This window comes from Marmota flaviventris, chromosome 12 (assembly GCF_047511675.1).
Source record: "Marmota flaviventris isolate mMarFla1 chromosome 12, mMarFla1.hap1, whole genome shotgun sequence".
Classification (NCBI taxonomy): Eukaryota; Metazoa; Chordata; class Mammalia; order Rodentia; family Sciuridae; genus Marmota; species Marmota flaviventris.
The window spans coordinates 87,051,017-87,627,732 of NC_092509.1; the positions used below are offsets into that span (position 1 = coordinate 87,051,017).

Below are 576,716 nucleotides of genomic sequence, written 5' to 3' on the forward strand. Positions count from 1 at the left end.
CTCCTTGAGCCATGAACAAATCTTGCAGGTCTATCTAGAAAGTGTAGCCTAAGTTCAGCCACCCTCATCACCTCGGCTGCCCTCTCCCTACTCCATGCCACTCACCTCTCAATATGCTTATTGCTGTAGCTGGTCCTTCTCCTGCAATTCTCCCTAACTCCTTCCAATTTACATTCTTCCCTACTTCTGCACACAACCTTCTTTGGTCAAGCTCACTGATGACTTGCACGTTGTCTTCTGTCTCCCTGCTTTACCTCCTCCATCTATTTTCCCACACAGTTGCCATGGCGATTGTTTTAAAATCGCACATCATTCTTCTACTCAAAATCTTCAAATGGCTTTCCTTAAGAGTGAAAGGAAAGTACGTGCTACAGATTGAAAGGTTTTATATGATCTTTCTGACACCCTGCCTCCCCAAGACCATTGTGAACCACTTTCTCCATTCCAACTGTCTTCACTCCAACCACACCAGACAATTTGATATATATAGAACAATCCAAGGATCGCCCTGCCCTAGGTCTTAGCATGCACTATCCCTCTGCCTGGATCACTCCCCAGATACACTTACACATTGCATTCCTTCACTTCCTTCAGTATCTCCTTTCCCAAGAGGTCATCCTCAACCATCCAGTAAAATATTGTATTCCTTCTCATCACCTTTACTATCACCCTTAGTCTGTTTATTTTTCTTCCTTGTACTGATTACCTGTTCATTATCTCTCACCCCACTAGTGTGTAAGTTACATGAGAGATAGGACTTTATTCTCCTCTTTGCTCATTTAACCTAGAATGGTAGCTATTGAAAATATTTGCCAAATTAGTAAATGAGGTCATAAATATTTCAGTGATCTAATGTCTTCTAATTTTTTTATTTAAGTTAAAATTTTTTCTAATTAATAGTTATCTGATAAAATACAAAGAATAAATATGCCGGAGTGATTTGTATTGCAGATAGAAAATTGTTGGGCCTGGTGAGCCATTCAGGAGGCTGAGGCAGGAGGGTTGGGAGGTCAAGACCAGCCTGGGCAAATTAGTGAGCCCTTATCTCTAAATAAAAAATTAAAAGGGCTGGAGATGTGGCTCAGTGGTAAAGTGCCCCTGGGCTTAATCCCCAGTAAACACACACACACACACACACACACACACACAGACTCAGAAAAAAAATTTTGGATTCTTTAGTGTCTATCAAATATCACTAAGAGTAGGTGATGCTCCCTTTATCTGTACATACAACTATCTCTACCTGTTGCCAAAGATGAACTTATTTATGAAGTCTTCTGTTCAACTTAAATCATTCTGCATATCACAGTGCATTATAAGATGAATCACTACATGCCCCAGCACTCCCTAACCCTCCTTTGTTGGCTCCTCCCAGTCGCCTACTCACTGACCAACATGGGCACAGAGAGGAAAATCTTGTTTCAAGTCAGGCCTGCTGTGATTCAGAGGTAGTAAATGTGCCTTTTGGCTGCATGTCCTCCCAGAGCACAGTGCAGCCTCCTGTTTAACCTCCTCCTTGGTGGGGACCCAGTGTGATCTGGTTTCCATTTGAAGCTCTGTTCTTAGTTTGTGATGATTAGGGTATCTGTTGTGAGGCCACAGCTTCCTTCCTAGGAACAGAACAAAACTATAAAATATAAAACCTCCCAAGTGACTTTAATCCTAAAGCCAAGCCTATATTTGACATTTATTTTTATAGTTGTGGTTAAAAACAACAATCAATCCTACTTTAATTTCAAACATTTCTTCCATTTTGCTTTAGCTCTACTTTTCATGAACCAGATATATCTGTAGCCAACATTCCATTAGTTTTCTGTATACTTTGCCTATTAGATGAAGCCTAAATCCCCATCAAAACTTTTGCAAAAAAACAGTTCCAGCATTTTGTGATGTATCAATAATAATTACAATTTAAAAGATACCTTCTATGGAAAGCTTGAAAGTAATTTTGCTTCTCTTCTTCCAGGAATATTTTATAACTGAGAGCTAATGGATATATGCCCTAACACTTTCTAAACCGGGTAGAAATGTTTGGCAGCAACTCAGATACAGATGCTGATAATAATTACAAACATCCTAATTGCCACATTTGTTCATCACAACTTGTGTTCACATAGTCACATGGTAGGTTAATTAATATATGAGTATCTTAGAGAATGCTGACTTAAGTACCATGTTGCCTTTAGTAATACACCTGTAAGAGGTGCTTAACTTCTTGTAAAACAAATATAGAGTAGGGTTAATTTTCTTAATTCATCAAGTGGTCCCCCTTATCAGCCTTTCCCCCATCTAAAGCATATAACTGAGGTGGACACATCTTAAGACGTGATTTTCTTATTCCATGTCACCATTGGAACGATTAGTTTTACATTTCCAGTAGAAGCCAAGTCAATTTTATACACACACACACACACACTCACACAGTACCTACCTTATAAGAAACAGTGGCTTAGGTCAGCAGGAAACTACAAAAATAAAAAATGATACAGTTTCCTTCCTCAAATCCAATCTTGAAAGGTTGGATAAAGGCAAAATTTGAAGTCTTTGCATTTAATGGCTTTTATTTTTATTTATAAAATTTCATTTTTTAAAATGGCTGAGTAGAACTCCATTGTGTATATATACTACAGTTTCTTTTTTCTTTTTTTTTACAGTGCTCAACATTTATTTTAGACATAAATATTTACATTTGGTTGTTTCTCATTTTCAGCAAATATCTTTTAGTTTTATTTCAGCATAAATGAAAAAAGAAAACTAAATATTTGTTTAGCTCTTAAAATGGCAAATATACAAGAGGTCTGTTTATTGACTAGGGTTGTAATTATGTATTTGATTAATAATTATTCATCAAATGTTGAAAGCAGTTTTGTGAAATTTTGTAATAGAAAATATTAAGGAAAAAACAAAGAGAGAAAGGACAGAAGACAAGGCGGAAAGTGAAGAAATGAGGAAATTAGATGCAGTGATTCCTATTTTCCTAGACTAATACAGTTTTGGGTGTATATAGGATAATATTTCAGTATCATTATAAAGATTAACTTATTCATCTATTGATGGGCTTCTGGATTGATTCCATATTTTAGCCATTGTGAATTGTTCTGCTATAAATGTTGATGTGGCTGTGTTCCTGTAGTATGTTGATTTTAGATCTTTTGTGAAAACAACCAGGAGTGAGATAGCTGGGTTGTGTGGTTGTTCCATCCCTAGTTTTTTGAGGAATCTCCAAACTGCTTTCCAGAGTGGTGCTACTAGTCTGCAGTCCCACCAACAATGTACAAGTGTTCCTTTCTCCCCACAACCAACACTTATTGTATTTGATGGCTTTTAAATCTGATCCTAACTTACTTTCTAACCTTATCCTCTAGTGAATCTAAGACAGTCTCTCTGCTGAAGCCTCAAATGTCTACTCATTCTCCTCAAGTATGCTTTGTGCCTTGAGGAGTATATTTTGAGATATATTTTTTTTCTTTCCTATTTTCCCACTTTTTTTTCCTAGCATAGCCTACTTGAATCAGATCTTTATTCCTCATCTTTAGTCTACTCAGAGCTCTTATTTCATTTGGTGTTATATGCTGCTTTAATGGTCAACTTTATATTCATATATCAGTTTTCCCAAGTAGACTATGACCTTCCTAAGGATGGAGCTGTCTTGTTTGTTTTTATGTTTCACACGTAGAAAATGTTCAATATTTATTCCTTTTCCTTCTCTTTCTTTCTTTCTTTTTATTTATTTAGGATTAAACCTAGGGATGCTCTACCACTAAGCTACATCCCCACCCCTTTTTATTTTTTATTTTGATACAGAGTCTGACTCTTTAGTGAGACTGGTTGAAGCTGACTTGCAACTTTTCTGCTTTAGCATCCTGAGGAGCTGGGATTACAGGTGTGCTGCACGGCCCTTTTAAGAATTTTACATATTTGTTTCATAAATGGAACTTTTTAATATTTTAAGTTTCTACGTAATCGGTGTCTATCATAAAAAACAAAGTCTCCAGGCCTACTAACATAGGTTTAAATTATATTTTTTTACAGGTGCTATTTATGGGAGCACACTTTGTGAGGTTTGTATATGTATTTGATGGTCAATTGGCATGTATTTTTGTATTAGACTATTTTTTGTTGCTATAATAGAGTGCCTGAGACTCAGTTATTTGTAAATAAAACAAATTTAATTTGGCTTAAAGATTTGGAAGCTGGAAAGTCCAAGATCATGGTGTTGGGCATTTGCTCAGTTTCTTGTGTGGCTCTGTGTGGCTTCAGCTCATGAGAGAAAGCAGAAGCATGTGTGTGTGTGTGTGTGTGTGTGTGTGTGAGAGAGAGAGAGAGAGAGAGAGAGAGAGAGAGAGAGAGAGAGAGAGTGTATGGAAGACGCAAAACATGTGGGGTAATCTTGCTTTCTAACAACTCTCTATGTGGTAACCAATCCATTCTCCTGAGAGTGAGAATTTGCTCCTGGGAGATGACACTCATATGCTCATGAGGACTCTGCTCCCATGACCCAAACACCCCCCTGCAGGACCCACCTCCCAACACAACTGCATTAAGGAATTAGGCCTCAACATGAATTTAGAGCACACTTAGAAATGCAACTGAGTGTAGCAAGGTGGAAGGAGGGTTGATAGTCTGGCTCAAGTATCATAAATGGGTGCCTTTGAGTTCCCAATCTAGATTTCAAGTTTCAGAAACTTGATTGTTTTGTGCTGAACAAATTCACAATTTATTAATTTATAAGAGAATCTTTCTGGAATTTTCTACTTTGGAACTAAATATCATTTAGAAATCTGGTGATTAGAGAATAAGTAAAGGAATTGAATTTTTAAAAAATATTTATTTTTTAGTTGGACACAATATCTTTATTTTATTTATTTATTTTTATGTGGTGCTGAGGATAGAACCCAGAGCCTCGCACATGCTAGGCGAGTGCTCTACCGCTGAGCCACAATCCCAGCCTGAAATTGAATATTTTTTTAATTTATTTTTTTATTGGTTGTTCAAAACATTACAAAGCTCTTGACATATCATATTTCATACATTTGATTCAAGTGGGTTATGAACTCCCATTTTAACCCCGTATACAGATTGCAGAATCACATCAGTTACACATCCATGGAAATTGAATATTTTTAAGAATTTTTTAATCAAGCTCTGGTACTCTGTAGAGTTTTTATTCTCTTATTTAGACTGAAATCATTATCTGGGATGCTAAAACAGTTTCAATAATTTCTACTTTTCAATTCTAATGTTCCTAAAACTCTTTTGTGATTGCTACTTTGGATTTGTACCTGTTAGCATCTCACTCTCATTTTGTCAGTATCTATTAAGATGTCTGTGTTTCAGACCATGCCACCCCTGACTGGTAGGCTTTCAGATATTTGCTGATACCAACCACACAGTAGAGTGGATTCCTTTCCAACTGGCCTCCATAATAGTTGATCTATTCAACAGGTCAAGAACTTTTATTATTTTTATGCTTCTTTAATTTCTAGAATATAACTCTAAGCCAGGCTATTAACTAGATAGACATATTCTAAAAATGACTTTTACATATTTTTTGGTAGAAAAAAATCACCGTTTACAAGAAATAAAAGCTTTATAAAAAATGAGTTAGGAACAGGACATTATTATCCTATGTGCATATATGATTACATGACCTGTGTAACTCTATATCATGGATATCCAGAAGAATGATGTTATACTCCATTTATGTATGGTGTATCAAAATGCATTCTACGGTCATGTATAACTAATTAGAACAAATAAAAAGAAACAAATGAGTTAGGACTCACCATCTGTAATAGTGAGTGACAATAAGAATTCAAGTTAAAAATATGCAAATCTAACAGTAAATAAAAATAACTGAGAAGTTGAGGGATGAGAGCAACTCTCATCAGTGTTAAACTATGTGGATCATTTTATTGAAGTTTAATAATCTATCAGCTTCTTTCTTTAGCAGCAGAGTTTATCGTAGTAAGAGATTCTGGTCTGAGGATGTAGCTCAGTAGTAGAGCATATGCCTACATATGCATGAAGCCCTGAGTTTAATCCCCAGCAACACACACACACACATACACACACACACACAAAATCTGCTTTCGTTTTTAATGCAAGAGGAAAAACTTTCTCAAGCCTATTTGATATGTTTAAGATTTGATATAAAAATATTAATTGCTTTTGTTTCTATTAGACATTGTGTTACAATCCCTGGGTTCAAGAAGCCACTCCTACTTTAGAACAGCAGAGTGTGACCCTCCTCTAAACTATGCGTCATTGGCAAATGAAACAAAATAAATAAAATTAATCTTTGAAGAGCTGCAGTGAAAGAAAATCTCCCTAAATATAAATATGACTAGAACAGAATGTGCCTGTTTAAAAAAAAAAGAAAAAGAAAAAGAAAAGAAACCGACCACAATTGTTCAAAACCAACGAAAAAAATCTCTTCATGTTCTAGCAGGATTAATGCATTGTAATGAAATCATATCAAAATTATATCAATAGGCGCTTCCTATAAATTATATGCCAGTGTTAATTAAACATACAGTCCTATGTTTTACATGTTATGTCATAGTCTAGATGCTACCAAGTGATAGCACCTTATTTTCTAAATGCAGACATACTACCTGGTAAAAGACTTTAATTAACAGTGTAGTAAATAATAGGATTGATTTTTATCATGTATATAAACTGATGACTAATACACAGGCATTTGTTATATAGTCAAATTCTTCGTAGTTCAAGAGATGACAAATCACATAAGCATAAATTAGGCAAATGTATAGAAAAAAAGAGGTTGGAAAAATTATGTTCATGAGATGGTCTATAAGTTTTGATTTTTTTTTGTAAAAAATGCAAGGTGATTTAAAAGTTTAAATTTAACATCTAACAGCTTCTAGGATTTTTTTCTTTATATGATTTTTGGGGTGTGGATACTGGGGATTGAACCCAGGAATACTTTACCATTGAGCCACATCCTCAGCCCTTTTTGTTTTCTGTGTGTGTGTATGTGTGTGTGTTTATGTGTGTGTGGTGCTGGGGATTGAACCCAGGGCCTTGTGCATGCGAGGCAAGCACTCTACCAACCAAGCTATATCCCCAGCCCTTTATTTTCTATTTTGATACAAGGTCTCACTAAGATGTTTAGACTTCACTGATTTGTTAAGGCTGGCTTGGAACGTGTGATTCCCCTGCCTCAGCTTCCCAAGTCACTGGGATTACAGGTATGTGCTACCATGCTCAGCTCCCTTACATAATTTTTTGAAAACACAATATAGTTCTGAGTTTGGAGTTAAAAAATGTTTTATTTCCAAAAATTATTTTTCATAGATGTTTCTTCCTTAAACCTAATGTAAAATATGAGAAATATTAGAGAGCTTTGAATGATGAATCTTTAATATTTCATTACAACAAATTTAATAATTTGACACTGATAAGTTATTTAGAAAGCAGAAATTTTATTTCTAAGTCCCATCGAAGAATAAAAAAAACCTGAAAATTCCCATGAGTGAAAATTAGATTACAAATAATGAAAATAGTAGATTAAAAAATGCTATCAATACTGCCATCATTCACCATATTTATAAAACAGGGAGAACTTCATATTGAGAAATTCAGAAGAAATAAACATAATACAGTATATTTGGACTGAATGATCTATAATAAATAAACTTTCTCTTTTAATAAAGGACATTACTTGTATTTTCCTTTTCATTCTGAATTTGCTAAAAGTTTATAAAAAATAAATGCGTTTGTTTATTTATAAAATTATAAACTTGGACTGGGGAAGTGGCTCAGTGGTAGGGCACTTGCCTATCATATATGAGTTTCTTGGTTCAAACCATAGCACTATAAAAAAATAAATAATAAAAATTATAAACTCAAAAAATTTAGAGACCTCAAACCCTTTAGGCAAATCTGTTTCCAGGTGTAGCAATTCAGGGTGACACTTCAAACAGTCTGTCAGCTATTGCTTAAACATTTGGAGCATTGAGCTTAGTATTTTACAATGATATTTAATTTTGGGAAAAATGTCCACAACTCTGTTTAGTGCCACAACTGATCCTCATTCTACTCTGGAATTCAACTATTTCCCTCCTCAAATTACTGTTAAATTTCCAGTTTCCTCAGAATAAACCTTACATAGGTTTTCTCAGGCCAGTAACCATGATCCTATTTGTTCAGTTTTAACCCCTTTATCTTATCAAGAATGTCCTTTTTAAAACTTGATGATTGAAGTGGACACACTTCTGGAGTCACATAAATAGTAAGTTAGTCTGGTACCTATCTTACTCGGTTTTTGTTGTTGTCATTATTATTATTACTACTATTTTTCCCCCATAGTGCTGGCAATCAAATCCAGGGCCTCACACCTGCTAGGTGAGTGCTCCACCACTGAGCTAAAACCCCCCACCCTGCCCCTATCTTATTCTGGATATCAATTTTCTGGTAACACAGCAGAATAGGACATTTGTTTTTAGCAGCTAACACCAAAGCTTACATTAATCTTCTGTTTAACAATCATAGATCTATTTCTTATGAACCATTAATTTAGTTCTATGTCCAATAAATATATGAAGTGTATATTTTGAAACTCAAATGTACATCTTTTCAAATATTTCATTGGAATACAAATGGTCAACAAATATGTGAAAAAATGTTCAACATCTTTAGCAATGAGGGAAATGCAAATCAAAACTACACAGATTTCATCTCACTCCAGCCAGAATGGCAGTTATTAATAATAAAAGCAATAATAAATGCTGAAGAAGGTGTGGGAAAAAAGGAACACTTTCACACTGTTGAAGGGATTATAAATTAGTACAACCACTATGTAAATCAGTATGGATGTTTCTCAAAAGATTATGCATGGAACCACCATATAACCCAACTATACCACTTGTCAGTATTTACCCTAAAGAATTAAAGTCAGCATACTATGTTAATGCATACATACCCATGTTTATAACAGCACAATTAATGATAACCAAACTATGGAATCAGCTTAGGTGTCCATCAGTGGATGAATGCATAAATAAAATATGCTATATATTACAGTGTGATGGTTTGGATATGAGGTGTCCCCTGAAAGTTCATGTGTGAGACAGGGTAGGAAGGTTGGAGAAGAAATGATTGGGTTATAGCCTTAACCTAATCAGCTAATTAATTAGAATTAAATCTTGATGGGATTAACTCTCCAGTGGTGGCTGGAGGCTGGTGGGGTGTGGCCATGGGGTATATAGTGGTTCATTGAGGGTGTGGCTATGGAGTATAATCTATATTTGAATACAGCAAGAGGAGTCTTTCTGTGTCTGCTTTCTGGTCACCATGTGAGCTGCTTTCCTCTGCCACAATCTATGATATCCTGACTCACCTGGAGCCTCCAGGAATGGAGCTGGCCTTCCATGGACTAAGACCTCTAAAACTGTGAGCCCCCAAATTTTACTTCTTTAAAACTGTTCTGGTCAGATCCTTTAGTCACAGTAGCAAAAAGGCTGACTAAAACAAATACAGTGGAGTTTTATTTATTTGTAAAGAATGAAATTATGTCATTTGTAGGAAAATGGATGGAACTTGAGACTGTTAAGTGAAATAAGTTAAGCTTAGAAGGTCCAGGGTCATAGGTTTTCTCTCATATGTGGAAGCTAGACAGAAAAAAGGAAAAGAAAGATGGTGAAGAATCTCATGAAAATTGAAGGGAGATCAGTAGAGTTGAGAAAAGGGACCACGGGAAGAGAGGAGGAAAGGGAAAGGGAAAATACTAGAGAATGATATTGGCCAAATTATATTGTTATATTGTGTACAATAATACAAATAATGTACAGTGAATATACACGTACAAATAATGTAACAGTGAATCCCAATATTATGTTTAATTATAATGCATCAATAAAAATATGGAAAAAACCCAAATATGTTTCATTGGATTCCATGTTGCAGATTCTTTTCTTAATATTCAGAAAGAGAAGTCTTAGCATTTCTCCTCTCCAGTGCATCCTTATGACTACTGCTAAACTTGGAATTTTTTTGCTAAGTTGCCCAGTCTGCTATTAAATTTGTGGTCAGGATGACCTTGAACTTGGGATCCTCCTGCTTCAATCTCCTGAGTCACTGGGATTATAGGCCTGCACCATGAAACCCTGCCATATTTATATTTTTAAGATAATTTTTTTTTTTTGCTAAAGAATGGGAATTGATGAGAGGTGGAATGAACATGGAGAGATTTTGAGAAGGACTCTATCAAGACAAGGTAAGAGAGCAGCAAGAATATAGGAGAAAGGCCAAATTTGTGATAGCTGATATGGTAAAGTGATAAGAATTTGAGACTGGTTTCCAGAGGCATTGAGGCAGGACTGGGGGTGATCTGTCCCTCACTGAGGATGGCTGCAAGACTTTGGGATGGGTGACTGTAGGTGGTAATGTCAGTAACCACAGTAGGTCACACAGGATAGGACAGAAGAAAGGAGGGAAAAAAGGGACCTTTGAGTGCAGAAAGCTAATAGACATATAGAGGGAGGGATGGTAATGAACTAAAATTTTGGCTCCTTCTGGATCATCAGGAAGGCAAATTTTGTTGGTAAAAGGATACACGATTCTTGTCTTTGTAGGGGTCACTGAATGGTTTTGTGTTGTTTTTGGTACTGGGAATTGAACCCAGCGGTGCCTTATCTCTGAGCTACGTTCCCAGTCCTTTTTATTTTATAGTTTGAGACAGAGTCTGGCTAAGCTGCTGAGGGTCTGGCTAAGTTGCTGAATCTGGCCTTGAAATTTTGGTCTTCCTGACTCAGTCTCCCAAGTTGCTGGGATTATAGGCATGTGCCACTTGCAGAATCATGGAGTAGTTATCTACAATCTCTCTTCCCATCAGGAAATGGGATGCTTTTAGCTGGGATAGATCCTAAAAATGGGAAACAAAAAGATGGAACCCAGAAAAACGCATATTATTTAATCTTTTAGAAATCCAAATCTCTAAGAGTTGATAGGTTGGGAGCTGAGGAAACTTGGCAACATTGCTTTAAGTCAGCTTTCCCCACAATTTGCTTGGAATCAGGATCCTTAGTGTCAAGAAATACTGGTGTAGTCAGAAAAACTAACAGTGACTTACCTGAAAGATAATTTTAAAAAGAAAAGTCCTTTATAAACCTCAGTCTAAAAGGTATTGAGACACATAAGATGAAAAATTGGGACCACATATTATTAATTAATTCTTCTTCTTAATTATCACATGAATATGTGCTAGGATAATGATCCCTATAGCCCTCACCTGGAATTGTCAGAGCCAAAGACTTCCAATCACTTCATACCTGGGGTGGTTTCTTTTTTTATTTTGGTTTTGGTTTTGGTTTTTTTTTTTTAAGAGACAAAGTCCCTTTATTTTTTATTTTTTAAAAATATTTATTTTTTAGTTATAGGTGGATATAAGATCTTTATTTTATTTTTATATGGTGCTGAGGATCCAACCCAGTGCCATACGCATGGTAGGTGAGCTACCACTGAGCCACAACCACAGCCCTCGGTTAAGTTTTTATAGTTGCAACAAGATTAGGGTTATAGAACAGACTTAGAACCTGTTCTTGGAAAACAGCACAAGGTAGGTAGTTATGGCAGCTTTTGGCTAGTTTTTGGAGTTTTGTCAATTTATTTGTTTTAAAACAGTCACTGATATTAACCCTCTCCTTCACTTGCTCATCTGTCCCTTAGAATAAAAGCCTTCTATTACAAGCTTAAGCCTGAATTATGTTTAAATGTGGGGAGAAATAGAATTCTTTTCAATTTATTTAAATGAAATAAATGTGGAAAATGCTATTCTGTGTGAGTTCAGGCGAGGTGGGCAGCAACCAAAGGAGGCAGATTTAAAAAGGCCACTGAAGGAGGCTTTATTGAGATGTCACTCCCGGGCGGAACTCGATCAGACTGGCAGAGTGGACAGGAGAAGGGTCTGAGGAGAAACCGTGCGGGAGCTTGACCCGACTGCCTGGGGTGGTTTCTTGAAGCAAATACCCAATGGTCCAGACCAAAAAATTTAACTTTTAAGATGTGTTGTCCTTTAAGAAATGTTGGGAAGCATTTTTTTAATGTGTAAATGAACATTTTAATGTTTCTCATATTCTATTCATTAGCAAATATTTAGTAAAAGCATACTATATTCCAAGTACATGGTACGGAGCTCATTTTTATAGTTTGCTCATGAGAAAAAAAAACTTAAATTAATAACAGTCAACTAAATACTTTGATATAGGAATAAGAAAACATCTATTAAAGGATTACTTTTTTTTTTCCATTTCGGTACACCATGAACATCTTTTTACTTGAACACAAGTCATAAGGGGAGAATCAAGTTCTTTCATATTAAATATTTTCTATAATTTCTCAGATAGTTCTTAAAACAAAGAAAGCAAATGTCTAATAAATGAAGGAATAGGTAATTTAACACTCATTCATCAATTTATTCACTAAATAAATATGATTGACTTTTTAGTTCCAAGATAAGTACTAGTGTAGTTGCATAAATAAGAAAATACATTTCTTGCTCCAAAAGAAGACTAGAATCTCAGGGAACATCAGGAAAATAACTGGCAACACACTGAAGTGTGATAACAGGCATTGTCACCAAGTGTTTCTGGAGTACAGATGCCAGAAGGGTTTCAGTCAAACACTGGGAAAGGAGTAGGAGGGTTCTTTTGTTTGAAGTCAGAAAGTTGAGAGTTTGCTTCTTTTTATATACATTTTCAAATTTAGAGCAAAGTTTATACTCCAAATGTCCCATGTGGCCCATGTGAATATGTTGGGTTGGGTATGCACTAGTCACTCTCTGCATGGTCTTCTCAGCCATCCTTTTCCTGGGAACTACCTCATGCTGCCAGTGTCCGTAAAAATCACAGACCATGGACTCTTGGGAATCATCTCTGAAAATTTAATTCTACCCCATTACCAGGGAGAGTCATGGGATCCTAACTCAATTGGAATTTCTATCCTAGAATTTTTAAACTGAGTCTAAAATAATGACATTTATTTTCTCCAAGAACGATACCTGTGTCTCCTCAGGAGCCATTGGAAGTCTGGCCCTCCTATGCTAATTTAAGAACAAAGGAAGACAGTCCACACACAGAGAGAAGGAACCATATCTACAAGGAAGAGGAGAAATAAAAGTTGGAGGGAAAATTCCAATGACTTTGTACCCCTGGTCTAGAGCCTTCCAGAAATGGTAGCATTAATGACTTTAAAATTAAATATTTTTTAGACTCTTATAATGCAGTTCCATTTTCTGCTTAGACTAGTTAGGATTGCTCTGTGTAATTTAATAAGCAATCCTGAGAAATTGTAGTGGACACCTGTTGTTTGCCTCCTCAGAATTCTTCCTTGACTCCCCTCCACCTGCCTTCCCCTTTTCTGTAGCTTCTAGCTATTTCTCTTAAGGAACTTGTTTAACATTCTTAATCATTTTGAAGGGTGGAATGGGTGGGATTGATGTCACCCTCAGGTCCAGGCGAAAGGCCCTATTGCCAATCAGCAAAGCTCTTACTCTTTGCCTGTAGTGATTGATTTAAGAGTGAGCCTGGGACTCCCTCTCCCCTTAAGTGGATAAAATGAGCAGATGAAGATTCTGGAAAAATATCTCCACTCTTCTTTGAAAGAGCAACAAGGAGCGATGCTCCCATTCATTCTCTTGGCATGGGAATGTGAGGTCTGGAGCTGCTACAGATCTTCCTATCTGAAAGAAGCCAGACAGAGAACAAAGCCTGCCCAGGCAGAGAGCAGAGCTCAGAGAATCAAGAAACAGATACAAGGCAGCGCAGCTTTGCGGGTGAAATCCTGGCTGAAGTCAACACTGATTCTATACGTGCTTTTTTCCTTTGTTTTCTATTTTTATTTTTTTGTTTGAGCCTTTTGAATTTGGCTTGCTCTTATTACTGAACAAAAGCATCACCACCAACAGTAATGCATTCAGAATATTTTGTCCAATTTTGAAATTTCTCTCTTAATATGGGGCCTGAAAATCTATCTAGTTTATAGGGTCTGGCTTTATAAATTCAGTCACTTCTGGGCTGTTCTTTGTGAAATGTCAGTATTCTGGTATTGTTCTTCCTTACAAGTTACAGTGAGACTCCATTTTGACAGGCTGAGATAACAAATGAGGAACAGAATGTGAGGGATGGAGCAAGAGCATGCGATGTACTGTTTTGATTAGAGACACCATAATGCAGGGTTATGTACTTAGGAATCTGTGTAACCTCGGAAGCTTTAGGTGCTTGGATACAATTTTTTATAAATATTTGTAACTAAAATTTTTAGATTTTCAGGCTTTGACTAATCAGAACTTTCTAGCAAGGGATGGTGTAGGTAAAATCACATCTCCTGAAGCAGGCCACGTATTCCCCAGATTGTTCAATTTTAGTATTTGACTTCGCGGGTTCTTTTTGGTGGAAAGAGATGATAAAAATTTCTGATAACTTATGACTGAACTGTCCCTCCACATGATCAGATATTCTATAATTGAGTTGGTCTTCCTAGTTAGAAAATTGCATCTGAAGAGATATGGGAGTGAATTATATTCTCCTCTGCCAGCACCAAGCATCAAAGTTTTATTCCTTTGCTGGAAGAACCATAATTCTAGCAAACCCAGAGAATATATTTACTGAAAATGTGAATTTACCTTTAAACTTCTCATGATAAAACCAACGAATTGACTGCAAACCCATTCAACCAAATCTTAACTCGAATTGCCAAATAACAGTGGATAAAACAGCATACCTAAAATATCTCCTAACCAACTCTTTTATTTCATGTTTTAGAGATCTGACCTTTTATGAAAAACCTATTTTTAGATTTCCAAGACACATGAGCACAGTGTTAGTCACTTATTTCTCTTTGGAAGATGAATGCATTTGTTTAAAGACGTTTTATGGATTTTCTAGACTTTTCTTCGTCATAAGATCCTTATGATATATTGGAACTTCAACTACTTGACAAGACATGATTTGGGTATTCCTAGTTAATAGAGTAGGTTTGAGAAACATTTTTTCATTTAGTGACATTCAGAAATCATACTCTAGACAATAACTTCTTGGAGTGCTGTAATCTATAAGACTTGTGATTGAAATGTCAAGTTTAGTAAGAAATCCTAATATGCAGTGTTCTTTCTTATAACACACAAAAGGAGAGCTAAATGCAGTTGTCAGAAACATGGAAATAGGGCTACTACACAGAAAATAATTATTGTAAGGATTCACTGAGCACTTTTTGTTGTTATTACTTGAGATTAGACCCAGAGGTACTTTACCACTGAGCCACATCCCCAGCCCTTTTTATTTTTATTTTGAGACAGTGTGTGACTACGTTTCTTATGGCCTTACTAAATTGCTGAGGCTGGCCTCCAACTTGCCATCCTTTTGCCTCAGGCTCCTGAGTTGCTGGGATTACAGGTGAGTGCCACCATGCTTGGCTCATTGAGCACTTTCTATATAGACCAGGCACAGCTTCATATTACAGTGATGGTAGTAATAGCTTTTTCTTAATAGTGAGATTCCTTAGATTCCTTAGAGTGGGAATGGTATCTTTTATTTCTGAATGTCTGTCTATATAGATGTATCTGTTAATTTAAAAGGGCTTTAGGCCTAAAAGACAAGGTGGGATTTATTTTATTTTATTTATGTTTTTGGTTCTGGGGATTGAACTCAGGGGCACTCAACACTGAGCCATAGTCTCAGCCCTATTTTGTATTTTATTTAGAGACAGGGTCTCACTGAGTTGCTTAGCACCTCGCTTTTTGTTGAGGATGGCTCTTTGAACTCACAATCCTTCTGCCTTAGCCTCCCCAAACTGCTGGAATTACAGGTGTGCACCACCTTGCCTGGCATGAAGATGGGATTTTGACAGAAGCTGGGCATGGGGTGTTGGGTGGCAGGGAGAGGACCTTCCCTTAGATTAAGAGAAGTGGAGTTTTTTTTTTTTTTTTTAGGAATAACTTCTGTTTTATGATGTTAACCCTGTTCCATGTCACAGTGCTCATACTTCACAGGCTGTGGCAGAGTTGAATAATTTCTCCTCTTCTTCCTAACAAATCTCTTGATTTGCAGTTGGACACACCTGCTGATGTGGTCTGTTTGACTTTCAAGAGGTATTCTTAAAGAGTCATAGCATGAGCTGGGTGTGGTGGTGCATGCCTGTAATCCCAGCTACTTAGGTGACTGAGGCAGTAGGATCACAAGTTTGAGGTCAGCCTGGGCAATTTAGAGAGATCCTGTCTCAAAGTTAAAAATGGGCTGAGGTAGTACAGTGGTAGAGCACCCCTGGGTTCAATCCCCAATACTATGCAAAAACAAAGCAAAACAACAAAACAACAAAACCTCAGAAAGAATCCCAACTTGCTTTCTGTCCTCCTGCACAGATGGAGATTGAGTGGTGGAGCTCCATAACCCTGGGGATGAGGCAACAAGGTAGAAGCAGCCTGGGTCTCCTAAATCTTTGAATCCTTGAATGTGTGAGTAAAAAAATTATCTCTTGTTGAAGCCACTGTTTTGATTATTCATTCTGTTTGCCACATAAATCCTAATGCATATGCATCACTTCATTTGATCCTGACGATAACCCTCTGAGGTAAGTACCGTGATTCTCTTCATTGGCAGGTGAAGAAAATGAGGCCAGATAACCTAAGTCCTTTGCTCAGGTTCATACAGCTACTGAGTGTTGAAGCTGGGTCTCAACACCCACTCTGAGTAGCAATACTATTTTTATTATATGCAAGATGCTTCAGACAGAAGACACTCCACTGGTCATATATCCCTAGTTAGGATACCTTTATTATAAGACTAAATGAGAGGCCCGACTCTTTAGTGGTCTGTGTAGTAAACATGGATAGTTTGATGGCAGTCCTCGACACAGTCAGAGATCTAGTAGAGAGAATACATGATGTTTTTGGTTGGGATGTTTTTGACTTTGAGTGGCAGAAAATAAAACTCAAAACTGGCTTGAACAATTTTATTTTTCTAATGTGAGCCAATTTTTTAATTTGTTCATGTCTTTCATTCGAAGTACTCTATGATGAGATCCTTGGTCTGAGATTCTTCACCATAGTTCCTAACCACTATACACCTGCAACTAACAATTTCACCAGGTTTTTCCTCTTGGTCAGTTTTACAGAGGCCTGTTCAGTTTCTTGTTGTCATCCACCTTAATTAGGTGTTCAGCACAAAGGTCTCTCACCATCTTGATACACACTCAGGCTCATCCCAGTTGGATACGAACTTGGTGAATTCCATGGCTTGGTGAAATTCCATGGTGAGGAAGGTTTTCTGCTTCCCCTCTTGTGAAGCAGTGTTAACAGCCACTGCACCTCCAGCAGCCAGATCTTCCTTGTCCTTCTTTTAAAATGGAGGTAAAGCTGGGTGCAGTGGCACATGCCTGTGACTCAGAAGGCTGAGGCAGGAGGATCACAAGTTCAAGGCCAGCCTCAGCAATATAGGAAGGCCCTAAGCAACTTAGTGAGATCCTGTCTCAAAAAATAAAATAAAAAAGGCTGGCGATGGGGCTCAGTAGTGAAGCACCTCTGTGTTTAACCCCCACTATCCGATCCCCCAAAACAGAGGTAGAGCCAGATGTGAGGGCACATGCTTGTAATGCCAGCAGCTCGGGAGGCTGAGGCAGGAGGAGCAATAGTCAGAGTCCAGCCTGGGCATTTTAACAAGACCTTTTTTCAAAATTAAAAATAAAAAAGGCTGGAGGTGTAGCTCAGTGGTAGGGTGCCTCTGGGTTCAATTCCCAGTAGTACCTCTCCAAAAAAAAAAAAAAAATCTGGGTCAAATAACTAGAGATCTGCATTGCATCCCTTCATCCCCCACGGATCCCTTTGCTTGACTAGGTGGCTTTTTATAGGGTACTCCCTTTATAACCACATATGGTGCCACAGATGGGATGGTACAAAGGAGTGATGTACTGAGAAAAGAGGGCCTTGGGAAGACCCTCAAGGACAACATCTTCTTTGCAATGGCCTAGAGTCCAGAATTGTAGTGATTCTTCTGCTTCAGCAAGTCCACAACTGAGTGGATCTATCCCTTCCCTCATCCTAAATACCTCTGCTAACATGGCCTAAAACTACTTTAGATTGGGAGGGACCACAATGAACTGTCATATCAACTTGAACTCATGGCTTTGGCATAGGGGTTGTTTCTCAGATAAACCCCTCCCAGACAAACAGGTTCAGAAGAATAAGCTGTGTGAAAAAGAGTCTCAGGAAGTGAGGTCAGAAAGTCAACAAGATAATCTGATGCTTCAAACTTTGAGTTTATGAACAGAGGATGGCTTATTCTTATTCTATTTGTGAATGAGAATCTCCTTTCCCAGAGCTCCAGCTCTAGGGTATATGTATTAGCTCCAGCCCAATTTTGAGCACCCTGAAGGTATTCACCAAATAAGACTTGGCATATGGAGGGGGTTGTCCAACCCTGTTTCCTGGTCTCCTGTCTTTCTGAAGCGGTTGAATGCATGGAATGCAATAACTCTCCCCAGCACTGATAGGAGACTCTGTTTGCCTCCTCCACATCCTCCTCCAAGATACTCTGCCTCGAGCGCAAAGCCTCCCTACCACCCTGTCAATTTCTTTTGTATTTTGAGGTCGGGAGGGTATGTTGGAGGAGGTTGCCATCTATATCTGTGTCTGTAAAGGGAAGTGACTGATGGGAGTTCAGGAGGAATAGTGCCCTCATGGCCTCAACAAACAGTCCCCTGGTTTCTGTACTCAGAGGCAGGTGCTGAGGGAAAGATGAAAATCTCTTTCCTCTTAGGTTTCTTCTTTTTAAATTTGCAAACCATGAATCATCACCATGGGTATTAGGGTAGCAGAATTTCCTCTGAGAACCTGACAGTAGATTGCTTGTTAATCACAGGTCTTGGTTTTTGGCATCTTCACTTGAGATCTACATAGAAACTGCTGTGGTATAGATAAAAGGCATGAATCTTAGACCTTGGCACTGTTGGGAGGTGGTGGAACCTTTAAGGGGTGGAATCTAGTGAAAGTTTCTTTAGTCATTTGGGGCGGGCTCTGGAGGGAATGTTGGAATCCTCGCTCCTTCCATCTCTCTTTTTGTTTCCCACCATCAGGAGGTGAGCAGCTTGCTCCACCACATACTCCCTGACATGATGTCCTGTCTCATCATAGGCCCAAAAGCAACAAGGCCAACCAATGGTGTACTGAAGCTGGTAACTGTGAGCAAGAATAAGCCTTTTCTTTTTATAATCCAATTATCTCAGGTGTTTGTTATAGTAATGGAAAACTAACACAGGCATTTTAGGGGAGGTTGTGAGATACTGCCTTGGTGGGTGCTGGCCACCTGGTCATTTAAAACTGTAGTCTTAGCCATAGTATGTAGGTAAATATATCTTTGAAGACATTTAAAATAATTTTTATGTTTGGAAATGAAAAGAATTCATCATTGCTGGTTTGACTAAATATCTGTTTTAATGACTTCACCCTGATTCAGTTACTTCTCTTTCTGTTGGAGAAATTGATAAGAGAAAGCTAACACTTTCTCTTCAACTCTAAAAAAATTGCTACCTGGTTTCTGTATAAAATTATCTTGAGTGATCTGCCTATACCCATTCTCCTTATCAAAGCTTCCCTGGTATTGGTACTTATTTTACATATGATAGGATTTCCTCTTAGCAAGTAAATATGAATTTGTATTGCTAATATTTTAAACGCACAAGAATTCATCTCATCTTCAACTCGATTCCTCAGACTAGAATTATATTTTATATATGGTATATATAAAATGTTTGCTTTTATTTTTATTTTCATATTAAATAATAAATATATTTGCTTTTACTTCTTCAAAAATATTGATTTCCTACTGCTTTTTTTTTTGGTCCCTACTGAAATCAGTAGGTTTTAGTTTAGTTTCTTTTTCCATGTACAATTGTAATCTGTCTCTGTGTCAGACTTGGTGGAGAACAAGTCTTATCTTTTTACTCTTTTGCACAAAAGTGGGTAAAAAAAAATTCCCCACATTTCATTAATAATAAAGTATAAAATCTTCAGCCAGATGTTTTTAAATACCGTAGGTCCAAAGGTGTAACTCTTATTTTATATTTTTTTGGCATTTTGAATTATTTGACTTGAACTTATTGAAACTATTTTTCTAACTTACTTTATTGAATAGCATTCTCCCTTGTGTTACTACTATCTGTTCACTACTCCTTCTCAGACTCTTTTACTGAATTTCAGTGTGTCCCCAGATGTTGACACTCTCAAACACACACTAGGCCTCTTCTGTTCTCCCTCCACACGGCGGATCCTCTTTGGTTCCAAATTGCATTTTCACACATCTGGGGACCAAAGCATATATTTATGTTTTAAAGACTAAAAATAGTTTCATTATTAAATTTAGAGAAAAATGCCTTATTTTTGTATGTGAATGGTATTTCATCAATCTATTCAAACTTCCATAATGGATAAAAAAGAGAGGAAGATCGTGACAAATTGGTTTTACTTTTGGCTTTGGTATTTTTTGGCATGTAATTTTGAAACTTCCTCAGGTTGGTGTTTTTGAAATATGGGCTAATGTCCCTGAGGCAGCTGAGGAGGAGGGAGATGGTGTGGGTCTGAAGTTTTGTCTTGGTTCTATCCCATATGAACCAAGTGACATTGGCAATTCATTTCACCTCTCCAGTTCTTCCTCCTTTGTGAAATAAAGACATTGGATTTTTATTTAAATGAACTATCTGCACATCTTACCATAAGGTTCAGATGACTGTGCAAGAGCTTCTTAAACTATTAGGTTAATATATTTCTACTCTATTATTAGCAATATACTAGTCAAGTTGACATTAAAGGTGTTAAATAATCAATAATTGCTAGACTTTTGGGTTCTAATAGGATCTATAAGGATGAAATCTTTTGAGTTTGTGGATACTTTAAAAATAGAATCACTACTTTTAAAAATAGAATCACCAAGTTACTAATTCTGGATTAATAAAACTAATGATTTCTATTATTTATTTATTATTTGTAGTAATTTATTATTGATGGAATAATTACTGATAGTATACTCTGAATACCATATATTGTAGAATATACTATATGTTACTAAGAATATTGGTAGCAATATTGTTATTCTTACTTCTAACGGGTTGGTTCGTAGCCCATGCCAATAAACTATTGTGCTTTAAACTAATGATTGAAGAGATTGTATACTTCAAATTGAACACAATCAGAAGGAACATTTCAAATAGGAAAGTCCAAAATTCAGTACAAGATGTATTTGCGATTCCAGAAAGAGATTACTTTATCCCAAATACTCCAAAGTTGTATAGAAGAAAAGGAATTCCAGTCACTAACTCTTACCCTTTTGACCTTTCTCTCCACATTTTCTGTTGTATTCAGGCACCAACTGAATTGTCAGCCAAAGTTTCCATCTCTTATTGTAGAAGAGATTGAGCAGTTACCACAATCACCCACTTCATGTCTGACCCAGGGTGAAAATACACACACACACACACACACACACACAGAGAATATAAACCAGGTTAGGAATGAAATCTATCTATGAAGTTTTATCTCTTTGGGCAATTTATTTGATATTACACATGTCATGATTTTATGTAACTTGATAACTCTAACTCTATAATGCTAATGTTACAATAAAGCAAAATGGTTTTTGATGAGGAAACAGCAAACGATAATGTGTCTGTCCTTTAGACACACAGAGACAGAGTTCTTCATATCCAATGGCCCTTGTGTAACAAAACCATTTCAGAATGTTTAACTATGCTTCTATAAAACTTTCAAAGAATGAATAGTTTCCTTCACCCACTGGATTTTCTGTGTTCCCATTATCATTCTATATCAACCTAAATACTCATGATCTTTAAATGATTTTCATGAAAGCCAACCTCATTCACAAAGTTTTTATTTTTTTCTATCCACTTACTTTTTCATAAAGAGAATTTCAAGAATCACTGCACAACTGGAGAAATTTGGGTCTTGTAGTGGCTGGGTTTATCATTACAATAGTAATTGTGATCAGATTCTGGTATGATAAAACAGGTTCTGAAAATTCTATAATTAAGCTAAGTTCCTATCTATAAACTCTAGTTTAAAAACTTCCTCAAACTAATTATTTGCCCTAAGCTGCTATATCAGGTAGGCACAAATTATTTGAAAGTGTGGGTCAGAACCAGGCATGGTGGCTACTTAGGAGGCAGGCAGGAGGTTTTCATTTAAGGCCAGCCTCAGCAACTCAGTGAGAAGCTGTCTCAAAATAAAATAACAAGTTCTAGGAATGTAGATTAATAATAGAACACTTGCCTACCAAGTATTAGGCCCTGGGTTCAATCCCCAGCATCACAATGAATAAGTAAATAAAATAAAAGTGTACTGTGTATTAGCTAACTGGGTGTACTGAGGGGATCATTCATTATAACCCACCAGATAACAGCTGCAGAATTCACAGATACTTATGAGTTAGCTAGTTTATTTTCAAGACTTGAATCAAATCTACAAATAGGCATACTGTTGAGGAAATTATTGCCCTCTTCTAAAACTTATCAGTAATGTAGAAATTGATGAGGATATCTGCATACTTTTCTTAATCTTGAGAACTTTAATGACCTGTGAAAGTAGTTGGAGGAAATGGCAGCATGTTGCATACTTTAGTTAAAGACTAAATAGTACTTGGCTGGGCGCAGTGGTGCACACCTGTAATCCCAGCTGCTCAGGAAGCTGAGGCAGGAGGATTGCAAGTTCAAAGCCTGCCTCAGCAACTTTGTGAGAGCCTAAGCAACTTAGCGAGACCACGTCTCAAAATTAAAAATTAAAATAAAGGGCTTGGGGACATGGCTCAGTGGTTAAGTGGCCTTGGGTTCAATCTTGGTATCCAAAAAAAGAAAAAAGAAAAAAAAAACTAAATAGTATTCAGTCCGTTTCCAAATCAGTTAACTTAGTAAATAGTATTTCTATGGGGAAATATATTGTCACAATCTATTCCTTGTTGTTTATGATTTGGCCTCAAGAAATTTCATTAATTTTAGAATAAAATGGTTGAAGAAATGACACATTAGCTCTTAGACACTATGCAATTATACAATAAAATCGCTTTCAAATTGGTAGTAATCTAAAGAGGCTCCCATGTAACAAGACCCTCAGTTTATAAGTTCAAGGTTGTGTCTTCTTTTACTGTCTGATGGCTTTCCCACTGTAGACAGCCGCTCCCAAAGTGTACTCTTTATACTGGGCACCTGTATTGAAGGTTGAAGAACCCAATGCTTGGCAGAATAAGGAAAGGCTCCCTTGGACCACACAGAAGCAAGTTTGATATTTTTCCCTCTCTAATGTTCCTTGCCTTCTCTACCTTCACTTGTTCTTCCTCTGACATCTTCTATCATTATTTTTTTCCCTACAATTCAATAATGGGAAATGAGGAAACAACTCGTTGTGATTTTGGATGTGCAAAGAAATCTGTGAACATAACTCTATTTTAATTTGTTTCTATACCACAACTTATATTACTTCTTATCACCCAAAGAGTGCATCGCATAAATTGAACATTATAAAAATTAGGTTTTAGGTCTTGACACCTCATGACAGGGGTGTTTTTCTTTGCTGCTTAAAACAAGAAAGAGGAAAAAAGAAAACAACTCTCATTTGAAGAGTTACCTTCCTTGGAGGTATTTTAGAGTAACCTGAGACCCAGATAGCTATATGATAATTGGCTAAATGGGATGAATTATTATCCTCAGAGATTCTTCCTCATGTTCAGAAGTACAGAAGTTAAAATGAAAGTCAAATCTGTGGTTAAGAATCACTGCCCCCCCACCCCCACCATTTCTGGTTCATACTGGCAAGAATCTTGAAACTTGTGGTGGTTGCTGTTTCCCTCTTCTTCTATCTACCAGGGCACTTTGTAGGGAGCATCCATGTTTCTATGTAATGACCAAAGAGATCAAACGTAAAACTTGATGCAATGCTAGCCTTTCCCCCAGTAATTCTTTAAATTATTTTTCTTGGAAACAGACAACCCTAGTAGCTTGATTGACAGCACCGACTGGCCATCTTGAAAGAGAATAATTTTGAGACTTTAGGTTCTGGGCACACAGGCATAAAATAAATGAAGAAAGATGTGGTCATTGATATGAATGAATGGTCCTTTGTTACTTGACAATGTAGAACAGATGTGGTGCTTCCAGTTTGTGCTTAACTCAGAATCACTGTATCACCTCCTGTGTCCCCTGAGTGGTCCCCCTTCTTTCTTTGTTCAATCTGGGATCTGAATGTTCCAATAGTTTTTAGTATTACTGCCATTAAACTTTCCTACCTAGAATAAAAAGAGAAATTATTAGCTTCTTCTTACTTACAACACTAAGCTATGTAGAGAATATATAAAGTTGGAGGGAAAAGTTCAATTTTTTTTTTTCTCAGACTCTGCTTCACATCTATCTTTTAAAGCTTTTTCACATGGTCTCTCATGTTTACATTGTGTATTTGTTTTGTCATTTTTTCATATTAGTTTGTTTTAGCTTCTTTACTTTTTTTTTTTCTTGTCTTTTTTACACTGTTATGTCCCTAGCATCTGGAATAGCCTCTGGCACACTGTTTGCATTTTATATATGCATTTGTCAAATGAATTGTTCAAAAACCTTTATTTTTGTTACATGCTTTCCTTTGGCTTCCATGATTTTACCTTTAAAACACTGGTATTTCTGAGAACTTTGGTAATGCTGTTCCAACTTGCTCTAACACTATGTATCTAGGCTTCTCTTTTTCTCACATTCTTGGGTTCTAATGCCTATTGGTCATGATCTTGATATGGAGTCTGCTGTTGCCTCCTAGCCATTCTTTCCTTAGCCGAAGCTTCATGGTTATGTTGACTGAACCCCTCTGCTTAGGTCGTTCTTCAATTCCAGAAGAACAGAGTTCAATTAACAGAGTTCAGTTTTCTCTCAAGTTAGTGATGACCTGTTCCTTTTCTGTTCTTCATAACCAAATCAAGTAAGTTTAAATTTTCTTATTTCATATAATCCTCAAGAGGTAGCCCTGGAATCTCATTTTGTGTTTTAACTTCTATAAAATGTACAATTTGTTCAAGAAAATTTATCAATACAACCCTATTTATGCTCACTTATGATCACAGTTCTTTTCCTCTTAAAAATCTCTAAGTACCTATTTTGGATAAAGGCTTTCATAATCTAGCTATCTCTGTATGTTTTTTCTCTTTTTATGTTCTTTACCTGAACAGAATCCTCAAAGTTACTTTTATTTCTGTATATAAACGTAGAAAACAACTCCAAGTGACATTTTTATTTCTTCCAGTATGAAGATTAATTTTTTTTGCTTACATAAAATTATTTAAGAAAATATTTGTTGAAGAGTAAGATAGCTCTTGATTCAAAACCCATAATCATCCTTTCCTTTTAATGTTACAAATTTTACATTAAAGTCACTGAGTAAGTCTTAAAAAAATGCAGTTTTTTAAAAAAGAATTTTAATTCTAATTTGTTCTATATGACAGTGGAATGCATATGTATAATATTAAGTCATATTATACATATAGAGCACAATTTTTCATATCTCTGGTTGTATACAAAGTGTATTCACACCATTTGTGTCTTCATATATGTACTTTGGATAATGATGACCATCACATTCTACCATCATTTCTAACCCCACTATGAATCAGCCTCTTTATATCAGAGAAAACATTTGGCATTTGGTTTTTTGGGGTTGACTAACTTTACTTAGCATTACATTCTCCAACTCCGTTGATTTACCTGCACATGCCATAATATTATTCTCTTTTATGGCTGAGTAATATTCCAATGTGTGTATGTATATGTATATGTGTGTGTGTATATGTGTGTGTGTGTGTGTATATATATATATATATATATATATATATATATATATCACATTTTTTATCCATTTATCTACTGAAGGGATATAGGTTGGTTCCACAGTTTAGCTATTGTGAATTGTGCTGCTATAAACATTGATTGGACTGTGTCCCTGTAGTATGCTGTTTTTAAGTCCTTTGTGTATAGACTGAGGAGAGGGATAGCTGGATCAAATGGTGGTTCCATTTCCAGTTTTCCAAGGAATCTCCAAACTGCTTTCCATATTGGCTGCACCAATTTATGGTCCCACCAGCAATATATGAGTGTGCGTTTTCCCCCACATCCTCACCAACACTTATTGTTGTTTGTATTCTTGATAGCTGCCATTCTGACTGGAGTGAGATGAAATCTTAGAGTAGTTTTGATTTGCATTTCTCATTGCTAGAGATGATGAACATTTTTTCATTTATTTTTTGATTGATGGATTGTATATTCTGAGAAGTGTCTGTTCAGGTCCTTGGCCCATTTATTGATTAAAACTACCCCATTTACAATAGCCTCAAAAAACCCCCTAAAAACCTGGAAATCAATTTAACAGAAGAGGTGAAAGACCTCTACAATGAAAACTAAGAACCCTAAAGAAAGAAATCAAAGAAGACCTTAGAAGATGGAAAGATCTACCTTGTTCTTGGATAGGCAGAATTAATATTATCAAATGACCATACTACCAAAAGCACCATATAGATTTAATGCAATCCCAATCAAAATCTCAATGGCATTCCTCATAGAAATAGAAAAAGCAGTCATGAAATTCATCTGGAAAAATAAGAGAGCTGGAATAACTAAAGCAATCCTTAGCAAGAAGAGTGAATCAGGTGGCATCACTATACCAGACTTTAAACTATACTACAGAGCAATAGTAATAAAAACAACACAGTATTGGCACCAAAATAGACCTGTAGACCAATGGTACAGAATAGAGGACACAGAGACTAACCCACACAATTATAATTATCTTATATTAGAAAAAGGCACTAAAAACATACATTGAAGAAAAGATAGCCTCTTCAACAAATGTTGCTGGGAAAACTGGAAATCCATATGCAACAAAATGAAATTAAATCCCTATCTCAATTCAAAATGGATCAAGGACCTAGGAATTAAACCAGTGCCCTGTGTCTAATAGAAGAAAAAGTAGGCCTAATTCTCCATCATGTCAGATTAGACCCCTACTTCCTTAATAAGACTACTATAGTGCAAGAATTAAAATCAAGAATCAATAAATCGGATGGATTCAAACTAAAAAGTTTTATTTTTTTCAGCAAACAACAACAACAACAACAAAAAACAATCAGTGAGGTGAATAGAGGGCCTACATCTTGGGAGCAAATCTTTATCCCTCACACATCAGATAGAGCACTAATCTCTAGGATATATAAAGAACTCAAAAAGCTAAACACCAAAAAGAGTGAGATTTTTATCACTATCCAAGGATCCCAGTTGCTCTCTAGATACCTGTTGTATTCCAAGCAACTTGAAATTTTGCTGAATTTTTAAGATGTAATGTCACCCAAATTACTAATTTGACTTTCAGTATAAATCTCAGCTTCCCTTGTATATTTTCAGTTATGGTCAATGATGAGCTCAATGAAGTCCTCTAACAACCTTTAAAATATTTGTCAATTATAAGACAACTTCTACTCTAGGTGGTCCAGTTTGTCTGGTATTTGATGTGGCTGCTTAGTTGTCTTATGAGAGACATTACTGAAGTTTGTTGCTCAAAAATGAAATAAAACAAAAAGTAAAAATAAAAAAAATCAATAAACTATGAACAGCAAAACAAGGATAGTAGTATGAAAAAATAGGTGTGCACATCCTTTAACCCATTTCAATCCTGAGGATTTATCCTAAGGATGTAAGAAGCACGCACTGTTCATAATAGTGAGTGAACAGTGTCTTAAATGTTCAATAACAAGATTTCTTTAAAAATTGTGGTACAGGGCTGGGAATATAGCTCAGAGGTAGTATGCATGAGACCCTGGGTTAAATTCCCAGTACTGACAAAAAAAAAAAAATTGTGGTACATCTGTATAACAAAATTCAATTGAAATCTATAAATGGTATTGAGAAAACTGTGGAGATGGAAAAGCCAAAGGGTGTATTATGTGAAAAAAGGTAAAAATTATATGTGATATGATCCCATTTTGTTGGGGAAATAACTAAAATGTATAAATGCTTTTAAAATATTGAAGGTGTAGAAATTCTAAATGAACAGTGTTGAAATCACAGTAATTATTTTTCCTCTGTTTTCTTTCAAAATTTTAAAAAATATATAGGTTACACATTTTATGAGACTTCCAAAAGTTACAAAAATTATATTTATTATTTATTTTAAAAACATTAGATTGGAGTCCCTGACAATATCTTCTTTTTCTCCTCTTTAAACGTGCCTCTTATTTGATATTTTGGCTTTGCTCATGCTCAGGTATACTATCAGGAATACCTTTCTTTAGTTTAAGTTACTGATCTCAAATTGTAGTATTTGCTCTATTTTCCCCAGAAAATCATGACTTGGTTCTAATCTTGACATGGAATAAAGTGTCATTTTATTTTTATTTTTTTTTTTGGTGCTGGGGATTGAACCCAGGGCCTTGCACATTCTAAGCAAGTGTTTTTCTACTGAGTTACACCCTCAATACTTTGGTGATATTTTAAAAGAAAGAAATCTTTACCTGGATATCAGTCAATTTTGTCAAGATTATAGCTTTCACTCTTTGACTGTTCTCTATAGTTGGAAGGTATTTTATCTATAAAAGAAAGAGACATGAGATAATCTGAGGATATACATCAAATACAGTGAAAACAAGTAAGACATAGCGATTTTGTTATATTAAAGTTACTTATGCTAAAATAAGGAATAGATAGCATTATAACATACTCAGTAAGCATGCTACCTCCTTACACCAAAGACTCTTTTTCATTCTGAGTTTGAATAAACACTAGTTAGCCATTGACAGTTTGTTCATTGCCTACCAAGGGAATTTGAGGCATAAAATGCTTCATAAATTAGTTCTCAAACTGGTTTGAAGAATCAAGGAAAAGCTTGTGGTCTCTAAAATAGCAGATAAACTTAACCCAGAATCTTCTAAGATTCTGAGAATCTATAAGAATAAATGATTGTCTTCTATATCTACTTCTCTGGCAAGAACTGAGAATTCAAAGATATTTTGCAACAAATTAAAGCAAATCATTTTTGGGGCATAAATTAAAGCAAATCTATGCCTTCACAAAAGGGGCTTTTTAGCTGATCTCGGGTACAAGCTAAACCTCAAGGGCCATTACCTTCATAATACTGGACAACAGGATTAAATTCATGGCTGGAGGAAATTTCATGCCCCTCATTTTTTCTGAGTCATGTCCATTCATCATTCATGCCTTACTGGCTTGCAAGATTTTTTTTTTTTTTGTGTGTGTGTAGTGGGGATTGAACCTAGGGTACTTAACCCCTGATCCATATCCCCAGCCTCTTTATATATTTTATTTAGAGACAGGGCCTTGCTAAGTTACTAAGAGCCTCTCTAAGTTGCTGAGGCTGACTTTGAGCTTGCAATCCTCCTGCCTCAGTTTCCCTAACAGCTAGGATTACAGGTGTGCACTAGGCTTGTAGGTTTTTGATAGTTTGATTTTAATAGATAGTCTGTGCTCTCAAATACTTTCCTTATTATGATTTCTAGTACAATAGAATCATTTGGTGTGCCTTTTGGCTCTAAATGTCTCCTAATGCTGAAATCATTAAAAATATGGTAAACTTTGTGAATTAATTTATTAGAGATTAAATCATTGGATTTTTAGCTGGGTATGGTGGTATATATCTGTCATCTCAGTTACTTGGGAGGCTAAGGCAGAAGGATTTCTGGCTTTGGCAATTTAGCAAGACCCTATATTAAAACTTATCTTAAAATATAAAAACTTGGGACATGGCTTAGTGGTAGAGCATCCTTGGGTTCAATCCCCAGTAACACACACACACACACACACACACACACACAACAAAAAACCCTTACCTAATGACAATTTTAATTAACAAAGTGGATTGATAGCATTACATAGATGGTATCATAATAAATACTAAACACTAGCTTTATAATCAGTATAGGTATTGATGTAAAATGGAATAATTAGTTCCCTTGAAATACTCTGTAGGTGGAATGTCAGGAGCAACATACCTTAAAAGCAAGCTATAAAACCTGAAACAATTAAGCAGCTGCCATAAAGTGTGCAGAAAAATCAAATATGGGGTGTTAAAGTCCTTGGTCTGTTTTTTAATTGAAATGTGTATTTTCTTATTGTTAAGTTTTAAAAGTTGTTTGTATAAATAATTGTAATCTAGAACTTAAAACCAGTGGCATTTGCATTTGATGTGAGTTAGGACAATTCATCCTGTAATCATAATGCCCATGTGCCTTTAAGTTATAAAGGTAGTTGCTGATGTTAATCGTAAGTATTGGAGTTTTATTATAAAGGGGAAAACTTAAAATATTGACAAGATAACAAAAGTAATGACACATAAAATAAGACTAATTTAAGAGGAGGAGAACATTTCTTCAAACCAAACCTTGAATCTCTTTTCAAAGATTTTAGTAAATGCAACATGTTTACCAAATGAATAATTTTTGTAGCAATTACAACAGTAATAATAATTGATTAAGGAGTTGATCAGTCAAATGTATTTTCCATAACTATTTGCCATTCCCAATCCAGTAGTTTGGAAGTATTAAAAAAACAAAACAAAACAAAACATTTTTTAGTTGTAGATGGACATAATACCTTTATTTTATTTATTTATTTTTTATGTGGTGCTAAGGATTGAACCCAGCACCTCACACATGCTAGGCAAGTGCTCTACCACTTAGCTACAACTCCAGCTCTGGAAGTACTTTTTATTTGGTGGGGAGGAGTATACCGGGGATTGAACTCAGGGGCACTTGGCCACTGAGCCACATCCCCAGCTCAATTTCGTATTTAATTTAGACACAGGGTTTCACTGCATTGTTTAATGCCTCGCTTTTGCTGTGGCTGGCTTTGAACTCACGATCCTCCTGCCTCAGCCTCCCAAGCTGCTGGGATTACAGGCTTGCGCCACTGTGCCTAGCTCTAGAAGTACTTTTTAAAGCCAGAAAACTGAAATCTAACTACTCAGTCTTCCTTACTGAGTTGGTAGAAAGAGAAAAAAGTGGAAGCATATTGGCACAGATCCAATCTTAAAATGACAATTATCAAAGACAAAATTGATCTCCTACTGCGTTTGAGCTTACACAAAAATCATTGGCAAGATAGTAGTAACATGCCAATACAGGTTTATCTGGACACACTGTCCCGATTAATGTAATCCCATGTTATAAAATAACCCTCTGCATCTGGGGTTAAACTAGAGTTTCATTCAAAAGTATAAAAGTTAATTAAATTATAGGAAAATATTTGGGAATGACAGGAAGTAAAGATCCACTTGTCTCACCTGGACCTTGTGCTGTGTATTACAGACACTGGGCAGACAACACAGGCCATGCTAGAGCAAACATCTCCCCTACTCTGCTCCCTTCCGGGAAACTTTTCAGGTCATCCATGGTCAAGTATCTTTTTGATGTCTTAAATTCACTATGCAGAATATGAAAATTAAAAGCAATACTTACCTTTTAATTTTACTTTTATATTCAACTCAGATAACTTCATAATCATCCTTTGGGGTGAAGTTGGAAAGAACATACCATCTTATTGGTGAACACACTGAGTTCACACTTCAGTGGTGACCCACTGAAGTAGGTTTTTAACGTACTTCAAGTTCTAGCATTTATAAATGGAATCATGAAAATATAAATTATAAGATTATCACTGTAAGATGTAAGTCATGTTTTAATATATGCCTGATTTTTTACTTTTATTGTCATCATGGTAAAGTCTCACAAGTTGATTTATTCCAAGTGAAACTTACTGCATGTTCCACATACTTTCTCATAAAGGCATTGCATTATACATTATTAATAATTATAGTTGCCATTTGTCATGTACCCATCACATGCCAAGTTCATAAAGTAGATATTATTATCTCTATTTCACTGATGAGAAAATAAAGTGCAGGCAGTCCGAGGGTTAGCCCCAAGGCCAAGCAGCTAGTAAATGGTAGAAACTTGATTTGAATCCAATTCTCATTTAATTGGCTCCAAATTTGGTCCTCTTTCTTCTGTGTATTTTATAGAGTAAAATCAGACTGAACTCAAATATCTGAAGATTTGCTTTTTTAAAAAATTGAATGTACATTTGTATTTTGCATTGTATATCATTTTTTTTCTTCCTGATTTCATTGACAGGTGATTTCGTAATTATCCTCTTCCTTCTCTTCTAGTGTCATACTAGGTTGAGTTTCATCATGGAGTAAATGGTGTAACTTCCTTAACTTCTGCTTGATTGTTTGAACATCTTATTTGCTCAAGGATAGGAAGTGGAAAAAAATCAGATGCTTTTAAGCTGTTTAAGCTATTTGTACAATATTCACTCTTTTAATTCTTATTCTTTTATATTAGTGGTTACAGTTCAAAGTTTGACAACAGAATAGTCAAAATAAGAGCAACAAAAATGGGTATGTTTTTAAAAAGCAAAAGGTATTTTTTTTTACAACCTATAAACTCATAATACATAAAAATGGAAATTGAATCCCTTGGAAAGATTCAAAATATTGGAAGAAGAATGCATCAGGTTGTAAGGAGCTTTGAAAAGACAGGAAAATACATCTCCAACAGAAATATGGCTCTTGCAAGTTTCAATTTCTCTCCATCTGCAATTGCAATTATGTTGTTCAAAGGCAACTAAATTATTAAGGGAACAAATTTCAGAAAATCAGCCAACTTTACTGAAAACAAGCTGAGTTCTGTGCTCTGGAAAAGAATAAAGAAAAGAAAACCACTTGTAAATAAACAGAATCATGTTTACTCTGTTTATGCTTTCTTACCTTTGGACAATTTCCCCCGTTTGGCAAGTAGTTGCAACCACAATATGCCTTGTCATTTTATATCTCACTAATCTCTAACAGTTTTGTTTTGTTTTTTGTTTTTTTTTTTTTTTTTTTTTGTACCAGGGATTGAACTCAGGGGCACTCAACCACTGAGCCACATCCCAGCCCTATTTTGTATTTTATTTAGAGACAGGGTCTCAATGAGTTGCTTAGCATCTCGTTTTTGCTGAGTCTGGATTTGAACTTGCTATCCTCCTGTCTCAGACTCTCTAACTACTGGGATTACAGGTGTGCACCACCAATGCCCAGCTGTTGTTCTCTAACAATTTTTAAAACAAATAAGAGCTAAGGAGTAAGGGAAAACTTCCTCCATAATTATTTGTTTTTCATTTTAGCAAATCATTAGCATGGAAAAGCATTTCCATGTGCAACTTATTTTTATTTTATTTTTGTTTATCCTGGATTACTTCAAGTCAAAGAAACATAAAACATCTTCGTGGAAAGATAATATAATTCAGTAATATTTTAAATTTATCATTTATTTGAACTTAAATGGGAAAATTATAGACTATAGTACAAAATATGAATGTTTAGATAAAACATGAATATCTTTTTTAAAAAATTTGAGGTTTATGGTTATACAAAGTAGTTGGGTTCATCCTGACATACATGCAGAGAAATTAATACAGTTCATGATCCTCCCTTTTCCCTCCTGTCCTTCCTTGCCTGGCCCATCTTTTCCCTCTATTCTATTAGACTTCCTTTTGCTCATCTATTAATTTGTATTTGATTGGTTCTTTATGTAATATAATCCTTCCCTCCCCCTTTTCTTTATTTTATTCTTGCTTCTGTATATGAGAGAAAACATTTGACCTTTAAGTTTCTAAGTTTGGTTAATTTCACCTAGCATGATAATCTCCATTTTTTCCATTTACCAGAAAATGCCATAATTTCATTCTTTTCAATGGCTGAGTAGAACTCTATTGTATATGTATTTTATATACATATATCTATGTATATAAAATCACAATTTCTTAATCCATTCATCTATTGACAGGTGTCTGGGTTGATTCCATAATTTAGCTATTGTGAGTTGTGTTGCTATAAACATTGATATGGCGGTGTCGCTGTTGTATGCCAATTTTAGACCTTTGGGGAAAATACTCAGGAGTGGTATGGTTATATGGTAGTTTCATCCCTAGTTTTTTGAGGAATCTCCAAACTGCTTTCCAGAGTGATTGTACTAGTATGCAGTCCCACCAACAATGTACAAGTGTTCCTTCCTCCCCACAACCTTACCAGCATTTATTTTTTCTTGATCATTGTCATTCTGACTGGAGTGAGATGAAATTTTAGTGTAGTTTTGATTTGCATTTCCCTGTTTGCTAGAGATTTCGAACATTTTCTCATGTATTTATTGGCCTTTGTGTTTCTTCTATTGAGAAGTTCTTGTTTAGTTCTTTTGCCCATTTATTTAATTGTTATTTGTTTTTTGGTGTTAAGTTTTTGAGTTCTCTATATATTCTGGATATTAATCCCCTCTTGGAGGAGTAGCTGGTCAAGATTCTCTCCCATTCTCTAGGTTCTCTTTTTGTGCTCTTAATTGTTTCCTTAGCTATGCAGGAGCACAACAGTCTTTAAATAAATACAAAGCTCATGTGTCTTCCTAGGCCCTTGGTTCTATAATTCTTTTTTTTTTTTTTTTAGAGGACATTAGCAAACAAGTTTGAGAAGAACAATTGTAAGACAATTGGGGTTGGGGATTAAACTCTGGAGCTATCCCTGTATTTTGAAGCCCCTAGAAATAAACAGAAATAAAAAAAATCCTTGGATTTGGAAGTCCTTAGAAATAAACAGAAATGAAAAAAAGTACCAGAAAGTGACAATGTAGTCATTGGTAAAATACTTGCTTAGACCTCCTAAATGTCCTATTTTATATCTAGGTGTTATGGTTTGTATCTGTGCCCCAAGGGTTCATGTGCTGGGAACTTGGTCTCCAATATAGTAGTGTTCAGAGGTGGGGCTTATGGGAAAGATTGGATCATGAGGGCTCTGACTTCATCAGTGTTTTAAATCCATTGATAGCAGAATTGACTATTGGGAGGTGGTGGAAGTTGTAGGAGACAGAACCTAGTTGAAGGAAGTAGGTTCTTGGGAGCCTTGCCTTGGAGACTATATCATGTCCCTAGCGTCTGGCCCCATTTTTTCTTCTCAGCTGCCATGAGATGAATAGTTCTATTCTACCATTCCCTGTTCACCACGATGCCCTGCCTTACCCTAGGCCTATAGCAACGGAACCAGCTGACTATGGACAAAATCATGAGCCCAAATAAATCTTTCCTCCTTTAAGTTGTTTATGTCAGGTGTTTTGGTCACAGTGATAAAAAACTACCTAACTCACTAGATAAGAGTGGAGCTACCTGGACTGGAAAAGAGAAATTTAAGACAACTATCTCAATGTATTGAAAGGAATTTTTTTAAAAAAATGTTAGTGTTTAATTGATTAACTTACACATTATTATGCTCTACAGATGGTGTTTTTTCCCATACACAATTTTTCCTCAAAATCTTCTCAGGTATTAACCATGTTATAAATGTCCATGGGGTAATTGGTACTTTGGGAATATATTTGGTTACCCTTCAATTTGCTTTTATTTATTTAATTTTGGTACTGGGGATTGAACCCAGCAGTGCTTAACCACTGAGCCACATCACCAGCACTTTTTATTTTTTATTTTGAGACAGGGTCTTGCAAAGTTGCTTTGGGCCTTGCTAAGTTGCTGAAGCTGGCTTGGATCCTGCCTCAGGCTCTTGAGCCACTAGGATATCAGGTGCATGTCACCACATCAGGCTATGTGATTTTTTTTTTTTAAAAAAAAATATTTTTCTTTGGTTGCAGATGGACGCAATGACTTTATTTTTATGTGGTACTGAGGGTCAAACCCAATGCCTCACACATGCTAGACTAACACTGAGCCACAACCCCAGCCCTGGCTATGTGCTTTTAATATTTAGAAGAGAAACACATGTTCTTAGAAGAAAGAGAAAAATAATAAAGTGGAAAAACTGCTTATGGAGAAAATTTTCAGTATAAATTTAAATAGAACAAGTATCTGGGAGATTAGAGATATTAAATGCATTTATCCAAGAGAGTAACTTTTATTGTCTGAAATCCAACTCATTTTCCTAAGATAGAGGGCCAGAGATAAAGAAGAAAATGAGGAAACTTTGTCATGTTAGCTATAGTTTTTTGGGAGGTTATTATCTGCCAGGCAGGATACTGAGTACTTAGCCACATCATTTCATTGAATCATGTTAATATAACTCTACCTTTGTTGTAACTTTGAGGACTTGGAGGAAGAGAGGATTTTTATTGTACAAAATCACCTGCACAGTAAGTGTTAACTCCAAGTTCATACTTTTAATCACTTTGCTGAGAACTTTCCCTAAGTCAAACATGACCCTCAACATGGGAGATCATCTCACTAAATCTACACTAGTAAAATAGGTATGATTAACCTCATTATATAAATGAGGAAAATGAGACTTGGAGCAGTTAAGTAACATGCCCAAAGGCAATAAGGTCTTTTTTCATTTTTAAATACTTTGATTTTTTTTAAGAGCAGTTTGAGGTTCAAAGTAAAATGGAGAGGAAGGTATAGAGATTGACCTACACTGATATAGGGTTCAACTCCACAGATTAGGGTTCAATCCTGGTGTTTTGCAATCTATGCCTTTGGATAGATGGGTTTTAAAGCCAGGTCTTTCTGACTTCAACACTTTTAAGTGCAGAATGAGAGTATAAGAAAAAATTAAGAGGGATAAGAGGGATAATTGCATGTATGGGGGAGGGTGGAGTAGAGTGGGGAAGGGTAAAGAGACAGGGAGAAAGAAGCCTGACTCATTCTAAATTAAGAAACTGCCTGGGACTAAAGATGCTCCTGTGATAAATACACCTTCCTTAAAACTTAGTGCTTTTTTTTTTTTTTTTGGACCAGGGATTGAACCCAGGGACACTTAACCACTGAGCCACATCCCAGCCTTTTTTGTATTTTATTTAGAACAGGGTCTTGCTAAATTGCTTAGGGCTTCACTGAATTGCTGAGGCTGGCTTTGAACTCAAGATCTTCCTGTCTCAGCCACTGGGATTATAGGCATGCATCACTGCGCCTGGCCAGCTCAGTGCTTCTTAAATTTTGCTGAATTCTGAATCTGTACTCCAGACAGAATAAAGCAGAATGTCTAGAGGTAGGAACCTGGCACCTGTGTTTGACAAAGCTCCAAGCTGTTTCCTGTGTGCAAGAAAATGAGCCTGGGATGCTTGAGCTCTCCTTCATTTGTGTGCTACTGTACTACTGCTCTTAGAAAAAAAAAAAAAAGGCTAGTGTTATCTCCAAAGGTTTCAAAATAGTGAAATAATCTTAGAGTTAAGAAAAATAGCTGGGTATGGTGGTACACACTCTAATCCAAGCTACGTGGGAGACTGAGGCAAGAAGATGGCAAGTTTGAGGCCAGCCTAGGAAAGTTAGTAAAACTCTGTCTTAAAATAAAATGACATCCGGGGGGTGAGGAGGGTGGAGAGAGGAAAAGGGCGGGGGGAGAAAAATAAAATAAAATATAGAAAGGTTTGAGGATGTATCTCAGTGGTAGAACTCTAGCATGCTCAAGACCCTAGTAACATACGCACACACTTCTCTTCCTTCCTTGGAGTCACTTAGGTAAAAAGCAGAAAGTCCCTTAAGCTTATGTGAATCAATAGACATTTAATAATACCAGTTGCCTACAGAGGTCCCAAGAAGTGGTTGGAGAGTAGTTGTTGACTTAATTAGACTGAAGGATGTTAGGTGCAGGACAGGCTGAGTAAGCTGTCTGCAGGGCATGCCAAACAAAGTTAGCTGCAGGATGACCTGGCCGCTCAAACCCTCTGTATGATTCTTTATCACCTGTTCGCTTCAAGCCCAAACGCCCAAGCCCCCGCTCAAGGCTGAACACGTAGCCCACTGCTCAAGGCCGAGCACTTAACCCCCTTGTGTGCCAACAAGGCAACTTGCAAACCCAGAGACCCTATTAGATTTAGGCAGCACAGCAGAAGGGCTATAAAAGCCTTCCCCAGCTGCCTCCCTCCCACTTCTTTCCTTCTTTCTTTTCTCTTTGTTGCACTGCTGCAATAAAGATCTCTTGGTTGCTCCGAGTGTTGCGGTCACTTTTCTTTCATTGGTGCCGAAAACCCGGGAGAGGGTTAAAACCCACTTTTGGGTCCCTCTTCCTTCGGAAGTGCCACTCACCGGATGACCTGAACCCATTTTCTCGATTGCCAGAACTCCATCCACCACCGGCCTTCGATTGGTGAGTTTCCCCTTCCTGGAGTCCTAAACCCAATGGTGGTGTCAGGAGGATTTGACCATTGATTGTCCGGCAAACCTCTACCCACCTGCGGGGAGGAAAACACCCCACCACAGCCTTCAAGGCTACGGTGGCCCTCAGGGACTCCTTCCTAGGGCAGAATAGACTCCTGGGTTCAAAATTATTCCCTTCCCTTCCCAGCTGGTAGTTTCCCAGCATAGGCTTTGTAGGTCTCCCTCAAAGGACTGTGTAACCTCTGGGAACAACACATAACAGGGAACTGAACATCACACCCCACCCAGACCTTCACGGTCTCGGTGGCTCTCCTAAAATCCTAGTCCTCACACCTTCAAGACTCGGCCGCTAGAGAGAACCTTACCTTCCCCTTCCTCCCTCTTCCCTGTCTCTCTCTTTCCCCTCTTTCCGGCCCTGGGAGCATCCGGCCTCTCCAGGAGGGGTCCCGAAAAGCCTTGGCCAAGGTCTCCCATGGCTCCGGCTCCGTCCAGGACGAGAGCTTCAACTGTCAGGATTCGGTGATGACCAATCTCTGCAGCTCGAACCTGCCACTAAGGCACTCCTGATTTTTGGCTCTAGCGGGGACGCCCCTTTTGCCAGTAAATCAGTTTCCTCCTTCTCTCTTATACTATCTTTGCGTCTCCTTCCTTCCCCCTTATACTACGTTTGTGTCCCCTTGCGTGAGGTAGCAGGTGCTGAAGGCATTCTTGTCCCCTTTTCTATGGCTGACCTCTCCCAAATTGAAAAACGACTAGGCTCATATACTACCAACCCAGCTGTATATACCAAAGAATTCCAATATTTAACACAGGCCTATAGCCTCACCTTCCATGATGTCTATATGATCCTCTCCAATACTTTACTTCCTGAGGAGAGAAGACGGGTTTGGGAACAAGCTCACACTCATGCAGACGAGATCCATCAGACCAATCCGGCACATCCATTGGGCCCCAAGCAGTCCCAGACCCAGATCCCCTCTGGGACTACAACACCAATAACGACATCACAAACCGAGATCATTTCACCACTTGTATTCTGGCAGGCCTAAAAAGGGCAGCCCAAAAAGCAGTTAATTTTGAAAAACTTCAGGAAATCATCCAAGATAAACATGAGAACCCATCAGCCTTTCTGGACCGCTTAACTAAGGCCCTCCTGCAATACACTAATTTGGACCCAGAAACCCCTGATGGCCGACAATTACTAATGACTTATTTCTTTGCCCAAAGTTTTCCTGATATTCGGATCAAACTTAAAAAATTAGAACGAGGCCCCCTCACTCCCCAGACCGATATTCTTGCTACTGCTTTTAAGGTCTATCATAACCGAGATGAAAAGGCTAAACGCCTAAAGTGCCAAATGCTGGTTCAGGCCCCCCGTGGCCCTCTCAAAACTCATCTCCCATGTGGCAAGACCATCCCCTAAAACCAGAACCCCCTGGGGCTTGCTTTAAGTGTGGACAAGAAGGACATTGGAGCAGAGCCTGCCCCAATCCAAGGCCACCTACCAGACCCTGCCCAAAATGTTCCATGATGGGCCACTGGGCTTCGGACTGTCCTCGTACCCGAAGGGGTGCACCGCCAGGCCCTAGCCGCCCCCATAATCTCATGGGACTAGCCACTGACGATTGATGGGGCCTCAAGACTCCTGTCCCAACAAGTCCAATCACCATGCAGGAACCCAGGGTCCAAGTGATGGTTGATGGTCACAAAATTCTCTTTTTAATAGACACTGGAGCAACATTCTCGGTCTTACAGGAGTTTTGGGGATCCTTACTTCCCTCTCAGTCCCCTATTGTTGGGGTAGGTGGACAAGCAATATATCCCCAAACCACCTCACCCCTACCCTGTTTATTTTCAGGCCACTCATTCTCACACTCCTTCTTGGTGATGCCCCAATTCCCCATTCCCCTTTTAGGCAGAGATGTTCTATCTAAATTTAAGGCCATGATTTCCTTTCTGCTGTTTCCACCATCCTCCCTCCCCTCAGTTATAGCCATGGCTACCCTACAGGCTACACCAGATCATCCCCTTCCACTTCCACAAGACCAAGTAAACCCATTAGTCTGGGACACAGAGACTCCATCCCTGGCTAAATGTCCCCCAGTTGAGGTTCACTTGAAAAATACCTACCACGTTCCAAATAAGCTTCAATATCCCCTCCCGAGGTCCAGTCAAAAGGGACTACAACCTATCATTTCCAGCCTTCTTAAAAAGGGCTTCCTTAGGCCCACACATTCACCATATAATACTCCCATTCTTGCAGTCAAAAAACCCAGTGGGACTTACCGCCTGGTCCAGAATCTTTGCCTCGTGAATGAAGCAATTAAACCTATCCACCCACTAGTTCCAAACCCATATACTCTCCTGTCCCTTATTCCGGCCTCAACTTCCTATTTTTCTGTTATAGATTTAAAGGATGCCTTTTTTACTATTCCCTTGGCTCCACCTTCCCAAGACCTCTTTGCCTTTACCTGGACAGATCCAGATACTCAACAATCTCAGCAATTAACATGGACTGTCCTCCCGTAAGGCTTTAGAGACAGCCCACACCTCTTTGGTCAGACATTGTCCGCCCATCTAAAGGGCCTCAACCTCCCTCTTTCAACTCTCTTCCAATATGTAGATGACCTACTCCTCTGCAGTCCCAATCTAAACATTTCCAAAACGGACACCAGCGCGCTTCTTAACTTTCTGGCTGACAAGGGTTACCGGGTGTCTCCTCAAAAAGTACAATTATCACAACCTCAGGTCACCTACATTGGAGTCCAACTCTCCCAAGTTTCCAAGGCAATCACTCTAGATCGAAAAGCTCTGATTCGTGACTACCCCATCCCAAAAACTAAGGAAGAAGTTTTATCCTTCCTGGGTCTAGCAGGATATTTTAGGGCCTGGATTCCCAATTTCTCACTCCTGGCCAGACCACTATATGAAATGGCCAAGGGGGACAAACAGGAGCCCCTTCTCTCATCACCTAAATCTTATTTTCTCTCTATAAACAAGCCCTCCTCCGAGCACCAGCCCTACATCTCCCAGATATCCAACAAACCTTTCTTCTTTATGTCCATGAAAAAACAGGCTTAGCCCTTGGGGTGTTAGGTCAAAATAAAAGGCCCACATTTGCCCCTGTGGCTTACCTTTCCAAACAACTAGGTCCAACTGTTAGGGGGTGGGCCCCATGCCTGCGTGCTCTAGCTGCAGCACACGTTTTACTACAGGAAACAACGAAACTGACTTTCGGAGCACAAAAATAAAAATGACTGGGATGAGATCAGAGGTAAAGCACCCCTAGGTTCAATCCCCAGTACCAAACCAAACCAAACCAAACCAAATAATCAAAACCCTTCATAAATCAAAACACTTCATAAAATTTATATGTATCTATGAAAAGCTTGCATAACACAAATCTTAAAAGGTTTTATCCTAGAATTTTTTTAAACTTACATGTTGGTAGGCCTATGATCCACTTTAAATCAACTTTTGCCTATGGTAAGATGTGCTGAGCAATGCTAATTTAGGGAAGAAAGAATATCCAATAGTTGCAGCACCATTTGTTGAAAAGTCTATACTTTTTAAGATGACTTGCTTTTTTCTGTATCAAAACATGGCTGTTTTTTTAAAAAAAAATCTTTATTTTTTAGTTGAAGGTGGGCACACAATATCTTTATTTCATTTTTATATGGTGCTGAGGAGCGAACCCAGTACCTCATGCATGCTAAGTGAACCCTCTACCACTGAGCCACAACCCCAGCCTCTCATGGCTGTTTTTTGATGGATGGGTTTATTTCTACACTATCTATCTTAATGCCAATAATTATCTGCATTTCCAGGGCTCGTTTGTCTATCTTCATGCCCACGGCATATTATCTTATTGACTGTTGCCTTCCTGTAACCCTTGAAATAACGTAGCTTTCCAACTTTGCTCTTCTTTCTGAGGCTGTACTGGCTGTTCTAGGTTCTCTGTAATGCCATAGAATTTAGAATATACTTGTCAATTTCCACAAAAATCCTGTCTGAAATTGAGATTGTACTAATTTGAGAGCTCAATTTGGGAGAATTGATATAATAACATTGAATCTTCCAACCAGTGGGTTCTTTCTCCATTTATCTAAGTCTCTTCTAATTTCTCTGAGCAGAAGTTTTCAGAAAATAGTTCTTCCAAATACTATTCCTAAGTATTTCATATTTTATGTTGCTATCTTATATTTATTTCAATTTCTCACTGCATGTTACTAATATGTGTAAGTAAAATTAAGTTGTATACATTGATGCTGTAGTCTGAAAACTCATTATACTGACTTTTTAATTCTAGTTTCTTGTGTGTATTCCTTGAGATTTTATTTATACAAGATCATATCAGATGCTTCCTTTCTAATCTGGATTCTTTTTATTTCTTTTTCTTGCCTGTGTTGACAGACTTGAACCTCCTCAGAAATGAAAATGGGCTTCCATGTCTGTTCCTGATCTCAGGGGAAGTTGTTCAGTCTTTAAGCATTAAGTATGTTGTTAGCTGTCACTTTTTTGAAAGTATGCATTATCTGGTTGGGTAACTTCCTTTTTATTCTAGTTGAGTCCTTTGATTATCAATGGGTATTGGATTTTATGGATACTTTGTGAAGATGATCACATGGATTTTCTATTTTTAATTTATTCACATGGGGAACTATATTGGCTGACTAAAAAGCTAAGTAAACCTTATATTACTGGGTCAAATCCAAATTGGTCAAGATGAATTAAATCTCTAACATGTTGATGGGTTTGATTGCTAAGATATTGTTTAGAAATGTTCCCTCTTTGATCAGTAGAGTAGAGGAAAGGGGAGGGAGGAGGAGAGGGAAAGGGGAAATACTAGGGAATAATATTGGTTAAATTATATCATTTCATTGTGTGCATGTATGAATAGGTAACAATGAATCCCATCATTATGTACAATTATAATGCCCTAATTAAAAAATATGTAAAAAAAAGGAATGTTTCCTCTTCATGAATAAGATTTGTCTCTATTTTTTTAAAAAAATAGGATCTTTTTCTGGTTTGGTGTCAGAGTGCTGCTGGTATTATCTGTGTTTGAAAAATAAACTCTTTCAGATCTATTGGTATTATTTCTTCTAGGTATTTGATATAGTTTGGTAGTGGCCTATATGGACCTGTGCTTTTCTTCATGGAAATTATTTCACTTATGAATTCAATTTCTTAGATAGTAGATTCAAAAGATTATCCCTTTCTTTTTACTGTGGTAATTTGTGACTTTGAAGAAATAAATGTATTTCATGTAAATTGTTGAAATTGGCATAGGGCCGTTCATGTTTCCTATCATTTTCACATCTATAGGCACTGTGATTATGTCTCAGCTTCATTTTGATGTAATTGGTGATTTTTTTCCCCTAAGCAGTTAACTTAAAGTCTTATCAAGTTTATTGATCTTCTCAAAGGAAATAGCTATTTGTTCCATTGAATTTTCTCTATTGCTTTTCTGTTTTCTGCTTCATTGATTTCTCCTTTGATCTTTATTATTTCTTTTCTTATTTCAAGTCAAATTTTCCATTCTTTCTTAAAATGGAATCTGTGGTCATTGATTTCAGATTTTTCTTCTTTTACTTGTATATAAAGTGTGTTTCTTGTAGACAACATATACTTAGTTGGATCCTGTTTTTTTTAAATCTACCCTGACAATGAATTGGTATATTTAGAACATTTACATTTGAATGCTTAATGATATGATTCAATTCCTATTTTCACATTTATAATTATTTTATATTCAAGACACTTGTTATTTTGAAAGCTTTCCTTTTCTTTCTCTTTTCTGTGGGTTTCACTGAGAATTCTATAGGATTCTATTTCATCTCCCTCTTTAGCTTATCAATTATGTTCTTTTTGAAAATCTTTAAGTGGTTTCCCTCAAACTTGAGACATGCACTTACACAAATCTAAGCCTGTCCTCTAATAACACTGCCCCACTGACTTCATAGTATAGGAAACTTAAGAGTATTCCCAATTCTTCCTTTCTGTTCCTTATGATACTGTTGTCATTTCTTTTATTTATCTGTATGCTATAATCTCTCAATATGTTATTACTTTTATTATTACTTTAAACAAACAGCTATCATAACTGATCTAGGAGCAAGAACACTAAATAATATTACTTTATTTTCATGGATTCCTTCTGCTACAGTCTTCTTTCCTGAAATCTGAGCTTTCGACCTATATCATTGTCCATTTTTGTGAAGAACTTGTTTTAACATCCCATGTCCAGTAGGTCTGTTGGCAATAAATTCCCCCCATTGTTTTTATGTCTGAGAAGGCTTTTGTTTTTCTTTCATGTTTGAGGAAGAATTTTCCTGGATATTGAGATTGCTAAATGAGTGAATTAAAAAAAATTTTAACACTTTATCTTTCCTCTTGTTTGCATGGTTTCTGACCAAAAGTTTACTCTAGTTCTTTATTTTTTTATATTTTTTTTAAAGAGAGAGAGAGAGAGAGAGAGAGAGAGAGGAGAGAGAGAGAGAGAGAGAGAGAGAGAGAGAGAGAGAATTTTTTAATTTTTTTTTTTTTTTTTTAGTTTTCGGTGAACACAACATCTTTGTTTGTATGTGGTGCTGAGGATGGAACCCGGGCTGCACCCATGCCAGGCGAGCGCGCTACCGCTTGAGCCACATCCCCAGCCCCAATTCTTTATTTTAAAAAAAATATTTATTTTTTAGTTTTAGGAGGATACAATAACTTTATTTTATTTTTATGTGGTACTGAGAATCGAACCCAGTGCCTCATGCATACTAGGCAAGCGCACTACCACTTGAGCCACATCCCTAGCCCCTTTATTTTAGTTCTTATCATAGCTTCTAGTACATTAAGGCATTTTTCTCCCTCTGGGTATTTTCTAGATTTCCTCCATTGTTAGCTTTTCAGAAGCCTGAAGCTGATATTCAGTTTTGCAGTATTTATTCTGCTTGGTGTTCCTTGAGCTTCTTGTATCAGGGTTTGTTTTCTTCTTTAATTTTGGAAAATTCTCCCCTTCTTCTCCCTCAAGTTTCTGCAAGCATATCCATAGGGGGAAAGTTTCCCAATGTGTGTGTGAGTGTGTTTAGGACTTAAAAAAGAAAGGTGCAACTGAATAACTTATTTGTACAGTCACTAGGGAAAATGAGCACAATTTCTGGCATACCCAACAACTGCCTTTTCTTCTTGGACCTGGTATACATCAATCATTTCTCTCAATTCTTCACTTGACTCTAAGGACTATGCTTTTGGAGATTCTGACATTCAACACAAGTAGAGAATGGCCCTGCAGGAATGTTGTGGTCCAGGTCTTTTCCTTCAGTATTAAGGTGAACTGGTAGAATATTGCTTCATTAGCCCCTTGTGATAGGGACTGTAACTTGCTCAGGCTTGATATTTGAAAGAAGAGGCTGGTATTTTGTTGAGAAGGTATCACAGAAGGTTCCTCTGTGGTTCTTACACATTCTTTGTGCTAACATAACTGTGGCTTTTCCGAGAACAGTGACTGATACTGTTTATCTATAGGGAGAGGCTGCAGCCTCTTGTTTTCTTCCATTGGCTCTTTTTAGTTTAACCTTTTCCTCTTGAATTTCGAACTGCCCATCCTTGGGTTTTGGCTCTGAGAACCCTTCCCTGGAATGCTCCTGTGGTTTTGTAAACCTCTCTCCTGTTTTAGATCTAATTGAAGCTGCTGCTGCTGCCCCATGATCATCTCTTGCTTCCAGCTGCAGACTGTTGATCTTGTCTGTGTGAAGAGTCCAAGAAGAGTTCAGCTTTCTGGCAGCCTTGATCAGCCTGGTGCAATCTTTGTTCCAGATGTTTAATGGTAGCAGCCTTCTGATTAGTCTTCTTTTCCAAGTGTCTGTTTAGTTCACTTTTCTGTTTTATTTTTAAGTCTGAACTCTGCAGCTTAAAAGGAAGTTCATGCTTGAGAGTCCTGAGACAATCCAGCTGCTGCCGCAGAGATGCCCGAGCATCCTGCTTCGCACAGACATCCTTCTCAAGTTCCTTCCCAGTCAATTACGTCTCCTGTCTCAGGCTGATGTGGGTATCCAATTCTTTTTCAACACCCATTCACAACTGTGTTTCCTCCTTTAAATGCTTTCTTGTTTTACTTGGTGCTTGCTCTCCTGCAGTTCTGTCTTGCGTAGGATTCTTCTGATTGGATTTCAACATGTAATAGCTCTTCTCTTTAACTCATTCCTTTTTTTTTTTTTTTTCTTTTTCTGGAAAGGAATGATTTTTTTTTTTTGGTTTGTTTGCAACTGCAAGCACCAACTTGCAAAGTTGGATTTTTCTAACGCATCTACTTTTGCCAGAAGGTTGTTTATAGGAGCATTCAGATGTCTGTTGAGTTCTTCTCAGAGAAAGAGAGAAGGGAGTTGGAGTTGTCAAAAGGCATCTGAGTCAGACCTGGGGAAATCTCTGCGCATATCAAAACTCACCATTTACTAGTGGCAACACTCTCTCTAAAGTCAGGCTAATTCCTTTAGCTGCAATTTGGGGCTAACATAGAAAAACAAAGTTGCAAAGAGCAGAAGGCCTGGCACAGAGTAGGTGCCCTATAGACTCTGCTGTTGAAATGCACAATTCAGTTTCATTCATGACTTATCTCCTGACAGAGAAATTTTGTTGTGGTTAATCAACAAAATATCTCTAGCAAAACTAGCAAAGACCTCTTTCCTGTGAAATTTTGGGTGATCACTTTAAGTAATTTCATTGAAACTCATTTATCACCTCCAGTGCTCAGATGACAGATAACATACAATTTTCTGTTATTTTTCCTGATGTGACTATATGAAATCACTATACTTAGACACATCCTTGGGCTTAAAATATATAAAACAGTGAAATATTATCAAAATGAAGAGACTGTGGATCCCAAGCATAAGAACTCTGAGAAACTGGAACATTAAGTAGTATTTGTAGAGACATGCGGTCTCTAATCTTAAATCTATTTCAGTTTGTTCCACACTGGAAGACATTAAAAAATACCACCTGAGTAAAACCTGTACTTTCAGCAGCACTAAAAGTCAAAACTCTTGTTTTTTGTTACTATAATTTGGCTTTTCCTTCTATTAAAGTCATAGAGAACATGCCCAGTAAGAAGTATTTATTTATTTTGCCAAAAGAAAAAGTTCTGCAGATATTTTTGGAACTTTGAGCCAGTGATGCTTTTAAAATCATATCCTTAAAGATTCGGTGCAGTACCATGTGCTGTAGTACCAACAACTAAAGAAGCTAAGGCAGGAGGATCACTGGAGTTGGGGGTCAGCCTGGGCAACAGGGAGAGACCCCATCTTTTAAAAGCCAACCACCAAATCAGGTCCTAATTTCTCCTTAAATTCTTAGATATTTTGTTTCACCAACATTTGCTTAAAAGATCTTTTAATATTTATTCATTCACTTGAAAATTATTTAAGTGCCCCCTATTGTATACCAGGCACTGAGCTAGGTGTTGGGATTTAGCTGTGAGCAGAAAAAAAGCACAGGGTTCTCAATTGTGGCATCCACAATCTAGTCAAAGACAGAATTTTCAAATAATCATACAAATTAATTAGAACTTATGACTCCATTAAGTGCTCTAAATGTAATCATGCTGAACATCTAAAAGAGGATCTGACCTAGGTAAGGAGGTCAGGGCAGGCTTCCTTGGGCAGTGGAAATTGCAAGGATAGTTGAGTGATGAATAGAAGCTAAAATTGTATCCTGTACAAAGGAACCATTAGGTGCAAAGGCCCTTTGAGCCCAGTGGGCCTGGCATCTTCAAGGGAATGAAAGTAGGCCAGTGAGGCTACTAGAAAGAGCTAGGGGACATGTGGCACAGCTGAGAATGGAAGGAGTCAAGCCCTGCAGGTGTTAGGCCATATTAGGGATACTGCCTTTATCCTTATGTTTGGGAGGCTGGTCAAAGGTTTACAAATAACCGAAGAAGAGCTCAGGGTTGTATCTTGGAAGGATCCCTAGAGTTAAAAAGCAGGGAACATATAAGATGGGGAGGATGAGCAGGGGGAGGTCAGTTGAGACAACTGCAGTCATCTAGTCATCAGATGACAGCATCTTTGATCAGGGTGGTAGCAGAGAATAAGCTGGACAGAGAGATGAGGTACAATAAATAGCACTTGGTGGCAAAGTATATTGACATGACTCCTAGGTTCCTCTGTTGGTCCAAATCTTTATAAGAATTATGCAGACCCCTTTTATTTATTCTAAAAAAAATTAGCACTGTTTCCATGACCCTTCAGAATTCATTTATTCCACAAATGTTTATGAAGCATCTACTATGTGTCATTCTGGCTGCTGATGATACAGGAGTGGACAGGGCCGTCTGTCATGGAGCCTGTGCAAGTTGTTGTCAGAAACTCTGGTTAAGGTGAAAATTAGTGCAGTCACAGTGGAAACAGTATTTAAACTACTGGAGGCCCATTTTCTTTTGGCAAATCAAAATAAATGCACTTTTTAGTGCTTTACAATTTCTAAAGTCCCTTACTACTTCACAGATACCAGGGAAGTGTCATGTGGGGAGCCAGCAAAGGTGTTAGGATCTTAAGGTCACAAAGCTACGGGAAGTCAGTACTTTGGCTCAGATCTTCCAACTCCAAGATGAAGGCTGCCTCCCTCTCGTTTATTAAAACCATAACCAAGGAGAATGAAAAGCAGCCTGCTGAAGGGAAGGGTATTCTTTTTTTTACCTTAGCAGTTAGAAAAATAACAGATTCCTCAACTAGGAAAAAGCACATTCCTGGATTAAGGGTAAGAAACAAAAGTGCCTTTCTTTTGCCTTCATCATTAACTAAAGTTACATAATCAGATTTTTTTTTTTTTAAGCAAATAAAGGAAAGAGACTCAGGAAAACTCTGATTGTGTATTGACCCATCAGGGAAAAACAGTTTCAAATATGAGTCTTGGAAACTTATGCTAGTACCTACAGGGGAGCTTAGAACCAAGGGAAAGAATAAAAAAAAAAGTAGGCTTACATTCATCTATTGGAAAAACAGTTATGTGACTAATTTTGGAGCTTGTTTTCATATTTTACTGCTCATTTTAGCTAGTCCTTTTTTAGATGGTTTTGCTTGTATCTGCCATAATTCCAGTTACCAAAGTCAAATAAAATCAGATCACATCTGGACTCCAAGTGTTCAATAACATTATTTATCAAAATAAAATTTATTAAAAGTATTCAAAGACCACTTCAAAGTTTAGCTGCCTTCAAGACAGTTTTTGGCACTCGTAACGGACACTGAGTTTCCCACACAAAGCACGCATTCAATTTCACACACCGGTTAACAATTCAAACAGACCTTTTCAGTTTCAGCGATACATGAGACAACAGTACTGATGATCTGTAAGTCATAAGAACTTCAATACCCTTGCACATAGTAAACATTTTAATGTTACTTAGTACTTAAAAACTAAAACTAAAACCACTATGTGGTAACATGGACTGATTTAGGGAAAGATGTACAGCCAGCTAGCTAAGGCCACATAATCCCAGACCTATTGATTTTCAATGGTTTTGGAACGATAGTATTACACGGTGTCTTTCATCTCACTCTGGCTTTTCCAGTGAGACACCCCCACGTTCTTCAAGAAGGGAAGCCCTTCTGACACATGCTTCTCCTAGGTTACTGGCTTCCTGACTCACTACCCAACTTTGAATCAATAGTTCTGGGTGATGTTTCCTGAACACCCAGGCTGAATTCAAGGTCAGTCTTTTTAGTAGATCACAGCCTTTTCCCTTAGGAAAAAGAAAGAAATGTCCTCCATTCTGGGGTTCTTTTTTCCATCTCATGTAGTATGGGGATCTGTGGTGATCTGTGACCTTTTGCACAAGTCCTGGTAGAATTCTGACTCCAAGAAACGCGGGTAAGAGTTGTTCTCCATCAGGCTATATACTCTTTTCTGGGCAGTAGTGAAGCAGCCACTTGTAGCCTCTTGTATATTTTGGGCGATTAGAGTTTTGGTTTGGAAGTCTATGTTTATCTGAAATAAAACAACAACAAAAAATGGTTTATTTGGTATTCAGTCTTAGTGAATGAACTTTAATATTTGAAAACAAAAAAATGTAATGTGTGATTAGCTTCAGCCAAGACTGGAGAGACTTAACTGAAATTTAGGCTAGTGAGGAGGGAGGCCTTGATACTGCTCTTCCCACTTGCCTCTGATTTGATGCTTTCAATTCAATTCGTTTCACTTTGGTGCTAAGGACATCCAAATTATGCTGAAATAAAGAACCTTTTTCTTACCTCTTTTGGAGCTTCCTTTTCTATGAAATCAGTATATATTTTCCTTGCTTTTGAGGAAAGTTTTTGGGGTGATTTTGTTTTTTTGAAGTCTTCACAAGCCAACCAGAATTCAATATTTTCTTCACAGAACTCAGATTTTAAAAAAGCCCTGAATGCAGCAAGACCATCTGAAGAGGAGAGAAAGTAAGAGTGCAGAGTGTAAAGAATTGAGTGACCAGATAATTCCTTATGCTTTTCTAGTATTAGATGTAGCAATTTTCTAGATTTCACTCAACTCTGTAATCCTTAGTTAAGCTTTTTAAAGACTAAGATACCAGTAGGTAAAATGCTTAAGTTGGTGCTCTGCTACAAAAATATATAGATTTGCTATAAATGCAAAATAAATATCTAGAGGAGATATATAAATTCTCTAGAACTCGGGCTCTTGAAAACATTGTATGCAATGGAAAAGCTGACTCAACCCTAACTATGAGCAATGTTCGTTTTAATATTTAGGCTAACTTTTCTTCCCCACCTGGAGTGCATACCACGTACATTTCCATGACTAAATACTGAAAAATAAAGGAGAGAAAAATACGCTTTATGCTAGTAATTGTAAAAGCTCTCCTACAAGCTGCTCATTTGTGGTATGGATATATCCTTCCTAGACTCTTTTTTTTTTTTTTTTGCAATGGATCAAATTTAAGAGTTTAACTTACATTTACTAGCTAGCAGTTCATCAAATGCCTCTGACCACAGCAGTGCTTCCTCAGGAGAAGGCCTGCAAGAGAAGTTCCACATATTAGCTTATGCATATCAGAGTTCCTCTTTCAAGTTTAATAACTTGCTATTCATGCTTGCAAGTACAGGATTCTGACTTACTTGATGAAAGTTTGCTGTTTGCTTTTCTTGCTGGTTTTGGGCTTCCCAGGAGTAGAAGAATTGTGCAAGAAATAGCTCAAACGGGTCTTCCAATCTTTTAAACTAAAAAAAAAAAAAAAAAAAAAAAAAAAAAAATTAAATTCACTAAGAGGCAATTGATTCAATATGCTATTTCAATTGAAGCCATTTTTACCAAATAAAGTCACCCAGTAGCTACAGACACGCCAAATAAGACAAAACAAGAACTCAAGTGACAATCTTATTCCCTTAACATTTAAACCCAGCACCTTATGTGATGAACACAATTTCATCCATTCATCTAACTAGTTTTACAACTAAGGGGAAAACTGCCTAAAATCACTAAGATATTTTGATAAATTTGGTTCCTACATTTCAAAAGACAGATGCTGTTTCTGACCCACAAAAGGCAGTTTCTCTGTAAGGCTAATTACAATTCTGAGACATTTGGCACTTAATGTAAAGGACAGCAGTAAAACGACCTTGACTTGGCTGATGCTCCTTCTTCTACCCCTAGAGCAGGAGATTCTGGACCTCACTAGAGGCCGTGTACAATGAGGTGTGTGTGTGTGTGTGTGTGTGTGTGTGAGAGAGAGAGAGAGATTGATTCCTCTGGCTCTCCTCCTTCCCCACCTACAATGCTCCTTTTAAGCAGATACTGCAGAACAATTATTTGTTCCACAGTCGTGACTGGGTACTATCTGCTTTATCATTAAAAAAAAAAAAAAAAAAAAAAAAAAAAAAAAAAAAAAAACTAAACTAAAACCATTGTACTCAGAACCAGTCAAAACATATCATCCAAAACGATGTAAGCTCATCAGAACTCAAAATGCAACCTTAAGAATGCTGGTGGGATCCCGTATACCCGCTTTAGCCGCAGTATTCTGATGTCATTTTAAATGCAGAACAAAAGCCCATCTGCAGTATCTTAGCGCATCTACCACCGCTTATACAGAGATTTTTTCCTCAGTTCCTAAACTGTGTACTTGTTTTTGTGTCCTTGGCGCACAAAAACAAGTACATACAACACAGATTTTACAATTACTGTGCAAATTAACTTTTCCCCCATATATTTATTTATTTTTTCTGCAGCGGCTCAGGCTACAGTTTGCTAAAGTCGAGACCAAGGGTACCGCGTCTGCAGCAAACGCTTGTAGGAAGGAGCTGGACTGGAGGTCGCAGGAGAGACAAGAAAGCCATACTCACAGGGTCCGTTTCATCTTTTCCCGCTTCTCCTCGCTCTTGGGACCACTGCCTGCGTTCTTGTCCATGGGTACGCAGTCGTGCTGGACAGCCAAGAACATGGCACTTTGCATTATCTTTTTCCCGCAGGAACCGCAGCAGCTCTCTGTGAGGAGCGCAGCGCTGCATTTAAAAGAGGATGCGGCGCAGGGGCGGGGCCTCGCGGCGCCGGCCCCGCCTCCATTGATCGAGGATTGGCTAACGCAGGCGGGCTTGGGGCGGGGTCAACGCGGCCTGCGGCGGTCACGGACGCTGCGGAAGGGTCTCTGAGCGAGGGCGCTGCTGACGTAGGCGGCCCCAGCTTCGTGCGCACTCAGGCCGAGAAGCTGCGGCTAGAGGGACCCGTGTGGGGGCAGAAAGAGACCTTTCAGTGCGAGCCGTCGCCGTGACCTTTGCCAAGGCGCGGCGGCCGGGCGGGATTGGAGGGCTGCGCTGCGGCCGAGGTTGGCTGCCGGCCAGGCCTGGGCGCTCGCTCTCCCGTATCCCTCTTGCTTGCTGCTGCCTGGGAGTGCCGATTCCCCAGCAGGGAAATCCGTTTGCTGCTAGCCAGAGTTCAGTGGCCTTATTTCAAATTAAGACTAGGCTTTTCCTTTTGTGTTTTCTTGAAGCGTGCTCTTTCTCTCTGCGCCTCCTTTCTGGTTTACAGTCATGCTTTAAAGATTCACCCGGGGCCACCTGGTCTGTAAACTGAGGCTGCAGAGAAACCCTTCCAGTCCCTCCCAGGTACTCCACTTAATTGGGGGAAGGAAACCTAACCGGAGAAACCTGAAAGGATGACTGCTCAGGACAGGTGCTGTGACCTGCTTTGCAACTTGCCTAGGCATCTTAGAACACTTTTGGGAATGAATATTAGTTAGAGACGAAACAGGTGAAAGTGACTGTCGGAAGACAGGGCTTTAATTGGTTTTGCATTTTTGATCACCACTAGACACGTGGCTGAAACCTGTGAGGTTGCAGGGCTGCTGCTCTGGAGTCCTGACAGTGTCTCCTGCTAACACAAATCACAAATCTTTTATGGTGAGAGATAAAGAGGAAAACAAAGAATTTGATAACGCACCGGAATCTTTCTATTTTAAGAGTGCAAGGAATCAGGATTTCCTCATGAATCATTCTTGGTTGGCTTAGAATTTACCAGAACATTCAATGGACAAGTGTCTGTGGTGGGGGAGGGGAACGTGGGGAAGTGGGCAGGGAGGTAGGGTTTGATTGAAGAAACTTCATTTTCAAAAACCATCTCTCTTTACTGCGGGCTTTAAGGACAAATAGATTGCCTCAACTACAAACTGATTCCATTTCAGATAATATTACCAGAACTATAAGATGGAATATTCAGGTGGGATTCCTATCAAGCCTCTAAATAGTAAGATTAACAGCAAAGCATTGATTAGGCTGAAGATATTCTCCCTACTTTGCAGTAGACCTGTTAAGAGAATATTGGAGACATATTTTTGAAAATTGGAACCAGCCAACATATTCATATATTGAGCTGCCAGTAGTTGGAGCTGCAAATTTGACTTAGCAAAATCTGCATTTATTAAAACAGTTATATACTTTATTGTGGAAAGGAAAATCATTTAGATTTCAGTAATAAATACCTGAAAGCATGTTTGTAAGACTCTAAGAAGGTAATTTTTCTTAAGCATATGGTCTTCATTCTAAAATAATTTTAAATAATGTTCCTACATCTATTTTCACTTTCTGATGATTCAATATTTATTATATAAGTATCAAAATAATGTTGCAGATTTATAAAATATCAAGTTCATGATATATATTTATAAATGGTGTCTGGATAATAAATGATTAAGGAAAATAAGCAAAGATTAACAGTTAAATTCTTCAGAGATCTCCAAATTAGAGAAGTTCAGTCATCTCTCTATATTGACAAAGGTGCATATAGAGGTGTTCATGTAAACAAGTGATTTAAATGCTGACTATCCTTGATGGTTTTGTTTAATATCTAAGCGTTCCCCCAGCCCCAGTACTGGGGATTAAACCCAGGGGTGCTCTACCACTGAGCTTGGGATTTGAACCCAGGGCAATGCACATGCTAGGCAAATGCTCTACCACTGAATTGTAACCTCAGTCCACTTTTCACCTTTAATTTAATACAGGGTCTCACTAAGTTGCCTAGGCTGACCTTGAACTTTTGATCCTCCTGCCTCATCTACCCCAGTATCTGGGATTATAGGAATGAACCAGAGCATTGACTAGTATTTACTTTTTCATAAACCTTTTCAGTCTGAAAACTCATATTAAAAGGCAGAAAGTATTTTTTTTTCTAAAAATTGTATGGTTGATTGATAAATCTGAACATAAATCAGTTTAAAATATTTATTGTAAAGGTAATTTTAAGAGTTAAGGCAATACCTGTTGTTAACAGAAGCCTTTTTCTTAAAAAGTTGCCATGTCTTTTTAAAGACAGGCTGACATTTTTAAAGTGAAAGCTATAATTTTGATGACTTCCCTTTGGATTTTTTTGATGCAGTTAGGTTTTAGGTAAATAGGATTGCTCCACATTAAGATGACACATATTTTCCATTATGTGGTGGAGGAAGAAACAAGGCAGTGGGTTGTAAAAGTTGCACAGCAAAACCACAATGGGAGAGTGTCTGATAAACTAATACTTTTTCCATGTTGAATCTACCATGCCCTCTACTGGAGAGACTGAACACGTAAGTGGCAGAGGCTCTCAGGGTGGGTAGTAAATTTTTGAATTTTTTTTAGAAGTTTAAATTACAGAAGACAAATAAAAATACAAGTTTCTAACAAAACCAAAGAAATATTATGAAGAGTAAACATCTCCCATGCCATACTTCTTTCTTCTCTAGTAATTACTATGAACAAAATTATTTATATATACTCTCATATTTTCAGAAATTTAGGAACAAAAATATCTGCTTAAAAAAACACAAGAGGATCATTCTAAGTATTACTCTGTGCTTCACTTTTTTTCAGCCAATAAGATTAGCTTAGTTCTTAAATTTAAAAGAGCTGTAAACTTGTTGATTTCTTTTTTTGTGAATTTTAAATAGGTGGGTAGTTTTAAAAAAGGGGGGGGGGGGGAAAGGAAATACCAGGGAGCAAAGTGTGTGATGAATAATTGGAAAAAATGAAAACTTTTAGTACCTTTTCTGTTGATCATATTTGAGGATATGTGTCTCACTCCTTCTTCCCTCCCTTCTTCTCTACTTACTGACTTCCTTCCCTTCCTTATTTAACTTTAGTTGGTGAAATATTATTTTTATCAGAATGAACATATGACTTCACAAGGTTCTGTACTCCACTTCTTATCTGTAATAACTTGAAAATTAAAATTAATTCATTGGAATATAATTTTCATACCTAGAAGCTAAAAGAAAATTAACATTTTTGTCAGGAATAAATTAGAGTTTAAAGCTAACCCTTAGCGTGTATTATAGAGGAATTAATAATTTTACCAGTCCTTGTATGGCAGTTGCAGTTAGATTACCTCATAGTTCTACCTTAATTTCATGCATGGTATTTAGTATGTTGTGCTTCAAGGGCAGGCAGAGCCTGCTTGAATTTAATAGTTCCTCTTCATGAAAACATCAGGATTTTCTTTGGAAACTAATAACCAAAATACAATGAAGTTTTTTTTTTTCTGAATAAAAACTGCTAACATATATTGAAATGTCTCTAGTAGGTTTCTGAAGTTATTACTAGTCCTGTATGTGAGAGAACTATAAATATGAGGTATAAATTAGGGAATTGTTTCCTTTGGCTGCTTTCTTTTTGTGCATGGAAAAGTAGGGGGAGTAGGTGACTATAAGTACTTTCTTATAAAAAATTTGCATAGATGGCAGTTTGTCTACAAAGTTTAGAGGTAAAGCTAGGAATTTTTTTGAGGATATGTGTCTCACTCCTTCTTCCCTCCCTTCTTCTCTACTTACTGACCTCCTTCCCTTCCTTATTTAAATTTAGTTGGTGAAATATTATTTTTATCAGAATAAACATATGACTTCACAAGGTTCTTCTAAATGGGATCTTAATTTTATCTACAGAAATTGGACAAGTGTCCAATTTTTTAAAAAAATTTTGGGATATTAGGTTAATTATGTATAGGATTTAAAAAGGTCTATATGCTGTTAGTGACTCAGTCATTTAGAGTCTTTTTTGCCTAAAATGTTATTATTGGGGCTTCGGTTGTGGCTCAGTGGTAGTGCGCTCACCTAGCATGTGTGAGGTCCTGGGTTCAAATAAATGTATTGTGTACAAATAAAAAAAAGTTATTATTCTTTGGTACCAGGGATTGAACCTAGGGGCACTTAACCACTGAGCCACATCCCCAGCCCTTTTGATTTTTTAAATTTTGATATAGGTCTTGCTGAGTTGCTTAGGGCTTGGCTAGGTTGCTGAGGCTGTATTTGAACTTGAAATCCTCCTTTCCCAGTCTCTGAGACTACAGGTATGCACCACTACACCCTGCCTCCCTCCTTTTTAAAAATTTAAATATGAAGAAAGGCTATTTTTTGTTTAGATAATGAGGAATCCATTTGCACTTACCTTTTTTTTTTCTTCAGTATACTGACAATTCCTGTGTAGAAAGCATTAATCCATTTTAGACACTGATTTTCACAGGTCTTTGATTCATCGACTACTTCATAATAACCTAAAACCTTGTATATATTTTCTGCCAAACACAGTTTTGAAACAAAATTTCCAAACTCTCAACAGAGATTTGGGAAAAGAGTAATGAATACTTTTGAGGAGATGCCAGTAGCCTTGACACAGTTATCATGTTATAAATATTGAAGTCTTGAATGCCAGGCTAATGGCACTAGTGTCCCCCAAACTTCTCAGCTTTTAAAGACAAAATAATTTTAGAATTCTTTTCAGAAGGTGCTCTTGAAAGAGCAGATTGGCTGGAGGGGTTGTCCATAATTGGGACACTTGTCATTTACTACTAGTTCTCGCTCTATTTTTAGTTACCACCTCTGGCAAGCTGTTTAGTCTTTTTATGCCCAGTTTTCTAATTTATAGGGTGCAAAGAGGTCAAAAGTGCTAGGAGCATGTTGTTTGATGGCAATACGTTGAGCACTGAATTGGTCTTTAGCAAAACTTTGATAGTAGAACTCATCTCTTCTAGGTGTTTCTTTTGCCTATTTTTCTGCTTTTTCTCCTAAAACCCACAATTGACTATCATTTCTGAGGTGGCATGTTCTTTTTTCAGTTGGAAAAGTTTAAAGAAGGTCCTCAGTGTCTACTAGTTGAAGGAGTACCAGGACATTTTCTGCCTTGCTCCTGTAGAAGAACTGATATATTTAAGGATGGAAGTAGTCTGATGGAATTTCTATTTCTATAAGTATACTGGGGAGATTGTGTCTCAAATACACTTGACACTGACTCCTGGACCCCATTCCATCTTAGATTGATTCCAATTCTTTCTCAGGGACCTTTATCCTCCTGGGTTTCCTGGTCGTCCTCCTGGGTTTTTCCAAACGCCCTGTTCGGCACTTTAGTGCTATGCTACTTATGAAAATACTTTTTGTTCTTTTAAAGCGATTTAGGTTGACAATAAAAATGAGAGGAAGGTACAGAAATATGTCTTATGCTCCCTGCCCCTACAAATACCTAGCCTCTCTATTATTTATATCCTTAACCAAAGTGGTACATTTGTTACCATTGATGAACCTATACTGACACATTAATATCATCCAGAGTCCATATTAGGGTTCATTTTTGGTATTGTTCATTCTATAAGTTTAGACAAATGTATAATAATATGCATTCATCATTATAGCAACATGAAGAGTATTTTAAATACTCTAAAAATCCTCTCTGTTCTCCCTGTTTCTTTCTCTATCCCCAAAGACCCTTGGCAGCTCCTGATCTTTTTAATGTCTCTATAGTTTTGTCTTTTTCAGAATATCATGTTATAGTTGAATTCATACAGTATATACCCTCTTCAGATTGGCTTCTTTCACTTAGTTATTACTAATTGCTTAAGTTGCCTTCATGTCTTTTCATGGCTTGATAGCTTTTTTCTTTTTAGCATTGAATAACATTCTATTGTCTGAAGGTACCATCCATCTACTGAAGGACATCTTGATTGCTTCCAAGTTTTGGAAATCACGAATAAGGCTGTTATAAAATTCTGTGCAAAAGTTTTGTGTATATGTTTTCAGCACCCGTGAGTAAATACCAAGGAGCATGAGTGCTCAATTACAAGCTAAGAATATACTTCATTTTTAAAGAAACCATCATTCTGGTTTGCAAAGTGGCTAACTATATTGCATTTCCACCAGCAATAAGTGAGAGTTCCTGTGGCTCCATGTCCTCTCCAGCATTTGGTGATGTCAGTGTTCTGAATTTTGGCCACTTTAGTAGGTGTGTAATGGTATGTCATTGTTTTCATTTCTCTGATAGCATATGATGTAAAAACATCTTTTTGTAAGATTATTTACCATCTGCTTAAGAGGTGTTAAAGTCCTTGGTCTGTTTTTTAATTGGAATGTGTATTTTCTTATCATTAAGTTCTAAAAGTTGTTTGTATATTTTAAATAACAGTCCTTTTAAGGATATCCTTTGTGTACTTTTTTTTTTTTCTTCTGGTCTGTGGCTTGTCTTTCGTGCTCTTGACATTGTCTTTCACAGAGAAGAAGTTTTTACTTTCAGCTAAATCCATGTTATTATTTTCATGGAGTGTGCCTTTGCTGTTATATGTAAAAAGTCATTGCCAAATCCAAAATCACCTATGTTTTTCCTTTGTTATCTTTTAGGAGTATTACAGTTTTGTATTCTACATTTTGAGTTTTTTTAAAAAAATAATTAATTTGGAAATGTTTAAGTTCTTCCTGAAAAGTGTTTTACAAATGTCTACCTTTTCACATATCAATCTTTGCATCTGTTTTAGAGTAATTCTCCACAGTTTACAGGGTGAATTTTCTCTGGATGGTACCTTCTCTTGGCACAATTCATTATTTTTCTCAATGCAGTGTAGGAGGCACTGAAAACCCCTACTGGAGCTTTAGTGTCTCCTAACTGCATTTGTTGCCCTGTCAGATTGTAGTGAAGCTTTCTCATCTGGAGACCATGGTTTGTGCATCAACTATTTTGTCTCCTTCAATTAATTTTTTGTAGGGCACATTTGGTTTTATTTTCTTTGAGAGCTTAAAAATAACTTTAAAAATAAGCCCTCTGGACACAATGGTATACATCTATAATCTAAGTGATTTGGGAGGCTGAAGCCAGGAGGATTGCAAGTTCAAGTCCAGCCTCAGCAACATAGCAAGACCTTGTCACAAAATAAAAAATAAAAGGAACTGAAGATGTAGCTCAGTGTCAAAGTGCCCCTGTGTCTCAGTACCAATAAACTAAACCAAACTCAGCTTCAGTCAACATAGTCACTTTGCCTACTCCAGTCTAGATGAGCTATATTTAACTTATCAACATCAGTCTGTTTCTCCAGAACTCTTTTGGATCCACCTTTTTAGAAGTACCCATTACTTGATGTGTTCATTATATTTGATATCAGGTTTCTACTATCCATGTCTTCTTCATGAACAGATTATCTCTCATCTTTAGCAAATGGTTACGTATAGACTTGATCTGATTTTCTCTAGCATTTAGAACTTGTTCCATATGTAGTAGAGATTCTTCCAATTTTAGTATATGTGCTGCCGAAGCGAGCACAGTAGAGATTCTTTTAATAAAACTTTTACCTACTGATTAATAAGTTTTCTCACTCTATCTACTTTTTAGCTTCCTGTGAGAATTTTTTTTTTCTCTGAAATGAAATGGAAATTCTCATTCTCTGAAGATGGGAATTTTCAAGTGAAGCATATTTTCAATGATTCTGAAGTTGTTCTTCATTCTTCTGACATATTTTGAAGGCTATTTTGCTCATAGCTACTTGAAATTGAATGTTTTGATGCACTTTCTAAAGACTGAAGATTTCTTGTAATATCAGTTTCAACTTGTTCTAAATGTTTGCTAAATCTTTCTAAAAGCATGTGTTTTAAATCCACTCAGAATTGGAAATTTTCTCCTATTTGTTCATGGCCTCCAATTTTTCTATGTCTGATAGGTTCTTCTTGGGCTTGGCTCCCATCTAAGTTGATTTAAGTCCTTCACATTCTTTCTGAATGAGGTTAAATGATGAAAAATTTTGAATGTATTTCCTCTAGAAGGGCAGAAATTTCATTGTCTAGTTCTTTGTCTTTACTTGCATAAGTTAGGCTTTTAATTATTAACAAGTGGGCAGTTGTAACCTAATCAATGGATTAATTCATTGATAGAGAGAACTGGGTGGTAACTATAGACAGATGTGGTACGGCTGGAGGACGTGGGTCCTTAGGGACATGCCTTTGGGGTTACATTTTGTCCCTAATAAGAAGTTCTCTCTCTGCTTCCTTGCTCCTCTGTTCTGAGCTGCTTTCCTCCATTATGACTTTTTTTTTTTTTTCTCATTTTGGACCCAGAGCAATGGAGTCAGCCATCTATGGAGTGAGGCCTCTGGAACTGTGAGCCCTAAATAAACTTTTCCTCCTCTAATTGTTCTTGTCAGATCTTTTGTTAATAGCAATGAAAAAGCTGACTAAAACACTGACCTGATAACAGCATGTCCCACAGCAATCCATGGGAATCTATTTTAGTTCAAGGTCCTCTGGCAGGGCTGCCACTGAATGGCTGTGTCTCTAGGACCATCACCACACAGAACATCACAGCCATGAGTAGACCCTGCCTTATTCCCTGGACTTCAGGTTGATGGCCACATAAACTATCAGAGAACACCAATGAATGTTCTGCCCAGGACCAAACAAGTGTCTGGTATCTATGGTAGTAGAGCTCAGTGGAAGTTAGGGAGTAAATTATTGGCTAATATTTCTCTCTCTTTTAAATAAGCTTTTCATTGTGTCACCCTGAATCTTACTTTGCCCATTTTTCAGAGCCTCTCCATGTCTAGCTGGCTTTAAATATATGTAGGGAGGAAAGTTATTGAAAGGTTATGAAGGGTCATACAAAATTTTTAATTACTTCATCAATTTTACCTTTAAAAACAAAGGAAGAAATAAGTGAAGTTTAAAAAATGCTTTCACATGTTGAGAATGTTCAGTCCTCTGTGATCCAGAAAAACTTGATTTTCTCAACTATTTTGCATGTATTGAAAGGTTTGATTATAAGAAGCCCTTCTGGGTGCTTCTGTTCAGAATGAACATCTCTGGAGGTAGTAGATTTTGGATGTAATTTCTCTTACAGAGGCTGATCCCTAGGTGAGGGGGTCCCAAACTTTGTCCAGCTCTGTTAACAAGTTAATCTTGTTGACAGTGAGTTTCTGAGTTAGCTGGGGGATCCCGATTTTGTGTGGACTGGGATTACTGATGTATCTTGGGACAGACTGGGGATTGGCCAATATGGGCTGAGTGGAGCTGGCTCTGCAGGCCTTGGCTGGGCTTTCCCATGTGTGTTGAGATCAGCTGATATGGGCTGGTGCATCTCCATGCCTTGCTTTGCCCCACATAGTTCTCATCCTTATCCTACAATCTGTGGGAAAACTGGTCTTCCTTTCCATGTAATGGCAGAGGTATAAGAAAGCCATTGGAGAACAGTTATCTGATTATTTGATTTTCAAAAGTTCACACTTATGACATGTCAATATCTTATTTGGTTGTCTTTTCATTAAGTCATGTTCTTCAGAGGGACTCTAGATTTCATGGAATTGGAATGAAGAGTAAGAGTTGTGATAGAAGCACTCATTTCTTCTGTATGTAGCTCACTTCATCAGCCACGGTGAAAAAAAGTTGAGACATATGAGCTGAGAGAGGTGAAATCCTAGTGAACATCAACCCAGACATGACTAAATGTATATTCCCAAATTACTGAGCTCCACTGACCGGGTGAGGAGAAATTCTCCATAGCCCATGATATTCAGTGGGAATAGGGATAGTGCTGAGTGACTGCAGGATTTCAGGGGAGCTCTTCATAGCCAAAGGCCTCCATTTCCCCCTGTGAAGAAGAGGAAATGTGTAAATAGAATCCATATACTGAATCTGGTGAGGCTCAAATTGGTATGAATACTTCAAGTTTGGCAGGACTATGATACTGTTTTAGTCAGCTTTTGAGTTGCTGTGGAAAGAAAACTTAGAGAAGAAAAGTTTATTTGGGGATCACAGTTTCAGACATTTCAGTCCATAGATGGCTAATTTAGTTGCTCTGGCCCAAGTTGAGGCAGATTATGAGGGAAGGGCCCACTGGAGGAAATCTTTCAGTTTATGGCAGGGTCAGGAAGGAGGTAAGGGCAAGGGAGGAGAGAGAGAAAAAGGGAGGGTGTAAAGATCTCAGGAAGAGCAACCCTTCCAGGGAATGCCCCCAGTGACTCACCTTCTCTAGCCCTGCCCCACCTGCCTACAGTTACAATCCAGTCAGTCCATTCAAACTGTCCATGAACTGATTAGGTTATAGCTTTCATAATCTAATGATGTTATCTCTGAATGTTCCTGCATTAACAGAAACTTTTGGGAGATATCTTATATTTAAACCATAACATATGCTTTTTTCCAATTACTTTTGGTGACTATAAAGTTTTATTGAACAAATACATCAACACTGATGTCCAGGAAGCAAGGAACAACATACCAAGTCATTCCTCCTACTACATTCCCAAAAGGTGGTAAGTCTTTGATTCTTATTCTGAAATACCAGCAGCAATTGAGTGCTCCAGAATTTCAGTCAACTTGACATTTTCTTTATCTTTTCTTTTATACCTGTTGGGTGAATAAGTGCTGGCTGTTGAAGAACACCATGATCCCTTCTTGGCCTGGCAGATGACTGTGATAAGACCTGGGGAGCATCTGGAGGAAGATTTCTGTGCTTTGTAAAGCAGTTACTAAAGTCAAATATATCCCTTCCTTCTAACTATTAAATTCTTAAGGTTTCTTTTTGCCATATAGCACATAAAAGACCTTGTTTGCAGACTGCTGTTTTTTCTGCTGTTTAAGTTTTGAACTAATTTTTAATGTTTAAATTTCTTCTTCTAATTTTTTTTTTTTTTGTAATTGGGATTGAACCCAGGGGTGCCTAAAACACTAAGCAACATCCCAGTCCTTTTTATTTTTCTTTTCTTTTAATTTAATTTTTTAAATTGTCAATGGACCTTTATTTTACTTATTTATTTATGGTGCTAAGAATCGAACCCAGTGCCTCACACATGCTAGGCAAGCACTCTACCACTGAGCTAAAACCCCATCCCTTATTTTTTACTTTGAGACAAGGTCTTGCTAAATTGCTTAGAGCCTCCCTAAATTGCTTAAGATGACCTTGAACTTATGATCCTCCTGCTTCAGTTGGGATTACAGGCATGTGCCGCCATGCCTGGCCTACTAAACTGCTTTTGAGTCATCTTATGGAATCAAGCTGGGATGATTAGTTATAGGGGTCTGAATGAGCAGCAAGATCAGCACAGTTTGAACTGCACCTCCAGTTTGCAAACTGCTTTTAGATTTGAAAAAGAGAAGTGTTCAAGAACACTGTTCTTGTAAAGGAGGAAGTATGTTTGTGAGTGTGTGTGTGTGTGTGTGTGTGTGTGTGTGTTGGAGGAGGGTAGGGAGAAGTGCAAGTGATGATGACACTGAGAAGTTAAAAGTTTAGCAGAACTGAGTGCAACATGGTCAGAATTTTCTCCATAAATCTCTTGGATCCAAGCCAAGGAATATTTGTGGGATTAATCACATTTGCTTTCTGTTACAAGAGACTCTCCTTATATAGTATACTCTTATGTAGTATACACTCATTAGTCCCATAAATTTTCATGTTGCTTAGATGTCTTCTTTTTGCTCTGTATGTTCATTCTGTGCATCCACAACCATACATTCAGTTTTGATTTGTATACTGATTAATCCCCGGGCTGAACTCTCTGCTTATCTCAGACCATTATAGCTAATTGACCTAACTTGATTCAATCAGATGACTCAAAAGCAGCCTAGATTCACTTGTTAAAGCACAGGATTTTCTATCTAGACTCCTAAGCCTATTTCTTTCCCTTTGTTCTTTATATTGGTGAGTGGCACCACTATCCATTCACTTGCCCAAGTCAGAACACAGGAGGTAGGGAGTGGTCACCTTCCCATCCAATGTTGAATCTGTCCTGCTTACTAATTTGACTTCTTTAATATAAACTTCTCCTTCTCTCCCCTCCCAATTCCACTTTCCTAATCCTCTCTCTGCTTTTTTAATGAATTGAAGCAAGACTCCTATCGTGTCATCTTCTGTATTGTTTTCTAGACAATTACCTATTTTTTAGCCAGCATGATTTTTTAAATACAATTCTCTAGTCATTGTTGCTTTCCTGCTTAAAATCACTAATGCTTTATATTACCCTTAAGTTCCAAATTCCTTAGTTTGAATTTTGGCCCTCAAGTGCCTTCCCAGCCTTATCTTTGATCATTCCCTCCTTGCTACCTCTTATCCTACTAAAATTTTCTATTTCCTTCCACAGGCCATGATACCTTTTCCTTCGGGCCCTTTGCTTATGCTGTTTCCTCTATTTGAACCTTTTCCCCATTTTCCCCACTCTTCATCTCACCATCATCTGTTATTCATTCGTCTTTGGGTATTGTTGAAATGAACTTTTTAAACACTACCTATACACTTTTTCTCTCTCCACTACAAATCTGGTTGAGATGGTCCTCTTAAATGCTGTTACAATACCCATCAATTTTCATAATTCCTATCAGTCACCACAAAGAATTGTAATTGCTTGGTTGCTTATCAATATCCCTGACTAGACTGTTGAATTTATAATTATTCTGGCCCATGGAGGATAATTGTAGAGGGTCTGGATGAATGGAAGTATGAATGAATGAATGAATGACCAGTTTCCAGGAACTCTGTCATCTGGATCAGTGTGACTTGAAGCAAAGGTTCAGTGTTCATGTCTATAATTAAAATCTGATTGTTACTTTAAGAAGATTTCATTTTAGCCCTGAATTTTGCATTTTTTACAAATTAATATTCTGTTCTTTTAGTTGCTTTTTTCTATTTGTAGTTTAGGAGAGAGAATCTACTTTTTGTTTTTAAAAGATCTAGTTCTTCCCTCTTGTAAATAAATCATTGCTTTTTTTTTTTTTTAATAAAACTAGTTAATACAGATCCAAATCAAGGGGGAAATTGACAAAGTGGTGACATACAGGATATCCACTTAAATATTATGAACACTTGGATGGATAATCTTATATTTCATGTAGTAAAAATGTTAACAATAGTAATAACAAAAAATCACATGGTATCATCATTTGCTCTCATTTTGCTATTTTGATATAGATTGGTTGAAGCTATATATCTCAGTTGGACAAAAAAATGGCTTATTTCTGAGACTTTTAAGGAGTTTCTATTTTGGACCATAATAAATAGGCTGCCTTTTTGTTGTTCCTGTCAGGACTAAGGCCTGATGCATTACAGATTTTAGAGGACAGGACAGTCCCTAATGATTTTAAGTCTTTTGTAATTATGGCAAATAATTTCCTTCATAGTTTCACTACTTTTAAGCTGTGGATTCCTGTTCCAATGAAAGTATTGTTGCATTATTTAGATTAAATAATTCAAATTTATTGTAATAATCCTAAAACATAAAATTATTAGTTTCGATAATAAGCTGGGGTTCAAGAAAAGGAAAGCAAATTGGGAAATTTTGTTAAGAATATGGTCACTTGGAGCCCAGCCTAGTGGTGCATTCCTGTGGCTTGGGAGGCTGAGGAAGGAGGACTGCAAGTTCAAGGGCAGCCTCAGCAACTGTGTATGGCCATAAGCAATTTAGTGAGACCCTGTCTCAAAATAAAAAAGGGTTAGAGGTGTGGCTCAGTGGTTCAGTGGCCCTGCGTTCAATCCCCAGTGCCCCCCAAAATTATTTTTTCTGGATTCTCATTTAAGGTCATGTCTTGAGCCTATGTACTTCTCTTTTCCTACTTCCCTCTCCTACAGTCCACCTAAAGAAACAAACATGTTTAAAAAAAAAGAAGAAAGAAAAAGGAAAAAATGGGAGTAATGTTGTGAAACTACTGGAAAAGAGGGAAAAAGTATCCTCGATATGTGAGAAATGTGAAGATTCCCTGATGTGAAACAGGGAGCTGAACTGAAGCAAAAACTATTCAGGCTGGAATAAATAAAAATGAGGTAAACACGGAGGGAGGCTCTCCTGAAGTAGGTGGTTGATTTCTTCAACTTCTCCTAAAAAAAGTTTCCATTTTGGAACAAAAGTGGTTTAAATAAGGATGTGCTCTTAGAGGGCAGTAAGTGAGGGTTAAATATTATTTTAGAAACTATAGTAGCAACCCCCATAGTATGTTTCCCTAGATCTTACTTTATTCATAGATAGTGTACTAAATGGACTTAAAATCAAAGAGGAAATAAAAATAAAACCAAAGCCCATTTAGAAATTATTAAAAGTCAGATATCATGTGTGAAGATCTATGGAATATGATCCAAACCATATTCAGAAAAGAATTCCAGACACATGAAAATTTTAATATAGAGACAAGATTGAAAATAAGTTGGTGAATGTATACTTGTTATTTAATGGTTGGGATGTAATGTGTTTAAGAATTCTGAAGGTGAGCCTGTACTGACCAGGGAAGCATAGCTATTAAGTGAGTAGTGACATCAGGGTTCAGTGAATCTTTTAGAAGAGTTACATAAAGTCATTAAGAGCCTTATAATTCTATATTGCTCCAAAGCACAGAATGACAGGAAGTTTTCTTCTTTTCTTTTTTTGAGGCAAGCATAATTCTGATCTCAAAATCTGAAAACAAAAGCACTCAAAAAAATTAAAGATAAATTTCAAGCGTAGAGACATAAACACCTTATGTAAAATAGTTTCAGATAGTAAATATTTGAAAAGTAAGCAAACACATTGCTTATAGTGAAAATAAATTTTTGTCATCTACAAATGATGAAGCTCCTTTTAATTTCTGTTAAACAGAAATTATTTGTAATGTAATTTACAGATAAGATGGTGAATAATATCTACCTAACTATACCTACAATGTCATCATATGGGGTAGAATTCAACTTGTGGCAGTGTGGTTGACCTCTTATCCCATGGAATTTAATAGCAACTTCCACAGGGAAAGTCTGATAAATAAGTAAAAATTAGCCTAACACCTGATTTTTCATATTGAATTCTCTTTTGCCTCTTAAGATTTTGAATTGGTTATTTGTGTACTTGTCTTATTTCCCTTTGCTTTCATGAAATAAGAACTATAATTATTCACCTTTTTTTTCAGCCTAGAACATGCTTTTTTATCAAGCAGGGGATAAGAAAATGCTTGTTGACTAAATCTAATCGAAGGGGCTGAGATAATAGAGAGAAGTTCACTGGTCTTGGAGGTAAGGGTTTGGTTTCAAGGCCAGCCTGCCTTTCTTCCTCCTTCCCTACTCAGCTAGCACTTCCCCTCTGGGGAAACTCTGATGCCTACTCTATCCTGCATTCTGAATGAGCTCACTCCCCTGTGTTTTCCCACAAACCTGTGCTTCCCTCTCTGGGGGTATGTAGCACTCTCCTGTGTGTCCTCTGTAAAGACAGTGGATACCTAAGTTAAGACTCTTTTTTCTGTGTTTGTAGAGACTAGCCCTGATCCAGTATGTAGCAAGTGTAAACAATTTGTTACAGGAATGGATGGTTTAACTTCCTTGAGATTAAGTTTATTCCATCTGAAAAACAGGAATGCGAATAATACATGATACTTAGAATGGATAAAATTTTCACAGGCAAATGCTGTTTCATAACTATGCTAATATAATGAATATACTAATGCACAAGAATAGAATCTTAGTAAATTCTACATTAATATTTTAACCTCTAGAAGTTGAAGCTTTTAATATTTTTCTCAAAAGTTGTCCAAACTTGACACCTGTAGGAAAAGTTTCAATTCTTTTGCATCTTATTTGAGGTGTTTTACCAAGAACAGATTTTCCCTTAAATTTTAAGACTATTTATGATTTGGAGACCTCTGACTTGACTGTAGATTTTTTTTTTTTTTTTTTAAATAGAGCCAGCCCTATCATCAAATTTCCCAAGAGATGACATATGTGTGATTGAAGAGTTTTTCAACACCCACAGCTTAGTTCAGATGATGTGTCATTATTCATTCCTAGGCAGGTAAAATGGGAATTTGATTTTCATTTTGTAAGTGATAAAATGAGAACTTATTAAAAATGAAAGTTCCTGCATGCCATTTCCAGAATTTGTTGTTTTTAAACCCTCCTCTTGTGGACGTGACATAAAATGCTTTATAAAAAAGAAATTAAAAATGTTTTGTGAACTGTGGAGAGCTAATAATATACTATAATATTATAGTATATCATGAAGGAATTATGTCTTGATTTTATGTAAAGATGGAGAAAGTGTTCTTTGGAATTTATTAAAAACCAAGGAAGAGAATAGTTTAGAGACTCAGTAAAATCTTGCAGTGAAAGAACTGTTTCTTTTGTCACTGTCTTCTCAGCACCAAATCTGGTCCACTTCTCTTAACAGATTTGCTTGTGTGCCTGGTTATTCTAGGGTCCAGACATGTCAGGTTACCTCAGGAGACAGTGGTGTAGTGTCAGGATCACACAAAGTCTGAGAGGAGAGCCAGGAAACTCTGAGCAAGCCTGTGGGGCTGAGATCAACATCAGCTGGGGGCCTGGGGATTTTAGTCATCTGTCATGCTTGTGACTCAGCACCTCTCTCTGCCTCCCTAGGTTGATTTCTTGCTATTCCTCTCTTTGGTTTTTTCTTTCTCCTCTCCTCGTTTCTGCCTAATGACTTCTGCTTATTCCCTTTTATCTTTAAAAATACAAATGAATAACAATTATTCAGATTTATTGCCAAGCAAAATCTCATTTTTATTCTCACAACAATCTGGTAGGGCGTCTTTTTCGTCTGTTGATTATCTGAGTTCCCACATTGATGCACAAGGACTCCCAAACTTATCTCCATAGGAAAATACTACTGAATTGAAAACCAATGCCATTTCACTTAAAACATCCTCCCCATTTAATATTAGTTTTGGTAATTAACAATCATCAATATACTGTGTAAATGAAATGCAAAGCATAATAGTAAAATTTGTAAAAGATGCAGAATTTCATAAAGTATATGTCAACAGGAAAATCATTGATAAATGAAGGCCTGGGAGTGTGGGTGGTTAACAATTAGAGAGGAGAAAATAAACATGGATAAACAAAGAAAGATTTGAGTAGTAAAGTTTTGGGAGAAGTTTTAAAGGTTTGGAATATAGTTTTCGAAAATGTAAAATTTAACATGAACTATGTTATTATAGCATTTTGTTTTGACTCTCCTAACTCAATGACTTGACACTTTGCTTATTCGAATACCTGACATTTATTTAAAATTGTAATTTAAGTATTGGTAATACTTTAAAAAAATACATATCTGTTTAAAATTCTAATTTTATTTTTTAAGATAAAGTTATGGTCAAACATCTTTCCATCATTTGCTTAGAAATTTTGGATGTTCTGTAATGAATTTTTTAAAAGTGACTTCTCTGTTATCCATTATTCTTTTTAAAATAATGACTACCTCCTATGCTATTACTTTTCTGATTTTGAAATGAGGAAAATGAAGTCCACAGAGGTTCACTTGCTTGTTTTAAGATTTTGTTATTGGGCTGGGGATGTGGCTCAAGCTGTAGCATGCTCGCCTGGCATGCTTGCGGCCCGGGGTTCGATTCTCAGCACCACATACAAACAAAGATGTTGTGTCTGTCAAATACTAAAAAATAAATATTAAAATTCTCTCTCTCCCTCTCTCTTTAAAAAAAAAAAGATTTTGTTATTGGTAAGGGAACTGGGATTAGAATACAGACATACATACGATTTCACATATTTTCTTAAATATTAAGTTAAACTATTTCTATACCCTATTAATTTCCTTTTTATGTCTCAAAGGTTCCCAGAGAGATTCTTTTAGGCAGGTCTGTCACCAGATGGTTTGGAGTGCCCCTAGTGGACAGACCTCTGCTTCCAGAACATTCTTAGACTTCTGGTTGTCCTGGAGTCAGACACAGATCCTATTCAATCAGTTAACATTAGCTTCATGGCAAGGTTATATAATGCATAACTTAGTTACTTACTGTCAAGGAATTGTTTTTAATTCTTTGCAAAGATGCTTCCAGTGTGACTCTCATTTTATGTCTTCTCATAAAAGGAGCAAATAGTGCAGTAACTCCTGGCATGGCCTATTTAATTTCTACATTTTTCAAATGCACTATCTAAATAAAAGATTTGTCTATAGTTTCACCTTATTTACAAAGAAATGAGTGAAAACACAAGATTTCATTATCTTATTCACTATTCTACCAGTCTCTGTCTTACTGTCACAAAGCTATCTGAGGTAGAAAAGGGAAATAATATTACTGTATATTTTAAGGGTGAAGATACTGAGGTTGGTTTGGTGTCTGATGGTTAGTGAGAGTTCAGGACTAGAATAATTCTGCTTCCTGGCTCAGTGCTTTCCCCAGTTTCCATGATAAAGAGGAAGAAAAAGGCAGGAATGAAGGATAGGAGAAAGGTATTTTACAATTATTAAGTGCAAATAATGTGCTTAATTTTCACACTATTTAAAGGAAGTTTTAATTTTCAATTGTTTTGCATATTATGGTTGCAGAGAACTATTTTATATTCATCCTTTCTCTGTGTCCAGAAGATTAATATTACATTTATTTTATGTGTGAAGAAGTTATAGAAAAGTCAAACAATGTAGACACATTAGGAAAATTAGTTGGCAAATTCAATAGAATAGTCATCTGTTCATAATCTTAGTATCTGGCAATTATTAAGATAATTGACAAAAGAGAAATTACCTGGATTAATTACCCCTTTTACTTAGGGCACCTTTAACAATCTCATCTGATTTTTTCATCTTGATTCAGCAACATATTTTATTTATTTATTTTTCTTTTTTAAAATCGTTTTTCTAATGACTATAGATCACATAGGTGTTTATGGGATTTAAGAATTTGATTTATTTTTAGTTTTTGGTCAGAATAGTTTTTATATTTTTCTATGTGGGAAAATAATACTCAGTTCTTCTTTTTTCTTTTTTGGTAGTTTGGAACTGAACTACTGAGCCATATCCCCAGTCCTTTTTTATTTTTCATTTTGCAATGGGGTCTCACTAAGTTGCTTCCCTCAGGAGCAACTTCCCTCTTCCCTCAGACACCCCAGTCACTGGGATTACAGGTGTACAGCCACCATACCTGGTTCCTTAATTGCTTCTTATGCTCAAAATCAGTGATATGTTTTACTTATCATTATAGGTTAGGCTCAAGGATTTGTGTGTGTGTCGGGGGGAAGGGGACAATGATAAAAATCCTGTGTCTTTACATTTTTAACTGATACCCTGTCTTATTGTTGCATTTGTGTACTCAGGAATATGTGCTTTCTGCAGAAGGAATGTTTATAGGTAGAACTTTTAACTCTGTTGTAGGCAATTATCTGAAATGGAAATTTCCTGAAACTTTCTGATTTTATCTTATTACCCATTTCATATTTAAACCACATTTACCAAATGAAAAATTTAGCTTATGAACCTCTTTTGGAAAGCTCCTGAAATAAATAAAAGTTATTTTTAGACACATGTCCTTGATGTGAATGCTTATCAGCATGGTATTTTTGTGACTCTTGGCACATTAAACTTCCTGATTTTCCTGACTGGTCATGTGAGGGCAAATTAAGATTCAATATGAAGAAAAATATTTCTCTGATGGCAATTGTGTTTAATGCTAAGGTATAATAAATATCTGTGGAATATCACATCTGACTTTGAAACAGAAAAATACTGGTAACTTTCTAAGACTAATTGACAGGTAGACAGGGAGTATTTCCTGGGGATTGAGGTTCACATATTATTGAGAGCCTTGCAGTTAGCCAAGCACTGCATTCCACCAAACAGGACTGAACATGACTCGAGTGCATTCACATATTATGCATAGCAGTGTATCATTTATCTTACCAAATATTTATTGGGTTTTGGTCGTATATTTTATTTAATAATCTTTGTTTGGCTGAATCACTCTAAAATAAGATTGAACAGAATTTCTGGCTAGATTTTCAATTTTCATCACTTTTGTAAATTATCTTTTACCTTTGAGACCATTAAAATATTACATTTAGCAAAGTTTAACCAAATAAAAAATACTAAGGAAATGTTTATCTCTAACATTTGTATGGCATCTTAAAATACAGGAATAAAGTATCTTTGTTAGTTACTACCTTTGACAGTTCAAACAATAATAATTTAATTAGTCTGGGTCCATATTCCTTCAATTATAAAATAACTTTTACCCCATATGGTACTTGGAATGATTAGGTGTTCTATAAATACTAATTTATGTCTTTCATATTCTTAATATATGTTTTATTATTTCATACTTGTAAATGCAATTATTTAAATTCTAAAAAATGATATGTTGTTTATTATGTTTCATGAAGGCATTTTTTTTTAGAATCTACAAGTCAAGAATCCTGTGTTTTCAAAATTCTTTGCTGTTTTTCACTCTTCCTGGTTAAATTTGTATTCTCTACTAAACAGATGATATTCTGTATTAGCAGTGCTCATTAGCCATGTATCCTGATAAAGTCCATGTGTATACATGCCAGGCATTCCGCATACCAGGTACAGGGAGTGGAACATCCTGAATGGGCAGGCTAAGTCTGCATGATGAGACTAGTTAAAGATATGAGGCTTCTGAATTTCAGTGAAGGCTCTACCCTGAAAGATTTGCAAGATCAGATACAAGTTTCTAAGTACTTCCACAGATATAGAGCAGCTGATGGTGAAATAGAACCAATCCTATAAGATGCCTGAAGTGCAATTCTAACATGCACCTTTGCAATGCATAACTCTATTTTGTTTTAATGTTTTGGCAGAGTTTATTGCCAAAAACCCAAATTAAAAGAGGAATGACTTGGAGTGGGTTTGGGGTAAGGTGAAAGGAAGGTTTATTGGTTTTTTTTTTTTTTGTTTTTTTTTTAAGGAAGAATGGGAAAATAAGGGAAGCACAATGGCTTTTAAATAAAACCCATTAATTACATCAATTTTTGTTAAGAAGTAATGGTCCTTATGACTGCTTCTTTCTGAAATTCAAATTCTTCTTTTTTATTTTTGGGTTTTTTTCAGCTTGTACACTGGAGGAAAGCTGACCAGGTGTGTTAAGACACATCTCACAAGATGACTATCTACTTTTACTGCACCTCTAAGGCCCCTTGGATTCTTTGGGTGGGGTGGAGTAGAAGAGAGGAACTTACTTTGTTTCCTAATTATTCCTGTTTCCTTCCCCCTTGAAATTAATTCTGCTAATAGTGCATTTATATAAGGTTTGAGTGATGTGGGAAATACCTGAGGGTTCAGGTGGTATTTAGGAGAGACAATAGTAGTGACTAAGAACTCATAATAGGCTGAGCCCAGTGGTACACAACTGTAATCTCAGAGACTTGGAGGCTGAGGCAGGAGGATTGCAAGTTCAAGGCCAGCCTCAGCAATTTAGTGAGACCCTCAGCAACTTAATGAAATCCTGTCTCAAAATAAAAAACAATTAGGAATGTAGCTCAGTGATAAAGTACCCCTGAGGACAATCCCCAATACCAAAACCAAACCAAAATAACAAAAAAAACCCCTCAAAGTAACTTTGTCTCTTACACTTTATACTTTAAAATTAGTACTTAGTAAATCAGAGCAGAGATATCATTTTAAAGAACTCATTCTCAACTGAGCTTACTTTTGCCCCAAAGGATATTTGGCAGTGCCTAAAGATATCTTTCCTTGGATTAACTGTTCTTACCTGTTCTTCTAAACCTTTCTTTCCACCTTACTCCACCCTGCCCAACTCGAAGCCAATTCTTTTTTTTTCATTAGTCTTATTTGCAGTGAACTATGTCAAAACCATGAAATGAAATGAGACCACATATTTCAGAGGTAAATGTTAACAGGAAATGCGGGAGGGTGTGTGCCTGTGTTATTGGCATTGGAAGGTAGAAGCCAACGGTGCTGCTAAACATCCTGCAGTGCAGAGGACAGCTCCTCCACAGTTATCTAGGCTGAATGTCAATAAGGCTGAGACTGAGAAACCCTGTTGTAGAAGAACAACTTGCTTTCAAGAGAGTGAATCTCAACTATGAAGAAATTAAGGTATCACTACATAATCTTTAAAAGTATTGATTGTAATGATGAAACTTAGTTTTTTTTTTTAAGACAATTTTTTTGGCAATACCTATCTAAGCACTGTTCAGGAGAATCTTCATTCATTCATTCAAAAAACACGGAATGCCTCCTGTGAGGCAGATCCTGTTCTAGGTGTTCAGTGTGAATTATGGGGCTTTTTTTAATATTAATTTTTTGGTTGTAGTTGGACACAATACCTTTATCTTATTTATTTTTATGTGATGCTGAGGATTGAACCCAGGGCCTTGCATGTTCTAGCTGAGCCACAACCCCAGCTCATACGGGGCTTTTTAATATCTCTTTCCTTTTCAAGAAGATGGGCCCTTGAGGCCATTAGACTTGTTGTCATCAAATATTCAAATAAAAAGTAACTGTTTCCATTCCCTGTTCTGAGCCTATGCTTACCAAGTTCGTCTTAAAGCTTTGTTTTTGCAAATCATGTGTCCAAAGGAGAATGTGCTATTGAGGCCAATGTCCCTCTGTAACTGACAATTACATTACTTTGTGTGTAGTCCATTAGAATTGGCTTCTGACACCCACATGTGCTCCCTATCTCTTGCCATGTGATGCACTGTCCTCCCATGATACTCTGCCAGCAAGAAGGTCACCATCAGATGAGATGCCTACAACTTGTGCCTCCAGAATCCCTTGTAGTGTGAGAATTTCTTTGGATGATCTACAGGTGTACTTAGCCTAGAAGAAAGCAGGACTTTCTGTGAAACCCTAGAAGAGATTAATTACTGTGTACAGAGCAAATGCCATTTCATTGCCATTGTTTCCAGCTCACATGGTGGCTCTTCAGAGGACTGCCTTGGTGGAAAGCCATCAGCCAGAGTCTGTGATTAGAATCAAATCTCCTGGTACTTTCCCATGAACTGGTATACAACTGAACACCCAAAAGGGATGGTAAATGAGACTCCAGATCACAGACAAGGAAAGTCCAGTAGTCCACAGCACATTACACAAGATCTTTGGATTAATTTGGGGTATGGGAAAAAATTTTAAAATTGAGAAGGAAAAGATGAGTATTAGGTTTCTGGCTTGAGTAAGTGGGTGACTGTACTGTCATTTATTGAAAAGAGGATGATGGTAGAAGAATGTATATGGGGGAAATTTGAGAGTTCTGTTTTGGATATGTTAAATAGAAATGAATGCCATTTAGACAGTTCCAGAGAGATGCCATAGCTGGTAATATAGATTTTTTAAAACAAAGCAGGTTGTATCTAAAGATGTAAATGAACTCAGAATGAGCAATTCATTTGACAAGAAGATCCTTAAGACAATGTAGTTCCAGGAGAGAAGAAAATGTCTCAAGGAGCAGTGATAGTAAAACAACTGATACTGTTAAGAGTCAAAAAAAAAAGGACAGAGAAGTGAAATTGGTTTGGATGTGATGGAGGTTATTGGTTATCTTTCTTAGAACAGTTTCTGTGGAATCATGGGGACAAAGTCAGGCTAGAAGAGTGTCTTAGTTTTTTTTTAAGACACTGCTGTGACCAAAGGACCTGACACAAACAATTTTAAAGGAGGAAATTTCAGAAGTCTCAGTTTATAGATGGCCAACTTCATTGCTTTGGGCTGATGAAGGAAGAACATTATGGCAGAAGGGTGAGGTGGACGAAAGCAGTTCAGGACGTGGCACCAGGAAGCAGAGAGAGCTCTGTTCACCAGGGACAAAATAACTACCACTCAGTTAATCCCGAATCCCTATCAGGGGGTTTAATGCAGTGATTAAGTTAAGACTCTCAAAACCCAATCATTTCATCTTTACATGTTGTCTCATACATGTGCTTTTGGGTGGATACCTCAGACTTTTTTCCTGTTCTTTTTTTGTTGTTGTTATTGTTGTTGTTGTTACTAGGAATTGAACCCAGGGGCACTTAACCATTGAACAACATCCCCAGTCCGTTTTATTTTTTTATTTTGAGATAAGGTCTTGCTAAGTTGCCTAGGGCTTTGCTAAATTGCTGAGGCTGGCTTTGAACTTTCAGTACTCCTGCTTCAGCCTCCTGAGCTGCTGGGATTATAGGTATGCGTCACTGTACCCAGTTTACACCATACCAATCATATTGATGAGGAAAGGAAGTTTGGAGATGAAAAGGATGACTTCAGATATCATTTTCGGTATTTTGTTGAGCATACAAGCAGAGAAATGTGTTTGTAGCTTGCAAAGGAGGTGTGAATGAGAGAACAGCTCTTCCTCTTTCCATTTATCCTTCTATACATCTACCCACCCATTCTTTTATTATGTATAGTTATCACACTGAGAATTTGGAGGTTATTATATGCTACAGTCCTTGAAACTTCACAAGTGTGAAGTACATAGGAGCAGGAACACCTCATCTGTTGGAAGAAGAGGAGAAAAGGTAGCATTTACACTTCGGAAGACTTTAATTGATGGGAAAATGAGGGAGTTCTCATCCAATTCCTTTTACTTGTGCAATGAAATAAGTCAGGTCATCAGCAGATAGTCGGAGGGATGGTCAGGAGTGTTGGAGATTTGAGAAGAAGAATTTTAAGTATTAGAGAGAGAGGAAAATTCAAGAGAGCAGCGGCATGCCAAAAAGGTGGACAATGGGATGAGCTGTCACATCAGAGGAGAATGTTATAGCACTAACGTTATTGAGGATCGTTAGTCTGTGGTAATAATACATAGCAGATGAACTTTTTGTTGGCGTCTTCATTGTTTTTAAATTCTCTTTAGGCAATGCACCTCTTATTGTCTGTACTTGGCAACGACAACTTCCACTGCTGATCCCTATTTGGGCTACTGCAAGGGAATTAAGGACATTTACAGGGAAGAAAAGACCATGGACTCCAAAGAGAAGAACAGATCTATCTCAAAAGCTATTTGTGAATTGAAAAATCTAAATCCTCTCTCCACCAGGTGCTCCCTGTACTTACAGTTCTAAATAGTATCATTACCTCCATTTTACAAGTAAGGAATGTAGGAAGTTCACAGAGGTGTAAGCCACGCAGGCCCAACAGTGAGCTGGTGGATAACAGGCATGGCTGAAAGCCAAATCCAGATTCTCCATCTAAGGCGTTTGTGCTTCTTCTTCTTCTTCTTTTTTTTCTGTTGAGCTATACATCATCTCTAAAGTCCTTTCATTTTTTGACCCTTAAAGGCCAAAGACTATAGCACAAGCAGTTATAATTAGTGTATTATTGTTTAAACATAATAATGTGAGACTGGTAAATATAGTTTGTTTATATAAATATACAATAGGAGATTTTATCTTGATATGTGATCCAAGAAAGAGAATTGTGAAAGGCTAAAGATGAGTGTCTGATATCTATTCAGACTTATAAGATAATGAGTGAGTTCCATGGGGTCCTTTTTTTTAATCCATATGCTTGACAAGTTCATTTTTTTCTTTTTCATTTTTCGCAGTACTAGGGATTGAACCCAGGGGTGCTCTACCACTGAGCTATACCCCCAATCCTTTTTAAATATTTATTTTGAGACAGGGTCTTACTAAATTTCTCAGGCTGGCCTATAATTTGGGATCCTCCTGCCTCAGCCTCTCAGGTCACTGGGATTACAGGTGTACCACTGCACTTGGCACTTATTATTCTTTTTTAAGTGTCTCATTTTAATATATTATGAAGTAATTCAGGTGTCTAAATGTATGTAAAGAACAATAAAGACACACATGTAAATACCATCCAGCTCCACAAGTAAAAAATTGCACTTATGATTTTGCTCTGTGGGTTACTCTTGTCTCATGCCACCTCTTTTCCTCTAAGAAATAACTACTCTATGGAATATGGTATTTAGCAATATGTATATCATGTAGCATCTGTAAAACTTCACTGTACACTTGTGAAAGAATGTATATGGAAAAGCAAATAATATCTTAGTAGTAGCATTGGGAAACTAGTTTTGATCTCATAGACCCCTGAAAGAAGGGCCTTAGAGAGCCTCCAGGGTTCCCTAGGCCACACATATTCTAGAATTCCTGCTCTCAATTATATACTTAGCAGTGGAATTTTGTGGTTGTGTGGTAAGTACATCTTTCGCATGTTTGCAAACCGTCTTCCAAAGGGTGTACATTAACTTAAAGTCACCAACATAGTTCATAGTTTTCTACATTTTGACAGGCATTTGATGTTACCAGTCTTTTTAATATTCCCCTCCAATTTTATTTGTTTTAAGTGGTACCTTATTGTAATTTTAATTTCCTTCCTTCCTTCCTTCCTTCCTTCCTTCCCTCCCTCCCTCCCTCCCTCTTTCCTTTCTTCCTTCCTTCCTTCACTCCCTCCCTCCCTCCCTCCCTTCCTTCCTTCCTTCCTTCCAGGATTGAACTCAGTGCACTCAACCATTGAGCCACATCCCCAGTCCTATTTTGTATTTTATTTAGAGACAGGATCTCACTGAGTTGCTTAGTGCTTCACTTTTGCTGAGGCTGGCTTTGAACTCTTGATCCTCCTATCTCAGCCTCCCTAGCTGATGGGATTACAGGCCTGTGCCACCAAGCCCCGGTATGTAGTTTTAATTTTCATTGCCATTGTTATTAGCAAAGTCCAACAACTTTTCATACATTTATTATCAATTTCAGTTTCTGTTTCTGTGAATGATCTGGTCCTTGTCTTCTTTTCCGTTTAGTTTTGTCTTTTCATTTTTCTTTTTTATTAAAGCTTTACTGAGATGTAATTGATAATTTATAAATTTAATATATATAAATTGACATACTAATATATTTTGAAATGATCACTACAGTCAAGCTAATAAATGCAACTTTATGTAGTTACTAATTTTGTGGCATGGAAAAGCACTTAAAATCTACTCTATTAGCGAAATTTGAAGTAGACAATACAGTATTGTTATAGTTGCCAGATGTTTATTATATTAATGAGTTTGCTGTGTGCCAGTCATTTTTGTTAAGAGTTAGGTATACAATCAGAGGTGATATTCAAAATACTTAAAAAATTCAAAAAACTCTCATTAATATGTTCTGAAAACAGCCTTTTTCAGTTATATAAATTGAAAATTATCTCTCCCATTTTGATCCTTTTCATATATTTTAATATTATCTTTTAATGTTTTAAGTAGCTGAATTTATAGTTTTTTTCTTTATAGTTATAGATTTGGGGGTTTTATTTTAAAAATGTTTTCTATCTTGAAGCTATAAAGGTATTTTTCAATATTTTCTTCTAATGCTTACAAAGTTTATTTTTTAAATTTAGTTTGTTCATATATCTGGAATTGACTTTTGCATATAGTATCAGGTAGGAATAATTTGTGTGTGTGTATGCCTGCATTATTTAATGAGTGCTTTACTTTGCTCCTCTGATCTAACACTCTGGCATTGTTTATTTTTTAAATAGGTGTTTATGTATGTGTATGTGTGCATGTCCATGTATTTCTAGGTTTTAAAACTAAAATTCTTTTAATCTGTTTCTTAATTCTTATAGTAATATCATATACCCCTCCTCTTTGTTGGTTCTGGGGATTGAATCCAGGGGTTCCCTACCACTGAGCTGTGTTTCCACCACTTGTTATGTTTTTACTTTGAGACAGAGTCTTACTAATTGCCCAGGTTCGTCTCAAACTTGCAATCCTTTTGCCTCAGCCTCTGAGTCACTGGGATTATGGGTCTGTGCCACTGCATTTGACATTGCTAGGTATTTTGAATATCACCTCTGATTGTATACCTCTTAACAAAAGTGACTGGCACACAGCAGACTCTCATTAATCAGTGTCATCTAACTAAGAGATAGAGCCTTGATGGGCGTGGGTGATAATGGAGATCACTTCAGAGGCCAGACTGGGGAGAGCTTTCTGTATCAGGATAAGGAATTTGGCCTTTATCCTGATATTCACCAGAGCTTTAAATAGGGAAGGAATTTTATGAGGTCTGAATTGAGAGCATATGAAAATTAAACTGAATTATCCTTAGGTATTGTAGATCTCTAGTGAACCTGTGAAGTGGAGGTTCAGAGGGATGGAATGAAATAAACCCCTCCCCTTTTGTTGTTGCTGAGGTAGAAGCATGCTAATAAACTATAGAACCAAACATTGTGTCTCCAGAAGCACTTGGGTCATTGTGTGTGACTCTGTGTGCATGTAATATGTGTATGTTCACATGCACATGGGTTTGACTGGAGATTTTGAATTAGGTATATTGATTTGGCTTTTTTTTTTTTTTTTTTGGCGTTACTGGGGATTGAACCCAGGGACACTCTAGTGTTGAGCCACATCCCTGGTCCTTTTTATTCTTATTTAGAGATAGGGTCTCCCCAAATTGCCCAAGCTGGCCTCAAATCTGTAGTCCTTCTGCCTCAGCTTCCTGAGCTACTGGGATTATAAGTATGTGCTACCATGCTCAGCTGACCAAATATCCTGAAGATGATTGGTTGAGATTACATTTGTTGCTAATACTGGAAACTGACTCTGGATAATTTAAGAGAAATAAAAATATTAGTATTCCTTGGATTGACACTGGGATTGACACTATCCTAATGTCTAGAGAGTAAGCTTATCAACTAAATATGGAAAGGTCAAGAACTGGAGTAACTCTAAAGCTTAGTCTCAAGAGCTCATAGATGTTTTCTATCAAACATGGCCATTATTGTGACTTGATACAAGCCATCTTAATCTTCGGGTCTCCCAATTCCAAATTTCACAGTGCTTTAGGCTGAGGTTTCTCTTAAATATGCTTCTATCTGATCTTTGTCTTTTAGTGAGAACAGAGGCTGTTGATATTTCCCAATATATATACTTCCTTTCCTTTTATAGTAGTAATACACCTTTTTTTAAAATTTATTTTTTAGTTTTAGGTGGACACAATATCTTTATTTTACATTTATGTGGTGTTGAGGATCGAACCCAGTGCCTCGTGAATGCAACGCGAATACTCTACCACTGAGCCACAACCCCAGCCCCAGTAGTAAGACATCTTTTATATTTTAAGAAAGTTAGTTTTTGTCTATCATATGTATTACTAACATTTCCCTGTTTTCTCTGTTGTATATTTTATTTTTATTTAAATACTTTTTTCTGCCACATAGATGCTTTATCGTTAGCCATATTTATCAATTTCTTTCCCTTTATGACTTTGGGGTTTTGTGTCATTCTTAAAAAGGACTTTTATACTCCAAGATGATAAAAAAAAGTTAGTTCATAAATTGACTCTTGAAGAAACAATAGGGGAATTTATTTCATTTTTTAGTAAAGAAATTGGAGAAGGAATTGTAACCATCACATATAGAATATGTAAAATCACAAACATTTCTGATTTATTCAGGAATAATTTTCAAAACTGAGTTTAATGAGATCAGAGAAAACTGCATTCATCTGGGAGTACATGCCTTGAGATTGTAACTGTGCAAGTTCTGTTTGCAAAGCTAAGAAGTTTAGATGTTTGTCTTAAAACCCATGCAGAAATAATAGGTTTTAACCAGGGTATAATACGATGAGATTTGAGTTGGAAAAATCTTGGGTGATAGTCTGAACAAGTGGGTGATAAAGAAACTGACAATTGCTCTCATATGAGAGATAACAGAGGTAGAGAGAGGTGGGAGGTATAATTCAATGTATTTTTGAGGTTAAATCTACAATGAAGGCTGAGAGTCAAATCATACAACTGATTCAAATTAAATTAAATATTTCTGACAAGTGTTGATATTATGCAGTGTACAATAGGCATGTGTTAATTTATTTTAATGAGTGAGCAAAATTATGTGAAGAAAAGAAAGTTTGTAGGTGGAATATAGAGTATTATATTTAGACAATAGTCTTAAATTCTATGTAGCTTCAGTCCTCATCAAGCCATCAGCAACAGGCTTTCAGCACAGTTCCTTTAGCACCAGTCAGTTTTGGAGACACTCTGCTACCTGGACTGTGAGAGTCAAGTGAGAAAGTCAGAACAACTTGTTCTGTTCTGAGGTAACAAAGGTGTGAGGAAGAATGATCAAGAGACATTTGGTTCCATCTCAGGAACACTGAAACTGCTCTGCTGAATATTTTGTTTGTACTTGTTCTGTCAGGAGTCTGCCTTCTTTAAAAAAAAAATGTGTTTTTCTTCCTTTTAGAAGTTCCAAATGGGAAAAGGTGTGGGGTGGAGCAGGATGACAGAGGCCCCTACCACCTGTACTCTCCTCTCCACACCCCACTGTGTCTCAAGTCTCCAAGGTGCATAGCAGACTCCTCAAGGGAAGGTGAGGATGTGAGATAGTTTGAAATTTTCCCTTGGTGATTCTAATATGAGTTTCTCCCCTTCTACTCTTATTCCCCCCATTAATCCTGAAATATCACTGTTTCAATGCCAACAGTTAAGGACACAAACACAACTCCTGGGTGGTGAGAAAGGCATGCGATTATATTCTTAGAATGTATGCAGTGCCAAGCTGGAAAATGTAGTCTTATATATATATCTGAATATGTGTGTCATAGATTTTTATTGACCTAGGAGCTATTTTAAATAGGGTTCACATGTCTTTAGGAATACATCAAAACCAAGGGCAAATACAAATGGTTTTATTCACCCTGGGAAGCCTAAGTATGTGCTTTCTCTATACTCCAGCTTCACTGAGGCAGCACAGAGATGAATAATTTGGATTCCAAACATACTGGCTTATTCAGCTTAGTGAGATATATTAGCAATTAACTTACATGTTTGCATTGATAGACTTAGCCCAGTAGTTTAAGATGCCAGCTGGAGTTATGCTAACATTTTTCCTTGTTCTATTAATTGTAGTTATTAAGATTCTGCATAATACGCAATCTTTCTTGGCACCGAGTGCTGTTGCTTTTAATATGCAAATCTAGGATATTTAACTTGTGTGCATGGGCGTGGTCATGAGCATGAATACACGTGAACACACATGCACACACAAGGCAAAGAAGCTGATTTCTGATAATTCTTGGATGTATTTCCCTCAGATGAATAAATGACATTTAGACCTCTTTAATGTAGTTGACAGAGAAAAAGAAGGTACATAAATAAGTTATCTTGTTTTTATCATTTTTCATGAATTTAAATATTGGTCTGTGACATGAAAGATTTTATTTTAGGGCTTACTAGAAGGCACTAAGGAAGTTTGAAGGTGTTGTATTAGTCAGGCTAGGATAGACTGTGCTTCACAAACAAACCAACTCAGAAATATCAGTGTTAATAATATATAGCCACCTTCTCCATACCTCACAGGTTTTCAGGCAGCTTGCTTTGAACCATGATTCAAGGATACATCTTGACTCTATCATCTCAATGGTAGTTTTCCACATTCTTTGAGGCAAGAGATGAAAGTTGGTACAGTGTTCCTCTGGGGTTTCGACTGGCTCAGCCTAGAAGTTACATACATTGATTGTATTACACATTCTTTGCATCAGAGCTAGTGATATGGGCCACCTATATCCAGTAGAACTAGAATTGTGAAGTGCGTACTTATTGATGAGAATTGCAGATTTATGCTACACTTGTGCCATAATGGCTGAGATAAGGGAATAAAATAGTGAATTTGTAGGGTTAAAAGCTAATTTTATTCAAAAGATTTTGCTCTTGTTTTGTTTGTGTGCTTTACAGAAAAGCACAACTAATGAGTGCTACCTGGTTAAAAGCTTCTGTGTTTTGTAATTTTTCTGAGATTCACATCTGCTGGGATCTTTATATCCTTTTGATTTATGGTTGTCATGCATCTAGGTGATCAATATATAAAAAATGACATGTGCATCTGAGCTGTGATACCGTGTTTGTGATACTGTGTCCAAAATGTGGCAGAGAACTTATTAGCATTTTTAGATAATTTTACCTGAAAGAGGAAAAACACTTTTTTTTAGATCCTGTGGATTGAACCCAGGGCCTCACACATGCTAGATGAGTACTTTTATCATTGAGCTACAACCCCAGACCTTTTAAATTTTATTCTGAGATGGGCATCTTTCTAAGCTTCTCGGGTTAGCCTCAAAATTGCAATCCTCCTCCTGCCTCAGCCTTCCAAGTAGCTGGGATTGCAGGTTTGCACTACTGCAACCTGGTGATGAGAAAACATTTTTAAAGAAGATGTTTGGAAATTGGTAAATTTTATAGTCATAAAAAGTAAGAGAGAGATTATTGATATTGAGAGATTAAATCATTGGCCTACTTTTCCTCCCATAATAATTACTTTCCTTATTTTTCAAAATGAAAAAAAAATATTGTTTTCATGTAAAAATACAAATATAAAAGGAAAATATACAAATATAAAATGGAAAAGGTAAAACACATTATAACTCTATCATCCCTAGATAATCATACTGCAGTCTAGCAAACAGCTCCCAAGTCTCAGTAGTCTGTTTTATTTATTTTTAAAATATATATATTTTAGTTGTTGATGGACCTTTATTTTATTTATTTGTTTATATGCAGTGCTGAGAATCAAACACAGTGCCTCACACATGCTAGGCAAGCGCTCTATCACTGAGCCACAATGTCAGCCTTCAATAGTCTATTTTAGTAAATGTTTATTTCTTGCTTATACAGACTCTGTAGATCCTCTTTATCAGATGCCTCTGGGCAGCTGTCTTCTAAACCTCAGGCATCTAGGCCACCTGCAGTTTGTGATGTTATAACAGAGGCCTCCAAGGTCTCTACAAAAGTAAAGAGAGTATGGAGAAAACACATCACTGTATTTTTATGTAAGCTCTCCAGCCTGGAAGAGACATACCACGTCGTATTTGTTCATGTCATATGGCCCAAACTAATCACATAGTTCCATTTACAGGAAAGGCAGCTTGGAAATTAGTCACTTCCCAGCAGGAACTTTGGAGTCCACAGAGAGAACATGGATCTTTGGAGGTCAGCTGCTGTCTCTGCCATACCACTGTGGATATGGGTCTTCTTAGATCACTCTCCCTAGACTCAAATACACTCAATTTCAAAAAAATGGTGTCATGCTATCATAGAAAACATACTAAACATTCAGTTTGAAAGCTAGACTAATAGTTCTTAGTAGTAAAATGTACCTCATTGAATTTGATGCTCTATTAAAAATGTCTATATGGAGAGCTTAGTACTGTGGTGTATGCCTAAAATCCCAGCTACTTGAGTGATTGAGGCAGGAAAAGCACCAGTTTAAAGCCAATTTGGTCAACATAGTAAGACTCAGTAAAATAAATAAATAAAAATAAAAATAAAAAATTATATAAGGAAAGGAAATATTGGTTTTACTAGGAGAAAGTAACTAAAGATAACCATTGTTTTCTTTATGTAAAGTATGCTGAAGGATTAAGAATCTAGGCAGACAACTGTGGTTCTCAAAAAATTTGAAATTTGAAATTTTATTTTACCCGAACTTTTATGCTTAGTTTTAGTCCAGTTATAAAACTTAAAGTTATACTGCTGGAATTTTGGTGGGTTCACTAAATTACATACAACTATCTTCAAGGAAGAAAGAAACAATGTGAGTCTTTTCTACCAAATTGGCAACATCTTCTTCCATGAATCTTAGGAAATAACAATTCTGTTTCTTGGTCTGTAGCTGGCATTTTAATAGTATTTTTGAAGAATGTTTTTATTTTGGAATAGTTTTATATTTGCTGAAAGTTTACAAAGATAGAAGAATGGGTTTCTGAATACCCATCATCCAGCATTGCCTAATTTTTATCTTACATAAGCTCAGTATACTTGCCTAAGAAATAATTAACATTGGTACAGTATTGCTAATCAAACTTCAGAGTATATTTGTATTTTACCAATTTTTCCACTAAAGTCTTCTTTCTGTCCATGGCTGGCTCAGGATATCCTGTTTACATTTAATTGTCATATCTTCTTATTCTTTTCCAATCTGTAACAGTTACTTGATCTTTCCTTGCCTTTCATGACCTTGAGATTTTAAAGAGTTCTGGTCAGTCATTTTGCAGAATGTCTCTCATTTTGGATTTATCTGATATTTTCTTATGATAACACTGGGGTTAAGGACTTTTGCAAAGAATGCCACAAGGTGAGGCTTTCTTCCAATTGCATCATTTGAGGGATCACATGGCATTAATGTGACTTATCTCTGGTGATCTTAACCTTGGATAACCTTAACCTTGGTTAAGGTTGTGTCTGCCAGACTTCACTGGTATGTTATTTCCATATTAAATAATAATTGTTATGCTTCACTATGCTGGGTGTTGATTCTTGGGTATATTCTGTTCAGTGGTTTACATTCAGCTGTCATGGGTATACAGCTTTAGTGGGCACCCGTCTTCTCCTCAGAGCTACATACATACATAGCTTTGTTACCTCATATATGTTACTCCACATTCCAGTCACGGGAAATAAAAAGTGATTCTTTTTGCCCATCTTACATGAATTGGTGTCAGTGTTTGACACAGATGCCTGTTTAGGAACCTTAAGCAAGAAAGCCAGTGAAAAGGAGGGAGCAAGTAGCACAATTGGTAGTACTTTGTGTTGGCAACTTGCACTGATGCTGTGGAATCCTAACTTAAGATCTGGCCCAATGGTCCAGTACTGTCCCCAAGTAAATTCCAAAGTGAACAGCTACTGCATATTAGTTGATTGAGCACTTAGATCATCCCAGATTAGGAAACTTTATGACATTTCCCACAGTTAGTACTTAATTGGGTGGTGATGCCCAGTATTATAAAGGATCCTGTGACCGGACCGAAGTGAAAAGTAGAAAGTGCTTCTGTGCCAAAACAAGATAAGGCCTCCAGTTTGGTGGAGCTCTCTAAGAAACAAATACAGTTATATATATAAGTTAATAAATTTCATGCTTAATGCATAGATTTGAAAATAAGTAATGCCTTAGAAGTTACTCTGTTATTCTGTCTATCCTATGCAGTGAAGAAAATCATTTAGACTCTTAGCATTTTTTCCACATAGGGAAGTTGATTTATGATTTGGCTTTTTGTTGCTTTTTTATTTTTGGAGGGTGTTGGTGGGGATTGATCCCAGGGATGCTTTACTACTGAGTTACACACTCAGCCCTTTTTATTTTTTATTTTGAGACAGGATATTGCTAGGTTGCCCAAACTGGCTTTGAACTTACAGTCCTCCTGCCTCAACCTCCCAAGTCACCAGGATTACAGGTATGTGCCACTGCACCTGGCTATGATTTGGCTTTTATAGAGATCGGTAAGTTACCATGAAATCATGAGAATGGGAACTAAAAGTTTTATTTGTAGATAAGATAACATTTATCCTTTTATTTGATATCCATTTAGGAATTTTTATCCTGTTATTATAAACATAAATAATAGTTTAATTTATAAGAAAAAATTATTTTAAGGCATTTTGTGTTTATGGGGAAATTCTGACATATTCTTTTGGAATTGAAGATTCAAACTGCAGCATGGTTTCACTAGATTTTCAATGATTATTATGTCAGCACAGAAATGATATTGTTTCAACTGGTTTAGTTTTTTTTTCTCGAAGAATGTGTTGTTCCTGCCATATGGTGTTGCTTGTGAAAACAGATTAGATGCTGACCTTATTCAGTGCTGCAGCGATGTCTCTTCTGATGAGAAAGTAGATTCTCAGTGTGTGTAGGGGGCGAGTGAAGTTTCTATGCCCAGGGTTAGTGCCAGCTAGGTTTGCCCCAAGCCACTGGCTCTGGTCTCCTCATGTTACAGCACTTGCTTCACACTTGAAGTCTCAGTAGTAATCCCAAAGCATGTGCCAATGTCATAGTGGCTGCAGCAGACACATATAGTGCCTTCAGCTAGCCCTCCTGTGGGAGGCTAGGACTTCCATTGAGTTTCAGTCACCAGTGCTGACTGCAATTCCTAATGAAGAGTACTTTAGAGATGAGAGAAGTTCTTAGAAGTTGAACATCAAAATAAGTAGTTGGGATCTTGGGCTCTGTGAAGACTTGAACTGAGCTTTTCCCAGTAGATTTTGTGTCATACATCTGGAGGAATATGGTGCTTGAGTGACATTTTCTTAAGTTCTAAACTTGATCTATTACCCCATGATATTAATTCAGATTTTTTATTCTATTTCTTCTATTTCATGAATTACTTATCATAGGAATTCTCTTCATTTTTCTCTGTTATAAAAATAGGATTTTCATAGTTGTCTGATTATTTAGCACGAATAAAACCTTCTCCCATTTTCTTTACTACCCTCAGACATTGTATTTACTATGTCCAATTTAAAACACTAGAAACAAAAAGTCTGTGTATATGATGAAGTACAAATATATATTGCGGAGAAGCTTTCAAGGACAGTCTCAAAACTTGATCTAAGAAAAATAGAAAAGGAAATTGCAGGGCCAGTAGGGGTGGAGGGAGAGGAACTGGCCTCTCTCTGATCAGATTTTTGAGACTTTAAAGACACAGAGCTAGGGAGATGACAGGCAGGTAATGACCTCTCTATGGCCTATCACCTCCAGCAGGGCCACAGCGGTTCTCTGTGAAGTTGTTTGGAGGGGGTTCTCCTTCTGGCTCCAGGTTTCAGTGAGCAGCAGGCTAAAGCAAGCCCAGGGAGAGAGAGATGAGCAAACGACAGAGATACTTCTAATAATGCCACTGTGGGGATGGAAGCAAAGGGAATGAAGATGCTAGGAGACTTGAAATAGACTATAACCCTCCATGGTTTTGAGGGTGGGTCTGTGGAGGGACAGAGACAATTAATTCAGTTGCAGTCATTTGATGGTCACAGTTTTTTTTTTTTTTTTTTTTTAGGAGTTCTGTTTGCCTCTATGCTTGCTGTTTAATAAACACATCCTAACATATTTGGGCTAATTTATGTTCTTAATCTGTTTGTGGTGAAAGTTTATAGTGCATTTTAGAAATCTTCCCTGAGAACAACAACCATGACAAGGGTATTCTTTGAGGCAACTAAAGACAGGGAAATTAAAGAAGAGAGTGGAAGAGAGAGGTTTTTTTTTTCATTTTATTATAGCAATAGCTTGAAGAAATTGTTGAATCCAAATTCTTTGTCATGTGGGAAAGTAAGGGACAGCAGCTAGCCTGCTGTGACTTTAACAGAAAGGCATCCTTTCCGGGGTAAGAAAGAAATAGAGATGACAAATTCTTTCACAGGAGCAATGAAGAAATTTTTAGGTTTATTTCAAAAATTGTAAGAAACCTATATTGCCAATCTTCGCAGTACATCATACGGGAAGAATTCTGAGTCATGAAAATGAGTTCTCTAAACTTATTCTCCTAATAGCTCATAGCCAATCATAAAAGATGTAGGCAACTGTGTTCTAAAAGCCTAAATAGTCACAAAGGTAAACACTGGGATTTAAGAACAAAATGCACTTAAATATGAGGGAAAAAAACCCAAATAAAAGAAAATGCTGCAAAAACTTTAGAGAGGCCACTAAATTCTCTGGAATTAGTCTTTTTAGAGGAACTGGCCCATTGTAATGCTTGTAAGCAGTGTTTATACTCAGTGAACTTAGTGGCTTTCTCAAGCCTACTTTTTTTCTTGAAAATGGTAGGTCCTGACATCATGTAGAGGGTGTAACAAAAACACTAGGGCAAAGAATCAAAACAGTTTAGACAGATAACATCTTTGAGATGGTCTGTTCATCCTTACACTGGAGAACTACAGAGGGAAAAAAGAATCCAAGGGGGTCCTCAGCGTCTTCCTGAAACTTTATGAATCTGTTGATTGTTGCCACACTTAGAAAGCCACATGAAAAGAGATGGGTCAGAGATGGAAGATCACAGAATATCTTTGACACTCACTTCTGGAAAGAGCTTTGGGAAATCTGCATCTGAATTCTAGGTAATGTGATAAGAAGGTTTTGCATCTGGCAATTTTATATAAAAATAGAGAAAAATAATCCCCCATGAAATCTTGGACAAATTGTCCTTATGTCAGTGTGCTGACGAAATTGTAGAACATAATTCTTTTGCCATCCATGAAAACAATATAGTAGACAATATGTGAGTTCAGAGTTGTAGCTCAACTCATGGAAGAATCTGTGGAACATTTGAAAGCACTACACATATTTCTTCTTTAGTTTTTTGGTTGTCTGGGTGATTCATTTTCAGGCAGGTATCCAAGATAGACTAAAGGTAAGTTGTGCGCTATTTGGCACAGGCTTTAGTCCTGGATTTGAATCTTGGCAGTCACTCACTAGCTGAGGACACATGGGCAAGTTGCTTAGCTTCTCTAGGCCTCAGATGTAGGTAACAATAGTTTAAGTGTGGAGAGTAAGTGACAAAGAGGCACCAAGAATGATGCCCGGTTGGGGGTGAAGCAGGGAAGGCTGTAGTTGACATCAATAGAGGTAAGAATTTGGAGGAGGAAAGGCAAGGGTTTTAAGGCTGGTGTTCAGTGTTGGCCATATAAGATGGAAGATGTCATTCAGATATACAAATGAAGATGATAAATGGGCAGTTGGATCAACAAGTCTGCAAAGAGGTTTGGGAAGGAGATAAATATTTGGGAGTTGGCAGTGTATGGATAGTATTCAAAGCCATCACCAAGACTTCCAGTGTATTTAGAAAAGAGGCATTCTGATGCAAAGAGGTTAGAGATTGGAGAGGGAATTTATAAGGAAACCTGCAACAATATGACCACAAAGGAGAAAGAAACCAAGAGAGTGGATGTGAGCTGGGTGTGGTGGCACATACCTTTAATCTCAGCAGCTTGGGAAGCTGAGACAGGAGGATCCTTAGTTCAAAGCCAGCCCCAGGAAAAAGTGAGGTGCTAAGCAACTCAGTGAGACCCTATCTCTAAATAAAATACAAAAAAATACAAAATGGGCTGGGGATATGGCTTAGTGGCCAAGTGCCCTGAGTTCCTTATGGAAAAAAAAAAAAAAAAAAAAAGAGAAAGAGAGGAGAGAGAGAGGGTGGGAAATGTTTTAAGGAGGAGAGAGAACAACCCATGCCATATGGTGTAGTTTGGTCAAGTAACATGAAGATTGAGAAATTACAGTGGATTTTGCTACTTGATTATTGGCAGTGTTGAGCGGACCAATTTAAGAGTGGTAAGGATAACATTTGGAGTAGATTTAAAACAGAGTGAGCTAGGTGCACACCTGTAATCCCAGCTACTTGGAAGGCTGGGGCAAGAGGACCACACATTCAAGGCTAGCCTGGGTAACTTAGTGAGGCCCTGTCTCAAAAAATAAAAAGGGCTGAGAGTGTAGCTCAGTGAAAGACCACTCCTGCATTCTATCCCCAATACTGCATAAACAAAACAAGCAACACATAAGAAGTGAGAAGTAAGAGGAGAGAAGTTGGAGACAGTGACTATAACTTTGAAAAATTTGCTACAGAAAAAGGAAAGAAATTGGGCTGTTGCTGACAGAAAAAGTGGAGAATAAAATGCTTTTTTTCCCCTGGCAGTGAAAAACAACAGTAATAGTATATGGATATGAAAAATTTAGAGATTCAGTATAAAATGAAGAATTGGTAGTAGAGTAGACAGAGAAGAAAAATGCTTAGAAAAGTCTGGGCAGCCACAGAGGAAGGTAATCAAGTTACTTCTGCTAGGAAAACAGACATTTCTAGATATCTAGAGGTACAAATAAACAATGGAACACTATTCAGCCACGAGAAAGAAGCAAATCCTTCCATTTGTGAACATGTGGACGGAAGTGGAGATCACTATGTTAAGTGAAGTAGCCAGGCATGGAAGCCAAGTACCACATGATCTTACTCATATGTGGAGTCTGGAAGAGTTTTATCTCACAGAAGTTGAAAGCAGAATGATGGTTACCACTGGGGAAGGGGTGGGGGCAATATGGGGAGAGGATGGTCAAGAGGTGACAGTCTCTTCTAAGCGAAATAGGAAGTAAGGGCATCAGTTAGGAGTGAAGGTGAGAAAGAGCCCTTAAAAGTTTGAGTCAGGAGAAGCAGTTAGGGCAGAAGAAAAATGAATAATAAAGGAACGATAGCATCTTTGCTGGCAGTTTAAAGGCCTGCTCCAGGTAGTGATTAGAACATATAAGAGGTGAGATCTTTTGTTTTATGTAAGCGTTTCAGCCTTCCAGCTCATCAGAAGAGGTTTCAAGTAATTGATATAAGTCTTGAAACAGTTGTGTTCTACTGAGACTGAATTTCTACTGACTTTAACTATCACAAGTTGAAGTGCAGGCTTTATCTGTCCTCTGACTGGAAATGTATTTTTCACTTAAACATTATATATATTACAGTGGGCACTGGGCCCTCGCTCCAGAAACAAAGACTGAAGAAATAATTTAAATTTTATGTAAACGATCTCTCTTTGGATATGAATTAAACATTTCAAACTCAACATCCCAAACAGAATTCTTGAGTGTGGCCTCCCTGTCCCCGCGGCCTCCCACACTGCTCTCCTCCTGCTCCTTTCTGGGCCTCTTCAGTCTCAGCAAATGCCACCACCAGCCATCCAGTTGCTTTAGCCAAAAGACCTGTCAGTGCACATCCAAGAGTTTTCCCCAAAACTGTTTACTCCTTTCCTTCTCCTGACGTCGTCATAACTCAGCCTCTCTTACTTCTCACTGAGATGATCATTCAACTAATATTATCACAGTAACCTCCTAACTGATGTCCTTGCTTCTAGCTGTGTCTCTGCAGCACGACACAGAAAAGCTGGTCCCTGGCAGCCCGTTCAGGGCCTTCCAGTGATTTCCCACTGTGCTTAGAATCAGATCTGTGCTTAGCCTGCACCGCAGGCATGTCTGACCTGCCTAACTTCTACTTGTCCCACTGTCACCTCTGCTTCCTAGATTTTGACATAGGGGGTCACCTTTCCTTTCCTTTCCTTTCAGTGATGTGTAGAAGTTAAGCGCTTTCCTGTCTCAAGGATCTTTGTAACTCTCTGTTTCCTTTGCCTGGATCTTCATTTGTCAGCTCTTTGTACAGCTAGTTTTTTCTAAAGACTTTTTTCTTTTTTTTTTTTAAGTTTAAATGCCATCTCCTCAGAGAAGCCTTTCCTAAATTTTCTATGTAAAGTACCTCATCTTATCTTGAAGCTTTTATTACATAATTTGCTTTTTTTTTTTTTTTTTTTTGAACCCAGAGGTGCCTTACTACTGAGCTATATTCCCAGCCCTTTTAATTTTTTATTTTGAGACAGGGTCTTGCTAAGTTGCTTAGGGTCTTGCTAAATTGCTGAGGCTGTCCTCAAACTTGTGATCATCCTGACTCAGCCTTCAGAGTTGCTGGGATTATAGGTGTGTTGCCCCCATGCCCAGCTATAATTTACTTTTTCTTCATAGAACTTAATGAATTCTGAATTTGTTTTGTTTATGATTTTATTTTCTACCTCTTCCTACTAGAAATAAGGTCCTTCAGTACAAGGATCTTGTCTGTCTGATTCTGTTTGTGCAGGTGCTAAAATAGTGACTGGCTCATGGGGTTATCCAGGAAATGATATGAAGTGTTGATTAAAAAAAATGGAACCCATTTTTTTTTTGAGGAAGATGGCGGCGAGGGGAGTGCATTGTCCCCGTGTGCTGCTTCACTGTGTGGGAGTATGACAAGTCAGGACGGCTAAAGGATATTTTGTTAGGAATTTACAGCAATAGTGGGGTACTCCGGAACCTGGAGGAAGGATTTCCATCGCACGAGGATCGGCTACGGGGACTCAAACGCGAGAGGTTTGTCGCACGGAGGGTATCACTGCTTATTCAGCAAATCGCCCCGCGGCTAAAGTCTGGGATAGAGACGCAGGGTTACAGCGCTGCAGTTTCTGCCAGCCGCGCAAGCACCGTACTCAGGGCTGAATTCTGGGTTCGAGACGGGGGAAGGAAGCGGTCCATCTCGGTTCTCCACACCGGTCAGACCACAGAGGAGGCCAGCAGCCACCATGTTGGTAAACTGACGTCACCACCCCTGTTTTTGACTGACCGCAGCTCATTCAGCCATAGAACAGGTAATTTCAGGCTGCAATTCGCCTGCGGCTTGCAGACAGATTGCAAGGGCTCAGCGCCTGGGTGCTTCTTAGAACCTGATCTTATCAGAGTGAATACTGAGCGCGGGGCGGCCGAGTTCCGGCTCCCGGAACTGAGCCCGCGGGGACTGCTTCTTGGAGCTTACATTTATAGGAGCTTACACCGAGCACGGAGTGGCCGAGTTCCGGCTCCCGGAACTTCCCTGGCCCGGGGCTAGGAGCCCGCGGAAACTGCTTCTCGGTCCGGGTTCTGCTGAGGGCCGGTCAGGACTCACCCGGTGCTTTGGTTGCCCGGCAAGGGGAACGAAATGCTGCCATTCGCATAGGATACCAACATGGCAGAGATCTGATGTCTGCAGAAAGCGGCGGAGGAGGGAACTTCATCAATACCAGTGGTGACATAAGCAGTTGGTCTCCTGGTAGGGGGGGTGAGGCACAGTCACCCGAGTCTCCTCAATTTGTCCTCGAGCCAGAGGGAAGGAGCCGGGCCGCCGCCAGCGCCCGGAGCAGGCCCAGCGGCTCGCCAGCGTGGTGACCGCGTGACCCCAATTGGAGAGGGGGCGGAGCGGAGCCGCCAGCCGCAACCGCAAGGTGGGCAGACCCGCGACCCAGTGGTACATGGGCGTGGTAGGAGGGGCAGGGCAGAGCCGCAGTTCGCGCTTGCAAGGTAAACAGACCTGTGTCAGCCTGGCGGGTCAGGCCCAGTGGCCTGCCAGTGTGGTACACACGTCACCCCAACTGGAGTAGGGGCAGAGCAGATCCTTCTCCCACGCCCGGATCAGGCCCTGCCGGTGTGGTGGTCACGTGACCCCAATTGGAGTGGGGGCGGAGCGGAACTGCCACCCGTGCCCGCAGGGTGAGCAGATCAGTGATCAACCTGCAGATCAGGCCCAGGGGTCCGCAGGCGTGGTAGGAGGGGCAGGGCAGATCCGCCGCCCGCGCCTCCAAGGTAGGCAGACCTACAACAGACCGGCGGATCAGGCCCAGGAGCCTGCCGGCGTGGTACAAACACCACCCTAATTGGAGTAGTGGCAGAGCAGAGTCGCTGCCCGTGCCAGGAACAGGCCCAGCGTCCTGCAGGCGGGGTAGCCATGACACCCTAATTGGAGTAGGGGCAGAGCAGAGCCTCCACCCGTGCCCGAAAGGTGGGCAGATCTGCGACCGACCAGCGGAACAGGCCCAGTGGCCTGCCGGTACGACAGACACGTCACCCCATTTGCAGTAGGGGCAGAGTAGAGCCGCCTCCCGCGCCTGCAGGGTAGGCAAACCTGCAACCGACCGGCAGATCAGGCCCGGTGGCCTGCCGGCGTGGTACACTCGTCACCCCAATCGGAGCAGGGGCAGAACAGAGCCGCCGCCAGCTCCCAGAACAGGCCCAGTGACCTGCCGGCGTGGTAGCCACGACACCCCAATTGGAATAAGGAGAGAGCACAGCCGCCGCCCGCACCTGCAGGAAAGATACGCAAGCAGTATGAAAAGACAAGGAAAGAAAGGACCACAAGCAATGCAGGTCAACGCAACTTTAGAAGAGGTAACAGCTGCAGCAGATGGAATGTCAGATAAAGAATTCAGGATTTACATGCTTCAGATGATCTGGAGTATCAAGGAAGACATTAAACAGCAAAATCAGACAATGAAAGATCACTTCGACAACGAATTACGCAAACAAATCCAGGAAGCAAAGGATCAACTATACAGGGAGATAGAGGTTATAAAAAACAAACAAACAGAAATCCTAGAAATGCAGGAAGCAATAAACCAACTTAAAAACTCAATGGAGAATACTACCAGCAGAGTAGAACACTTAGAAGATAGAACATCAGACAATGAAGACAAAGTATTTCAACTGGAAAAGAACATAGACAGCTCAGCAAGACTGTTAAGAAACCATGAGCAGAACATCCAAGAAATATGGGATAACATTAAGAGACCAAACTTAAGAGTCATTGGGATACAGGAAGGTACAGAGCTCCAAACCAAAGGAATGAGAAGTCTATTCAATGAAATAATACAAGAAAACTTCCCAGACTTGAAGAATGAGACAGAACCCCAAATCCTAGAAGCCTACAGGACGCCGAATGTGCAAAATCATAAGAGATCCACACCTAGACACATCATAATGAAGATGCCCAACATACAGAATAAGGAGAGAATTTTAAAAGCTACAAGAGAAAGGAAGCAGATTACATTTAGGGGTAAGCCAATCAGGATAACAGCTGATCTGTCAACACAGACTCTGAAAGCTAGAAGATCCTGGAATAACATATTTCAAACACTGAAAGAAAATGGGTTCCAACCAAGAATTGTGTATCCAGCGAAATTAAGCTTCAGGATGGAGGATGAAATTAAAACCTTCCACGATAAACAAAAGTTTAAAGAATTCGCAGCTAGAAAACCATCTCTTCAAAACATCCTCGCCAAAGCATTACAGGAAGAGGAAATGGAAAATAACAATGAAAACCAACAGTGGGAGGTAGGACAGTAAAGGGGGGGGGGAATAATCAAAGAGGAAAACAAACCATGTTTAGTAACAGAAATAAACAAATATGGCTGGAAGAACAACCCATATCTCAATAATAACCCTAAATGTTAATGGCTTAAACTCACCAATTAAGAGACACAGGCTAGTCGAATGGATCACAAAACAAGACCCAACAATATGCTGCCTGCAGGAGACGCATTTGATAGGAAAAGACATATATAGGCTGAAGGTGAAAGGTTGGGAAAAATCATATCACTCATATGGACTTCGGAAACAAGCAGGAGTGTCCATACTCATATCAAATAAAATAGATTTCAAGCCAAAGTTAATCAAAAGAGATAAAGAGGGACACTACATACTGCTTAAGGGAACCATACAACAACAAGACATAACAATCATAAATATTTATGCCCCAAACAATGGTGCAGCTATGTTCGTCAAACAAACTCTTCTCAAGTTCAAGAGTCTAATAGATCACCATACCATAATCATGGGAGACTTCAACACACCTCTCTCGCCACTGGACAGATCTTCCAAACAAAAGTTGAATAAGGAAACTATAGAACTCAATAACACTATTAATAACCTAGACCTAATTGACATATATAGAATATACCACCCAACATCAAGCAGTTACACTTTTTTCTCAGCAGCACATGGATCCTTCTCAAAAATAGATCATATATTATGTCACAGGGCAACTCTTAGACAATATAAAGGAGTAGAGATAATACCATGCATCTTATCTGATCATAATGGAATGAAACTGAAAATCAACGATAAAAGAAGGAAGGAAAAAGCATACATCACTTGGAGAATGAACAATAGGTTACTGAATGATCAATGGGTTATAGAAGACATCAAGAAGGAAATTAAAAAATTCTTAGAGATAAATGAAAACACAGACACAACATATCGGAATCTATGGGACACATTGAAAGCAGTTCTAAGAGGAAAATTCATTGCTTGGAGTTCATTCCTTAAAAAAAGAAAAAACCAACAAATAAATGATCTCATACTTCATCTCAAAATCCTAGAAAAAGAAGAGCAAAACAACAGCAAAAGAAGTAGAAGGCAAGAAATAATTAAAATCAGAGCTGAAATTAATGAAATCGAAACAAAAGAAACAATTGAAAAAATTGACAAAACTAAAAGTTGGTTCTTTGAAAAAATAAACAAAATCGACAGACCCTTAGCGATGCTAGCGAAGAGAAGAAGAGAGAGAACTCAAATTACTAGCATACGGGATGAAAAAGGCAATATCACAACAGACACTTCAGAAATACAGAAGATAATCAAAAACTATTTTGAATCCTTATACTCCAACAAATTAGAAGATAGTGAAGGCATAGATAAATTTCTTAAGTCATATGATCTGCCCAGATTGAGTCAGGAGGATATAGAAAACCTAAACAGACCAATATCAATTGAGGAAATAGAAGAAACCATAAAAAGACTTCCAACTAAGAAAAGCCCAGGTCCAGATGGGTATACAGCAGAATTTTACAAAACCTTTAAAGAAGAACTAATACCAATACTTTTCAAGCTACTTCAGGAAATAGAAAAGGAGGGAGAACTTCCAAATTCATTCTATGAGGCCAACATCACCCTGATACCTAAACCAGACAAAGACACTTCAAAGAAAGAAAACTACAGACCAATATCTCTAATGAACCTAGATGCAAAAATCCTCAATAAAATTCTGGCGAATCGGATACAAAAACATATCAAAAAAATTGTACACCATGATCAAGTAGGATTCATCCCAGGGATGCAAGGCTGGTTCAATATACGGAAATCAATAAATGTTATTCACCACATCAATAGACTTAAAAATAAGAACCATATGATCATCTCGATAGATGCGGAAAAAGCATTTGACAAAGTACAGCATCCCTTTATGTTCAAAACTCTAGAAAAACTAGGGATAACAGGAACATACCTCAATATTGTAAAAGCAATCTATGCTAAGCCTCAGGCTAGCATCATTCTGAATGGAGAAAAACTGAAGGCATTCCCTCTAAAATCTGGAACTAGACAGGGATGCCCTCTCTCTCCACTTCTGTTCAACATAGTTCTCGAAACACTGGCCAGAGCAATTAGACAGACGAAAGAAATTAAAGGCATAAAAATAGGAAAAGAAGAACTTAAATTATCACTATTTGCAGATGATATGATTCTATACCTAGCAGACCCAAAAGGCTCTACAAAGAAACTATTAGAGCTAATAAATGAATTCAGCAAAGTGGCAGGATATAAAATCAACACGCATAAATCAAAGGCATTCCTGTATATCAGCGACAAATCCTCTGAAATGGAAATGAGGACAACCACTCCATTCAAAATATCTTCAAAAAAAATAAAATACTTGGGAATCAACCTAACAAAAGAGGTGAAAGACTTATACAATGAAAACTACAGAACCCTAAAGGGAGAAATAGAAGAAGATCTTAGAAGATGGAAAAATATACCCTGTTCATGGATAGGCAGAACTAACATCATCAAAATGGCGATATTACCAAAAGTTCTCTATAGGTTTAATGCAATGCCAATCAAAATCCCAACGGCATTTCTTGTAGAAATAGAGAAAGCAATCATGAAATTCATATGGAAAAATAAAAGACCCAGAATAGCAAAAACAATGCTAAGCAGGAAGTGTGAATCAGGCGGTATAGCGATACCAGACTTCAAACTATACTACAGAGCAATAGTAACAAAAACAGCATGGTACTGGTACCAAAACAGGCGGGTGGACCAATGGTACAGAATAGAGGACACAGAAACCAATCCACAAAACTACAACTATCTTATATTTGATAAAGGGGCTAAAAGCATGCAATGGAGGAAGGATAGCATCTTCAACAAATGGTGCTGGGAAAACTGGAAATCTATATGCAACAAAATGAAACTGAATCCCTTTCTCTCGCCATGCACAAAAGTGAATTCAAAATGGATCAAGGAGCTTGATATCAAATCAGAGACGCGCCGTCTGATAGAAGAAAAAGTTGGCTACGATCTACAGTCGGTGGGGTCGGGCTCCAAATTCCTCAATAGGACACCCATAGCACAAAAGTTAATAACTAGAATCAACAAATGGGACTTACTCAAACTAAAAAGTTTTTTCTCAGCAAAAGAAACAATAAGAGAGGTAAATAGGGAGCCTACACCCTGGGAACAAATCTTTACTCCTCACACTTCAGATAGAGCCCTAATATCCAGAGTATACAAAGAACTCAAAAAATTAGACAATAAGAAAACAAACAACCCAATCAACAAATGGGCCAAGGACCTGAACAGACACTTCTCAGAGGAGGACATACAGTCAATCAACAAGTACATGAAAAAATGCTCAACATCTCTAGCTGTCAGAGAAATGCAAATCAAAACCACCCTAAGATACCATCTCACTCCAGTAAGATTGGCAGCCATTAGGAAGTCAAACAACAACAAGTGCTGGCGAGGATGTGGGGAAAAGGGTACACTTGTACATTGCTGGTGGGACTGCAGATTGGTGCAGCCAATTTGGAAAGCAGTATGGAGATTTCTTGGAAAGCTGGGAATGGAGCCACCATTTGACCCAGCTATTCCCCTTCTTGGTCTATTCCCTAAAGACCTAAAAAGAGCATGCTACAGGGACACTGCTACATTGATGTTCATAGCAGCACAGTTCACAATAGCAAGACTGTGGAACCAACCTAGATGCCCTTCAATAGACGAATGGATAAAAAAAATGTGGCATTTATACACAATGGAGTATTACTCTGCATTAAAAAATGACAAAATCATAGAATTTACAGGGAAATGGATGGCATTAGAGCAGATTATTCTAAGTGAAGCTAGCCAATCCCTAAAAAACAAATGCCAAATGTCTTCTTTGATATAAGGAGAGTAACTAAGAACAGAGTAGGGTCGAAGAGCATGAGAAGAAGATTAACATTAAACAGGGATGAGAGGTGGGAGGGAAAGGGAGAGAGAAGGGAAATTGCATGGTAATGGAAGGAGACCCTCAGGGTTATACAGTGGAGGAGGTAGAGAGAGAGGAGGGGAGGGGAGGGGAGAGGTGGGGAGGGGGGAGGGTGGAGGATGGGAAAGGCAGCGGAGCACAACAGACACTAGTATGGCAATTTGTAAATCAATGGATGTGTAACTGATGTGATTCTGCAATCTGTGTATGGGGTGAAGGTGGGAGTTCATAACCCACTTGAATCAAAGTGTGGAATATGATATGTCAAGAAATTTGTAATGTTTTGAACAACCCACAATAAAAATTAAAAAAAAAAAAAAAAAAAAAAAAAAATGGAACCCAAAACATGGATATTTTTGTGCTTTCAAATTTGTTATTTATTGTCAGGAAGCTACCTTGCTGAATTGTATATAAATGGTGAATAACTGTGTTTAACTGTATGTAAAAGTATCCTCTCTGGAAACATATTGCCTGGATACAAATGTCTGGCTGTGTAACCTTGGGAAAGTTATGTAACTTCTCTAAGCTTCAGTTTCCTTTTTTGTAGAACAGTATTTTCTAAGGATTAAATGAGTTAATTAAATATAGTGCATGGTATAATAAGGACTCAATAAGTATTATCTAATATTAATTTTTAATTCTTACATGTCATACTATTTCTTATCCATAGAATATAGAACTAGGAAAGATAAAAATGATTCAAATAGCTTTTAAAGATATTTTGAATGTGCCATCTGCTAGAAAATTATTTTGAAAGTTCCCCTTTGATGAAACTATTTATGCAAAAACTCTATTGGATCAACAAAATATTAGCAAGTCAAATGCATCAATGTATTAACAAAATTATATACCTTAAACCAGTGGAATTTTTCCTAAGTATGAAAGGCTGGTTCAACATTTGAGATTCAATTAATCTATCACACCATCAAGTTAAAGAAGAAAAATCACATGATGTAGAAACAGTATTTGACAAAACTCAACATCCATTAATGATAAAAACTCTCAGTTAAGCTTGGCACAGAGGGGGAATTCTTCAGTTCAATATATAGAGATGAACCAATAGCTAATGTCATTCTTGTTAATGAGAACTGGATGCTTTCCCACTAAGATGGGTAACATGTCAAGGATTTCCTCTATCATCACTCCTTTCAATGTCATTCTAGAAATCCTAGCTAATGAAAGAAGAAAAAGAAACAAAACTTAACACTGATTGGGATGGAAGAGATATAACTGTTTTTGTTCAAAGATGACATGATTTTCTGCATAGAAAATCCAAAAAATCAATAACAATCCAAACTCCTAGAACTGATAAGCAATATGGCAAGGTTACAATTCATTATTAATACATAAAAATGTTAATACATAAGAATGTTAATACATAAAAGTCAACTACCTTATCTCAATTTTGCTGTGAACTTTAAGCTGCTCTCAAAAAAAAAAAAAAAATGAGTCTCTTCAAAGAAAAAAGATTGTTAGGTCTTTGGCTTGAACTGTAAGAGTAGCTCAGAGTAATTTGGTGTCTGGCCATATTCTGTAAATGCCCAGTTCACAGATTTAACAAATGACCGGAAAAAAAAAATTTTGAAAATACTGTTAAAGCATCTAGTAGAGAAGTGGCTCTATAAAGACTTGCTGCAATGTGGGGACACACTTATCTTGCTCAAAGGAAAGTGCTTGAGAATAGTTCATATATATGCTTTCTATGAAGAAATCACCGCATGATTCTCCTTAAAACTTATTCTATCATATGTAATTTTTGTTTAATTTATGCAGAGGGAAATGGGACTTATTTTCTAAGGAACAAAAATAATGATAATTATCAGAATGTGACTATAAATTTCCATATTTTTTTTCATTTTTTAAAAAGTCTGCTTTATTTGTAGGTAAATCTCTTTTCCTTTTGCTAATAGGTATGCTTGTGTAATAGTGACTTACAATAGAAGCTTATAAACAGCATTACAAAAGAAATATCTTTAACAGCAACTATCAAATTTCTATAATATAGGTAGCTATACATTTTTATAATATCCCATTCACTCATCCATGCTAAGTTGAATTTTCATGCCTGTTGAATTTTTACCAAAAGAAAATCAAATAAAAACTGTTTGCTTATAAATTATACATTGTCCTGTAACTAATTAAAAACCATTTTACAATATATCCTAGAATATTAGTTCTTTCTACCCGTTTATTTTTAACACATCAGGAGATGATTTCAGTTAAACACTAATGTGTTTTTTTGTTGTTATAAATGTCCATATTAAAGAGTAAAATGTACTGGAGAGAGGCCCACCCATGCCTGCCCCGCGCTAGGGTTCCTTATTCACCAAAGCGTGGCTCCACAGCCCAACATCAGGGTACATATAGGCTTGAGGCTGCCATGCCACAAAATTGGGATATCGCTACTTCTATCAAGAAACAACAATAAGGACTTGGTAAAACATCACCAAGGTCCCTGTGGGCCTGGCTTCGCTAGTAGTATCTCTACTAGGCGTGTTGACAGTTATCCTGTTGCTGAGGTAACGGAGTCTTGCATGGGTTGCCTCTTTCTTGTTTCTCCTAACAGCCAACTTTTTATGATTACCTTTTTATTAGTCTATAATCTAATACCTCTATATTCTCACATCCTACCTCATAAATAACTCAGCCAACCCCCCAGCCTCCCGTTCTACCATTAGAAACTGTAAAGCATTATGCAAACCTATTGACTATATGGTAGAAGATAACCAAACTCATTATTTCTGATTATAGCAACACAACTGTAAATGTAAAATTAGAAGCTAACTGACCTATGGCTGCATGTTTGGTACGTTGAGTGCTACAATATTGATCTCCCCCTTAAAGGTGAGTATTGGTAACCTGCAGGGACACTATAAGACAATAGGGTGGAAGCTGTAGTACCTCGGAGCTACACTGCAAGAGAGGAAGACACATAGACATCATGAAAAAACAAAGGAGAAAAGTGCCCCAAAGAAACCAAGATACTACAACATTAGAATCCATAGATAGCCCAGTAGATGAAATGTCCGAGAATGAGTCCAAATATACATAACTAAAATGATCTGAGAATTAAAGAACAACCTAAGTGAGCAGACACAGGCAAAAATTGATCACTCCAACAAAGAGAACAAATACAGGTAGCAAGAAATTACTTCAAGAAAGTGATAGAGATGCTAAAACACAACAACAACAACAACAACAAACAAACAAACAAAAAAACCCAAAGAGAAATCCTTCAAATGAAAGAAAAAATAAACCAAATAAAAAATTCCATAGAAAGTATCACCAACAGACTAGATCACTTGGAAGTCAGGACCTCAGACAATGAAGACAAAATATAAAATCTTGAAAATAAAGTTGACCTCACAGCAAAGATGGTAAGAAACCATGAACAGAACATCCAAGAATTTATGGGATAACATCAAAAGACCAAATTTAAGATTTATTGGGATAGAGGAAGGTTCGGAGATTCAAACCAAAGGAATACACAATCTCTTCAATGAAATAATATCAGAAAATTTCCCAAGCATGAAGAATGAATTGGAAAATCAAATATAAGAGGCCTATAGGACACCAAATGTGCAAAATTACAACATATCTACACTAAGACACATTATAATGAAAAAGCCTAGCATACAGAATAAGGATAGAATTTTAAAGGCCATAGAGAGAAAAATCCCAGTGACATTCCTCATAGAAATAGAAAAAGCAATCATGAAATTTATCTGGAAAAATAAGAGACCCAGAATGGCAAAAGCAATCGTTAGCAAGAAGAGTGAAGCTGGTGGCATCACTGTACCAGACCTTAAACTATACTACAGAGCAATGGTAACAAAAACAGCATGGTATTGGCACCAAAATAGACCTGTAGACCAATGGTACAGAATAGAGGACACAGAGACAAACCTACATAATTACAGTTATCTCTTATTAGAGGCACCAAACACATACATCGGAGAAAAGATAGCTTCTTCAACAAATGGTACTGGGAAAACTAGAAATCCACATGTAACAAAATGAAATTAAACCTCTATTTCTTGCCATGCACAAAACTCAAAGTGGATCAAGGACCCAGGAATTAAACCAGAGAGCTTGCGCCTAAATTACATAAAAGAAAGGCAAAAGAAAAAGTAGGCCCAAATCTCCATAACGTTGGATTAGGCCTCAACTTCCTTAATAAACTCCTATAGCACAAGAATTAAAAGCAAGAATCAATAAATGGGATGGACTCAAACTAAAAAGCTTCTTATCAGCAAAAGAAACAATCAGTGAGGTGAATAGGGAGCCTACAGAATGGGACCAAATCTGTACCACAAGCACATTAGATAGAGCACTAATCTCCAGGATATATAAAGCACTCAAAAATCTTAACACCAAAACAAACAAACAAACAAACAAAAAACAAAACAAAACAACTCAAATAACCCAATCAATAAATGGGCCAAGGAACCGAACAGACACTTCTCAGAAGCCGATATACAATCAATCAACAAATTTATGAGAAAATGTTCAACATCTCTAGCAATTAGAGAAATGCAGATCAAAACTACTCTAAGATTTCATCTCACTCCAGTCAGAATGGCAGCTATTAAGAATACAAACAACAATAAGTGTTGGTGAGGATGTGGGGAAAAAGGCACTCTTATACATTGCTGGTGGGACTGCAAATTGGAGCAGCCAATCTGGAAAGCAGTATGGAGATTCCTTGGAAAACTTGGAATGGAGTCACCATTTGGCCCAGCTATCCCACTCCTTGATTTATACCCAAAAGACTTAAAAACAGCATACTACAAGGACCTAGCCACATCAATGTTTATAGCAACACAATTCACATTAACTAAATTGTGGAACCTACCCAGATGCCCTTCAGTAAATGAATGGATAAGGAAACTTTGGTATATTTGGTATATATAAAACTTTGGTATATATACACAATGGAATATACTTTGGTATATATAAAACTTTGGTATATATACACAATGGAACATTACTCAGCATTCAAAGAGAATAAAATCATGGCATTTGCAGGTAAATGGATGGAGTTCGAGAATATGATGTTAAGTTAAGCAAGCCACACCCCCAAAACCAAGGGCCAAATGTTTTCTTTGATATGAGCATGCTGACTCATAATGGCAATGAGGGGCATGGGAGGCATGGAGGAACTTTAGATAGGACAAAGGGGAGAGAGGGGAAGGGAGGAGGCATGGATGTAGGAAAGACGGTGGAATGAGTTAGACATCATTACCCTAAGCACATATATGAAGACACGAATGGTGTGAAAATACTTTATGTACAACCAGAGACTGGAAAAATTGTGCTCTACATGTGTAATATGAAATGAATTGCATTCTGCCATTATATATAACAAATTAGAATAAATAACTAATTTAATAATAAAAAAGGTCCAAAATGTCTGATGGTATTTAAAATCCAGGCCAATTTCTTCACATTTGCCTTCTCTTTCACTCCATAGGGATTGTAAAGTGCTTAGGGAAGAGACTATCTAATGTTTGTTGAATGAAAGATTAACCTGTAAATTATGTTTCATATCATCTGAGGGAATAGATCAGTGTGTCAACCTGTATGTCCCCTTTTCCTTTTCTCTCTCAGGTATTTATGAAACACCTGTGATGTACCAGACATTGAGATAAAATGACTAAGAAGCTTCTTCTGCCCTCAGGAAGTTCACTGTCTACTTTGGGAGGGATGCGTGGATGAGTGTCTGGATAATTTAAGTGGAAGCTGATAGATTCTATGACAGTTGTGTGAATAATTTGCTCAAGTAAAATTTATATACAATCTCCTAATTGTATCTCAAATGTAAAGTTTCTACTGGTGATGCTATTGTTCAAAGAATATCTACTTATACTCAAGCTGCTTTTGGCTTGGTCTCAAAATATTCATTTTGTTTTAAGAACTAAAGACCTCTCCTTCTGGTAACAAAAAAGAGTAAAATGTAGTCATTAGCATTTGTGCAAAATTACATTCATGGTATTTCACAATTTCCAAATAAAAGGGAGAAGATAAGCCTAAAGCTTTGTCACCTCGGTAACCTTCCGGCTTAGGTCTCATTCTTTATTTTCTTTTGGATAAAGGAATGAGAATGTAAGAAAAAAGACCCAAGAACCATTTGAGAAACAAACTTTGGTATGAAAGGAGTTTTCTATTACAAGTCTGCATTGAAGTTTAAAGTAGGCTCAGGAAATCAGTGCCTGCTTTCTGAAAAAACAGACAAAAAGGTTCCTGGTATCCTGCCTGACATTCAGAACTGGCATTAGCACTGAAGCAAGTGGCCTTGTTTCAAGGGTACCCAGGTGCCAGGCCCGCTGTTCTCTGAATAGGCATTGAAGTAGCTTTGAGCAACATTCATTATCAAGCAAGGACAAAGAAGGTGGGGAGGGAATGATAACTAAGAAGTGACTTCCAAGCAACTGAAAATAATCAAAATATATATAAACTTTTTTTCTGAAGTTCAGTGGTACCTACTATTAGAAGAATTTTTATTGTACAAAGATTAACTCATATAGTTTTATATATCATATTTTTAAACATGATATGAAGGTAATTTACTTTCACTATTTTTATATATATGAAAAATGAGACCCAGGTTAATTGTAATCTGGCTGCTCTATTATTTGAACATACACTTTTTAATGCTAAGGTTTAATTAATACACAGTGAAAAATCCAAATATTATATAGATATTATATAGATAGCTCTGTAACATTTTATGAATGTGCCTTTTGACATTGTAATTACCCACCAAGATCAAGATATAAAAATTTCCAATCACCTGAGAAACAATAAATATTAAATTCATTTGCCAAAGACAGAGCCTCCACAATGAATAAATACTTTAATCACTAATTAAGTCTCAAGTCAATTATTTTTGTGCATAACTTCCATTGCATAATACATTGACAGAATTTGTGCAGTAAATTTTGCAGGTTGATAGCATGGATGGAGGTAGTGATCAAGTTTGAAGCTCTTTGCTTTTAGCTTCTTCTCCTTAAATAGTTTATGGCATACCCCAAAAATTGAATGTCTAAAGGGTGAGGGTTTATTGGAAATATTCCTTAAGTTGACTTTTTAGATCAAGACTTTTTCCTTCCCTCCCCTTCACTTCTCTCCTCTCCTCTCCTCTCCTCTCCTGTCCTTTCTCCTCCCCTTCTTTCCTTTTTGTCAAAGGGATTTTGAGAGAGCCAATTTGGTGAACGTAAGTGATTCTTAAGTTGTGTCTTATATTAATGTAACCAAAATCTGAATATGCTGAATTTTAAACAGATAAAAATGAACATGACTCATTCATTCAACGAAATTTTGATATTTAGGCTGAAATTAGGTGTGTGGACTGACTAGGTGCTAGTAGAAAGCCAAATGTCTTTCCATTGTTTGAATGTTCTGCCTCCAATGGAACAATAGATTTTAGAGAAATTCAGAGATTTCTAGTGAAAATAAAGCCAGTTTCAAAGATGAGTCACAGTTTGAGTATCAATCATCTTCAAGGTTTTGTAGGTTTATTTCTCTTCTTACTTTAGAAGTTGTTTGAATTACCAAGTACTCAACCTTCAAGTGAAGAGGGAAAGTGAATGTTTGAATTCCTAGAATTTTGATTTTTGAAATAAGTGTATCAATCCTAGAGTATCCTTATGCTTTTGGAACATGACCAAACCACGGGTGTGAGTCCACATGGATTATATGCTCTTACATGAAATCACGGACGTTGAAGTTAAAGCTATGAACTGGGGGCCTTGAAGATATGCCTCATTGGTAAAGCATATATTGTAGCATACACAAGTTTATTCCCAGAGGAATAAAAAGGCAAAAGCTAAAATGATTGACAAAAACCTTCAGCAAATGATACAAATAAAATATTCTTTAACAGAGCTTGCTTCCCCCCCACCCCATTTTCCCAACTTTTTACTAGGCTTCAAAATACTTTGTTAATATTTTCATTTAACTTAAATCAAAGTTAAACTATGAATGATATTGACCTTAAAACAGAGCACTTCTGTATGTAGAAATTCAGTTGAACTATTGGAACACTTTATTTCTAAAACTCTATTATCCAATTAATGAAAAAAAAAAAAGAACAAACTCCACTGACAAGGGGATTGAGGTTGTGTAATTCACCATAGAAGACATTTTTCTGTCTCAGTGAAGAACTGCATTTCCTCAGGTAAGTTTGATTTATAAGCTCAATATAATTTTAGCCAGCAAATTTTACAAACTCCTTATCCTCAACAACCAATATAGGTTTTTACAATTAAAATACCACTAAAGAGCTTTGGGAAGGTTCTCCATTGGAGCAACCTTCAAACAAGTGTATTCACATGTAAGTGAAACATGAGCATCATGTTCTGAGTTGGGGAAAACATCCTGTAACTGATAACCTGAGGATTAGTTTTGAGTAGCACAAGGGCAATGTGAAATTGAAACAAAGCTGGATTAGGAACTTGAGGAAAGAATCAATCCTGTTCCAGGCAGAACAGGGCTACCTTCTGTAGCTGATGACCAAAGGACGAAAACTCCCTAAAAGACTAATAAATAATTCAGAGTTCAATCTCAAGCCAATGATGACTATGAATGACTTTGTAGGCAAACTTCATATTTTCAGTCTCTATTTAAACACAATGGAATAGGAGTCATTTATGTATTTATTTTCTGTACCTCAAGACTCACAACTCAATGAGTATTTACTATGGTAGAGTAAAATATGACCAAAAGTTGTTTTTACATGAATCCTAGGAGAAATGAATTGTTCATTGTTTCATTTGTTCTACAAAAGTTTACTGAGCACTTACATGTGCTAAGATTGTAATGACAAACCAAGTAAATTTTATTCTTGCTATAGAATTTAGACAAATGTGGCTGTGTTTAGACTGGGCTGTGAGAAACACTGAAAATTCCAGGGTATCCCTCCAGGAGCCACTGGTATAGGTAAATGAGGTGGGAGCAGATGGGCCTGAAGTTCCTGACCCATCTTTTCTCCAATCAGTTGCTCTTTCTATTGTCCCCATTGAGCTACCTTAGAAGATTTTAGTTGCATTAAATATCCTGATGCTAAAGAAGTTTAATATTCAAAACTAGGTGGTGTAAACTGCTCCCAAACATCCTCCTTTTCCTAGTCTCTTCTGTTCATTTTTTCACTTATATGCTCAATGAATGGTAGACAACAGGGATTGTACTGATTGTACTGAATGGATTATAAAGCAACTCATTGCATTCGAGAAGTATTTTAATCTAGCAGTCTTTTACAGTCATTTTTACTACGGCACAATTAAGACTATTGGGATTACTCCTATAGGTTACAACTATGCTCTGCAGCCTCTTCCATAATTCATGGGCTACTGAATTAAAGAGCATGCTCCTGGACCAGGGAGAAGCCTTGGGAGCCAGAGCTGCTGTTCATGCAGGAGAGTTGTAGACTACTTTCTACCTCTCCAATCTGTGGTACTGAACCTTTGTCACATAGCATCCCCCCTTCACATGCAAGACATGCCAGGGACATAGTGAGATTTTGGCCATCAAGATGAAGAAGAACTCAAATAAGTTATTAGGGATAAGCAGTTCCTTTCATATTAGTCATAACTCCACCTCTCTCCCACAGTTGATTGCAGCAGATCCTGTGTCATGACAATGAGGAGGCTGAGACCTGCTGCCCACATTAGAGGACCTCCCATAGTGCTTCATTTAGGCTCCTCAGTGCTGAGTAAATGTTCCTGGAACTGAGCTGAACAGGAACAGAACTCCCTCCTACATGCATCTCTAAGCTGCTTACAGAGGTGCCTGCTGTTGAGGTGACTGGCAGTTCCTCCTTACTCAATGCTTGATGGAAGGTTAGGAATAGGGTTCTTTTATCCCTAGGCAGGGCTGACCTCATGGGGTAAAATGATGGGGCCCTGTGAACAATTTGATTTGAGAGAACTTTGCTAGAAGCATCTCTCCTCAAATACTCTTTTGGTTTTTGAGTCAGCAATGTTCTTTTCTAATGATTACAGCAGTTTGTCTGCAAATATCCCTATTAAAATGGGGATCCTTCAGTTCCTGTGCCCCAACAGCCTTGTGATGTTTTTTATCACATATTTCAATCTCAATAGTATTATTTAATTCTTCTGATTGAATTCAGTTAATTAACAGGAACTTGACAACTAGGGATGACTGAATCAAAAACAGAAAAATGGGTGTTAAGCACAAAGCTCTCTGTGTGAAGATGAGGGTACTGAAGAAGGCAGCCCTGTTCTGCCAGGAAGTGGACATGTGAGTGACATTAGAGGTATCAAAAATATACATTTATATATTTCCTCTTAGGCATTATAATTTCCATTGCAAGAGATTAGGCACTGAAGTTCAAAGCTACTTTCATCAGTAAAAGATGATAAATGCTTTTATATTTCTATCCTTAGATATATTTTGTATCAATTTTTAGGTATGGTCCTGAACTCTTATCTATTCTGATAACTGCATCTTTTATCCTGAAGGAAAAATAATAATAAATATTAAGTCAGAGATGGGCTATGAGAAATTTTCACATTTACTAATAAATTTTTATTATAGGTTTTTGCCAAGACTAAAAATTACTCACTTGCCTCTGCACACTGTCTCTAGGAAATATGTGCCATGCATTAATGTTTTTCAGTCAATCTTAGACAAAAATATTTTAAAATTTCAATTAAAGCACATGGAAGACGATATTGAATTTGAAATTATTAAAAATTCCATAATTTTCAAACTAAAAACTTCCATCTACTTTTTTTTTAATGTCTCAAAAGACACAAAATGTATAGGAATCTTTGCTATGTTCTAAAAATTACTCAGAGTTAAGTATTATGAAACTTAATTTGGCATGCTTATCTAATTAATGAGATCTGACAAATGGTTGGTTCATAATTGGAGTGAGGTCATATTAAAGAAATTTTCAAGACTAGACACACAATTGACTCATTAAATAATTTCTGTTTGCTATTGTTATCTTCTTCTGCTTAAAGACCTCAGTAGGTCAAACATGTTTAGTATGTGAGGTGAAAATAGACTAACTCTTTCATTTTGCACTGAAAGTCAAAGAGTTCTGTACATCTCCTTGAAAATGGAATATGATGGGCCAGGCACATATCTGCGATGCATGCCTTAACTCTAAGCATGGTTCTAAAGTGGTTAGTTACTCTTATTAAAGATCAGTTTTATTCTTTAAGTTTCATAAATTTGTGTGAATATTTTTTTTTCAATATGCAAAATTAGCAACCTCCTATTACTCCGTGTTACTAGGAAGTGAAGATTGTTTAGCCTTGTACTCAAAGTTCCTCAATTTGACTTCTAATCTTTTTATAATATTACCTCATGCTAAACCATAGCCTACACCTTCTACTCTATTTGAATTTGTCCAGCAAACTTGGCACATGGGTCTTTCCTCTATTATTCCATCCCAATGGACTGTAATACTGTCTCATTCATCCTTACTCATTCAGACTCTAACCATCTTTCACATTCCTATTGAAGTTGTCCCTCATGGTTGAGGTTTCCTTTGACTGCGTTGTTCCATGGTACCTCTACTCCATGTCCAAGTTCTGATATCCTGTTTGTATTAATCACTGAGCATTTAATACCAATAAACATTTCCTGAGTGTTTACTGAGTCCAAGCATTGTCCTAAGTGCATTTTCTTGTTTAATCTTTAAGTCTCATGAGAAATATACTGTTTTTCTTTATTTTATAGATGAGGAAACATCTCAGGGAATTTAAATGAATACCACCAATTAGAACTGATAAAACCTATATTCAAAAGTATATTCTTACCTACTAAATAATATTGCCTTAAATTAATATCAAATCTTTCATCCATTTTAATCTTCCTGACCTCTAGTTTGGAATTTACATTCTCCAACCTCCCCAAGACTGCCCCTCTTATAAGTGGTTTCTAGAGTAACGCTGTACATTTAGTTGAATCTCAGTAAATGCTCATTGAAGAATAGAAAGCATATGTCAATGTGCTTTTTACCAGAACATCTATTTTCTTTTCTTGCCTTTGATTGAAACTTATATTTTTTCTTTGTTCACTAAGACACATGATTGATATGAGCTATTCAGTGTATGAGATATTGTCTATGAGTGCCATAGAAATCTTACCAGATTTTCTGGAATGAGAATGTAACTTAGTGGTACAGTGCTTGCCTAGCATATGCAAGACCCTGGGTTCAATCTCCAGCTCTGCAAAAACAAAACAAAACAAAACAAATTAAAAAACTTATCAGATTTCTTACTTCAGAAATATTGAGATAGTCTCAATTCTGGGGCAATGAAAAATGTAGTGTTAAGGTAGACTTTGAACATATAGGGCAAATCTTAAACCAAATCCTACATAGGAGCAGAATGTTGTGACATCATCTGATTCTTTAACATTGATATGTCAATGTTGAAACCTTGAGTTAAACATCACCTGGCTTGCTGTGAGTTAAACTGGGAAACTCATGGTGGTAAAGGAAATCATTTAGTGTGGGAATGCAGACCGAAGCCTTGTTTCATTCACTAGAGGTGGTTAAACTCAGATCTTCATCTCTCGTTTACATCCTCAGTCTCTCCATTTTTCACTACCAGGTAGGAAATCTTGTTAGTTCTGTTGGGATTACTAGAAACATACTCAATGAGGACACTAAGGGAAATCCTTAGTTGACTGTGAGAAAGCCACGGGACTTCCCTTGGGTAGACATTGGGATCAATAAAACAAGCAGGAATTCACAAATAAAATGAAATCTGACACATGCTCTTGTTCAAATACTTTCCTTTTTCAAACAATATTTAAAAACAAGGTATCCTTAGATGCCTACTCTAAATGATGTTTAAAAAAGAGAATGCACAGAACTCAATGATTTCTTTTCCCTGAACATGCCTACTGGGAATATAAATTGTGTTTGTTCCTATTCTCTGTCTTCCTTTCTTCCTCTCTTTCCTTTCTCTGAGCTACTGTCCCACCTGTTTTTTTATTTTTACTTTTTTGCTGCTGATGCTGGCCTTGAAATTATGAACTTCCTGCCTCAGCCTTCCAAATTACTAGGAATGCAGGCACATGTATGAATAGCTATTTCTTAATTCATGAAGAAGAAAAACTTTTCAGATTATCAATGTATTTTTTACTTTGTGACCTTGATATACCTAAGAATTACGCTTATAATTTTTCTGTAGTTACTCTTGTTCTAGCCAAGTATTACAAGTGTTTTTTGCTAGATGTATTTATCCCAGTTGAAATTTTCCTGATCTTTGTCTTTGAAATTCCATCTCACAGTAATTCAACAAAAGTGTATGTATGTATGACTGTTACAGAACTGTGATGGATGGGGAGATTTTTACTTTTCAGTTTGGTATGAGTGACTTTGCCTGATTTGGTAAGAAATAAAGTAAAAAGAACCTTAAGTTCACCCCTAATTTGATACAAAAGACAAATGAAGAGCTTAAAAAGAAACAATTAAAAAAAAAAAAAAGAAGGAAGGAAGGAAGGAAGGAAGAAACTAGCCCAGTATCATGGTGCATGCCTGTAATCCCAGTGCCTAGAAGACTGAGGCAGGAGGATACCAAGTTCAAGTCCAGCCTTAGCAATTTAGCCAGACCAGACTCTCGTCTCCAAAATGAAAAATTAAAAAAGGCTGGGGATATAGCTTGTAAAATGCCCCTGTGTTCAATCACCAGCACCGCCACCTCATACCAAACCAAACCAAACCAAACAAAAACAATAACAGACGTGTGACTATCTCCATTCATCTTCAGATATCGCCAGTGTAACATTAGACATATCCTACTCACTTAAAAGCTGATGAAAATCAAGTGACCCTGTAAGTTAGCTGACCAGAAAGGAGTTGTTTTTAGATCCCATCTGGTACTTTTTTGGCAGGGTGGATGTGATGGTTATTAGGGGTTTAAACCAGGGCAATTTGCTACTGAACCACATCCAAGCCCTTTGTATTTTTTCGAGACAGGGTCTCACAGAGTTGCTTAGGGCTTTGCTTGGTTGCTGAGTCTGGTCTGGAACTGGCAATACTCCTGACTCAGCCTCCCAAGCTGCTGGGATTATAGACATGCACTACAGAGTCTGGCTTTTTGTACTTTATTCTATGGCTTTATTGCCATTTTTTAAAAAACCTATGAATTATATAAATAAAATCTCATACATGTGTTATACTCTGAATTTCTAAATTTCTTTCAATTGAAGGAATCTTTGAGCAAAAGGTATTAATCAAAGTGAGATTAGAGTTTATAAAGAATGAAAATGAAAGTATTGGTGGTATATAACAGAGATGGTAATGACTATGTTGGAGAGTAGATTTTTTCTGCAGAATTATTTATAAAATATATTTCTATGAAGCAATCCTATATTTTTCTAGGATGGCAAGCAGTAGGATCTCCCTACTGACTTCTATCTTTAAAGAAGAAAAATATTTTCACTTACCCCCTGAAAAGTGATAGGAAAGAAGTTGAGCATCTGGTAACATGTTAGTGACATAGTGTTTAGTGTTTCTTTTTCTTACTGAGCACCAGAGAAAGCTCATCTGTGGCATACATAATCCCAATTTAGCAATTTGCTCTGATTTGCTGTATATATCAGTATTACATTCAGTTTTGGAGTAGAAATAGTCAACTGCTTCTCTGTTCCTGCATTTCCTCTTCCTTTATCTTTTATGTCAGAAATTGTTAAAGCTTTCAAGCTTTCCCTCAAGGAAGAGTCAAATGGCAAATATGTCCAGAGAAAACTCAGACTTTACCAGTAGATCCAGTGCTGGCCATGTAAATGAACTGATATGATTGAGGAAGTTTCTGAGAAATAAATACACTCTGCTCAGAAGAGGTAACTCACTCATTGTTCTATAGTAGTATGATATAATTTTTTTCATTGAATCAAGAAGAACTTGCAACTTTGTCACTGATATTCAATTATTCCTGAAAGGTTATACTGTTATTTTGCCAATACCAATGCATATGACTGGTGAAGCTGAGCTGAGAATTTTCTGAGAATTAACATACCCCAACAGGGGTGGTAATTGGCTTGAGGGACTATTTTTCTATTTCTTTGCAAATATTGTAATTGGGGATTTTTAATTACATATTTTTTTCCAGTGGCTGAGAAAAATGCTCTGATAAACTTGAAGTTTTTTAAATAATATTGCTTGATTATTTTAAAGGAATTACTTTTGTGCTGGGGTAGGTGCCACACATCTATAATCCCAGTGATTGGGAAGCTGAGGCAGGAGGATTGCAAGTTCTAGGCTAGCCTCAGCCATTTGGTAAGAATTCAACAACTTAGCAAGACCCTATCTCAAAATAAATAAATAAATAGATAGATAGATAGGGTTGGGGAGGTAGCTCAGTGCTAAAGCTTCCCTGGGTTCAATCCGAAATTAAAAAAAGAAAAAAGAAAGAAAAAAGAAGGAATTACTTTGTAAGAACATAAGGCATGGTATGTGGCAGGAAGTGGAGTAGAAATAGTCAAAGCATATTCAGGACTATATACAATTTAAGGAGGTCTAATCCATTGTATTGCCTTGTAAATGTCATGTCACAAAGTGTTAAACTACTTTTAAAAAGTGCTGCTCTTCTTATTAACTTGATTTTTGATTTGCTTAAGCAAAGGGTCACTAGAGCTGAGTTTTTCAGAAGATTGCTTGCTTTAATTTTGTTTTGTTTTGTTTTGTTTTTGTTGTTGTTGAAGCCTGCCAGGGCAAGAAGTGTCACTGATACTTTCTCAGCATATAATAGTTCTTTGTATTTCTTTCACTGGTTTCCTCTGTCATTTCCTTATTGGAAATAAAAAAGCATTTTCTTATAATAGGAATGACTTACCTGATCACAGTCTCTCTCATGGGTTTAAGTCGAATAAAGAAAAAGGTGAAATCCATAGAAGGAAACTGTTGCTATGTGTACATTAGGGAAATAGTTACCTGAAACAGACTCACCTCAGGGAGTTTATGGCTCACGTGAAGAATCTATTCCAGGAAATCTAGATTTAGCAATTGCCTTAAGATGGTTATCATTTGCTTATTCTTGATGTGTATAGATTACATCCTCTGAAATCTTTATTTCATGTCAATTTATTGCCTAAAATTGGCCTTCTCAAAAGTGACTACAGTTTATTTTTAAGTTACAAGACAACAATAATCATTCTTTCAATTTTATTTTTACTTGTAGAATGACTCATGACTAATAGTAGAATTTAAGTATCCAATTGGAAAGTCAATGTGTGATTATGTTAAGCAAAATAAGCCAGGCTTGAGTGGGGAGTGTCTTATAAAAATTGAGAGAAGATCAGTAGAACGGATGAAAGAGACCAAAGGGAGAAAAGAGGGAAAGGGGAAATACTGGGGAATGATGTTGGCCAAACTGTTGTTATATCATGTGCCTGTACGAATGTGTAATAACAAATCCCACCATGATGTAGAACCATATTGCACCAATAGAAATATGGAAAAAATTCAATGGGTGAGATGCTGATTAAAAAGCAAGTTTCAAAAAGGAATAACAAAGCTGAAATGATGATGGTGTTTGGAAGGACTATATACAAAAGAAACGTTTACATTATTGATATTTTTGGTATATATTTTGTTAAGGAAAACATTTTTGGTATTTATGAAAGCATATCACATGGATTTAAAACAAAAATTGTTTACTAAAATGTTATTCTGTTATAGATTTAAAAGTACATCATAAGTTAGTCAATGTTTTAATGTATATTTTATGTCTGAATTAATTATGGAACTTTGGAAAGACTGTTAATTGATAGTAAGATCAATTTATTCACAACTCTAGACAGTCTATTGCTTAAAATGCTCTTGATTTTAACACCAGCTTTTGGGTGATGTAAGACAGAGGTCATTTTTATGATAAGTCACAGTTTAGGAAAATATAGTCCACTATCATGATATGTGTGTGTGTGTGTGTGTGTGTGTGTATTGTATCTTATTTTAATTCTAGAAAGTTCCATGTTTAATTTGTGTTATACCAAGAGTGGGATCACCTATATCTGAACTTTGGCTATGACACTTAACTCTGGCTATGACACTTAACTCAGTGTGACTTTGGTCAAACTAAACTGTGGTTAGTGTTCTTACTTATACAATGGGTTGATGATAGTATGCATTTCATAGGCTTGTTGTGAAGACTAAGTGTATTAATTAAAATTGATGAATTAATTCTAAGTTCCTAAGTATCATACCATCATTATTATTTGATTTCAAATAATGCATTACCAAATAATGCTGAAATCAGAAAGATCTGGGTTTAATTACTAAGCCTGGAATAATAGCTACGTGACATTGAACAAATTAACTTGTTTGAGTTTTAATGTTGTTCTCTACTGGATAAGTCAGTTATTTTATGTAACTTACTAGTACCTGTTTGGGCATGATTAGATGTGTAAGAAATGTTATTAATAGCAGAGGAATAAAATAGTTGTAGAAACAAAATCTATGTGAAGAATTAAAAAACAAAGAGCTTGCAAGGGGAATGATTTTGAATTGAGAGTTTGTAGATTATAGCTCGAGGGTGAAACCCAACCCTTGAAATTATGACTATGACTATGAAAAATGGTGATGGAAAGACACTGAAGCTTTTGCTAAGATCACAGGGTTTTGGGTGGTGGATGGGTGGGAGAGTGGCTATAAATTTAAAGGAAAATTCTCGTAGCACAGTATCCTCAGAAGTAACTCTGAATTTGTATTCAGAGTATAAACTGTCCACAGCCATGGTTGACTGCTGAACTACATAGGTACAGACAGGGGGTATATTAGTTAATGTTTTTTAGTCACTGTGAGTACCTAACAGGAACAATTTAGAGGAGGAAAGATTTATTTTGGCTCATGGTTTCAGAGGTTCAATCTGTGGTCAGCAGGCTCCAAGGGTATGGCAGAGGAATACTACTCAGCTCCTGGTAGCCAGGAAGCAGAGAGAGAGCAGCCAGGAACAAGATATAGTCAGTCCCCAAGGGCACACCCCCAGTGGCCTACTTCCTTCAGTCATGCCCTGCTTCCTATAGTTACCGCCCAGTAGTTCATTCAAGTTATTAAGGCATCAAATGGATGAATCCTTTGATGAGGTTCCAATCCTCTTGATCTAATCCATGCCTTAAAGCCCCACCTCTGAACTGGCAACCCTGGGGGCCGTGCTTTCAACACCTGAGGTTTTTGGGAACATTCCAGATTCAAACCATACCAATGGAGTTTAATGAAAAAGCAAGCAGACATTAGAAAGAAATCTAATTTTGAAAAATGTAGGTATATAGATTGGAATATGCGAGTGGAATGCCATCTTAACTGAGTCAATTTATTAACTCTCCACAGTATAGGTGTCAGAAAGCTAAAACTGGTTGAATTTATAATATCATGGTACAGAGTCCAAAGTTAGTAGAGATAATAAGAATTACCGAGGAATCCTCAGAAGCAAAAACCACAGAGAGGCTGAGCTGTCTGCCCACGTCCTTGACTTAGCCACAGAATTTTGTAGGAACAGGGAGACATGCAAGGATCAAGTGAAAAAAGCAGCATAACAAGCCATTGACTGTATGCCACAGGGGGCTGCAATGTCTTTCTCAAATCCAGGCAAGTTAACTGCTTGCTAGAATAGCACTCTAATGATTTTTAGAAAGACAAAACAGAATTATGAGTATGTATAACATGCTATCTACTCTATCCAATTTTCTACGACAGATTTATAAGACATGAAAAAAGAAACTTGTGACCTATACTTGGGGGGGGGGGAGCAGTTAATAGAAACTGACTCTGAGTTGGTCCAGATGTTAGATTTATAAAGCAGCCATTACAGATTTAAAATATTGAAAGAAGACATGTTCAAATATTTAAAGAAAACTATTTCTTAGAGAAATGGTAGATGTATAAAAATGCAAATTTTAGAACTGAAAAGTACAATAAGTGAAAAATTTAAAATTGTAGACTGTCTTAACAGAAAGTTAAAACAAAAGGAGAAAACTATTAGTGCACTTAAAAAAAATCAATAAAAATTACATGATCTAAGAACCAAGAAAAAAGATTTAAGAAAAATAAACAGACCCTCAACAACCTCTGGGAAATTATGAAATAGTCTAATATATGTATAATTGGAATTCCAGCTGAGGAAAAAGAGAAATTAGGAAAACTAAAGAAATAATGGCCCTGAACTTCCAAATTTAATGCAAAATGCTACTTTACAGTTTCAGGAAACTCAGCGAACCCCAAGAAGGATAAAGATAGAGAATGTTACTCTAGATAACAACATAGTCAGAATGATGAAAGGTAAAATATTGAAGGCAGCCAGCCTAGAAGAAAATGTGGAATACATTTAGGAAAATTACTGATAATGGCTGACTTCTCAGTGTAAACTGTAGAAGGCAGAAGACAATAGGCACCAGGTACTGAAGAAAGACCCCAAACTTCCAAATGAGAGTTATTTGCAAAAGCAAAGCAAAAACACCTTCAACTAAACAAAAATTCAGATAATTTGTCTGCAGATCAGCTCTACAATAAATGCTAAAATGAAATTCTTTTAGTTTGAAGTGAAGTCATACCAGATGTCAACTTGGGTCAAAATGGGAAGAATGAAGAATAGATTTCCTGGATATAATCATGCCAATAAAATGAGTACCAGTACTCAAATCATATGCGTACCAGAAATATTATAGGATTATTGACTATTGATTATATTAATTTGTGTGTATGTTGAATAAAAGACTATAAGCAATGTGCCCATGGTGTAATGTGAACTGCAGAACTTAGATTTACGTTAGTGATGTAAGAGTTTACACCTGGGGCGGACACCCAAGACCTCACCCAGTTATCAGCTGCAAGCAAAACTGAACTAGGACTTAAAAACCCAGACTTCTTGGGGCGAAGGAACTAACAGGACCTGGACAGAGAGACCGAGGCCTCCATCGCTGTTGTACCCCCTGCACCAGACTCCTCTGGCCCAGATCGAGTTCCAGTGACCTGGATTTAAGACTTGTCACAGGTGAGTGTCTGAGACCCTTGGGTGTAGAGTCAGTTAGGACTTTGAATTAGGATGTGTGTCTGAAGTGTGATGAGCATCAATAAAATAGGTTTGATTGAATCTAGCTGCGCCTCAGACTGAGTCAATAATAATTGCTCGTGACGAATCCCAGTCTCTTAAAGTGTGGTTTTGGGATTGAACATGTGACAAAGCACCCCAGACCATTCTGGTGTCCTCTGAAGTGCTGCTGCCATGATTCTAGGGTAGAAGAGCACTGAGGACTACTTCCCACTCCCACTGTTTGCGCTCAGGAGTGGGCTTCCCCTGTGCCTTGTGTGGTAGGTTGAATTTTCAGAGGTTGGGAGAAGAGCAGAGGACAGTCCCAGAGGTTACAGGGATGTGAAGAGACGGAGATTTGTCTTCTCATGGGAGAATGCATATTCTGATTTGTCTCAAGTATAGTGTATCATAAAAGCTTAAGAAACTACTGGAAAATCATGTTGGTGTCATTTTGGGAATGTCCTTTTTTCCCCCTCTAAGGACTAAAGAAAGCAAAGGAGTATTTTTACCCCTGTAAACACTAAACCCCCCATATTGCAAAGTAGTTTCAGCACTAGTTAGGCACCTTTATTTTCAATAGCTTCTTTCCTATGTATACAGATGCTATAATCTATTGCCATCTTTATTTCTTTGAAAAAAAGACACTTAAAAGTAAACCCTTGGGTTGAGGATGTAGCTCACTGGTAGACTACTGGGCCTGGTATTTGATCCCCTGCACCACAAAAACCAAACCCAAACAAAACCCTAAACATCCTATTATTTATTCCAAATATTTCACTCGACATGTATAAGAAGAGAGAATATTTTCTTAGGTACCATTTATACTATTATCACAACTAACAAAATTAAAATGGATTTTTCATAATATCTAATGTCTAATACTTAGCCTATATTCAAATTCTACCACTGATTCCATGGTGCCTTGCCCACCCCCCCAACAAGATCTAATTAATTACCTTTCTGCATTTGCTTCTGAAGTTGCTTTTAATCTATAACATTACTCCCTTGCCCAGGTTTTAATCTAGGATACTACTCTACCTTACTTTTCCTTTTATTCCTTGCCTGGTAATTTATGAATTGCAACGAATAGAATCAGAGACATTTTGTCTCTTTTTCCATTCATCTATTCAATTCACTCACTCATTTTTGCAGGATTATTTGTTAAGCTACTTTTTGCATACCAGGCACTTCACTTAAGCCTGGATACACAAGAGGAGCATGCAGTGTCTTCTCTATGGTATTCAAGAACTGTTCTGAAGGAAACACATTGTCTTACTGATGAAAATACAGGTTCTGAGAATGTCAGTAAAAATATGCATGCAGACGCACATACATCCCCACATGCTTAAGAGATTATGGAAAGCTTCCAAACACAATATAAAGTGGTTTTTCTTATTTAAAACTCTGCTTCAGACTTTCTGATACAGAGCCATGACATTTCAACTACAGTTCTGCTCCAGATAGTGTCAGGAAGTTGGGAGATTTTCTTTTGCTTCTGGAGGCTTACAAAGCCTGAGGAGAAAAGCTAAGAGAGGAAACCTGGCAGAGGAGGAGTTTTATTTTTGTATTTAAATCATCTTGCTTTTATGTAAACATATTTTTCAGGATGTTGAAGAATGCTCTGGAATGCCTTTCAGCCCTCAACGCACTGGGAGCTGTTCCTCCCCTTGTCTATCTGGACTTGGGGAAGCTGTTTCAGGAGTAGGCACGAGGAGGCCTGAAAAAATGGGGAAGATTTGTAAAAGTGGAACTGAGAAAAACAAAGCAGTCTCTGGGTGCCTAAAATACAGGGTGTAAGATTTATGGTATGTCAGCTTCATTTTTCTAGCAGGGTTTTAGAGAGGAGGAAGTCACTTTGCAAAGAAGAGAAGAGTGAAGCTGATGTTGAAAAGAGTGATGCAGAGGATGGTGGCATTCGTGTTGTCCTTGGTTCTACTAGTGAAGCTTATCCATGAGACAAACAACTTCTCTGAATTCTCTTAGCATATTTTCCTGTTTTTATTCTTTTTAACGTCAACCTTAGTTGGGTTTCTTTCTCTTACAACCCGGGGTCCATATTATCTTCTTTCTACTTATTTATCTCCAATTATTTGGATGGTAAATAGAAATTAATGTAAAAATATTGGAACAATAATAGCAATGATTTATATGCCCACATAATGCCAGGCATTATTCTTTGCACTCTACTTATGGCAACTTCTTTAATCCTCACAATGATCCTGTGAAGTAGGCATTGGTATTATCTCCATTTTTATGAAACACAGTGAGATTAATTGGTCCAAGTTATCTGTTAAGCACTGCAGTCAACATTCTGACCCAAACACTCCAGCTCTGCCATGCCTTAATCACTATGTGTACTGCCTCCTGTCAGCATGGGTCACCGTTCCCCACCATTCTTTTAGCTCACTGTGACTTCCATGCCATCTTGCTATCATGAAAGCAAAAAGAAGCAAAAGTGCCTGTTTTGAAAGCAACAGCCCCATTTCACAAATTTCTGGTTTGTGTTCACCACTGAGCTGCTTCTCCTCTACATTGATTGATTCTGTTGTTCCTTAGCCAACAAGAATTTGGTAAAGCCTGTGCCTGAGTTAAATTAGGCCCAGGTAGTCACTCTGAAACAAGTGCCAGGTAGTGATGGATGTGAGTACCCTCAGGACTTTAGGTTAAGCTCATCCCTAGGCATGAAGTTTTGGGAGAAAATGTTCTAATGGTGTGTGAGCTGGTGTGTTCCTGAATAAGTAAATTCCTGAAACATTTAAACACATTTTAGTCTCTCAAAATGCTCATTGATCATCTCTCTCTCTCTCTCTCTCTCTCTCTCTCTCTCTCTCTCTCTCTTCCTCTCTCTCTTACACACACACACACACACACACACACACACAGACACACACACACACACATTTTTCTCAACCATAACAACTGGAAATTGTCATAATCCAAGCATCACCAGAGGCTTGCTGTGATATTACTGCTGTCACCCAGAAAATCTGACCAGTCACATCTGCACCCTTTGCCTGACTTTTTGTTGCCATATTGTGTCATCATGGGATGCTCCCTCTGTACACCATTCTTCAGTTTTTATCATGACCATTGTTTTAAACTATATGATCATCAAAGATTTGTTTCAAAGAGTTTTGTTCCTTGGGAAGTGTTTGGGCTCCAGCTAGATGGTCTACCACAACATAGCTGAAGATGTAAATGGATGAGGTTTCTTTAAAAGTGTCTGTGTGCTGCTGTGGTGGGGGGGATTACGTGCTTGTTGATTTATTTTACGAATTATTAAGTAAGGGGCCTGAGTTGTCTACGAGCTCTTGTTTCTTTAAACATTTGTCCAATTAGTGACAAGTACTCTCTTGTTTTAAAATGTCATGTCATAGTACAGTGAATGCTCATGCATGAGTGCTTTAGAAAGAGTTGCTTTTTATTTTTAATGTGTGTTTGGAAGAAACCTGTTAAGATCTTTCTCTTTGTTAACCCATATTAAAAATAAGGATTTGGGGGCTGGGATTGTGGCTCAGCGGTAGAGTGCTTGCCTAGCACGCATGAGGTACTGGGTTCTATCCTTGGCACCACATAAAAATAAAATAAAAATGATTATGTCCACCTACAACTAAAAAACAAATATTAAAAAAAAGTAAAGATCTCTACCACAGACTGGGCTAGAATCACTCCCTATAATGAGGTATCACTGATAAAAATTATTGTGTAAGAAAAAATATGGTTGAAAAAATGGCATCTTAGGGTATGATTCCTAACCAAAGCTGAGATATAAGGGACTTGTTAAAATTTAAGGTAACCAAGTTTAGCATAACATGATGTAATAATAACTAATTCATATACAAAATAATCTATACTTTATCAATTATATAGTACCCTAATTGAAGGAAGAATTTAGGAACAAAATTTTTACAAAGCAGAACAAGGAATCTTTTAGGGGAAATTTATATACAACTTTGTTGTCTTGATTGTGTCGGTAATTTCTCAGTTGCCTAAATGTTTGAAAATATTAAATTATACACTTTAAATGCATGCAGCTTATTGCATGTCAATATACATCAATAAAGTTGTTGAAAAGAAAAATTAGTAAGCACCCTGATCATATATAGTGCTCACCTGTGAGTCCCTCTAAGGCTTGGAAGTGTGCTCTATTCACCATCACACAGGTAGACTTTCATCAATCTCACAAATAGGCATGTATGAGATTGGGTGGGAGTTCACCAAGAGGGAGATTTCTTAGACCATTCAACATGAGGACCAGGGATGAAAATGAGTGAATGTCTTAACTCTATGGGGAAACAGGATTTTAGTGTCTCATGTGGCTATGGACTGGAAAAATAAAGAAAGTAACTTTGGAGAAGGGGGTCACTGAGTTATTCTGGAAGGTTCTATGGACTTCAGCATGTGTTGCTGTGATGAAGGGCCTAGGTGACCAGGCAGAGAAGATAAAAGGATAAGAAATGTATGTACAAGAAGATTTATAGTAAAAATGACGACACTAAGGGAAGAGAAGTGCTGAATGAAGAGGGGCATATTCTTTGAGTTCCTTGGAATAATACTCAAAACATAAATCAGGCATATTTCATGATGGTGTTGAATTCTACTCATATATAGCACAATTTTTAATTCTTGATGTGAAATTTTACTCCTATAATAAAACAAATAGAGCCAAAATCTATTATCTGTTTACCTCTCAATATATCAATTCCTTTATTCTTTGGAATAATCTTGGGAGATATAAAATATCCATAAAACTGAGATAAAATTAAATAGTATATATTGGACTCAGGACTGCACAGTTTATTGTATCACACTAAAATGTAGCCAAGATTTGCAACTATTTATACCTCTGTGGATAGACAGAAATTTCTTCCTATCATCGTTTGTTCAGAAACAGAAGACATCTGGTCATAGATTGTGTTGAAATAATTTGGCTGGGAAATAAAGAAGAAAATCATTCATTTAACAGCTTGCCAGATGGTTGACAAAGAATGCCTTTACTAATTTATAGGGCAATTTTTCTCAAGTACTGTGCTGTTTTTGACAACATAATGATCAAATGAACAGAGAGCTTGAGACCAAAAAATACAGCTATACTACAATAACCTGCTAGGTACTCTTGAAATTTTCAGTGCTCAAGGGATTCACCTCAGAGCACAGGTTTTCAGGGTACAGGGAGAACAGAGTTTTTTGGTTTCAAATTCAAAATCTTATAAACTGTATTATTAAATAAATTAGAGGCATCAAAGCATTCCAAGTTCTCATACTTGTCTGAAAGGGATATGATTTAAGGTTAAATGACACAAACATATGACCACCTTGACCAGACCAAGCCCCCTTCAGAATCTTTTGAGATTGGTAGCAATATTCATGTCCCACTTTGACTGATAGTGTCCTTTCATTCACAGTGGATTAATCTTTAAGAGGGAAAACCTTTCTCAAACAAGAAGTGGCGATTTTTCTTTCTGTTGGCAGGAACTAAATAAAAGAAGTACCTTATTGTTCTTTTTGAAAGCCCTGAATCTAGGCCTTGTTTGCTGGACTTTACTATATTCTAGATCAGCATCTTTGGAAGCTCTGCTGGGAAAGCATCCTCTCCTGCCACCCTGTGCATGGGGCAGTTGTAGGGGTGGCTTTGGAGTCAGAGCTGGGGCCGAGTCTGTCCAGTCTAGTTACTGCTGTGTGCTTTGGAGAAATTACCTGATCTCTCTAGATTGCTGCTTCTCATAGGATTGTTTTGAGGACTAAATGAAAAAATGTTATATTAACTATTCAGTAACTGGTAGCAATTGTAATAATAATCATTACCTGTCTCAGGGACAAACACCCATCCTCTGTTTACCTTCTCTACTAAAGGGCATAAATATTTCCACCAGTGAACTCTTCTTTGGCTTCTGCCTTCTGTCTGAATCTCTTCATGAACTCAGATGTTTGAGTCTGTCCTGTTTTTCATTAAATACAGCTGCATCTGTCTTAGCTCAGTTGCCATAAAAAATCATCATAGACTGGGTGGCTTAAACAGAAATAATTTTTTTCTCACAACTGTGTCGACTGGAAATCCAGGGGAAAGTGTGGATATGGTCAGTTCCTGGTGACGTTTCTCTCCTTATGTTGGAGATAGCCACCTCTCACATTGACATTACATTGGTGGAGAGAATAAGCTCTCTGGTGTCTCTTGTTGTAAGGCACTGATTAATCTAATCATGACCTCATATAAATCCAATCATTTCCCAAAGGCTCCATCTCTAATTGCCATCACATTGGGGGTTAGAGCTACTGTGTATAGATTTGTGGAGGATGCATTTCAGACTGTAGCAGTGTCTGAGCACATGGGCCATTCTCTCTTTATCTTTGTAAGTTCTCAGTTCTCATTGTGGTGCTCCTCACAGAATAGGACATTCAAAACTGTACTGATGCCCAGACAGTGATCAATTCAATTTCTGAACTTCTCAGAGTTACCCAGGAGCTCTGCCATAGTGAGCTGTAGACACTAGAAGTCTGAAAAATCCTAAGGCTGCAGGATCATCAAAGGAAACAGGAGACAACAGAGCTATTATTGTCCTCAAAATTAGTAAAACTTCCTCAAAGTGGCACTATGAGGTGGGTCCTTCAATTGTCACCATTCTGGGCAGATGACCACTCAGCAGTGTACTATAATGGTTAAAACACAGGTTCTAGAGTTCAGATGCCTGAGTTTAAATATCAGCTCTGTCATTTTTGAGCTGTGTGACATTGGCCTCAATTTTGTCATCTGTATAGAAGGCTCATAATTGTAACTTCCTTATGGCATTGTTGTCAAGATTATATTATGCACACTCATCTATGCACATGCAAGTACACATACACACACATACACTGCTTAGGACAATACCTGGTACACAGAGTGCTGTATAAGTGTGAGCTGCTGTCTTCATTATGCATTTTGGAAAATAGGACCACATGTCCTTGTCATCCACTTTTCTTTCTTTTTTTGGGGGGGTACTGGGGATTGAACTCAGGGGCACTTGACCACTGAGCCACATCCCCAGCCCTATTTTGTATTTTATTTAGAGGCGGGGTCTCACTAGGTTGCTTAGCATCTCGCTTTTGCTGAGGCTGGCTTTGAACTCACAAACCTTCTGCCTCAAGCCTCCCAAACTGCTGGGATTACAGGTGTGTGCCACTGTGCCCAGCTGTCATCCATTTTTCTATATATTTAGAGTGGGTGAGAACCTGGAATACTGAGGCCATTCTGATGCCAACTGATTAAGCACATCCCATTTTTGAGCACCTGCTGTCTTCCAGTCTCTTTGGCCAAATGAAAAGGACTCGATTCTAAGATTAAAGGAAGTATGTGGTTTTCTGTTTTGGCTGTAAGGGAACTGATAAAGTATGTACATAAATTAGGAATTTATCCAGGGGATGAATCTTTTATTTCAATTTGTCCTACCTTTATGAGCTTTGCCATTTTTTTTCTTTTTCCATTTTCCAAGAAACTGTAGAGGCAGGACAGTTCTAGCTACTGATGAAAATACACACTGTTATTTCATGTTATTAGTCAACCCATTCTGGTCATGTACTTGCAAATGGAAAATTTAGAGAGGTGGGGAAAATAGAAAGAGCACGACTGGACTATTGTAAGAGTCTGTGTTGTACTAATCTTAGCTTTGATCTTCTTTAAAATTTTTAAATGCATTTTAGTTATATATAAGCATGGGGTACATTTTGGTACATTCATAATTGCTTATAATATAGTTTGCTCTATTTCAATCCCCAGTGCTATCCCTTTCCCTCTTCTGCTATGAGTTTTCCATGACTATGTAGATGGCTAAGGAAATGGACATAAATTCAGATTGCCATTTCATGTGGTTATTTCTTTATCTAGTTAAGGAGTTGCTCAGCAGAAATTATACACTGTGATTGTGTTTTTAATAAGCAACAGCTACTTTTGTTGAAAACCTACTTATCATATGTTAGACTTTTTAAATTAATTTTTATTTATATATGACAGCAAAATGCATTACAATTATTATTATACATATAGAGCACAAATTTTCATATCTCTGATTGTATAGAAAGTATATTCACACCAATTCATGTCTTCATTCATACACTTTGGATAATAATGTCCATCGCATTCCACCATCATTTCTAACCTTATGCCCCCTCCCTTCCCTTCCCACCCCTCTGCCCTATCAAGAGAACAGACTTTTTTTTTTAAAAAATATATTACCTTTGAAAAAGACATTTCAGCTATATCACGTTTTCTGTTTGGGATATGTCGGGTAGATTTTTTTACATTTCTCTAGCACTTGCTGGATTGTAGAGGTCAGTTAGAAAAGGATATAAAAAAAAGTATATAAAAAGGAATTTTTACACCTTGATTCTTAAGAATAAATTACCTGATCCAGAAAATATACTAAGCTATTTTTTTGCATACTTTTAAACATTTTATTGCTAAATATAACTGTAGTTAGTATGATTTACTAAACACTCCTTCAATGTAATGTTGGAAGACACCATTTATAGAAAGCAAAGAACAACATGTTTCTCCATATATTTATCTGTCTCCAAAATGCCAATTGCTATTTAAAAATATGCTTGAGACAGCAAAATTTACATTGATAAATTACAACTCTTTGAGTCATTAGTAAGAATGAAGAGCTCTTGGGAAAGCACTGAGGATGTGGCTGGTGAGAAAGGTATTATAGAAGGGATGAGAATGTTCTAAGAAGATCACAGTAATGTTTTAGAATTTTGCATTTAAAGTTTCCAAATCAGTGTAAATATTTTATCATATTTAATGGGCTCAGAAATCTGGTGAAGAAGTAGGAAAAGTGCCATCACCTTTACTTTTTCATATAGGGAAGCTGAGGTTCTGAGAGATCAAGGACTTTACTCAAAGGTATTCACCAAGTTAATGGCAAGCTAGTATTAGAACTTCTGATTTTTTGGAGGGGGGTAAAAATGGGAGTTCATAACCCACTTGAATCTAATGTATGAAATATGATATGTCAAGAGCTCTGTAATGTTTTGAACAACCAATAATAAAAAAAAGAACTTCTGATTTTTGATCATTTAGTCTTATGTTCATCATAATGTGGAATTTGTGACATTTTTTTCTTCATGAAAACCATAAATGAGCTTCCAGGGGTTTAATTTGATTAGAGTTTTGCAAAAACATTTCAGCATGCTGTTAATTTAGAAAACATTTAAGATAATCTCGAAAAAGTGGAATGTTATGACTCTTGCTTCATCTTTTATCCACATTAAAGTTTTGGGAGAGGAGTAGGCAGGAACTTACACAGTGTCTTACGAGGAGTTTGATTTGGTAGTAACTCAAGGACCTACTGGAACAATGCCATGGAAATTACTGATGAATGGGTGTGTTAGTCAACTTTCTGTTACTATCACAAAATACCTGAGATAATCAACTTAAAGAGATAGCTACTTAAAAGTAGAAAAAATCTATTTTGACTCATGGTTTTGGAGATTTCAGTCCATGGTCATTTGGTACTATTGCTTTGGGCCTGTGGCACATAGTACATAATCTCGCAAGCATGTGGAAAAGGAAACTACTCACCTCACAGGGGCCAAAAAACAGAGAGAAAAAAGGAAGGGATCAGAGCTCCACCTTAGCCTTTTACACACATTCCCCCAACAAACCTATCTTTTTCCCACTAGGTCTTACCTCCTAAAGGTTCCACCAATGGCACCACAGTTTGGGAGACCAGGTTTTCAATACATCTTGCTTTGCGAGACATTCAAAATCTCAGCTAAATCCTTAAAAAAATAGGTAGGTGATTGATATTTTGGCATATTTACTGCAGGTTGCCAGTATATAATACTCTTCTTAATTTTATGATTGTTACAATTCAGTAACATGTAAGTATCACCTCATGTAAAAAGAGCTTTTATTGAATTAGTGCCAGGTTAATGATGATATTGACATTAACCAATAATACATAAGAGAATGATCATCTTGATAAGCACAGAACTCACATCGTCTGTTATTTAGACAGCTGGTTTATTAAAAATGCATGACAGACATTGATTTTGGATCCCACTTACAATACAACTGTTTTCTCTGATCTTTGAGAAAGGCATCATTGAGTACCCCGTTTTTCTCAACATGCCTGAGCCTCAAGAAGCATATTGTTAGAATACTGAGGTGGAGATGATTACTTTGCCCCTGAGAGTTCCCATGGACAGTGGCACATAGACATGGACAGTGAACCTTGGTGTTTGAGATTATCTTAATCAGTCAAGAGCCTTGCAGGCTTGGCCTCCTCTAGTTTGTAAATTTAACCACACAAACAAACTAGAGCTAAGCATCCTAGTCTTTAGGGCAAGAACTGTTAAATATAAATGGGAAAGGTACAAACACCTAGCTGAATAAAGCCAACAAACTATTTGTCATCTTGGAATAACTGGTGTCTCAAACCTATGTGTGTGTGTGTGCGTGTGTGTGTGTGTGTGTGTGTGTGTGTTTCCTGAACCAGTGATACTTTTAACAAATGATTGTAGAAGAATGTATTTTAACTTCAGTCTCTTTTTATTACAACAATGGTCTGAAACAATTAAAATCTTGGATCAAATAGTTGTTGCTGTCTAGATAAATCAAAACAACCTAATGCCAAGTAATAAATAGAAAACTCTGTTTTAGCTGTCTTAGCATGGATGAAAGAGTGTTTTTGCATGGAGATTGCCAGCTCCAGGAAGAGAGGAGCTATGAAAGTCTTGCTCACAGCTGCACCTCTTTGCCTGGCTCACAGTCCCATTTCTCTGTGTAAACTGTTCAGTTATGAATCATTCAACATCAGCATCCAGTTAACTTAACAGAAATGTTTGAGTACTTAAAATGTGCTAGTCATTCACTGCTGAAGATGTCAGCTCTTGCATTGAACAAAATACCCAGCCTTCTGTGTGTGTGTGTGTGTGTGTGTGTGTATGTGTGTATGGTGGTGGTAGGGGGTGCGTGCGTGCTCGCGCTCCTGCAAAGTGAGACAGACATTAAGTAAATAAATATGTAATGAAATGTCAGATGGCCCTAAGTGCTATGAAAGCTTAAAGGGCCAGAGATACAATACAAGGTGCTATTTTGACTGAGGTATCCAGGAAAGTTCTGAGGTGTTCATGTTTGAGCAGAAACTAAAGGGCAATGTGGACATCTGGGGACACAGTGTTCCAGGCAAAGGGAACAGTAAGTGCAAAGTAAAGGGAATTTCCTTGGTGGGTTCAAAGAAATGTAAGGCTGTCAGTATGGGGGAGGAAGAATGAAAGTTGTTTGAATCATCTATATTTAACTATGGAAAGAAATCATACTAATTCTCTCAAACTTGAGTTATATCCATAGTTCTGTTTCCCTTTTTTAAAGTTGTAGGTGGACAGTAAGCCTTATGAGGGGTATACATTGCACATTTTACTGCCTTTACTAATGATGTCATGTGGGAAATCTCACTGAATCTTCAGAAGAATCCCATTAGTATCCTCACTTGTCCATACATTCTGAAAAACTGAGAAGAACTTGCAGACTTTAAATAACTTCCTCATGATCATGGTAAAGGTCTTGTTGTAGGGACAAATGAGGCAAGGCACCGAAGATAGCAGGAAACTGTTTTATTTGGCTGCAGCCGGGTACAGAGAGCATAGCTTTTGCTGTAATCAATCAATCCCCTGAACCCCGAGTTCAGGGAGTTTCAGAGCTTGATACCCAGCCTGTAAGGGGAGGGGCTCAGAAGTTCACAGTCAGCAGATAAAAGCAGCTTTTTCTTTCACTGTTTTGGGAAAGTTAACCCTTCAAGGACAACACCTGAGAAGGGGAGAGCTTCTTTTCCTCTTTCTTCCCCATCGTGCTAGTTGTTACTATAGAGTCCAGTTGGTAACTTATCTTAAAAATGAACACATCTCTGTGAAGCCCAGCTCAAGGCCAGAGGCCTTGTTTGCACATTTCTACAAAGTACTATACTGGATATGTTTCTGAAAACCTAGAAAGGGGGTATTCAGCACCTGGAGTGCTGGTATCTTCCTGGCCAGTGGCCAAGTAAAACAGGGCTACACAAAAATAGGAAGTTTATCTACATTGGACTCTTTCTCAGAGACTCTTTTGCTGACAGTCCTACAATCAGTCATGGTGAAGAGGGCTTTTCTGTGGAGAAAGGGGGTGCCACTTCAGTCTGAGCCAAAGACAGGCTGAGGCAGCCAGAATACGGAGGCTGTGCATTCTACCATTCAGAGTTGGCTTCTCACCCAGGCCTAAGCCTCAGCCCTTAGCTGCACACAATGCAGATACTTTCTTGGTATGTGGAAAGGGGGTGCATTGGATGGAAGTCTGGATATGAATTCTGGAACAAAACCTCAAGACTCACTAATTTTGTTGGGATCTTACTTGATCTTTTTCTGTGGGAAATTAAATAATCAAACAGGAAGAAACAAAACAAAAAGACAAACAATTCAATGTTTTTCAGCAAGAGAACTCTCTGGCCCCAACTCTGTGCTGTATTTATATGGAAGAGCCATGATGTAAATTAACACCAAGGTGAATACTGTCTGAACTGTGGTCAGATTCTGAGGACTAAACCCTATGTGTTAGTGTGTGCCCCATTTGTAGGCCCAGCAGATTGGTATTCATGAAGAATGATATTTGTTTGAATCATCTGTATTTAACTAACTATGAAAAGAAATCAGGAGGGGATAAAGAACTATATAGGTGAAAATCAAGCATTATCATGAACATTTTTGAATCTTTCAGAGCAGAGGAAAACCTTAAAGAATAATTTAGCTCCCCTAACATTAGGCCATGACTGGTTCAGAAAAGTTGGCTGACAAGAATTAAATCTGTCCAGTGTTTATGATAAAATGTGTGCTGTTGAGAACTGACCTTTGGGTCACCTGTTGGTGAGCTCCAACTTTCTTGTGTTTTTTAGCCACATGGAGAGGATAAAAGCAGCTGCACATGAGGTGAGATATTCTATTCTGACAAGTTCTCTCTGTTCCTGGGCCTTATAATGTCCAAAGAGGAGATTCTGATTGTGATTCTTGAAATGCATTCTGACTGGGCACTGAGAAGCATGCTCAGACTCTGTTATTTCTTTCCTGAAGAAAGATAACTTATTTGAGACATCTGTTTAAATGTCATTGTCATCTTATTTTTCTTCAAAGGAAATAATTAAATTTCAGTCTATTTTTGGATCTGAAGTGTCACCGTAATTCATGTTCACTCTTTTTGGCAAGTATTCTCCTACTATTAGGATTTTCCACTTACTGACTTCGTAATTTCCAACATAAGCAACACAGGGAATGAGCTAATATTAAGGAACTGGGTCACATGTGCAGCAGCAAAACATCAATGGAACTTTTAGATACCGAGTTTCATCATGGAGGTTGACCTATTTATAACAGAAAAAGAATGAGACGATTTAAAGACAATTTAAGTACCAAAGATGAAGTAGGTTCCCATTAATGATTCAGGGAGGGCTGTCCTTGGCTTTTTGCTTATTACCTTATAGGCATGAATACAACCGAGAAGAGAAACCGGCTATTAATCGCAAGTGGCATTATTCATAGGTCATTTAGGAATTATATCCATAACTGATTTGGAATTAGTGATGATATTTATTTAGTTCAACATTTTCATCATGATATTGCTTCTGCCATTAAACCTCTCTAACATTTTGTATTCCTTTCATTGTATTCAAATATTATAATAAATCCTAGTAAGCTATCATGAGGACTGGTTTCCACTTTGGCTACAGTGTTTAGTGTTGAATGATAGAAAGTTTTATAAAAAAGAGAATAAAAAAATATTAGCCATCTTCTAAATATTGATATGGGACTATTATGTAAATTAGATCATTCTCATTATTTTTGAACTATCATATTTTATATAAGAAAATAAAAAGTAGAAGAAAATTGAGCTATGATTGTGCCTTCATGCTATTATGGACTCCAGGTCAAAATATTTCTTTAAATTCTCAAAAGAGCTTAAATCTAACTTACCAAGATATTGTTGAACACTTTTCTGAAAAGGACATTATGGTTAGATTTGAAAATAGAAGTAAATAATTTAATTTCTTTCTTTGGGTTATTGTAACACCTCAAAATAGATTTAACTTTCTGGATATTTAATTTGCTCTAATTATTTAAACTCAGATTTTTGATTATTAAATGAAGCAGGTAAAACCCAATCATCTTCTATAAAAATAGAAAGTAATACAGAGAATCCATGAATAAAAATTTATAAATTATCAGTTTTATTCCTCCTGAAGAAAAACACATTGATGGTTGTATTCATAAGTCAAATCATTTTTAAAGTTTCTGTAAATTGTCCATGTTAAAAGTAGGTAAATAATAATTTCTTATAAAAGCCTCATTGACGTTGTTAGCCTTTCTATATCTGGCAAACTTGGTCACCAATATAAATAGATATGTACCAAAAAAAGAGGACTTTTGGGTAGTTGCAGAAAATCCACAAGCCAAACTGATGTACCTTAACACATAGGTAGACATCATAGGTGTCTCTTAAAAGCATTTTCCTTCAATTTTATATTCAAAACTCTGCCTCTCTTTTTTCAAAATTCATCCCTCCAAAGATTAGAAACGAATTAAAAATCTGAGAGGAAAGACGTGACAGAGGCTACTGCCTCTGTATACAACAGTACAAAGCAACACCTAGAGCTAAGAGGAATGGAAAAGTCAAGAAAGTAACAGTGACAGTTATACCTACTATACATAATATCATTCTGTGGCAGACACCTGTGGACCGACATTTGGGAGTGGGTAGGAAGTGTGAAGAATTTTCTATCTCATATTAATGTCTACCAAGAAATATTCATCATAGAAGAGACAATAGCAACCAGCTAGGATTTGTCTAGGTCATGCTTGTCAACTCTGTCACTTGTCAGCTCAGTGAATAGAATTGCAATGGCTGCACAGAAGGAGGCTGTGCCTAAGTCCAGCAGTATGGGTGCCATTTACTAAGACTGACATCCTATTACCACCCAAATCCAAACTGCCAGCAACAGAGACCAACCCTGAGCTTCAAATATATGTTGCTATTTCCTAAGGAGACCAACCAGCCCCTTGATGTCAGGACCTGTTCCATCCTGGCAGACCCAGAGACTTGTCCTAATAGGAATAGACCCATACACTGAGTTTGGGTTTGAAATTTTTGCTTTTAGGGCTTTAGGCAATGCCATTATGGGAAAACTTACAGAGAGTTTGAGTCACCAGTGGAGGATCCCATATAATAGAACATCATACAAAAGACCCACTGCACTTCAAAAGAAGTATAAGAATGGGTTCATGATAATGGGATACTTTGGTTTTATTATATGTTAGAACATCTAGAAGCTGCAGTGTAGACAGGGTGTAAGAGGTTTACTAAAGGCATAGCTGAAGGTAATATCAGAGGCAATACTTTGAAAGAATGAGGAATCATCATCAGGAATTATACTTCCTAGACCAAAGACCTTTTATGGTTCTGTGTCTCCAAAGGAGGAATATAATGTATGGGTTCAGGAACCAAGAAATAGAAATAGAAGCCCCTCCTACTACTGTGTCCAATTTGGGGAAATTTGTACCTAATAACCCTGCAACTCTGGCCTCTCAATAGTTAGAGCTTTTGATCTGCAAAGCAGGTATCCTTTTGCCTGAAATTCTAAAAGAGCCCTATTGAATTATAGGAAGCAGCTTCTGGTGCGCACCTACAGCACTGCTACAATAACCCAGTCCATCTGCTAGTAGATGTAGGAGATGGTGGATGGAGTGAACCCCCTCAGAGAGAGAGGCAGTGTTTAAGCTAGAGTCTGTTGTCAGCTGATCAGATAGTTTTTCTATGTGTGTCACCACTGTCTAGTGGTTCATCATACTTTCTTCTTGGTTATGGTATAAATTTCATGCCCCATTCCTTCATAGCTTTACATGAATCTCAAAGTCCATTATTTTGGAAAATAAAAAACCCTTCTGTTTCGTAGGTACCTGGCACTTGAAACTAAAATATTTATTTTCAAGACAATTTTCTATGCTGTAAGTTTAAAATGAATTTACTTAGAAACTTCACCGATTTATCTTTTTAACAGGTAGAATCTGCCCACCAATTCACTGATATCATAAATTCAACTGGAAGACTGGATACAGTATCTCAAGGCAACATGAAAATAATTCAGCAATTAGAATTTATATTAGTTATCTCTTAATATAATAATAATATACTTAACAAATGTGAGGAGGAAGAAAAGGTAAGAAATGAAGGGGGATAATGTTATTTTATGGACCACAAAATTAATAGATACAGTGCAAATTTAAATGTAGATTATAAGTATGATTTCTCATAACCTTTTCAACTTTAGAATAATATTCTATGTACTTTTATTGTCAGTATATAAGAAATATTTATTTTAATGCAAATGCTTCTTATAGTATCACTTAATTCTTTTTATTTCATTAAATTTGAATATAGTTAAATATATCTTAATTAAAATGTCAGATATAGTAGGACTCCATTTTTAAAAAGTTGAGGCATCTATAATCTATCAATTATATATTTTAATCATTTTTACTGGATCTATACATAGAAAAATGTACATAGTGCACATCAACAAATGTTCAGAAAATGATTTCTAGATGTTAGAATTTTGAGGAATAAAAATATTTCTTTGTACTACATTGTTTTATTTGATTACTTATAATTAACATGTACAATTATTATAGAGGTAATATTATTTAATCCTAGCAAAGAAAATAAAAATAGAACCAAATATTGGAAGATGCTGGTAGTATTCTCTCAGTAGATGGTAGAAGCTCAAACAATGTTGGCATCATTATGATCAAGGAATATCATCCTAAATCCTATTAATATGAACTTGAATTTATTAGGACCTTTGTTTATATTAAACAAGAGTTTTCATTTTTATTTTTCTGCTAAAAAATATGAATTTTTTTTTAGATCACAGGCAATTTATTTTTTATTAATGAAACCTCTGAGACATAGTCTACATTTGTACTTTGTTTCTGGCTCTGTTTGATTGAGTTTTAACAACCAAATTGTGTACACATACACCCATAAAGTCTTTATCTCCTTTGTTTAAGACTATAGAAGTATTTGAAGCTTCTCTCAAAGTTAAACATATTAAGAGAATGTTAGTGAAATGAATGTTTTGTGACTACAATGTTCAAAAGAAAATTAAAGAGAGAAAGGACAATTAGCAATGCATTCATATTCTGAAAAGCAAAAATCATCCAAAAGCCCAATTTGAAAGCAAAATTCAATGGGACTGATGAGTAAAAAGAAAGTGAATATTTTTCTACTGCTTTCATTAAATTCTGATATATGACAATAATTTGGATTTCCTGTAAAATAAGAATGTTTCTATAGGACAAGTTTCACCTTTATGTCAACCTTTATGTGCTCCAAGGTTTATAGCAAATGTGAAAATGTACATACTCTGTATAAATGGAAGAAAGTAATTCAGATATTTCACTTGTTTTTTTTTTTCTCATAGAAATTCTTACCATACAAGAAAGAACTGGATAGTTGTTAAACTCATTGAAAGTTTTGAAGAAAAATTCTGAAATAAGGAAGGACTGAATAAGAAAAATCTCCATTTGCTTCTTTCATGAAATATCACTTCAAAACTGCCTTAATATTTACTAAGCACATAGCATACTTTTGTGATCCTAAATTTATGGTTATATTCTTATCATAGAAGTCATTGATAGAATGAAGATTGGTTTCAATAATCTGATACTCAGATGTCAGGAAGATTATCTTATTGCAAAATGTTAGAAAATGCAGATTACTTCTTTTTTTATAATTTTTTTAATTAAAAAAATTTTTTAGTTGTAGATGGACAAAATACCTTTATTTTATTTGTTTCTGTGGTGTTGAGGATGGACATGGCTAGGCAAATGATCTACCACTGAGCACAACCCAGAGATTACTTCATGATGATTAATTTCGAACAATCTGCAGGTAATTATATTTATCATTAAGATATCAGTAAACAAATCACTTTCATATTCTACAAATTTGTGAAATCAAATGTTGTTAGCTTAAAGATTGGAAGATATTGGAGTGTAAAATCTACTCTTTGAAAAAGGATAGTCATTCGATTTTTAAAACTATTTACAATTACTCAAGTTCAAATCATGTTCCAAAGAATCCCAAGTTTAAATTAGTCCATGAGTCACATTCTATTTAGATATTGGATAGACTGGAGTCTAAGAATTTTTTAGCATCTTTTTTTTTTTTTTAAGAAAATTGTGGCTGCCTTGGGGCTGTGAGTACACAAAGGACCTCTTTGAGTTAGTCAGAAGTACCTCTGGGCTCCCAGTGGCCTATCCACGAACAGTGTCTGGCTTAGGGAGTCTGCTTAGGCTGTCTTTCAGCACCCCAGTGCCCCGCTCCCTGCGCCCTTGGCTTGGTGCCTGTGTGCAGAGAACAGACAATAGAACCATTTGAAATGGCCCTGGCAAGCTTCATTTAGAAATGGAGAAATCTGGATCCCTTGAGTGTTCTCACCATTAGCTGACTCCTTAACCAGAAGGTTCACCATCATTTGTATGAATTGCTTTATCCATTAACATGATTTTATGTGCACTGCTTTTATGGCTAAGAACGGGTAATGATGTGGCAATTAAATCAGTGCTTTATGTATAACTATTATAATCAAGAGAATGAATTTGTAGAAGAATTCAGTGATGCTGGGTTTTGTTTTATTATGTTTTTCTTTAATAATTTATTATCAGTTAATGAATTATAAAAAAAATCAATTAATGATTTTAACAATGGTAGTTGTTATTCATAATCTGTCCTGTTTGACTAGAACATGGCACTTATAAGTCTGGGGCTGTGATTTGAACCTGGTATGAGTGGGAATACTTCATCGTTGTCAATGATCTTAGACATTAAGTCCCAAAGCTTAATCAGTTTGTCAGACAAATTCTATAGTGTAATTTGATACCACTCATTTGGTGTGTTGTTTAGTTTCACTTACAACTAATTTGTTTTTACCCAAGACTTTATATTTTGTTCACTGTGGACGATGCTAGTCAACATTCTTTGTATGGCATAGACTATACATAGGTTATGCCATGAAACCATTTATATTTATTTATTTAATATGAGCAAGGAACTGTAGAATAATGTATATATTTTTTAAAGATCATGGTAGTAAAAATATAAAAATTATTTCATCATAGATGCAGGAAAATTTCTTGAGAACATGCTCTCAGAGAAAGCTCAAATTCATATCTACGTTAGGAAAAATTATGATAAACACTGAAGAGTATGGATTCCTATGATGTAATGGGATGAAAGCTCCAAATTATTAATAGCCCAAGAATATTGCAAAAAAGGGTGATATTCAAGCTACTTCCAAATTTTTAAAGTACCTACTAGAATCATGCACTTATGCATTATGACTGCACAGATTAATTAAAATTTCAAGCGAATCTCACCTTGATGAAAAGTACACTCAGGTGTGCATGTGTGTGAGTGAGCACATACACATTTTCTATAGCATATGGTAAAATCATGTTTTGTTTTTTTTTTTTTTTGTAAGTAAACAATCAAATACATTTGGCAACCTATACACTTGGGGACTCACTCTAGGGCATTAATAATGAGGGAATTCATAGCTGCAAAGTAGTTGGGAATCCCTAATTAAGCCCATGTTTCAATAGTACATAGTGTTATACTGTCTTTGATAAACCTCATTCTATCCATGTTATTTCTGCTATTATAAAGTATAGACCTATGCAAATTAAAGTAGCATACTTTTCAATCCTGTGTTTATTTTTTAGATAGTTTTCTGTGTGTCTGCTGTAGATAGGAATTATTTTCTCACAGTTCTTGAGTCTAGAAATCCAAGGTCAAGGTGTGGGAGAGTTTGATTCTTTTGCTTGAAGATGGCCATCTCTTGTCTGTGCCCTCTCATGGCCTTCCCTCTGTGACACATGTCCCTGGAATCTCTCAAATTTCTATTGAAAGTCATCAGTCAAACTGAATTACTGCCTACTGTAAGGCCTCCTTTTAACTTAACCACCTCTGTAATAACACAGTCTCCAAATACAGTTAAACTTTGAGGTACTGGGAGTTAGAAGTTCAACATGAATTTTGCAGGGAAACAATTCAGCCCATAGTATGCAATAAAAGTATTTTAATGAACTTACTAAATTATTTTAAAGAATTCCACTCAATAAATATTTACCGCGTGACACAAACAATGGGTTTATTGTGTTACTTTGTGTGTGTGTTGTGGGGGGGGGGGCGGGACTCTTGCCCTTTTGTGGGAAAGACAGACATAATAAAGATTTACTTCATTTAGTCCTTCACAGCACCTTGTTTGTATCTTTTTTACGATACAAAATCTGCCTACTGTTTTTCAGTGTTTAAATTGTAAATTTTTGAGGAGAGACACTGACTCATTTTGTTTCTCCTAGTATTGACCTGTTACAAAGCAGCCCCTCAACATATATTTATTGGACTGAACTGAACCTAACATCATTTAAAGTGAAATGTAATAGGTACCATGGTAGAAATGCAAACGAAGTATAATGAAGACAAAAGGAGGAAGATAATCATTCTGGGTCGGGAAATTTAGGAGAGTTCCTTAGAGGACACTAGGAATGCAGTTAGCTATGAATCAGGACAGAATGGAATGACTATACACACAGCCATATATGTACCTAGATGTAAATATATTTATGTGTCCCCTATTGATTCTGTTTCTATGGAGAGCCCTGACTAGTACATTTTACGTGTTCTCTTTAACCCCAGATCCGCATATTAGTGTCCAGCTAAACCTCTTTAATATGAATGGTCACAGAAGCAGATCAAATGCTACATATTCAGAATCAAGCTTCTCGTCTTCTTCCCCCATCTAGTCTGCCCCTGTATGCCACCGCTCCTTTCTGGCTTCGTCATACTCCCTGTGGTACATATCTGAAAGCTCTAATTTCAGATCATCCACTCTTCATTCCTTTGCTCTGGTCAGTGTCCAGTGGCATCACTTCCGTTCCTTGAGGCTCCTTGCATTCGTGTTCTCCTGTCTCTACTTTACCTCCCTGGTGAGTCCTCACCACTTCTCACCTCACTTCACCAGGTTTCCTGCTATTCACCCTGCCATGAGCTTGGGTGCCCCCCCATCATTGTGTCCTTCGCAACGTCATGGTTACCTTTCCCAAGTTAAGATCTGAATATTTCACTCCTTCCAAAATTTGCAATGGTCCCAGCATCCAAAGAGTAAGATTCAAATACCTTGTTTTGGCGGTATTCAAGGGCTTTTTCTGTATGACCCAACACAACTTTTCAGCTTTGTCTCACAGCCAACTGATTTTCCCTTGGTTTATAGGGAGAATTAATTAATTATTTTAATTACACACTTTCTGTTTCTTTTCTTTTTTTTAATTTATATGACAGTAGTAATGTATTTTGACATATCATACATCCATGAACTATGACTTCCCATGCTTGTGATTGTACATGATGTAGAGTTACGTGGTCATGTATATGAACTTAGGAAAGTTATGTCCTATTCATTCTACTGTCTTTCCTATTCCCATCACTGTCCCCCCCCCCCCATTCTTCCCTGGTCATTCGGGTGAAATGCCTCCAAAGCCTTTTGTGAGTTGGCATCTGCATATCAGAAAGAACATTTGGCCTTTGGTTTCTTGAGACTGGCTTATATCACTTAGCATGATAGTCTCCAGTTCCACTGATTTACCGATAATGCCATAATTTCATTCTTCTTTATGGCTGAATAATATTCCATTGTTACACACTTTCTATTGCCAGTTTCAGATTGTTTTCTTCATCTTGCAAGGCATCACTTTCTCTCTTTCTCTCTCTCTTACACACACACACACACACACACACACACACACTCCTTCTTTCCTTATATATAGATAAGGAATTAGTTCGTGCAATTTTGGAGGCTGGTAAGTCCTATGATCTGTCATATGCAAGCTGGAGATTCAGGAGTTACTCAGAAAGGAGAAGAAAAGAGAACTGCATTTTAAAAATGGGTGTTAGGCCAGTAATCAAACTGTGTGTGTGTGTGTGTGCGCACACACACACACGCACGTACACACATGGGTTTATAAGAATATATGAGGTAGTTAATAAGGAGGAGCTCAAAAGGAACAAACTGTACAACTTCAAAGTACTGATTTGTGATTTTAGTCAAATTGATTGTTTAAAATGTGAAAGAGAATAGATCAACCTGAACTATTAAAAAATAAATCCAATAGTCAGTCATGCTTCATTCTATAGCAATAATATCCAGTTAGTATTAATTAAAAATTAAGTTGTTTAGGTACAAAGGGCTCCAGAAATCTCTTCCAAGGCCTAAGTTATATTACGTCACATTCATAAATAAAAATTGAAGTAGACTCCTGTTTAAATTTTATTGAGGATTTAGATGTTATGATCATTGCTAAAATATACCAATTGATGGGTGGAGTAGAATTATATATCAAAATATTTTTCCAAAGAAACTTAAGTCAGCTCCTGTCTTTTTACTTCTTTCTTGGGCAATGACTATTCTGCAACTAGAACCACCCAAATTTGAGGGTAATGTGTTTATTATTGAGACTGAAACTTGTGAGGAGTAAACACGTTGTTTAATAGAATTAATTATAATCAGATAAGCAAAGCTTAATATTATGATACTGACATTTGAAGGGTTACAGAAAGAACCCTGTTTTATGGAATAATAGAATAGCACTAAATATGATAGAGCAGGTGTATTCCCTAAGTGACTCATCTGTGTCCTCACTGATTGATCTTCATTCTTGGGTCATACTTTATCCTCATTTTTGCTGGGCTTGCCTGTCTTAGAAGGTGCAAAGTTCCTAGTCTGAGTCCTGCATTTAATTCTTAGGAAACACTTCCATTCTTTATTGTATTGTTTATTCTTTGTAAAATGGAGATTATAACAATGATATTCTCCTCAAGAAATGGCTATAATTATAAAATGTATTCATGCATAAGAAGGAAATGTAATGTTATAGGGGAACATTAATTATTAGAAATACTTATGCCATATGAAACTTAAATTGTTAATGCTTTTTAACCTAAATGAGACTACTTACTTCCCCATTCATTGGAATGCCCTCAATATCTGCTTTTTATTCTATTTTTTTAAATTATGCTGTGATTATCTTTTTAGCTAGAGAATCAATGTACTTGGCACTGATTGGGGACTTGGGCAAGGAGACATTGTGAAGGAGACAATGATTACAACAGTGTACTATGAATTCACACACAGGAAGTGCAGAGTTTGGAAAGGATAGCAGTTTACTGATTTGTGATGGAAAGTTACTATGGTTCTATTCATGCAGGTATAGTTTAAATAAGGTGGGGTTTTTCAGTCTATTTTTAGCATTTCTCTTCTGCCTGGAGGGGATTTTAGAAGAATTGCTATTCACTTACCCTATTTTAAAATAAGATAATACCATTTTATGTTCCAAAATGCCTTCCACAGCAAGAATATCTCCAGGTGGAGGAAGTATTTATCTATAAACAGTGGATGCATTCATCCCTAGCCAAATACATTGGATTTGGGCTAAAATGAACACGCGTGTCTATTAAAAGTTTTATTATAGTAGATTCCTGACATGTGACCTCTAACGTACTGTTATATAAATATTTTGGGGAAAAACTTGAGACTCAATATTCGTGGTGTAAATTTCCACTGCAAAATAAATTTCTCAATTGAACTTTAAAATTACGTTTAACTAGAGTAAAACAAAACAAAAGATCTTTCCATGGTAATTCCTTTAGGCGCGTACACTGCTCCAAAGATGAGGGAGTACAGTTGGCTTTAGCATGCTGTCCAGTAAACTGAGTTTGTATTCAGATACAGCCATTAGCTTCATAATATTATTTTTACAAGTGTTCATCTTTGCTTTCAGCAGGAATCAGGTGGGATTTAGAGATGTATTAGCAGGATCCTTCCTCCTCTTATTTCTCAGAAACTCAGTATAGCTTATTGAAAAGAGGATACAGATACTGTCCTTATACGTGACAAGGTATTTTTTAATATGTGAACAGTAAAATGTCCAGTTAGAAATGGTTATCACCACCTGAAGCATTTTTAAGGTTCTTTAATATCTTTCAGTCTAGCAAAAATTCAAATTTCAGATCAAATGAAGTTCATATTGATTTTATATAGCTAATATTATTTTACATTATTTGCCTGAAGGGATGCCAACCTAATAAGTTGTAGAAATTAATTAAATACATGAATTGTATAAAACATATAATTGTTAATTTTATAAACTAATAGAAGTGTAACCTCCATTTGAATAGCATTAACTCAGACTATTTCCTGACCACTGTAACTGGACAACACTTAATGCTGTGGCATGGGAAATATTTGCCCAGTGGATCATCCATTTCCAAGCTGATCATTAATTTGGAAGTTTTACTTTTCTCTGTCAAAAATAGCATTGGCTCAATCCCAAGAAACTAAAGGCTGAATGTTTTCTCTGATTTGTGGATGCTGATCTATGATGGGGGTGTGGCATGGGAAGAATGGAGAAACTTTGGATTTGGCAAAGGGGAGGGGTTTTAAGGATAGGAAAGATGGTGGAAATAGATGGACATTATTACCCTATCCACGTGTATGATTGCATGAATGGTGTGTCTCTGCACTGTGTACAATCAAAGAAGTGAGATGTTGTACTCCCTTTGTGTACGATGAACTGAAATGCATTCTGCTATCATGTTTAACTAAGTAGAACAAATGAAAAGTTAAAAATAAATAGCATTGGCTCTATTTCCTGCATGTAGAACTGAAAGAAACTAAATAATTTCCTTCCTTTTGGCTCTAACAGTGTCTGCCTTACTCAGAATACCACATAAACAGAGGAAGAGAATATGTCTTGGTTAGCACGTAAATCCTGGAGATGACATTTTGTAAGCTTATGACAAGGGAAACATTCCCTGCTCAGCTATACCACAAAGTGGTTGAGTACACAGCTTGGAATTAGGCTGTTCTGCATCCAAATTACAGTTCATTTTCCAGCTGTGTGACTTTAGGATTCATGCAATCCCAGTGAGCCTCAGCTTCTTCAACTACAAAGGGGAAGTAAAGCATCCTACCTTGTAAGGTTCTGTAAATATGATACAAGATGATAAATGTAATATATTTAACACAGAGATTGTAAATTTTGATTAGGAGCCGTGAGTGAATATTATTAGAGTAGATTATGGATATCATACTTGAACTTTCAGCATGTAAAAATCTAGATACTGAAAATAAGACCCCGGTGCTCAAGAAAACATAGTTCATGATAGGTTAGGATGGCAAAGAAGGTGTGAAATAATCATTAAAGCAAAATATGCTAAAAAACCCCAGAAATTTAGATGAAACAAGTGTTATTTTCTTAGCCATCCTAGCTAAAATGTTTTTTTACCAGTTGTATTCTGAGAATGTCATGGATATTTATTGAGATCCTCATTTTAATCAATGGAATATTTATCGTAAATGCTATGTATATGATGTATACTATCCACTTATTTATTGCATTCACATGTATACTAAAGAGTATTATAGTATTAGTATGTTTCTAATTCATGCTTGGGGTTATTCATTCATCATATTTTCAAACTTTTTATTACCTTAAAGTTTTATTTCAGAGTATAAAACTTCTTCAATGTTTTAGTCAGCTTTTTCACTGTTGTGACCAAAAGACCTGACAAGAACAATTTTAAGGAGTAAAAAAGTTTATTTGGGGGCTCACAGTTTTTAGCGGTCTCAGTCCAAAGACAGCCAGCTCCATTCTTTGGGGCTTGAAGTAAGGAAGAACATCATGGTAGAAGGGTGTGGTGGAGGGAAGCAGCTCAAGCCATGATCAGGAAGGAAAGAGAGAGAGAGAGAGAGAGAGAGAGAGAGGTCACTTACCAGATATAAAATATATACCCCAAAGGCACGCCCCCAGTGATCCACCCACCTCTTCCAGCCACACCCTACCTGCCTTCAGTTACCACTCAATTAATCCCGATCAGGGGATTATTTCACTGATATCTAATAATTTCCCCTTTAAACCTTCTTTCATTGTCTCACACATGAGCTTTTGGGAGACACCTTACATCTTAACCATAACAACCAGAGAAGGAAGAGATAATTAAAAACTTTGTTATGTTTTAATAAAACAAAAAACAAAAGAGCACTTTGGGTATGACTATATAGAAAGAACTGAACTAGGTGGACCTGACTTCCACCGACAGTCAAGATTCAAAAGTGGGCAACATGAGCAGCAGGGACTCAAAAACCATAGACCCGGAGTCTAGCATGCCTGAATTTGGGTTTTGCATTTGCACTTGAGAGTTTGGATGATATTCTTAATTGGCCTGAGATTTATTTTTCCTGTGTATAAACTGAATAGAAAACTGCCTCCAATGATCATAGTGACGATTAAAAACACTTGAATGTGTTGTGAATAGAACTGAACATACCAAGCATCTGAAAAACGTTGTTGTTTTTTTTTTTCTTTTTGCATTTTCTTTTCCTTTTGCAAATGCCATATTATCTAAAGGGAAGTTTTCTTTTAGGGAGAGGAGTCTGGCTGTCCTGCAACACTGAAAAGTGTTGAGATAATGAGAGAAAAAAGAAATAGAATTATTTCTGCTTCTAGTTGGCAAACTAAAGGAGTGAGATAAGCAATGGAAATACTTTGTTTACAAAAAGTATATAGTTTGTAAAGTATTTACACATGCACATCCTTTCCTATTGTTGATTTTAGTTTGGGAAACTCTTTTGACCCTGATAAAGACTTTTGAGTTAAAGCAAACATGAAAGTATTAAGATAATCAAAAGTTCCCAAATTTTTCTATCAATTATATTTTAGGGAAAACTCAAATCTTCCATACATTTTCCAAACTGGATTTAGGTAGAATCTTTCTTAACTTACATTTATAGTATACTTTCAGATAAACAGATACATCACTGCACTTTCATGGTGTTTTGTTAATTATTAATTTGTTTTAGCGCTTATTATGTTTATTAAGCCTTGCTGAGAGCAGCTACTGTTCATCTAACATTATATTTTGCCAACATTTATTTTTATGGTGTTCTTGATTTAATGTGATAGCGTTTATTTTTAGAAACTTAAGAGAGTTTTAAAAAAAATTTATAGTTAGTAGTTCACAGAAAAATTATTACCTGTACCCTTTGCATAGTACAAACAGTGTGTGTGAGTGAGGGAGGATTCTGAGGATTGAACTTAGGAGCCTTCTGCCTCTGAACTACATTCCCAGCCCTCTTTATTTATTTTTTGAGACAGGATCTTGCCACATTGTTAGGGCAGTCCTGCCAAGAGTTTTATAGACTGTTATACAAATGGACATGCACACATATGTTTTTATTCAGAACTCTTTGGGCTTTGGTCCTTCAAGAACTGCATATAGTTCAAACTCCATGTGGAACTAAATGAGTATTATTATTATTTCCCAGTAGAATAGATGACTTTATGGAAGGAGAATTTGAGAGGGGTGGGAGGATGGGAGGGAAAAAGGGAAGGAAAAGGGGACGATCATGAGTTGAAACTGATTTATATACATTCATGAATTTTGGGGGGTGCACCCAACTATTATGTATAACTATAAAGCTCCAATTAAATAAAAAGAATAGATAACTTTAGTATACTCCATTTTGATAACTTCCTTCTATTAGCAGGAGTTAATTAAGTTGCAGGAAATTTTGGTGCTGGAATTGTATTAATTTATTTTTGCTTCAGAGTATAAAACTTCTCTAGAGAAGGAAGAGATCAGAATGGACATAATAAGGGGGGACCATTGCATGGGAGGATGATTCAGGCTTGCTTTGAAGGTAAACACTTCAATATTTGGGCTAAGGAAGTGATATAAATAAGATAAGTAGGAAGACTGGGCAAGTGTGAGATTACCAGAGCTGTTGGGTCTATGGTAGTCTGGAGCCCACATTCACACAGGCCAAACAACTGCTTCTGAAAAACTTCATGTGGTTTTGAGGTTCTTGGAGCTACCTATCTTAGAATGGGTCAAATTTGAGTAGGAGGGTGAAGAATGTAACTGCTAAGACTTGCAATCATTCTAAGCAAAAGTAAAGAAGGAAAATTAGCCTAGGGAACTTGGATCACCTTAGGGAGAAGCCTGGCTTTAGGGCAGTAATGCTCAACCAGGGATGATTTTACTAACACGTGACATTTGGCAACGTCTGCATATATTTTTGATTATCACAACTGAAGAAGGATGCTACTGGCAACTTATGGATAGATACCAGTACTATGCCAAACACCATACCATGCACAAGTCATCTCATCATAACAGGATTTTCCAGTCCAAAATGAGAGTAATGCTAAGGTCAAGAAACTGCTATTATCTAGGTGAATGTATGTGTTAAATAGGAGAAGGTAAAATTTGATGTTATAGTTTTTAGTTTATCATTAAAATACTTCTGAATGGAAGGTATTACTTAATTTAATGTACACTTCAAATTTGGTTAGTTAACCTGTTAGGTAACTTAATGAAGAGTAAGTACTACCGAGATAATTAAAACATAGAAGGTTCTAAGCAGAGTCTTACGCAGTCAGAGGGCTTCACTGTCTTTCTGTCCTTATTGTAGTTCATGTAAGTTGCTTTTGGATTAGTATAATGGATGTTAAGCATTATTTACTCATCTGGGAAGTGAAGCTGATCAGGCTGAACATTTGTATAGGCATTATTGGAGCTGGTGCATAAACAAGGCCCAGGGATTTAGTGAGTTCAATTGACCTCTTGCCCTGGAAAGACTCTCAATCTGTCCTATGTCCAGTTGTTTAGCAGAAGATGTTGAACAGAAAGCTAGTTTAATCCTGCCACTGGAATACTGTAGAATTTGTTTCTGGTGAATTTTCTATGCGTTCCACTTTCTTAGTCTGTTCATTCTACTATAACTAGACACCATAAGTTGAGTGGCTTGTAAACAACAGAAACTTATTTCTCATGTTTCCAGAAACTAAGAAGTCCAAGATCAAGTGCTGACCCAGTCAATATCTGGGGTCCCACTTTCTCCCGATATCACCTTCTTGCTGTGTCTCATGTATTGAAAAGGGGCAAGACAGGTCTCTGGGGCCTATTTTATAGGGATACTAATCTCATTCACTATGGCTCTGTCCTCATGACTGATTGCATCCCCCAAATGCCCCAATTCCTAATGCCATCAGCTTGGGGGTAAGGGTTTTAACATATGAATTTTGAGGGGGTCACAAAAATTCAGACCTGAGCAGCCACTTTGGAACAGCTGAATGACTAGTGATGAGTCTTCCTTGAGTTAAGAAACAGGTGGTAAGAGTTTCATTGGCATGAGTGGTAGAGTCATTTCTGTGTCTTGCTTTCATGTGGATGTATTACAAGTGTTGAGGCTGTGGGAGACAGGAACTACGGGTTTTCTCTTCCCCTAACAATTAGCTGCTACCAAAAAGGAATCCAATAATTATGAATTCACAACATGCTTAGGTTTATTGAATGAAATAAAATCAGGGAAAACCTCGAAAGCAAAGTATAAGATGGTGTACAAGCCAAGAACTTGATGTAATGGGAAATTGGGAGCAGGGGATAATTATTTAATTATTAATGCTTAAGATGAAGAACAGGGAATGTTTGTTGGCAAAGAAAAAACAAAACCCCCAAAAAACAACACCCAGTGGGAGAGGTGTTAAAATAATGAGGTGTGAAATCATGAGAGTCAAGATATTATTGGAGTCAGTAGAACTGGAGACAAGGTAGAGAAGCATGTTGAAGTATTGACAATAATAATAGCTAAAATTTACAGTTCTCTGCTTATTAATTTTGTACTAAACCCTTTTATTCATTATTCTACTTAAACTTCAAATCACTATTATTATTTCTTCATAAACTCTATTTTTTTTTTTGGGGGTTTTTTTTTTTGTTTGGGGTTTGGGTTTTTTTTTTTTTCTTTTTTGGTACCAGGGATTGAACTCAGGGGCACTTTTTCTATATTTCTATTTGTTTATTTGTTTTTTTTTTTTTTTTTTTTTTTTTTTTAATGTCTATTCTTTTTTTTTTTTTTTAATTTTTTATTGTGGGTTGTTCAAAACATTACAAATTTCTTGACATATCATATTCCACACTTTGATTCAAGTGGGTTATGAACTCCCACCTTTACCCCATACCCAGATTGCAGAATCACATCAGTTACACATCCATTGATTTACAAATTGCCATACTAGTGTCTGTTGTGCTCTGCTGCCTTTCCCGTCCTCCACCCTCCCCCCTCCCCACCTCTCCCCTCCCCTCCCCTCCTCTCTCTCTACCTCCTCCACTGTATAACCCTGAGGGTCTCCTTCCATTACCATGCAATTACCCTTCTCTCTCCCTTTCCCTCCCACCTCTCATCCCTGTTAAATGTTAATCTTCTTCTCCTGCTCTTCGTCCCTACTCTGTTCTTAGTTACTCTCCTTATATCAAAGAAGACATTTGGCATTTATTTTTTAGGAATTGGCTAGCTTCACTTAGCATAATCTGCTCTAATGCCATCCATTTCCCTGTAAATTCTATGATTTTGTCATTTTTTAATGCAGAGTAATACTCCATTGTGTATAAATGCCACATTTTTTTAATCCATTCGTCTATTGAAGGGCATCTAGGTTGGTTCCACAGTCTTGCTATTGTGAACTGTGCTGCTATGAACATCGATGTAGCAGTGTCCCTGTAGCATGCCCTTTTTAGGTCTTTAGGGAATAGACCAAGAAGGGGAATAGCTGGGTCAAATGGTGGCTCCATTCCCAACTTTCCAAGAAATCTCCATACTGCTTTCCAAATTGGCTGCGCCGATCTGCAGTCCCACCAGCAATGTACAAGTGTACCCTTTTCCCCACATCCTCGCCAGCACTTGTTGTTGTTTGACTTCTTAATGGCTGCCAATCTTACTGGAGTGAGATGGTATCTTAGGGTAGTTTTGATTTGCATTTCTCTGACAGCTAGAGATGTTGAACATTTTTTCATGTACTTGTTGATTGACTGTATGTCCTCCTCTGAGAAGTGTCTGTTCAGGTCCTTGGCCCATTTGTTGATTGGGTTGTTTGTTCTCTTATTGTCTAATTTTTTGAGTTCTTTGTATACTCTGGATATTAGGGCTCTATCTGAAGTGTGAGGAGTAAAGATTTGTTCCCAGGGTGTAGGCTCCCTAATTACCTCTCTTATTGTTTCTTTTGCTGAGAAAAAACTTTTTAGTTTGATTAAGTCCCATTTGTTGATTCTAGTTATTAACTTTTGTGCTATGGGTGTCCTATTGAGGAATTTGGAGCCCGACCCCACCGACTGTAGATCGTAGCCAACTTTTTCTTCTATCAGACGGCGCGTCTCTGATTTGATATCAAGCTCCTTGATCCATTTTGAATTCACTTTTGTGCATGGCGAGAGAAAGGGATTCAGTTTCATTTTGTTGCATATGGATTTCCAGTTTTCCCAGCACCATTTGTTGAAGATGCTATCCTTCCTCCATTGCATGTTTTTAGCCCCTTTATCAAATATAAGAAAGTTGTAGTTTTGTGGATTGGTTTCTGTGTCCTCTATTCTGTACCATTGGTCCACCCGTCTGTTTTGGTACCAGTACCATGCTGTTTTTGTTACTATTGCTCTGTAGTATAGTTTGAAGTCTGGTATCGCTATACCGCCTGATTCACACTTCCTGCTTAGCATTGTTTTTGCTATTCTGGGTCTTTTATTTTTCCATATGAATTTCATGATTGCTTTCTCTATTTCTACAAGAAATGCCGTTGGGATTTTGATTGGCATTGCATTAAACCTATAGAGAACTTTTGGTAATATCGCCATTTTGATGATGTTAGTTCTGCCTATCCATGAACAGGGTATATTTTTCCATCTTCTAAGATCTTCTTCTATTTCTCCCTTTAGGGTTCTGTAGTTTTCATTGTATAAGTCTTTCACCTCTTTTGTTAGGTTGATTCCCAAGTATTTTATTTTTTTTGAAGATATTTTGAATGGAGTGGTTGTCCTCATTTCCATTTCAGAGGATTTGTCGCTGATATACAGGAATGCCTTTGATTTATGCGTGTTGATTTTATATCCTGCCACTTTGCTGAATTCATTTATTAGCTCTAATAGTTTCTTTGTAGAGCCTTTTGGGTCTGCTAGGTATAGAATCATATCATCTGCAAATAGTGATAATTTAAGTTCTTCTTTTCCTATTTTTATGCCTTTAATTTCTTTCGTCTGTCTAATTGCTCTGGCCAATGTTTCGAGAACTATGTTGAACAGAAGTGGAGAGAGAGGGCATCCCTGTGTAGTTCCAGATTTTAGAGGGAATGCCTTCAGTTTTTCTCCATTCAGAATGATGCTAGCCTGAGGCTTAGCATAGATTGCTTTTACAATATTGAGGTATGTTCCTGTTATCCCTAGTTTTTCTAGAGCTTTGAACATAAAGGGATGCTGTACTTTGTCGAATGCTTTTTCCGCATCTATCGAGATGATCATATGGTTCTTATTTTTAAGTCTATTGATGTGGTGAATAACATTTATTGATTTCCGTATATTGAACCAGCCTTGCATCCCAGGGATGAATCCTACTTGATCATGGTGTACAATTTTTTTGATATGTTTTTGTATCCGATTCGCCAGAATTTTATTGAGGATTTTTGCATCTAGGTTCATTAGAGATATTGGTCTGTAGTTTTCTTTCTTTGAAGTGTCTTTGTCTGGTTTAGGTATCAGGGTGATGTTGGCCTCATAGAATGAATTTGGAAGTTCTCCCTCCTTTTCTATTTCCTGAAGTAGCTTGAAAAGTATTGGTATTAGTTCTTCTTTAAAGGTTTTGTAAAATTCTGCTGTATACCCATCTGGACCTGGGCTTTTCTTAGTTGGTAGTCTTTTTATGGTTTCTTCTATTTCCTCAATTGATATTGGTCTGTTTAGGTTTTCTATATCCTCCTGACTCAATCTGGGCAGATCATATGACTTAAGAAATTTATCTATGCCTTCACTATCTTCTAATTTGTTGGAGTATAAGGATTCAAAATAGTTTTTGATTATCTTATGTATTTCTGAAGTGTCTGTTGTGATATTGCCTTTTTCATCCCGTATGCTAGTAATTTGAGTTCTCTCTCTTCTTCTCTTCGCTAGCATGGCTAAGGGTCTGTCGATTTTGTTTATTTTTTCAAAGAACCAACTTTTAGTTTTGTCAATTTTTTCAATTGTTTCTTTTGTTTCAATTTCATTAATTTCAGCTCTGATTTTAATTATTTCTTGCCTTCTACTTCTTTTGCTGTTGTTTTGCTCTTCTTTTTCAAGGATTTTGAGATGAAGTATGAGATCATTTATTTGTTGGTTTTTTCTTTTTTTAAGGAATGAACTCCAAGCAATGAATTTTCCTCTTAGAACTGCTTTCAATGTGTCCCATAGATTCCGATATGTTGTGTCTGTGTTTTCATTAATCTCTAAGAATTTTTTAATTTCCTCCTTGATGTCTTCTATAACCCATTGATCATTCAGTAACCTATTGTTCATTCTCCAAGTGATGTATGCTTTTTCCTTCCTTCTTTTATCGTTGATTTTCAGTTTCATTCCATTATGATCAGATAAGATGCATGGTATTATCTCTACTCCTTTATATTGTCTAAGAGTTGCCCTGTGACATAATATATGATCTATTTTTGAGAAGGATCCATGTGCTGCTGAGAAAAAAGTGTAACTGCTTGATGTTGGGTGGTATACTCTATATATGTCAATTAGGTGTAGGTTATTAATAGTGTTATTGAGTTCTATAGTTTCCTTATTCAACTTTTGTTTGGAAGATCTGTCCAGTGGCGAGAGAGGTGTGTTGAAGTCTCCCATGATTATGGTATGGTGGTCTATTAGACTCTTGAACTTTAGAAGAGTTTGTTTGACGAACATAGCTGCACCATTGTTTGGGGCATAAATATTTATGATTGTTATGTCTTGTTGTTGTATGGTTCCCTTAAGCAGTATGTAGTGTCCCTCTTTATCTCTTTTGATTAACTTTGGCTTGAAATCTATTTTATTTGATATGAGTATGGACACTCCTGCTTGTTTCCCAACCTTTCACCTTCAGCCTATGTATGTCTTTTCCTATCAAATGCGTCTCCTGTAGGCAGCATATTGTTGGGTCTTGTTTTGTGATCCATTCTACTAGCCTGTGTCTCTTAATTGGTGAGTTTAAGCCATTGACATTTAGGGTTATTATTGAGATATGTGTTGTTCTTCCAGCCATATTTGTTTATTTCTGTTACTAAACATGGTTTGTTTTCCTCTTTGATTATTCCCCCCCCCCTTTATTGTCCTACCTCCCACTGTTGGTTTTCATTGTTATTTTCCATTTCCTCTTCCTGTAATGCTTTGGCGAGGATGTTTTGAAGAGATGGTTTTCTAGCTGCGAATTCTTTAAACTTTTGTTTATCGTGGAAGGTTTTAATTTCATCTTCCATCCTGAAGCTTAATTTCGCTGGATACACAATTCTTGGTTGGAACCCATTTTCTTTCAGTGTTTGAAATATGTTATTCCAGGATCTTCTAGCTTTCAGAGTCTGTGTTGAGAGATCAGCTGTTATCCTGATTGGCTTACCCCTAAATGTAATCTGCTTCCTTTCTCTTGTAGCTTTTAAAATTCTCTCCTTATTCTGTATGTTGGGCATCTTCATTATAATGTGTCTAGGTGTGGATCTCTTATGATTTTGCACATTCGGCGTCCTGTAGGCTTCTAGGATTTGGGATTCTGTCTCATTCTTCAAGTCTGGGAAGTTTTCTTGTATTATTTCATTGAATAGACTTCTCATTCCTTTGGTTTGGAGCTCTGTACCTTCCTGTATCCCAATGACTCTTAAGTTTGGTCTCTTAATGTTATCCCATATTTCTTGGATGTTCTGCTCATGGTTCCTTAACAGTCTTGCTGAGCTGTCTATGTTCTTTTCCAGTTGAAATACTTTGTCTTCACTGTCTGATGTTCTATCTTCTAAGTGTTCTACTCTGCTGGTAGTATTCTCCATTGAGTTTTTAAGTTGGTTTATTGCTTCCTGCATTTCTAGGATTTCTGTTTGTTTGTTTTTTATAACCTCTATCTCCCTGTATAGTTGCTCCTTTGCTTCCTGGATTTGTTTGCGTAGTTCGTTGTCGAAGTGGTCTTTCATTGTCTGATTTTGCTGTTTAATGTCTTCCTTGATACTCCAGATCATTTGAAGCATGTATATCCTGAATTCTTTATCTGACATTCCATCTGCTGCAGCTGTTACCTCTTCTAAAGTTGCGTTGACCTGCATTGCTTGTGGTCCTTTCTTTCCTTGTCTTTTCATACTGCTTGCGTATCTTTCCTGCAGGTGTGGGCGGCGGCTCTGCTCTCTCCTTATTCCAATTGGGGTTTCGTGGCTACCACGCCGGCAGGTCACTGGGCCTGTTCTGGGAGCTGGCGGCGGCTCTGTTCTGCCCCTGCTCCGATTGGGGTGACGAGTGTACCACGCCGGCAGGCCACCGGGCCTGATCCGCCGGTCGGTTGCAGGTTTGCCTACCCTGCAGGTGCGGGAGGCGGCTCTACTCTGCCCCTACTGCAAATGGGGTGACGTGTCTGTCGTACCGGCAGGCCACTGGGCCTGTCCCGCTGGTCGGTCGCAGATCTGCCCACCTTTCGGGCACGGGTGGAGGCTCTGCTCTGCCCCTACTCCAATTGGGGTGTCGTGACTACCCCGCCTGCAGGACGCTGGGCCTGTTCCTGGCACGGGCGGCGACTCTGCTCTGCCACTACTCCAATTAGGGTGGTGTTTGTACCACGCCGGCAGGCTCCTGGGCCTGATCCGCCGGTCATAAACTCTATTTTGTAGGTGAGAAAAGTCAAGCACCAAGAATTTAAGTGACTTATGTCAGGTCATGGTATTAGTAAGTGGTGGATCAGGGTACTTGAGACAGGTTAGTGCATGTTGACCCGCTGAGATGGTGATTTTCAAAATGGGAATGTTGGAGATGGAGTCAATTTTTAGTATGGAAGGAAGACGGGTGCCTTTGAGATGACAGATGGAAAAATTGAGGAGGGGTTGTTGGCTTAAGCAGCACAGTCCAGAGGGTCTGTCAAAGCCGAGCCAGGATAGACAGAGCAAAGTCATAATTCCATTAAGTTAAATGGTGTTTTTTCTTTTTTTGCATCTATTTGTTCATAGATTTGTTTAACTTTCAGAGCTTCAGTAATTCTAACTTTCTACAGCTGATGAATTTTGTCTTCCTGCATGGACAGTATGGAAGTTGGGTTCTTCAAAGACTTGTATCAAGAAAACTATTTGGTGGAACTGGGAATACTGGTTAATCATATGAGAAGAATGAGACCAGACCCTTCTCTTTCACCCTGCACAAAAATCAACTCAATATGGATCAAGGACCTAGGAATTAGACCAGAAACTATTCAGCTCCTATAAGAAAACATAGGGTCAGCCCTCCAGCCTGTAGGCACAGGCAATGACTTTCTCAATATGACCCCTAAACCTCAGGAAATAATGCCAAGAATTAATAAATAGGATGTTATCAAATAAACAAGCTTCTGCATAGGAAAAGAAACAAGAATGTGAAGATAAAATCTACAGAACAGAGGAAAATCTTTGTTAGCTACTCTTCTGACAGGATTAATATTTTAAAAATACAAATAACTAAAAAAACATAACACCCAGAAAACAAATAACTCCATTAATGAATGGGCAAGTGAGTTAAACAGATACTTCTATAAAGAAGAAATGCAAATGGCCAACAAATGTATGAACAATGTTCAAAATCATTAGCAATTAGGAAAATGCAAATCAAATCTACACTGAGATTTCATCTCACTCCAGTCAGAATGGTAGCCATCAAGAATACAAACAATGATAAAACCTGGGGAGGATGTGGAGAAAAAGGAACACTTTGACACTGTCAGTGGGATAGTGAATTAGTATAACCATTTTGGAAACCAGTATGGAGGTTCCTCAAAATATTTGGAATAGAACCACTGTATGACACATTTGTACTACTCCTTGGAATTGATCTGTAAGAAAGTTATCACTATAGTGATAACGCATACCTATGTTTATAGCAGCACTATTCACAATAGCCTAAGTGGAACCAGCCTAGGTGTCCATCAATGAATGAATGGATAAAGAAAATGTGGTATGTATACACAGTGGAAGTTGGTTTTTTTTTTTTTTTTTTTTTTTTTTTTTTAGCCATCAAGAAAAGAAAAAAAGTATGTAATTTGTAGCAAAATGGACAGAACTGGAGACCATTATGTTAAGCAAAATAAGCCAAACTCAGAAGGTCAAGGGTGTGTATGTTTTCTCTCATATGTGAAAGCTAGAGAGGCAAAAGGTAAAGAAAGGTGGGAGGATTTCATAAAAACTGAAATCAGTAGATTTGAGGAAAGGGACCAGAGGGAGGGTGCAGGGGAGGGAAAGGGGAAATACTGGGAAACGATATTGGTCAAATTATATTGTCATGTTGTGTGCATGTATGAATATGTAGTAACAAATCCCACTATTACATTCAATTATAATGCATTAATAAAAAATATGGAAAGAAAAAGAAAGAATACCATTTGGGCATGATTCTTAGACATACATCTCTGATATTCATACCGATTAAGATGCAATGTTTGCTAAAACCAGGGCATAGGCTTCTGCTGATTATAATTTCAGACAATTTAGGTTAACCATTGCTATTACATTTTAGATTATAGGATTGACAGTTTTTATTCCTTGATGTCCACATTTGTCCCATTGAAGAGTGAGGTGGGGGTCTTCCTGTTAATTTTGTGAAAGATCCTCACAAGGCTTAAAAATATCTGAGACACATCTGTCAATTCCGTCAAAGTTACAATGGGAAAATGGAATGAACTACCTCCTTGCTGCTTTTACCCTAAAGCCCAATGCTGGAAACCAGTAGATAGTCTCAGGGATCCTTCCTGTTGTGTCTTGGATATTTTACAAAAGGACCTTTTCCTTTATTGTCCTCATTATTGCCCCCTGCTGCTGTTTAATTGTTTATCAACCTCTATTTTTTCAAAAGATTTGAAACCTGGAGTAGCTTAGTCAAACTGGTTTTTCTTCCTGGAGTAGAAGCTTATTGAGTGCTGGGAGTTGGTCTTTAGAGCTTAAATTAAGGTCTGTAATAGTAGAAACTGACAACTGAAGCAAATTCCATTCTCTGTATTATAGATGAGAACTTAAAACCACAAACTAGAACAGTTTATTTATAAAAAATTTAATAACTTGCTAATCAGAACTGCTTTAGAAAACAACTAATCCAAAGTTATTGTGTCATTAACTCTGTCTAATCTAACTGGTTCTTTGTTCATCAAGAACTACCTTAGTCATTCATAAATGGTCCCCATAACCCTGTAAATAGTTTCCCTAATTTTCTTCCTTTGGAGATTCAAAGTCTTTGTGAAGGTGATAGTCTTGCTTGCTACAGTAATTTTAAGAAACTTCTCTTTTCTTGATCAATAGGTGTTTCTCATTGACTTCATGGGGGGTTTTGATTGAGCTAACACATATTTTATTGAATAAATATATAAGAGATAAGTTATTAAATAGATGTGGGCACTAAAGCTCATGTGAGTAAAATACTTCAAGAAAGTATGCAGATTGTAGGGTCAAATTCATTCAGTCTTTTTGCAAAGTACATTTTGCACATGACTCTTGAGGTTTCTTTTCTCTTGAAGGATGCCTTGATGTGTTGTTTGAGCCTGATTCAGCATGCATTATTTGAGGGGTAGAGGAGAAAGGAAATAAAATGCATTTGTGTCATATGTTTTGTCTTGACTACCTCCTATACCTGGGGGTGTGCCTAAATCACCAGCTTCTAGGAAGGCATAAAATATGGAGGGGTTCATGTATTTGAATGAGAGTATTTAATTTAAACAATGATAAAAAGGAAGTAGAACAAAAACTCTAGTGAATGCATTCTTAAAAGGAATGGTATAATCTATCCTTAAAAGCAAAAATTGATTCTTGAGCAAGCAAAAAAAGTCTTAGATATCACAAATGGTTTGTGGTCCTAGAAAACACTACAGTATATATAACCACATATATAGTGGGTAATACCTGTGGTATTAAAATTTCATAGAGAGAGGGTAACTAGGGAAAGAAAATGTTTAAAAAGGCTTCTTAGGGGACCAGTAAGGTGAAAAAAAGTTGAGAAACACCCCTTTGGGAGTAATTTCTTCTAGATGGCCATGATTTAAACTCTTCACATTTGGTTCAAAGATTTCAAATCTAATACTGAATCTGGTACAACCACTCATGGCTGTACCAGATATAAATGTTTAGTTGTTTTAAAAACCCAAATGTGTCTATAAAACATATTCTTAAGTAAAAAAGAAAGCAATGTACATATGGTAGCTGGGATTTCTTAGTGCTTTCATAGACTTGGCTCTACATGAAACTGAAGTGTGTGTGTGTGTATATGTGTGTGTGTGTGTGTGTGTGTGAGAGAGAGAGAGAGAGAGAGAGAGAGAGAGAGAGAGAGAGAATGAACTACTTCCTTGCTGCTTCTACCATAAGCCCAATGCTGGAAACCAGTAGATAGTCTCAGAGAGAAAGAGGGAGAGAGAGAGAGAGAGAGAGAGAGAGAGAGAGAGAGAGAGAGAGAGAGAGAGAGAGAGAGAGAGAGAGATACCATCTCACCTTAAATATTCTTTGGATCTCTTGATGTGAAATTCATATGGAAATTCACTTGGGAAAGAGATTAACTTTAGTCTACCAATACAGGCAGATTGTAGAGAAAGCTACAAATGAGGCAAATCATTAGAGACCATGGTTTTCTTGCCCTGGAAAAAATAACAAGCCCAATATTTACTGTACTCCATTACATTACATGATGTACCAGTCAAAATTAATCAATTATAGCCACTAGAGAGCAAGTAATTAACATGTCTCATTATATCATTCATCTTCTCAGCTGGCAGAAAGACTCAATAAAGTGTACTGTGTGCAACTTGACTGTTTGCATTTAATTTGTATTATCAGAAAGTGCTCAAAGATTCTTAAAACATTAGGTGGCAAAAGACACTGGCCTGGGCTTTTTGACACAGCATCTATTCATTTCTTTCTAAACAATTAGAGTTTCCAGGAAATATTAAGTGCTAAAATAGGTGCTATCTATATAAACATATTTACCAAAAGAAAATTATCCTGAAAATTGGTCCTTCAAACACTTTAGCATTGTGTAGGTGTGATATGGGAGAACGGTCCTGGTCCATAATGTAATGAAGACTATAATAATCTAAATTTTAATGAGTTTGTTTTGCTTTTTCTACACAATCCCAGGCGTAGGTAAACATCTGAAGCCATTATTCATAAAAAAATGCAAATAGGTCTATTCTTGTCTCTTTCAATTTTCACACATAACACAGTGTTCCATACCTCTCAGATTACAGAATCCAATAATCAAACTCTGGACAGCTCTATTTTTCCATTTACAGAAAACGGAATACCAGCAGTAGAAATAAAAATGTATGTTAGAAATAAAAATGTATGTTATTGAAGGCCTCTGTTAGGCTGGCTAGTTTGTTGGGATTTTACATTTGCTATTGCAAATAACAGAAACTCCATTGCAACTTAGTGAAGTCACTTTTATCACTGCCACTACTTAAAGTTCCTAGCCTTTCTCCTTATCAGCCTTATTTTATTTCATCTTTCATAAAAACTGTCTTTTCTACCAATCAGGAACTTCAGGCTCACAGATATTAACATCCTTAAACTTGATGAATTTAAAAAATGTCAGATTCCACGTGTGAGTAAATGCAATATTTTTCTTTCTTTGTCTGGCTTACGTGGCATACGTGGAATTAAAAAAAATAAGTTCACATACAAAGAAAAGGAATACAGCAGAGACTAAATAGAGAGGGAAGGAGGAAATGTAGTTCAAAGGATACCAAACAGCAGTTATCTGGGATGAACAAGTCTAGAGGTCATTAATGCCACCTGAGGACTAAAATCAGTATAAGTGCATTGTATTGGGGACTTTTGTGAAATAAGTTGATGTCAGCTATTTTTTCTCTCAACCGGTTTCAAAATCTTTTTTCTCTCAAAAGTTGATGATGGATAGACATGTTAATTTGTGTCACTAATAAGTGTTTTTGCTATGGATCGTATCCCATAATGTCATACTGTGGACCTCAAATATGCAAGATGCAATTTATTTTTAAAAGAGTGGAAGAATGGAGGTAAAAATCCAAATCTGTCTAATTCAAATCGATATTTTTTTCGGAGGACTGTTCTGGGATCATTTTGGAATTGGAAAAACCATCTGTACATGAATCATAAATAATGAAAATGAGGACAAGGAATTATAAGTACTTTAAGTATAGCACTATTTATTCTTGGTTTACTATTTCTAAAAGATGGAGAACCCTTACAAAGCTAGATCATTTTTAATAACACTTAGTTGGTAGTTTTGCATACTTCTCGACAAAGACCTTTCTCTTGGGGGAGCTTTTTTATCTAATGAGGTTGACAGAAAATAAACATAAAATATGTTAGGGAGTTGATGACAAGTGTCATGAAGACTATCCAGGTAAGGGGAAAGAAAGAGTTGGTTGATGCAATGTTACTCTATATAGACTTATCAGAGAATGTCTGCACAAGGCCTTTGAGCAGAGAACTTCAGAGAGAGCATTCTAGGTACAAGGATGTAGGGAGGGATGAGAATAATGAGTTCATAGCAGAGCAATGAAGACCCAGGGACTGGAGAAGTGGGGAGGTTGTTGGGTCATTGTTGATGGTTTTAGGGCAGTAGACAGAGAGGAGGTAAGGTAGGTCGAGGCCTGGTAGACTATGGTCAGGATTTCGATTGTTTTCCTTGAGTGAGATGGAAACCATTGGAGAGTTTTAAAAGAGTGATATAATCTGACACATTTTTAAATGAACGCTGTGGTGTGTGTGTGTGTGTGTGTGTGTGTATGTATGTGTGTGTGGATCTGGTAGTGGTGGTAGCTAGAAGGTGGAAAGCCAGCTAGGAGCCTATGGTAATAGTTCAGAAAAAATGTGGCAGTGGCTTGGGCAGGTGGGCCAACATTGTGAAGATGATGAGTAGAACAGCATTTATGATGTATTGTGAAGAGATGGATTGATTAATTGCATGTGAAATGTGAGAGTAATAACAGATATCAGGAAGATTCCAAGGGTTGGGATTTATAACACTGGCAGGATGATGCTGTCTGAGAAGAGGAAAACTAGGGAAGGATAGGTTTTGGAGAAGATTAAAAAAATCATTTTTAGATGTATTCATTTTGAAATGATTTATCAGACACCCTAACGATTTTCAGTTCCTCAAATATTTCACATTTCTTCTCTTTGTAAGGGTTCTCCATGTTTTAGAAATAGTAAACCAAGAACAAATAGTGCAATACTTAAAGTACTTACAATTTCCTTGTCCTCATTTTCATTATTTATGATTCATGTACAGATGGTTTTTCCAATTCCAAATTCTATTAGTAGTTTTAAAAAAATACTTCACTCTTTCATGGTGATTTATTTGACAATAATTCTTTCATACCATGCTATACTTTTTAACTATATAGCTGTTTTTCAGGATTCTCACTAGCTCTGACATTTAGAAATCCTTGTCTAATATTTATGAAATCATCATTATTTATTGCAGAGGTCTGATGCATTATATTTTCTGCTAGTGTGTTTTAGTTTTTCATAAATATTTATATTTCTTCACTAAAGTCACAAGCCAATTTTAATATCATCCACATTTTACTTATTGCAGCCTACATCAGAGTGCTTTCTTTTTGTTCTTGGATGACACAGTTACTTGAACAGGCACTTGTTATTGATAAAGAATACCTTTCCTACAATGACGGTCAAGAAATAGATAAAATTTGTCCACCTGACAAGATACTAGATGAGGATTCCTACAAGTATAAATAAAGCATAGAATATAAAACTAATTTCTAGGTTTTCTACTTCTTATTCTGTGGTCTGAAATAAAGTTCTTAATACCTCTAAAGTCTCAGTTTTTGTTTAAATAATCAAAATAATAATAGAAATAAATTAATGAATTTGTTAGGAAAATTAAATGAAATAATCCACGTGAAGTTGTTGATACTCTATGATGCCTGGCACACAGTAGATACTTAATAATTGATATTATTATCATTATTTTTATTACTATCATCACTAAAAGGATAAATGCCATGTTGAAGAATCCTTTAGCACTTAACTCTTTGCAAATAACTAACATGGTCTCTGATGTATCCATATCTATTTTATATCTCTATCTAGATAAGAAAAGCATAGTCAGTTTTCTCCAAAAGTTTATAACTTACTGACAGAAATAAGAGTTCTATTCCTGAACATAATAAAAACATTAAATATAATAAAAACATTAAAAAGTACTTTAATTGGTTTAAGAAGGAAATAAATTATGACAAAATAGTACAGATTTATGTCCTTGGAGTGCATTGATAATAGTTGCTATGGGCACTTGAAGTGGGAGAGGGATGATTTTCTGGCCCAGGGTGATTATAGAGGATTTTGGGGAAACATAGTGGAATTTGAAGTGGCTCTTAGGAGAGAAACAGGGTTTATTTAATTAAAGAAGAAAGCAAAAATTTCAAGCTGATAAAATCTGGGAGAAGTGCAGAACTGAGAAGAGGCAAGAGTGTTTATATGAACAGTTTTTGGAAGTGCTGTGGGTTTTATCACAGCAAAGCAAGTTATTCTGATAAATATTTTTCTAAAGTTCTCTTGGCAAAATAGAATTAAAAACTAGAAAGATGGATGAATGTAACTCAGAGAAAAATAAACTTGAATTAAAATTTGTCATGCAAAAGGTAAAAAAAGTTTAGAAAATTTCAGTAAGGAGTGCTTATGACAACATCTTAGAGATCTTTATTTTTCTAATAGCATGAGCCTTATACTTTGGTTTTCAAGACAACCACTTGGAGGCAGAGAAAATTCTCCTCTTAAGAATAAAAAGCTTTTAAGACCGTTGGCACTGTTATAAGTTTCAAGACTTTATTTTGGAACTCAAACCCCAACACTTTGACCATATTTTTTCCCCTGAGCTACTTTCAAGTGCTCCCTTGAATTACTGTTTGGGTCTGACAAAATGGAAACACAAAGGGAAAAAAAATCTTGGTTAGTATCTTATACTTTTATTTTGTCACAAGTGCTATGTAGTTGTGAGGATCAGGTCATCTGAAATACAAAAATAATAACAGATAAGACAAAATGCTAGGTGATATTTAATTCATTTCTGTATTTTGAACACTTGAAATCAGGAATACATATATTAATAATGACATATTTTATATTGGGGAAAATATTTGAAGACTATTCCATTAAGAGGATGACAAATGATTAACTTTTGACGAGCCTTGTAATTGGATATTCACCAAGTACCCAGATGGGAAAAGAGTTTCAGCTGCAGGAAACTGCACAGTGGAGAAAAGGCATGTGGGTACAAGGGGCTTGTAAATGTGTGTGTGTGTGTGTGTGTGTGTGTGTGTGTGAGAGAGAGAGAGAGAGAGAGAGAGAGAGAGAGAGAGAGAGAGAGAGAGATAGATTGATGGACTGAGAAGAAGAGAAGAGAGAAGGGCATGAGACAGTGACCAATGATGAGATTAGAGTGTTAGGCAAGACTAAGATCTTTGAAGAGCTTTACACATCATGCTAGAGGCCATGAAGAATTAATGGAGAAATTTTTGCTGTGTTATATTTGGTACCCAATGTCATGGAGGCGAGCTATCTTAGAGAAGAGGTGTTTCCATCTTTCAGAAGAAAAATGTAGTACTTCAGAAAAGAATGAGGACAATTTTGTGAGACATTTAAAGTAAAATGGACAGAACATGGTACTATGATTTGCATAGTGTCCCCCCAAAGTTTGTGTGGTACAAGTGTGGTCTACAGAGTGGCACTATTAAAGAAATTAGGAGAGCTCTAAGGAAGGTCCTTAGGTCATTGGGGCATGCTCTTGAAGGGCATTGTGGAACCATGCCCCTTCCTTTCTCATTCAATCTCTCTCTCTCTTATTTTGTTTCCTGGCTCTTGACCTCAGGGGTTTGCTCCTGTCATGATGTGTCTTCCTTGCCAGAGGCCTACTCTATGGGATTGCCTGATCTTGAATTGGAACCTCCAGAACCATGAGCTAAGCACACTGTTATTCTTTATAAGTTCATTACCCCAGGTATTTTGTTATAGTAATGTGGAGTTGATTAATAATTTGTTGCTAACTGGCCATGGGGGCTGAAGGAGAGGAAGGAGTCTCAGATGTCCTTTAGGGTTCCAACTAAGGGGACTGGGCAGCATAATTTCTTTTTTAGCAAATATTTATTAAGCATGCTTAGAACTATTTTTTAGGCTCTTTGGCAGATTTGGGGCATAGAAAGTTAACTGAGAATTGAATGGAAGAGACAAAAAAGTGAACAACAATGATATCACAATTGATAAGTGACATCGTTCATTCTGATAAATAATACAGGAGGACAATAAAGCAGAAACAGGAAATAAGGAAAAATAATATATTCAGTTCTTTAAATAAAAAAAAAATTAAGGGAATCTCTAGAACCAAAAACCACAGTGAGAAATTGGCACCATGCTGAAAGGAAGTGAGAGATGGAGAAAAAAGAACGAGCCTGGGTTTGAATTGCTGCCTGTCTTTATCACTTGCAGGTTTGTAACCGAAGTAATAATTTCATCATCTGTAAGATGGGATTCAGGTCAGTTCTCTGCAGAGTTATTGAGGGGGACAGAGAGCAATGTGTTACATGTCCATGATACTCCAGTAAGTGAGACATGACTCTGAATCAAGTCTAGTGAGCAACAGATGCCCTGGCTTCCTGGCTTGGGACCTCAGGGGTTTGCTCTGAACATCATCTTGTTACCTGGACTATTGATTGTTCAGGTCTATGCTATCAGAACCATTTTCCTGCCTTTGGGTGATGACAATAATCTTTTAAAATAATCTGTAGATCTGTTAAAATTAGGCCCTTATGATTTTTTAGATTTATATTAATTAGTGTTTGCATAAGAAGCACTTTCTAGGTTTATCTTTATGATGATGAGGGCAATCATCTTTAAGATATCATTTGAATGATGACAATAGATACTTCGAGATTCATGAAGAAACTCAATCATTAGTTACACAAGTGTCCCTTCAATGTCAGAGTCTAACCTCCATGCATGTAACTGAAAAAAAATTGCAATTTTGGTCTTTAAGAAATAAAATATCTTTTTTTTAAAATTTATTAGGAAGTATAGATTTGGAATCAGAAAGACCTTAGGTTTAGCTTTGGCTTGTTTTCTCAGTTCCTTGAGTGTGTTTGGACAAGTTTTTAATGTCTCTGAACTTTAGTTTTCTCAAGATTAAAATGTAGTTAATAATAACTTTGTTGCACATTTATTGTGAAACTTACATGAGATAAGGAAAACAAAATGACTATCCATGTGCCAGGCACCTGGTCGCTTCCAAGTTTTTTTCCTGGAAATGGAAACTCTTATTATTTTTTTTTCTCTTTCTCTTCTCAAAGAAAAAGCATTTATGATACTTCTCACCAAAACTTTCAGCTAATAATAAAGTTCATTGTGGCAACTATAGATATAAACTGCCAAACTGAGACATTAAAACTGTGCTAGCACATACACTCCAATTTTAGAATTAGTTGCTTGGGATGAGTCACTGGGCGGATGAGTGCTATCAGCATAAGACAGACTATATTTACCTTAACTGTCACTTCTTATTCTTCTCACTTGCAGAATCCTGCAAGAAAGAACTCAGCAGCATATGCTGCCAGTTAGAAGCACTTGTAAGTGTGTAATAACATAGAAAAATACATTATTAATTAGAAGCAGCATAATGAGTTGAAATTTTGTCAAGAAGTCAAGTTGTCCAGTAGATTTTCTCACTTCTTTTACATCATTCCTTTTAAAGGATAACTTTCAAACTAAATGTGTTTATAGATCTGGCATATCTTTTTCTTGTGCTGAGAAGTTTCCTTAATAGGAAGGGTAGTTTTCTAATGAAGGAGGTTAATCATTATAAACGTTGTTTGTTTACCATCCTAGCATTATTTGCATCGTGATTGTTTTTCCTTTCTTTGGGCATCTAAGTATATTGAAGGTTTAGAGCAAATTATTAGCTTACTACATACCACCTGTAATCGGGTTGATATCTCACACATATGAAGTATTTAGTGATGTGATAATGAAACAATGAATAAATTTGAGCTCACTAAATTAAGACATACCAGGATCGTGAATTCTGTTTGATATATGAGGCTGATATTCCCCACACTTTACCCCACTGCCGCTTCTGTTTCCCAACTACATATTTAATTTTTTTCTTGTATTTTAACATCTGCTTCCGTCCATTTTGATTTTCAGGAACTATTACTTTCTAGAACATTTCCTCTCTTTTAATAACTGTCTTTTGTGTGTGAGTGTGTAGGACTGAAGGTTGAACCCAGGGCCTCACACATGCTGTGTAAGCACTCTACCACTGAACTATATCCTTTTTTAAAATTTTTATTTTGAAACCAGGTCTCACTAAGTGGCCCATGCTAGCCTTGCACTTGGGACTTTCCTGCCTAAGCACTGTCCCATTACCACAGTAGCTGGAAATCTAGGCAGGTGCTATCCCGATTACCTTCCAGGTGCTATGGTCTGGCATCCACATCCATCAACTCCATTCATACAGCATCCCTGCAGGGCAGGTTCTATTATCACTCTGCTACCAGACCTTTGTGTGGTTGAATCTCAGTACTCAATCACTTTGGGTGCAGATTGCACCCCAAGTCCTGTTTGCTGGGTTTCTTCTCTCTTCTATATGTCGGGGATAAAATTCATTCTTAGCAGAATTGTTTTGAGGTTTAATCAAAATAGTCTATATCAGCATTCTGCATGTGCTATGGTAACTTCATTCATTTGTGAACTCACTCTTCCCGGTAAACTGTTACAATTTGAAATTGTCACTTGTCCTTTCCATGAACATACTTATTTATACCTAGGTACATTATCTAAGCCCTAAGTGGCTAATTTATCATTTAAAGTAAGGTTGTAGGACAAGGCAACAGTGGTAGGTGCCAGATGCTGGGTGGTGTCTTTGAAAAGTGACTGATAACTGCTGCACGTGTGGCTGGTAAGTGAAAACTAACCTGTATGGGAGAGGTTTGCCAATACCTGTCCCTCTAGGACCTCAAATTGAGAATGCAGCCAGTTGGTACTCAGTGACTGTGGCCCTGATATTGGTCCTAGATTTTCTCTGCTCACTTTTCATCCAAGAGTGATATTTTGGGATGCTGCTGGTGGGCTTCTAACTAATGGATAAGCTGGTAGCTTGACTCGTCTACCTTCGCCTTCTCCCTTTTGTATAAATATTTATGGGTTCCCCAATATGTGTTTTGCCATTTTTAGCTTATGCAACATATTTTATAATTAAAGTGTTTCATCTTAGTACTGGAACTTAGGCATCATTACCTCAGTTCCCTGCTAATTCTTTTTCTAGTGGAGACCTAAGCATGAAAGATGTTTTAAACCAATTTGTCGGAGTTTATTAGCAGCATTAATGAGAGGTAGCCATAAGAGCCAACTTCCATATTAAATCAGTTTGTATAGATAATGGTATTTAAAATTTGAATACATACTTACATACATTAGGTAATTGTACATGTACTTTCCATTTAGCTTATTTGTGGGAGGAAGTAAGGCATTAGAATCAGAAAGCAATCTTGTTTCTAGTCAAGAGGCACTGGAAAATTCATTTATTCAATTTCTTAGCTCATTTAAAAATCAGGTTACTAGTTTTTTTCTCTCTCTGTGTGGGGGTATGGTGGTGTTGTTATTTAGTTTTAGGGGTTCTTATTTATTTTGGACAAATTTTTTTTCTTTCTATTTTCTTCTTGAGGCTTCAGTTTCAAGTCTTATGTTTAAGTCTTTACTTTTTTTTTTTTTCTGATACCAGAGATTGAACATAGGGGCACTCAAACACTGAGCCACATCCCCAGCCCTATTTTGTGTTTTATTTAAAGACAGGGCTCTCAAGGAATTGCTTAGCGCCTCGCTATTGCTGAGGCTGGCTTTGAACTTGGGATCCTCTTGCCTCCTGACAAATGCTGCATGATTCCAGTTATATGTGCTATCTAACACAGTCAAATTAGTAGAAGCCGAGATTATCATGGTGCTTCCCAAGGGCTTAAAGGATGAGGGAAGCAGGGAGTTGTAACCAGTGGGTACAATTTCAGTTATGTAAGATGAATAAATTTTAGAAATCTGCTGTACAATGTTGTTCCTATAGTTAACATACTTTTTTTGTACAATAAAAAATATAAGTTATAGGGCTTACGTTAAGTATTCTTTGCACACACATGTACACATACATTAATTAACTTTTGAGGCCTTGGAATTCTTACCCTTTCCTGGGATTGTCAGGAAGAGAGGAACATGTGAATTACATACAAGGGTCCCTGACTATCTTCTCCAGTGCATCCTCACTGCCTCTGCTATTTTCTGTATTTTCTTTCATTATATCACATAATCTGATGGGATTGTCTTTATTTAATTACTTTTTTAATTCATAAAGGCAATGTACACTCCATGAGGGCAGATGAGTTTTCTGATTGATTTGTTGTTGAATCCCCATCTCTGATAACCAGGTTACCATACAAGATGTTTAGCATTATCTGTTGAATGAATGAATAACATGTCAAAATGTTGCATATTATACTTTATGTAGTAAAACATAACAAATGATCATTATCATTGCTGTAAATATCATTATGAGCTTACAATGAAATTTTAGGAGTTATTAATTTGTTATTTTGTTTCCTGATATTTGGCTGGATTCTTTGAGTTTCCATGCTCTCTCCTGCACATTTTCCCCTGTAAGATCTCATTCGGTCAGTGACTTGGTTGTGCCAGCAGTTCCCTGATGCACATTCCTGGCCTCTTCTCCTCTCTAGAGCCCCACTCATAGCATGTAGTCATCTCATACTCTACATGTCTCCCAAATCCTGCTCATCCTACTCAGCTCCTTTTCTCAGTGAGTGGCATCTGCACTTTCCTGCTGCCTGTTAGAAACTGTGCTCCATCAGTGATGTCTCCCTTATTGCTCAAATCTGATCAGTTCCGTTTCTCCCTCAGAAAAGGTTTATCTTTTTCTTAGCTCAGACTCTCATTTACTTTCATTTGGGCTTTTATGGCAACCAATAATATAGACAAATCTTAGTGAACACAAAATGAGATCTTTATATGCACTTTATGAATACAGAAATCTATGAGGCAGATATTATTAGTGCATTGTAATTATTTTCTTACAGATAAGGAAAAAGCAAGGTTAAGTGAGAATAAGCAGTTTTCTTAACTTCTCATAGTTGCTCAGTGTTGGAGTCAGGGTTTGAACTCAGAGCTGTCTGATTCCAGAGGCTCCAACATCTTCTAAATCTTCTAATTGCCACAGGATTCTTTCCTCTCTAGCCCTTGTTCAACCCACACAGCCTTCCCCTTTCCTTTGAGTCATCTCTTTTTTTTTTTTTTTTTTTTTAATTTTTATTGTGGGTTGTTCAAAACATTACAAATTTCTTGACATATCATATTCCACACTTTGATTCAAGTGGGTTATGAACTCCCACCTTCACCCCATACACAGATTGCAGAATCACATCAGTTACACATCCATTGATTTACAAATTGCCATACTAGTGTCTGTTGTGCTCCGCTGCCTTTCCCATCCTCCACCCTCCCCCCTCCCCACCTCTCCCCTCCCCTCCCCTCCTCTCTCTCTACCTCCTCCACTGTATAACCCTGAGGGTCTCCTTCCATTACCATGCAATTTCCCTTCTCTCTCCCTTTCACTCCCACCTCTCATCCCTGTTAAATGTTAATCTTCTTCTCCTGTTCTTCGTCCCTACACTGTTCTTAGTTACTCTCCTTATATCAAAGAAGACATTTGGCATTTGTTTTTTAGGGATTGGCTAGCTTCACTTAGAATAATCTGCTCTAATGCCATCCATTTCCCTGTAAATTCTATGATTTTGTCATTTTTTAATGCAGAGTAATACTCCATTGTGTATAAATGCCACATTTTTTTTTATCCATTCGTCTATTGAAGGGCATCTAGGTTGGTTCCACAGTCTTGCTATTGTGAACTGTGCTGCTATGAACATCGATGTAGCAGTGTCCCTGTAGCATGCTCTTTTTAGGTCTTTAGGGAATAGACCAAGAAGGGGAATAGCTGGGTCAAATGGTGGCTCCATTCCCAGCTTTCCAAGAAATCTCCATACTGCTTTCCAAATTGGCTGCACCAATCTGCAGTCCCACCAGCAATGTACAAGTGTACCCTTTTCCCCACATCCTCGCCAGCACTTGTTGTTGTTTGACTTCCTAATGGCTGCCAATCTTACTGGAGTGAGATGGTATCTTAGGGTGGTTTTGATTTGCATTTCTCTGACAGCTAGAGATGTTGAGCATTTTTTCATGTACTTGTTGATTGACTGTATGTCCTCCTCTGAGAAGTGTCTGTTCAGGTCCTTGGCCCATTTGTTGATTGGGTTGTTTGTTTTCTTATTGTCTAATTTTTTGAGTTCTTTGTATACTCTGGATATTAGGGCTCTATCTGAAGTGTGAGGAGTAAAGATTTGTTCCCAGGTTGTGGGCTCCCTATTTACCTCTCTTATTGTTTCTTTTGCTGAGAAAAAACTTTTTAGTTTGAGTAAGTCCCATTTGTTGATTCTAGTTATTAACTTTTGTGCTATGGGTGTCCTATTGAGGAATTTGGAGCCCGACCCCACAGTATGTAGATCGTAGCCAACTTTTTCTTCTATCAGACGCCGTGTCTCTGATTTGATATCAAGCTCCTTGATCCATTTTGAATTCACTTTTGTGCATGGCGAGAGAAAGGGATTCAGTTTCATTTTGTTGCATATGGATTTCCAGTTTTCCCAGCACCATTTGTTGAAGATGCTATCCTTCCTCCATTGCATGCTTTTAGACCCTTTATCAAATATAAGATAGTTGTAGTTTTGTGGATTGGTTTCTGTGTCCTCTATTCTGTACCATTGGTCCACCCGCCTGTTTTGGTACCAGTACCATGCTGTTTTTGTTACTATTGCTCTGTAGTATAGTTTGAAGTCTGGTATCGCTATACCGCCTGATTCACACTTCCTGCTTAGCATTGTTTTTGCTATTCTGGGTCTTTTATTATTCCATATGAATTTCATGATTGCTTTCTCTATTTCTACAAGAAATGCCATTGGGATTTTGATTGGCATTGCATTAAACCTATAGAGAACTTTTGGTAATATCGCCATTTTGATGATGTTAGTTCTGCCTATCCATGAACAGGGTATATTTTTCCATCTTCTAAGATCTTCTTCTATTTCTCTCTTTAGGGTTCTGTAGTTTTCATTGTATAAGTCTTTCACCTCTTTTGTTAGGTTGATTCCCAAGTATTTTATTTTTTTTGAAGATATTTTGAATGGAGTGGTTGTCCTCATTTCCATTTCAGAGGATTTGTCGCTGATATACAGGAATGCCTTTGATTTATGCGTGTTGATTTTATATCCTGCCACTTTGCTGAATTCATTTATTAGCTCTAATAGTTTCTTTGTAGAGCCTTTTGGGTCTGCTAGGTATAGAATCATATCATCTGCGAATAGTGATAATTTAAGTTCTTCTTTTCCTATTTTTATGCCTTTAATTTCTTTCGTCTGTCTAATTGCTCTGGCCAGTGTTTCGAGAACTATGTTGAACAGAAGTGGAGAGAGAGGGCATCCCTGTCTAGTTCCAGATTTTAGAGGGAATGCCTTCAGTTTTTCTCCATTCAGAATGATGCTAGCCTGAGGCTTAGCATAGATTGCTTTTACAATATTGAGGTATGTTCCTGTTATCCCTAGTTTTTCTAGAGTTTTGAACATAAAGGGATGCTGTACTTTGTCAAATGCTTTTTCCGCATCTATCGAGATGATCATATGGTTCTTATTTTTAAGTCTATTGATGTGGTGAATAACATTTATTGATTTCCGTATATTGAACCAGCCTTGCATCCCTGGGATGAATCCTACTTGATCATGGTGTACAATTTTTTTGATATGTTTTTGTATCCGATTCGCCAGAATTTTATTGAGGATTTTTGCATCTAGGTTCATTAGAGATATTGGTCTGTAGTTTTCTTTCTTTGAAGTGTCTTTGTCTGGTTTAGGTATCAGGGTGATGTTGGCCTCATAGAATGAATTTGGAAGTTCTCCCTCCTTTTCTATTTCCTGAAGTAGCTTGAAAAGTATTGGTATTAGTTCTTCTTTAAAGGTTTTGTAAAATTCTGCTGTATACCCATCTGGACCTGGGCTTTTCTTAGTTGGAAGTCTTTTTATGGTTTCTTCTATTTCCTCAATTGATATTGGTCTGTTTAGGTTTTCTATATCCTCCTGACTCAATCTGGGCAGATCATATGACTTAAGAAATTTATCTATGCCTTCACTATCTTCTAATTTGTTGGAGTATAAGGATTCAAAATAGTTTTTGATTATCTTCTGTATTTCTGAAGTGTCTGTTGTGATATTGCCTTTTTCATCCCGTATGCTAGTAATTTGAGTTCTCTCTCTTCTTCTCTTCGCTAGCATCGCTAAGGGTCTGTCGATTTTGTTTATTTTTTCAAAGAACCAACTTTTAGTTTTGTCAATTTTTTCAATTGTTTCTTTTGTTTCGATTTCATTAATTTCAGCTCTGATTTTAATTATTTCTTGCCTTCTACTTCTTTTGCTGTTGTTTTGCTCTTCTTTTTCAAGGATTTTGAGATGAAGTATGAGATCATTTATTTGTTGGTTTTTTCTTTTTTTAAGGAATGAACTCCAAGCAATGAATTTTCCTCTTAGAACTGCTTTCAATGTGTCCCATAGATTCCGATATGTTGTGTCTGTGTTTTCATTTATCTCTAAGAATTTTTTAATTTCCTTCTTGATGTCTTCTATAACCCATTGATCATTCAGTAACCTATTATTCATTCTCCAAGTGATGTATGCTTTTTCCTTCCTTCTTTTATCGTTGATTTTCAGTTTCATTCCATTATGATCAGATAAGATGCATGGTATTATCTCTACTCCTTTATATTGTCTAAGAGTTGCCCTGTGACATAATATATGATCTATTTTTGAGAAGGATCCATGTGCTGCTGAGAAAAAAGTGTAACTGCTTGATGTTGGGTGGTATATTCTATATATGTCAATTAGGTCTAGGTTATTAATAGTGTTATTGAGTTCTATAGTTTCCTTATTCAACTTTTGTTTGGAAGATCTGTCCAGTGGCGAGAGAGGTGTGTTGAAGTCTCCCATGATTATGGTATGGTGATCTATTAGACTCTTGAACTTGAGAAGAGTTTGTTTGACGAACATAGCTGCACCATTGTTTGGGGCATAAATATTTATGATTGTTATGTCTTGTTGTTGTATGGTTCCCTTAAGCAGTATGTAGTGTCCCTCTTTATCTCTTTTGATTAACTTTGGCTTGAAATCTATTTTATTTGATATGAGTATGGACACTCCTGCTTGTTTCCGAAGTCCATATGAGTGATATGATTTTTCCCAACCTTTCACCTTCAGCCTATGTATGTCTTTTCCTATCAAATGCGTCTCCTGTAGGCAGCATATTGTTGGGTCTTGTTTTGTGATCCATTCTACTAGCCTGTGTCTCTTAATTGGTGAGTTTAAGCCATTAACATTTAGGGTTATTATTGAGATATGGGTTGTTCTTCCAGCCATATTTGTTTATTTCTATTACTAAACATGGTTTGTTTTCCTCCTTGATTATTCCCCCCCCCTTTACTGTCCTACCTCCCACTGTTGGTTTTCATTATTATTTTCCATTTCCTCTTCCTGTAATGCTTTGGCGAGGATGTTTTGAAGAGATGGTTTTCTAGCTGCGAATTCTTTAAACTTTTGTTTATCGTGGAAGGTTTTAATTTCATCCTCCATCCTGAAGCTTAATTTCGCTGGATACACAATTCTTGGTTGGAACCCATTTTCTTTCAGTGTTTGAAATATGTTATTCCAGGATCTTCTAGCTTTCAGAGTCTGTGTTGACAGATCAGCTGTTATCCTGATTGGCTTACCCCTAAATGTAATCTGCTTCCTTTCTCTTGTAGCTTTTAAAATTCTCTCCTTATTCTGTATGTTGGGCATCTTCATTATGATGTGTCTAGGTGTGGATCTCTTATGATTTTGCACATTCGGCGTCCTGTAGGCTTCTAGGATTTGGGGTTCTGTCTCATTCTTCAAGTCTGGGAAGTTTTCTTGTATTATTTCATTGAATAGACTTCTCATTCCTTTGGTTTGGAGCTCTGTACCTTCCTGTATCCCAATGACTCTTAAGTTTGGTCTCTTAATGTTATCCCATATTTCTTGGATGTTCTGCTCATGGTTTCTTATCAGTCTTGCTGAGCTGTCTATGTTCTTTTCCAGTTGAAATACTTTGTCTTCATTGTCTGATGTTCTATCTTCTAAGTGTTCTACTCTGCTGGTAGTATTCTCCATTGAGTTTTTAAGTTGGTTTATTGCTTCCTGCATTTCTAGGATTTCTGTTTGTTTGTTTTTTATAACCTCTATCTCCCTGTATAGTTGATCCTTTGCTTCCTGGATTTGTTTGCGTAATTCGTTGTTGAAGTGATCTTTCATTGTCTGATTTTGCTGTTTAATGTCTTCCTTGATACTCCAGATCATCTGAAGCATGTATAACCTGAATTCTTTATCTGACATTCCATCTGCTGCAGCTGTTACCTCTTCTAAAGTTGCGTTGACCTGCATTGCTTGTGGTCCTTTCTTTCCTTGTCTTTTCATACTGCTTGTGTATCTTTCCTGCAGGTGCGGGCGGTGGCTGTGCTCTCTCCTTATTCCAATTGGGGTGTCGTGGCTACCACGCCGGCAGGTCACTGGGCCTGTTCTGGGAGCTGGCGGCGGCTCTGTTCTGCCCCTACTCCAATTGGGGTGACGAGTGTACCACGCCGGCAGGCCACCGGGCCTGATCCGCCGGTCGGTAGCAGGTTTGCCTACCCTGCAGGCGCGGGCAGCGGCTCTACTCTGCCCCTACTGCAAATGGGGTGACGTGTCTCTCGTACCGGCAGGCCACTGGGCCTGTCCCGCTGGTCGGTCGCAGATCTGCCCACCTTTCGGGCACGGGTGGAGGCTCTGCTCTGCCCCTACTCCAATTAGGGTGTCATGGCTACCCCGCCTGCAGGACGCTGGGCCTGTTCCTGGCACGGGCAGCGACTCTGCTCTGCCACTACTCCAATTAGGGTGGTGTTTGTACCACGCCGGCAGGCTCCTGGGCCTGCTCCGCCGGTCTGTTGTAGGTCTGCCTACCTTGGAGGCGCGGGCGGCGGATCTGCCCTGCCCCTCCTACCACGCCTGCGGACCCCTGGGCCTGATCTGCAGGTTGATCACTGGTCTGCTCACCCTGCGGGCACGGGTGGCAGTTCCGCTCCGCCCCCACTCCAATTGGGGTCACGTGACCACCACACCGGCAGGGCCTGATCCGGGCGTGGGAGAAGGATCTGCTCTGCCCCTACTCCAGTTGGGGTGACGTGTGTACCACACTGGCAGGCCACTGGGCCTGACCCGCCAGGCTGACACAGGTCTGTTTACCTTGCAAGTGCGAACTGCGGCTCTGCCCTGCCCCTCCTACCACGCCCATGTACCACTGGGTCGCGGGTCTGCCCACCTTGCGGTTGCGGCTGGCGGCTCCGCTCCGCCCCCTCTCCAATTGGGGTCACGCGGTCACCACGCTGGCGAGCCGCTGGGCCTGCTCCGGGCGCTGGCGGCGGCCCGGCTCCTTCCCTCTGGCTCGACGACAAATTGAGGAGACTCGGGTGACTGTGCCTCACCCCCCCTACCAGGAGACCAACTGCTTATGTCACCACTGGTATTGATGAAGTTCCCTCCTCCGCCGCTTTCTGCAGACGTCAGATCTCTGCCATGTTGGTATCCTATGCGAATGGCAGCATTTCGTTCCCCTTGCCGGGCAACCAAAGCACCGGGTGAGTCCTGACCGGCCCTCAGCAGGACCCGGACCGAGAAGCAGTTTCCGCGGGCTCCTAGCCCCGGGCCAGGGAAGTTCTGGGAGCCGGAACTCGGCCACTCCGTGCTCGGTGTAAGCTCCTATAAATGTAGGCTCCAAGAAGCAGTCCCCGCGGGCTCAGTTCCGGGAGCCGGAACTCGGCAGCCCCGTATTCACTCTGATAAGATCAGGTTCTAAGAAGCACCCAGGCGCTGAGCCCTAGCAATCTGTCTGCAAGCCGCAGGCGAAATTGCAGCCTGAAATTACCTGTTCTATGGCTGAATGAGCTGCGGTCAGTCGAAAACAGCGGTGGTGACGTCAGTTTACCAACATGGTGGCTGCTGGCCTCCTCTGTGGTCTGACCGGTGTGGAGAACCGAGATGGACCGCTTCCTTCCCCCGTCTCGAACCCAGAATTCAGCCCTGAGTACGGTGCTTGCGCGGCTGGCAGAAACTGCAGCGCTGTAACCCTGCGTCTCTATCCCAGACTTTAGCCGCGGGGCGATTTGCTGAATAAGCAGTGTTACCCTCCGTGCGACAAACCTCTCGCGTTTGAGTCCCCGTAGCCGATCCTCGTGCGATGGAAATCCTTCCTCCAGGTTCCGGAGCACCCCACTATTGCTGGAAATTCCTAACAAAATATCCTTTAGCCGTCCTGACTTGTCATACTCCCACACAGTGAAGCAGCACACGGGGACAATGCACTCCCCTCGCCGCCATCTTCCTTCTCTCGAGTCATCTCTTAATTATTCTTCAAGAATCATATTAAACATTGTCTCTTCCACCCTTTATAGATCCCACTGGGTAGAAGCAGATGCTCCTGTGAGGTTCTAGAACAGTCTTTACCCATGTCTGCCTGGACCATTATTATTGATCATTTTTATTTTGTGTCTGAATTATCAGTTCACATGTCCTGAGAGCAGAAACCTTCTAATATCTCTGCTTCATTAGAATTATTTTATGAAAGGAATACTTCTATACATATTATTTATTGAATAATTTAATACTTGTTTTTATTTTATAGAAATGTAACTTCTTTTTTTCTACAAAGATCTATAATTATTAATTTAGAATATTTGACTTTAAATTCAGCTTCCTCCTTGCCTTTCTGCAAACAACATAGGAAGATTTTTGTAAGCAATACCTTTTTGTCCTCCCACCTCCAGATTAGCAAGTCCTTTTTGGTATCTGGTGACCCCTATTTACTCTAATGTCTTTGTTCACTCAGCCTAAGTATTTTCCTATGCTATCCTATATTACTGCATTCTATTTTTTCCAGTTTTGTTTTCTGCTAGGCAACAGCTAAAGTGTCAGCCCTGGTGATTCACTCTTCACTTGCAACATGAGTATAGAAGCCATTTTTCATCTCTGACCAGTGGTGGGAGGTTCAGGTCCCAGAAGATATTTTTGAGCAGTGGGTCTTACCATTTCCTAAAATTGCAGCTTTTTATGTCTTTAAAGAAAGCTGCATATTTCTTTTCTCCATAGTCATTCTTCCCAAATTGGTAGAAAGTCCTTTACAGTGGATAAAACTACGATGTGATGGATGGATTGTAAGTAGGGAAGTGGTCATCTCTGCCAGGATGCTTGAATTCTGAATTACACAAATCTTTCTGACTAGCTTATTTTGGAGAAGATCTGATTTTTATTCAAAGACAATGAAAGCTTACCTCATCCATCTTCAGAGTTTGAAAATGTATATATGTATCTAAATAGAATACAATCATGAATATATTCAGGTTCTGACTGCAGAAGTCAATTTAAAAAAATACATGAATCTCAGACTACTAAGGAAAAAATATCACATCAAAAATGCATTAATATGAATATCTCCTTGTAACGATTTGATGAATGTCAATTTTGGAATTGTTTTAATAAAGCAAATGTATTTTTTTTTTTGCTTTTAAAGATCTCTTAAGAAAAACAAACAGCATTAGAATATCAAGATATTAAAGTATTCATTAAATTATAAATTAATCATTAATTAACATAGAATTTACTTCTATGTAAAATTCTTGGATAAACAGCCCTTAATAAGCGGAGGTAGGATTTAAGTTCATATTGTCTGTTCGTTCCTAAGTCAAATATTTGAAAAGATCTCTCTTAACTATTCTTAAAGGCAAAATAAGTAGTTCATTATCTACCTCCTCATGAGAACTTCCATTTTTGAAGGAATTATTCTTCAAAATGAGTCCAAGTTAGTTATAGAAAAGAAAATGGTGGGCAAATTGTAATGGGGTATAATAAAATCATGCACAGCATTTGGCTATCTTTATCATGTCAGTTGTATTGATAAGGACACTGAAGCCTGCTGCTAAAGTCTAAGGATATTTGATGTAAGTCTAAGGATATTAGGTGTGTGGAAAGACTTTGAGAGAGACGGAAAGACAGATTGTACCTTGGAGGTGAAAACCAGAGTATAAACAAAACTGGAGGTTAGGCTTACTCTGCTTTGCAGTACAGAAGGGAAGAGGGAAGTAGTAAAGAATGCTAATTATTCTATTTACTAGTATATTCTCGAAATGCTAAGAAGCTGGCATGACAGAAGCCCAAAGCAAATTTTGTGCAATTGATACCAATGATAAGTGAAAACTAATTAAACATGTAGAAGCTCAGTTTGTAGAAATTGTTTCAAAAGAAAATTTGATAAACACACTCATCCACACTCATTCAACTCACCTTTTTCTCATTGAGAACAAGGACCATGCACCTTTGGTTAGAAGAGTAATTATAAGTTGTTAAAAAATCAAAAGAACATTTGATATCTGTGTTAATAATGAAAACACTTTACTAGAATGACTCTGTTTCATTGATAGGATGACTGAGCATTTCCCTAAAGCTTGCCCTCCCTTCCACCAGCCAATCGCACTCACACCACTTATTAATTTTCCTCTCTTCAGTTGGCTTGCATTGTCACAATTTCTTCCATATCATTAATATTTAGTAGAAATGCACGTTTTTTGTTCACTGTTTTCATGCAGTAGATAGAGGATTTGTTAAATGACTCAAATTTAGGACATGATATATTGACTTTATGCGTATGTTAGTTCTGAAGTCTTGTATTTTCTATGCAAACCAGGAATTGCTTTTAAATTGCTGATTTAGAGTGTAAAGGAGATCTGGAACCAGAGTTATTCATTTCTCACTGGTGAATAAAAAAAAAAAAAAAAAAAACAGTGATTCATTTACCAACTCCTTGACTCTTTGATTTATATCTTTTTGGAGCATATTGTAGTTCATTCAGTGAGAATGAAATGTAAGACATAGCTTTTGTCTCAAAAAAATTAATATTGTTCTGTTACTGTCCATTACGGGTTAGATATCTATGAGGTTGCCCTCAAAAGCTCATGTATGAGACAATGTAAGAAAGTTCAGAGGTGGAATGATTGGGTTATAATAGCCTTAATCTAATCAGTACATTCATCCCCTTGAATGGATTAACTGTGTGGTAACTGTTAGCAGGTTGGGTGTGGCTAGAGGAGTTAGGTCACTGGAGCTGTGCCTTTGAGGTTTATATTTTGTCCCCAGTGAGTGGAGGTCTCTTGGCTTCCTGATTGTCTTGTCCTGAGCTGCTTTCCTTCTCCACACCCTTCCACCATGATGTTCTGCTTCAGCACAGGCCCGGAGTAACAGCTTTGGCCACTTGTGGACCTGAGACCTCTGAAACCTTGAACACCAAATAAACTTTTCCTCCTCTAACATTGTTCTTGTCAGGTCTTTTGGTCATAGTAGTGAAAAAGCTGACTAAAACACTCTTGACCTCTACAATATCAGCAAATATTCCCCATTGTTCCAAGGATCCTAACAATATTCCGCTTGTTTCTATTCAATATACGTCTTGCAGTTTATCACTTTATAGATATTATTACCCAAATTTAGTATGTTGTGAAGAAAAGCAATATTTTATTCTGAAATTTCTATCATAACTTAATAGAACAATCTGAGCTTTTTAACTTTTTATTTTTTATTTTTATTTTAGTTTTTTTTAACTAGTAGTTATACATAATAGTAGGGTTCATTTTGACATATCCATAGTGTTTATTAAGCTTTATTAGGATATTCTTGACATAAAATTGCATATATTAAAGTATACAGTTTGATGTTTTTGATAGATATGTCCATTGTGAAATGATCACCACAATTTCAGTAATTAATGTCTGTTATCTCTACATAGTTAGTATTTGTGTGTGTGTGTGTGTGTGTGTTAAGACTATCTAAGATTTACCTTCTTAGTAGTATACAGGACAGTATCATTATATATTATCATCACGTTGTACATTAGATCTCTGGAATTTACCCACCTTTCATATCTGAAACTTTGTACCTTTTGATATCTATCCTTCCCCTCCTCACAAACCCTGGCAACCACCATGCTATTCTCCTCTTCTATGAGATTGACTGTTTTAGATTCCATGTGTAAGAGAGATATGTGGTATTTCTGTGTCTTACTCATTTGGCCTTCCTCCATCCATTTAGCAAAAATGAGGATTTCATTCTTTTTTCTTTGACTGCATAATACAGGTTGAGCATCCCTAATCCAAAATCTGAAATGCTTCAAAATCTGAAAACTTTTGAGCACCAACATGATGCTACAAGTTAAAAATACCACACCTTTACCTTGTGTGGCGGATCATAGTCAAAACATAGAAGCACTAAAAATATCATATAAAATTATACTCTGTATGTATATATACATACATATAAGTACATATAAAACAAATAAATTAATTTCACGTTTAGGATTATATTCCATCCTCAAGAAATCTCATATGTATGCAAATTATCCAAAAATATAAAAATTCTGAAATCTGAAACACTTCTGGTCCTAAGCATTTTGAATAAGGAATACTCAACTTGTATTTGTGTGTATATATGTCTGGTCTCATATTTTCTTTATCTAATCATCTTGTGAAAGACCTTTAGACTGTTCTCCTGTCTTGGCTATTGTAAATAATGCTGTGGAGAAGATGGAAGTAGGGATATCTCTTTGAGATTCTGTTCAATCCCTGGATAGATACCCAGAAGTGCAGTGCTGGATCAAGATAGGTCTATTTGTAACCCATTAAGTCCCAAGTTTTCAAATCTAATATTTCAATGAAGTTGGCATACGTGCATTAAAATATGTTGAAAATCATAATCTAGGGCTTATATATTCTTATTTTAATTAAAATTAGAATTATTTAATATGATTATGTTATATAATTATATGATTACATGATTTATACTATATATTTAAGTTTTTATAAGTATTCCGTATCTGGGATTATGGGACAAAATATGTTAATTTTTTGAGGAAGCTGTATACTGTTTTTCACAATCCTGAGGCCTTTTCTTGAAGCCCAACATGGAATTCAGCAGTGACTGTTATGGGGAGACCTGGAGCAGGGGAATGGGGGTATGTATGTGACTGTTTATGATTTATAAACATCTGAGCATGTATGATCTTAGAAGAGTACCTGAGTGACAAAGTTCAGTTTTGAAGATATGTCTTACTATTAACTGTACAAAGTCAGAGGACAGGTGACAGACAGGATGTCACACACACCCCTTTAGATGCTGCACTTAATTACTTAAAAGTACTGAAGGTACAAAATTTTGAAGCTGGAGAGGAGCTAGGGATGTCTATTATCTAGTCTTACTACTTCATTTTGAAGATGAGGAAACTGAAGAGCAGATGGAATAAGAAACTTTTATAATTTTCTGTAGTTTTCTCAGAGGTGAATAAATTTATGTAGTTAATAATTTGAGATATCTAGAGTTGAAACCAAAGTTTCTTAACAATGAATCTACTATCCTTTCCATTATGTGTAGTCAAAGTGGATTTCTTATTCTGTCAGTGCTGCCTCTTTGTTTATTCATTCATTTATTTAGAAAGACCTCCTTAGTTTCAGAGCTGGGATCAAGGTGGTTAATGGCTTGGACCTCCTCAGCACCTGAATTTGTTATGGCTGACTGTGCAGTTACTCATGCTGCTCTTTTTAAAAGTGGAATAAACACTACAGACAAAATGCCTGGGACCCTGTGAACCATGGAGGCATATGACCAACAAAATCATTCTTCTAGGTACAATAAAATGTAATGGCTCATGGAATTAAGAGTGCTGTGGTACAGAGAAGCAGTGAATCACTGGGAAGAAAGGGGAAGCTTTGTTTCAAAACAAGGGTAACATCTATTTTAATCTACTTTCCAAAACCAAGAAAAAACATGAACATTTGAAAATGATTCCCAGGGTGGAAATAACTTTTTAATGATTTTTTTTTTCAAAATACAAGACTTGAAGTACCTGAATTTTTTTTTTTAAGTATAAAAGGCAGGAGATCAACTGTTAAACGTGTAAGTACTATGTTGAGCTTCCAAATGTGGATGTTGAATCTGTAGTCTTTAAAAGAATGATCTTTTAAATGACAGTAAGGTAAGATCAAATGAATGTGTTAAACTCCTTATACTTTCTATGAAATCTATGGAAAGTAAAAATATTATATATTTTCACCATTATAAAATACCAACATTAGACCTTTAGAAATTTATACTGAAATGATATCTTTTTTGTGTCCTTGAAAAATACATGTTTATAACTTTTAATTTATGTTTAGATTTATTTATTACCAAGATCATGAAGAATTTATATTGTGAGGAATCAATTCTCAAAAAATAAGAATCAAATTTTCTATCCTTATAGCAATGTTAAGTGCAAGAATAAATGAAAAAATACATTTTAAAGAACATCACAATTTTTTCACATGTATAAGATATATGTTATAGAATGTTAGTTATGAACAGATCAATAGGAAAATTATACAGATTAAATATCTCTCAAGAATGTATCTTTTTAATATTACTCATGATAAAATACAACTGAATTACAAATACCAAATTTGTCTACTAATTCGAGTTATTAAGAATACTATATTTGCAGAATACATTCATGATAGAGACATAATTTACAGAGATAAAGTTTTTAAATAAGTAATCTATGCATGATGACAGCAAAATTAATTAAAAATCCATTAGTTGGTTACTATATACTGTTAATGTAATGAAGCTAGGTATCCTATACCTTGTGTTACTTATAAGAATTGTAAAGTTCATTCCTTTTGGAATCTTTCTCTTTGGAACTAGAAATAAATTTTTAGCTAGATTTCTGTTTTATTCCTTCTTTTGTTGTGATTTGTGCTTTCCTAAAGTAAAAGATCAAAGCAAGTACTTGCTATATACAATCTTCAATTTAAACTTTTGAGTGGCAGTCAGGAATAGTTTTCAAAAGTTTCTGGTACATTTCTGACTTTAGAAACCTGGGATAGGAATCCATTGCCATATGCATATATACTATTTTCTGAGCCTCTTCAAAACATGTTTGAGTGGGTTCCTGAATGTTCCTGATGATAGTTTCTCTTGTTGAATTGTCAATGTTAATCTGAAAAGGGAAATTACATGTAGAGCGTAAGTAAGCACAATTAAACATGGACACGTAAAACGGGAAGGTTTCATTTATTCCCCCCTCCTTTTTAGTCCAGTAGGTAATTTTGCTCACAGTGTTCATAGATATCAAAAAAGATTTATCAGAGATATTTTTTTTTTTTTTTTGCTTTTTAAAAGTAAATATCCACCTTCACATCCCAAAGGAATAAAGAAGCCACCTGGCCTAAGACCACAGGAGTCTCAGAAACCACACTCTACTTAGGAGGATGCTGGTGGCTTTTTAGTGGATGTCTGCAAACAAGGAAGCTTATGAAACCAAGGCCTCTTTTTAAGGAAAGGGGAAGTTGGTTCTATTTTAAAATCTATCTTCCTTATTAGTTACAAAGATTGTTTTCACTGAATATGCCCTGAAATGGGAAGAAGGTGAGAAGAGGAGAAATGGAGGGCAGAAGTGGTTGTCTAAGTAAACCAAAAAAAATTTCCAAATAAGAATTTCAGAGAATAAGTTACCATCGTCTGTTCTTTTCCCTCAACAGGAATGTTCATTTTTCATTGTCTGCTAGGAAAAGTCTCAGTGAATCTGTTTCATTCACTGTAAATGACTGGTGGTAATCACAACGTGGATGTTTGCTGGGTCTGTTGGTTTTATGCGAAGGTGAACAGTAATCTCTGGTGTGGTGGTGGATTGCCACTGGGATGTGCACATGCCTATTTATGGCATTTGTAGTTTCTGTTGGCAAGGACACTTTTTTTTTTCTTTTTAACCTTCCTGGGAATTAAGATCATCTAATGAGAAACTTTGGAGCCAGACTGCCTAAGTTTGAATACTAACATTACCACTGTAATGACACTGGGCAAGTTCATTAACTTTACAAATTCTTTTTTTTTTTTAATCTATAAAATAAGGTTAGTAATATCAAATTTATAACATATTAGGAGATACTGGGATGTAAAGTGCCTGGCATGTATGGATGATTAACAGATATTAGTGTCAAAAGATGCACTGATTTCATTTCCCATCGGTTTTTACCTCTCTAGGGGACTCTGGCTGGATGTAGGTCTTATAAAGCTTCTTTGCCATAGAAACTCTGCTCCACCGTGAGGCAATTTTCTTATAGGTTTCACATGCCTTCCAGAATTTAATGTTCTCATCACTGTGCTCCATTTTTAAGTATGCTGCATAGACTACTGGACCATCTAAAAGTAGTAGAGAAATCAGTTTATTTTTATAGTTAAAATTATCAGAAAGTCTGAACAATATTTAAAATGCAGCTTAAAACAAAAGTCTGAATATAATCTCCCTAATTATTTATCAAGCTTAAAACAAAAGTCTGAATAAAATCTCCCTAATTATTTATCAAGTGAGTGTTTCATATCCATATCTGTATCTATCACACTCTTAAATCTATACATCTGAGGCACATTCAAACAATCCAGTCATCGGTGAGGTTATCTCTTCATTCTGAGTCACTCAGAGGAAATTGCTCACCACTGTGGATGGGTCTATGACACATAGGACATGAGATGTCACAGGGACCTAGAAAAAAGGCTTAAGCTGGGCAGGTAGGAAGAGCTCTGATCATGATAAGAGAAAGCTAAGAACTCAAGCCAAACTGGTGGGTAAGAGCAGAGTGTAGATTCTAAAAAGACAGGGCAGGGTTGGAAGAAAACTATTCAAGCCATGTGGAAGTGATATTCTTATCAGGTTGTACAGCCTGAAGTGTTTCTGAATAGGCAGTCAGTGCAGGAGAACACAGACGGATGAAAATTAACCTTCTTATTCATAGTTTATGGTTCACATCAGAAATAGGGACCAGGCAAGGAATGGAATTCAGATAGGATATTGGAAACTATCTTGGAATCTAGTACAGGGCAGTGATTATGTGGAGCATGACCATCAAATGACACTTGATGTCAAGATAGTTATCCTCAGGTCTGGTCTTAAACTGCCTTTCTGGAATGAGTATATAAGGACAAAGGTTGCATGAGCTTTTCTTGATTGTGGCACTATTTTCTAGGAACTTCTGTTTGAAGAAGACAGCTTTCAAAAATCTAACACATGAATCAGAATTTTTGGGAAGACCAAGTACTCTCAAGGTTCACCATGAATACTTCGAGATTAATATTAAACTTCTTTTGGTGTCTATGAAGTCTGTTGACATGCCTGAGCAATCAAATTGTTAAATGACAAAACAACAAAGTAACTTTCTTTTCTTTTTCTTTTTTTTTGATATGGGGGATTGAACCCAGGGATGCTTAACCACTGAGCCACATTTCCAGCCCTTTTTGAGATGGGTCTTGTTAAATTGCCTAGGGCCTGACTAAGTTGCTGAGGCTGGCTTTGAATTTGCAACCATATATACCACATAAAATATAGTTAGCATAGATGCTTGATGTGACAGCTTGCAGTATTATTCTCAGTTTTTCCCTGCCCTTCCTCTAAAGGCAATCTTTTTGCAATCTTCCTGCCTCAGCCTTCAGAATTATCTCAGCCTCTGGGATTACAGGCAGATGCCACTGCACCCAGCCAAAGTAACTTTTGATAGAAATGTGTGTATAGACACGCTGAATCCATGACCATTTAGATCCTGACTTCTATCATAGGATTCTTTTTTTTTTCTATTACAAAAATCTGTGCATAATTTAATGTGTACAACCTGATGTGTTTGAAGTTAAGTGTATACCTATGAAACTGTTACCATAATCAAAGCCATAAACATATCCAGCAAATGAAAAAGGATTTTGATTAATAAAACATTGGTCAGTAGCATTAACTATTTGAAAAGTAAGCATAATTAAATGGAATGGAAATAATGAGTAATCTAATCATGTTTTCCTGGGTTTTCACCTAAGAGCTTAGATCAAATTTTCTAACACAAGAAAGTCAGACTTTTTAACTTCTTGGTTTCTAATTACTCTGTCAGAAATGATACAGGAATAAAGATAACAAAGTAATTTGTATTCAAGAAAAAAAAAACTCAAATAGAGGTATATACCTTCTATGGAGGCAGTATGGTTATGGAAAGTTGGTAATCTGCAAGAAATATAACATCCTAATAATACACAAACTTAGACCATGGCTTAATATTGTCATGTGAGCATATGCAGCCTTCCTAAAATTGGGCAGTAAGTTATTTGACAGGAATATTACCTCAATATGGAGGACATATGAGATGGGAGCAGAGCATATATAGGTATGTGACATAGGAAATGACATAGACTAGATGTTCCTACCGAAAGGGGGAATATATTTAAACTTAGATTTCAAACAAAAAATTTATTTTCATGCTAAAGTGACTTTAAATTGTACCTTGCCTTACCATAGGCACAGGAAATGGAGCAGAGAACACATGTAGCAACTGACCCTCCTATTAAGGAAATAGGCGAATGGGTGGGAAAAGCAAAACAAACAAACAAACAAATAAAAAAACAACCAAAAATTTATTTCTGGTTTAACATGTTAAGTTCAAGCTAGTGTTTTTCAGAATATATTGAAAGAAACAGCTGTATTTAAAAATGAATAAGCATATAGTTTGTAATAAGAGAAAGTTTGACTTAATGCTTAGTTAGGAACAGAAAATAAGGTCCTTAAAATAAAAATTAAGAAATGAGCTAGAGAATAGGAAAAGAAAGAGCATATGTGAGACAGACAGAGAGACAAACAGACACCTGGTAAAAATCCATAGATCATGGAATGAGAGTCAGCCATAGTTCCTAGAGTGATAAGTGGGTGGGGTGGAAAGATGATCTGGAAACCCCTATTAGATTCCACATTGTAATATTCAGATTTGTGTTTATGTTTTGCTTGATTTTGTATTAAAATGTTTATGGATTGTCATTTTAGAGCCCACCTGCATTTACACCTCCCTTCCTCACTTCCCTCCTGATGGAGAAGAATGAGTTTCTGCTTCTTTTGAGGTTTGCCTAATGTTTCCACAATTCTCAAGACCTTTGCTAATGAAGTAATCTATATGTTGCTCTATATAGTTTTTATGTTTTCTGAGTGATCATTTCCATATATACTATATAAAATATAGTTAGCATAGATGCTTGATGTGACAGCTTGCAGTATTATTCTCAGTTTTTCCCTGCCCTTCCTCTAAAGGCATTATATTTCCCTATCCCATTTACATCTGCACTGGCCATTGAACTTGTGCTAGTCAATAAAATACATGCAAAAGTGCTGTGTGTAGTTCCGAGAGAATGGTTTAAGAACCCTCATGTGGTTGGTTCTGCTTCTGCCTTCCTTATGAAGAGAATGTATCCTAGAAAAAAAGCTGCTCATTTAGCCTAAAGGCTGGAATGAGGACAGAGAAAAGAGTGAGAGCTGACCTTAGTTGCTGTGTATCATGAGCAAGGAAGGGATCTTTCTTACTGTAACTCATTGGGATTTTAATGTCATTTGTTACTCTATCATAACTTAGCAGAAGCTGACCTGGATGACTCGAACCCATCTGATATTTCAGATGTGATTCTGATGCGTGGAATGAGTAGACTTATGTGATTGGTATGTTTTGCAGAATTCTGTATACATTAGGTTAATTTTTGTCTGAGTATGCTACACGTTATCCAAACAAGCCGCTGAGAGTGCATTTATGTAAAAATGTTTCAGGAATCATAGTAAATATTAAATTCATACTGAAATTACCAGTTTAGAATTTGGTTGATGCATGTACCACATGAATCATAATGTAAAAAAGTCTTTCCCAAATCAGACAATTGAACCCAATGTGGCCCATTCTGAAGTTTTAAATTATAATGATTCCTGAGCACTATGCTCAGGAGACCATGATTCTGCTGCAGAAGAATGATTCAAGGCTAAGCAACAGAATTGCTCACTTAAGTTGAGAGGGTGGCAGAAATAGGTTTATGGCATATGTGGGGTATACCTTTTCCTTGAAGAATCAGAGTGTTGCTTTTGGAAATCTCTAACTTGCCCTTTTAAAAGTAGTCACTAAAATTAGTACTCCTATGACACACAAGATGACACATGACATTGTTTCTTGATGCAGTAGAAAAACATGGAATTTCTTTCTTTTTTTAAGTTGTTGATGAACGTTTATTTTTATTTATTTATATGTGGTGCTAAGAATTGAACCCAGTGCCTCACACTTGCTAGGCAAGTGCTTTACCACTGAGCCACAACCCCAGCCCGTGGAATTTCTTTTGACTGAATCAGAATGGTGGTCTATCTTATTCCAGGATCATGTTTTTCTGTAAGATGTCAAGTCTTGTACCATGTATTAAGTCCTAAAAGTGAGCTATATCCATTAGAAATATGTCCAAACCAATTTTAAATTCACCTTTTAATTTTAAATCTGTATCACTGGAGATATAATAAATTCCATAATTCTACCAGAATCTGTGTGAAGTTTTATAGTAAATCTTCCTGTTTTATTAAAATTTTCTGGTTTGGTTTCTAGGATATTAATCATTTCTAATCTTGCTCCTACTTTTTCTTTGCTGTGTTATTATAAAAGTAGTTTAAAATGCTATGTTATTAACACAGAAAATGTCTAATAAAGTAGTATCCATTGTTGACAATTTGTTGTTTCCTTTTATTCTTTCAATCTATTGATCATGTAAAAACATGTATCTAGCTAGCATTCATTCATCTGCACACACAGATACAAATACAAGTTACTTATTGACATAATGTAAAGGCATTTAAAAAAAATCACTATTGCTCTTTCATGCTTAATATTATGCAACAAACACTTTCCTTTTTACTTTAGATGATCATGATAGTCCATTGAAGGGCTAGGTTGTAAGACAATTGTTCTTCTGTGTCCATAGGGCATTGGTTTCAGGACCCCCTGAGGAAGCCAAAATCTGAAAATGCTAAATCTTCTACATAAAATGGGATAACATTTGTGGATAAGCTACACACATCCTTCTGTATACTTTAAGTCATCTCTAGATTACTGATAATACCTAGTATCATGTGTTATGTAAACAGTTGTTATACCATATTGTTTAGGGAAGAAAAAATATCTCTACATGTTTAATATACATACAATTCTTTTCCTAAATATTTTTCATCTGCAGGTCATTGAACTCAGAGCTGCAGGATACAGAAGGGTGACTGTATATTTAGTCATTCTATTATTATTGAACATTTGGATTTTTCTACATTTTTTGGTATATAGATATCAAACATTTTGTATATAAATACCAAACATCTTGGTCTATAAGTCTTTAGGACCAATTATCTTAGGATTGATTGAAGGAATTAAATACCTAAACTGAACATGTAATATTTTGAGAGAGTTTTGATACATACTGTAATATTTAAAAATTTTTTTCCTAACCTTTTCTTCTTTTTTTCCTATGAACTTCAAACATTTTGTCCAATTTTCTTTTGTATCATTAGTGTTTCTTGACTTTTCAGATAGTATCTTAAAGGCACTCTCTATAATATTTATGGCTTTATTTTCTATTCTCCATTTACTCATTATTCTTTTAAAATTATTATTATTTATTTTAGATGGGGACTCACTATGTTGCTCAGGCTGGTCTCAAACTCAAGTGATCATTTCACTTCAGCTTCCCAAGTGACTAGGACAGGCTCTTACCCGCTGGCCTGACTTTCCTTTTTATGTGTTACTTTTGTTTATGATTTTGAGACTTGTGAACTCTCTAATATGAAAAAGCTTCAGTTCAACTCTGACCTGATCTAGCTGCCAATCTTTTCTGTTCTTTTATTCGAGAAAAATCTCTAAAACAAAACCCTAGTCATTACCATCTATTATACCTTTCAAAATTTTCCCATTTCCCAAATGACAAAGGCCGGACCTCTTGGCTGTGGTTCTAGGGCTCATTAGGACACAGCCCTCCATCTCCCCTGCTTCCTCCCTTGCCCTTCCTGGCTGTCAGTCTCTGAGCCTTATTTAGACACTTCCTGTGTGTTATGTATGCAGTTCCTTTCATGTTGCAGGTTTTCTACCTTGATCCAAGACTTAGCTTATATATTTCAATTTCTGGAAAAATTTGTCTGAATACCCCAAGCTGGATAAGCTCTTCCTATCAGTTGACAAATAGCATGGAGTGCATATCTGTTTTAATTTATAGTTTATCTACCTACCTACTCACAGTCTATTATATTTATGGGTTTACTTCCACTATGTCTCCATTCACCTGAGAAGCTTTGAGGATTAGGAATGAAGTTTATTCATCTTTATATACCCAGTTCTTATATACTACCTTATATATAGCAGGTATTGACTAAAGTGTTAATCTGGGGCTTTTGTATCTCTCATGCTTCCACATTTTAAAGACATTTTGTACAGGTCTTGGAAAGTGAAGAAGTAGGCCCTAATAATTCACTATCTGAGAAGCTCAAGAGACCAGAAGATCATACCTGGAATGCTATTACATTTTCATTTTTTGTGAGTGAGAAAAAATGTACTAAGTGAGCAGCAATGTCTATGAAAGGCCAGGTTTTCTACCCCCCTGCCAGGTGAAGAAGTGTATGAGAAAGCAAAGACAAAATGTGCTAAATGCTTTCAAAGGGATGAGGCAAGGCAGTGCTGTAATACAAGGGTTGATGCTGGTAACTATGGAAACAACGTGGTTAGCAGAGATTAGAATAAATGATAGTGTAGGAAGCTGCCAATCAGGAGTGAGCAGCAAAGACTTCCCCACAGATGAAAGAACTGAGAGAATGGCTCTGCCTTTGGGATCAAGATGCACCTGAGGGAGTAACAATATCCCTCAGTAACTTCCAACATCTGCCCTGCTATCATGTGGATAAAGAGGCACCAGGCAGCATAGATGTTCATCAATATAGAGCAGCCTCCATTGCCTTCAGCAGTATGGTAATCCAACATCATTCAACTAAGCATTTCCAAGATTTGAGCAAAATTAAAAATTAATGCAAACTCTCTGATTCAGAACACTGGCCTACTCAGGTTGGTTACGCTATATCCCTGCTCTGCATCTATGCTGGAGCAAACTGAACAGGCCACAGAAAAATACACAGCTGTGCTTTCTAACTTGAAATGATCACTGCACATTTTAAATGGGTACTCAACCATGTCTAGTCATTAACTCATTCTTTCCTAATATCACAGTTCTCAAAATCTCCAGAAATTATTTCATCCCTTTTCCCTTTTTAACATTCGAACACACCCTCTCTTCAGCAATCTGTAGTTGACCTTCAAACTTTGCTGAGACAGACTTAATCAGATGGAGATGTCCTATCTTCCCTCCAGCAAGGTAGTTGGTTAACTACCTCCATCTGCACCTGTCCTTTCCAATTTCCTGAGGAATTTTTTTCAGCTCTGCATTGCTTTTTCTGTCCATATTACTTTTTATTGCATCACTATCTCCACCCTTCTCCATGTCACCAGTCCACTCTTCACTAATAGTCATCGTCATACAAATAGATTGCTGTATTTCCCAAATAAGACCCAACTATTGACCCCATATGCCCACTATTGACCACGTGCCCCCTTGGTGTTTCTACTTTTTTTTTTCTATTTTTAAACATACTTTCTTTTTAATTGACACGTAGTAATAGTACCTCTTTATGCAGGACAGTGTGCTGTTTCTATCCCTGTACACAATGTGTAATGATCAGATCCACATAATCAGCATATCTACAACCTCAGACAGTTATTATTTCTTTGTGCTGGGACTATTAAAATTCCTTTTGACTACTACTTCAAAATAATTAATTGTTGTCAACTATAGTTATTCTATTGTGCTATAGTACATTAGAAATTTTTCTTCTTATAGAAGTGCACTTATGTACCCCTTGTTCATCTTTTCTCTATTCCCTCTTTCCCCACACCCTTATCAGACTCTAGTAACAACTATTGTGTTCTCTACTTCTTTGAGAGCAACATTTTACTTGTCTTTCTGTGCCTGACTTACTTCCTTTAACATATGTCTGCCAGTTCCATCCTTGTTGCTACAAAGGTCAGAATTTCATTCTTTTTATGGCTGAATAATATTCCACTTTACATGTGCACACACATGTTTATGTGTGTTCTACAAATTTTAGTGTTTTTTTTTTTGTTTCTGTGAAAAATCTTATTGGAATGGTATTGACTCTATAGATTACTTTGGGTGGTATGGACATTTTAACAACATGGATTCTTCTAATCAGTAGACATGGGTTATGTTTTCTTTTTTCTATGTGTCCTTTTCTGTTTATTTCATTAATGTTTTATAATTTTAATTGTAAAGATCATTCACTTCTTTAGTTTAAATTTATTCAGGGATTTTATTTTGTAGCTAATGGGATTGCTTTTTTATGTCTTTCTTAGCAATTTCATTATTGGTATATAAAAGGCTACTTATTTATTTATTTATTTTGGTACTGGGGATTGAACTCAGGGGCACTTGACCACTGAGTCACATCCCCAGCCCTATTTTGTATTTTATTTAGAGACAGGGTCTCACTGAGTTGCTTAGCCTCATGCTGTTCCTCAGGCTGGCTTTGAACTCACGATTCTCCTGCCTCAGCCTTCCAAGATCCTGGGATTACAGGCTTACGCCACCGCCTTTTGCAAGACTACTTATTTTTATATATTAGTTTTGAATCCTGTAACCTTACTGAATTTGTTCAACAGTTCTAGCAATTTTTTTTGGAGTCTTATACATACAATCATGTTGTTCAAACAAGCATAAATTGACCTCCTTTCCTATTTGGATGCTCTTTATTTTAATTTATTTTTTCTTGTCTAATTGTTCTGGCTAAAACATTCAATACTGTATTGAATAGGAGTGATGAGAATGGACCTCCTTGTCTTGTTCCTGATGTTAGAGGAACAATTTCAGTTTTTTTTTTCCCATTCAGTATCATGTAGTCTGTGGGTTTGTCATATATAACATTATTGATTTTTGAGGTTTTGATTTAATCATGAAGGAATGTTGGATTTTATTAAAAGTTTTTGCTATATTTATTGAGATCATCATAAGATTTTTATCTTTCATTCTGTTTATCTTTCATTTTGTCCCCTTGCATATGCTGAATCATCCTTGTAGCCCTGAGATTAATCCCAATTAGCCAGATATATAATATTTTTTATGAGCTATTAGATTCAATTTGCTAATATTTTGTTGAAAATCTTTGCATCTGTCTTCATCAGGGGAATTTTTCTTGGTGTGTCCTTCTCTGATTTTGTTATCAGGAAAAAGCTGTCCTTGTTGAACAAGTTTGGAAGGGTTCCTGCTCTTTATTACTTTGGAATTGTTTGATAAGAATTGGTATGAGCTCTTCTTTTAAGTTTGGTAAAATTCAGCAACAAAACCATCTGGTTCTGAGCTTTTCTTTTTTTTTTTTTAATACATATTAAATTTTGTTACTAGTTTTTAGTCTATTCTGGTTTCCAGTGTTCTCTTGGTTCCATTTTGGTAGGTTACATGTGTCCAGGAACATATCCATTTCTTCTAGTTTTTCTAATTTGTTGATGCATCAATGTTCATAATAATCCTTAATGATCTTTTGCACTTCTATAATATCAGTTGTAATGTTCCCTTTTTTATCTATGATTTTATTTATTTAAGGGTTTTCTTTTTTTTCTGAGTTAGTCTAGCTGAAGGTTTATCAATTTTGTTTATCTTTTCAAAAGTCTGTTCTTTATTTTGTTGATAATTTTAGCCTCTATTTTGTTTATTTCTGCTCTGGTTTTTGTTGTTTCTTTCCTTCTACTAATTTTGGGCTTAATTTTTTCTTGTTTTTCAAGTTCTTTGGATTGCATTGTTGGGTTTGTTTATTTGAAATCTTTCTATTTTTAAAAATGTAAGTACCTATTGCTGTAAACTTTCTTCTTAGTATTGCTTTTGCTGTATCCCATAGGTTTCAGTATGTTGTGTTTTCATTTGTTTCAATAAATTTTTAAATTTTCACTTTTGATTTCTTCAGTGACCAACATCCAGGTTGTTTATTTTAGTATAGTGTTCATGATTATTTCTTAATTTCCGTGTATTTATACAATCTCTGAAATTTCTCGTTTCATGCCATTGTGCTCAGAGAAGATACATGTTATGATTTCCGTTTTTTAAAATTTTTGAGACTTGTTTTCTGGCCTTGCATATGGTATGTTCTAGAGAAGTTTCCATGTGCCAGTGAGAAAATATGCATTCTACACCTGTTTGATGAAATGACCTATAAATGTTTGTCAGGTTGGTCTGTTGTTTAGCTTAAGTGTTTCTTGGTTGATTTCTGTCTGGATAACCTGTTCATTGATAAAAGCAGAGTGAAGAGTCTAGTACTCCTTTTAGAGCTAATAACATTTGCTTTATACGATAAGTTGCTCCAGCTTTAAGTGCAGATACATTTACAATTGTTATTTCTTCTTGATGAATTGATCCCTTTATTTATACAGTGATCTCTTTTGTTCTCTTTTACAGTTCTTGATTTAAATCCTATTTAAGTACAGACTGTGAATAAGCACAGTCACTCCTTCGAGCTTTCAGTTTCAATTTGCATTGCTTATCTTTTCCCATCCTTCCACTTTCAATCTTGGTGTGTCTTCACTGGTGAAGTGAGTTTCTTGTAAGTAGCCTTTGGTTAGGTCTAGTTTTTTCTTTAAAAAAAAAAAAAATCCATTCATCCAGTCAATACCTTTCAATTGGGGAATTGAATTTGTTTATATTCAAAGTTATTATTGGTCAAGTAAAGACGTACTCATGACATTTTGTTAATTTTTTTCTGATTGATTTGTATATTCTTTTTCCTTTCTTCCTCTCTTGTTCATCTTTGTGGTTTAGTGGTTTTCTGTATTGTTAGGGTTTGATTCTCTTTCTCTTTTGTATATCTACTCTATCGTTGAGTTAGGTCCTTTTGCATATTTTCATAATGGTAGTTTTCCTCATTTTGCTTTTGAAATGCTGCCTAAAACATTTCTTGTAGAGTTGGTCTGATGGCTGATGAATTCTCTTAACGTTTGCTTCTTTAGGAAAGTCCGTTTCTGTTTCATTTTGGAAGACACCCATTTTGCTGGATATGATATTTTGGGTTGGCTTTTTTTTTTTTGAGGACTTTGAATATATTATTCCATCCTTTCCTGGTCTGTAAGGCTTCTCTTAAGAAATCTACTGTTAGTTTAATGGGGATTGCCTTATAAGTGGCTTGATCCTTTGCTCTTGCTGTTTTTAGAATTGGCTTATACTTTTGAAAGTTTGACTATCATATGCCTCCAAGATTTCTTTTTTAGTGCTCCAAGGGGCTTTCAATTTTTTGGATCTGAATATCCATATCTTTTTCCAAAATTAAGACAGTTTTCAGCAATTATTTTAGAATACGTTTTCTATTCCTCTGGACCACCCATACTGTAAAGGTTAGTCCAATTTATGGTGTCCCATAAATCTCAATGTCTTTCTTCATTTCTTTTAAAGTTCTTCTATTATTTCTATTTCTTACCCTTCTCCTCTTCCTTCAAGGTCAGAAACTTGCTATTCTTCCTGATCAATTCAGGCTCTTCACTGTATTTTTTATTTCATTTACTGAGTTCTTACCTTCAGTATTATTGATAGGCTCTTTCTTTGAGCTGTCTTTGCTGAATTTCTCATTCATATCATAAATTATCTTCCTAATTTTATTGCATCATCTGTATTTTCTAGTGTATATATTTTTTTTCAGTATTTTCTTTCAATGTTTCCTTAAAATCATTGCTTTGGATTATTTGTCAGACAATTTATCAATTTCCTTTTTTTTCAGTGTTTGTTGCCAGAGATTTATAGTGTTCCTTTGAAGGTACCTGACTACCTTTTGTTTATGCTTCTTGTCTCTACTTTGGGAATTTTGTATCTGGTGGGTTAATTGCCTCTACCAATTTATAGAGTAGCTTTCATAGTGAAAGACTTTCTTCTGATAATGTGTCCTAGGTTATTATTTGGATATGTTATATTGGCTTTGGTTCCAGGCTGTTTATTTTAGTATAGTGTTCATGAAGCCTTTTTAGCTGTAATCCATGTTGGTGATGTCTGTGGGTATTTTGGTGGGCTAGGCTGTAGGGGCTATGAATTGCACTGACAGATGGAATTCAGCTCCTTTGGAAAGGTGGGTTTGCTGGCTGCTCTGTACATAGTACATCTGGCTGCAGGTATGGGGAGGCCATCAATTTCTGTAGCTTATGTCAGAGTGAGGCCAAACTAGTGGGCCCCCTGGGTCTGTGCAGGTCAGTGTGTCTAGTAGTGAGTGGGGGGTTCCTGTCAGTGTCTAAGGACTGCACAAGGAATTTTGTGGGGCCTCCAGGGGCTGACCTACTCCAGGGAGGTTTACCCAGCTGCCTCCTAGTCATCTACTTCTCAGGGCCTAGCAGGCCAAACTTCAGAGAGAAGGCTACTGAATTGCTTCTTAGAGCCATTGGAGGATAAGCATGGCTGCCCAGATGTTCCCTGGAGGAGGGAAATTTGGTAGGCTAAGCCACTCAAGAAAGGCTACTTGACAGCTTTTCAGAATCTTACGTGGATGGACCTGGCCAGTCAACTGCTTGCCTGGTGCTTCATGGGCCCAAGTGCTCTGGCCAGGCTTAGCTCCATTAATGGGCCATAAGGGTAGGTTATCAGGGCTACCTGGCTGCTTCTGGAGCAGAGGGCAGATGGGTGGGGCTGCTCAGCTACTTCCTGGGATGGAAGGTGGAAGGGTCATGCCATCTGGCTGTTTTCTGGGGCTTTCTACAGACCATACTACTCAATCTGGGCTGTTCTGGTACTTCCCAGTTCACAGGCTTGGCTGTCCTCCTGGTGGCTCACAGGGCTGGCTCAGTGGAGATTCCAAGAGAAATTGCCTGGTTGCTTCAGGTGGGTGAGGTTTCAAGATGGCTCCATGAAGCAAGAGTGTGGGTGGGGGAGGGCACAGCATGGGCTGGACTCCTTCTCTATGGCAATCCAGCACTGTGGTAACCTGGCATTTCCCCAAACTAAATCTAATGCTTGTAAGAGCCACATGATTCTCCAGTAGTAAATACTTCTGATGGATTGAAGTCCTTCTTGACTCAGGATTGATCTTGGAGATGGAAAGATGGATTCTATGTGCTTAGTTCCCATCCTTCTGAGGCATAGTATATCTCCATGCTCTGCACCATCTCTGCCACATCCCCACGGCACTCCAACACTCTGCCTCACACTCCAGTGAAACAGCTGCAGTTTTTTTTCTTTTTTCCTTGTTTCGATCCTTCATTGTGGAGGAAGCACATCAGGCTTCCTATTCAGCCATTTTCCAGTCTCTGCTTTTTAGTCTGTTGACCTTCACATCAAAGCATGTGTGAATCATCCCTGTGTTACCATCTTCACCGTGTGTCCTCCAAACTGCTCATCAAGGCACTATTGGCTTCCTTATTGCCACCTCCAGTGGGCGCTGTTATTTTCTCACCTTACCTGACTTTTCAGCGTTTTTGACACAGTTCAGGGTTCCTTTCTTGAAGCAACTATCTCCTTTGGCTTCCATGATCACACACTGTTTTTATTCTTTCTTAACTCCCCTGAGACTCTTTTCCCATCCTCTTCCACCACCCCTCTCCTCTTCTTGGATCTTAGTTCTCTATCTGAACCCTCGCTCCAGTGATCTCCTAGACCCTAGAGAGGTTTTTGCTACTTAGCCACATGCTAATTGCTCCCAGCCTTATCTTCTCCACTGATTCTAATCTGACCTGGTATATTGTATAGTTGTGTAACCACTCTCCCTGTTTCTGTTCATCAGAAGAGAACCAGGGTATCTGGTACTCTAAGCCTTGTTACTCTAGTTTGAGGCCTTTAGTGTGACTTGTAAGGCCCTGTGCTCCTCTCATTTCAAATTCCTTTCAGTTATTTGAAGACACTAACCTCACTCACTTCTCCAGGGCCTTTAAAAGGTGGTTTCTCTCTGCTTGAGCCACTCTGACCACAGCCTTCAGCGTGGGTGGCTGTGTCTCCTCACTCAGCTCTTTGCTCACATTTTACTCCTTCTCACAGTTGTTCTTTAACTATCAACGGAATTGTGACCTTTTACCTGATTTTTTTTTTAGTCATATCATTTGGTTTCATTTTCAACAAGTCACTGACCACTTTATGAAATTAGTTATTCATTAATTTGCTTGCTTGTCTGTCTGTGTCCTCCCCTCAAAGGGAGCACATGCTGAGCAGTGTGACCTAATGTCTCCAGGTCTTGGATGTTCTTCCAGACACACTCTGGGATTGAATGACTCACCCAAGGAACAACTTGGAACTAAACATCTTTTTTAGTTGTATGAAATGTAATTGACACAAACATCAGTGAGCAACGCTGTTCTCATCTTTTGAGAATTCATTCATACATATAAGTATGTACCTTCTGCATTTTAGATATTTTTCTGGCATTATACAGATTTTTTTTTCTGACATTATAGATTTTTTTTTTTTTTTCAGTCCTGACCTTTCCACTTTGAAGACTCCCTGGATTTAGGTGGTTGTTAGTTCTCTGACATCTCAAATGCACTTCTCTGTACCTTTTTTAGTTCCACTGTATCTTGGTTAAGGCTTAGTCATCAGAAAAATCCACAGAATTTCGTTTCTTGTGTTTACCTTGGTGATGCCTCATGTTTTGCCATGGTTTTGGTTGCAGTGCTGTGGTTTGGGAAACCATCATTGAAGAAAAATTCTTAGGTGATTCTCTCAGGTATTTTCATGGAAAGATGACAAAGTCTTAACTTGGAACATTTAAAATTTCTCACTATCTATATGTCCGTTTGAAAATAATTTAATATTACCTAAAAACTCAGATGTTTGGAAACTTGAAGAACTTTCTATCACTTGTTCATTTGGAGATTTGGGGGGAACTTTTGTGTTTCCTGCTTAATTCATTGTGGAGGATTTTATAATGATGCTGGTTTTCACATGAAGTCCCGAGGAATCCTCCACAGTACATGTCTTCATTGAAAGACACACCATTTAAATCTCCTGGACTTACTTCTGCAATAGTTTTTTATCTTTAAAATATTGCCAGTCAGCTCCTAATGCAGCCTTAGCTGAATTTTTTTTTTTTTTGTCAAAGGCTATTATTTTTTTTAAAGTATGCGTTTGTCTCGCCTTTGGAATTCTATTCAGAGTGCTACAAAAAAAAAATTGCTTTAATTACTGTTTTTAAATTTTACCCTAATGTGCCTTAAATGGAAATCCTCCTTTTTCTTTTCTGGGGGATTTTCTGTTTTTGGAACTCCCTGCCACCCCCACCTTGGTATTTTATGTGTCACATGGGCACGTGGGATTTTTTTCCAGGCACCCTTCCTGATACTAAGAAGTGCTCAATATATATTTATTGAATGAATTTTGAATAGAGGCCCACAATATTTGTAAAAAAATGTCTTCGGCATTTTACAAAACTTGTCTGTCAACAATGTAACATTAGATAACATCTAGAATGTGTCCAGGTTACCAACGTTCTATTTTTGGACTAGGGATTGAACCTAGGGGTACTTTATCACTGAAGCACATCACTAGTTCCTTTTGCTTACGTTTTGAGCCAGGGTCTTGTTGAGTTGCTGAGGCTGGCCTCAATTTGTGCTCATCCTGCCTCAGCCTCTCAAGTTGCTGGGATTACAAGTGTGTTCCACTGGTCCCAGATCTAACATTCTTAATTTTTAACTAATGTCTCAATTTTGCCATAGGTCTATGCTCAAATTGATGAGGTTTTTTTTTTTTTTCTTTTTCCATAAAGGTATTTTTATGGAATTATTTGAATCTAATTGTATTGCCTTGACTATGTATTTATACTTAATGGCTCCCCAACAAACATCTTCTAAACCAATATCTGCTCCTCTCTTGAGACCCAGCCTAATATGTTTTCTCCCCATGTGAATTGCTGAACTAGTTGTTTCTAGAATCAGTGCTTTAATTTATGTAAAAGAGAGTCATCTGCATATCTTAGCTTAAAGGATGAATTTTGCTAGTGTCCTTGGTGAACGTAAACACATTTTTATACTGTGGAAAGTCTAATATTTATATTCATAGTTTTCTTTTCTGGCTGACTGCTCCACAGAATGATTTGTTTTATCACTTTTAAAAAATATTTTATATAAACTTCATACTAATTTGATTTCTGACAAGATTTTTTACCATATTTTTGCTTGTTTTTTATAAAGAGCAGTATGATGTCTTCTTGCTTTCATCTTTTCTGTCGAATGTTGGGACCTAAATCCAAACTATTAACAGAAGAAGAATCAACAAAGTTGACTAAACAAAACATTTTTGTCTTTTCTTCCCATTTAAATGCTGTCAAAAGTACCCAAAAGATATTGTTTAAAATTCACAGTCAGGCTCTTGAATTGGATCACAAAACTTTGAGGAACACCTTAAAAGTGAAAGAGGTAGTTTGATAAAGAAACCATGGCTCCCAGTGTTCACTGGAAAGGCCTGGTAGGGAAGCAGAGCTCAGGGTGTGCCCCAGGCTGGGGTGCAGTTTCTAGTAGCAGGGCAGGGGCCATGCAGCAAGTTGTAGAGTCTTTAGCAGGAGTAGACAAGGGTCCCCATCTCCCACCCTTTGGCCCAGACAGTGACAGTGTGTCCATACCAAAGAGGGCTGAGTCAGCATGGCAGCCCCAGGAGCGACAGGAGGTTCCTGTCCAGAATAACCACAGCAGTGCACCAATTAAAACATCTACGCAGCACACCTAGCCTGCCTCCATGGATTCAATATTCACAGAGAGCCCGAAAGGGGATCTTAAGTAAAAACATGGGTCTATAGGTAAAAATTAACAAAGATTTGAGTGGCACTAACTCCACTTAAAAACAAAAACAAAAACAAAAACAAAAAATTACTGATTCGATGAAAAATTTTCTGAGTACCCACTACTTTGTCTTTTGGTTTTTATCATTTTCTACAACCTTCCAGTTCCTTCCTTCCTTCCTTCCTTCCTTCCTTCCTTCCTTCCTTCCTTCCTTCCTTCCTTCCTTCCTTCCTCCCTCCCTCCCTCCTTCCTTCCTTCCTTCCTTCCTTGTACTGGGGATTGAACCCACGGTGATTAACCACTGAACTACAGCCCAGCCCTTTTTGTATTACTTAGGGCCTGCTAAATTGCTAAGGGTGGCTTTGAACTTGCCATCCTCCTGCCTTAGCCTCCCAAGCCACTGGGATTACAGGCAGGTGCTACCACACCCCGTTGCCAGTTTCTTAACCCAAGTACAGTTGGCAGTTCTCTTGAGTGTACATCATTCTTCATATTTCCTTCCTTGAACCTCTGAATTTATCTCTTCTTATCCACTACTATTCTCTCTGCTTTATATCATGTTGATACTTACATACAACTGTACACAGATCCACATATAGGCCCAGTTAAATCAGACACTGATAAACTTTGAGGAGTTTCAGAACATCAAGATTCAACTTCACTCTTACTTTTGAAAGCGCTTGGAACAGCAAAGCAGACTTTTTTTTTTTTTAATGCTAACTTTGGAAGGCTATGGCAAGGCAGCATATTTCAGTATGTGTTACTATTTCAGCATATTTGCCAAGGGATTTTATACATATACTTGTGAAGAATAAATATCTGCAGTGACTAATCTTGTTTTAATTAACACTAGAGAAAAATAACCATAGTTGACACGACAAACTATTTTCAGGTTTTCTTTTTATAACGATGTCAGTTGCCATTGAGCAGAACAGCGTATATTCATCAACTAGATTCCCTCTTCTTTGCCTAAGAATGACACTGGCTGGTTATTCAAAGATTAGATATGCATAATACTCACATTTGGTAGCCATCAAATTTTCAAAAGATTGGGCCCACTGTAATATTTCTTCCAGAGTAAGGCTTTGAAAAAGAACAACAAAAAAAGATGCTGATTGGGTTAAATGTTCTTGAGGTTTTTGCTGAATTAAATATAATTATATTACCTCAAAAAAAAAAAACCTGAAATATAATTACACTCCATTTGTGTGTGGTTTTGTATGGAAATGTATCTACTTACATTTTATTTTTATAATAAAATTTTAAAACTTATAAAACTCATAAAAAGCAGGATATTTTTGAAAATATAAGGAAATAAGTATTAAAAAGATAAAGAATCATAGTGATACAATCTTTCTATTCCCCAAAGTAGCCCCAACTGTGGATAAGGCTTGCTGTGCCCCATAAGATAGGTAATTTCTTAAAGAGATTAGTGGGTAAAAAAAAAAAAAGATGTAGTTTTAAGGTTCTTGGTACAAACTGCCAAGTTGCTTTCACAGGGTTATGGACTGTATATTTCTGCCATCAGCAACATGCTTATCCATTGTGTCTATTAGAATCTTCAGAGTTCACCCACAAAACCTATGTGCATGTACTTTCATAATAAAATTAGTAATTCTGTACCTATGATTTTCTCACTCTCTTATTTGCCGATTTTTGGGAGGGAGGAGTTTGAAGGTTTAATATTAATTACAATATGACATTTGACTTAAACAGTATAAACAAAGCCATTTGTCATTTAGAAAATATCTGTGAAAGACACTAATTCTAGGGCATCTCTTCTGTTCTTGTTGGGGATTTTCCTGAAGTGAACTGGCAAGAGACTACATTTTCACATGCTGATTTTTAAATTATCCTTCTTTAAAATAGTTAATGTGTTCATTATCATTGGATTTGTGGTACATTCTTGATTTTCCTGCTCCCAACAACTAGATATAATCAAAGATGACTATATATGGAAGCAAGATCTGTTCACTGGCTGTACTGTTGGGGGCTGTTAGCCCCAAAATTAGCACTGCAGGAAGAGCTATCAGTATTAGCAGGTTCTTAACGCAAAGAAGGAAGATTAATTACAGAGGTTAAAAAAATTGCTGAGAACATGGAAACAGATTTGGAGCCCTAAAAAGGTCAAATATCTTTTGTTTTCTAAAAATTCAGATGGATCCTGTCAATTTTGGATGGACTGTTTGTATCAGTACTGAAGCTTAACAGTGTACTGTGTTAGGATTGCTTTCAAAAAAAAATTTTTTTTCCATGAAATTCTACCTGACTCATTGTTCTTTTCTCTTATTAGAACTTTGGAAAGAGTAACCTAAAATAACCTTCTCAATCCAGGGAAATAGAAAGTGCTAGATAAGGTGTATTGCATGCTTATCTGAGTGTTCAGAGGCTGATAATTCTAGGTTCTAATCCCAGTGCTGTCCTTAATAGTTTCTGATCTTACTGTATTTAAAAATCTCTAAACCTCAGTTTCATTATCTAGAGAATGGATAATAATGTCTATCATAGTTACCATGAAAATTAAATGAGGTGGTGAATGCAAAGCCCTTATCAAGTGACTGTCATCAAGCACTGCCTTCTGCAAACATGAATTTTCTTGTTTTTGACTTTCCCCTTCCCTCATTGTGGGACTACAAGGCAGGTAGCTAAAAATGCAAGCTCTGATGGTGATAGTCCATTGGAATCACCAGGAGAGGAACAGACAGCTGTTCTCAATTGCCTATTAACATCTTTTCTCCTTGGATGCATCTGTGTAGGTCAGCAGCCTCAACAGGTTTAAATTGCTGAGCTTTGGGTCTTCCTGCTGAGCCTCCTCCTAAAGACACAGTGGCTTGCGAGTGTTCTAGGACTTTCCGTACTTCGGCTGAGGTGCCTATAGGCCAGGAGCTGTGACCCTACAGGGAGATGAGCCCAGAGCTGAGGTCTCTACCTGGACTGGGCTAGGCACTCATCGTGAACCTCAGAAGGATCTCCAACCTGGGAAGTCTTTGCGGTGAGTACATCCAACTGAATGGCTTCTCACATTTCTCAGGCATTCTTCTTTCTTCTTATTTTAATCCAGTCACTCCTCCAAATGGCTACATTTTTTAGTTATGGCAAAACTTAAAGAGATTGGGAACTTGGTAAACATTTAATTACCCTTCCAGTCTCATAAATTCCATCTAGGAATGAACTTTTTTCCTTTGGTACAGAGGATTAAACCCAGGAGCACTTAACCACGGAGCCACATCTCCAGCCCTTTTTTATATTTTTATTTAGAGACTGGGTCTGGCTAAATTGCTTAGGGCCTCACTAAATTGCTGAGACTGGCTTTGAACTCGTGATCCTCCTGCCTCAGCATCCCAGGTGTGTGCCACCATTCCCAGCAGGAGTGAAGGTTTCTGGCACTTCACAGATGAAGGGTTTGAACTCTGAAAATATTTTGGATCGAAAAATCTCAAACTTTAAAAAACTCATAATAGATGCTAAAAATATTTAACTTGCTGAATTCTCAAGTGTAAACCATGAATAATGAAAACGGAATCTTAGTGTAACACATGATTGCTCTTCTGGTGAAATTACTCATGTATAAATGCAAATTTTACTTTCTGGGCAAAATATATTGAGAACAGTTAAATAAATACACACTTATCATGTGACAAAAATACCTTAAATGGCCATAGAATTTAAATGCTACTTACTTTGAAGGGAGTCTCTCGGACTCATTGCTGCACATCTTACAAATCCAGCAATTCCGCCTGCTCATTTTTCTAAAGAAATACAGTATATATTTGTATCATTTAGTCATTTAAAATAGTTGTATGTTAGAGTTAATTTTTAAAGAACACATAAAGCTACAAATGATGAAAAAATAAGATGAATTCTTGAAGTTCAAATACAGTGAGGGGGGTTATGGAGGGGAAGGAAATGACTCAGCTCTCATGCATATTTTATATCAGTGCTTAGATTTCTATGTGAGTTTAGAAATTATCTAGCCCACCTATTCATTGAAGAATGGGGTTTTAAAAATGCAAAGTTCTGAGAAATACCTTTTCATTTACAGCCCACTGACAAGGGAATTCACCGACTTCTAAGGTTTCCTTTTTTGGGCAATTTTTATTTTTCAAAAGCTCTCTCTATATATTGAGCAAAAATTTGCTTTTTTGTAATTAGTCAAAAAAAATAGTATAATAGCTAAATGAACAATGAAACTTAGGAATGAATTCTGAGAAGTGTGTTGCCTGTATAGTTTTCTCCATTCTGTACATTGTTAGTTTGATTTAAAAAAAAAAAATTAGATTGAAGTGCTTGGCCCTGGACACCTTATTATGCCCCAAGCTCTGGCTGCCAGTAGGTGGTCCACACAGATCTTGTTTCTCCTCTTCCTGCCTTAACTGCCAAGCAAGTGAGATGCATGTGATGGGGCTTCAATACAGGAAGTACAGGGGAAGCCAGCAAACACAGGAGAATGCAGCTAGACTTGAGGGTGGTTAGTAGTATCCCAGTGAAGTATTATCTGAGCTGGAATCTGCTGAAGGTGTGGGAAAGTGCTGAGAGAGGAAGGAGGCTACCTGGACAAAGGTCAGGAGGCAACAGTCAGGTCCTACTTGAAGAAAGGAAAAGAATGAAGTTGCCTTATGAATCTAGGGCACGGCAGGGAGAGATCTGAAAGAAATGAACCGAAAAGGTCTTTGGGACCAATAATCATGTTCAAAATGATTACTGCAGCAAGAAAGTGGTGGGAGATGAAGTTGTAAGAAGAGGCTGAGGCCAAGAATATTAGGCCATGCAGGCCCTAGATTTTATATTTAGAAGTTGGAAAATCATTGAAAGGTTTTACATTTCAGAGGAGACAGGTTAACATTTGCAGTCAGTTTTGTGACTAGCATGAAGTGCCCTGTAGCAAGAGTGGAAATCAGGGAGGAGAGTTGGCAGGCAACTGCAGGAGTCCAGATGAGGGGTGAGTGGGGGGTGGCAGTGGAGAATGGAGGGAGGGGGGTAGATTTTAGAGAATTTGAAGGAAAAACTGCTAGTACCTCGTTAATACATTGGACATGGAAAGTGAGAAAAAGAAAGTGAATAAGTTCAGGTGAGAGTTTAGACTTCAGGCAGTTTTCATAAATGTGTAAGAAGCCAGAAATATGATAAGATGTCCAGGAAGAGAGTGAACTGAGGAAAGAATGCAGCTCCAGATGAGTGACTGAAGAACACAAACATTTAAGAGAAAGACTGTGAAATAGGAGCTCGTAGGACAGAAACCAAAATGATATGCTCTCATAGAAACCAAAGAAATGTGCTTGTCAGAAAGGACTGTGGCCAATTGAGAGTTAAAAGCTGGGGAGAGACTGAGAACCAAGAATTGAAAGATGTTGTCAAGAAGGCATTAATGAGCGTGGGGAAGAGAGTTTTCAGTGGAACAGGGAGGGCGAAAACAGATGGAGGAAAACGGGAGGGAATGGAGCTCAGGTTACATGGAGGGATAATTTTACAGAGGTACTTGCAATTTGCATTTTTTCCCCCTTTTTCTTTCCTCCCTTTCTCTCTCTTTCTTGTCTTTTGGGAAAGCTGTTGACAGAACGCTATAGCAGGGACAGAGATGTAGGGCTCTGACATTTGGCTATTCTGGTCTTCATATCTTTATGGGGTATCATTACAGTATAGCCTGCAATGTGAATGGGTGGCACACCCCGAAGTTGGCAAATGCTAGCCATGGAGAGCGGTGGAAGGTATAGGAGAAAGAGGGACCATCCGTAGAATTTTAAGTTCCTGAGAAAGAAAGAGGGACTAGAATACAGAATGTGGGGCTGGGACCTTGGAGAAGTGGCAGTATAGGAAGAAGTTACTTCCTTTCTCTGGAAGGGCTGAAGAAATTTTAGGTGTCAATTAAAGTACATTTGGAGGTTTGGAGATAAGAATTTATGGGAGGTGTGGTCTTATATCTTCTATATGGATCTCAATTGTAAGTGGGGAGGAGCAAAATAGCTCTACAGGAAGACACAAAGTTGAAGGGGAATAGGTTAATTGATTAGCCATTTTGATTGCAAATATAGATTCAAAATAGTATAAGCACAAGCAGAAGGGGGAGTTTATCAGTGGGATATGTTTGTGCAGTTAGATCTAAATGACCTTAAATGCAAGACTAAAGATGTTGGACTCTTGCTGGTAACAGTAATTTGAAAAAATTGAGGCTAAGAAAGCTATTGCATTGACTGGCTGTTCACACTGGTCCTATGTACAATTGAACTCTGAACTACATGTAGTTCAAGATTTCTTTGATCACCCATGAGGTGCAGTCATTCAACAGCCCTTGTTTATTTTTTAATTAGGAGGATGGTAAAGAATTTACTTTCTTCCCATGCCTTCTCTGTCTGTATAACTGCTGTCTTCTACCAGGATTGGACTTATCATATGCTCTCTACATTTAATAATAGATTTTGTATCCCATTATCTCCTCATTTGATCTACTAGAAAGGTGTGTACATATTTTTGTCTTTCTTGATGTGATCTCTATAACTCCAGTGCATGTCTATTTACAAGTTATCATTTTTCAAATAACTTTAGTGGAATTGTTTGGCAAAAGCATAGCTGTCTTAGAATTGCCATGCAATTCTCAGTGAGGTCAGAAGCACATTGAAGGTAATTTCTAGATGCATGGAGTTTAGGGGGTTCCCAGAGTTCCTGAGAGGTGACAGAGTATATTCAAACAGACATGTACTTGAGTTCAGGCTCTTATAAGCTGTGTGACCTTGGACATGTTAGGTCAACTCTGATTCTCAGTTTCCTTTAGTACAAAGTGGAACTCTAAAGATTGGAAAAAGAGATATATGCAAAAACTGTTCCAGTTTAGCTTCTTATACTCTGTCACTCAGGAAATATTTCTCTTTTGTGTGTACAGGAAATGCACATTCTGTTGGACTATTCTTCTTTTTAAATTTCATCTCAGATATTACCAGTTTTTCTCATTAATATTATTTTTTTCTTCAACATTTGAATATATTCTGAAAATCTTCTTCCTTTTGATGCTTCCATATTTCTATTGTTCATATGGTGTTTTAGTGGCTGGGTTCCAGTTTTAGGATTAAGTGGGTCTGCTACAGGAATTCACTTAAGTATCATATTGAAGGGTTGAGACTATTAGGTCGGGTTTGTTTGGTCAGAAGTGCTCAGGCATGCTAGAGCAACAAGATCAAACTGACCAACCAGAGTGTCCCCTTAGGTACAATTTTGCAGATTGTCTCTTCTACATATATGTCTGGTCCAAAGGGAGAGAGGAAGCTGGCATCCAGGCAGACAGTTCTTGCCAACTATGGGACACCAAGCTGTGCTCCATCCTGTTGTGGAAAGACTACTTTTTTTGTTCTAATTCTAGCAAAGCCTCTGTATAGACGTAGCAGCTCTGTGCTCATTATGTGATCTATTCAGAGGGAGATTCTCTGGTCCAAGACTTTCATTAGTTGGGTGACACTGGAAAAAGAGTAAAATAAAAATGTCTGTGAAAACATTTAAGGAATTATGTACAAGATATATTATGCATAGAAGAGTTGTATGTTGTGAAGTTCTCTGGATTTCCAAATGCTTGAGAAATGGGACTTGTTGGGTGCTGTCTCAGTGATGGGATTTCTGCTCTCAGGAACTGCCCATTGCTTGGTGCCCTGTTGCTTGCCCCTAAGATCTTTGTAACTGAGTGGTCACATGCCTGTGCTGTTTTCTACTTCTTACTTCTGGGTTCATAATCACCAGGCGCCACTACTCTGCTGGAATGTCATAGAATACTCCCTGCGTCCTCCTAATGTCATTTATGTTGGGACAAAGGGTAAGTTCAAAAGTGTTTAATCTAGTTCCAAGTAAAAAGGATAGATTGACCATTGGAGTTTATTATCTCTTCTAACCAAAACACTGGTAAAATCACAGTAAAAGAATATGTAAAACTTAAACACAAAGGAAAAAGAGATTAAAAGAGGGGGAAAGAAAACAAAATATTTCAAAGTAATTTTGGAAGATGGGAAGCAGATGGGGTAGAAATTAAAAGATTCTCATACCTCTAAAATCAGAAGAAAAAAGGCAGTCTTTGGAATCTCATCTGACAAAATGAAGAACATATAATTCACAGTCTGAGGACAAATTCCAAAATAAGTAGGAATTTAAATATATATCTACAATCCTGCGTCCAACAATATTTATCATTAAATAATACATTTCAGTCAATTTATACCAAAATATAGAATGGTGGAGTCAAACCCTCTCAACATTCGCAATTGAGAACTTTTAAAAAATAATTCTTGGTAATTCCAAAAAAAGGTAATTTATATATATATATATTTTAAAATATATAGCTTCTTCAGGATAAGGATTTGATTGAGCCTATTGATAAAATGAACTTCATTTTATTTGGTAAATTTAAGTAAGAATATTTTTAGTAAAATTATACCTTCAGTCAAAATATAAGCAAAGATAAAAGTTCATTTCAAATACTCATAGAGCTACAATTCTACTCTGGCAAATAGAGTTCCCGGTTTAGAATGACCTATACTGATATAATGTAGAACTGGTTCATATTATGAATAAACTCACCAAGCTTCAAATCAATGATGATCACTTTTTTCTCATGTTGGTGGCAATGGTATATGTAAACATCCCATTAATCTAAAAGAAAAATAATTATACAACAAAATAAAGGAAGATTAGTGTGAACTTCCTGAAGAAAATATCCATTTGGCAAGTATTTCTATAAATACCCTGCCTTATGTCTTAAGTAAATAATTTTTCTACTCTATAAATGCTGTACTGTGGTTTTCTACATTTTTGATTTGTTGTCTCCTTATCAAGAACTTTAATTTCATGGATTATTACATAACTATGCAAATATATATTTTACTTCTATTTTCCATTGTTTTCATTTAAATGTCTTATATTTATCTTAAGATGTTTTAATTTGCTCTTTTTTAATTTTTTAATACTTTGTAAACATGCATGCTAGTTTAACTCAATCTAAACAGAACATTTAGAACAAGTTTAGATCTCCATAATGATTATGCCTTTAGTGTTTTCCCTTGGTAATTATTTAAAAGAAATAACATTTTATTAATAGAATCTTAGAGTGGTTGTAAATGAATTGGTGATAAATGCAAAAAAAACAGATTCACATTTCTTTCAGTGTTTAAATTAAATCTAAAAATCAAATAAAATATGAATTTCATTCATAAATGAATTTTATGAATCTTATGCCTTTTCACATACTTAAATATTTTAATACAATCTGATAGGCAATCAGTAAATTCTTTCTGTTCATACAGTACATCTGCGAAGAAATATTGACTCTGTTCCTTTATTTTATGATGTAACATGTTCCTCAAGATGTAGAAAAATCTGGAGAAATTTACTTTTTAGCAAGATTTTCTTGGTCATAGCACACAATTCCCACCTTTAAAAAAAAAACTTTGTACATGGGCATAACATGGAGCAATGAAGAAATTCAGTAAAATCGAGGTTAACCATACTTCAGCAAGACCTTATTGGAATCCACACCTGGAATCAGTTCAGCAAATAAATTGATGGAACTCATACTTCAATGTGCAATTTCTAAAATCAGCAATTCTAAATTGTCTGATTTTATATCTTTATTTAAACTAAACATACACACATATACATACAAACCCATATAAAATGAAGGAATGTACTCCCGAACGGTAATATTCCTCTATTGCTCAATTAAGATCCATTTTTATATGTGTGACTGTAAGTTTTAAGAATAGAAAGTCTAAGTTGGGTTTACCGGTTTATTTTCTCCCTGGGAAAAAAATACCCCTGCTCACACTCGTGGCAGTCCTGCTGAGACCATCAACTTCCTCGAGTCATTTCTAACAAGCCAACATAGTTGCACTCATCAGCTATTTTACAGAATTTCATACTTACAAATATATCCTGTGGAGTGGTCCACCATGCTGAATTTTATTTCCTCTTTGTTATGATCCTTTTGAAACTGGGTTCTGAAATTTCATGAGACACCCAGCATTTTATTTTTCCTGGCATAAAACGACCTTCCTGGCTCTATAATTACCTTCTATGGCACTCTGGCCTCAGTATGAATGTTCTGTTTTTACAGACACATATCTATGCAAAGAGAAGTTTTGTTGAATATGAAAAATAGTGCTGTGGGCCTGTGATGCATTGCTGATGAAGAGGTTTTATCTAATATTATCGGAGCATAGGAAATTGTCAGATGACTGGAAGCCGTAGCTTCCCCATGAGATCTTCAACGTAATAGTCAAAACTTTGTCTTCCCAAAGAATTCATGTTTCTAGTTTTAGAAAATGTATGGCCTAAAGTAAAATGCCCTTTTAGAAAAGACAGAGAGCTGAGGACAAATAAGTAAACTCCCACTGCAAACACTTGCTATTGAATTGTTGAAATATTAAAATCAACCTGTTTAGAATAATCAAATGACTAAGGATTTGTTTTAAAAAAATTCTGGTCAGACCTTTCTAGGTCCTCTCACTGGTCCTCTATGGCAGTTTTGGCACTTTGCATCATTCTTCAGCTAAAATCCCTGTTAAAATCTGGATTGAGCATAGTGCTTCAAATGAGCTCTAATGAGTGTAAAATATGGTGAGATTATCTAAACCAACCGTGGGTGTGTGTGTGTGTGTGTGTGTGTGTGTGTGTGTGTGTTTTGGGGGTTCCGGAATAAAATAGGAAAGATCAAAATGTGTTTGATAGAATGTTTCTTAAAATATTTAGGAGACTGATGAAGTAGAACATTATTATTTATATTTAGGGATTTTGAGGCTCAAACCCAGGGAAATTGAATGTATCAAACCTAAGAGATAAGAAACCAGAATAAGGCAAATGAGAAAGCCAGAAGTTGAGTAGCTGTGGCCATGTTGTGGGAAGTAAGAGCAGGGTTTGGACAATTCAGTTGGATCTGTATTGTTTACTGATAGGGCCCATTTTCACTAGTTGCTGGTTGTCCAAATTTCCGTCTACGTCTCAGAAAATATGGATGCTGGGATGCTGTATCTTTTCAGGAAATCTCCAATCTAGTTGTTAAATCTCCTCTGCCCCCAAGATGATTTGTTTCTTGGGATTCAGGAGTGTTTCCTCCTTCTCATGGGTTGGAAGCAAGGAGCTAGCTGGGAAATTCTGGAAGTTATACCCTATAGGAGTAAAAATTGCAAAGCCTACAGATGACATTAATCATGAACATCTTCCTACAGAATAAATATTGAATATCAAAAAGGGCTCAGAAACAAAGAAACTGTGGACCAATGAGTTTCGGGGGGGAGGCAGAAGGTAGTCCTGGGGCATTCTAGTACAAGGTGTAGATGCTTGTGCCTCCCTCCCCCCCGCCACTTCCTTTCTGATCAAACTTAGGGTCACTTTTTCACAGAGTTATATCCTCAGTTCTTTTATTTATTTTTTTTTTTTAAATTTTGAGATACAATCTCACTAAGTTGCTGAGGCTGGCTTTGAACTTGTAATCCTCCTGCCTCAGCCTCCTCAGTCAATGGTATTACAGGAGAGCACCACTGCACCCAGCTTGTAGCAAATTTCTAAGCATTTTTGGTTTCCCTGAGATAGAGGTAAAGTTCAGTTAATGGAGTCAGAGCAATGTGGTCCTTGGTATACAGCTGAATAGGACTGATTCAGGGATGTGGGGTTAGGGAATGGAACAGGATCCTTGTGTATTTGCTGGCATGGCTTGGGAATACCCTCTATTTGGAGATCCCATTTTTCTAATAAATTACAATCCACTTACTCTTGAACACTTTCCCTCTATTTCTATTTCAGCCAATTCCAAAGTAATAAAACTTCAAATGCTCACAATTAAAGAATATTTAATATTTTATATGTTTAAAATCCCGCATGAATTTCACAAGAACAGAATAATGAAACATTAGAAATTAGGATCTGCCATTTATCTCTTCTCCTAGTGTCGCTACTAGGTGGTGGTTGGTTGCTTGTGAAATCGGCCTGATGTTTACAGCACATTCTCTTGATATCATATGGTTGTTGCCCTTTGCTCATAGGGCGGCATTTTTCAATATATTCTAGAAGCAAGATCAGTTGTTAGACACTGGTGAATTTTAGTGAAATGTATCCAGTTGAAATGTGTCAGTGTGGGAGGAAGATGAGAATAAGCTCCTGCTTTCCTTGAACTCTAGGTCTGTGTCTGCTGGACTTGCTGTTTACAGATCCCTCCTTTTGGGTCTTCTTCCCAGGTGTTATATTTGCAGAACAACCTCTGCCTGTCTTTGCAGACTGGGTACCTACATGGTAAGAGTGGCTTAAGCTCTGCAACCCATAACTTGACCCATCTTCTGTCCTTGTCCCCTCTGGCTGGATTCCCCGTTGAAACAATGTAACATGGGCTTCTGGTTTGTGTGAACCCAAAATAGTGGTAATGTAAATTAGATTACTGGGTGCTCAACACTGTTGACAGCAAAAAATGGGCTTAAATAGCAATTATAGCTAGCAACCAGTTTTGTCTGCATTTACTCAAATGACTTGCTTTTAATTATAAATCCTGCCATTCTATAAGGATTATTCACTAACTCCCTATCATCCTTCATTTCCTTTGGCAGTTGCTCTAAAACATTCTTGTGGCCTTCCCAGGAAGTCGGTACTGTAATACTCTGAGGTTTCAGATCTCCAGCATGGAACTGAAAAGGAACAATGATCCTACCTAGTTTCCATTTTCTCCCATGCACTTAGTAGACCTCTCTATCCTTTCCAACCGGATTTCAAGGGATCTAGTTAGGATTTCATTATTTTCCTCTGATGTATTTAAGGCAACGCTAACATAGTTAGAAAAGTGGTGTTCTTTTCATGGGGAAAAAAAACAAAACCTTAGTCACTTAATTTGGACTGATTTATTAGTTTTTTTAAAAAAATAACATTCTATGTGTATTTGTAGGTCTACTTGTATGTCTACTAAGGTTTTTTTTTTTTTTTGTAACATTCACATTGTTTAAACTGTGGGGTGCTCTGAGGATTGGGTTGAGGGTGCAAGTCTTTGAAGAAGATTAGCATTGATTTTTCAGGTGGCCTGGGTGCCACCAGGTACCACACTGGACTGATGTGTTATTTTCTTGCCTTGGGTTCCTGGATCACACAGGTAAGGTAAATTTAAATTAGAAACCCAGGAAAGCCCAGGCCTGGTATTGTGCTAAAAGATACGTATTTCCTTGTCAGCAGTTGGTACAGATAACTAGTTTTTCCTGTCTACTCTTTCACTGAAGCTGGGGAAGTTTAAGGGTCTCTGGCTCAGTTTATGACAACCTGACATCATGTTTTCCGACATGCAAACAAGAACTCTAGATAACTAAGAATTGTAAATGTTGAACTCAGCTGCAGTAAATGCTAGGTTGTTATTCTGGTTTAGGATTCCCTTTGGTGTTTCTCTCTCTCTCTCTCTCTCTCTCTCTCTCTCTCTCTCTCTCTCTTTAGGTTTCTCTTACTTTTTTTTTGCAAATTTGACTATGCATTTAAAGGGTGATATTGTTCCTTTTTCCCCTAGTATTTCCAAGTATCTAGTGGAGAGGTCTTTCAAGATATGTCTTGCCTCCTCTGCTCCATGTTTTATTTTGTGTGAAAGAATGCTATATATTTTTAGATAAAAACCAAGTGCAATGACATATCAAGGAATTTGGGACTTCAGCATTTCCTTGTCAGCCATGGATAGACAGCACCATTATTATCTTTTTTTAAGTGAGGGATGCCTCTATTTAGAAGTATTCAAGTGCAAAGCTGAGGTATGTTGGGTTTCAAATCACCTAATCAAAATATAGTCCTTATTCTCTATATAAGTCCGTTCCTTTTTACTGTGTCCAAAAGAGAACAAAGCAGAACAAACTTTTGCCACATTTCCTGCTTTTTTTCCCCCCTCCTTTATCAGAGAGTTTGGGATGACTTTTCTGCAGATCATTCATTACTTTAAAAAAAAATGTTGACTTAATCTTTAAACAGATCTGTCCCCAGGGCAGTGGTGAATGGTGACAGATACACCTGCATCCCACCCATTCATGGATGGTCTCCAGTGACTCAGGAAAGTCGATGGCTAGGTTGTGACTCAGAGGAAAAGGGTAATTTGAGAAGAATAGGTACACCCACCAGCTGGTGGTGGGGCCTAAAGGAGTCTAGAACTCTGGATTAGCCTGTATTTCTTATCTCTCCTTGACCAAAAGGAATTTCCCACTTTTCTCATACATACTTCAACTGCTTATGTGGACACAGCTTTGAGTCTAGCATAGTAGGTACTCAATAAATAATGGAAGAATGAATGCATGCATTCCCTTTCTAGTAAGATTCATCCCAAATAAAACTACCCTTAATTTTCTTTTTAACCATTTTTCACTTACATAAAAATTATGGAATGGAGTTTGGGAAGACGGTGTATATTGTTATGTTTTCCTATGTCTCATATCATCCTCAGGGTTAGTCCTACCTCTTTACTGTAACTTTTACTAACCTATCATTAGTAGACTTTCTAACTATGCATAGTGGAAATACTAAGCTTTGTAAGTATAATTTACACAAATATATATTTTCATAAAGCATGCAAATTTGAACAATGGAGCCCTTGTGACTCTTGTCAAATAAGGAACTAGAGTGAAACACAGAGTAAATGTTTATCTTTGGGATCTAAAAGAAAAAAAAAACTGTATCTTACAACCCCTGGAAGGACATGATATACAATAAGGGTGGACAAACAACTTTAATACTTAGTAAAGGCAAAGAATTTGAAGAAATACCTCAATCCTGGAAACTTTAGAAACCTACTGTAATATACTTTCCTTCATTTAAAAAAAAAAAAAGTACATGATTTTTTTCTTCCTGAAATTTGAATATTTGGGGAGTTGCTTTAGTAACTCTAAAACTAGTACATCAAATAAATGCTTTTTTTAATACAAAAAAAGTATTCTTAAGACATTTTTATATGAAAGAACAGTAAGTTTGCTCACAGAAAATTATATCCAAAGGAGAATGAAGAGGGATCATAATTATAACAGGGATAACTCTGGAGGGCCAGAACCATGTAAGACATTCTGAATGTACAGCATGAAACCAGCAGAGATTATGGAGTGATTATTTTTTAAATAGATGAAGGTGAGAAAAAGAGAATAATGGGAATAGAACAATGGGAACACAGAGGTATGAGGTTTTTTTTTTTTTTGAGAAATTCTCATTTTTGGGAAAAATACGGAAGGTTATTAAACACAAACCTTAATTTTTCTCAAACATGTCTTCAAACACTGCAGAAAATTATATCTAATAAAACATGAAACTTATTTAACTTTTTTGAAAAATTCCAATTGTCCTGAGTAATTCAGGAAAATGACATTCCATGCCCCTCAGCCCCCAACCCCATCAGTGGGGATTTTTCCCATCTTATTGCTTTTTCAAGGGAGTAGGCAGAAGATAAATAGAAATGTGAAATTTATATCAGTAGTTTGCTATCCTGAATTCTTTGCTGAACATTTTTGTGAAGGCAGCTTTGACAATAAGGGAGATATTTTTATGTTTAAATATTCGTTGTCTGTGTTGAAAGTAGAAGATTTTGTACCAGAAACTGCTTTTGTTTATCCCTTTTTAAGTAGAAATTTCATCACCGGCATTTAGAATTTAAGAAAATTTAGATAATCCGGTTCAAAGTTTTCATTTAATTGAAGAAAAGAAACTGCATTGCCTTGGAGAACACAGAAGTTGTGGCAGAGCTGAAGATAAGCCCAGACAGCCCAACCCTGAGAACTTGGCACTTTGGCCATGACGTTCAAATCTCTCATTCACATTCTGTTTGACTTCTGGGTGAAAGTCAAAGAATCATAGAAGTCTTATCTTTTCCGTGTGTCAGTATGTCTATTCTCCTCTCTTTTCCAGAAAGACAAGTGATAACAGTTCTGTGGTGACATGGATTCTGCCCATTCTGGCTGTATTATATTCATTATAATTAATTTACTCCATATGATGGCCCTGCCTTGTCCACTTGAGTGTTATTAACATGATCTCTACTGAGTTGAATGACTGTTCTGCTTGTAAATCATTTATTTGGCTCAGATGAGTAAATTTGGGTATCGATCTTAAAGGGAACATAATTCATGCTGCCTACTATTGGAATATAATAAAACACCTGACAGAAAATATAGTGTAAGGGATGATTATTATTATTGAAAAACAAAGATTTATTTTACAAAAGATTTCTTTAGTGGGGTTGGGGGGAGCAGAGAGAATCTCATGAAAATAGAAGACAGACCAGCAGAACAGAGAGAGGGAACCAGAGGAAAGGAACAGGGAGGTCCTTGGGCACAAAATTGACCAAACTATATTGTTACATTCTATGCATGCAAAAATATGTATTAATAAAATTCTACATAGTATACTCATACAAAATAATTTCTCTTTAAGTTCTGATTTAGTTTATGATTATTATTTTAAAAATAGGCTATATAGCAAAATACATCTGAATTTGATGAAAGTGAAAGATGCTCAAACTTTTCTAAACAACTCTAGCAATTCAAAACACTAGTTATATCTGGTAATATAAACAATAACATACTTAACAATGTATTTCTAATTTTATTTTTATTCTCTGCCATGGGCCAGGGTTGTTTGGTAGGACGAATGATATTATCTGCAGATTGGAAACAGATTTAAATTGCTTAAACGCAAAGCCTAGAAATACCCTTGAGAATTAAACATGCCTGAGAAAAGGGGGTCAGAAAAATATTACACAACAGTGGTAATTAAGGAATATTCCACTTAGGTCTGTTTTAAGTCAAACACTGTTCCAAATTGACCATGTGGCTTTATTTTTAGGCTGTAGCTTATTGATTCAGGATGTAGCCTCTGCTAACTGGTAGAGTGTCTCTTAACCTACAGATGTGCTTTTGGTTCCAGATACTGAAAAATAAAAAATTTTTGTCTGTTATCCTGGAGAAAAGAAACCAATTGTTCTGCTGAAGAATCTTTGTCCCGGATGAAGTCCTATTTCTAAGTAGATCAGATGCAAGGTTATTTGAGAGATTGAGATTCACACAGTCCACAGGCACAGAGTTTCCCTGGCCAGTTAGTAATAAACTAGTTCATAAAAATGCAGCTTCGATTTTAGAAGTCATACTTGAATGGGAATGTGAGAATTAGACTCCCCAGGTAACACGTGTAATAATTAGTTTGGTGAATTCATTTGTTGACAGTCGGCTTCTGAGGAAAAAACTAGAAAATGTCAATAGTCTATAATATAAACCTCTGGAACCAAAGGACTGGTGAAAAATCAATGGAAATTATTTCTGGTTATTTTTTTCCTGGCTGATGAAGACAAACTAAGTATATAACTGTAGAGGAGTTTAGGACTCAGGAGGAAGAGACACTGGTGTGGCTCCATAAACATGTGGCATGTATCATGTTTGCATAGAGCTCAGAAGTTGGTTTCAGTATGCTTTTGTTGCTACCTTAAAATTACTAAATTTTTTTTGTTAATAAAGGGCATCTTAATTTTCACTGTGCATTAGGTTTCACAAATTATTTAACTAATATTTCTGAAAGGAGACATAAAAGGTCAGGGGAGAGATATTAGAAAGCAAATTTTGTGGATACTTCAATTTGTGTTGTGGAAAATTCTGTTATCCTATTACAGGGTTTAGAGAAAAGTCATTTCAATCAGTTGAATACATTTTTATTGTGTGAAATGTCAGGAGGGCATTTGATGTGAAGTTGCAGAGTAGAGAGGCCATGTAGTGTGGCTGATAGTGATGTTCTGGGTAGAACAAAGGACAGCACTGAATCTCACCTGGTGGAGGTGGTGAGGGGCTGGGGTCTTAGGACAAGCCCAGTAACAGCAGCCAGGTGAGAAAGCCATACAGTGGTTATCAAAGTTGCTTGGGCAGTGGCAGTTGACCAGATTAAGAAATCTGATGAATACATAGAATTCAGAGGGTTACATTTTCCTGTGCTCACTGGTGCTGGGAGAGTAAGTCACTTGACTTTCAGTATTTCAGATGACTTATCAATGATTTTTCTTACTAGCTGCTTTCAAACAACAGACAGTTATTATATGATAGCATCTGTCTAGTGTTCTGTGCCCCTAGGAGATAAGTTCTTTATCAATCAGTACAGTAGCCTGCTCTTTTCAGCAGAAAGTTTCTACTTTGCAGAAACTACAAATTTGAGGTCTGGAAGAGTAGACTAGGAGTGTTTAAGAGTTGAAGTGTTCTAGTTGGCAGTTCTCTAGGAGATGTGGCAAATGTAGTAAACCACCATCCCACAAACGCTCGATGCATTATCTAGTTATTTGCTCAGAAATTTAAGAATGGGGATATTTGGTGTCTCAGATATTGCATCTCTCAGATATCGGACACGAGTCCTGTTTAATCTAAAGAATTCATAAAAATGACATTCTGTGAGCTTATGGGCCATTGCAAGCAATTTGAGTTGACTCAAAGATTTAAATGACGAAATGGCAAGAGAAGGCTAATGAAAGGCCCAGCCAAGTGTGTGGAGCCCTTTAGTGACCAGGTCCACAGCTGGATCAGGGCTTCTCCTGTATCACACATGACTTCCAGACAGGTTCCTCAAGGCGGTTTGAGGCATTCTATACTACAGATGTCTCCAAGGGTGTGATGGAATCTTTATTAATCAGAGTAATAATGAGAACAGCCACCATTAGTATCTGCAATGTGCACAGTGAACTAGCAGCTATGCCCAACCCTTTCAACAATCTCAAGAGGCAGTTCTTATTATCTTCATATTTTTTTTTCAGAAGAGGAAATTGAGACAGTGTCACATGGTTCTTAATGAGATAGGCTTTAGGATTTCTTCAACCCTCCAGCAGTTTCTGGCAACTATTTATCTCTGAGCAGCTTCTGGCTCGGTTAGGGGAGCATTTCTATTTGAGCAATTACAAGGGTATTTATTTTACAAACTTTAGTCTTAATGTGCACTATGAATCCAGTAATAGTCCTATGTTGATACTTTAGAGATGACTTGAAATTCTGTATACATATATCATGGTTGTAAATAAGCCAAGGAAAATCAATTAAAAAGATATTTTCCTTTGTATTATTTCAATTAGTTGATACTTAACTTCACTATTTTATTTCTAGTTGGTGACTTTGAAAACTTAATTTACTCTGCATGATCATCTCTCGCAGTTGGATAATGCAGTCACCCACAAAGAAAGCAAGCAGGAGGAAAGGAAAAAACACAAGATTGCTACTTTCATGGAAATATAATGGCAACTCATGCATATTTGCCAACTCTCTGGAAGACATACTCGAAGTATTTTGATTATAAAACAAGGCAGTATTTTAAATCACCTTAAGCAGAACTGACAAGAAATCAAAGGACATCTAATAAAAGGTTTTCCTAAGTTGTACTTGCCCAAGATATTCAGAGTTTAAATGGAAGGGGGAAAACAGTTAAAACACCCATATTCCTCCCTCCCCTGGGTGCAGAGAACAGAAGAGTGGAGATAAGAAGAGCATAGTCAATGGCAATCTGGGGAAGGGCTTTTGGACTTGGTGTCCCACCTTTGAAGCTGTTCGCTAATTCTGTTCAGAGACAGAGGACATGGCACCCGGAAATCAGCTCAAGGCCTCTGTTACCGTTGTTATTCATGTTAAGCAGCAAAGACATTAGACTTCATTTACCTAAGCTCATGTTATCCACCTGCTGTAACGTTCATGGTCTGCTAAGATTGCTGCAAGTAAACCTGAGTGTAAAAATTGCCCACAGGTTCCTGTTTGACAAGTGGCATGCTGGTTTCTCATCACTCCCCAGAGGCCACTTATAATGAAAAATAGGTCTTGTGAGCTTTGAAATTTTTCCATTCACAACCCTGTATGTCTTTTATTATATTGCCTTTTAAAATTAGCATGCTATTTTAGAAAATGAAGAAAACACACCATGGGCATCTGCTTTGCAGAAACTACTAATCGGTCCCTGTCGCTTCACATAGTCTTGTTATTACCCAAAATAGGAAAATATGCAAATTCATGACACATGTATTGATTTTAATTTATCCAGAGGCTCTTCTGTATAGCTAAGGAATGAATATCTGCCTGTAGATTTGATTCCTGTAGAATCCACATGTTTGTGCTTGTGGACTCCTTACATTATGTCAGCACCAGATCATCAAATAGATTTTATTGTTAGTATTGACTATACTTTGTGAATATCAAGATTTAGAATTTATAAAAGTGAAACATTCTAATTTCATTGTTGTGCCTCCTTTGTAAAGTCCTCTGTACTTCTGCATTACTATTTATCACAGGAAGCTGCATTTGCATGTTGAATTATCTGCCTTTTCCACTAGATTTCAAACTGTTTGTCTTTCCTTGTCTGTCTCATTCATTGTTAGGTCCTCAGAAAAAAATAGTGTATCGTCCTCAGTAGGTGCAATAAATTATTATTATTATCACAAGTACTGTCAAGAGTGCCTTAACACATTTTCTCATGTAATCTTCCCAATAATCATAGGAGTTCGTTACTTTGATCTTCATATTAGTGGTAAGGAATCTAAACCTCAGATAGGGTAATCAGTATGTTTAGATCCTGCAACAGAACTACCTCATTCAGAAATGGGTCTATGTGGATACAAAGGAGGAATATCTTATTTACAATACCACTGCCTTGTGTATCAGAAGGTAAAATATTTTACAAATCACTCCAGATGCAGATGAACACTTGCAATAATGAGAGATTTGTAAATTTGTAGATTTTGGGAAAGTGGGATTGGAAGAAGAGGTGCATCCTCTTCAAAATTTGTGTAGAGAAGTTCCGTTCATTGATTATAAATGCTTCTTGCTCCTTACACAAATAAACTAAATAAGGCCTGTCACTGTTGCTGCCATTGAATTTGATGTCATACTTGGGTAGTGTTGTTATAGATAAGAATGGCCTAAGCATTTCTATTTGATTTAATTGATATGACTGAGCACATTGCAATTTTGAGATTGATATTGGGTAGGTTGGGATTTGGGGCAGAACAGAGAACACAAGATAGTATAATATACCTGTTATTGTCACAAACTGACAGTGCAGCAAGAAATAAGATAGGTAAATACATTACTATATAATAAAGAGAACACAATGTAGCTGAAGTTTTATAATCTGTAGAGGACCTACAAGGGCTAAGAAATTATATCTGGTTGGTGATGTTAGATATAAATTATGGAAGGGGTAGCCCTGGCAGGGTCCTTGAAAGATGGGCAAGATTTAACAGTTTTATGCGCAGGATGTTTGAAGGTAAATAAAGATGTTGTCTCTGCTGTTAAGAATAGTAAGTCTCATTAGTAGAGAAGAACATTGAATATTGATAGGTCAGAGAAGAGTAGACTAGAGAAAGCAATTAAGATATAATTATGCAAGGTAACATTAGAAAAGGAATACGTGACGTTGCTAGAGAAGCAGTAAAAGTGTTAAAGGACTTTTAGACTGAATTAATTTGGTTGTTAAAAGTTTGCTCCAAGAAAGGACCCAAAGGGACTTTCAGAGAGTTGTAGGAAACTGACTTAATTAATATGAGTCCTCTTTTAAGTGACTTCAGTTTTCACAGGGAGTTAGGGTGCTTTGAGCAGGAAGCCCACAAGGTCTGGAAAGGGAAAGGATTCTTCCCTGAACAGTGGAGTGGGTCATTGTAACAATCACCAGAATTGGCAAAGACGATGCTGGAAGCATTTGTGTTGGATTATGTTGAAATCACGTCAGAGACTGTGAATAATTCAAACCACTCTAGAGGGAAGTTTGTTTTCCCTTCTTGCAATACACATCTGACTCTGGCATGGAAAACCTTTTCCTAGTTAAATTTTGCTTCATTTCCCATATAAGATTTGTCACAGTAAATAATCCTTTCTTAAATGGCAATATCCTGTACGTAAAATGTAGTGCGAGCTGTCTGAACATTAGGCGAGTGGTCCTGTTAAGGGATTAATCAGCTCTACCTTAGATGAAGACCATAAAACAAAATAAAGTCACGCACGTAATCAAACACTAGGAATGTTTCCATGGCAAGGACGACACTTTTGCTAATAGAAGGAAAATGGGATGTTAAAGATGGTAATCAGCGGCACTATAGCAACAGCTCTTTTTAGAGCTCTTTCTCCATTTGCCTCTCAATGTTTGCCAGCTCCATGTTGCTGACTGTCAAAATACAAAGCATATAGCTATACATTTCTGTTAAAAGTGATCAAGTTATTAACAGCTTTCTTGAAGTTATTTATATACCATAAACTTCACCCACTTTATTGTAAAATTTAGTGATGTTAGTAAATATATAGAATTATGCAGCCACCACCACAATTCAAGTTAGAATATAACCACCACTCTCAAAATATCCCACATGTCCACATTTACATTTGCCAGCCCCAGAAAACCACAGACTTCCTTCTCTCTATATAAATTTGCCTTCATCATATAAATTTGGGCATGGGTGGGGGCAAAATTCAACCCATGATATCCAATAACAGTAAATAGTCACATGAGAATAGACCAAGCACTGATCTGTGAGTTTTACAAATACTAGCTCACTCATTGCTCACAATATAAGATGGACATTATTAATATCCTCATTCTGTACATTAAAAAAACGGAAGCACAGAAAGGTCACATAGCTATCAAGCGGTGAATTGTGCACTAGAACCCAGTCTGACCAGCTCCAATGTGCATATACTCTCAAACCCCAAAGCACATGGCACCACCTCCTAGATATCCAAACTTGTCCAAATGAGGACTATGAAATGTAAAATTCATTGATACTGAAGAGTCTCTGACCCTAATGCCCTAGAATAGCTTCACGAGGGGACTATTACCTTCTTGGCAGAGAAATACAGATTCAGAATAGTCTTTCGTTTTTATTAAAAAGAAAATATGTTAACCTAGATGAATTGACTCATTATAATACTTTATATTAGGTTGAACCTGTCTTTTTATAAAGAAAAAAAAAGGGAGCATGTTGATTATCTTATGTGGTTCAAGCTAATACATTGACCAGTCAGCTTCTGAGACTTGCTTCTGAAGACATCCGAGGCACAACACATCATTTCACTGGAAATTTCTTTTCCTCCTCCCACTCCATTCTCTGCCACCCCCACTTTTGGGCAGCCAGGCTTGCAACATTCAACCCCTCAGGGAGGGATAACACAAAATCCGCAGAGAGCAAAACCAATAGGAACAAAATGCAAGTATTGACTTTTATGTTCTGATGTAAGCATTTGAACTTCAGAGAGATTTTTGAGGACAAGTAGAAAGTTTTCCCCTTTTCTGGGATTAAATAAAGATTCCTAGTACCACAGGAGGAAAGAAGCCTGAGTAGCACAGAATCTTCTTTTCTGAGGGGTTAGACTAGTTACTAAGCAGGGACTGTGCTTCCTGCCCCAGGCCAAGCCTGGAAGGGGGGATTGGGAGGGAGAAGAGTTCTCTATGTTGATTAGTTACACATAGTCACTCATGAGTGCGCGTGCATACACACTCACTCACACACCCACCCACCCACCCCAAAATTCTGTAGTCTTCTTGGGACCACATATCTCAAATTGCATTGTGGCCATGTCTCATTGGCTTCTTTCTTAGTAAATCTAACTTTACTGATAAAGAAAATAAATTTACTTTAGAAAATGGAAAATTTTTGCACCCTTGAGTTAGAGTTCTGAATTTTTAAATCTTAAATTAAGCTCTTTTTATTTTTACACTAAATAAATGGTTCCAGCTTTTTAAATAGACAACAGTTGCTAAGGACTGAGGGTTCAATATTTCTAAGAAATATATTGATAATATATAGATAAATAAGACACAAAGTGGAAAAAACTTAAGGATATTATTTTAAGTTATTTTTTTCTGGCAAAAGTAATGTAGAGAAATGTTGAACTTTAACATTATTAGGGATGGAAAAAGGTCATGGATATAAATCTACAGATCAAATAAATATTAAACACAATAGGAATACTCTGGCTACAGGGAATAAATGGTCATATTTCTGCAAAAAATGTAACTTACCTGCTAATTCAAAAATGAATAGAAAATTTGAATAGATCTGTAACTATTATAGCAAATGCATGCTGTAATATTTTCAACCTTTGAATGAAAGGTTGAAAATCTTTATCTCTCCATGCATGTGCTCATTTCCCTGAATAATCTTCACTCACACAAACACATAAACCCAGCCCCAGGTAACTTGAGGTGAGTCTTACTAAACTTGCAAGGAACAGATAATCTTCTTCTTCTTTTTTAATCAAGTTGGGTACTTCAAATATGCCCATTAGCCACTAGATGTCATCACATGCTATTATAATTAAAAGCCAGTATAATCTTGTAGAAAGAATCACTAGCAAAGTTTTTGCTGAAATATTAATGACACTTTCATAAAACTAAATGCATAATTCTATTGATTTTTCATCCCTGAGATTTTGTAGCTAAGTTTTACATAGAAATATTAATTAGAAATAGATTCATGAAGTTATTTTCATAATCCATGAAGCAGGAATTATAACTGTAGTACTAAAGATTTAGTGACTAAAACAGTATCTGGTCAATGTTAAATAATGATAGCATTTATCCCAACTTTGTATTCCACTTGGCATGCTGCTTATTCACAGGAGAGGGCAGTTTGAGGGAAGACCCAGGTTCTGCACTGAATGGTGGTTTTGTTTCAGTGTGGAGGAGGAATGTACTGGAGATGGTTCTGTAGGAACTGCTACTTTGGTGCTTGAGGGACACATGAATTGGGCCTGGCTCTCTGCAGCCAACCATGCACATATTTTCTCCTGCACTAATTTTCTCTTGTTTGTTGCACTGTTTTCAAACCTATATGAAAATTTGTTTTCTCTAAGTGAAATATTAATTTTCTTTTCACTGAGAATGCTGTTAAGGAATTTTTAAAATAGAACCCCCCAGTGAGAGTGGAAAGAGGTTGCAGCTGCAGTCTGTTCCCAAGGGCAGCCATCCTGTGGGATTTACTAGCATCATGAGATGCCTGGAGACTGGGGTGTGGGCAATGCCAGTAGCAGTGCCAGTGTCCAGGAGTGGCTATGATGGCATGTGTGTGGCCAGTTTTGCTGCAGAATCTGAGATGGGCTTTCCAAACTCTGAGCCTCCTAGAGAGTATGAGGACTAACCGGTAGCCTTCTAATACATAAGTTCTTTCTATGCTTAATTAGATTTTTTTTTTTAGGGAGGGATTATTTTTGCTACAACAAAGAATTCTGACTTACCTACTGCCAGCTTTCAGTGCAGAAAACCATTAATGCCTACACTGTGATAAAATAAGGGTCATCCCCCTTTTGAGCTTGCTAAATTATTGCAGATTTCCTCTTTGCTACCAAATAGCAGTAGAGCAAGGTGGTGGTGGTGGTGGTGGTGATAGTGGTGGTGGTGATGTTGGTGTGCATATTTGCCAACAGGGGAGATATCTGCTATTAGAGACCATTAACCAAGATCCCATCCTTGGTAGTTAATTATTTAAGTGCTTTATCTTTTCTTTACCCTTCTGAACAGCACACAGCACAAGTCACAGCATCTCTGGCCAAGGGAATGCCAATTTTTATGTAGAACAGTGGATGAACACAAATATGTGGGAGAAAGAGTGTTAACTACTTATCCTTCAGCAGGATTTAGGTTCCAAAATCTTCTATGCCTGTTGGAGACCTATTCTACTTATCAAAAGCATCGGAGTCTCAGACCTTAAATTAAAATATCTCACTTCAGGTGCTACTTAGCACGATTTACATATTCATCCTCTTATTATAGGAACCAGAGGTGTGTTCCAGAGCATTTTGGTTAAGAGCATTTTGATTAAGAACAGTAGGATATACCAGACTGTTATATCAAAGTACAGACATTTATTTGCTAGGCATCTCCAGTATGGGTTCCTTAAATTTACAGAAAAATAAAATTTTAATTACACAAGTGATATTTAAAACTGTTTTCTTTCTGAAAAGTAAATAATTACAAAGAAGTCTAAATAAAACTGCTTGGCACCTCTTCAGCACTGGATTTCCATACCTACCTGGTGGTAAAATTTTCACTCCCTGCTGTCAGACCGATCTGAGAGCTTATACTTATTTTTCATTCTCCCTGAAAAGCTCTAACCATAAATATAGAAAACTCATCTGTTCACTTCCTCCAGGTACCAGTGTAATTTATTTTATTTCATTTTAAAAAAAATTATATATGACAGTGGAATGCATTACAATTCTTATTACACATATAAAGTACATTTTTTCATATCTCTGGTTGTATACAAAGTATATTCATACCAATTTGTGTCCTCATACTTGTATTTTGGATAATGATGACCATCACATTCCACCATCATTTCTAACCCCGTGCCTTCTCCCTTTTCCTCCCACCCCTCTGCCCTATCTATAGTTCCTCTATTCCTCCCATGCTCTCCCTCCCTACCCCACTATGAGTCAGCCTCCTTATATCAGAGAGAACATTTAGCATTTGTTTTTTGGGGATTGGCTAACTTCACTTAACATTACCTTCTTCAGCTCCAACCACTTACCTGCAAAGGCCATGATTTTATTCTCTTTTATTGCTGAGTATAATATTCTATTGTGTAATTTTGATAATATGTGCTACATTTTTTAAATAAATTCATCTACTGAAGGACATCTAGGTTGGTTCCACAATTTAACTATTGTGAATTGTGCTGTTATAAACATTGATGTGGCTGTGTCCCTAGAATATGCTGTTTTTAAGTCCTTTGTGTATAGACCAAGCAGAGAGATAGCTGGGTCAAGTGGTGGTTTCATTCCCAGTTTTCCAAGGAATCTCCATACTGCTTTCCATATTGGCTGCACCAATTTGGTCCCACCAGCAGTGTATGAGTGTACCTATTTCCCCACATCCTCGCCAACACTTATTGTTGTTTGTCTTCATAATAGCCACCATTTTGACTGGAGTGAGTTGAAATCTTAAAGTAGTTTTGATTTGCATTTCTCTAATTGCTAGCGATGATGAACTTTTTTTTATATATTTTGTTGATTGATTGTATATCATTTTCTGAGAAGTGTCTGTTTAGGTCCTTGGCCCATTTATTGATTGGGTTATTGGTTTTTTTGGTGGTAAACTTTTTGAGTTCTTAATATATCCTAGAGATTAGTGCTCTATCTGATGTGTGAGGGGTAAAGATTTACTCCCAAGATGTAGGCTCTCTCTTCGCCTCACTGATTGTTTATTTTACCGAGAAGAAACTTTTTAGTTTGAATCTATCACATTTATTGATTCTTGATTTTATTTCTTGTGCTATAGGAGTCTTATTAAGGAAGTTGGGGCCTAATCCCACATGATGGAGATTAGGGCTTACTTTTTCTTTTATTAGACACAGGATCTCTGGTTTTATTCTTAGGTCCTTGATCCATTTTGAGTTGAGTTTTGTGCATGGTGAGAGATAGGGGTTTAATTTCATTTTGTTGCATATGGATTTCCAATTTTCCCAACACTGTTTGTTGAAGAGGCTATTTTTTCTCCAATGCATGTTTTTGGCACCTTTGTCTAATATAAGATAATTGTAATTTTGTGGGTTAGTCTCTGTGTCCTCTATTCTGTACCATTGGTCTACCAGTATGTTTTGGTGCCAATACCATGCTGTTTTTGTTACTATTGCTCTGTAGTATATTTTAAGGTCTGGTATAGTGATGCCACCTGCTTCCCTCTTCCTGCTAAGGATTGCTTTATCTATCTTGGTCTATTATTTTTCCAGATGAATTTCATGACTGATTTTTCTAGTTCTATGAGGAATGCCTTTGGGATTTTGATCAGAATTGCATTAAATCTGTACAGTACTTTAGGTAGTATGCTCATTTTGATGATAATAATTCTCCCTAATCAAGAGCAAGGTAGATCTTTCCATCTTCTTTGACTTCTTTCTTTAGTGTTCTGTAGTTTTCATTGTACAGATCTTTCATCTCTTTCATTAAGTTGATTCCCAAGTATTTTATTTTTTTTTTTTTTGAGACTATTGTAAGTGGGGTAGTTTTCCTAGTTTCTCTTTCTGAGGATTTGTCACTGATGTATAGAAATGCCTTTGATTTATGGATGTTGATTTTATATCCTGCTACTTTGCTGAATTCATTTACTAGTTCTAGAAGTTTTCTGGTAGAATTTTTTTGGGTCTTCCAGGCATAGAATCATATCATTAGCAAATAGGAAAAGAAGAACTCAAATTATTACTATGTGTATCCCTTTAATTTCTTTTGTCTAATTGCTCTGGCCAGTGTTTCAAGAACTATGTTAAATAGAAGGGGGTGAAAGAGGACATCCTGTCTTTTTCCAGTTTTTATAGGGAATGCCCTCAATTTTTCTTCATTTAGAATGATCATGGACTGGGCCTTAGCATAGATAGCCTTTATGATGTTGAGATATTTTCCTGTTATCCCTAATTTTTCTAGTGTTTTGAACATAAAGCGGTGCTGTATTTTATCAACTGCTTTTTATGCGTCTATTGAGATTCCTATGATTCTTTAAGTCCATTAATGTGATAAATTACATTTATTGATTTCTGGATGTTGAACCACCCTTGCATCCCTTGGATGAATCCCACACGATCATAGTGCACTATCTTTTTGGTTTGTTTTTGTATTTGATTTGCCAGGATTTTATTTGCATCTATGTTCATTAGAGATATTGGTCTAAAGTTTTCTTTCTTTTCTTTTCTTTTTTTTTTTGATGTGTCTTTGCCTGGTTTGGGAATCAGGGTAATATTGGCCTCATAGAATGAGTTTGGAAGTGCTGCCTCTTTTTCTATTTCCTGAAATAAATTGGCATTAGTTCTTCTTTAAAGGTCTTGTAGAACTCAGCTGTGTATCCATCCAGTCCTGGGCTTTTCTTGGTTGGTAGGCTTCTGATGGCATTTTCTATTTTGTCACTTGAAATTGATCTGTTTAAATTGTGTATAACATCCTGATTCATTTTGGGCAAATCATGACTAGAAATTTGTTGATGCCTTCAATATTTTATATTTAATTGGAGAACAAGTTTTCAAAATAATTTCTAATTATCTTCTGTATTTCTGTAGTGTCTGTTGTGATTTTTTCCTTTTTCATCATGTATGTTAGTGATTTGAGTTTTTTCTCCTCTTTATTAGCATGGCTAAGGGTCTGTAAATTTTATTTATTTTTTCAAAGAACCAAGTTTTTGTTCTGTCAATTTTTTTGATTGTTTCTTTTGTTTCAAGTTCATTGATTTCAGCTCTGATTTTAATTATTTTCTATCTTCTACTGCTTTTAGGTTGATTTGTTCTTTTTCTAGAGCTTTGAGATGTAATGTTAAGTCACTTATTTATTTTTTTCTTTTGAAGGAATGAACTTCATGTAATGAACTTACTTCTTAGAACTACCTTCATAGTGTCCCAGAGATTTTGATATGTTGTATCTGTGTTCTCTTTTACCTCTAAAAGTTTTTAATCTCCTCTTTGATGTCTTCTGCAACCCATTGTTCATTCAGTAGAATATTATTTAGTCTCCAGGTGTTGGAGTAGCTTTTCTTTCTTATTTTATCATTGATTTCTAATTTCATTCCATTATGATCTGATAGAATGAAGGGTAGTATCTCTACTTGCTAAGAGTTTCTTTGTGGCATAATATATGATCTATTTTAGAGAAGGACACGTGCTGCTGAGAAGAAAGTGTATTTACTCATTGATGGATGAAATATATATGTCACTTAAGTCTAAGTTCTTGATTGTATTATTGAGTTCTATAGTTTCTTTGTTCAGCTTTTGTTTGGGAGATCTATCTAGTGGTGAAAGAGGTGTGTTAAAGTTGCCCAAAATTGTTTTTTGACTCTTGAACTTGAGAAGAGTTTGTTTGAACATAGATGCTCCATTGTTTGGGGTACATATATTTATAATTGTCAAGTCTTGTTGGTGTATGGTTTCCTTGAGAAGTATGTAGTGTCCTTTTTCATCCCTTTTGATTAAATTTAGCTTGAAGTCTACTTTATTTGTTATGAGGATGGAAACCCCTGCATGCTTCTGCAGTCTATGTGAGTAATATGATTTTTCCCAACCCTTCACCTTCAGTCTGTGGATGTCTTCCTATGAGATGAGTCTGTTGGAGGCAGCATATTGTTGGTTTTTGAATAAAAAATAAATAATTTTTAAAAAATCTGTCAGTATATGTCCTTTGATTGGTGAGTTTAGGCCATTATCTTTCAGGGTTATTATTGAGATATGATTTGTATTTCCAGCTATTTTTGTTTATTTTTGCTATTTAATATGACTTGATTTCTCCTCTGATTAGGTTTTCCTTTAGTATAATACCTCTCTTTGATTTTAATCCTTGTTTTTTATTTCCTCCTCTTAGAATATTTTGCTGAAAAGTGGCAGGATATAAAATCAACACGCATAAATCAAAGGCATTCCTGTATATCAGCGACAAATCTTCTGAACTGGAAATGAGGAAAACCACCCCATTCACAATATCCAAAAAAATAAATAAATAAATAAAATACTTGGGAATCAACCTAACAAAAGAGGTGAAAGATTTATACAATGAAAACTACAGAACCCTAAAGAGAGAAATAGAAGAAGATCTTAGAAGATGGAAAAATATACCCTGTTCATGGATAGGCAGAACTAACATCATCAAAATGGCGATTTTACCAAAAGTTCTCTATAGGTTCAATGCAATGCCAATCAAAATCCCAACGGCATTTCTTGTAGAAATAGAGAAAGCAATCATGAAATTCATATGGAAAAATAAAAGACCCAGAATAGCAAAAGCAATTCTAAGCAGGAAGTGTGAATCAGGAGGTATAGCGATACCAGATTTCAAACTGTACTACAGAGCAATAGTAACAGAAACAGCATGGTACTGGTACCAAAACAGGTGGGTGGACCAATGGTATAGAATAGAGGACACAGAAACCAATCCACAAAACTACAACTATCTTATATTTGATAAAGGGGCTAAAAGCATGCAATGGAGGAAGGATAGCATCTTTAACAAATGGTGCTGGGAAAACTGGAAATCCATATGCAACAAAATGAAACTGAATCCCTTTTCTCACCATGCACAAAAGTTAACTCAAAATGGATCAAGGAGCTTGATATCAAATCAGAGACTCTGCATCTGATAGAAGAAAAAGTTGGCTCCGATCTACATATTGTGGGGTCGGGCTCCAAATTCCTTAATAGGACACCCATACACAAGAGTTAATAACAAGAATCAACAAATGGGACTTACTTAAACTAAAAAGTTTTTTCTCAGCAAGAGAAACAATAAGAGAGGTAAATAGGGAGCCTGCATCCTGGGAACAAATCTTTACTCCTCACACTTCAGATAGAGCCCTAATATCCAGAGTATACAAAGATCTCAAAAAATTAAGCAATAAGAAAACAAATAACCCAATCAACAAATGGGCCAAGGACCTGAACAGACATTTCTCAGAGGAGGATATACAATCAATCAACAAGTACATGAAAAAATGCTCACCATCTCTAGCAGTCAGAGAAATGCAAATCAAAACCACCCTAAGATCCATCTCACTCCAGTTAGATTGGCAGCCATTATGAAGTCAAACAACAACAAATGCTGGCGAGGATGTGGGGAAAAGGGTACACTTGTACATTGCTGGTGGGACTGCAAATTGGTGCGGCCAATTTGGAAAGCAGTATGGAGATTCCTGGGAAAGCTGGGAATGGAACCACCATTTGACCCAGCTATTGCCCTTCTCGGACTATTCCCTGAAGTCCTTAAAAGAGCGTACTATAGGGATACTGCTACATCGATGTTCATAGCAGCACAATTCACAATAGCTAGACTGTGGAACCAACTTAGATGCCCTTCAATAGATGAATGGATTAAAAAAAATATGGCATTTATACACAATGGAATATTACTCAGTACTAAAAAATAACAAAATCATGGAATTTGCAGGGAAATGGATGGCATTAGAGCAGATTATGCTAAGTGAAGCAAGCCAATCCCTAAAAAACAAATGCCAAATGTCTTCTTTGATATAAGGAGAGCAACTAAAAACAGAGCAGGGAGGAAGAGCATGACAAAAAGATTAACATTAAACAGGGACGATAGGTGGGAGGGAAATGGAGAGAGAAGGGAAATTGCATGGAAATGGAAGGTGACCCTCATTGTTATACAAAATTACATATAAGAGGATGTGAGGGGAAAGGGAAAAAAATCAAGGGAGAGAAATGAATTACAGTAGATGGGGTAGAGATAGAAGATGGGAGGGGAGGGGAGGGGGGGATAGTAGAGGATAGGAAAGATAGCAGAATACAACAGTCACTAGTATGGCAACATGTAAAAACGTGGATGTGTAACCGATGTGATTCTGTAATCTGTATACGACGTTAAAATGGGAGTTCATAACCCACTTGAATCCAATGTATGAAATATGATATGTCAAGAGCTTTGTAATGTTTTGAACAACCAATAAAAAAAGAATATTTTGCTGAGGATGTTCTGTAGTGCAGGCTTTATAGTTGTAAATTCTTTTAACTTTTGTTTATCATGGAAGGTTTTTATTTCATCATCAAATCTAAAGCTTAGTTTTGCTGGATATAAGATTCTTGGTTGGCATCCATTTTCTTTCAGAGCTTGGTATATGTTGTTCCATGATCTCCTGGCTTTGAGGGTCTGAGTTAAAAATCTGCTGAGATACAAATTGGTCTCCCCCTATATGTGATCTAATTCATCTCTCTTGCAGCTTTTAAGATTCTATCCTTATTCTGTATGCTAGGTATTTTTATTATAATGTGTCTTGGTGTAGATCTGTTGTAATTTTGTACATTTGGTGTCCTTTAAGCCTCTTATATTTGGTTTTCCAATTCGTTCTTCATGCTTGGGAAATTTTCTGATACTATCTCATTGAAGAGATTGTGCGTTCCTTTGGTTTGAAACTCTGTGCCTTCCTCTATCCCAATAACTCTTACATTTGGTCTTTTGATGTTGTCCCATAATTCTTGGATGTTCTGTTCATGGTTTCTTACTATCTTCACTGTGTGATCGACTTTATTTTCCAGATTGTATACTTTGTCTTCATTATCTGACGTTCTTTCTTCCAAGTGATTTAGTCTGTTGGTTATGCTTTTATCGAGTTTTTTATTTGATTTATTGTATCCTTCATTTCAATAATTTCTGGTTTTTTTTTTTTCAGAGACTCTCTCTCTCTCTCAATCAGGAATCTTTTGCTACCTGTATTTGCTATCTTATCTCTTTGTTGGAGCGATCAATTTTTGCCTGTATTTGCTCATTTGGTCATTCTTTAATTTACAGATGATTTTAATTATAAACCTTCTGAACTCCTTCTCTGACATTTCATCAACTTTGCTGGCCATGGGTTCTGTTATTGTAGTATACTGGTTTGTTTGGGGCATTTTCCTCCCTTGTTTTTTCATACTGTCTATGTGTCTTCCTTTCTTGCAGTGTGGATCCTGGACCTGGGCCTCTAGCAAGTTGTTGAGAGCAGATCTGGGCCACGCCTGCCCTCCCACTGTAGTCTGCTGGTGGGAAGGGCAGGTCCCATGCCAGAGGCTGCGCTCCTGCAGGTGTCCACTAGTAGCAGGATGGACCTGAGCCAACTGTGAGCCTGGGTCCCTGGCAGGGCAATGTGGGTAGAGTGTAATTTATTTTATAAAAGTCCCATGTAATGAAGTTTTACAAATTGAAATATAATTCATGCTGAAACCAATTGCATTATATACTTGGGGGAATAGAGAAGCGTAAGGTATTATTTTATGTAGTAGAGATTATATCTGCTATAATATTCCAGTGTTGTTAGTATATTCAGGGACAGTCCCTCTTAAGATAGTACGTTCAGAGACAGTCCCTCTATGTAAACCTCTCTGCCCACATATCCTCTATGCCTTGAACCATTAGTATTTTTGAATTTCATACTATTTCCAATTGATATCTGTTCCATCTTTTCCTTCATTCTCTTACTATTTTTATTACTGTTGTCTGTCTATCCCATATTATACAGATAATCAATTGATTCAAGTTCAAAGGGCTAGGAAGTAGAATGATTGGGATTTGAATTGGGGTTTGTTTGTGTCCACATTGGTGCTGTTCAGGACAATACATTGCATATGTCTGCCCTTTGCATTCTCTAAAATACTATGAAGTTCATAAATCCACAATCTAATGATGTTTTAGCTAGTCCTACTGCTGACATAGTCATAGGGCTCTGCCATGTTTTTCCCATTAAGACTGTAAGTAACTATGATAGCAGAGTGGGTGGGTATCCATTGTGTATTTGCATTAGAGGCATAGCCTAGGCTGGGATCCAAGTGGTTTCTAAAGACTGTTGAAAATAATAACTTAGTGTTATTTTTAATTGTTAAAGTTGAATATAATGGCAATTCATTATTATCCCATAAGCTTTCTTTGAAAACATTTTCTTTTTATTAAGTTAAATTAAAAAAACAAACAAACAGCTGGCTAGCTGATTTTTGTAGCAGAAGTTTATAGGCTTGAGGAACTAGTGGTTTATGCCTGGCTCAATATTGTGAGGTGATTTGATATTTTCAAAATTGCCAAAAATAATAACATTAAAATAATAAAGCCAAAAACAACAGGAAAAAAAAGTTGCAATCAAATACGTCACACATCTAAGAGTCATCATCCTTATCAAGACTTAGGTGTGGGGTTGGATGTCACTAAGATGCACAGGCCATGATTAAAAATAGTTGCTGTGGTCAGACATGTGAGACCACAAAGAGGAAGAAGTCTAATCTTGAGCCACATGGATTAAAAAAAAAAACAATCCTAGTGCCCATTTATTTACAGCAACAAGCTGTCCATTCATTAGTAACCAAGTCAGGAAGAAGTCATCTGATATTATGTATGGATTTAGTCACTTGAACTTGAATGAATACTGAAAGATTTCATTTTTAGAGACTTATATTTATTCACAAAACATTTAAATCTTATATCACACTTCATTACTTATAAGGTATTTTAGTATTTGCTACCTCAAACATTTTTCATGATATGATATTGAAGAAAAGAGGGTATATATTATGATATTAATTTGAATGTTATAAATGAGGGAATCAATTCAGAGGTTAACTGATTGGCCCAGAGTCATATAGCTATTTACTGGTGGAATTAGACTCAATGTAGTCTTCTAATCCCCAAATTTAACATAGTGTGAAAAAGAGAGAAACTGGACACTAGTGGAGAAGATGAGAATATTCTGTAGCATGTGTAAGTGTGAAGTCATGGGGCACATTAGCTTCATTTGTCAGGCAGTTTCAGAAAGGTTATGAGGACAGAAGTTTCAGTGCAGTGTGTTGGGTGGTGAATAGGAAGTGAGGAAATGCAGTCAGCAAGGGTGGACTCTCATCTTCACGAGGATGCCTGGGCGAAAGGATTAATACATAGGAAAGTAGTTAAAAGCTCAGGACACCATTTTTCTTTTTCTTTTTTAAAGAGGCGAGGTACTTGATCATTTCTATTTCATGTGGACACATGGGAGAAAACACTTCTGTGCTTTTAGGACCAAAAAGAGTGGCACTTCTGAGCAATTCTATGTTTTGAATGTCAAGAGCACTTCTGATTGAGAAATTGATCAGAGTTTTCCATTTTGCCTCGCCTTTAAACATTTAAGGCTAACTCTGATCCACCCATAGGACATTTATAGATCTTCATTGAATAGATTAAAGCCTCATTTCTGATCTCATTTTATGGCCTTGTTCTATTTATCTCTCTTTGCTTCCATTTCTGTTACCTCCCTCTATTCTCGGTCTCTATTTTTGTAACCTTATAACTAATTTCTAATACTTCCTGGGATGAGATCAGGATATAAATGCATTAATTTCACTCCTATATAAAACACATGGCTTGCCACATGGTGACACGTCAATTAGTATCTGTTACATGAATGAAATCGGTCTACAAGATGAAGAGAAACAAGAATCGTACACGTCCTGAGAGGACATGACAGTTTAGTAATGGATAAAAGCAGTGAGGATAGGAAATCGTGAAAGATGCATAATGCTTCTAATCTGGAATCCTTGTGGAGCTAATTGGAACAAAAGTGAGTTTTGGAAAAATAATATAGATTTATGAAAAAATAATTAGATTTGAAAAATTTCTAATTGGCTATCATAAATGGCTTCAACTTTTTGATTCTATCAGACATGGCCCCTTGTATCCATTATTTGAGTTTGTATAGAAAGGGGAGAGAGGTCTGAATAGAGGGATGGGCTGTCTGGGAAGAAGAGAATTGTTAGGAGTCAACTAAGGGCTCCTCGACATGGGACTGTGCTCACATCCATGCTGGACATGGCCTGGGACTGTTTTCTCTGAAATTAAAATGTTACAATCTGGTTTCATATTATAAGCATGATAATGTCCTTCAATTCTAGTCTTTTTCAGGGTACATGTCATACTAACATCGTGGACAATGAACCAGAAGGCAGGGGCATGTCAAGAGTAAAATGAGAGAATAAACAATGGTGAAAATATTTGAAAGCCTTTCTTCCAACTTTTGAAATATATAGCACATTATTATTATTTATACTCACCCTATAGTTAGTTACATTTAATCTGATGTAAACATTACACAATGTATGATCATGTAGAAAAAAAGTCATACTCCATATGAGTATCATTTTATATGTTAAAAACATATTTAATTAAAATAAAAAATGAAAACAACAAAAATGAAGAAATAACGTTCCTAGTAACATGGAATATAAAATTAAAAAGTTAGCAGGAGTCAATTCAAATCTTGTATTTAGGTTTCAAGAATGAGGAGAGCTTCCTTTAAATAGGTTCACGTGAAAATAAATAGATTTATTTTTGCAATGTAGTCCAAAAATGTTAAATAAAAAAGGTATATAAATACAGACAGCATTGCCAGAAGTGAAGTGAGATTGACGGAGATAATAGATTCATTGTATTCTGCTCCAGCCCTTTGCTTTCTGTCTTTTAGCACTTTTTAGGGAGTTTTGACTAACTGAGTCATACTCTGGAGACAGTCATGCCAATGCACTTGACTATGGGACCACTCAGGTCAGAAGATGCCACAAGATTTGGTGATGTTAAAGAGAAGATTTGTTAAATATCTTAAAATATATCAAGGGTATCACGTGGAAAAATAATTTGACTTCAATTTGTGATCTGGTGGAGTCATTTAAGGTTTCTTTTTAATACATAAAAAAATTAGCAGGCACTGGCCTTAGTTACTTCCTTTATTCAGTGACTACATAGTCCTATTTATAAAATGTATTCTGTGGTTGGAAGTAAAAAAGAGAATTTGAGAAGGGAAGAGGTGCGGTTAACACCCTTAGAAAGCTCATCACCACCGTTTTTGGTTTTTAATAAACTTGGAGAAAACGCCTCATCTTGTCCCCCCCTTTTTTTCCCAAGAGTTTCCAAAGGGCTGGTGCTTTCTTAACTCTTGGGTAACCTCAGAAAGAAGGAAACAAGTCATACTATTGAGGGTTTATGGTTCTGTCATTCAGAGACAAGGTTGAATGGTTGTCACTTGGGGTGAAAACTTGTGATCTCATCTGCCTGATGCTGAGATGGTGTGTGCCCATAAGGAAACAGTGCATTAGTCAGGGAAGAATTTATTTTTGGATTGTTAAAAAAATTAGGCTTTAATAATTGGACTGTAGAAAAAAGTAAAGTACCAGCTTAAGATTCCAGAGAACTGACTTCTAGTCCTCTTTGTGTTTTGTGGTTGGAGCAAGCTTGCTTATCTCTCTCAGCCTCTACTTTCCAAGGTGTATAATTAAGGGCTGGGATGGATAGAGTTGTGTGTCCTCTTGCGGACAGAAAGGCTTCCTTCAACTCTGAGTAGCAACAATGTCCTCTGGGGGTTTGCATTGATCTCAACAAACTACCTTGAACATTGCATTAAAAACAAACAAACAAACTAGTGAAGTCTTCTCTTAGAATACTACTGATTGCTTGAAACAATATCAGGTATTTTTATAGCATTTTATAGTTTTTCATATCCAAGTCCAAAGCTTTCTTTTCTTGAAGCCATAATTGAATAAGTAAATAAAAGTATACAAAAGTACACAGTGTATAAGACATTCAGGGCCACAGATAATAAGCCCAAGGTAATATGACTAATGTGAGGTAGAAAGGAGTTTCTATACTCTTTTTCAAATGAAAATGTCTAGGAAAGTGTTACTCATCCTTGTGTTTGTGTTACCTGGAAATAAGAGCCATACTCTGCTCAGTTCTCCTTGTCTGCTACTACAGAGATCATCAATGTACTACTCTGAGGTAAACATGACAAAGATCACTGCCTCATACCCTTTATCTTCTTTTTGAATTTAACATACTGACAGCAAAGGGAACTATTAAAAGTGGTGATATTTGGGTAATGCCATTTCCTTAGTGATTTAAGAAGCCTTTGGGAAAACTTTGATTCGTCCAGGTCCCATGGATCTGGGCTGCCTCTTGGGTGGTCCTCTTCACAGCCCGGAAATGCTGCAGTTCTGTTATCCACCTGCTGGAACACAGGCCAAGGTGACCCACCCCACTCCTCAGTTACATCAGTACGAAGCTCTGGGATGGTTGCTTCTTCTGATTTATTGTGATCGTAATCACCAGATAGAGAATGGAGTCAAGGGTTCAGTACTTTATCCTCAGTTGGGCAGGGAAGCCTGAATCCCAGGATTTCGTGATTTGCGGTGCTAAGAAACTCCCATATCTCTGTGGCCTCTGGAGTCAGACTGAATTGCTACACATGTTATTCCTACTTGGTGACAGTGTGAACTTGAATAAATTACCTAACCTAATTAGGCTTTAACCCATCTGGACCATGTTTGAAAATAAAAACAGGTACCTTAAAGGGTTGTGAGTGAGGATTAGATGAGAAAGCCCAGGCAAAGCATTTTAGCTTATAATTCCCATGTGTCTTGTGTGTTGATAGCATCCTGGGACCAAAGGTATCTCTGAAAGTAAGAATACAGAGACTCGTACTAAGAAGTATGAGTTACAGAGGAAAAGGCATGATTTCTTTTTATTTTTTTCCAGAGTCATCCTAAGTATTAACACTGGTTTTGAGAATATAATTTATTACTTTGAAAAATAGAATCCTAAAGTATGGATATAAATTATAGTAATAGAGAGATTACAGTGCATCTCTGAAGGGATAGGTTGTCCTCACTATTCCACTAACTGCTCGGTGCTCTTAGGAAAATTATTTTGCTCTTCTTAACTTTTATAAAATGAGATTTAAATGATCTCCAGTCCTAATTCCAGATCTAAGAGTAGATGAGTCTTACAAATCTATATAAACCTACTGTTGTAACTATATTTGTATTATTTTCACGGTTATGTCTTTTTGTGATGTTGGGGATTTTCCTTTGGGTAATCAAATGGTTTGAGCACATTTTGAACGTCACAAAGAGGGAAAGCTTCTCCACGTTGGTTGCTTTGCTAAAGGAATTTAATGACCCCAGAGTTTGTGTAACTTTATAATATAAATTATATAAAAACCAATTGCTTAGTATTGTCAGCCTTCCCCATGCTGGGCACTAAGCCACCAACTTTACTCAGAGTTATTTATTTGTCACACAGCCTGCCAGTTAGGTATTGTTCTCATGTTACATTCGGGAACCCTGAGGCTCAGGGATGTTCAGCCACTTGTCCAAGGTTACACAGCAAGTAGTGAAGCCAGCATGTAGGCTTGATCTGTCTGGCAATTCTGACTGGGCTCTTATCTTCAAATTGTCTCCGCAAAATGGTTTAAAGTGCACAATCATTAGGAAAGCAAACCAAAGATTCTGGGAAATAAACTATTTACTACTGACTGAGTTGACAGTATATCCATAGGCACCTCTGACAATTATTGGGTCAGATAATCCATCAGCTTCCAGGAGGGAAGGATAAGGTGTTTATTTTTTACCACTATGCTCCCAAAACTTAGTACAGCACTGGAATGTGTAGCGCATCCAGTCAAGAAGGGTTGAATAATGAATATTCAGGTACAAATTTATTCGTTATTTTACTTAGAAGCCACTTATTGACTATAAGCAAAGTGTTCTGAGACATAGTCCTTGCCTTGTAGGAGATTTTAATTTTGGGTATGGAGCGGGGAAATAAGATATGTATTTTAGTTCTATATAAAGTAGCATTTTTTTTTCCTTCAAGATGATCACTGCTCTATTCAACCCTAGATTGTAGACTGTGTAATAATCAAATTGTCCTTAGCGTCCTTTTATATTGCTTGACTTCTTGGTTTAATTGGCATTTATTTATCTGCCTTATCAGCTTAAGAATGTATTCTTATAGGTCTATTATCTGCAAATTTCGGCAATTAATCCCCCCCCCCCACCTCAGGTGAGTCACTTTTTCACGTCTATCTTGTCAGTATGAGACAAACTGTGGCCAAAAGCATAGTGTGATCTGTCTACCCTATCAGTAAGTTTTCCACAGAAGCAAAACCAGTAGGATATATGTGTATATAAAACTACACATATGGGGGCCAGGGCTATAGCTCAGCAGTAGAGCGCTTGCCTCACACATGGGAGGCACTGGGTTTGATTCTCAGCACTGCATAAAAATAAATATATTGTGTCCATCTACACCTAAAAAATAAATAAATAAACTGCATATATATTCATAATGCTTTTCAAGGAACTGACTCTGGGGGCTGGCAGGTTGGAAGCTCTCAGGCGAGAGCTGATGCAGTCTTGAGGCAAAGTTTCTTCTTCAGGGTGACCTTGATTTTGCTCTGAAGCTTTTCCAACTCATGGGAAGACTACCCCCCCCCAATATTATTTATGATACTCTCCTTTATTTAAAATAAACTGATGATAAATGTTAACTATATCTATAAAACACATTCTTTTTGGTAGCAACAGCTATATTTGTGTTTGATGGAATAACTGTGCACTACAGCCTAGACAGATTGATACATAAGACTAGGTACCAGTGACCTCTTCATGGTATGGAGAATGTGGCCAAAATAATAGTTTTTCTTTTTTCCTTTCTTCTGCTTTTCACTTCCCTCCTTCCCTCTCTCCCTTCTCTCCTTCCCTCCTACTTCCTTCCTTCCAAGTATAAAGGACTCCTTTGTAGCCCTGTCCAGCGCGGGCTATGGAATCAGGGTCACTCGGGTGAATTTGGGCTACCACGAATAGATTACACAGATCCAGAAAATACCTTTTTCTTGGGCGGTTTCAGGACAGCTTCTCTGCCTTAGAAGTAAGCTCCCACAAAGGGGGCAAGAAAAAAACATGGGAGGCAGGTGAGAGGCGGGAGTAGCACGTCCTGAAGCCCTATTTATTGAGGGGAGCTGTTTGATAGAACATTGCATCCCCAAAAGGTAAAGGGTAGTATTACAACAAAAAAGGTGGGTGTAACTCAGTCCAATCTGGTGATACACAATCCCAGAGCTGCACCTCTGTGGCCCAGCAGAGATAAGTCCACATGCATCACAGCGGGTGCAATGCCAGTTCAGTATCTCTTTACTCAAGACTTAAAGACCTGTACTTAGCTCCTGTTCAAGGTGACTTCCATCACTCCTTGTTATGTTAAACCTTCATATTTAAGTTCAGGACTCTAAGGTCTCTAAGAGGTTTCATAGATTACTGAGATCTACAGTAATTGTTTGATTCCAATAAAGAAACAAAAATGTGTGTCCTTCCAGGGAATATTATAGCAAACACTTCCAGGAAATCTATACTTTATATTACATAATTGAAAATGCCACTTTTTCTTTCCTCTTTACAATTACCCACTGAAGAAAGAGAACAAATCTTACTTATCATTTAAAATAGGTTTCTTTCAACCAACCACAAAATATCCACAACTTTTCTTAGACACATCTTCTAATTGCCTTTCAATGTGAGGATAAACACAGGTTTTAATCTAAAATCAAGGCTAATTTCAAGTTTATTATGGTAAAATTTCTACATATTCATCTAGGTTTTTTTGGAACCACCTTTTATTTATTTTACTTTTTATGTGTTTTTTATTTACATATGATAGTGGAATGCATTACAATTCATATTGTAAATATAGAGCACAATTGTTCATATCTCTGGTTGTATAGAAAATATATTCATACCAATTTGTGTCTTCATACTTGTACTTTGGATAATGATGACCATCACATTCCACCATCATTTCTAACCCCATGCCCCCTCCTTTTCCCTCCCACCCCTCTGCCCTATCTTGAGTTCCTTTATTCCTCCCATGCTCCTCCTCCCTACCCCACTATGAATCAGCCTCCTTATATCAGAGAAAACATTTGGCATCTGTTTTTTTTTTTTTTTTTTGAAATTGGCTAACTTCACTTAGCATTATCTCCTCCAACTCCATCCATTTACCTACAAAGACCATGATTTTATTCTCTTTTATTGCTGAGTAATATTCCATTGTGTGTATATGCCACATTTTTTTTTATCCATTCATCTACTGAAGGGCATCTAGGTTGGTTCCACAATTTAGCTATTGTAAATTGTGATGCTATAAACATTGATGTGGCTGTGTCCCTATAGTATGCTCTTTTTAAGTCCTTTGTGTATAGACCAAGCAGAGGGATAGCTGGGTCAAATGGTGGTTCCATTCCCAGTTTTCCAAGGAATCTCCAAACTGCTTTCCATATTGGCTGCAGAAATTTGCAGTCCCACCAGCAATGTATGAGTATACCTTTTCCCCCCATATCCTCTCCAACACTTATTGTTGTTTGTCTTCATGATAGCTGCCATTCTGACAGGAGTGAGATGAAATCTTAGAGTGGTTTTGATTTGCATTTCTCTAATTGCTAACGATGATGAACATTTTTCATATATTTGTTGATTGATTGTTTATCCTCTGCTGAGAAGTGTCTGTTGAGGTCCTTGGCCCATGTATTGATTGGGCCCACCTTTTAATAATAACTTTATTTCAGACCACGTTGGAGAGCTCATTCTCAGCAATCATGAGAATCACACTTCTCTTGGGGCTTTCTTCCCCCTTAACTTTTTAGGTATAAACATCACTGAAACTTTAATTTTATATCCTGTTTATTCGACAAACTGTATTAAATATTTATGAATTCTGGAAATGGGGATGAGTTGGAGAGCTTATAGTTCATGCTTTCCACTGCTTCCTACGTTGCTTTCTCCTGTTTCACAGTAGTCTGTACTTGATGGTTAGACATTGGCATGCATGATCTCAGGAATTCTCTTCACTTAATTAGCAACAGCAATAACAACAACAACAAAATTGCCTTCCTCTATACAAAGTGTCAATGAGATAAGTAAGCAGTGTTATCCAGAAAGAATATCTGCAAAATTAAATGACATGAATGGTTTTCATCATAACAAGATGAACAGCCTCAAGTATCCCATCTGATATCCATGTTGCAGTACCATTTTTCTCTACCTCCCTTTTCCCACCCCTTCTTTCTCCTTCTCTCTTCTTTATGTATAGCTTTCACTTCCTCTCCATAATTGTTATAGCAACTTTCTTCCCTTGTGAGATATCTTGTCTCTCCCTCTTCTAGTCCTTCTGACTCTCATGCCCTTAGATTCTAATATGCCCTAAAGAAAATGGTAATTTATCATCAGCTACACAATAATCCTGACAAAAGAATAAATTGTTAAACACAAAAAGGATGCCTCATCTTAAAACATTTCTTGCAAATGATGAAAATAATGCAACCCAAAAAATGACTTCCTTCCAGGAAAGCATGTAACATCCAGGCAAAGAGTTCAACAGTTCCTCTTCAATGGAAAACCACTGCTAAACTAAAGAAGAAAGTTGTTTCCTTCTCTCTTCTCTTTCAGTTACCTTTAGGGGCTATTTGGCTTTATACTTCCCATTCTTAATAAAGGTGTCACAGTAAGCACTGTTATTTGAGTTTATTGAATGATATTTTCATTTATTGAGCAAACATGCATACCAGGAGTAATAGAAAAAGGAGATGCAAAAATAAGACATTTGCTTTTAAAAATATTACTTTCCAACAATTATCATTTGAATAAATGATACAAATATATACTGTCAGTGCTATGATAAGCCTGTTTGGGGTTAGAGAAGGGGGAGTTTTTCACTAAGATTTAGGTGTAAGTGAAATGACACAAGTCATTTTGAAAACTAAACACCTACTAAATGTTCTAAATATGGACAATTTCATGCTAGGGAAATGCAGAATTTTTTCTAATCATTTAAGGTGGATATTGGTGTAGGATAAGGATAGGTTGGAAGAAAGGTGAAGAATGGTATAAAGGTAGAATAAAGATGAAGGAAAACTGAAAGGGAAGAGAAATTTGTCTCAATTCCCTCTGTCTGCTGCAACACATTCAAATTACAGGCAGCAATTTTCTCTGACATTTCTGGTGGAGTTTTGCTGTTCTCCTGCTTTGGGCATAATAGCTCACCAAATTGCGCTGGATGGAGTATGAGATAATGGGGAGTGTATAAGTGGCTGATCAGCAAATTGACTATTAGTGGTTGTTATGTGGAGTTAGAAAAAGGCAATTTACCTGACGGTGGTGTGCAGAAATCACCTGCTGAACACACAATAGATTCTTGTTTAGCAAAACATTTGCATTGTGTGACTGGTACATTCTGTTCCAACATGAGAATCTTCGTAAGCCATACATTTGCTTTTGATACATAATTCCAAAACATATTAAATTGCCCTTTTCTAATGCATTTAATGAAAATAAGAACAGTCTGCAGCACTGCATTATGAAGCATTACTAGAGTATTTACACTGCTGAAGCATTATTGAAATATTACCAAATTTATTCCACATTGCAACTTTGGTCTGGAAGGCAGCATGGGGCAGTTTAAATAACCCTTAGAACTAAGGGAAGCTCCTGTGATATATCTGTCTATCTGTGTGTGTGTGTGTGTGTGTGTGTGTGTGTATGTATGTATGTATGTATGTAATTTTGTGACTTTATTACTTGAGGTTCCTTGGATAAAACCACATTAATCTCTTTGCATTGTGGCTTTGCAACCTACAAATAGAGAAAAAAAAAGTTTAGACAATCTCTGAATTTCCTTTAGATCTGACATTCTATATTCCACCAGCACAGTAGTATGGTTTTTGTTTCTCTGCCACAGTGAGGAAGAGGAGACTTACATAAGTGAAAAGCCCATTTATAGTGTTCTCCATCTCACAATTTCCTCCCACACATTAGAGAGTGTATTAGACTTTTAAGAGGTCCTTGTTGACTGTGTAATATTCCTTCTGTATGGTCAGGAGCCCTCAAAGATTTTTGTAAACATGCTCCAGACTTATTTTCCAGGACATTAAAGGAAGATGCCCCTTTTGTCAAGGATATTCCTTTTATGACACAACTAAAAGCATGGGTTTAGCTTTTGGGTAATGTGAGTAAAGTTGTTATAGTCAAACATTTTCCTGTAATAAATTTTGAACTGCTGTAATTAGAACTTTTTTCTGTCATCATTATGTTCTAGAGACTGGGGCATGGGTTCATTTTTAGTAAATGGAAAAGGAAAGTAATCCAGGCAGAATATTCATCTTTGGAAGAGAACGTAGTAGAAATACACATCACCATCCCACCACAGACACTGGATGAATAAATACTCAGATGAGAGAAACAGAAACCACAGGTGGTAGGGAAAGAGTCTGAAGCAGGCAGAATGTGAAAGGAAGGGGCCAAATTCTGACCACAAGAGGAGTCACCAAAATCTCCCTTTGTGTAGTTTCCATGGAGCTTGTCTGAAAGGGAAACAAATGATGGAGAGTTTTTAGTTTCTAATTTTAGTCAAGAATCTGTCCTATTACATGTTGTCCACAGAAAGAAGAAGGAAAGTTAAGGATGGAGAAAGCCCTTTTAAAGGGGATGGGGAACTTTTAGCTATTATTTATTCATTTTTCAAGTATAAAATATCTGGATGATACAGCAATATGAAGTGTTAAATGGAAATGGTCATTTTCACAAAGAAGCTTAGGAATTTTTGGGGCGTGTTTAGAAAACTCTAAGTTAGCATCTTCCTGCTTTATCATATAAGGGTTTACACCTAAATATATATATAAAAACAAACTTATCCAAGTCACTGTGGTAAATACTTTCAAGGACAACAGGCTAACCTTGGGACTTAGCCCACCCCTAGCTCAGTCTGACTGTACCTGAGACAGAGATGACAGGTTTTTTTTTTTCCATGTAATTTATTGTAATCCATCTGATACTCTTTAATAGTGTGCTATGGAGAAAGAGACCATAACTTTGGGTGATATGGAGAATTATCATTTCTTATGTCACTGCAAAGTCTTGTCAAATATTGTTCTAAATTTATAGAATCATAATGCACTTGATTTTAAAACAATCCACATCAATGACTTGTGCCATCTTAAATACCTTGTGATATGTTTTTTTTTCCTTTAAATTACAGTGGCTTGCCTTTGAATGAATCAACCATAAATTAATTTCTCTGTCTTTGGGACTACGTTTTTAATTCACTTTTTTTTTTCAACAAAATAGTTATTAAGAGCCTACAATGAGCTCTGTTTTGTTTTAATAGTGCCTGTCCTATACTCCATTTTACAGTTCTAGTTGAAAGTTTGGTAGTTGAAGATTCTCAACTCTGGGAAAGTCCTCAACTTATCCTCTCTGGGCCTCACTTTCTTTATTTGTGAAATGTAGATCATAATAGAACTTATATGAGGTTGTTGTCAAAATTGTATGTGTTTAAATACATAGATCATTTGAAACTGTGTAGATACTGAATGCAGAGATATGGAATCTAGAATGGCATGGGAATTATAAAACACACACACACACACACACACACACACACACAAACTCACTTTTGGAGCCCATTGATGATTTTTATTTGGATTGAAGGGCTGGTAGTAAAATATCTTGAACCTCTTCTGAAGCTTGTACTCTCTGCCCAGTATTCTAGAACACACACTGAACTCAGAACAACTGAAGCTGTGTCAGGAGTTTATCTATATCTTAGCTGGCATCTATTTTATGCATTTTCCAGTAGTATAATAGTAGTAAATAATTGGATTAGGTGAATACTAAAAACTTCTAATTATATTTCAACTTAGATGTCTCATTAAGATCTGTAACCCAGGTTTCCACAGGATTCACATTCTACGTTGTTCTGAAGTTTAATCTGTCCAATTAAACTCATCATATTCTTTCCCAAATTCATTCCTTTTCCCAGTACCATTGTTAATTGCCAATTTCCTAATTACCTAAGCTGAAAATATTGGAAATCAGTGATCATTTCTTTGCTTTATCTATGATTTTCCAATTTAGACATCTACTCATTATTGTCTCATCCATTCTTTCTTTCATCTGTTATCCATCTACCCACTCTGTTTTTATGTACTATTGCCAAAGATGTTTTATATAGTTTCCTTATCTTTTTAAAACTTCTGGTTACTTCATTTCCCCTTGTAAGTCAGTTTGACTTAATTGGTAACGTCAGCATGGCAATTCTTCCTTTCAGTTTTCTTTTGTATGTGAAGTCCGGATTCCTCAAGTTGACATTGATTGACTTCTAGCTCTTTCTCTTGTGTGGCTTTCTTTTCCTCCAACTCATTGTAAGATTACTTCATTGATGGTGATTTCCCCTTAGGGAAGCTGTTCTAACTCTTACTGTCTTTCTTATTTTGGGGGGATAAATCAACATTGGATTCTAACTTTAATGCTTCTTGAGCCCTATTTCTAAATTTCAATCACATATTGTCATATGGCAGAGACTGTACTTTCCTTTTGAACTATATCTTTCCTTAGTGCACCCTAAATATTTTTACACAGAATATCGATTTAGTAGGTTCATATTTACTGGACTTCATAAGTCTGCAGTCTAAAGATCTATGGAAACAATTAAGCGAATCTAGGAACATTGGAGAAAAAAAAATTGTCTTTATTTCACAAGCCCTTAATTGAAAAATTGTAGTTCCTTCTATTTTGAATGCAATAATCATGATAGTATTAAAATACTCATAAGCTTGTTACCAATACTTAGAAAAAATAACTTTCTTATCACTTTACAACTGATGCTGCATCTTAAAATATCATTTATATTCATTCCTGTTTCAAAGTTTTAAGTAGATCTGCTGTTTAATCTTATTGTTTAATGCATTCGGAATAAAAATAAAATGCTATTTCTCAAGTCAGTTTCTTTAAAAGTATTTTACTGGCTGAATTTAAAAATATTCAGTTTCCTTTGTGGTTCTGTTTTTTTGTTTTATGCATTTAAAAATATTATTCCAAGAAGGTACCTATAGGGACTCATAGTTTTTTAAAGAATTTTTTTCACAATACCTTTATTCTACTTTTTTAATTTTTATTTTTATGTGGTGCTGAGGATCAAACAAAGGGCCTCACATGTGCTTGATAAGTGCTCTACCACTGAGCTACAGCCCCAGCCCAAAGTTGTGAATTTTTAAGGAAATTGAGTCCCCCTGATTTTGCCTCAATTTTCTACCCCCTTACTCAGTTTATTACCCACTGAGTAGCCCTCAGCAAGATTTTTTTGTGAGGGTCTTGTGATTGGGGATTATGACAGTTTTGGGTGATAGGGGAGGGTCTGGGTACCCTGATAGGGTAAGACCTGATCTTGAAACAACAGCTTTTCATAAGGGATGTAATTATGGTTGGGAGCAGTTTTTGACATACCAGGCCTCCATCTTCCAGGTGTTTATTTGTCAGATGAGGCTCCCTTTGGTTTTCAGTTGCCCTTCATTGTCTTTCCTTGCTCACATGTTCCTGGCTGACTAGCCACCTAGCACTGCTATTGAGATACTGATGTGACTCAATTTTTGAAAATAAATAACAGCAGCTTCTATGTCAAGGCCTGCCCTAAGGAAGGGGGTGTGACTCTTGTCCTTGGAAAAACCCACAGAGCCTTTCTAGGCACATACCCACCCTGCTGAGTTGTTTGTCTGCAAATAACAGGAGAGATCTGGGTGCCAGGTGTCCCTGACTAACTTAGGCTAGGTGAAGACCCATAGCAACCCTCTAGCATTCATCAATCAGCATGAGACGGGGAAAATACCGGGGATGCCAGATGACCCCCCAGTAATTTATGGTGGTTGATAACATGTTGGGAAACCATGTAGTTCAGCACGTACACCCTTCATGGCTTAAACCAAACAGTTCAAAGGAATCCCCCTCTTGTACTAACCAATCACCCCTACCCAACTTGTTGCCGCCAGTCAATGTGCTAATCAATGTTAAGAGTTGTTTTTTGATTTTCCCACAGTATGGAATGATTTGCTGTGTGATTTTGTGACGCCTAGAGTATCCCCCCAAAACCTATAAAATCTCACCGAACAAAGGACCAGGACTCACTCCCTGGGAACAGTTGTGAGTCCAGGTTCGAGCTTGCAAAAAAGAGTCTTGTGTGATTGCATCGGATTCAGCTCCTGGAGGTCTATTGGGGTCCCTTGAATCTGGCATTACACTAGCACATTACACGTCTCAGACTATGGTCAGAGCTACCACACACACACACCAGATTATCAAACACCTACCTGAACCGTCTACTGATTACATACTTTCTTGGAGTTGTTTTGTCTAGAATATTAACACAATTTTTAAAAATGTAGTGTTTAATGTGGCTCTATTATCTATCTCTGAAATTTTCCTTAGTATCTTAGTCTACTTTTGCTGCTATCCACAGATTACCTAAGACTGTGTAATGTATAATGAAGAGATTTATTTCTCATAATTTCTGGAGGCTGGGAAGTCCAGGATCAAGGTGCAGGCATCTGGCAAGGACTTTCTTGCTGTGCCATCCTATGGCAGAAAAACAAGAAGAGAGGGAGAAGGGGGCTAAATTGGCTTTTACAACAACTCTACTCCATCCATAAAAACCATTCCCAGGATAAAAGTCTTCATCTATACATGGGAGTAAAGCCCTCCTGGCCTAATCACCTCTTAAAGGTTTTACCTCTTAATGCTAATGCATAAGGGATTAAATTTTTAAAATGTGTTTTTGAGGGGACACAGTCAAACTTAGTTAATAACACTGGTTGATTTGCTATTTGTTATTATCTGGAAATTTTGAGTCTCATTTTGAATGTATCTTTAAAAGTATTTTACTGGCTGAATTTAAATGTAATGTTTTATAATGTTTTAATCACTGTCTGTACTCTAATTAGATAATATCAGTGTTGTGGATTATTCCTTATAACTAGCCCTTTGGGATAAAGGATGCTCAACTTTCAGATATGCAGGAAAAACACAATAATAATAAATACATTTTTGAGTTAATTGAGAAAAGATTGTAACAAAGAGACTCCAAAGGCAATGTTTAAACAAGTAATGGGGCAAGCATACACCTCTGACTGTCCGAAGTCATCTATAGACCCAGGCTAGAAGGGCACCTTTGCTCTCTTCCTCATCTGCGTGGTTAAAAACTAGGTGGGTACACATCTAGGCTCCAACCAGCAGGAGGAAGAACAAGGTGTAGAGACTGCCACACAGTCTGGGACTATGGAACACATCATTTCCACTCATGGGCTGCTTCAGAGAGCTAACCCTGGCCACACATGACTACCAGAGTAGGAGAAAATAAATTCTGCTGAATATTCAACATTCATCACCATATTATTATTTTCCTTTTCTAAAGATATCAGCTTTCAAGTTAAGTGCTTTTATGCATATTTTTATTTTTACCCAAGAAGATTGAGTATATCAGTTTAATAACTGGAATTTCTTATAAATATTTTCAAAGTAAAATCTAAGTTAATAGCAGTTATTATTAAAAATATGCTACATGCTTAGGAAATTTTAAAAAAATGTAACAGAAGGACCTGTCTTTGTAAGTACTTCCATGGGACAGAGAAACTCAGAAAAATACTACTTAAGCCAACCATAGAAGACATATTAATTAGAATTAATTTATAGAGTTAATTGCATAGAATGTATAGGGATTTAGAAGGAGATAAATTAACTGCAATTTCAGTAGTTCCAAGAAGGCTCTAAGGGAAAGAATGATATGGGTGGGATAGCAAAGAAATGTTAAGATTCAGCAGACATTCATAGAGATTAAAGTGATTCCATATTAGGAACAAAGACTATCCCAAGTCCCCTAAAACCATGTTTGAGACTAACATGGAATCTGGCACATTTATAAAGCCTATTAAGTGAATAAAAATGGAGCAAGAAATTGTAAGATTTACTAATGAGATATTAAATCATCTTTTTTGGACTGGAATGTTCAAATACCTAGCAGATGACTAGCAGATAGGCCATTTGAGGTATGTTGTAAACAAAAATTTTTTTTTCATAAGGAAAACTTTGGGTAAACTGAGTCAAATAGACAATTAATACTGTTAGCAAAGTTACTGCAAATAGTGGTATAGAAATCTCTCCTTCCTCCCCAGCAGAGAGGCCCCTTGTGCTGCAAACTGCATGGCTGTTAATTCAGGTACCAGAGGGCAATGAGGGGATGGAGAAGAGACAAACAGATACACAAATAGAGTGAAAGCTAGGGCCCCAGTGGTTGGTTTTCCATCCATTAATGAGGGATGGACAACCCAGAGCCAGCTCAGCATATTTATTATGTAGGTTTTAATATCAAAGATTTATTGTGAGAAAGTTTCTTCAAAACAAACAGAACTAAGGTCACAGGTATGAGCAGCCTAATTATGATTATCAGCTCATGCCCATAATTTTCTATGCCCCTGCCCCTGGCAGCTGGTGTCTGAACCTCAAGGTCAAGAATTGAGAGCTCTGTGACTGGCACAAAAACTCCTATTGAACAGGGCATCACCATAGCAACTGGGCAATCTTTTAATCAGCACCTTCACACTGAAAGTTCCCAGGAGAGGTATCACCTCTGTCACAGGACAGCTCAAGGACCCTAATTCAGTCACTGCTCCCGACATTCTTGTAGAACATTTTGTCCATAGGAGGGATCCTATATTGAATTTCTCTGTTTATGGATCACTTGCCTCTCCACAGTTTTTAAACATCTTGGTGCAGAAACAACTGTCTGATAAATAGTCATGTTTCAATTTTATAGTGTAAATATGTTGCTGAGAAGTGGTTGTCCCACCAGGGGCTACATTTCTCAGACTCCCTTGGGGGCTTCCAAGACCCTGGGACTAGTTCTAGTCTGTAGAGTATACAATAGAATTACCAGATGACTTGTAGGTCTTACCCATGGAGACCTGGATCCCTTCTCCATGGGCCAATTGAATGTGGATGGTCAGGATGACACAGAGTGATGTTGAGGGTGACAGGTCCTAGAATGCTAGGGTAACCCACAGCTTTTCTACCCCTCCTAGCTCAACACAAAAATATAAGTGCACTGTATGCAGAGGAGAAACAAGCTTTTGTTTTGTTGAGTCACTGAGATTTTATCTTCTCCCTGTTAATGCATGCAGCGCTTACCTTAATAAGGAACCACTGGATGCTGAAAACAATTGTTCTGTTATTTATCTTTGACTGTGCTGAGTAAATTGCTTTGCTTATGGCACATATGAAATAAATTCTTGTGTAAAGTTTCTACATTAAGTTCTCCAAAAGAGAATGTCAAGAATCCATTTTGAGCATTACTTTTTTTTAGTTGAAACTTTAAATCTTTGGTGATTGATTAAAAGCAAATAGATGGAGTTTATTGATAAATTATTAAAAGTGAAATTAATTTTCATACATACACAAAACCTAAAGAGGCTTATAAAATCCAGATATCCTAGCATTTCGAGGGGGAAAAAAAAGGGGAAATAATCATCTGGGTGTGCTGCGCTATCCACTAGGTTGATGATCTTATGTCATGGCAGAGCTGCTTACTGGGCTTTATTTTCTGCTTTTTTGGGTCTCCTTTTCCCTTCCTTGATTCCCTGGCTCCACTCCCTGTTCCTCTGTGCCTTTCCTTGTTCCTAGTTAAGGAATGGGAGGCTTGCCATTAGCTTTGAGATAGGGACTGTACCAGGAAGCCCTGATCAGCAAGTTAAGTGGCTGTCCTGCGCGCTCTGTTTCCATATCTTCTTAAATGGTTCCTCAGTGGAGGCTTGTACTTTCCAAAGATCCTCCCATTTCCCTCTTCTGGTGTTTTCCACGATCCTGGCTAGCTCCCTATTTGTCCTGCTCACCAATATTTCCAACATTCTTTTCTTACTTTTTTCATCTCTTGGCATTGACTCCTAGTATCGATCTTTAGCCTATTTAACAAGCAAGTGTCCTCCAATCTTCAAGGGAAGTGGGCCGCATGTCCCTGTTGGCAATGACCAACAGGTTAGTTACTCTCTCTGGTAAATGTCTCTTACTTCATGTCAGCATATTTCTTCTTAGTCTAACTTCGGAATACCTGCTACTGCAGGGTTCTTTGTCAAAGTCTAATCTTAGCCTGGGCATGGGAGGCTCTGGAGGCTGAGGCAGGAGTATTGTGAGTTCAAGATGAGTCTCAGCAATTTAGCAAGGCCCCAAGAAACTCAGTGAGACTCTGTCTGTAAATAAAATATGAAAAAGGGCTGGGGATGTGGTTCAGAGGTTAAGGCCCTGGGTTCAATCCTCAGTACCCCCCCCCCCAAAAAAAAGCATAACCTTAGAATCTCGAAAACATAATTCTATATTCTTTACTTTTACTGTTGATTACTACCAAGTAGATATCCCTTAGTGAAGTAGCAATTTCATAATAATGGAAATATCTAGAAAGCAGGTAAATAAATAGCTAAGCAGGCATTCTTAGTTATGAAGGTCAAAAGATAACCCAGGACCATTGAATATTTTTAAAAAAAGTTTTAAAAGTTCATTAAGGATACCAAGCAAGATGAAGTAAATTCTTAAAATAGTTAGTTGATATAAACCTGGATGTCCTTTGGAGGCCTCAGGATTGTGGCTGAGAAATGAAGATCTACCTATTTTGGGGGGTGCGGGGTAGATACCAGGGATTGAACTCAGGGGCACTTGATCACTGAGCTACATCCCAGCCCTATTTTGTATTTTATTTAGAGACAGGGTCTCACTGAGTTACTTAGCACCTTGCTTTTACTGAGGCTGGCTTTGAACTCTTGATCCTCTTGCCTCAGCCTCCTGAGTTGTTGAGATTATAGGTGTGCACCACTGTGCCCTGCTGTGAAGATCTTAATATCATCATTCAGATGTACAATAATTATCATAACACTATTAAAAAACTTTGAATTTCAAGTAAAAATTAATTCTGCCTCTAGTTGGATAAATTGCTTTACTTGGCTCAACCTTGATTTACCATGCATATGAAAGACATACTGTCAGCTCTTTCTATCTCACGATGCTGTTCTGGAATCAAAGAATGTATGTCAAAGCAGCAAATACTGTGCAGGCTTCTCATTTCTGCCTAGCTATGAACTTGCCCTCTTCAAGATGAAACTGTGATCCTATCTAGGGCAGATTATGTATTCATTTGGTCATAGATCTTAACTTAGTGCCAGTCTGCACAAGAGCCTTAATAAATATTTATTGCCAATAATGAACAAAATCTTCTATTTAAATAGCTTTGGCTCATTTCATTTTATTGTATTATATAATGTCCTAAGTCCATAACCCTACATAAGTTCTGTTTTTTAGAAAGTGAGTGGTTCATGGCTTCTAAACAAATGCATGATATAGTGCATCAGAGGTCTCAAATGATGCTAGCAGGAAACTCGAAATTAGAAAAGCCCTTCAGTTTTGACCCACTTTAGGAAAGAGGGTCAGATCTTTGTCCCCTGCACTGACCACTCATTTCTGCTCCAAAGAGATGTCCAACTGGTGAAGCAGCTTCACTTTGCTTCCTCCAAATTGGTAGGTTCCTCTGAAGGGGAACCCGCCTCACTTCAACATTACCTGCAACTGGATATCAAGTTGATCCAATTCTTTATTAAAATTTCAAGTTCTTTTGACTTCCGGTGCCCCCATTCTCTAAACTACCTGTGTCAGTAATATTTTGGCTCCCACCTGAATCTAATTATTTTCATTCCTTGAGAGCCCAGTCAAGACCGCACACTTCCATAAGGAATTAGGCTACTATAAATGTTTGTTAGCCATGTTGGTGATATGTACTAAGGTAAAACACCTCTTCCAGTTCTCTTATCTAGCCATGGAATGGTTTGATGTTCCCTTAAGTGAGCCTTGTCTTGTTGGTGCTTTGATTCTAATTTCAGAACTTCACTCTATCTCAGCAACTTAGGAGGCTGAGGCGGGAGGTTTGCAAGTTCAAAAGTTCAAAGCCAGCTTCAGCAACTTAGTGAGACCCAGTTTCAAAATAAAAAGGGCTGGGGATGTGACTCAGTGGTTAAGTGCCCCTGGATTCAATCCCCAGTACATAACAACAACAAAAACAAGAAAACTCCCCAAAACAACAGAATTTTACTTTCATCTGAGCAATTCACTGTTCCTGTGTGTTCTCAAAAGGGAATTTTTCCTTTTTGTGTTCAGCACTCTTTCATGGCTCTTTCTTCTCCCTTGGATTCTAGATCTGCATAAAGGGCAATGTTAGTGTCAGGCACCAATCTGTTTTACCTAAAGGAGCCCATTTCCTCTAGCTCCCTTCAACTGTTTTTAGGCCAAATTTGTACACCCTGAGACTCTTCCCATAGGACACATTAATTCATAGGTAATTATTTGGTCTTTCTAGGCAATTGGCCCTGGTGAGTTCATACCTCTAGTTTTCCTGGAATGTACTGAATTTGTGCCTCCTGTCTGGATCCCAGGTTAGCTACAGGCACTCTTTCAGATGTACACTACATTCACTTAGAATTCCGACTTGTATCTGATGATTGGCTAGTTTTAATCTCAAAGTATTTCTATTAGAAGGGACAGGAGCTCTAAACTGATTGAAACCAAGTGAGTGGAAAATACACGTTGTATGGCCAGTTTGCTTTCACTTAATTTCTTAATCAGTTGCAAAACTTTCCATCACTTATTCTTTTCCTGCTTCTGGGTCCTCACCTCCCCTTTTCATGTTATTTTTGGCATTTTCTATCCTAAGTTGCATCTGAAATAGGCTTTTCACATATTGTTCTCATCCATGGCTTACATCCTCTTTTCCAGGCAGCTCTATCTCAAAGAACATCAGAAGGTTAGAGAGATAACCTCTGCCTAATGTGGGAACCAACTAAAACAGCATTGTAATAGAGAAGTCGTTCTGTTCCCCCTCCTACTCCAGCATGGCTCCATGTAACTTTAGAGATGAAATAGGGAATTGATTTTACAAAGAAAACTTAGATTTATGTAAGTATCTTTGTATTCATCAGAGTAAAATTCCCTAGTCACTCTAACAAATGATTCCCAAATATCAGTACTCTTTTATCCTTCATAAATATGCCAGTGTGGGTGGCATAACTGTTGTGGGTATGGTGATTGCCTCATGTGGCTTTGCAATATCAGGCTTCTTTGCTTCTATCAGTACCATTTTAGAAAGAATAACTTGGGGAAGAGAATAATTGGCATGTGTTGTATGAATATGGATGTCCCCACCAAAATTCATGGTGAGACATAATTCCTCAAGGTGATGGTATTGAGATGTGCTGGGACTTTTAAGAGGTAGTTAGGTCATGGGGTCTCCATTATAATGAAGGGATTAATGTTCCCATGGGAATGAGTGAGAACTGATTGTTATAAAGCAAGTCTGGCACCGCTCCACACTCTGTTGCATGCCTGCTTTTCTCTTCCATACACCCTCATCTGTCTTTCTGCTTTTTTCTGCCATGTTTTGATACAGCTGGAAACCTTCACCAGATGTGGCTGCCCAATTTTGAACTTCCCTGCCTCCATAACTGTGAACTAACTAAATTCCCTTTCTTTATAAATTATCCAGTCTCAAGTATTCTCTTATAGCCACAGAAAACAGTCTAAGATAGAGTGTCTAATTGACAGACTTGGGCCTGGTAGCTGAATCTTCTGCTCACATTCTACCAAAAAGAACTTTTTTTTATGGTCCTAACTATTCAAAGTAAACTATCAAATTCTAAGTGAAATCAAAGTATTAAATACAAGATAAAAGTATGAGAAAGTAAATATCCAAATATTCTCTGTAGAGAAGCATCCATAGAAAGTTCTATTTTTGCCATGCATTTTGACAGGCCTGGGGAATGTCATCTACCTGGTACCCAGGGAGACGTCCTAAGTTTGGTGAGTAGCTAGCCATCTTTATTCCATTCTCCCAAAACAAGACAAAAGTTTTGGACAGTAACAATAGCTAAAATAAAGAGATACTGATGTGAGCAAAGTAGTAATAGTAATAGGTAGGAAAGACAAAAAAGACTTATTCCAGCCATTTTGGAGCTCAATTATGCCATAATTTATACTTACTTGCAAATTTTAACCCTTGCAATCCATCCAGTGATAAAGAAGTTCAAAAAGTTATTTGAGTTGCTATGAATTCAGTCCATACTTTTTTGTAACTCTTACTTGTCTGAAGCATCCTTCATTCAGAACAGAATTACTGCTCTCTCTTGGAGCTCCCAATATGGTCATTCCTATCTATCCAATGAAGGTTGGGATAAACTTCTAGAACTCCATGTGAACAGAAGTGGTAGGTAGTCTGCGGTTCCTTGGCTACTAGCATTCTATAGAGAGGTTGGTGTCAATTGCTTTCAGTGCTCCCTTTTTAAATGGGGTCTTTGGAAGGGAGCAGAGGACACCCAATTGAGTTTGTGACAAAAGAGATGAATTGCCAGAGGAGACGAATGTGATATAACTTGGTGCCCAAGGGAGGTTACGTATAGTGCTGGTGGGAAGTTGGAATCTCATTCTCAGTGAACCTCTAAAATATTGGAATATATCTATTTTTCTCAGTTTTTCTAGCTCCGAGCATGGCTTATGGCAAGTAGTCATTGCTGGTGAATGTATTAATTCATCGATTATTAGATCTTTTCTAAATTACACCCTATAAAATGATCTAAATGTTTTGCCAGGAGCATATAATTAAACCTAGTGTTCCGAAGCGTGAATTAAGAAATCTTAAGCAAAGACTACCTTGTGCTTCTTTCTTATAACTCTGGTACTTCCTATTGTGACAATAGATAGTCTTAATTGTAATTATTCTAGTTTAAAATTATGCCAGGTATACATACTAGGAAGTATCGTGTTCATTTCTTAATATGGAAACATTTTCTACCTCTACCGATTACTTCTTCACAGTGGGTCATTTATAAACTCTGGCAGACTTAAGCAAAAAAAGTTAGAGTAGCAGTATAATCTGTTTTTTTTGACTTATTCAAGCTATGTTTCAGGGCCGACTATAAAAGATGAAATAAGTACAGAATGTGTCGATCTTACTGATTTAAGCCCAGCTCATCAGGATTTTCACTTTCTAGATTTCACTAGAATAGCAACAGATAATTTGGGAAGATAAGAGAATATCTGAACCTTAAGGTATTTCCGGTTCTTTTGCTTCATCCAGAAATAAAGGATAAAAATAACCTCATGTATTTTGAGAAGTTAAAGTAAGGATGTTTGAACTTAAGAATGTGCCAAAAGAGTTAATTACTGGCTACATCAGTTCTTTTTTGTCTCTGTCAATAAGAAGCAAGTACTAGAACATTCCACCAGTTGCATCGATCCAGCTTAAACCAGTTGTAAAGTTCATGGCCAGGTCCTCCATATAAGGAAGTGGAATTCCTGCCCCACCATGGCTTTCATCAATTCTCCCTGCTGTCTAGTATTTTTTGCTCCCTGCAGTGGCTTGTTTTGCTTTGACAGCTGTTTTGCCTGTCTCTTGGCCTAAATCCTAGACTTCAGTTTTGTTTCCTATCTTTGAAAGGTCCTTTTGACCCGAGAGCAATTACTTGCTGCAAATCTGTTGAGTCTCTTGGTTCTTCGTTTTTATTCTTAGCCTAGATGATGGCTTATAAGCCTCTGTTTTTGTCCAAAATAAAAGTGAGCTTTGAGAGAAAGCATGTGCCCTGGTTGTGTTAGTTTTTTGTCTCTGTGACCAAAAGTCCCAACAAAAACAAAAACTCTTAGAGGAGGAGAAATTTATCTTGGCTCCTGGTTTGAGAGTTTCAGTCCATGGTTGGCTACCTCCATAGCTCTGTGCCCAAAGTGAAACAGAACATCATAGTGGAAAGGGATGGCCAGGAAGCAGAGAGAGAGAGAGAGATCTTGAGTACAAAGAACCATTTGTTAACATTGTCCCCAAGGGCATGACCCCAGTGCCCTATTTCATTTAGTCATGCTCTACTTGTCTATAGTCTTTACCCATTAATCCATTCAAAGTATTAATCCATAAAATGGATTAACCCACTGCTGATTAATCTACTGATCTGGTTACATCTCTCATAATCTAATCATTTCACCTGTAAACATTCCTGCATTATATTACACATGTGCTTTTGGGGGGCACCTTATTTCTAAGCCATAACATTGATTCATATTCAAGTTTATTGTGAATAAGCCATTATCCACTGAAACTACTATGCAATCTGTTTTGTGTGTGGAACCCCTTAGAAGCTTACAGCACTCCCATATTCTATTTCCAAGATGTTTATATGACTGTGTGTGTGTGTGTGTGTGTGTATGTGTGTGTTATGGTGCTGGGGTTTGAACCTTGAGCCTTACACATGCTATGCAAGCCATCTACCAGAGCTACAATCCCAGTCCTTTTTCTAAGTTGTTTAAGGCACGTTTTTAGCTGAAGGATCTCAAAGACGATACATAAAAGCCAAGGCCCTTGTTGCAGTTATGGGGGACCCTGGCTAAACACCTTATATTGTCCCTGTGTTTCTTTCCTTATTCATCATAGCAAATTGCTCTTTAGGTACTACCTATTCACCCTTTCTTTCCTGTTGCCTTGATTACTTCCCTAGTTTAAGCCCTAGTTCTCTCCCAACAGATTACAAAACTACCTCATATTTATTTGACTTTTTCCCTTAATTATGTCTTCTTTCAAAACATTCTACACTAAATCTTGTGATTTTTAAAACACAAAGAAATCATGACCCTTCTAGGAAGAGAGACCCAGAAATGACAAATCTAAGTTTAATTTTGGGTCTGCAATTCACTAATTAAGTATTTTTAGATAAGTTTCTATGTTTATTGAGCAATAAAGTGGGAATGAGAGAGTTTATCTTTAAGAGTTTTAGTGTAAAGTAAACAAGTAACAAATGTATCTAGCACAAGGTCTGACCCACCTAAACCATAGCAATACCTTTTTAGCTTTCCCTGTTATATTCTCTCTTCTCCCATATATTCTAGCCAAACTAGATAAACTACTGTTGCTGAACACAGTAAAAAGAATTGCTGGACACATTTTCCCCTGATTTTTCACAAACTACTCTGTGTACCTGGAATGGTCTCACCTCCTTTTTTGACTGATTGGGTTGAATTAATTCTTTAAGATCTTCCCTAATTCTACCTTCCCTGTGAAAATCAGTCATGAATACTATACAAGTAAAAATACATATTAAATATAGAACAAAAGCAAATACTTTTCGTGGATGAAGAAATCCAAGGTCTATTATAATGTTCTACTATTATTTGAATAACTATTTTTTTCCCAAGAAACCTTAGAGTTATGAACTTTTTAGACATCTGTGTTTTGAGAAGTAGGAAGGTAGAGAAGTCTATCATTCGAAAATAGGGAGATTGTTTTTCTTTTGTGTACCATAAAAGAATGTTCATGTGAAATGTCCCTAGAATACATCAGGTGGTCAAACCCATCTGAGAGGATCCTAAGCATCTGTCACTGTTGGTGAGTTTGACAGGAGGGAAGGAGGAGGATATAAACATAAAATTCATAAGTGTAATTGAGAGAGCCAACATAATCTCTCATATTAAAAAACTTTGCTTACTATGTACCATTTCTTCTTGTTTAAACCAGTCAGCTCCCTAATCCTGGAAGCCTGTTTCCTTTTATTTGCCATCGAGGCCACCACCCAGACCTTGCCTAAATGGCAATAATCCAAGTCAAGGCTTGGTCTCCGTGAGTGTATAAATTTGGGTTCTGTTGAACTTAGATTCAGATTCTTAGCTTATTCTACCACTAACTATGGGAATTTGAAAGTAAATTTGTGTAAACAACTCTGAATTACAGTAACATCTCTTTGGGCTTAAAATTTCAATTTGAGAAGGTAAGATACTAAAAGCATGGCAGTTCAGGCATCCAAGTTGTCAAAGGACCCAAAAGGAAACACACGTTTAAGATGTTCAACAGTTCTCTTTCCTTCTCCTTCTTTCTGTTCTCCTCCCCTCTGCCACTCCTCTCTATCTTCCCTTCCCTCTTCCTCTCCCCCACATCCTCTCTCTTTTTTTCCTTTATGTGCTATTTTCAAATTCAAGATAAAGGAGCCACTTGGAAGTAAATATCCAGTCAAATATTGAATATATAGAAACATCCATAGATGGTTCTGCATAAGAAGTTTTGCCACTGTCTTATTTGTGGGAAAATTTCATTTAGATTAGGTCTGGAGTAAGATACAGTATTTGGCCATTGGAATGATATGTATTTAGCTTTAAAGATTCTCAACAGAAAGGATGGAATTATTTCTGCATTTGATGGGTAATTTTTATTCTATAGGTATGGTTTACATTTTAGTCAACTCTGTATGACAATTCACACCTATAAGATTTCAAATCATGTTTTACTCTGTTAATCTCACAGATTAAAATAAGTCATAAATGATTAGTACTAGAATATTATAGTCCATGTTTACACACAGAAACAAAGATATTGAATACAAACTTATCCTATAAGGGCCAAATGGTTGAGTCTTTTTTTTTTTTCTGGTGTTGAGGATTGAACTCAGGGCCTTGTACATGTGAGGCAAGCACTCTACCAACTGAGCTATTTCCCCAGCCCAGTATATGGGCCAAATAGGCAATTGTGTACATTTTCCTAGATATCATGGGGTTTATCATGACTCATTTTTACCTTCTGGCATAAGCATATTGAAAGTAATGTAAAATAAGTCTGAGAAAAGTAAATTTTTGTTAAAAAAACATTTTTGATGAGTGAATTTTTAACTATGCCTACTGTTCACTACTTGTGATTTAGTATAACAACTGAACATGCCTGTGTACTAGGAATTTCAGACTGAGTAGCTGGATGGAACTTCTCTCAATTATAGATGCCACTTGTATGAATCACATTTCTGTGAACGGTCATATGAAACAGTCACCATAACAAAAAATGCCAATGAAGTGAAAATGATCTTTGCAATCATTTTATATTACTTTGAATCTGTGCAGCCAGCATGACTTATCCTCTCCCCCGCCTCCCCCGCCAAATGAAGAGGTATCTTAGATTCTTGTTTTGACTGTCTGTCCAAAATTGACTGACTCTAAAACATGGCAATTTATTTAGAGAAAGACCAGCAGCATTCATTTTATGACCAGTAAGTGTGTTGGATAGTTACACTGCTCACTCCTCATAGTCTTATGGGCCTGGATTCTGTTTAATGTGACAGTAATACTTAAAATAGGAGCAGAGTGTCCCGTGTTTATGTGGACTGCAGTTCGTCTCCATTAGACACTGGGAATAATTACGTAATGGTATAAGGTGTCATAGAAAGGTTTTATGGAAAAGTTATTCTATGTGGACCTTGAAGAATTGGTTGGATCCTGAGAACTGGAAAAGACATTTTAGACAGGGAGTAGAGGTGAACCAAAGATCTGGAGACAACTGAAATGAGCTCTTAAACGTGCAAGTTACAAGGCTTGTGCAAAAAAAAGGTGCATAATCCAGTGTGATGTTAAGGAAGGAAGGATGTCTGGAAGGGAGTAATGGGAGGTATATTGTGAAGGTCACATTGGGAGGGTTTTAAATTACAAAAGGAGACATTTGAGCTTTATTTTATATGTCATGGGACCTGGTTGGACAACTCTGTATTTTAGAAGATGACGCATGCAGCTGTTTAGAAGATGAATTAGAAGTGACTGGAAACAGAACAAGTCATGAGAATCGGCAAGACAAGAGGGCCTATTCTAGAGTGGGGTGAATAAAAATGAGCCACCCACAGACAGGAGTATAGGAAGATTGACAGATTGGTGGTACAATCAGTAAAGGGATCCCTAAGGAAGATGATTAAACTGGACTCCCTTTCTGTTACAATATGACCTGCTAAAACCTGCAATAAAAAGGGTAAGTTAGAACTAATTTGGACTTTCTCTGATGAAAACTCAAGCAAGAGTAATGCTTTTAAAACCTGATATATATAGTTTCTTGCCATTGCTGTTGCCTGATTACTAAGCAAGCTTGTAGTGAGAATCTGGTGTGCGGATGATGGATTGTCAAATGAGACGCTGATCACGGGTCCATGGGGAAGACACTGCTGCACAAGTTATGCAGGAATATGGATCATACTGATTATTTTTCTGCTTTCTGTGGGTGATTCCTTCACATGGGATATTATTTTCCTCCCCAGGTGACACTTGAGACTGCAGAGTTCAGGATTTGGGAAATGTATTCTGGTCAGTGGGTGGCAGTGTTGCATAGTAGAGAGAGCATAGGTTCTGTGGTGGGAGGAGCTGTGAACAACCCTGGCACTGTGACTGCTCCTCAGTCCCCAGGTTCCCAGTCTGGATTATCCAACCACCTTCAAAATTTGCTGGAGTTTCCTTGTAACCATAGATTCCCATACTCTGCCCCTCAGAGATTCTGATTCAGTCAATCTGGGAGGGGGCCCCCAAATAGTGGTGTACATATATTTTAACATTCTAGGTAATTTTGAGAGTTAGCTAAATTTGGAATCTAGTGACTTAATGTTTCTGAATTTCAGTTTTCATGAACATTAAACGAGACAATACAATTGAGCTTTATCAACTTTAAATCACAATAAAATATCAATTGTTAATTGAATGACTTTGTAAGATAGCTTTTTCCTCTTTTTTAAAGACTTCATCAATTTCTCATCAGTTGGAAGTTTGCATGAGATCAGGGAGCAGGAAGAAAACTGATGAATTCTGTCCAATTTAGTACAGAATATATAGCATTAACTGGGTAACAGTTTTTAGATATTGAATTGGTGGTAAAAAGTTTAAGATCTTTACTTGATTTTTTTTTTAAATCAAAGAAACAAACGCCGGTTTCAAAAATAGCAATGAAATGCAAAACTTTTAATACAAAACTCAAATTTATTATTGACACTGTGATAACTTAATTTACAAATATATTCTGACTTCGTTTTAAGAGCAATAGCTTAAGTTAAATACAGTGTTCTCTTTATCACTTCCAAGTCAAATACACTCAAACAAAACAACATTAAAAAACATTTCTCAATAATAACAGTGATTTCTGGAACAGGAATCCAAGTTAAGGAGATTTCAGCAGCTCAATACAATCTATATGTAATAATACATAGCGTGTCAGTTGACCTTGAAGCTTACAGCGTATCGTAATCAGTCCCATAAATTTTATTCACAGTTTCTGTCACCAGAGTTACCTGACCATTTCAGTGTGAGGGGTTTTCTAATACAGAGGTTCTTCTGTATTTTATGACAGTACCACAGACAGTACCATAGTATCTCTTTTCTTCTACAGTCTCTCAATTTTAGTCTTACTGATGTTTTTTCAGCCCTGAATCTGGATAACTTCCATGGTAATCCATCCTGTGTCACTTGTTCCTCCCCTGAGCCTGTCAAGTCACCCCAAACAAGCCAAGTTGTCCACCCAGGCAGCCACACTGGCACGTTCCTTCCGTCCTTGATACCATCTTTTAATTCCCTTCAGTTAGGAATCAGTCACTTTAGGCTGTTAGCCTGAAGGTCATTCAGAAGATTTAAGTAAATATTTGATTTCAGGAACCTGGGATAAGAGTCCTTTTCCATAAGGGTATATATGATTTTTTGGGCTTCATCAAAACACGTGTGAGTTGGTGCTTTAATCTTCTTGGCTGTAGATTCTCGAGTACGAAAGTCAATATTGATCTAAAAAAGAAAACTTCATTAATTCATGTCCATGTCATATTTATGGTAATTTTATGATGCACCTATTGTAATTTTTGAAACACCTCAAGAAAACAGTCTTATGTCCTCATTTACTCATTTCAAATCTCTTGTTTGACTACTCTAAGCCTATACTAGGTATGGAGGAGATAAAAAGAAATATCACAAGAAAAGTGTCTGTTTCAAGTTACAAAAGAAGCAGCCATGAGAAATGTAAATATCTACAAAAGGTGGTCCACATATCAAAGAAGAGTAATGTGGACACTTGAGATTTACTAGGTGAGAGGACTCCTTGTGCATCTACTTCCTGTTGAGACCAAGAACGTTTTACAGGAAGACAAGCACTACTAGTGACAGGACGTATTTTAGCTGCTGCAGTTGCATGCATTATAGGAATCTGCATTTCATCCTTGCCCTGGATAGCTCATTAAGGATCCCCTGATGTGTGGTTCTGGCCCATAGTACCTGTGCTCCTTTCTCTACCCGTCCATCATGTTCAATAGTTTGCAAAGTCAATCTTTCATTCTCTGCACTGAAATCTTCCCAAATCCAGAGAATTATTTTGTAGTTGCACTGAACTATATGAATATGCCTAAATATGCAGAAGTAAAATCATGATACTCAAAAAGGATTTCATCTTTTATGTTTGAAGTTTCATGTTGACTTAATTCTTTTACACATAAGCTGATAATAATGGACTTAATACTCACTTGTTTAGCTGCATCTGAATGCACAAATGCTTTATATATCTTCTCGGCCTTGCAATGCAAAAGATCAGACTCTGTTTTCTTGTAGTCTTCACAAGCCAGCCAGAACTCAATATTCTCCTCACTGAACTCAGACTTAAGAAAATTTCCAAAGACATCTTGACCAGCTAAAAACAAAGGGAACAATTGAGATAATTAAATTAATTGAGCCAATAAGTGAATAACTTGAAGAAATCTGTAAGAAAAATAGCTACTACATTCTCTCTCAATAAAATAAGATACAACTGCTGCTGGAACAGCCAGGTCACAGTTTGTAAAGGAGGAAAGACCCTAGAGATCCCTTTATTTATAGAAGAGGAACTGGAAACAAACTTGTTCTCAATCACATAGCTGCTTGGTATGCTTTGCTTCCTTTTGTATTTAAATCAAGAATTTGGCTCTGCCGATTATAAAACAATGTCTTTTCTTATGAAGACCAACATCTTAGCCAGAATGTAGAGCATTTCAAGGAAGAAAACAAGAATTGCAAAGGGGATTAACATCATGTTAATAATTACAAATATAATTTCCAAATCCAATTCATGTTAGATAATGGCAGGCCTATATATCACCTATGCATCTGATATACTAATTACATTTGCTGCAATTACTGAGACTTATATGGGCTATTTATGTGCCACTTATTTGTTTAGCTGAGTTGTATACTATATCTGATAATAATATTGATGAGCTAGGTTGAACTCCTTCATCCCCAAACAAGGCTCTTTAGGGTGTTTCTGGGGAGAAGAGGATAAGTTTACTCTTTAGATAGACAACAAGCTGCATGTCTATACCTCTTCACCTTCTCATTCCAGTAGAACTGTAATACCCATAATAAGAAGAAGGGAATATGATTTCATTCCTTCCCTTCTTTGGTCAGAAAATCCCCGCAAGACTCTTTGTGTTTAAACATCCTTTTACATTTTCTATGTTAGAACATGCATCATATAATATATAAAATGCAATTATTCATGTTTTTCAACAACCTTCAAGGTAGAAAGGGACTATGTCTTTGCTTTTGAATACCTTTGCTTCTAAAATGCCTGTCACATAAACGTGGGATGAATGAGATAATTAATGAATGTATGAATGATAAAATACTAACTGTATGAATGAATCCTCTTTATATCCAACTGTAAAAATAGATTCTTTAGGCAACTTTCAAAATCAGAATTCACATATTAAGATATATGGTTTACTTTTAAAACTTTAAACTTCATGAACCCCAGTGTAATTTTAATTTTTTTCCTATAATCATCAGTGAAAATGCCTAATTGCCTTGGCAGGTTTGTCTAAAACACTGTTGTAGAATTAAGTGTTAAGTCAGCATATCACAAAGAGGCCTACTATGCTGAAGTTATCAATGTTCATGGAAATGTCAGACTACAACTTTTTGCATATTATGCTATTTTAATGAAGCCTTTCAATCTATTAGGGTATTGAGCTGAATTAAGAAGCATTCCATGATTAATGTACACTTACTTTGGTTGGCAAGAAGTTTTTCTAGAGATTGAGACCACTGTATTACTTCATCAGCAGAAAGTCTACAGAAGAAAAAAAAATAAGCATGTTAGTAAAATAGTTTTTATGTAAGCCCAAATGCAATTGGAATGGCTGCTGCCCTCTGATAATTTCACAAACTAATATTCTAGTTACAAGACATTTTAGTAACATAGACTTATAAGGATTTCTTAGAATTACCATAAGTATGAAAAAAAAATCTGCCAATTAAGTTTGAGAAATTCAAATAGATAAAAATCTGACAGTACAAAGATAAATAAGCAAGTATATACACAGACATGTTTATATTTAATTTGCATTGGTGCTAATGTAGGCTAATCTTATTTGGCATATTACCTAAGAGAAAACCCATCATGTGCAGTATTAATCTCTTACTAGGATAGAAAACTGGTCCCTAGACTGATCTTGTAAATGATAGTAAAATGGATTAATGCACATACATGTCTTTGGACTTGGAAGATTTCATTCCAGATTCCGAATGTGGGATCATAGATCTCAGGTATGCTTTCATGTCCATTGCACTACAAAAGACAGAAAGTGAGTACTTAGTATTTCTCCATTAGGATTCATTTTATTTGTAAAATGAACAAAACATGGTCTAAATGCCTCTAAGATTGAATAAGGCAATAACAAAAGTAACTGATAGCACATTTTTTATACTCAGATAGGGCTCATTTTTATGAGTCCATGTCTGAAAAATTTCTCACCTAATTTAATGCCATATAACGATTTACTTTTTGTTACAACCGAATCTTACTTATAAACCACAACAGGCAGGCAGTTGCTCTGGTCTGGCTGACCCAAATGCTCATATTCTCTTCCATTCATTCACACGCCCTCTGTCATTAGAGATAGTCTAAGTGAGACACTAGAGGAACTTACAATGTCTTTGGCCTCCTTTTTTGCGTTTTGTCATCTAGAAGTGAATGACCAGTTTCTTTCAAGTCCTTTGGGTTTGCAGAGAAGAACATTCCTGGCATTTTGTCCAGCCTTGGCGTGGAGATGGCTGCTGCTCTCATGGTCCTCTCTCAGCAAATGTCTGCTCGCCAATGTCTCTGCTGCTTTATATAGAGAAGGCAGACAGGCTCTGGCTGCACGAGGGAGGCTGTTTATCAAGTGATGTTACCACAGACACTGCAAGTTCCTCCTTCCTTGGTGTGTTGTGACGTGAGCTTGAAAAAAAAAAAAAAAGCATACAGTGATGTCTTGTGGTTGAAACTTAACCATATGAGAGCAGGTCACTTGATTAGAAAGAAAACCAAACACTCAGAGGCACACACATACACTAAAGGGCCAAAGCAGCCCCTGCCTTGGGTTTGAGATGACGCTAGTTTCCTCTTGAAAATTGTGCATTCCCTCAAAAACCTTAACACCAAAAAAAAAAAAAAAAAAAAACAACCTAGTCAATAAATGGGCCAAGGAATTGAACAGACACTTCTCAGAAGAGGATATACAATCAATCAACAAATATATAAAAAAATGTTCAACACCTCTAGCAATTAGAGAAGTGCAAATCAAAACTACTCTAAGATTTCTGGGGTTATGGCTTAGTAGTAGAGTGCTTGCCTAGCATACGTGAGGCACTGGATTCAATCCCAGGCACTACATAAAAATAAATAAAATAAAGGTATTGTGTTCATCTATAACTAAAAATATATTAAAAGATTTCATCTGACTCCAGTCAGAATGGCAACTATCAAGAATACAAAAAACAATAAGTGTTGGTGAGGATGTGGGGAAAAAAGGCATACTGATACATTGCTGTGGGATTGCAAATTGGTGTAGCTAATCTGGAGAGCAACGTGGAGATTCCTTGGAAAACTTGGAAAGGAACCACCATTTGGCCCAGTTATCCCACTCTTCGGTTTATACCCAAAGGACTTCAAAACAGCATATTACAGCGACCCCGCCACATCAATGTTTACAGCAGCACAATTCACACTAGCTAAATTGTGGAACCAACCCAGGTGCCCTTCAGTAGATGAATGGATAGGGAAACTTTGGTATATACACAATGGAATATTACTCAGCATTAAAAGACAATAAAATCATGGCATTTGCAGGTAAATGGATGGAGTTGGAGAACAAAATGCTAAGTGAAGCAAGCCAATCCCCCAGAATCAAAGGCTGAATGTTTTCTTTGATTTGAGGATGCTGACTCATAATGGCAAAGGCAGGGGCATGGGAGGAATGAAGGAACTTTAGATAGGGCAAAGGGGAGGGAGAGGAAAGGAAGGGGCAAGGGAGTAAGAATGATGGTGCAATGAGCTAGACATCATTACCCTACATACATGTATGAAGACACAAATGGTGTGAAAATACTCTGTATATAACCAGAGACTGGAAAAATTGTGCTCTGAATGTGCAATGTGAAATGAATTGTATTCTGCCATCATATATAACAAATTAGAATAAATAAATAATTTAATAATAAAAAAAGAAAATTGTACATTTCCACAAATGATTCATTTGGTGTATTTATTGTATAAATTTGAAATCAACTTTAGAGTTGTATCCCTCTCAATGCTTTGGATAGTCATCTGATCTCAATATTTAAAAGAGATTCCCCTTGCCAGGAAATAGTGTGAAGAAAACAAATAATTTTTGTTGATATCTGTTAGGAAGAAGAAATAAGAGAGGCTGTCTTCATCGAGTCCCTCTTGGACTCTCATCTCTTATTTCCATGGCAGAAAGTTTTCATGTTGGAGTTTTCCAAGGGGTGTGCTAAACATTCTACTGGTGGTGTATAAGATGATTTAAATGAGTACATCATTTTAATATTATCTTAATATTTATTAGCAATATAACTATTAAACTGTGATTGTTTACATATTTCTGCTTAGGAAAAGAACAAAGTAAAGTTAAAACAAATCTATAAATAAAAATATAATTGATACATTCATATGGCATAATATATAGATATACTAAAGAATCACACAGTAGCTGGAAAAAGCATTCAAGGTAAAATAAGAGTTCATTTCATAGATTGATAAATTGTACTTCTCATGTGTTGACCTTCCATTTCAAATTTTGGCAGTATCTCTGGATACCGCCTGTTTTAATAAACCTTTAATGAAGATTAAAGTCTAAAAAAAAGTCCAAGGAACTAGATGAATAACCACTTCTCAGAGTAGACACGTTAGTGTAATTAATATAAGCTCCTGTAGAATTTATAGAGGTCTGTGGCTCATTTATAGAGAACCCAGTTTGACTTAAACTTTCTTTTGGATCTTGTTTTTACTGAGAGAGGCTTCTGTTGGATAATAGTTTTTGCTTAGGCTCCGGTTGGCATTGGGTAGAGCTGGTAAAAAGGAGTATATTCATTTTCCTGCCTTGATTCTATTCAGGATAAGCAATATTAGAAGGAAATGCATTTGCAATATTATAAAATTTACGTACACACAGTCATGAGCATACATTATATATAACAGCATCCTTTGAGGTTAGAAAGATAGCAAGATGTATTAAGAAAGTGATGAAATGGTTACTTTGGAAGTGACCCAAACAGAACGTATAGGGCCTGTTTTGGCATAAAAACTTTGTTTTGTATACTTCCTGTGGTTTACTCCATACTTAATTTCCTGTTAAAATCTTCAGCATTGCTCCTGTTGATCTGGTAACCTCTCACTCCTCTAGATAATTTTGGGTCAGTTATGTTAGATAAAAATTATTTAAAGGTTATTTCTAATGTTCCACTATGATTATCATTCAAATACACTGACAGTTTCCTAAGTCTGTTTCTGAATAGTTCCTTTGGATGTTAAAATAAGCATTATAAGAAAAACCAACAGCAGCTAAGGTTATGGAACCAAATAAGCCTGGGAAATTTTGGGTTCCTGGCTTTTTAAAGAATCATACCCTCTTTAAATAGGGAAAATAGTTTTTAGAAAAAAAATGTTCTCTTGACACCACATTAGGAAACTCTGGTCTGAGACCAGAATAAATATTTGCCTCTTATGTATTAAGGAATTGCTTTAAACCTCCCAAAGTTTTGCTACCATAATGTAGTCTTTCAGGATCAAGCATTTGCAAGCAATTCCAATAGCCTGCTTCCAAGTTCAAATATAGAAAGAAACCTCTGAGACTGGAGGAACTTCTGAAATTCCTTTATCCCAATTGACAGATGGAGCCTTCTCAGTGGTACAGCAATACAGATGTTCTTTCAATGACCACTTGGTAGTCCATGCAAGGCCTGTATGTGCCTGAGCAAGGCAAATTTGATTCTGTTCTATCAGCAAGGGCTGAGCAGTCCATGGCAGAGCACTGAGGGTTCCCTATCAGTCTCCCGTGGACCATCATCCTTCTTTATGAAATTTATTAAGAAAAGACAAGCTATCGAGTGGTAAATTTAATCAACAACTTTGGTTGAGGTTGTAGAGGATTTCAATAAAGCCAATAAAAGAAACAAAGAGTCTCGCAAACAATTGCACTTTTTTTTTTAAAAAAAATTCTGTGAAACTATGCTTCAGTAACCAGGTTGGAGTCCTAAAAAAATTTATCCTTCTGTAGTCTTATTTACCTTTTAAACTAATAAACCTTATCATAAAAACGGTTTTCAATTTACAGTGAATTTGAGTAGAAAATGCAGAGTTCCCATCTATTCCTTCCCTTCACCATGCCCCAAACTCTACCACCAATGCCATTTCTCATCAATGTGGTTTGTTATAATCAATGAGCCTGCACTGACACATCAATGTCATCCAGAGATCATAGTTTACATCAGACTTCACTCTTGGTGTTATGTATTCCATAGACTATGATAAATGTTCAGTGAATATATTCATCATTATAGTATTACATGGAAGTACTCCCTGCCCTTAAATATAACCAGTGTTATATTTCAAAATACCTTGGAGACTGGTTCAGTAAAACACTTCAGATTGTAGCTATCAAATTTGATGGGAAAAAGGAGGGAGACTTTTAAATCTTTGCTGAACTGATTTTACATTTTGTTTCTTGAATATTAGTAGAAAGAGCTTTGTCAATTGATATTTTCAGCCTTGCTATCGATCACACTGATGTTGAATCTTTATATTATTTCTGAAACTTTTGTTGTGGATATTAAGAATTGGGGGGCAAAGAAAACCATTATGAGATTGTCCCTTAAAGATAAAAATATATCTCCTGGAAGTGTCAGTGATATGAGCAGAAATTTTGATCCTTTGAAGCATAGTATCCTTGATTCAACAAATGTAATTGCATTCCTACAATGTATTAGACATGAAGTTCTGCAAATACAGAGGGAATGAATCTCTGTCCTGGGGGATTCAAGGATAGTAGGGCAGAGAGCAGGGTGAATTATCAAAGGGAGAAGTTGCATCAGAGAGAAATATTCAGAAGAAGGAATGCAGGAATGATTAACTTTGGAAATATGATAAAGAAGCAAATCGCTCCTGCATTTACTACAAAATCAGCCTGTATCTTTGCCTCTTCTGCATTTGTATTTATCACTCCTTGGTAAGTACAAAGGATAAAAAAGTTATCAATGGGGAGATGGTCTTCAGCAATTAGACAGCTCATACATGTTTAAGAATTGTGGAAGAGTGGATCCTATGTAAATACACTTTCAAAGGGGCTCTGGAAGACTTCTGGATTAGCATAATCATTCAGTAATTAGAAAATTAAACTACTGGAGTCTTTTATAGTTCCTCACTACCTGGTTCACTACCTTGGGTCACTACTTGGGTCTTTTTTGACTTCTGTAGACTCCTGGGTGGGTCTTCAAGGTTTATAGTGCTACTTACATGGTTTCAGCTGAACTTCATAGTTTTTTTTTTTTTTTTAAAGTTTCAACAAAGGGGAGTTTGGAAATTTTCTCTGTGTGTGTGTGTGTGTGTGTGTGTGTGTGTGTGTGTGTAGGGTTGGTGGGAACATTCATATCTACTTTGTATCATTTGTGAGTGAAAAGTTAAACATTTTAGTCTGGATCACCATTTTATTTTCTAAATGAAGAAATCTACTGATAGGTTTTTAATAAAAGCAGATATCTGCAAATTGATGAATTTTTATGACCTCAGTAAATACAACAGAGCAAGACAAGAATCTAGTTTCTTTTTCTCAAAACGCTGACTTATCAACACTGCATATCTCCTTTCTATAATTCGAGAGTTTATAGAAAATTGAATGTGAATATTTTTTAAAAATTGAGTTAGTGAGCTGGCCTCATGAGATTCTATAAAACCTATTTACCCTTGACCTCATCTTACCAATGAAGTTTTCATTAATAGCATAATTTTCCAAGTCACTCTTGAAAGCACTAAAAAAATCTTTAAATATTATTTCTAATGTGCTTACTCCACTTTGGATTCATTTTAATTTATTATCACCCTATCCTTTCAACAAGGGAGTTGTGTCTGACTTGATTTAACTGCACTTGCAAATAAAATTCAGGTAGTACTGAAACAAGTGCCTCCTTATCAAGTCCAAATAATGGAGGGCCATGCCGTAAGAAGATCGATGATAGAATGTTCTGTTATGTAACATGTGACATAAACAGAAAAGCAAAGATGCTCAAAGGTCAGCATTGAGATAGTATCTGCAAAGGAAGATACATTTTAAATATTAGGGAATCAATGACTGTGTTAACTCTTCAAGTTGCTAATGACATTATTCCAGTATTTTGCTTTTGTTATTATGAAACATTACCGTGGTTAACAATAGTGACTTACTTGCTTTGTTTTGTTAGTTTTGTTTTTTTTCCCCCCTAGGAAAATCACTTAGCAAGTTTGCCTGACAGGCTTTATTCTTTCCAAAGCCTTGCCACTTAATTACTTTCAAATATACTCTTATTGCTTTCAAATATATTAGCTGCACTCTCTTTGTGTCCATTCCAGTGGCTTGCTTTTGTGTCTGTTATGTATTTATTCTTTTTACCACATGTTGATGCTGGACCCACTGGCTATGTACAGGTAGTGTCCACTCTTAGCATGACGCTGCATTACTGTGGGTACAAGTGGTCTGTGCTAATACTGTTTCCTGTGCCTGTTCCACCCTGTTCAATTAAGCTTCATTTATGATCCTCTTTTTCTTCTACTTTAAAATCAATCAATAAATAGAATGCCTTAAGCCAATTGAATTTTAGTGATGTGTGAATTGTTTTTTAAAATATATATTTAATTTTTAGTTGTAGGTGGATGCACAGTATCTTTATTTCATTTTTACGTGGTGCTGAGGATTGAACCCAATGCCTCACACATGCTAGGTGAGCGCTCTACCTCTGAGCCACAACCCCAGCCCTGATGTGTGAATCTTGATGCATTGTGCAGGACTGGGAGCTCAGTGCCAAGCTATAACTTTCCTTGTTGTGTGAGTTTGATAAAATCAGCTTCCTTGTCAGTTCTTCTGGGTGGAAGCCAAAGGTGCTACAGTCGGGTAGAAAGAGTTTAGTCCTTTTCAAATTCTACAGTAATTAAAACTAGCCCCAGAAAAATTAGGATTTAGAATCTGTCATGGGTAGTATGTTTTCCATTTTTCTTTATATGTTAGAGCCCTTTGCCTAGGCCTTTTCTTTATAGAACTCAGTAAATTTGGCACCGCGGCTGCTCCTTCTAGCACTGTAGCACTTCATTTACTGGAATAATCCTCAGGATGTCCCTTTCTCTACCAATTTTTATTTTCACGGACTTCCTTTTTCTCTTAGTTATTTGTAAACTAGTGGGTTAAACAAATGTACAAATTTATGTTCAAATGTTAGTGATGTGGAAAAATCATAGACTATTCCTGACAATTCCAATCTAATTTTCTTGCCATCTGCTTTGTAGATAGACATCATAGATGGACCCTGAGCACGCCCAACTGCTGATCTTATCTAGTTCCAGGCTCCAAGCCAATCCATAATGAGGCTGGAAAAAGCTAAATTATTTTAGTTTAAATTGAGAGTGGTGGAAAGTTTCTGTTGGGGAATCATACTGAGTTGTGTATTTTTTTTTTTTTTTTGATAAGATTTTTTGTGATTCTAAGTATCGGTTTCTCTAATTTGAGTATTAGTGGCTTAGGTAACAGAAAGATAATTGGTAGCATCTTGGGGTATCTTAAGAAATAAAAGGAAACACTGAACAAATTAGCCCTTCACAGTTCATCTAAGCCTGAGCTTGGGTTGGGGTAGGGGCCCAGAATCTTTGTCAAAAATTGTCAATTTGCTCAGACCAGGGTCGGCTACAAATGGGGGCAACTGTCAGCAGTTTGTGAAGCTAATACCTCACTCTTCCAAACACAGAGACTCCTAAAATATAAATGATCACTTATTCCTATTTTTCTCCTTCTGTGTGTTTTGTCTTACTTTTCAGTAGGTTGTGGAAACAGAAATTCAGCATAATTCATTTGGTGGGAACTCAGAAAAACCTTATACTCTTGCTTTATCTTTTGTCTCAGATGATGGGAAAGATCAGGAGATATAATTTTATAAATTTTTGTTATTTTTCTTGTGAAAGGTAACTTTGAGAAGTCTTTGTCTTCTTGTTACCATTATAAGGTTTTAAATTCTATGTCATCTTTACTTGGTGTTTTGTGTATGACTTTGTGGCTCCCCACCCGCCCCTTGTTGGTTCTGTTTTGACCACGTTCTTGGTTAAGACACTAAGATTTCAGCGTATAAAATGCAGTGCATTGAAATACTAAAAGGAGCCTGACTTGCGTGGGAGTTGTTCCATTCTGCCAACCTGGGGTTTCTTTTCTCATATTTTGCTCCATCAGGGTGGAGGCATATTTGCCTTCCCATAAGAGAGTAAGCAGGCAGTGCAGACCTGGCAGGAGGGAGGGGGCAAGGGAGGAGGAGGGTAGTAATATCTGTACTCACCTTCAGCAGGAGGCTGGAGGTGAGCAAGAAAGCAGGGACACTAGGATGGAATGGAAGAAGGACTGGGAAGTCCATAATGATCTCTGGCCTATCCCTTTCCTAATTTCACGATTCACTATGGAACAGCTATCGATTCCCAAGGAAACAAACCACTTGAGTATGGCAATTGCAATAAAAACTATAAGACCCTGTCCATTCCTGGAAGTCACATTCTTGGACACAAGTATCTAAAACATGGTCACATTTTATAATTCATCCTCTATAACTTCAGACAGATTTTTCCATTCATGCAAAATTAAAAGCTACTGAGAAGATCTAAGAATTTAAGAAATTCCCCCACTTCATACAAAATTCCCCGATTTGGGGCAGTTAAAATAGAGTAGAATAATTCGAAGGAAAAATGTCACCATTTCACTTCTCTTTTGTCAGAGAAGTGTATATATAACATAAAGTATCACTTCAGAATCAACTGTGAAATAGGTTTGAATGTTAAGGCTTCTTCTTTTTTAAATTTTTACTCCCTCTGGCAAAAACCCATACTCAATTGTCAAATCAAATGTCAACTGATCTAGAGGAAGATGGCCTGGGAAGCTGTGGATGTCTCCAAATCATTTGAATGCACAACAGCTGTAAGATGAAGAGACGAATGCAGATGTATACCACCTCATAGAAAGCTGGAAAAGATCCCATGATTATATCAAATTAAAACCTCTGTTAGCTGCGCCTAACTCAATAACAGTAGTTGATGTTAGTGATTAAAACTGTGTCCAATATTATATATTAAGAAGTGCATTATACAGACTTATTTCTTTATCCTCAGAAATATTGTTCAGTATCTTTTCCCTACCTCTTTAATTCATCTTTTCTATTAAGACCCTGGTATTTTCCTCTCCCTCCCTCTCTTCCATCCTTCCCCAACTTTATTGACTTCTGAATGCACAATTATGGCCAATTGATTTTACTGTGGAAATTCAACATTTATCAATAGTCTTCCTTAGTGAAACAGAAGAAAAAAGTAAAGCACATCAATGAGTAGTTGAAATCTTGGAGATTCTGAGGGCTTTGTCTTTCTATAATCCAATATCATCTATAGTCATTTCTGTCATACTTTACGAACAAAGTACATTTCTCCTAAACACACTTTTTATATGATTTGAACAGGTAACAATGAAACACAACTTTTGTTGAAACATATTTAAAGAGAGACTGAATGTAGTTCCTATGTGGTAGGAAATAAGCATATTTTCCAAAATTAAAAAAAAAAGTGTGTTTTTGAGTGGTCAATATATTTGGATATAAATTCATCACTCCAAACATGAGAGGCTTCTCCATATCAGTTGCAGATTCTAATTCCATTGTTCCCTTTATTTACTTAGTAAGCCATAAGAATACTTTTTTGGGAGGTAGTACTGGGGATGGAAGGAACCCAGGACCTCAGGCATGCTAGGTAAATACTCTACCACTGAGCAACATCCCCAGCCCTTTTATAAAATTTTGTTTTTAGAGAGAGACTTGCCCTGTCTCAAAATAAGTTCAGGCTGTCCTTGAACTTGTGACCCTTGTGCCTCAGCCTCTCAAGTAGCTGGGATTGCAGGTGTGTACCCCATACCTGGCAAAAAATATTTGCTTTTAAATATATTTTGATTGGCTTCTCCATTTCACTCTGAGTAAAACCCAAAATTCTCATAATGGCCTGTGGGACCTGACATGATATATTTCCCTAAATAATTTTTCTGATCTTAGCATCTTCTTGCACTTGTCTCCAGGAACACTGGGCCCCTGGCTACTTCTCAACCTGACAGGCCCATTTTTGCCTTAGGACCTTTGCATTGCCTATTTCTTCTGCCTGGAATAGCTCCAGATTATCATGTGGGTAGCATCTTTCACTTCTTTCAAGTTGCTGGTTAAATTTCATCCTCTCCATGAGGCCTCCTGTGACCACCAGAATGAAATTTGCTGTTGACATCCTCTCCATCATGTCACTTATCTTCATCTGCTTTACCCCCTCATCCTACTTAGTAGCTTCCAATGCACTACTTAAATTTAGCACATTATGTTTATGTTCATCTCTGCCTCTCTATGCTAGAATGGAGAATGGATATTGACAGGGATTTTTGTCTGTTTGCTCAAACATCCCTAACCATACCTGACACATAGGAGGGAGTAGTTGAGTGAGGTGGTTAAGGTCTGAGACTTATACGAATTTTGTTCAGTCAATATATATTTGTTCAGTGCTTATTGTATGCTAGTTGCTATGCTAGGTATTATGGAATCCATGGGAGACAAATAAATGGGACATTTCAGAATGTTTAAGTGTACAATGTATAGTTGAGCATAGGGTACTCTGGGAGGCTATGAATTGGCAATAGAAGAGGCAGGGTCATGAAGGATTCATTCATTTTATTCACTCAGCACATGAAATCTACTATATGCCAGTTACTCCTCCAGGCACCTCAGAAGGGGATAGATTCAACCAGAATATGCTTTTTGCCCTTTGCCTTTTTGAACTTGTGACCCTTGTGCCTGAGCACAATCTGGCTTAGGCTTCAAAGGGTGACAGCCAGAGGCAGAGGATGGTGGATCAGAAGTATGCAAGGACTTGCGTCCTGGTGGAAGCATGAAGCCATGATTCCAGCCTGATTCATAGACCCACCTATTTCTTATATGGGATACAAATGAAATGAACTTATTTAACTCTCTCACCATGTTTTGTTATGATTTCCTTTTTAAAAAAATAATTTATCTTTTAGTTGTAATTGGACACAATACTTTTATTTATTTACTTTATGTGGTGCTGAAGATCGAACCCAGGGCCTCACATGTGGTAGGCAAACATTCTACCGCTGAGCCACAACCCCAGCCCTCATTATGATTTCTATTTTTGTTACTTTAAATACATAGTCTATCTGAGTTTTTTGCTATTATTTTAGTTTGTATGTCTCCTGATTAACATGAAGGTTTGTATTTTCTGGTGGTTGTCTTCATAACTTTGACTTTATATCACATGCTGTATCCTTTATTTCTTAAAGTGGTGTCCCTTACTATTATAAAACATACTCTCAATGCTTACTACTTTTAATATTACTTTTCCTACTTCTCTCTCTTCCCACTACAATACAATTTTGGTATATGATATTATTTCTTAGGTTGTCTTGTGATACATTCAAGTATGTTTACCAATATATCCTGACTTACCATCTTTAAGAGATATCATTTGACAGTGAGAAATAAGAGATGGAAATCAGCACATCTTGCATTATCTCTGCTCTTTTTTCTCTTTCCAACTTTTGTTAGTTGGAGCATCGGTCCTGAGAACTGGCAGATAGATGAGGGGTTGGAGGAGAAAGATGGATTCCAGCCTTTCTGAAGGAATTCATTCCCCAGATAGAAATGAGGCAATGAAAAGCCTCCCAGGTTTTTTCTGACTGTTTATCCAGAATTTGTGCATTACAGGTATATTCCACAAAGCCAACAAGGAGCAGCTTATGAAAGCAGACTCAGGAAGGTTTCATTCAGCTCTTTAAGGCAAGATCCCTAGCATCCCGTGCAGGGATAGCACTGAGCAGATGTCCTACATAGAGAGCTCACTGTATTTTGGACTATATTCTAATCCATAGAGTCCCTATACGCAACCACCAAAAGCTCTGATAATATTGTCTCTTTTCCTCTATGGAGTTTTCTCTGCCTCGTTGAAAACCCCACTCTCCACTGATTCCAGGGTGTGGCAAATGTTTCCAGGGAAGAAAAGGCCAGTGATCTTTGCCCTCTTACAAAGGGATCTTCCTTTTCTGAATTTTAATACATCTAGTTCTCTTTGCTTCAACAACTCTCTGATGTCTTTAAAAATATGACATTTGGGGGAAATTTTTTTTGGTTTTTGTTTTCTAATTTTTGAATCAGAAGCAGTATCCTCTCACTGTTTATTATGTTGTACTCAGAAACAGTATTCCAAACCCTTACAGATGTAGTGAAATTCTAGATACATTCTGGGATTCCAAACTGAATTGACTTCTCTCTAGGGGTTCTGGAAGAATATGCAGACACTGCTATTTTGTAGCTTTGTTAGGCAACAGCACCTTTCCTATCACACTGTAATTTTGAAAGAAGTACTGCTTACTTGTCAAACCACTTGCATGTCTTCATGTGAAAAGAATATAGTCATGCTTAAATAGAATGAATGCAAAGGAGGCCAGCAAAGATTATAGCTCAACACCAGTGACAGGATGAGTTTACTATTCTATCCACACGCTAAGGAACCAAGTGAGATGTGCCTGATTATTATGATTCATATTTTCATATATATGCCACCATCAGCTCCTGAGAAAATTGATCATATTGAGCAGTCTGACTGAAAGGACAATATCATTTACTATTTCAGGCAGTCATATGAGGTATGTGTAGTCATTCCCATTTAAGATAAGGAGATGGAGGCTCAAAAGATTGAATAATTTATCTGATATCACACAGCTAATATTTGGCAGTGAATAGAGGTCCCCATGCCATGCTCAGGCCCTGTTTCTGTTTCTCTGAGTCAAGGAGTAGCCTTCTCTTGATGAACTGTCTTTCCTCACTTTACTGGTGGTCTGATTCATGGTGTCTGTTCATGGCTCTTAACTTCTCCCCTCAGCTCTGGAGGCCAGGCAGTGCCCTCCTGCCTTCATGGCCTTGTCTTATTGGAAAAATATCTCCATTTCCTTTAGCTCCAGTTTCATTTTCTACCACTTCCTTTTTTGAAGGGAAACAAACAAAAATAATAACAGAAATTCATACTTCTACAAAAGAAATCAAAATCAAAGCAATTTATTTTACCTTTCTTCTCCCTCAGTGTTCACACAGCTAACACTCCAGTTACAGCTTATCTGTTAATCTATAAAATTTTAGGTTTTCATATCTTGGGGCTCTACCTCTAATTTTCCTTTCCAGGAATTGAGGCAGATGAGACACAGACACAATACATGGTCTGTTCTCTCTGTTTAGTCTGAATTGTCACTTCGAGTCATTCAAAATGGAAGGATGGGTATATTGATATATTGATATCTCTAATAGAAAATAAATATAAATAAATTGGTTAGATTGTTGTGATATCCTGGGAAATATACCTAGTCAAAAATGAGCCTTTGCAATCATAATACAAATAACAATAAATGCTGGTGATGAGGAGAAAAAGAACCTATATGCACTGCTGGCAGGAATATAAATTAGTATAGCCATCATAGAAAACAGAATGGAAATTCCTCAAAAAACTAAAAATAGAACTACCATACAATCTAACTATACTATTCCCCAGTTTATATTTGAAAGAAATAAGGTTAACATACTCTAGTGATACATGCACACTCATGTTTAGCATGGCACAATTCACATTAGCCAAGTTATAGAATCAACCTAGGAGCCCACCAACAGATGAATGGATAAAGACAATGTGGTATATATACATGGTGCAGTATTATTTATTCATAAAAAAGAAAAAGAAATCATGTAACTTGCCCCAAATGGATGGCTTTGGAGAGCATCATGTTAATCAAAATAAGCCAGACTTAGAAAAATAAGTATCCCATGTTTTCTCTCATATGTGGAAGCTGGGGAGGAGGGAGATGAGAATGTAGAAGGGAGTCTATGAGAGAAGAGGAAGGAGATTAGGGGATGAGGAGGGTAAGGGGGGTACAATGGGGAGTGAAAATGATCAAAACATGATATATGCATGTATTAGCATGTCACAATGAAACCCACTGTTGTGTGTAATTAATATGCACTAATTAAAAAAAAAAGTCTTGGTTCACTCTATAAAACTGGGAAACTATTACCTGACTTTATTTTCCTCAGTAATAAAATTAGAAAAAATGGCATTCAGGTGGAGCTGTGTGCATGGTACATTAAGAATAAATGTTCTATGATAATAGTCTCGTAAATTGGTAGAAATATGCTTTTTTAAGCATATAGTAATTTTTGTATGTGTGTATAGTAAGTTCCGTGTTTTTTTTTAAACAAGCTTTCAAGATTAGATATACTAGTCCTTGTACATTTGTTTTTTTTCCCCTCCAACTATGCACACACACTCCTTGGTAAATGAAGATGAAAGAAATGTTTCAGTTTGGGCTCCATAGGAAGGGAACTCTAAGAAATAGATTTATATTCAAGATGTTTATAGAGCATTGGTTTTGAATTTAATACCTATGGGGGATTATGGGAAGTATGGTAGGCAGAGGAAGAGTAGGGCTGAGCTGCAGTCTCTAGGGCCTCAGTCACTGCTGTGGAGATCACAGCAGCCGGGCCTGCCTTCAGCCCTAGTGTTGGCAATACTTTCAGCAGCTAGGAGAATAAATGCCTCAGTTTGAAATGGGGGAATCTTGGTAGCACACCATGCAGTGGTCCACATGACTTATGCACATTGAATGCTTCATTAGGTCAACATTTATTGTTAGTTTTAAAGGTTAAAAATGTTGAATATTGATAATTTAGTATGGTACTTAATAAATGATGTGATCATAATAGTAGGGGTTTATATAAAGCCATATAGCAATAGAAACATAATTAGTAGGTAGAAGAGTAGGTTTTATCAACTTCTATGGAATGGTACTATAGAGAAGTCAATATCCTAAAAAATAAATTTTATTTCTTTGAAAGCAAACATATGGTTTCCTGAAATTTTGTTTTTGGTTTTCTGTTTTGTTGATTTCTGTAATGATCTTGATTATTTCCTTTTTTTCTGATAATTTTGGGGTTCATTGACTTTTCTTTTTCCTTCTTTGTTAAAGTGAAAGCTTAGAGAGTTGATTGGATCCTTTCTTATTTTCAAATATGGAGTTTTAGTTATAACTTTTCCCTGAAGTGCTACTTTATCAGCATCCCACAATATTTATCATGTTGTACTTTTTTAACTCTAATTTGTTATATATGACAGCAGAATGCATTACAAATCACATTATACATATGGAGCACAATGTTTTATTCAGAATATTTTTTATTTTATTTTTATTTTTTGGACCTGTAGGTTATTTAGTAGTATGTTATTTAGTTTCCAAATACTTAGACTATTTAAAAAATCTTAATACTAATTTTTAATTTAATTCTATTATGCATAGAGAACATATTTAGTGTAACTTGCACCTTTTTAATCTTATTGAGACATTTATGGTTCAGAATATGTTCTGTTTTTGTAACTGATATATGCATACTTGAAAGAGATATGTAGTTTGGTATTTTTGTGTGAAGTGTTGTGTAAATGGCAGCTCAAGTGGGTTGATAATTTTCAATTCTTTTATGTTCTTACTAATTAAATATCTAATAGTTCAGTCAATTACTTAGGGTATTATCTCCAACTATAGTTGTGAATCTGTGTCTTTTTGCAGTTTTATCAGTTCTTGCTCCATGTATTTTGAACTCTTTAGCTATTTTCCTTCCCTCCATCCCTTCCTTCCTTCCTTCCTTTCTTTCTTTTTGTGTGCTGGGACTGAACTCGGAGCCTTGAGTGTGCTAGGCAAGTGCTCTACCACTGAGCTACGTCTCCAGTCTGAAGTGCTTGCACACACACTTACTTTCTCTCTCTCTCTCTTTTTTGGTACTGGACATTGAACTCAGAGGTGCTTTACCACTAATCTACATCCCCAGCCCTTTTATTTATTTTTTAAATTTTGAGACAGGGTCTCACTAAGTTGCTTAGGGCCTCACTAAGTTGCTGAGATTGCCTTTAAACCTGATATTTTCCTGCCTTAGCCTCCCAAGCCATGGTACGGTTTTTAAAGTTGCAGTGTTAGACTTTGACTTTAGGGTGATGGCATTTGAAGCTTAAAAGAAATAACAGAAACAAACAAATGGGCTTGCGGCCAGTCAAATGATTCGTCTGGAGTCAACCAATGCGTCATTGTCAGAGTTAGGAACAGCTCTTGGGAGCGTGACTTCCAACCACTTGTCTTAACCTCCAGACCACACTTTCCATCACTGAAGGTCCTGAACCAGGCTAAGGAAGTAGAGTTTGTGTTGTTGAAGTACTTAGGTCAGGTGTTAACTCTCAGACTTGGATGTGTCACAGAAAGAGCTAGAAAGCCATCAATATAATTTGTAATACCAGGTCCCCCTTCTTATAATTATTGAACATGATACCTTATACTATGGCTTGACCAATAAAAGAAACTCGTTTCCAGAGACTGATTTCATATCATGCCTTTCAGGGTTGTGCTGTGGGAAGGGATAAATCACGGAAGTAAAGTGATTTAGAACAGATAGGTTATCAAGAGACCTCATGCCATGTTCACACAGACAAGCTCTCTGTGCCAATTTTTCATTTGTTGTGTGTACCTGTGATTCAAGGAAATATCTCCTGAGACATGCGAGAGCACTTAACTCTTTAAGATTTACTGTAGCAGTAATTTTACACTACCAGCTAAAGTAATAATGACTGCTAATAATAAATGTCCTGAGATAACAGATAACCATCTTATGCATTTTAGGTTACCAAAATCTTTATGATGGGATTTAATTTTTTATCATAATACTTTGAGACCAGTTTTATTGCCCCATTCAATACATTGGATGACTGAGTTTCAAAAAGACAGACTTTTCTAGTTTTATGTGTCAAAATTTGGAATTGAACTGCATCCTGGTCTCAAAGTTAATGCTAGTTCCAATGTTCTGTGCTGCTTCTCAAAAATCACTGCTTTGAGTGACTAAAGCTGTCACTGCTTTTAGGTGGCCTTTCCCCTAAGGGCATTGAGAATCTTCTCAGTGCAGTAAAGAGAGGAACTTTCCCATCAAGGTTTTTTCTCTTACTCAGCTAGTCCTGAGCCTCCTCTTTTCATCTTTGTCTGTACCAAGTAGAAATCTGGTTTGGGGCTTCTTTCAAAGCTTATAATCAGAGCTCTTTCCTGGCTTCTAATCTCTTGCAACTTGTATTCCTGGAGATTTATCTTCTGAGGCTGAGTTGGGTTCATTTCTCCCTCTAACAACTTAAATGACTGCTTTCTTTACCTATGCAGTTCAGAAATTTTTATTGTTGTATGAAGACTAGTTTTTAACAACACATTAATTAAGCCCTTTACCAAATTTTCGAGTATAATTAAGAAATTTTACCTTTTTCAGTTGGGAATTAGGATGACAGTTTCTCATAGTCTAAGAGTTTTAGGACTTGGTTGGTGAGTTGTTGGCCTCATTAAATGTCCCTGATCAAAAATCACTCTATTTTTTTAAATTTCAAAATTAAAACAATTATTTTAGGTGTATTTTGGTGTATGTGTGTGGGTGTGTGTGTGTGTGGATTCTTGACAGGATGCATTGGATTTTAAAGTCAATATTTCACGATCATTTAGCAGAATGATATGTTGTAACAGAATGAAAACATGAGAAGAGATTTAATGGCAATAAGCTGAGAGAGAAGCAGGAGACTGACTTTAATCACATGATTCCCAGGCAGTTTATGAGAACCCTAGACGTTGGGGGTTTCCATTAGAAAGATGCTAAAATTTAGTTCTGTGAAATCTAGGGGCTTTCTGATGTTCAGCTGTAACACATGTAGACTGAAAAAATGAAATCTCGTTTCATAAGCATCCTGTGTCAGTTTCTTTGCAGTGCAGGAAATAGGTTAAAAAAAAAAAAAAAAGATAAGAAAGATATACAAAATAACTCTGCTGGACGCCCTGCATACCATTTCATACCAATGTGGCCATTTCCAGGAATCAATAACTGATTATTTTTCACATGATATATCTAAAATACAGTGTTGGGAAGATATCCATATTCAATCAAATTCTTAATTATCTTTGCTGATACGATCATGTTGTATTTATTTTTTATGCTGACATATAGACATATACATCTGCATGTGATGTTTGCTTTATCTTTTTATATTTCATTCAAAACAGTTCTTAAAATATTGTAATTCACTTATATTTCATACTAGACCTGCCTCTTCCAATTAATCTCAAAAGATCTTTACTAGAAAGGTATGTAGGTTTAAAAATGTATGTTATGTATATTATAAATCTTTGGGGCATGAACAGATTTTTACATGTGTCAATTCATCTTTAAGACAACACTGAAATAGATATTATTTTACAATGGAATAGGCTAAGAGACTTTTTTAAAATCTAAAGTTCACATATCTAATAACATATATATTTGTATATATACATACGATACACACATATATATATAATACATTATGTGTACATATATATATATGTACAAATATGTATATATGTAAAGATAGCTCACTATGTACTTTTGTGTATACTCATCAATTCTTCCAATGAGTGTAGGAGGCAGGGACTACTTAATCTCCATTAAACAGATGAGGCGATTACAGATTTGAGAGATTAAGCAATTTTCCCGAATTTACACAATTAGCAAGGTTTAGGACTAGAATTCTTGGCTCTGGAGGTCTGATTTGATCCTCAATGTCTGTCCGCTCTACCTGATTTTCTTTCCCTGGTTCATTAGCCCCATCATGCTATTACTTTACTATTATTAAAGCAAATTCAAATTGAGTATCTGTTAAGTGGAAGCCAAATTATGAATTATGATGAATATGTCTTAATGACTGACTAGAGGACAATTAAAGAATCAGGGGCAAGTGCATAAGTTTTAATGTGTATCCTGGTTGCTCACACCCAGGGTCTTCATCTCCATTAGTCATAAGGGCATCATCCCTAAGGTGGCAATTTTGTAAATACTAGAATTTATTGGTAAAACATTTACAGCATGATGGTTAGGGTAGCAATCTACACAATTGTAATTCTTTTACATGATTATTATTTTTTTACTTGTAAGACTAAAACTCACAAACAATTGTTCCCAAGGATCACCCCTAAGTAGGAGAGACAAGATGTTTCAGCAGCTCAGCAATGAGCGTCTGGAACAGCCTCTTATTGGTTAAGCAGGGGTGGAGGGGGTGAATCGAGAGTGGCCTGTTTGTCTTAATTATTCCAAACATAAACACTACATGCTTGATAAAGCCTTGGCTTCGAGGCAGCCAAGAACCCCCTGCGAGGGAAGTGGCAGTGTTACTCTGGAGCACCACACCTTGGCCTTTCTGCCCTGTACACTGGGTTCAGATTTCCCTTCAATAAAGGGAAATCTGTGCACATGAGGATATGTGCTTAGTGAATCAATGCTTGGTACTCGGGGGTCATTTCTCCTTCTCAGTATCACTCCTGACGTTCCCCCAGTGACATCTGATAGGAGGGAAGTGTTCCAATTGACAGTTTCTCAAGTTCTCTTCCAGGGTTGTGGCAACTGTGGCCATCTGATTTCTTTGACTAAAGAAATGGCTCTTGGCTCTGAAGTTTAGGAAAATGCCAGGGTGAAAGCTGGTGAGGACAGTGAGTCATAGGTCAGATCCCTTAGGATGGGTCCCTGCCCATTCACCTCCACGGCAGCAATCTTTCCTCTGCAAGGAATCCTTGCATCTTGAAGCAGTGAACCTCAAGTTGTTAGACACACAGCTCCGAAGGTACAGTGGTAGCAGGCACAGGCTGCATCCTGACATATGCATTCATGCTTGGGAGTTATGGTATTTAGGTGGGGAGGAAATGCTCCTGGAAACCCTAATCTGGAAAATTCCCACTGAAACGGTTAAACATAAATCATAGATGTAATTATGAATTAAATGAAAATTGCTTTGTAACACCCCTCTTGTCTCTCTGAATCACCCTTATCCATCCCTCCTCACTGTTTTCCTCAGTGGGCCTGCTGGATGTTTCCAGAATTAAAACATTCATTCCCTGTGACTTTGAGCCTGTTACTGTGATAGGTCAGGGTAGGATTATCACTTCAAGCCCCAATGCTTACTCTGAACACTTGCTAATTTCTAGAACTTTGCAGCTCATCTTAACAGTGGATTTACTTTTCTGTTTGTTATTAAAGTGAGTTCAAACTGAGTCTTGGTTAGGTGGAAGCTCATTTTGAATTATGGGAAGTACCTCTCAAAGACTAACTAGACTACTAATAAAGATTCAGGGGAAAGTGCAGGGGTGGTAAGCTGCGTAGATGACTCTTTTGGTGGCAAAGTGGCTCAGGCACTGATGTCCAGAGCGACTGCTCAAGAAAAACCACAGCTTCCTCACAGAAGGCCTCCCTCATCCTGTCTTCCTTTGGCTGGCAGTGGGCTCCGAAGAGGCTCACAATTTCTAAGTAACTATAACTAGGGCAACAACAGGAGCAGGCTGGAGGATTTTGCTTATTTATTATGTTGTTTTTTCCTTTTGGTTAAAACTTGTAGTTACTGAGAAGCAATTTTGAAGGCTTCTGAGGAATAATACAGGGGAAAGATAAAATTTTATGGTAAGAGATAAATTCAAATGAAAGAAAGGAGTGTACTATTTTAACTTCCATGGTAAATTCTTATGGGTCGAAATAATACTGTTATCTTCTATTCATTTCATTAGTACACCATTTAAAGGAATAGTGGATTTAAAAAATCTATTCAGCCAGGCACTGTGGTGCATGCCTATAATCCCAGTGGCTCGAGAGGCTGAGGCAGGAGGATTGCAAGTTCAAAGCCAGCCTCAGCAATCTAGGGAGGCCCTAAGCAACTTAGTAAGAGCCTATGTCTAAATGAAGTACAAAAAAGGGCTGGGGATATGGCTCAGTGGTTAAGTGCCCCAGAGTTCAATCCCTGGTACAAAAAAAAAAAAAAAAAAAAAAAAAAATTCAGAGAAAGTGCTGTTCATTATACAATTGCTTAATGCATAGTTCTATAGATTAGATCCTAAATGTTCTTCAAAGGTCCATGTGCTAAAGGCTTGTTTCCTGGCATGGTGCTGTTGGAAGGTGGTAGAACCTTTAAGAGGTAGGGCCTAGTGGTAGGTGTGCAGGTCACTGGGAGCATGGCATTGAAGAGGGTAGTAGGACCCTAGCCCCTTCCTTTTCCTCTTTTTTGCATTCTGGCCATGAGGTGAACAGTTCTGCTCTGCCATTTTCTTCCACCATGGTTTGCTGCCTTGTCACAGGACCAAAGCCACAAGGCCAATTTATTATGAACTGGAACCTCTGAAACTGGGAGCCAAAATAATAATAATAATCTTTTTCTTTTTATAAGTTGATTATCTCAGATATTTGTTTTAGTAATGTAAAACTGACTAACACCAATAGTAAAAGAAAATCAATGCTATTAGAGAAGTATAGAAAAGTGAAATAACATAGAAAAGATGACAACCTACACCACAGAGGTATTCAGTTCAGCTCCCATAGGTTTTTTGTCTTTTTATCTTGCTTCCATTGTTCACGGAGACAAGAGATGGTTTGGTTAGTCTATTTAACTAGAGACAATTGACTGAGAATGGGATCAGCAAAGCCTTTTGCCCTTATAGTTCAAATAAAAAATACTTTCAATTAACATACAACAATAGTGATTTGGAAGACCTGATACAATGATGTACTTGATTCAATGATGTAGGAGAAATGAAATTCAAGGTCAATCAAGGGTCATTTAAGAACTTTCTATTCTGATATAATTTTGGACTTATAGAAGACTTGACAGGATAGTTTAGCATCTGTGTACAATTTTCACTCATTTCCTCTAACTTTATCATCTTTTATAACCAACTGGATTTTTACAATTAATAAAACTAAGACATTAGCATTGATATTATTATTAATTAAACTACAGATTTTAATCAGATTTCCCCAACATTTTCCACTAGAATGGAAAACATTCAGATTGGCAAAAATGTGGTCTTACTTAACCTTCAGGTTGACAACAAATTGAGAACTTCTGATAATGCCTACTAGCTGTAAGGATGTACAGTTAGTTGGAGCTCTCATATCAGTACTAACACTTAGGCAAGTAATTCAGTAGTGTCTAGAATTGCACTGTCCAGTAGGATAGCCACTATCCATGTGTAGCTGTTCCCACACATGGAAGGTGGGGAGTTGAATTGAACTACAAGTGTATAATACACATTTGTCTTCAAAGAATTAGTGCAAAAAGAAATAATGCAAGCTATCACATTGATGATTTTTATTTTGGTTGCAGTTTGAAATGATAAAACTTTGAATTCATTGTACTAAATATCCTAAACCATATTGCATGTTATGTTTATGTTATAAAGGAAATATGTTTCACATAATGTTTTTTGAGTAACATGTAATACTTGTACGTGACTTTTTCGTTTTTTGAGTAACGTGTAATACTTGTACGTGACTATTTGGTACAGTGCAATATTTTAACACATGTATATAGCAGATACTGATCAAATTGGGATAATTAGCATTTTCATTTCCTTATCATTTCTTTAGGTCTGGAGCCATTGAGTTCCTCTCTTCTAGGTCTTCATAAAATATATAATCTGCTATTGTGAACTCTAGCCACCCACTGTGCTGTGGAACACAAGAACTTATTATTTCTATCTTACTGTGTTTCAGCTCCTATTATCCAGCCTCCCTCTTGTAACTTATCTTCCCATTTCCTACACTTTTTCAGAAGTAATGAGACACACACAGCTAGAGACAGCTAAATTCCTCTCGTTTTTGATAATGAGAAGAAGAACACTTAAAGGATTTTTTCCCAGCTGGTGTCTTTGTAACAGTCATTTGTGCTATGCTCTTGTCTATGTGATATAAAGAATGGCAGAAACTCATGTTTGGGAGAATTTCAGAGAAATGAAAATGCTGGCTATCGAGGGAGCATGTGGCCTGGAAATAGGAGCTGAGCAGTTCTGCCAAAGTGTATGTAGAAGGTAGTTAGAATATTCTTGTAAAATGTTTTATTTCTTATCATGTGATACAAAGATGCATCTGTTCATTTTGTTTTCCTTGCAACAAAACCCTTTCAGCAACACCAAACTAGAAAGTTTATGCTTAATTAAAAATGACATTCCTATTTCTGTTATTCAATAAAATTGATAATAGAAGTGAACTTGCATAAAATCAAAAATTTCTAGCTACCATGGGGTGGGGGTTGTCTATAGCGTTGTCACAGACCATATGAAAAAGAGAGACACATCATGCTGAGGAAGCTCCAGACTCTCCTGGATAAGCGAGCCATTGTTTTATGAAGACTATGCAAGATTATGGAGATGAGCATTTCAGACATTAATGAAAGTCCCCGTGCTGTGAGTTAATGGAGCCTAAAATCCACGAACTGCTGTGATCCAGTAGAAACTATCTTCAAGTGCTGAGGTCATTTCACGTACTTACTGGAGAGTGACTCACAGTTCCTCTAATGTACTGGCTCGATAACCCAGTACTCCGAGTCCCTCAGGCAATCCCCACAAACAGGTCCTTCCTCAGTCCGCCATCAGCTTCTTCTTGTTACCTTGGCTACTGACTCAGGTCATGATTTTGAAGCAAATATAAAATATGGTTTTCAAGAGGGATTGTATCCCGAAATCAGCAGCCTCTGCTCATCCTTCTTGGCCTCTTATTTTGACTATCATATTTTTGTGTGTTTTTTTTTTTCACATTGCTGTTACTTTAAAAAGAAGAAGTGATAAAGATGAAGAAGTTATCCTGCTCATTGAAAATATTCCCATCAGTCATTTTAGATAAACTTCTTGGTATAAAAAATTTCCTCAGTAATGGAGATTCTGACTTGAGATCTCACAGAAATGAAAGAAGTATTTGAAATAATATTTATAGTTTTCCAAAGTCCATTGCTTTCTATTGTAAAATTTTAAAGTGTTATTAACATTTCCTTAATATTCTTTTTTTAAATAAGAGAGAGAGATAATTTTTTAATATTTATTTTTTAGTTTTCGGTGGACACAATATCTTTATTTTATTTTTATGTGGTGCTGAGGATTGAACCCAGTGCCCTGCGCATGCCAGGCGAGCGCGTTACCGCTTGAGCCACATCCCCAGCCCTCTTTAACATTCATAATTAGCATTATAGCTCCGATAGTAGAGCCACACATATTAATCTTTTTCAAAGATTTCATGTACTTTGGTAAATATTTTTTGTGCTTTCCCCATGAAATGGAGAAATTTCGTAGGCTTCTTGGGAGTTGATGGGTAGGGATTAATGAGACCAATTCTTACTCAGCCCATGGCTCTAGATTCTAGGATGTTCATCTTTTTTTATGGGTTCTTCATTAGACTATGAACTGCTATGATTAGAAAAACTAGCAAAAAGGATAATAAGTTATTATTACTGGGAATTTTTAAGCTGTCCACAGAGTTGCTTTCTTTTTAGGAAAGAACATACAATGACTCACAGGTTCCTTGCAGGAGCCCCTTTAGAGGAAAAAAGGAGTTCAAAGGGACTGTCCCATGGATAACTCTGTGGAGAACCGTGAATTGATGCTTGTTCAACAGGGGAATTTCTTAAATATTCTTAAAGCTTTACCTACAGCCACACCTATCAGCAGTTTCTTTCTTTCAGCAAGAAATATTTGCAAGTTCATTGCATCTAAGATGTGAAATATGTACAATTTTCTCTTAAACAATTGTTTTTATTCCCCTAAGAGAGCTGCATTGAAATAAGAGGACTCTTCATGTTTGCTTGATTACTCATTTCCTGCAGATGTAAAACCTAAAAGTTGTCTGAAATGAGCACAGTAATAAATTGTGCATTATAAATGTGTTTCAAAGGATTCAAGTTCCTCTGAAATATTTGTTCAGTTAAAGGCCAAAGAAGGAATGAATCCCTAGTTTCTCTTTACTCCAGGAAATTTCTGTTTCTAAACATCAATGAAAATTTTTTATGCCACTAAGTAGCAAGAATGACAGTATTGGTGTTGATTAATTTTGTACTTTATAATTTTTAATTTCTACACTAAATCAAAATTGCACAGGTGAATTTTTTTTATAACCATTGTTCATCATTGTTTAATTTAAAGCCATAACATTTTTAACATTTATGGGATTGGTTTATAATACTGAGTAGTATTTGATATATGGACTTTGTCTCTCAAGTTTTGGATAAAATCACAGATAAAATATTGTGAAAAGAAGAAAACATCCCCATCTTTAAAAGTTATATAGAAAATGTAAATTCATAAACATCCATAAGAAATCATTGTGGTATTTAATAACCTTTATAATTTAAAATGAACCAAAATGAAGGTTTTATAGAAAAATTGAACTATATTCCTATGATTTGCTTGAATATCTGTGGCACTTACAGGAGTAGAAGAAAAAGAACAAAAAGATAATTTGCTCACGTAGAAGACAAAGATGTTGGTTAGCACACTTAAGGTAGGTTTTATGCAGTAACTGCTGGTAACAGGAGAAGGAGCAAGCAGAATCCCAGTCTGACTTGCACACAGGTGCCTGGACATTCTAAAGGAAAATGGATCAGGATGGGTAGAGGCAGGGATTGAGTGGAAGCACTCAGAAGTGAAACATTATAAAGGGATGGTCAGTGTCCAGGAGAGCAGGCTGGCTGTCTGCTCCTGGCAGTGCTAGGGGTTAGGGATTCTGTCTTCTCAGAGAGACTTGGAGACAGAGGCCCGGTCCTTTCTGATGCTTATATTTCAAAAGAATAGCTCTCAGATCCTTGAAAAAGACATTCCCGAGTTGCAGGAGATACATATATAACTCAAAGGGGCAAAAGAATATATTCACAATAATTAGCACCTTCTAATAAATTCTGTAAGAAACAGAGGTCAGGGACCTGCCATTGTGTGTTGGCTAGTACAAACAGTAAATCCTTTGAGAGTCCTGAGGTTACCCAGACACAACTCAAGACAGTTGGGTCAGCCCTGGGACATGGCAGTGGACACTTAGAAGCCATGCTAGGCTAGGTCAAGTGGATTAGTGCAGGGATTGGGGTGGAGACCTTACATGCTGAGAGCTCTCTTCTCTCTCTCTCTCTCTCTCTCTCTCTCTCTCTCTCTCTCTCTCTCTCTCTCTCTCTCTCCTCCCCCTGCTTTGTTTCCTCTAATGGTGTCAGTTAGGATGCATAGAAGGAAACAGAAACTACTACAGTAGATATTTTAAGCAAGAAGAATTTTAATACAGGACATTATGTGCCTAAACGATTACTGAAAGTGATAAAGATGATCCTATGCTGGGCTTTAGGACAGAGCCCAGATGGTCTCCACTGAGAAGTTACGGCCTCTGAGGTCTTCGCTACAGCTATGTTTAAGAGCGATTCCTGGAGCTATTTTGTAGTGTCTGCATGCTGACATCAAGGAGCTGGCACTGCTACCACTGCAACTGTCTACCAACACTAAAGACACTGGAGAGCAATCCCCATAGTTGCAGGCTAGGCATTGTCTCAAGCCAGGCACTGACCCAAGTAGCTGTGGAATGGAGGCTGGAAGATTGCTGCAGGAACACCTCACATTTCTGTAGTCTCATGCGCAACAGAAGTAAACACATAGCTTTGACCTTGCTGCTTGCTTCCAAATTTTCTAAGCAATAAAAACAATTTTGCATCAGTGCTTCAAAAGGTATCTTTCTATTTTCCCCTTCCCTTTTCTCCTCTCCTATAATGAGGACACACTTATTCCATGAAAAGTGCTAACCATTGCTGAAATTTAAAAATTATACATGAAATAGATAAATCTCATACTAGGTGAATCACAGGTCAGAAGGCACCTGAAGAGTCACTGTCCCACAAGTTATGTGCAGTAACAGAATTGAACATTCTGGCATTTGGGAGAATAAAGAGAGATTAGCTCTAAATGGAATTAGGATAGTTTGTAGCTATGACCCTAACACTTTCCATGGAAAGATGCATGCAGTTGTCTAGGGGGAGTGGGTGGAGGGTCCTCTTAGGTAGAGGGAAGTGTCAACTAAAAAAAAAATGTAGGTTTTAGAATGTTTGGTGAGCAAGTTCTTCAGCACAATCCTAATGCAAGTTTAAGAAGCTCTAGCTAGAAAATCTGAACTTACTCCTAAGCAGGAGGCTTTGATCCCTGAAAGAACAAAAATATCTAAATAAAGTATTGGCTTGTCTTTCTCCAACCTTGCTTTTTATAATAGGAATTCAGTGTATGACAGTCATAACTAAGATTTGCTTTCCTGATAATTTTTTCTCTTGAACCGAACTCAATATTTATTTCTTAAGCTTAAAAGAACACAGACTGTCTTTATTATTATGGGAACATTAAACATTTAATTTTCTGTTTCATTTAACAAATAATAAGTGCCAATTTTGTGCCGGATGTAGTCTTTCTACAGAAGAAAAGCAGATGATTGTGTCTGGGATGGAAAGTCTTTAGTGAGGAAACAGGCGTACAGATATCACTACAATCAGACAGTGGCTCTGAAAGGGTGTGTAGGGAATGCCACAGGAACGCAGGAGGTGCTCATGCCACTGGGAGGTAGTGAGGGCTTCCTGGAGGAAGCAGCATTTTAACTAAGAGATAAAGGCAGGGCAGGAATTTTTGGGTAGTTTAATATGGAAAGGGCGAAGGATATTGTAGGAAAGAAGAAACACATTTTCATATCTCAGTGAGAAAAAAACTGATTATTGGGGAAAGAGATATGAGAACATGATGGGACCAGGAGGATATACAGGAACATACAGAAGATCAGTTACTGACTTCAGGAGCTTTAGGGTGTGAAATTGGGTAGTAGATGCTACAAGTACTGTGAAAACTTGGAGATGTGTCCTGAGGTCCAGCGAAACCAGTGAGAGTGCATGAATTTGATTAGGGCTTGTATTTGGAGAGGGGACATTGCTCCAGGTGTGGTGAGCAATGTGAACCTCTCTCCTGAGGTCACATAGTGTGGTTGGTGGACAGTAGGGCACAGACCCTGTCTTTAATAGAGAGGCGTCTTTGGGATGGCAGAACTTAAAGTTGGTCATGTTACTGGCATTTTTTATGGAAAGTTGAAAAGGCCAAGTGGCATTTATGGAAGTAAGATAGAAAAACCTATGCTGGGAGGGGGGGTGTCAGTAAGTTCAAGTCCAAGTTATTGGCATCTATAATTAATTTTGTGATGCTGGCTATGTCACATGTCCCTGAGCATCTAGAGCTATAGTGAATGACGTGAGAACTGTTAAAACTTCATAATCAGATTCATTCCATTGTTCTTCCTTTTTCTTGTCCCTTCTTGTTCCTCTTCAATCCTCTTTGTCTATTCTGGTGATCTTTCCTCTGTTTTGATCAAGTTCATACCTTTCTCTTTCTCTCTCTCTTTATCATCCCCCTACCCCCACCTTATTTTGGATTAGCTTGTACTTATCAGAGAAAACATTTGACCTTTGACTCTTTGCTACTGGCTTATTTAACTTAGCGGGATAGTCTTCAGTACCACAAAGTGTCAGTGGATTAAAGAAGGTGGACTGGGGGTGGGGTGCTGGGGACTGAATTAGAGCCCATTGTGCTTCATGCTTTGGTGATTTTGTCAGGGTACATAACTAAAAAAGGGGGGCAGGAGAAGGGAGGGAGGGAGAGAGAGAAATAGGCAGAATGCAAAGAAAAAAGTAAATAAAAAATAAATAAAATGCTATCCTAACAAAACACACACACAAACACACACACACACACACACACACACACACACACACACAACAGCAGCAGCAGCAGCAGCAACAACAACAACACCCAAAAAACAAGACAACAAGCAAAACCTTCATAATCTACAAGATCAGTATTTCCGGTCCTAAATTTCTATTATGTCTTTAACAGATAGAGATCTGTTGAAATGTTTAGTGGGTTTTGCTGTCATACTCTTGCTATTTGGCCTTCAAAGGTTGGGTGAACCAAGACTTAGATCCAAAGGTCTTGGATTTAAGTTTCAGTGCTATCAGTACTAGCTTCATGACCCTATTTCCTTAAATATAAAGCTGGGGTAGTGTTTGCCTTGCCTACCACAGGTTGTTTTGAGGACCAGATGTGATGACTAAAACATTGTGTAGTCTATAAAGTGCCAAAGGAAACACTCTAAAAGAAAGTAGCAGTCCTTACTATAATTCCTTGTGGGGAGATACAGTGTGTACAGAGGCAGTACCTGTTAGAGCAGAGAGTAACAAACATAAAGGAAACATTTTAAATAAAATGTAGCTAAAAAGTAGTCAGTGACTTCTTCTGTAAGAACCAGGAGAAAGAAGATAAAGAGTGGGAGAATAAAGTTGCTAACTTTGACTCTGGGGATCATTAAAAAATTGTAAAATCTCTGTGCTGGACATTGTAGATTTATTTTAATGCAGAAGGTAGTGTCATGCAGTTAGTTTTTGAAATGTGGCTCAATAGCAAGCCAAAATGAAAATTATACTTGTGAATATCAAGAAGCATACAAAAAACACCAAGGTTTTAAAAAGTTATTTGCATCTCTGTATTTATCACTAACATTTTTATATAAAATGCTTCAGATGATAAAAATAGATAATTTATTGGTTTACTCTGGAAAGAACACAGAGAAAGGTAGGCTACAAAACAGTCAAGTTTTATCAGCACATTTCTAATCACCTTGTGTATAAAGTTGGAAATCTAGAAGTGCAAAAGAAGCATCTATAGAAATTGTAGCGAGCTCTGATATAAAGTTCTAGCCATGGTTCTGCTCATGGACTCCACAATAGCTACCATAAAGGGAGCATTTCAGACTTAGTGCTCTGTAGCTGTTCCCTCAGAAATTCCTCAGTCCTTGATGCATAGTTTGAGGAATGCAGACCTCTGGAGGTTGTATTTTATGGGTTGCTATGGAAGTGTCTAAATATTATGAACAATGCTGTTGTATATGTATACAATGGAATTAGGGCAGCTAGAAATTATTTTCATATCCCTGAAATATAAGCTTCCAATTTAAAAGAATGGCAGGAGTTTTTTTGTTTGTTTGTTTTTTTTTTTTAAATAAGTGAATTATCCTTTATTGCATGTTTGGATCCTCAGTGGCAAGTCTTGGGATTTCCAAAGAGCTTTCAGGGCAGGGAGAGACCTGAAGACTCTCACAGGAAAGTATAAGCAGAGCCTGGGGCCGGAGACCCAGGGCAGGAGCAGTGAAGAGCATGGTATCCTGCAGGAGCTACAGTATAACACTGATGTTACAAGCAGAAGTGCTTTAAAATCTCACCCCAAAGGTGTGTTTGGAGGGAAACAAAATAATACAATTCTAGGTTCCAACAGATCCCGAACAGCAAGAGAAGCACCCCTCTTCTACCTCCCTGTTTTGCACCATGGGATTCTGCACTCTCAGCTCCTCAGAGTTACATGTTTGACTTTTTTAGATTCCAATAAATGTTTATGAAACTTAGTTGTAATTTTAATACCCACTGTAAAATACACTGCTCTCTTCCTCCCACCTAGACCTAAGGTAGGGTTCATTAAATAAGAAAGACAGTTCTCTGTATGCATCTTTTTGAATAACAGTTCTCTGAATGCTCTCTTCTTCTGTAGATGTGCTAAAAGACAGTTTCCTCTCTGAACATTTCTAATTTGTGAATTCGAAATGCAACAAGCCCACGTCACACGCTGCCCCAAGTGAACAGGAACTAACTGCAGCTGGCTTTGTGGCTTTTCTTGTTTTCTTTCCTTTTTCTCTCCTCCTTCTGACAGCTGCTGCTGAACATCTTCCTTTTCATGAAAGAGGGGAAAATATTTCTCACAAGCCCTTCTGTCTCCACCAAGAAAATCAACTTAAAAAACTGAAAATGTAAAAGGACTGAAGTTTTACTTTGCAGAGTGGAGGGAAATCCACTGGTCTCAATATCTGATTAAAGTATCCATCTCATGTTGCATCTCTATTTTCCCTGCCTGTGAGGAGAGGGAGCTCCTCTTCCCTGTTTTCTTTTTGGTTCCTTGCTAAAACAGCATGAAAATAAAATTTTATTGATTTATTTTTATTCTGATTAGTTACACATGACAGCAGAATGCATTTTGATACATTGTATACAAAGAGAGCACAACATCTCATTCCTCTGGCTGTACAGATGCAGTCACACTAGTTGTGCAATCATACATGTACATAGGGTAATAATGTCCGTCTCAATAAAAGTAAACTTTTAAAAGACTGTTCCTATTGACATCAATTTTTAAAAATATAGTATATGCTGCCACCTGCATTTTTTTTTTTTTTTTTTGGTGGTGCTGCAGATTGAACCCAGGGCCTCATACAAGTGAGGCAAGCACTCTACCAACTGAGCTATATCCCAACCCTTGCCACCTAGATATTCTTGTATAGAATACTCTTTTAAAAGGCTAGGAGGTCTAGAAAAAAATATAATAAGGAGAAGTTGTAAAATATCTGTTGAATGAAACATCATCTGAGAATCATTCCCAGACTTGAAATTGCCCATTTTCCTTTTTCTTTTGAAGTCCTTAGTGTATAATGAAAGAAAGTCAGCAAAAGGGTTCAACTGTAATCCAGAGTAAATATAACAAGACTTAAGAACTAATCAAATTCTGCAGCAGTCTTGGTACAGTCTCATATCAAGTATTATTTGAAAGGGGGCTCATTAGTCTAGTATTCAAAATAGGCTTTGCTGTAGAGATTCTTGTTATATTCCATGTAATAAATGCTTTATATTCATGGAGTCTGTACACACTTTAGTTTTTATTCAAATATCAAACAAAAGATGGAAATGTAAAGGACAAATATAAAAATAAAAATAACTTGGTTTTCATTAGGAACTACTCAGAAGCTTGTTGCTATTGCTTTCTCCCCATGAAATAGAAATTCAAACAATTAGCATAAAGCTCTTTAAATGTCTGACATGAAAAATAATTGTTTTGAAAATATTAGTGGTAGACATGTGGTGATAGGTAAGTGGTTTTCAGCAAACAGATTAACAACCAGCAGGGTTCTGGAGTACAGCTGTGGTCTTCCTGCCTGGTGAGACATGATTCTACTGAGTGGACAGAAATCGCCTCTCACTCACTGTTTCTAGGTTGATGAATTTCTCAAGAAGGAAGTAGGTTAGTTAACTGTGTCATCTGTGAGCAGCTTGAACATGACACAGAGATAGCCAGTATTTTATATGCTTCATCAAATGACAGGGTGCATGGTGTCATTCAATATTTTGGAGAGATGCAAGGCCTCACATCATCCTTTTGTCAAAGATTCCTTATCTCCCCTTGATTGAAGTCTTCAAAAGTTTTGCTCCAGATGAAAGAATAACAGAATATATTGTGATGATCAATTTAGTTCTTTCTTGCAGTCTATGAGGTACTGGATTCTATGTCAGTGGTTCTCAACCAGGGATGATTTTGTCCTCCATGGGATATTTAACAACTTCAGGAGACATTTTGGATCATGGTGACTAGAAGTGGGGGGCAGGGATAATGGAAGTGTGCCCCAGTACTGGATGGCCTCCACACATAACATCCAGCTCCAATGTCAACAGGGTCATCGTCCAGAGCCCTGTTATGAATTCTCAGAACAAATTTCATATCATATATATACGCACACGCGTGAACACACACACATGTATGATATAATTTTGAAGTATTTTCATTCTTTTATGATTATAAGGCTAAATGTTTTAATTTTCCATGTTTTAGAGTTTTGATATAAAATCAGTTATGTTATAGATAGCTTGAATCTGCAGCACCTGATTGTAGTTTTTGGGTTTGTTTGTTTGTTTGTTTGTTTTTTTGTTAGTTTTTTGGTACTGGGGATTAAACCCAGGGGCACTTAACTACTGAGTCACATCCCCAGCCCTTGTTATTTTTCATTTTTAGACAAGGTCTTGCTAAATTGCTGAGGTTGGCCTCAAACTTGTAATCTTCCTGCCTCAGCCTCCTGTGCCACTGGGATTATAAGCATGTGCCACTGCATCTGGCCTGAATGTATTTTTGAAGACATGATAAGGATATTCATTTGCTCTTCTGTTTGCTCACTTATAAGCCTCCAAAATGAGGCTATCTCCCAACCTGACAATTAGTTGAAAGAGAAATACAGGAAAAGAGGTTCTAATCCACATTTAAGATACAAGCACTGAAGACACGATCACAGTATTTTGCTGAGTTATTAACCCATCTGAGTTTTCTTCATTTTGTTGAAGGACGAGAGTGGCATGAGATACATAATATTATTACTGCATAGTTAAGTATCAATGCAATTCTACTTATAAGCAATGGAATTCTTCATCCATCTTGGATTCCAACCATGAGAACTCTCTTCCCACCCATCTCTTCCATTGCAACAGAGGGCAGGGAAAAGGAGATCTGGAAGAGAACTGGAAGGGCTGTGGATGCAATTCACTCACTTCAGAGAAACAAAGCGGCAGTGCATGGCTTTGCCATAGCATGTGGCCATGTTAGAAGAAACCTCATTTCACAGAAATCAGCTGATAAAAAGCTCAGTCCCTAATTGGAATTGGCCCATATATGTCTGTCCATATAGCTTTTACCAAGCTGGGGGTAAAAAGGGCACTGCATGTCAATAAATTAAATTGTAGTAACTCTGACCCTCCATCACTATTCCTGCAGAACATTCCTGAATTATTTCTGGACTCTTCAAAGAGTGTCCCACATGTATTAACCACCTTCATCACCTTCTCTGTCCTGTACTGTTCCTCTTGGCTGGTGTCCACTGCCTTTCTGCTCCCGAAATGTACCTTTGCTAGTGGTGCCCTTAGTGGATCAGGATCCTGCTCAGGAGCCCTGTCCAGATTCTCTCAGAGCTGGGAGTTGTGGATATGGTTCTAAGCAGTCAGTGAAAATGTTTTTCTCTCCAATTTCATGCTTTCTTCTGACCCCAGGGCCTGCCCACAACATTGTTTTCCATGGGAACACATGACATCTTTGTAAGGGCAGCCCCTCAGCTCCATATCACCCACAAACAACTCCAAAATGAGCAGAAAACCCAAATTCTTTGTCAGGTACAAGCAGAAGTCCAGACATGGGGCTGATCCTTCTCACCCCAATAACTGTTCTTTATTTTATTTTCCTACTGACAAGGAAAAATAACATGCAGCCTTAGCTCTACCCAGTAGTTTATGCTCCCAAACCAGAATATTTATTATTTTATCTAGAATATTTTCCTGCATTCGGATTAATGATGACAACATAGGTGTCATAGATGAATATTTTCTTTATGCTCATATAAAAGAAGGACCATTCTGAGATTATAGAGAATAAATTGTCCATTCTGAAATAAAATAAAAACGTCTAGTGTTGGTAGAAAAACTAATAGTGATATTTTAAACAATTTTCCATAACTTCTTCTTAGTCGTCTTTCAAATTCTTTGGTGTTCAGTTTCATCCATCGCATGCTGTTAAATGAGGGGGAAAAAGACTTTTTCAGAAAAAGGAATGGATTAAGGAGTAAATATTATAGTTCATATGTCATCAGCCAAGAGCAGTGCTGGATACAAAGAAGAATTTTGTTTAGCCTAGAACGTTTTAAGAATCCAGGTCAGTGGAGCCTTTTACATTTAGCTATGCTGAAGAACTGAGGCTTTTTACTCCTCTCCTCCTCCTCCTCCTCCTCCTCCTCCCCCTCCTCCCCCTCCCCCTCCCCTTCCCCCTCCCCCTCCCCCTCCCCTTCCCCCTCCCCCTCCCCCTCCCCTTCCCCCTCCCCCTCCTCCTTCACAGGGAGGTACCAAGGATTGAACTCAGGGGCACTCAACTACTGAGCCACATCCCCAGCCCTATTTTGTATTTTATTTAGAGACAGGGTCTCACTGAGTTGCTTAGGGCCTTACTTTTGCTGAGGCTGGCTATGAACTCGTGATCCTCCTGCCTCAGTCTCCCAAGCTGCTGGAAGAACTGAGGCCTTTTTTGATCACGACTTTTAAATTCTTCATCTCCAACATGATCACTCACTTGGATACCAGACTCAAGTGTGTGACTGCCAACTCACGGACTCCACTTGAGTGTCAGAGAGGAATCTCAAAATGTCACGTTGAGGACTGCACCTCCACAACCACCCTGTTCTAACTCCCTCACACTTCCTTGTCTAAGTCTGTGGCAACTCCAGTGTTCCTGTTCGTCAGGCCAAAAGCTTTGGAGTCACTCTTGATTCCTACTAAGATTTATCTTTCTCCCTCCATGAAACCCATTACCAATCTTGTGAATTCCAGTGCACAGAACTTCTGTTACCTCCACTAATACTGTCCTCAGACCAAGCCACCGAGATCTCTCATCAGAATTACTATAACACATCATGAAGATAATTGTAATAAGTCTTCTGACTAGACTCCTGCATCCATGTTGTGCTCCTAAACTAGTTTCAACACATATTCTATAAGTTAGAATGCTTAAAACTCTCCAACAGAACCCAGTGTCACTCACAGTGAAAGTCAAAATTCTTTAAAGGACCTGGAAGGCCTTTCAAAATATGCTTCCCTACACTATTACCTATTAGACCTGGTCTCATCTCCTATCTAAGCCAGCTTCTTGAGTATCTGACCTGTGTAGTCACATGAGGTCCTGTGTTCAGATGGTCCCCACTCGTGATTTAAGGCTCATGAAGTTCTTAATTCTGAACAAGGGCCCCCACATTTTTAAGTTTGTGCTGACACCTACAAATTGTGTAGGTAGCCCTCCTCTGGTACTCTTCTGCTCACCCCTACCCTCAGGCTGACCTCCTGAGACCATTCTGAAAACTCTAGGCATTCTCTTGCCTCTGTGGCTCTTTGGACATGCTGTTCTCTCTGCGGTGCTGGCCCCTTCACCCAGGGAGCTTCTGTGACTCAGGCCTTCGTCTTCACGTCTTTACCCATGTGCTGACTTTTCAATCACACCCTAACCACACTATTCATATTACAAACTCTTTCTCCATTCTCTTTATCTGATGTGTTTTTCTCTCACTGAACTGATGACCTCCTTAAACTTTTTGAAAATTTTCTTTGATTATCATGGTTGTGTATTATCTATACTTGCTCTCGATTACAAGAAGCCTCATGAAGGCCATGATCTTTGTTCTTTGCTCTCTGTGCATGATTAATAAGTATATGTTGAATAAACATTGAAGATTGATAGCAGGGAATAAAGCTTCAAAAACTAATCATGTAATATAGATTAATGTGTTATGTTTAGTTTTATTGCAGAATGTGACTCTCAGCCAATCATTTGTTGTGTCCATATACTGTGCATCTCATTCTAATTCAAAGAGTAATGGGTCAAGATTCTCTAAAGGCCACCGAAATATGATAAAGTTACAGTTTATCTAAACATAGGCAACTTGAGGCCAATTTTGAAATATAACATATTTTGCAGGGAAGGGCATTATTGGTTTTGCAACAAAAAGAACCTAGTGAGTTGGGATTCCTTATTATAAGCAAACAAACAATGTACCCCTGCATTCCTCAGCCCCATAAGAATAATGAACTTTAAGTACACAAAGAACTTTCTGCTTAGTAAAATGGAAACCTGCTGGGGGTAAAGGCCCAGTCAAGGACTGAACCAAGGCAGAAGTAAAGAGCTGGTTCTGACTTAGCTTTACTGAGTTTCATTTCCTTCAAGTGAGGCTGCAAGCATGTGGCTCTCCTCAGGCCCTCTCAGGTTATGCTGAAGACCCAGGCTCTCCACAGCAAAACAGCACATCTTGTCCCCTCTTGAGCCCTTGCACCAATATTTACAGAATGATGACAGCTTACCAGCAGGACTTGGCCCTTTCTTTCTGGGCAGTAGCTTTGCTTTTTCTTGAATTACATTATGAATCATATTCTTTGAGCCTTTTCCTATAAGATGGTGACCTTCTCTTACTGAAAAGATAAGCACAATTAGAGGAGAATTACTGCAAATCCACACTACCTCATCTGTCCAGCCTTAGGCCTCTGTGCCCACATATTCTTTCTCTTCTGTTCTCAGGGATGAACTGTCTGTGCAGGCATCCAACGCCACCCACTCCCCTTCTGGAAGGATATTGTTCCAGGAATATTTCCTTCTCTTGGACTTCCCCTTTATTACCATGATCTTTCCCATCAGCTTATTAATATGCATTGTCTTCTCCCATCAAAAAAACTGAGTTCTCTTGATCCCTTTACTCCCTGTCAGCTACTGCCTCCTTTCCTTTCTTTATAGTGAGTCTCCAACTATGCTTGCTGTCTCCACCAATAAATAAAATAGATCCATTTTGTCCTGAATTAGGTTTTGTGTTTAACATTCCATAAAAGCTGGATTCTCTGTGCCATTAAAACCAAGTATTGTGTTCAAATCCTTCTCACTGGATCCATAAGGAGACTCTGATTTGGTTGGTTATCTTCTTCCCCTAAATATATATATATTTTTTGCTTCCAGGAAAAGTCCAGTTTTTCTTTACTTCACTGGTCATTCCTTTTCATTTTCCATTCTTGGTTCCTCTTAATCACCTAACTTAAATTTGGATTGTCCCAAGGCTCAGCCTTCAAATCCTCCTTCTTTTCTCATTATTCTTGAGTGACATTTGATTCTTACAGTTTTAGTATCATCTGTGTACTGAAAACTCCCTACATTTAGATCCATCCCTTTTACTCAAGACTTAAATATCTTTACTTAAATGTTTAAAATTAGGATCTCCATGTTTCCCATTATTCTTAACTTGCTCTTGACAATTTTTTTCTACTCTCCATGGGTGTAGAGGAGACTTTTTCCAGGTACTTAAGCCACAATCTTTAAAGTCAGTCTTGCTGCTCTCACATCTAGTTTGTTGTACATCACATTAGCTTTGTCTTCAGAATATATTCAGAGATGACAATTCCTTCTTATCAGAGTTCATTACTACTCACCTGGCCAAAGATACCATTATTCTTTGCTTTGATTGTACAGCTGACCTCTTAGATAAACTTTGTATTTTCCATCCTTCATCTTTAGTTCTATTCTCAATGTACAACTGAGAGAGATCCTTAAAAAAATAAAACAAAGGGTTGATTATTCCTCTTTTCAAAATCTTCGACCAATTCTCTACTTGGCAAGAGAAAAGCCAGAGTCCTAAAGTGCTCTCAGCATTGTGATCCTCTACAATTTCTTTGATTTTATCTCCTTTTTTTCAGGTTTCACTACACATGCATCTTCCTTGGCCATGCCTGGTATCTTGGTTAATCTTCTTTCAATGTAACAGAGTAACTGAAACTGGATCATCTATAAAGAAAAAAGACTTATTTAAGTCACAGTTCTGTAGGTACAGAGCATGGCACTGGTATCCTCTTGATGCTTGGTAAATACTACATGATGGGTCATGACATGGCAGTGGGTACCACATGGCAAGCAGCATAAGCAATCTAGAGAGAGTTTGCTTTTATAACAAAGCCACTCCTGACATAATCCATTAATCCACCATCTACTCGTTCACCCACAGGGCCCATGCTGAGGAGGAGGGCTGCTGTAACAAGTGGAATACGAGTGAAAGATCAAGAAAAAGGTAGGAAATACCGGATGTTATTTCAGTCTACTTTTCCATGATTGAATCTTCCCCAAATATAAAAATATCCTAATTTTCAGACATATCAGTATAATTTTCTTTTGCAAAGCATGACACAAACTGATCAATTGGGAGATAAAAACCTGAGGTCATGCATGAATGATCCAGGTGTCTTCTGAAGCCCCTTGTGATATATCTGAGTTAGCATGTGCCTGTGCATTTGTGTGTGTTTGTAATTTGTGAATGTTCCCAGCTTTATGATGCATGTAAACTGCTGAGAGAGAGAGAGAGAGAGAGAGAGAGAGAGAGAGAGAGAGAAGGAGAGAAGGAGAGAGGGAGAGGGAGGGGGAGGCTGAGGGGGAGTAGGAGGGGGAGGGGGAGGAAGAGGGGGGATGGTGCCTGAGAAATCCCCAGGATTTTGTCATGGAACCTGATCTTCTAGTTTCCCTCTTGACTCCTGATGGTTGGACGGAAGCAAGCGGCAAAAGGATCTTGTGAAAGTGACCAGTGGTTTTATCTTCTAGTTCCTGGAGTCTAGTAGAAGGCTTATTTTGATATTGATGCCTAACTTCCTTTAGGACACTTTATTTCTATTTAAAATGTGTGGGGAAGTCTGAAAGGTCAAGCAAGTGGACCTGTAACCATCTTCTGAAAACTCCAGAGGGAACCATAAATAACCCAGGCAGGTTCTCTACTCTTTATGGGAGCGGTGTAGGTTGGTCATCTGAGGGTAAGTCAGATGATTTGAACATGCTCTTTCCCACCATGGCTTTGTGCTCTCAGACCGATGACTATATACACAAGTACTTTGCTTTTTCCTTGTGTGGTTTCTTTGTATCCTTTGGAGTCCGTCTCAACCCATTTGTGCTGCTAAAACAGAATACCACAGACTAAGTAATTCCTAAACTATAGAAATTTATTTCTCAAAGATCTGGAGGCTAGAAGGTCCAAGATCAAGGAGTTAGCAGGCTTGGTTGTCTGAGTCCATTTTTAAGGTGTTTCTCTGGGAAGAAGAAACTGTCCTCACATGGCAGGAGGTGTAGGAACAAAAGGAATTAACTCCTTTTGTTAAACCTTTTTATATGGGGGCCTAATCCCATTCAGGGAAATGGAGCCCTTAAGACTCAGCCATCTCCCACTACTACTTCTTCAGCAATTAAGTTTCAGCACAAATTCTGGGGGGTACAAGACCATTCAAACGATAGCAGAGTCAAGCTCTTTGACTCTTTATGCCTCTAGAGTTATTGATTACATTTTGTTAATTTGTAGTTCAGCAGGAATTGGTTAATATCCAGGTAGTTACTATTTACAGTAGGTTCTGTTTGCATTTACATGTGAGAGATGTATTGCTTACAAAGACAGAAAGGACAGCAATAGAACTTTGTCCATTAATGTCAGTCATGTCCTTAGAGATTAAACTGATGACTGTATAAAATCAAGAGAATTTATTGAAATAGACCAAATGCACATTATAAGTATTTTATAGTTCACTAAGCACATAATTTAGGCATATTCAATTAGTAATTTATTAGTTACCATTACATTTCAGGAATTTTTCTAGATATTAGAAGTATAGAAGAGAATCAAATAGATCAAATCCCTGCCCTCATGAAACTTACATAGAGGTGATAAAAATAAAGACAGTGAGCAAATAGATAAATAAATGATATAATTCCTGGCAGTGATATATAAGTCACGAGAGACATAAAAGGAGAGGGCAATGTTGGAGAGTAATTATGGCAAATTTGGGAAGGCCTCTCAGAACATGTGAAATTTGAACACAGACCCAAAAGAAATCAGAAAGCAAACTATGCAATATCAGGATACATGGCAGGAATCCAGGGGAAAGCTGGTGGTGCTAGGATTAGGTCTAGGACACCAGACACAGTGGAGGTGGTACTAAGCAGTCACATTCCCAGTAAAATCTGGACACAGAGCAGCCATGAGTTGCTGAAGAAGTTGATGTAAGATATGAGAGAAGTCAAAGATGACTTTAGAGCCGAGCCACAGGGAATAAATTTGGTGCTAATGAACATGGTAAAGGTTGTGGGAAGAGGAATAAGCTCAGAGAGGTGAATGGAATCAAGAATTCAGCTTGAAAAATGTTAAATTCGCAAAGCCCTTTGGGTATCCATGGGAGATACTGAACAGGGAGTCTAAATTTTAGGAGAGAGGTCGAGGGCTGGAGATATAAATTTGAGATATCCATCCATAGACAGGACTAGTTGAGTGAACCTATGAAATAGGTGCAGATGGAGAAGAACATCAGTACTGAGAGATTGGGAAGAAGGGGAAGAACCAGCAAAGAATGGGGGTGGGGGCGGGGCAAACACAGAAGGGCAAGCTGGAGAAGGAGCTCTCTGGGAACCAAGAGAGCAAACAAGGCCTTTTCATAAGAAGGCAGTCTGTATGTGTTCAATGAACCTGACAGATCAAGAAAGAGAATTATAATTAGCCACTGGTATTTGAAGTGTGAAGGTCCTCAGGAGATCATCAGCCAAGTGTGGTCACACATTTATATCTCGGAAAGATCTTTTTTCTTATTTCATCTTGATTTTCCATCACCTGTAAATGCTTCTCTTTCTCAGTAGTCAAAATTATATGATCTAAGTTGTAGTGATTGGTCGATTTCTTTTTAAAAGTTATGTGTGAAGGCTTCTTTCCTGTCATTGCTCAAAATTTAGACCATCTATTTTCACAGCGACAAATCTATTTCATTGCCCACTCTGTGATGTATGTGTTGGAAACTATGAGGCCAAATTTTGAAAACAAAATCTATCTTTCCATAATAATGATCTGCTACAAATGTTATTATGCCTGTTTGCCAATGGTGTTCCAGCTATGTGTTTGCTATTTGGGGGTCTTAATGTTTCAGAAGCAATTTCTCTAATAGGGAAAGATTAGTGTCTAATTGTCTCAAAATTATTCCAGGGACGTTAGTGATGCAAATAGTATTTCCCAGGGAAAGTTCATTTACCCTCCTCCTCTTTCTCGGTATTTCAGTTAGCAGCTTGCCCACACAGTCACTGCTTACTCAGTGGGAAAAATCAAACACTGAATTTCTTCAAATATGGAAGAGAGAAACACCTTTCAAAAAAGGGCAGAAGGTCAACAAGGTTGTGTTCAGGGAAACCACAAGTTTTACCAGCACCCTTTCACCAGCTGACTGGAAAGAGAAGGAGGAAGAATTGGGAAAATCCTGTATTTTAGTTGGGAGTGGGTAGAACTTTTAATACGGATTTTTGGAGTTTAGAGTTCCTATTGTGTTTCTGAGACCTCTTCAGACTCTGGAGGCAGAACAAAAACACCCCACCCCTTTTTCTTCTTGGTTGGAATTTTCAAGAAAGGAGAACTCTTTTTTAGTATATGATAAAAATAGCTACTGCTTGTGCTACATGCATAAGTGCTGCCCGAAAGTTATTCCAGAGCACATTGGTCTTTCTGATTTAACCAACTTGGGAAGATTTTGAGCATGTACTCTGTACTCAACAGTGTGTGAGGCCTTTTAAAATAAGTTTTCAGACTTAATAGTCCTAATAAGCCCATTAAATAAATATCACTAATGACGTTAAATAGAAAAATACTTTGGAAACTGTGGAAACAAGCTGTGCCTTGCTCTGATTTATTCCATGGTGTATAGAACAGCAGCTTTCAGCTGTGCTTATGCCTGAGTTACTCCATGTCATAAAGCATCAGTTTGCCATGAGTTATACCATTTTGAGTAAAAGTACCAAGGTAGAATGACTCTATATCTTACTCGTGCAAGTAAATGACTGCCATCTGCCCAGCACAACAAGGCACATATGACAAAAAACTTATTTGTGTCAGTAAAACATGATCAAATTAATTGAGGAGCACAGGGACACATGCACATATCAAATCATACCAAACACAAGGTACATGAGTTTATCAGTCACATCAAGTGATCTGTAAGACGAGAACCCCAGGATGGTGCATAGCAAGAACACCAATTCTGTCACCTGATCACTTGCCACAAGTCTCACATAAAAAAATTGTCACAGTGAGGAATCACGACTCTGGCTTGAGCCCAATGGGAGTTATTCCTGCGTGTGAGGCAAGGCCTACTTTGAAACTCCATGCATTTGGAACCCTTTTCTTGATGGCTCTGGGTCTTGGTTAATACCCATATGGCCACCTGCAGTGACTGCATCTTTTTTAGCTTTCAGCCTTGGCTTTCCCTAAGGTATATTTAAATCCTGTGGCCACCTTAACCCATTTTCAGCCTTTCTGTGACCTATATATCTTTGTGTGAAGTGTGAGGTATGATTTGAATGTTATAGATATTAGTAATCAAGATTGGAATGAGGTAAAAGAACTTGTGTTGGCCATGGTCATGACCACCAAATGAAACCAAGAGTACCATCAGAGGAGATGACATTGACATGGCTTGTGGATTTATTGATGTTCAAGAAATTCTGACATTGGGGAAAGACAGATGTGTCTGGTCTATAGTACTGATGCAGTTTGCTCATAGCAAAAACCACGAGTGTTTAGGTAATTTTATTACCAAATAGGAAGTAATTGATAGAACCCAAACTTTCTGAATTTGAAGGCTGTTCCTTCCGCTGTAACATTCTGATAATTTAAGTGATAGATGGATGCATACATTGCTCACCAGGATGTTGTCTGGTAAACAAGGTTCTAAACACATTGCTATGAATCAGAGGCAGGAACAAGTAATTATCCATTGAAAACGTCAAAAACAGTATACTTTCTGCTGGGCTTCAACAGATAAAGATGAGATAATGACATTCCTGACATTTGGAGAAGCATAAGCAAAGGCAATGAAATTATAAGTGATGACTTTTGTGATCATATGTAGTATTTCTCAATGAATTAATAAGCCAATTGCTAAAGACCTTTTCAAAGTGTAATTTCAAGTCACTGTGTATTTAAATAGTCATTAATACGGATTTGAATTGGGTGTATGCTGGTAGTGATACAGTAGCCACCAGCATATGTACCCTGAAAGCTTTCTTGAATAATTATCTGCAAAGGGACAGTTGGAGACCTGCCTTAGGAAAACTTATAAAAAAAATTGGGCTATCAGGATAGAATAAAAACAGAAATAAGGGAGGCTTTAGGGAAGGTTGTCTTCTCTTAAAGTCTATACTTGTCAACAGCCCTTGAGCCAGTATTGGATTGACTTCAGGATATAATCCTCAGAAGGGTAATACTATTTGAAAGACTGAAGTTAAGACTAGCAAGATTAAAGATCTCAGGGAATAGCAAAGGGCATTGTAGTTCTAAGAAATCATAAAATCCAACTCAAACCAAGTCTAATCTGACCCTAGAGATTAAGACAAGAAAGAAGAATTAGGTCTCTAGGTACAAAAATCTGCTTAGCAAAGTATCTCAATTTGGGCAAACAGGGTTGGAGAGCAACTGTTCAGTATGGATGTGGTTTCCTTTCCAAGACCGGAACTGTTTCAAGGATGGGCAGTTCTGATGACTGAAAGCTTGTTTACTTTTGGCTGAAGTTGGAGGACAGAGCCTGAGGAGAGGCGGTATTCTTGGAGATGAGTTGCAATGGTTCCATTCACCAGTCCTGTATCAGTTTCCCCAGGGATAGTGGTGATGCAGTCCTAGCATTCCTGTACTGTGTCTGTCTGTGTTTTGCATCTTTCCTTCTGTATTTCTTGGGTCATCTATAGTTAAAGATGCTGGGCAAGACCCTGCTGAACAAATGTTTCTTAATACTACTTATAGCTTCTGAAATGGCACTTGGTCTCCGAGATAAGTATCCTGACTAGTTCCCCCTTCATGGTTCTCATGAGATTCACAAGGTTTCAGCTTCTTTTCTTCTTCACAGGATGCACCATAAGAGAGCATATGGTTGCTACAGCTCAGAAACCAATATTTCCCTTGATCTCTACCTGAATGTCTCAGTCATTTGTGGGTTATGTCTGTTTGGGTTTTAAGTCCTAACAGAATATTTGTATCAATTATATTTGCAAGTACACACGTCTTATTACCTAGACTATATCATGAGTTCCTCATCAGGGAATGTGAGCTTGGTTGATATTGCATGTGACACTTAGATTAGTGCCTAACTAGCACTTTTCACATTATTGCCCACCCGAATGGTACAAAGCATATTCTAGGGTTCCTGCCCAAGATGCTGTAATTTTGTAATTCCAAGATGGGGACCCAGAACAATTTTTTTTAAGTTGGGGATTTTGACTTTATTTTGAAAACCATCAAAGTTGTGAGCAAAAGTTCAAAAAACATTTATTAAATAATTATTGGCTTAGAGAGTAGGAGCAAAGAAAATGATAGGGCATGATTTAATTTTGTTTTCTTGTTCATGCAGCTGAATGTTGCTTTTTAAGTGGTAAAGTTCAAAATGCTCCTTAATGGAAAGCCAACCAATCACACAGTTACCACCCTCCATCCCATCCCATTTGCTTAATTCATTCTTTCCTATCCTTTGGATATTACCTTAAATGTTACTTCTTCAAAGACTAGGCTTAACTTCTCTAAATTCTTTAAAGTAGACCTCTTCCCACTCAACCCTTTTTGTGACTCCTGTTACATTTTTAAAAAATTATATTATATTGTATTTGTATAAAGTTTACAAAATTCATAAGTTTTGTAAATGCACATACTCATGTATATAACATATACATATATACACACACATACTTTATATATGTTTATAATCACATACACACTCATTTATTATCTCTCTGCTATTTTCATGTTGACAAGGATTTTGTTTAATCACCGATGCCATTTAGTGTCTGATACCATTCCTAATATTTTATCAATTTTGGCAAACATTTAATAAACAAAGCAATGAATGACCCACTCCAAAATCCCTGTGTTTGCATGGGTGGGATTTTTAAAATACTGATTATTAAAAAAATAAAGACAATAAAATTCACTGTTTCATGATTTATTTTGATGTTCTTTTATTTGGTTATTGTGTTGATGAGGTAGATATTACTGTAGAAGAAAATGAGATCTAGGAAATTGTGATAGGACATTGGAGAGAGAAGTAGCTTAGTAGCTGCCTGGTTACTCACCTCTTCAGTTCTGAAGGTCTCCCCACTGACTCTCCCCTAGGCTTGGTAGCTAGGTCTGTACATTCAGTAGTGATGTAGTTTTTTCATATTCATCTCTGGTGCATGTGTGAGAAAACCAATTATTCCCCACAGATGACAGAACACCATTCAGATGGAATTGCTGCTTGTTTATCACAGTATTTTAGGCATAATAATATTGCATATAAGGTCAGTGGAAACTTAGAATAGTTTTATAGACTGTTTATGAATTTCTGTTAGCAAATGAAAGTTTCTAATTATGATAATATTTGTATATTTTTATGGCTTTTATTAAGTATTGTTCATTAAAATACTAAAAATACTAAACAAATTTGGCATTTGGTCTTTTTGTTTAGTTTTGTTGTACAAACTTTATTTTTTAGGAAAAAAATGAGAAAATAGGTGGGTGTGAGGAAATAGATAAACATCTTTCCAGGTCTGTTGATTCACTAAAGTAGCTTGAATTTTGGTTTAAAATGTTGCAAATTAATCCTACAAATCACAGTGCTGAATTACTTATAGATTTCATTTCTTTTCCAATGGTTCAACGTTAAAAAAAATTTACTGTTTAATAAGTGCACTATGGATATGTAATAGAAAAGGTCACATGATTTAATATTGAATCCAAGAAGGAATATCCACTGCCTTCCTGTAGATAATAATAAGAACTGAACAGGTAACCTGAGAGTCAGCTTATAAATTCAGGACCAGGTCAAAAAAGGCAAGACACCTTTATATTGAAGCTTAACCTTGGTGATCCTCTGGACAGTGATAATGCAAATTTGAACTCTTGTACCTGGCTTCATCTGGTTTCTCATTGAGTATGTGGCAGCCATTCCAGAGCTGTAAAATTGACTCAATTAAATTGAATTGTTTAGGGTCTGGGGATATAGCTCAGTTGGTAGAGTGCTTGTCTTGCATGTATGAGGCCATGGGTTCAATCTCCAGCACCAAAAAAAAAAAAAGAAAAGAAAAAGAAAAAAAATTGAATTGTTTAAAGGTAAAGTTTGATTGTCCTTGATTGTATTCTGGTTAAGTGGTGAGCTAGTCAGGCAGCTACCTGGGCTACTAATTTTGTAAGAATATAATGTCCATGTAATAAGTCTAAGTGAACTGCCAGGTCACTCAATTTTCCAATTGCACCATTTTTTAAATTGGTCAAGATGAATCTTAGTCTTACTCTAACTCACAGAGGTGATATCCAAAAATGAACATTAAATGCATCCTCACTGACACTGACCCACCTTGATTTAGTATTTGGTGATAGCAGGTGGAAGTTGCACAGTGTGCAAAAGGCCAATTCTAAAACTGGTCAGCTCAAAGCTACTGTCAGGCTTCATACGGACAGGCAGTTCAGTGCACTGAAATCCTGAAAATGAATAATAAATGAGCTGGGCACGGTGGCACAGGCCTGTAATCCCAGCGGCTCAGGAGGCTGAGGCAGAAGGATTGCAAGTTCAAAGCCAGCCTCAGCAAAAGTGAGGTGCTGAGCAACTCAGTGAGACTCTGTCTCTAAATAAAATACAAAATAGGGCTGGGGATGTGGCTCAGTTATAGAATGCCCCTGAGTTCAATCCCTGGTAATAATAAACAATACATAAGCAAGCAAGCTAGCACTGTTACTGGGGAAAATGTTTTTTAAGTCTGCATTCTCAAACCCATTTCAAGAATTTGAGTGTTGTAAAAATTACAAAGGAAAACATGAATTCTGAAAAGTGACAAACAGTATTTAACTTGGAAATTAGAAAGTCCCAAAATATTGAAAATGTTGTAGTGAATGAGCATGATATATCTATTTTAAATGTAAAGTGAAGTGAAATCTACAACATGTAGAAAGTTAGTTTCTTCCAGCCTTAATAAAATATTATATCTATTTAAAACATGCAATACCCTATTTAAATAATATATTTGCTTGAAGAAATGCTAAAGTATTAGTCTAATGGGACTCTTCATTAACTTGTCTTGTCCAAACTCTGACCCTAGTCTTTCCCTTGCATACAACTTCCGGGTTTGTAATGTCACTCTGCTGGTGAAAAATATCCAACAGGTAAGCGTTAACTATTGGTAGAAGTCTGAACTCCTTGGCTTCACATTCATATTCGTCCTAATCGACTCACCCCTCATTGCCAGTGACAGCCTTCACTCTTAGGGTACCTCTGCTAATGCCAAATGTGTCTGATCCCTGTTTTTTAAAACCCTTAAAGCTTTCCTACCCCTATGACTTTGCTCCATTCTGCTTTATCCCTTACATACCCCTTGTTCTTCCATTTTATCCAAATTTGACCCTTCTCCAAGGATCACATCAAGTACAATTGATTTCTGGATTGTTCTAACTCAGAGTTACTGTTACCTAACTGCACACATCTCTAATTATCAACACAAGTCATTGGGCAATCACTAGTGGGCTACTAGTTCTTTTTTATTCCATAAGTCTAAAGGTTTCCTCCCTAGTTGGATTGAAAATTCTAGGATCAGGAGCAATTTATTTATTTTTTTACCTCAACAGCCTCTGAAACAGTGCTTTGCAATTAGGAGGTAATCAGAATAAAAGCCCATTTAAAATCATTTGGGGAGTTTAATTTAAACCCAAATTCCTGAATCAATTTCACTCAATCATATGATTTTAAGTTTGATCTCAGATTCTGAGAGGTCCTGTTTATTGAAGCCGAGCATCTTTTGACTTTGACTCTTGTTTTACATTTTAACTGATAGAATCCCCTAAATAGTCAACAGAAACGTCCGAATTAATGTGGTTGACCTAAGTTCCTTTGCCATTTCTTGTCCAACTTTTGTATGTTTCCTCAAGAATAGCAACCAATTGCTGAAATGAGTAATAGAGGGCTTCACTAGTTAGTCAATCTTATTCCGGAAGCAAAGACTTCCGCTTAAAGCTCATTTATATCTGCACTCTGCAAAAGGAAGTTTTGGGCAAAGTGTCTGCAGACTTGTTCAACATGCGTGTCCCACACAACCCACGAACCACCTATATCCGTTCTCATGCACCATGTCTAGCCATCGTGTTAATCATAACTGACAGCTGCACTTTTTTTTTTTTTTAAAGTTTGTGAGCTGTATTGCAGTAATGGAAGAGGTCAGGGTTGTAAGTAAAGCAAATGCCACTTGGGAGGTAAACCTCCATCATAACTTTTATATAGCTGCAAAAGGAGTTATTTGGTCATATTACCCATATCCTACTCTAGACACGGAGTTCTTTCAAGACAGGGACTGCTTATTCTTTATTTCTTCATCATCTCCAGCATGAGGCCTTGGAAGATTACAGGTGCTCAGGGAATGCTTAATTGGATGAATGTCTCCAGAGAAAATAAAGGAATGGAGGGAGTGTGCTGGGAACTAGAGAAATTAGTAGTCCCACAACCAACGAGTCAATTGACATGTTTGCTAAGCACCTATTCATAAGCCTTGAATTTCAAGGAGTCTGAATGGAAATGTGATAGATCAGCCTCATCCAGGCCTCCTATTTATCCAATGTTAATGAAAGCAAGTAAAAAGTTAAAGTAGGAGGAAAAAGAATTCTAATTCCTTTACTGACGTTGGACTGGGTGGATACTCTGAGATTGTTGCAACTTTGTTTCCCCAAACAGTGACTCAATATTGCTGCCTAGCAATAACTGAAACTGTGCAGTAGCTTCAGCCTTTCAATAGGCACATGGATATACTGCTTCTAGATTTCCATTACATATGTTTTTAAGGTGTATATAGCTATACCATCATCATCTAGTCTAAATACATGGGTGAGAAGAACTCTTGATTAAGTTTGGAATAAACAGGGGTGTGGAGGATGGGCAGTACATTAATTTTAAATTTGACTATGCACCTTAGGTAAAAGGGAAGCTACATTTTACTTGCGATTATATTTTAATGTATTTGCCACTGCTTAGCTGTGTTTATCTTTTTAAACACTTGATAATATTTGTTAAATGAGGTCACTTGATGGTCAACCATGTTGCTTTTCAGCCTTGTTATTTTCTGATTACTTACTTAGTTATCCAACAAAAGGGGAATATGAGACAGGAGAGAAACCTGTGGGGAGGGAGGAAAACTTAGAGGAAGCAGAGGGACCCTGTACTTTTCAGCTGTTTTCTCATTTCTTGTCTCTTAACCTTCACCACCACATCATGAGGTGGTTTTATCACCCTCAGTTTTAAATTAAAAGTACACTTGTCTGTACTTTTCAGCTGTTTTCTCATTTCTTCTCTCTTAACCTTCATCACCCTCAGTTTTAAATTAAAATACGGGCTTGGGTTCAAGTCCATTTTATAGAGGCAGAATATGTGTCCTGGTTTCTTTGAACTTAAACACAGGATGCTTCTAATTGGACCTGTTGATTTGGGCACTTTTCTTCCATAGAAAGTTGGATCAGTGACACATAACTTTAGATGAACTCTGAAGTAGGGTTAGTCAAGGATTTTGAAGGATGTAACAAATAAAAAGTAATATAAAAGGTATAGAAACATATAAAAAGCACCTGACATAAAACCCAAGTATATAACATGAGTTTATATATAAATGCTATTCCTTTTTGATTGATTTAAAAATTATATTTGTACATTTGACTGAATAAAATCACAACCTTAGACACTTATGATCGACAGAATTGTAAAATATGAGTCCTTTCCTTTACAGAGGCAAATATGCATGTGTATATTTACAACAATATGCACAGGTATCTATATGTGTTCATAGACATGTCTTTGGGTTTTAAGTGTCATAAAAACACCCAAATCTCTTCTCTAGCCATTTTGTTGATCATTATTTAATTAATTCAAGTAATAGAGATATTTCACAATCACTGACCAGAATTAACCCGGCACATTATGTGAATCAGCAAGAGTCCTTCTCACAAAGGGAATAAATCTTGGCAGGGTGGTTATTAAATGTATTTATAAAGGGCAATCTAATAAATTTCTTTGGTTCCCAAGGTGATAGATAACAGGCTGGAATAATAAACTCTTCTGTTCTTAGAACTAGGAATGTATTTGGGAATCTCTGTAAGAGGATTATGCCTGAACTCTTGCTCAATATCATCAACTCACATTAATCTGACCTTACCTTATTATCATTTGGAGTCATTTATGAGTTTATGATGAGCACATATTTTACTTTGTACTGGTCAGCATATAGCCAAAGTGAATAAATTATTAGTACTGAAGACAGATACTCCAAGTATGCTCTTTAATGATAGTGAATCAACTTGAATTGACACTTCTAGGATGAGATGAGAAGGAAAGGACCAGGTAGAGGAAAGAACTGCATTGGTTGGTTTTATGTGGCGTGTGTCATCCTTCTCTATCCAAGAAGGGTCTGAATTAGCCTGAGGGCCAACCCACCTGCCCACCTGTACAGTCAGGGAAGCAGTGGTGTGATGAAGAACAGCCAGAGGCTTCCCTCACACTCTCAACAGCCTGTGCAGAGTTAATTAAAAACAAGAGACTTCTTGATTTTTGTTGCCTGATTCCAGCTTTTCCCCAAAGAATACTAACAAGGAGTCTTAAGATTTTTGAAAGATAACTATCAATAAAACCCCTTACTGTTTCCATAACTTGAAACAATTTAAAATTAGATAGCATTTATTTGGTAATACTTACATGCCTGTATATTAGTAACTAGGGAGAAATGCATATAGTTCTATTTTTAAAAAAATTCATTTCATTTAAAACTAAAATGGAGCTAGTTCTTCCTATCTTCCCCTTCATTACTTCCTGTTTTTTTCCACCCCTTATAGTAGTGGGGTTGAACCCAGGTTTTGAGTCAGTATCTCATTAAGTTGCCCAGGCTGACCTCAAAGAGACCAGAGTTAATTAAAAACAAGAGACTTATATTACTTTTTATTTGTTACATCCTTCAAAATCCTTTGACTAACCCTACTTGAGATCCTCCTGCCTCAGCCTCCCAAGTAGCAGGGATTATAGGCCTGTGCCACTGTACCTGGCTCCTTCATGCCTTTTTATTGAAAGCCCATGATCAATGGAAATCTACCTTCTCCCTTGCCTCCTTCACAGTGCTTCTCTGAGAACTAAGCCCATCTTCTGTATCTTCCAAAATGAGAAAAGCCTGAGCTTTGGGTGTTGTTTCTCTTCCTTTTCACTGGGGGGTTCTGTGAGAGAATAAGCTGGAAATCAAGGATTAGAGACATTGAGGTCTGCATTTTACCAAATTATTAATTCCTCAATGCATCACACTATGAATGGAGTGGAGGGGAGGTTATTTTTTATGTTAGTTTAGGGTTTAAGAAGGGGCTCCAGAAATAATATTAGCAAATTAGAGATGGAAGAAGGGGCCAAACCTTAGTTGAGTTCTTCATCTGTATCAACACCATGCTATTATCATAGCATCTTAATTGATTCTCAGATAACAACTCTGAGGAATGAGATAAGGAAACTGAGACTCAGATTAGGAGAAATATTTGAGTTTGCACGGCAGAATATGGTTAGATCCAGTAGTATCTTTCAGATCCTCAGACCTGGCTTTCTTCACTTCATCCCTCTTATCCACATGATACAGAAATAAAATAAAAGCCATTATACTGCTTTTGGATAAAAAAAATTCAGGCAAGCAAGCAAACAAAGCTTGTTTATATCATTTCACTTTGATAGCTTCCTTAGAAAGAGATAAGGAGCAAGGCCTTCTCAATCAGTCTTTTGCTTTTTGGAGATGTTCTTAAAGAATAGTTAGGGATGTTTGGAAAGTTTTGGAATAATATATCTATCTTAGTTGTATCTTTGCTGTCCTAAGGTTACAAGGTGACTTCTGGTTTGAAAGACTGTCTGGGGTAACTTTATACCCACACATACAAGTGCATATATGTATCCATATCACATTATTATATTTTACATATAAAAATTATTTAATGACCTTTGGATTTCTAAATATCAGTCAAAGCCAGTGGTTCTAAGTATAGGATCCTGTTTTGTGTAGTAGCTAAATAACATTTGAGTGTAGTTTAGAGTACCACTCAAACTTCAGTGTTTCTAAGAGTCACCAAGGTGTTATTAAAACACAGGTTCCCGGGCCCCACTTTCTGAAATCTGGTTCAGGAAGTCTGGATGAGCATCTGAGTCTGACCTGTCAGATGAACCCTGTCATGTGCTAATGCTCTGGTCAAGGGGCCAGATTTGGATTAGGCCTGTCTGAGAAGTTGAGTAGACAGTAAACTATAAAGACCTGTATTGAACAATTGTCTTTTTGGTATTTAGTATTTTCCAGCAATAGGCATAGGACTGGAATTCATTCTGTTTCTTTGATGATTTCTTCAGTGTAATTCAGAGAATACTTTTGAGCATATTAGTTCCAAACAGTAACACACTGTGTGGGTGATATTTAACCTTCGGGTCTTGAAATAAAGAGATACTAAAGGCTCTCATTTGTTGTAAGCTAGAGTTTTAAAACAAGCACATTTTAATCACAGTATAAGAGAAGGAAGGAAAAATAGAGGTAATCTAATACAACCTTAGTTATGGATGAAGAAATTTCCCAAATAAATCATCTGCCTAAACTCACCAACTAATTGTGGAAAAGGCTTAGATTCTAATTCTCTCTGCATATTTTTATAAATAGAACTAAATTCTGTGCTGGATTTTGAAAAAAAAAAATTCCCCTGGGAAACATTGCTGAAGTTGATCTTTTCCTTTCAATTCCTCTTTGACCAAGTATACCTCACATATTAATCATCACAATTGTTTTTGCCTGTTCTGCTTGCTAGATTTCTATTACCTCTAATGCAGCCCATACCCAGTGGCTAGAATAATCTCAAATTACATTGTTTCTCCCATGTGCATCTTAGATCCCCATTCCCTCTGAATTTAACGAAGCTCTGGAGGACTTCTAGGATCTGCTTATGCTTTCTAGTCTCCACTATGTTCCTTCCTCTTTGCTGAACTGTAAAATCACAGACTAGCCACTCTCCTGCACTCATCAAGCCATGTGACTTCCTTTCCTTCCCTCCCATGGATTCACCCAAGGATAGAATCGCCTCTCTATCCTTCTACTCAGGGGGAAAGCAGAATAGAATGCGGGTTTAAAGTGTGGGATCCAATGGAAGTCACACCAAAATGAAGTCTAGCTGTGGCTCTTTACAGATGTTCAGATGTTTTTTGGTTTCCTCCTATGGGAAGTGGGACAATAACAGCAACGGACCACAGGCAGTGGTGGACATTAAAGGAGACAAGGTGCACAAAGTATTTTGCCTGGTACCTGGCATGTGAGGAACATATAGATATACCAGCACTTACCATTTTTATTCAAATAATACTCTTAATCATGCACATGTCTATCACCTTGTTTAATTTGCTTTTTCTAAACCTGTCTTAAATATATAACCTCATTAATGCCATTTAGCCCTCCATGATTAATTTTCCTCTTTTCTTAGAATGGGTTTTTAAACTTTTCCAGATTTTCTCCTAAGTAGACAATTTGACTGAGTCAAGAATCCAAACTCTCCTCGCAACATTCACCACAACCAACCTGGTCCAAGCCACTGTCATCTGTGGCCTATGGAAAGATAGCTTTCTGTCTGTTCTCTCCTTCACCAGTGACCCTCTATCACAGCAGCCTGGGTAATTCCACCATGACCTGATAATTTCACTTCTGTCAATAACCGTCCAGTGGTTTCTCACCTCACTAGCAATGAAGACAAAGTTCTTACAAGAGCTTGAAGACTTGTGTACCTTACATCTCTGTGAACCCTGTCCTCCCCTCTGGCTTTCTCTTCCATGCATGCTGCTTTCCTGCCTGTTTCTCAAACACACCAGGCCCCTCTCCTCTGAGCTGCTGCTCACCTTGCTCCTTCTACATGGACTGCTGTTCCTCCAAATATTGACATGGTTTCTTCCCTCATCTCTCAGGTCTTTGCTCAGATGCCTTTTCCAAAGGCCTCTTTCTCTGGCCATCTAATTAAAATCACCTCCTCCTATATCATTTCTATTTCCTTCCCATGATGATGCTTATCTTTGGTACTTTTCAACATATAGCATACTGCTGTATATTTTCTATATTTTATTACCTGCTTCCGTATGATATATAGTTATGTACACATTTTTATTGCTGTGACAAATGTGGCAATCAAATATTTGATGGGGGTTTAAAAGTTCTTACATTATTAAGCACAAGACTAGAAACACTGAGGATAGCATCATTGCCTCATGGTTGCAGTGGCTGTATGTATGAATTCAAACCATATTTTTCTTCTTTGTTTAACCTTTGGGGTCTGGAAAACCTGAAATGCACAGGACACTCAGGTGAGAATGGATGTAGCCGTCTGTAGGGAAGGTGGGCTGGAAACTCAGGCAGGATCTCTTATAGTCTTGAGGGAGAATCCCTCCTTTTCTAGGAACCCTCAGGTTTTTCTCTTAAGTTTTTCAACTGATTGGATGAAACTCACACACATTATGGAGGGTAGTCTACTTTATTCAAAGTCAACTGGGTGTAAATGTTAATCACATCTGTAAAAAAATTCCCATAGCAACTCCTGGGCTAGTGTTTGAACAAATGCAAATTTTAACCCACAAGTTACACATATTTTAATCATCACAATATCCACACTACAATTTGTTTATACACTCTGAAGTTGGTGATCATTTGTGTTACGATGGAGGCTGAGTATTGTCCCCCTGCCAATTTATATGTTGAAGTTGAAATTCCCAGTACCTTGGAATGTGACTGCATTTGGGGATAGGGTCTTTAAAGAGGGAAGTCAAAATGAAGTCATCAGGGTGGGACTTAATCTAATATTGACTGTTCTTATAAGAGGAACTTTGGAGATACACACAAAGGGCAAGGCTATGTTGACACATGGGGAGGAGACACCATCTGTGAGTCAAGGAGAGAGGCCCTCAGATACTGACATCTTGGTCTTGAACTTCTAGTCTTCAAAATTGTGAGGAGGTGAATCTCTGTTGTTACTGGCACCCAGTCCATGGTAGTTGGTTATGGCAGCTCTAGCAAATTGACACAGGTTGCTTCCAACATTGGGTTATTTTGAACAAAGCTTCTGTGAATATAAGAACTTTTTAGGAACATATGTTTTCTCTGGGAATAAAATTGCTGCTTCATTGAATAGGTATTTGTTTTCACGATCCACTTGAAACTGGTTCTCTGAAATTTTACACTCGTACCCCCTTGTGCATGGTTTCGGTTCAACCACCATCCAAAAATATTAAATAGGAAATTACAAAACAAAACAACTTACACCGTTTAAATTGCATGGAAATATGAGTAGCATGATGAAATCTTGGGTCATTCTGCTCTGCCTGTCCAGTGTGTGAATTAGCTCCTGTCCCACATCTCTTGTGCTACACAGCTGTTGCCCAATATTCACTCAGCACCTGTCCTGGTTATCAGATTGACTACAAAAGTCCCATGGCTTTTGTTCTAGAATTTTTTATTTACTTAATGCATTATCCTATCATGTATAAGTAATAAGAGCTAACTAAAAAAATAATAGCCAGAAGAACAAAAGTAGTGGTATTAGCAATTTGGATATGCCACAGAGAAGCTGTAAGGAACTTCCTTTAAGTGAAAAGGTAAAAAGTTCTCACCTTAATAAGAAAAAAACAACAACAACAATCATATGCTAAGTTTGGTGAGATATGTAGTAAAATAGGGTATTGGGACTATATTCACATAATTTTTATTACAGCATATAGTTATAATTGTTGTGCGTCAGTATTAGTTGTTAAACTTAATGTATCTAATTTGTAAATTAAACTTTGTCATACGTATGAATGTATAGGAAAAAGAAAAAAAAACTGTATATGTAGGATTCAGTGTTTACTGTGGCTTTAGGCACACAGAGGGGTCTTAGGTAGTATCCCCATGGTGAAGGGGGACCTCTGCATGCCATCTTACAATACCAGCAGCATATAGAGAGCTGCAATTACTCTCCATTCACCAACATTTGATTTTAGCTATTATAGTGGAATGTGAAGTATATCTCATTGTGGCTTTGATTTCCACTTATCCAATGAGTAATGATGGTGAACACCTTTCCATAGGCTTATTTTATTAATATATGCCCTTTTATGAAGTATCTTATTGAGCCTTTTACTCATTTAAAAAAATAAAATTTTGGAGGATTTCTGTTGTGCTAGAAATGCATGTTTTGCTATTTGTTAATGTTTCCATTAGTGCTTTTGGCTATTCATTTTATCAATAGGACCTTCTGATGAGCAAAAATGTTATACATTTGTGAAATGTTAATATTTTTCTATTATGATTGGCGTTTTTTGGATACTGTGCCAAAATTTTTGACTATCTAAATATTAAGTTTTAAATAATTTTTTAAAATTATTTTTCACTTTTTAATTGTGACTTTAATGGTACAAAGAGCTACCAACTTTGGTGGCTTGTACTACTGGGTGGCTTTAAAAAACAAAACTTTGTTCTTTCACAGTTCTGGAGTCTGGAAACCTAAAATCTAGGTGTGGGCAGGGTTAATTAATATTTTTGTATTTTTAATTTTTTATTTAAATTTTTGCTATAGATATATATGTTCATATATTTATATATGTGTGTGTATATACATATATATCTGTAGCAAAAATTTAAATAAAAAATTAAAAATATATAAATAAAAAATTAAAAATATATAAATTTCTATATACATATTTGTCCTACCTATCTCTTGCACTGGATTCTCTTTTCTTAGGCTAACAACTAATCTCTATTGTTTTCTCTTTCACTATTCCTTAATCTTCTGTCGTCTCTCCTCCTCCCTCATAATCATGACATCCTGTGTCACTTCTTTTCTCTCCCTGTCTACCATTTGAGAATGAAACTCTTTTGCAAACTTGTTATTTAGGCATAACTGATTTTATCATTTCTGTTTATTGTGATAATTAACATTGTAGACATCATAGTAGGAATTATTTGGTTTAATGCTGTAAATTGTTTGCATTCATTGTTATTATGAGACATGCCCCCAAACAGTGATATACTAGAAAATTTCAGGGACACTATAAATCCATAGGGTAGAAACTCTACTGCCTCAGATCCATACTGGTAGGTGGGTAGACACACAAATAACATGAAAAAATAGGGGAAAAATTCTCCCCAAGCAAACCAAGATACTCCACAATAACATAATCCATTGATATCACAGTGGAAGAAATGTCAGAGAAGTTTAGAATGTACATAGTTAAACTTATCTCCTCAAAGTAAAGAATAATGTAAGAAAGTAAATACAGATAGCAAAAGATAGAGATTGGTGGGGGGCAGGGGAGGGACAAACAGAAATCCTTGAAATGAAGGAACTAATAAACCAAATTAAAATTTCAATAGAAAGCATCACCAACAGACTAGACCACTTGGAAGATAGAACCTCAGGCAATGAAGACAAAATATATAATCTTGAAAATAAAGTTGACCACAGAGAGAAGATGTTAAAAAAACATGAACAGAAAATCCAGGAATTATGGGATAACATGAAGAGACCAAATTTAAGATTTATTGAGATAGATGAAGGCATGGAGATAAAAACCAAAGGAATGTACAATTTTTTCAATGAAATAATACCAGAAAATTTTCCAAATACAAATAATATAAATAATAAGTATAAAGAATGAAATGGAAAATCAAATACAAGAGGCTTACAGGACCTCAAATGTGAAAACTTACAACAGACCCACATCAAGGCACAATATAATGAAAATGACTAGCATACAGAATAAAGATAAAATTTTAAAGGTTGCGAGAGAAAAATATCAGATTAAATATAAGGGAAAACCAAGAATCCTATATTCAGCAAAATTAAGCTTCAGATGTGAAGATGAAATAAAAAACTAAGTGATAATAAAAGCTTAAAATATCAGAATCTCTGGGACAAAATAGTACTCACATGAACACTTACAGTATTTGTATCAGAAAGAAGCTAAATCAACAATCAACTTATTTTCAAACTAGGTAGTAGGAAGGAAAAAATAAGAGTAGGAGCAGAAATATGTAAAATAGAAAAGAAATAAAAAGCTAAAAGTTGATAAAAATCTAACAAGTCTTACTCAAGAAAAAAGAAAGAAAAATTAATGTAAGTGGAAAGGGAGCTAACAAATCAATGCTACAAATACTAAAAATGCATTAAGGTAATATTACAACTGTATAATTACCATTATAGCTTACATAACTTGGTCTATTTTAGATAGAAATCCCTGCATGATCCATGTGAGTGATATGTTTTCTCCAATCTTTTCACCTTCAATCTGTGTATGTCTTTGCCTATGAGATGACTTTCTTGCAGACAGTATATGGTTGGGTCTTGTTTATTAATCTTCCAGTCTATGTCTTTTGATTGATGAGTTTAGGCCATTAATGTTCAAGGTTATTATTGAAATATGATTCATGTTCCCAGTCATTTTGTTTTATTTCTAGTTTTTAATTTGAATTAGTTTATCCTTTGATTGACTATTTCTTTAGTCTAGTTCCTCCTTGCAGCAAAGTGAGTGGGCTTAAAAATCTCCAAATATGATTGTGGGTTTATCTGTCTAGTTTTATTAATTTTTACTTCACGTATTTTGATATGTGGTTTTTAGGTACATACACATTTAGGATTGTTATACTTTCTGAAGAAGTTACCCTATTATGGTTGTGAAATGTTCCCTTTTATCTCTAGAAATATTTTTCTTAATTTTTTATATTAATAGTTCCACTTCAAATTTCTCATGCTTATTTTCCCTCTTCTTTTGCTTTTAAACTATTGGTGTATTGATATGTAAAATATGACATGTAGAGAGAGCATATAGTTATTGTTTGCTTTTTACACATGTTGAACACTTGTACATTTTGATAGACCCAGCCTGATTCCCTCTTAAAATTGGAAGCCATCTCGCCACAAAGCCATGAAAAGATCATTTCAGCTTTACTATAAATTACTGCAAATTCTGAACTTGCTTGGAATGCCTGCCCGTGCCTTGAACTCACCCATGCCTCACTCTCTCTGACCAGACAGCAGCCCTCTCTGAAACTTTAGTGATGCCTCATAAATCTTGGCCTTCCCTGGCCAGATCACAACCCTCTCTGAGGCTCTAATGACCTTCATAAATGCTGAAGTTGGGGCCAGCAAAAATGTAAAGTAGCCTTTGTGTTATGCTCCTCAGAGTTTTATTATCTGTAACCCCCCTTTGTGTAACTTTCTGGGCTATAAAGCTGGGCTGCAGGAAAGCTGCCGGGCTGTCTTGTTCCCTCGGTTTTTGTTGGGAGAGGCAGCCCAGCTGGTTGAAATAATAAGCTTGCTTTAATTTGATTTTAATTGGAGTCAGTGGTCTTTTCTTGAATCCTGGTCTAACACTTTAATTACAATATTTAGTTTCATTTATATTTAAATTAATTATTCATATTGTTGGAAAAAAGAGTATACCTGATATGAAGGTCAGTGGAAAATCAGGTGAATGATAGGTTTGATGATATAATATTTTGGAAAATGTTCTCAGGCTCAGAGAGAAGATTGTTGAAATACTTTTGTTGAAAGTTTTCATTCTCTCATTTATCATATGGTACACACCAACAGATATATTTTATTGCTTGTTAATACTTTTAATTTTGCAAATAAAAAATAACATTTTAAAAAGAATTAGAAATCTAAATTATATATATGAGATATCTATTTATTTAGGTCTTTAATCTTTCTCAGCTATGCATTATAATTGGTGTAGAGATCTTTCATATCTTGTTAGATTTATTCCTAGATATTTGATTTCTTCTTGCTATTATAAATAGCATTATTCAAATTTCCAATTATTAGCGGCAATATATTTGTTTTCTTTCTTTAGTGATATTGGTAATTAATATTTTCTGTTTTCTTGATCACTCTTGAAAAAGGCCGATTTCATCAATTTTCCAAAGAACCAATTTTTTACTTCATGTATTTTTCTCTATATTCCATTTAACCAACGTGATTTAACTTTTGTTATTTTATTTTCTATTTTCTCCTTATTTCAGTTTTAATTGAATCTTTTTGTCCCAATTTCTTTAGGTGGAAGCTTAAATAACTAATTTTAAAACTTTAAGAATTCTAATATAGCTAATTTAAAGTTAATATTTTCCTTCTAAGCACCATTTTAGCTGAATCTTATAAATTTTGATTTGTTGTAATTTTGTTATCAAGTCTAAGATGTATTGCCAGCTAGCTGGGCTGGCAACCTGAGCTGGGTTCACAAGAGCTGGCTACATCAATAACTAAGAAAATGGCAAAAGAAGCACACAACATGCAAGAAATATCTTTTACTTGCATGAATCAGGGTCAGCTCTTGACCTTAAAAGCTTCCAATGGAAAGAGAGTGCGAGCATGCCTGATACCATCCTATTTATTGAGGGGAAGATATTTGAGAAAGTCCAGCACAAATAAGGCAAGGGATTGGGTTTCAGGGGGTTGCTTGGTGATTCATTTTTTCAGGGGGTTGATTGGTGTTTCATTTTTAAATATTTAAGGCATTTTTTAGACTAATATTGATTTATAATTTATATATATATATATATATATATATATATATATATATATATATATGGTCAAAAAGCATTCTGTATATCTTTAAGCCTTTAGAATCTATTGAGATTTATTTTATACAAGTCTACATGGTCTGTCTTGATGAAATTTCTACATGTACTTGACAAGGCTGTGTTTTATAAGTGTCAAATTAAGTTGATTGAGAGTATTGTTTAGACTCACTGTAGTCTCATTTATTTTTAAAAATAAGAATTTTTTTTACATATTGAAGGTATGTTGTCATCTTCAACTATAGTTGTTGATTTAGTCTTTTTAGTTCCATAGTTTTTCTATCATATACTTTGAAGTTCCATTAGTAGACACATATTCATTTATGATTATTAAATTTTCATAATGTGTGGTTCCTTTTGTTATTACCAAGTGTCTTTCTTAATATCTTACTCATTCATTTTGTATTCCTTAAGGCTTAATATAGCTATTACAACCGTTATATGCTTAATCTCAGTGTATATTTTTTTCAGTTAAACTTTCACTTTAAAAAGAATTAATTTTTTATATAACAATGTTAAATAGATTTTAATATATAAGTACAGTGCTTTATTAATATGACAATATTAATCATTAATATCAACAAATATTTGTTATACATAATAATATTATAAATATTGATATTATAAATTAATGTTTATAAACATAAAATGATTTAAAAACAAGTGTTTGGGGATAATGTTCCCACAAAACTTCTTCAAATGAAATGTTAAATTAATCAATTGCTTTTGTCAAATTTTTATGCAGGTAAATTGCTAACAATTTTAAAGATCAAATCACATCATTACATTATTAAGTGAATTAATCATTTTCATTGAAAATGGTAAAGCAGAAATTTTATGTTCAATTTGAAATGCATTTATACTAGCAATTGCTAATCAAGAGTATATTAAATTTATTATATTTCTATTATTTGTTAAAGACAATAAAGATAACTGCAATTTTCAAAACCATTAATATAATTCATCTTTCCAAAAAATACTTTACTATGTGAGTAACATTTCCAAACTACCATAATTTCTTGAGCTTAATTCATGAAATTTTAACTGAATCTATTGACTTGGAATTATGGTTGAAGTAATATTAAAGATCTAAACAATTTTTGAAAACAATTTATTTTGGAAAATTTTAAATGTACACTATAGTTGAGATAATGAATCCCCTGTACTCATCACTCAGACCAACAATCAACATTTTCCCATCATTATTTTACCTATACTCCTCTCTGACATGTTTCTTCTAGATTATAATAAATACTAGATATTTTATCATTTTATCTGTAAATATTTTGGCATAAAATTTTAATTGATAAAAATTTAAAAAGACTCAATTTAACAACATTTTATCACAAATAACATATTACAAATAATATCATATTATCTTTGAACCAGCTCCAAGTTTTATTTATCTGAAAAGAAAAAGTCTTTTTGTAGTTATTTTTTAGAATTAGAATCCAAACAAAGGCCATACATTGCATTTGGTTCATTGTTTCTAAATGACCTTTTATAATTCCATAAATGTGTTGAAGACACTGGTTTGTTTGCCCTGAAGAAGAATTTTCCACATTCTGGATATGGCTAATTATATTTACTTATCTCTCTCCTGTATTTCCTATAAATTGACAATTTGCACACTTCATTAGATTCAGGTTCAACTTTTGGAAAAAATGCTTCATAACTTGTGGTATATGTAGCCTCTTTAGTTATATCAGGGGAATGTAATATTAGTTTTTCTTACATTTAGTGATGTTGTAATTATCAGTGGGTTAATGTGCTGCCTGTTTGGTAAAATTTTTCCCCTTAGATGCTGACTCAATGTCATTAGTAGTCAATTATGGTGGTGAGAGGCCTAGCTAGATCTGTTATTTCATTACCAGATGCCTACGGTAAGTTACTGATTATGTAATCACTCTGCATTTATAGTGAGAATTTTTCCATAAGGAAGATTCTCCTGTTCATCTTAATAACATTTGGTTACTTTTGCAGACCATCCATCCATCCATCCATCCATCCATCCATCCATCTATCCATCCATCCATGCATCACCATGGAGGCCTATCCTATGACATTTATATTTAGCTTTTAACTTCAGACTAATGATTCTCAGTTTTTGTCTTCCTTTCTTAAGTTTTTGTCTTCCTAACTTAAGCTCACTTAAGTTCACCTAATTATGCTTATAGTTACCATTTCCTCCATATTTCTCAAATGTTGGGCACATTACATCAGATACTGAATTTCCTTCTGTCATACTCCAATCTGGTGATGGTATTGTTAACTGCATCCCTACCTTGTGCCAGAGTCCATGTCCTCCAAAGGCCATCATTACCAGCTTGGGAGCAAACAGTGGATTCAGTGCTAAAACTCTTATCTATTTGCTTTTTGAACCATACATGACAAAAACTGCTTGCAACCAACTGGATTTTTGGGGAAGCAAGTTATTTTTCAAAAATTTCTTTTTGTAGTTGTAGATAGAATATTTTTATTTTATTTGTTCATTTACATGTGGTGATAAGGATCTAAACAAGTGCCTCACATGTGCTAGGCAAGCTCTCTGCCACTGAGTTACAGCCCCAGCCCTTGGGAAACAGATTCTGTGAAGGAGATTAGTGTCTAGATACTTACTGGACTCTTGGAAGAGGAGAGAGGCAGGAATGGGCAGAGGGGCAAGTCTGCCTGGGAGGCAATCAGCAATATCTTCAGAAGACCCTAAGGAGAGTTTGGTGCTCTGGTGAATTTCCAAGTTATCTCTTTTATACTCAATAATTACTTTGATCAAACAGCACAAGATATATTCCACATACTAGGAGAGACAGAATAAATAATTCATAATCCTTTCCTTTTTTAAAATAATTTTTGATCTTTTAGTAGCTATCAAAGGTGGCCAATGAGTGTGAATGTGTGTGTGTCTTTTGTATAATTATTAACTCATGGTTTTATATATTTAATGCCATCTACTACACACCTTTCCAGTCATTTTTATTGATGTTCCAACTGTTTCAGGGGTTAGCTAGTGGAAACTGCTCTAATTGGATCCTGTATCTCTTTGACTTGACTCCTGAAATCCTTGAGAGCTTTCTTGCTGTTTAGCCATGTCCTTAGGATATATCTCAGTGGTAATAGTATAAATTACAGCATCGTAAAGACACTTAAAATAATCCTCCATGTGGTTTTGTCAGTAAATTTGTTTCATTTTTTTTCAGAAACTGCTGAGCTTTTATACCCCCAATAATTATATTTTCTGATGACATGAAGCAAAAAAAATATTTATAGGTTTCCAAAATGTGTACACACATACAATCAGAAATATTTAGTTTCCTTCCCTGTGTCTTTTGCCAAGAGTAGCCATTTTAATAATTTTCAGTTTACTTTTCCATAATTTCAAAATATAAGTAAATTTATATTTGTAGTCCTTATTTAAAAGCATTTTAAATTTGAAAATTAGAAAAACCTTGAGAACTCTTACAGCTGCATGATATGTCTGATAGAAGAGTGCATAATATGTTTGATAGAAGAGTGCTTAATTTTTAAGTGTCATGGATTCAGAGAGTAGGACAGCTTCTCATCAGAGCAAAGCATAAATCCTCAACAGAACATAAGTGGAATCTTATAAATCGAATATCAACTCATATTTACATAATGATTCTTAGTTTATATAATAATTTTGCAATGAGTATATTAATTTGATTTTTCACAATAGCCTAATGAATTTGATAGCCATTTTACAAATAGAAAATGAGGCTCCAGGGAACAAATTGTCTTATGCAAGGCTTTGCCAAGTTCACATGGGATTCAAGTCTTCTGTCTCCAATTCTGCATTGTAATAATACTCTCTCAACATACTTGCAAATTATATGGAACTTTTACATATTTTCATGCATGTTTTCTGGGACTGCCATAAGTTACCCCAAATAAGTTTTAGAATTACAAAATCCTCCACCTTTTTTTGAGATTCACAATACAATTAATATTTAGTATTTCTGAAAATTTTTGTATGACTGAAATCTGTTAATTTCATATTTCTTAATACATCCAAGTTTTACAATGCCAAGGAATATTTTTCCCTACTGAACTAAGCCTAAAAAGGTGTCAAAGCAGCAACACTTGTTATAAGCGTGAGTTCATCCACTTACTGGTAGCTTCACTGAGGGGTCATTTTTTTTTTCAATATAAACCATGCCTGAGAATAATCTTCAATTTAGTTGGATATTTGTAGCAGGTCAGAAACCAAATTCTGGATTACTTTTTTCACAATTAGATTCAATTATTAATGACTTAACAATCAGGATCTAATTAAATATAAACAGATATTTACTAACAATATTTTACTCACAAAAAATTCACCCATATTTAGTTAACAGACTACCAGCAGTAGCGGTAGCAACAAGCAGAGTTTCTGTGTTGCTAGCAACAAGAAACCAAGGCAAAGCAGGCGCCAAAACAGGAGCCTTCTGCATTTTCTCATCTGTGATGAGATACGTTAATGCTGGAGATGAATGAGCCTAAGTATATAAAGAAATATTTACCATTGGAAAAGATGTTCTGCAGTAAAAACAGAAGTGAGTTTAAACACAAGTACGGCACAGGTATGAAGTTTCAAGACTTCTGAGAATGTATATTCAAAGTAATAAAATTAAATGCTACGATTACTTTGAATAATATAATATTCTTTATTATCTTAATTTTTGACATTTTTATTACAAGTATTTTAAGTCAATGTGACATATCTTTCAGAAAATAATAACTGTTTTGAAGAGGAGGCATTTAGAAAATTAAATTTTTCCCCCTCTATTCTAAAATTCAGAAAAAAACTTTCTTGAGAATTTGAAAAGAATAGTTACACAGAGAGGTAGAGAAAATAGTAGGCCCTCAGAAGGTAGGGGTAAACTAAAAACACTATTTTCTTGGATGAGTTCATAAAATAAATGGGGCAATTGGTTACTGGAAGGATTTTTTTTTTCCTAAAATAATTTTATTTCATTCATCCAGCAAAGATTACAAAATTACTGTTTATTAATCACTGAGGACTCTGGTTAAGTCTTATGGGAGACAGAATGCAAAGGTGGAGACTTTGAGGTCCATAATTGCCACCCTCCATGAGGTGGTCATCTGACATGAGGACCAGGCATATGATTGTGATCACTTTAGCATTGCGTGTAAAGGGAGCCATAAAGTATTCATTTTGTGAAAATATGGAGTATCTGCATTACTTGCTAGAGCTTTCATAACAAGTATGCCACAGAAGGGGTGGCTTAAACATTGGTTATCAATTTTTCTCACAGTGACTGGAAGTTCAAGATCAGGGTGTTGGCAGGGTTGGTTTCTTCGGAGGACTCTTTCCTTGGCTGGTAGATGTCAGTCTTCCCTTGTGTATCTACATGATCTTCTTTCTGTACATGCCCATGTTCTAATGTTCTTTTCTCTTAAGGACATCAGTCAGATTACAGCTTATTCCCATGAGTTAATTTTAACTCAATCATTTCTTTAAAGACCCTGGGTCCAAATGTAGTCCCATTCTGAGGTACTTGGGGTCAGGACTTCACATGAATTTTTAAGGAACATACTCAGTAATAGTGCATTTAAGAAACTGGAAGGCTTTCAGAAAGGGAGTTATCATGAAGACGGAGGGAATATAATGTAGAATATTTTGTGGTTAGTGGGGATATTTGAGTTGAGCCTGAAAAAATGGAAGCCTTGAGGAGTTAGAGAAAAGCAGAACTTTCTACAGAGGGAAGGCTGTGTTATCAGAGGCCAGGAGGAAACGAGGGGCTGATAGGCTCAGGAGATGGGAATGGCATAGGTGGCTGTAGGGCACACATAGGGGAAGTGGGAGGGAAGAAGCTGTCACCCGTTGCCCCTGTGGTGATGCACCAGGATGGACACAGTGCTCTGTGTAGAGTATTCCTGTTCAGGAATTTTTAGATGGAATCTAATTCTTTCAAATACTCAGTTTGAGGAATATCCTAATCTGGGCCTTTGAAAATGCCACTGTTATGGAAGACAAAATAATCTAGAGAACTGTTCTGAAAGGACTGGACAACAAATTGCCATGTGTAATTGTGGTTGGTTACTGAATCCTAAAGGGAAAAATGTAAATTAAAAAAAAAATCAACAAAGGACATTTTGGCATAATTGGACAAGTTGGAAAATGGACTGTATATTACATAATAGCATTGTATTAATGTTAAATTTCCTGAATGAAATTATTTAATTTCTGTTCATATAGGAGAATAACCCATGGATCTATACTGAGGTGTTCAGGGATGAAATGTTTTGATATCTGCAAATAACTTTGAAATGGTCCCAACATACACACAAACTAACACCCCCCTGCATATGCACACTCTCACCAAGAGAAACAAATATAACAAAGATTTAAATTGACATTGGGGAATCTAGATAAGGGGCATATGGACAGTTCTTATACTGTTTTTTTCTTGTTTTCTCTAAATTTTTAAATTCTCAAAGAGGAGGACAATAAAAATTTTTGTTATCATTTGCTCACATTTTATCTTTTACAACTCCTTTATTTATTTGCTACTCATTGAATTAGTAAATGACATTATGACCATTTCACTCTGAGTTTATGATGATTATTTTTGTGGAAAATTTGCTTTATAATTATCATTAACAAATATGCTAATGTAATATAGTCTCATTATAATAATGAAAATGGTTACTGAGTTTGGATATCTACATGGCAGTTTTTTTCCCTTGAGTGATAGCTTTGTATAGCAGAGTAGACCCTTAAAATTGTCCAACCATCTACCATTATTATAAAACATTTTCTTATACACATTTATTTTTTTATGTTTATGAAATAGTGTGGATTAGTTTTTTATGAAATGAAACTCAATAAATATTTATTAAATGTATGTAATTTGCCTATAACTGAGCCAGATTGTTTCTGCACTCAATGGAAGTTACACAGCTACCAGTATACAAAAATCTGAAGCAGTAATAGAATGATGATTTTCATCTGCTTTAGGAATGATGAGAAGGGTGGTATGCTTTTCTCATGAGATTTGGAAAAAGAAACTTTGATAAATTACATTGAGGTCAAAGAAGTGAGTTAGTCCCAAGAAATTCTGACTTTCAGAAACATTGAGCAATGGATAATTCTCCTTTTTTAGACTTGTAATAAGTGTTTTCCCTTTTAACCATTGTACCAGAAAATTTTTGACAATATCAGTTTTTTGGTAACCTGCTCTCTGCTGGCATCTGGAAAAAGTCATTTTTTTAGTAGACTTTTCATCTAAAATGATTAATACCTGCTCAGAGAGCTGATGGTTGTTTTTCTTAAAGGAGTTGTGAATGTGCGCTGAGTTACTCACTGCCCCATATCCTATCCCTAGTGTGATCTTGAGCATGTATTTTTAAGAGGACTAGTCAGGTCAGTGCCAGTCTGTAACCATGGAATAAAACCAAGTCAAATGTTGCACAATCTTAAGAACTTGGCAGGGAAAGCGTCACACCCCATATAAGTCTACCATTTTGTGTGAGAATTATCAGAGTTTATTTCATCTGGTTTTACCTTCCATGGTAAAACTTAGCATTAATGAAAAGTGAATCTCACTATTCAAAATAGGGTCCAATAATGTAGTCACAAAATTAGCATTGATGAAAATTCATTGAACTTATAAACACAGTGACCTAAGAGAATTGATGAGAAAGTGTGCATGGTAGAAATTTTTCTTTAAAATATTTAAAACCCTGATTATTCCTAAATTAGATTTTAGAGAAATGTAAAATAAAAATTATTTGTAATTGTGAGAAGATTTCATAGAAAGGATGACTTTTCAGAAGAATGGGTCAAGCATGCTCTATTGTCTGAGGTAACCAGAGCATAGGGTAGACCAGAAATAGCCCTGCAGTGGAGAGACCCAAGCTGGAATTGCAGTGAGTGCATTGAATGGGCTTAGAGATCAAGAAAGAGAATGGGCATGGAAAACTAGAAGTCTAGGGATAAGAAGAATGATTTTGATTCATTCAGTATTATCAAGGAATTTAATTTCACAATGAAGATGTTAGGGAGTGCAGATTGAACAATTAAAATGGATTATTCCAACTCATGGTTTATAGGTCAATTAAGTAATTGGTCTGTCTCATATGACAAAGAACTTTTACAAAATAAGCTCACATTAAGATATGCCAGCATATTGGATAGGCAGAACTAATATTATCAAAATGACCATACTTCCAAAAGCACTATACAGATTTGATGCAATTCCAATCAAAATTCCAATGACATTCCTCATAGAAATAGAAAAAGCAATCATGAAATTCATCTGGAAAAATAAGAGACCCAGAATAGCTAAAGCAATCCTTAGCAGGAAGAGTGAAGCAGGTGGCATCACTATACCAGAGCTTAAGCTATACTATAGAGCAATAGTAACAAAAACAGCATGGTATTGGCACCAAAACAGACTGGTAGACCAATGGTACAGAGTAGAGGACACAGAGACTAATCCACAAAACTACAATTATCTTACATGAGACAGAGGCACCAAAAACATGCATTGGAGAAAAGATAGCCTCTTCAAAAAATGGTGCTGGGAAAACTGGAAATCCATATTCAACAAAATGAAATTAAACCCCTATCTCTCACCATGCACAAAACTCAACTCAAAATGAATCAAGGACTTAGGAATAAAACCAGAGATCCTGTGTCTAATAGAAGAAAAGATAGGCCCTAATTTCCTTCATGTGGGATTAGGTCCCAACTTTCTTAATAAGACTCCTATAGCACAAGAAATAAAATCAAGAATCAATAAATGGGATGGATTCAAACTAAACAGTTTCTTCTCAGCAAAAGAAACAATCTGTGAGGTGAATAGAAAGCCTACATCTTGGGAGCAAATCTTTACCCCTCACACATCAGATAGAGCACTAATCTTTAGGGTATATAAAGAACTCAAAAAGCTAAGCACCAAAAAACCCCCCAATAACCCAATCAATAAATGGGTCAAGGACCTGAACAGACATTTCTCAGAAGATGATATACAATCAACCAACAAATATATAAAAAAATGTTCATCATCACTATCAATTAAAGAAATGCAAGTCAAAACCACTCTAAGATTTTATCTCACTCCAGTCAGAATGGCAGCTATTATGCATACAAACAACAGTAAGTGTTGGCGAGGATGTGGGGAAAAAAGGTACACTCATACCTGTTGGTGGGGCTGCAAATTGGTACAGCCAATATAGAAAGCAGTATGGAGATTTCTTGGAAAACTAGGAATGGAACCACCTTTTGATCCAGCTATTCCTCTCCTCGGTCTATACCAAAAACACTTAAAAACAGTATACTTCAGGGACACAGCCACATCAATATTTACAGCAGCACAATTTATAGTAGCTAAACTATGGAACCAACCTAGATGCCCTTCAATAGATGAATGGATTAAAAAATGTGGCATATATACACAATGGAATATTACTTAGCAATAAAAGAATAAAATCATGGCATTTGCAGGTAAATGGATGGAGTTAGAGAAGATAATGCTAAGTGAAGTTAGTCAATCCCAAAAAAACAAATGCTGAATGTTTTCTTTGATATAAGGAGGCTGATTCATAGTGGGATAGGGATAGAGAGAGGGAGCATGGGGGGAGTAGACAAACTCTAGATAGGGCAGAGGGTTTGGAGGGGAAGGAAGGGAGCATGGGGTTATAAATGATGGTGGAATGTGATGGTCATTATTATCCAAAATACACATATAAAGACACAAATTGGTGTGAATATACTTTGTATACAACCAGAGATATGAAAAATTGTGCTCTATATGTGTAATAAGAATTGCAATGCATTCTGCTGTCATATATAAATAAATAAAAAGATATGCCAGCATAGACATTAATATTTGACAAAATAGACCTTAAGGAAATACATATCATTAGAGATTAAGTAGACTATTTCATAATACAAGAGTCACCTAGTAGCAGTATAAAATCTAATTTGGAGTGAGCATAATGATATATGACATAGAACAGAACAACTGACAACTAGAATGAAAAATATTCAAACACAGGGTAATAGTGAGAGATTTTAAAGCAACTTCCCCTAGGGTAATGCATATTTTTCAACTGCAAAATACACATTTTAGGTACACACGAGCCATTTACAAACTTGTGTACATTCTAATCAGTTGAGTGTGTTCTCTGACCACAGAAAAAATGACATAGTTATTCATGACAATACTAAAACCAAACAACAACAACAAAACCAAACTGAAAATAACATATATACTTGCAAATTAAAAAATACATTAATACAAAATTATGAGAGAAAAGAAATCACAGTAAAAATCAGAAATATCATGAACTAAATAATAATATAAATATATTTAAAATTTGCAAGATTGTATCAATGATGTGTTGAAATTTTTTATTCAAGAAGAGAGTTTCAAAATCTGTTCACTAGATCTAAACTTCAAGAAGAGCAAATTAAATACCCCCACTTCCCTGAAAAGGAATATAATGAAAAAATAGCAGAAAAAAAATTAATGGGATAAACAAACACATATGAAAAGTCATTCTCAAAGTCAAAGTTGCTAAATTTAAAATATGAGTAAAATTGCTAAACCCTTAATAAATATTACATGTGATGGTGAATGATTGCAAAGTTCTATGTTCATATAAGAAACAAGTCTCAGATGTTCTAGTATACTGGAGGATACACAAACAAGTAAGTAAGAGTCATAAGTAAAAATTTAAAGATAGCAAAAAAATAAAATGGGCATTATTTGTAAAAGATATTCAAAATGCTAGAGAGTCTACATATAATTAGTATTAATAAGTAAGTTTGCTGACTTTGGGCAATGTTCAGAAATCATTGTGTTTATATTAGCAACAAAGCTAGAATTTTAAACTTAAGGATAAGATACTATTTAGAAAAATTCTAATAGTCAGCTCTAAATACATGCAAGAACTCCACGTGGAAAATTGTAAAATATCACTTAGAGAAATTAAATAATGCGAAACAGAGTGACATACACCATGTTCACAGATAATTAGAGTTAATATCATAAAGACAGCAGTTCTAAGAATATTGAGTGATGTCACTAAATGAAAATCTCAGTCTTTAAAATTGTTTTGGGGGATTTTGTTTGCTTGTTTGTTAGCCTGTATGTATGTGAGGTGGAAGGAGGGTGAAAATTGAGAAAATTTTCATTTTAAAGTTGAAGTCAATTTTTTTCCCCCCACAAGTCTGAAACACTTTTCTGGTGTCTTGAGAAGTTCATAGTCCCAAACAGTGTGCCTACAACACCTAGTAGGTAAAATGGTCCCATTGGAGTTTAGATGTTTGTGTTCTCAGGCTTGTAGTCTTATCATTGTCAACCTTCTGCCTCTATTCTAATGATTCATCTGTTAATTTTCTTATAAGTTAGAAAAATCCATGTATGTGGTTTTGAATGATTTTGCTTTAAATTTTATATAGGTGTGTGCTAGAAAATTGTATTAACTAAGCTATAAAGTTTAAACAAACATGATATTTTTAAGTGAAATTTGTGCTCATACATATGAAGCATATTTATTTTATTATTTTTATTGATTGCCACAATACGTTTTCTACAGCTTTCCAGAAAGCTCAAGAATTTACTGCTTTAGCTGATATAGTTTTCCACTGTACTCTTGTGCCCTCTAGTGGTTATAGAGCAAAATCCAAAGAAGAATTTCAGTAAAAGCCAGCTGACTAGTTTTGAAAAACTGTTATTATTTAAGTTTAGCCTGCTTCCCTGGGTAACATTACAAAATTTAGAGATTTTCTACATGCCAATAGCATGAACATCAGTATACACCTGTGGATAATTTTACTGTGTTGTAATATGTGTGGCTTAAGAAAAAAGACTAATTAAAATTATTTACACATTGAAAAACAGGAAAAGCAATAACAATGATAAATATAAACAATAATTATAGATAACAACTTAATAACTACCTAAGTGCTAAGCACTTTCCATACATTACCTTATTTTATTTACACAGTGGTTCCAGAAGTAGGTTCACATATTATAGATAAGGAAATTCAGGCTTGGTATGGTTAAGCAGTTTGATTAAGGACAAATATTAAGTAATAACAACAGCTAATATTTATTAAACAATTTTAGTGCCAGATACTCTGTTAATTACTTTTTAAAATTTTTTAATTAGTTGTTCAAAACACTATAAAACTCTTGACATATCATATTTCATACATTTGATTGTTAATTACTTTTTAATGTCTCTATTAGTGTTTATAGTAGGAAACAGAACTACCATAGGCACTGCAGATGAATTGGGTTAATAGTTTGAGTGAGATCCTTACAATCAATCAGTGGATGGGCTGGAGAAGTAGGTTCTCAGGTGGACCTTTTGTGATGACTGCCCAAACAGAGCTTCCACCTCTGAGGTTGTCACTGTGGAAAGGCAACAAGTCTTACAACACTGGAAAATCTGAAATATGGATGCAAATCCTGCTACAGAAACACCTCCCATTTCCACCACTTTTCTCACCGTTGGAAACAACCAAGTGTTGAAGTAATGTGACTTATAGCCCATGTCCTGTTTCCCCTCTGGTTGACAGACACCATTCACACCCAGAGCTCTTGTGGCAAGGGAACCTGGGGAAGATAATGTTCATCTCCCCAGCCCCTGGAGCCAGGATAGAGCATAGAAACAGATGGAAGTCAGTGCTGGGATAATCAGCCACTTCCAGCTCAACAAAACTTTGCCACTTAGGCCTCATAGAGATACATATTTTTTTCATTGTATAGATGAGGACATAAAAGCAGTATCAGGTTAAATGACCTACTAGAGAAGGCAGGATTTATGCTCCTCTTGTTTCAAAGCACAAGGCATCTCATTATGTCAATATGACTGTACGATGTCATTAATTCTATGCTAGACTAATGTGGACCCTCACCCCAACATTTTATCATTTTTTTTTCTTTTAATAAGGATGAGACCCAGATTCAACAATAAGTTAATTAAAGATGGTGTTCACTGCTTGTCTTCTCAGTGAGTTGCCATTCAAGATTTGGGACAAGAAGATACAAAATCGATGTGCATCCCTCCCATTGCTCATGTTCTTGAAGGGAAAATAAATGTATTTACAAACATCTGTGAGTTGGCCAGACAAAGGGAGCTAATGGCATTTGCTGGCACTGGAATGCGAATGTAGTTGGCACATTTGAAAAAACTACTTAGCAGAGTAGCATCAGGCAGTGGCCAGGGAAGACAGCAACACAGCAGATGTTATTTTTTCTGTGTTATCTGGAGGCTCCCAACATGCGTCTACCTCTGCCCTCCATAACCCCTGTTCAACAGTACTGTCCTTTGGCTTCAGAAGTGGATTTGGGGTACACATCAGGCCAGGCTGCTTGAAAACTGAAGATAAATCAGGAAGAGTTTGAAGACAGTCTTGCAAGCAGTCATATAATGATTGTGCTTTACGGAAATTTCCACAAGATCCTGCCAGGTGTCCTGGTTCTTTCCCCTTCTGAGGCACAGTTGTCTCAGTCTTAGAGCAACTCAGGATGCTTATAAGAAACCCCTTTTCTTGCTTGTTTAGAGTCAGTTTCTGGAGCTATTTGCCAACATCCGGAGACCATGCTGGTCAGAGATTAAGACCTCATTCTTCCTCTGATGGTCCTGAGACGCTTTCTCAGGAGTCCAGAGGAGGCCGTGCTATTCCTCATTCCAGTTCCAAAGAGTTTGCCCTCCAAATTGGAATAACATCTTGAAAATTTCAGTGGTGCCACAATCTACTGTGTAATATTTTTAGATGTTTGTGACAATATTTAGGCCAATTTCTTCTTAGTGCTACCAACCTAGGCATGTGACTCTAGAAGGAAAATACCAGCAGAGCAGATGCTCTGATGAAGTGTGAGACAGAGATACGATCCTTGCCTTAATAGGGAGTTGGAACAAAAACAAGCAATCAAAACCTGTGAAGAATTAGAACCCAGGGAGGCAATGAGCAACTTTTTACTTTATACTCAGATCCTGTGGATATATGTTAGTTTTATGGACTTCATTTTTAGAAAATCTTTTGCAAGCTGAACTGAAAGTATTGGTTCTTGTCCTCGTCTAAATGTGTATGAGAAGCATGCGGGAATTTTTGTTTCTAAAGTTAGAAGCTAATACTAAACCCCTGATGGTTATGATCTAGTGCATCTGAGTAGATCAGATGGGGATCCAAAATGCATATTTTGAAAATTGTGTGCTTGATTCTAATGCTCACCCTAGTTGTGACCATTAGCCCAATAATGATAGTGCTGTGACCTCATATGATAACTCAGAAGAGTTGTAAGAAGCAAGCTGAATAAGCTTATTTCATAAATTAATGTTTGTCTCCTGCATTAGAAATAGCTGGTTTGAATTTTAGGAGTTTGAGAATTAAAAATATCAGAATCACAATGTAATGTTATTAGGGAATTGATTCTTGCTTTTTTGAAAGGCACCTGGCATTCATGTAAAAGGAGTCTATAAAGGAGCTAAGGTGCCCTCAAGTGGCCAAATTCTAAATTACATTTTAGTGAAAAGATACATGAAAAAGATGAGAAGAAAACATTCTTTGGAACCCAGAATTTTAAATGTAAGACTTTGTTAGCTGTGTTCTAAAAAGGAGATATGGATACAACAAGTTGTGACTCTTATATGAAATTCCATGCAAAAAAAGATGAAGAATTATTTCCATACTCAAGCTACAGGTGAACTAAGAATACATGTCATCTTAGAAGATCCACATTTTACTTCTAAGTAAGTTTTCTTATTGGAATTCAGACTGCATTATTGTCTGCAGTGACATCCTTAGATTCATTTCCCTCCAAAAGGCATAGGATTAAATTTTGTGAGTTAAAACTGAAAAATAAGAGTCTTCGTTTTCAGTGAGGATCATTTGTTAATTTTTCTAATAATTATTAATTTAATACTTATTTCACATGAGCACTGCCATGGGCATTGGGATCATAGTGGCTGGTCAACCAGACAGACAAGACCCCTGACCTGTAGGATGTGTGCAAATATATGTGGAGTTTGTGCTGAGAGAAAACAAATAGTGCCCAAGCAATGCCCAACCTAACTTACTGTCCCTTCTTAATAAAAAAAAAAAATCAATACAGATCATTAAAACTAATTACAGAAGAAGGTTACAATCGGGTAGCTATGCTGGCAATTTTAGGTAGACTTGGCAGAGATAGACTGAGGTGACATTTAGTTGAGATATGACAGAAGAAAGCAAAGCTATATGAAAAAGAGGGGAAAACAATCCAGTCAGGGAGAGGGAAAAGGGTACAAAGACCCCGAGGAGGAAAAGAACTGAGCACATTTACAGGAAGAGAGAAGAAAGCAGAAAATTCAGGGTGACGTAGTGGCGCATGAGTGTAATCCCAGTGGATCAGGAGGCTGAGGAAGGAGGACTGCAAATCAAAGCCAGCCTCAGCAAAAGCAAGGCACTAAGCACTAAGCAGCTCAATGAGACCTTGTCTCTAAATGAAATACAAAATAGGGCTGTGGATGTGGTTCAATGGTTGAGTGCTCCTGAGTTCAATTCCCAGTACCAAAAAAAAAAAAAAAAAAAAAAAAAATTAAAGCAGAAAATCCCAAAGCACAGAGAGAAACAGGGCAAATGAATAAGATGTGGTAGACACTAACTCGATCTTACCTCTTGTACTTCATCCCAAGGTTTTGGGGAAGCTATTGAAGATTTTTAAGCAGTGTAGTACAGTACAGAATAAGCCAACTGGTTTGAAATTTTATCAACACCACTCATGTAGGGGGTATTGATGGGTGTGGGGCAAAAGAAGAAACAAAGACATCAGTCAGAAGGATGTTGTAGTAGTCTCGGTAAGACAAGATGCGGGCTTGAATCAAGATGGTAGAAATGGAGATGGAGAGAAATGAAGAGAGCTAATAATATCACCAGTTTATTGGTGATGAGTTCTGCTTCCTCACATGTTGAAGTATAACATTATTAACACGCTGAGACAAGCATATAAAACAGGATTTATTTAAAAAGGGGAAACACAGACTTCTCCCAGGACAGAGAAGGGGACCATAGCTGGTATCCTTGTATCCCAAGAAGTTCTACCTCTTTTATACATCCTAGATTTTCTTTGTTCTTTTGTCTTCTTCCTCCTTATTTCTTGGCTTCCTGTGTACGCTACTAGGCTCAGGAGATGCTTAGGTGGGATGGCCAAAAGGTGAGATGCAGATGGGTTGGAGGGGCCAAGGTGGAGTGATCTGGGCAGTAAAGGGACCCAGGACATATTAATTAACAACTTTTACAACTCCCTGTAGTGAGGGACAGTTCCTGGGACAGGTTACTTTAGCAACAGGTTGGAGCAGGGGCAGGTTATGCTGATAAGGGTGGAGGAAGGGCTCTGACGGCATTAACATTTCATTCCTCAGAGGGTGTTCCAACTTCTGGGACCCCAAACTGGCCTCCAATCTTCTATCCGACACAAGACTGCCTGTCTTTAATTCTGGCTTCACTAAGATGAATATCTGAGAGGAAAATTGAGAAGTTTTGTGAATAAATTAAATGTGAGGGATAAGAGGAGAGAATGAGGATGACTTCATTCGTGGTTTGGTGGGGGGTGGTGCTGTTTATTGTGACAGGTAATGCAGAAGCATCTGGATCAGATGGGAGAACAAGAATTCCTTTCTGGGCTTGTGACCTCTCAGATGAGACATGTGCATCCAAGTGTCAGTAGGCAGACAGCTGTAACAGTTTAGAAACTTGGAACAGAGTTAGAACTGGGACTCTAAATTTGCCAGTCATAATCTAAGCATGTTGTGTTATATGAAGACGTGGAAATGAATCTTCTAGCAAGAGCTGAGAACAACAAAGGTAAACTGGACTGAGCCTTGGGAGTTTCAGCTCTTTGATGTCTGGACACGGTGAAGATGCAGTCAGGTCATTACGGAGACTGAGGTGAGATGAGATGAAAACAAAAAGTGTTGCAGAGATGAAGACTAGTGTCCCAAGGAAGAGTGGCCAGGTATGTGGCATGCCACTGGGTATCAAGTAAGGTAAGAACTGGAAAATATTTCACTGAATTTTGCAGTGTGGAGTTTTTCAAGAACTTGATGAGAACAATTTCAGAGAAGTGGTGTGGAGGAGAGCCAGATTGCAACACTTGGAGTGATGATATAATATTGTCAAGAAGAGATATCAAGTATGAATTCTCCAGAATTTTGTTGTACTGGGGAGCAAAGAAATAGATGGCAACTTGACATTTTTGAAGTAATTGTTTTTTTTTCCCTCCAAAGGAGAGTTATGAAAGAAAGTTTTCATATCAGATCAGCATCTCAGCAGAAAAAAAAATCAATTAAAAAAAAACCAATGATGAAGGAAGGAAGTCTTTGAGAAAGGGAAAAGGGATGACCATCAGAGCTCATGTAGGTCACTCAGCCCTTGGGAAAGGGACAGCTTCTACACAATGGCGGCGGGAAGTATGGAGTGTGGCCGTAGATGCACACTGTGTTCATTCTCAGCTGTTTCCACGTGGACCCCTTTGAAAATCTTGTACCTCTGAATTATAACAGATCATGTTCTTTTCCAAAATTTCTTTTGATTTCTAAAAATTGGGAAAGAACTTTCCGATCTTTTAATTTCCTTTGTGTGTGTTGTGAATTTCCAAAAGGGGATTTATATAGCCTGCAGCACTCTCCAAATTGATTTGAACTTTTTCTTGTGGGTTACTCTTTATATTGTGGCAGTAAGTTTTTGAAGGAACATATCAAAAAGGCTAGTGTTTCTTTTGCAAAATTTGATAAAGAAAAAAATTTCCTCTATATTTTATCATAAACCTTGATTTTCTAGCACTCCAATAAAAGGAAAGAGGACATTAAAAATAGTAAATGTGTAATATTGATAGCCATTTTCTTACCTTTCTGTAATAAACTGAATACTAGTAAGAATTACATTTTATTTGACATGAAATATGAATAAGATTTTTTTTACAAATGGGTATAAAAATGTATCACAATTACCTGTCTGTCACTTATGCTTTCAATATAGTAAGATTTAGAAACTTCCTCTGCCTCAGACACCATACTTCTGTCTTATAGAAGGCATTTTATAAGTATTTGTTGAAACAAAGAATAAATATGAATTCCCATTTACTGTGCCACTTATTAAAAAGAAATCATGTGCCCTTGCACTATTTGTAAATTTGAAGTTTGCTATCCCTATATTGGAATGGAAGCAATGGTTTTATTGTTACAATAGATTTCAGAATGGGGTTGGAGTGGGAAGGAAATTGCATTTTCCTTTCTTTATACCAATCAAGAACTTTACCTTTTATACTTAAGAATTAATTAAATAGTAGATATTCAGTGACTCAAGAGCTCATTTTAAAATCTATGGTAGTAGATTTAATCTGCACATAGTAAAGGAATAAAAAATTCATATTGAATTATAGTAATAATACTTTAAAAGGACTTGCCTTAATTAAACAGCACAGAAAATTACACATATTTCTTTCATTTTAGGAATCCAGGAAGGCTCAAAATGTTCCAGTCATTTTCTCAAGGAGACCAATAATATCCAAAATGACACTTAACAAAATCACTTATTTGGTGATCAGATCTGGATGCAATATTTATTATGTTCAAGCCACTCTGCAAGGTGCTGGAAATGGAATATTACTTTATGGTCATGTGCAGGGGATCATGCATACAATCATCACCTATTTTGTCTTTATTTTTTTGACCAATGATCTTCACCTGCCTTTTGTTTAGTGAATTCTTTCCTCAACTTCCCTTTTCTTTCCTTTGCTTATTTTTTTTTTTTTTGTATTGTTCATCCTGTATTGGGAGCCTCCCTGCTGGGTTATGAGGGGCCTCAGAGAGGAAGGTGGGCTGTATACAGTGAAGGGCAGACACTTTCCTTCAAAGGTGTTCTCCCGCACTCCTGTACCCTGAGGTAACAGGAAGTTCCCTCAAGGCTCTGTAAAGTCCAATGTAACACAGGTTTCTATTTTGGAATGGTGTGACACGTGTGCACACACCTGTGTGTTTCTCCACGTGCACCTGCAGGTGCACTGAGATCTTCTTTTCCGGTTGGCTCGGATCAGCAGGCACACAACTCTCTGCTATTCATACTTCCTGCTCTGTCACTTCCATGGCAAAGATAGCTTTTCTGTATACTTCCTCTTTCATTTCTACTTCTCTGGCCTCTGCTCTGCAACACAAAGATATCAGGCACCTCTGCCCACCTGCTTGCTGGAACTCTGCTGTTCCAACAGGGACCTCTGTTTGTTCCTTATAGTGTGGTGCCTTTAGGGTGAGCCCTGCTCTGATCACATGCCTGGGCTCTGCTGAGATACTGTCCCACATTCCCAGTGCCCTTGATCTAACTTTGTACTCCAAAGCTCACATAAATTCTCATTCTGGGTTATGGACTTTCCTTAATTTTGCTGAAGGTGACATGGTGCTTTTCTCAATCTTTTTTGTTTTTGTTTTTGTTTGTTTTTAAGTGTCTAAGGAGAGAACTCTTTTGCTCTGCCTTCTTTTCCCAAGCTTAAAAATGTGGTTTTAAATGGGACTGGGGGAGGGAGGCGGTGCTAAAAAAATTGTTTGTGGTAGAAAATTAGAGCTTAAGATTTAAAGGTGGGGAATTTTTAAAAGGTGACAAGTTTGAATATAGGTATAGTACCAGGGATAGAGTGAAGGGAAAGCATATTGGAAATAAAGAGGCGAAGTAGGGGTCCTGATTCAATCATCCAGGTGAAAATTGAGGTATAATTACAGTAATTGAGGTTGAAGAGAAATCTGTGAACTATATTGCAAAGTTCTAGAGAATGTGTCTTAATTGGAAGCTATGAGTGGTGGGGTAAAACTGTGAGTATTATATGCTGTGTTTAAGAGAGAAGCTGCAGCCACGACAGTCTCAGAGATGAATCCCATAACAGATGTAATGAGCAGTACAGGCTTAGGAGGGCACTGTCCCCATGCATCAGCAGAGCTGGCTGGAAGCTGGGACAATGACAGATTGCTTACTGAAGCATGTTGCAGTGTTGGAAGAGAATGGAGAATGGCTCCTGTTTTTGCATTAGTCACAGGAGCATTGGCAGGAGCTGGGCTTGGCCTTTCTGGATGGGTGTTTTTTTGTTTGTTTGTTTTTGTTGTTGTTTGTTTAAATTTTTTAAGTCTTTTTTTTTAATGCTATACAAAATCTCTGCTAAAACCTGCGGGGAACTTTTGAATTTCATTATATTTTCACAGTTGTATTTTTGCTGCTTCTTAATTAAGTAATGATGGGATAGAAAAATGCTATTAGAAGCCTGATTGTGGCTGCTGCTGCTTCTTTTTTAATGAAATTGCTTAATTTATCTCCAGGGAAAGGAGTTCTTTTGTTGATGAAAGTGCTGAGATAGGCTCTGATGGCATTTTTACTTGAGAAAGGCAAGCTGTGGGGGTAGTTTGGATGGAGGGGGTGGGAGGAAGACAGGTGAACTGTTTGACAATACAAGTTGCAGGTATTTGGAGTCACAGAGAGTAAACAAGACTGAATTTAAGAGAAATGTCAAACTAGAGGGGAGGAGAGCTTTATGGACATGATGTAAGGAGACATCATGTGGCTTGTGACTGCATGTGGAAAATGATGTACATTTTGGTGTCAGAGAAGTGAGAACAAATGTCTAGAAACAGTGATGACCTCTACTGCGTTGGCAGTGTCACCTCTCCATTCAATACTTCCCCATATGTTAGCACCAAAGTTTCCATGGAAAGTATTTTGTTTAAAATAGCCTTGTGCTGCTTATATTTTGGTGCAGAACTGGGCACAGCTCTGTGTGGCAGGAAACTTGAAATAACATGGCCTAAATACAATGGGGAGTTTATTTCTCACATAAGGAAATCTAGGGGAAAGCTGTCCATGGTAGGTATGGTGGCTTCATGGTCATTAGGGACTCATGCTCTAGCCAGATCTTCACACTGCCACCCGGAGAATGGCTCTCGTCCTTGCAGTTCCCCATATAGACACTCCAGTAGGGCAACATGTCTGCATTCTGGGGAGAAGGAGAAAAGACAGCATATTCCCTTGTTCCTATTAAAGCTTTCTGAAGTTTCATAAAAGACTTCCATTTACACAGAATTTTAAAGGTATGCTATTGATCAGTCCTTAGAGACAAGGAAGGCTGGGAAACAGACTTTTAGCTGCCTGCAATTTGCCTAGGTAAAAATTAGTATTCTATGACTTTTGAAAGGTAAAGTAAGAATGTGAACTTGGAGGGTAAAGAAAACCCGGAACTATCAATGGAAGAGCTAAGCAGCAGTGGAGAAGCATGCTATGAAGAGGACTGACTCAGGAAAAAAATACCTTGCTATCCCTACCCCTTGGTCCACTCTTCTGAATGTTCAGGAATTTACTGGAAGAGACAGGTAGGATTGCTACAGGACACACAATGGAGTCTGAAGCAATTCTTCTTGAATATTCTATATGACTTTAATAAAGCTTATCTATATCCAGGGCACAGACAATTTATCATGGGCCAAGAAGCCCCTTTGCTCACTTCTTAGTTTGTGACAGCTCAGATTTCCCTGCAATCTCCAGTCTTCTTCACCCCACCCCCACATTTGTACCTCTGTATTTCCTTGTGTACAAACATCTGTATTGGTAAAAGTATTTTTAAAATATTTCTAACTGTTATGCCAGATTCGTGGGACCCCAATAGACCTCCAGGAGCTGAATCTGATGCAATCACACAAGAGTCTTTATTGCAAGCTCAAGCCTTGACTCACAACCATTCCCTATGCAGCGGTCCCAGGGAGTGAGTCCTGGTCCTTTGTTCAGTGGGATTTTATAGGTTTTGGGGGGATACTCTATGCATCACAACATCACACAGCAAAAATCATTCCATACCACGGGAAAGTCAAACAACAACCCTTAATATTGATTAGCACATTCAATGGCGGGAACAATTTGGGTAGGGGTGATTGGTTAATATAAGAGGGGAATTCATTTGAACTGATTGGTTTAGGCCACGAGGGGTGTATGTGCTAAACTACATGGTTTCCCAACATGTTATCAACCACCATAAACTACTTGGGGGTCATTTGGCATTCCAGGTATTTTCTCTGTCCTATGCTGATTGGAGGTTGCTAGGGGGGTTGCTATGGGTCCTCACCTAGCCTGAGTCAGGGACACCTGGCACCATTCCTGTTATTTACAGACAAACAACTCAGCAGGGTGGGTATGTGCTTAGGAGTGCTCTGTGGGTTTTTCCAAGGACAAGGGTCATGCCCCCTTCCTTAGGACAGGCCTTAAGGTAGAAGCTGCTGTTATTTATTTATTTTTAAAAAATGGAGTTACATTAGTTTCTCATAACAAATATCATGTATTTCTTTTTATTAAACACATATGTGTTGTATAAATTCAGGGTCATTGTCAAGATCTTGGCCAGCTATATAAACCTTGATCTGTGGATTGAAAGTCTGATTTTCATTGCTGATGTCCTGTTTGCAGGCTTCTCTTGGGATGTCTAGGGGAACTGAAGGGAGTTTCAGGGCCTGTGGTCAGATTTGTACAGGTTTAAGATTCCCAAATGAAGAAGTAAGGAATTGTGATCTGAGTCTCCTATACTGTGCTCTGGGAAGCAAAACACTCTCTTAGAAGGAGAAGGATCAAAAACATGTTTTTCAATTTGAAGCATGAGAAAAAAAATTGCTACATGTGGGCTGTTAGTACAATATGGTGCCATTGCAAGTTCCTTAGGCCTATTTCCAGGAGACTTGATTTATAGTCTTTACAAAAGTAATGGCGAAGGTGTAGGTGAATGTATTTATAATTTTATTACAATAGGTTATGTTTCAAATTTTTCAAATGAAATTTGAGTCCCTGATATTTTCATTTGACTGGTGTAATGTGTGAAATAAGGACAACATAATTTAAGGTTCAAAAACTTAATTTGTGGGTATGATGGAAATCATAATTGATACATTTTTCTTAACAAAATCAGGAATTCTCACAAATTTGCTGTTAAGACCCTTTTCTACTCTGACAGATTGTTGAAGACACCAAAGAACTTTTGGTTATATATACTAATATCATATTAAATAGAATTAAACCCAAAATTTAATATTAACTCATTTAAAACCCAACAATAATCCCATTTCATGTTAACAAAAATAAGATATTTTACTGGGCATGGTGGTGAGTGCCTGAAATTCCAGCTACTTGGGACACTGATGCAAGAGGATCCCAAGTTTAAGCCCAGCTTGGTAACTTAGTGAGACCCTGTCTCTAAGTAAAAAATAAATAAGATATGGGATGTAGCTCAGTGGCATATCACCATTGAGTTCAATCCCTAGTATATATGTGCACATACATACATACACATATAAGTATGTACGTATGTATAAAATAACTATTTTTCAAATAAAAATTTAGTGAAAAGAGTGACAGTGTTTTTATATTTTTACAAAATCTCAATAACATGGGACTTAATAGAGAATTATTGGATTATATCTACTTTTACACATCATTTTTTTTTTCCTGATGTGTTGACGTATTTGAAATAAATGAAAATCCGGCTTTGTACCACACATCACACATGTAATTTAAAAGGGAAGAATATATTAATAACTTTTAAATATCTCTGAATAGTCTTATTTGATCCTACAAACTAACAAATTAGTAGCTCCTCTAAAATTAATTGTAATACGGAATCTAAAACTATATCTATAAACGTTCCATGACATTACAATCTACAATGTAATTTGAATTTACCCTTGTGTGATTTTGCAATGTGATGCATTGAACATTTAGAAAACATTGTGACCCTGAGTTATGCATGTTTTTGAATTTCATCATACAATGTCAAGAAATTCCATTCATTAATTTCCCTAACAAATGCCTCAGAAGAGTCTGTAAGTATTGGGAAGCTGTCAAGCTAATGGAAGCTTCACTTGAAGCTTAAATTGTTACTGGCAATAAACACTGTCAGAGCCGGCAGGCTCCATGTCCCTGTAGACCATGGTGAGCCGGCACCCATACCTGGTCCCAGGAGACCGCACCTTGACCACACTTCCACCTGTGGATTTGTGAGACTCTGGAACAGTTAGTGGCTTCCTCCGGTCACTGTGGTTCCTTCTAAAAAGGAGAAAAAAGTAGAGTAAAATACTATATTTGACCAATTAGAAATGCTCAGCACCCTTTGGGAAGATTTACTGGTCGTTTGTAGAAGGCCTGTGTATAGATATAATATGCAAAAGCTGCTTTTATCTTGACCCCCCAACCTTCTAAAAGTTTTGCTACATCTGAACATTCTAAATGTAAAGAGGTTGCCATGGATGATAGAGTAATGTCTTGTAAAGGCCCATTTATTTTAAAAACTCAGAAGTGTCTTTTGGGAAATGGATTTGTTAGACCACCTCTAGGAGTGGCACTTGTCCACATTTGTTCAGTGGGTCAGAACATGGAGAAGACTTTGACCGGGAGAAGAAGGAAGTCCTGTGGTGGATAGGTTTCATGTAAAAGACATTCTCCTATTATAACCATTGTTTGGTATATGCATTTTATATAGTTAAAAATACTAAGTACTTTCTTTAAAATAGCTAGACTTTCTAGATGTTCTAAAGTGCCTGGAATATGTTAAAAGTAGAAGTGGTAAAATGTAACACATCTTGTAAATTAAAAAAAAAATACTGTCAGTTGTTTTTTCTAAGTGATATATTCACTTTATTCATTTTTGAGAAACTATTTGCCAAATATCCAATTGTGGATATTTGAATATCCACAGATTTGAATAACCACATCTATCTACCAGTCAGCCTTCTTCATAAAAAATTATGTTTTATGAAAACAGTAGCTAGTTTGCAACTTAAACATCTGTACAAATGATTTTCCCCTCAACAGCTATCGTCCTATGGTATACAATAGAAATGTCTTAAATATACCTCTCATTTCATCTCATGGAATCTTTAAAAGACATGTTCTCCAGGGTCCATATTTAATAATATCAATTTTTTTTTTGATGAGGGACATTCTTAAATGAAAATGGATGTATTGACTGAGGAAAACAGTGACCACTAGACATTTTGGTGACACTTGCGTGGTTCATTCTGAAGTGCTGGTGGTGCAGTTCATCCTTGTTTTACATGTTCAATGCAAATGTCAGCATAGTGAAAAGAGCAAATAAAAACTTCATCTTATTTAAAGGTCTGAGATTACTATCCACATGAAATGGATTGGGATTTCAAATTCATTTTGAGAAATGCTCAACTAAAATGTCCAGTGGTACTAGCATTAGATTGTAGTGCTCAGTTATGTTTTCAAATACCTTGAAAATGAATGTAGAATTTTAGCCTCTATCAAATATGTAGCTTACTAAACAAATCTATATTCTGGTGATTAAAAATATATAGTAGTGCCAGGTGTGGTGGTGCACGTCTGTAATCCCAGCTAATTGGGAGCCTGAGGCAGGAGGATGGCATTTTCCAGGCCAGTCTGGGCAACTTAGCAAGACCCTGACTCAAAAAAATAAAAAGAACTAGGGATGTGGCTCAGTGGGAAGTGCTTGCTAGCTTGTATGAAGCCCTGGGTTCAAGCCCTAGTAATGCCAAGGGTGGGTGGGGGGGGGAAGTCAAGTAGTAACTAGTGACTAAAATGGTTGAATATTCTCCCTTTCCTGAAAATTCACTTCTTTGGAGAGTACAGTTTATGAAGCAGCAGACAGGAGATGATATTTCCTGACCCCTATCTTAGTGAAAGATGATGGCATAAGAAAAAAAGGGCCTTTAATTTAATATACTATTTAAAAATATATTTCATAATCACATTATGTTCAATAGATTCTGACCTCCTATTCTTTTTAAACATTTCTTCCAATCCTTCATTAACATTGTTAATCTTCATTATCTAGTGAGGTTGGCCATTTCCATGCAGTGAGTGTCTTACAAAGAGTAGGGATTTCATTTATTCTTATTAATCACTTCTTTTTCTTTTTGGTTAAACACAGGGCACAATTTTAGTGGCATGTCCGTGGCCATCTTTGTCAGCTCTCTTTGGTCACCTTCTCTCATTTCCCAGAAACCTAATTTGCCATTTATTCTTCTTTGAGGTTGCCAGTTTCTTTCTGACCCTTAGATTTTCTCTCTCCTCAAGGCAGAGCATATTCTCTCTCTCTCTCTCTGTAGAAAAATAATCATACAGACCTTTATGTATTTGTAGATGTTAACTGAAATCCAACATGAGAGATGTCAAACATTTAAAAGTTAATTCAATCTTTACATCGCTCATCTCTTGGAGCTGAGCTGCTCCGGTTATGTGTGCTCCTTCACCTGCTCATGGCTGGGTCACCTTTTCCTTTGCAGTAAGCCCTGCTGGTATTCACTTCCTTTCCCATTCAGTGAGGATTCTCATTGTCTAACTCTCAAACCATTTTTTAAAATCACATACTTAGTTATCTTCCATTTTCCCCGTCTTCTGTGGATTGAAAATGCCTCTCCAGTTTTTTATATTGAAGCCCTAACCTCGAGTGTGATGGAAATTTGGGGAGGTATTAGGTTTAGATGAGGTCATTAAGCATGGGGGTCTCAGGATGGGATTAGTTTCCTTCTTAAAAGAGAAGAAGGACCAGAGAGCTTGCTCCTACTCTCTCAGCAAGAAAGTGGCTGCCTGCAACCTGAGGAGAGAGCGAAATTGATCATACTGTCATCTTGATTTCAAATTCCCAGCCTCCAGAACTATGAGAAATTAATGTCTGTTTTCTAATTCACCTAGACTCTGGTATTTTGTTATGGCAGCCTACACGGATAAGATGTCGCCTACCTGGAAAAACTCTGATCCCAGGTCAATTTCACTGCCCACATTTTCTAAGTCCACACTCCTTGATTGAGCTGCTCCACAGATCTTGAGATTTCCAAATAACTGGTAACACAATCTATTTGTACTTGTGTTCAGCACTATCTAGCAGTGCTAGTAGTTAGAATGGGAGAAAATAGGTGCAATTTTGATCCTTTTCTACTTTCTTCAAATTTCTGTCTTCATTTCCTCTTTTCACAGCAGAGAACTACTGCTTCTAACTTCTCTTCCTTCCATTATAGTGCAATATGAGCCCTTCCTGAACCAAACTCCTTCCTCCTCAGTGATGTCTTCGCAAGGCACTTGATCTATTAGGTTTCTGCTTGAGCTTCCTATTCTTCCTCTGCTGGATCTTCCTTGTTAACCTTTAGATATAGATGGAATGCTCCCACATTTTAAAGTAAAGCTATTTGCTCTCATCTTTCATGGCACTCTCTTGCTCTTATTCTTCAAGCCACCCATCCTCCTTCATCTGCCCAATGTCACTGAAGATTCAGCTGAGGTGTCCCTGTATACAAACACCCTTTCTTAATTCCAGCGATCCGGCCTAGGTGCCTTTTTTATGTGGTCTCTTAGCAAACTACCCTTCCTTGTCCAAGCACACATCACACTGGAATTGCCTCTTTGCTTGTCTGTGTCTCCAGAAATATTACCAGCTCTCCCAGGGCAAGGAACCTATATCTGTCTTATTTACTATCATATCTTCAATACTGGGCACGGTGCTTGGAATTTAGTAGGCATTCAATAACCATTTATTAACTGTATAAAGAAAAACATATAAAGCTTAAGAAAAATAACAGGGCAAGTTAAGAATGTTGGTGATATTTTTAAATCATTGTCTTGACTACTTGCTGACTTACACACTCTCCCGAAGCTCTGTTAGAATTTGTAGGATACATTTAAAAAGTTAGCAAAGGAGGGACCTGATTGTGCAAAGCCCCCCTGTGAATCTTAAGTCAAACATAATTTAAAAGTAATTAGATGGTCAGTGCAATTTTGAACTTGCTGAATTGCTTTCTCATTTTCTATCTGTTCTCAGACTTAATTTCTCTTAGGAGTAATAGTAGTGAAAGGCCAGGAATTTTTGTAAAGGCCTTTATTTTCTTCATTTTATTTCCAAAGTATCCATAATAATATTGTTGAAGTTTCCCATATTCGGAACAGAATCAACTTCACTTACAAAGGGGACTTGACATGTTTTGAGAAAGATGCAGGGTAAGAGCACGAATATGTTCATGATGTTATAAATCCTGAACCTCAGAAAGAGGCAATAAGCTTCCTGGATAAGATGAAAACTCTCCCACTCCTTTTCCAATGGAAATGTGACGGCTCCCAACTGGGAACATCCTGGAGAACACAGTGCACTACTTTGACTCATAAGATTTGATTAAAAACTGTGCTGAGTTAAATTATATTTCCTGATTCTGGGGCACAGAGGATACCTTGTGGCCAGTAACATGTTTTAACATTATATTATAACATTATATTAACGTGGTCACTGCTTCATTTCTGAAATTGTGCCAATCACAAAGTACCATGATGGCTACAATAAAAGAAAAATAGTGGGGTTGATAGTTATTTGTTGCCACAAATAGCTCTCTGTTTTTCTACCTGGGGTTGGATATGAATTATCGAGACTTATCTACCATGTAATCTTTAGCATTCTCAAATTAAGGGAAGTCTCTCTTCCCAGGAAGTAGTCTTAAAGTAGACAGTAGGTGCAAAAAGAGACAGAAAAAAATGCTACACAGTTGATCAGTACCCATGACATGCCTTTTTGCTTAAGGGAGTGATTTGGAATTAGGGATCCACATTCTAGTTTCACCCCAATTTCCACTCCCATTAGATCTTCTGATAATACCTGCCAATTTTCCAGGGCCACATGTCATTTTCCCCCCTCCTCCATGTAATTAATAACCAATGGAAAGAAAAATATAATTCCCATTATTAAGAGTGTGAATGGTGAAGAGGCACAACGAACAAAAAGATAATGAAAAGTCTGGGTCGATGGCCATTATCTTAGGGTTCCTCACAGCAGAGGGCTGTGACTTGAAAATAAAACCAGAGGAAGATTGTTATTCCTTGCCCTCTTCATTACTGTATATGAAATAATGACACGTTATAATGCCTCTCTACTGCTTTCTCTGAGATCATTATTTTTTTGCTGATCACTGTATGTTGATCCAAAGACCTGATCTCTGTAGGTATCGTTGGTTTTGTATATGTGCATAGGAGACTTTTCCTTAGCAGATTGTTGTGATTTGGATTCTGGACTGTCCCCCAAAGTCTCATGTTTTGATGACTTGGTCCCCAGTGAAGTATTATCCAGGGCTGTAACTTCCTTAGTGGAATAATCCACTTGATGAGTTATTAATCTGGATGAACTACTGAGAAATAGTGAAAAACATAGGTCAGGTGGACATGGTTGAAGAAAGTAGGTCACTGGAGGTGTGTACTTGGGGACTGTATCTTGCTTGCCCTGACCCTTTTCTCCCCCTACTTTTGCTTCCCACTTTCCTGGTCCACACCTAATTATCATCTCAGGAACAAAGCAATGGAGCCAGCTGAAACCAGGAGCCAAAAATAAGTCTTTCCTCCTTTAAGTTGTTTGTGGCCAGGTTGTTTTAATCCCAGCAATAAAAAGTTGACCACACAGAGATTTTTATCAAATATCCCAAGGAATTCAAGATCTGAAAAAGAAAAAAAAAAGGTGTATCTCTTTACATGAATATATAGATATTGCTGTAAAGATTTAGATATAGTCACACAGTCTATTAACTACAGATTATATGGATATAATATATGTAGAATCTATCAACTATATGTATGTTTATATTCATATATATGTGTTTCTACATATAATTTCATACCTACATACATGCTTATCATATCTGCACATATGAATATGTCAACATATAAAGTTGCTGATATTTAAAAATGGTCAAAGGTTTTACAAAAAAGAACCTGAATTTACTGAACATTTTTTCTTGTGTGGAAACATAGATCAGAACAAGATTATACAGAGTCACTAAGATGATAAATGACTTCAGTAAGGAAAAAGAGATACAGCGATGACTTGTATTGAAGTGCAGGCACTTAAAAAAAAGAATAAAATCAAAACCATAATTTCAATGTTCTCTTTTGTTCTTTTCATTTTCTTGATTTTCTTCCCAGGCTTAGTTTTACTAAAATAACTGAAAGAGCGTGGTCTATATAATATTAATAATGAATGAACTAAACAATAAATAATGCATTTCATTAATGTCTTCCTGTCACTCTTGAAGGATATATGTATTATTTTAGAATTAAGTCAGGGCTGAAAAAACTCAGATTTAATAAAATTTCTAGATTTAATGCTTCACCTTGCACAGAAAAAAAACAAAACAAAAAACAAAAACAAAACAACAACAAAACCCCCCCCCCCCACAAACTTTGGAATATATTCTCTGTTGGAAAAAGGAAAAGAAATAGCCAGTATCTTTTATCATAAAAATGTAACTGATAAGTTCCACAAACAGTACTTAGGGCCAAAACTGTGACAATGGAGTTCTTCAACTGTTTTCTGGATGCCTTGAAATCCTTTGGCTGTGCTTTGGATTTCTCATCTCTGTCCCAAGTACTCACCAATTTTCTTTGGAATTTAGTTGGGGAACGATAGCTTGAACGATCCAGAGGATATATACTTTAAAAGGGTCTCTGAACACAGTTTGTTCACAGTCAGTGATACACTTTAGCCAGCAAGTGTTTAATTTCTAACTTAATAAAATTACCAAAATGTGGATCTTAAAATGGAGAAGTATTTAAGAAATGTCTCTTTAGGGAGTGATTGCTATCAACCGCACATAAAGCACAATTGGATATTGCAATAGTACTTACTGTAAAAGAGCATCTGTTCCTGGGCCTATTAATCCTCTTGCTTATAAAAACCACCTACCCCTGAGTGCTGGGAGGAAAAGAGGCCTGGGTATACCGTGCTGACAGGAGCAGGTGGGGAGGGAGGGGCAGGGCCTTTGAGAGCATCCCTGAAAGCCACTTTAAGTTGCTAAAGTCCAATGTCTGTTTGTTAATATTGTTTTATCACTCTGCTAGGCCATGTCCAGTTTATTCCACCTAATGTAGATAATGAATGTGAACTCTTTAGGGTAGCCTAGGACATTTCCTAATGAATATAAGAACCTTTAGAAGGGAAATGATGATAATGGATGGGACAGTGTTCTTTGAATCACTAGACCAAATAAATTGGACATGACATAATAGCTTCTTGTTTTTGCCAGAAATTCACTCTGGCTCCTTAGAGAGAAATTCAATCATTTCTGTTTCGGTCAACTCTTTATCAGCTCTTTAAATTATTTGATGAATAGCTCCAGTGAATATCCTGGGGCCTGGAATTTTTATGAATAGCATAGGGTGCTTGTCTGTGTAATAGAAAGGCTTAGAGTATTTGGGCTGAGCATATTTTCCTTGCCAAGTCTTGTATCCAGAATTACTTGTAATGAACTGATGTGCCTAATTGGTATCTTTTGAGAGTTGCTTTCATTTCATCTTCAAATTTCAGTAGAATCCTAATGAGAGCACATTGGGGGTGAAACACACCACCAGTTTCCACTAAGATTAATCACCCTTTTTGAAGTAGATGATGCTGTTTTAAAATTGGAATATGATCTTCTAATCTTTAGTTTCCTGTTTAAGTAGTAGTAAAATTAATAACTGGTTCTTAGATAGTGCTTATTATCAGCTGAAGTTCTAAATGCTTTACATATGCTAATTCATTTTAGTTTTCACAAAACCTCTACGAGGCAGGTACAATTAATACTTCTTTTATAGACAAGGAAACGGAGACCAAGAGAATTTAAGGAACATACCTAAGATCACAGAGTTATAGGTAATAGAGTTGTGTTTTGAATGAATGACTCAATCTGTGCTCTTCCCTCTCTGCTATCATACCGTTTGAAAACTTATAATTCAGGTTAGGATTACTTGGTGTTGCAGATTAATGCTCTAGAAATAAAATGGACAATCCGAAAAATATGTGGTTACTAAATAGAGCAACCCACACTAAAACCAGTGATATTTAACCCTACTGATCATGTCCAATTAAAGATATTTCATGCATGTGGCCTTATTTGTTTATTGAGCTGTAAGAAACAGAGATCTTGTTCAATTACAGTATACATTAGAAGATTTGATTGAGGAAGATCAGGAAGTAGCTTGCAAAGCTGCATATTCAGGCCCACATTTGAATGAAACTGTAATTCTGTAGCTGGCCTTAGGGAGAAGTGGAATTCTGTTCAGTATTCAACATTGCTCTGGTAATAACATGGTCATCTCGTGTGTCTTCCCAAAAGATGGGGGCTAGCATTCTTTCTTCTTGAGCTCTTCTTTTTCATTTCATTTTATTTTATTTTTTATCTCCACCTACCTCTGTGTTAACTCTTTTAACTTCTGTTCTTGGTAACTGTCTAAATCTTTGCATTTGCCATCCAGTCTAAGGGCATTTTTAAAAGACAGAATCTTGTGACAGGCACCAAAAATAATGGCTGCCTTAGGGTCCAATATCCACCTTGTTCCAAATAGCTGTGACCAACTGACAACCTATGTCTAAGAAATTCCTGGAGTTCATTCCCTCAGAAGAGAATTGAGAGCAGTTAGACTTTCAACATATTATGTCCAAATTATGCTTTTACATATATTTTCCCCCTATATTATTTAAATGCCAGTCAGTCTAACAATTTTTCTCAATTATTTTGGATATCAATTAGAGTTAATAAAGTTTCTGCTTAAAATGAGTGAAAGTCGTGTTTCCCAAACACATAATTAAGGCAAAATTATTAGCCAAGTGTTAAATCTGAAGAAATGTCATAAATATGCATGAATTGAAATGAACTCGGCTAACTTTCTAATCCTCACAATTCTTATATTTAAGAAATGAGGGCAGATTGATCTTTCATTGAGGAATAAGAAGTTGGATATTGAAGTAAAGTCTTTCAAATTAGACTTCAATTATTCAGTTCTGGTTCTTTCTGGCTTCTTTTTATTTGATTGTTAAAAAAAGAGAATTACCGTGCAATATCTAGGAAATGATGTGCCTTTCACATTTTAAAGATCACAGGTACAAATAATAAGATACATAACACTGACAAGAGTCAGTCTCTGAGGATGGATGTGTCATTAGACTGACCTAGTGAGGGTGCCTCCCTGATAAGTGTCACAAGAGCCCCTTTGGCAGGGTGCATTTTTATCCCCCTGAATTCTTGCAGCAGTTTAGTATGGCAGACCTCTGCACTGCTCCTCATGTAGTAAGGAAAATGATCTGCTGGGGAAGGAGGAGAAAACTCAACTGGGAATAAAAATGATTTATGATTCACTGATTTTTTGGGGAAAAAAAAAATATATATATATTTAAATTTACTACCTTTTGTAAATATTTGGTATGTTTTGAAATAACAGAGTTTCTTCATTATTTATTCTTTAATCTTTGCTTGAAAGTTGGAATCCAAATTCAATAGACCACTTCTTTTGTGTTACAAATAGATTTATTTTGTATTTGTCACTAAAGTAAAATGTCTCTAGCCCTTTATGTTATGTGGATGGAAAATTCTATTGTGTACTTGTTTTCACCTGCTGATCTCTGGAAATGTACTGTGAATTGTCCATTGTGCTAGATTCTGGCTGAACTTTGGTTCCAAGTAGCTTAGAGACAGCTCTGTGCTACTCATTAGTGGAATGTTTTTAAGCCTGTGGTGGCAGGTAAAGGAGAGGCTCATACAATATTTATAAGAAATAGAATAAACAGGATTAAAGGTTGGGAGTGTGCCACTAAATGGTACAACAACTTGAGATGAGTCACTTAACCCCTCAACCCTCAATTTCTTTACCAGCAAAAGGGATATGCTAGTATTTGTCCTCAGAGGTAGTTGTGAGTTTGCAATATTAACACCAGCTCTTTGGTGCATGATGCCATTTCTACGCTATTTGAAAAATACTATTTTTTCTTAATGGAACATGATTCCCTTAGAAAATCCATTAGTTAAATAATGCATCCATGGGAGAGAAATAATATAGCTAACATATAGATAATTCGTCTTGAATTTATCTATGGTAACACAGAATGTGAGATGATTCCAGACAGAAGGCACTTCTAATAACTCAATATATTTGGGTTTGCTCTTTGACATCCCAAAGTTTTTATGTAGTTCCCAGAGAGACCCTAAGGATGTAATGGAGGAAAGAGCAGGTTAGTGGGATTTGAGGTTTCCCTTCTCTATTACCACAAATTATATTCAACATTTTTCATTTGTTTGTATGTCTCCAGAAGATTTTAAACAAAGTATTTTGCCAAAAAAAAGTTTGAAGATTACTAGTCATATTCAGCAACCTCACTCACAGGTAAAATATTTACAGATCCATTCCTGAATAATCGTGCATGTCTATAATTTTAATTGTGGAAAGAGCAATAGGGTCTAACAAAAAATTGCTTAAGATTTCAGAGCAGTGTTTTTCAACCTTGGCTGCACATTGGAATCACCTTGAGAGATTTAAAAAATCTTGATGCCCAGGTGGCTCCCAGACCAATTATATCCAGTCTCCACAGGTGACTCCGATGTGCAGCCAAAGTTGGAAACCACTGGCTTGGCAGGAGGGAGAGGTGACTTTGACTTAAGTTGGTAGGAAGTGTTTATGGGGAAAGTAGGCTCTGAGTAGGATTTAACAGATGGGCTGAATTTTTATGGGGGAAAAAATGGAGGCATTCTGATACAATAATGTTGCCTTAAGAGATTATTGTGAGGTAGAACGAGGCAGGTGGGAGGGAGAGGGAGAGAGGAATTAGAACAAAAGTATTAAGACATTAAGAATCAGAAATAACTTCAAATTTTGCTCTGTCATTTACTACCTGTGAATATGTGAACAACTTGTTAAATCTCTAAGTCTGCTTATTTTTCAGCAAAACGGGGAAAAATGTCCATTGAGAAGTTTAATAAAGACTAAACAGGAAAAAGCCCACAGAACACTTGTTTCAATGTCAAGTTATTCAAAGTGCTCACTGTGTGACAGTATAATTTTTATCATTTGGATCTCACTGATAATTCAGCATGTTATTAAATGGAATTAAAGAGATAGCTTAGGACCATATTTTGGGAGCCTTGAATGCCAAGATTAGATTTTTCTTTTTTTCTGTCATTGGAATTTTTTTTTTTTTTTTTTTTGCATATAAAACCACAGCAAACAATGTAATATGTTTGATTTGTGCAGTGGCAATGTGCAGGAACCATGGAAGAGAGCAGGACACAGGGTTGAGAAACCAGTTAGGGGAGGTGAACAGGAATAAGGTTTCTGGATGATAATAGTTGGAATCTGTGTAAAAAAAAGTATCAATGAAATTTTGCTCAGGAAAATTTGGAACTAGTAATTGGTTTGATTTGTGTGGTAGCAGGGAAATCTGAAAGAAGAAAACAGTCAAAATGACTTTGAGATTGAAATAGTGATAGAGAGACACACAGTTGTTTGGAACAGAAGATGCAGTGTTCACTGTAAGCCTTTAATGTCTGAGGTTAGGGTAGAACAAGCATCAGGAGGAGGGTCAGACATGGTGGGAGAGTTTGATAGTCACTCACTTAGCAATCTAGGTTGATTGTATGACTTCAATCCTACTTTCTCAAAAACCTGTTGTCTTCATCATGTGGGGCTGGCACTCACTAGCCCTCCTTCTCTTCATACACTCAAGATTTTCCACATTCTCTTGCCACTGACTGGAAATTTCTTCTATTCTTCTCTTGGATCATTCTTACCCTTCCTTCAGAACTCAGGCAATGCATTCTTTAATTTTTCTAGTTATTTCCTTTTTTTGTTTTCTATGAACCTTTTGGGTACATTTTTACAGTACTGTAAATTGTCTCTCTAGGTAGATAGTGAATTCCTTGTATGGTAGGGGGCCCGAATGGATTTGTAGGTATTGTCAAGTGCCACAAGCAAGAGAGGAAAAGTAAGGGGAGATGGGAAGGTAAGTTTACGTAAAGTGAGTTCTGCTTTTGAAACTATTACTTATTAAAAGACATCAGAGGCTCTTTTTTTTCCCTCCATAAAATGTAAATTAGACAATTCGATCAAACATTGGAAAAGATTGCTCTATAGATCTCAAACTAGCCAGCTACTTATTTAGATTCTTCATCTCTTGACAGTTACATGTAGAGCCTGTCAATATAATGCTTAGCATCCTCAGGATGGTGATAAATCCCCAAGAAGTGTTTTCTAATTAAAAATGTTTTGATTCCTTCTGAAATATAATAATTTAATATATTTTCACTGTAACAAAATTGAATCAAATCAATGTCAGATGATCCCAAAGAGCCAAGGCAAAGTAAAAACAATTTATTTTTGTTTGTTAGCTTCATGGATTGTCTTAATTTGGACAGGGTCATAGATCACTCCAGAGATTCAGAGTCTTGTTTCACAGAGTTGTTTACCAAATACCCTTGTCAGACCTCATATTTACTAAGTGGGTTCCTGTGGGGCCGTTTCCTATCCATTCATTATGAATCTTCCCCAGTTTAATGCAACTATTTTTCTCCATAGTGAAATCATTTAGTAAAAACATGCCATGAGTCAAAGCAGCCTGTTTCTGGAATTTATTGTTCGGTCTTCTGCAGAAAGAAGTAGGGCATGCTGTCTGAGGGGCCACTTGTGTGTGGCACAGAGCTTCTGAGGTTTAAGTACAGATACACAATCTACCTCCCAACAGTGCTGAACCAATGTTGGTGAAGGATTCCCAAATATTTATTCATTGCCCAGTTTATGATTAAGCAAGAAAAATTACTTGTTGCAATGATCCTTTCTTCAGATATTCCTCTTTTACTTTCCCAAGCAAATGATATCATTCAGTAGTCAATAAAGTAAAATTCTTTTTTTCCCCACAAAAGTTAGTAAAGAGACAGACATGATTTCCATTCAGGGTTCTATATCCATGCTTCATGCTATGTCTGTGTATCAGTGCCAGACCCTTCAAATGTACAATTTTAGAAATTAAGCCCTTTATGAAAATGCCCATTTTGTGATGAACCCAGTGACTAAATATATTTATTGTTCCAATGTAATTCTTAATAAAATAAATTGTCGTTGAGCAGATACTTTAGTACAGTATTTTTAAAGTTTTCTACAACAAAAGGAAAAAGTAATGAATTTATCAGTAGGCTGTCATATAGAAAAGAACCACGAGGTGGCACCAATGTATTTGAAGTTATTGCATTTAACTCTACAAAACAATGAAATGACAGGGTGATGTTTTTTTAAAATATATGTATTTGTAGATTTATACGTAAATGAATTAAAAGTAAAATTACACATTTTAAATTTTAAATATTTTCTGGGTACTATCTTGCTTTCAATATGACAGTAAACATTTTAAAAAACAAAACTGTGGGTCAAGTCAGAAATGGAGGGCCAGAGAAGGGATGTGTAATAACATTCATAGGCTGTGAAAATGGCTGCCTTCCTACAAAATACACACATGTATCTGTGGATGTGTATGTATTTATAAATGTTTGTAAGACATTCATTTATTATATTTATTCATGTATATATAATACATTTTACGTATATAACCTATGCATCACATGTAATGTTTTATATATATATATATATATATATATATATATATATATATATATATATATATATACACACACACACACACACACACACACACACACACACACCACATCACCCACATACACAAACCCCCAGCCCCAACACATACATTTTCTCCCACAGAAGCAGCCTGGGCTGCTCTGTGTCTCCACATCTGCCTCATATTCCTTTGTAGACCACTCAAAAGCCCCTTCCTTTGCAAAACTCTTCCTGATACTTTCCAGGGTAACATCAATTATGTACTTTAGTGTTGTGGCCTATTATTTCCTTTTGTGCTTTTAAGGAAACTGTGGCTTTCAGTGCACACATTTATTTATTTATACCTGCCATATTTTGTTTAATTACAATTTGAGGAAGGAACTGCATCTTATTTGGTTTTGAATCCAATAAGAAATGCTTCACAAATGGTTGTCAAACATTCTACGCTAAGATGGCAATATGAGAAGAAAAAAATCAACACAGCAAAGAGAGTACTTTAAATTATGGTCCAAAGGTCAACATAAATTTATCATTAGTGTACTAATAGTACCAATATGAATATTATAGTTAAGTGGTTATTATTCTTCCTGTTTCTTGGTGTGTGGGTGGAAGAAAATAATCTGAAAAAAGAGGAAGCTTAGGTAGGTAACCATTACCTTAATCATTTTGTAAATTAACTTTTAGTTATGAAACTCCTCCACCTCCCCATTCAGTGTGTGGATAAGCTAGATCAAATAAAATGAGACTCAACATTGATCCTGCCATATGTTGGTTGGCACTCCCTCATCAGCTAGGAATTTAGATTTTAATTTTTTTAAACCCCCTGTTTACAAACCTTCTGCTTATTTTCAAATATTGCAGCAATGCTAAAATGTAAGCCAGTGAGACTTAATTTTTAAGAACCAAATGCTCAAGCTAAATAAAGATACAGTATCTTGGAGATATGTGGATTAATGAATGCCTCTGTGAGGAGTTTAGTTTCATGGTTGAAAATGTTTAAAATAAATGCATTTGTATTATATAAAATTGTAGTAGTCATTTAATGGCAAATTGTAACAAACACAGCAATTTTATGTTTTTAAGGTAGAAAGTGGATGACACAAAGATTTCATTTCTGTTACATACCAATGGACTAAAGAAACACACACACACACACACACACACACACAGGAGTGATCTTTAGTGAGCTATGGGCTGGAGTCTAGCTCAGTGGTAAAGCTACCTTCATAGCCTGCATGATGCCCTGGGTTTGATCCCCAGCTCTACAAAAAGACAAACAAAACTCAAACCAAACTAATGGAAAAACACTTTAAAGAGTTGAGATGAAAGCTGGTGGTGATAATGTAATCTGTCCCAGCATAGAGAGTCTCCTGAGAGTCTCAGGGCAAAACTGGAGGAGGCCCAAACTCTGGTTACCATGTTCTGACTTGGGCATTCCTTGGACTTCCCTTAGAGTGATAAAAAGTAAATACAAGCCATTTGACAGAAAAGATCTAGAAGAGACAGAAACATTTTCCATCTCTTAAAAGGCCATCCTTGCTTTCCCAGCACTATGAAAAATCCTTTTTTAAAATTCCTCAGAACCTCTTGTGTAGATTTTTGTAGATAAAAATTTAAAAGACGCCTGAGATAATCTTAAGTCTACACGTGTAAACCATTGCTCTAAACATGAGCAGCTCTGAGGACCACATGTGTCACACTGTTTTCAACTTATTCTTCCTCCTTGCATCTCCTCTTTCCTCTTCCGCCCAGGAGCATATGTCCCCATTTTAGTCATTTCTTCCATGCTTTATGTAATCTTTTAGAATCTGTGTGTGAGTCATGTATCACTTTAATGAGCCATTTTCACAAGCCTTCAAACATACTATGCTATTTTTCTTTTATAAACACTGTGTTTTAGATATCTTATTCCTAGAATAGAATACACATGGGTAATTTGTAAAAGTGTCTTCTCTTTCATTACATTGCTTCTTGTTCTGTCTATGCTATCGGTTCCCTGATTAATACAATTTTAGGCACCCAGGGGCCACTTACTGAATAATTGATTAATGAATGAATGAACTATTTTCCAGGTGTCTAAATTTAAGTTTTGCAATGAGCCAAATTGTCACATATACATTTCAATTCCTTATTTTGTTTATAGAAATATCAGACATGAGCTCATATATTTATTTCGTATTTCTTTAGTGCCTAGCAGAGTGTTTTGCACATGGAATGTGTCATAATGCTGTCTCTATAATTTCTAAATCTGAATCTGTGTTTGAATTGTGATTCTATTATTTATTAGCTGCATTAATCATTCTTAAGAATAGATTCCCATTGTAAATGCAGAAGTTAATGTATAGCAAATAAGTTTCTTTTGAAGATTGGGATAATGTGTCAAAATTATTAACATATCTGTCTAGTCATCTACTGCTACATAATAAACCTCCTCTAAAACTTAGTGGCATGAAATTAAAACTATTTTATTATGTTCATAGATTCTATGGTTTAGGAGCTGGGGATGTCTGTTACCTCAGCAGAGAAGATTCAAATATCAGGGGATATATATCAAATTCTAGGAGTGAAATCGCATAGAGGGTTCTTAACTTATGTACCTAATTGGTCACATTGCAGGATGATATTACTGCAGTCATCTTTTAAAAATGCAATCTTTATGTAGTATTTGGCATATACTAAGTGATCCAAAATGGTTTGGCCATTAGTGTGCAGGGTGCCATATAATTATAAAGTATACTTAAAGAAGTTTTTGCATTTGCAGAATGCACAATAGGTTCTGAATTTAGTAAATAGTATGAGTTCCATACCTGGGACAATGAATCACACGGCTGGCTCTCAGTCACTATTAGTTGAATGATTATGAATGCTTTGGTGACTGAGCTAGCTTGATGTCTCCATTACTTATTTGGGTTATTGATCTATCTCAAGTGCTACCTTACATCTTTTCCTGGAATAAGCTAAAAGGGTTTGGCCATTGAAATGACTAATGTCTCCCACAGTTTCATGATTCTCATGGGTGTGACAGTGAATGATGCCCAGTTCTAGACTCTTCCATTCTCATGGATCTGCCATTTTGCAGATCCTCTATCTCCTTGGGACTGAAAAGACAGAATGCCCTTGTTTAGACTTTTAAGAAAATACACATGTATTGTAACTCTATCTTGATCTCCAGCTGGTTTCTCAACTTCTAACTGAAGTCCCTGGGGACTCTGTCCCTACTCCTGGTTTGTTCTCAACCGAAATCCCTGGCCTTTGTGATGCCATCCACAACCATGGCCTTACACACTGCCTGTTGATCTGCATGTCTATCTACTAATTGCCAATTCATTGATGGAAGATCTAAAATGCTCACATACACATAATTTCCGATCCAAGATCCCGACTTAATATCTCCTTTTGACTGTCTAAAAGCAAAAATTGGAAATTTAACATTTCCACAACTGAATTCCTGACTTCTCACTACCCCCCATTACCCACCTGCTTCCAGAAATCTCCTTTCCCTTCAGTCTTTTCTATCTCTTTAGTTGCTCAGGTTAAAAATCATCTCATAATTTCTGTTTCCTATTTTTCTCCTGCTGTCTGATCCCATATGGATAGTAACTCCCTTGATTCCACCTTTAAAATGCATTGTCACTATTTCTCCTATCCATGGCTATGGCCCTGGCCATTCCATAACCACCTCTCTCCTGCATTAGAGTCCTGAGAATACAACAGTCTCAATGCTGGCTCTCAGTGCTTTTGGCTTTCTTTCCTGTACTGCATGTTTAATTCTATTCTTAAAAATATTCACATTCCTCTTATCATATTTAATGCCTTCCTATCTTACTAAAACCAGAAGCCAGTGTCCTTGCAGTGGCCTAAAAGTTTCTACAGATGCTCATAACCACGTCCTCCCCTGACATCCTTCCTGGTTTTCTCCGCCTGTTCTTGTCACCATATCTACACTGACTGCCAAGCACGCTCCTGCTTCAGGGTTATTGCCATGGTAATTACATCACCTTAGGTATCTTCTTCTAGGTAGCCACAGGAACGTGCTTTGATCTTCAGGACATTGTACAAATGTCATCTTTTCAATGAGGACTTCCTGATCATCCTCCTTAAATCCTGACTAACTCAATATTCTCTACTGTTCTTCCCTGATATACTTCTACTGTAGCATTTTTTCTCTGCCCGATGACTATTTATGTCACTTATATTTATATTTTTTTTCATTCCTTAACTGTAAAAACAAGTACAATGAGTGCAAAGATTTTTCATTTTGTCTCTCTTTTACTCTCTTCTAGTTCCCAGTACAATGCTTCTCTCCAGGCACACAGGGAATATTTTTCAAAATCGATGACTATATTAGTAACATATAAAAACATTTCAATACCTATATTCAAGTTAAATGAGCTAGCTTGCCATCTAAGATATTTATTAAAAAATAATCATAAAAAACATTCAACATTTTTTATAAGCTTGATTTTCTGAGTATTCTAAGTGTATTTCAGGTGATTTTGATTCCTGAGTACCTTGACAGGCTGCCAATTGTTTATTAACCGTGTTATGCTCATTGATGAAGCTTCCCCAGTGAAATAACTTATAAAACCCCAGTGATTTAAGATTCTAGATAAATCTGGTTCAATATAGATCTTCACTTTTAAATACACTGCTGTCAAAATTAAAATTCCCTGTATTGTTTTGAGAGAGAGCAATGTCTCTTTATAATATGATTTTGTAAGTTATTTTTATTTAACAAATAAAGGAAAGCTTAGTGATGTCAACTATAAGACAAATTGAGACCAAGGTAGTCAGTGTTTTAGCTAATATTGTTCAAATTATAACTTTGCTCCTAAATCTGTGTAGCACAAAAAACACATAACCAAGTATAAATTTGTATTTCATGCTTAAGAATAAGACCAATAATAATTTATCCATCTTCTAAACCTAGGTAATAACAATTGTGAATTATGTACATCCTAAAATTTAGGTGGATAATTAGGCTATGTGGCCAGTTTTTTCAAAGCTTTTATGAAGAACTGTGTTAATACTGTTATTTACTAAGGTTTTCAACAAACAAAATGCTTGGCCTCTGGATTTCTCTTAACAGCCAGAGAAAACATTATTCTAGACAAAACAACATGTGTTATTTCAAAGGTGAACTGTTTGGCTCTCTTTAAGGGAAACATATATTTGGTTCTGTCACTCTTACTTGAACTTTAATTCAGTCATAAGTTTGAGACATTATTTGAGAAACCTAAATTTAAGTTGTGAACTAGATAAGATTTGTTAAATAATTATAAGTATTGAGAATTGGGTAAACATCTATTGGTTGGTTTATTTATAGTCACAAAGCTTGTGCGATATAATTACACTTGTCTACGTATACAATGTAATTTTCTGTCAGGTCAGAAAAGTTCTGAGAGTGATATATTTACTAGGGTGAATGTAAGAAAAAATTCCCAATTTGGAAGGGTTTACGTTTAATTGGAGTATTGTCCTTTAAGTAGATGGATTAGGGTTCTCCAGAGAGAAAAGTCAATAGGATGGAAGGATAGACAGGCAGGCAGACAGACAAGGCGGATGAGAGGGACTTTATTAGGTGAATGTGTTCAGGACGTTTCAGACCCTGGGATGGCAACAGTGTGACTCAAACAAGTCTGAAGGCCTCAGACCTGGGAAGCCAAGGGTGTAACAGTCCAAAGCCAAAGGTCTGAGAACCCAGGGGCTGCTGGTGCAAGTCCTGGAGTCCAAAGACTGGAGAACCTGGTGTTCTGATGTCCAGGAGCTGGAGGAGGAGGTCCTAGTGCAGAAGAAAGAATTGGCCTTGGGTGTGTCTGTGAGAGTGTTTCCAGAAGACAGAAACGTTTGAATTGTAGACTAGGTAGACAAGACCCAGCTCTTGTGGGCAGTTATCATCCATCATCTTTGAGCATCAGAACAGAACAGAAGGCCAAGGAGGTGCTTTCTCTCTTGGTGCTGGGACTTCCACCTTCTCCTGTTTCTCAGGCCTTTGGGCATGGACTGGGAGTGCACCACCAGCTCTCCTGGTTCTCCGGCTCACAGGTAGGAGACCACAGCACTTCCCAGTTTCCATAATCACAATACATATCTTTCTACATATGTACATATATCCTCTTGGTTCTGATTCTCTGGAGAACCTTGACTAACACGGTCCACATGTAACAGTGGTCTACTTTATGATTTGAGTCTAGCTGTTGCTGCTCTGCCACTGCAACTTATTTTTAAGATGGACATGTTTCTTTCTCTTCCCCTCTCCCTGTTCCTCCCTAATCTCTCCCCCTCCCTAATCTCAGGGGAAGAAGGATTACCTTTCTTCCCCATTTTAGGCAGATTTATGTGTCCTTGAGTATACTCCCATCATAGGAAGAAAGTAATCCAGACTTTGGGGATGGTTCCAGAAGATCTCAGAAATGACCATCTCCCAAATTAACAAGTGAATGGCAACTCCAACAGAGAACACTCAATGTAGACTTTGAATCACCTTTTTAAAATCCCCCTGTTCCTGCTGATGGGCAGAATTACAACTTCTGGGACAGGAGTCCCCTTGTTTCTCCTTTACTAGCAAAGTAATAAACCTTTTTCCTTTTTCCTCAAAACCATGTCCTCTTTATTGGATTGGCACTGGGGACAAGCACCAAGCTTTCTGTGACACACATACCCTGATAAAGTCTAGGGAGGGGCACAGAACATTAAAATCACATTTACAAGTTTTGCTTCATGGAACCCCATGAGGATTAAATAGCTGGGCATATTTTCAATATTGTAATTACTAAAAAATCTTATTGAATAAATGAATGGATACTTATAAATAACATAACTGTACCAGAGTGCTCCAGGAGAAGTCCACCTTCCCAGGAATACAGGGTTCTCAGGTCATTGTGAAATCTCTTGCTGATCTTGATCTTGGATCTTGACAGATCGTGTTCCCTTACCCAGCTGATTTTTCTTCAAGGGAATATAAAATGGAGACTTCATGATGATGAATTCAGATAATCATTTTGCCCTGCTGCAACTGACTAGGAGAAGTGCTTCAGAATGATGTTATTATCATTCCCCTTTTGTGTTATTTCTTTAAGTCCCAGGTGCCTCTCCCTTAAATTCAGGTATTCTGGCTTTGTCTTCTCCTTACTTCAAATCCAATATTCATTTATTTATATTAAAATATTCACATTTATTCCTACTTAATAGTAATATACTTCCCTCCATTCTTTCTCTCTTATTTATCAGCTTTATTGAAGTACAACTTACATACCATAAAATTCACGTTGTAAGAGAACATTTTAACAATTTTAGTAAATTTATATAGTTGTGTGACTTCCATTAAAATCCAGTTTTAAAACATTTCCATTTCTCCCAAAAGTCCCCTTGTGCCTGTTTATAGTGAATCTCTTTTTCCACTCAGTAATATACATTTAAGCACCTATATTGCATATTTCACAGATAATTACATTTATCCCAGTTTTAGAGTTCTAAACCTTTTCTAAAGAGAAGATATTGAGAAAATAAATTATTATTAAACAAGGAGGCTGAAATCAGATAGCATACTGACTACTTTTTATACAAAATGTTTTGGCAGCTCGGCAGCTATAACTGTCTAATGTCTGACTTTTTCTGATACAATCTAGTAAGTGTCTTGAACCCTAAGATGACATTCTGAATTCCAGTGGAGGGGTGGAGGATGTGATCTGCACAGTTATAACCCTCATGCAGATCCCTAAAATCATTTCATGTTTTTTTGAAATCAGAAGAATGGGGCTTTATTCCTGCCTTTGCCCTTTATTGGTTGTGTGAGGTTGGATAAATGATTTTATGTCATGACACTTGTTTCCTTCTCTGTAAAGTGGGAATGATATTTATTTTTCTTTTACTTCTTTATAGGGTCGTTAGAACAGTTAAAGAAAATGTCTATGAAAATATCTTGTAAAAATGCTGCAAACAGGTTATTTCCCTCTCCTCATTATTAAAGACCAACTGTGTTTACATTTAACTCATTTTAACAAAATTCTAAAACTGAGTGGATGAACTAATAAGGTAAAGTATTTTTCATTTGTGTGTTTGTAGACTCAGTGATTCATCAGGTACATGCCTGAGAGTAATTAGCATCCACCTAAATTACATTTTCACCTCACTCGAATGACTGAAATCTTAACATTAGTAATGAATGCATGTAGAGAATTCATTGAAATTTTGCTATAACTTCATCTTTAAGTCCTAGAGACAGAATATTTGACTTTTCTTGATAAAATTTTCTGAGAACCTTCATCTTTCCACTGAGAAAGAATTTTAAGTTGCCAGTGGCACTCGGCGGGAAGCATCCTATACAATAAGATTGCAGTTTTACTCTCTGTCAAGGTTAAAAACTCAATACTATCTTGTCATATAGGGTAAAAGCAAGCTATTCGAATTGTCTTTAAGTGCATAGAAATGGAATGGGGGATTTATGAAATTCTTCCAGGCTCACTTCTTCTCAAACACCTTTTCCGTCAGTTTCCTGTGTTTTTGAATGGAACCCATTGTTGAGAGAGCTCTATGAGCCTTCACTGAAGAGCTTCCTTCATCTTGTGCATGACAGAGAAAAGACTTTCTCTTTTCAAGCATACGTTACACAGCTTGAGAGGATTGAACCTTATAGATTTTAAGTCCTATTATTTCCTGTTAGGGTGCCATATTTAGTGGGTCAGCAGTCTTGGTATTGTTTGCAAAGAATATGCCCATTTGAAAGAGCTGAATTTCAAAGTGGTGATGTGATGACATCAATAGGAATTTTTCAAATACAGATTTATTGGTATCATTGTCTCAGTTATTCTTCCATTAAATATAACCCATAGATGAATAATAGACAAAACAAGTGGGAGAATTAAATATCTATTGTCTATTACGTTGGTAAGAAAGATTTCCACATTTCCCTTTTCCCTGTTTGTTATTCTTTGGGTAAATATTTATTTGCATGTTTTCATCTGGAGTTTTGATTTCTTTTATGGACCTTTAATATATTAATCTATAAATAAATTATAAATTTCCATCAGACTCAAAAATCAAACCTTTAGACCCTGACTTACACAGCCTATCTGAGCCAACACTGACTTCAAAGGAAGCCTAATTTTCCAAACTTGACTTGACCTCTTCTGTAGAGTTAAACTCTAATTTCAACCTTATTTTTTGCTTGTCCTTTCTACTTGAAAAGCATGAGCATCTCCTCTTCCTGGAACATTCATCACCCTCATCATGCCATAGGTGGTGCTTCTGTCCAGTTTCCTAGGAAACAGAGTCTGGAGGAAGTTAAGATGCAGGGAGTTTGCTGGGGAGTGCGCTCAGGGTCCATGTTGTGCAAGGGAGGAAAGCAGCATTAGGCCCAGTGAGCAACTGGGCTGCAGTGTAGCTCAGTAAAGGCCTCAGGGAACCCCAGGGGGATCTCTGAAGTTGGGTTGGACTCGCAGAGTTGTCAGGAGTTGGGTGGAGGGAATCGGGCTCTCTGTTCTTCATCATTGATAGTTGTTGAATATAAAATGTTCTTGGAAGCGGTGTGATCTCAGCAATTTTCCTCATTTCAGTGAGGAAATTTCCAGAGAAGGCTCATAACTGAGTCTTCTTACCCAGCAGCACTTGCAGCAGTGGAGGAGTGTCCATCAGTCCTCAGGGAACTCTGAGAGAGCATCACAGGGTCCGCGCCAGATGCTTTTTCCTGTTATTTTTTAGATCTCAGCTTATATGTTACCTCTTCAGAAGGGTTTTTCTTGGTCACCATGGCAAACCTACAGTTACACCCTCTTTAACTTCTCTCTTTGTGTGGGTGGAACTTGTGACTTGCTTCTCACAGATACAGCAAATGCGATGAGATGTCACGTCTGTGATTCTATTATGTTGTCTAAGACTTTATGTCACCAACCTAGAGTGAGAAAGGAGGACTCTCACTGACCTGGAAGAAATCAACAGCCATGCAGTACACTGCCTGCAGAGATGGTCACATGGCACAGCATGGTGGGCAATCTCTGGGACATGAGGGCAGCTTCCCCCTGCCTGCCTCGGAGAAGCCAGGTCTCCCAGTCACACAGCCACAAGGAAATGAGTTCTACCAATAGTCTAGGGAGCTCGGAGGTGGACCCTGAATTCCAGAAAGAATGAAAATCAAAATCACAATGTTAGAATGTCTCTTGTTAAAAAGACAAAAGATTACAACTGCTAGCACTGATGGGGGAAAAGGGAATTGTTGGAATGTAAATTGGTATGGTCCTTATTGGAAAACAATATGGAGGTTCCTCCAAGTACAAAAAAAAAATAGATATGCCATATAATTCACCAATCCTATTGGATATATAATTCATATAGTACACAGTATATTTTCAAAGGAGATAATATCAAGAAGAGATGCCTGCATTCCTTGTTCATTGCAGTTTTATTCCCAATAGCTAAAATAGGGCATCAATTTTTGTATTCATCCATGAATGAATGAACAAAGAAAATGTGTTAGCTGGATGGGCATCTGGAGGTTCCCACCGAGATCCGGAAAGTAGGGGTAAGCGGACGGGGCTCACCTTCTAAAAGGTAGAAGGGGGAGGATTGGTTTAAAGGTAATTTAAAGAGACAGGGTACGTACCATGGGTAATAAAAACTAAGACTGCAACCAAATTCTTTGAAGTTATAGCCCAGGCTTGTCCTTGGTTTCTGACAGGAGGCTTTCTCAATAACAATGATTGGGATTTAATTTGGCAACAGCTTCGCAGGGCTGTTGTGTCCGCCAAAAACTAAAAAATAAATATTAAAAATTCTCTCTCTCTCTCTTAAAAAAAAAAAAAAAAGGCCTTTATAGTTCTTTGTCATCACTGAAAACAGGTTACTAAGGATTAAAGTCCCTTATAGGCTTTTTAGGATATTCATTCCCGTCTTCCCCCTCCCTACCCAGGCCCACAGAAAAGTCTTAACTGGCCTTCTCCAGAAATATTCACCATGGCTGGTGTTAGGACTATCAGAAAAAAAAAAAAAAATCCCTACAAAAAAGTTTAATGTAGATAAACCTCCTATTTTCGTGTTGCCCTGTTTTACTTGGCTACTGTCTGGAAAAAATCAGCACTCCAAAAGCTAGACACCTCCTTACTAGTTTTTCACAAAAATATGTAAACAAGGCCTCTGGCCTTGAGCTGGGCTTCATAGTGCTGACTACATTTCTAAGATAAGGAAGTTACCAACTGGTCTCCATGGTAACAGCTGGCAGGGGGAGGAAAGAAAGGGAAGAAAAAGCTCTCCCCTTCCCAGGTGTCCTTGAAGGGTTAACTTGCCCAGAACAGAGAAAAAAAAAAAAGAAAAAAACCCTGCTTTTTGTGAACTTCTGCAGACTGTGAACTTCTGAGTCCCTCCCCTTACATGCTGGGTGCAAAATTCTGAAACTACCTAAACTTGGGGTTCAGGGGGTTAATTGATTATGGCAGAGGCTGTGTCCTCTGAATCTGCAACCAAATAAGACTGTTTCCCTATCTTTGGTGCTATCTTAGGTGCCTTGCCTTGTCTGTCCCTACAACAATATAATTCTATACACTTAAACATTGTTCATGTTTTCATGAAATAGTAAACAGATGTGATTAATTGTGCAAATAACAAAATATCTCTTATTGAAATGGAATAATTTGCCTAAATTCAGAAATTTACACGGATTGGTTCAAAATGTGAATAAAGAAGGAATTAACAGATGGGAAAGAGAAATTAGAAGGTTCTAGGTATGGATTTAATAGAGGGAAAATGTGTTTCTGGATAAGAGAGTCTATGTGATTAAGTAAATAAGAGGGTTTAAGCAAGTGATAAAGAAGGTCTGTGTATGTTGGTTATATATGTAAGTTTTTTGAGCAAGTAATCTTGAAGGAATTAAAAATTATACAACTATGGTTAAACAACAACCTTGGTTAATAAAAATCATCAATGTAATTATGGTGCTGTTAATGTGTTCATATCTTCCAGGTATACAAGTCTGTAAGGTAGAAGCTTCAAAAGAACATTGTATCAAGCTGGTGTTCTAAAGTTGTATGGTAATTTTAGGCTCAAAAGAAAAAACATGTTGGAGATTTATTTATATCATTTGTGTTCTACAACTGGACTGGGTACGGCTATACATTCTTATCGCCGTCTATCTCAGCAGCTTATAGATGTGCAGACCCTATCTGGCACTATTAGGGACCTTGTGTTGCAAATAGGATAACTCAGTTCATTAAGGACCAGATTAACATTTTAACCTCCAAGCCAATACAGGTTCACTACCAACGCCTGGAGATGGACGACTCCGCCCACGAGGTGTACTTACGACCCATCCGGAGATGAGATGTAACTGGACAGGAGCCAATACCCGAGCCCTCCTATGTATGCCTGCTTTTGCCCAGGTCCCTAATTACCCTGCCGACTTGGTGCCTTCATCCCAGACCCTTACGTTCAGAAAGCTCCCTGGTCATAGCTATCCCACTGGCAAAGATGATGACTGGGATCTGCAGTTGTGTCCTGCTGGCCATGACATCCTAACTGAAAAGTGTCCGTTTACGTAGGACAAGAGCTGACCTTGTAGTACCCAGTGACGGGCAACTTCCACACCTTGGTGTCCTGTGTATTTTTAACCCTGACGTCCCTCGCCGGACTCGGCTCCGTTAGCCGGACGCGGCAGTTTCTACTTAACATGTTTTAGAAATATTTCCGTATCACTTCACGTCAGCTCCATTTTGTCTTTTATTTATTGAGTCACACTGTGTGGTATGGATGTGGGGTCATTTATTTAGCATTGTGTATAATTGAATTCAGATATGGAATTGCTAGAGAAAAGGAAGTGCTACATTTCGTTTTTATTCATTTTTTCTTACCTGAACCATTTTAATAATTTATTAAGTGATCTTCCCCACTCCTCCATTGACTTTTAGTATTCACTAATGTAGCACACAATAAATAACTTTCCTAAAACTTCCAGGGTTTTCTCACAGCCTGTCAAAGTTTCAGTGGTTAAGTCTGGCATCCTTACATTATTTTCCTAACCTTTTAGCCTCATATTTCACTAACTACCTCAGGTTTTGTTAGCAGGTTAATGGGGACATCTTCTATTCTCCAAGCAGCCCTGGCCATTTGTCTTCTGTTTTCTTATTCTCCCAGTCCCTGGAAAGCTGAGTTGGTCCTACTCTGTAGTTCCTGCTCTGTCATGTAGCCCAAATGTTGTCTTTGCTAGTGAAATATCTCTTGAGTTTCCTAGCTCTGTTAATTGTATTAATCAGCTTTTTATTTCTATATTGAAATACTTGACACAGGCTACTTATGAAGAAAAGGAAGTTTGTTTAACTCATAGTTTTGGATGTTCACCTCCTGACTGTAACAGATAGCAATGGGGCAGCACTCAGCAAATCAAAAGATTGTGTTTTAAACCAGGAGCAGAAAGAGACTAGAGACTCCCATAATCTCCTTCTAGGGCACACCCACAATAATCTAAAGACCTCCCACCAGGCCCCATCTCTGAAAGGTCCACACCTAAACCATCTTCAAACTATTCCAGCAATACATATATGGCTGTAGGTTTTTTTTCAGTTGTTCATGAGCACTTTAAATATTTGTTGTGTCCTTTAATTCTCAGAACATTTTGAAAGAGATAATATTGTATGTATTTTGTAGATAATCAAACTAAGAGATTTTAACTGTCTTTACACTTCATTTTAAGGAGCAGGATTGTAAAATGAATCCTTTTAATTCTAAGCCCAGTCATGGCTCACTATGCAATGGCTGCCTGTTCTGAATGTCTATAGTACTGAGATTGTGACAGTTCAGTCTTATATGATTATTCAATTATTATATACATTTTAAATATTTTTTATATTCCCTTCTAGATTATAAACTCCTTGAAGTCAGGAAACGTCTCTAAAAATTTCTTACCACTTCTTATCTCAATTACATTTAATTAGTGAATAAAGGAGGATTCAATTTCCTCTTGATTGTATTTAATGAGGAAATTTGTATTTGAATGGTCATTTTTTTCATCTAGGCAAGTGAAGCTCTTTTTGGAGGATATATGTCTCTAGTCCTAGGTTATACTGTGATGCACAGTATAACCTAGGACTTCCCTCCCTGTCCAGAGTCTATGGGCACTTAACTTCCAGCTATTCAAGCACATGGTTTAACCACTATTTTTACCAAAAGTTAACAAGAAGCCTGGATAGCAGATTTTTTAAATAATATCTGATAATGAGAAATCAATCTGAGAAACTCAACTTAGTTCTTAGCCATGTCTTACATTTAGTTACCTCTAGCAGATTGAAGGTCAAATCCTTTGCTGGGGACAGACTAGGGTGAGATCACTTGCAGATGCATGGGTCTCTCCTACTATTTTCTTTCTTATGGGATAAAGCAATGATCTTATTTGTATTCAAAGAAATCTGTAAAACCACCCATGCATGCTCAGGTACAAACTCACTTATCAAAATGAAAAGTGAAGATAATATTTGTGTATTTGCCTGAGAAAAATTTTATATGTTGACTTGTTTCATTCTCTTATGAATTCTAGGACATACAAAATATTGACTTTCCCTTATTTCTAGGCTCACAAGGTGAATAATTTGATAAGAAAAACTGATTCTAAGTGAAATTAAGATGGAGTCATCAGTTAATTACTGCTTACATCTAGACCAATATCTTATCTGTCTTTCCAGTCCCTAGTGTTCTGCCTGACAATTAGATAAAATAAATTGCTACAGGTTGTGACCAGGTCTTAAAGGTCAGGGCATGCTACACACAGTCCAGCAGGCCCCCCTCTTTCCCTTCTAATAGTAACATATTGTTTTAAACCTTTTTTCATTGTAATTTTAGTTAGTTCTTAAATGCAAAGAAGTTTTTGTAGAAAAAAATAATTCCATTTACATTGAAGCACATAAAACAAACAATGAAAGGGTCCATTGTTCCACTACTTAATTTCCATGAATAGTAGGTAGTTAACATTTTGTGTTGTATCTTTGCAGATGTGAACAAGTGTATATGTGTGTGTGTGCATATTTGTACTCTTTGAAGATGTTAATACTACTATACAATGCTTCAAATTATTATTTTCAGTGCAGAGTATAGTGTAGATCCCTTCCATGTCAATCATGTCTTCTACCCTCTGCTTCCTTCAGGCTGCAGGCTGACTTTTTAAGAGAGCTTCCTCTGCCTTGTTCATATTCATCATATTTACTTGTCCAGCCATCTGGGGAAGAGTGTGATCAAAGGTGAGGCAGTGCAGGTGGGGGTATTTGCATTACCCGCAGCTCCCTGGAGGGCTGTCACTTTTTGTCCTTTGCTCTCTTGTTGTAGGAACCAAGAAATGATCTTTCCTTGCGATAGGCTGATCACTTGTAATATTAGACGGTAAGCTGTAAAACAAAATTGAACATTTCTCTTTTAAATTATTGATCATGGAATAATACCAACCTCTGAACACTTCTCTGGTGATTTGAAAGAAAAGCTCTTTAACTTGTTAATGCAATTTCATTTCATAAGGATAACTAGTGGTTTCTACTGGCCTTTGTACTTAAAAAGTCATTTCCATAAATATCATCAAGTTGAGATCATTAGAACATTTAACAGATGCTATATGTAAGTGAAAGCTCATTTAACATATTCAACTATTTTGCCTGTGATGTATCAAAATTTCCTCTCCACTTATCTTGACTGATCGATACTGGAATGTTTTTTCTTTTTTCTTTCCACATACACATCCTATATCTATAGATATTTTTGTACATAAATCAGTGTTTCTTCAAATTAAATATACATTTTAGTAAAATTTTCTCATGACATCCTCTTGTTTTTAGATAAAGAGTAGAGAGAAAGAATCACATATTCTAATATGTGTTGAGAGAAATAAAAATCATAATTCAAATAAATGTTTTGATTTCATGGGAAAAAAAGCCTTTTTGATTTGTTCATTTGCATCTATATCTTTGTAAATTTACCTTTTATGAAATATAATTTTGTGTATCAAGGGCATAACCTTATTTTTTAATATTTTTTAAAGATCCCTCAAGGTTAGTTTTAGAAGATGTTCTGCCTTTGTAAAAAGGAATAAAAATAACATCCAGACACAGAATTCATTCATCACTCTAAGAAAGGGGAATAGAAAATTCTCTATTGTCTGTAACATTCCAGATTGAATACTCTACAGCTTAAAACCTGAACAATCATTGTGATTTCCCTAGGTATATTTAATTATTCTTACTATCCAAGTCAGAGAGTCTGGCTGGAGTATGCAGTTTTCAAATTGTATAATGGCTCACGCTGTTGGGATTCATGCACACCATGCCATTTCTCAAGGAAGTTCACACAACCAATAATAAATGCTATAATAGTCACATTTGGACATATTTTATTATTCATGTAGCTATTTTGATGATCACTTCTGATTCTCAATTTTCTATATCAAAACTTGCTGGATAATATTTTTTCTCCAGTTCAGAGGTTAGCCAAATTTTTCTGTAAAGGATCAGACAGTAAATATTTGGGCTTTTTGGACCAGATGGTCTCTGCTACAAGTACTCAATTCAGCCTTCTTAGTGGAACAGCAGACATAGACAATAAGCAAACACATGGGCATATCTGGGTTCCAATAAAGCTTTATTTACAAAAACAGGCAGCAGTTTTGAATTGCCTCATAGCCTGAGGTTGCTGATACCTGCGTTAGTGCAATGTTATTCATAGTAAATGGCCCATGAAATGTTTATTACCAGTCTAGAATGAGATATGGAGCTTGTACCAGGATGTAAATCTACACAACATTTCCTTTGTTGGGGAGGTATTTTTATGAAAAATATGTCAGTTGAACTAAATAATGCTTAGTGACTTTGCAGCTGATTTATAATCTCCCTCAAGTTCCTTTTCTCACTGTGTATGGCAACAGCTTTTTGGCCATCCTTGATTCACCGAACACATTGATAACTCTGCTAAATCCTTTTTTTCCTGCATACCGACCCCTGAAAATGGTGTAATTTATGATTAGGCTAAATTTAACCATTTTCTCCCAAAATAGAGAATAATTCTTATGCTACTTATTTTGGTGTTATTGTTGGAACTACCCCTCAAATGAAAGGCCCAAGGCAGGTATTGTGTTAGCTCTCACTTCTCCAGCAGCTGTTTGAGAGCTGTAAGAGCTGTCTCTTAGTCTTATGGGCATTCTCTCCTCTTTCCTTTCATTTTCTTCATTAAAGTAAAATTCCTGTGGTATTTACCTTTAAGGACATTAAACACTGAATCTTTAACTTTTATAGTAAATCACTTGTTTTTTTTTTTTTTTTAACTTTCATGTCAAATAATAACAGAAAGGACATTCAGAAAAGCTTATATGCATTTCTCAATGGCTCTTTTTATCATATCAAAACCATAGAGTTATGGGACCAGGGTTGTGGCTCAGTGGTAGAGTGCTTGCCTAGCATGTGGGAGCCCCTGGGTTCTATCCTCAGCACCACATAAAAATAAATAAATAAAATAAAGGCATTGCCCAACTACAACTAAAAAATAAATATTAAAAAAAGCCATAGAGTTAAAAAAGTTGTGATAGGTCATAAGACACATGTGAGAAGTGGTTCCCCTCATGGTTTAGGTAACTTGAGTAGAGTGTTGAGCAATGGTTGAATAATAGTCACACAAATTAGCAAGCTACTGCCTACAATCTAAAATGATTAGTGTGAACTTAATTCTAGCATTTCTAGCCTTCTTCAAACAATAACAGACATGAAATTATAAATGTGTGAAATTAGGAGGCTAAGTTCTTTTTTCCTTCAGTTCTTATTTACATGTGATAAAATTTGCAATTTAAAACCTGAGCTATTGGGTATTTTTTTCTGCACTACATGATCTTTCTCACTTAAGTTTAAAGTGGTTATACACTTTAGCCATTCAGGTTTGAATTTATGTCTCCAGTTTTTTTAACCTGTCAAATGACCATTTAAAATCAACTAAATTGCTTATACATCTAACCTGTCACCATTTTGAATTTTTTACAAATTGTGGAGTGGTGAATATTTTGTGCTATGCTGCAATGATTCTCTATTGCCAGCAAATAATCGTGTGACACAGATTGCATTTGTTTATATTCTTAAGAACTTATCCATATTCAAAATATGTAGGATTTCTTCTATGAGCAACACAACAATTTTCTCTTTCCTATAAATCACTCACAATATGTTGCAAATCTTAGTTTCATGTGAATTTTAGAGATGTGAGAGAAAGTATCTCAAAAGATAAAGTGTGGTTTGGTAGAGCCATATATTCATTCCTTCATTAAGTATTTATTGAACCATTATTCAGTGTTCGGAGTTTCTCTTTAAGTCACCTAAAGATAACAATTCAGTTTGATAGGACTTCATGGATGTGCTTTATAATTTAGATTTAGGTTTTCATGGCTTTTATCAATTTAGTCACATACAAGCAGAGATGTTTGATCATATTCTCTTTCCTGGCTTCAACGTTTCAAGCCTCTCCAGGGCAGAAATGAAAGATTATGAGTGTGCTACATTTCTATAGCTCTTTCATTTCTACCCCAACCCTAGCTTACTTTCATGTCTGCAATAAAAATTTTGATCCAGGTGGATTTATGTGAACATTATATTTTTCAGATTGACCTACCTTGTGACTGAATTTTGCAATGAAGCCTTATCAGGTTGTTATATACCATTGCAACTAGGCACCTTAAAATTAGATGGAAGAAACAGAATATGTTACTAAAGGATGTGCTGACTGGATAAAAAGTGGGTTTTACCTTGTTTCATATTTTTTGAGCACATAAGGCACTTTAAAAGTTTGCAAGTCTTTAAAGCATTAGCTCTAGATATTTCAAATGTGCTAAGGTTAGAAAGTGCAGTGAAATTTTAAAACATCATGTGAAAGAAATTCTGATATGCTATTATATTAAGGAAAGTAGGCAGAAGTTCAGGAACATGTTGGAAAGAAACTAAGAAAACTAGATTTTCCTGTTTTCATTTTCCTACCGATGGTAGTAAAATGATGGATAGATCATGGTCTTCCTATCCTAGGATGTCTACAGACTTATGATCATAATTTGCTAATAATTAATGTTTCTACTCTGAATTGACAAAATTTTGATGAAAATCAAAGAAACAGTGATTTCTTCAGTTCATTCAAATGAGTTGAATGTGCAATGTCTACAGGACAATTTGGAATTTGAAATAGCTTATAGGACTTCCCATGACTATTTTGAAAGGTGATATATGCACCAATTAAAAAAGCTAAATTTGGTTTGCATCTCAATCCAACCATTTACTGAGTGATCTTGCTTCGTCAGCTCTCTGCTTCAATCTCCTCATCTGTAGAATGAACAATATTGATTTCAAACCTTTGTTGTAAGAATTAAATATTTGATAAATATAAAGAACACAAAACCCAGTAGACATATAACAAATTTTCTTTCTTATTATTTTATCAATGTAATTTTTAGTATCATCACCATGCCTTTGGAATCTATGTTGAAATGGGCTGTGGAGTCCAGGGTTCCATGTTGGAAACCATTGCTATAAAGTCATAAACTTACTAAACTGAATTTTAATTTAGAAAAATAATTTAAATCAGTCAAATAAGTGTTTAAAAATAGCATTCTCGTTGTTTATTGGTAAAGTTATAAACTATTAGGCATTGTGTCTTTGTGATTAATTGAAGATAGTTTCTTCCAATCTGTTTTATATTTATACATTGAGTTGTCAAAGATAAATGAAGGTATGATAGTTGTATATTACTGATAGCTTTAAGTTTTAAATGCTATAGACTGAAATGCTATGTTTGTACAATGTATCCAAGTCTACCAAAGAGTGAAAATGTTTCTGAATTGTTTATAGTTATACATACTGTACAAAAGATTCTGGGTAAATAAAATCACGGAACAAGATAGCCCATGATCTAATCTGCACCATATTAGGATGAATTATAATACACTAAAATCTAAATTATGGGCTGTACTATGTGGTGTACCTCCACAAAATGTGATTCCGTAACACACGTTTGGTTGTTTATTTCACTTGTGATGAGTGACCTCAGGCGGGAAACTGTCTTTAGAGTAGAATGGGTTCTACCTAGAGAAACATCATATCTAAAAGGGGTTTGAAACTTTGTGTTCTATAGAAATGTGACAAAACTAATGTGAATTTAAGCAGTTATTTGGCTTTATTACATTTAGTCCTGATCTACGATGTCGACATATATTATTGAGCTTCAAAAATCTTAACATCATATATCATGAGAACAAAAATGTTTTCTCTGTAAACAACACCATTTTACTTTTTATTTAATTATATAGATTTGCTCAAGATCCACATTTTGACTTCCAGTTTTCTAAAATATATTGCTTTAAAAAACACTATCATAGGGGCTGAAGTTGTAGCTCAGTAGTATAGCGCTCACCTAACGTATGAGGCACTGGGTTTGATTCTCAGCACCACATAAAAATAAATTATAAATAAAGGCATTGGGTTCATATTCAACTAAAAAATATTAAAAACAAAATGAAAGACTATCATAATATCTTTCCTTAAGATCCTATAGAAAGCTGTGGATTTTCAAATGTTATATTCTGACATTTTCTTGTAGTAATAAAAATATTCAGTCTCTCATAAGCAATACTACTTTGTAGAACCTCATAGGAATTCTGATATTTACTTTGGAAACACTTGTGATTATAGAAAATATAACTGTATTCATTCTTAATGTAAAAGAAATCAACTAGGAGAAGTTTTAAACTTCCCAAGATCTATAGATATTGATTTCTTGAATTCTTGCTCTGTGGCCAAGAATATAGTCCATTTTTATAGACAATCCATATGTACTTCAGAAGTCTGTACCTATACTAATTATAGGTTTCCATTTTCTATATATGTCTGTTAGATTTAGTTTATTAAGCATGTCATTTAAATCTTCCATATCTTTCCTGGTTTTTTGTTAGCTTTATCCAAAAATTACTGAGAGGTTTATTATAATTTCCTAAGGCAGTATTTATCAATTTGATAAAAAGTAGATACATAGTAAATAAATCAACTTCTATTTACAGTTCTATCAATTGTTGCTTTATATACTTAAAGTTATATCATTAGGAATATTTGTTCTTGGAATGGTAAACTAAAGCTTTTAAAATTATAAAAAAAAACTTTTATCTTTAAGGTCTTTGTACTTTTAAAAAATTTACATGTTCATATATTGTTGCCAAGGAAAAACATGACACATAAACATGAAAAATAGTAGTTACTTTGAAAAATGCTTATGAAAATAATTTTATTCTCAAATATGTTGTGCAGTGCAGTCCTTAATGAAAGATTTATTTGGAATACCAAGTATTTCCCTCTTTTTTTCTATAGTAATTTTTTTTCACTTACTTACATATTGTTTCATTTAAAGTTGGGGAAACATGATTCATAAGGTGAATAGTTAATTTGTTTAGATTATGTTGGGGGTTTCTACATTAAAATTTATTGTAAATTTTAGACTCATGCATTTATTGGGTTTTAGTTACTGAATATAATATACTTCGTAAAATAGTCAATTTTGTAAATTCCATAGTTAGCAACATATTTGTTTGTGATGTTTACAGTGTTTGAATCATGTCTGATGAACTTGCATAGAAACTTCATTATATAAGAATTCCACAAATCTAATTCTCATTTAAAAATTGCATTTGTTCTTTTTAGTTATACATGACAATAGAATGCATTTTGACATATTATACACACATGGAGTATAACTTCCTGTTTCTGTGGTTGTACATGCTATGGGGTTACACTGGTCAGGTATTCACATATGAATATAGGAAGGTTATGCCCAATTCATTCTACTGTGTCTCCCATTCCCATTCCCTTTCCTTTCCCCCCATTTCTCCTTGTCTAATCTAGTGAATCTCTACTCCTCTACCCCCCATTGTGAGTTAGCATCTGCATATCAGAGAGAATATTTGGCCTTAGTTTTTTGGGATTGACTGATTTCACTTAGCACGATAGTCTCCAGTTCCATCCAGAAAATGCCATAATTTCATTCTTCTTTATGGCCCAATAATATTCTATTGTGTATATTCCACATTTTCTTTATACACTCATCTGTTGAAGGGCACCTAGGTTGGTGCCATAGCTTAACTATTGTGAATTGAGCTGCTGTGAACAATGTTATGGCTGCATCACTACAGTATGCTGATTTTTAGTCCTTTGGATATATGCTGAGGAGTGGGGTAACTGGATCAAATGTTGGTTACATTCCAAGTTTTCTGAGGAATCTCTATACTGTTTCCAGAATGACTGCACCAATTTGCAGTCCCATCAGTAATGTATGGGAGTACCTTTCCCCCCACATCCTCGCCAACATTTGTTGTTACTTCTATTCAAGAAAATTTCCCTTTTGACTGGAGTGAGATGGAATCTCAGTGTAGTTTTTTTTTTTTTTTAATACTTTTTAGTTGTAGATGGACACAATACCTTTATTTTATTTATTTATTTTTATGTGGTGCTGAGGATTGAGCCCAGTGCTTCACATGTGCTAGATGAGCTCTCTACCACTGAGCCACAGCCCCAATCCCCTCAGTGGAGTTTTAATTTGCATTTCTCTAATTGCTAGTGATGTTGAAAATTTTTTCATATATTTGTTGACCGATCGTATTTTTCTTCTGTGAAGTGTCTGTTCCGTTTTTTGCCCATTAGTTATTGGGTATTCTGTTTCTTTGGTGTTTGAGTTCTTTATATATCCTAGAAATTAATGCTCTGAGTTGAAGGTGGCAAAGATTTTCTTCCATTCTGTAGACTTTGTCTTTAGGTTCTTGATTGTTTCTTTTGCTGTGAAGAAGCTTTTAGATTGATACCATCCCATTTATTGGTTCTTGATTTTACTTCTTGCACTTTAGGAGTCTTGTTTAGGAATTCATTTGGTTCCTGAGCTGACATTATGGAGATTTGGGCTCTATGTCTAGTGTCTAGGTCCTTGGTCCACTTGGAGGTGAGTTTGTGCAGGGTGAATGATAGAGGCTTAATATCAATCTACTACATATGAATTTCCAGTTTTCCCAGCACCATTTGTTGAAGATGCAATCTTTTCTCCAATGTAGGTTTATGGTGCCTTTGTCTAGTAGGACATAACTGTATTTGCGTGGACTTGTCTCTGTTAATTCTCACAATTTGATTGTTATTGTCGTTAAATGTTTCATTCAATATTTCCAGGGATATTCTAGGTAAGATGGTGCACATATTACTAATAATATGTGTTTGTTTTTAAACAACCCCCAAATATATGTTAAGAATTTCTCATTTTTTTTCACAATATCAACAAAAATTATATGAATAATGATATTACACCTATCTAAAATAGCTAAATATTCCCATGCCTAGGAGAGATAAGGGTAATATAAGTGAGACTAATATGTTTTAATGATGATATGATACTGCTACAATAAACAGCTGAAATAAAAGTACTAGTTCATATATTGCTATTGAATTATAGATTAGAATATTCTCATCATCCTTACTGTTCCTTCACCATTCAAGCATGTCTTAAGAGTCTTATTCTCACTGTCACAAGAATACAATTGTTAAAAAATACTCCTATTTTTATATTGACATTTTTTTAAAAAAAATAAATGACAGCGGAATGCATTAGGATCCTATTACACGTATACAGCAAAATTTTTCATATCTCTGGTTGTATATAAAGTATATTGACACCAATTTGTGTCTTCATACATGTACTTTGAATAATGATGTCTATCACATTCTACCATCCTTGCTAATCCCCTGTCCCCTCCCTTTCCCTCCCACCCTTCTGCCCTACCTAGAATTCATCTATTCCTCCCATGCTCCCTCTCCCTACCCCACTATGAGTCAGTCAGCCTCCTTATATCAGAGAAAACATTGGGCATTTGTTTTTTTTTTCTTGGATTGGCTAACTTCACTTAGCATTATCTTCTTCAATGCTATCCATTTACCTGCAAATGCCATGATTTTGTTCTCTTTTATTGCTTAGTAAAATTCTATTGTGTTTATATGCACATTTTTTTTATCCATTCATCCACTGAAGGGCATCTAGTTTGGCTCCACAGTTTAGCTATTGTGAATTGTGCTGCTATAAACATTGATGTGGCTGTGTCCCTGTAGTGTGAGGTTTTTAAGTCTTTTGGGTATAGACTGAGGAGAGGGATAGCTAGGTCAAATGGTGATTCCATTCCCAGCTTTCCAAGGAATCTCCATATTGCTTTCCATATTGGCTGCACCAATTTGCGGTCCCACCAGCAATGTATGAGTGTACATTTTTTCCCCACATCCTCACCAATACTTATTGTTGTTTGTCTTCATAATAGCTGCCATTCTGACTGGAGTGAGATGATATCTTAGAGTAGTTTTGATTTGCATTTCTCTAATTGCTAGAGATGATGAATAAAAAGTACTCCTATTTTTAATTGTGAGAGTCAATTGCTTCAAAGAGAAAAGCATTTCATGAATACTGCTGTGTCACTTAAAAATATCAGCAGCCCAAATCCATATGCCTCAGAGAAGAGGGTTTATACCAGTGAGAGATTATAAATAAGGTCATCAAAGCATACATGCACATAAATTTCAAATCTCACCCCATGAAAGCTCTTACTTATAAAATAAGAGAATATATAGTTGTGAGGCATAAATGAAACAAGAAGTGATCCAGGATCTTTAAAGCTGGTTTTCAGGTCATTTCTTACCAATGAGAATGTGTTCTGACTCAGGTTGCTATATGTGGCATTTTTGCTATATCAATGACACAGATGTGAGCCATTTTTGCTATGACATGTTGTCATTCAGATGGTTGCATAGATTTATATGGCATCTGGCAGAGAATCATATATTGATAGATTCCTGGTTTGTTTGGTACAAACAATCCTAGACAAACTGAGTATGTTCTGCCAACTTTTTTTTTCACAGATTAGGACTCTCTAGGTAGAGAATACCATTAGTTTGTTTTCCAGAAGTGTAATTAGCATGATTAGAAGAAAGTTTGACTAAGTCAGCTTGTTTGTTTCTCAAAATGAACCATCTCCTTTCTTCTGCCACAAGAGAGATTTTGGATTGTAAACTCTTGTTTAATTCTTTTAACCCTAGGGACCAGGGTAGAGACGAGATTGGAGGTAAATTGCCTTCAGTTCCTTGGTTAGGTCTTTGTAAAGAGACAGTCTTTGCAATATCCTCTCAGTTGAATTTGGAGAGAATGTATAAGTTTTGAGGCATCAGATGAGCTCTAGGTATCATGGAGCTGAATATACCAGGACTTAGGGAATAGTCAACAAAATCATAAATTATCAGTGGTTGCCTGAGGTATCTTGTGGACCAGCCTGAGGATAGAATCATAGTTGTTCACACTCAAGTATATTGATAGAGAATTTAAGAGAGTTATTTTATTCATAATAAAGATGTGGATGGACACAGGTATGTGTGGGGAAACCACGCATGAAGCTACTTGAGTGGTCTTTTTACTCAGCCATGGGGAATTTAGTTCTCCCGTTGGAAATGATCCCCTTATTCCCATCTCTGCCCTTGTTCTACCATTGGGACAGCTCTTGTAGCTCCAGAATTGAGTGTAACCCATTGGGTGTAGACAGCCCACCTCCTGCCTTATTTGGCAAAGAACATTCTGTAGACAACCATTGAAGTTCCCTTTTATCAATAAACCAAACAGCAGGCTCTCTCTTGCTCTCTTCCCAGTGTAGAAGCTTGACCTCTAAGGTCAAAAACTGTTCCATCCCAACTTTTCAAAATTAGTTTCTGTGTAATGTGTGTGTGTGTGTGTGTGTGTGTGTGTGTGTGTGAGTGAGAGAGAGAGGGAGGGGTTCTGCCTTCTTTTCTTAGCTTTATTTCGCAGTCAGCTCTCTCCATGCAGAGGAACTCTGATTCAATAGCCCCTGCAGGACATGGGTGAAAAGTGTGAGTTCCTTTGATCTAGAAATCTCATCACTGGAATATGGGTATGTTGAATGTGGACTTGTCAGTTGGATGTCAAGGCAGGTCAGTATTAACGGTGGGATGCAATAGAGGTCGAAATGATAACTAGAAAAGGAGCATCATCTGGCCTTGTGGAGGGGCAGTGATGACCCAGGATATGGCATAAACAAGATTTCCTTGGCTCAGTCCTAGGAAATCATGTAAGGCCACTTGCAACTTTGGCAAAAGAACAAATAAATGATAGAGGGAAATTGGACGTGGAAAAAAGCTCAACATCAATAATCATCAGGGAGATGCAAATCAAAACCAAAGTGAGATGTCTCCTCTCTCCAGTCGGAATGGATATTATCAACAAGACAAGCTGACAAGTGCTGATGAGGACGTTGAGAAAGGACACTGCTACACACTGTGGGGGGAGTGTGAGTGACTACAGTCACTAGGGAAAACAGCATGGAGGTCTCTAAAATAATTAAAAAGAAGACTATCATATGGTCTATCAATCCCACTCCTGGATATATATCCAAAGAAAATGAAACCAGTTTGTTGAAGAGACATCTGCACTCTAATGTTTATTGCAGCACTTCACAATAGTCAAGAAATGGTGACAACCTAAATGTCCATCTACCGGGGAGTGGAAAAAGAAAATGTAACATAAATGTACAATGGAATACTATTCAGCCATAAAAGGGTGGAATCCTGTTATTTATGACAACATAGAAGGAACTGGAGATCATTATGTTAAGTGAAATAATCCAGGCACAGAAAAATGAATACCACGTTATCTTACTCATACGTAGAATCTAAAAATAAGTTGATGTTATAGAGGTAGGGACTAGAACAGTGGCTACCAAAGGCTCAGGAAGGTAGCATGAAGGGAGAAGAAAGGTTGGTCAATGCTACTAAATCACACACAGAAGACATAGGTTCTCATGTGCCGTCACACAGTAGGGTGACTGACTATAAATAAAAGAAACATAAATTTCAAAAAGTTAGAAGAAAGTATTTTTATCATCAAGGAATGATAAATGTTTGAGGAGATAAATATACTTACACTGATTTGAGTGTTCCACAATATATACACGTATCTAAATATCACTTGATATCCCGGAGATGTGTACAATTTTTACGTGTCAATGAGGAAGAAAAAAGAGAAAAATCTTTGTTATTAATCATGTTAACTTGACCATATTATTTAATTTTGCTGACTTGCAATTTCTTTCTTTATAAGGTGTAATTACACCTATTCGTGCAGTTACTATAAAAAGTAGATCTAATATAAGTGGAAACACCTTGCATGTGGCCTATCTATGTGTAGATCCCAATAAGCACTTGGAAAAGCAGAGCCTGAAGCAATGCTATTGATGTAATACTAGCCCTTGACTTTTCATAAGCTATTTCACTTCCATTTCTACACTGTGGCGAGTCTTGTGCAACCATTTGAGATTTTAAGTCACCATTTGCATTCTTCTGCTTCTGCAACCCAAGCATCGTGACAACCAGTTTTCAACTGTCATTAGAAGTAGGAGGTTCAGTTGTCAATGAGTAACAAAATATATCAGGTAACATTAAGTTTTACACATATGAAATACACTTGCGTTTTTGAAATTACTCCGAAGATCCATCCTCTTTATTAACATTGATATTTAATTATTTAAATTTATTACGGGACTTTTGTTGCTTTACATGAGAGAAAAACGCAAACACATTTGTGAAATTTTATTCATTATTCATTTATTCATTTTATTTTACAGGATCAGTGAAAGTCCTGGTATTGCAGGGCATGTGTGCATTTTCAAGAGGCTTGACTATCCTCAAATGTAATAAATAATACCTGCAAGCTATTTGGGAACACTTGTTCTCTTATGAGGTCAGGAATGTGCAGGTATAAAAGATGCAATATTTCCTTGGGGCATCTTTTTTAAGCAGCAACCAAAAGTCAACCAGTGTCTTCATTTTCAAAAGAAGTCCACTGAGGTTTGCAAATTCGTTTATGTCTGAATGCTAGAATGGGAGGCATGAAACTAATTAGAGACCAAAGGCTAAACTGCCACTTTGTCTTCTTCTGGGTACCCCACACTCGAGAAGCTCCATGACAGGGAAGCTTGAGGGGAACATATGGCTAAGCTCATTGCTGCTCAACAACAAATTAATCCAAAACAAAGCACGACATTTCTGTCGACAGTTTTTTGAATTTTAAAAATGAATCCGAAGGGAGAGGAGGAAGTTAGACATATTCTAAACAAAACTCTGAAAATTTGTAGCAACTTTCAGCAAAGTAATAAATCTGTTGGTTTCATGTTTTTCAAAATAACTCATCTGGACCTCAAAATCCACAATAATTATGCGAATTCTTTGGAATTTATAATTGTAAGAAGAAAAATGGGGTTCATGAAATAATGACATGGAGGAGCAATCCCTCATTTTCTCCCCCTCTCATACCTTCTTTTTCTTACATAAAGTGAAGACCCTAATATTAAAAATGTCTAATTTCCTTTATTTATTTATTAATATTAATATAAATATAAATTATATATTTGATTTCCTTTATTCTAACATCATCTGAAATCACTTCATCATTTTGTTGATTTTGCTTCTGACTTTCACAACACTTAACAGAGATCTTGTGGCACTGTAGAATGAAATGATATTCTGTTGGGAATAACATACCAGAGCAAATTGAACTTTATATAAATAACTCATTAAAAAAAGCACATGAGCACTTGGAACCTGGGGATCCACATGTTGACTGAGCTAGGTCCGTGATGTCTCCTAAATATCTCCTAATAATAAGCTAGTGGCAAATTTTGCTCTCTCTTCCCTCTTCCTGGCTTTCTTTGAAGTCAGAAGGAGCTGAATGTGTGTAATGGGTTTAGAACGAGGCATCTGTTATGGATGGCATGGCTATTGTAATCCAGGTTCTTTTCCCATGTAACAATTGGAGCATTTTGTCACGTCCAGTTTCATTGCCAGTCATGTCCAGATTCACTGCCAATCACAGTGATTTACTTTGGCGTCTGTGGGCTGAAACTACCAGGAACAGAGGAACACTCCACCAGTTACACAGACTGTACTAGAGGAACTGAAAGATGAAAACATTGGTGAGAAACATTGTCATGAAAAGGAACAGCTGAATTTCAAATTAAACACATTTGGGAGTTAATTGTATTTTAGATAAGTCATCCTAGGAGTTATGCTGCTATCGACTTGGAATAAGTCATGTTACTCAAAAATAATATTTAGCCCTGATTCTATTACTTTTTTCTTCAGATATTGAGATAAGAGTGGAGATCTATGTGATGTTGATAACTGACCTAAAATTGGTCTTAGAAATGAGAATAAAACTAAAATCCTGAAAGAAAGAAAATATTCTATGTCCATAATGACTTGGAATATATCTAAATTTTCTGTGAAAAATTATTTCTTGATTTGAACTGATATGGCTCTTTCACAAGAAGTGTTTAAGCCAATCTAACAAAATCCAGTGAAACATATCAACACAATTGAATGGTGTATATCTGGGAGATTCAAAAGAATCCAAGAATAAAAATGGAATTTTATGATATAAAACATCATTTACATAGAAAAAATTTCTTAATGATTTATTTTAAATTTGATCATGAATTTAAGAAAGGACTTAGACTCAACTCCACAGTTGATAAGGCTGCAGATATGTATAAACAGATAAAGAAGTGAATATTGAATGAAATGACATATTAGAAAAAAAATTGTAAGTTTTAGTCTTACAATGGAAAGTCATGCTCACTAAGCTTTTATAAATGAAGAATTCACTTTACAAAATCTATTTGAATAGGAAAGGAAGCAGGAGTTGTGGTGAGGGGAGGGGAAGAGGCAGTACTGGGTACTGAATTAGAACAAGATATATTCCTTGCTTTTATCTTTTATAGTTCTGTCAAAATGGATTCTAACATCATGCATAATTAAAAAACAACAAAAAAACTGAACATTCAACTAAACAAGAATATATGTGAAAGGAACCACATTATTAGGTATAACTATAAGCATTAAAAATATGTAAAAATAAGTGAAAAAAGAAAACTACTTGAATTTCTAGAGACCATCTTTTGGTTTTCCACAAAGAACTAGGGTTTAATATATCAATGTAACCAAAGTAGTTATTTCCTTAGGAAAATGGCTTAGAAAACAAAGGGAAAGGTCAAAATTATTCTGCGTTAAAGAAACATACAATGTCTGCACCACTGGAAAGGAGTCAGGTTTGTCGTATGCTTGGTAAAGTGATAAAACATTACATATTTTTTTTTAAAAGCACTTGAATATTTAATAACTATAGGATTTGTTCTAGAAAAGCATTTTAGAGTCACTTATGGTACCTTAAAATATTAATGTGCAGTGATGTAGCAAACAAAAAAGCTAATGTAATTAAAAAATAATTTACTGAGATTAAAAAATTAAGAGACATATATACAACGGATAGATGCCAATATTAACTTCAGAGCTAAAAATGCTAAAAATATGCAACTGAATAAAAATCTACATGTTAGAATGACATAGATGAAATAGTAAACATTTTTTTTTCTTACAAAAGTCTCAAAATGTTAGAAAATATGTACATATTCTAAAACCTTAGTAATATTAGGAAGGAAATTTTACTTGATAAAGGAAATGACAGAATTTTTAAAATCTGAAGGTTAACAAGTTATAGAGAATACAGTTTAACGAAAGGAAGTTAAAAATTTCTTTGGTTTAATCAACGAGCCACAATTTTTTTTTTTTACAGAATCTATGACTGATTGTCAAGAAGAACTTCTACCATGTGACTGTTAGGCCCCAGAATGCAAAAATGTAAGACTCATCAGAAAGTTAATGTAGCAATTCTTTTCTGGATCATTTGAAGAACTTGCTGCAATAAATGGAATAAAGTTCAATAGCACAAGTTTTTCCAACATATGTGAAGTAATTTCAATATGAAACAAAGAATGATTAGTTTCAGTTAAGTACTACAGAAGAACTTCACTAAACACACGTGTTCATAATGAGCTAAATACTCTCAATAGCAAAACATCATTAAAGTTCTTCATCCTATTTCTGTGTTTTTAAATTTTTTTTTATAAATTTTGGACAAAATTATATGACATTTCTCTATTACCTATGCATATAATTATATGTAAGTGTATACTTTAGGTTTTAGGAAACTTCAAATTTTGTGGCAGAATCCATTCATACATAACACCTGAAATTTTTTGTGTGTGGTACTGAGCATGAAACCCAGGTCTTGTGCATGCTGGGCATGCTCTACCTCTGAGCTGCATCCCCAGCCTGAAACATTTGACTATTGATCAGAAAATTTTGTTAGAAATAAGATTATAAAGAAGATGCCACAGTGGCACATAATTAATTATGAAATGAGTATTCTACATATCTCATCAAAATATTATTTTATGACTAAATCGACAATTGACTTTAATGTTGGCCAAGAATGATTCATAATCTCTAGGTCTAGTAGTCACTTATAATTGGTATTGCTACCAATATAACAAATGTACTGAATATAAAGTATAAATTATTAAAGTTTTTTGAAGACAAAAATTTGAATCCATCAATTGGCTAAACTTTCATAAAATTTTACTTATATAGGTTACTTAATATTTCTTTCTTCTTAGTAGAGTAAAATGAATTTTAGTTGATTCTCTTTTCTGCTTAATATTTCTTTCTTCTTAGTAGAGTAAAATGAATTTTAGTTGATTCTCTTTTCTGCTTATTACAAATTTGGAATTAATAGGGCCTATGCTATAAAATGTTTTATAAGACTTTTAAAGTCTTAGTAAATATGCATATGTTTTTTTCTATATACATCTAAAATTAAATTTTGTAACTTTCTAAGAAGCCTGCAGCCTTATAAAGCAAGAATTTCCAGTCTGGTTAAGATATGATTAAGATATGTTTCTCTCCAAGGGAACTACAGATTTTTAAAGAATACCAGGCTGGTTATTATGAGTGTGCTTAAGAGCTATGGAGTGATTTAGTGTCATGCAGTTGCTCTCTGTCTTTCCCTCTGGTTTTACAAATGAATTATTTAGTAGCAACTTTCTTTATGTCATGAAGATTAAATCTCCATCAAAATTGTCCTAGAGAAATTCTAAAAGGTCTGGGAAAATGGTTTGGCATTTAGTACACTGCTAGTTTTTCATATTAAAAAATGTTGCTTTTTTCTGACATGCTAATTTGTGTATTCATGTGGGGTGTGTGTGTGTGTGTGTGTTTGGAAGGAAGAATGAAAAATAACTAACTTAAAAGTGGGTAGATAGATGCTATTAATCCATTAGACATCACATTTCTTTCTTTCTTTTTTTTTTTTTGTATTTGCAAGTACAAAAGATTTTGGAATGTCAGAGTGAGTATGATTTGTTAGAGTTGAATACAATGATAGATGGTATATTTTTCCAGTATATGAAATTGAAATGCTAAATTATAAAATACTAAAAAGATGGTAATGTTGCATCTACTCAGATTGCAATATTTATTAGAATAAGAAATCTGATGACTTGGGATATTATTATCCTACTATGATTTCCAAAATTAACTTTAAATAATTGCCTAATATGTATTAAATGTTGAATCTTATCCTGTCTGGAAGACAGTTACTTTGATCATGAAGTCCCCATGCCTATACACAATAAAAAATACTTGCAAGCATTTCATTTTCTTCCAAATTAAGTTTTGTTTTTATGATTGATTAGCTTAAGAAAAGTGAAACAATTTTTTAAAATGTTGTTCTGAGTTCTACTTGAGAACTTTTTTGACATTATGGGTAATGTTCTCTTCTTATTAATAATTTTACAGTTATAACCATACTATCCTCTGCTATTTCTGGCTTTGTCAATAGTTTTAGTTGTCTACCTAATCTTATGGAAGATAATAGTGTCCAAATGTGAAATTATTTAACAAGTATTGCAGTTTTATTTAATGATCCCACATCTAAGGAAATGGAAGGTAAGAACCAATCATGGAAGAATTAACAGGGAGTAGGAGCTAGTCTTTGATCTCATATTGGCATAAACTGACATTGACTGAGTTTCCACACTTTGTTAATTGATTACTCACCTCATTAAATAGTTCCTTGTTGGAAAGAAATGTTAAGCTGTGTATTAGTGTTCTGTGGTGGTATACCTTCCTTTTATGTATCTCATTTGTGCAGTATTGTATGCAGTTGTCAAAATTTAGTGTGTATGAGGATTGAGATGATTATTGAAAAATAGGAAACCTTCAGTAAAGAGATATTTGAATTGTGTAGGTACTACAAAGTCTTTCTATCTGGAAGGAAACTGTCTGTAGTAATCGGATTTCTTATGGAAATAAACCCAAACTCATTTAATGTATAAAGTATTAGTAAGTCAGTTGATAGTCTTTTATAATAGTAGTAGAAATCACAATAATACTTATCAAAATATCATATTTTATTCAGTTTTAGAGACATTTACATATAGTATTTCAGAGATATAAATAATTTCATGGTAATTTACTCAATGTTTAACAATGACCCAAATGCTCAGAGGAGAAGGAATCTGAAGGGTTGGTGAGCTACACCAGGAACTGAATGGATGAATATAATTTGTGCTCTTAACTGTGATAGTACTTTCCCAATTTAGTTTTCCCATTCAAATTTTTATTTATTTAATATAAAACAGGGAAATTTCTCCTTAAATTTCTTAAGAGATTGTATAGTCAAGGAATCAGACTATACAATATGGAGAATCAGAAGAAAGCAAAATAATTTATTCCTTGAAGCAATAATAGAGTGACGTATTAAAGTTTCAACAATAAAGTTGAATAATTTTGTTGAAAGCCACAATAACATTTCATTAAAAAGGTCTTGCAAAAAAATAAAAACCTTCATTAGAATTTTTCCAAGTTAAAAAAGAAACAAGACAAAAGCATCCAGGAAGCTTCACTACAGAAAAGCAGGAAAACCTTGCAATGTCAACATCCAATTCAGATTTTAATTGCCTTATACTTGCAGCTATGTGTACAAGTCTGATAAGAACAAAGTATCATGTAATTTTATATTTTTTGTTATTTTATATTTTAAACATTTTTTTACTGTGCTTTTTTTCTTGTTTGGAGAAAAAAATAACATTATTAATTGAGTTTGAAGTGATATAGGAATATATATCTTGGTACAAATAAGAATTTCTGACTTAATAAACTGATCATTTTTATTACCTTCAGATGACATGATAAAACCAACATCCAAAGCCTTTTCTGTCTCCTGTTTCTTTAAAACTGTGTTGGAATTGCTGTAATTGGGGAGTTGTTTTTTATTCATGAGTAGAAAAAAAAACTAATAAGTTCACACTTATCTTATAAAACCAGGCATGAGAGCATGGTTTTAATATTAAATTCCTATTTTTACAATTATCATACATTAAATAATTATGACTTGGAACATAATTCTTTTCAATATTTAAACCTCTTTAGAGTCTTAATGCTCAGAGCTTGCTTTGAAGTCCAGAAAGCTTTGGATATAGGTAAGATGCCTGAGAAACACTATGAACGTGTTGTCAGAATAAAACTAGCAGAAAAAGGGGAAGAAATAATAGGGAATGTTCATTTTGTTTTGAAAGATTACCAGACAGTCATGTCAGGACAGCTAATCTGCAGTTGGTTTTGTATTCATGCTGTTCAATTACCCGTGGGATCATGGGACATTCCCAGTGGCTCTGCTACCTTTCTCTTCTATTATTGTTTTTATTTTAGAACTGTGATTTTGCTTTAAAAATATATATATACGGAATGCCTAACTCAGGGCAAACTATTTCACCCCATGCATCTTCTATTGAAATAGCTACAATTTATGGATGCTATAGATAAAGAGGTCAATCTGTTTTATGTAATGTGATATTCAGGCGATACCCTTGAGGTTTCAGGACTTGAGGTTTCCAGTCGTTGCTGTTTCCCTAAGAGCACACATGGATTTAATGCCACCTGTTCCTGGAGTCATGTCTGCTGTCTGAGTCCCCTGCTCATCTCTGCTACTCCCTTTAGCCCATCTCTTTCTGAAATGTCAGTCCTGCAACCCCTGCATGCCACTCAGGACTACGAAGTGGGTTGAACAGTGTGTCTTCTTTATTAGCATGGAGATTCACACAGCTCATACTGTGATGCTAAAGATAGATCAGCACCTTTGTTAGGCTTTCTTCTTGATATAATATAAGAAGAATTATCAATTCAAAAGAGAAAAGTTTGGAGAGAAGACAAAATATGAACATGGGCACTTGTCAGAAGTATTTTGTGTCTGGAATAAATATTTGCAATTTTCTACTCTCTTCTGTCACTGAGATGTGTATTGCATATGAATGTTACATTTGCATTAGCTAGTGTAATTATTGAGGTGCTTTTTCTCATAAAAACTTCTAAGTGGTTAATAAGAAATTAGGACAGCAAATATGAAATATGCACGTGTAGTTGATGACATACTAACTGTTCTCAGATAAAGTTCTAGAACTTTCTGGATCTTTCTTTGTTATTTAATGTAAATGGTAAATGCTAAAAAGCCTAACTAGAAATTATGAAATGGATGAGTTTGTGCACAGTGTTCAAATCATTTGTCTGAATGCTATAAATTCCTATAGATAACTGAAAAATCCAAACAGCTCTTTCACTGTTGCCCCAGTGGAAGATGGGATCCATCCCCATCCACAGTATGGCCTGGATGTAGAGACTGACATCACCAGTCTAAACCATGAGGGTATTAAGAGATGTATTACACATCTGAAGAAGATTTCTTGGGGAAAGCAGCCTGGGCTCCAAGCTGGTTTGAGGGGAGGGTCAGGCAATGGCTTTGGTTGTTACTGTGATTAGAGGGTAGGAAAGGTGAGCTTCCCAGGTGGGGCAGGGACTTGCACAGTTTGAACTTTCCTCTGACACTTACAGGGAGGAGCCCACTAGGCTTATCATTTCTCCAGATGTGTGGCAAGAAGAGAAGTAGAAAGAGAGGGCATAAGAGCTGTCATCAGTCATCCCAAATGGAATCAGACTCTGTTACAGCAACTGTACAATTTACCTTTTTAAACCCGTCCCTTGTTAATGTCATTCACCCCCACCTGCACTGTCACCCTTTGTCCTCTTACCGTATTATGCTGCTTCACTTATTTTCATTGAACATCATAGTTGACTGACACTGGAGTATACTTTGTTTATTTGCCTCATCCAGCTGAAATTATAACCTCTCAAGAACTACAGAAAACAGAACAGATACGCAATATTTTTTTAAAAATAAATGTCTCTCTGCTTTATCAGATTATAGTCTCCATGAAGACCAGAGTAATGTTTGCTTCTCTTACAATTTGTTCTAATGACTCAGTCTTCATACCTCCACAAATATTGGTGGAAGAATTCAGGGTTCAGGTTGCTTTGATATAGCAACTTTGCAAAATTCTGTTCTTTTAATTTCAATGAAGAGACTAAACCTATCTTTTAGTCTACAAGTCTTTGGAAGAAATAAGAACTGGGAATTCACTTCTGATGTCAAAGCAATGCTAATATTTTTAACGATTTCAGGATGATATTAGACATGAATACTCCTATATTCACAGAAAGCAACAAGAAATGTCTTAATTCCTAGAAAGCTGAAATTTCAATTTAAAATCAATTATATAAGTGACAGAATAGCACAGTTGACATCAGGGAAAATCTGCAGATAAATTCTGTTATGTGTATTTACTAATAAACCAAAATATAATCTGAGTATGGTAGCATAAACCTGTAACCCCAGTGACTCATGAGGCTGAGGTAAGAGGATCTCAAGTTTGAGCTTAACCTGAACCATATAGGGGGAACTTCTCTCAAAATAAAAAATAAAAAAAAACTTGGGATATAGCTCAGAAATTGAGTGCCCTTGGGTTTAATCCCCAGTACTGAAAAAAAAAAGAAGAAAAGGAAGAAGAAGAAAAAAAGAAAGAAAACAAAGCACCCCAAATATCTCTCTGACCTAATTTTATAACTAAATGAATAGAGAAATAGACACATAAATAGATAAATAATAAAATAGGTAAATTAGATGTTGCTATCTATGCTTTCCAGTCTAACTCACAAGAAAATACAAAAGAAGTTACAGCATTGAAACTAAACAATACTTTTTTAAAAAATTTTTTTATTCATTAAATGTTCAGAGACTGAGGCTGGTTATTTTCAGTTCTTCTTAAACATTTAGTTCACTCTAATTTGGTAACTGTTATTACAAAAGCATTTGACATTCTGCAGCTGTGCAATTATGTGTCTGCCAAACTCTGGATTGATCGCGATGCTCCCACTGCCCAGGAAAGGTGGCTCAGCCAAAGCTCCTTCCTGGTGTCCAGCCTTGGGTTGGTCTCAGCTGCCTGCGTTTTGCTAACCAGGAAAGGTGGGGAGCTGTAGGCTTTACAGACTAGCCTGTTGCTCAGCAACCAGGCCTTCCTCTTAGGAAACAGGTCAGGGAAAAGAAATAAGATGAAGGGGTGATTAAATGTTTGTCTGCCATCTCTGATAAAGCAGAAATCCTCTGAAGAGAAATTGTTCTGGACACATATCTTCAACTCCTGGGGAAACAAATTAATCTCATTAGGCAAGGGGTTAATATCTGTTTGTTAGGAATATTGTTTCCCTATCACCTGGGGGAAAGTTCTAGTGATTTTAAACAGCATTGAAGGCCAATTGTGTTATATCTGGTGAAGTTAGAAATTTTAGTATGGTATATCCAACATCTCAAGGTCATCTCAAAAACATTCATTCTTTAATGACAAGAAAGGATATTTTCTTTTATACAGTAGATTTGTTATTCAGTTATTCAGAAACACTTTAAATGTTATGAAAAAATCTTGTTTTTTTTAAATGACCTAATCCATTGAAACATCTCTCTTTTGATATTTGCTGATGTGTACTGATTGATAGTGTTTGTCAAGAAATAATCTAAAGGCAAAACTGCATTGCAGAATCTTGAATGACTCCAACTGAAAATACTCAAAACAAAAAATGCTATTTTTAAGTGAAATTTCTTGTATTAAATAATATGAACTTGTAATAACTATATACCACTTGGTACATATAGAATCCAAAAGAGAAAATTAGAACAATTAAGTTATTAGAATTAAAAATTTAAATACCAAATAGGAGAAAATAGAGACTATGTGGGAAAAAAAAAAACATAAGTCTTTAAAAATTGCCGATCAACACGCCTCTTAAGTCAAATTTTTTTGGTATGAATACATATGTTTATTTTTTTCTTGGCTGGCATAACTATATATGCTAAAAATCAACATTTGTATGTTACTTGACGGATATGCTATTCAAAAGGGACAGTGCTATTTTAGTTATTTTTCCAGTTAAGGTTATTTTAGTGTTGTCAGGAAAGTAAAACTGTTTTAAAGTAGGGGTCATCAGCAGACAGAAAATTTCTGTTAAACAAAATGAATTAGATTAGATATCTGTTGCATAATAGTGAATCTGTCACCAACAATATTGGACTAGGCACTTAAAAATTTAAAAAAGTAGATCTTGTGTTAGATGATCTTACCATAAGACAATAAAATAGAATTAAAAAGAGGGGGTCTATTAAGAAAGGAGTTCCCTCATAGAAAACAGCGAAATGTTAGCCGGGGAGACTGTGTGCTTATAAAGAAGTGATTATAACTCTGCTAGAATCTAAAACAATTTCTATATGATTATCTGTGCATATATTTGTTTACAAATCATCCATTTGCCTGCACTTCTGCTTTTACATGGCTAACAAAAGGAATATGAATAAATTAATTTGGCAATGATTTACTGATTTTAATTTTGTTTTCTCCACGGACAATCTTTTGGCTTTGAGAATAGAAGACAACTGACATATTTAAAACCATAGAAAAATACGGGGTGGGATTGATCCCTTTTATATTCATGATGAACTCATTATATTACAAATCCAAAATCAACCTCTGTTTTACTTTGTCTTTTATGAAATGGGATTTAAATTTCATCTAAATTTTTAATGAGGCATTGGACTAGTGTATGAGGTTTTATTTTTGAAAGCATTTTGGATCCTTGTTTCAGATAGTTATAATTAAGAATAATATTACTGTATGACCAATAATAATTTATATCTCTAATTATATATAATAAACTCATACTTCCATTTATATTTGTACATTTTATATATATTTTTGAGTCTAGCTGAAGTAGTTATAGTTCTTATGATTTTGAATAATGGAAAATTTTTAACACAGACACGTATTAATATGTATATATTTTTTGGTGGCCATGTAGATTTAGCTCAACTGATTGCAATTGTAACTTTGATTAATATTGCTATCTCTATATCTATCTTTAGAACAGGAACATTTTCAGTCACTTATTCTCACTGACTTTTCAGTTCTTGTGCTGGCAGTAAAACTCCTCAGAATCAGAGAGCAGAGGCATTCTACCCATTTTTAGAACCATTTTATGACCCTTTGTATGTTTTACTCAACTCCTATCATTAAAATATTGAAAAGCCACATTTTAGGTGAGATATAGCATTCCTCAAAACTCACAAAATTTATGACTAATTTCCCATAGACACTTATATTTTAATGTGACCCAATTGAGTTTAGATGAGGAAAAAAGTGGCAAAAATATGCTTATATTATTTAGATATAATGGATGTATATGATGTGGTGTGTGTGTGTAGGCGTGCACGCCATAAGCTCAGCTAACTTTTGCTGCTATGCCTGACCTATGGAATCTCTTGCTTCATAAGATTTCCTCACACATGTAACAGACTAGCAGTCTATTGAACAATTTGCATTTAAACGTGATAATCAGGAAGAAAAAGATTCTTTAAAATATAAAACTCAGATCAAGAATAAATTGTACATGCAAATGTGCTGATTTGGATGCAGAGGATGGAGTCTAACAGTGGGGCAACTACAGAAATTAAGGCTAACGCTTTTCCTGAGTGCCCAGTAATGTTGAATTACAATTGAATACCTATAGAAATAAGTGTGACATCCAAATGGATACTAAATGAATATATTATGCTCTGTGATGTTTCACTGAATTCTAAACGAGCTCAGAATGATGACATACCGAGAGATGCTCAAGTACTTCAGACACACTCAGTCAAATGCATGTAGTTAAATAAAACTCCATGGAATGTTCCTTACATAAAATGAGTTTTTCCTATTCAGAAGGAAAGTAGAGCAATTTTTAAAATTTTTTTTTGCCTCATACAGTCTCACTACAAGTAGGAGTTTACTTTAATAAACTTGCTTTGGTTTTTAGAGAAACTCTTGCAATTTGGAAGTTACTTTGCAATTCTTTTGAACTCTAATACACTAAACTTGCAATCTTGCCTTTATTGTGCCCTGTAGCATTAAGTAAACCACAGGCTCTGTTTAATCTGAAAAGCAAAAGTGACTGGTGTAAGTGGACTAATGGCAGGATACTCTCATTAGCAATAGGCCTTCCAGGGAACTGGGCAATTGGGATATTTTGATTAGTCAAATGTTCTGATATGTATGATGTATACAATTATCATATCATATATATGACATATATACATATGTATATGAACTGGGAAATTGGGATATTTTGATATATATGGTATGGAACAGTTAAATGTTCTGAGATCTATCTATCTATCTATCTCATATCCGCACACACACATATAAATAACAAATTTATCAAAGAAGTATTAAATGTTGTAGAATTAGGTTGCTATATTGCAATAGAATACACTTATATTCCAAGTTCCTATTTCTTGTTGGAAGGTGTAAATTCATGATTATGAAGAAAATTTCCAACAGAAAACTCAAAACAACCCATCTCTTTGGGATCTTTCCTCTATCAGTAGTTTGGAGGAGTAGATGGCTGGGCCCAGGGCTCCCAGTGAGCTACAACTCAACCCATGCCATTAGTCAAGTGCAAGACACAGCTGAGGCAGGGAAGAAAGCCAGGAGGAGCCTGGAATTGACACTAATTCAGTGGTGCTGGTGGAAAGAGAAAAGAGGAAGAATTTAGGAAGAAGGAAATGGCTTTGAATTTCATCTCTCTCCATATTTTCACCAAAGAATCAAATCCAGAAAATTCATAAGATGCTATAAATTATGATTCTGCCAATCATTTGCTATAAGAGCCTGATGAGTTCAGCATACCACCCTATACTTTAGTTGTTTCATCTGTAAATTGAAATTAGCTTGGTGGACAATTGGAGGTTTAGCATTAACATATATGAAGCAGATGATGCAAAGTTTACTTAGAGAATACATGGTGGTTGTTACTATTATTCAGCTGGGTCTCCTAAGGGACCAGTGCTCAGGACCTGGCTGGCCTTGAGAATGGGGAAAACGCCTCGAATGTGATTCTGCCACCACCTGATCTCATCAGGCAGAAGATTCTCTCAGTGCAGGCATTAGTCCCTCACCCATTTAGACTCAGCTTTTATTTATTTATTTATTTATTATTATTTTTAAAATTTTATTTTAAAAATTTTTAATTAATTTTTAAAAATAAATGACAGTGGAATGCATTACAATTTGTATTACACATATACAGCACAATTTTTCATATCTCTGGTTGTATACAAAGTATGTTCACACCAATTCGTGTCTTCATACATGTATTTGAATAATGATGTTCATCACATTCCACCATCCTTGCTAACCCCCTGCTCCCTTCCCTTTCCCTCCCACCGTTCTGCCCTATCTAGAATTCATCTATTCCTCCCATGCTCCCCCTCCCTACCCTACTATGAATCAGCCTCCTTATATCAGAGAAACCATTCAGTATTTGTATTTTTGGGATTGGCTAACTTCACTTAGCATTATCTTCTCCAATGCCACCCATTTACCTGCAAATGTCATGATTTTATTCTCTTTTATTGCTGAGTAAAATTCCATTGGGTATATATGCTACATTTTTTTTATCCATTCATCTACTGAAGGACATCTAGGTTGGTTCCACAGTTTAGCTATTGTGAATTGTGCTGCTATAAACATTGATGCGGCTATGTCCCCGTAGTATGCTGTTTTTAAGTCCTTTGAGTATAGACTGAGGAGAGGGATAGCTGGTCAAATGGTGGTTCCATTCCAAGTTTTCCAAGGAATCTCCATACTGCTTTCCCTATTGGCTGCATCAATTTGCAGTCCCACCAGCACTGTGTGAGTGTACCTTTTCCCCCACACCCTCGCCAACACTTATTGTTGTTTGTCTTCATAATAGCTGCCATTCTGACTGGAGTGAGATGAAATCTTAGAGTTGTTTTGTAGACTCAGATTTCTTCAGGATATTCTGAGGACATTTTTCTCCAGATTTGGATGTTAACTTTCCCTCCTCACTCTCCTGTTCCCTTTATCACCCTTGTTCTTCTCCGTCCTCCTCCTCTTCTTCCGCCTTTTACTGTTTTCCTCAGGGGCCACGGCCAGTTTTCATTTAGTACATCAAGCTACTAAATTAAAATTTCCCCCATTCAGATTTAGTATGGCACATAGGCAGTTTGGGATTCCAGTTAACAAAGAACAATTGATAATATGATGCTGTGGCCTCAGGTTTCTGTACAGGGCTCTTAACAAAAGTGTTGAACTATAAATTGCTTCATGTCTAGTGACGAAGACAGCACTGTTGAAAAAATGGAGAAAAATCATCTTGATCAGACTGCTCTTTTTTCCCCCAGAGAACACATAGATGCTGCTCAGAGAAACTTCTGGTCCCCTATCCAGTGAGTCCCCTGAATGTAGCAATAAAATTCTGTAGAGATTCTTAAAGTGAATGAGGAGAACTGTTTCTCAGGAGCAAGAATTTTATTTTCTAATTTGAGCTTGTTGACAGAGAGTCACAGTATTAATTCTTTGTATTGAAAATAAACAGAGAGGCATAAAAATTTGCTAATGAGACAAAGCAATTTCTTCCCTATTCTTCCCATTAGTAAAGTTGAAAGGAGTCAGGTGAATCATCTGCCCTGAGGGCCTCCCTGCTCCCAGTCTTTAAGATCCTTAAAGGCTTGATACTCCCAGTGGAGAAGACTCTGTTCCTCTTCTGTGCTTTCTCCTCTCTTGATATTTAAATAACTTTACCTTTGGGTATGCTTTTGCCACTCTGGAGTGGGCAGACATGATAGCTCATGTCTCGCTATATATCTCGTGATGGATTGGGGAACTGGAACATGTCAGCCACAATCTTCCTATTATGGGAGAAGAGGTGTCAAGGGGTTTCTGGAGAGAAGGGCGAATTCCACTTGGGGCCAGTGGAGTCCTTTGCTTACATGATGTTACAGAATTTCAGCATACGACAGACAGAGGCATACCCAGAGGTTTATTTAGGAAAGTAGATACAGTCAGGGGAAAACATGGGTGTGTTAGTTAGGTTTGTGTCACTGTGACCAAAATACCTGACAAGAACAACTTGGAGGAAGGAAAGCTTCTCTCTCTCTCTCTCTCTCTCTCTCTCTCTCTCTCTCTCTCTCTCTGTCTCTCTCTCTTTTTTTTTTTTCTCACAGTCCCAGATGTTTGGTCTGTGGTAGCCTGGTCCATGGTAGCCAAATCCATTGCTCTTGGCACAAGCTGAGACAACAAATCATGGCAGAAAAGTGTGTTAGAGGCATGCTGTTTTCCTTATGGCAGTGAGAGTGAGTGGTGTGAGGGGTCTGCACACCCATACCTCCTCCAGTCAGACCCCACCTGTCAACAGTTCCCACCCAGTTAGTCCATTCAAATTAAGATCAACTGATCAGCTCTTATATTTCATTTCACATCTGAATATTCCTGCATGAGCGCAGGGGCTTTGGGGGGACACCTCATATGCAAACTATAACAGCAGACAATCTCAAGAGAGAGGGAACTTTTGGAGTAATCCAAGAAATAGTCAAGAGAGGAAGTGGGTCATCTCAAGAGTGTTTTTTTTTTGTTGTTGTTGTTTGTTTTTTTTTGAGGGTTGGGGAAGGGAGGTCCCAGCTCTTTTTTAGCAGGAAACTTGCTAAGGGGTAGGTATGAGGAGGAATATAGGAATTATATCAGTCTGGTAGTTTTTAGACAGTTATGGTGGCCTGGTCAATCTCTGGATCCTTAGGATGAAATGGTCTCCATTATCTAATTAGTAGATAGCACTGAAAAATTCCCTAAATTATAGGTTTCTAAAAATATTATATCTTTCTAATTATTTATTTAGAGGGTTAATTAGTAGTACATAAGGAATGGATTTATGATTACCTTTAAGATTTACAGATTTCCTAGGAATTTGTGAGTGACGGACTTGGAAGAGAGACTGGCTTTGGAAGTGACAGGTCTAGACAAATACGTTTCATTTCTAAATTAAAATTCTATTTAATTGTCCTTCATGTTTCATGATAGCTTTCTCTTATTCCTTATTATTCCTTATTCCTTCCTATTTTTTTTTTTTGAGATGGAGTTACTAGTAAAACTTCTGAAAATCAGAGAGCGGAGATGTTCTATTCTCTTCTAGAACAACTTTCTGACCCTTTGTGTTGACTACTTGACTCCCATCACTACAGCTCAGAGATGACGCATTCTATGAGAGGTACAGCATTCCTCAAACATCACCTACTGAAGAGAAATGTCACCAAACATGATGAACACACAAAAGTTGACTTTATTCATACTATTTCCAGCAACAGCAGGGAGAGCAGAGGCCGAGTCTAGATATTCAGCTCTACTGAAACAGTGAAGAGTTGGGAGCTGAGGTGAAGGGACATAGGCCACCAGTGTTTGCCAATACACCTTAAAGAGAAAGTAAACTTTCTCCCATCCTTGTGACAGAACATAGTTTTGCACGTTGGACAAGTCAGGGACTTGCCCACTGAAGTTGGGCTCCTGCCTTCTCATAGAGACTGGCATATGAGGATAGTACCTTCCTTTATGTCAAAGATGGCTCCCAGGACCTTGAGAATGACATTCCCAGGCTATAAAAGTGTTAAAAGGCTTTAAGAAACATTAACATTTCAAAGAGGCAGGGAAAGCATTTCTAATTATAAGTTTTCTCAAGTAAATGCTCTGAGAAAAGGTGTGTTGGGGCCTAAAGTCAAGTAAAGCTGACAGGAAGTTTAAGTCCTTCTTGACACCAAACAGAAGTGATTTCCCTTCAGTTCACATAAACCTAGGGACACTCTATATGAGAAGTTCAACTTATACCATCAGATGGCTTGCGTTTTTCCCGTTTTCCTTGCCTAGTATGTGAAGATTTTGGCTTACTTAAAAGCCAGTTTCATGGTGTTTTTATTTTCTCACCTTTATCTCTAAAATAACCCAGAGAGCGCTTTCTCCAGTTAACAGCACAGTGAGTCCCACTAGCTCTTTGGTTATAGTGCTTTCCACATTAACTTGCATTCCAAATGTTTTGGTTCACTGCTGCTGTCCCTTGATAAACGTTTGCATGATATTATTAGAATTTAAAAGTTATTTTATGTTAAAATAAGAGCACATGGGAATCAAAGTCATGTAGAAATTCCCATGTGTGTAAACAACATCTTGGATCAAAAGATACTAGAAAAGTTTAGGAGTGGGTTTTTACCAACAAAAGTACTGTTTCTGTGAGACACTACTGCTTAAGCAGACTTAATAATTTATTTGGTCTGTTTTGCAATTTTGCCATTGTCAACTGAATTTTGCAATTACTCGAGGTTCTGTTATTTCATGAAATGAGTTAATGATATTGAATACAGCAATTGAGGATCCGTATTTTTAATTGTAAATGGCAAACCTGTACCTTAGTGGTGACAACAATCTTAAACAGGTTATTTTTTTGTTTTTTTCTTTCTTTCCAGATAAAATCCAATTTACCAGCTTTTAATGTTTTTTTGTTTTATTTTTGTTTCTTAATTGACAGATAAATTTTATGCATTATGTAAAATATATTTTGAAATATGTATACATTGTGAAATGATTAAATCTAACAAATACATTACCTCAATTCATTATCATTTTGTAGTAAAAATACTTAAGATCACTCCCTGTGATTTCTAAGAATCAGATATATCATCATTAACCATAATGACCATGTCAGTTACATTTTCTAAAAACAGAAATAGGGTCAAGAACATGAATCCAGGATAGTATTCAAAATGATTTATAACAATTATCTTAGCCATCTTCATAAGCATCGATGTGTTAATAATGCTGGAATCTGGGCATTAATCAGGTGACATTATTATCTTCATTTTGCTGCCAAATGTTCAATAAGGAACTTTATCTTTTAGATGACTGCTAACTCTCTTTTTTAATGCTCAGTTATTTCTAAGTTTAAAATCACTATTTTATATAATATTTTAATGTAATTGTTCAATCATAGTTATGAGATGTAATCTTACAAGTCTAAAATTAAATGAATGTCTGATATGACTTGAATGATTTTTGTGTTGCTGAATCGATCAGTCATTCCTCAACAAAAAACATTACATTTGTTGTTGTATTTTTCTACGGTAGCATTTATAGCAAAGAATGGAGCCATGGCCTGATAAAATACATATAAAGGAGAAGTTTATACATATGAAGTTAAGTGTATTGGCATTTAGTATATTTCAAAAGTGAGTGTCCAGAAAAGCAAATGAGAAATAGAAGCTGTTATAAATTATTTAAAGTCTAGAAAATTTTAGATTATGTTGGAGATTTAATCACAGTAGAGATCATGGTGAGCCAAATTTCTTCTCATTAGAAATGGCTTCATTCAGAATTCAAACTATCCCAGTCACAATAGCCTCTAAAAAACCCAACCCAAACCAAACCAAACCAAGATAAACCCTTGGGGATCAATCTAACAAAAGAGGTGAAAAACCTGTATAATTAAAACTATAGAGCTCTGTATAATCAAAACTATAGAGCTCTAAAAAAAGAAATTGAAGAAGACCTTAGAAGATAGAAGGATCTCCCATGTTCTTTGATAGGCAAAAATAATATGTCAAAATGGCCATACTACCAAAAGTGAAATACAAATTTAATGCAATTCCTATTTAAATTCCAATGATGTTTTTTGTAGAAATAGAAAATTTACTTGGAAAAATAAGAGGCCCAGAGCAGCCAATGCAATCCTGAGTGAGAAAAGTGAAGCAGGAGGCATCACAATACCAGAGCTTAAATTATACTACAGAGCTGTAGTAACAAAAATGGCATGGTATTGGCACCAAAACAGACATGAAGACCAATGAAACAGAATAGAAGGCACAGAGACAAACCCACATGAATATAGTTATCTTATACTAGACAAAGGGGCCATAAACATACATTAGAGAAAAAGATAGTCTCTTCAACAAATGGTCCTAGGAAAACTGAAAATCCATATGTAGCAAATGAAATTAGACACCTATATCTCACCCTGCAAAAAACTCAACTCAAGTGGATCAAGAATGTATGCATTAGACCAGAGACCCTGTGCCTACTAGAGGAAAAAGTAGGCCCAAATCTCTATTATGTCAGTTTAGGAACAAAATTCCTCAACACACTCCTAAAGCACAAGAAATAAAATCATGAGTCAATAAATGGGATGGTTTCAAACTAAAAGTTTCTTCACAGCAAAGGAAACAATCAAGAACATAAAGACAGAGCCTACAGAATGGGAGAAATCTTTGTACCTGCATCTCAAATAGAGCATTTATCTCTAAGATATATAAAGAACTCTAAAACTTAACACCAGAAACAAGACAAAACAAAACAAAATGACCCAATCAATAAATGGGCAAAGGAACTGAAGAGACAGACACTTCACAGCAGAAGAAACACAATTGGTCAAAAATATATGAAAAAATGTTCAACATCTCTAGCAATTAGAGAAATGCAAACTAAAATTACACTGAGATTTTGTCTCACTCCAATCAGAATGGCAACAATCAAGAATACAAATAATGACAAATGTTGGTGAGGATGTGAGGAGGGGTACACTTATACATTACTAGTGCAAATTAGTGTAACCACTCTGGAAAGCAGTATGGAGATTCCTCAGAAAACTTGGATTGGAATGACCATTTGACCCAGTTATCCCACTCCTCAGCATATACCCAAAGGACTTAAAATCAGCATACTTCCGTGACACAACCACATCAATGCTTATAGCAGCTCAGTTCACAATAGGTAACTGAGCTATGGAACCAACCTAGGTGCCCTTCAACTGATGAATGGATAAAGAAAATGTGGTATATATATACCCAAAGGAATATTACTTGAATGGCCATAAAGAAGAATAAAATTATGGCACTTGCAGGGAAATGGATGGAACTGGAGACTATCACACTAATAAAATAAGCCAATCCCCCAAACCAAAGGCTGAATATTCTCTCTGATATGTAGATACTAACACACAATACGGGAATGGGAGGGAAGAATAGAAGTTCATTAAATTGGACAAAGAGGAATAAAGCAAAGGAGTGATGGGAATAGAAATGACAATAGAATGAATTGGAAATAACTTTCCTATATTGATATATGAATACACAACCAGCATAACTCTACATCATGCACAACCACAAGAATGGGAAGTTATATTCCATGTATGTATGATATGTCAAAATACATTCTGTTGTCATGTATAACTAAAAAGAACAAATAAATATTTTTTTAAAAAGAAGTGGCTTTATTCATTGTACTTACTTTTATAGCAAGGTTATAATTTTACTTAAAAATTTTTACCTTGTCAAAAATATACACAAACTTGCTAATGTTGAGGTTTGATTCAGGGTTTGGATTGGCTAAAGAAGCTGGCACCTTGTAATTTGTCTCTTCCTTAAGACTGGCAATTGAACAGGGTCAAATTACTCTTTGATATGTGAGGTCTGAATTAATCACAGAAATAGACTTTCTCTAAGTTAGAATCCCCTTTCACTTCCTCCATATCTTTCCTTCCCTGCCTACTTCTGATGTTCTAGAAATATTGTAGGCAGTCCTCTGACTTTTTATGAGAAAATTTTTAATTTCAATTTTAAAATTATATGTATTATATTTTAAAATAATATAAGCATATTCTGAATTACCTGAATGACCACATTACAATTTAATACACTTAGGCCATTGCAGGGCCCATATCCGTTTTATTATGATGATTATTATTTATTGTGGGGATAAAACATGTTAAAAACAATTACTGTCTTAAGCATTTTAAAGTGTGCAATACAAATTGTTAACCATGTATGTATTTTTGGGCAATGGATTTCTAGAACTTTTCATCTTGGAAAACTGAACCCCTGTATTGATTGAGCAGCTCCCCTTTTCCTACCCCCACCCCCAGGCCCTGGAACCTACCATTCCATTTTCTAAGAGTTTAATGATTTCAGATACCTCACATAAGTAGAATCATGTTTTATATTTTTATGTTTTTGTGAATGACTTTTTTACATTTTACCTAATGTCCTTGAGATTCTCCCATGTTGTAGCATATGATAAAATGTGTTTTCTTTTTGAAAAGAGAATAATATTTTGTTGTATCTAACACACACACATACTCCTCACATATTTTCTTTACTTCTTCTTCTGTCAATCTCTTGGCTATTTGAATGATGCTCCTGCAAACATAGTGAGCATATATCTCTTTGAGATCCTGTTTTCAATTCTATTGATTATATATCCAGAGTTGAGATTGCTGGATCATGTGGTCATTCTAATTTTAATTCTATGGTCATTTAATTCTATGATCATTCTAAGTTTTTTTTTTTTTTTTTTTTTGAGAAACTTCTATACTGTGTGCCATAGCAGTTGCATCATCATTTTTAAATTTCCACCAAAAGTACAAATGGGTGGCAATTTGTCCAGATCCTTGTCAGTTTGTGTTATTTTCTGTGGGTGTTTTGTCTTTGTGTTATTGTTTGACCCTGGCCATCCTAGCAGATGTGTGCTATTATCACACTATGGTTTTGTTGTGCATTTTCTTAATGTGAGTGATGTTGCTCATCTTTTTCATATGATTGTTGGCCATTCGTATATCTTCTTTGAAGAAACATCTGTTCAAGTTTCTTGCCTGTGTTTTTTTTTTTTTTTAAATTTGTATCATCTTTTGTTGTTTTGTTGAGTTGTAGGAGTTCTTTATGTATTCTAAATACGAACTCCTTATGAGATATTTAGTTTGCACATATTTTCTCCCATTCCAAAGATTGCTTTTCTACTCTCTTGTTTCCTACCCTAAGCAGAAGTTTTTGTGTTTGGTATAGTTCCATTTGCCATTTTTACTCTTTATTTCTTAAGCTTTTCATGTCATATCCAAGAAATAAATGCTAATATGCAGTCTTCTGTTAAGAGTTTTATACTTATAGTTCATATGTTTAGGTCTTTAATCTTTAATTTTGAGTTAATATTTGCATACGGAGACTAACTTCATTCTTTTGTGGTTTCTCCAATGCAATTTTTTGAAGAAACTGTCCTTTCCCCATTGTGTATTTTTAGCATCTTTGTCATACGTGATTTGACCACATATGTCATGTTTTATTTCTGGGCTTTCTATTTGGTTCAATTGGTCTGTAGGACTTTAGGCCAGTACCATACTGTTTTGATTATTGTAAGTTTTGTAATGTTTTAATATTAGGAAAATGTGTGGCCTCCAAATTTGCTATTTAGGACCTTTTGATATTCCATATGAATTTTAGGATTTTAAAAAAATTTCTGCAAAATAAAAATGCCATTGGGGTTTTGATAGTGATTGCATTAATTTCATAGCTCATTTGGAGTTACTTTGGACCTTTTGACAATATTACATCTTCCACTATCACAGATGCCTTTTTATTCATTTGTATCTTATATTTCCTTTAGTCTTTTTTTTATGGTTTTCAGAGCACAGGTATTTAATTTTCTTGCAAAGTTTGTTATTAAATATTTTATACATTTTGGTGGTATTTAACTGGATTATTTTTTAAATTTCCTTTTAGACTACTCATTGTTAGTTTATAGGAATCCAACTGATTTTCTGTGTTAACTTTTTTTCTGCAACTTCACTGAATGTTTTTATTTGTCCAAAATTTGTTTTTGTTTTGTTGTGTATGCATGTGTGTCTATGAAATCTTTAGGATTTTTTAATATGAAAGAACATGTCACCTGTGAACAAAGATAATTTTGCTTCTTCTTTTTCAATTTGGATGTCTTTTATTTAATTTTCTTTAGGCCTATAGTACTATGTCGACAAGAAAGCGTAAGAGGTATTCCTGACCTTAGAGGAAAAACTGAGTTTTTTTTTTTCTATTGAATGCTGTTAGGTGTAGGTTTTTGATATATGACCTTTATTAGGTTGAGGTAATTTCCTTCTATTCCCTTTTGCAGAATTTTTTTCCCCCAGTCATGAAGAGCTTTAATTATTGTCAAATGCTTTTGCTAAATGAATTGAGATGACATTTGGTCTTTGTCTTTTATTCTATAAATGTGTATTTCATTGATTAATTTTCATTTGTTGAATTGTCTTTGCATTTCACTTGTACCATAGGTGCCACTCATTTGTAGTTTATAACCCTTTTAATGTACTTTTGAATTTGGTTTGCTAGTATATATATATTATTTTGTGGGCTTTTCATCTATATATGAAGAATGCTCATTTGTAGTTTTCTTTTCTTGCAGTACGCTTATCTTATTGGATTTTGATGGTAATGCTAGTCTCAAGATGAGTTTAGGAGTGTTCACTCTTCAGTTATTTGGAAGAGTTTGAGAAAGATTGTGTCAATTCTTCAAGTATTGGGTTAAATTCTCTAGTGCAATCATCTGATCTTATACTTTTCTTTTTGGGAAGTTTTTGGTCACTGATTCAATCTCATTATTAGTTATGGATCTTTTAACATTTCTTATTTATTCATGATATAGTCTTAATAGGTTGTATGCTTCTAGAATTTATCCATTTCTAGGTTGTAAGATTTGTAAGGGTCCCGCGAAACGTCGGAGAAAGAGACCACCAAGTGACCACTCATGCAATTGGCAGAAGGGGGATTTATTGAACCAGCATGCTGGGGCTCCGTGCCCACTCAAGAAGGGAAAGCAGCCCAGAGCCCCGAGCAGGTGCTGAGGATTGCTTAAGTACACTTTTTGGGGAGGGCGGAGGGCTTTGTATACATCAGAACAAATCATCATGAGGCGCGGGAAAATTGAACAACAACTCCTAAACATGATTAGTTCATTCATTGGCGGGAACAGGTCAGACTGGAGTGATAGGTCATTCCTAAGGAGAGTACACATTCAAACTGATTGGTTCAGGCCCTGCAAGGCCTGCGTACAACCACACAGACCCCTTCAGTTATTAAACAACCAGACAATCAGGGGAAATGTTTACTGGGCGGTTCTAAGCATTGTCTTAACAGCTACCGAAATTTCAGGTTTTGCAGGTAACATAGAAACCTAACAATACCTCCTTTACATTTTAACTCAGACCTTGCAGCTTAGAAACTTTTACAACATCCGGTATTTTACCCTTTAACTTTTACACTTTAACTTCAATTTCTTTTACCCTTACAGATTATGAACCAATAATTGTTTATAGCAGTCAAATATCTCTTTTTTTCCTCCTCCTGGGAATCCCATATTTGTCCACCAGTCATTTTTGTGGCATCCCATAAATTCTTTAGCTTCCTTTGCTTTTCTTCATTATTTTTCTTTTTATACCTCTTACCTGATAATTCCAAATGATTTTGTTTGATTTCATATATTCTTTCTTTGGCTTGATTAAGCATGCTGTTGACTATTCCTTGTGAATTTTTCTAGTATATAATTTTATATTTTCCAGCTCAAGGATTCTATTTTTTAAAAATTTTTTATAGCAGTGAAGCCAGATTTAAAGTTAGGTAGTCAGTGTAGTTAGATAAATCGTGTCTAATGCCAAGTGAAATCTAAAATGGAGGCCATGCTGGCAATGATTCCGGGAAACAGGACAACTCATGGAATGTTAATGAAGTCCTGAAAAGGCCCTAGGCCAAAGTCCACCTCAAAGAAATGTTAATGAACAGCCCCCAGCAAAAAGGTGCTGACTCAGAAGTCCTTCCTGACCAGATTACTTCTTTGGCCCACCTGTGTCCCACCCCTCGGGCCTTCCCACCTACATTCCATCACTGAAAGAACTATAAAAAGGGGAGACAACATCCCTTCCACGGATTCCACATTTTGGGTCCCCTTCTTCCTCCGGGAGAAGTCTTTTCTGCTGTCCTTTAATAAACTTCTAATTTTTACTCTGACCTTGCCTCGGTGTGCTTCTTTGGTGTTATTCTTCAACATTGGGGAAGCAAGGACTCGTCACCGGTCAACAGCGGTAACAGCAGTTTCCCTTTGTTGATATTACTTTGTTCATTTATAGCTTTTATGATCTTGTTCACTTCTCTGTGTTCTGTAGCATATTGGGTTTCATTCTTTGGTAATTCATCGATTTCCATTTCTTTAGGGTTGGTTGCTGGAATTCTATTTTTTGATAGGGTCATGGTTTTCTGTTTTTTGTTGTGCCTTATTACTTTATGTTATGATTTTTACTTTTGATGAAGCAATAATCTCTTGAAAATTTTGTGTATTGGCTTTATATAATGGAATTCCTTCTCTCTTACCTCAGTTGTAGCTTCTAGAAACCCAAAGGCAATGTAGTGCATACATAGAAAAGTATATAATTTTTCCTGGAAGGGTAAGGTAAATCTTAAAATCAACTCAAATCACCTGGATCAAGTAAAATTTCTATGATGATATATATGTGTATTCAAGTAAATAGGAGGTGGAAGCTATAAATATCCATCTGTTAGATCATGTCAAAGTTTCCTATTATATTTTTGAATAAAAATCATTTGGTTTTAAAATAATTTCAAGAGTGAAGAATGAGGATAAAAAATTACAAACCAGTAATGCTGCTCCTGGCCTGTGGGGGCAGCTGAACTTAAGATTGCTCCTGTGAATTTCCAGGGACACCAAATAAAACAGACACACACTTTACCTTTAAACAAGCTTCAGGACAGCTTCTCTGCTCTGGGCCTCAAGCTCCCCAAATGGGATAGTCAGGAGAGGCTGGCGAGACAGAGAGTGAGCACCTTTGGATGTGGGCTTTTATTGGGAGGGCCCTCCTTCTTAGAAAATTCCATCCAAAAAAAGGTAAGAAGAGGAGGAGTTACAAGGGACATGTGAGTGTAATTCCACCTAAGGGCTTTAGGGCAACGCCCATGTCTGAAGATGAAACTTCTGGTACCTAGCAATGTCCACATCACTAGGAGATGTGGTGATGGTCAAAGCCTCTCCACTCCAGGATGGAAGCTATGAATCATTCAGAGCTGCTCCCCACACAGTAATATTTTATCTTCATTGACAAATAAGAAAATAATAGAGTGCCTTCAATATATAATTGCCACGTACACCCAGTAATGGTTGCAGTGATTCTTTGGGTATGGTATGTACTGGCCCACTGTCTCTAGGCTGAAAATTCACCTTTTTAATCTGCTTTGTGAAAATCGACCTGACCCCTTTTCTTTGCCAGCTGGCTCCCAGTCTTTGCCAGTTCAGTGTGCCTAGCTTCTCTGGTGTCTGACTTATTCAGTGCAAGGTAGCAGCAGGTTCCCCTTGTTATCATCTCCTACAGGTTTGTAGTAAAGTGCCTCTGCTGAGACATCTCCTGTGTATAGCTTCACCTGGATCTCAAAGGACATATTTGTAATAAGTTATCCTGATGGAATACTACAGTGGTTTCTCTATAAAATGAGCCGTGGCTACAGGATCTAAGTGTCGGCCCTGTGGAATCCCTTTTTTGAATGTTCTTTCTCAACCAGAGAGGTAGTTATTGTTCTTTGTACCTGCTTATTTTGGATTTTTAAATTTCTCTTTCCTTCTTACTATTCAATATTATTACCCCAATTCCTTCCTATAGTTAATAATTTCTTATACTAAATGTATGGAGCAGAGAACATTTAGGAATAATTGTTTTCTCTATCCTTTTTGAACCCATATAATACAGTAGTATTTCCATACACATATGTACATTACATCAAATACAGAAAGCTGGGGAAAAAATGGAATTATCTATGGCATATATTGAAATCAAAAGTAATACTATAGCCAAAAACTAATATGCCAAAACCATTGTTCACATTCTGAATTTTAACTTGGCTACAGCAAATTACATTTTCTATTATGATAATGATAAATTAGTGTTGTTAGTTTAAATTTTATCTTATTTTTATACTATTTTAAAATATTTTATTTTTTAGTGTTGTATAAATTTATTTAAAAACCAGGAATTTATTTGATTATTTATTCAAATAATATTAAAGTAAAAAATAATTTATCAACATTGGTTATCTGTTCCTATATTTTTTACCTTTAAATTGGCTTCATACCTGTTATAAATTGCAGTTTTCACCAAAATTCCTAGGTTGAAGTCCTGACCCAAGTACCTCAGAAGTGATTTTATTTGGAAATAGAATTATTGCAGATATAATTAGTTAAGATAAGGTCTAAATGGCCTGTGGGCATTAATCCAATATGATTTGTGTCCTTGTAAAATGGGGAAATTTGGAAGTAGGCATATCTTTGGGGAGAGCATGATATGCACATGAAGGTGATCATCTACTGGCCAGGGAGTGTGACCTAGAACAGATACTTTCCTTGTAGTCCTAAGGAATCTTCCCTTGCCAATATCTTTATTTCAAATGTCTAGATTTTATTGTGAGATAATCAATTTCTGTTGTTCAAGACATCCAATTTGGAGTACTTTGTCATAGTAGGTTTAGTACAACGTGACTGGAGTTTTAAAAATATATATCTTTATTCTCTTCTGCAAATTTACTCAGTGTTCTTGGAGGTTTCTAACATATTTACTTGCTCAGTAGAAAGTTTTGTGTGCATCTATTTTTAAACCTTTATACTCTTTCCAAGTTGTTCCACGAGTTTTCTCATAATATTATTTATTCAACTAACTAGAGCTGGAAAGTATCTGATTTAAAATAGTCTTTATAATGTCACTTCCCTATCTGCCCACATTTTTGCTTTTAAATATTTTGGAGAATCAAAAACCCTAGGACTAAATTGGCCAACATAGAAAAAAGTTATAGAATATATGAATCTGATAGGTAACTAGATTGTAATGACACTTGTGTCGAAAGAATGCAAAATAAAATAACTTGCATTCTTATTCTCATAATTGGTATAGTACTTACATAAGGTGACTGTCTCTTCTTGTGTCTCTTCCTTTCTTTCTGTCTAGTTATTGATGCATTTTCCTTATATTCCCTGTATTTTTCTTATCAACAAATATTCTTCCTCTCAATTCACATTTTTTTTTCCTGGAAGATGGTAATTATTTAATTACATGTTAGCAAATTTCTTGCCTATCATTTGTGTTCTTAGACTAAAGAGAAATGGCGAGAAGTCAAGAAATCAATAATACTACCAGAAAGAAAAAAAATATATCTCTGGATTCAATCATTTCCTATAAGTCTTATTTGCTTTTTTCTATAACTAATGAATGCGGTATGGAAATTTTTCACACTCTAGCAGCAACCTGGGTGCAAATCCATTTGCAGAAGGCCTTGAATAAGAATAAAATTCAGCATGCATTCATTTTAAATGCAAATAGTGGAATCTGAGTAGGACAAGAGTGTCAGAGTGGAAGGGTCTGTTTTCAGGCCTTGTAGAAGGCTGTCTTGGTGACTAGGAGGCACAGCATCTTATTTATAAAAATAAGTCTGCAAAAAGTCTGCCTACGCTTGCCATTTGTTGGATGGAGAATACACCTTGAAAAACCTCAGTTTGGGGATACTGAAAAAATTATTAGAGGGAGAAAAGGATAACAAAAAACTATGTCTTTACAACAAGGGAGATATAAGTTATATTCTTTTGAAAGCTTTTTTGATATTCTGATAAGAAACTTTCTAGAATATTTTTAAAATAAAAGGCAGGGAATAATTTTTTAAGTTTGAAATTAAAAAAATATATATCTAGTGAATTCTGATTTTTATTAAATTGTACATCTTAGGTTTTATAATGATAATTTTGCAATCATCTTTCCCCACAGGTGTATTTTTCTCCAGCACTTCTCTTGATTATCATAAACTTTAATAAGTAGAAAAGGCTAGGGAATATATTGAAATTCAGAGAGAAAATTAATTGGAAATCAATCCTAAATAATATAGCTCCATTCTAAAAGTAGAATCTGTCTTCTTTCTCAGCTTGTGTATATCAGGGTAAAGTGTCACTGAAATTAGTTTGAGAAGCATGAGGTTGAAACCCTGCTCTGGGCAAAGATGTCCCTGCAGCTACTGCTGTGAGTTCTGTAGGGGGCAGACCCCAAGGCTCTGGTGCTCAGCAATTAAGCTTAATTGGCTAGCCAGCCTTCCTTGGGGGATTGTGGAGACACCTAATTAGCAGCAAGCAGTTGATTTTCCACCAGGGTACTCTTTCACTTCCTCTCATATTTCGACTTTGAACTGAATGAAAGTTTAGAGGTGAAATTTCCCCCTAATGGTGTGAATTTTGATGTGGAGTGATCAGGTAGGAGGGTCCTCTCACCAGGATGGAAGCATTTGCTCTCATTCTGAAACACTTGTGTGATTCCCACTGAGAGTGCCTTCTGGAGATTAGCAGGCAAGATTCATGTAAGAGTTTAGTCTGTGAAAAGTGTTTGTGCTAGTTGTTTCTCCACCCATGATCTCACTCTCTTAAGGTGTTGGAACAAGGAAATAGACAAGAGAGAGGCTAGTTGATATTTTACAGAACAATATTACAGTACTTTGGTCAAACTTTGACATTTTTTTTTCCAAATTATTGGTATACAGAACAAGAAATGTATGAGACAGTTTTTCATTACTATAGTAAAATCCCTGACCCAGGATACTAATGGTTTATTTAGCTTACAGTTTTAGAGGTTCAAGGTTCAAGTTCAGGTGGTTGGACTGGGGTATGAATGCCATCTGTTTGACCTCTGGTAAGGATGGCTAGTGTCATAATATCACGGCAGGAGTGCATGTGTGTGTAAGAGGTTGCATTGCCAAATATGTCACAGAGGGAGACTGGAGTATCCCCTCCACAGATACTTCTAACGACCCAAGGAAAACCCCGAAGAATGCCTATCTCTCAAAATTTCCACCACCTCCCAATAATACAACCTTGTATCACAAATCTTCAATCACATTGGAACCTTGGTAGACTCAAACTGTTAGTAGCTATCAAGGAAAAGTGAAATGTATGGTAAGGTCATAAAGTGTTCTTTAAATTACTCTACAGTCCTTCTTGAAAGTATCCTGAGTGGATGAGAAATCAAAGGGGGACAGTTAATCTGTGGAAAATAAATAAAAGCAAGGGAGCTATTTGCAAATCAACGTCAAGAGAAAAGGATTAATGAGACTAACGCTTGATAGGGTCCACTGAAGTTGACGTGGCACTAGGAATTCTGGCAATAGGTGTCTCTGTCTGTCTGGGAAGGAGGATTCCTTTAGTAGCACAGGTGCACCAAGCTAACTTCTGACCAGCTGTTGATCCCAGTGCCCACATTAACATGGGATTGACTTGTGGATGAAGCTTCTCTAAATAGGAAGGCCACCATGACAGTGACAGAGAGGACCAACTAAGGTCAAAAACTATACCACCTGACCTGAAGGTGGAGTTAAACACCTGATTGGCCAAGGGTTCTGAAGGAGGACCCCAGTTTTCAAGTCAACCATTAAACAGTGATCAATTTGGAGATAGCATTATCTCCTTTGTCATTCTCTGCTTGGGGAATGGCCCGCTTTCTCTCTTGAGAGTGCTCTCTGTTTAAGTCTCATTTTGCTTTTACTTTACTGTCACCTCACTTTCACTTTATAATAAAGTTCTCTTGCATGGCTTTTTGTGTCTGAACTTCAAATTTTCTTTCATCAAAACACAAGAACTGAGGTTTGGAGTTTCAGATTCCTGCTTTCCTGTGAAAAATCCATTCCCAAATCATAGCAGATTACAAAGTCAAGGCACTTGTAATCATGTCAACCACAATCATAACCATTTTAGGGTTTGCAATGACCTCATTTAGAGTTTGCAAGAAACAAAAGATATGTCCATCTTCAGGTGATTGTGTTTTCTGATTCTAAATCAGATATTATAAGACTATTTAAAATGTGTTTACTGTATATCAAGTACCCTCTCATTTTTCTGCAAAAGGAAATCATCTTTCTTTGGAGTTTATAACTTGCATATAAAAGAGGTCAAAGAGATAGAATGTTTTGGTGACTATTCCTATATTAACAAGATTGCACATAATATTTTATTTAATATCTGGAAGCAGAAGATGTTTATTTATTTCTAAGGCATTTCAACCCTATAGATATTTTCTTTTAGCAGAAAATTTTGATGTTGTTTTTCTAGTGCTTAAGCTCCTTCAAGAGCTTGCTTCTTACCCCAGCAAACAGAATCTTAGCTTCTTTGCGAAGCTTTATCTGAGCTCTCCATCTATGTCCAGGAGCTTGATGGATTCTTCCTTGAACTCTGCCCTTTTCTTTTAAAAGTATATATCTCTTGGGCTTGTTTAATTTCCTCTCTGTTGCTAAACTGTACAATGAAGCAGGTATCCAGTCTACTTTATTCATTTTTGTAGTCCTTAGAAATCAGCTCATTGTATGCCTCATAGCAAGTATTCAAGAAGGATTTCTGGGAGGTGTGAATATTAATATCTCTGACTGGTGGCAACAAAGCAAAGCCATAAAGAAGAATCTCTATTTCTCCTTTGGATGGCCACCTACAATCTTGGCTTATTATGTGGGACTTGGGGAGAGAAGCGGTAAGATTTATAGGGATGCCATACTCCACTTTCAGAGTCAGATTTAGTAACGGGGAGATCAGCAGATGGTAACATAGACAATTGGCCCAGTGTTGGGTTTTCCTAAACTTGTGGTGATTTCTCCTCCATACTTTTTTTTTTTTACATCTTTTCCCTTGTCTGGTTTTATTATTCATTTGAATCTCACTTTTTTTTTCAGATTTCTTTTGAGGCCCTTTCTGTTCCAGGAAAACATGTGTGTCCCGTGCCCACACACACACACACACACACACACACACACACACTCACTTTATCAAACTCACCTCTGCCCCACCCTGTGTGATACATCTGTGGGGACTTCTTTCATTGCATTTTTGTACTAGTTTCCCTGTAATGTGATTCAGTGAAAGTTCCATATTATTTAATTCATTGAGAGAAGTTCTTGTTTCTTACTCTTCTATCAATCGAATGTTTGATAATTCGATATCTCTTACATTAATTAATGGTCCAGAGGATCACATGAATGTCTGGACAAATGGATGTATGGATAGATGGATGGGTGGATGGATAGGTGGATAATTGCATGACTTAGAACAATAACTTCCTTTTCCTATTGTCTTGTCAGCTTGCATTATTCTTCAATGTTGTTCACACAATAAATATAAAGATATTTCCTGTTTTGTGGAGCTATTTGTAAGGATTGAAGTGCATATAGCATAAATCTAAAAATTAGAGCAATAAAAAAAACAGAAGAAAGTTCAGTGTCTTTTGTGTCTTTTTTGATTACTGTTTTCCTCAAAACTTCTTGCTGTAGTGCATTTAGTGTACATGTAAACTATATCTATGTACTAACCAATTCATGAGTTGATAAGGAGCTATCCTGTGTCACTTTTAGTGGAAAATATGTTTATTTTGAAAATTTGTATAATGCCAGAATTTGGTATTACCTCTGATACACCCAGATGGATTTAAACAGAAATAAGGTAATTATGTTGATGTCCTACTGCATTGGGCTCTCTGGAATTTAACAACACAGTGAATAAGACTGGCTTACAAGTGGGCAACCTTGCTCAGCTGCATAACTACAATATGGAACCGCAAGTGGTGAGACAAAACTACAATTATACATGGTAAATTTAGGATTTAAAGTGGTGACTTCTTGAGAGAAGACAGCAAACAGTGGATCTGGGAGCAGCGAAGTTTCAGTTGTGTCATCTCACTTGTAACACATTTTAAATGCAATCTGTTTAACCTAAAGTATTACTGTCTTTAGAAAATATATGCCTCTTTTCTAAGGCATTCTCTTATTCACTTGTAGGCAGCCTGCTGATGAGCTTCCAGGGGGAAAATTCTCACCTCACACAAAATAATATACTTTGGCATATTTTTATGCATAGTTTCTCCTCTAACAAAAGATGACTGTTACCTTTTCTGTCTACTGTTATATGAACTCCTATTCAGGGAATGGCCATCTGCAAGGTCAAATGTAGCTCTCTATACATAATCCACACAGCAAAATATCTCAATGTTTTTTCCATGTTCCTTGAAATAAGAACTTACTTACATAAGTACTAGTTAGTTTTTACTTTTGGGTTGTAGGAGACAGTTCTCCATGGGCCTAACATTTCTACCCATTTGCCAGTAGAAGCACTGATTGCTTTTGTTCTAGAATAATTTTTTAAGGGTGTTGTACAGCAAACAGCCTTGGAAATAAAGTGTCTTTCTCCACAGCAGAAGATAGACATGTTTGCTCTTCACTAGAAGAGATTCAAATTCCCTAAGCGTGGACTTTCTTTCTTGAAACACAAACCTATGAGCATGTAGCCTATATACCAGGGCTTCTGCCCATCACCTTGTGGAAATCTGGGCTTGTGGATACTGATGCTCTGACTACTATTACTAGTAGTGCACATTACTAAAAGTAATAAGTGTCACTACTGCTGTGAGTTATAGCATATTTTGTTTCAGATTTAGGAGGCAGCGTGTGCTTCCAGTATCCATGAGATTATAGTAGGTTAACTTGTTATCTTGAAGTGGTATACATCTCCAATACTTTACAACAAGTGAAGGTCACATAAAGTAAGATATATTATTTTAAACACTGTGATATAGAATTAATTAATTAATGCTTTGATTTCAATCCATACTTGTAACATGTTACAAGCTCCTACTGATGGTTAAGTTGCTCTATGATAAGTTTAGAATACTACCAAGAAGTGCTTCATTATGATATGGTATGTGCATTTATTCAGTGTTATAGCAAGGGTAAAATTACATTTGCATAATGTATTACATAGATCTCCAAAGCCAGTACACTGCATTTTTTTTGGTCAAAAAGCTGCTACTTTTCAAAGCTTACCATTTTAATCTTGAGAGAAAAGTAATCTTTAAGTTTTGCAATTAAAATTTTTCAGATAGTTTCTGTCATAAATTTCTTCAATTATTTTCTTATATTTCATGTCCCTAAGAAATTGTGTTTTTCCCAAGTCATGTATCTGAAATACTCACGCTTAATAAAAAATCTGTTTGTTTAATGCATACATGTTTATATATTAAAATTAGATAATTTGTATGTGGTTCATTTTTATGAAACATTATTAATTTATGTTTATTAACATTTTATGTTTTAAATTTTTGGAGTATTCTTAAATCTTTAAGAAGTCTTGTTTCAACAGTGATTCTGAATAACTAATAGTTCATAATGTATGTACATCAGGCCTGAGGGCATAGCCTAGTGGTGTAGCACTTGCCTAGCATGCTCAAGGCCCTGGGTTTGATTCTCAGCACCATTAAAAAAAAAGAAAAAAAAGGATAGCAAAATTATTATTCCATAAAATTAAAATTTTCATTCAGTACTTACATGAGGCTTTAAATCTGTTTTATTTCATACTATAAATTAGTAAAAGTAATCAGCATAATACTTTTGTTATTATATTCAGAATTTCAAATTACTTAAAAATATAAATGCAGTGAAACATAATAGTGTCCTTCAATGTGAAAGTTTAGTGGATTTTAATGTTAATTTACAATGGTTGACATCTGATAATTATAATGTCAATAGTGAGAAACATACTTGAGGTTAATGAATTAAATGTATTTCATTTCTTCTTCTTTTTTCTTTAATGCCCATCTTTTTTTTTTTTTTTTTGGAAGGTGCTGGAAACTGAACCCAGGGCCTTTTGCATGCGAGGCAGGTACTCTACCAACTGAGCTATATTCCCATCCCTATGCCCAACCTTTTATGCCCAACTCTTGTCCCAGATATATATCTTGCTCTGGAACTTTGACCTAATTAACTCTTTTTGCTTCTGCGTCCTCATTTGTATGGGTAACAAATTAGCCAAACTCGGAAATAAGGCAAGGGAAGACATTAGGATTTTTGTCATCACACTAGAGTTTGGTGAAACAGGCTCATTCAAAGATTATTTTGTCGTCTAGTACAGGGGTTAGCAAATTGTGACCCACAAGAAATTCAGCCCAAGACATAAAGTTTTTTTCAGTTCTTGAACTAAGAATTGTAAAAAAGGAGTGAGGGAGATTAGTATGTGACAGAGACTTCATGTGGCATACAATACTAAAATATTTATTATCTGGCTCTTTATAGGAAAGTTTGTCCACTCCTGCACTAGGGGAATGAACCTTTGTTTGATTTAGTGTGTACTGTTGACTAGGATTCACATACAGTGAAGGTGAGTAATAATTTGTAGATAGATAAGTTGCAAATGATTTTTGTCCATTGGAGACATAATTTATTTCTGTCTGGTAAAAAAACAAAACAAAACAAAACCCTAAATATTATTGTGTTACTCTTCAGGACATTAGTTCGTCTATCACTTAGTAATAATATTTCAGTATTTTTTTAATTGACTATAAATACTTCAGTCTCTTTCAGTCTCTTTTTAAATAGCTTTGCTATTCCACTGTTTTTCTCATTAATGAATAAAATAGGTTAGTTGACATGCATTTATTCTTTTGTATACAATTGAATCATATTTTTACTTTTAGAAATTTAAGCCTTAACAATAAAGGGAGAATCACCTCTTTTCTATTTATTTACCAGCTCTTACAGGGTTTTAATACAACATAATTTTGGATAAATAAATGTGGATTTTTCCTATATTGCTCATCTTACAGTCTAGATGTTTCCTTAATAGAATCCCAGTTAAGGCCCTCTTTGGGTTATTCCATTTTCTCCATTTTTTGTGAAGTTTTAGGTTCTTAGCAAAATTATTGAGAAAGTACAGGGATTTCCCATATACTCCCAGCCCTGACACATGCAGAGCCTCCACCATTGAAAACATCCCAAGCTACATGGTACATTTGTTACATTTGATGAACCTACATTGACAAGTCTTAAGTACTCAAACTACGAGATTTGTATTTGGGTTTCTCTTGGTGTTCTCCATTTTTAAAAATTATGTTGTCTGCAACCATGCGTCCTTGTAGCTAGTGCTCATTTGTTCATGCCAGAAGATTGTATATTCATCCAGAGACAGATGTGCTTTTTCTTTCTTGTTTTAATTATTATTGTTATTGCATGATTTAAGTGAGCAGCATATAAGCAGATAAAATCAGAGCAGGAAGAGATTTAGTTTAGTGAAGACCAAATTGAATATTTTGGAAAGATACAACAAAGGTGAATTGCTCAATAATTGCCATGCATACAAGTGTGAGTGAAGCATTCCCAACAGATTTGGTGCCTTTGGCTGTGACTAGGCTTTTTCTTGGAAGTACCTAATTTTGAAAACACGTGTGTTCTATGGAAATCCCCTCTGTTAAATCTGAAAATCCTTATTCCTTATGGGTCAATAACAGTTACAAAGCTTATTACTTTTTGTGTGATATGATAATAACAAGGTAGTTACATTTTCCTCTTAAAAGGGGATTGGGGCTAACTGGGCTTACTTAGGGATTAAAAGTCCATTACCAGTTTTTCCTCCTATAACCCATCAGTCCAAGAATCCAGAGTGTACTTTTGAGGCATTTGGAAGGCATGGGGGAGCAGGTGCATCTTTTATGCTGAGTAGCTGAGCTCTTTTTACCTAAATTAAGAACACAGACAATTACTGTAAATAGTCTAATGACCCACAACTAGATTGAAATCCCACATTTGGAAAACAAAACTGGAAATAATTTTCATATTCAAATTATTTCTTTAAATTCTCATTCACTTTAAGTAATTCTTAATTGAAGAATTTTTCATATGGGTATCAAGTCAAAAACAGGTGATAAAGCTGAAACCAAAAGAACAGATTCACCCTTGAGAGAAAAAAATATTTTTATGACTCCTCACTTTGTTACTGACCATATTGAACAAGATGACTTGCAGACTAATATGGAGAATAATACTTATAAGCATAGAAGTATTAGGACAGATGTTTTGTTGATTAATTTTTAATCTCAGTTTTCATGACTATTGCATAATTCCTATCTTTATAGGAAATTTCCATTATCAACGCCATTGGAACAATACACCTGTTTGTTGTTAGACACAAATATAGAAACCCTAAAATCTTTACATTTCCTTCTAGGTGCTAGAGACTCCTCCATCAAAATAGTGGATTTTTAAATATAAAAATGGATATCAATTTTATTGCATTGCTTATTCCCTAATCAATGTGTGAATGGGTTCATTTGTGAGCCTTAATCCAGGTTAGAAAGCACAATTAAAGAAGACATTCTTTGAATCTGTGAAGGACCAGAGAAATTTAACCAAGTGAAGTTTTAAGATGATAACATTTCAGGCAGAAGGAACAATGAATATATATATATATATATATATGTATATATATATATATGTATACATGTATATATGTATATGTATATATGTATATATGTATATATGTATATATATGTATATATATGTATATATGTATATATATATATACAGATATTTGAAATGTTTTAGTCAGTTATAAGTAATATTCTAATATTACGGGGAATGTAGTATGATATTGAGATGGGGGAATGGAGGATAGGCTAGAGGTGAGACTGAAGTAAGGAACTGTATTATGAAGGATGATATATGACACAGGAAGAAGTTTGGAAATTAGAAGCACAAGAGAGGGCTCAAAATTTCGGTTCAGAAAATTCTGGCAAAATATGAGTGAATCGCAATTTAGCACTATGAGTCTCAGAGAGGGAACCAGTTAGGAAAGACTTTGGAAAGGCAGATGAAGTGATAAGGCCCTGGATTGTAGTGGTGTAGTGTTGACAGGAATACATTGAACATTCACCTGTACCTAACAATTAATTAGATGTAAAATGGGAAAAGAAATGTTAAAATGATTTCCTGATTTTTTTACTTAGACATATGGGTAATAAGAGGAATACTAGAGAATTAACAAAGGTGTTATGGCCTGGAATATAAGATGGTCAAATCATTTTTAAGTATGAAAATTCGAGATGTTCATGTAATAGCCAGGTGATATCCATCTTGATGGGGCAAACTTTTAGTCACATCCCTTGAATGTTTCCAGGAGGGTCCCTAACAATGTTGTCCCATGTTGATATACTTTTGTAAAACTTTCAGAAGTCATGTATGTTAAACACAGTTGTATAAGACCACTGCCCCATTCTGCTCTCATTTTCCTCCACCACCCTGCACCTCTTGATAGTAGCTGGTTGTGCTTTGAGGATCCAGCTGAGAGGTGAAGATAATACACTATTTCAGGAGTAGAAAGACATTATTTGGGGAGTTAACAACCACTTCCCTATATAATTAAGTTTCCAGCCATCCTGGTTCAGAAACAGCCTTTAGGAACACTTATACTACCTGCCATGCTAACTCATCTGACATTGTGATACACAGTGCCACATATTCCAAGACACCTGGAATAGGAAGGATGTGGGTAATGGAGAAGAAACCAAGTTTGAAAGGTATGGCAATGCAAATGGTGCTGTAGAATGCTCTTCCAATCATGCAGATGGTGTTGTAAGTGGAGAACTTAGCTTTTACTAATGTTTTGTCAAAACAGAATTTCTTTTTGTTTATGAACTTAGCTGATAATGAGCTATAGAACTCTAAATTACTATTTTTATTTTTTGAAGTTATTTGTGGAAATGAACTTTATCTTTTATCTAAATTCTGGCAAATACCTGTAATAGTATCACACATACCAAGTTCATCTGGGTGAAAAAGTCTCATGTTATTTGTATTTTAAATATCCACACTAAAAATCATATTTGATCAATCATGTCCAGTGCATGACTGATTCATAATGTTAAATTCTTTATAATATTACAAATTAATCAAGGGAAATAAAGTAAACAATAGCGGTGTGGCAGATGTTTAATTAATGAAAATGGTGTATTACCTTTTGGCTTCTGTGATGCTGTGGTCTTTATCAACCTTTTAATATTTGTGATTATTCATCCTCATTTGATGTATGAATTCACTTTTTTTTTCTTTTTTTTCCAGTACTGGGGATTGAACCCAGGGCTTCATACATGTTAGGCAAGTACTCTACCACAGAGCTACACCCCTTGCCAGATGTGTTTACCTTTTAAAACTCAATTTTGCGTTCAGAATTTTACATTACTTTTTCCTAAAGGGGCCTCCATATTGTATAAACCTCACAACACACAGGGCCTAAATCATTCCATGAGAAAAAATATACATACTGGGAGATTGAGGGGTGTGGATGCCTTCAGGAGACTGTGGGGAGCCACATCAGAAGGAGAAGAGAAATGGAAACCTAAAACTGAGAAACTAAGGAGCAGATAGATGGAGAAGGAAGAGGGAATCCCTGAAGCAAAGGGAAAGGGAGCTTCTAGGGAAGGAAGTCACTAGTGGAAGACGGCCTCACAGGGACCTTGTTATTAAATTTTAGGAAGGAAGTGATTTGTCCTGTTAAAAGCCCCAGAATGGTCACAATGAGTTGACTAAGAATTGGTCCCTGAATTTAATCCCCCAAAGGCATAGCAATTTCAGTGAAAAAGATGGGAGCCATTGACAAAAGTCCCACTTGTACTAAGTTCATAATGAATTTAAGATGAACAAGTCAATACTGACCACGCAGAAAATTGGTCTGATACTTGATTGTGAAGAGTTTAAATTAGGACAGTTTGAGCACTAAGCATGAGAGAGAGGGAGAGGGAGAGGGACAGGGGGAGAGAGAGAGAGAGAGAGGAAGAGGGAAAGAGAGAGAGGGGAGAGGGGAAGGGGGAGGGAGGGGGAGAGAGGGGGAGAGGGGGAGGGGGAGAGAGGGGGAGAGGGGAAGGGGGAGGGAGGGGGGAGAGAGAGAAAACGAACACCTTTTTGTTCAAAAGTGGGACATTTGAGCATTTTTAACTGCTAATAGATTGAAAGAGGAGGTTATGTTCACGTAAGGTGGAATTTGCACTTCTTTTACATCCCTCAAAACCACAGGACATGGGTAGCAGTTACAACTCTACTTGTTAAATGGAATGCCTTTCACCATTCTGCCTTTTAACAAGAGATCCCTCTTAGTTTTTGCATTATTCTCCTGTTCTTCCAGGGCTGAAATCATTTGGTCCTGCCAACTACAAGACCATTATTCTTTGCATTGCTTCTTTCCTAGTCAGACCTCTTGACTGGGCTCTGGGCTGGGTGTCCTGGGCTTGCAGATGTTTCCTTCCCACCTCTTGCTCTCTTCTCTGCTAGATGACCACTACTTTTTTTCTCCCATTGAGTCATTCTTTCTCTTTTCTGTCTCAGTGGATGCTACTTTAAGTTGTTCATGTTCCACTAGTTATATGTTAATATAAAGTGATAAGAATATCAATATTTATATGTACGTGTCTTGAAATGATCATTATGCTGTCGCTATTTAGGTTACATATGTTATAGGGAGATGAAACTACTTTTCCTTTGAGAAAATACTTTGAACTATAAGCTGCAGTACAAATGTTGCTATCTTTTCAGTCCATGGTTTACTTACAGACTTTACAAGATTTTTTGTGCTTTTCCACATTGCTTACATCTGAAGTGCTAATTTAATGAGGATTCTTAAAAAGACAGTGGTTATTAAACATTTGTAAATATACAGTTATAGCCTTTAACTCCTAGTGAATTGAAATAAGTCGTTGATATTTATAAAACTGAAACTAAACTACAGAATTCATTAAATAGATATATACATGTGTTCATATATACAGGCAACCTTAGGTTTCTCAATAAAGTTCTAAAGGTATTTAAAGCTACTATGCAATGATATTTATTTTCCACTGGCTTCTACTCCATAATATAAAATATTCCTTTGGGACAAAGGGTTTTCTCTTGCTTAAAACACAGTCAGGGTTCAAACTTTAACCTTTAAGTGTTAGGGTCTATTTATTCTTTCTTAAAAGACTACTAGCAAGAAGAAAAATGTACAAAGGAATATAGAGAACTCTAGGACAAGAAACAAGACTTTAAAAGTACATTTTTAGTAGATTGATCATGAATTCAACATTTAAATCTCTCCTAATGTGCTCTTGGTTTTTAACAATGGATTATGGCATGTTCCCATAAAAGATTCATATTCAAAAATTAAACCCTGTTTTGAATGATTAATTTTAAAATCATATTTTTTCTGCTGAATGATAGACATTTTCTGTTTTTGTTTCCATTTAAGAAGAAAAAACAGTCTTGTGATTTTTGAATTCATGGTATGTCTTTGAAGTAAACCTGACATATTTGGAAAGTGGAATAAAAACAAAAACTCTAAGTCATCATGCACAAAAATATTTACTTTTGAAAGACCTAAACTGACACTATAAAAAATTAAACAGTGTAATTCAAATCTATAAGAAATACACGAGGAATACCCAGTATATCTAAATTAGTGAAATATGTAACTTTTTCTTATTATCGGCTTTTAAAAACAGCCATTTATTTATTGTATTTTATTTCTAAGTCACCATCATTCACAACATTAATGATCCAAATATTACAAAGTGTTTTCCTAAATGCACAGAAGAAAAAAAAAAAGCACTAGAAGGATGAACCCACACTCTTTGTAAGGAGTTAATTGCTTCAAAATTCTTATTTGGGAAAATAGAAATGTTTTATGTAAAATATCTAGGAAGTTAATTAAACAATCACCACCCAAGGAAAAAATATGAATCGAACAAGACAATTTTAATTTCTTAGAAATATTCATAGCTGACTTTAATCTAGATATAAATGTAAAGCATAAATATTTAATGGCTAAACAATAACCTGATTAAATTTCACTGGGTATTTTTTTTTTCATTACTGTTGAATTTTAAGCAAACTGAGGAGAAAACATAGAATGTGGTTTCTTAAGAAAATAAGTTCTTTGAAAATGTTATTTCCCACCTTCTATTATACTTTGAAACACCTCAGTATTTGTTCATTTATTATTACAACTAATTATATCTTATATTTTAATATACTGTATAAATAGTAATTGTATATAAAATACAAAAAAAATTTCTGAAGTGACATAGTAAAGTAAATATATCAATACTTGTTTCTGATGGTTTCCCATTAAAAGCAGTGGCAAATATAACAAAACATAAAAGGATCATAGTCTACATGAATATTCATATAATAATTGATTACTGCTGTGACAACATCCCATATTTTTTATGTAGTTGTAAAAGGAGTTCACTTTAAATTACTGACATAACTATGAAATAAGTTACATGACTTTGTGGTTGGGAAGTAAATAAGGCCAATATTAGATATAACTGGGGTGAACTTGTTATTTAGGGACTGTGCTGGTAAGGATAGAGATAAAATCTTTGTAAAAAAAGTAATAATAAAGGTGAGAAGACTAATGATACTGAGACCAAACTGTAAGTTTTTGCTTTGAAAAGATATTTCTTTTTAAAATTTCCTTTGCACTTTAAGAATGAATCTCTTCAGTTTTACAATAATAATTCAAATTGATTTATGTTTATGTTATCACTATATGATTGGGAATACTGGCTAATCAGTTTTCATATAGACAAAAGGAAAGAATATTAAATCTAAATTTGAAGTCCTGGATAATGCACTTGAAATGTTCTTTAAATTCCAGAAAAGAAACATAGACTAGTTCTACTAAAATTTATGGCCCAGAATGTTACTGTGCTTTAAAGGCCAAAATGCTACAAGGCTTTATTAAAAGGATGCTAAAAAGGAAAAAAAAAAACACATTTATTAAACAAATGTTTAATTATTTATTAAATAAACATGTATCCTCATCAAGAATACTATGAATACATAAAGTTGCTACACCATAGAGATTCAGTAATATTGTAGAGAATAGTAACTAAAACAATGGAAGGTAGTGGAATGAACTGTACATATAGGATAAAAATAAAAACAGAAGCAAGATTGGGAAGATAAAGTAAGTTGGAGACTAGGTCACATCTGTAATGCCCTAAAGGTTTTAGATTTTTATAATGAATATTGGAAAAAAGAAAAAAAACAAAAAACTCTTGATTTTTGTTTTGAGACTGAAATAGATCATTTAAGACAAATATAAAAAGCTATATTTGTATAAACATAAAAGTCATTATTGATGAAATGATTAATATTTGATATACTCATTCAAAAGGATTTCAGAGAAATTTATGGATTGTAGCTCCACATGAATTATTAAAGAAGATAAGATTCTTTTAGAAATATTCCTTCTAACTTTAGATCTGAGCTAGTGGTAAGAGAATGTAAGTAGCATTAAAACATTCTGTGAGAACTGTCAGAAAATAAAAAAAAAACACAGCTGGAGGAAAAAAAACAATAATTTGAAGGTTATTTCTACTTAAATACATTGCAATTTTATTGATGTTCTACTGCATAGTTTAGCTTTTTAATGTAAGTGGTTCCTTTCTTAAAGTCAATGGAAGCATTTTAGAAAATGAGATTATAGAATCATTGAATATTAAAATACATTTTCAGGAATGTTAATATTATTATTCATCTTTTGAAAGTTAATCTTGAATGTTAAATTTCATTCATAAAATCACTGATTGATAGTAACTGATGGAATAAAAGCATGTAGAGGGAGACATGAACAGAATCACATGTGGTATTTTTCTGAAAAATCTTCACTACCAAAAACCTTTAATTGCTTTCTTTTCTAATTTATTAAATTGGGAGATCTAGAATCATCGCTCAGGATGAGGAGTGAGTTGAGGAGATAAGAGAAAGGTATTGATATTGAAGGGCTTTGGTTGGATTTCTATTAGAGGTCATTTAACATTCAATTTTCCACAAACCATTTGACAACTGCTCTATTTTAGGTATTATCAAACACCTACTGCTTCTAGTGGTGAAGGTGATATTTGTGACTTCCTTCAGCATCATTAGGGAAAACGTGAGTGTCAATCATTAACCAAGAAATCTCACTCTATGATAATAAGACAGAAGTTACCAGCTATTTATATAGAGACACTTCTAATAATAAATGAAAGGATCATTACCCAGTATTTGAGGATGAGTAGGAAAATGGATCCCAGATTTCAGCAGAGTTCTGAATAGGAAAGGGGACCACATAGCTTCTGTCACTACAAGGAGCTTCAGTGGCAAGGTGGGGAAGTCACAGCTTTTCCCATCTCTGCCACTTACCATGCATGATCTGAAGAAATAACTGAGCGTTCAGTGTTTTTTTTTTTTTTTTTCCTGTCCAAAAGTGGAAATGTGACTTTAATTTCTAGGCTCCTGTCTATTTTCAAAACTCTATTTCATTTTTTGGAATAATTAAAACTTACCCATTTTAAACAGAGACTAAATTTGGGTTGGAACCTCCAGAATAAATGCTGAGAAATGCATCGCTATTTTTCCCTAAGTGCACAAAAATGCACACTAAATATTTCACAACCAGTTTGAGTTATGCTGTACTTTAAAGAACTTGCAAATGTACGGGGAATGTTCTATTTGCATGTGTTTAAATGTTTATTTTCCATGATGAAGGGGAGGCAAAATTTTGTCTATCAAATGAATGGTTTGTGGAAACATGAAATAAGACATTCTATTTTTTCCTCAGCTTTTAAATGTTCAATCTCAAAATAGAAATAGCAATAAAGATAAATAAATTTGTGCAAATAAAATGGAAACATGCAAGATCTGTTGATTTTTTTATAGCTTCTCATATCAACAGGAAGTTATCCATACTCATATGGGACATTTATATAAATGAACAATTTTAGGAAAACCTTAAAATAAAAATTTAAAAATTTTAGTTTTGTGAACAAGTCCCAGTGCCGAATGAGTGAATAGGTACTTAGCTTCACAATTGAATAAATAATGTTGCAGTTTTAAAATTTTTTGATTTTTAAATTAAAAACGTCATTTTTTAAAATTTAAGAATGGGCTACATTGTTCACCATACAAGGATTTGTCCATGTTCTTTATTGTACTTTTTTCTTTTATAGTCCTATTAAAAAGAAAAAGTGAATATTCACTCTCAAACCTCTTTGCATACAAAAGCCTATATAATGCCATTAAATTGATCCAAGGAATGTATTTTGAAAAGCTTTGGCTCCTAGTGCTATTGGACATACCTGTAATTCTGCATACATTCTTATAATTCTTTTTAAGTACTTTGAGAGCCATAGATGTTTAGATGACTATTACATTATAAGAAATAGGTAAGAATAGTTGAAAGAAAACAAATTCACAAAATGGAAGGTTGTGTTTTGGTCCAAAATTTCACTTTTTATAGAAGTGAGTTTTTTGAATAATGCAAATGGCATTTAAAACCATGGATATGGTGCTTAACAGACTCTTACTCTGCAACAGGCAGATATATAGTTTCTTGAAATTATAATGACATAAAAGTATTATGATTTTAAAATATATTTATCATTATAAACTCTGTCTGCACTCTCTAGTAGGAGATTTTTAAGTACCTGATAAAATGACTAAGTTCTAAACAAATGACTTAGAAATTTAGGTTTGGTGTATAAAAATATTCTGTTGGAATAAAAATGTATTCTAAAGCCTAAAATAATTAGTATTGTGATCGTACATTTGAAACATTTAGCCTTGAAATATAGTGACTAGGTTATCATTTTACCTTCTTCACAAGAAAGGGAGCCACTTTTTATGATTTCCAACCTGTTGGCTATTTACCAGTTTCTTATAAATCTCTGACTTTAGGAAGCGAGGAAAAGAATCCTTGGCCATGAGACTGTAGATTAATTTCTGAGCCTCATCAAAGCATTTGGTTGTTGGTTCAGCAATATTCTTTGAGATGAGGTCCCTGGTACTGAAGTCAATGTTAATCTGTGGAAAATAAGGTTGCATATCATTAGATTAGTTTAATCAAAGAATACATGGTTTGGACAGATGGTAGATACACATATTATTTGAATTTTTTTCCAAGCACAAAACTAATCTGATGCAAAACAGCAGAAAGGTCATGCGTTCATTTTCTGGAATGCAGAACACATGCTTGGTTTAATTATTTTCCTAGCTTGAGAGGGGGTAGCATTGACAGGAAACAAAGATAAAGCCTTATTTTGAGATTCTCTTCTTTAAAAAGGCAAAATGAAAAAGCAAACAAGGTAGTTATCATTTAAATTTCTTTTCCTAGTTACCTTTTCTTTTTCTAGTACTTTGACCTAAATCCCTAAAATGTACTATCTGTAGGCAGAACTATAACTAGAATTTAGTAGGTTGAGTCCTACATTCCCAGTCCCTATGGCTCCCCTTACTGTTCCCCAAAACATCTCTTTTCCTTCCAATTTTTCTTTCTTTGTGTTTGAAAAAATGGACCAAATAATAGCCCCATTTTCATTGACTCTCATACTATCCACAAAATGAATATACGTGTATATATAAAATTGATATCTTTTTATATAAAATATTTTAAATATATATCTATATCTATATATCTTCATCAAGGTTATCTGAGATTAATAGACTCAATAGACCATTGCAACACACTACTGACCTGCAAATATGTAAAATGCCCCAAACCTTGTGAAGATACTTTCCTAACTCTACATACATTCCAGGATATGTTCTCAAAAGCAGAAAATCTTTATCTAAGATAACTAATGTAAGCCGAAACTATTCACAAGAACAGAGGAGATTTGAGATTTGAATGTCAAAATAAAATCTCCCCAAAGGCTGGTTCTGTGTCTTATTTATCATTCCATTTCCTAGCACTTAGCAGAGTACCTACTACATAATAAGAAATCAATAAATATTTTTGAATAGAACAATACATCTCTTGGGCAAATGGGGAGATTATAAAAATGCTAAAATTTGGGGGTCTGGTAAAATAAAAAAGGCTATAAAAGACTGTTTTATATGCTGCATTGAAATGTGGTTAAAGGAACTACAATCAATTCCCTCTGTAGCTACTAACTTGCTGTTTGTGATTGAAGAAATTTCTATAATTTTCTTTCATCTTCAATTTCCATGGTTTAAAAGAACATGGTAAAAGAACCTATCTAAAGTATTTTAAAGGATTAAATCATATAAGTACTATAGAAATACTTAATCGGTCTATAAATAAGAAAAGAAGAAAGAAAAATTAATTAGAAAAGAATCATCTGGAGTTCATTGTCTGCTTACAGATGTTTTCTTTCTTCAGGGATTTGAGGTACTCATGGATCCAAGAACACACCTGCACTTTTATTCCTTTAATCACCTTCTTAGGTCCTTCATTAATGCACCAGATAAAGTGTTGAACCTCCCTGAGAGGCCTCAAAACCTAGAATGAATTACCCCCTTCTTTATTCATGAAGATGATGCGAGGAAGTGGGAGGCTTTGAGATCATTATCAAACTGTCCTCTAACACTTATGATCTTGATGACCTAAGGAGAGTGAACTTGATATTTTTGAGCCTCTGCTTTCTCATCCTTAATATTAATATTTCATGAATCACTAAGATGTGATGACCAATCCATTTATTGGTACCACAAATATTTATGAGTATCTATTTGAGATTAAATGCCCTGCCTTTATTTGCAGGAAGAAAACCAGTAGTAACAAAACAAGTAGTAGTATTTTAGATTTAAAGTTGAAGGCTAAGAATAAGACAGTTCTCTAAGAATCTGAGGACTATCATTTCTGCAAATGCAGAGTCCCGATGCAAGAAAGAATTTAATTTCGAGAGCCACTGTGCCTTGATGGCTAGAGGGTAATTTGGGTGAAGGGAAGTCCTATGAAGTCCTATGGGGTGAAGGAGATCTAAGGCAGGACTTGCAGTGTGTCTGTGCTGTGGCAAGGTTTCCTTATTTTTCTACTGCATGCAATAGGAAGACATAAAAGTTCTGCTCAGTGAAGGAGGGTAATAACTTATGTAATGAACCTAGTACAGTGCTTCCTTCATAGTGAAAGTCAATGAATAGTGGCTATTACCAGGAACTTGTAGTCATTTTTAAACATTTACTGCAGCCTTTTTTTAATAAACCTATCTTGTGTTATGGAGATATGAAAAAATATGAAAATGAATAAATTTCTTCATTTAGATACATTGTTTGATTCTTTAATATAATAATCTGTGATTTAACTTTATATTTTCCCTAGTGACAAATATAGCAACTTAACATTTAGGTGCTCATCAGGGGAATTTACACTAAAAGCAGGACCAACATGTGCCAGCTACGCAGTGATAGCTATTATTATTATTATTATTATTATTATTATTATTATTATTATTATCATTATTTATTGTCATCAGGACTAACTACTTGCACTGACTACCTGCCCCCATTTCCTATTTAAAAAGTCCAAACCTGTGATTTTGGCATTCATGACTTCTACAATGTGATTCTAATGTATATAGTCATTTTCTTCTATGGGTACCATATATTCCTATCAAACTAGACACATTCATGTAGTTTTCTACTTTTGAACATTTTTCACACCTTTCTAGTCTAACTGAAAGTCATCCTTTTTCACATTAGTTTTTTACCCTCCCTAAGGCTGAATTATAATAATATATACCATGAGGAGTTTACTTGTGGATTTTTGTACTTTCTGACCTCTCAAAGGATTTTTGTGTTACTTAGATGATATTTACATTTTGAATATCTTTCCTTTCATGCCTCACACACTAAGGACTCAACAAATATATGCTGTATAAATCAGGTGAATTAATGGTTGTATATTTGTTTAAAATAATTTTTAAATTTTAAAGAGAACTATTCATGTCAACATAATAATATTATTATTATTGAATTATATTCAACTTGAACTTCTCATTTACTCCTTTGGTTTTTCTGATAATGCCTGTTTTCCTACCAAGCAACTGCTGGTGTCAGCCATTGATAGCTAAATGATGAGCAGATACACTGTTCCCAGGAGATAATCAGTAGTTTTATGAAAATATGTCTTGGCAATTACGCTTAATGTCAATGACAAAACATCACACCCACATGTTTAGATAAATGTCATTATTTTTCTCTAAGTTGTTCAAGCTAGAAACATAGGAATCATCTCTGACACCTCTTTTATTAAATGTGTGTGTATGTGTTTAAAATTGTGCCTTTCATCTTGAAATTCCAGTGATATTTTTCAGATCAATCTTTTAAAAAATATTTTAGTTGTAGATGGACATATCTTTATTTATTTGTGCGATTCTGAGAATCAAACCCAGTACCTCACACATGATAGGCAAGTGCTCTACCACTGAGCCACAACCCCAGCCCTCATATCAATTTATTTCTCCATTTGAGGCCTTTACAACTAACCTCTTTCTTAAACTATTAAATTTATCATTTCTCTGCTACCTCTTCTTACAACATCTTTCCTTTCTCAAAACTGTGGACAATTTTTCTACATTAATTTCACCAAAATATCACTTTTATCATATGACTGTTCAGTTGAAACCCATTATTTTCTGTGACATACAATGTAAATATTTTATTTTGGCTTTGAGAGTGTTCATACCCTACCTTTAGCATGTTCCCAAACCAATTCCTACTTGTTCTTACTGGTCCTCATAAAGCTGCTCTACTCTGTTTATAAAGTAAATCTTTCATCTTAAACTGTGGTTCATACTCTTTCATCATCTAAATTCCCTCTCACCTCAACTGTGCAAACTTTCCTCTTCCAAATGATTTATCTTGAGTTGAATATTCTCTAAGAAGCCTTACTTGATCACAGAAGAAAAGTCATTATAATTTTCTTGTCATTATATGTAATTTTGATTTCAAAATTTCAAGAAATTTGATTTCTTGCTTAAACAGATTTGGATACAAAAGCTTCTGTTAAAGTTAAGTATTTAATATGATTTTCACAGAAAGAAAACTTGTCACTACAAAGGCAATTTAATAGTTCTCAGGATGGATTCATCCTGTCTTTGGTTTATTATTGTTTCTCTGCTTCTTTTACTCTTATTCTCCACATCCCTCAAAAATGTGAGCAGAACAGATATTCATTCTCCATGTTCGGTCCCAAGTCTTTTCCTTCTAGTTTTTCAGTTTGTTTGTTTTGTGTTTAGGAACATAGTGCTCTTTGATAGAAAAATATTTTGAACAATAACCTTAATTCTAAAACAACCATAAGGATATCCAAAGATTATCTTAATCATAAAATAGTTAAGTTTTAAAAATTAAATATTAGTCCTAATGTGCTGTCATCACAGGTTACCTTATATTAAATATATCACACATGTGACTGTAAGATGATTCAAAAGATTATCACCATATTTTTGGGAAAAAAATCTAACTATATCTGAAAACTGGTCATTTTATTTTTACTCTTCCTGAGTTTATTCATTTGGTATGTTAATTGAGTAGGTGCTTAAGAATGGTGCTAGGATCTGAGATATAAAGATGATTAAGATGAAACATCAATCAAGAAGACAAATTTTGAAAAAGCAACCAAAGTGGGGGAAAAAGCTTTCTGGAAGAATAACTTTCCAAAGGAAGTGAGATTTTAAACTGACCTTTGTAGGAAATATTTAACAAAAGATTTGCTCATGAGATGGTGAACTAGAAGTCTGGTGAGTTTTGAGGGGAAGAAAGACAGGATTCAGTAGAGGCATGGAGGTTCTGGATACTGTAGGACCTTATAGGTCTTGTTAAGACATGTTGTCCTTATCTTGAGAGCTTTGAGGAGAATTTTAAATAAGTAAATAGTGTAAACACATATTTTTTAAAAATTCACTGGTTCCCAAGTTGTGGAACGACAGACAGGTTTGGATATAAGAAAGAAACATTAGGAAACTAATACATTGGGTGGTAGTCACTTTGCAGGAATGAAGGGGATGGTATGTGTTGCAAAGATACTCAGAAAGTAGAGTATCTGGGACTTGCTATTTAATATTTATGAGCTGGGGCAATGGAGAAAATCTGTAAGGATGGCTGGATCTTAAAATATTCTGAAGAATATAGGGCTGATAGATTGGATGTGGGGGTATGAGAGAAAGAGAAGAATCAGATGATGACCAATGGCCTAGGCAGAATAATGCAGAACAGAGTTGCATTAATAAAGATGGAGAAGACTTGGAAAGAAAAATGTTTTGAACAGAAAGTCAGAAGTCAGCTTTCAATTTGTGGCAAATTTGATGTGGCCTTTAAAGCTATAAGATTGAAGAAGATGACTGGGACAGTGAGTGTAAACTGAAAATGAATAAGGACTATCTCTGTTCATTATAGTGCCCGTTAGCTTATGAGTAGGAACAGCAAAAGAAATAGTAAAGAGAATCAGTAAGAGAGGAAATCCAGTCCAAGAAGCCAATTAAAGATATTTCCATTAAGAGAAGTGACAAATTTAGTTAAATGTTCCTTCCAAGTCAATTCTGGTAACTTATGGGATTGGACCCTGTCTTCTTGACTCTCTAAAATTTCAGTAATGGTGGGGGGGTGAAAAGTTAGGATACTGACATCTATCTATCCATCAATCAATTAATCATCTACCTACCTATCTATCCCTCTGTTACAGTCACTGTGGGGAGCGTATCTGTGAACTGAGTCTCTAACTTTGCACTAATCTCAAATGTGATGTTTGGTTCAGTTCAGCTACAAGGTACTTGGATAAATTTCTACCTCAAACAGTAAGACATATGAGATTATGAGCCTGGAATGTGCTGAAGGTGGGAAACTATCAGGAGGTGACCCTCTGACTTTCTCAGAAAGGCAGACTTCCCCACTGCTTGATCTAAGGCTTTCCTGAGCTGCTTGGGAGCTATTGGAATCCTTAAACTTTGCTGAACATCTCAGACTATTATGTTCTGAGCATTGGCTGAAGGTCAAATCAATTAATGAAATAAAGTTTTACATATATAAATGTATGCATGTATATACACACACACATATGTACACACACATATATACACAAAAGTAAATAGACATAGATATAAAAAGATGCTTGTATTCTGTTTGGATACTCTTTTTAGTTTCCAGGACTTTGAGAAACATAATATTGTGTTAGTTTCTTTTTCAAAAGGGCATGAATTATCCTAGAAATCTGAGACCACCACACTGCCAATCTCAGAAAATAAGACACAGGATTGTTCTTCTTATGAAATGACAGCTGAGATGTCATCACAGCCATTTAGAGGCTTTTAAATCCTGTCAATTTTGAAAAGGCCTCGACACCGCTGACGCTGACAACAATCCATTGCATTAAAATGACTGCCTTCTGAATGATATTTGTGGTAGTTGTTTAAAAACATTTTTATTATAAAGATACAGAATAATTTAATACTCATGTGGTTTTGTTAACTGAAAGTTATGCAAGCCAAATTTCTTTCTTCTACACCAGCTTCTTAGAATTCTTCTGGCTTTCAACAAATTATTTTCGCAGGAGGAATACGTTTTAAAGTGTACCTGTTGGCTCTCCTGTGACCCTAAACTGTGCTTTATATATTTTTTACATAATTTGAATGAAAGGTTCTCAATTGTGCTCCCACATTCAAATTAGAGAGTCTTTCCTCATTTAGAATGTATAGTGTAGCAGGAGACGATCATTATGCAAAGGATGTGTGCATGCATAAGTAAAACTCCTCACAACGATGGAGCAGGCAGCATCTTAGACCTCATTCACAATAGAGCTGAAAAATTACTATTCAAATTAAAGTCATCTATAATCATGTTTTTGGTTGCCTAATTCTATTTAATCACCACTAACACTTCTAGTATTACTTCATTTTTGACATCATCAAAGGCAAATGAATGTCCTGAAATATGTTCTTAAAGGTGTCTATTAAAAATAGCAGTTTTGCAACATTTAGAATAAATTCATCTCTGCGCAAAAACTTTATCTGTTTGTTATCATGGGGTTAGGTGACAGAAATAGATGACCCAACTGGAAGGTAGTGCTAATAACTTAAATTGGGCAAGAAAAATGAAAGAGATAGAATTACGAAGCACCTTATTAATTAGACAAGTAGTCAGAGCAAAGAAGGGAATGAACAGAAACCAGATGCCTCTTTAATTTCTATGGCAATAAAGGAGATGGCACGTATAAAATCACAATGTATACAGATTGCTAAAATTAGCCGTATCCAGCTAATGCTCTGCCAGAGCAGCTCAAGTGAAATCAGATTGACTGGTTTCCTTCACCAACCCCAACCTGCTGGTCCAAGGCTGAGAGGCCCAGAGACATAGGAAAGTTTGAAGAACACCTGAGCTTTTTGGTTTTGACTTGAAATGCAGAAATCATTTTTTTTTGAGGAACAAATGATACTATAGATTATTAGAAGAAGTATTTTGGACACTTGTTTCCTCCTAATGCCTAAACCTTGGCTTCATGGTCTAAGAAGTTAGAACAGATTAGAGTGTGACAAGAGGAAGAAGGCTTTTTAGAGAAAGGTAGAATTTATGTGACTTGAGAATTTTGTGCTTCGGCCACTAGCATAATCCTCAAGGTTTCCAGACTGTGTCATTAACACCAGGAAATAAGTAGTAGATCTAGGGAAAGGAATTCGAAACTAAAAAGCTGGATGGAATACCTCCCTCCCCATGGATCTTAATGACTGCAGGGCTCATCACTTTATCTCTAAAGCTCAGTTCATTTTTCACCTGCAACATGTAGATGATTGTGATACTGTCCTAAGATACTGAATGTGATAATGAAATGAGATAGTCCACGTAAAAGCACTGTGCAGGTATTACAGTTTTTTTAGTTCTGTTTTTCTTTCTCTTCCTCCTTCCTTTCTTCCCTCTTCTCTCCCCGTCTTTCTTTTCTCTCTCTCTCCCTTTTAAAGAGATCCTTTTATTTTCAAATGGAATCAATAAGAATGTAAAATATTTGGGATCCAGAAGGTGTAGCTTCCTTGATTTATGCTCTTGTACCCATACTCAGCTTCTTTCACAACTGGGCTTGTCTTTCAGGCACTGGCTCGTCCTTTGCTAAATTTTTGTCAAGGTTTATTAATCACTTCTTCTGAGACATATTCCTTGTTCTCCTAGATTTAGGTTTCTCTGTCACAAATGCAACCTCGCTTTGTATTTTTCTATCACAATGCTCCTGACAGTTTGTTGTGATATTTACTTATTTGGTACCAGGAATTGATTCTAGGAGCACTTAACCACTGAACCACATCTCAGTCCTTTTTATTTTGAGACGGGGTCTTGTCAAGTTGCTTAGAGTCTTGCTAAGTTGCTGAGGCTGGTTTTGAACTTGCAATCCTCCTGCCCCAGCCTCCCAAGTTGCTGGGATTACAGGCATGGGCCACCACGCCCACCATAACGGAATCTTCCCAACTAGAAGGTCAGTGACCCTGACCATCTTTTTTTCTCAGCTATGCCAGCACAGTATTTAGGAGATAATTGACAAAATAATCATTAATAAACAATTTAGAAACTGAATAATAAGCAAACTTGTTATATCTAGAGGAGATTACCATAGTTAAGCATGAACTCTGGGCTAGCAGTAACTTGTAGGACGGAGACTCCTAAGAACTTGAACACATTAAGGAAGTGAGTGGCATTTAAGAATGCAAAGGAAAAATATGAAAATGAAATAAAGCATACAAATTGGCATTACCAGTAAAAGCAGGAAATGTTTCTAAGTGCTGATTTTTATAGATTTCTCTCAACCAACAATTCAAATACCTATTTCTTCCTTGAAGTCTCAGTTTCAAATATAACCTTATTTAAAAGATCTCAATATCCTGTCTTACTACTGTTCCATCATTATATCCTTCCCAGATAGAAGACAATTTCATTCTTTTTTGCACTTAATCATTTATGGCTTTGCCGTTTTCCTAGATCTAAAATTTTTATTTTTTAACCCAGTTAGATCAAAGTTTCATCTGTGGCAAATCATAGTTTCTACTTATCTTCTTACATTTCCTTATTGAGAGCTGCCTAGTAAAACCACTGTGTTATGCTTACGTGTTTGTTATCTGTTTTTTTTGCCCAGACTGAGCTTCCCTTTCATGGAGAGTTTTCTATCTTAGAAGGAAGTGAATAATAATTATAGAATAAGCCTTTATTGATGGTAAATGAAATATTAAGCCATAAATAACATTGCACCTCATTAAAAATTAAAGAAGTCAGGCACTGATATTAAAAGTGTCCTATACAGATCCATTAAGCTATCTTCTTTATGACCACAATTTTTTCTTTGTTATGAGTTATTATGTACTCATATTTAATACATCTTAGAATTAAACATTTTATACTACTTTTTGACTTGAGAGATTACCAACATAGTTGTTCCTAGTTGGTGATAATATGAAGTTGGATTTATAGATATATATTATTTTGGTGCTGGGGATTAAACCCAGACCCTGTACTTGCTAAGTACTTGCTCTACCACTGAGATATGCTCCAGTCCCTGGATTTATATAATTTTGAAACACTACAAAGTGATGTTATTTGATATTATTTTCTAATCACACTAAATGACAATCAACATAAATTGTTTTCTTTTTAATGACATTTTCCATCATTTATGACCAATTTTCTTTTTAATGTAAAGGAACGAGGATATACATTATAAAATTTAAAATATGTCCATGTCTTATTTAAGTGAGTATGAAGATATTATTTTAAATTTTCTAAGATAAACATTTTCTGAAAATTAAGTAATACTATTTTCTTGAAAATTTCCAAATCCTATGAAATTAGTTCTCTAAGCCGAAGAAAGAATGAGTGCAAGTTTAAGAGTTCTAGTTTTCTTTGCAACTCTCAGGATCTTACTGTGTACAGAGGAGGGACTTTAAAAAAACTAGATTGCTTAATTAACAATTTTCTCATTTTCTAGTCAATTAGTCAAAATACCTGGGTCACAGTAGATTTTTCCTACAGCTCCTGAACCTAACGAGGTACAATTGACTGTAAGAGTTGCTTCCTCCCACCCTTTTTTTTTCTGAAGCTGTTTTATTAACATGTTGTTATGATATGTTTAGATTTCTACTTTTATCAAGTCATTTAAAGGTGCTTGTCTTCAAATGATCATAGAAGTTAACTAATGGCTGCTTTCATGTCTATAAACTTCAATAGTGCATATAGGGACTTTAAAGAAAAAAGAGATTACATAAAAAAAAAAAAAACTGTTCTGGTTGATATAAACCCTGAACACATTATTTTGTTTTTCATTCTCATATCTTCTATGTGGATGGGTTTGTATACTTTTTTAGATGAGGACACCGAGGCTCAGAGAGGTGAAATAGCTTTATAGGAGATTATGTGCAAGTGAGGCGTCAGGATTTGAACGCAGGTCTAGGAATTGCTAAACTTCAGATTTTCTGCCATATCATAAAAATTCCCTAATATAAAAACCATAGAGAAGGTCATAGTATTAAGGAGAGGCCATAAATATAGTGAAATTATTAGTTCCTTTCTTAGAGATCTAAAAGTTCTATTTTGTGTTTAGTCTCTACCTAGTAGGGCAAAAAACTGATAATCATAAAAATTCTCAGTCTATAAATAGGGGACATTTATTAGTAAGTTTAGTATAGTCCAATTGCAAACTGTCTAATTGTAATCAATTGAAAATTAAGTTATGCTAGCAATTTTATAGATAAGGCAGTAAAGATATAAGAAGTTAAAAAGGAAAGTAAATGAAATTTAATAGACTTTTGGATAACTTTGTCACAGTTCTTTATTTTAGGATTTTCTACTGATGAAATTGGTTATCATTTTGATTTTTTATTAAGAATAAGCTATACAATAATTGAATATAGAAAATGGAGACTATTTTATGTGAATTTCATCTTAATATTCTACTTATGAAAATCTTTGTATCTTCCAAACTTCATATCAAATTTATCATCTAATCATGTCAAGTCAGCCTATTAGATGAACCTAGAGTATTTGCCATCATGTCTTTATCTTCACTTTTTGCTTCCTTCCTAACCTCATAACCCCCTTCTCTGCTTGGGTTAGCAATATAAAAATACTTATGATTTATAGAACATGCTAGCATGTCTTTTTACCTCGGTACTTAACCAGTGTACTCTCAGTCTGAAATATTCTTTCTTCATTTGCTCTCTTCGTAAAACATGATCTGTTTTTCATGACCTTTCTTTTACCTGTGGGAACCATGCTATAAATCTGTCCTTCAACTCTCCAGGTAAAATTAATCACTCTTTTCCTAGTGCTAATAATGAATTTTAAATATGATTTTATTATCACATATTCCATTGTATTTTTGTCTTGTCTTATTGTCAATCTCTCCTTTTATTCTGTGACTTCTTTATGGAGACAAACAAAACATCAGTTTAATGAATAAGCACATTAACAGCTGTGTTTTATCTCACATAAAACTGATAAACTGTAGAAAAATATTTCGAAGATTGCAATTGGTATAAAACATAGCAATCAATGCTCTTTAATAATTTGAATTAGAAACAATGAATAGTAAATAATAGGAAAGAGAATGTGTATATGTGTGTATATGTAAAGACATGATTTGTTTCCAATAAATTTTGTCATATCTGACAGTCTATGTTTAGAGATTCTTTAAGGAGACAATTTATTACTTGAAAAGAAGCCATAATTTAATTATATTTTATTTACTTAAAATTAATTAGATGGGTAAAGTATAAAAACCTATAAAAAATTTATGTCCTAAAATAATAACTATATAACTATGCTATTTAATTAAATTATTACAGTGTGCATTTACTTTGGAAGGAAAGGTTAGAAAAATAAAAAAATAATTTCTTATATATTATAACTTTGAATTCGCCTGCAATTAAAATACTACATTTTTTATTAGAAGATTATTTTTATACATGATATTTGATGATGCTTTTCCAAAGCAGCATTTGTTAATTTTAGATGGATTAATAAAGAAGAAAAAATGGCTTTCGAACTGATATCACAATATACAATAATTTCAGGGCTGGTTTCGAAGCCTTTTAGGGAATGGCACATTAATCAACTTGACAAAACTTACATACTACATTTTCAATTTTCCAGAATTATTTATTGATTTTTAGATGGTGACTCGGAAATGAATGTTGAAATAACTCTGCAGGAGTTCAAGTTCCTTTTCCACCATGAATTCCTGGCCGTGTTTCAGTGGTTCATGTTTGTTAATGACAAACTAGACCAATACAGTCTGCAGTAATTAATGTCCACCTTAAACTTGAACTACTGATATGATAACTTTATGCCCTAGATTTTATGAAGGTGTTTGCATTTCATCTCATCTATCCTTTGTCCCCAAAAGTGCAGCCATCCTTCTCATACCATGAATCCTCATCCAGGGTCAGAAAATATGGCAACTCTCACCTCTAAGGATCTGAGTATTTTATCTCTGAGGGAAAGATGACAGATCTCCTGAGTTTATGTGTAGTGCTTGAAGTTTAACATAGCTTCCTGTTTGCTTGCTGCTTATGCTTTAAATCTTTTTGCTTACATGATATCTTTGGCAAAGGATCTAAAGAAATTTAAAAATACAAATTGCTTAACCTGTTCAGTTAAGATGAAAAGAGTATCTGGAAATGTTTGATCATAGTATTGGTGCTGGAAATTAAGTCAAATATAAATAGGTTGTTACACACATAAAATGCTTTTGGGGGCCTATTTTCTGAGTTGTCTAGGCTTCTGTTTAAGGCCCTCTCCATTTTTCTGATTTTTAAGTAGACAGGTGGGTCCTGATCATTGGGTACAATGCCTTACACTTTAGAATTTCACCATCAAAGAAATATAAGTAAACAACCCCTCCATTCGATAGTAAGATAGTATTACATGCCATAAAATGGACTTCTAAGATATTAAAAATGAAAAATTTTATACTGTTGGCTAGTGGGCAATTTTTAACTTTTGAAGAAAGTACTCAAAATGTTATGCCACATGGGCCTTTTAACTCCATGGTTCCCAAAAAGAAAAAAGAAACTGCACGGCAAGTCCAACAGCTTTTTAAAATGGGATATTTGTCATATTGACTTCAGCTGTTTAACTTGAGATATTTGACACTCTTTTTCGAAACCCTGTGTATGGTGCCATGGAGATAGAAATATTGGTCAAGCCTCATCTATACATAGTAAGTAGGTTTTGAGAAATGTTAGCTGAGTCGTTGAAAGACAGGATCATCATAAGGAACTTCCTTTGGTATCTACTGACATTTTCTATTTGAATACATAGCAATGATTTGATTACCCTTTAGATGGATTAAACTAATCTGCTTCTAATTGGCAGCAGATTTGTTAGGGGATGAAACTTCATTGTCCTGAAGTATTTCACTCACCTCTTTAGGGGCATCAGCTACAATGAATTCAGAATAAATTATCCTGGCTTTGGAAACAATTTTTTCAGCACTTTCTGTTTTCTTGAAGTCTTCACAGGCAAGCCAAAACTCAACATTTTCTTCACTGAACTCTGATTTTAGGAATGTTCGAAAAGCATCCAAACCAGCTATAAAATATATAAGAACTTTTGAATAATATGACATATAGCAATAATATGTGCAATATAAATACATTGTATTGAGCATTTATTGAGTATTCAGTGGCAAGTGTTTATCATCCCACTTAATATAACATTTGTATGTTTTGATTCCTAACTTTAGAAAAATTATTTTCAATCAGTTATCAGAGACATAAAATATTTATATATATTCCTTAAATTAACGCCATTAACAAAGAAAATATGTACTTTTTCTTTCTACATCTGAAAAGAACAGTTATGTTAAAGAGCAGGTCTTAATGGTTACTTCACAGGAGACCCCATAGACTTTGCTTTTTAGACATACTGTCCTAAGTCAAGTCAACACTCTTATAGTAACTTTAGAGTAAGAATGACTGTGTCACTGTGAATTGATGACGAAACACACACAATTTGAGAGTAAGATATTGTGTTGGTTTGGGCTTAAAGCAAAGGAGGCAATGTTGGTCTTTATTAGTGTGGGAAGAATAGATTGGACAAATATCTTTAAACCAAGAAAGTAACTAGTAAGGTATTTTGTGTGAATGCTCCTTCTTCTGTTTATTTGCTGATAGGTAATTTTTAATTCTGAGGCAAATGGTGGGGTTCTCCAACTTGCTTTAAGCACAATACTCATGATGCCTCCCAATCTCCCTCTCAGTACCTACGATGGTATTTTTCTCCTGCTTCCAGGTATACTCCTGTGCATGTATTTCTCTGGCAACTTTAGACTAAGAACTGCAAATAGGTCCATTTCTTTGCAGGTTAATTTCCTTCAACTTTGCTAGTATATGCATTTAAAAAAATTTAATAACCATAGTCACAGCTTGTGATCTATTATCCCTATATGTCTCTCCCAATTTCCAGCACCTTATCTCCAGCCAAGTTTACATCCTTATTCCATGCTCCTATAGATATTTAAGTTTGGAAAAACCATTTTAGACCCTTATTCTCTGCTTTTTTTATCAAAATGTATCCCAAAATATTCCTTTTTGGTATATCCAGAGCTCAATTGAGAAGGCAACTCTTCTTAAATATTTTAGGGCCAAGTACAGTTAAGAATGTGCTATGAGTTAACAGGTTAGAACAATCTTATTCAGATCCCCTCTGTTGACCACAGTAAGCTAGTGTGTTAAAGTCACGTTATTCAGTATTATAGTTTTCATTCTTCTGAGGACTATCACCATTTCTCAGTGAGGATTTATAGCTCTCTGAAGAGAAAAATGTACATCAGAGCTTTTGTCACTCAAAGGAATTTGCCTTCCAAAACGTGGGTGGTTTTCTCCTTCACCTGACAGGAGGACCCCTTTGCATGTGCACAAAGCAATTCTTCTCTGCCTGCAGGCTGAGAGTTCATCCTTCAAGTTCCAATGTAGAGAAGAGGTTAAATTTTATGGAGAATCTGGGGATAGGAAAAGTTGACCAGAGAAAATAACTATATAATAAAAAAAGTTAATAGAAAGGGACTACACCAGTTTTTTATAGGTTGCTGCCATTAGGAAGCAAAAGGGAAGTTTAGCAAGAGAGAACAGAAAATATTTTTTTTCCAGAGCAATATTAAAGTGTCTAAAATCACTGGATTAAAAATAGATTTAACATTTAAAAATTATTTGAAATAATGTTGGAATAAAAAAGTCATTGCAAAAGGTTCCAGATACCAATTAAAATTCTCAGCAGAAATATTGGAGAGTGTGGATGTCATTAATAAGTGAGCACTATATGAAAATTCAATTAACTACACATTGCTTGCACTTAAAAATATATCCAAGAAGCTTCTTTGACAAAAATTTAGATTATAAAAATCTTAGTAACACTCAATTAGAATTTTCTCTGAATGTGGTCTAAACAATGATGCATTTGAGAGATCCAAACAGGATCTATGCTGAAAGTTATTTTATACAAAGAATAAAGTCTACTTTAATAATACTGAAAGAATCTTGTGAATTAATGCCTGGAAATATTTTATATGTGCATCATTGGGGCAGATGAAACTTTCTCCTTATGAGAATTATCTAAAGGCTTCCCTTTAGATAAGAGATGGGAAGTTAGAGATCAAGAAACTATTATTATTTTCTCCTGTTCTCCAGTTTTAATGAAGGGCTACTCTGAACTAACAATGTATTCTTTCTTACTTACAAGGCTTGGCTTAGCACAAAACAGAACAAAATAAGCAACTTAAATAACTGAAACGTGCTATTTATCTCTGTCTTGGACACAATACTTAAATGACCTACTTTTCCCTTCCGTACATACAATTTGAATGTTCAAAAGATGTCAAATGATTTTGGAATAATGTGCTACATACAATTAAAATCATTACCTGAGGGTACCCTACAGGATGGATGGATTGGTGGGTGTTGAATGGAATAAGTCAACAATAGGGAGATAAAAATACAGTAAGGAAGGAATATGCCCAGTCTATGCACAGTGATTTTCAGGTTGACAAAAACAATTAGGAAACTTGATGAGTCCTCAGACATTTCAAGTATTAAAAGCAAGTGTAGTTTGCTGTTTCTCTGGTATTATAAAGGCAAAATCAAATGATGAAAATTTGAACTTTCTACTCTTTAATGCATGAACTATAAAATCCTAGGGGATATGCAGATGGAAACATTTGCCTTCATCTCAAGGCTGCCTCTCCTTGCCTTGGTCTGTGGTACCTTTGGGTAGAATCCTTCTTGCCTGCAGCCTGCGGAGCAAGTCACAACCAGCAGAAACACTTTGACCAGGCTCTTAGCAAACCTGATCTGTCACATTCATTATAAACATAAGAGAAAAAGAAGCACAGCATTCAAAACTTCTAAAAATGCAATTTAATACCCATAACATCTTTAATGTGTGTTTAGTTGGATTCTGGGAGTTATGTTATTATTTCACACTATTTTAGGATTAAATTATTTAAGAATGATAGATTCAGAGTATCTAGATTCATGTAATTTAATCTAACATATATGAATAAATAGCTGTGAAGAAATTATTCAGTTTCATCGTGTTTTGAACTTTTCAAATACCTCGGTTGTTTAAGTTAATTTAAAATGGAAATATCATTTGATTAGTACAAACAATATATCGTTATAATATTTTCTATATATGAGTTTATAGTGTCGTTTTCCCTCCCTGGGATGAGATAGAACTGCTGAAAAGCTGATTATGTATAACACAACAGAAGTTGTAGATACCTTTGTGACTATTTGGTATATACTTATTTCACATCAACAACTAGGATATTTTATTACTGGCCAAAATTATATTATTAAACCTCTTGTTAAATATAAATGAATATTCACACATATACATATTAAAATATACACATTTAAATGTTTTTGTATTTACTAAAAATAAGAATCACTTAGTTAAAATGTGTATTTTTAAAAACTTTATTTTAGCTAAAAATAAAGGGATTCATTTAAGTTTTAAACTTTTTGATAGTTGGTTATGTTTTTTTCCACTGGTCCCAAAGACAGGCACTTGTTCTATACATCAAATGCTGATGAGGTGAAGAATTGGGAAACTTCTTATTTGTTGTTTGAACTTTACTTTTGTTTTAACATTTAGAGTTTCTATAAACTTATTTTAGACCCAAGTAAATTCCTTTTGGACTTTGACCTTGGGCCTTTGAATTTGTCACTTTTAGGAGTTTTATATACTTCAAATGTTGATCATATTTTATGCCTGCCAGTTTCAGAGTTTAATGATTAACATTTGACTATTGTATTTTTTTAAAACCTATTATTAGTTGGATCTTACCTTGGTTGGCTAAAAGTGTGTCCATATTTTCAGACCACGCCATTGCTTCTGTGGCTGGTGACCTGTAGAAACAACATCTACCCTTGACAATAGCATTGTGATCTTTTTCTTCTGTAACCTATATTAATACTTGAGTTATATATATTTGTGGAACTACATTATTTAAAATGAGCTTTGTGCCATTAATCAAACAGCAAAAGGTCAACAAAAATCATATGCTTTTTCACAGTGGACAGTTATAGCAACAATGAAGTAGGATGTACATTGACAACAAGAAATTGTTTACTAATCTATTCATTTGTAAATTCTCATTTCTGAAAAAATACAAGAGCAATATTGGTGGAGTAATAGTGAATTTCTTCTTAACTATGATTAGAAATTTAGGTGGCATTACTCTGCTTTATTCCTTGAAAATTTCTTTTGATAACTATAATGAAGAACTTAAAAACTACTTTCCAAGTTTTCACAAAACTATCCACTTAATAATTATGCACCTTGAAAAAGTTCAGAAAAATTTTTAAGATTTTTTAACATCTGATGATCTTAAAAAATATTTGAACATAGTATTTCCAGGATATTTGCCCCACACTGAGTCACCCTTTACTTCTCCTTAGACTGATACAAGCTAAATAAATTCTAGATTGATTTATTTAAATCTAGGAATCTGTCAGGACAGAGTAATGTCTTTTCCAAAGCAGTCAAAAATTTATAGACTTAAGTTGTCTGAGGAAGGTATACTTTGGGGGATGTGATGTTGAAATAATAAATTAGGTTTAATATATAAACTTTTTGGAATGCAAATGCATCATTCCTCTTAATAAATAAAGGTCCTGATAAAATAAACCCCATCCACAGAAAGCATCTGTGGCCAGAAAAACAAACGAACGAACGAATGTGTTATATGGCTGTGATTTGAAAATGACTTAGTTATGGAAAGGGATGATCTAATTTAAAGTTTATATTAAAATGACTGACAAAATAGAAATAGTCTTGTATCTTGTCATCCTTATAAAACTGCATTTGCACATCAAGGTGACAATCACAGCCTATCACTTCTTAAAATTTGCTGCAGTTTTATAATTTTTGTGAGGACTGATCGTGCTCCCTTCTGTTATTGCATTATTAGTTGTATTTTCAGAAAACAGGGAAGGACATGCAGAATAATGTGATTGGGAATTCATTTTTCTGTCTTTTATTACTTACATTTCCTATCTCAAATTTTCTTCCTCAGTTATGGACCACTGACTTTTCTCTTTCTCTCTTGGATTGCTAAATTCTGAGGACACAAGATTATCTGGGAGACCATTTTGAAATAGTGGTTTTTCATTGTAATGGAAATTTTTAAAGGTTTATATTGTTCAGTTCCCATCTTTCATAAATGGAGGATGAGACTAAATCCGAGATTTAGTTTTACATTGAAGAGCTTTTGTGCATTAGATAATCTGTTACTTGAATAAACTATGTTATATTTCATGTCTCTAAATATTAGGTTTTATAGGAATTCTAAAATCAAACGAACACTTGAAATGTACATGTTTAAAAAGTATTTAAAAAGCAGACTAAAATTTGGTGGTTAGCAGGGTATTCAAGTTAAAAGCATCTCAGTACCTGTGGAATATATGCTAATGCAGAGAGTAGATGGGAGCCTGTCCACATAGCACACCTGCTTTGAAAGAGGAGCAGATATCCAGGGAAATACTGAGAAATAGAATCTAAGCAAATTCATTCAAGGATGAACATCTATTTCCCCTGCTGTATGCCAGTTCTCTGATGATAGAACTAAATGTTATTACTAGCATTGGGAACAGTGTGCCTGGTCCGAGACATACTTGTTGAACATATTAAAAAACAAGCAATGAATGACTAAACCCCAAATAATGGCAGGTTTTAAACCTTCAAAGGAAGAGGGGCAATGGTTTTCAAGGTACTGGTAGATTACAATGATAAAAAGATTATTTAAAGGTATAGTTAATTGTATTAGCTTTCAAAGACCTAGCATGTTCTGAGAGAGGAAGACAAGAAATGATCTAATAGCATCCCTGAGGGGGAACAGGGTATGATGAACTTCACTCTCAACCCTGACCTATGTGAGGTGGATAGAAGGGACAACATCTAATGAAGAAGGTCTTGAGAAAGGCAGGTCCTGTAGGAAGAGCCAGGTGTTGGTTAAAAGAATAGTCCACAAAGACCTTTGTGGATGTAAAGTAGTCTTTTATAAAATGGAAGTGTTCAAATAAATGGTAGCCCTTCTTCTTATTGTCTTAATTAAGGTAAAGTAGTGAAAACAGAAAGAAGAAAACAAAATCTGGGAGATATAAACAATTTATGACAAAAAGAAAACTGCTGTTTAGAGTTGCAGAGATATGCTAAAAGATTACAGATGTTCTATAGATACACGTATGGAACCTTATAGGCAACAGAATTAGAGCTGCTAGGATATTCTAGCATTAATTGGGGTCCACAAATGTCTATGTTGCTATAAAGGGTTACCCCTGCAGCTGTGTGACAATGCCTAGTACCCTCACCTCATTATTTGCTAACCTACTTCTCAGCCAGAAAGTTTATTCTTTATATACTTGATATGCTGAAAGGGTTGTAGGTAATGCAGCATTTACTTTTTAGAAATTAGGTGGCATGTAACCATTTTTAAGGAATAATCCTCATTTATTGCCATTTAATTTTTTTTAAATGTTGGGTTTCTTATATATTTTTAATTATGTGAAAGAGCAAATTATTGGTGTTTTTGAACAAATAGATTATAATAGCACTTTTTAAAATGCACAATGATCTATTAATGTTTACAATGTACACTTTTTTGTGCTAGCACATCACATAATTTACCTCATTTAATCTTGAAAATAGCAGTGTGTTTTATTCCCACATGTTTTGTGAGTAAAAAGGCTCAGAGGTGCTGGTAACTGGTACAAATCCCAGAGACAGTAATGGGGAGCTAGAATTTAATGGCATGTGGGCTTATCACCTTAAATCTTCACACTTCTTTCTAAAACGACTCTGTGAATACATATATGCTTTTACCTTATTTATGTTTTGAAACATGTAATAAATATCTTGAAAGTGATTTTCCTGCAATAGAAATTTTATTACACTTCATATAACTGTTTGTTCTAAATAATAGTTTAATTGTGGTAATTGACTACCCAATAGCAAGTTTACATAAGATATTCTTAAGGCTTGTACATTGACAAATAAAAATCGAACATTTCTTAGGTTAGATATGAATGAGAAATATGATTTTGCGTTTTAAACAATGCAACTTAGAAATGTCGGGGAAAGAAACCTATTGAATAAAAGTGAGAAGAAATAGAAGGCGGCTGGTTTAAAACTGTGGTGTCTTGGTTGATGTTTTTTTCCTTGATGTATGTTACCTAAAGTAAATGGACAGTGTGTCATTTATTTTACTTTTTATTTGGAGTATAGTTATAATTTTAACAGAGGATTTGTGAGTACTTGCATGTTGTTTGTTTCCTCTAAAATTCTGATGCATAATGAGAGTAACTTTTTGTGTGTGTATGATTTGCCATGAAAATTCACTTTGTATTACAGAGCCAAAATTGCGCTTAGTATTTCATGGGGTTTTGGCTGATTTCCTTTCTGTTTTCTTCATTAAGCAAGTGCCATCAAGGCCAGCAGTACCCATATTATATGTCCAGAGAAGAGCCAGGCCAGATGGGAACTGCGTGAAAGCTACCAGTTATCTTGCTAATTGTGCCAGCTAGAACCAGTTGTATTGCATTAAAAATGTGGAATCCAACTACTTAGCTGTTCACACTCAATTAGCAGTGTGCTGGAGAATGGAAAATTCAAGCAAGGAGTCCATGTGCCCGAGGAAGTGACAGCTGCTTTCTTACCCAGCATTTAATATCCATGTAAAAGTTTCTCCATAAGTGTTGTGATAATGAATAATTTTTGCAAGGATTGTATACATGTCATGTCTCTAACTCATCTCATAATCTTGAAAAACACCATACAGAGACACTCAGTGGTCTTTTTCCACTTTATAACCTTTCTTTAAGCCTCACATTGTTGACATATTTTAGAAAAGAAGAAGAAATCAATAGAGAAAAGAAAAAAGAATAAATCAGGAGGTAAGACAACAATTAGCATATTTATCATAAATGAAGAAAAGGCAACATCTAGACCAATGGAGACTCGTGTTTCATTTTTACATCTTCTGAGATAGAAATAGCTTTAAAGGGCAACTCACTTCACTGGCATTTTTCGTCCACTGTCTGACTGTCACAGATGATGCCGAATTTCTCTGACTGATCTTCAAGCTGAAGGTAATGCGACAGCAGGAACATTACAATTAGTATGCAAATACCTGTCCCCTGGGTTATAAACTGGCATTCTTTAAATCATGCTATTCTCAGCTTTTTTCATTTTGTTAACTTTTCACTGGTCAAAACAAACTTCTAAGTAACACATTTGAATCAACGTGACATTTCTCTGAGTCGCAATCAGAACAGACAGGTATTCCATTTGAAAATTTAATTATAGAAGTTCATATACATTCATTTACAAGACAACTGTTGTTCATATGAAATTCAGTGAATGTAAATATCAAAATATAGATTTAATGTCTATACATTTAGTATTCACCTTTGGTTTTTTAATTTGTAGAAAAGATCATTTTGTTTTCCTTTGCTCTTTGATTTTTGGGAAGTGGGAGGAAGGCTCTACTTCTAATATACTCAAACAACTATGATGAATGCTTAAGTATTTAAATCATGTTATATATGGGCTAAAATGTTCTACATGGAGTACTATATTCTGAAATTTCTGCAGTTTTTGTAGTATAATAGCACATATTTCCCTATGACTTTTAGCCAGGAATCTTATGAAATTTTATGCCAATCTTTTTTCCTGCCATGTTGATGTTTAAGGTAATTATGATATATTTATTAAAACCAAGGCCATATACTGTTAATTGTAGTCAATGCTTTGTATCCCATGCTTTGGCAAGTTTTTATCTCAATGTGATAAGAGTTCTTTGGTAGTAAAATTCTACCATCATATATTTATGAACCTCAGTGTAAATTAAGCATTTCTGAAAGATTGATGATTTTCAGGGTGGAAAACAAAAGCAAAAACAAAACTCAGAATGTCACAGAAAGTTGGCTTCTCCCTGACTTAATATTTATTAAAGCATCTGCATTTAGTTGCTTTATGGAAATCCCAGGTCTGGGAATGACCCTGGGACTATTGAGAATGACAGAAGAAGAGATGACCTAAAAAGTCAGTGTATTATTCAGAAGGGATTTCATCAATTAGCTTGATTTGTTAATTCATGCACCATTAAGTAATGGTCTTATGATATGCAAAAACTGAATCATTAAACATATTTTGACTTTGTTTTGCTGAGGGGGATAATGAAGTACTAACTCTATAATATATGCATGAAAATATTATATTTTGGAAAACAAGCTGTCATTTTTAAAGATCCTTTTGATAAAATCCCTGCAAAGTCTTTAAGAAACAGGAGTCAGGAAAAAGTTTATTTAATGTTAAAACTTTAAAACAAAAATTGAAATTTCTACTTTGAGTTCAATATAATCACAAACATGACATTTCTCATAAATCCTTCTACACACCAAAATAATTATTTATTTAATATGCACTTCCCATTCCTTTCAAGCTTGTTTTCAAAAATTGAATTTTATGTATCAAAGTTAAAATCCATAATACCATGAGCAGGTGAGGAGATAAACTTTCTGCTTGAATGATTCTTTGCAATGTTCAATACATCCTCATAAAAGATTGCTACATATAGACATTGTTGGGACATATAAATATCACCAGATTTTTGTCTATAGAGGTTCAGTATCCATTATCAGAGCTTTTCCCCAAGTTGAATAATGGCTCCCCAAAGGTGTCTAGGTCTTAGTGCTTGAAAAATGTGAATATGTTTTTTCCATGACAATAAGGAGTTGTTTACCCTGATGGACCCATTTTAACTAGCTGGAATCCTTTAAGAGGAATGGCAAGAGGATTAAAGTGAATAGTAGGGTGTGTGAGAATGGAGGCAAGAGATTAAAGTGACTGTGAGGAGGGGCCAAGGTCCAAGAGGGCAGTCTCTAGATGCTGAAAGGGGCTAGGAACAGATTTTTTCTTCTAACCCCTCAGAAGCAACCAGCCCTGCCAATGCTTGATTTAGCCCACTGAGACTTATTTTGGACTCTTCCTCGGGTCCCCAAACTAATAAACTTGTGTTGTTTTAAGCTACTAAATTTGTGATAGGTCATTATAGCAGCAATAGGAATCCAATACATCCAGGTAACTCCAGTCTTTAAACTCCTGCTTAAAATAAGATAGGACTATAACAAAATAGTTATAAATTTTGAGACAAAAGCAGTGAGTGCTTAAGTGTGGCTACTTCATACTGGACAGTAAGCCTGACCTCTTTGAACCCCTTTACTACAGAAATGGAGGAATACCTATCTCACAAGGCTACGATGTCAGACGAAGGGGAGATCAGTGCAAGTCAGTGCAACTTATATAGCATTATTTATATATGATTATTTTATTTTCTTTCTGCTTATTTAATGTTCACAGAACCCTGACTCAGACAATAATAAGGGATACCTTAGATCAATCATGCTTTTCTGCAAGGATATGAAATTTATACTAAAAGTTTATAGAGTGCTTACATTGTGTAAGAGATCATGATAGGTAACAGAGGAATAGAAAATATTTATCAGTGATTATGAAATGGATAATTGTGGAAAATTAACATGATGAAGATGTGTAAAATGAATTGGAAGAATGTAAGAAAAAAGGCAGGGGGGAGATAAGAAACATATTGTAAGTATGTAGAGTTTTTATTTATCAATGAAACTAATTAAATAAGAATTGGTAGAATTAGAGGTAGTTCCTTTTTTACATTTTTGGCTTATGATTAAGTAAATACTTATGAACCGTATGTTTATATTTGGAACTATTAGAGTTTGGAACTGAACTCTGCAGTCAATTTTTTAGTTTAAAAAAGTGTGCCAGTTCTTTGTTTTTGATTGTAATAAAAAATTTAAGAACTTTTTTTTTTAAAGTGTGGTTCAGTAGTTCAAGGCAAGAGAACACGGGTTAAGCAAGGGTGATTACAGAGGGATGAAAAAATAAACCACAGTCCTGGGGTGTCCCTTTGTCTTGTGGGGGGGCGGTCAAAGGAACAGATGTCTAACCCAGTGCTCTGAGCAAATGCTGTTTCCACTTGTGATCAGAGCAATATCAAAGGAAAAGCTGAGAAAGTAAACATGTAAAAGAAAGATTTGAGATGCACAGATTGTTTAGACACTATTTGACTAGTTTTCCTGTCAGAGGTTGCACCATTGTTATAGCTATTCAGAGACAATAAAGTCCTTTTAAATCTATATAAAACATCTCCATTAACATAAAAATTACTTCTATTTATACTTCATTAAGAAAGGTAGGAAAAAAATAATAAGAGATTGATTCTCATACATGGTGCTTGCATAATTTAAGTAAAAGCAAAACATTTTACTATATGCAACTTCTAGGGAATGCTATTTTAAAAATTGATATGATATCTACATGAGGATTTCATGAGTGATTTTGGGAAAAATTATTAAAATAATGGAGTATTTGAACTAATACTAGCTAATGTACATTGAGTGTATGTATCAGAAACTTATCAACCATTATTTCCTGGGTTATTGTTCTATGAGAAGATAAGATTTTTATGCCTATTTTTCATATGAGTTTAAATAACTTTCTAAAGATTATATATAAGTTGGAAGTGGTAGGGTTGGAGCATGGCCTGTGGTGGGGGTTGGTAGTTAAGTGATGTTGAGTGTTCACCTCTTAGATTTAGTTTAACAAAGGAAATGGAACAGAAAAATAGAATGGAGAACTATGTGATAAATATTTAAATATTGCAGTAACTTCTGAACGCAGAGCAACAACTAACTTTTAAGAATAAAAGAAGAATTGGGGTAGCACAATCTTAGAGAAAGGCTAATGCTGCAGAGTAGTGTGGAAACTGTTTTCTTTTTTTGGGGGGTGGGGTACCAGAGATTGAACTCAGTGGCGTTCGACCAGTATGCCACATCCCCAACCCTATTTTGTATTTTATTTAGAGACAGGGTCTCATTGAGTTACTTTGAGCCTTGTTAAGTTGCTGAGACTGGCTTTGAACTTGCAATCCTCCTGCCTCAGCCTTCTGAGCCGCTGCTGCTATAATAGTCCTGCACCACTGCACTTGGTGGTGTGGAATATTTTTAGGAATACTATTCAGAGAATTCTTGGAAAAAGACAGCATGATAAAGAGGGTGGATAACAGAGAGGAATGACAAAGAATAAGAAGTGATAAAATGCTGAGGAATTTGCTAAGGTAATCTGTGGGAAAATAAACAAGACCTACAGAATAAATTCAGATGAACAGGACAGATCTTTGCTCTGATAATTAATCCATCTTACGTTTCTATTCAAATTATAAGGGGCAAAGAAGGAATACTAATTATTTTTTACAACTGTCTCCAGAGATTTATAAAATAGTTACATAGGCAGGTTTAATTTGGGATTAAATAATTAAAAATTTAAATTTCTTTTATAAACAAAAGAAATTATTTTTTCTTGATTCTGCTTTCCCTCAAGTTACTGCTGTATGAGGTGCAATTTATAAAGCAATGAGCCTGAGTCTTGAATGGTTCATAAATTATTTCTGAGAGCAATTCTAAAGAAGTTTGAAATGTTTTGAGCAATGGCAATGCTACTGAAATGTTTCTGATCTCCCAAAGTGGCTGCTTGGAAATACAGTGCTCATTTGGATATATAATTCTAAGTACGCTTGTTGACAAATCAATCCACATTACTTTCTAGTCACACCACATGATTATACGTCCTAAATGTACTTTCTTTATGTTTTCTTAGAATACCAAGTTACTGAGAGTCGAAGAAACATCTGCCTCACTAAAGAGAAATATTTAGAAGCTTAACAAGATTTCTGATGTGAGTATAAATGTCTGTTCTCATGTTTTAAAAGTAAAGTAACATTTTACATTTTAGTGGTTTCATATACCTAAATTAATTAATGAGAATTAAATTTGCCTTTTTAAAGTGTTTTTAATTTCTTCTTTTTAGTGGGAGTTAAATTTAAAGAGCATGATAGAAATTACTGAAGTTAACAACATTCTCCATACCAAAGTGTTAGCTTCTCTTTTGAATGGAAGAAAATAATGTTTCACTCAACATTTTCATAATATGTACTATCAATTGATTCTGACAAGTTTCCTCTTCTATAGCTAAATATTCTAATAGCAGGGATTTAAATAAGCATTTAATTGTCTTTCCCCCATTGTTCAAATATCTACATTGCCAATTTGTATACACACCATGTGTTTATTCTTATGAGCTATGTATTCCTTTCTTTACTATTTGGTAATGAACTCAGTATTCAACACAAAAATATGTAAGGCAAGGTAGTAATCATGGGAAATAGTAATAACGCTAAATAGTGTAATTTTTAGGAGTATATTTCAACTGGAATCTATGTATTCCTTTGGCAAAAAATATTTTTTTTGACTTTTTTTTCAGCCCAACAGAATATTGCAGTCTGTGTAGGAATTTTGACGTGGTAAGAAGGGCAATGTTCTGTCTATTGTAGCATTTTGAAAATCCACAATAGATAGAAGGTGATCAGGTTTTCCTTGTCTTTCTGGGCATTAACTCCTAAACTGAAAAGAATGTGCAAAAATTCAGGCTGTATGTATCTAAATTGAAATGCTTGATTATATCCAAATGCATTTTATACGTAGCATATACTCTCTTTCACTGTTTATAAGGGAATGGTTCTATTTATTTTATATTATGAAATTATTTAAGCCATTACATAAAGTTTATTTAATTCTTTAGCCAGATTGAAATTTCAACTATGGATAATTTGTCCTATTACATTACCTGAAATGGTAAAGTAAAAAGGCAAATGGAATTCCCACCAAGCCAATCATCTTTTTTCCTTAACAAATAATAATATTTTTTTCATTTATTTTCATCATAACCAGGTATCTCCTTTTGTACCAAAATTTTGCTTACATATACTTTAACTTTTCAACCTGTAAAATTTATTTTGGTAGAATGGAGAAGGGAAAAGGTAATTAAAACTATTCACTTTTTTTTTTTTTGCAAGAATTAGTAAAATATCTGGCACAATGCTTAGTGATGTTCAATCATGTAACTTTTTTGACAGGCTGAATGGGTTTCTCTTAATTTGTAGATTATTGCTGAAAGAACTCTCTTTTCAACATTATAAAGAAGGCAGGAAGTCATCAAATAAGTGCTCTGCCGGGAATCAGACAGTAGAAAGTCTCCCATTGAATTTATCATTCTTTGACTGCTTGAGCCTTTTAATCCTCTGATTAGTGGTGCTTAGGCTTGACTTATAGACTGGCTACAGGAAATTCAGAAATGTCATACATACATTAATTTTCAATCAATTGGTTTTTAGGCAGTATGCTATACGTGGCAGGATATTACACAGGTTGTTAACCTAGATACTATGACAGTGAATATACCTTCTTGAACAACTACCAAATTTTTTTCCCCTGGTTTCCTCTTGTTTGCCCAGTGAGTCCAAAGTCCCTGGCTTGATGGTATGGAAACTATTCTTTTAAACACAGATCTTTTATCTGTTCCTCTCAGACAATGATTTTCTGTTATTCCCTCAAGTGCCTTACTCTTTATTCTTTTTTTGTTGTTGTTTGTTTGTTTGTTTTGGTACCAGGGATTGAATTCAGGGGAACTCGACCACTGAGCCACATCCCCAGCCCTATTTTGAATTTTATTTAGAGACGGGATCTCACAGAGTTGCTTAGTGCCTCGCCATTGCTGTAGCTGGCTTTGAACTCATGATCCTCCTGTCTTAACCTCCTGAGCCGCTGTCTTTATTCTTATTCATGAAATTTCTTCTACTTAGGATTCTTGGCCCACTTTTTATCATCTGAATATTTTCAAGGCTTAGCTTCAAAGCTGCCACCTCTTAGAAGCCTTTTGTGCTTCTCCTTAGAACCCCCCAGCGACAGACAGCCTTCTGTGGGCAAAACTGTAATGCTGCTGGTCACCTATGGCCTATTGCGTCACTCTGTGTTCCTGTTTTTTCTCTCATCTGAGGTGGTGATAATGTCCTATACACCCCACAGCAGATGGCATAGTGCTTTGCACTATAAGAGTGAAAAGTTATAGAAAAACACAAGTGAAATGGATATGGCAGGAAGCCCATATACATAATTAGGGGACACCCTGGAAGGATTAAAGTAACACAAATACAGGCAAGGAGGAACTAAATAAATAACATCATTAATGGAAGTGATTGCCATGAATAAGCCTCTGTCATGGCCATATTTTGCTTATACACTCTGCATAGAGTTTGTAAGTACATTTTCACACAGTTTCCCACTATATAGGTGAGGAAACGAGCAAAGTCATGCAGAAGTCACTTACATGTGGAGCCAGGATTTAAACAAAGCTTAACTGATCCCTACACCAATATTCTTTCTTTGCATATAATTATAAAGACAAATTATGTGCATTCTTTGGTTATAAAGGTATCTTTCATAAGTTTAAAAGAGGTATCATGCAGTATTTTGATGACCTCTGAAGTTAATTGATTTCTTGAGAGACATAGCTCTAAGAATAAACATATAAATATCACATATGATTTCCTAGTGCTTGTTTGGAATTGTTAAACTCATTCTTCATTTCAATATCTTCAGCATCTATCTTTTCCTGTTCTTTTTGTCTTAAGTGGCCTTACAGCAGGATTCAGAGGTCCCTTGTTTCTTTATTTGATAAAATTTCTAAATTAAAAATAAACATCAGGCAGCCTTTTGTGATACAGCTCAAAATAGCGATTGTACTCATTGTCCTATGGAGAGAGGTAAATTGTTTCCAATATTGACAAATGAAATTCTAAAACAAAAATGGAAGAATGTTGGTAGAAACCCCTTCTTCATACATTTTCATTGATTTTGACAGTAATACTAAATGATAGCCCTTTATTATCTCCTCTTTAAAAGTGATAAACTTAGGGCTGGGGTTGTGGCTTAGAGGTAGACCTCTTGCCTAGCATGCACGAGGCACTGGGTTCGATCCTCAGCACCACATAAATGTAAAATAAACATATTGTGTCCATCTAAAACTTGAGAATAAACATTTTAAAAAAAGTGATAAACTGATACTCAGAAAATGCATTAACTCATACTTACACAACTAACAAAGTTTTAAAATCATTAACTGCTGGATGTGGGATTGAAGCTCAGTTTCTCTAAGTTCAAATGTGTTTTCTACTCTACTTCTGTTGAGAACTTCACTGTCTAAAAATATGGCCCACATTAACAAATGTAGGACCCAAAGCCATGGCTATATATACATCTTTCCATAACCATGATATGTTTAGGGAGCCATATGTTAAAGTAGTTCATTTTTTTCCCCTGGGAGTAATGATACAATTCTGAGTTATATTTTCAGCCATACAATATGTTTTCTTTTACTTTTTAAAACTTTTATTTTGACAGAACTATAGGCTCCTAGAAAGATAAAATGATAGGTCAGAAAGGTCTTACATGCACATCACAATTTTTTCCAGTAGTTTGCATCTTATATAATTATAGTACAGTAACCAAACCAGCAAACTGACATGGACATATGTATGTCCATTCTTTGTCATTTCATCACATGTGTAGGTTTACGTAACCAACATGGCAATCAAGATAGAGAATTGCTCTACCACCTCCAAGGTCTCCCTCAAGCTGGTCACTCCTTGTGCATCATCTCTACATGCTGGACACCACTAATTTGAATTCATCTCTCTCTCTCTCTCTCTTTGGTCATTTTAAGAGTGTTACATAAATGGCATCATAGAATAAATAAGCCTTCTTGTTCTTAAGGTACATCTGTATCATTTTGTGTGTAAATAGTCCTGTTCTTTTTATTACTGAGTAATATTTAATCCTCATGGATATATCACTGTTTGTTTAACCATTCACCTATTGAGCAACATTGTTTAGAATTTTTAATCTATTAAAAATGGAGCTACTATGAACAATAATGTGCAAGTTTTTGTGTTTAGGTAAGTTTTCATTTATCTGGAATGATCATGAAAGATTACAAGGGCTGAGTCTTATAGTAAATGTGTGTGTGTGTGTGTGTGTGTGTGTGTATTTATTTATTTAATAAACCCCTGAATTATTTCCAGAGAGGCCATTGATTGCTCTACATCCTACCCTACCTACAGTTCATGAGAGACCCAATGTGTCTGCATCCTCCCTGGCTTCTTATTTTGATGGTTTTGCTCCACTGTCTGCTTCTATCCACTGGTGCTGACTGATCTCATATCATTCTCAATTCTTTCCATCTGTATTGTTGGTAACATGGAATATTTTGATGCTGTTCCTTTTTACATTTCTTTTTCCTTTATTGAGCTGGACAGATGATTTATCCTTTCAATATATTTTTTTTTATGTTCTTCATACCTGGGTATTTTTTTTATCATGTTTTTGACAATTTCCTTTCCTCAAATTTCCCCTCAAACCTAAATTTATCAATTTTAAGATTGTGAGCATCCTGAATTTAACTTCTATAGTTGGTGGTTTCTCATCACTGTGAACCCTCAGTCTAAGGTGATGCTTCATTTGCATGAATTTTTTTGTATCAAATAAGGTTCCCCAAATTGAAGATGTATATATTTAAATTTAAGACACTTCTATAGATATCTTCATTATAGTGAATATATTCAATACTTGTTCCTTTAATATTTCCTTAGAGTGGTCTTGAGGGAAAGGCAAAAAATACTTTTAGTCTATTCATTTGATCTGACTTCTTATTCAAACTTTAATTCTCCTCAACATCTAGCCATTACCATATGTAACAATAATATTGATCGACATATCATATGACCAATAATATTGGATGTAAAAATATAATTCAAGAGAGCAGAATTTTAAATACTTCTGTGTCCTTCTTATTCTCTGTGCAACTAGGGTGCACCTCATGGCAGCATGACTTTTACTTGCCATGAACATATATCTACAGGACAAACTTCTCATTGAATTGGAATATTTCTGTTTAAAGAAATAAGCTTCTACCCCAAACCCTGTTCATAATGTAGAAAAGGCAAAAATGTGTATTTGGCATATAAAGATTTTGGGATTTGGGGTCTGATTTAGTATTTTTACTCTTTCCTGTCCGTGTTGACCTCCTTTTCTCATTTGTATTATTGCCTTAGGCAGTAAGATTATAGAACAAAGATTTGGCAGCAGTTTTACATTAATTGCATGACACACCTCATTTGAGAAACATTCTTCTCCTTTATAGAATCTATGAAATCGCCTTAATACTTTAATTTCTCCCTTAAAATATTCCTTTAAGTCAGAGTAATAGGTGTTTATGCAATTTTATTTTTCTAATGTAACATGCAATTTGCATAAATGCCTTTTTTCCTCTTTATAATAATAAGCAAATAAATTTAAACATTATTTTATAAATAGGCATAGCAGAACTAGAAATAGTCCAAATTTAGCTTCTTTAGGCAGGAAATCTGGTTAATGTCAGAGCGATGGCTTTGAGAAGTGGAATTTACAATGGAGAGAAGTTCTTCTTATGCTCACAATGAAGATAACATATATTCAAGAATAAACAGAATGGGTATTTGGATTTTATGCTCATACTAATGGGAGTAGACCTATATATTTTAGTGGCCCAGCGCCTACTTTCACCGAATCCAGTAAGGTGTCAATCTATTGTCATGTAAATTTTGATAATATTAAGGCATTAAAAGTCCAATCACAACCAGTAATGTTAAATTTTTGATTTATCACATCAAATAACTTAAAACCTAGATCACTATGAGGTAGACTAACTCCCCAAAACTTTTTGTTGTAATTAAAAAAGAAAAAAATTGGCTTGTGAAATTCTAACACTTGATCTATTGGAAATAATTTTCAATTGTGTGATATTTTAACAAAGTAAATTAATTGAATTTAATCATATTTGTATGTAAAAGTATGAGATATTGTTAGTATCAGTCTTTAGTTCTCTATATCAGTAGTATTTTTTAATCATAATAGCTGATGTCTGCATATTAGTTCATAATTTATTTAATTGTTTCTCTGTTAAACTTTTGGTGGTTTCCTCTTATCCACTATTTTAAGTAATGTTGTGATGGACATTCTTGTCTGCAAATATTTTATACATATATGTCTATGCCAATGTAAATTCCTAGAAATGTTTGCTTGATCAAATTTTATGTACAATTTATGTTTTTATACTTATTGGTAAACTGCTCATTATACTTGTTTTATTAATTTGCTTTTTCATGAAGAATGTTCCTTCACATTTTTCCAACAATGAGGTTTTATGATTAAAATATTTATCATTCTGATTGATACATGACATAGCATAGGTGATAGCCTATTTTGTTGAGACACCCATCTGAAACTCATAAATACATTTGATCTAGAAAAACACTATGGACCATAAATACAAATTATGAATGTAACTATTAAGCATTTCAATTACAAATAATAAAACCAACTTATTTCAGGTAAATGATAACCATTTGTGCTGTACTTTACTCTTCAGTTCTTATACTTCTTACACCTTCAATCATAGTTAATACATCTTACAAATGAAATTAGTATAAATTTCAATAGGCCTATGTCATTGTTATGCCTTTTTAAAATAATTGAGCATATTGTATTCATTTTGTGTATGGGGTATAGTTTACACTGATGATTACATCCATTTTGCTTATCAAAGTAAAGACAACCTTATTGGTGATTAGGCAATACAACTTAAAAATAATAAGCATAAATTTAGTTACATAAGCACAATTCCTGATGTAATTAAATTGCTACAGATGCAGAAGTCAGAGTCTTAGTTTTTCTTGCCATGATACTTTTTTCCTCATATCATCATTTTATGCATATAATGGGATGTAACAGACTTTCTATATTTGCCGAATGCTCAGTTAATTATTTAATAGGACTTTGCTTTCCAGATGGCAAATCCTTTTAAAAATGTGTTCTCTTTCCCTTTAAAATGTCATTTTTTTATTTCATACTTATTTTGATTCAGCATTATTATTTATCTTTTTAATTTCCTGCTTTCTTGCATGTATAAGACTTAGGGCATTGTGTAATCTGCTTGTTGCTAAGACTGTTTTGTTGTCAGTGCCTCTCTTGCTAACCTTTTGTGTAGTCTGCTATCATCTTCTTAAAGGCTGCTCATGCTGCACTTTTTCTTTTATTCATTGCTCTTTGCCACTTTGGTAGCATCATATCTCCCTCCTTTCTAAGGCTGCATAATATTTGACCCACTGGGAATTTCTCAGCTAATTGAAAAAGTTTAACAAGTTATCTATTATATGTTGCATATTGAAAGGGTTTATAAATTTCTAGAAATTCTCTTATTCTTTTTGAAAGAAATGGTTGACTTCTTGGGAAAGAGTCCTCATAAAGCCATTTCATCAGAAGTCAAAGCTGGTTTTTCCAACATCCTTGCTTTTGCTGTAAAATAGAACCAGAGAGGACTAGATCCTGGACTACGCTAGGACTTTTGAGGTGCTGTTTGACTTCACCATCTATCATATGGGAATTATGCAGATATATAAGGTAAATTATTGGTGGTGTTCACTTGCTCTGAGCAACTGACTGGTACAATTCATATCCTTGACTTACAGGGTGGGTGGATGCATAAAGATATACTTCTAAAACTTAAAATCAGCTGTTGTGCATATTATAAATACAAATGAGTTAGTACATCTTGTTTATGAAGTTAGTATTAGTTTCCATAGGACTATATTATATGTTTCTTCATCTTTTCAAATTGAGGAAATTGTATTTCATTTTGCATATGAAGTAGAATTCACACTGCTAGTTACCTGAATTTTTCTCCTCAAAGGAAAGACAAACTTCTTGACTTTCCTGTTGATTAGACAATATGATTTAAACATAAGAAGCATACATGTACTTACTACTTAATACAATTCATGAAATAATTGCTCATATTATTTCAAAGTAAAAATAACTTTCAGCAAATATTGTTATCCATTGGTTTTCATGTATGTATATTGAATAGGTCATAAAACTAATAAGCTGAAGAGTTCAAATTGAAACATATATATATATATTTTTTTTATGGAGAGAGTCTAATTTGGCTTCTCTATTTTTCTATCAAGTTTGGTAACACTGGATAAAACAAATTGCTTATCTCATAACTGTTCAAAGTATTTGAAAATAGATTTTGATCAATCAAATAGTATAATAGAAAAAGAAATATCATTATTTTAAAGTCATGCCTAGCATTTTCCCATTCTGGTACCACAAAGACTACCCAGATTTGTCTGATATATACAGTAGCCATTTCATTTTCTTTGTACTTAAGTTATAATATTAGCTTGATTCATATATTTGAGTTATAATTATTAGTCCTAGAATAGCCATGTTTTAACTCCATAATATAATAAACAAATTTAACCGTCTCCCATATATGGCGTATTACTCCTTTGAGACAAAACAACTTAGGTCCATATTCTTCCTGCATGATCCCTCTATCCCAAGTAAATCAAAACAGAATTTTTCTTGGTATAGTAAGGCTTTAAAATTTGAAAAGTAAGGGATTCAAGGTAGCTCACATTCATTCTCATGGATAGTGTAAATTAAAGATAGAAGAGAACAATGTTTTTCTTAGTCATCCCCAAATGGTTTTTCACAGCTTAAAAAATTCTCACCATCCCATCCTACCCTTACCTATAACAGCATCCTATTATTTCAATTCAGCTTCTTAATGATTATCTTAAAACTAAGACATTCAGTGGCCTGAGATAGTCTTTATGGGCTTATCTTTGGTAGTATGCAAATAACTTATTTTAGAAAAGATCAATAGTATTTAATAAATACAAATGGAACCCATATTTTTTTCTATGGATGGAGATCTGTGAATGTCAAAATCTGGCAACTATTATATGTATATTATATATATATATATATTCCTCTGTGAATACTTTTGGTATTTTATGAGCAGATTTCCAAGTACAATGTAATCATTATTTCCATTTGCCCAATGTGAAATTCACATAGAGGTGAAATACTATTCCTAAGGGAACAGCAAGTCATGTTCCCAATTCTCAATTCAATTCCACAAGTAGTGCAACATGAAATCTCAGTCAAGTGCAACTACTATTGCCTTATCCTTTTATGAAATAGATCGCTTTTACAGAGAAACCTACACAAGGGAAAAATTATACCCAAATGTAGAGCAATAATCAAACTGAAATGAAAACTTGTCTAATGAGAAAGTTATTTAAGTGTCTTATAGAATTTGTCATCCTGCTAGGGCTTTACTACCAAAATGGAGTTATAGATATGGCTAGCCAGAAGACCCACTGATCTGTTAATATTAAAGGAAGCTCTGTATGCTGATTTTTTTTTACATTATGATTGTAGAAACAGTTGTGTGGAAACAGTTTGTGGAAACAGTTATTAACTATTACATGTATATTTTTCATATCTGTAGTTACCTGTATAATTTCCTTATTAATTATAGTAATCTTAGGAATTAATTATAGAGCATGATATAGGCATTTACATATGGCAAAATTCGTTTTTAACAATCAGTTTTTGCTTGCAAGATCCTTTTTGGAATACATTTCTTGTCATGAAGGTATAAATCTTTCTGATAAATAACTAAATCTTTCTGATAAATAATTTGGTAAGCAATCTGTGGGTTGTGTTCTTTTATGACTTGAAGCTTCATATTTTTCTTTTCTGAATCTTTCCTTTCTTTTGAGGTCATAGTAGTAACTATTTGGGTCATTTTTATTAAATTCATTCATATCACCTTAAGGCTGATGATTTATCTGGTCTTCATCTGTAATTCAGATGTTCCTCTTAAGCAGCTTATCCTTATACCACTACTTAAAATTTTCTACAAATATTAACTTTTATGTGGCCATCATTTTTGCACTCAATCTAAATGTACTCTATCCTTCTTCTTTAACTTCTTTTAATTATTATTTTTCTATCATCTATCTAATCTATGTAATTTGAGCAAACAATTTGAGAGTTACTTTTTTACCTCCCCCCATCATATCTGATCTAATTTTATGTTTCTTGATTTACTCATTTCACTTTCTCTTTACTTTCCTAGCTGAGCACAGCTTCTGTCTGCTATTTCTGCAACAGCCCTGTAGCTGCTCACCTAGCATCCTGTCTCGCCTGCATGAAGGCCACACCCCATGAGGCTACATGTTTCATCTTTCTGAAAAAACAAATCTGAGGTTATGTCATTGCCTGACCAGATGCTATGCAAAGTCCTGCAATTTCCTCCAAGGCCAATCTTGATGCAAAGTTAGTAAGAGACAGCTGCCTGTATGAGGTGAAGCAAAGCCACTGTTTCTCCATCACAAATTTCTCTCTTTGCAACACTTTCACTATATCTGAAATTTTCATCTTCCTCATTCTTTGTGCTGACAAATTGAAGTCTCTTTGAAATATAACATATATTTTTAAATGACTATTTTGGAATAATTTTAGTTTTACAGATAAATTGCAAAGGTAATATCAAATTTTCATCAACCCTTCTCTTCCCTTAGTGTTTTATATTTTTCATGGTATATTTGTCAAAACTAAGAAACAAGTGACACATTAATGGTGCTATTTACATTTCAAAATTCATTCATATTTCATTTCATTTCTTTTTTTTTTCAGTTCCAGGATCCAGTTGGGACTGGCACAGTGTATTTATTTTTAAATTATTTTATTGGTGTATTATAATACACACACTAGTGGGATTTATTGTTGCATATTGTATGTTCATACAACATAAAATTGACTAAATTTACCACAGTGCATTTTAACATGGTTTATATTAACAGAGAAAATTGCTTGAAGTTACTGAAAACTTAGTTTTAGACACCCTTTTAGAATGATAAAACAAATAGGTCAATAGGCATGAAATTTGGAGAGACCATGTTGGGGTGTTTGAGGGGTGTGCTTCAGTGTGGGGCCTTGTACTGGAAAGGTCTGGCATTGTTTGGAGACCCTAAAAAGCCAGTAACACCTGAGGGCACTTGATTTAGGAGATGTAAAATGCTTGAGGGTCATCAGAACTCAAAATGGTTCACTAGAAACAAACATTTCAATGATGTTGGAGATTAATGTTTTTGATTACACAGAGAATGCTTGAATCACTATGAGTACAACTCAGAATGGGAAAATAATTGGGGAAAAATTAAAAACATGTGCCATTGGACAGAAGTATGAATTTACAAATCCTTCCTAAGGGGTCCTTTATGTGACAATAGAAGGACCTATTGGTCTGGGAATGGAAACAGATATTCTGAGGTTTGGAGCAATTTGTTTGATTACTGCCTTGCCACTGTAGAGTGTTTTTCTGCTGATATAAAATCTATAGTCAGCCTTAGGCATTTGAATGTCATGCTTCTATATTTAAACAGATCTTCTCAGGTTCTAACGGGCAAATATAACTTTCTGGCTAAGTCTTCTACGGAGGACCCTAGGGAAAAGTCTGTGTATTTGTCAACTTCTCTGGAAGTATCACCTGCAGTCCCCAGCAAGGACAGGATATTGGATTAGTTGCTCCACTTCTAATTTCCTGGGAACATATTGTGTAGTTAGAAGGACATTATAAGAAAAATATGCATTACATCCCATTTAAAAATGAGATGTACAAAAGATTTGCATGCTGTAACGTGTGTGTGTGTGTGTGTGTGTGTGTGTGTGTGTGTGTTTGTGAGTGCATGTTTATGTTTTTGGCTATTGTTTTTAGTCAAATTTCCCATTTTGATATAGTGTAAATGACAAACTATTCAAGTATTGAAAGTGAAAACCATACTAAAAAATCACATTATCTTCAAATCAGAGCTCTTCTTGTGTGTATGTAGGATTCACAAGAAAGTAGTTTGATACATAGCAGCTTTACATCCCTGTAGTATGTCTTGTAACTTATCATCATGTTCACATTATGCATGAATATGCAAATAATTTATATAAAAGCAATCTAAAAAGTCATAAAATTAAATCAATAAGGATTTGTTAATTTTTATAAAGTGTCAATAACTTTCTCATTTATTAGTTTTTTTTTTTTTTTAGTGCTTAGTGCCTGAAGTTATAATTGGAAAACAACAAGAATCAGGATGATTTTTTTATGAGTTACATTTCATCAATATGCCAGGGGATTAGAAAATCCCCAAATCATAAAACTTTCCTCTATTTCCAATGAAAATTCAACCCTGATGTCAAATCATTATAAGTTTATTAGGCACTTGTCATAACACTCATTATAAATTAGATCATTTTATATTCTGAAGAACAGGACAGGTAATTAAATTGGTGGTTTCATTAGTTGATGGACAGTTTTAAAGATTTTATTTCTTCCAAAAAATCAAAGTATATTGTTCTTTCTTCTTCTAAGTGTTTAGTAGAGAAATCAGACTGAATAGAAATCTAAATGTTATATAATAAAATAATATTGCTGTGAATATTGACTTGATTTCATTAATAAAATTTAATAAATATATTTTCAAGATGTATAGCTTTAGTTTTAGAATTTAAATATTAGGATTTTCTTTTGTTAATGTGTGACTTACAGTTAAAAACATATTTAATTAGATGAATTAAAGGCAGAAAGTCATGATAACATAACCTGTTGTACAGTCTATTCTTTGAAAATATGCTAATTGCAGGAGCTATAAATAACATGCAGATGAAAATCTTTGTAAATCCTTAAACATTATAGTTAGTCTTTATGATTTCTTTTACCTGGCCAGATTTAAAGCTGTAGAAGTGATTAAAAAGTCAGTCAAGCTGAAAAAAGAAATTTTCAATATTTTTAGTCAAATAGGTAATTCTGAATTTGCTTTTTGGCATCTCATTTATTTTCTATCCTTTTTTTTTTTTTCTGAAACTACAAGTGGAGTAGCAGCAAACTACATTTATAATATGGTAAATAATGAAAGTCATGTTCTAAAGTGGTTTTAACCCACCATTGGTGGCCGTGCTTTGGAATGCATGTTTTCTTATCAGAAAAGCATGGAGCACCATTACAACCCTCTCTCACAAGTAGTTGCCTTTACATTTTAATTGTCTGAGTTGCTTCTCTGAGGGGTGCTCTGATTCTCAGTCTCCCATGCAATCATTGTTATGTAGAACATCTTATGTGCATATATTTTGGAAAATGGATATTGCTATTTTGTATGCATGTATCTTAACTAAAATAGCCTTATGTATTTCATTCTGCTTCTTAATGTCTTTCATCCAGCACTGTGCTTTTTAAAAAAAGATTTATTCATGTTGCTATGTGTCTTTTACTTATAATTGTTATAATATACTTCATTGTGCACCCATCATTCTTTTCCTATAACCAAACACTTTACCTCCCAGCAACAAGTGGTAAGGTATATTCAATGAAGCATGATCCTCCAGCTGCCCTTTATCACCGTTTTTTAGATGAGGAAACTTAGGCATGAAGAGTTGAGTAATCTTAACAGAATTGTACGGCTGAGATGCAGTCTGTTGCAATATTCCACCACACTTTAAATCCCCACAGTGTGCTGCTCTGTTGTGTTATATTATATTCCAAATAGTTTTATCCAGAAGGATGACTCTAGCCCCAATTTTGACCTTTGTACATAGCTTAAACAGAATAATTCAGTGACTGAAACAATCTCAACTCTATTTGCCTTAAGATGAGGCACATGCTATAAAATGAAGAGCTAAAAACACTATTTTATATAGCTCTGGTCAAAACTGAAATGGAAAGAAACTAATACTTATGAACTGTCTACTAGTTGCCATGCATAATAGCAAAAGTTTTGTATCCACTAGTTAACTACATATGAAAGGGCTAAAATGACCCCTTTCTAGCAAATCATAAAAGTAGCCTGAGTTATCATATCTGTTAACTGTGGCAGAATCAGAATCAGAAGTTTACTTAATACTGGTCATCCTTAATGAACTGATTAAAAAAAATGGAGATGAGATCACTTGATTACTCTGATGTTTATCTAATTTTGGAAAATTGTCTGCATAACCTCAGCAAAGATCCAGGAGAAATTCTTCCTAAATACTAATTTCTATGTATCTTCATAGTGTTTAATAACCTATGACAGTTAAAGTAGAAAATACATATTTTTCATGTGATCTATATTTCATGTATAAATTGGAAATTAGCTTTCCTAGAAGATAAACATTTTGAAATGAATTTGATAAAAAAAATTTTGAATGGGTTCTCACAATAAAAAGCTTGTTGCATTCTTAGAGCTGTTTGAATCCCACCCTCCCTTCTGTTTACTGGTGCAGAGATGGACACATGTCTATGTAAAGAATTATTTCTGCTTCCATTTACCTTTAAGTGAAAATGACCAGCAGCTCTTTATGATGATTGTGACATGAAATTATTAAGGATTTGCAATATTTCTTGGAAGAACCACTTCTAAAAAATTGTTGAATAAAAAATTCCATATTCTTTGAATAGATAATTTTTCTACGCTTGAGCAGTGGTGAGTAGGATGATGAATCAATATCAGTTTAAGTACTAGAATGGCTCCTGAACCATAAAACCTATCAATGAAGATAAAGTAACTAAGCCAAAATTGGGAAGTAAATTATATTTCACCCAGGAGGGTCTCCAGTAGATACATTTTTTTCTCCCTGTATTTCTGCCACAAGATAAATCTTAGGAGAGAGCAATGTTACAGAAGGGCCAAAACAGAGAGCTGAGCTCAACTGAAATTCTGACAGATTTTACAGTTCTGGGAGGGTCAGAGTCTAGCTCAGAGAGTGGGAAGGAAGGGGCAGACTGCTGGGGTGAGATCCTGTGATGTCCCTCTGCAAACCACAGAGGAGATTGTTTTACTCCTGTCCCAATTGCTCAGAAGCAATTAGCAGAAGTAATTAATAGTGCTACTTTGAGAATGCTGTGGCTGCTTGATTTATTTTCAAATCAAATGCAAAATTGTAGTGTCCCATTAACAAACCCAAAGGGACACTTGACTTGTCTAATTTTGATGACTAGCTTTTTAAGATAATGCAATATCTCAAAAACCTATAAGCCATTTTTAAAGAACTTAAATTTTATAGAAGTTGCAATTTTATTTAGGATGGCATGAGGATAAACATTTTTTTTTTTCCAGAAGGGGAAAGAGTTGTCAGCATTTGTCATAAATTTTAGGGCGTGTTGTAAAGTACTATTATGTAATGGTATGTACATTTATACTACTATGATAATGTACTAGTGAATAATGAGTTAACCACACTTCATCTTTAGTCAGAATGCCCATGTTGACTACCGAAATCTTATTAAGTTGCAAATTAAAAACGTATAAACCATTTTTAAAGAACTTTAGATTCTGCAGCATTTGCAGTTTCATTTAAGGTGATATTAAGATACATTTTTCAAAATTATTTTAAAAAATTAAATTGGAAGACTAGTAAAAGTAATAAGTTTTATATATATATATATATATATATATATATATATATATATATATATATCTTAAAAAACTTTAAACTCTATAGAAATACTGAATTTATCCTCTCATGTTCTGCCCAAGTTATTTGAAATATTTATATATATGTGTGTGTGTAGATATATATATATATATATATATATATATATATAGAGAGAGAGAGAGAGAGAGAGAGAGAGAGAGAGAACTTTTATATTAAATGTGATTTTGTAGGCTATATATAACATCTTTCTGATATTTTCTTTATACGATTCATTATTTTAGGGTTGGAAATGGACCACCTACTAACTTTTTCCTTGAATTCTATCTTATTATTACCTTTTCTAGTTGCTTTTCTAAAAAGATATAGAATTTTGTTGTTGTTGTTGTTTTATTTTTTTATTTTTCTCTTTTTTACATTTCTTCTAGATCTAAAACTCTGTAGGTTCCATGATCCTATGTCTTGGATTTTTTTTTTAAACTCCTTTGGAGTCTGATCTTCTTTGTTCATCTTTTATATAAATTTGAATCAGACTACTTGGAAGAATGTCAGTTCTCTGACAATCAATGATAATATATTATTTTGTGCAAATATTACCTAGTGAATAGCTAGTATTTTTTTCTTTTTATGATTCTAAACTTACTCAGTTTGATGAATAGAATCTAATATTTGGCATTTTTATTTACACATATCATTATTTTAACCTTTATCTCAATTTCATTTATATAACAAACTTTACATCTCTTTATACTCACAAATGCAGTGCAGGGGGAATCACTTTCCTTCTTCTCTTTTGATGTCTTCTTTGTTGACTGGATGGGTGGGAGAATTTGTCCTTCTTTTAGATGATTTTTTTTTCCCCAAGCAGTAGTTTTTCTATATTAACATGCTCCCTACCAAATGTTTCTTTTCTACACAGTCTTCATATAACTGCATTATTTTTGAGGTCAAGTTTAATATCTAAACACCATCGAATCCATTCCATACTCAAGATATTTAGATTTTAGTTAGTTTTAATTTGAAAGATTTTGGTGGTGTTTTTATCAAGTTGTAGAAAATCAGATTCAACCATAACCTCTACTCTCTGAGTCTCTTTTTAGAAAATGGTCTAGGGCCTGTATATGCTGTAGTTTCCTGAAGTCTTCACACTGTAAAATCACCATGTGATATGTAAATTTTTTTCAGTCAAAAATATGTAAATCTTTACTTTGCAATTGTCCTCTGACAAAAGAGCTCAATTTGACAAAAATAATGACATGCCATTTTTTTCCTCAAGGAAGCATTTGCATGACTTTCATATGGCATAAATGTTTGCATAGGAAATTCATCTTTTATTTTACATTTGCATGGCTCATTGCTTTTAGTTTCTGACTCAGTTTATCTGGAAGAAGATGCTGAAAAGCTGCATATTATTATGCAATTTTATCTATTTAAGAACTTTTAATATATAAACAACATCTTTATTAAGTCAAGGTTGAAGGGAAATTGTTAAAGTACACTATTTTTTTTTAAAGACTTGAAAGGGTGAAAGAGGAAGAGACAAGCGCTATAGATTGCCCAAATCACTCGAATTTTTCTTATATCAATGAACTATCAGTTGTTGCACTGGAATCATCTGTAATGTCCATCCTACTGAAGAATGTAGAAAAACTAAACAACAATACAAAATGAGGGACTGGATAGCTCAGGTTAAAAAAAATAGAAAACAAAACAAATCCTCTATAGGATAACAGCTCTTTCCTTTTGAGCTCTCTCTATTTGTTTTAATTTCATTTAAAATGCATATTGAAAGTGACGAATAATTTTAAGTTCCATTAAAGGTAATGACTTAATTTTAAATCTGGCAATACATTTATGTTTGATTACTAGTAAACTTATCTAAGTAGCCCGATTTTAGATTAATATTTGGAACCAGTTCAAACCTGGAATTAATCTCCCAAATATAGAATAGTTTTATTTTATAGACAATTGATGAATTCTGTGAAAATGATTATTGCTTTTTTTTCCCCTTAACATTCAGTCTAAGGTAATTGCTTAGAGAAAACAGATGGATAAATAGGGGTATGTTTTGGCTACTTCAGTCCAATCCATGTTCAATGACTTACTTGTATATCCTTGAAATACTTATATAACCTTTGAGAACCTTTATTCTTCTGCCTGGATTATGTAAAAAATAGGACTGAGTTCTTACGGTTATAATTAGGAATAAATGAAATAATACACTTGAGCATTTATCAAACTGATTGCTACATCATGGAAATACTAACAAATGTTACCTATTTTTGCTAGGGGAAGAGTATTTTAAAACAAATTCAATATGAATATAAAATTCAAATAGAATTTAGAATGTTATTTTTAATTAGTGAAAAGTTAAAACACATTAAAAAGGGACACACATATAATTTAGAGCAAATTTAAGTAACCCAGTTAAAAACAATTGCAGTACTCACAACATATTTCCAAGTCAGATTGTTTCACTGTCATAAAGGGAGGAAGGAAGAGAAATAGCAAGATCTTAGCAACTTAATGCCGCCAGGTAGTCTGGCAAAGTTTTGAAATACAGATGGTGAATTCTCAGCACGGGGTTAGAAAGAAAGGTCACTTGAGTGATAGAATTATGCATATTTTCTACAGATGCAAGATTCTGAAAATGTGATTTACAGAGTTTATAGGAAAGGCAGTGAAGGAAGGAGGAACTAAAGATACGGATTGAGGTTTCAGCAGAGGCATAGTTTAGCCAGGGCTATGAGTGTTGGGAGAGAAATTTTAAGGATGAATGTGGTAATATATATGAAACACTCTCTGTTCCCTGGAAGAAAGGTTCTATAAAAACATAACGTATTGCTGATTCTTAGAATGAATGGTGAAGGTTGAAAGATTTTCAGACATAGGGAAAGGGCACATTCACAATCCAGTGAGAGGCAGAAGGGATATTGAAAATGGAAAGTCAGAAACAAGAAAGGAAAAGAAAGAAAATGTTAAAGCTACTTAGAAGACTACGCACAACACAGTTTTAGACAGAACTATCTTTCCTTGGGTTGCTTTGTAAAAATAAGGATTTTAAAAATGATTTTACTTCGAAGACAACTGTACTTAGGATTGAATAATTGAAGAACATAAAGATAAAAATAAAATAGTGGTCAAGAAGAACCAAGAATGAATTTGGGATATATGTCTAAGTAAATAATAACATAAAAGAAAGTGTAAAATAGAAACAGTAAAGAAGTGGGAGTTCAAGTAAAATTATTTGCCAAAATATTTTGGGAAATATTTTTGGAGGATTGAATTATTTAAAACTTCTTTTAAAAGGTTTACATGTAGTGGATAGAGTAATAGCTTACAAAAGGATTTATGACCAATTTTAGGTGCATAAACAGAATTGGAGGAAGTATAAGGAAATTAGAATGTGCCACCCAGAGTGTCTCATATGGAGCTTCTGATTACATGTCTGGATCTCATAATTGATGCAGAGGTAGCTGTCGGGTAACTTGGCCAACAGAATGATTTTGAAAGCAATCAACTATCCACATTATAAACACTACTGAAATGTGTTACTATTGAAGGTCTATACTCCCTTAATGACATAAATCTAGATGTACTTTTGATAGTTGAATGGAAGAGATATAATAATTAATGTCTTATTATTTGAGGAAGAGATTCTGAAAACAAATTTATTCAGTGCTCACAGGGAACAATTAGGTGCTATGATAAATAGAAATCATGTATATTGTTACGAGTCTGAAATATACTTATGAAGATAATAATAGATTTTCTTATTTGTAGCTATCATCACTGTGGGAATCTTATGAAAGAGGAAAGTCAATGCTTTTGAGTTCAGAATGTTGTCAGGTTCTTTTATTACACCAAAGCCCCACATACTTAAATACAAATAAAAAATAATCTCTGGCCACTTCCATAAGAATTTTTTTTTTGATACTAGCAGGAGAGTAATTTTACTTTATTTGGAGGCTATTCCTTTGAAATTTTTTTCCTCTCACATGTCTGTTCCATTCAGTTATGAAATCATTTTGATTTTTCTTTCCAAAAGTATCCTTTGCTGTATCATTATTTGCTTATCTTCATCCCCATTATCATATCCCCTGGATTACTATAGTTGACTCTGAGTTCTTTGGCTTTTACCTCCATGTTCCATTACCAATGTGGCAACTTGGGTGATTCTTGTAAGATGTCAGATTGTGTCATTCCTCAACTCACACCTCCCCATGGTTTCCCACCTCACTCAGAAAATGTCTTTATGTGACCCAAACCTCCCTGTAGAATTTGGCCCCTGTCACCACTCACACAAGGTTTTGCTTGCTGTTCCCAGCAACACTGGTCTGCTTTTCCCTTTCCAAACATCCTTTTTTCTCAGCATCTTCACACTAACTTGCTTTTCCTTCTTTCTGAATATTCCTAACCCTCCATTCCCATGACTGACAGCCTCACCCGACCACCATGGAGGACATTGTTAACATATGGCAGCCTTTCCCCTCTAATCACCTTTATCTTTTTTTGCACCTATGCTTTATCCATAAGGTAGTAAGACATTCTCATCTATCATACTGCACCGTTGATTTCTTTTTCTATTTTATCTCAAGTCCCACATAAACTGGGATTTAGTCTGTGTGGTTTTCCTTTTCTATCATAGTACTCAACACAGTTTATGGCATGTAGAGATATTAACTGTGGGGAGGGGAAGTCTCTGGCCAAAAGTCAAGAAAGTAGTACTTAGTGGGAGAGGAAACGTAGAGAAAAAGATGTAGTAAAGAGAAAAAAGAGCACACAAATGTGCACAAGAGAAACGAAAAGGTCTATGATCTCATTTTACTTGAAAATGTAAGCTATCTTTCCTTTATTTTCTTTTTTAAAGGTTAAGAATGCTATGTATTTTCTGAGTAAAATTAACATTTTGGCAAATTAAAGTATACTCCAAACTTGAAACTTTTTCTAAAACTGAATGTATATTAATCTTTTTATAACAAAAAGATTGACTTTCTAATCTGCATTCTTCATATAAAGCAAAATATATTTAGGCTACTTCAAACACTTACCTTCAGTATTTAGGTCTCTATGTTTTAAATAGTTAAGATTCTTATGTATTTCAACCAAAACTATAGCTAAATATTGGTTTCTAATAAACTTATGATATTCAAACTAGAGTCATTAAAAAATCATATCTGCTTTTATAAGCAAACTAAACCTTGTCTGCTTGTTTTGGCCAATAGATGTCAGTGGTTGACCATATTAGTGAAATTATTGCAGATGCACTTGTTTTATTTCACTGTTAAAAGGTAGTCTTTAAAGGAATGCTTTATTCCCTAAATGATCCTTTTATTATTTTACCTTGGAAAGTAGTATATGTTATGACATGGTGGACTTATAACAGGGAATATTAATAGATTCCCTAATTTACTGAAACCATTAAATTTTAAAGGGCTATAGGAAGTATTAAAAAATTCAAATGAATTTTTAAAGTGAAATTTTTGTTTACATAAATTTATAGATATTTCTTAAGTCATACAGTTTTCAAAATACAAGTTTTATTCACATTTTGTGGAGGTTTTATCAAGGTTTCAAGGAACTTACTTAAAAAAAAAAAGTTCATGGACATTTCTGAGGAAGTTTGCAAATAAAGTTTTACTCCATAAAAATTAGAAGTTGTTCCATAACAATTCACTAGTCATCTTTTTTCTTTTTTTTTACTGACGAGGGAGAATTGTGAGCATTATATTTAAACATAAAATTTCTAAAGTCTTAATCATTTCTCTCTCCTTAATGTTTCTTCACTTAATTATATCTTTTTTGACTTAGAATTAAATTTAGACAATTTACTTGGATTAATAGTTTCAATAAACCTTGTACACAGACCTTTGGAATTTTCAAGAATGGTAAGTTGTGTTTTTTTCTTTTTTGGTCAGTCAGAAAACCACAAAACCCTGCGATATTTCAAAATTTTTCTTAATCATGATTTTTTTTCATAGAAAGTTGTCATTATGTTGAAGAAAATATGGAGGCAATATTTCGGTAAAGACGTCATTAAAAAGAACTGAAATATATGCCATATATTTAATGAGTAAATATGCTTTTTTTTTAACCCGAAAAGCATGGGTAAAAAGTTAAGAAAGCACACTTCAAAACAGAGTGCATGAAATGCTCAATAAACATTTGAAAGAATGTTCACCAATATCAGCTATCAGACAAATAAAAATTAAAAACACCATTCACTCATCACAGTGTAAGATTGTGGCAAGCATAGGGAAGACTATTGAATGACAGGAATCCTCTCAGTTTTCACGGGAATAAAAATGATCCCAACTCTTCTGGAAAACAGGTTGAAGTATCTTTAAAAGCTGAATATTTTGCAAAGCCAATGACCAGCTAAATCTATTCTTGGGTATTTATTTAAAAGAATAGCATCTACATTAGTACCAAAAGATATGCATTAGAATGCCATTACCAGTATTGTTTGTAAAAATCTCACACTACAAACAATTCAAATATTTATTTACAATAAAAAGGATCAATTATTTGTAGAATATTCAATAAAATATTCCACAGCAATAAAAAATAATGAAATATTGCTACATGCCACAACATGGATGCATTTCACAAACATTAAATGAAAGACTAGTCACAAGTGAATGAACCTGTATAAATTAATTCCATTTCTATAAAGTTCAAAAGCAGTCAACATTAATTTATGGAGGCAGAAACTGCAATACCGTTAGGAGGGGTAATGACTGGAAGGTATCATGAGGGAGGTATCTAGATAGTTCGCAGTTTTCTTTTTCTTAACGTGGGCGATTTTACACAGGACTGCAAACTTGATTCTAAAAATATGATTTGTATGCCTTTCTGTAAATCTGCTATACCACAATAAAATATTTACTTGAAAATTAAACTGACTACTCTTTACAAAACTATTAACAGAGGAACACTGACACAATTCTTTTTTTTTTCATAAAAATACTTTACTATTCCAGATTAAAGGTTTCTTTGAATTTCTTCACAAGGTATTGGAAATAGCTTTCCTTATTTCCTCATTTACATTTTTATCAAGTACCTATATAGCATGATATATGGGGACAAGGAAAGTGATGGAGGGAGAATAGAAATAATTATATCTGAGATTCTTCAGTGAATAAAGGCACTTTAATCACAGAACTTAGTTCTAAAGATGCTTGAAGATCCCATCACATGGGAAACATGATGGAATATAGGATTTTTTTTTGTTTTTATCTAACACAATAAAGCATATAAGAAGAAATAAGGAATTTCTTTCTTGTTCTGAATTCTGAGACAATATTATATATATATTTTATTTTTACTTTTATTTTTGGCATAAGGGTCATTAACCAACATAATGCCTGTGCTTTTTAGCTATTTTATTGTTTTATTTTTTGCCATATATGTACACAGGATAATTCAAATCAAGAACAATGTTACCTATTTATTTAAATGTTTACTGGCAATAATTTTTTAATTTCATTTTTAATTAACAAATAGTTATATATATTTGTGGATAAGATGTCATGTTTTTATATAGATATAGTATATATTATGGAATGATTTAGCCAGCTAATTAATATATCTGTCGCCTTACATGCTTATTTTTGTGGTGAGAACATTTAAAATATATTCTCTTAGTGATTTTGAAATAAATGCTACATTATTATCAACTATATATATAGTCACCGTACTGTGGAATTGATCTCATTACTAATTATAACTGAAACATTGTACCCTTTGGTTAATGTCTCCCTAATCCCAGTCCCTACACATTCCATCCTTCCTACTCACTCCTACCCCCAGTCACTGGTAACCAACATTCTATTCCTATACATCTATAACTTTGACTTTTTAGATTTCACATGTAAATAAGATCATTTGATATTTGTCTTTCTGTGTCTGGCTAATTTCACTTGGCATAATGTCCTTCAAGTTCATCCACATTGTCACAAATGACAGAATGTCCTTTTTTGTTAACTCTGTAGAATATGGCATTGTGTGTATGTACCACATTTTCTTTTTTTATTCATCCACTGATAGACACTTGGGTTGATTCCATGTCTTGTACATTGTGAATAATGCTTCAGTGAACATAGCAGTGCAGATATCTCTTTGATATACTGACATCAAGTCCCTTGGATATATACCCAGAAGAGGAATTGCTATGCACTTTTTATATTTATAGTTGGAAAGGGATTCTGCTCTTTTTGGTTGAGGTTTGATTTGTAAAAAGGGGCTATGTTGAAGTCCCTCTTTCTCTCAAAAATATTCAGTTTGTCAGAAAATCCTCTTACCTCTATCTGACCATTTCTCACCAGCTCTATCACTGTCTCCAGACCAAACTACTCAATGTTCACTACCCCATTTTTTTACCCCATTTGTCTCTAATTAGCTTTTCTTTCTAGAGCCTCTTTTTCACCATTTTATGCTCACTAAAGCAGATAGTGTGATCCAAAGAGTTTTATACCTTCTGATGTTTCCTTCTTATTCATTAATGCCTTTTCCTTTCAGTTGGAAGAACTTCCTTAAGCATTTCTTGAAGGACAGGTATGGTGGAGGTATATTCTCTTAGCTTTTGTTTGGGAATATCATTATCTCTCCTGCATTTCTAAAGGACGACTATGTTGGGTCCAGTATTGTTGGTGGATTTGTATTAAATTCATTTCATTCTCTCCTAGTCCATACGATTTTTTCTGGGAGGTCTACTATCAGGCAAATTGGGACACACTTAGGTCTTACTTGTTTCTATCTCTTGCTGATTTGAGAATCTTCTTATTAACTACAAACTTCAGGAGCTTCATTATGTGTGGGCTAGGCTTAGTTGAATTAAATCTGGTTAGTGACTTTGAACCTTCCCACACCTGGATATTTTTATACTACTCTAGGTTGGGGAAGTTTTCTGTTATCTTTTCAAATAAGCTCTTTTAATTCTGTCCCTTCCTGTAAGTTTTTTTTTTTTATTCTTTTCAAATTGCTTTCATCCCTCTGTTAAGTTTCTTTGTTAGAGAAATGAGCGGCTTCTCTATGTTCTATTGAAGCTCACTAAATTTTCTTCAGACAGTTCTTTTAAATTCTGCATCCAAGGCTATACCCATATTGGTCACTACATGATCAGTTCTTCATGCCTTGTTTTGATCATTAGGTGAAGTGATGGTTCTTTGAAAGTTGTTGATGCTTGTTGGTGTGTGACGTCACCTAATCAGTGAAGGAATGTATTCATCATTAGGTATTTATTTCAGTTTTTTTCTAATATGGCTTTATTGTTCTTGTTTTTTCCCAGAATTCTAAGCAGGCTGTTTATTTTCTCTGAGCCTATCATCTCTGCCACCATGTCAGCATTAAATGGTGACCTAAGTCTAGGTTTGTTGAGTTCATTGTTGGTGTGTTCTCATTGCTTCAGCACCATAGGGTGATCTAAGTCCAGGTTTCTCCAAAATATGCAGTTGGTATGTTGCCAGGTATGAACTGGGGTAAAATCTAAAAAAGAGAATCCATCTCCACTAGCATAAGGCCCAGACACTTCATTCACAGTCATTGACGTGTGGCCGGGAACTGAAGAATATTGCATAGGTCTGATTAGAACACAGTAGAGGTACCAGCCCCAGGCTTCCATGCGATACTTGTGGCCACCAATCCTTCAGTACTGTCACATTCTGAGTCCTTAGCCTATGTACAACACTGGGTAACACCAAAGCCCACAATACCTACTACTCAGGTGGACTCATGGGCCAGAACTGTTACAACCAACCATAGGTCATATTAGATGAAATAGAAGACCCATCGCCTGGGACTGTATGTCTCCAAATAAGAACAGAGCTGTTTCACAGGTTTTAGCTGCAGGCATCCACGGGTATGGTGACCATTTGGGATCTGCCTACATTAGGTTTCACCAGCCTGGCACTGAGTTCTGAGGTAAAGTCCTGTGTTTATTACTTTGTCCTACCCCTTGCAAATGGAGACTTGCTTCACTCCATGCTTCTCATGGTTGGGGTAGTATTGGCCAAAGCTGATCCTTAGCACCAACCTGACACTAAGCTGGGTCATACTTGAGTCTCACAGCTATACGGCTCAAGAGTGCACATGGGCCTCATGTGGCAGTTGGCGGTGATGTATGTTTCAACATGGATCCATCCCACCAGAAAACAGATCACTTCTTGGTGCCAGGGCAGGTATAGAGGCTCCATCTATAAGCACTGGCTATGCTTTCAGAGGCTTGTGGGGAGGTGGTGGAGAAAGTCCCATGGGTACTAAGGCTGATGCTGAGCTGGACTGCACCTGACTTTTACAGCAACAGGTCCCTACTCCATCCTGGGTGGGTGGCATTGCCCAAGCACATATCAAGGCTGGTAAAGATGTAGTCTTTAAATGCAAGTCTGTTCTCCTGGCACACAGGTCTATACCTGATCATGGGGCAAGCCTAGAGATTTGGTCCTGGGCAGGGCCAGAGGAACTCTGACCTCTATAGAGGGGCCTGTATTTTCTGCTTCATGTTGGGCCTTACTGTGGTGTACCCGAGACTGAGTTCCAAAGTAAAGTCCTGTATTAGTTTTCCTACCCTGTTCCCCAGTGAATTGGCTCTTGCTTTTTCTTCTGTTTAGTGGTCAAGGTTGCAGGAGGGGTGGTGGAGTGGCAGTATCATGGCTGTCTGGCTAACAATTTCAGAAGCTCAGTCCTTGAGTACTTGCCTGGAGGCAGGGATTGTGGGCTCTGCCTGCTACTGGGTTTCAATTCTGAGTCTGATTTACTTAATTTCTTCTTCCTCCCCATAAGGGAAAGCATTTCTCCCCCATGCTGCTTGGATTTGAGAGAGGGGTGATACAGTCAACTTTTTTTTTTTTTTTTGTTACCATCTTCTTTGATGGATCTTTTGTCATTTTATACTAACTGTGGTCTCTCACATGGCTTCCTAAGCTCTTGTGAAGGTAGATTGGCACGTAAATAGCTGCAAATTGATGTGTCTATGAGGAGAGCATCACTGAAGAATTATACATAGCCATTATCTTGTTTCATTTATAATACTTTAATTTCCTGTAGATACCTAAGTTCTATCATAAAATACAACTGAAATAGCCAAACTCCCTGGGGAGGAATATTTCTGTGAAGAATGTGCTGAAGATATCTTTCTTTCCTTTCAATGGTATTTTGAAAAGAAGTATTACTTAATTGTACAATTTTTAAAAACACATTGCTTTACTTTGTGTACCAAGTGTATAAAATAATAATGAATAATAATAGAAACTTTTTTGAGAAAAATACTTTAAAATAAGTTTCCGAGTGTCTTCATTTTATCCTAGATCATTTTTTCTAGTATGATATTCACTCAGTATCACACACATATATAGATTATGTTCAGTTTCTCTTATAGCCAGACTTTTAAAAAAATATAGCATTTGTTTGAGTTCTATATCTAAAACATTAGGAAGAAAATAACTATACAATTTAAGGTTACTGAGAAATCAAAAGATCACATTTGCATTTGTGTGTTTTTAGAATATAAATCATTTCTTTCCCCTGTGGTTTGTGATCTTGAAAAGAAAGTTCAGGCTGTTGCTCTTCAGCTGTGGTCACCTGTAAGGAACCAGACACTGTTGATAAGCCTTGCTCCTCCTCACAAATGATGCCATAGCTACAGATATGTATGTTTTATGTTTTATGGAGAGGAAAAACCTAATAGGTGCTGATATGAAACTCTTCAACATTATAGTCAAAACAGTTATAGTAATGTTCTCAATGAGAATTTAAAAGAGAAAAAATGTAAATATTGAAACACCTCTTTAGATTTGAAGATGTTATTGCATTTGTCACAGAGACAATGGGGTCATATTCATTTTCTCAGTTTTTTTCCACTAAAGAGCTGAAAACACAATTACAAAGGTATTGGGGACTTTTGAAATAAGATATCAGGTCAAATGCAAGAAATGAGATTATATGTGTAAATGTTATACATAAATCATGTGTACATGCACATGTATCTGCCCAGCATCCCAAATAAAACCTAAGACATTTATAAATGATATAAACTATATCAACACACATATATAAATTGTAATAATATATATACACATGTGTATATATGAGAAAGGGCAGTAAAAGGGATAATTAGAAAAAGTCATACTTTGTTTTTAAATTTCATTTTCTTGTTTGCTAGGTATAGGTGATGTTCCTCTAGAGGTTTTCTGTATCATAAAAGGAAAATAATTGTTCATAAGCATAAATCTTTCTCTTGAATTTAGCCATAGTCCTTGGGCAACATCCTGAAATTTAATAAACTTGAATTTTGTCAGAAGAAAAGTAAAGGTGATTTAATGGTCAAGCCCCTGTCATAGAAAATATGTTTCTTAGAGCTTTCCAAGCTGGTGAGCTTGTCAGTGTAAGAAGCAGTTGAGAAACCAAATAGAAAGACATTCTTAGAACCATTGAATGCATAAACTGAAAACAATAAGCACTATGAAAGTACTTCTTTTTACATATACCACCTTCTGTAGGAAATATTAATGTAGTGGGAAATTTAACTGGATTTAGAATTAGAAGGTCAAGTCTTAATTCTACCACTTCAAGTTGAGTGATGTTGAAGAGGATAGATATTTTTGGACCTCAGTTGGCCCCCTGGGGAACTGGGAGTTAATAAAAAGTTCTGGCAGTTTCCTTAAAGTACCAAAATAATATCCACATTCCAAAAAAATCAAAATTTCAGAAAATTCAAATAAATTGACAAATGCCTACTATTTGTTGTTGATGTTCTAATTGTTACAGCTAAAACCCAGGGGGAAAAAAATCTAGCAAAAACAATAAAAACCTGACTCAAAACCACCCTGATCTGCTCATGAATCACTAACAGTCTAAAGGGGCACACTTTATAATAATATAATAATGAATTTTAATAGAAAGTTTAAATTTGTATACTAAAACTGAATCAAGGGAACATAAAGCCCTAAACAGATAACTAACAAGCAATAAAATTGAAGCAATAATGAAAAGTATCCCAAAGAAAAAAATTAATAAATAAATGCTCAGGTCTAGATGAATTCCACATTGAATTTTATGAAGTCTTTAAAGAAGAACTAACACCAATGCTCCTCAAAATATTACATGAAATATGTAATAAATGCTTACAAACTCATTCCACAAAGCCAGTATCACTCTGATATTATATGGGTTATGTTCAGTTTCTCTTATAGCCAGACTTTTAAAACCAGATAGGAGAACAACAAATGAAGAGAATTGTAGACCAGTATCCCTGATCACATAGGAGTGAAGAACCATTAGTAACATTCTTGCAAACTGAACTCAACAGCACATAAAAAAGATTATACACCGTGGTTTCATTTCAGAAATGCAAGAATGGTTAAACGTATGCAAATTAATCAATATAACACGCCACATAAATAGAATCAAAGGTAAAAGTGACATGATTATCTCAATAGTTGAAGAAAAGGCCTTTGACAAAATTCAGAACTCTTGCATAATAAAAGCCCCGAAGAAACTATAAGAGAATTTTAAGAACAAAGAGTATATATGACAAACCCAAAGCCAACATCATGCTAAATGGGGAAAACTGAAAGCATTTCCTCTAAATTCAGGAATAAGGCAAGGACGTCCATGCTCACCACTTCTATTCAATATACTACTGAAATTTTAGCCAGAGCAATTAGGGCAAGGGAAAGGAATAAAAGGAATGCTAATAGGAAAGAAGAAGTCAAATTATCCTTACTTGTAGATGATATCATCCTATACTTAGAGAACTTTAAAAATTCTACCAGAAGATTTTTTAGCCTGATAATCAAATTCACCAAAGCAACAGGATACAAAATCAACATTAAAAACTTTTCTGTACATCAATTTTGAACTCACTGAAGAAGAAATCAGGAAAAAAAATCCATTTACAACAGCTTAAAAAAATAAATAAAACACCTGGGAATAAACTTAGCTAAGGAAGTGAAAGACCTCTACAATAAAATTTGAGAACACTGGACAATGAAATTGAAAAAGACACTAGAAGACGAAAAGACCTCTCATGTTCAATATTGATAAATATTGTTTAATATTGTTCATATTGCCTTATTATTGAAAGTGATCTAAAGATTCATTGAGTCTCCATTACAATTTCAATGACATTCTTCATATAACTAGAAAAAAACATTCCTAAAATACATATGGGAAACAAAAGACCTGTAATAGCCAAAGCAATCCTGAGCAAAAGGATCAAAACTAGAGGTATCGTAGTACCATATTTCTAAATATACTATAGAACCACAGTAGCAAAACCAGAAAGCTAATGGCACAAAAACAAAGTGAAATAGAATAGAAGGCACATAAAGAAACCCACACAGCTAAAGCCATCTGATTGCTGACAAAAGTGCCAAAAACCTTTGCTAAAGAAAAGACAGTCTCTTTAATAAATGGTGCTGGGAAAACTGGCTCTTCATATACAGGAGAATGAAACAAGATCACTCTCTTACCCTGTGAAAAAGGGAATTCAAACTAGAGGGTCAGGGTGGGTAATGGGAGTAGAAATGATCAAAATATATGTGCATATGAATATGCCACAATAAAACTCACTGTTCTGTATATTTAACATGCACTAATAAGAATTGACTTACAGAAAAAAGTGAACACTTATCTTTCCTGCTTTTCTTCCACTTGCATGGACTTAGAAATGTAGTCTATCATTTAATTCCTGTGTAAACGTGGGCAAGCTGAGTTTCAGTTCCTTCTTCTGTTAAATAGGAATGATAATATATCCACTTTGTCAAGACTTAAAATAAAAAGTTCTGTGAAACATTCAAAGCCTCTGAATGTAGCCTTTGTATCTGCCCATGGTTCAAAATTGCAACTCCTCTGCTTTATCCAATATTACTAGTTGAATAAATTATGGTCTATTTATTGGAAGAGTTCAAGCAGTCAAAAATAATAACACAGGATCCTTGGAGGCATGAGGACAACTATACACAATTATTAACTGTATCAAAAGAAAACTGTCCCACACTCCTGAATTTTTGTCCTCATGTCTCATAGCTATCTTGAAATGTATGCCATTGATTGCAAACAATAGTGAGTCCTTCCATATCCTGGAGAAATAGGTGGAAGCATAATGTTGGTGGACTAGGACTTAGATGCATTTGTCATTATTTCTAAACTATTTTGTTTTATGGAGAATGAATATAACAGAACTATGACTTCTACCTACTTTTTAAAATCACTGAATAATTTCATTGCACAGTTTTTACTTTCCATTAAAGGATAGGTTCTTGGGAAATTGCCAGATTATATAAAATCAGTTGTGCTAATGTCACTGCTTAACACTTAAAGCATAGTATCTTTCTAACAGAACATTAAGAGATTAATAAATTAGGTTAAAAGAAAATGAAAAACTAAGATTTAGTTTCTAATTCAGATTACATCCATTCTGTCTTCCAAATACTGAATGTAGATTATAGCAACATTAACTCATACAGGTGATTACCCAAGAGAACTGCCCTGCCATTTACACATGTATAATCTTTAGTAATAGCTGTAAAAAATAAAGCCAGATTCTTAGTTCGTTAAACCAAAATTTTGTCTGCTACAAAGGAATAATGTAAAAAGTTATTTTCTTTCTAAGTCATCGATGATGTCCTCAAAAAAAGCTAACTGTAGTTCTCCTAAATAACTTAATGCTCTTTTAATATAGTCTTTTACAAGCATATTGTCCATTACTATGTAAAGATTGTAATACATTCTTTGCACTTTAAAAATAACATGTACCATCAGTTTTCTCTTCCTCATATAAAATACTTTTATCTTTCCAATTTTTTCTCCCTTTCAACAGTTTAAGGTGTTTCCTATGTCTTATGCTTCAATTGTTTAAGATGTTTTCTTTTAAGAGTGTTATTAAACTATTTTTCATTGTTCATATTACCAATCTTTTAGCCAGAAGATCATACTGCACTGATATATTCAGAGGGCATGCTACAGGGACTTTTACTTCTCTTTCCCTAGTAAAAATCAATAGTCATCATTTATAACTATTATTCAGATTGTTTTTCTCCCAAATTCCAAGTGTATTTATGTTTACCATCTAAAGAGCTTTGCTGTGTCTTCCTAAAGCTCAGTTTTTTCCCCCATGAGAAGTCAATTCACATGGCAGAGTCTATAGATTGCCAGTCACAATTCTTTTCTCCCTTTATTGATGCAATCCCTGTGTTTTAGCAAAGCACCCTTGCCAGCTATCTTTGCAACTGGTTACAGCTGTGAGGCTGTATAATCTTGGCCAAGTTTATACACGTTGAAGTAATATCTATGAATTCTAGATGATAATTTTATGAGAAAATTGCTTGCGCTCCAATTTTCTCTTGTTCCTTCATATTGATTTAACTGTGAATATGACAAGCTGAAGGAATAAGAGAAATGCTAGTAGGATTCCGAAAGTTGTGCGATGGGGTCCTGGACTGGTAGATGTCTCTGGACTGTACTTAAAAGATAAGGGAAGCTACGTGTTGCGTTAGCCATTGAATTTTGACATAGTTTTGTCAGAGTAGCTTAGCCTAACTGCTGACTAATGAATCGTATAAGATTGAAATTTCATTGCAAATTCTTCTGGATGATTTATAAAGTGCCAAAGAAGTCTATATAATTGACAAATTTCCATTTTCAAATTTATCTTTGGTCTTTTAAATGTCCTCTCAAATTAGTTAAGAACCACTCATTGGAAGAAAACTGAGAGCACATCCCTGAAATATACTTTGCAGCAACATCTAATTCCTTTTTAGTAGAAGGAAGGGATTGAAATCAATAAACCAATAAATCCAGCCACTTTGATGCTCTAAGAAAATATGCATACCCACGTTTCTTGATATTGATGCTGTTCCCAAGGGGTTATTGAATTTAGTTTATGAAAATGAAACTAGGACAATGAAAATGTAATCAATTAATAAAATCCAAATAAGTGAAAATGGCATAGTATTTTTGAATCCCTAAATTTTAAAAAGATGCAGTAATGGGTTAATATGAATAAGAAAATGACTTGATGTTTTAGCTTTTATCTGAAAAGAAGAAACATTAATACTCTTTATTTTAATCATATTTTATTGGAATATGTTTGATTTAAACTTTATTATATAGAAAATACTATTTTGTATTGTGAGCATGTCCTGGGAAATAAATACTTTGATTTATAACATCATTTGATTTCATTTCTTTCACAAATGACAATTTGTCTTATTTTCCTTCCTTTTTATTTTTTCTTCTGTCTTTCTTTCTGGAGTGGGGCCTCCTTGAGATCAACTTCTGTGTTGTTCAGTACTCTATCCTCAAAATATGTATAATTAACAAATGAGTGAATGAAAGAAAACATAAGTTATTTGATGTGGTGATTATATTAGGATGTTTATGATTTATTTAAATTATAAGCCATAAATGGTTCCATTTTGGGTATCATTTATGAATCTGCAAAATTTAAGATTTTAAAAAATTCTATGGAGAATAAAATGACAACTGTAATAAAAGGATGAAATCAGTATATTTCATAACAAGATACTAGTAGTTCAGAGGAAGAATCTCATGGGATCAGGAAAGCATCACCAAACAGAAGACATTTGAGATGAGATTTAAAACATGGGAGTTGCTGGTTGGGAGAAAAAGTCTTAAGAGAAACAGGAGTAGTAATTCCTATGAGCAATGTGTGGGGTTTTAAAGATGGAGGAACCATTGGTGACCTGAACATAGTAAATGGGGGAAAAGTAGGAAACATGATGGGCAAGTTAGATATTTAATTATCTAAATGCAAGTCTGCAATTGCAACACTTGCCTTTGGGCACTGGATAGTTACTGAAGGTTTTCGAGAAGGGCTACAACATGAGTAAAATTGTGTTTTATAAAGGAAATGTAGCAGCTGTATATAAAATAACGAGGTAGACACAGTGAAAGCAAGTGAAGATGTCAGTCACAATCCCTCTGGGTGAATCTGAGCTAGAGTAATGGGTTTGGGAATAAGGTATTAGCAGATAAAGAAATATAATGCCGAAGACTTACCATTATTTATGGACAAGAAAATGAGAAAGCCAAAGATGGGTCTGATGTTTTAAACTTTTATGGCTGGAAAAAAGCTGTAATTTACATATAGCATGGTTCTCCATGGTAAGACTGAATCCCATAGCATGTACTGGGTTCAGTACATGCTATCAGGTGTCTTTCTTGGGGATACACAAGATGGATAAGGGCATGCGTAGACATAGATAGACTTTAAAAGGAATGAAAATCATATTTTAACTCACTATTGTGTTTCATCCTTGGAGAAAAGGAGGACAGTAAAACTCCATGTTCTTGAAATGGCCCTCTATGTTCCCAAGAACCTCGCTAAGTTAAGGGAACAATGAGTCTGGGCTGGAATGCCCAGAGAAGTACTATTTTCAACCACACTGACTTTCCTTGTTGTATTCTGGGAATTAGGGCAAGCTGATGTTATCTGTGGAAAGCTGCTTTCTTACATGCATGCCAAGTTCTTTGGAATACTGGTCATACAATGGTGTAACATAAGCTAAGTTAATGATGTCACCGCTTCTGTAAGCTAATCTATACAACATCCCTCCCTGAGGTAACTGGTGTGGAATGAAGAACACTGCAGAGAGAAGAAATGTCACTTGTCCAGCCAGGTACCACTGGATGAAGCATTGTTGGGAATGGAAGCACTATTTTCTGGTGAAGCACTGGAAGGAACAGAGGTCCAATTTATCCAGCCTGTTGCAACTTTACAACTAGATTTTCTGAAGTAATTTTATGAGGGACAGAAATGCTACTTGGTGAAGTACCACAAGCAAATTCTGTTCAGCCTATCACCACTGGACCTTCTGCATAAACATTTTCAATGAAACTTCTGTTTTGCCTGACCTTTCTGGGCATTTCTTTTAGTGTCCCAGCAACCTGTCTTACTACTATAGCACAACTGGGATGTAAATATTATCCAAAATCTAAGATAGCATTGGTCTTGACAAATTTGCAGAATTAGATGATGCTGCCTTATTTGTTTCCTGACCTTGGAAACTTGTCACTTGTTACCTGTTGGACTAGATAGTATGGGTATCAACCTGGATAGAGTTAGAGAGGTTGCCTCTGATCTTATTTGTCCTCTGTTCTCTTTCCTACTTCTGTTCAAAGTCTCTGGCCTCTTCATGTCAACTTCTCAGGTTCCCTATCTCAATATTTCAAGGTAAAAGTAGGTGCCCATATATAATAATTTGTATTAATAGTAATAATAGAAGTCTTCATGAGGGCCTTCTTCCCTCCTGCCATAAAAGCTTTTTATTTATCTACTTGTCGTTCATTCATCATGGGACTCTGTCATGGTAGTTTAGAACTGATTAGATGCAGAGATTGGTGGTGGTGGGGGGGGGAATTTTGTTGATTCGTTTCCAGCATCTCAATCTTCATATTTTAACTACATTATCTATCTTGTTTACAAAATAGTTGCCTATTCTGCTTGGCTTAGAAAAGTGTAACTACTGACCTCACGAAATCTGTGCATTTGGCATTACATGAATTTAATATAAATATTAAATCAGATTATGCATGTGTCTCTCATATGGTACGTGAGAGGCTTCATGCCAGGTCCTCATAAGTAAAGCAGTAGTAATATGCTCATATTACTTGTCTTTAAAAGTTGTTATGTAATTTGGATGAAAAAGTAAGTGGAATTTGTGAATCACAGAGTGCTAAAAATATATAGTATTATTGTTTGTGGTTCTGTACTTTCAGAATATACATTTACATGGACTCTGGCTTGATTCTTCTGGTATGACCTTCAGTATGTTCAATTTCAGAATCTTGCTTTTTGTTTACTGGTGACTACTGAGGAGATAACCGAATGGTATAAATTCCCAAATCCCATCCTACAGACTATTTGATGAGATATTTTCATTATCATAAAACAAAAAGTATTAGAAATGAAAAGAAAAAGACCAAGAATTCCATGTAGTATACTTTACAGCTGCCATCTAACTGAAAAAATCCCAACTACAGATGCTAATTGGACTTTTAAATGAATTATTAAAATAAAAGTAATGAATATTCAGATATGTTGCAATCAATAGTTCAGTAAACTATTGTTGAGAGAATCTCTAAATCCTAAATGTATTATAATGGAAAAGCTTAAAAATATGTCAAAACATTTCAAGATTTTTATCTCAGTGCTAACTCTTAAAATAAGTTAATAAATTTGTGTTGCTTTTTGTATGTGTGTTTGTGTGTGTATGTGTGTGTGTGTGTGTGTGTGAGAGAGAGAGAGAGAGAGAGAGAGAGAGAGAGATTGGGATGTTCCTCTAGTCAAAAAATAAATGTCATAAGTTATATGTAATTTACTATACCAGACTCAGGTTTTACATACTCCTTTTGTTTTATAGACTTTCATAGCTAAAGAGATATATAACCCCTCATATGATTTCTCTAGTTACTGTGATTAATTGACTAGAATCAAACTCTGTAGATGTATAGCAGGGCCAAGAATAGTGGGGATCAAGTGATCGGATACTCTTAGGTATAAAATTTAAAAGGTACCAAAAACCCCTTAGTAATCAAGATATACAAAAATCAGTGATGAACCAAATGTAAAGTTTTAAATAAAGCATGGTCAGTATTATTAATTTTTAGTTTGGCCTAAGACTATGTAACATAGCTCAGAACAATATTGGTGTACAGATTGTTTCTAGTCTCTGAAGCTATAAATTTCTCAGTTATCTCTTCTTAGTTTCTTTTAATGTCAATAATTAGACTACACATTTATTAGATGTACCAAATATTTTAATATAGTTTCCAATTATCTGTCTCATTTTTTAAACTCTATAATGATTTATAAGTGTATACAGTATTTTGGTGGGGTTTGCCCATGAAATCTGACCAATAAGAGATTTCCATTCAGCTAACTTATGTATTTTTTACCACTAGAAATAACAATTAAATATGTATTTGCCATTGATGGATCCAAATTTATTTTTTCTTATTTTAAATATAATGCAGATCTTTCTTTTATATATATAGTTTTAAAATGTTTTTGATTACACAAACCTCATAATCAAGAAATTATGAGGTATAAAAAATAATGGGGAAAATTTTGTATTGTACACAAAAAAATGTGAACCTAAAATTCAAAGGTATTTGTGTATTTATAGGAATAATTTTAGAAACTAGTTGACTCTTAGTAGGTAGTTATCCAACTCAGGTTCTGGAAAGAATATCAATAATTTATCTTTTATATCATTATAAGAATTATTTTCCCCCAAATATCAGAACCCTCCTCTATTATTACATAGTAATTTCATTTCCATAATTCAATTTTCTCAAAGACTCAGGAATGAGTTTATTCCCTGCCTTGTGACAACAATTTAAAGAAGAAATATAGTTTGTCTATAAGTAACAGAACAAGTTGATAAGGAATTTGGATTTAGACTCACAGAGATCTGACTGTGAGGAACACTTGTGGGTTGTATAATTGGGACAGATTCTTGAGTTGGATGCTGTGGTTTGAATGTGTCCTTCAAAAGTTTATGGTTAGAAACTTCATCCTCAAATTCACAGCTTAGTAGTTTTTGAAGGTAGGGCCTTTGGGAAGTAATTAGGATTAGATGAAATCTTGAGGGTGGGGGCCCCCATCATGGAATTAGCGACTTTATAAGAGGAAGAGCAACCTAAGCTAGCATACTTGTTCTCTGTCACTATGTAAGACCCTGTTGTAATGTAACAAGAAGATCCTCACCAGGGGGCCTGCACCAGGATCTTGGACATCCCAGCCTCTGGAATTATCAGTTAAGTAACCGCTATTGTTGAAAAATTTTTTAGTCTTAGGAATTGTTTCATAGCAACGGAAAACAGACTAAGACAGTTAACATCAGGCATCAGGCTTTATAACTAAAAAGAGAAAATAATAATAGCTAAATACCATCCTAATCATCCAATTAAGGTGTGTCATAGCCATCACATTTCTTTTTTTTCTTAATTTATATTCACTAATGAATATCTCAAACCACAGGGCCATTGATGATTTAAGCTCATTCATACTTAATCTCCACACACCAAGAGTAGAAGAAGTATGGAGAGGTTCAATCTGTCTAATCATTTGAGTGTTAATAAATTTAAGATTCTTTAAAAGAAAATAATTGATTAGTAGTCAGACATGCAGAAAATTGGTTTTAAAGAATATGTGTAGAGGTAAGAGAATAGAAATGAAGGAGTGAGTGTAACACAAGAAATTGTGGTAGTGGTGGTGGACTTTTTTTCAATGAAAAAAAAAGTAAATTAAAATATAAAGTTTTAGTGAAAGAGAAATTACTATTTGAATAATCCATGGTAGTCTTACTGTTTAATGACCAGGTTCAATTACATTTTCTATGGATATCGAGACCATAAAATAATTTATTAGATGTACTTAAAAACTTCAAGCATTTTAAAAGTATGTTATTATCAAATTTGCTGAATTGTTTTAAACTGCAGAATGCAATTACGAGCCAGGATTTGAACATTACTCCCATCTTAGGGTAATATACTTGAATTTTAGTCAGAGAACTTGTAGGAAGAGGAGAGAATTTCAAATCTTCTCAATAAAGTGTTGGCAAAAATTAGGACCACCTCTATTCAAATGAATTTTCTAAAAGAAAACCTGATTACACTACTTTTTCAATTTGGAGCTTTTTGTTGTGTCTTCCTGTTCCAGGAGGTAGAGCTAACATCTTTTACCTGGTTCTTTGTGATGAATCCAACTCTCCCCATGGCCTCTCTCCTCCTGGTGATCTTTTCCTACCTCATTATTAAATGTGATCGCTACTCATTCACAAAAACCTGCTTCCTAAAGTTTAGGTGTGACTCTGTGTGGAATCCTGGAGGTCTGGCTTTTAATTGATACTTCTTGAGAGAGGACTTGCATCTTCATCTGCCAGAGATCGCAGGGTCTTATAAACTATACCTGGGAGTATGCATTTGAATCACATTTTTGTTAGGGTTACTTGTGGCTGAAATGCTCAGGACACTGGATTTCTTCAACTCAGTTCATTAATAATTTCTCCTTATCTTCATTGTGTTGTTCTAGCTCACCTTTGCACTGAGGGAGTAGACTGCAATTGTTCCAAATTCATGGAGAGGTTTCAATTTCCACTTCCTGCTAAAATCTTTCTCTCCTGTTACTGAACTTTTCTGAGAATCCTGGCCTCCCACTTTCCAAGACTGGCAAATCTGCATGTGCTTTGAAGATTTCTCCTCCTCCCAACTCCTTTCTTATGAGCTCAGTTATACATCCAAAAGAAAATGTGTTATATTTGGCCAGAATTTATTTGCTTTTTAAAAGGAGTTTCATCTTTTTTATTTTTTGTCTTTAAAACGTCTTGTCTGGCGTATTTCCAAAATTGAAAACCACAATCATCATAAAAGAGAGTTAAGGGTGAATAACTTCTTTTTGCAATTGAATATATTCTGGATTGATGCCACCTTCATTTAGAAGTAGTAGGTAGGTTTTAGTGTACGTTACTTAGAGTGTAGCTTAAAAACATGAATTTATAGTGCTTTAGTTCAGTTCTGTCCAATAGATTATGCTACACTGATGGAAATGGTCTATATATCTTTGGTACCATATATCTAGATATATGGTATCCATTTGCTACCTGTGTGTATTGAGTGTTTGAAATGTGCCTGAATTTTTAATTTTAAGTAATATCAACTTCAATAGTTATATGTGGCTACTGATATCATATTGGACAATGCATTTCTAGACATTAATGTTCAGAAGCTGAGCAAGTGAGTGAGAGAAACAATTTTGATCTGTGTAGTATGGAGAAAAATGAAAAGACTACACAGGCAAAAACACTGAAATTAAAATACTAGAAGTGTGGGGTTATAGTGAGAGAAGTTTTACAATGGTCCAATTTGAAAAATGAGAAATCAACCATAGAGAGAGTTGTTTTCAACAGTACTCAAATGTTAATATGATCACAGTCACCTGGAGAACTTCTTTAAAAACATACATTGCTAGACTGACATCCACAGTTCCTGATTCTGTAGGTTTGCCTAGGTCCAAGAATTTGCAGGTTTAACAAGTCCTCTGGTGATGCTGATCTTGCTCGTCTGAAAACAGTGCCTTGAAGACAATTGGCCCAGTTGTATCACAGAGTTGCTAGATTAGATGTGACCTGAGCTCTGTCCCACTGCTTCTGTCTCTACACACTTGCTTCTTGGGGCCTAGAAGGCCATAGTTCAAATTCTCAAGGAAGTGATACAAAACAGTCCAAAAATCAGCTCTTTCAGTTATTATAAAAAGAAGTAATCTGTGTATTTTTGCTTACATGTTTATCTAACTGATTGATGCAACTGGTAAGCTATTATTTTATTAAACTATGATAAATTTTTCATAATAATCAAAATACTTCAATGTAGTTGGTACTATTAGGTACCTACTCAATCCTCACTAGCCTCGAGGGGAAAGAAAATGCCAGAGAACATGAAAGCAGAGCAGAGACCTGTAGCCCATTTTGGCCTCTTACTACATGAAACAACATCTTAATATCTCTAATAGTAAGCAATAGCACCCTTTGTTGCTTCTGAAGCTATTAATTGAACAATGCCAGGAATTAATTCAAGAAACCTTCTTTTTGGTACTTCTTTTAACAGATGTTTACTAGTGACAGAAGAAAAAGGGCCAGATAACTTTCAGGCATTTCTCTAGTTACCTCCTTTATCAACTAACTGTGAACTCTGAAGATAAATTCTTTATATTGTGTCTGGTATGATTTTTGGCACATAGTAATTTCACAGTAAACTATTGTGTAGATGCAGTATTGACAAACAAGTAAATCAGCACTTGTTCTTTAGCATCAAGAGAGATGCTTTAAGGACTATTGCTTATATCAATTCAGCTTAGCTTTGTTTATGGAGATATACTCAGGTTCAACTAATAAGATTTATTGATTTATCAAGAAAATGTAGAGATTGCAGGATTTTATTATTATTCTAGGTGGCTATGCTGATATGCCATATCTAATTTTTTTCCCACTCTGACTTGTCTGTAGAGAAAAATGGCAACTGGCATGACCTATTTATTTCCTGTTCCCCCAATCAAATCAAATAACAAAGTAGTATAGGTGGCTGTAGAAACAATAGCATTGCCATATCCTCTGGTTATATTTTTCAAATAAAAGAGACTTTCAGTGTGTCCTTTAGTATGATATAACACTAACCTTTAAAATGTCCTTTTTCTTTTCTTTGACATTCTATTGCCCAGCAAAAAATAACTGTGGCTCGATGACATGTAATGGCTAGTAGGTGATTGGGCAATGGTGACATTGCCACTGATTGACCTATCTCTAGAGTTATAAGCATTGGCATTTACTTTTATATGGCAGAGAAGTCATAGAATCAGCACGAACTTTTCCAACTGTTGTTATAAACCTACCAAAATGGGAAATTACGTGCTTCTCTAATGTCTTGTCCAGGTTATACATATCCATACTTTTCTTATCCTCTTGTATCAAATTCTATCCTGCAATTGGATACTTCTCAACCTTAAGTCTTAATGTATTTATAAAACTTGATGACCAAGAAAGAATGGAAATATTGCATATAAAATATCTTGTAGTTTAAGCATTTATTTCAAATTCACATGTGACTAAAAAGTATTCAGCAGGTATAACTGAATATGTATGTGACAAACCATTCTACTTTTTGTACTTACATTTTTAGAGGACTTTTCCTAAATTATGCACTTTTGTAAATTCCATCAATTGGTATTTTTTTTTCCTGCTTAGTGAAGACATGCAGAAAGGATATGCCTCTCCACCCAGCCATCACATTTGGAATACTTTAAAGCTCAGTCCTTGGTCCTTTTCCCTTTTATCTTAAACTTCTTCAAATTTGGATATCTTTGGCTTCAATTTCCATTTATATGCTAAGGACTACCAGATTTCCATAATCTACCTACGTTGTATGTGTATATTCATCTGCCTAGTTGAATTTTTCATCTACCTAGTTGAATTTTTCATAAGCATTTAAAACTCAGCATGTTCGAAATTTAATTCATGTCATACCTCTTCAAACCAAGTACTCATCTCAGTGATTGGCAGTAAAATTCACCCATATTAACAGCAACAACCAAAACAACAATAACAACCACCACAACAAAACCATTTAGTTATCATTATCAATCCTTCTTCTTCGAATTTCTTTCCAATCTCAATCCATTTTCAAGAGCATCAGATTTAAAAAATAGCTACAATTTATAAACCATGCAATTCACTCATTTAAAGAGCACATTTCAATGTTTCTTCTTATACTTGCAGGTTTGAACAACTATCAGCAGTGAACATAAGTTTAGAGGATTTTCCTTCTTCAATTAACCAACCAACCAAACAAACAAACCCTTTACTTATTAGCAATCATCCACCACCCTCCCACATGCTTTCCCAGGTATACGCAAGAACTTATTTGCTTCTTTTGGGTGCCATTTTTAAACATTTGATATCAATGAAATCATCACAATTTCAAAGCTCACCCATGGTGTAGCATGTATTATCACTTTATCTCTTTTTACTGTCAAAAATATTCCACTGAATGAATATCAGTTTTTGAAGATCCATTCATCAGTTGATGGCCATTTTAATTATTTCTACTTTGGGGCTCTTATAAATAAATAATGTTTCCATGAACAGCATATTCAGATTTTGCTTGTGATATATATTTTTATTTCTCTTGACTGAGTTCCTGGGATTCACATTATGAGGAACTACCAAGCTGTTTTCCAAAGACACAGCACCATTTTACGTTGCCACTTCAAATGTTTGGGAGTTTCTATTTCTCCATTTTCTTCCTAACACTATATTTTTTTAAATTCATCCATTGTAGTCGGTGTGAAATAGAATAGTAAGGTTTGGATTTGCAGTTTCCTAATGGCTAACGGTGTTGTTCTTTGGCCATTTGTGTATCTTTTTTTAAAAAAAAATATGTTAATTTACTTTGTTATTTCTAAAACTGTATTATTTATCATTTTATTATTGAAGTGTTCAACTTTTTATACATTGTGGATAAAAATCCCCTTATGAGCTATGTGATTTGCAAAGATATCTACCCATTCTACCATTCTGTGGGTTGTCTTTTCTTTTTCTTCATAGAATCATTTTTGTAGCAAATTTTTAATTTTGCTGAAATCTAGTTTAGTTTTTCTTTTGTCATTTGTATTTTGGTTTTATAGCTAAGGAACCAATAATGTAAGTCACAAGTATTTTCTCCTGTGTTTTACAGTTTTAGTTTTTATACTCTTATTTGTTACCATTTTGAGGTATTTTTTGTGTCAAATGTGAACTGGGTGTTCACTTTCATTTATTCATGTTGATATCCAGTTGTCTTGTACTATTTGTGGAAAGATTAGTTTTTCCCCATTAAATTATCTTGGCATTCTTGTTAATATCAATTGACCATCATAATTTTATTTCTTGACTTATAAATTTGTTCCTTTGATCAATATCTTTATCAAGACTATCAGATCTTGATTATGACAGCTTTGTACTAAATATTAGAATCAGAAAGTATGAACTCTCCAACTTCATTCTTTTAAAATAATATTTTGGTCATTCTGAGTACCTTGTATTTTCATGTAAATTTTAGTATCAACTTGTTAATTTCCTTAAAAAAAAGCCAACTGGGACTTTGATAGGGACGTCATTGAGTCTGAGGATGAATTTAAGGAGTATTGCTATCTTAATAATATTATCTTTCTTGATCTATGATAATAATGTAGCTTCCCATTTATTTATGTTTTAATTCCCTTTAAAAAGTGTTTTATAGTTTTAAATGTACAAACCTTACACTCTTTTTGTTAACTTCAAGTATTTTGATGCTATTTTAAATAGAATTATTTTCTTAATTTCATTTTCAGAATGTTTCACACTAGTGTACAGAAATATAAATTTTTGAATATGAATTTTATATCTTGCAACCTTCTGAATGCTTGAGATTTTATTTTATTTTAAAGTCCTGGATATATAACCAGTGGGGCTTTACCACTGAGTTACATCCTCAGCCCTTTTTATTTATTTATTTATTATCATTATTTTTTTATTATTTTGAGGTAGGTTTTTGCTAAGCTTTTGAGGGTCTTGCTAATTTGCTAAATCTGGCCTCAAACTTATGATCTTCCTGCCTCAACCACCTGAATTGCTTGGATTACAGATGTGCACCATAACACTTTGGTGTCCTTGAGATTTTTAAACTTTAATTCTTTCTGTCTCTGCAGTCTCTTTCTAGTTGACCTTTCAATCTTAACTACACCCACCCCTTACATTTTCCAGAACTCTCAGATAATTATTTATTATTTTATTAGCTATCTTTTTATGCTGTATATTAGCCTTTTCTCAGTTGAATAGTCTACTACAATACTGAACTCACACCTCTACTTCTTTGTTTCCTTAAATCATTATGCTTAGTTCAACTCTGCCTTCTCTAGTTCTATCCATTTTGGCCACAATTATATCCTTAAAATATGTTTTAATCATGGCATCTAATTAAAATGCTTACCAACACCTCACTATTCATAAGCTAGAGACTGCTATACTGTTGATGCTCTAAAAATCCTTCCTAGTCTAGTGGTGTCTTTGTCTCCAGGCTCACATTACACACAGGATACTGCTCTTCACACTTTGATTACCATTCATCTTGTCTCTTGTCTGTTCCTGGGTTGCACTGATCTCCTCTGTGGACAAGCTCTGAACAGATGGTGCCCTCTGCCCAGGTGTTCTCTACCCTTCCCTCCCCTTGATAACTTCAAACCATCCTTCAGGTTGAGGAGTCCTGAAGTTCTCTTATCTCTGTGTTAGGCTGGTTTTCATTAACTTAACCTTCATGATAACACCTCCTCTTATTAATGGATGAACATTTGTTGGCTTAAGTACTTAAATACTATCTTTTTTTTAAAAAAAAATTATTAGTTGCTCAAAACATTACAATGATCTTGACATATCATACATTTTTATCTTTTAAAAACAACTGGGCTGAGAGCGGTGGTGCATGCCTGTAATCCTAGCTCGGAGGCTGAGGTAGGAGCATCCCATGTTTAAAGCCAGACTCAGAAACTTAGCAAGAACCTGTTTCTAAATAAAATATAAAAAAGGGCTAATGATGTGTCTCAGTGGTCAAGCACCCCTGGGCTCAGTCCCTAGTACCTAAACAAACAATCACTGAATGAAATCAGGTGATCATGTCTATTTTGCTCCAGTGTATGCTTTATGCCTGACACCTAAATATGTTTGAAATAAAAATATGTTGAATAAATGAATCCTTATTGTATATTCTGTTGAGTAGTTCATATGTACATTATCTCCTATAATAATTAAGGACATGAATAGAAGTAGAAGCTGTTTGACTTGTTAAGCCCTGAAGATGATCATATTATTATCTTTGATAAAAGGAATCTAATCAAGAGTTTTACAGTACAAACACTTTCCATTTTGACTATCAAGTGTTTCTAGAAACATTCTCTCTAGCCTCAAGGAAGATATCATATTATTCATATCAGTTTTGCATTTGGAAATCTTCTACCAAGAGTCACTGAAAAGAATATCACCTACAAAAGAGCAAGGTCCTAAGGTTCTGAATAGTCATATGGCTTTCAGAAAGTTATTTCATGCCTTAGGGCTTCAGTTCTCTAATCAGTAGAATAGTTATCTTCATGTATTATAAGTGAAAACCCCAATCCGTGAAAATATTAGTTTCTTTCTCATTGATTCCTCCTCTCTCCTATCATTTCTACCTCTAAGGGTTTTCAACCTGATAAATACATGTTGAACTAATTTATAGATGTCTGAACTGGTGCTTTTCCAAATGGAATGCAAGCATATGAAGAGTCGTAAGGATAACTTATTGGAGTCCAAAAAGGAAATATTATCACTTTATAGTTATATAAAAGTGAAGTCACACAAAAGTTTATTATATTGATAAAATGGCTAATGTTGGTGATCTTAGTTTGTATTAGTAAAATTAAAAATGATAGCATTTAATTGCAATAAAACTAACATTCACAAAATGGACCAGATGCTTAAAAATATTCCTGCAAAGAAACTTCTGATTGAAGATAACTGCTGGACCTGAGAATTCACCTTTTTGTCAGGCATATACTGAGTAGATCAGTAAAAACCAAATCATCCCAGTCTAATCATATGGTTGTATATCACCCAAAATTTAGCTTTTAAAATAATCACATTTAATTAGACCTTTTCTGGTAAAGATGAAATTTTCTTTTGTTCAGATAGACAGAAACTCATTCCAAGGAGAGAGCATTTTAAAGATAGATATTTGAAAAGGTTTTGTTGCAAACATTTTACTCAAAAATTCTGATGGCTGTTCACATAAAAATATCTGGGAATCATTTTCTATCCAATTCCTAAGAACAATCATTGAGGGACTACAAAAATTTAACATAAAGCCAAATTTCCATAAAATTTCACCCTAATTCATATCAGTTGAAAAGAGGGTGGCATGATTATCAATGCAGCTGATGATGTAATGAATTATACTTAACTGCTTTCAGGTATTTTATTTTTAGCCAAAATGGAAATAACAGCTCTTAAGACCAAGTACTAAAGAAAGGAACATTTGATATGCTAACAAAAACACTTAGAACTGAAACACTTAGAAAGCTTCTGACACTTAGCAAATAGTTTATTTACAACAATATTTGCTTTCCTTTTGAAGCATTATATTTTGTACACATGTTCAAATGTGTTAGTACACTAGTATGTAAAAAGAATTTTAAATAAATAATGCTACATATACTGAAGGGGCATGCTCAGTTAATATTTTCCCTTTTTCTGATAGGAATGAGTGTTCAGAAAGTACAGAGAACCCTAGAAACAACCTTGGTAAAGGAACTGTTAATTGCGTATCTTTGTGAATGCATATTTATCCTCTTCTCCCCTTTCTCTAACCTATTCTTCAACTCATCAGCTTTTAGCTTCTGGTTTTATTCTCCCTAGATCTTTCAGAAGCATGGTTTTCTTTCTTAAGAACTTCCAGGTAGGTTATTTCTTCCATCCTTTTTAGGGAGGTCTCATTACCACTTAAGTTTGAAAGGTGTTCTGATAGCCTTTCATCCTCTTCTCTGGCTGGAGACCTGCTCATAGTCAGAGAGCATATAATTGGCTAATCCCTCAGGCAGTGAGGCAAACATAGCACATACCTGCAGGTCACTGGAACATGCCCCCCTGGTATCCATTACCCTTGAGAATCTAGTTGAACTATTTTTTTCTTCACCTTCTGGCAGGCTTCTCTTAAGCAGCTCCAATTGTCAGGTAATCTTTGCATTAGTAAATGACTTTAATTCACAGGAATGTATCAAACTCCATCCCCTTAGGTAACTGTAGCAACTACACTGAGGTCCCAGGGAACTGTCAAAATCTCCCACATACTGCGCTACCTTATTTCGAGAGGTTTGTTTGCAGCTTGACTCTGTTTTTTAAAACAAGTGTTACAAACTGAGTTTACTGAGAAAAACTTGGTCTTTACATTTTGCCATTTTATTTGGGCTTAATAGATTTGTGTGGAAGTATGAATTAAGATGAGGCTAATGAATAAAAATCTGAGCTAAGCAGATACAATGCTGTAACTGAAATAATTATTTAAGAGAAGCAGTAGGGAAGGAATGCCTCCTTTGTCTCCTTCTCTCAGGGTGACATTCTACTTGGCTGAGATAAGGGACAGTGGACTAGAAAATGGAGGGCAGGCGATAGCAGTAAATTCAAGTCCTATTGAAGAGAGTCCCAGCCTTCCTCATGGAAGATCACTGAAAGGGCTGCCATTTCACCTGGAAAATGCTCCAGCTGCAGTCTTTTAAAGAAGTCCAACAGCAGGAGCTGAAACACATGGCCAAATTCCTGGGAGACAGAAAAAGAACAAAAATTAAAGACTGATTTGCTCAGTGATGCTGAATAATGTTCGTGACTGAAGCTATGGTTAAATGTTTGTTCCCCATGTGCTATGCCTTTTAAAGTAGTGCGAGACCTCTGACATATCTTGTGTCTGTTCAAAAATAGATGAAAAAAAATTATTAGGCAGTCATTTGGCTCCTTTATTATTATGGTACCCAAATCCTTTTTGTTATTTAAAAGAAAAATCCATTTCCTAAGAAAATGTTTTAACATGTGTGATTGATTGCGATCATGTTTGCATGGCTATTATCACATTCCCATAAATATTTATAGCAAATTTATTTATATGTTTGATACCCCCAAAGTTATCAAAATTCAAAAAACTTTCCATTCACCTTATAAGTCATTAGATATTGGCCACTGCCACAGGTAAATTTTTGACCCAGAAAGACCAATGGTCTGATCTCATAAGACATTTCCCTTTCTTTTCCATTCAGCTACTGACTTAAGAAATATGTTTAGGTTCTTGGCAGTTTATTATATCCAGAAGGAAACTTGACTTACATTTTAGAGGTGAAAAAATCTGAAAGTGCAGAAAACTCAAAATAGCACTTACCTTTAAGATAAGTGAAATACATTCAAATTTAAAGCATAGTTACCCTTTTGATTAGTAACTTACAGTCTATAAAACATGTGGTACTGCTTAGTGAAAAGGTGCTACATAAAAAACAACTGTAGTGTGGTGTGAAAATTATAACTTACTTTTAAATGTCTTTTAATGCCAATTTAACCATTTGAGTTAAAAAGTCTTGATATTTTCACTATGAAAGTTTCCAAATTAACTAGAAAGTTTTTTTTTTCTCCTCTTGCTAGCGCTATACAGAATTTAAATAGGATTACTTTAAATCAGTAGATTGGTCCACACGAATATAAAGACAGAAGTATAATCTTAGAACTTTATTATTTTGTTTCCACAATCCCATAGGTCACTGAATTAAATAAATGAAAATATAAAATTATTCTCTAATCAGTTCTGGGTTTTAAAACAAAGGATCACAATGAGCAGCTCTTCCATATTAGTGGACAAAATAGACGGGGAGAGAACTGCACTTAAATATGTCTGTTTCTTTTCTTGCATATTCTACTATGTGAAATTACCCCCCAGAACATTTTACTTTGAAGCATTGCTTAAGATCAAATGAGGAGAAAGTTGGTTGGCCGAGGGGTATATAAGTAGGTTCCAAAATTAAGCAACAACTCTGTGGATATACAAATTTTAGAAACAAAATCAAGACTTCTGCAGGAGTAGTGAGAGAGCATAGGACTATTTATAGAAATTTCAGGAGCCACATATAGGCTGGGTTCAGATTCCCTTAGGATATTTGTAAACTGGCTAAGTGTTTATTGAATAAACATGAGTATGTGCCTCTGTCATGAATGTGGTGTAGCACATCCAAGGAAGGGTGGATAAGGCTCCTGAGTTCTCTTTATTGTTGGATCACCTGTGTCACAGCCTCCTTCATGGTCCTGTTCAGTCAAGTGATGGGCAAATTTCCCTGGGACTTTCAAAGGAGTCTGTAATTGTCTAGAGAGTAGAATACTCTTCTTTATTAAATTGAACTGATCTCAAATAGGATTGTAAAATATACTACATTATTTTTATCTGTTTAAGAAAATATGTATCACTCCAACTTGAACAGGTTAATCAGGTTTTACTTTCTTTGGGGAAAAAAAATACTGCTTTTATAGTTCAAATAAATAGAATTTGAGTTTAGGTTCATTTTTGTTCTGCAAGAAAAGGTCTGCAGAATGGTAGCAATTATTATTTCAAGTGGGAAAGTTCTTCAGAACAATCTTAAGGATTAGTGGAGATATATTAAGAAGATAACATAGGCAAGGGATTTAGACTTGAGGAAATGCAATGGAAACTTTATAAGTCAGTTTTCCCAGTGGAGGCTCTTGGCAAAGTTGAGCATCTCTTTCTAATTGTGATGTTAGTTAGTCATGGTCAGGACTGTGTGCCTGTTGGCAGCATAATACAAGATTTACATCCATCTTTCATATGTGACACTTGCCACCTTCTACAAGAAATAGTCTCCGGTTAGTGAATATGGCTAAGGGATCAAGTCCCTTAACTTCTGCTGTCTACCTTTATTAAGTTATTCTTATATCTTGTATCTAATTTATTTTCATAAATAGTTGTTGTGTTTCACAGTTCAGGTTCTGAGTGCTGTATCGCTAGCAATATATATATATATATATATATATATATATATATATATATATATTAAATTTAAGATTTAAAAAAAGATTAACTTTCATTTTTATTTCCCTATGAAAAACTAAAATAAAATGGTAAAACTTTATAAATGAACTTAATATTTTGAAATTCAAGCAAAGATTCACTTTTTTTGTGTGTGTGGCAAATCACAGCATCAAATTGGATGGCACAAATGACAAAATTCAGATGAAGCACCCAGATGTGACTCAAGTTAGTGAGGGAGGTAGGTGAAGAAGTTAGTAAATGAGCATTGATTGGAACATTTAGTGCAAATGAGAGATGCTTTCTGAAGCAGGTGGTATTAGTAAAATGGTATATCTAATATTTTAAGTATAGATATGGTTTATGAGACTTTTTCAAAGTATGTTGACATTCTAGCACTGCAGAATGTGACTGACTTATAGATCAGACTGGAAACATAGGTTAAACACAATGACAATCATGTAGGAGAAATATTCAGAGGGCAGAGACCTCTAACTAGAAAGGAGAGGATAGATTGTGGAGAGATTTTGGAGACACCAGGTAGAACATTAGGATATGAAGAAGGAAAAGATGGGATAGATTGTGCTACATTGTTTTAACAGGCCATCAGATGTAATTATAAATGCTAAAATAAAATGTGGGACACTTTCACAGCAAATCAAGTTCAAAAATAAAATTGAAAACTTGTGTGCAAGCTATTATTCAGATATGTGGGCACAAAACTGAAAAAAATAAAGACACACACACACATAAAAGAGTATAGATGCTGTGGGCAATACCCTTAGAATTCCTTCATTGTTTTCAAAAATTGGAATCACTGGCACTTTCTGCTGAACTTAAACTGCTCAAATGCAAATACTATTTTATTAATGTGAATGATAAACTTAACTAAAAGAAAATTTAAAAATTGACAATAGATAGGATAAAAACATGTTAGTGAATTAAAAAAAAATCTTGGCATCAGTAGAACTTGTTTTGTGTCCTTGACAGCTCTACATGATAGATAATATCTTATGTGAAGCAATATTGAATTGCACTACTTGTTATTTGAGCATCTTCTTGTCATTTTGAATAAGAAAATGAAACCCTCAGGACCATGATCTCTCTATCTGTAAAATGAAGATAAAGAATCATATATCTCAATGTTTTGGAGAGGATTGAATGAAATTAAATGTATAAAGTAACTAGCATTCAGAGTGCCTGGAAGATATTGTTTGTCCAACAGAGGTTAGTAGCATTCCTTACACTTTTTTTTTTCTTTGAAAGAAAAGCCTACATTGAGAAAAGAAACATTTATAGAACATAGCCTTATACATAATATAGAAACCCACAATGCTTCAGTTTTTTTTTTCTGAGAATTTACACACAAAGAAACTTCCCTTAGGTTTATGAGAGAGAGGAGAACATGGTTATCAAGTCAGATTATTTGTAAATATTAAGAGGAGCTCAAAGCCAGAGTATATTGTCTAATGCCAGCTCTTGGAAAGGCTCCCTTTTTGTGAGACTCAATTTCACTTTTGTGAATCTCTACCATAAAATTTATTAATTAGTGTACTAATAAAATGTATCAGTGTACTAGATATGTTGCTTAGGAACAGACCACAGGTTAATGCAAGAAACATTCCACACTTTGTACATCTAATTTCTTCCTTGAAACCTCCTAGATTCTTCATTCATAATATGAGAGGAAGGCTGCCCTTCTGTTCCTAGGCCATTTATTTACCTTTGTTCATTCAGGGATCTCCACTGATGGGTGGCACTTGTTCTTCAACCTGTTCTTCTACTGTCGTGTGTAACTAATTAGAACAAAGGTAAAAATTATAGGAAACGATCACCTATCTTTAAGTTCTTAAAAATTTCACATACTACATTTTTTAAGTAAGATGTTCTATTTATGGGAAAAAATTATTAGCATAAAACTCTTCTAATCAATGCTTGTTTTGATGCGTACATAATTTATAGAATAAAACTGGTAAAATAATCTTTAAAATAGTAAAAGAGTTGAACAATTTTTTTTAATCAGGATATAAGATCCAAATATGGACTGTCATAGCAATCTAACTTTTTAAAGGTTACTGAAAAAAGAAATTCTATTTGTTTGACTTTACAAATCTTAACTCTGAAAAATGAAACCAAAAGCCCTAGTGGTATAAAATTTGGCACTTGGATAAAATTTCTACTGGGCTTTGAAGATGGTTTATTATTCCGTTACTGCAGGGATAATGCTGCATAATAATATATACCTCAACAACAAGGAAAATGCCAAGCCTTTCTTTTTCTCATTCACTTGCTAGGTTGGATAAGGTAGCTTTGCCTTTGGTTTCTTTGAGGTCAGATCTACTTTGGCATTTGTCCTGAATCAGCAACTACCTGAGGAGAAGCCCCAACACAAGCTAAAGCCTGCAAACAGATTTAAAACCTCTTCTCACTTTAGGTCCACTCACGCTTTGTTGACTAAAGCAAGTTCTAGCTTAGAGGTGATAAAGTGATGGAATGTTACTCTCTGATGGAAAGCCCAAAGCCATGATAACAGAAGGGGAGGGGAGGGCAGGAATTATCATAAGCAGATAGCATGAATTCTCTGTTTTTCTTTAAAACATTTTAGCTGGAAGCTTAAGATGACCCTCATGACAAAGAAACATGAAATTTTAATAAACTTATGTTAAGAAATATGAGTAATTTTATTTTGAAACCAACATACTTATACTATGTATTTTTTAAAGGCACATACATATGTTTTAAAAGTTCAAAAATTATTATACAAATAATATGACTATTTTCTCAACATATCAAGTTAAACTGTCATAAAAATCAACATCCAAAATTTAGTGTGAAATTTAATTTGAGGTAACAGTACAAGGTGGGTGTCCCAAATCAGTAGAAGTATGACTAATCCAAGTTATTCAGGTAACTGATAGGGCAATGGTGCCTCTCTCATCTTCTACAAAGTGATTTTCCCCATCCAGGTTAGTTAGAAGATCTGGGGATGATATGCAGAACATAGATCTATGGAAATACTTAGTAGCCAAGGGGGCAGGGCAGGGAAGTCTAGCTGTGAACCCAGAAAAATAGAGGAGAGGAGGTTTAGCAAACAGGTTAGCAATCTCTGCAAAAATCAACAGATTTGAGGTTTCTTAAAATGATTCTGGCTCTTCTAGTTGGGAATATGATAGAATAATTGCCTTATACTTGGTCTATATAGTATTCATTAAATATGAATAGAATATATATTTAAAAAAACAGTTTTTTTTGACAACAGCCATCTAAAATGTGAGGGACAGAAACGAAAAAGAAGTAAGTGTAAATTCAACAAGAATTTCTGTGGTTTTTACTTTTTAAAACATATTGATCTGAATACAATACATGATGGTAAATGTTTGTTAAGAGGATAAATTTCAATAACACAAACATAGTAAATTACATAACCCATTATAAATTTTTAATATAAATAAAAGAGAAAGATTGACTTGAAGTTTCAAGCTATAGACTGAGATGATTCTTTTCTTTTTAACTTCTTTTCTATTTATAAAATCCAATGGGAATTTATCTCAGGAAATGGAAAAATTTGTTCTTCAATTGCTTGTATGTCAATTATGACTCATTACATGGTTTTATTCTTCATACAACCTGGGAAATTTATCCTGTCTCTTTTGCATAGGTTTGGACTCTGGTGCAATATGATATTTAGTAATGGCAAGCTCTTGAAGGATACCCTATTTATAAAACAAATAGAAGTAAAGAAATTTTTATATTTTAAGTACATTTCATAAATTGTGTTTATATTTTAACTGACATAAATGAAATGGTATGTTTTCTAAACATGTGTAGCTTACAATCAAACTTCTATTCATACATAGTAAGGAAGCAGTGTTTAAGTTTCCAATAAAGGGCAACCATCTTTTTCTGAGTTAGTTGCTTTAATTTTCCTGTGAAATAACAAGGTTTGTAACCATTTTTTCCAAATGTAGCCATTCTAATATATTCAGTGTTAGCTATGCTTTTTCTCTTCCATTTAAAAATATTGCTGCATATAAATTCTTTCAGAAATGGAAAAGCCACCCAAAGATGCAAAAAAGAGCAACATGAGTCATGTTTGACACACAAAGATTATAAATTTACTCTAAGCTTTAAAACAGATATGAAGTTGATATAGAAATTTAACTTGTATGTTTATTAATGTATCCTCTGTGGAATTCACTTTTAATAATTAAGTAATAACTAAGCACAAAGATGTTTTTTTAAAAGACCTCAGTATATCAGCATATTTCAAACAGGATAATTGCAAGATCATTATTTTCAGGCACTGTTAGATATTTCATGTTTCATGAATGTTTTTAGTTATTGGGAGGGAAACAGGCATTACCTAAAATTATGAAGTGATTATCCAAAAGTAACAACTTACTCCTAGAGAGATATTGACATTCTTTAAGAATTGTTGGGCCATAACAGAGTGAAGAACAAAATAAATTCCTTGTTACCACCTCTTTCCTCACTTCCCAATGAGTCATATCATGTTTCTCTTTCATTGAGCTATTTTTTTTCCTTGAATCATCACTGGGCCACCCATACTGAGTCACTATAGCATGTCTTACTCTATGATATTGTGATGCATTAATTTAGTACAGTACATAATTGACTTTTAACGACCTTAATTGGTCATGCAATTCAATAACTGCATATAGCAGGATCAAATTCTCCATCTCATTATTTAATTTAAGAAAATTGTTAGCCATTTTCTAATCCATTTTGTATGTATATATCACATTCTGTTGAAATTGTTCACCTAGTTCTGTCCTCAACACACAGTGCCTACTTCAAGTATAAAACACACAACAAGCACACACACACACACACACACACATACACACACAATTTTGTTGTTTATCTCTATGACCCAAACTCTTTAAGCCTTATCTTACTTATCTGTAAAATGAAATTAATATTATATACATCACAATATTAATGTGAGGATGAAATAAATTTGTTTGTAGTGTTCTTTGGCACCCACATTTTCAGAGAACTTGATTGATAGTGCAAAAGCTTCGGTCGTGTTTATTTAAAGATAATCATTAACAGACTCTTACCTACACACAATAAATAAAGAATTATCAGGCTTAAAAAATGAATAAGACATGGTTCTTGCTCTTGAGGAAATGACAATGGAATATAGGTAGTACCAATTATCTATCATTGCAAAATGAAACATCCCTCGAGTGATCAATGACCCAGGTTATTTGGAATTGAGATTTCTGGGACATGGCATTTAGTTTTAAAATGGAACTTGTCAGAAGTAAACTGAGACTTAGAGATCATCATAAATCCATCCCAAATTTTAGTGGCTTAAAGCAAAAATGGTTGTTGTTTCTCATGAGACAGACAACACTTCCCTTGGTACCAGGGCTTCTTCAGGTAGCCACATTCAGCTGGAGGTGAAGCTGTATCTGAGTTATCAGCTGGTCTGTTTTATACACTGGAATTTTTCATAGCAAGTTTATTGGTTCCAGGGAGGGCAACTCATCAAATCACATTTGCTCCTGTCCCCTTGGCCAAACCAGTTAAGAGGAGGAATGTAGACATGGGTCTGGCTGGCCTGGAGTGGTATTCTTTTGGAGCCATTATTGTAAAGACCTACAGCAACAAATTAGGGTATGAGCTATTGTCCTGCCAATAGCTGAAGTGGTATAAGTAGAAGTGATATTAAGGAGCAAAAGAAAGAGGGAGAAGTTGTGGGTTTGGATTCAGAATACAGGCCAGATTATGAGTTCTGCAATAGTCATTTTTCATACTTTAGTTACCTAACTTCTGGGAGTTTACTTTTGTTACCAATAATCCCACCCATTCCAACTTCACAGGTTTTATAGTATAATAATTATAAAAAAAGAAGTTGAAGAATCAAAATACACAATGCTTTAACAAGTAGAAAAATGATGCTGGACTATATCTCCTTTTACCACTTAAATATTTTAACAATTATTAAAAATAATCCCAACAAACTAGCACTTTATAATCCTCCAGAAATTAATGCAATGACTTGTTTCTTTTCTTATTTTTTTCTATTAGGCCTTCAAAAATATTTAATTTTCCTCATCTTACCAACTCCTTAGTTACTTTCATCAATAAAAATGAATAATTTCCATTTTCTGGAGCATGAGTTAACTAGAAAGCAATATTTACACAAACTTGGAATAAAAACAAATATCAAGAATTGGAATATAGCTAAGTTGGTAAAGTGCTTGCCTTGCATGAACAAGGCCCTGGGTTCAATCCCCAGCATAACAACAACAACAATAATAATAATGCAAGAAGGATTATGACCTAGTTTTTTTGAATATCATATTCTCTAATGCATTTTAACATCATCTTAAGCCTCAAATATTGTGATTTAGGTATGTTCACTCATGTTAAACTCTTTTCTATTTTGATCTCTCTCTCTTTTTAAAGCAAATATTGTGCTTTGAACTTATTAGCTTATATTGAACTTATTAGCTTATATTCATGAAATTATTTAAACCTATGAACTTGATTTTTTCAATATGACTTGGGCAGAGTATATCTGTTTGAAAATCGGTTCATAAAGCTTACCCATGTTTTGTGTGATTTTTGGATTTCTTTCTTTTTCTTAAAATAAATCCATTATATAATATTTTACACAGGTAAAATTAGTGAATAAGAATCTGTCTTGTAGAGTCAGGGCTTCTATGTCATATTTACCACTGAATGGTGTGCAATTTTGAGGAATTTCCTTAAAATTCATGTGCCTTTTCTATTACCACTTAATGGATAGTAATAATGTATCTTATTATACAATAATATATAATAGTGTTAAAATATATATATATATATATATATATATATATATATATATATATATATATATATATATATATAATGATATTGCCATGATAATTTAATTACTTAATATATATTAAATGCTTATAATGAGGTTTGGTACAAAATAGTGGCTACCTAAATGTTACCTTTATTTCTACTGTTGTTACTAATATAGGTAAACTCTTTTAAAATGTACAAAAGTCTTTTTGATATGCCATCATCTATTTACAAACTTCAGAATTCTAATGTGATTTTCCATATTGAGTGCTCTTTGCTTTATCTTTAATAATTGTGTGCATTCAATTGAGAATGCAATGATTAAATTATAGATTACTATCTTAGTGTTCAAAATATCACTGCTATTTATTCAGCAAACATTTCTTGAAGGTCCGGTAGGCATACTCTATTTCCACCCTGGCCCCTCCCCATCTTTTATTTTTAGAACCGGTCTCAGTTTATTCACCACATCAACTCTTGCTATCTCCTGAGTAATGAAACCTTTGACTTCACGTTCAGATTCTTGTTCTTACGTCCAGTGTATTTCACCCTCAATGCCAACTTTAGCTATTCACTCCCTTGGTCACACTGTAGAGTTTTATATCACTCTAGATGCCTGTCCAGTGAAGAGTGCAGGAACTTCAGTCACTCTTGTGGATACCTTTAACTCTCTTTCATCATAATAGCCCAGAAAATTCCACCTCTACAAATGAGCTCTTATCTCTCTCCACATTTATTCTCCTCTCCACTATCCTTATTTCATTAACACTCCTTATCTCTAGTTATACTTAGTGCTGTTCGTGCTTCTATCAAAGTGTATCCTTTCCATCTGACCACTATTCAGTCTCTTTTAGCTTTCAGATAATTTTATTTCCTTTCTTTTCAGTATCTTCAGCAATTCACCTAAAATTTGCAGTATCTCTACTGCAAATTTCCCTTCAGTATTCATGTGTGCTTAAACCAAATCTTTCTCATCTTCAAAAAATAACAACAGATTTCTCTCATTGAAAACTTTTTCTAGAAGAACACATTATCTCTGACAAAGAGAGAATAAAACTCTAGCCAGGCTCCTCTGAGGGATTTTCATGATTAGGCTGATGAAGACTTGGACAAACATCCTTGGATGACCCTAGTTTTTCATCTCTAGGATGAGCTTGGCTAAGAAAATTCAAGACTTCTGTAAGAACGTAATGCTCCTTCCAGCCAAAACACCTGAGAATGGGGCATCTATCTCTACGTATCTCTGGGAGGGTAGGAGTGCCAGAGAATGAACTGAGATGTTTCTCAGGTGGACCAACCCTTTCCCATATATTGTAACTTTATGCTTCCCTAACTCTGCCCAAATTCCCATCATTCCCCCTCCTTACTTTATTCTTCTTTTAAAACACTAAGTTGTTTCTCTACAGCTTGGACTGGAGCTTACCTTGTTCCCTTAGTCTCAGCATCTAATGAATGGAATCTCTTTTCACATATTTAACTAATACCTGGTATGTTCATCTTTGACATTTCTGTTGCCTCATCAGCAATTAAAAGTTTTAGGTAAATTAGCACCTCTTTTCAGTTCTCATTACATTTCATGTTAAAACAGTGTAGAGTTTTCCTCATTTGCTTATTTATTTGTGTAGTTATTGAAGAATTATTTGTTAAATGCCTGTTCTGTGTCAGGTACTGTAGTAATAAAGTCAGGAGTGCCAGGGTGGAGTGGCAACAGTAGGCTGCAGTATTCAGGTATGGAAGCATTTGAAAGTGGTGCTGAAAGGAGCAGTGATGGCCCCAGGAGGAATTATGTCCCAGGTAGAGGAAGAGCCAGGCAGTAGTCCTAATGTGGAAGCAGGTGGAAATATGCCTGGCATGCCCAAAACATGTGGAGTCTGATGGGACTGAAAGAAGGGAGACTAGTGGGGATTAAAGACAGAAATGTAATGGGCCCCATATTATATGCAAAAACTTGTGAACTTACTTGAGTTTTTGACTTGATTTTCATGTTGAGGGAAATGAGTCATTTTTTTGGAGGGGGGGTTGATTTCTGTTTTAAAAGGCTACAGAAACAGACCAGATTCTGACAGTGATCTTAGCAAGATCACCAAATAGCTCCTTGCTCCTTAACCCTTTTCAATCCTTATCCACATTTCCAGCGGTTGGTATCACTGTGGACCATTTTCTGTTTTGTTATTGTAGCTCTGCCTATTTTTAATGTTCTTCCTATAACCCTGGCTTTTTTCTCCTTTGTCTTATTTATGAGCTCACTTTGTTTCTTCTAAATATTGGTATTCCTAAGGATTTTACTTTATATACTCTATACGCTGGCTTAAAATGGTGGTTAAGTGGGTAAAAGTAAAAATATTCATTTGAATGGTTTACCCTCCTCAAATAATTACTAGGTATGTGTTTTGGGGCAGATCAATGAAGCCCTGAGTTTCTGTAGAATCGGAAAACAGAATGATATATACGATACTGCTATCACGAAGACTGAATTAGGTGCTTTGAGAATTGGACTAAATGTGCTTATAAATGACATTATTTTACTGCCTGGTGATGCAAACCATTCTTGAGCTTTTACTTTTCATAAATCATCTGATGAATCCCCAGTGTATGTCTTAAAGCCATATATACCACATATATTTCTGCTGTTATCAGAACCATATCTAGAACTCCCTACTGTATATTACTAACTTAATTATTCATAAACCTTTTATATTCAGCATATGGGAAATAGAACAGATCCTTTTCCCTCTTTTTTTCCAACCAGATTTTCATTCCTTTGTCCTCAAACATGGGAAAATGTTGCTAACCATGGTCTCCAAAACAGAAACTTGAATATCATCATGGATTTTTCTATCACCAGAATAACACCATCAATTACTAATCCTCATCAGTTCTGGATCATAAATATCTTTTTTTGACTCATGCACATTTTGCTATCCATTTAGCAATTGTCTTGGCCCTGGATTATTGAAAACATCTAAGCTTTCTTCTTGGATCTAGAATTGCCCTCCCTAATCCATTCAGCATCTTGAAGCCATTTCTTAAGTGCAAACATCATTGCAATGTTTTCTTAAGTTTTGGTCAGAAATCTTAATTTGACCACACAATAAAGTAGAAATCTTTAACATGACTGTTTTAGTTAGTTTTTTTGTTACTGTGATCAAAACACTGGGCAAGAACAGCTTGGCGGAGGAAAAGTTTATTTGGGCTCAGGGTATCAGAGGTCTCAGTCTCTGGCTGCCAACTCCATTGCTCTGAGCACATCCTTGGGGAAGGGCATGGCAGAGGGAACTGCTCCGCTCAAAGCAGAAGGGAGGGTGCTGCCTGAAAGATGCACCCTTCCAGGGCATGCTCCCAGTAACCCTCCTTCTCCAGCCATGTCCCCACCCAGTCAGTTCATTCAAATGAGGATGGACTGATTAGATTATAGCTTTCATGCTCTAATTATTCTACCTCTGAATAGCCCTGCATTAACACAAGAGCCTCCCATCTAGACTATAACAATAGCAATCAATTCTTTCCCTGAGTTAGCTCAACATTTTCCCAATATCTACTTTATACCACACGTTTGTGCCATACTAAACGACTTTTATACATTAACAAAGCTTTTCTTTGTGCCTGGATCACCCTGCCATGCCAGTTTTTTCCATCTGGAAAGATTTCTCCCTTCTCACTGAAGTCTCCTTTAGACACCTTCCATGGGTTCTAATAACACTCTATGCTTTTATCATTGTCCTTGTCACCTGACTTAAATTATTCATTTATTTTCTACAGAGTTTAAACTTCACAAGTGTTGGCTCATGTCTGTCTTAATCAGTTCTAAATCCCAATGCCCAGCACATTCTTGGAACCCAATGAAACCCAAAGCAGAAATGTTTGTGGCGGTTTATATATACTATGTGGCTCCTAATGATATAGAGACATTTAATTAATTTAGTGAAATCATTTCTATGTGCCATACAAACTGTGCTTATTTTATTTTCTTGTTTATAATACTGTCATTACAATAAAATTTCATTACCCATTTTATGTTCTTTGGGCTCAAAATTATTTTGTAAATAATTAGCTGATTTTATTTCAATTTAGGAAGAACTTTCTATTAATTATGGAAGTGGACTTACTCAAAATAGGGCATTCAGTTATCAGGATATAGTAAAGTTACTGAACTACTAGTAAAAGTCTTGGAGTAATACATTTTCAGCTTCTTGACTTTCTTTTTTTCCTCCATGTTTCTCTTCAGTGTCACCAGTCATGTATGTTACCTTTATGCCATCTTTCACCTCCTTTCTTTCATTTTTTCATGGTCTTATATTTGAGAACTCTGGGAGTCCACTGGTCTATAATATAATTTTTTTTTAGGAAATACTTCTAAAGAGTATAGTCATACACTGTTTCAGGGACAAACTATTTGATCCATGTGATCTTTTCCAAAAATGATAAATTTCTGAAACTTTGGACCATACCTTATAGAAATAAGGGTTTGACCACTGACATTAGGGAAACATTTCAGGTTCCTTTATCACACTGAGGCATTGGAAGTCACTTTCAGAAATAAACTAAGAGGGGATCAAGTCTTACAAAAATCCCCAAACCCTCCCAGTTTATTCCATCATTCTCACATGTCTCATACAGTTATGGGGTCACGCATAATAATACCATACTAACAGAATATCCATTCAGTCAGGATGAACTTATATGAGGGAAGAAATACAAATGCATATATCAACAAAGTTGCAGAGGAATGAAAAGCTTCTTGATCCTGGTTCAGAGTGGACATAGTTTTTAACTTTAATTATTCAAATATTGGAATACCTCTTGTTATGTTGGAAACAATATCCTCTTGTTTCTATCTTCTTTTTGTTCCTGATTATTTACCTCACCACATGTTCAGCTCTATTCAGACAGCTAAGAAGTATCCCAGATGTCTCTTTCTCTCTTACTTTTTCTGTTCAGTTAGACTCTTCGTAAAGCATAGTTCTCTTCTTCACATCTCTCTTCCTTTCTGCTTCTCTTGTTCCCACCACTCATAGTTTCTCAGTTGAACTATCCACCACTTTCTTCCTTATCACCAGACTATTAAAAGAAGTATGCACATTCCCTACCCCTCATTATAAATTCCTGCTGTTGTCTCATTGAAGCTATGAAAAAGAAATGCATCCTTCTAAAATAGTATTTAAGCGCTTGAAACGTGGTCCTAATACGACTCTAGACTACCTTTCTTGTCTTATTTTTTGCAATTTTCCATGGTCATTATTCCTTCTCTCAGCCCTCAGACCATTAGGCATCAGAAGATTCTAACCAATTAAATTTCATATATTTTTTCTTTCCCTGGAAGTCTCCCCCGATCTTGCAGTCTAAATTATCTACATGCAGCTTTAATTTTACCACCCTGTTAAGCCATTCCTGATTTCTATGAAGACTTAGTTGCTAAAAGATTGTAGCTGTATTTCACAGCTATTAATCTAATGCAGTGCATTAAATACATGGATTCTGAAGTTAAATTACCTGTTTTTGTTTTCCAGCTCTATCATTTGACAGCTGTGATATCTGTTAACCTCTCAGCATTTCTATTTCCTTATGTGTAAATTGGAGGTCATATTAATAACACATAATATGATTGTTTCAAGGAATAAATGAAATAATTTCATAGAGGCTTGAAATTGTTCCTGGCAAGAGTAATAGTGCTGGCCTATTAATAATTTATCTATTTTGATCTACTTCTTTCCCCACTAAATTTTGAGAACTTTGATTTCTGAAATAATATATTCCTTTTTCTTATAATCTTTATTGTTGAGTAAAGTCTTTTTTATATAGTAGGTATTTGCTATTTATTGGAAACTGTGATAATACAGGAATATATGCACCATAGTTATGGTAGTAAAAAAGTACTGTGGGATATCAAATAAAAGCCATTGGATTATAAAAGTATTCATGAGGAGTTAATACTTTATGCAAACCTTAGATAGTATAACCAGGGCAGGAAAAGCCAAAGGAAGAGATCAGCATGATCAGTGACAGAGCTGGGCAAGATATATCCCAATGTTATAGCATTCATGTATTTATAAAGTATGTAAAAAATATAAAGACCTTCAATGGTAGAAGCTTATTTCAATGTAATTTAAATATTTTGAGCAGGAAGTAGATGGTACCATAAAAGTGTTTATAAATTAATACTAACTTGTTGATTTGAAAATTGATTTGAATTGGAAGACCCTGGAAGAAGCAATTGTAAGATAATTTGTATTAAGCCATGCGACACTGTTCAAATCGTCTCAGGTAGCTACAAGGGAAGCCATGTGACTAGGTAAACTAAGTTATTATAAATATTATTATATTTGAAAATTTGTTATATTTAATGCTATGTTCAGGGAGACCAGGGAAGATATTGGTTTGAGAATAAGAAACCAGCTAAATTTTAGACATGCTCTTTTTGAAATATATTGATACTAGGGTGAACATATTAACAGAAATATATGGAATTTGGAAGAAAAATGTGGGACTCAAATACATAGAAGAAATATTTGATAGTGTGAGGAGTGAAGAAATTATAAAAGAAAAATGAGGAGGAGGCATCAAACACTAAGGATTTCTACATTTCAGTGCTGAGGTAAAGGAGAAATGAGGATTCAGATGATTCAGAAAAGAAATGGTCAGATGATAACAGGAGAATGAGAAATCTATAGCATTGCAGAAATCAAGGCAGGGCAATTTTGGGAAATGAGAATTATGATGGATACTGATTCTATTGAGAAATGAATGTAAGAGAACAAGTGGCCATATGAAAAGCTATTAGGAGTTTGTGGACTAGAGTCACACAAAGGCTTTGGATTTATCATCCGGTCCTGCCTCTTCCTGGTTGTGATTCCTTGGGTAATTGAATTCTCTAAGTCTTAGTTACTTAACAGGTAGAATAAGCCAGTGTTGGTACTCACCACCTCAGTTTGCCATAAACTAAATGAGGCAGTGGGGAAAGCTCTGGGCACAGTCCCTGGAAAAGAGGAAGTACTTGTACTGTCCTAAAGGTCTTTCTGCAATCATGTAAATGTTTTATTTTGCTCTGTTCGGTGCTGTGTCTGTTAGACATACATGGCTATTAAGCTATAAGATGGAACTATTTGTCTCTCAAGTAACATTCTGAGGGGTCTTGGCTAGTGAGTATGCTCTGTGGGAGGCACTTGGGTGTCTTTAGCTGTAGTCTCTTCATTTGCATGTTAGATTCTTTCTCAGATCCCATCTGTCTTGTTTAAGGAAATATTGAGGCTGTTGCCCATGACCTTTCTGCCAACTGTTCATTGATGCGACACTGTTCACATCATCTCAGGTAGCTACAAGGGAAGCCAGGTGACTAGGTAAAATAAGTTATTATAAAACATTAGAGTAATTTAAAAACAATTAGCATTGAACAGAAAATGTGTTAAGTACCTATTGTTGTTGGTGGTCTAGCTCTAAAGGTTATATGGATATATTCATTATTTTAGTACCTTGGGATTGCACAGATAATCCTTTTTAATCCTTTGTGACCATTTGGAGATAGTATTCATAGTTTATTTATGCTAGACCTGTGTTCAGGTCCTCAAAGACTTTAGGAAGAACCAGAAGTTCCTATTATTCTGCATGGCAGGAATAAAGTGGAAAATGCCATCGTCCACAATCACTGAACAACAGGACAGTACTGATCACAGACTCCAGAGGTTGTGCTATTTCAGACATGGCATGAGCTTCTTCCTCACTGCTGTTACTTAAAATCAGAACACACAGGTCTATATTACCTTTTTTTTTTTTTTTTTTAAAGAAGGACATTTGCAGATTTTACTGTGTGGGCGTGTACATGTGAGAGTAAGTGTATTTGTCTGTCTCTTTGCAGTCATGACATATGCTGTAATGTCATTGGTTTGCTGGCCAGTACTTATTCTTCCTCAGCCTTGGTTAATGTGCCTCACATTTCTTTGAAATATATTTTTCCTTTATTATTTTGATTCACTAAGATATAACTCCTGAAACCATAGAAAATTGGATAGAAATTATTAAAAAAATCAGAAAAACCCATGCTATATTAATAGTAATTTATCCAGAGGTTGGCATGTGGAGTAAGCAAGTACTATCCATGGAGATTTTGTGTGGGTTTATATATGATGTGGGGTTGAGAACTGTTGAAGCTGGGAGACTGGACTTGCAGCAGTCTTCTCTGCAGAGCAATTAATGGATGTTGGAGTAATGTTTTTGATTGCCAAATACCTGTTACCTGGAATTTTCAGTTAACAAGTCAAAAAATTTATTTTAAATTCAATTTCAGTTGTGTTTTCTTGATATTTGAAAATAAAAAATATTCCTATTAATTCATGAAGAAATAAATAGGGAATTATCTTCAACAGTTGACATGTTAGATTCCAGTTTTTTTCACCCATGGGGAAAACTAAATTTCATAATTGACTAAAAAGTTACTTTACCCATTTGTTTCTAGTCAGAAAGCAGAAATCACTCTAGGAAAATAATTAATATATTTTTTTGTAGCTAGACCACTACTAGTAACAGATTTTAGCATTTTTTCTGTTAGACTGTTAATTATTTTTAAACTTCTCTATTTTTTCCTACAAGTAAATGATTTTTTACCTGGGTCCATATCCTCCCTTGTAGCAACTGGAGACAATATAAGCAACTTTGTACCCATGGAAATTTAATTCAAGTAATTGGTTACAAAGTAGCGAAAAGTTTGGAGGAAACTAAAATGAGGTGAGATTACAATAGTATTAAAATATGCAGAAAGCTCCTATTCTGCATTGAATAAAAGGGAAAATAGCATTGACCATAATCACTGAGGAATAGGACTGCCACTGATCACACATGCTAGGAAGCTGCATTTTTCCTTAATGTGGTGTGAACCGCCTCACCACTGTCACTAATAACAGAGCTCACTGGCCCATATTACTGAAGCTGACCAAGTGCCCATGATCACAACCATTGTGTGGCACAAATATAGCCATGAAGTCCAAGAAACCTTATGCCTACATTTGCTCACCCATGATAATGCAACACAGAGGCAATGCCTGAGCAGAAAAGAGAAAGGAAATGCTGTCTTTCTATTACCCACCCTCCCATTTCCTGCTAGTATCTTGTACTGGCAGAATCTGGAGGGAAAGTATTTTGTAAGAAGTCTAGAAAATGTAGTTTACCAGATACCAATCCCTTATTGTATAAAAAAGAGCAGAAAAGGTCAGTAATAAAGAAAAAAATGTACACATATAAAATACCAACACATTTTTTAGCATTTCTCAGAAAAGCATTTCTTACTCAGACCTCAAAATAGAGAGGACATATCTGAATTATTTCATTGTTCTTTTTATCTAGAGTATTATACTAGAGGAGTTTTGTCTAACAAACACAACACAGAAAAACATCCTTCCTTCTAATGTATAAATATGTTTCAATCTTAATATTTTAAACTGCCAAAAATATATCCTTAGATCATAAGGGTCTTTGGATTCCCATTAGCCATTGACCCATGTTTTCTTTATTCTCATAATATATAAACCTTAATTCCACCTATTGTGACTATCATATGATCCATTCAAATTCCTTAACAGGCTCAGTTCAAAACTCATTACTATTAAAATTGAGAAACAAAATTTAAAATATCCAACAGATTTTGGGGCCAGTATACCCAAAAGTCACCTTTGTACCTTGTGAGCAGTTTTTAGATGCCTCTATCAGCTCATGCAGTATCTCTTCTGTTTTGCTTCCCCTTCACAGAGAGTCAATTTGATATCTAGTACAGCTCTGAAATTCACTGTGCCAGTAGAGCCAAGGTGTGTTTTAGCTTAGATCACATTTTCTTGTGCAAACTGTTAATCTCCAAGATCAAATATATCTTGTTTGGAGATTTTTAAAAGAAGATTTGAAAAGATTATTTCCTAACACTGCATCCATGGCAACTGTTCAAGAACACGAGGGGTTTCCTCCTTTTCTATTACTGTTGTTTGGGTTACATACCAGATACAGAAATATTGTCATAAAAGAATTGTCATGGCAATAAATAAATAAATAAATAAATAAATAAATAAGCAAACAAACATCTGAGAAAGAGCTGAGATGTGCTTGGATTAGGATATATTTCAGTGAAATGCCATTTGATGCAATTCTTCTGGGTTTGCCTTTGAGAATTCCATTTGACAGAGAAATTAAGTCATCGTCTACCACAGAATGATCCAAAGAAAAATGAACATTGCAGCTCCCAAATGCAGGCCGATGTAGGAGAGGTTGACAGAATAAATGAATCACCTCCCTAATATATTTTGCCACCTCAGCATAGATCATTAACCTAATGGATTATGTTTTGTAGTTGATGCATTTTTTTGTCTGTGTACTAAAATGACATATGGAACTTTCCTACTTTAATGGTCACTTAACCTTCACAGTGTGAAAGGCTTAAGTGAATTTAAAGATTTGTATTAAAATTCATACCATCTATCTCAAATACTAAGTAGCTACAGCTGCAGTTGGCTCCTTTATAAAAAGTAGCATCCATTGTTGGAGACTTTGCCTTAGATTGGAGGGCATTTTAGTTTTTGGAGAAACTGTGAATTAGGAAAAGTTCTTCCTTTAGATCCTGTCCAATTTTTCTCATTCATTCATTCTTCTTTCAATATTAGTTATCCTAATCTTAGAAAAAGTTGTCTTAAGAGGATTTACATCAATACAGTAAGAAAAATAAAATATAGACTACTTTTGCTTCTCAAATTTTTTTCTTAAGATTATAGTGAAATGTTAGTGTTTTTTGGTAAAGAAATGAACCATCAATATTATTAGCATTTAATGCATTACAAAATCATTTTGGAGAAAATGGGCAATTCCTTTATTAATTTAAAAATATTTATTGAACACTTATTCCATGCCAGGTAGTTTTCTGTGTTTTGGGACTATGAAGAAAAGTAAGAGAAGCTCTATCATTTCCTAAAGTTCAATGACAAATGAAGAAAATCTATAGGCAAACCATTATACAGTAGATAACTTCTATAAGAGCATAGTGTAGAGAACAGAGAAGAATTCCTGTTCCAAAACATTGGCCTTATTCAGAATGAATCCAAAAGGAAACCTATGCTGAATAATAAATTAAAAAGAAGGAAAGTCAGAAAGGGTGAAATATATAAAGGAGGAACTTGCAGGCAGAAACTGTAAGTGTTAATGTAATCTGAGAACACATGTTTTACATGACATTATTGGACTACTTCTAGGCCTTATTCTAAATACATGGCTGATTAATGAGAACCTTACCTGGGAAAAGAGAACAGAAGGAAGAGTCTTAAGTTGATGTTAGACTCTTTCAAGCCTCTGCCCTGACAGCAGGTTTTACAAAAGATGATGATTTCAAATACAACCCAGGAGCAAGATTGCTTTTAGAGAGTCTATTCCATCCTACAGGTAGGATGATTGATAGGTAGGCTATGAAAAAGACCCCTAAAATCAAGTCATGTAGAGAACTGCTTACATAAGACCAACCTATTCCTGAAGGTCTTTGGAGATCTTGATGACAAGACCAACAATGAGGAAGCTTCATAGACTTCCTTTGAATTCATAGGCTATGTTTGCTTTGAGTTCAATATCTGCACTCTCGCAAATGCAGGCTCACTGTCACTGCTCTTAAAAAACAAGAAAGCAGGTCACAGTCAGCCCAGAACCCTGCAAGTATTGAAATCATTACCTGGGTTGGTAAAGCCCAGTTCTGCCAAGAGAGCTTCAGTCACACTTCCTAATGGACACTGAAGTTCAGTATAAGTCAGCATTTCTACCAGAAACCTGTATTTTTAGGAACTCTTAACTAAAAAAAAAATAAATAAAGTCTCAGTAACTTGGCCAGAAATTTATCTGCTTAACTCAAAGAGGTTGTTAATTTCTCCCTAATGGTAGGATTTTAATACCAAAAAAAAAAAAAAAGGAAAATTGAGCAAAGAAAAGTAAGACATAATGATTTTCAACCAATTTCTCATTTGTTTCAATGCTACAAAGAGAATTAAATCAAGCAGAAAAGTTTATTTGTACATATGCTTTCCAACTTTCCAATCATCAAGACTATGATGATTTCTGAGTGTGCCATGTACTTTCATAACTCCATTTTATTTCATTCTTTAAGCCTTTCAGTTTCTCTCTCTTACTCTCTTTCTTCATGATCCCTCAATTCACTTTTTCTCAAAACTTTTTCATTTATATATATATATATATATGTATTTCATATATATATATATATATATATATATATATATATATATATATATATATAAATCTTTTGGAAACTTATTCTCCAATGCCTAACTGAAATGGCCCTTTATACATTTGATCTTCCCTGAGACCACTTACCTGGGAATATTTAAATGCACTGTACCATATTGCTAGTAAATTTATTATGCCAGTTATTTTTATTACTTCTATTATGATTCTATCTTTGCATATTTTCCCTATTCTAGATTAAACTACTATAATATTTATTGAACTCTCACCAAATTGCTTCATTTGATATTTCTGGGATTCCTATGTGATAGATAAAATTCACTGCCCATTATACAGGTGACAAAACCAAGACACAGAAGGGATTTGCTCAAGATGAGTCTGGCAAGTTACTTTGCCAGTTTCTAAATCTAAGAAGCCTAACTATAACAACTGTCTTAAGTACTGTTTTAGTCAGTTTTGTGCTGCTCTTAACAAAATACCTGACAAGAACAACTTAGAGGGGGAAATGTTTATTTTGGCTCATGATGTCAGAAGTCTCAGTCCATAGACGGCTGACTCCTTTGTTGTGGGTCCAAGATGAGACAACACGACAACACATCATATTTTAAGGCCAAGGTGAAGGAAAGCTGCTCCCCTCATGGCAGCCAGAAAAGAGAGAGAGAGAGAGAGAGAGAGAGAGAGAGAGAGAGAGAGAGAGAGAGAGAGAGATGCAGACAGACACAGAGCGAGGAAGGGGTTGCAAGGAAGATGGAACCTTGTAGGGCACACCCCAAGGGATGCCCCACCTTCCCACAATTACTACCCTACCCTTTAAACTAAGATGGACTGGTTAAGTTAGAATACAGTCAACTCACCTCTGAAAATTCATGCATCAATAAAGATATTTTGGAGGATGCCTCCAAACCAAAGCATTCTTCCCCTGGCCCCCATAAGCCTATGTTCTTCTCACAATGCAAAAAGCATGTAGTCTATCTTCAAGAATTCTGAAGACTTCACCGTTCCAACATTGCCTAAAAGTCCAAGTTCAAAGTCTGCTTTGAGACCCAAGGCAAACTCTTGGCTGTAAGCCCCTGTAAAAATCAAAAGAAAGTTATATATATCCAACACTCAATAACATATAGTAAATATTCCCAGTCCAAAAGGGAGAAATAGGACCATAGAAAGAACAAATGGGACTGCAAAATGACCAAAACCCAGCTGGGCAAAGAGGTGCCATTACTCTATGTACAATCAAGAACACATGATGATAAGATGTTATTTCCAAAGGGCTTGGGCAGTCCTTCCTCTTTGGCCATTCTGGTCATCCTGCACATTGTCTATATTTCAGCCTGCCTCTCTTGGCAGCCAGCAGCTTTCCTTAGTAAACAGTCTACATTACTTACATCTCTTGATGTCTGGAGTCTCCATTTTAGTTTGTCTTCACCTTCACAGCTTCACTCCTATCCCTCTCAGGACATCCTACAGAAATTCTGACCATGCTACTATTTCTGATCTCTCAGGCCTTCTTTTGAAATCTCAGTGGAAGCCTCTGTGATCCCTTAACTCAAGCATCCTACAATCTTGCAGAACCAGACCCACTTGCATGATGCCAAGGTCTGATGCCAGCTCCTGCAATAGCTGAGTCCCTTGTGATCGTGGCTATAGTGGCCTCTGCTTGGGTGGTTGAGTATGGTGAAACAACTCTCTGTGGTCCCCTGTGCAAACAAAAAATTCCCATGGTCTTTTCTCCAAGGCATTTTCCTTTCTACACCATTGAGCCTACAGTGAGTTTCTTGCAAATTCCTTAGATGCTGTCAATCCACATTTCAGATTGTCTCTGCAAAGTACCTAGCATCCCTTGATGACTTTGATCTCTCTAAAATGCTCTTTTTCCTTGTCTCCAGTTTTATAGACACCTTTATGATCAAAATGCAAGTTTTTTAAATCCTTTAGTTTTGATTTCTGTTCCTGATTGTCACAGTAAACTTGAATAAAAGCTTCCGGCAACATCTGTGCCACCTCCCAGATGCTGCACTGCCTTGAAATTTCCTCCACCAGATTAATTATTAGTCCATCACCTTTAAGTTTAAATTCATTGTCACACAAAGACTAAGGACATGGGCAAAATGTAGACAACCTCGTTGTTAGAATGGAACATGAATGGCCTCTAGTCAGATTTCCCGTTGAGTCCTCAATTCCCTCTGAAACTTCATGAGCATGGTCTTTACTTTCTGCATTCTGGTTCTCAGAGCTCCCATCAGAATTGCCAAGTAAGCCCTGCTTACAGCATCTTAAAGCTTCTTCAGCCTGCATCTCTAAATGTTTCCAGATTCCTCCCACAAACCAGTTACAAGTCTTCAGAACCACATGGTCAGGTTAGTCATAGTAATGACCCCACTTCTTGGTACCAATTTCTGTGTTGGTCAGCTTTGAGCCACTGTGACCAAAATACCCAACAAGGAAAACTTAGAGGAAGAAATGTTTGTTTGGGGTTCACTGTTTCAGAAGTGTCAATCTATAAAACTCCATTATTCTGAGTGGAAGGTGGGGCAAAATATCATGGCTGAAGGGCAGATGGAAGAAGATGGTTCCCTCAAGGTGGCCAGAAAGCAGAGAGAGAGAGAAAGGGATCATGGGCTGCAGAGAAGAAAACCACATCCAGGGCATACCCCCCAGTGACCTTCCTCCTCCAGTCAAGCTCCATCTGCCCACAATTACCACCCATTCAGTCCATTCAAACTAGGATGCACTGATTAGGTCATAGCTCTCACAATCCATCACTTCACCTCTAAATATTCCTGCGACAACACAGGAGCTTTTGGAGGACACCACATATTCAAACTTTAACAGTAACTAAGCTTTAAATGACAGATTTTATATAAAAGAAAGCTTTATATATACACAAAAACAAAAGCCCACCATTTTAGATATAATGTAGCAAAAGAGAGTACAATGCACTTATGCTGAAATAGAATCATGTATTCCTTCCTATGGTCTCAAAATGCAGCAACCTTGTTATCTGGTCATCTGTATAAATGACACTTAGACATAGAACGGGTTTTGTGATCATTTTCTTTTCTGTACTTGGATGTTTTGACATTGTTTGGAATTCGGTCATAAACATTTTTAATATGTCACAAAATAAAAGATAACTTTCTAAAAATTAATTCTTGATAAAATATTGTCTGAGTTTCATTAAATCCAAGGCATTTTCATTTAAGAAAAGATCCCAACATGTGTCTCCCAAGACTTCAAATCTTATATTTTCTTCTCATATGCTAGGCAGTTAATCTTCAGTTATTTTTACTTGTACTGTTTTATGGCTTTTTAATGTATGTATTGTACACTATAGCTTTTTACTATATTTATGTGTGTTGTTTCTGAGGAATGGATTTATTCTATTTCATTTATTTTTAATTTGTGCTTCTGGAAGAAATAAGACTCAGAAAAATGCTAGAGATATTATAAGACATTTAAAGTGAATATGAATGTTAGTACTAAAAATTAGGGAAGATTAATGACTCAAAAATCTGTTTAATTCTATAGCAGAAGCATCTGCTTCATTTGAGAGAGGAAAATGTTCCTCTGTAAGTGGGAGCAACTTGTCAAATAATGTCACCTTGGTTATTGCCTGATGTTCTGCTTCCTGCTTTGGTTTTATCTTGACGTCTGGTGAAGTTTTTTTCCATGGTGTTAGATTGTCATGGTTACACTTACATTTAACAGTTACCTTCAAGAAATACACATGAATTAAGAGATGAATTATATTAAGAAATTTTTTTTTTCTCTTTAAAAATTTGTAAATGTGGTTAGGATTTTTGTCACACAAGTAGTAGCAATAAGCTGATTAAGGTAACTGAAGAAATATTTATATACACACACATACATACATATATAGAGAGAGACTATTATGTATATTTTATTATATGTTATACATATATATATATATACACTTGTGTATATTCATTTATGTAAAGCATTGCAGAATTTCTGTAACCTGTATGAATTCCATTTTTAATCTTCCATGTAAATTGTGGAAAACTGCTATTGATAAAAGTATATTCAGAATATTCTGAACCAAGGTTTTTGAGGTTTTTTTTTAATCTATTAGTACATACATTTATTCTCCAGTCTTTAATTTAGTTATTTTATGGTTTAACATTATTGATGCTAAAGATAATTGCTTTTCAGAAGAAATTAATAGAGAAAAATATTTAGAGATAACATAAAAATATCTGGAGGATATTATTTGGACAAGATGAGAAAAGTTTTGATTGAGGATCTGATTTCAAACAGGAATACATTGAGCATGTACAATTTTGATTCCAGAATTCTGACACCAAATTAAAGGCCATATGTTTAAATTTAATGCTGAATGAGACACAGTAAAAACATGCTTTTATAGGACAAAATGAATGAGTATAATATTTTGTCTATAGTGTGTCACTTGCAGTAAAGAGAATGTTACTATAGGAAAAATCAAGGCATAATTGCAAAGTTTATATTGCAAGTCAAATTTCTACATGATTTACATTTTAAAAATACCAACTCTATTGTGTCTTAAGAACAATTAAAAGTGTTCTACAACACTAGTAAATACCCTTCTACCTTCCAAGTTTAAAGTTTCATTATGTATTACTAATAATCACTAATATTCTCTTATTCCATGCAGTGAATATTCTTTTTTTAAATTTTAGTATAAAACATTTCATGTTACATGGTTCCTCTGGAATGTATTTTTTTCCTTTTTTTTTTTTTTTTTTTTTGTATCACACAGAATTGACTAGCAATGTCAGGTTAAAGGCAATCACTCTATGAACCCTTATGCCAATGGCAACTCTGAATTGCTCCAGCTTACATTCATTTTTTTCCAGACCTCCTGCACCAGAAAAGGTCACTCTTTCTCTCCAGAATTGACAGCTTTTCTTCACATTCACTGGTCTCCTAGGTGCTGATCACGTGAGACATGAATCAATCCTATATGGATCCTCTTTATTTTTTCGATATCTGTTTAACTCATATTTTTGAGAATGCAGTTGGTATAGCATGTCAGACTTAATCTAGCACTCTATTCTTGAAGCTATGGTTTATGAATAGACACACAGAGATCACTTTTATCCACAGAGCCTCATGACTCTATCCTGGAGGTTCCTCTGAGTCATTTCTTCTTGCCTTTGTTATGGAATTGTTAGTAAATGAGATAGACATTAACATCGGTCTATGAGCCTTATAGTCAGACAGTAAGATTTCAAAGTCATAGCTCATGCTGTTTTTCATATTTGTGTTTCAAATATCTGTCATCCTTAACATCCCAAATAGGAATTTATCTTCAATTAAGATGGGTGACCCAGTGTTTGAGAGATAAGTATAATAGATGGATTGTATGGAAAAAAAGAAGAGAAATTAAATTCTGAGGGTAAGCTCAGTATTAGTAAAGCTTTAAGTATTAAAAAAAAAAGCTTTAAGTATTAAAAAATCCTTTTCAATGCATAGATAAGTTTGAGATGGCTTGTGAACGTGCACAGTGAATCCTTCAAGCATTTTTGAAATACATGTGTACAAATTATTCTGATAAAACCTGGATTAAACTGATTAACCTACAATAATTACAAAATGATCATATATTACTGCAGTATATTTTTATTTCCCCATGTTAGATGGGGACATAGGCCAATAAAACTGGTTTCAAATGTTAATTCAAAAAGGGCAGTTCTTGTTTCTAGTAATAGTTTTCAGTTTACAACAGTCAAGACTTGAAACATAAAACTCCCTTTCCTTTCCCTCCCTCTCTCTTCCTTCCTTATTTTTTTATCTCTTATCTTTTCTTTGATTGTTTTTTCTTTTTCATCCCTATGTCTGATTCCCACTCTATACCTCCATCCCACCAACATGGGTAACCATTTTAATGTGCTTACTGTGTGGTTATTACTTGTGTCCTTTCTCAGATGATTAATTTGCTTGTGGACATTCAGTACATGTAAATGGATTATATGACATAGTATAGTTCCATTTTAAAAGTAACCAATATATTTCTAAGATCATTTCATATTCTGGATTTTCTTCTCCTGTGTTATCTTCAACTGCTTCATGATATTCCGTGGTCTCTAGCAGTGCTTACATATCTAGTATCGATAAACAATTTTTCAGTGAATATCATAGTTCTCTAAATTATTCTTGTAAAAATTTCCCTGGCGTGTAAATATGAGCTGATTTGTACATATCATATGTGACTAAGTAAATCTATACTTTTCTCCAGAATGGTTTCATCAGTATACCTTTCCCCAGTCCTTCTCCATCTGCAACACATGGAATTATACAGCTATCAAAAAAGAGTAAAATGATATGCCATTATGATTTTAATTTACATTTTTCTGATAACTATAGGTTTCTTCTACTTGTCAATGTTTTGAGTTTTCCCTATTGGAAAGTATCCAATGTATATTTTATTTTTGTTTTGTCATACAGGTATTATTTTTCTGCTTGATTTTCAGATTTCTTTTATATACATTTTGCTTCTTGAGTTGTGCTTTTAAAGTTTTATTGAAGACATTCTTTTTTCTTGGCATTACTGATTTTTCAAAATTTCCTCTGCTGAATATTTATCCTATATTTAGGTTTATGATTGGCTAAAATTTCTTATTTTTGTCTGTTCTTAGGTAGGAATTCAGTTTTATATTCCTTCATATAAGGAGTGACTTTTCCTACACCAAATAATCCTTCCTGTTCTTCTACATTTCTCGTGAACCCTATTCACAGAGTGTGTATCTTTCTGTCTGTGAACTCCATTTTTTTCCAACAGCATTCATTTTCAATCACTTTTGAATCAGTCAGAGTAGGCTACATTTTGTTGCCATAATAAACAACTTGAAAACATCAGTGGTTAGAATAACAGAGATTTATTTTTTTCACTCATGTTACAGATTCATTGTAAGTCTGTAAGATGTTCTAGTTATATTAGTTACTCAGGAACCTTGACCTTTGGAGAAATCTGCAACTTGTGCATAGTCATTCATAGGTCAGAAGAAAGACCAGACTAGGAAATTTGTGCTGATGACTAAAATAAATGTTGCAATCCAGAAGTGACAGATATAACTTTGGCTTATGAGTTCATCATCTAAATAACAGTTCAGAAAGTAAAATCCTTCCATTTGTTTATAACATGGAAATTGCTATTTACTGAAAATATTCAATAAATAGCACTGATGTCTTCTATGACTTAGTAATAATATCTGAGTTTCTCTTTCCCTCTCGTTTTTTTAAGGTTGACTCAGACATTTGAAACTCAATTTATGTCACATTTTATGGTAAATCATTCAAAAGCACAACTGAAGTGTTGAATGATATTACTAGAAATATGTTGATTAATTTAGGTTTATTTACTCAACCAACATAGTGTTCTTGTGATGGATCTCTATTACTAGAGATAACTGTAGTTTTTTATATTTCATTGTGTGAACCAATTGCAATGCAATTATGATTCAACGTTTGTTAAATATTCAATGGATTATTTCCTGCTTGGAGCTATTTTCGCTACTATTGCATTAGCACCCTTACTTGCCTTTTGGTGTACATGTGCACAAAACTCTGTTAGAAATGTATCTAAAAGTAAAATTGCTTCAAACCCCGTTTAGTCAACTGAAAGTAGTTGTCTCCTTTCTAAAATTTCAGGAAAAGAATCATGATTGACCAGTTTGAAGCCAAGGTTGTAGTTTTTGACCAGTCAGTAAGAGTTCAAGGTATGGGATTATAAGGTGTTCTGTGCATTTAACAGAGCCTGTAGAATCTTACACATCAATGAATAGTCCTAGGAATTGTGAGAAAACTGAGCTGTTTTTTTTTCCTAAAAAAACTGACAACAAATTAATAGCCTTTTCTTCTCTTGAATTCATTGTTTTAGTTAGAGATGCAACCATCCAAACAGTTCCTAACCATAACTTAGGCTTTGTTCAGTAGGATGCTTTTTCTTTTATTGTACTATATAGAGCTAGTCAGTTATCCCTCCTAAATATCTGTGTCAATCCCCCTTTCCCCATCTCTAATTTTCCTTCCCAAACAGTTCTTTAGTATAGACACTTAGCTCAAAATCATGGAAGCTTTCTATGTCATCCCCAGCCTCCAGTCATCCTTAATATTTTATAATCACCCAAATAATTTTATATATAATATTTCTAATAGTTATATTTTAATATGATTCAAATCCTTAAGGGGATATTTAATTACATACTGGAGTCCAGATCTTTAATATAGCATGTACATCTTTCTGTAATATAACTCACACCTTCTTCTTCATCTCATTTTGTCTAGTCATCTCTCACATTTTTTTAAAAAATATTTATTTAGTTGTAGATGAACACACAGTATCTTTATTTATTTTTATGTGGTGCCGAGGATTGTGCCTCACACATGCAAGGCAAGCACTTTACCACTGAGCTACAACTTTAGCCCCTCATCTCTCACATTCTGAAACAGACTTTCCTTCTCTTCCCTTTCTCTCCATGTAGTTGAACTGTACAGTGTGATTCTACCTGTCATACAGTAATTTATTTATTTGCTTTCATATTTGTTTTAGGTTTATATGTTCAATTCCTTAGTGGCTGTGTTCTGTCATATAATTCCTTATATCTCCAACACCTAGAACAGTGTGTGAATAGAAGGCCCTTATTGAATTAGTGAATTAATTAAATCTGGGACTATAGCATGACTGATGTCTGTTATTCATCAACTAATCCAACTGGTAATCAAAGTCTCTCAGTTATACTTCCTTAGTATTCTGTCTCTTTACTTTCATTCTTTCTTCTCCAAACACAGAGTTACACTGTTCTATTTTTTTTCTTTAAATCTCTTTTATTAGGCTTAATTGTTTCCAAATATCTCTACCTTGCTTTCCAAAGTGGTCTTTGTACCTACAGTTTTACCTTTAACTCCCTCTGCTTTCAATTCTAATTCATCACTCACACAACTCCTAATGTAATTGTTCTAAATTTATGAGTTATTTTCAATAACTAGCTCACTCTCTCTAGTTGCTATTGGGTGCTATTTGCTGTTCTCTCTACTAAATTCTTTTTCAGTGACAATGTAATCCTATGTTTATCCAAATTCCTGTCATTATTTTATACCTCTGTGTCTATGTTTGGTCATATTTTCTTCATCTATGTCCTGCTCTCATTTACCACCTCCTAAATTTTAAGATTCTTTTCATGCTCTAGTCACATTTTAGCATAACAATCAAAAACTTTTTGCCCTTGTTATTTTATAAATCTACACAGACTACTTTAAATGTCTCAAAGAAGTTCAATGTTATTTTTGTTTTTGTATTTTCTCTTTCTCCATATAATTATAATTGAACAAATCATTTAATAAATTCATGAATGCATGAAAGAATAAAAGGTAAACTATATTAGTTTACCTCTCACTCATGAATCCTATAAAGATCACTTTTATGGCCTTAGAACTTCTGTCATTCTCGTTTTTGAAACCCTTTAAAATTCTTGGAAATGTTGGGATGTTTATCCACTTAAATTAAATGACTGTGATGTTATTCTGAGTAGAAGAAAGGCTTGAGGAAAGAATTGGTGTAATGATTCTATGGTGCTCTCAGCAATGGTCAAATTAAAACCTGTTAGGCATCTCAAACCAGCAGTTCTTCCTGTAAAGCACTTCCAAGTTAACATACAGGCAATTCTGAAATTTTGCATTTAGTGCCAATGTACATGTAAAAACAGTGTGATCTACAATGTATACACAAACATAAATGCATTAGATTTCACCAAATGTAATTGGAAAAATAAGCATTCTTACAGTACATTTTAAATGAGTTTAATAACTTGACCCTAAAGCCAGGTGTTTTAGCAGCATTGCAGATATTTTGCATTAGGAAAATATATTGTAAACAAACTGTTAAATATAGCTTCTTCCAAAGGACACAAGATCCTAAAGAGCCATTTATTTACACATTGCTTAGCAACATAGTCATAACATTTATAAAATTTAGAAACAGAGAATGCAAAAGATATAGCTCTATAATTGTTTCCATGTCCTGTTGTGAAATATGGAGACAATTTTTGTAGTACATACAATGAGAAACTTTTTAAAAAATACAGTCCAGGCAAGCCATTAGTACATTAGTTTTTGAAAAAGAGCATATTTTTGCATAGTTTTGAGAGTTTCTTGCCTTCTCTATTAGATTTTCAATGACCCCATGGTAGGTAAGAGAAATAGCTGAAATCTGGAAAGACAGAATTAGAATTTCAAGTTCCTTTGACAGATTGAGGAATAGTTAGTAGCAATACTTTGTGTTACCTTCATTTTGCAATGTGGAGTTGATCTGACTGCTAAAAACAGAACAAAGAAAATTCATTTATATTTGAGCAAGAGTAATTTGTATCAAGCATAATAAAAGTCTTTCTGGTTCAAAGAAAAGTTAGACATGAAAGTATAGTTTGATGAAAGCTATATTTTCCCATTCACTAAAAATAATTAAATATGTACAAACCATGATTTGGACCTAAAAGTTAGGATACAGATAATGGAGTAAAATTGATGACCAAAATCTAAATGAGTTTTTCTTCATTCTCCTGTTTTATACAACAATTTTTTTGCATAATAAAAAATTGACTTCAGGCCAATAAGTGAATCTGATTATATCTACAGGCAATGTTTAGTGAAATGATTTATGTGAAATCTGTGTATACCCTCATGATAGTGTCTAAGCAAAATCAGTCTTTTCTCTTGGAAAGTTTGAATGTGAAACAGTATTATCTGTTTTAGGGACAGAAGTTGATTGTGTGTGCATGTGTGTGTGTGTGTGTGTGTGTGTGTGTGTAGGCAATTAGAGATATCTTTCTAGTGAAATCATATAGTAAAACATCTGGCATTATTTAAAGAGAGGGCTGTTCTTTCTTATAAGTCTCATTTTCCTTTGACTACTAAGAGGTAATTTCTGCTGGAGAGGAGTGCCTTTGTTTAGGGTGGATACTAGCTATATCACTAAACATATTGTAGGATTGGCCATGTTAGAAAGACCAACCATGTGATTGATTGGATCTAGAGGCTAAATTCACCCACATAGGCAATTGAACAGTGAGTAAATCAAGACAATGTAACCATTTCCCATTGAAATGCTAGACAGAAGTGAGGTCATACTGAGCATTGTTCCCACAGATATGGGATTTTGGCTATTTCAGGGTAGGCATAAAGGATTATTTAAATTTGAGGACAGAAAATTATTTAGAAAGATAGGATAAAGGGGAAAAAATTTACCCTTTAACCTGCACAAAGTTATAAGGCACTCAAAGTCCTAGTTGCTTACATGACATTGCAAGATGATGTCATTTTTGTCCATATTCTACTTGAAAATAAAACAGAAAAAATTTTAATCAGCACTAGTATTTTTCATGTAAGTTAGTGTACAGTGGAAAATTAATGAATATAAAATGCTATTGCTACAATTTCATCTTCTATAGCCTATTATGAAATTAAGTTAGGTTACTCATAAAAAGGGTGAGAGTACCATCCAGAAATGAAATATAATGTTTTTATAATTAAAAAAGTCTATCAAACATTGTGTGTCACATTAAATAGTGGGCTGAGTGAAGTGCCACAAATGTCTCTCACACAGGATAACATTATATCCAGATTCCAATAAATATGACTAATATGTCAGACTAGGAGAATCTTCTGGGGTGTTTCTTTCACTAACCTTTATGGAAGTGTCTTACCAAGGCAACATGGTGGTCAACATATTCTGATAGAATAGATCAGCAAGATGTTCTCTGGGATAATAAAGGTATCTAGAATGAATGATGATAGAGCATGGTAATTGTTTAGACCTAAAACCAAGCAGTAAAGATACACTATTATTTCTGCCATAGTAAAGCAAAATGCTTCTCATTATTTATGTGAAAGATTGTAAAGAATAAATTTTAACTCTCTAGCTGATTAGCAAGCACTGGGGTGTGTTTTTTCATTCCACTTAAGTCTAGAACCTATACTGCATTACCAACTGTTTATATTTTTTATAATTTATAGTCATTATCTATAACCCATCTAGATTTTTGCATTGGCCTAAAAGAAGTGTTTTCTGTTGACCTAGCATCTATTAACTTCTTAATAGTGACATTGATCATTGCAATATTTCAGAGATAAAGTACTGCTTTTAGTTAACTATGTTGGCAGGCAGAGGAGAGCTGTTCTAAAGACTTACACTAACCCCTTCCACTATCATAGCCCCTACTCTATGGATTAAGGAACCAATGGGAAGAGTGTGTAAGTTACAAGTCTATCTAGTCCGACTACATGTTTTCCAGACCTACCATAAAAGTACTGTGATCATGTTTAGATCTCTGATGCCATTTTTAGATCTCTGGAGATAATCATAAGCTCAAAGTTGGGATGTAGTATATTCCTTTATTCAATTATCATAGTAAATAGCTGAAGACCATGCTATATTTCTGAGACCAGATTACCAGATTAAGTGACTACTAATTACAGCTTGCCAAGTAAAATTGTTTTATTTTATTTTTTTGACTGGATAGCCTGTCTAATGGTGTCTCCTTTGATTCCTCAAAATGCTTCAGTTTGGAATATTTTGTCAGTCTTATTCAAATATATCTGGCCTATCCTTCAGGCTATGACTTGGTTTAGGTTTGATAAATCAATAACATTCTATGAATCACCATTACAGTTAGGATGCAACCCAAAATACCTAGAATGTTTTTGCCTTAATACCTTAGTTGCATTTGAGAGGGCAACAATTCATTTGATTTATAGAGAATCTGATCAATTAGCCATTGGCACGTATCTCTATTGAGAGTTAAAACAAAAACAAAAATAGAAACACTCTGATTACCAATCTATCACTTCTTGTTGTGATTGAGTTCACCTTGTTTTAGATGCAAAGTCATATTCTTTGGTTTCTAGTGCTCTGAGCACAAGAAACTTAATTCCACTGTAAGATCCCCTTACCACTCAGCTGCTACCAATCTTTGCAAGGATAGCAATCTCTTCCTGAACAATGAATTTCTGACTGCCTTGATGGTGTGTGTCCTCTACGTCTTTCTGGAGAATGTGGTTATCTATAGCTGATCACAACAATATTTCTGTTTCCCTAAGTCTGAGGGAATTTTTCTCTATAGGATATGTTTCATTATTTCTGAGCCCAAACTGATGCCACCTATCAGCTAACTTAGATTATTATTAATGCCACTTCCAGATATTTTAGACAATCCATTAAACCCAGAATTCCTGGTAAGGACACACATGTTATAGAGTTTGGCTCATTTGAGACGTAGATTTTTAAAGGCCTATCTTGCTAAAAGAGAAAAGTATGCAATACATGGAAATAGTATATATTCATTATAGATTATGACCTTTTCTGCATTTAGTAAGAACTTACTTTGCTAATTGTTTTACAGAGACTATAGATTTATCATTACAATAATCCTAGGGAGGTGCTTTTATTATTTCCCTTCAGAGATGAGAAAATTGAGCAAAAAAGTAGTTACTTAATTACTAATATAGCATCCGTATTGAAAACATAAAAGCAACAGTTTTTTAGATGATGTTAGAGGGCAATAAAATTTATTTAATCCTGTAAATGTAACCAAACCATAACAGCCAACAAATTCTCAAATAGGGAACAAAACAGATAGGTATAAATATATATTTATGTCACACCAGAGTGCCTTGTAAACAGGAGACTATGGGACCACCAGTTAGAATCAACAGAACGCTGAACAATCTGAAGGAGGAATTAGAAATGGCTAACTCTAACCTTGGTCAATTATCTTCAAAATTAAAATCTATACTTTATAAATTTATCTTTAAAAATTTTTACTTTATCTTCATGCATTTTTATGAAATTTTATTTTATCATTTGATGGGAAATAAAATATAATAATAAAAAGAAAGGGACAATGTTGCCACAATAAATCATGATTTGAGGTGTATCTGCAAAATGATTGAGCTAGTCAGAAAAATACAAATGACTTACAGATTACTCTGAGTGTGATCTCCAAACAAGATCACATAGTAAGTTTATGATATCTGTATGCCAACATCATTCATATATATGATATAAGAAAATATAAAAGATATAATCCAAAAAGGTAAAGATATGAAAAAAATAGAATAGAGAAATTTCTAGAATTTAAAGTAATTATAAGTATCCCAGAGTACATAGTTGTGACTAGAAAGTAGGTACACTTTGTGTTTAAGTATTAACCTATGATTAGTTTTTGAATTGAAGTTTATCAACTCTTATTCAAGCTAAAACTAAAGGTTGAGCTTCTCCTCTCGTTTCTTCCTTTTTCACAGGCTTCATAGAGACAAGCTCCATAAACTTGAAAACCATGTATTGAGAAGAATAGAACCATTATAGGGAATGATTCTAAATTTCTGTATCAACACTTTGGTTAGAATTGATAAGGAACATTTGTTCAGTAATCAATATGTACAAAACTAAATTTATTAATCTTCAAATAATTCCATATTGGTAGAATTACTCTAGTATACCTTATTAAATACACGACTTCTCAATATGCAGTTCATAGAACATTTCATTTATTCATTCATGTTTTTATTTATATTTATTAGGTATTACTTTCCATGGAAATGAAGTAAAATATAAAATTAAATAAGTAATTTTTTTCAGATAGATTTAAGTCTATTGGAAGAAAATAGGAAATATGAACAAGTATTTAAGAATACTAATTAATAGAGTTAATTATAACATTATAATTGTTACTCTTATAAGATCCATGTCAAAAAGTAAGACTGGGAATAAGAACTAAAGTCTGAAAAAAGAGTAATGGATAGAGCTGGTGATCATTATGTTAAGTGAAATAAACCAGGTACAGAAAACAAGTTTCATATGACCTCACTTAGCTGTGGAATATAAAAAGGTCAACCTCATAGAAATTGAGAGGAGAATGATGGCACCAGAGGCTGGGGAGGGTAGGGGGTAGGAAAGGGTGGGGAAAGGTTGACCAGAGGGTACTAAGTTACAGTTAGACAGGAATAACAAGTCCTTATATGCTGTGGAACAGTAGGGTGATTGCAGGCAATGATAATGTATTTTACATTTCAAAAACTGAAAGAAAGGGATGTGAGTGTTTTCACCATGACAACATGATACATGATTGAGGAGATAGAATTATTTACCCTGATTTGAACACTACATAAAGCATACATATTTTGAAACATCTCATGGTGCCCCATAAACATGTACACTTTCTGTTTTCATATACAGATTAAGAAACTAAATAAATTTTTTAAAAAAGAAGTAGAAATGAGTCAGCCAACTAGATGCCTAATGAAATCTAATAATGGGTGTTGCAGCCCTGTGGATGATACAGACTTGATGTATTTGAGAAACAAAAATAGAATTGGCATGCAAACTAAGCAGAAATTGGTAAGGAATAAAACTGAAAAGAGAAGTAAAGGCTAGAAATAAAGATCCTTAAAAGTTAAGAGGGGGGATTTGGATTTTCTCTAAGTGCAATAGAATGCCATTGGAAGGAAATTACTACAACCAATTTATTTTTGTAAATGATCCCACTGTTGCTGTGTGGAAATGGATCATGTTTAAAAGAGTGGAAAGAGAAAAACCAGTTAGGAGACCTTTGCTGTGCAATGACATGAAGAGATGGTATTTGATTAGGGGATTGTTGGTGAATAAATTGAGGAGTGAATGGACTGCAGTTGTATTTGGCAATTAGAAACTCTGTGTGACTTGTTGAAAATTGAGATGTGAGGGAAAAAGGAAAAGGATCAATCAAAATGGCCCCTCTAACATGGCTTGATAACCTCGGAGTTCAACAATTGTGTTTATTAATATGAAGAGACTGTTGTGAAAACAGGTGTGGAAAAGCAGAGTATTCAATAATGAGGTTTGGGGTATGATAAACTTTAGTCATCCACTAGCCATCCAAGTAAAGCTCTTGTACAGTTATTGGATGTAATCACAGCAAAATTGTGCTCAGCAGAAGATGAATATACATATTACTCCGACAATCAGTCTTCCTGAACTGTAAGCTACATGGAGACACCTCTCATCATAATAGTTGTTACTTCTAGCATCTGTGCTGTCACATGGATGGTACTAAATCACAAATTTCAGAGTGAATGAATGCTAAGGAAATGGGGCAATATTACTCTTCGTTTATAAACACGGTAGCCCACCTACACATTCTTTGTCATTGTAGTCACAGTGCCCTATAGTGATACATTATAGAAATGCTTACATTCATCACCCAATTTGCTGCTCACAAATGAGTAAAGCTCAGGAATTTGCAAAGCACACAGTTTCCACACTTTTAACATAGAAATGAGAATAGTGCATTGGATTCTTAGATTGCAATGTGAGAAGTTCCATGGACCTACTCTCCAACAAAACTAGCAAAGCTGGTTAAGGTGATTTGACAACAACAGAAAAAAAAAAAACAAAAAAAACACCCCATATTCTTAAGAAAATTTCCCCAAGACGTACAGCAAATAAAGAAAGACAAAACTATTCTAAACAACATAAAAATTTCTATAGCATTTAAATAAAAATCTACTTCCTCCTTTTATCTTCAACTTGTTGAAAGCTCCACTTTGAGAGGGTACAGATAAAAATATGGGGCTTCTTCTCCTTTCATCTCCCTATCAAGGCTCACCATACTTCACTGGGGGATCCTGCCACCAGCATTTATCATGCTCTCCAATTTTAAGTTGAACAAGTTAAATTTCCAAGGTTGTTGTGCAGAGGGTAGGGGCACCCTGTCTCCTCTCATCTCCTACAAGGATGGCAGCCTGACAATCCTTAGGCCCTGGTTTTATGTATCCTGGCTGACTCAAAGGGCATGAATTCTACTTCGGATAGCCAAGTAAAACAAACCACAAGCTTTTGCCCCATCAAGTATTCAGAGTCATGGATCAGTATTTTCATAGAAAGTGAGATAATTTATAAGAAAAGATAGTTCTGAAGCTCTCCCCAAAGGAATTGATGTTATTTGAAACAAGTGTCAAATAAACTCTTGAAAGTTTATGCTAGAAGTTCAAGCCCAAGTGTGCTCTCAAAAATAATAGCCCTTCTTCATTAAGAACAAGTAAAACCACAGGCTAGATAGTTCAACAGAGAAAAAGGAAATGAAATAGCTAAGAAGAGCTCTCCTGGGGTCCAAACAAACCTCAGACTGGTCTCAAAACCCACCTCTGCCTAAGATAATTGGAAAAGACTGCTGAGAAATTTATGAACACAGGGCATTGTTGAAAATAATAGCAACCAGCCAGGAATTAGTAGAGTATAATTTCTAGGTATAATACTAAGTGATTAAGACAGCTTAACACAGAGAACAAGGAAAGAACGATTCAACTACAGCCCTGCCACTACTACTGCCATCTCAGATGATTGTACATATGCCCAAGGATGTGCCCTCTGAGGAGCGACACCAAAGACTTCATGGGGTGTGTGTGAGGCAGGGGATGGGGGAATTCAGATAAAGGGCATGTCTAAGTCACAAATCAAGAGAGCAAATAACAACAAAAATAAGTCCCAGAGAGGAGAGGGAAATCGGTATCCAGAATTGCTACCCTATGTTACCTGAATTGTATAGTTTTCAATTAAAAAAATTATGAGACATGTAGAAACAGAAAAATGTGACTGATAGAAAGAAACAATCAGCACAAGAACAATAGCAACAAACCTAGCTACAGAACCCATGATGGGGACCAGATGTTGAGTTTATACAAGCAAGCATTCACAATAAGCAATATAAATATGTCCTATAATGAATGGATACCATGCCTAAAAAAAAAAAAGGTTCAAGAACAAGGTTTTTTTAAATGGAGAAATCAATAACGAGCTACAAATTATTTAAAACAATAACCAAATTGAAATTGAGTTGAAATGTACAATAAATAAAATTTAAAAGTCCTTAGGTGGGATAAATAGTAGATTTGAACTCAGCAGAGAAAGAACAAGTGAAATTGAAGCTAGAGATTATATAATCCAAGGAACAGAGAGCAAATAGAACAGCTTGTGAGAGATCTATGTCAAGAGGTGAGAACTGGTGAGACATACCATCTGATATGTCTCTCCAGAAATCCCCATAAAAGTCTCATTCCTGAAACCCAAAGAAAGATGGATTTTTTTTTTTTTAAGGACAAGAGTCCCCATTTCCCAACTTGCCAGCTTGTTGCCAATAAAAGCTCTTTCTTCTCTGTCGCTCTGTCTCTCGAATATTTGGCTTCATTGGGCAACAGGGGAGCCAGAAATTTTGTAGTTACAAGATGACAGTCAAACTGCGGAAAAAACTGTCAAATGAGTAACTTCCATTTAGCAAAACTCTTTCCAAAATCAGGCCAAAATAAAGACATTTCCAGATAACTAAAACTGGGAGGATTTATATCTAGCAGATTAGCTTGAAAATTACTAGAGGACTACTAAAGGGAAACAAGACAACCCAAGTGAAAATTCAGATTCACTTAAAAAGCAGAGCATTATTGTAGGTAATTATATAATTATGAAAGTCAATCTAAATATATATTTCTTCTCTTATCTGAATTTAAAATCAGTTGCATAAAACAACATGTGTAAACACTTTGTTGGATGTATAACATGTAGAAATATTTTTATAATAATGGATCCAGCTTAAATGTGGGAGCAAAAGTTCTGGCATAGGAAAATGGCACCACATGGGAACTTGAATCCACAGGAATAAATACAGAAAACAGGTCTATGTCCATTTCCCACTTCTATAATAGAATACCACAGACTGGGTAAATTATAAAGAAAATAAGTTTATTTAGGTCACAGTTCTAGAGGCTGAGAAGTGCTATGGCACAAAACCAGCATCTATCTGCTCATTGTCTGGGAAGGGCTTTCTTGCTGTTTCATAACATGGTGGAAAGGCAAGATGGTGCGAGAGAGGATGAAAGATAGATCTCTCTTGTGAGAACCAACTCACTCTCACAAGAAATCAGTCATGGGAGTTATGAGGGTGGACTTCCCACTACCCAACACGGTTGCACTGGGAATTAAGTTTCCAACATAAGGACCCTTTGGGTCCCAAAATTTATGTCCTTCTCAGAATGAGAAATAAATGCAATGTATTCCCAAGACCCATAAACTCTTAACCTTGTTCCAGTCCAAAGTTCAAAGTCCATTTGAATCAAATATGGATAAGACACAGGACATGATGGGGAGATACTCAATTCTGGTAAAAATTGAAATATTGGTAAACAAATTATGATTTCAACTTTTTCTTTATCTGTCGTTCATCATCTACCTTATTCTCTACATATTTACCCACTTTTATATTAATCAGTCTATCTATAGCCTTTACTTGCATGTTTTTAAAATTATAAAAAGGTTCTTGTCAATCTCTTGGCTTAATATTAATGATATCTGAATTTTTAAACATGTTCTTTTAATGTTTTTCTTCATTACTTTCGAATTACCTGTACTGTGATGTGTTTTTACAATTTATAAAATAAAGTCATCTTAAAATAAAATAATTACAGCATCATTTTTACTGATAGTATGAGGGCTAATTATATATGGAAACTTGGCTAGGCTGTGGTGCACAGTAGTGTGGTTAAATACTAGTCTAGATGTTTCTGTAAAGGTATTTAAAGATGAGATTAACTTTTCAATTAGTAGACTGCATGTAAGCGGATTATCTCCACAATGTGCATGGAACTCATACAATAAGCTGAAGGCTTGAGGAGGAAGGAAATTTGCCTTCATATTACCTTTGGATCCCAGACTACAATACCAGCTCCTACTGGAATTACTTGCCTGCCATCCTTCTCTGAAGATTTCACACTTGCCAGCTACATAATTCTTTTGATGAATTGACTCTCATAATTTTAAAGAATTTTAAAAAGATGATAATATGTTGAAAGACATTCTGATTCATTCATTAAAATCATTATCTACCTCTCCTGTGCTCCTTCTTCTCAATCTTTAATATAGAAATTATTTGCATATAAAGATATATCTAATATTACTCTCTATATGTGTGTATATGTGTGAGTGTATGTGTCATTTAATGTATGTAATAAGAGAAGCTTGACTAATATTGCTCTAAAGTATCTGCAACCTCATGAAAACTGACTTTTATTAGATTATTCCAAAGATCAAATACATCTCGGGGAAGAAAATCTTTTACTAATGCATTAAGAAATCTGAAATACAGAATGTCAAAACAAGTTCTATGATGGTTTTAGGAATTTATGAATAGTAAATGTGAAAGAAAAGTGGTTCTAAGAAGAGGATATGGAAAAGCATCACTAAAAGTTACAAAATCATCTATCATTGTCTTTTAATCTAGCTATAGTTTATGAGGATAATTTGCTCATTCAAATAAAGAATTTCTATTAGAGTTTAAATATTAATTAAAATGCTTTATTTAAAACTTATTTTAATTTCTATAGATATTTTTTCTTATTAAGTAACAGAAAATTTTATTATCAATCTTGAGGCGAATAAATGATATTTCCAGAGTTTTACCGCAACTACCCAAGACCTTTGTATTTTCTGTTTTTCATAGCTACTCTGATCATCTGTAGGTTGAATCTATTGTACATATGAATTTATTAAAAGATATCTGAAGTATGTAAAAAAGAATCCTTTGTTCTAGTGGTTTAGAGAATTTTGCTTACAGTAAAAGATTTAAAAGGTAATTTTAAATAGAATGCACTTGATAAATGCTTTGTCATTATAAAACATTATGTGCCCTGGATCTCAGGGACATATTTTAAAGAATTCAAAAAAGATGAAACAATGTTTAAAGGAATTCTGAAGTCTTAAAATAGATAGTTAAATACATTTGAGACTTTATAACATTTTATTTTTAAAGTACGCTTTTCCGAAGTTAGATCAGATGATTTAAATCTACAAACTTTGAATCCTTAGGTGTTTAGGTACTGTCTTTCTGTGTATATTGTATAACTCTGAAATGCACATGTACACGAATGTGCTTTTCAGTCTTTATCATCTTTCATGGGTAGAAAAAATGTAAAATGTATATTGGCACAATTTTAAAAATTGACTATCTTATATGTGTTTTCATTCTGCTTGCCTGTTTTTATCTATAGCATTGCTACTTTGAATAGCAAAACAATTTCAGTTCTTGAGAGTAGTTTTGTTAATTAGGGTCAAATTGAGGAAGCAGAATCACTGAGTTATGAGACAAGGAATTTTATTAGCACTCTATTATTATATAACCAGTCAAACCTCAAACTTAGTGACATGAAGCACCAATACATTACTTTCTTTATGAGATACATTCAGGTAGGAGTTGATAAAGACTTTCTCTCTAATCCATAGAGTATAATTTATGGTGAATTTGGAGATAAATGGTCTTTGTGGATAATTTATCTACTTGGTTGACAAATTGGTGCTGGTGTTCATATGAGAGACTAACTGGAGTTGTGGGGAGGGGTCCTAAGTTTCTCTTCTTGTCATGCCATGCATGCTTGGGCTTCCAAACTTGGATCAAAGAATAAACATCACAATGGCACAAAGCAAAAGTCCATAGCCTTTGAATAATCTAATCTGAAGAGTCACAAAGTATCACCTTTCTAATACTGCGCTATCAGAGCAGTCATGAGAGTCTGCATCTGCCCATATCCAAGATCAGAGTGTGGGAATACTACCACTAGATAGGAGGTCTATTAATATCACATTATGTAAGCAGAAGCTATGAGATGGGAGATAGGACCAAGGTCATTTTTTAACATAATCATCCACAGTTGTTCTTAAAGGCACAACAGTTAATGTTATTCCTACATGTAAAATCCATGTATCCCTTCCTCTGATACCCAAGATATGTCTCATGAGGTCCTCAGTTCAAAGACTAACCCATTATCTAACTCAGGTCCAGGTGCAGATGAGCCTTCTTAGGTACATTTCTTCTGATACATCTGATAGAATATCACTCTTCTATATCTGAAAGGCTGTAAACAAAGAACACTAACTTATCCTCCCATACATCCAACATATTACAATAAATACTTGCATTCATAAAAGGGAAAGACAAGAGGTGCATATCAATGACTGGTCCATAGCAATTCTGAAATCCAACATGATTTATTACGGGAATTTTGTCAATGTATATAAACTCTAACTTCTGGGTTCTTGATTTGTCCCCTAAGTTATTCCACCTTTTCAATAAAAGAGTCTGATTTGTTACATAGTGTTCTTTTCAGAACTTATTCTTCCTATTCTCGAGTGTTAAAATGTTAAAGATTTTTTATTTTTAAATATTTCCTGTATGTTTTTTTATCAGTCTAGTAACAATTCTACCATGATAATTTTCTTAATAGTTTTATGAGTTGTACATGAATCTTACTGGGTTCATCCTATTAGATGAAAGTCACACTCTCAGATATTTAATATGTGATATAACATTTATATTATCTTCTACTTGTCCTCCATGAGAGGTTCTTTGTAATCTTATTTTTCAACAGAGATAATCTTCAAGGAAGGTCTTCTGAAGCTCACTGGAGAGTACTAAAAAGCACAATAGATATCTAAAAAGGATCTTAAAACATCTACCTGGCCCCAGATTTGATCTTTTTCCAAAAATCATTTATTAGTTTGAGATTCACTTGCTAACTTGGGACGCTAAAAATAAAAACCAAGTCTTAGTTCCATTATGGTTTACAACTTATTATTCAGTTCATCTCTTTCATTTTACATTTTATGATAGGCAGTGAGAATTCACTTGGCACTTTTAATATTTTTCATGGAAATGTAATTTTCTGATACCAAAATCTCTATTATCAATTGCTTGTAGTTTAACCCCATACCTTAGTGACTTAATGGCAATCATCTGTTTTTCTTATGAGCCTTCAACTTGGGATGATTTAATATATTGGCTATTTACAGATATTTTCCATGTAGTGCCAGCTTGGTGACTCAGGAGGGGTCTATAGGATCTGCTCTCAAGGGGACTGGCTGCTCACCTGGCTCCAATTAGTGCTAACTGCCAGCTAGGAGTTTAGCTAGTGCAACAGAGCAGAAACCTTAGTTCCTGTCTCCATGTGTATTTCAGCACTAGAGGTTTTAGTTTCATAATAGTGCAAGAAAGTTCTCTTGGTAGTCCTGTACTGACCCAATTCTCCCCCTCTTTTTTCCTTTTGCTTTCTATCTAAAAAAAAATTCTTGCCCATTCCAATGTCCTGTAGTATTTCATAGTTTCAGGGCTTATTTTTAAGTCCTTAATTCATTTTGTGTTGACTTTTATATATGGTGAGAGACAGGGATCTATTTTCATTCTTCTACATGTTAATAGCCAGCTCTCCCATTTATTAGAGGTCGTTCTTTTCCCAACACATTTTTAGAAGCTTGGTTAAAAATCAGTTAGCTGTTGGTTGTATACTGTTGGATGTATGGATTATTTCTAGGTTATATATTCTGTTCTACTGATCTATGAGTTTATTTTTATGTCTATGCTTTACTGTTGGATTACTATAGCTTTGTGATATATTTTGAAGTTGGGTATTATAATTCTTCCTGCTTTGTTATTTTTTATCAAGATTGCTTTGGATATATTTTTCTAATTTTGTGAAGAGTTTCACTGGTAGTTTGATAGGAATTACATAAACATGTAGTTCTTTGGGTAGCATGGATGGTTTTACAGTATTAATTCTTACAATTCATGAACACACGGTGTTACTTTTGCCGCTGAGCCCCAATCCCAGCCCCATGTCTTTTATTTTTTATATTTTTATTAGATCTTTTACAACTAGTGAAATTTATTTTAAAGATTTTTCTGTAGCTGTTGCAAATGGTTGTCTTTTTTTTTTTTTTTAATTTCCAGATTATTTGCTCCTGGTGTATAGAAATGCTACTGGTTTTTATATGTTGATTTTGTATTCTATAACATTGTTGAATTAGTTGTAATAGTCATTTTGGGTGGAATCTTTGAGGTTTTTTACATGAAAGATTATTTTATCTGTAAATAAACAATTTGACTTCCTTATTGTCCAAATTGGATATCTTTATTTCTTTTTCTTACTTGATTGCTGTGTCTAGGACTACCAGTACTATGTTGGATAAAAATGATGAAAGTGAGTACCTTGTCTTGTTCTAGAGCTTAGAGAGAAAGCATTCAGCTCTTTCCTATTCAGTAAAATGTCAATTGAAGGCTTGTTATATATGAACTTAATTTGGCTGAGCTATGTCCTTTCTATTCCAAATCTTTTCAGAATTTTATAATGAAAGGATGTTGAGTTTTATAAAATGCTTGTTCTGTGTCTAATGAGAATCATATTATTTTTTATCTTTCATTCTCCTGGTGTAGTGTATTGACTTGCATAGGTCTTACCATCCTTGCTTTCCTAGGATGAGTCCATCTTGATTATGATGTATAATCTTTTTGATGTGGGTTGGTTTTGGTTTGTTAGTTTTTTGTTTTTTTTAAGATTTTTGCATCTATGTTCATGGGGGACATTAACTTGTAGTTTTTTCTCTTGTTCTGTCCTTTATCTAGTTTTTGATATCAGGGTAATGCTAGGTTTATTGAATGGGATTGGAATTCCTTCCTTCCCAATATTTTTGAATAATTTAAGGAGAATTGGTATTAGTTCTTCTTTGTTTGGTATAATTCAGTGGTGCCCAATTTGGTTCTGGGTTTTCATTAGATAATTGTAAAATTACTGATTTAATATTGTTACTCATTACTGGTCTGTTCAGGTTTTTTTTTTTTTACTTCTTTATGATTCAATCTTGGTAAAGTATATGTGTCCAAAAATTTCTCCATTTCTTGGTTGGTAGTTTTGTTTCTTTATGTTTTAAATATATCATCCCACTTCCTGTTGACCTGTAAGGGTTCTGCTGGGAAGTCCACTATCAGGCAAATTGAAACATTCTCCTGTGTCATTTGTTTCTTTCCTCTTGTTGTTTTCAGAACCATTTGTTTGCCTTTGTCTTTGAGAACTTGACATCATATATCTTGGGAATGGACTTGCTTGAGTTGAATCTTTCTGCTCTTGGATAGTTTATCCTTTCCTAGGTTTGGGATGTTTTCTGGAACTATCTTTGCTTAAGATTTCTACCTCTTTGGAATCCAGTTTCTCTTGAACATTACTCTTTTAATGAATCCTAAAGTTCCCAGATATTTTATTTTCCCCTTTCATTCTTCTTTATTTTCTTCTACTGATTATGTATTTTCAGATAACCTGTCTTGATCTCCCTGATTCTTTCTTCTGTTTTATTGATTCTGTTATTGATGTCCTATATTGCATTCTTCATTTCATTTATTGTATTTTAAAGCTCTAGGATTTCTGTCTGATTACTAAAAATGATTTCAATATTTCTAACATTTCTCTGATAAAAATAAATAATTTTGTGTTTTCTTGATGTTTATTGAGTTCCCATAAAAAATCTCTGTACAAGAAGTGGTACATAGCCATCAATTTATGGTCATTTTCTGATACTTCATATTCTCTGTTTGGTATTGTCCTGGTTCCTTAAAAGTTCTTGGTGCTTTTTGGTGTACCATGATGTCTACACATTGAAGGATTAGATGTTTATTCCTGTCTTTGTGATCTGCCTTTATTCAGGCTTCCTTTTCACATTCTCCCATCCTGGAATCACTGCTGCTTTTTAAGCCCTAGATGGTGGCCTAACTTCAAGTTTGCACAGATCTGTAGTCGGTTCATTATCTCTGTTGAGGGCGCCTGAAGCCCATGTTTTGTTGCAATATGCAGTTAGTGTGTTGTAACAAACTGACCTAAAGATGGTAGTCCATTCTTGATACATTAACAAGTGTTACTCTTGGGCTTAAGTGAGTCCAGATCCCTTGTCCAAAGTCAGCAGTTTGTGTTCTGGTGCCATCGAATTCTGTCCAGTTATGGGTCCCCTGTGGTCTGGTCCTGTACTTCAAAGTGGCACTACTTTCTTATATTATTATTCCTTCCTTCAGGTGAACAATGGCTTTCTCTATGCTGTCCTGCTTGGGGTGGGGGAAGAATATGGTGGGCAGTCCCAAGGCTACTGTGGCCACTACAATGCTATATGGAGCCCAACAGTCTGTTGAGCTTGGAGCAGCAAAAAGATAGGACCAAGGCTATGTTGCTTGCTTGCTGCTGTGGTATATCTGTGGCCCAAGATCACTGTAGCTGTCCAAAAGTGATTCAGGCTATAACCTAAGTCCATCTCATTTGGCTTGCAAATCTACATGGCACTTCATTGGTCCAGAATTCTGGTTGTAGATAGTGGTCTGGAGGGAGGGACCATTGAGTTCTTTGTACAGTTCAGTTTCACCATGTTGCATCCAGCAGTGAATTCCAAGGTAAAGTCCTGCTCTTCCCTATTCTACCTCCAGCAGCTGGAGACTTTCTTTGTATTGTGCTGCATGAGTTTTAGGGAGGAATGGTGTAGGCAGTCTCTTTTTAAAATTTATTCTTTTAGATATACATGATACTAGAGTGTATTTTGACATATTATACATACATGGAGTGTAAATTATTCTAATTAGGATCCCATTCTCATAATTGTACATGATGTGGACTTTCATTGTGATGCATTCATAAATGAACATAGAAAAGTTATGTTCAATTCATTCTGTTGTCTTTCCTGTATCCATCCTGCCTCCCTTTCCTTCACTACCCTTTGTCTAATCCAATAAATTTCTATTCCCAATCATTCTTCTTTATGGCCAAATAATATTCCATTGTGTATATATATACCACAGTTTCTTTATCCATTCATCTGTTGAAGGGCATCTAGGTTGGTACTATAGCTTAACTATTGTGACATGAGCTGCTATAAAAATTGATGTGGTTGTGTCACTGTAATATGATGATTTTGTAATTTTGGGTATATACTGAGGAGTGAGATAGCTGAGTCAAATGGTGATTTCATTCCAAGTTTTCTCAAGAAACTCCATAGTGCTTTTCAGAGTGGTTACACCAATTTGCAGTCCCACTAGCAATGTATGAGGGTACCTTCTCCCTTATATCCTTGCCAACATTTATTGTTACTCTTAATAATTGTCATTATCACTGGAGTGACATGAAATCTCTGTACAGTTTTACATTGCATTTCTCTAATTGCTAGAGATGTTGAACATTTTTTTTCATATATCTGTTGACCATTTGTATTTCTTCTTCTGTGAAGTGACAGGCACTCTCTTGACTGTTGAGGTTGCTGCGATGCAGGAGGCCTATGGATTGAAACTCACAAAAACTTGAACTGGAAAGGTCCCAGGATATGTCCCAGGCTCATGCCTTGGCCAAAAGTGGCAGGAGTTAGAACATGAATATGTTTTGTTAAGGTTGCAGGTTCTAGGAAAAGTACAGAGTTTCTATCTACAGGCACTGACCTGGGTACAGGGGCCTTTACCTGATACTGGTTTTTATCGTGGTGTTTGGTACTGGATTCCAAGTGTATGGCCTGCCCTTTAATCTTGCTCTCTTTCCTAAGAAAGCAGTATCTCTCTTCATGCTCTGCTGCTTAGAGTCAGGGAGGGATGATACAGTAACTCTCATTCTTTCCTTCTTAAATGTACCTTTTTTATTAATATGCTAAAACAAGGTACTGTGATCTCTCCCCTGGTTTTCTTAGCTCTTATAAAGGTTAATTTGTATACATTTATTAGCTCAAATTGATGTTTTATGGTGAGATATCTGGAAGGTGTTGCTTTGCCATCTTGCTCCCCATTTAATGTTCAAGAAGAGAAATTTAGACATAAATGTAAGAAAGAATAAGATAATGGTGCTGGGCTGGGGACGTGGCTCAAGCGGTAGCGCGCTCGCTCGGCAAGCATGCGGCCCGGGTTTGATCCTCTGCACCACATACAAACAAAGATGTTGTGTCTGCCGAAAACTAAAAAATAAATATTAAAAAATTCTCTCTCTCTCTCTCTAAAAAAATAAGATAATGGTACACATTTTAACACTAAATGCTAACATATATGGTAAGAACATCAATGGAATAAAAATTTCAAGATAGCAGAATGAATTGGACATAACTTTCCTATGTTTTTATATGTGTACACAATGCATCTCAATATCCTGTACAGCCACAAAAATAGGAAGTAACACTCCATGTAGGTATGATATATCAAAATACATTATAGTGTCATATATGACAAAAAAGAACAAATAAAAATTTTTTAAAAAAAGAAATGTAAAAAAAAAAATTCAAAAATAGATTCTTTGCCAAGAAGTTAAAAGGCTTTCTAAGAGAGGGCTACAACTGGAGTTTCAGGATCAGCTTAAGATTTAAAGAGGTGAAAAGGATAGTAGAGCACATATCTTAAATAATATGAATAATCAGTGGTTGGGACAACCAGATGGTGAATTTTTAGGCCTTTCTTCCTAAGATTCTGAAATCTGTGTTGCAGCGTACCCATGGGTAATGGAGCACAGATCCCTTTTTTTGAGGGAATAACTGGAATTGTACATGACTTAAAAGTCCTGGAAAACTCAGATAAGAATAAGTAATGTTGTTCACAACCAATAATTTCTGAACAAGTTTATGGGATTTATTTTCTTTTAGCACTCATTTAATAAGCTTATGTACACAAACCAAATTATAATCTGTGGGAAGATAACTAAAGCTTTTGGTTGCTTTTAATTGAGGATAAGTTCACTGGTTTTCTATAACATCACAATGGTTTCAGCATTGCTTAATCACACTAAGGCTTGACATTTAAAGCTTTTCACATAATATAATTTTACCACAGCACAAATTAATGTTTAAAAGCCTTTTTTTCTAAACAGTATACAAAATATGTGAGGATGTCGCACCATTTAGAAAGAGCAGGGTTAATATGACTATCAAGACTCATCCTATGTAATTTTCTGGTTCTTTTTAAATAGCATCTACTCACTATTTGAAGTACCTTGGTTATTTTCCTGAATTGTTTGGACTAGTAAACCATTAAGCAAATTTAGTTTTATTCCAAAAGAAACATTTCTCACTAATATGTGTACTAAGTTTTCTCTGATAGTGGTTGTTACTATTATTCCTCTTCATTGAAGTTGTCCTATCACAAATAATACATTAAGATAGTAATTGCATTAATGATTTGTTCTCTGCTCTGTTTTTTAGAGTTATTGTAGGCTAGTTAATCTTCAGTGGAATATGCAAATAGAATTTCTGAATTGGGCAGGCTAATGCATCAAGAGGCAAACATTAATGTTAACTTTACTAACAACATCAATGCCTGCTTGTATATTAGTTGCATTTTAGAAACATTCTTTAATTCAGACATTTATTTATAAATTTATTTATTATGCTTAAATGTTACCTTGAGTGTCTAAAAAAACACAGTAGTTTCAAGGACCTTTTAAAATTCTTCCATTAAAGATAAAAGTAAATCCATGAGTTTTGAAGTTTTATTGCTATATGGTTTAAAAAATGAGGACTGTATGAAAGAAAACTAATTTTAAACATTTACTTTTGTATTTATTTGTCTAACATTCAAGGAAAAGGTCCTTTGTAGTCATGAACATTTACTTTATTTTTAATGCAACTTATTAACAAAACCCTAGACATTTAAAAATGGTTATCATGGATTTAGTCCCATAGTGATCAAAAAGAAAGAAAAAAGCATTTTGTGTAGTACTAACTACAACAGTGTTTGAAGTTTAAAATTGTCAATTTAAAAAGTTAGCATTATAGTTAATATACCCTAAAATAGTGGTTATCCCATCATTGGAATATAATTACACTCAAAATAAATAAATCTTTCTTTGACTTTCCAGACATAAAATTTGGTATGTGTAAGCTTATGATTATAGCTTGCAAAACTATTTTTATTGACTATTTTGATGTTATATGTTGCATTCCCTGAAAAACACATTCCAAGATGGAGATTAAAACATAGGACATTTATTTTAAAGTGCTCTTGGGATCAGTACTTGTGGAAGAGAGGAAAGAAAGCAAGAAGAGACAGATGTTCATCTGCAGAGTTGTTCCATGACCTCCTGACCCTCAACTGGAGCTAGAGATTGAAGCCTTTTCTACCGTCTCATTGATCAGTTGTTGAACATCAAATGCCCTTGGATGCAGAAGTGATTTTATGGAGGCAATTTTCTTTATCCATGACAATCCTTAAGGAGGTCTAATAGTGAGAACTGTTTTTGCAGGACTCCCAGAAAATAGGGTAATATTTAATTCATTCTGAATGATCTCTGATGTGTATCAAATTCTCTACAAGGTCTTCTTTCTTATGGATTCTGAGAGCAGCTCCTCCAAGATTCTGGTGCATCCCTGTTTCTGGAGAAAATTAGCAGGAGAAGCTAAGGACAAACAGCAGCACCCCCCAATACTGTGGTGGATTTGGGGGCCCCCCACTGACACTTGTCTCTCTGTCCTCCACTTTCCATTTAAATCCCCAGCAGTCAGCAAGACCCCTTCTAGTCACAAGGTTTACTTAGAGTAAACACAGAATTTCATCTTCAAGGGATCTGAGATTCCTTTCTCCGTGCCCTTCTCACTTGAGGGGTAAGGGGATGTCCTTTTTTTCATTTACCATCAATAAATGTACAAAGTGGTGCCCAAGAATATCACCTGAGTGCCAGTGTATTCCTTCCTGCTCCCCTTGTGTAGCCCTACTATCCCCTATTAATCAGGATCAGTTATGCATGACAAGATAATCACTCCTCTGATTTCCTGCTGTTCTCTTGGCATTAAGATTCCAAAGTGCCATGTTGGAAATCGCTTAATAGAGATCATTGGTGTTCTTACTGAGTCTCCTGGTAAGAGTTAACATTGTATAACCCATGACCTTTAAAGTGACAAAGTCTTGCTTTGTGAGTGCAGGGAGTACAAATTCCCCAAATAAATCACTGGGATTGACAATAATTGGAGCCCATCCTATTTCTACTCTGTGGGCTCTTGTATTATGCGTTCTACCCATATGGTACATAGGAACATATAAAGGCCTCTTATATAAAGTATGTGTTGTGTCCCAGATATGGTCTCCCTCCTTGCAAATTGTCACCTGAGTTGATGCTTCACTCCTTCCAGTGCTCCCATCTGGTATCTTATGGGTGATGTATGGATGGTATATGATATGAATAGAGAATTCCACATTCATAGATACACTTTTACACTTTTGATGCAATGAAAATTCTTTAGTCTGATTCTGATAAATCAATTCTAAGCCCTTGTATTTTAGTATGAGAGATACACTGTGAGCAGGAAAGATAAAAATCACACAAGACTATGTATCTATGTCTTTTAAAATAAATAGGTTCTCTTCATTGGAGGGGGTCTGTAGTCAACTTTCCTCTAAATGGCCAATTAGTCTTCCCAAAAGATGCTGTGATGTTGGGTACTCTCTTATTAGTTCGTGCCATGTAGCAGCAGCAGCAGCAGCAGCAGTAGTAGAAGCTTGATTAACCTTGATATGTGGAAGCTTATGCTGTTGGACTCATATCTGGCTTCTGTCTCTACCACCATGACTACTATATTTAGTATCCATTGTGCCATCAATGAAATAAATAGGTCATGATCAAGGCCAGCTGATATCAAATAGCCAAGTCATCTTGTCTACTTGAGTTATTTAATGCTTTTCACATAGTGCATGATCTTTAGTGGGCACTTATGTGCAGTAGAAAAGTCTCCATGCTTTGGGCTCTGTTCCATATGTGCATTTAATATGCCTCTGCTTTTGAATTTCTTGTCCCCTGTGTTTCTGTCATTTTTGTGTGGCTCTTGATAATTCCGTCAAATCTTTACACTGCTTATAAATCACTCTGTATACATATTCCTCTCTTTGTCTGTTTCTACTTTCACAAAAAATATACCCTTGCTATTGTCTTTAGTGGTGTTGAGTTTGTCCAGAGTGCAGCAGAAGTCCATTTTTGACTTTTATTCATATACTAAGATAAACCATCCATGAACTTTGCAAACTTCAATATTTTTCTCTTTTGCAGCTAGTGATAGCAGATTCCTCAATATTGAATAGACATGAGCAGAGACAAGGGCAGTTGTTAACAGTGGAATATGATGAGGAGGGATGGGCTAAATACTCTGCTTTGCCCTTAAGTTTTACTTGTATTTAATACCAGGTATAATACTTTCATGAAGTTATAGTGGATTATGATCATATTGCCTAAACTTATACTTTGGTGAGTCTGATTGAACTCACATCATTATAGACTATTTTGGTGTCATGGTCATTGAGTGTTTCACCTTCAGATTTACTACCAGGGTCCATTAACATATTAGAAGATCTCTCTTTCTCTTTTGAAAGATATAAAATTCTTTATTGTAGTTAGTATAAACTTGTTTCAGAACACTAGAGATATGCATTATGAGTATCCCATTAGTCCTTCTAAAAATCCCACATAACAGCCTTTCCAACTTTGATACCTCTGAAAAGTTAAGATCTGTCAGGCCATATGACCTCAGCTCGCTCTGGACTGCTTGCACCTGGACAAGCTGCAGAGGTCTTTCTCTGAGTTTCACATATGAGAGTCTTTGTATGACCCTATAGTTAGATTTTAGTAATATTCCCAAACATGAGATATACCACTTTTTCAAAGCCCAAAGGGGTTTATTCTTTGTAATAGAAGCAATATCTATCTATCTATCTATCTATCTATCTAGTTTATTTTTCTCTCTCTATGCCTTTAGAAGCAATATCATTACATGCTCTCAGTCAATGGAATGCTAAAAACTTTGCTTTGTGACAACCCTCTAGATTCTTGTAGACTTTTATTTATCTGGCTCAGTTTTTAATATGTTGGAATAGGGTGATGGTATTCAATGTTTATAAGGCAATCTATATTTATAACAGAGGGTGGATGAGTTCATGTCACCTTGGGCACAAAGTAAGAAATGTTTCTTTGGACTGGGGAATGTGGCTCAGTGGTAGAATATTTGTCTGGCATGCATGAGACCCTGGGTTCAATTCCTGGCTCTGTAATGCTGAAAAAGTGCCAAACAATTTCTTATCCTCTATTTAATGAAGATGGAAAGGAATGCCTCTTTTAACTCTAGAAGTCCCATTGCACATAACTAAGCCTTTGATCATTTGCTTCAGCAAAAATGCTACATCTGGACATATGCTTAAACAAAGCAGTTACTTTTACAGTAGCCTACTGCCATCCTCCTGGATATATTTGTTTTTTCCAGAAACCAGGCTAATAAACTAAAGGAAGATACAAATGGGACTATCATGCCTGCGTCTTCGAGATCTTTAAGGACAGCAGTACTTTCTTGCCATTACCCATAGGATGTACTCAGTTTCCCCACTGTGATAGTTTGGCCCTCAGGTCAATGACATAATGTGGTGGTGTGTTAATTACCAGGTAGATCAATTCCAATTATATGTTCCCTAGCCCTTGGGGTCTGATTAAATGATCCCAGTTGAATTTGTGCTCAGTTTACTTTTTATGAACCAGATCCAAATCAGGACTTATATCCTAGGGATAGTCCCATATCTGGAAAGATGCTCTATTAGTTCTGGGGCATCAGGAGGAAACTTCAGGTATATGGGTATCCATAGAAATTCAGAAGCTGCTTCAGTAGGTCCTTGAAATGTATTCACCTCACTTTTTTTTTTTAGTGTATAATCTAAGGTTTTTTTTTTTAGTGTATAATCTAAGGGCAGAAGGCTCTTGAGGGGAAGAGTATAATGATTATTGGTATGTAGTGAGCTCTTGGAACCAATCTGTATTTCTGGCACTTACTTTTTCCTTTTTGTTTCCTTTCTTTTCATTTAGTGTGAGAAAGACATCTGTGACCATTAAAGAATTCATGAATAATGATAGAGGCAAAAGGAATGGGCTAAAGCATTCACCTGAAAGAATCTTACCATTTTAGTTTCCTCTGAAGCATCACACACAGGACTATTAACCTCTCCCTACAAGGTCATAGAGAAGTGTGAGAGAAACTTTAGCCACCAGGCTAAGACTTTCTCATCCATGTAGACTCACCTCAGGTGACCTTGCAGGGGTATTCTTTTTATACCTTATGCTAGCTTTTATTCATGTGCATGAATTACTATAAATATAAAAAAAAAGTTAAATTAAAAACTAGCATGTAACATTTCAGGACTGACTGTAGACTGACCTGATGCAGAATGCGCCTGAATACTGAGTTTTATGTCTTATTGTCAATATTTTAGAGGTGTTTTCTGAGTGTTATTTGATTATCTTCTCCTAATTGTCAGAAAGGTAAGGCATTTACTTGCCAGAAGGTTGAGAGGTGCTGACAGGACAGTGGAAATGCTCTTCAAGCAGGACAAAATATACTTCAAGGAAGGTTTCCAAAAGGGATGTGGTAAACAATAGCATTGTCTGCCAATATCCAGCTCACTTTATCCATGTCATAGTTTGTTGGATCCATCTCAATTTCAGGACAGGGAGTGGCTTAGACAAATTGGCATGAGCAGTCATGAGTAGTCATGCTGATTTGTCTAAGTCAATCTAGTGACACCATTTCCTTCCCCTTGTTGACTTGTTCTGAAACAGGCAGTTCTTAGCTAATTACTATATAGCAACTCCAAGCCCATAGAAATTTATTCAGGAATAAACATGTGATTGGATTTTGGTCAATAAGATGTGAAACCAGACTTAATAAGGGCTTCTAGGAAAGAAAAGTCTATGTTGTCATGAGAGAGTTTCCAAAAGAGACCTTATTATCTGTGTTTGGACACTGAAGTTTTTAGACATGTAGTGAAATATGTAAATTTTGATATTCCTAGGGAGGGACTGATTGTTCTATATGCATTATAACAAGTATCCACCAGAATCAATTTTAATCCATTAAATTAATCCCTGACCATACTTCTGAAAGCTAAATAATCAGTGATGTCCAAACCTCTGGATGTCAGAAAATTAGCAAAAGTTATAATTTAGGGACCATACTTCTAAAGGCAAAGGTCAACTAATCCTTAATAAATTTGACTAATCCCTGAATCCTGTGTGTGTGTGTGTGTGTGTGTGTGTGTGTGTGTGTGTTGCTGGGATCAAACACAGGGCTTTGCACATGCTAGACAAGAACTCTTCCACTAAGCTATTCTCCAGCCCTAAAACCCCAGATTTCATTATCTTTCCTCAAGAAAAGTATGCCTAAAAAGACATTTCATCTTTGATTACTTACCTAAAAGGCCCTCTGTTTTAGATTTTGAATGCTGGTCTCCATCCTCAGTAAAATCTAGAAAATTCTCCAAACATTTTGTAACTATGCAGGCTGAGGACTGAAATAACACAGAGATGATTATAGCAAGGAAAAGAGAAATTGAGGGAGCAGAAATGACTGTGGTAGCCTCATTTAGAACAATGTCCTTGCTTTGAATTTTCACCTACATGGCTAATAAATTATGTATTATTTAAGGGAGTTAAGTAGTGTTTTCTGTTATATGAATGAAAATTGCAAGCTAATTGATAAAATAATTCATGTTCAAGCTATGTCTTGAAGGACATATTGAAGCTAAAAATTGAAAATAGGTAATTTTACTCAATATAGTTGGAATTATAAGTATATGTGCAGACCTAGGGAGAAGTAAACTATAAAATTTATGAAATTTAAGTGTCATGTAATGGAGAAAAGAATCCAATCTCTTTGCATTGTAGACCTATACTTGCGTGCCTACATTGTCCAATTGAATATCTTATGTTACTTGAGTTGTTCAATCTTATTTTTTCTTTAGTCAATCACTATTGGTACTATGAAATTCTTTTCTCAACAACATATGTGCATATACCATATTATTTAAGCTAGGTAACCTCCTTTTTAGTCAAAGTTGTGAAACCCACTTAGGTGACCATGTGTGGATGAATGGATAAAGAAAATATGAAGTATGTACACAATGGAATATCATTCACCCATAAAAATGAATGAGTCTGTCATTTGTAGCAACATGGATGGAACTGGAGGATATTAAATTTAGTGAAATAAATAGAGAAAGACAAAGACTGCGTGCTTTTGCTTATATATTGAATCAAAAGTTGATCTCTAAGAAATAGAACATAGGCTAGTAGTTACCAAAGCCTGGGAAGGGTGTGAGGAGGAAAGATGGAGAGAAGAGGGTTCATGAGTACAGGGAAACAGTTGGATAGAAAGAATAATTTCTCATCTCCTGTATTTCCTTCTAATTTATTTTCTTTACAAAGAGAGAACTTTCAAAGCCATCCATTGCCTTCTTTTTGCTATAGTATAATGATTCTGGCCATTTTGTCTTTCTATAACTAAGCCATGTGTTTTTATCTTTTTTAAGTGTTTTTACTTGTGGGAGTGTTTTGTTCAGATCACAACATAATGATTTATCTTTTTTTCTCTAGTCTCATCTCATTTCCAGAAATATCATCTTAGAAATGCCTTTCTGGACATCACTAAATAAAAGAGCACATGTCATCTAGTTATAATCAATTACATCACTCTTGATTTTCTCCCTGAAAGTGATCATCATCTTAAAATAATCTCCATTCATTTGTTTTTACCACTTTCTTCTTCCTAGGCTACAAAGTCCATGCAGGAAAAAACCTTTTCTGACTTGATCATGGTGATATCCTTAGGGCCTGGAAAAGTGCCTGCTACTTAGTTAAGTGCTCATTTAACTGTAGTTAAAATATAGCAAATAACATCACAATCTGAACTGCAATTTTTTTCCCTTTCCCTGATAATTTTTATCTTGCATCATAATAAAAAGAAAGTAGGAAATGCAAACAAAATGAATTTATTATATTGCGAAGAATAGAAAAAAATTACATGAATACAGTGTATGAAGAGACTGATTATGTTTTGACAGGTAGCCCAAAAATGGCCTGAAGTTGCATTTTATGTAAGTGTCCTGGTCAGTAACTAGAAACTTAAAGGTTAGTTCGTAGAAGAGCTTTGCATTGAGGGGAGTGACAAATCATGACAGTGATGGAAAGGGGGAGAAGAACAAAATGCTTCTCTGAGCCAGAATCCTCCAGTGTTCTTGCCCTTGAACACTTATTTTATGATTATGATTATTATGCCCATAATAATATGATTGTTATTGTTTTATTGATTATAATTATTATGCCCTTTATTACCCCCTCAGCAATTTTTCAGATCATTCCCCCCTACAGTTTTTGGTAGTGACACACTAATGCAGTGCCTCCAACACCCAAGCCACGTGATCAAGTCCTCCTGTTTGCATGTAGGAGAGAAACAGAGCTATTACGTGGCAGCTACTGCAAGGATTTTCATTATAATTTTTTTTTTGTTTTTTACTCTGCTCACATCTGTAAATGGCACATATATTAATTAGACAGTTTTCTACTTTTTATTCAAAAACTAAATTGTAGCAGTGATGGTTATGCTCAATGATCTTATAATCCTGAATGCATTTTGTGTTTATTGGTTCACAGCAGACTTAAGAAAAGCTGAGGAGAATCATTAACTTAGAATCTCAAGCCGTGATTTTGAAATTATACTCATTCTGGTTTGGTTACTTGACTTTTAGTAATATGTAAATGGAATTTCTAATGGTTTTGTAGCTTTGGTTCCAACTCTGGTTAGATTAGCTATATATTCTGCTTCTGGTTTCCACAAAACATTCATGTACTCTGTTTTTTAAAAATGGCTCTACTTTTTTGACCTCATCAGTATGATTATATTACCAATGTGATGGGAATAAGATTGTACATGTGTTATAATATTATAATCCTGATCTTAGTAAGCATGATTCACGAACTTTCTGCCAATTCAATCCCAAAGAAGAAGGATATATCATATTCAAAGGCTCTGACAAGAAGCAGATATGAAATGATCATTTTTTCTCAACCTGATTATAGAAGAAACACTGAAATTGGGGAAAACATTATGATACAACTATGTTGTAATTTCTCTTTCCAGACTTTGATCCCAGGGGTAAGATGTATATATTACATTACATTGAAATAAAAGCCACAACCAAGGACCTTTTGCCCCATTCACATTTGAGACTCTGGGTGGAGCCTGCCTTGCAGAATAAATGACCTTATTGCATCATAGGTGACCACTGCAGAATGAAACAGTGGTTTTGTGTGTAGCCAGAAGGCTAGGCCAGACGCTTTTTTATATCTTAAGTGCTTTGAAATGTACTGACGTCAATGATGCCAGCTTTCAAGTTTGGGGGAGAAACGAGACTGCTTTTATCGAGGAAGCATGATTCTTAAATTGAAGATTTCAGGGAGACTGCCTGGGCAGTGATAATGTGTAATCTTACCTAGACCTGAAGGGATTTCATAGGCCTTCAGGGGAAAGGACTGAGCTCCTTAGTTTGTTGCTCCTTAAAACATTGCTCATTTTATGGCCCATGACATCAGGGGAGACACTGAACAGTTAGACATGAGCCAGCAAGGACTCTGACAGCACACTAACTACAATCCCTCATGACCCTGGTATTAAGAGTAAATGCCCAGTCTATGAACTTATCTTGAAAAAACTGTTTAAACAGGAAAAAAAAGGTGGTTAAACATAAAGGAACGGGTGTGGTGGCACACACCTGCAATCCCAGCATCTCAGGAGGCTGAGGCAGGAGGATAGCTAGTTCAAAGCAGGCCCCAGCAACAGTGAGGCACTAAACAACTCAGTGAGACCCAGTCTCTAAATAGAATACAAAGAAGGGGTAGGATTGTCAGTGGTCGGAGTGCCCTTGAGTTCCATCTCTGATACCAAAATAAACAAACAAACCATAAAGGAATGAGATATCATTCTTTGATAGCATTTTCTCTTTTACTATCTAGAGCTATGGGGGCTTTGAGGAAGATTATGAGTAATAGACACTAATGACATCTTTGTGTATCAGCATGAAAATAATAAATTTAGTTAGATTATGTTTGCTATGATAATGCAAGATCTAAAAATATCCATCTCTGAAAAGCAAAACAGTTTATGTTTCACTCACTCAACCGTTGCCTACCATGGGCCAGCAAAGGGGCTTTCTCCTAGTCACCCAGTTACACCTAGGCAGCCAGCATCATAAAAATTTTTGAGTGCCAGCTGCAGGGAAGAGAGAGGGTCTCACATGACAACCAATGCTCCTGCTCACAGAGACATTCACAGTTCACGGCCCATTGTTCAGAGCTGGTAACATTGTTCCAAGTAAACACAAAGGGGCCAGGAGGCACAAGCCTACCATGTGCCTGGAAGGGAGGAGAATCAGAAATAATTCAGGGACAGCACTAATGATGACCTTCTAACAAGTACTAATGGCATCAATGAGAAAATAAATTATCATGTAGCTCTTTGCCATTTAAAAAACTGAGATGGGTGAAAATCATGGATGGATGTGTTTTAGCAGGGCACATTTATACGGAAGTAAGCCCCAGAGCAGGGTGGAAAGAACTGAGCTCAATTATTCTGCTTAATGAAGTAAGGGAAATAACCAAGGTGAGAAAGTCTTGAGGGGGA

General features: G+C 35.8%; 4 protein-coding genes, 1 long non-coding RNA gene and 1 pseudogene across 5 annotated transcripts; 1 reads left to right on the forward strand and 5 right to left on the reverse strand.

The window, feature by feature from the left end:
• Positions 1-45,492: 45,492 nt before the first annotated feature.
• LOC114103212 (protein RUFY3-like) lies at positions 45,493-48,806 on the reverse strand (annotated as a pseudogene).
• A 500-nt stretch (positions 48,807-49,306) lies between these two features.
• Rgs2 (regulator of G protein signaling 2) lies at positions 49,307-52,643 on the reverse strand. Its single transcript, XM_027948816.2, has 5 exons — positions 52,500-52,643; positions 51,276-51,377; positions 51,113-51,174; positions 50,415-50,581; positions 49,307-50,151 (listed from the first exon to the last, which is right to left on the reverse strand). Exons 1-5 carry the CDS (start codon positions 52,607-52,609, stop codon positions 49,957-49,959), a joined length of 636 nt encoding a protein of 211 aa, XP_027804617.1. The 5' UTR covers positions 52,610-52,643; the 3' UTR covers positions 49,307-49,956.
• A 132,382-nt stretch (positions 52,644-185,025) lies between these two features.
• Rgs13 (regulator of G protein signaling 13) lies at positions 185,026-211,040 on the reverse strand. The gene is made up of 5 exons (XM_027948831.2): positions 211,000-211,040; positions 206,662-206,730; positions 204,003-204,064; positions 186,379-186,545; positions 185,026-185,343 (listed from the first exon to the last, which is right to left on the reverse strand). Exons 2-5 carry the CDS (start codon positions 206,724-206,726, stop codon positions 185,155-185,157), a joined length of 483 nt encoding a protein of 160 aa, XP_027804632.1. The 5' UTR covers positions 206,727-206,730; positions 211,000-211,040; the 3' UTR covers positions 185,026-185,154.
• Positions 205,793-468,745, forward strand: LOC139707842 (uncharacterized). The gene is made up of 3 exons (XR_011709268.1): positions 205,793-205,973; positions 308,772-308,834; positions 468,666-468,745. It is a non-coding gene; the product is annotated as an uncharacterized lncRNA (long non-coding RNA).
• Rgs1 (regulator of G protein signaling 1) lies at positions 266,836-271,034 on the reverse strand. Its single transcript, XM_027948815.3, has 5 exons — positions 270,815-271,034; positions 270,373-270,453; positions 269,894-269,955; positions 268,376-268,539; positions 266,836-267,647 (listed from the first exon to the last, which is right to left on the reverse strand). The coding sequence occupies exons 1-5, from the start codon at positions 270,949-270,951 to the stop codon at positions 267,462-267,464; spliced, it is 630 nt and encodes a 209-aa protein (XP_027804616.1). The 5' UTR covers positions 270,952-271,034; the 3' UTR covers positions 266,836-267,461.
• On the reverse strand, positions 442,308-463,997 carry Rgs21 (regulator of G protein signaling 21). The gene is made up of 4 exons (XM_027948830.2): positions 463,987-463,997; positions 459,762-459,838; positions 455,839-456,005; positions 442,308-442,511 (listed from the first exon to the last, which is right to left on the reverse strand). The coding sequence occupies exons 1-4, from the start codon at positions 463,995-463,997 to the stop codon at positions 442,308-442,310; spliced, it is 459 nt and encodes a 152-aa protein (XP_027804631.1).
• Positions 468,746-576,716: the final 107,971 nt, after the last annotated feature.

What these genes read in the sequence shown, in the direction of transcription:
- Rgs1 (XM_027948815.3), bottom strand. Translation starts at nt 270,951, where the DNA reads ATGAGAGCAGCAGCCATCTCCACGCCAAGGCTGGACAAAATGCCAGGA. An exon ending in TCTTCCAAGTCCAAAGACAT is followed by an intron (nt 269,956 to 270,372) that starts GTATGTGCATTA and finishes TTTCTTCTGTAG; the next exon opens with ACTTTCTGCTGATGAAGTAA. An exon ending in ATTCAGATGCAGCTAAACAA is followed by an intron (nt 267,648 to 268,375) that starts GTGAGTATTAAG and finishes TTTCTTTTTTAG; the next exon opens with ATCAATATTGACTTTCGTAC.
- Rgs13 (XM_027948831.2), bottom strand. Translation starts at nt 206,726, where the DNA reads ATGAGCAGGCGGAATTGCTGGATTTGTAAGATGTGCAGCAATGAGTCC. An exon ending in TCCGAGAGACTCCCTTCAAA is followed by an intron (nt 204,065 to 206,661) that starts GTAAGTAGCATT and finishes TCTTTTTCAAAG; the next exon opens with CCTTACTCTGGAAGAAATAT. An exon ending in AGCCAGAGTCCCCTAGAGAG is followed by an intron (nt 185,344 to 186,378) that starts GTAAAAACCGAT and finishes TTCCCTTTTCAG; the next exon opens with ATTAACATTGACAATTCAAC.
- Rgs21 (XM_027948830.2), bottom strand. An exon ending in CACACTTTTAGCCAACCAAG is followed by an intron (nt 456,006 to 459,761) that starts GTAAGATCCAAC and finishes TATATTTTATAG; the next exon opens with CTGGTTTGGATGCTTTTCGA. An exon ending in TAGCTGATGCCCCTAAAGAG is followed by an intron (nt 442,512 to 455,838) that starts GTGAGTGAAATA and finishes TATTTTCCACAG; the next exon opens with ATTAACATTGACTTCAGTAC.
- Rgs2 (XM_027948816.2), bottom strand. Translation starts at nt 52,609, where the DNA reads ATGCAAAGTGCCATGTTCTTGGCTGTCCAGCACGACTGCGTACCCATG. An exon ending in AAACAGCAAACTTTCATCAA is followed by an intron (nt 51,175 to 51,275) that starts GTAAGTCAGAAT and finishes CTTCTCTTGCAG; the next exon opens with GCCTTCTCCTGAGGAAGCAC. An exon ending in TGAACTGCTAGCTAGTAAAT is followed by an intron (nt 50,582 to 51,112) that starts GTAAGTTAAACT and finishes TCTCCTCTTCAG; the next exon opens with ATGGTCTTGCTGCATTCAGG.